This window comes from Lepidochelys kempii, chromosome 17, assembly GCF_965140265.1.
Source record: "Lepidochelys kempii isolate rLepKem1 chromosome 17, rLepKem1.hap2, whole genome shotgun sequence".
In the NCBI taxonomy this organism is placed as follows: Eukaryota; Metazoa; Chordata; order Testudines; family Cheloniidae; genus Lepidochelys; species Lepidochelys kempii.
In genome coordinates, this window is record NC_133272.1 from 22,935,697 (window position 1) to 23,408,052 (window position 472,356).

Sequence of the window (472,356 nt, forward strand, 5' to 3'; positions counted from 1 at the left end):
CTAGTAGACTAGCAACAACTTTGCCAAGTTCATGTACTGGACAGTGTACTTGTAAGCATCTGCTTTAATACATGGCCTGACTCTGAATCACAGTCTCTGGCTCAGGCCTCAGATCTTCTACCAGGCCCAGTGCTCCAGGATCTCGCTCTCGCTCGCTATTACAAGATATTTCTACTTTTCCCACACATATTGAAAGAATATTGAATGAGACAATGAAAAATGAGCAGCAAACAGCGGAAAGGCTAACAGAGGGAGTTTGACTGAGATCTGTCTGAGAGGAGGTACACTAAGTGCAGCATTGGGGGGCGGTGTTGGTGAGTATCTGAGTTTCTGTGGGGACAGTTTGTCAGTTTGACCGTGTGCTTGATTGAAAAGTGTGAATTGGGAGTGCTTTGTTCCAGGTGGGCCTTAAGTGGGCCTGACTATTATAAAAAGGCAGCCAGCTGCAAATCAGCTGAGCGGCGAACAGAGGGAGTTTGACTGGGAGTTTGCCTGGGGAGAGCCCACTGAGGCTTTCATCTTGCAGGCTTCTCTGAGTAGTTACTGCAACAACTGAGGAAGCTCGTAGAAGGAAGGTAATATGGATGGTGCGCGATCAGCTGTTGTGACCTGCACAGGATGTGCCATTTTTCTCTTTCTTCCACAGGACAAAAGTGACGTTGTCTGTACAAAGTGCAAGCTTGTCTCCATATTGGAAGAGAAGGTTCAAGGTCTGGAGCAACAGGTGTCGACCCTGTGTTGCATAAGAGAAACTGAAGAGTTCCTGGACAGACGTCAGGATATGCTTCTACAGGCACAACATTCTGAAGATTCAGAGCAGGCTGCGCCTGGGGACAGAAGGTCGGTGAAGAAATTTGGCAGAATGTGACCCCCAGAAGAAGAAAGGGGAGCGTCCATGTACCAGCAACACAGATACAGGTGAGCAACCGTTTTCACATACTCTTCACAGGTACTAATGCGGAGAGTGGACTAGATGATACATCTGAGGGAAGGGAACAGAAGGAGACCCTGCTGATTGGAAGGCATGAGATGCACTGTCCTAGGGTTGGGGGTTCCATGACCACCGCTCCCAAGAGAAGGAGGCGGGTGGTGGTGGTCGGGGACTCTATCCTCAGGGGGACTGAGTCATCTATCTGCTGCCCCAACTTGGAAAACCGAGAAGTCTGCTGCTTGCCAGGAGCTAGGATTCAGGATGTGACGGAGTGTTTGCCGAGACTCATCAAGCCTTCGGATCACCACCCCTTCCTGCTTCTCCACGTGGGCACCAATGATACTGCCAAGAATGACCTTGAGCGGATCACTGCGGACTACGTGGCTCTGGGAAGAAGGATAAAGGAGTTTGAGGTGCAAGTGGTGTTCTCATCCATCCTCCCCATGGAAGGAAAAGGCCTGGGTAGAGACCATCGAATCGTGGAAGTCAACGAATGGCTACGCAGGTGGTGTCGGAGAGAAGGCTTTGGATTCTTTGACCATGGGATGATGTTCCAAGAAGGAGGAGTGCTAGGCAGAGACGGGCTCCACCTAATGAAGAGAGGGAAGAGCATCTTCGCAAGCAGGCTGGCTAACCTAGTAAGGAGGGCTTTAAACTAGGTTCACCAGGGGAAGGAGACCAAAGTCCTGAGGTAAGTGGGGAAGTGGGATACCGGGAGGAAGCACGAGCAGGAGCCCATGAGAGGGGAGGGCTCCTGCCTCGTAATGAGAAAGAGGGACGATCAGCAAGTTATCTCAAGTGCCTATACACAAATGCAAGAAGCCTGGGAAACAAGCAGGGAGAACTGGAAGTCCTGGCACAGTCAAGGAATTATGATGTGATTGGAATAACAGAGACTTGGTGGGGTAACTCACATGACTGGAGTACTGTCATGGATGGATATAAACTGTTCAGGAAGGACAGGCAGGGCTGAAAAGGTGAGGGAGTTGCACCCTATGTAAGGGAGCAGTATGACTGCTCAGAGCTCCGGTATGAAACTGCAGAAAAACCTGAGAGTCTCTGAATTAAGTATAGAAGTGTGAGCAACAAGGGTGATGTCGTGGTGGGAGTCTGCTATAGACCACTTACCCAGGGGGATGAGGTGGACGAGGCTTTCTTCCGGCAACTCACAGAAGTTACTAGATTGCAGGCCCTGGTTCTCATGGGAGACTTCAATCACCCTGATATCTGCTGGGAGAAAAATACAGCGGTGCACAGACAATCCAGGAACTTTTTGGAAAGTGTAGGGGACAATTTCCTGGTGCAAGTGCTGCAGGAACCAACTAAGGGCAGAGATCTTCTTGACCTGCTGCTCACTAACCGGGAAGAATTAGTAGGGGAAGCAGAAGTGGAGGGGAACATGGGAGGCAATGGGAGGAAGTGACCATGAGATGGTTGAGTTCAGGATCCTGACACAAGAAAGAAAGGAGAGCAGCAGAATACGGACCCTGGACTTCAGAAAAAGAGACTTTGAGTCCCTCAGGGAACTGATGGCAGGATCCCCTGGGAGAATAACATGATGGGGAAAGGAGTCCAGGAGAGTTGGCTGTATTTTAAAGAATCCTTATTGAGGTTACAGGGACAAACCATCCGGATGTGTAGAAAGAATAGTAAATATGGCAGGCGACCAGCTTGGCTTAACAGTGAAATCCTTGCTGATCTTAAACACAAAAAAGAAGCTTATGAGGAGTGGAAGATTGGACAAATGACCAAGGAAGAGTAAAAAAATATTGCTCAAGCATGCAGGAGTGAAATCAGGAAGGCCCAATCACACTTGGAGTTCCAGCTAGCAAGGGATGTTAAGAGTAACAAGAAAGGTTTCTTCAGGTATGTTAGCAACAAGAAGAAGGTCAAGGAAAGTGAGGGCCCCTTACTGAAAGGGGATGCAACCTTGTGACAGATGATGTGAAAAAAGCTGAACTTCTCGATGCTTTTTTTGCCTCTGTCTTCACGAACAAGGTCAGCTCCCAGACTACTGCACTGAGCAGCACAGTATGGGGAGGAGGTGACCAGTATGGGGAGGAAAAGGACCTAGGGGTTACAGTGGACGAGAAGCTGGATATGAGTCAACAGTGTGCCCTTGTTGCCAAGAAGGCTAACGGCATTTTGGGCTGTATAAGTAGGGGCGTTGCCAGCAGATCGAGGGACGTAATCATTCCCCTCTAGTCGGCACTGGTGATGCCTCATCTGGAGTACTGTGTCCAGTTTTGGGCCCCACTCTACAAGAAGGATGTGGAAAAATTGGAAAGAGTCCAGCGAAGGTCAACAAAAATGATTAGGTGGCTGGAGCACATGACGTATGACAAGAGGCTGAGGTACCTGGGATTGTTTAGTCTGCAGAAGAGAAGAATGAGGGGGGATTTGATAGTTGCTTTCAACTACCTGAAAGGGGATTCCAAAGAGGGTGGCGCTAGACTGTTCTCAATGGTAGCAGATGACAGAACAAGGAGCAATGGTGTCAAGTTGCAGTGGGGGAGGTTTAGGTTCGATATTAGGAAACACTATTTCACTAGGAGGGTGGTGAAGCACTGGAATGGGTTACCTAGGAGGGTGGTGGAATCTCCTTCCTTAGAGGTTTTTAAGGCCTTGACAAAGCCCTGGCTGGGATGATTTAGTTGGGGATTGATCCTGCTTTGAGGAGGGGGTTGGACTAGATGACCTCCTGAGGTCCCTTCCAACCCTGATATTCTATGATTCTATGAAAAATGCAAACCTAAGTCCACAATCACCTGGAATAGTGAAGATCACAAAATTAACTGATAATGAAACTCTTTCACCCATTCAGTTCCCTAGAAGTTAAGGAACTGCAATGTAAAATATAGCCCTCTTCCCCTGTTCTATGGATGCATCACAAAGTAAACAATCTGTTTCCTGGAAAGAATGAAGTAGTGTGTATTTCTCAACTTCATCTAGGGAAGAAGCAGTAAATATTGGCTCAGCCTATCCCCAAAGCCCAGATGAAACTCTGTGAGTGCCCTCCCTGAGATCAGTGCAGCTGCTATAAAAGACCAAGTCACTGAGCTACCCTCACCAGCTGAGAAGAGATGGCAGGTGAGCTGCTGTTACTCTTTATTCTCTTTTTTATGACTCTGACATTTGTAATAAAATAGGCAGTGTGTTTCGGAGGGAGGGCATGAAAAGCCATGTGTGGTAAGGAAGAGTCAGAAATGGGCAGGAGTGGGGCTGTAGGAGCTCTGGCCCTCCTTCATTCCCTTTGAGTGAGGGAAATAGGAAATGGGAAGAAAAGGAGTTCCTTCTCCCACCCCTTCCCCTGCTCCAACCCCATCCCTTTTAGGAGGAAACATTGGGATACTTTACAGTAAAGGACTGTGGGGAATAGAAAACACAGTTGTTCAGAGGAAAGTGCAAGAATCTTTCCATTATAGAAATGAGGGCTAACCTGCCTCTCCCAACCCCCAGCATTATGGATCCTCATCATTTCTCTTACTTAGAGATTGACTTAAACCTTGAAACAGGAGGTTCAATAACTTTTCTAAAATATATGTTAGCACTAACTGCTCTAACAGTGGATGTTCTTTTATCCACACAAATCTTCAGTCCTTTTTTCAATCTCACTAAATTATTGCCCTCAGTGACATTCTGTAGCTGCGAGTTCCCCAGTCTAATTACACACTATGTGAAAAAGCATTTCTTTTTATGACAGTTTGGAATTTTCCACTGAAATTTCCTCGAATGGCCCCTTTTTTCTTGTAGTGTGAGAAAGGCAGAATAGAAGCTCCTGATCTCCCTTCTCTAGGCAGCTCTTTATTATATATGGAACTAGTTGTGCCAACAACATTTAAGTTTGCTCCAAAAGTCCCATTTTAAGACCCAGTTTTAGTGACTTACAACCTTGCCAAACTTTAACTTTTTGGCTGAAATTTTCCTTGATGAGTGTTTGTCAGTTTCAGAAAAATGGTTTAGCCATTTCTCAGAATGAGATTAGGGAAAAATAAGTTTAGCCCCATTAAAAAAATGTCTTACAATAGTTTAATTGAGAAGTTCTAACACCTCCATGCTTTCACGCTATGTTCTCTGAAAAAACGGGTCTTACGTATCACAAAATTGGGCACCTAAAATTAGTGGATTCTTTTGATTTAACTTCTCTGTGCTTGACTTCTCCATCTGTAAAACGGGGATAATAACACGCCCTCAGATCCCAGGTGGTTGTGAAAGTAGATCAGTTAATTGTGAAGTGCTGAGAAACTATAGCAACAAGCAGCATACAACATCTCACGAGGAAATTAATAACTGTGTTTTCAGAGCAGGTTTTGAATAGGGTGCAGTAAATAAGGCCTGGGGCCACACACTGGACAGCGAGAGTAAGACAAAATATTGAGTAAATGTTCTTTCAGTGAACACGGTCTGTCGTGTGCAAGGAATAAGGCAGGGGTCCTGTAGACAAAAATAAACTTTATCTCAATGCATATGCAGAAGAGGACCCAAGGTTGTATGGGCAAACTTTACTCTGGTATTTCCTAACTTTTGAACAGTTGACTTCACTGAACAGTGATCTTTTAATGTAGCTTGTGTCTGGAATTGTAAATATTTTTATCATCTTCCCTATTATTTATTTCATCCTTCTCTCCCCCCTTCCAGCCAGGCTTGTCCCTCCTATAAACTTTACCGTCTCTTAAACACCTTCTTGTATGTCCTCCCCCAATTTACCTCCACTCATGCCCACTTGTCCTCCACCCAGCTCAGCATCCTTAGCCAACTCTCCTTGACCCTCTCCAACCCAGTGCCTTCTGCTGAAAATCCCCTCCAAGCTCAACCCCCCGATTGAGAACTTCTCCTACTTAGCCTCCCCAAGTCCAGAACCCTCCCTCCTGTCCTGACCTGACTCCAGGCTGATGAGGCCCCTTCCCACCTGACCCCCAGACACACACTCCCCATAACCACCTCAGGCTCAGAACCCCTCCCCTGCTCAGAACTCCTCCCACCTGGCCCCCAGCTCTAAAAACTCCCTTCCTACCAAACGTCCCATTCCCAGAGCACTAAACTCTTGCCCCTCCATTTGACCTCCAAGCTCCCAAGTCAGAAATCCTCCTCCCAGCACAGAAGCTCTGGCTTGACAACCTCAAGCAGTCAAAAATCATGAGACAGGCTCCAAAAATGAGAGTTTTTGCTCAAAAATTGTAGGTTTTATTTGTTTTCTGGTTTCTGAGCATTTATAGAGCACTCTCGATTTTCAGGCTTTTCTGTCATAGAAGGGACCACCCAATTGAGTCTGACCTCCTGTACCCCATGGGCCAGTAATCGCCACCCAGTTACCCCTGTATTGAGCCCAGGAAATTGGCTTGGACTAAAGTATTGCAGCCCTCAGGAGGCTAAACTATTGTGAGCCACAGGCAGAGGACAGGAGGGACAAGGTGCACCAGTGCTTGAGGTTCCTGCAGTGGCAGGGAACTGGTTTGGTGAAATGTGCCCAGATGAGCTTAGCAAGCCCCCATCCTGCAGAAGAAGGGGAAAAAAACAAAACCAAAAGTTATTGCCAAGCTCATCTGGGGGAAAATCCTTCACCCCACCAATCTTAGTCTCACCTGCAAACTTTATCAGCAGCAAATCCATGTTTCCTTCCAGAACATTGATACAAATATTCAGTAAACGGAGCTGTGGAAGTTGATCTCTTTCAGTGTGTGGATGACATCTGGGGGCCCTTTACCTCCTGGAATTATCGCTAGTAACCGAGGTGTATTTGTGTTTCTCTCCAGGGATCCTCTTCTTCGGATTCTTGGTGACCCTGAGCCTGTGCCAGGCATCTGGATCTTCCATAAATGGTACTGTCCCCTTTCTTCTGCTGCTGGTGTTCTGCATTAGGGGTATAATGCTTTGTAGTGGGATCCAAAGGGAAACTCATTGTGGGCCCCCACCCAGTCTATAGGGGGTTTGCAGTGTTCCCTCTCCCACCCAAAACAAAACCTATGTCCGGGAAGTATGCATTCACCATGAATATCCAAGGACTTCACAGGACCTGATTGTTATCCCCTTTCTAGATATGGGGAAACTGAGGCACAGAGAGGGTAGATGCCTGCCTCCAGGACAGAAAGAGTCACATACAGGAGAGCCAAGAACAGAACCCAGGTCTTCTAATGCAAAGTCTGCTAGTTTCCGAGTCCAGGACCGTGCTGACTCACTAGTGTCCTTTTTAGTAAAACAAAATGGATTGCAATCTAATTACCTGTAAGGTATCTACCATGCTGATTTTACAGAAGTGATTCCTTTACTTCTATTAAAAGTCTTCTTGTAAGAAAACAGAATGCTTTTTCATTGTTCTAAGATCCAAGGGTTTGGGTCTGTGGTCACCTATGCAAATTGGTGAGGATTTTTACCAAACCTTCCCCAGGAAGTGGGGTGCAAGGGTTGGGAGGATTCTGGGGGGAAAGATGTGTCCAAACCACGTTTCCCAGTAAACCCAGATAAAGTTTGGTGGTGGCAGTGGAAATCCAGGGGCAAAGGATAAAATTAATTTGTACCTTGGGGAAGTTTTAACCTAAGCTGGTAAAAGTAAGCTTAGGAGGTTTTCATGCAGGTCCCCACATTTGTACCCTAGAGTTCAGAGTGGGGAAGGAACCTTGACAGCAGTATAATCAAAAGAGGCCCCACTTCCTAAATGGGTTGCTTTTGCACCCACACCCCTCCCACAGGTTTTTCTTTTGGCATTCGTTTGGGAAAGTTTTGGCAAAAACAGGGCAGCTCCTTTTTGACAATAAATAAAATCTCTGATTCCAGACTTATTCTCTTGCAAAAATTCAGTTCTCAACTCATGGAGGCACTAGACCTCTTCAAGGAAATGGCTGGAAAACAGTTGGCAACACTGGTTCTGTCATAGAAAGAGCTGAACTGTTTTGCTTCAACTTGCCAGAAATATTCTGCCTGAGGCAGAAAGGACTCCTGGAAAGTTCCAGCCCCTGAAAGATTAAAGATTGGCCAAGTGATAACAACGGAAAACAGGGTGTTATAATGGGAAGTCCTGGGCAACTTCAATAATAAGGGTCACCACCAATGTCCCCTATAATTAGACCTCAGCTGTAAAGATTTATGTGCGTAAGTGTTTATGCACTGAAAAAAATCATGGACTCCTGCTAGGATTAAAAGCTCTAAAGAACTGGTTATGACTAAAAATCACTCAGTAGACTTGTGGGGCATGTACAGACTCTGCATACAGTTTTGATTCAACTTACTTCAGCATCCAAAATATAATATAATATAATAAGCCACCAAGTAATAATGAGCACAACATAATTGTGCTTAATAGCGAAGGGAAATAAGGATAAAGGAAATAAGGATAAAAAACAAAGGGAAGAGAAATAAGGAAGGGAAATAAGGATAAAAAACTTTCACAGTGATACTAAACACAGAAAAGGGGATTTCAATACAATAAGGAAGCACTTCGGAAAAGCGCTAACGCCAAGAGCAAAGAAAGCAACACCCTTAGATTTGGCTACCTAAGAAAACAGTAGTTGCCTTATGCAATCTGCTGAGCAAAAAGGGAACCAGGAAGAGAAAAGTAAATGGCAAAGTTCAAGTCTTCAAGAGGTTATCTGAGCCAGAGAGAAAGTCTTTGGGATTTGGAAATGCAGCGCCAGCCAACATACACTACAGCAGTCAATATGTAAGAGGGAAATGAGGAGGGCTAGGATGGATTTTGTAAAGTAAATAGATGAAGGTATAAACAGAACAAGAAATTCTCTAGAAGAAGCAGGAAGTCCACTAAAGAATCAGTTTTCCGAGTAACAGCCGTGTTAGTCTGTATTCGCAAAAAGAAAAGGAGGACTTGTGGCACCTTAGAGACTAACCAATTTATCTGAGCATAAGCTTTCGCATCCGATGAAGTGAGCTGTAGTTCACGAAAGCTTATGCTCAAATAAATTGGTTAGTCTCTAAGGTGCCACAAGTCCTCCTTTTTTTTTTAAAGAATCAGTGGGTCCACGGTTTTACCAGGGGGTTAAATAGTGCAGTTAAAATTGAGAAGGACATTGCTGAAAAACGAAATTATTTCTTTAATCAGCCTTGTATATTCATAGATTCCAAGGCCAGAAGGGACCAGTGTGATCATCTAGTCTGACCTCTTGTGTTACAGAGGCCACAAAATTTCCCCAAAATAATTCCTAGAGTATATTTTTAGAAAAACATCAGCTCTTGCTTCAGAATTGTCAGTGATGGAGAATTCAGTGACCCTTGCTAAATTGTTCCAGCGGTTAATTACTGGTTTCAGAGTTTAGAATTACTCTAACTGTAAAGAATTTATGCCTTATATCCAGTCTGAATTTGTCTAGCTTCAGCTTCCAGGAATTGGATCATGTTACACCTTTCTCTGCTAGATTGAAGAGCCTGTTATTTATTATTTGTTCCCCATGTAGATAATTTCAGATGTAATCAAGTCACCTCTTAACCTTCTATTTGTTAAATTAAATAGATTGAACTTCTTGAGCCTCTCCTTATAACAAAGATTTTTCTCATCCCTTTGTCATTCTCATGACTCTTCTTTGAACTCTTCAATTTATCAACATTCTTCTTGAATTGTGGACCCCAGGACTGGGCACAATATTGCAGCAGCAATCGGACATAGTTGACAAATTTATATGCAGATGACACAAAGTTATTCAGGTTAGTCAAGCCCTGGAAGATTGAGATACTTCAGACAAATCTATCCAAGCTAAGTGAATGGGCAACAGAATGGCAGATGAAATTCAGTGTTAAACAATAAATAATACTCATACACTGTACAAGGCTCTAAATTAATGGTATCACTTCAGACAATGACCTGGGCTTCATTATAAACAGCTGAATAAAACCCTTTGCCCAGTATACAGCTGTGGTCAGAAAAGCAGATAGGATGTTGTGATACATAAAGAATGGGATGAAGAAGGATAAGGAAAACATGGCTGTTATATAACTCAGTTCCCTCATCTGGAATACTGTGTTTAGTGTTGTCCACCCCATCTCAAAAAAGAACAATGTGTAATTACAGGGCATTCGGAGAAGGGTAATGAGAATGATTAGGGAACGGCAACGCTCTCTTATGGAGAGAGACTCAAAAGACCGGGATTGTTTATGTTAGAGAGAGGACATGAAAAAATTACACAAAACAACATTCTAGATGAGTTTCATAGGGAGCTGTGAGGTGTTGGCTCCAGGCAGTCAGGCCTGGTGGTGGGAGTGGAGGTTAAAGCCAGGTGGTCAGAGTCTGTAGAGAAGCCAAACTGTACCGTAGCTGGAGTAAGGGCTGGAGCAAAGTCAGAGAAGGGCATGGGCAAGGCTGGAGCAGGAACCAGCACTGGATTAGAAGCAGGGTGGGAATCTAGAGTCTCTTTGTTCAAGGCAGCAGGAGGGTCACTGCACTACAAGTTGCACAAGCTAACTTGCAGCTCTGATGGGGTTGGGGAAATACCTGAGTGTGGGGGTCGTCTGTCCCTGGCTCTGCTTAGGGATAGGCTGAGGGATAGGCTGCTGCCCCATGCCTAAGGGCTGAGTCACTGCAGCCTCCGTTGGAAGGGTTTGGCTGTTGGGTCTACACTCCTTCTGAGCAATCCTAGCCTAAGCACAGACCAAAACTGATCTAGAAACACCATATATCCTGAATCTGCAGAGGGTCTGAGTTCTGTAACTGTTCTTAGTTTCTAAGCACTATCGCACTGATTGTGTCAGCTGGAAATGAATGCAGACCAGGCTCCTCCACTTGGGTGTGCCTGGGGAGAGAAACGGATGCATGGAGCAATGGAAATTTTAGTGCTTAAGATTTGTATGCAACATTTGCAGGAGGCCACTCAGAATTTTTTTTTTTGCACAGCCATCCTAGCGCAGAAAGTTTTCCCTACATAAAATCTCTTGACTATAAACTTGTCCCTTGACAAATCCCTGTTTCTGAGTAAACTCATCATATAGAAAGTCTAGAGACTTAAAATATGGAAAGTTTACTGATTAAACACACCCATATCTAAAGAAAGTGATAAGGAACAGCCAGCATGGATTCACCAAGGGAAGGTCATGCCTGACTAATCTAATCGCCTTTTATGATGAGATTACTGGTTCTGTGGATGAAGGGAAAGCAGTGGATGTATTGTTTCTTGACTTTAGCAAAGCTTTTGACACTGTCTCCCACAGTATTCTTGTCAGCAAGTTAAGGAAGTATGGGCTGGATGAATGCACTATAAGGTGGGTAGAAAGCTGGCTAGATTGTCGGGCTCAACGGGTAGTGATCAATGGCTCCATGTCTAGTTGGCAGCCGGTATCAAGTGGAGTGCCCCAAGGGTCGGTCCTGGGGCTGGTTTTGTTCAATATCTTCATAAATGATCTGGAGGATGGTGTGGATTGCACTCTCAGCAAATTTGTGGATGATACTAAACTGGGAGGAGTGGTAGATATGCTGGAGGGGAGGGATAGGATACAGAAGGACCTAGACAAATTGGAGGATTGGGCCAAAAGAAATCTGATGAGGCTCAATAAGGATAAGTGCAGGGTCCTGCACTTAGGATGGAAGAATCCAATGCACCGCTACAGACTAGGGACCGAATGGCTAGGCAGCAGTTCTGCGGAAAAGGACCTAGGGGTGACAGTGGACGAGAAGCTGGATATGAGTCAGCAGTGTGGCCTTGTTGCCAAGAAGGCCAATGGCATTTTGGGATGTATAAGTAGGGGCATAGCGAGCAGATCGAGGGACGTGATCGTTCCCCTCTATTCGACATTGGTGAGGCCTCATCTGGAGTACTGTGTCCAGTTTTGGGCCCCACACTACAAGAAGGATGTGGATAAATTGGAGAGAGTCCAGCGAAGGGCAACAAAAATGATTAGGGGTCTAGAACACAAGACTTATGAGGAGAGGCTGAGGGAGCTGGGATTGTTTAGCCTGCAGAAGAGAAGAATGAGGGGGGATTTGATAGCTGCTTTCAACTCCCTGAAAGGGGGTTCCAAAGAGGATGGCTCTAGACTGTTCTCAATGGTAGCAGATGACAGAACGAGGAGTAATGGTCTCAAGTTGCAGTGGGGGAGGTTTAGATTGGATATTAGGAAAAACTTTTTCACTATGAGGGTGGTGAAACACTGGAATGCGTTACCTAGGGAGGTGGTAGAATCTCCTTCCTTAGAGGTTTTTAAGGTCAGGCTTGACAAAGCCCTGGCTGGGATGATTTAATTGGGAATTGGTCCTGCTTCGAGCAGGGGTTGGACTAGATGAGCTTCAGGGGTCCCTTCCAACCCTGATATTCTATGATTCTATGATTCTATATCCTTGCCAAAAATATGCACATTTGAAGTTTTAAATTCCATGATTTTAATGCCAGCCACTGAAGGATAAAAGGACTGAGAAGTTACACCTGCATTGATGAAAGATGTAGGCTTGCAGCTGGACCCACCCAGCTTTATCTGCAGTGATCGGGGTAAGAAAATCGAATCACAGTTATTACACAAGGTTTGCTGACAACTCTTGGTAACCAGTGTGAGGACCAGTGCTGCCCACCCTATGACTAATAAGGGAGCGGAGAGAGTGTAAGCAAGTATTCCAATAGAATGGCAGGTTCCCAACCCAAGGGGCTGGAACAGGCATCTGGGAGCCAGATGGATGACTTACTTTTTAGGTTGAATTCTGAACCTGAAATGGGGGTGAATAGCTTCCCCTTAAAAGCTCAGAAACCAGAAGGCCAATAACCTTCTTCCCCTCTCCCAGCATAAAAACCTTCAACTTCTCATGTGTTTTAAGCCAACATCTTGTGTTTTTTACATGACTTATGATTTTTGAACCCTTCGGGTTGCCAATACTGATAGGGCCTCAGCTTGTAGCAGTGATTGAGTCTGAGGAGAACTGGGCTGAGGAGAACTTGGATGGCTGTGGCCTCAGATCACTGGCCATAGGTTTTGTTGTGGGAGCAGAGAAAATTGAGAAAGCAGATGCAGACACGATCAGCTTCAGCTGATCCATGAATATTTGATAACATGGTTTTGGTAATTAAATATTCATGGTAAATAGGCCCAATGGACTGTGATGGGTTTTTAGATGGGGTAAGATCCAAGTTACCCGGGAAAGAATTTTCTGTAGTATCTGGCTGATGAATCTTGCCCATATGCTCAGGGTTTAGCTGATCGCCATATTTGGGGTCGGGAAGGAATTTTCCTCCAGGGCAGATTGGAAGGCCCTGGAGGTTTTTCGCCTTCCTCTGTAGCATGGGGCACGGGTCACTTGCTGGAGGATTCTCTGCTCCTTGAGGTCTTCAAACTACAATTTGAGGACTTCAATAGCACAGATATAGGTGTGAGGTCTTTTTTAGGAGTGGTGGGTGAAATTCTGTGGCCTGCGTTGTGCAGGAGGTCGGACTAGATGATCATAATGGTCCCTTCTGACCTAAATATCTATGAATCTATGAAGAATGGCTGGCTATCCAAAAGTTTCTACCTATTAAGTTCCTTCCTGGAATACATCCTGGTCCTTTTGAGGAACTGGAGAACCAAGAGCTCTATGATTCATAGAGTATAAGGCCAAAAGGGACCTTTAGATCATTTAGTGTGACCTCACCTATATGAACAGGCCATTCAATTTCACCCAGGTACCCCTCAGTTTAACTTTGCTTCATGTCTCCCTTTCTTTATGTCTAAAGGTTAACCCAGCAAATTCACTGCATGAAGGAGAAGAAATGTGCTCCTTTCACTTTGGGTCTGTGCAGTGAGCTGGTGGGAAGGAGTTGTCCTCATGTCCTGCTCTTTCCTCTTTTTGGACTAGATATCTTGGAGACACTGCCAGATCCATTCTTTCTGAGCAGCACTGATGAAGCCAAGGATCTGGTGGATGCTGCATACAAGTACGAACGGGACAGGTCAGTTCACCTTATGTTATCCATACTAGGGGTACAATTTTACAAAAAACACGGGAACATGATACCATTATTTGGGAAGTTTCTTTTGTACAAATATGTATTTATTACGGCAACATCATAGTTCAGGGTTCTGAAATTTTCCTAGCATGTATCACACCACATGCACTAATCTCTTCCGTCCACAATGGCATGGAACACCTCCTCTCCTGTTCATGATCACACAGTACTGCTATGGTGCAAAGTGATATTAGGACAGTACACATATTTTAGCTTTTTAACATAGCTCAGCCCGTGGAATTAAGGAGAGCCAGCACCACATGACCAGTCAGCTCTGCGAGAATGACCAGCAGCCAGGGATCATCTTTGCTCACCACTGTCACTACAGTGATTCTGTAGGGAAGGGTTTACCTGTTTATAGTCTCAATATCAACTCTGTTGAACCATTCTGGAAAATACCAGCCCCTCCCTCTATGGGAAATATGGCATGCTTGGGCTGTAGCAGGGGAGAATTTTGGAGAAAAGCTTGCGGTTATTAGACAAGCACTTCTCAGCGATCGTATTGGACTGTCCAGACTTCGGTGTACTTCTCTTTTGGCAACTCTACCTTTTTTTGGTGAAGACCTATTTTAAAATGTTTTCAGGTTAAGACCTTCCTTAAATTAAACCAAGAAACAATAAAGATACAAGCTTCTGGAGTTTTTTCTGTGAAGACATCCTGAATGACTATGAATAGTCATTGGGCTGGGGAAAAAGAACCATGACTCTGTAAAAGCCTAGAGAGCACTCATCTGGGATATCCAAGACCAAGTGCAGACAAAACGGGGTATTGAACTGGCCACAGTGTAGCTGAGTGTCATAGCCACAGGGCTAATGGTTAAAAGGGAGGCTTCCTCCTTCTGCTCTCCTACGCAGCCATTTTGTGAGGCTTATTCTGCGTTGCTTTTGTTAAAATGCCTTAAATCAAGATGAAAAATTTCAAGTCAGGTCAAAATAAAACAATTTGTTTCAACATTTCAGAAACATATTATTTTTATCAACATTATTTGATAAACTCTACAAAAATTCACAAATAGATTTTCATTGGCTGAAACTGCATTTTTGGTGACTAAATTAACATTTTTTCCCATTGATTATACATTGACTGTGCTATTTATCACACGATGGTATGAACTCTAATGCCTAATAATGACCATTTGAATATCAATCTGGTTATTCCAATATTATTAATTTTTGCAGAAATATCCAGCTGATATATTTATCTGCTCTGGCTGGACATTCCATTCATTTGCAAGGATGGAATAAGGTGGATAGTGCTGCACATTTACACAGGTGTTGGCTTAGTGATGTCCAAACAGAAAGATAATGTGCAGAATAGAGTTCCTCCTGGATCTTCCTTGCTCTTGGTCACACAGACTGCATTACTTGCTACTGTTGCTTTAGTCCGCCTCTGGCTGGCAATGAGACTCTTCATTCCTTCCCACTGTGATACTTGCTACTACCATCACCAGATTAGACTATTGTAGCTTCCTCTACCTGGACTTGAAGGTGAAAGGGTCATAGAAACTCCAACTTCTACAACACTTAGTTACCTGCCTTTTGTACTATTTCATGTATGTCCAGTCCCAGCCAGCAGCAGGATGTTAACCCAGGGCATTTTGAAACAAAAAAAGTTAGACTTCTTAAAAAGTCAATTAGACTTTGACAGCCCCAGATGATCTCTATGAAATGTGTCTCCTTATTTCCGCCTGCTAGGCTGTGCTCTTGTCTTTCAGTCATGGATCTCGCCATGGCTTTCCAGGCTGTTATCACCTCTGGAACGGAGCACTGAAATACACTCCACATACAACTATTGCCAAAGACCGCTCTAAAACTCCAGCAGATACAGAATTCAGCTGCCCATTTACTCAGTGGTGTTTCCCTAGGGGCACACACGACATCTGTGCTTCTGAGTCTGCACTAACTCCCCATTCATTTCCAGGAGAAATTCAGCAAGTACACTTTGACTTGATAAGCTCTAGTGATATGTGATAAAAGACCTGTGGCACCAAGACTCAGAGCCTGGGTCAGCTGACTTGGGATCATGGGGCACAGGCAGTGGGGCCAAAAATAGCAGTGTAAATGTTGGGGCTCAGGCTGGAGCCCAGCCTCTGAGACCCTCCCCTCTCACAGGATCTCAGAGCCCCAGCCTAATCATCTACACTATTTTTAACCCCACAGACCGAGCCCTGTGAGACTGAGTCAGCTGACCCCGGCCAGCTTCGGCCATGCCACGGGTCTTCGATTGCAGTGTAGATGTACTTTATGGTTCCTCATTACCTGAAAAGCAGTCTTTCTACTTCTTGTCCTGGATCCACAGGAGGAGGTTAAAATAACAAAAGGCAAGGGTAAAAAGAGAGAAGAGATGAGCAATCAGCTAGCACAAATTTGAGATGTTGAGAACGAAATTGATCAAGGAAACAAAGGACATAAAGAGAAGAAATTCTTGAATTGCCTACACACTAATGTCAGGGCCCTAGGTAACAAACAAGAGGAACTGGAATTGCTTGTTTATGAGCATAAATGAGAACTAGTTGATATTGCTGAAACCTGGTGGGATGACTGCATGATTAGAATATTCAAATCAATGATTATAACCTTTATAGGAAGAATTGAGTGGGCAAAAGGGGTGGGGGGGGTGGCACTCTGTCAAAAATGGCATTGCCTGTTTCTGAATCGCTGATAACTCGGAAGAAAATTATCTTGAATGCTTATGGATCAATGTCCTAACAGATACATAACAAGAAGGAGTAGCACTTAGTGTCTGCTACAGATCACCAACCACTCAAGGGAACAGGATGACTGGTTTCTTACACACCCATCTAAAATGTGTAGGAAAAAAGTTGTGTGATCTATTTGAGTGATATATACTGGAGGCCTCATGCTTCCAGTACTAAAACATCCTTGGAATTGCTAAACATGATTGGTGACAATTTCCTAACTCAAAAAGTGTTACAGCCAACATGAGGAAATTCTTTATAAGACCTTGTCCTAACAAATAAAGGGGAATAGCTCACACAACTGAAAATTAATGGTAGTTTAGGTACAAGTAATCATGACTAGATCACAGTTATAATGTGCAAGCAGAATAAAGTCCAGACCAGTAACACATATATGTGGTGTTTTAAAAGGGCCACTTTCACAAAACTGAAAACAATTATGAGCCACATCAGCTGGGAGGAAGAATTTATTTAGAAAATTGTGAATGATAATTGAGAATAATTTAAGAACACATTAACAGGTGCCCTGAAAGCCAAAATTTCACAATTAAGGAAGAAGGCTGTCCTGGGTGAAAAAGCAACCTGGTTTAGAGGAGAATTTAAGGCAGCTATAAAAAATTTAAAATATATAACAGAAGAAAAGGGAAGTTGATAATAATGAATAAATCAGAAGTTTGGAATTGTAGGAAATTGATAAGGAAAACCAAGGGACACAAGGAGAAATCTATGGCCAAGGAGAGTTAAGGAAAATAAGGAGGAGTGTCTAAAATATATTGGGAACTATTATGATTACTAGATTGAAAAGATAGAACGAGCAATAATAGTTGCAGAAATGGCAGAAGTGTTCAATAAATATTTCTATTCTGTATGCGGGGGGGAAACAGATGATATAGTCTCATCATATGGTGATAACACTCCACGAGTATCTCTGGAGAATGCTAAAATAGAAGTTACTAAAGTTAGACATTTTTAAATCAACAGGTCTAGATAACTTGCACCCAAGAGTTCTAAAAGAACTGGCTGAGGAGCTCACTAGACCATTATTGTTCATTTTCAATAAATCTTGGGGAAGTTCCAGAAGAGAGGAAAAAAGCTTAATGTTGTGCCAATTTCTTAAAAGGGCAGTTGGGATGACCTGGATTATTATAGGCCTGTCAGCCTGACATCAATCCTGGCAAGATAATGGAGTGGCTCATACGGGACTCAATTGATTAAAGAAATAAAGGAAGATAATGTAATTAATGCAAATCAAAATGGGTTGATGGAAAACAGATCCTGCCAAACCAACTTGATATCTTTGTGTGATAAGATTACAAGCTTTATAGATAAAGGTAATTGCGATGACATAATAGACTTCTAAGGTGTTTGACATAGTACCACATGACATTTTGATTAAAAAACTAGAATATAAAATATTCTAAAACAGCTGCAGAAGTCACAGAGGATGAGGAAAGTCACAGAATTCATGACTTCCGTGACCTCCATAACAGACACGTAGCCCTGCTTATGGTGATTGACTCAAAGAGCTCAATCTATTTAGCGTAACAAAGACAAGGTTATGGGCTGACTTGATCACAGTCTATAAGTACCTACATGGGGAACAAATATTTAATAATGGACTCTTCAATCAAGGAGAGAAAGGTATAACATGATCCAAAGTCTGGAAGTTGAAGCTAGATTAAAAAATCTCATTGGAAAAAGGGGAACATTTTAAATGGTCCAAGTAATTAACCATTGGAATGATTTGTTAAGAGTTGTGTTGGATATTCTTCTAAAAGATCTGTTGTAGGAATTTTTGGGGGGCAGTTCTCTGTCCTGTGTTATACAGGAGGTCATCTTAAATAATCACAATAGTCCCTTCTGGCCTTGGAATACATGGGAATCTATCAATCTTGGTGAGCAGTTTGAATGGTTCATTATTCTACTGTTAAAAGGTGTGAGCTTTATTTCCAGTTTGAATTTTGCTTACTTCAGCTTCCAGCCATTGGTTCTTTTTCTGTCCTTGTTTATGTGTATGTCTGATATTTCTCTTCTTTACTATAGTTTCAACCAATTTGCCCGGTACTTGTTAGGCTCGCTGGCCTGCAAGTGCCAGGATTTCCTCTGGACCCCTTTTTAAAAATTGGTGTTACATTAGCTACTCTCAAGTTTCCTGGGGAAGGGGCTGATTTCAGTGATAGGTTCCACACTACAGTTAGTAGCTTTGCAAGTTGTTACTTGCGTTCTGTCAGAACTCTTGGGTGAACACCATCTTACTGTTTAGTTTCAATTTGTTCTAAAACCTCTTCTATTGACACATCAGTTTGGGACAGTACTTCAGTTGCCCCAAAAGAACAGCTGTTATGTGGGTATCAACCTCACATCCTCTGCAGTGAAGACTGATGCAAAGAGTCCATTTAGCTTCTTTGCAATGGCCTTGTCTTCCTTGAATTCTTCTTTAACACCCTTATCATCTAGTGGCCGCATTGCTTGTTTGGCAGGCTTCCTGCTTCCAATGTACTGTAAAAAATGTTTACTGTTAGTTTTTGTGTCTTCAGCGAGTTGTTTCTCAAATTCTTTCTTGGCCTGCCTTTTTATAGTTTTACATTTTACTTGCCAAGGTTTGTGCTCCTTCCTATTTTCCTCAGTAGGACTTGACATACAAATTTTAAAGGATGCCTTTTTGCCTCTAACGGCCTCCATCACTTTGCTGTTTTTTAGCCATGATGGCACACTTTTGGGTCTCCTACTGGCTCTCATGATTTGGGGCAAACTTTTAGTCTGAGCCTCTGTTTTGGTGTTTTTAAATAGTCTCCAGGCTGCTGCTGTTCATGCTGTGGAGAGTTGCTGTGCCGCAGCGTTGCTAATGCTGTGGGTCTTGGAGGTCTGGGGTTAGCTGCACCAGTAGAGAGAGCAGCATGTTGATCCATCAGACCTCAATGTTACTCATAAGGAAAGACCACAGACTCAGTTTGGTGGTGAAGGCACCTATAGTAAACACCAGGTAAGTTAGCAAGGTTCCATCCTGACTCATCACTTTCTGTATCATGTTCTTCAGTGTCCTGTAAAAGCATTCAACGAGGCTGGCAGTCTGTGGATGGGAGACTTAGGTTTGCAGGGCCTATATGTGGAGCATCACACATAGGTCCTTCATCAATTTTGACACAAAGCGGGTTCCTTGATCCTTGAATCTACCCTAGAGAAAATCTGAATTAACTCCTTCACTATCGTTTTGAACATTGTGTTTTGTAGGGGTACAGCTTCCAAGTATTGGGTGGCATAGTCCAGAGCAATGAGCACACATTGATGGCCCTGGGCCGACTTCTCCAGTGCGCCTATCAGGTCCATGGCTATCCTCTTGAATGGGACGTCAATAATTGGTAGAGGTTCTAAAGGGGCCCTTAAGTGAGCTTATTCCAGGAAGGAGGCCAAAAGACCCTCCATAGGAATTGACATAAGAGCTTATTCACCCCTAGAAGTTCTCCAAATAAATGACTATGAGCTAGGTGTAATACTGCCCGTTGGTGTCTTTGAGGTACCAGAAGCTGCTCCACTTCTTTATCTGGTATTCTGACTAGTCTACATAATTGATCTCTTTTTATAACAAAGTATGGCCCTAGGCCTTTGGTTTTCCCCTCTACCAAGACCCCATCCACCTCAATATCCTCTTTCTCATATTGTGATACAGCGGATCATTGAATCATAGAATCATAGAATATCAAGGTTGGAAGGGACCTCAGGAGGTCATCTAGTCCAACCCCCTGCTCAAAGCAGGACTGATCCCAAATTAAATCATCCCAGCCAGGGCTTTGTCAAGCCTGACCTTAAAAACTTCTAAGGAAGGAGATTCCACCACCTCCCTAGGTAACACATTCCAGTGTTTCACCACCCTCCTAGTGAAAAAGTTTTTCTTAATATCCAACCTAAATCTCCCGCACTTCAACTTGAGACCATTACTCCTCGTTCTGTCATCTGCTACCACTGAGAACAGTCTAGAGCCATCCTCTTTGGAACCCCCTTTCAGGTAGTTGAAAGCAGCTATCAAATCCCCCCTCATTCTTCTCTTCCGTAGACTAAACATCCCCAGTTCCCTCAGCCTCTCCTCATAACTCATGTGTTCCAGTCCCCTAATCATTTTTGTTGCCCTCTGCTGGACTCTTTCCAATTTTTCCACGTCCTTCTTGTAGTGTGGGGCCCAAAACTGGACACAGTACTCCAGATGAGGCCTCACCAGTGTCGAATAGAGGGGAATGATCACGTCCCTCGATCTGATGGCAATGCCCCTACATATATATCCCAAAATGCCATTGGTCTTCTTGGCAACAGAACTGCTTTTCTTTTCTGCAGAACTGCTGCTGAGCCATTCGATCCCTAGTCTGTACTGGTGCATTGGATTCTTCCATCCTAAGTGCAAGACTCTACACTTGTCCTTGTTGAACCTCATCAGATTTCTTTTGGCCCAATCCTCCAATTTATCTAGGTCCCTCTGTAACCTCTCCCTACCCTCCAGCGTATCTACCACTCCTCCCAGTTTAGTGTCATCTGCAAACTTGCTGAGGGTGCAATCCACACCATCCTCCAGATCATTAATGAAGATATTGAACAAAACTGGCCCCAGGACCGACCCTTGGGGCACTCCACTTGATACCGGCTGCCAACTAGACATGGAGCCATTGATCACTACCCGTTGAGCCCAACAATCTAGCCAACTTTCTATCCACCTTATAGTCCGTTCATCCAGCCCATACTTCTTTAATTTGCTGGCAAGAATACTGTAGGAGACAGTGTCAAAAGCTTTGCTAAAGTCAAGGAATAACATGACCACTGCTTTTCCTTCATCCACAGAACCAGTTATCTCATCATCAATGGGGGAGACTAATTGATGATGAGATTATGAGAAGGCAATTAAATTAGTCAGGCATGACTTGCCCTTGGTGAATCCATGCTGACTGTTCCTGATCACTTTCCTCTCCTCTAAGTGCTTCAGAATTGATTCCTTGAGGACCTGCTCCATGATTTTTCCAGGGATTGAGGTGAGGCTGACTGGCCTGTAGTTCCCAGGATCCTCCTTCTTCCCTTTTTTAAAGATGGGCACTACATTAGCCTTTTTCCAGTCGTCCGGGACTTCCCCGGATCTCCATGAGTTTTCAAAGATAATGGCCAATGGCTCTGCAATCACATCCGCCAACTCCTTTAGCACTTTCGGATGCAATGCATCCAGCCCCATGGACTTGTACACGTCCAGCTTTTCTAAATAGTCCCAAACCACTTCTTTCTCCACAGAGGGCTGGTCACCTCCTCCCCATGCTGTGCTGCCCAGTGCAGTAGTCTGGGAGCTGACCTTGTTTGTAAAGACAGAGGCAAAAAGAGCATTGAGTACATTAGCTTTTTCCACATCCGCTGTCACTAGGTTGCCTCCCCCATTCCATAAGGGGCCCACACTTTCCTTGACTTTCTTCTTGTTGCTAACATACCTGAAGAAACCCTTCTTGTTACTCTTAACATCTCTTGCTAGTTGCAACTCCAGGTGTGATTTGGCCTTCCTGATTTCACTCCTGCATGCCCGAGCAATATTTTTATATCCATCCCTGGTCATTTGTCCAATCTTCCACTTCTTGTAAGCTTCTTTTTTCTATTTAAGATCAGCAAGGATTTCACTGTTAAGCCAAGCTGGTTGCCTGCCATATTTACTATTCTTTCTACACAATGGGATGGTTTGTCCCTGTAACCTCAATAAGGATTCCTTAAAATACAGCCAGCTCTCCTGGACTCCTTTCTCTCTCATGTTATTCTCCCAGGGGATCTTTCCCATCAGTTCTCTGAGGGAGTCAAAGTCTGCTTTTCTGAAGTCCCGGGTCCATATTCTGCTGCTTTCCTTTCTTCCTTGTGTCAGGATCCTGAACTTGACCATCTCATGGTCACTGCCTCCCAGGTTCCCATCCACTTTAGCTTCCCCTACTAATTCTTCCCTGTTTGTGAGCAGCAGGTCAAGAAGAGCTCTGCCGCTAGTTGGTTCCTCCAGCACTTGCACCAGGAAATTGTCCCCTACATTTTCCAAAAGCTTCCTGGATTGTCTGTGCACCGCTGTATTGCTCTCCCAGTAGATATCAGGGTGGTTGAAGTCTCCCATGAGAACCAGGGTGTGTGATCTAGTAACTTCTGCGAATTGCTGGAAGAAAGCCTCGTCCATCTCATCCCCCTGGTCCAGTGGTCTATAGCAGATTCCCATCACAACATCACCCTTGTTGCTCACACTTCTAAACTTAATCCAGAGACTCTCAGGTTTTTCTGCAGTTTCATACTTGAGCTCTGAGCAGTCATACTGCTCCCTTACATACAGTGCAACTCCCCCACCTTTTTTGCCCTTCCTGTCCTTCCTGAACAGCTTATATCCATCCATGACAGTACTCCAGTCATGTGAGTTACCCCACCAAGTCTCTGTTATTCCAATCACATCATAATTCCTTGACTGTGCCAGGACTTCCAGTTCTCCCTGCTTGTTTCCCAGGCTTCTTGCATTTGTGTATAGGCATTTGAGATAACCCCCTGATCGCCCCTTTTTCTCAGTATGAGGCAGGAGCCCTCCCCTCTCATGCGCTCCTGCTCATGCTTCCTCCCGGTATCCCACTTCCCCACTTACCTCAGGACTTTGGTCTCCTTCCCCTGGTGAACCTAGTTTAAAGCCCTCCTCACTAGATTAGCCAGCCTGCTTGCGAAGATGCTCTTCCCTCTCTTCGTTAGGTGGTGCCCATCTCTGCCTAGCACTCCTCCTTCTTGGAACACCATCCCATGATCAAAGAATCCAAAGCCTTCTCTCCGACACCACCTGCGTAGCCATTAGTTGACTTCCACGATTCAACGGTCTCTACCCAGGCCTTTACCTTCCTCGGGGAGGATGGACGAGAACACCACTTGCGCCTCAAACTCCTTTATCCATCTTCCCAGAGTCAAGTAGTCTGCAGTGATCCGCTCAAGGTCATTCTTGGCAGTATCATTGGTGCCTATGTGGAGAAGCAGGAAGGGGTAGCGATCCGAGGCCTTGATGAGTCTCGGCGGTCTCTCCAACACATCGCGAATCTTAGCTCCTGGCAAGCAGCAGACTTCTCGGTTTTCCCGGTCGGGGCAGCAGATAGATGACTCAGTCCCCCTGAGGATAGAGTCCCCGACCACCACCACCCGCCTCCTTCTCTTGGGAGTGGTGGTCATGGAACCCCCAACCCAAGGACAGTGCATCTCATGCCTTCCAATCGGCGGAGTCTCCTTCTGCTCCCTTCCCTCAGATGTATCATCTGGTCCACTCTCCGCATTAGAACCTGTGGAGAGAACATGAAAACGGTCCTGCCCAAAATTCTTATACAAGGGACTGATATGTCCAAATGCAAGGGGACCTACTTTTGTCTCACCCCCAGAATTGGTCTCAATGGAACTGGGTCCAGCTTGGTTTCTCAACTATCTGAGTCGCTTTCCTGCCTGTTGAACGAGATTGTTTACCTATGAGCGCAGTCTTTTGATTCTGGGCAAAGATTCTGGTTCCCAATCCTTTGTCCCCCCTTCTTTCTCCCCTAGTATTTTGGGGCTTTCCAGTTGCAGAGAATAAGTCCTGGGCTAATTCAGAGAAAACTAGAGGAGGGCTATCTGCTGGGGCCTCAGCATCAGTCCTGGAGTCACTACTTTCCTCTGACTCCTCCACTGGGAATAATTTTCCAAACCCTGGGAAGTCTCGTCCTATGAGCAGCAGATATGGGAGCTTAAGGACCACACCAGCTGTTAGTCTTGTGGTGTTTCCCTGAACCTCAATTTGTAAAGGGATGGTCGGGTAGTAATTGACATCCCCATATATGCAGGTTATTCCCGTGCTTTTGGCCTGAGACAGCTGGTTCCACCCCACTAGTTTCCTTGAGACCAGCATGACAGCATTGCTAGAGTCTACTAATGCAGTGGTCTCTGTGCCACTCATCCTAACTGGCCTCATGTAGCTATGTGGGATCATCTCAATGCCCATGAGGGTTATTAAGTTACATCTTCATGATCACCTAGACTGCCCTGCAAGAGCTCCTCAGTGTTAGGACATAGAGCTACTATATGTCCTAGTTCCCCACAAGCATAATAACATCTATACATAGCTTGGGGTATCCTCCTATTCTTTGATTATTGGGCCTTAACCCTCAAGCTTCTCTCCCCAGTTCCTCAAGTCCCTTTGTGGCCTCAGGCTGCTCTTTGGTGTCCTTCCTCCCAACATAATCCTACGTGAACTCTTGGAGGTCCGGGCCTTTGGGGCTGGGCCTGGTCTCTTGGTCCAATACATCTGTTCCCAGGTAGTCCGAGAAAGTTCTCTGGCCACCAACTACCTCTCTGAGTGAGACTAAATCATCATAAGAGGATGGGTCATTTTGGCCAACCCACCCTCGTAGGTCCAGCGGTAGTCCTCTCATGAACCTGTTCAACACTAAGAGTTCTAAAATCTTCTCTGTGCTGTGGGTCTCGGGATGCAGCCACTTCTGCATTAGATAGATCAGGTCAAACAATTGTGACCTTGGTGCTTTGCTCTCCCGGTACCTCCACTCGTGGAACCTCTGAGCCCTTATAGCTGTCGTCACCTTGGATCTTGCCAGGATCTCAACTTTCAACTGTGGGTAGTCTGTAGTAGCTTCTGCTGCCATGTCATAGTAGGCCTTCTGGGCCTCCTCACACAGTAAAGAGGTGAGGATACTGGCCCACTGGTCTCAGGGCCAGGCCTCACATAGGGCCAATCTTTCAAATGTGAGAAGGTATGCCACCACTTCATCCACCATCGTCATCTTTTGGAGGTAAATGCTGGCCCTTAGGGATCGCATCCTGTCAGGGCCACATGTCGGAGGGATCAGGGCCTTCAGTTGGTTCACGACCTCTTGCAGGGAGGCTCAGTTCTGGTTTGCCTGGCTCATCAGCCGTTGATTCGTCTCCTGATATAGCCGTACCGACTTCTCTTGGGCGGCCACCTGGACCCTGGCATCCTCTTGTTGTGCCAACACTGCCTTCACCAGGGCCCTCACTATGTTGTCCAATTTGGGGGTGATTTTTCTTGCCTCTGGGATAGCCGCTGTGCCAAGATCCTGCTCCTGATGTCACTTGTGGCAAGGCACTTCATGCATCTTGGCAGGCTCAGTGCTTCCCACTCTGGCGTGGTGGGCCTGGGGTAAGTCAGCCCCGCTCTGGACAGGATTTACTCTCCCACATGGGGGTTTATTCCCCAGTATTTTCTGGGCAGGGTGCCTCTGCAAACAAAGGGAAAAAAACAATTCCAAGACAAAACAAAGGAGAATATCTCTCCCTACCCGCACTCTGAGGGTGGTGGCTTTATTATTAGGGGTGCCAGTGGGGTGGGATGCCAGTCCTTCCCGTAAACAGGCAGTCTGTTACGTAACTTCCCCTGTAGGGAGGCAAACAGCTCTCCACCCTGGAGCAGCTTTTCTTTTGCTGCCACTAGCCCTGCAGTAGCTAGTGTCCCCTCCCATCTCTCACTGGTGGAGGGGGTTTTAAAGGACTCAGGCATGCCTTAGCTGGACTCAGGTGTCCCTAACTAACCTGAGGTAACCCCTTTTCCTCTTACAGGGGAAAAGGCCTTTATCATTCTAGGACTAATATACTTGCCTTCCACCACTCTTACAGCTGTCCAGCCTGAGTCTGTCAGAACACCATCAAGTTGTGTATTACACACCACACGCTTTTCATTATTATCCTGTACCCTGTACCTGCTAGTTCGAACAAAACATCCTCTTCCATTACCTGTCATTCTCCCTTGCATGGGGAAGGGTCTCTGTGCGTCCCGGTACCATCTCCTAGGAACGTGTTTATGCTAGGGTGACCAGATATCAAGTACGAAAAATCAGGACAGAGTGTGGGGGGTAATAGGAGCCTATGTAAGAAAAAATCCCCAAATATTGGGACTGTCCCTATAAAATCGGGACATCTGGTCACCCTAGTTTATGCAGTAACTTTAGATCTTGTGGGGGAGGGATAGCTCAGTGGTTTGAGCATTGGCCTGCTAAACCCAGGGCTGTGAGTTCAATCCTTGAGGGGGCCATTTAGGAATCTGGGGCAAAAATTGGGGATTGGTCCTGCTTTGAGCAGGGGGTTGAACTAGATGACCTCCTGAGATCATAAATGATCTGGAGGATGGTGTGGATTGCACCCTCAGCAAGTTTGCAGATGACACTAAACTGGGAGGAGTGGTAGATACGCTGGAGGGTAGAGATAGGATACAGAGGGACCTAGACAAATTGGAGGATTGGGCCAAAAGAAATCTAATGAGGTTCAACAAGGACAAGTGCAGAGTCCTGCACTTAGGACGGAAGAATCCCAGGCACCGCTACAGACTAGGGATTGAATGGCTCGGCAGCAGTTCAGCAGAAAAGGACCTAGGGGTTACAGTGGACGAGAAGCTGGATATGAGTCAACAGTGTGCCTTTGTTGCCAAGAAGGCCAATGGCATTTTGGGATGTATAAGTAGGGGCATTGCCAGCAGATCGAGGGACGTGATCATTCCCCTCTATTCGACATTGGTGAGGCCTCATCTGGAGTACTGAGTCCAGTTTTGGGTCCCACACTAGAAGAAGGATGTGGAAAAATGGGAAAGAGTCCAGCGGTGGGCAACAAAAATGATTAGGGGACTGGAACACATGAGTTATGAGGAGAGGCTGAGGGAACTGGGGATGTTTAGTCTACGGAAGAGAAGAATGAGGGGGAATTTGATAGCTGCTTTCAACTACCTGAAAGGGGGTTCCAAAGAGGATGGCTCTAGACTGTTCTCAGTGGTAGCAGATGACAGAACAAGGAGTAATGGTCTCAAGTTGCAGTAGGGGAGGTTTAGGTTGGATATTAGGAAAAACTTTTTCACCAGGAGGGTGGTGAAACACTGGAATGCGTTACCTAGGGAGGTGGTGGAATCTCCTTCCTTAGAAGTTTTTAAGGTCAGGCTTGAGAAAGCCCTGGCTGGGATGATTTAATTTGGGATCAGTCCTGCTTTGAGCAGGGGGTTGGACTAGATGACCTCCTGAGGTCCCTTCCAACCCTGATATTCTATGGTTCTATGAGGTCCGCTCCAACCCTGATAGTCTATGATTCTATGATCTTTGGGTGTTTCAGTGGCCTCTCCAGGCAGGAATGTGCTTATCTGGTTGGCTAATACCTAGTGTGTTGCTATTCTGAGAAGGCCAGGTCTACTTTAGTTCACAGCCTTTGGCTCATACTGTTAGTGAGGCCTAGGGCTCCAGCAAGGCCTAAAGCTGCTTGCAGGCATTTTACCCTTGTGACTGCTTTTTAATTTCTATCTAACTAGCATCCTCATTCTTATGTAGTTCCCCTTTATAAACTTAAATTTTTGTGTGGTGGATCTTTTTTTGGTCCATTTTCCCCCTACAATGATGTTAAGTTTAACTATATTATGGCCACTATCACCATGCAGTTGAGCTATAACTACCAATCAGACCATATCCTGTTCTCCACTTAGGACTAAATCAAGAATAGCCTCTCCTCTTGTGGGTTCTAGGACTACATGCTCCAAGAAGCAGTCACTGCTGGTGTTTAGAAGTTTTATTTCTGCATATGCCTTGAGGTTTGACAGGTACCCAGTCAATAGGAGGATAGCTGAAATCACCCATTATTATTGTGTTTTTTGGTTTTGTAGCCTTTCTAACCTCCCTTAGCATTTCACCATCACTGTCACCATCTTGGTCAGGTGGTTGGCAGTGTAAGCAAGGAATTTCTATCCATGCAGACTCTGTTGTGCAGTATGATTCATTTAAGATTTTCACCTGATTTGACTCTGCTTTATTTAACATGTATTGCCACTCCCTCACCAAGGCGAACCTACTCCGTCATTCCTGTACATTTTGTTCCCTGCTATTACCATGTACCATTGATTATCCTCACTCCACCAAGTTTCTACGATGCCTGTTATACTAATATCCTCATTTAATGACACTCTAGTTCACCCATCTTAGTATTGAGACATCTCGCATTTGGCTATAAGCCCTTGTGCATTTTGTCACTCTTCAGTTGCTTGCCTTCATGTGTTATGTTTAAATGGGATTATTTTACATTTGACTGTTCCTCACTGGCTCACACCTGTGCTTTACCGACTTCTTTCCTATCCTCCATAGTAGGATATAGAGTTCCCGCTTTAATAAATGTATCCCTAAGGGATGTCTCCATCTGAACCATGTACTGCTCCACACCTGTCGGCTTTGCCCCAGACCTTAATTTTAAAAAAATCCTCTATAACCTTTTGAATGTTATGTGCCAGGTGTCTGGTTCCATTTTGGTTATTGTTAAGCCCATCCCTCCTGTATAGGCTCCTCCTTTCCCCAAAGGTTCCCCAGTGCCTAATAAACCTAATCCCTCTTCCCTACACCATCTGCTCAGCCAGAGATTGAGACCTTGCAGTTCTCCGTTTCAATGGCCCTGCACATGGAACTAGAAACATTTCAGAGAATGCTACCATGGAGGTGCTGTGCTTTAATCTCTTCCCTAGCCACCTAAATTTGGCCTCCAGGATCTCTGTCCCACCTTTCCCTATTTCATTGGTACCTACACATACCACGACCACTAGCTCCTCCCCAGCACTACCTATAAGGCTATCTAGAGGTCTCATGAGATCAATTTCCCAGGGGCTGGTGGGAGCGACCTGGCCCCCCTCTACTATGGGTCTCAGCCCAGCGACCCTATTGATAGCATATATATATATATGACCCTATCGATAGCATCCGTCCACCGTGCTAAACTGTGTTTGCTGCTATAGTTCCCCGGGCCACTTCCCCGCAGCCCCAATTCATCCTTCCCCCAATTCATCTCTGTCCCAGCTTTCCCTATCTCATTGGTACCTACACATACCATGACCACTGGCTCCTCCCCAGCACTACCTATAAGGCTATCTAGAGGTCTCATGAGATCCACTGCCTTCACTACACTAGCAGGCAATTCACAAACCCAACCACTTCATATAAATTAGCATGATTCTGTATAAGAAGAAGCATAAAACAAAGTTGAATTGTTTACAGAAATTAGCAAATGTTTGCCAAGCAGGGGTTACAGACTGGAATGGTGTGTCCCTTGTAGCGATGACCTGGGAACCCTGAGGCTGCTGGTCAGAGTGCAGGAAAGGTCAGCGTGGAGCTGGCTGCTGCAGCTCTGCTCCTCAGTTGTTTTGGGCCTGGACTTAATTCCCACATACCAGTGCAGGTCTCATTTTAGAGGGCTGGGCTGTGGACAGCAGTGACTGGTGCACCACTTCGGGGGTCCTTTTTTTCCAGAGCAAAGGAGGCATTCCGGAAAAAGGACATGAGCCCCTCAGATTTCCTGAGACATTTAAAGGAGCCAGTGGGAGGAACCAGGTCTGCAATCCGGGCTGCTGATTACATGGAAACCACCCTGAGCCTCCTGAAGAAGAAGCTGCTTCGCGTGGTGAAAGGAGAATTTAATATCACAGGTACTGTGCACATAAGACTGTAAATGGCTAATTAGCAGGAAACCTGTCAATGGCAGGAGAGTCCAGTAGTGGTTCTACTCCAGGCCAATATACCCAGGATCAAAACTACTGATGAGCCAGGTGTGGCATGAAACCCCTTAATGACAAAATATGGTCAATGGTGACACAATCACAAATCCTGGTAAAGGAACCCACCTTTTAGCTCATCTAGTCACCTTCCCGTCAGAGCTGTTCCCAGCTGGACATGTGCTACTTCATTGTCCAGTCTAGTAGTGTCCCAGATGTTCCAGTTCCCACCATTTCTATTGTCTGCCTAGCTCCTCCTGGCCAGAAGTTAGTCCCTACTGCCCACTGGCTGGATTTGTTGCTCTTCTCTAAAGTTCCCTCAGTCTCACTCCAGTTTTGTGATGATAATTTGCTAGTGCAGTACAGTACACAAATCTGCAGGGAGTTCTACTGAGAGACAAACAGCCTGGTATGGTCCCTTGCTTCTCGATTCTCAATATCCTGGTTATTGCTTTCTTCTTTTCAAGTTTGAAATACCTTCCATATTAATATTATTGTCTGTCCCTACCACCGTGCTTTCTCTTCTGCTCCATCATTCTTTAAATCCTCCCATTGCTACGTCCCTACCTGGTCCCCTCAAATGATCATAGAATATCAGGGTTGGAAGGGACCTCAGGAGGTCATCTAGTCCAACCCCCTGCTCAAAGCAGAACCAATCCCCAAGTTTTGCCCCAGATCCCTAAATGGCCCCCTCAAGGACTGAACTCACAACCCTGGGTTTATCAGGCCAATGTTCAAACCACTGCGCTATCCCTCCCCCCGATGATGTCACCATAGCCATTGAAAATACCATACATTTTAAACCCCCCAAAAGGAACTTTATCTCATCAGTATTTGAATCAGGCAGGTATACTAAATGTAGGGATTTTGTCATTAGCACTTTTGAATCAGTCCTGATACCTGTCCTCCACTTCAGATGCTCCAAAACTGCTGAGAGATGAAGGTTGCAAACAATATGATTCCTAGAACATGAAGTACTGAGTGAGTTCCTGAATGTGAAGCAGGCCTTTATTCTGCAGGAAAACTGGTGTACTCTGTTGGTATAAACTAGAAAGTGTTTTAAAATGAGATGCTATTTGTTTGTAGAGCTTTCCTGCTGAGGGAGCCATGAAATGGAACTATTGGAGACTGCTCCAGAAATTATGACAGAAATGACATCACTCTGATTGGCTTCTCTTGCAGATGTACTAAGTAGGAAGCAGAAGGAAATTATTTCCAAGGCAACTGGTTGCGACTATCAGATTCGTTCCATTAGGTGCCCGAGGAGTAGCATTTACCGGACCATTACTGGAGAATGCAACAACAGGTAAAGCATTGATTTTTTTCATGTGTAATAGAGGGTCTTCAGTGTATATAGTGTCCAGGTTAGACACATGAATGTTATCGGTATAACACCATTCCAGCAAGCAGAAACAATTGTATTAGTAGTTATTTGTATTGTGTTAACACGGAGGGATCCAAGAGAGGTGCTGTACAAACACATAACAAAGAGATTTTAATCTGGAGGAGTGTAGCAGGCTTCGCTCAGGGGCCTATTGGTCAAACTGTGGACAGTCTCTCCAAGACTTGAGGCTGGTCTTCCAGGCAGCCCTGGGGCCCAGCAGCCAAGCCACCATTCATCTCCCCCTCCCCGGCCCTGGAATCCTCCAATATCTCTCAGGAGGCCAGGGGAAGAGGGAAGGATAGGGGGATCTGGGCCCTTCCTCTCCACCGAATCCCAGTGCAGGGCCCAACGGAGAGAGGCGAGGGATGGTTCTGACTGCCATTCTGGATCAGCCTTCCCTGTATCACTTCCTACCTTCTTGTTTCCCTTCAGTTTGGGGCATGGCCCAGCCTTCTGCTTCCACAGTGTTGGTAATTCTGGGCTTCAGCTGTGGGTGGGCAGGGATGCTTCCTAGCTCACCCTTGGAATCCAGTTGTCCCCTCTTAGTCAGGGGAAAGGGGATCCCAGCCAGTCCCTGTCCTTCCCCTGTAGATTGCTCTGCCTCAGTGGCTGCAGCTTGTCTGACTTCTTGTAGTCAGTGTCTCCTGCACACACCCCTCTGGAGGGAGGGATAGCTCAATGGTTTGAGCATTGGCCTGCTAAACCCAGGGTTGTAAGTTCAATCCTCAAGGGGGTCATTTAGGGATCTGGGCAAAAATTGGTCCTGCTTTGAGCAGGGGGTTGTACTAGATGATCTGCTGAGGTCCCTTCCAACACTGATATTCTATGATTCTCTGCCAGAACTCCCTTTTAAGCAGGTCTTCCATAGCAAGCATGCCCGGTAGCTGCTGAGGAGCAGGGCTTTCTTGATCCAGTACTGTTCCACCATTCCTTTTACCATGGTGTGAGGTCTGTAAACCCCATCACAAGGAGGTTTGGAATTTCTTTAAGTCAAAGGTGCAAAAATTATCTGGATTTTGCATTCCAAGCAAAGGGCAAAGCTTGTAGGGAAGAGCTCCACACGTAACTCGATGAATAACCACCTCAAAGTGATACTAAAACTAAGATGACAGCATACAAGAAATCATAGAAATGTAGACCTGGAAGGGAGCTCAAAAGGTCATCGAGTACATCCCGTCTGTGCTGGGGCAGGGCCAAATAAACCTTGACCATCCCTGACAGGGGTTTGTCCAACTTGTTCTTAAACCCCCCCACTCATGGTGTGACAGGGGCCCCAGGGTGCAACCGGGACTGTGGGACCACTGAGCCCTCTGTCCCACCAACCTGGGGTATCCCTTTCACACTGTGATGCTGATGTCAAGCAAGAAACCTCTGACAGGTACCGCACTTACACAGACATCCACGGGCAGGGACACATCCAGCTGTATTACATGAACCATCTGTAGGGAGGCTCCAGCCAATTTCTCTCAGTTCCCCAGTCTTACACCCCAGAACTGTTCCATCTTGCAATAGTCAAAAGCCTGACCAGTGTAAGTTCATTATCCAGTTTGGCCCTCCCTCAGTGTGGAATGGATACACACTAGCCTTTGTAAAGTGAGCTGCTCTGACTCTGTGGGTGCTCCAGGGCTGGAGCACACATGGGGGAAAAATGGTGGGTGCTGAGCACCCACCAGCAGTGACCCTATCAGCTCCCCTGCCAGCGTCTCCCACCTGCTGGCAGCCCCGTGGATCAGCACCTCTCCCTCCCTCCCCACTCCTCCTGTCCACCGCAATCAGCTGTTTCACAGCATGCAGGAAGCTGGGAAGGTGTAGGAGGAGTGAGGACACGGTGCGCTTGGGGGAGGGGTGGAACTGGGTGGGAAGAGGCAGGGTGTGGGTGGAGCAGGGGTGGGGCCTTGGGGGAAGAGGTGGAATGGGAGCGGGGCCTGGGGCAGAGGCGGGGCTTGGGCACCCCCTGGCCCTTTGGAAAGTCGGCACCTGTGGCTGAGATTTCCCAAGCACTTCAACCAAAACACATTGCTTTAGGTAAAATATAAACACATTTATTAAGTACAAAAATAGATTTTAAGTGATTATAAGTAGCAGGCATAGAGATCAGAGTTGGTTATTTAAGAAAGAAAAATAAATTTGCAGTCTAATTTCTAAAAACTAAGCAGGATTTGAATCAGTGTCTCACCCTGACAGATGATACAAGCAGGTTACAGATCCTCCATACACAAACTGGCAATATATTTTATTGGATCCACATGCTTACAACACTGCAAACAAAGGCAGATCATGTCAGACTAATCTGAAATCTCTCGTTGATAAAATGGATGATTTCTTACATAAGGGAAATGCAGTAGATCTAATTTATCTGGACTTCAGTAAAATATTAGACACAGTACCACATGGGAAACTATTAACATAGATTTCAGAGTAGCAGCTGTGTTAGTCTGTATTTACAAAAAGAAAAGGAGGACTTGTGGCACTTAAAGACTAACAAATTTATTTGAGCATAAGCTTTCATGAGCTACAGCTCATTTCATCGGATGCATTCAGTGGAAAATACAGTGGGGAGATTTATATACATAGAAAACATGAAACAATGGGTGTTACCATACACACTGTAACGAGAGTGATCACTTAAGGTGAGCTATTACCAGCAGGAGAGTGGGGGGGACGACCTTTTGTAGTGATAATCAAGGTGGGCCATTTCCAGCAGTTGACAAGAACGTCTGAGGAACAGTGGGGGATGGGAGGGAATAAAAAAGGGGAAAGAGTTTTACTTTGTGTAATGACCCATCCACTCCAAGTCTCTATTCAAGCCTAAGTTAATTTATCCAGATTGCAAATTAATTCCAATTCAGCAGTCTCTCATTGGAGTCTGTTTTTGACATAGAGAAGATGGGGATTGGTACAGGAATTGAGAGGTGGGCAAGGAACTGGCTGAAAGGGAGATGACAGTGGGTTGTGCTGAAAGGGAAACTATCAGTCTGGAGGGAGGTTGCCAGTGGAGTTCCTCAAGGATCAGCCTTGGGAACGAGCTTATTCAATATTTTCATGAATGACCTTGACACAAAAAAGTAGAAGTGCCTGAATGACATTTGCGGATGACACAAAGTTTGGTGGCATCTTCTATATAGAGGAGGATCGGAATATTACACAGGAAGCACTGGATGATCTGGAGGACTGAAGTAATAGCAGTGGGATGAAATGTAATGCAATGGTACAAAGGGCAAGGTCATGCACTCAGGGACTAACAACAAGAATTTCTGCTGTAAGTTGTGGGTTGGTCAGTTGGAAATGACAGAGGAGGAGAAAGACCTGGATGTTTTACTCAGTCACAAGAAATCTGAGCCACCAATGTGATGCAGTTGTAGAGAAAGAGAAAGGGGATCCTAGGCTGCATTAGATACTTCTTCCAGGGGTATGACTACACTGCAAGAACTACAGCGACGCAACTGCAGCGCTGCAGCAGTTCCACCTTAGCACTATAGTGTAGACACTTACTACAGCCAGGAGGGTGTTTTCCCATCAGTGTAATAAATACTCCATTCAAGAGGCAGGAGCTAAGTGGATGGAATTTTCCAAAGCACCTAAACTAGGTACGCCCTTGACTCCTATTGAAAGTTAGGTGTCTAAACACCTTTGGAAGTCTAACCCTTAAGTTCTGAAATACCTTTGTCACTTTTGAAAATGGAATTTAAGGCCTGATTTTCAAACGTCTTGAAGCATCTAAAGGTGCAGATAGGTGCCTAGTGGGATTTCCCAAACCATCTTGGTGCCTAATGCCCATTGAGAAAAATCCCACTAGGTGCCTATCTGCCTCTTTAGGCACCCAACTACCATTAGGAATCTGGCCCCTAGTGACGGATGTAGCCATCAGGACTAGCACCCGGCTCTAACTACTCTCTGTCATAGACAAATATTATCTCACACAGGAGTTTTTTCTCATTAAAATGTTTGGAGCATTCTGCAGTTTTGTGTATTGTAAAAATACACCAATCTATGGTCCTTTCAGGTACATGATTAATGGTGACATGTTCATTTTAGGTGTATTACATGATTTCAGTGGGAGTTAGGGTTCAGATTTTCAAAGGATTTAGATGCCTAATGATACAGAGAGGTGCCCAGTGGGATTTTCAAAGGCATCTAGGCACCTAAGTCCTGTTGGGTGCTATACACCCCAGGCTCCTGGAGCTGTGGGGGAGGTGAGCAGGGGCTCTTTGCCTCACCTGCAGCAAGGCTGGAAGGCTCTTTTCAATTTCACAGGCAGCCAGGAAGCCAAAAAATTGCCTTTCAGCTCTCCCAAAAGAGAAAGTTTCTTTAAATCCCTTCCCTTGAAAAAATTCATGTTTTTGATATTTTGTCTTGGCTTGGGATGAAAACGTTTCTAAAAACACACATTTTTCCATGGGAATGGATTCCCATTTTTGGGTCAGCTCTCGTTGTGAGCATATTGAGGGTTGTGAGGCACTCATACTGTTGTGAGGGAGGACTAATCTAATTGCCTTCTATGACGAGATAACTGGTTCTGTGGTTGAAGGGAAAGCAGTGGACGTGTTGTTCCTTGACTTTAGCAAAGCTTTTGACACTGTCTCCCACAGTATTCTTGCCAGCAAGTTAAAGAAGTATGGGCTGGATGAATGGACTATCAGGTGGATAAAAAGTTGGCTAGATTGCTGGGCTCAACAGATAGTGATCAATGGCTCCATGTCTAGTTGGCAGTCGGTATCAAGTGGAGTGCCCCAAGGGTTGGTCCTGGGGCCAGTTTTGTTCAATATCTTCATAAATGATCTGGAGGATGGTGTGGATTTCACCCTCAGCAAGTTTGCAGATGACACTTGTCAAGGTTCCTCCCCCACTCTGAACTCTAGGGTACAGATTCGGGGACCTGCATGAAAATCTCCTAAGCTTACTTTTACCAGCTTAGGTTAAAACTTCCACAAGATACAAATTAATTTTACCCTTTGCCCTTGGAATTTCCACTGCCACCACCAAACTTTAACTGGGTTTACTGGGAAATGTAGTTTGGACACGTCTTTCCCCCCAAAATCCACTCAACCCTTGCACCCCATTTCCTGGGGAAGGTTTGGTAAAAATCCTCACCAATTTGCATAGGTGACCACAGACCCAAACCCTTGGATCTGAGAACAATGAAAAAGCATACAGTTTTCTTACAAGAAGACTTTTAATAGAAGTAAAGAAATCCCCTCTGTAAAATCAGGATGGTAGATACCTTACAGGGTAATTAGATTCAAAACATAGAGAATCCCTCTAGGCAAAACCTTAAGTTACAAAAAAGACAAACAGACAGGAATAGTCATTCTATTCAGCACAGTTCTTTTCTCAGCCATTTAAAGAAATCATAATCTAACACATACCTAGCTAGATTACTTACTAAAAGTTCTAAGACTCCATTCCTGTTCTGTCCCCGGCAAAAACAGCATACAGACAGACACAGACCCTTTGATTTTTTCTCTCCTCCCAGCTTTTGAAAGTATCTTGTCTCCTCATTGGTCATTTTGGTCAGGTGCCAGTGAGGTTACCTTTAGCTTCTTAACCCTTTACAGGTGAGAGGAATTTTCCTCTGGCCAGGAGAGATTTTAAAGGGGTTTACCCTTCCCTTTATATTTATGACAACACTAAACTGGGAGGAGAGGTAGATATGCTGGAGGGTAGGGATAGGATACAGAGGGACCTAGACAAATTGGAGGATTGGGCCAAAAGAAATCTGATGAGGTTCAGCAAGGACAAGTGCAGAATCCTGCACTTAGGATGGAAGAATCCAATGCACCGCTACAGACTAGGGACCAAATGGCTAGGCAGCAGTTCTTCAGAAAAGGACCTAGGGGTTACAGTGGCCGAGAAGCTGGATATGAGTCAACAGTGTGCCGTTGTTGCCAAGAAGGCCAATGGCATTTTGGGATGTATACGTAGGGGCATTGCCAACAGATGGAGGGACATGATCGTTCCCCTCTATTCGACATTAGTGAGGCCTCATCTGGAGTACTGTGTCCAGTTTTGGGCCCCACACTACAAGAAGGATGTGGAAAAATCGGAAAGAGTCCAGTGGAGGGCATCAAAAATGATTACGGGACTGGAACACATGAGTTATGAGGAGAGGCTGAGGGAACTGGGGATGTTTAGTCTACGGAAGAGAAGAATGAGGGGGGATTTGATAGCTGCTTTCAACTACCTGAAAGGGGGTTTCAAAGAGGATGGCTCTAGACTGTTCTCAGTGGTAGCAGATGACAGAACAAGGAGTAATGGTCTCAAGTTGCAGTGGGGGAGATTTAGGTTGGATATTAGGAAAAACTTTTTCACTAGGAGGGTGGTGAAACACTGGAATGCGTTACCTAGGGAGGTGGTGGAATCTCCTTCCTTAGAAGTTTTTAAGGTCAGGCTTGACAAAGCCCTGGCTGGGATGATTTAATTTGGGATCAGTCCTGCTTTGAGCAGGGGGTTGGACTAGATGACCTCCTGAGGTCCCTTCCAACCCTGATATTCTATGATTCTATATAAGTAGCTTAGGTTTAAATTCTGAATTACAAATGTGAGTATAACAACAACATGAGGATTCGTCCTTTTACCTCAGTATTAACCACAGCCTGCGCTAAGAGACTTTGAGCCTTTGCCTCGGAGGGTTGTCTGTCCACAATTTAGCTGTTGCCTCTGAACCCGAAAACGATTCCTTTCTATCGTTCGAGCAATTCAACTTAGGTTCCCGGGAGAAAAAGAAATTCTGCTTCTCTGCAGGGCGTGTCCTTTCTGAAATAGTTTACTTGTTTGTTTTCTTCCCAATGTTCCAGGAAGCATTCTTATTTTGGAGCTTCCAATCACGGATATGCCCGATGGCTCCCAGCGGAGTATGAGGATGGAGTGTCTCTTCCCAGAGGGTTAACTGAAGGAAAACTTTACAATGGATTTCCACTCCCACTGGTACGAGCCTCTGAGGTCGTTTGATTCCTTGTGTAATCAATGACTCCCATATTTCAGACCTGTCCATGGCTGGGGGAAGTGCTCCCTGGGCAGAGGCCCAGGCCAGGCTACTGCCCCATTTAAGTCTATTCTGAGGGCACAAGTGAGGTTTAAGCAGTACGTATGTCTTGTGCTGGGCTGTGTTGCTTCGAGCACTCCACACACCTCATACCTTGGCAGGTGCTGCATGTGCAGGGAATTCATGCCCACCGAATAGCATTCCTGTTACCCTCCTGTGGAGAAGAAAGCGCTCATTGGATCAACGTTTTCCGGGGGTTGCTCAACCCCAGCTTTTCCCCAGGCCCCATCCCAAGTCCACCCCTTCCCCCAAGGCCCCATCCTGTCTCTTCCCGCCCCTTCCGCCCCTCCCCTGAGCTCCCCACCCTCACTCTGCTCCCTCCCCCCAGCACCTCCTGCATGCCGTTGAAGAGCTGGCTGTGGGGGATGGGAGGTGCTGGGGGGTGGAGGAGGAGCCGCCATGAATGAGTGCTGAGCACCCACTGTTTTTTTCTGGAGGGTGCTCCAGCCCTGGAGCATCCACAGAGTCGGCACGTGGGCTTGCACTCTGCATGGGGTGAATTTCACCCCAAATGGATATGCCAGTTCTGTGCCCCGGGCATTGGTGTCTGTAAGGTGGGGTTACTCCTGCATCTCCACCTTCCTAAGGTGCTTTGAGACCCATTGAGGCCTGAGAACGGTGTCAATGCATTGCATCACTAGCAAGCATTCTCATTCTCTCATTCAAACAGTTTATGAATTTGCTTTCATACTCAGAGATCCTGGGTTCAAACCCTTCAGACTCCCTGACATTCTACTTCTGTCAAGCAAATAACCCACTGGCAACATGTGTGTCATGCCCAGTCCAGAAGTCCGTCCACATAGAGGACCTGAGGAAGGACTCTGTGTAGCTTGAAAGCTTGTCTCACTCACCAACTGACGGTCTAATAAAAGACATTCCCTCAGCCACCTTGTCTCTCATAGCCTGGGACTGACACGGCTACAACAACACTGCATACACACAGAGGACAATAGCCTACTACCGCTCTAAGCTAAAGGAGCAACTCCTTCAGCTGAAGAATAAGAGATCTATGTTCAAACCCTGCTGCTAACCCAAGCTCCTGGGTTACTACAGCTGCACATGATGGAATTGTGTTTCTTCAGGGTCTTTAAATTCTAGGAAACTCTATACCAGAAAATATTGTTAAAAGAAGGTTACAAAGTTGAGCCCTCAAAAGTGAGGGAATGCCAGAATCACAGTCGCCAGCTTCTTTCACGCCCCAGTGGTGCTCAACCCACCACTCTGCTCCACCCGAGGCCCTGACCCCACCCCACCTCTTTCTGCCCCCACTCCACTTCTGTCCCACCTCTTCCTGCCTGGTTCCAGCCCATCCCCTGAGTGTGCCCTGTCCCCACTCCCCCCACCCCAGGGTCTCCTGTAAGCCATGAAATAGCTGATCTGGAGTGCGGGAGGTGCTGGGAGGGAGGAGAAAGAGTTGATCCAGGCTTCTGGTGGATGGGAGGCGCTGAGGGGAAGTGGGGGGAGCTGATTGGAGCACCCATGGAGTCGGTGCCTATGGCCAGAATGAACCCAGCACTCCCACTCCTTCTGGGTCATCCAGCTTGCACTCTCTCCCACTGCTCTGACCCTCAGCTCTGTGGAGAAGTCGAGGGGAGAGCATCCACAGTACCACAATGGCAGAAGCGCTTCCCTTCCTCACAGAGGGGAGAGATCTGTTCACAAAGGGTGTCTTTCATGTGCAGATGGGGGGTGATGATCTCAGTCTGGCGTCAACACACGTGACTGAATACACACAGGGAGCAGATTGGTTGAGTAAGGAAGTTTCATTTTAAGAGTCACTGTTCAGAGTAAAACCAGACTGTAACGCTTTCCTCCTCTTCCTCCTCACCATCATGGTGTACTGTGGTTGTGCCTAGGACCCCAGTCATCAGTCAGAACCCCATTGTGCTAGGCACTGTGCAAACAGAACAAACATCTTCCAATCTAAATATAAGACGAGGCAAAAGGTGGACACAGACAGACAGATGGGGAGCACAATGCAACATCACAGGGCAGCATGATGGATAGGGTCTCGGCTCACCAGCTGCCTAAACACTACCTAGTTTTTTGTAGGCATGATGGCAAAGGAGAGTTTGAAGAGGGGTTTTGACGGAGGACAGTGAAGTGGCTTTGCAGGTGTTTTACAGGGAGCTTCTCCCAGTTGCTGAATGGCAGCAAGGGAGAAAGCACAAAGCTGCTTCTTTAAAGATTCCAGTGGGCGATGAAGGCTGCGTCATTGGCAGTTCATTGAACTTCATCACTGATGTTCAGAAATTGACTTTCAGCATTACAAAGTGTTGTGTCTGATACTTTCCTGAGGTCTGTAGCAGGCTACCCCTAAAGTTACAGCACTTCCCCTATGGAGCTAAACACGTTCACTGTGTCTCAATCATAAATGGTTTTGTTTTGATTCTATGCAGGTTCGAAAAGTGTCAAATGAAATAATTCACACAGCCAATGAGAATGTCACACAAGACCAGGAGTACTCTGTCTTCTTCGTGCAGTGGGGTCAGTGGGTTGACCACGATTTGGACTTAGCCCCTGTCACTACTACAAAAATCAACAATAAAGAAGTTCATTGTGAGACCAGTTGCACCTTTGAGCTACCTTGCTTCCCAATTAAGGTACAACTACAACCTTGACTCCCTTCCTTCTTTGCAGGGCTCTAAGCATGAGACTAGTTTAGAAAGTTAGACCCAGAAAGACTTTATGGTGAAAGAATAGAGAGAGCAAAGACATGAATTCTTGAAAGAGCCTAAAGCACCTAGAACATTGTATATATTACAGGGGAGCTAGAAGTAACCCCTATATTTAGGTTGCCTAACACCTTGCTGTCTGCAGGGATTGGTTTCCAAACCCAGCAGTATCACCCTAGTGGTGAGAGTCTGCAGCCATGACAGGCCAGTGGTGAGAGTTTGCAGGGTGTGAGGTAGGGGAACCTGGGCCCTCCCTGCTCATTCAGGGGCCCTGTGACTGGCAGGTCAGATACACAGCCTGGGGCAGACACCCCCCAAGCCTGCTCCCTGGGTCACTTCTTACCCAAGCCTCTGCCCCTCCAAAGTCACAGCAGAGTCTGCTTATGGACTCACCGAATATGACTAACACGGCTGCTACTCTGAAACCTGTCACCGAATAGGGTTTCTCCCTGGCAATGATCCGAAGGCTCTTCTCCATCAATTGCAGCCCACTGCTCCCAGTCTCCTCAGGCAGCTCAGGGGATGGGTCTGGTCCAAGTGGTGGGAGCTCCTGTAGCCTCTCTGTAGGAGCTAACTACGTAGAACTGCTCCCTTGCTTTATCTACCCTGACAGAACTGGGCTGCTCCCTTTTGAGCTCTGCTTCCATTGTGAGCAGGCCCTGGCCTGGGCGTTCTGGGCTACTCATTAACCCTTGGTTCCTCAGAGTGGGGCTTGTACACCCCTGTGGTGTTTAGATGTTTCTTAAAAAGAAAAGAAGGACTTGTGGCACCTTAGAGACTAACCAATTTATTTGAGCATAAGCTTTCGTGAGCTACAGCTCACTTCATCGGATGCTGTAGCTCACGAAAGCTCATGCTCAAATAAATTGGCTCGTCTCTAAGGTGCCACAAGTACTCCTTTTCTTTTTGCGAATACAGACTAACACGGCTGTTACTCTGATACATGTTTCTTGTAATTATTAGAATTGGGAGCACTGGCTGTTGGGAGTCTGAAAGGACAAGAAACAGGAAGGAGGGGGAGGAGTTGAGAGGCTGGGAGAAAGCTACAGAGGGTGCAGCAGCAGCTTGGTAAAGAGGTTTCCACTTTGAAAATAAAGTCCTGTTGAAGCTTGTTAGTACCTTGCCTGGTTGATACAACACACCCCGTCACAATTCCATCATAAAATACTCTTGCAAGCTTTTCTGGGATGATCTACTAGCTCCACTGTTTGCAGCTGGCTTTTGAAATTTGGCACAGCGAAAGCCCTGGAGCCAGAGAAGTGCCCGTGCATTGCCCTGTGTAATTCTGTTCACGTTTTCCTGAGATACAACAAATAGTTGAAAAAATGGCCATTTCCCCTCTCTCACTTTCATTCTTCAGAAACATGTTGGTAGCCTGCTGAAAAACTAACTGAACAGCACATTCAAAGGCGGGGCCCACACTGCTGCCAAAGAAACAGTAGCCACCGTACTGCGAATGTCTATCAGCTGAAAAAGGGTATTGTGGGGAGAGATAGACTGGGATGCTGCACCCACCACCTTCCCCAAGCCAAAGAAGACAGGGAATTACTTGCACAAAAACTACATTAAAGGAACACTATTTAGACTGCAAAGTCAAGCAATCCAAAGTTTAAAAATACCAGAATTCAGGTTGTCCATTCAGTCTTTACTCTGTCCCGTGGCACATAGTGATCATGCTACAGTCTTTTATTATGTGATAAAATACTATTTTTTCTAGGATTCGTTTAGTGCACAGAATGGACACACAAAAGGCAGAGTTAAGAGCAGCCATAAAATTTGTAATTTCCTAACTTTTGAGTGCTTGACTTTGTGATCTAAATAATATTCTTTAACCATAGTTGGGATTTTTGTTTAATTGGGTTGTTTGAGAGTAGGGTTGTATGTAATATTTTTATAAATCAGGAAAAGAACTCGGGCATCACTGTGGACATTTCAATGTCCCTGCTCCATATGCAGCTGTGGTCAAAAAAGGAAACATGATGTTACGATGCATAAAGATCACTATATTTTGAAAAAAAGATATTGCAGAATTAGAAGGCGTTCAGAGAAAGGTGACAAGGCTGATCAGGGCCTGGAAAAACTCTCCTGTGACAGGTTTCAGAGTAGCAGCCGTGTTAGTCTGTATTCACAAAAATAAAAGGAGGACTTGTGGCACCTTAGAGGCTAACCAATTTATTTGAGCATAAGCTTTCGTGAGCTACAGCTCACTTCATCGGATGCATGACGTGACAAGAGATTGAAAAAATTGGGATTGTTCAGCTTCGAGAGGGACCATATGAAAGAATAAATGATCTGAAGAAGGAAGATTGGGAGCTCCTGTTCTCCCTGCCTCATAACACAAGAACTAGGAGACAGCCATTGAAACTGGAAGGGGGCAAATTCAAAACTGATCAAAGGAAATACTTTCACGCACAACACATAATTAGACTTTGGAACTGACTGATACGAGATGATGAATTTGGCAAGATTCAAAGAGAGACTGGACATTTCTGTGGATAACAAGAGCAGCCAGAGTTAGAATAGCTAATACTAATACAATTTTTGTCAGGGTTATAAAAATTCTACTTCAGGTTTTAAACTGATCTCTAACTATTAGGGATTAGGACAGGAGTTCTCAAACTTCATTGCACCGCGACCCCTTTCTGACAACAAAAATTACTACAGGACCCCAGAAGGAGGGACGGAAGCCTGAGCCCACCCAAGCCCCGCTGTCCTGGGCAGGGGGCCTGTCATAACCATAGGGGGAGCCTAAATTCCTCCTTACCTGTAAGGGCTTAAGAAGCTCAAGTAACCTGGTTGGCACCTGACCAAAGGAACCAATGGGGACAAAAGATACTTTCAAATCTGGTGGGAGGGGAAAGGTTTTGTTTTGGCTTCTTTGTTTCTGTGGCCATTGGCTCTTGGGACTAAGAGGGACCGGACATCAATCCATGTTCTCCAAATCTTTCTAAACAAGTCTCTCATATTTCAAACTTGTAAGTAACAGCCAGGCAAGGCGTATTAGTTTATCTTTGTTTTCTCAACTTGTGAATTTTCCCTTTGCTAGAGGGAGGTTTATCCCTGTTTTGTTGTAACTTTGAAACTAAGGCTAGAGGGGGTTCCTCTGTGCTCTTTGAATTTTCCGCTACTCTGTAGGTTAACTACCAGCCTAAGTTTACAGAATTGATTCTTTTACCTTTTTCTCTTTAAATAAAATCCTTCTTTTTAAGAACCTGACTGATTTTTCCATTGTTCTAAGATCCAAGGGTTTGGATCTGTAGTCCCTTTGTAACCAATTGGTGAGGATATATGCACAAGCCTTTCCCAGGAAAGGGGGTGTAGGCTTGGGGGACTATTTTGGGGGAATAGGACTCCAAGTGGTCCTTTCCCTGATTGTTTGTTAAATCACTTGGTGGTGGCAGCGATCGCAAGGCAAGAAAGGAATCTGTGCCTTGGGGAAGTTTTAACCTAAGCTGGTAAGAATAAGCTTAGGGGGTCTTTCATGCGGGTCCCCACATCTGTACCCCAGAGTTCAGAGTGGGGAAGGAACCCTGACAAGGCCAAAGCCAAAATCCAAGGAATCATCCCTGGGCAGGGGGTCTGTAACCTGAGCCCAACTGCCCGGATCTGAAGCCAAAGCCTGAGCCTTGGGTGGTGGGGCTCAAGCTTTGGCTTTGGCCCTGCGCTCCAGCCAGTCTAACGCCAGCCTGGGTGACCCCATTAAAACGGGTCATGACCCACAGTTTGAGAACCACTGGATTAGGATTAGACCTTCATGGGGGCAGATTATTTCATGACTGCCTGCTGTGGGGTTTTATGTCACCTTCCTCTTAATTGTCTGCTACTGGACACTGTCAGATAGGACATTGGACTAGATGTACCATGAGTCTCGTCCAATCTGTGAATTGCCCTGTTGCTATTTTAATAGATAATAAGAATAGATAATGCATTTGGAACATTCCTAGATTCATACATTCTGAGGCCAGGCGGTACTGTGATCATCTAGTCTGGCCTCCTGTATAACACAGGCCACAGATCTTCCGTAGAATAATTCTGTTTGAACTCAGGAATATCTTTTTAAAAAATCCAATCTTTATCAACACCTCGACACTTTAAATTGGGAGTAATTCTCTTTTGTTTTCTACAGTTTCCCCCTGATGATCCACGAATTAAGGATCCAAATACTTGTATGCCATTTGTCCGTACAGCTCCAGTGTGCAATGCCAGAACATTTATGCACGAGCAGATCAATGCAATCACCTCATTCTTGGATGCCAGCATGGTGTATGGCAGTGAAGTACCTCTAGCTAAGAGTCTTAGGAATCAGACAAACCAGCTTGGTTTGATGGCGCTGAACCAGAACTTTACGGATGCAGGGTTGGGATTACTGCCCTTTGAGAACAATTCCCAAAGCCCCTGTTTATTCACAAACAAGATCATGAATATTCCCTGTTTTAAAGCAGGTAAGTCATGTGCCTGGAGCACAATTAATTTTCTGAAGTGAGCTGCAGAGAGACTTAGCAGTCCCTGAGACAAACATAATGAGACATCAGAAACTATTGTGTAAAAGTATTGTGTAAGAAAAAATGGGGGGAACCATGAAAATGATAAAACTGAAAATGGAAACGGAAATGTTTTGGTTTCCAAAAACCAAAATGACACTTTAAGCCAAACCATTTTTTCATTTTAAAATGTCATTACAAAACTAAATGAAAAATTCTAGTCAAAAGGAAATTTCCCACAGAAAACCCACCATTTTTTGGTCAAAAAATGTCAAATGGTCACTTTTCCGATGGAATTTACCATGAAAAAAAATTGGTTTTCCAATAAGCTTTGTTGTTGGTTTTTTTTAAAAAAAAGACAAACAAAACAAATTCTATCACATGCAACCAACTGTATCACCCCTTCTCTCACATCATCAACAGCAGGGTTTGTTCCAGGGTTTGTACTTCAGCATAGAGCAGTACCAGTGACATGGAAGAGTGACCGCACTATGTGGAAGCAATAGTAAGCCATTTTCCTCTAAAACAGTGGACTGGATATGCAGGAACCTTTCACATTTTTCTCTTTAAATTCTTCTTCCCAGCTGATTTGGCTCATGAATATTTTCAGATTTGTGAAATTGGTGTTTTTAAAGCATATTACTGGTTTGGCATTTATTCTGTTTGTACATTACAAATGTGATCAACTCCTTATCGCTTGTACCTAAGCTACCCCTAATTTTCAGTTTGGTGACTGGTTCCTTTTTATCTCTCATCTACTTTGCCAGACCACTGACTTTCTATACTAAGGGCAGGTTTATACAGAGATTTAGTGCGCACTAATCTGGGGTGTAAATCTAAAGTGCCGTACCATGCCGCACACTAACCAGCGGCGTGGACCCTGCATTTAAATACTCTGTGACCCACACAGCCAGTTAGCGTGCAGCAGACTAGAGCACTGTAGGCTGACATCCCCACTTCCTGCACGCTAACTCTCCACGTAAACAAAAAGAACAGGAGGACTTGTGGCATCTTAGAGACTTACAAATTTGAGCCTAAGCTTTCGTGAGCTACAGCTTCACTTCCTCGGATGCATGCAGTGGCCACAGTTCCACAAGTCCTCCTTTTCCTTTTGCAGATACAGACTAACATGGCTGCTCCTCTGAAATCTCCATAGCAACAAACTCTAAGCCTCCTTGCTCAGCTCTACTCTCTCAGAGACTTCAAACAGTGTTGCTGACACCAACCAACAGACCTGTCTCAGCTGCTTACTGAAGGGCCCATTGCCTCACTACACAACCCACACACACGCAACTGTAAGAACCTGCAGGACTAGAATCCGTGAGGTTCTGGGCTGCTGACTCTTCCACATCCCCATTAGAAGCTCACCCCGGGCTTCTGATGGGACATCCTGTGAAGCAGCCATGGCAGGAAGCACGGCCCAAAATGCCACAGTCCACTCATGGGCTCATGTCTATAGATAAACCAGGAAGCCATCACAGGGGGTGTCTGAATCATAGAATCATAGAAGATTAGGGTTGGAAGAGACCTCAGGAGGTCATCTAGTTCAACCCCCTGCTCAAAGCAGGACTAACCCCAACTAAACCATCCCAGCCAGGGTTTTGTCAAGCTGGGCCTTAAATCTCTTAAGGATGGAGATCCCACCACCTCCCTAAGTAACCCATTCAAATGCTTCACCACCCTCCTAGTGAATTAGTTTTTCCTAATATCCAACCTAAACCTCCCACACTGTAACTTGAGACCATTGCTCCTTGTTCTGTCATCTGCCACCACTGAGAACAGCCGAGCTCCATCCTCTTTGGAACCCCCCTTCAGGTAGTTGAAGGCTACCATCAAATCCCTCCTCATTCTTCTCTTCTGGAGACTACATAATCCCAGTTCCCTCAGCCTCTCCTCATAAATTATGTGCCCAAGACCCTGTCGTGGAAAAATTAACCACGCATTGTGTTTGGATCAGAACAAACCTGACGTTCCTTTATTCAAGCATGTGCATACAGGGAGAGTCAGCCGGAGCTGCTCTGGCATAAACAGAAAATACAGGAGCTTATATTGCTGAAAACCACAATTTATCAAACCCACTTCCTTTAACAGCATTTTCCTTATTTGGCATATACTGCAAGCTTTAACAGTAGCTTTGCCTTACTTGGAGTTTAGCAAAAACAAGCTTTTCCTGTAATTGACAGGTGTTTCCTTTGCGGTTAATGGTTACATTTCTTAAGCTGTGCTGTTTGCAATTGCCTTACAATGGAATTTTCCTCACTCTCTTCTTATGCTTCATATACACAGTTAGCTTGACCAAGTTTTAGGCCTTCTTGGGAAGTTTAGGCCTACTTGGGTCCACTGATTTTTTCCTCCACAACCCCTAATCATTTTTTTTGCCCTGCACTGGACTTGCTCCAATTTGTCCACAACGTTTCTCTAGTGGGGGATGCAAAACTGGACGCAATACTCCGGACGTGGCCTCACCAGTGCCGAATAGAGGGGAATAATCACTTCCCTTGATTTGTTGGCAATACCCCTACTAATGCAGCCCAACATGCCGTTTGCTTTCTTAGCAACAAGGGCACACTGCTGACTCATATCCAGCTTCTCGTTCACTGTAATCCCTAGGTCCTTTTCTGCAGAACTGCAGCTTAGCTAGTCTGTCCCCAGCCTGTAGCGGTGCATGGGATTCTTCCATCCTAAGTGCAGGACTCTGCACTTGTCCTTGTTGAATCTCATCAGATTTCTTTTGGCCCAATCCTCCAATTTGTCTAGGTCACTCTGGACCCTATTCCTACCCCCCAGCTTACTGTTATATGCGAACTTGCTGAGAGTGCAATCCATTCCATTATCCAGATCATTAATGAAGATGTTGAACAAAACCGGGCCCAGGATCGACCCCTGGGGCACTCCACTTGACACCAGCTGCCAACCAGACATCGAACCGTTGATCACCACCCACTGAGCCTGACGATCTAGCCATCTTTCTATCCACCCTATAGTCCATTGATCCAATCCATACTTTTTTAACTTGCTGACAAGAGTACGGTGTGAGACATTACCAAAAGATTTGCTAAAGTTAAGGTATATCATCCACCACTTTTCCCATCTCCACAGAGCCAGTTTTCTCATCATAGAAGGCAATCAGGTTGGTCAGGCATGACTTGCCCTTGGTGAATCCATGTTGACTGATCCTGATTACCTTCCTCTCCTCCAAGTGTTTCAAAATGGATTCCTTGAGGGCCTGCTCCATGATTTTTCTAGGGACTGAGGTGAGACAGACCAGTCTATAGTTCCCTGGATTCTCTGTCTTCCCTTTTTAAAAGATGGGCACTATATTCACCTTTTTCCAGTCGTCTGGGACCTCCCCCGATCAGCATGAGTTTTCAAAGATAATGGCCAGTGGCTCTGCAATCACATCAGCCAACTCCTTCAGCACCCTTGTGAAGGGTTAATGTCTAGCTATTCCACCTGGAAGCAGGCGGGGCACACCCTGACTGTTTCCTAGGAGCAATGCACACATTGCTCTATCCAAGGACAAGGGCTAAATATCAACCCTGAGAACTTGATTGTTTGGACAGCAACTGTGGGAGGTTTCTTTAGCCTGGGCTCAAGGCCTGAGAACCAGGATTGTAGTAGATAGAGGATGGTAACTAAGCATATGAATCAACGTGATACATTCCTTTGTGTAGCAGTGTGTAATGCTTAGGGGGAGAAATATAATAAAAGGAGAAGGTGGAAGGCAGGGGGGGCAAAACAGCCCATCTCCGCTGACCAGCCTGTTTGCTTGCATAAAGCTGTGTTCTGTCTCATCACTGAACCGCAACACCCTTGGAAGCATTGCATCCGGCCTCATGGACTTGTGCATGTCCCGCTTTCCTAAATAGTTCTTAACCTGTTCTTTCACCTCTGAAGGCTGCTCACCTCCTCCCCATACTATGCTGCCTAGTGCAGCAGTCTGGGAGCTACCTTTGTCTGTGAAGACCGAGGCAAAAAAAGCATTGAGTACTTCAGCTTTTCCACATCATCTGTCACTAGGTTGTCTCCCCCATTTAGTAAGGGTCCCACACTTTCCCTGACCTTCTTGTTGCTAACATAGAAACCCTTCTTGTTACCCTCACATCTCTTTCTAGCTGCAACTTCAATTGTGCTTTGGCCTTCCTGATTACACCCCTGCATGCTCGAGCAATATTTTTATACTCCATCCTAGTCCTCTGTCCAAGTTTCAACTTCTTCTAAGCTTCCTTTTTGTGTTTAAGCTCACCAGAGGTTTCTCTGTTAAGCCAACCTGGTCACCTGCCATATTTGCTATTCTTTCTGCACATCGGGATGGTTTGTTCCTGTGCCCTCAATAAGGCTTCTTTAAAATACAGCCAGCTCTCCTGGACTCCTTTCCCACTCATATTAGCCTCCCCAGGGATCCTGCCCATCAGTTCCCTGAGGGAGTCAAAGTCCGCTTATCTGAAGTCTAGGGTCCATATTCTGCTGCTCTCCTTTCTTCCTTTTGTCAGTATCCTGAACTCGACTATCTCATGGTCACTACTGCGCAGGTTCCCACTCACTTCTACTTCCCCTACCAGATCTTCCCTGTTTGTGAGCAGTAGATCAAGAGGAGCACAGTTCCTCCAGCACTTGCACCAGAAAGTTGTCCCCAACACTCTCCAAAAACTTCCCGGACTGTCTGTGTACTGCTGTATTGCTCTCCCGCAGATATCAGGGTGATTGAAGTCCCCCATGAGAACCAGGGACTGTGATCTGGAAACTTCTGTTAGTTGTCTGAAGAAAGCCTCGTCTACCTCATCCTCCAGGTCTGGTGGTCTATAGCAGATGCCCACCATGACATCACCCTTGTTTCTCTCGCCTCTAAACTTAACCCAAAGTCTCTCAACAGGCTTTTCTCCAGTTTCATACTGGAGCTCTGAGCAATCATACCACTCTCTTACATACAGTGCAACTCCCCCATCTTTTCTCCCCTACCTGTCCTTCCTGAATAGTTTATACCCACCCATGACAGTGCTGCAGTCATGTGAGTTACCCCATCAAGTCTCTGTTATTCCAATCACATCATAGTTCCTTGACTGTGCCAGGACTTCCAATTCTTCCTGCTTAGTTTCCCAGGCTTCTTGAGTTCGTGTACAGGCACCTAAGATAACTAGCTGATTGCCCTGCTTTCTCAAAGTGAATCAGGAGGCCTCCCCTGTTGTACCCTCCCCCTTGTGTTTCCTCCCACTATCCCACTTACCTCAGGGCTTAGGTCTCCATCCCCCGGCAAACATAGTTTAAAGCCCTCCTTACTAAGTTAGCAAGCCGACCTGCAAAGATGCTTTTCCCTCTCTTTGTTAGGTGGACCCCATCTCTTCCTAGCAATCCTTCTTCCTGGAACAACATCCCATGGTTGAAGAATCCAAAGCCCTCTCTCCGACACCACCTGCATAACCACTCATTTACCTCCACAATTCGATGGTCCCTACCTGGGCCTTTTCCTTCAACAGGGAAGATGGATGAGAATGTGACTTGCGCCTCAAACTCCTTTATCCTTCTCCGCAGAGCCACATAGTCTGCAGTGACCTGCTCAAGATCATTCTTGGCAGTATCATTGGTGCCCACATGGAGACGTAGGAAGGGGTAGTGGTCTGAGGGTTTGATCAGTCTCGGCAGACACTCTGTCACATCCTGAATTCTAGCTCCAGGCAAGCAGCAGACTTCTCAAGTTTCCCGGTCTGGATGGCAGATGGATGATTCCGTCCCCCTTAGGGAGTCCCCGACCACCACCAGCCGTCTCATTCTCTTGGGAGTGGTGGTCATGGAACTCCCATCCCTAGTGCATCCCATGCCTTCTGGTCAATGGGGTCTCCTTCTGATTCCTTCCTTCGGATAACTCTTCCAAACCAGTAGTCTGCCATAGCACCTGTGCAGAGAGCCTGAAAACAGTTTCTTATCTCTAAAAGAAAAGGAGTACTTGTGGCACCTTAGAGACTAACAAATTTATTTGAGCATAAGCTTTCGTGAGCTACAGCTCACTTCATCGGATGCATACTGTGGAAAGTGTAGAAGATCTTTTTATATACACAAAGCATGAAAAAATACCTCCCCCCACCCCACTCTCCTGCTGGTAATAGCTTATCTAAAGTGATCACTCTCCTTACAATGAGTATGATAATCCAGGTGGGGCATTTCCAGCACAAATCCAGGGTTTAACAAGAACGTCTGGGGGCGGGAGGGGGAGGAAAAAACAAGGGGAAATAGGTTACCTTGCATAATGACTTAGCCACTCCCAGTCTCTATTCAAGCCTAAGTTAATTGTATCCAATTTGCAAATGAATTCCAATTCAGCAGTCTCTCTCTGGAATCTGGATTTGAAGTTTTTTTGTTGTAATATCGCAACTTTCATGTCTGTGATTGCGTGACCAGAGAGATTGAAGTGTTCTCCGACTGGTTTATGAATGTTATAATTCTTGACATCTGATTTGTGTCCATTTATTCTTTTACGTAGAGACTGTCCAGTTTGACCAATGTACATGGCAGAGGGGCATTGCTGGCACATGATGGCATATATCACATTGGTGGATGTGCAGGTGAACGAGCCTCTGATAGTGTGGCTGATGTTATTAGGCCCTGTGATGGTGTCCCCTGAATAGATATGTGGGCACAGTTGGCAACGGTCTTTGTTGCAAGGATAGGTTCCTGGGTTAGTGGTTCTGTTGTGCGGTGTGTGGTTGCTGGTGAGTATTTGCTTCAGGTTGGGGGGCTGTCTGTAGGCAAGGACTGGCCTGTCTCCCAAGATTTGTGAGAGTGTTGGGTCATCCTTCAGGATAGGTTGTAGATCCTTAATAATGCGTTGGAGGGGTTTTAGTTGGGGGCTGAAGGTGATGGCTAGTGGCGTTCTGTTATTTTCTTTGTTAGGTCTATCCTGTAGTAGGTGACTTCTGGGAACTCTTCTGGCTCTATCAATCTGTTTCTTCACTTCTGCAGGTGGGTATTGTAGTTGTAAGAATGCTTGATAGAGATCTTGTAGGTGTTTGTCTCTGTCTGAGGGGTTGGAGCAAATGCGGTTGTATCGCAGAGCTTGGCTGTAGACAACGGATCGTGTGGTGTGGTCAAGGTGAAAGCTGGAGGCATGTAGGTAGGAATAGCGGTCAGTAGGTTTCCGGTATAGGGTGGTGTTTATGTGACCATTGTTTATTAGCACTGTAGTGTCCAGGAAATGGATCTCTTGTGTGGACTGGACCAGGCTGAGGTTGATGGTGGGATGGAAATTGTTGAAATCATGGTGGAATTCCTCAAGGGCTTCTTTTCCATGGGTCCAGATGATGAAGATGTCATCAATATAGCGCAAGTAGAGTAGGGGCGTTAGGGGATGAGAGCTGAGGAAGCGTTGTTCTAAGTCCGCCATAAAAATGTTGGCATACTGTGGGGCCATGCGGGTACCCATAGCAGTGCTGCTGATTTGAAGGTCTACATTGTCCCCAAATGTACAATAGTTATGGGTAAGGACAAAGTCACAAAGTTCAGCCACCAACTTAGCCGTGACATTATCGGGGATAGTGTTCTTGACGGCTTGTAGTCCATCTTTGTGTGGAATGTTGGTGTAGAGGGCTTCTACATCCATAGTGGCCAGGATGGTGTTATCAGGAAGATCACCAATGGATTGTAGTTTCCTCAGGAAGCCAGTGGTGTCTCGAAGGTAGCTGGGAGTGCTGGTAGCGTAGGGCCTGAGGAGGGAGTCTACATAGCCAGACAATTCTGCTGCCAGGGTGCCAATGCCTGAGATGATGGGGCAGCCAGGATTTCCAGGTTTATGGATCTTGGGTAGTAGATAGAATATCCCAGGTCGGGGTTCCAGGGGTGTGTCTGTGCGTGATTACAGACATGAAAGTTGCAATATTACAACAAAAAAACTTCAAATCCAGACTCCAGAGAGACTGCTGAATTGGAATTCATTTGCAAATTGGATACAATTAACTTAGGCTTGAATAGAGACTGGGAGTGGCTAAGTCATTATGCAAGGTAACCTATTTCCCCTTGTTTTTTCCTCCCCCTCCCGCCCCCAGACGTTCCTGTTAAACCCTGGATTTGTGCTGGAAATGCCCCACCTGGATTATCATACTCATTGTAAGGAGAGTGATCACTTTAGATAAGCTATTACCAGCAGGAGAGTGGGGTTTTTCATGCTTTGTGTGTATAAAAAGATCTACACTTTCCACTGCATGCATCCGATGAAGCTCACAAAAGCTTATGCTCAAATAAATTTGTTAGTCTCTAAGGTGCCACAAGTACTCCTTTTCTTTTTGCAAATACAGACTAACAGGGTTTTACTCTGAAACCTTTCTTATCTCTATCTGCATTGGGGGTACATGGGTTCTCCTCTTTCTTCTTCTGTAGGTCATATGCTGCCAATTTTCTTCCCCGTTCTGCACTGCCCTCTCTGATTCTTCTGCATGCTGTGTCTGCAGTATCAAACGCTGACTTCTATCCAGAAAGTCTTCATTTTCTCTGATACAATGCAGGGTTGATACTTGGGTCCCTAGTCCTTTAACCTTCTCTTCCAATATGGAGACCAGCTTGCACTTTGTACAGATGAAATTGCTTCTATCCTCTGGGAGAAAGAGTAACATGGCACATCCTGTGCAGGTCACAACAGCTGATCTCTCACTATCCATATTGTCTTCCTTCTAAGAGTCTCTTCAGATGTTGTAATTACCGCTCACATAAGCCTGAAAGGCAAAAACTCTGTGGGAGCTCCCCCTAGGCAAACTCCCAGGCAAAACTCCTGCAGACTGTCTGCTTGTGTCTGTGCCAACTTTGCTTTGCTTTGAACCCCAGACCCCTGCTTCTGACCTCGATTAATCTCCGACTCCACGGCTTGTCTCCTGTCTGTAGCTGGTGCCTGACCCTGGTATCCTAAGCTGGCTTGACCCTGATTCTGTTACTTGTCTTCTGTTTGCAACTTGGTAACTGAGTGGTCCACATAGGTTACCCGCAGCACAGCTGTAACAGTGAACAACCCATCAGTCAAACAACAGGTTGACCAAATGCACCTCTCACCTAGCCCCATGACTGCATACCTCCAATCACCTACTGCGCAGCTCTTTCCTTGGAAATCCCCTATTTGGCTGCCAGTGTTCATGGCTCTGAACCTTTGATCAGCAATGAACTCTCTATGAATGGTCTCTCAGTACTAAAACATCCTCTGAATTTCTAAATATTGTAGATGACAATTTCCTAGCTCAAAAAGTGTTACATCCAACGTGGGGGAATTCTACATTCGAGTTTGTCTTTGATCAGTGACTACCTCTGAGAAGCTAGGTGTAAGTGACTTGCCTAGACTCACATGGGAACTCTGGCAGAGGCAGGAATGAAATCCAATTCTCTCAGCTAGCATTTAACTGCTTAAATCATGAGATCATCCTTTAACTTTCTAAAACCCTCTGGCTCATACACTACATATCTTCTCACTTCTGTAACAAAGGAGGCAGGGGTCCTACAGATAATAGACTCCTCCATTATGCAACTGTGACCCATTCCTTGATTACAATACTCTTCACTGAATGAGACAGGGGACTGCCGGAATTATACGAGAACATGTAATTAAAAACTATTATCATGTGCACACACACAATGCGGGTGGGGGAGAAGGGCTGAATTAAGGTTGCATGGTGTTTTTTGTTTTGTTTTTCAGAAAAGCAAAGTAAAAAAAATAGAAAGTCCAACAGGTGGAATCATCTTGCTCCCACCCCACATGGGTTATATGCAAGATCTGAAGATTTCGATCCACAACAAAGCTCTCTACCATTTAAGCTAATTGAGTAACCGGTAGCACTAGTAGATTGGTATCCTTTATGGGGACCAGCCATTGCAGGAGAAGAGCCATTTTGTTAATAGAATTCATAGCTGTTTGCTGACAGCAGAGGAGGGCTGAGATGCAGGAATCCTGGGTTCAATTACAGGTTCTGGAGAGCAGTGTGATCTAGTGGTTATAGACCCTTCTGCCCCGGCCCCCCTCTGCTCCTATTCCCTCACCTCCCAGATCCTGTCCCTCTCCCACTCTGCTTCTGTTCCAACCTCCAGCTCTCATTCCTGTTCCCCTCAGCTCCTATCACCCCAGCATACCCCTGCCCCCTCCCCCCGCTCTTCCACCTTTGCATGAGAGTGATATTGCCCCTCCCCTGTGCGTTCTAGGTCCTAGAGCGGTGGTATTGAGAGTACAAGGGAAACAGTCTCTTTGCTCCCAGGTCTGGCACACAGCAGCACAGAACCCCCCCGGCAGCCGAGAGAATTAATTGCAGGGAAAATCCTGCTTGGCACCAGCTGCCCTGGGCAGGAGCATGCTACGTCGCTCTGTGGGAATGTGCATGTGCAGTTCATTCACCATGTGAAGGGATGGACCATGCTCAGTGCAGACACAATCTTTGAAGATTTTTTTCTGCCTGCCCCTAACAAATCTCCTCCGAGCCTGTGCAACCTGAGATTTTTCAGAGGTTTGCAGCTTGGCCAAATTTGTGTGGTTTTTATGGGAATGGCAAAATTACACCCCTTACACTAGGGCCGGCCCTCTACCAAATTTCCAGTCCCTGCTCCACAGCATGGAGGTGCTGGAGATCCTCAACAAAACAGTGGTAAGAACATTTTAACATGGTCAAAAGAACATTAATTCCATAGTCCCATTCTCAGAAACAGCTCAACTAATTTTGCTGAAAATTTCAGGAAAACAATCAGCCTGGGGAAGACACCTGGCATGGGAAATTTCAGCCTGAATGGTTAAAGTTTGGCAAAATTATAAGGAACTGAAAACAGGGTATTACCATGGAAATCTTGGGCAATCCTAACTTTAGACAGCACTACCAGCCGTGGCCACAGTGACTTGCTAGCAGCCCACCTTACAATGCAGGAGTCTAATATGGCAAATTAAAAACAGTTCCTCAGATGAATAAAATATAAAATTATACTGTATTTTTATATTTTAGGTGATGCACGAGCAACTGAAAATCTGGGACTTACAGCTATCCACACACTCTTTGTGCGGGAGCACAATCGCTTGGCTACCGAGTTGAAGAAATTAAATCCACAGTGGGATGGAGAGAAGCTCTACCAGGAGGCTCGAAAAATCATAGGTGCCATGACCCAGGTACTAGCTGCAATATCGGTTTTGCTGCCATTCACTTGTTGATTAAACATTTCTTGCTCAAATTTAGACATGATGTTTTCCCCTCCAGAATTGCCTGTGCAGGTTCCTACACACCAAGCTCGCTCGGTCCTGTAGCCACTGGGGCTATGTGGGCAGCAGCCTGCAGATCTAAATGTTTTAGGCGCCCTATGTGCTGCAAGTCCCCTCTGCCTTATCAGTCACTCACAGCTCAGTTTCAGAGTGGCAGCCGTGTTAGTCTGTCTCAGCAAAAACAATGAGGAGTCCTTTAGTCTCTAAGGTGCCACAAGTACTCCTCGGTTTTTTTAGCTCCGTTTTAGTGGCTTCCTGTTAGGGTTGTACAAATGGAAATAATTACTGTGTCAGACATGCGGTATCTTTGGGGACCAATGCAATCAATCTAGGAATAGTTTCACTATGATTGTGTTCTACTCCATGGAGGTGGTTATCACAGCTCCTCCAGGAATTAAAAACAGTGGGGGATGATTAATGTGAGTTGCTAAGACAACCCCTTGAGGCAGTTTGCATTTCTTGGTTCAAACTGGGTTTTCTAGAGGCATTCGCCCAGTCACCCAATTTTGTGAGATCCCTTTGTAACTCTTCACATTCTGCTTTGGAGTTGACTATCGTGAGTAATTTTGTATTGCCTACAAACTTTGCCACCTGTTTACCCCTTTTTCCAGATCGTTTATGAATATGTTGAACACCATGGTCCCAGACCTCTGGGAGACACCACTATTGACCTCTCTCCATTCTGAAAACTGATCATTTATTCCTATCCTTTGTTTCCTATCTTTTTACCAATTATTGATCCATGAGAGGACCTTTCCTCTTATCCCATGACTGCTTACTTTGCCTAAGAGCCTTTGGTGCAGGACCTTGTCAAAGGTTTTCTGAAACTCCAAGTACACTATATCCACTGGATCCCGCTTCTCCACATGCTTGTTGACCCCCTCAAAGAATTCTATTAAATTGGTGAGGCATGATTGCCCTTTACAAAAGCAGTGTTGACTTTTCTGCAACAAATCGTATTAATCTCTGTATCTGATAATTCTGCTCCTTACTATAGTTCAACCAGTTCGGCTAATGCTGAAGTTAGGCGTATTGGCCTGTAATTGGCAGGATCATCTTTGGAGCCGTTTAAGAAAATTGTCATCACATTAGCTATCCTCCAGTCATCTGGTACAGAAGGTGATTTAACTGATAGTTTACATGCCACAGTTAGTAGTTCTGCAATTTCACATTTGAGTTCCTTCAGAACTTTTGGGTGAATACCATTTGGTCCTAGTGACTTATTACTGTTTAATTTATCAATTTGTTCCAAACCCACCTCTATTAACACTTCAAAGAGGCACAATTCCTTAGATTTGTCACCTAAAAAGAATGGCTCAGGTGTGTGGGAATCTCCCTCACATCCTCTGCAGTGAAGATCGATGCAAAAATTCATTTACGCAATGGTCTAGTCTTCTGTGAGTGCTCCTTTAGCACCTTGATCATTCAGTGGCCCCACTGATTGTTTGGCAGGCTTCCTGCTTTTAACAAACTTTAAAAAAATTCTGTTAGTTTTTGAATCTTTTGCTAGTTGTCTGCTAATTCTCTTTTGGCCTGGCTGTTTATACTTTTACACTTGATTTGCCAAAATTTATGCTCCTTTTTACATTATTTTCCTCAGTAGGATTTGACTTCCAATTTTTAAAGGATACTTTTTTTGTCTGCCTCTTTTACTGTGTTGTTTAGCCATGGTGGCATTTTTTGGTCCTCTTATTATTATTTTTTCTTAATTTGAGCCTCTATTATGGTGTTTTTAAAAAGTTTCCATGAAGCTTCCAGGCATTTCACTCTTGTGATTGTTCCTTTTAACTTCCGTTTAACTAGCTTACTTGTTTTTGTGTTGTTCCCCAGTCTGAATTAAATGCTGCTGTGGTAGACTTCTTTTGTATTTTCTCCCCTGCAAGGATATTAAAATTAATTACATTATAGTCACTATTACCAAGTGATTCAGCTGTATTCACCTCTTGAACCAGATCCTGTGCTCCACTTAGGACTAAATCAAGAATTGCCTCTCCTCTGGTGGGTCCCAGGACTAGCTGCTCCAAGAAGCAGTCACTGATGGTATCTAAAAACTTTATCACTGCATCCTGTTCTGGGATGACATGTACCCAGTCAATATGGGGATAGTTGAAATCCCCCATTATGGAGTTTTCTATTTTTATAATGACAGGTTTCAGAGTAGCAGCCGTGTTAGTCTGTATCAGCAAAAAGAACAGGAGGACTTGTGGCACCTTAGAGACTAACAAATTTATTTGAGCATAAGCTTTCGTGAGCTACAGCCCACTTCATCGGATGCACAGAATGGAACATATAGTAAGAAACATATACTATATGTTCCAATCTATACATCTGATGAAGTGGACTGTAGCCCATGAAATCTTATGCTCAAATAAATTGGTTAGTCTCTAAGGTGCCACAAGTCCTCCCGTTCTATTTTTATAGCCTCTCTAATCTCCCTGAGCATTTCACAGCCACCATCACCATTCTGGTCAGGTGTCAGTAATAAATTTCTACTCTTATTCTTCAAACATGGAATTTCTGTCCATAGAGACTCTATGGTGCAGTTTGATTAATTTAAGATTTTTACCATATTTGACTCTATGCTTTCTTTCATATGAATTGTCACTCTCCCACCAGCATGACTTACTCTGTCATTCCTATATATATTTATCCCCAGTTATTACCTTATCCTGTTGATTATCATCATTCCACAAGTTTCTGTAATGCCTGTTATATCAATATCCTCATTTAACACCAGGCACTCAAGTTCATCCATCTTAGTATTTAGACTTCTAGGATTTGAAAACCAACCGTTTTAAAATTTCTTAATATTTTGGATGAATAATTGAAGAGACTCTTTCATTTCACTGTTTCTCTTCAGCTCCTGCCTGTACTTTAGCAATTTCTATCCTCTCCTCTCTACTAGGATATAGAGAATCCCTGTTAATAGATCCTCCCCACAGGGATGGCTCTCTCTGAACTGTGTGCACCTCAGCACCTGTTGGCTTTCCCCCAACCCTCAGTTTAAAAACTCTTTTATGAACTTTTTAATTTTATTTTTAATCCTGTTCTGATTTGGTTTAGGTGGAATCCATGCTTCCTGTATAGGCTCCTCCATTCTCAAAAGTTTCCCCAGTTCCTAATAAACCTAAATCCCTCCTTTATATGCCATTGTCTAAGCCACACATTGAGAGCCTTCAGTTCTGCCTGTCTAGCTGGCCCAATCATGGAGCTGGAAGCATTTTAGAGAATGCTACCATGGAGGTCCTGGACTTTAATCTCTTATGAAGGCATCCTCTTGGGGAGCTTTACAGGATAAGGAGATCCAGCTGGGGAGGAAAGTTCATATCTCAGCCATGCTGTCAGTGAGTGAAGTTCAGCCCTGTGCAGAGGCCAACACAAGGCACAGTCACTGTCCAAGCCCCTCAGGTAGCTGGGCCTTTCTAGTCACCCTTCTGAATATCAGCGCACTGGCTTTTCTCTGGTCCTCTGGACCATCAACATCAGTGGCTCAGAGAGCTCCCCGGCCAATTCTTTTAATTCTCTTGGGGGAAAGTTTTCCAGTCCTGCAGATTTAAAACTTTTAACTTCAGCAGTTGCTGTTTAGCATGCTCCCTACTTATTATTGGAATAGAAAGCATTTAATGATCACTGCAAGTTATGAATACATCCTCCTGCTCCTTTCAAAACACAGAACAGAAATATTTATTGAAGACTTCTGCCTCTTCTGCATCATTACGCACAATTTTGCCATCCATACCTAGTAACAGAACAAAGCCATTGCTTGAATTGCTTTTGTGTCTCATATATTTAAAATTTCCTTCTTGTTGTCTTTTACCTTCCTGGCTGTTTCATTGATGTCTTGCATTTTGACACAGAATTTTTGACCAATCCTATTGATAACGTTAGAAAGTGATCGTTTTTTCCTTTAGAAAGAGTGTATATGAGCTTCTAACTCAGTCTGTACTCCCTTCCAGGTAGTAACATACAGAGACTACTTGCCACTTCTGCTTGGAGATGAGAGTGAGAAGGAAATACCATGCTACGGGGGCTATGATGAGTCTGTGGATCCCACCGTGGCAAATGTATTCTCCTTGGCTTTTCGGTTTGGTCATGGTTCTGTACAGCCTTTTGTGACCCGTTTAGATGATCATTTCCAACCTTTGGGTCCACATTTCCGGGTCCCTCTTCACCTCACATTCAGTGCTTCCTGGAGGATTGTAATGGAAGGTAAGCATGCTTTGCCAGGCCCTGCCTGCAGTCCTGCTTTGTCAGCAAGGCAGAGATTCAACAATGTACTGAAGCAGATGAGTTCACTGGGACTTAAGCACATGCTTCAAGTTAACCACATGCTTAAGTACATTCCTGAATCAGAACCTAAAGCTCGTTACAACTGATCATTTGTTTCTGTGCATCAGGACATGTTTTCAGTTAATAAATCATTTCCTTAATTCCAGCAAATAAACAGTTTTCATCAAAGGTAACTATCTGGCCATAGGGATATTTATTACAGACCTTTTATAGACTTGGGTCTGCAAAACCTTCTTCTTCGATAAGAGGTTTTCCAGAATGACATTTACAATCGCCCTCCCCACACCTTCCACAGCTAGAGCTTCTCATATCCAGGGGGAAGGGAGATGAGCCAAAGACTCTGTGAAGTCCAGCAGGACCTCACGATGCTAATCTAATTAACCTGGAAGGTACTAAGTCAGTATGGTGATGGGCATGAGTGGCGGGTATCGGAGGCCAAAGGAGGCTGAGCCTCCGTAAACAGCCTGGCATGGCAATGCTCATCTTCACCCTGAGGCCCCCTCCTGAGGGCATGGGGCTGGGGCCTGTTGGCCCATGGCCCAGGACTTGGAACAGCTGGGGCCAGTGCTTGGGCTGCTAGGTGTTGTGGCTGCCCACTCGATGCTCTAGGACTGGAGGTGCAGAGGCCATGCCACCCACACAGCGCTCTGGGGCACTGGGGGCCGCGCAGCCTGCGTGACACTCTGGGACGCTGGGGGCCACAACGGGGGCCACCTGGCTAAGGCTCAGGGCACTAGGGTCCACGCCAGGGGCCGCCCACCCAGTGCTCCCGGACTGGGGGCACTCAGGCGGCCCAGGGCTGGGGGGCTGCCGGTGGGGGTTCAAGGCTCCAGCGGGGAGGGTGTGGGGAAGGGCAGGGACGGGGGTTAGCCTCCCCAAGTGGGTGGTTCACGCATCACGCCTGGTGATGGGTAATGGTAGAAAACTCTAAAATGGATAAACAATGGACAGCAGGCGAGCCATGAGCTTCAATCTAAACATGGCACCACAAATAGCCAGTGCAAGTTTGAGCTGCATATGTAGATGGAACAGCTCATGGAGCAAGAAGGTGACAGTCTCTGTTCGACTGTGACTGCACTTGGAATGCTGCATTCAGCTCTGGGCACCAGAATTAAAACAAATTGAAGGCATTAAAAAAGAGCAACAAAATTACTCTAGTATGCAGCGTTGTTACAGCCATTTCGGTCCCAGGATATTAGCAAGACAAGGTGGGTGAGGTAATATCTTTTATTGGACCAACTTCTGTTGGGGAGAGAGACCAGGTTTTGTGCTACACTACCTGAGGAAGAGCTCTGTGTAGCTCGAAAGCTGGTCTCTCTCACCAACAGATGTTCGTCCAATAAAAGATATTACCTCACCCAGCCTGTCACTCTAAGAAAGATTTTTAAAGCTGCCAGTAACTTTCACTGTGTTGACTAAATGTAACCTTGCAAAACCACTTAAACTATGAAATTATATGCAAAAACTGGCAGTGGGCATCTGCAAAAGAACTTGCTGATAATTGTATCCTTAAAGACCTGGAACGTGAGCAGAGGCTAAGTTGTGTCTTACTCCTGCTGCAGGGCTAGTTTAATCTTCTGCTTTGAATGTTCTACCTCTCATCAGTGTAGATATAATTCCCAGTTACAATACAATGATGATACTAAACTGGGAGGAGTGGTAGATACGCTGGAGGGCAGGGATAGGATACAGAGGGACCAAGACAAATTGGAGGATTGGGCCAAAAGAAATCTGATGAGGGTCAACAAGGACAAGTGCAGAGTCCTGCACTTAGGATGGAAGAATCCAATGCACAGCTACAGACTAGGGACCGAATGGCTAGGCAGCAGTTCTGCGGAAAAGGACCTAGGGGTGACAGTGGACGAGAAGCTGGATATGAGTCAGCAGTGTGCCCTTGTTGCCAAGAAGGCCAATGGCATTTTGGGATGTATAAGTAGGGGCATAACGAGCAGATCGAGGGACGTGATCGTCCCCCTCTATTCGACATTGGTGAGGCCTCATCTGGAGTACTGTGTCCAGTTTTGGGCCCCACACTACAAGAAGGATGTGGATAAATTGGAAAGAGTCCAGCGAAGGGCAACAAAAATGATTAGGGGTCTGGAACACATGACTTATGAGGAGAGGCTGAGGGAACTGGGATTGTTTAGTCTGCGGAAGAGAAGAATGAGGGGGGATTTGATAGCTGCTTTCAACTACCTGAGAGGTGGTTCCAGAGAGGATGGTTCTAGACTATTCTCAGTGGTAGAAGAGGACAGGACAAGGAGTAATGGTCTCAAGTTGCAGTGGGGGAGGTTTAGGTTGGATATTAGGAAAAACTTTTTCACTAGGAGAGTGGTGAAACACTGGAATGCGTTGCCTAGGGAGGTGGTGGAATCTCCTTCCTTAGAAGTTTTTAAGGTCAGGCTTGACAAAGCCCTGGCTGGGATGATTTAATTGGGGATGGGTCCTGCTTTTGAGCAGGGGATTGGACTAGATGACCTCCTGAGGTCCCTTCCAACCCTGATATTCTATGATTCTATGATTCTATGCAACATAACTTTTAATAGCTGTTCTATTAATTCTAATAAGCCACCATTTTTAAATGATGCTTTTGCTGATAGTCCGCTTAGTTTATAAAATTTATACAATGTACAGTTTTCATATTAAATATGCCTTTAATCAAGGCCTCAAAATCACTTTCCAAACAAGAAGTAAGTCTCATGACCTTCAGAGGTGGGAATTATCTCCATTTTACAGCTCCAGAGACTGAGATGCAGAGGTCTAGGACCAGATTTTCAAAGGTCTTTAGATATCTAAAGATGCAGCTAGCAGCTAGTAGAATTTCCCAAAGCACCTACATGCCTAATATCTATTGAGAAGATCCCATTGGGCTTCTATCTGTGTCTTTAGATGGCACCTAGCTACCTTTACGATGTAGCAGGCAGGATTAACATCTGGCTGGGACTATGGTCAAGGCCCTTCATTTTCAGTTTTTATTGTGTTTAAAATTATCTAGGGATTTATCAGTGTTTTTATTACAAAAACTAAAAAAGAGGTGAAAATCAGTGCAAAAAATTAATTTCCCAGTTTTCTGAGTAAATACCAGGGTTAATGTTGGATGAGAGGACAGAAAAAAAAAAGCAACAAGCAGAGAAAAGTAAGAGGATTGAAAGTAAAAGCAATTTAAAAGTTACTTCATGAACTGTACATTAACATATGTACTTGCCTATGTGTATCTTCCACTACATTGTGTTACTTTAACAGACAGCCTTGCATTTACACTTAGACTGATTTACTAACATAGACATATGTACCTAATGTAATGTATTGGATTTTCTTAACATAATCAGAGTTTTCCGGTCCATGAGTTGTGACAATCAGTAAAAACCAGATAATAGCTTTTGAAAAATCCAGGAATTTTTCAGTAAAAATCAGTACAAACGGAAAACAAATGGCCTTATCTAGATTACGAACAAATATCTCAAACAGGAGAATTTTTCCCCCCAAGATTTTGAGTTTATCAATAGCATTCTGCTATATTTTAAAAATACACAATTCTATAGCTCCTTTCACTCATGTTTAGTGGTGAACTTTCTTTTTATATGCATTTCATGCTAATTGGATATATATACAATGGGACAGAGTGCAGCCACTTTAGAACTGACTGCCCTACCTCTCAACTGACTGTGACTCATTCAGCAGAATCTTAAACCAAATTAGCCAAAGTATGACATGGGTGAACTCACTACTTGTGAATAAGTAAATAGTCATTGGAGCAAGGGCTTGACCATGGCTCTTTCACATGGTAGATACAGGCCCTAGCCACCAGGCTATCGAGTCAAAATCTCTCGCTCTCTGTCTCTGGCCCAATGAATTGCTTAATACCAAACGGAACAGCTTCGACAGGAGTGACTGGGACACCCCCACCCTCAGATTAACCAATAGCCTGCCAGCTAGGGCTCTTACCTGGGATGTAGGAGAGCTGAGTTCAAGGCTTTGTGCCAAATCAAAGAGGGGGATTTGGAAACAGCTCTTCCCTTGCTAACTGGGGAGCATGAACTTCAGCCAGTCTAATTCCCACTCTCCTTATTGCTGACTGTCTTCTGCACAGGACCCAAATGGGACCAAGCCTGGTAGGGGAACACCTAGCTTGTAAATCCTGCTGGGATTTAGGTGTGCGCTAGGGTGCTGAGCAGCTCAGTGGCATCAGGATTTGGAGGCTTTATGCATGCCCACTGGTGGACATGTAGGCAGCTATGGAATTTAGGTGTCTACAGAGTTAGGCAGCAGTGGAGCAGGGGTTTTAAGGATCTTATGGCGTGGAAATTAGGGGCCTAAATCCCTTAGTGGGTCTAGCCTGAGGCACCGCTATGAACTCAGCATTATAAGAACTGTATAGCTTTTCAGAAATCAAACAACAACTAATGACCAACAGCCCTGTGCTCAAAATATCCTGAATATCAAAATCGCATTACTAGCAGTCCACATCACCCACGAGCAAATGGAGAGGCGGAGAGAGCTTTAGACAGACAGCCAAGAAAATCCATTCCTTGCCCTTCTGAGTTACACATCAACACCAGTCATGGTTACTGGACATAGTCCAGCCCAAATCCTGATGGGAAGACAGCTCAGAACTACTATTCCAGCTTTGGAAAAGAACCAAAGTGGCCAAATATGAAGAGAATAGACAAATCAGATAAAACAACTAAAAGAACTTTTGAACACTTTTAGGATAGACATCACTCAGAGAGCTGCTAGGTCTAGAACCTGAGGAACATGTTCATATCAAATTGGGAACTCTATAATACAGCTTAGCACTGCATTACATCACTGACAGAAGGATTGTTCAGTGTGTTTCAGGAGGTGTAATTAAGAGTAATGTCGTAAAGCTGAGAAAAGGAAAATTTAAGCTGAATATCAGGAAAATGTTCCTGAGAGTAAGGAATTCAACACTGGCCAACTCTTCCAAGGGAGCAAGGGGATTACAACAAAACCATTGGGGAGGACATTTTAAAACTATACAGAACAAAAGGAACTGTAAAACAAAGCCCTTCTCTATGAGGAGGGCCTGGCAAGGATAAAGTAGAGCTTGGTGAAATTTTTCATTTGAAACATTTTTTTTCAATGAATGGGGGTCTTTTTTGTCAAAATGGAACTTTTCACAGCAACTCCCCACTTTCAACAACATTTTGAATTCTTGTTGAAAACTTGAATACCAAAACATTTCATTTTTCACTTTTTGCCCCTGTTGGCCTCAAAATTTTGATTTTCATGTTTTTGATGAAAACCTAAAAACTTTTGAAGACAAATTTCAATGAAATTTTTCCAGGAACAAAACACACATTGCCCAGCCAGCTCTACCTGCGTGGCCTTTTCCAGCTCCTGTTTTATTGCTGTGAGGTAGAAACACAAAGATCCACTTTTCCTGAAGGAGAAGCCTTCCCAGTTCTTCCTATGCAGTTTGTTTACTAAAACTGCTTGGCTTCCTTTGAGCAGCTCATGTTGTTGTCAGCCAACAGGCCTCTGCATCTGCAGACATTCTTAAAAACTACTCTGGTTCCTTAGGGGGAACATGGTGCTAGGAAGAACCTTCCCAACCATCAGAGCAGGAAGGATCTCAGGTGACCCCTGAAGAGCAAAGTGAGCATTGGGGCTAACCTTCTGTTGCACAAAATGTAGCCTACAAGGTGGAATGTATTACAGACTGTTCTGTTTCTTTCTGGACTTGACCTTCATTGCAGGTGGCATTGACCCGCTTCTCCGTGGTCTGCTGGTTGACCATGCAAAACTAATGAAACAGAATCAAATGGTGGTTGAGGAGCTCCAGGAGCGGCTTTTTGAACAGGTAGAAATAATTGGACTGGATCTGGCAGCCTTAAACCTGCAACGGGGAAGAGATCATGGTCTTCCAGGTAAGTAAGCATAAGACTGCATCCCATAGGTAGTAATAATGTTCTTTCTGCATTGTTTGCAGTTGCTTCCACAATGTGCTAGACTTTTCCAGACAACCCAGGAAGGACAGAGGAGAAGGCGAAGTAGAGGAGAAGGGGGGTAATACAACATTGAAAAAGAAAGATAACGAGGGAGGGGCAGAACTGTGCAGAGACTTGGAGAAGGTGGACAGAGGCTTAAATCTAATGTCAGAACTGATGAGAGGCAGAGGAGGGATGTGATCATGGATGGAGAAGGAAGGTGGCTCTATTGCTGGATTCTGGATGGGCCAGAGGGAAAGGGAGTCTCCAGGTGGCCAGAGGGAGGCTGGTGCAGCAGTCAGGACCTGGACAAGAGATCTGGTGTGGAATGGAAAGAAAAGAAGGAATCTTGGAGATGCTGAGGAGGAAGCAGCAGGGTTTGGAAATGACCTGGATGGGCAGCAAGGGAGAGGGTAGAGTCAGAAATAGCCCCTGCGATGCAGGCGCGAGTGACGGGGCTGGGGGCTATCGATGGTGATGCAGAAGAGGGAAGGTTTGGGAGGAAAGGGAAGGTGTTTGGGTTTGGCTGTATCCCGGGTAAGATGATGCAGGACACCCGAAGAGAGATGTCAGAGAGCCAGGCTGAGAGGTGGGATTGGAAAGCAGGAGACAGGCGAGGCATGGAGAGAGCTGTGTGAGCCATCAGTGTGCAGATGAGAGCTGAGTCCTGTGAGGCTGTCCAGGGAGCGAAGGGAGATGAAGCAAGGGCAGAGCCCTGGGAACACCCCGAGAGGGACAGGGGGCAGCCCCACCAAGAGGACTCATGGTAAAAGGGGTAGGAGAGGTCAGAGTCTCAGCACCCAACATGGAGAAGATGTCCAGGAGCGTTTCTGCTGTAACTGCCTCAAACTCTGACAGAGATTTGTGGGTCATGGTGGACAATCAGCTGAAGGTGAGATCCCTGTGCAATGCCATGGCCAAAAGAGACAATGAGATCCTAGGAGAAATAAGCAGGGGAATCTTGAGTAGCAACAGAGAGGTTATTTTACCTCTGAATCTGGCACTGGTGCGACTGCTGCTGGAATACTGTGTGCCGTGCTGGTGCCCGCAATCCAAGAAGAACCTGGAGAAAGTTCAGAAAAGAGCCATAAGAATGATTGAAGGGTTGGAAAACATGCCTTATAGTGAGAGAGGCAAGGAGCTCAATCTGTTTAGCTTGACGCTGAAAGGTTAATGGTTGACTTGATCAGTCTGTAAGTACCACATGGGGAACAGAAATTTGATAATTGGCTCTTTAAATGGGCAGACAGATGTACAACAAGACCCAGTGTCTGGAAGCTGAAGCTAGACAAATTTGGATTTGAAATAAGGCATACATTTTTAAGTGATGGTAATCAACCACTGGAGCAATTTGACCAAGGGTTGTGGTGGATTCTCCATCATTGGCAACTTTTAAATCCAGGTTGGATGGATTTTTTAAACGATACACTCGTTCAAAAGAAATTCCTTGTGGGGAAGTTTCTGGCCTGTGATCTACAAGAGGTCAGACTAGATGATCAGGGGTCCCTTCTGAGCTTGGAGTCCATGAAAACAGTGGTGACTAGATTTTTCCCAGCAGGAATAGTATCTGGACTTCATTTTTTGGTAGAAATTGCTCAAACTTTCAAAACCAGAACAATGTCCTTTGGCAGATTCTGAACCTTGGATTATTATTATTTGTTTTACCATAGAACCTAGGAGCCCAAGTACTGGAGCAGGATCTCACTGTGCTAGGCCCTGTACAAACACAGAACAAAAAGACAGAAGAAGAATCTAAGTATAAAATGAGACAATAGATGGCTATAGACATACCTCCAGGGAAGCACAAGGAAACAGCGAGACAATATTGATCAGCCCGCCAGGCAGTGGGTCTCAAAACAGCAGCAGCCTAACTGTTGGCAAGCTTTTGTAGGCATCACACACAGGAGAGTTTGAAGGAGGATAATGAGGTTGCTTTGAGAATGTTGACAGGGAGCTCCTCCCATGTGCAAGGGACAGCATGAGAGAAAGCTCAAAGGTGCTTGCTTGAAAATTTAACAAGTGGGCAATGGGGGCTGCCATTGGCCAGTCAGGTAGGAACTGACACCTAGATGGTGCATGAGAGATGATAGGCAGGGTGAGGCCTTGTTGATAGGCGTAAATGGCCTTGAAAGTGAATACAAGCAGCTTGTGTTCGATGCATTAGAGAAGAGGGAGACAGTGGAGGGATCTAAAGAGAGGAATGACGTGGTTAAAGCAATTGGCTAGGAAAATTATCCTTGCAGAAGTATTCTGGATCGTTATGAGCGGAGCAAGATTGCATTTGTCAAGGCCAGAGAAGAGACTGCTGCAGTAGTTGAGATGCAAGATGAGTAGGACACTGAACTTTCTAAGTCAGCTTTAACTCCCACTCCCATTTGTGAAGACAGTACTTTGTTAATTCAGTGTCTGATCCTAGATGACACACCAACATCAGCTGAAATGCGTTTTAAAATCCTGGACAAGGCAAATGTTACTAGTGGGCAAAGGCAAAGCGGGCTGCCCATGGGGAACGGACTACAGATGGGGTGATGCTGGCACAGATGGCAGTACTGACTGCTCTGCTCTGGTTCTGCAGGGTATAACGCCTGGAGGCAATTCTGTGGGCTTTCACAGCCTCGCAACTTAGCTGAACTCTCTGAAGTGCTGAGAAATCATAAGCTAGCCAAGAAGTTCATGGACCTGTACGGGACACCAGACAATATTGACATCTGGATTGGGGCTATGGCAGAGCCGTTTGTTCCCAATGGCAGAGTGGGACCTCTCCTGGCTTGCATCATTGGATCTCAGTTCAGGAAATTGCGAGATGGGGACAGGTAGGCTGACTGGAAAGTGAATCTCCACTTCCATTTTATTTACAAAAGAACAAACGGCAGTCGGTGTCCTGTGCTGTTCCATTCCCTCGCCAATGAGCTTGCTTGGTGTTCCAAGCTCCACAGCTCAATACCGGAGTTTCATTCACAGTTATTAAAGGGGTGCCCTTGTGGGAAGGGCAGTTGATTAACCCCTACGTGGCCAGGCAGCTCCAATCACTGGTGCATGGATGGTCTTTAGAAGGCTTTGAAGAAAGGTGAAACACCCCCTTAAATCTCCTTTAAAGGTGATAATTTCTGGGATCGTGATCCTATGTTTATGAATCCAGCCTGCTTCAAACCAACATGAAAAATGCAAACACTATGTCAATTTTGATTTCTGTTTTGTGTATTGCCACTTTAAAAACATTTCTTACAAATGCAGGTTTAATTTGACGGTTATTGTTGCAGCAGAGTTTTCCTTTTAACAACAATGTCAGCACCATTCTCCCATAATTGATGACATTCAGAAACACTACATTAAAAGAAAGTTGTGTAGTTTGCAAAGTTGAGCACTCAGAAGCACTCAGAAATAAGGCTGCCTGCAATCTTAATTTGGCACCCTTGTGCGTATGCATTTTGACCGTCTTTTTAATTACATGATTGCATGTTGTCAGGGTTCTGGGAAAACCCCGACAACATGCAATCCAGTAGCAGGAGCCGCGCTAACAGCATGGCAAGGATTCCCCCTTCCTCATGGAGCGTGGGGAGTGCTTAGGCAGCAGCAACCCTGAGATCTGCTCCACCATACACCAGCCTCACAGAGCAAGGAGGAGAGGCATCTCCTAGAGTGCAGCACTCCAGCCCTCCGGACTGTGCCCTTCACTAGCCGTAGCACTGCCTGCAGGTGCTCACTAGCCCGGTCAGGTCATGACCCCAGCTCCAACGGGAGCAAAGAGCCCGCTGGGCCTGTCAGTAAAATCAGCTAATGCCTCCCTGAAACAGGGCGAGTTCCTGGAATACACTAGTCTGTCTTCTGCGCAGTGCTTGGGTGGCGTGCACAATGAGTGGGAAAAGATACAAATGTGGTCAAGCAGAGTAACTGCCCACCAGCCCGAAAAGGGTTAAAGAGAGCCTTTGGGCCCAGCTAGCCCTGCCCTGTTATACCTGCAGCCAATGCCAGGCTTGGAGGGGAGAGAAAAGGAGGGAGCCTGGCTCAGTTTGGTGAAAAGGCAAGAGCTAGCTGCCTCCCTACCCGAGGGAAGGAGCACTGCCCTGCCAGCCGAGGCAGTCACCAGGAACCCAGCACCGTCTTCCTGACCAAAGGAAATAGATAAAGAGGCCTATGTGCACCCGGCCTGAGAGGAACCCGGGTGACCAAAGCACAGAGACCTTGTGGGGGTTCTGGCCCTGGCAAATTTATAGCTGCTCCACCTGGAGGAAACTGGGACTGCAGAGGTGGCCATGGTAGCCAGCTCACTATTCTAGCCAATTTATTCCAGGGTTCTCAACCATTGCAGACCCTCTTACCCAGGTGCTCCACTCCACAGCATGCCCCTGTCCACCCTGTCATAAAGTCTGAAGCACCTCGACCACACAAGCAGGGAGTCAAGTCCTCCAACCACTAGGTTGACTGGCCCCCCAAGCCCACTGTTACAACCAAGAACTGGGCAGCTACCTCATTCGGACAGCACCGTGCGCTGAGTGAGCCAGGGGCTGTTTGTGGACTAAACAGTATGTGAACATTCAATTAAGGTGTCTAACACAGCCCATACGCACAAGAGGGCAGAGTTAAGATTGCGCAGGCAACCTTAATTCAGGGATTCCCTAACCTTTGCATAGATCCATAGATGTTAAGGCCAGAAGAGACCATGGTGATCATCATCTGAGCTCCTGCACAGCACAGGCCGGAGAACAGCTGTGATTCCTGCAGAAGCTTTTTAGCCCGTGACTTTGCAATCTAAAGTTCTTTTCATTTTCAATAGAACTTATCTGTATAGAATCTTCACAGTCTTTCTCTGGAAATCCTGGAGACCGTTTGGCTATAGGAGATTTATTCACACTAGAAATACACTTTTTTTAAACTACCCGGTGAAATTGTGGCCCCTCTGCAGCTGGTGGGAGCTTTGCTGCTGACTCCAGTGAGTCCCAGACTTCACACCCCATCCCTTGTACTTCCTTTTCACAGGCAGGCTCCTTTTCCTATCTGTGGAGACAAAACAGAATCGTGACCCCCCAGAACTCAATCAATTCCCAAGAAGGATAAACCCAGGCGGTAACACTGCTGTTTTTCTGCTTCTCTGTAGGTTCTGGTGGGAGAATCCCGGGGTTTTCACTCCACAGCAGCGCCGTGCCCTGAGCAGCAGTTCATTGCCAGGGGTTCTCTGTGATAACACTCGCATTAGAGAGGTGCCCAGGGACGTCTTCAAGGTCAACCGCTATCCTGAGGACTTTGTGAACTGCAGAGTGATCGACCGTCTTGACTTGTCACCTTGGAGACAACGCAGTAACTAGGGAGTGGAAGGTACAGAATGGACCCCGTGCCCAGAGAAACACACGCAACCGGGCCCATGCGGAGACTTCCCCTCCCCAGCACTCCCTGGCCTTTCCTCCCCAGATCAACCCCAATCTCCAAACAAACTCACTCTTCCAGCCACCCTTCCTCAAACAGATCCTTCCTCCCAATCCCCCACCTTGATCTTCCTATCTGCCCCAGAGGCTCCTGCTTGTCTTCACTATAACATGAGGGAATGTTAGCACTGCTTGGCGGAGTTGTGTTAACCAACGCACTGGCGAATACACCCACTGCAAAGTCGCTTTTAACACCACGTTAGTTAACACAACTAGTTCAGGGCCATGTTCTGTCATGCCCTGATTTTCTAGTGAACACAAGTCCATTGACTCTCTTTTCCCTAAGGCTCTGTCACTGCCTGGCCCCGGTACCAAAGACCCGGCCTTCACCCACCCTGCTCACAGACTGTAGGCTGGATCCAGCTGCACTGAAGACAGTGGGAGGCTTTCCATTTACTCCAGTGGGAGTTGGACTGGGAGCCCTAGATCCCTGGCTGTGGATCATATTCTGACAGCTGATCATATTCTGACTGTACTCATAGTTATCTTCTTAAGAGAGATTCATCCACTCTAGAAATGGGAAGGATCTGTTAGGCCCCATGCAGGCCCTGTCCCTGCGGCCAGTGCAGGATTGTTCCCTGTAGTATTTCTCTAGTGTCATAGCCAGACTCCCAAGAGGTGGGTTTTCCACGCTTTCTCTTGGTACACTCTTCCACAGCCTCCTAGACCTCACCGCTGGGATGATATTTCTGAAATCGTGTCTAGTGTTCTACTCAGGCACTTACACAGTGTTCATCCCCATAGTATCGACCAAGCTCCCACGAGTTACAGATGAAAATGTGCTCCCCCTTTCTGGCCTCAGGGGGATTGAAATGATTTTAACGTCATTTGGAAGGTTTCTCAGGTCCAGGATGGACTTTCTGGAGAGAACCAGCCCTACCCCACAACAGCTTGCTCAGGAGCAAGGACTTGGGTCTTCCACATCCCAAGTACGTGCTCTAACCACTAGGCTATAGAGTCACTCTCTTTCAATGACTCCTGTTGGAGCTGTTCCATTTTATATTGAAAAAATTACATGTTTATTGCTCCAGAGAGGCTGATTCTATTGCCTGGTGGTCAGAGTATGCACTTGGGATGTGCAAGATTCAAGTGCCTACTGCAAATCGGGAATGTGAACCTGGGGTGTTTTCATCCCACGTGAGAATGCCTTAACAATCAGGCTATTGGATATCCTGGGGTGGGCTGGTGCTTGTACTCATATTTGGGTGTGGGGGATTTTGAAAGGTCTCAATTTTGTTTTGAATTGGAACCAAACAAATTAGAGACCTCATTTTTCCCCAAACTGGAAGTGCTGTTTCTTGCCAGCCCTAGTGTTCCAGCGGAACTCAGGTGTCGGAGGACCCCTGGCTGCAGCAGGGTGACCGATCTCTCAGGGAGCCAGGACCAGTGCCATGCAGGGTCTTGAAAAATCCGGACAGCACCCCGTGGAACTGGGCTCTGAATTGAATGGGGAGCCAGTGCAGAGAACGACATGCTGGGGTGATGTGTTCCCAGTGTCCTGTGTTGCAGAGCGACCACGTTGGTGTGTTTTGAACAAGCTGTTTTTCCTCAGGGCTTGGTCTTCCCTCGTAGATACAAGGAATTGCAATACCCAGCTTAAGTATTGCAGTGCGCAGATCACTGTGGCCAGGTCTGCCTTTTCTAACACCGGGCACAATCGGGCCAGCCACAGACTGCAGGGAGGTTTTTTCTTGGTTGCTGTTGCTACATAAATCTAAGAGGACCCCAGGCTGTGGACCAGAGTGGCAGTCTGAGGGCAGATGGCTGGGATTGTGATAGAGGAGGAGTGCTTTTCCTTTCCCACATGTGTCACATCAGTCTCATCCTGGTTCAGCTTCAGCCAGCTGCTCTTCATGCAGGTGCTGAGCTCGGAAGGCAGTGAGAAACTGTCACGGGGCAAGTGCACCCTGTCCCCCTCTGGGGTGGGGGAAAGGGCATTATAGCCCTACGGCTAAGTCCTCCTGAGCACCCTTAGCCTCAGGGTGGTATGCCCTAATGGCCAGGGTCAACAGGGTTGCCCTCTCTCGCAGGGCCATGCAGCCTAACAGTCAGAGGGGGATGGGCCACCGCTAAAGGGAGGTGGTGGGCAGGGTAGGGGGACCCAAACCCTCCTTACTCCGCCAGGTCCCAGCCCAGGGCCCTGTCAGCAGCTAGTGTACTCACCACTGGCTCAGCAGAGATCCGACCAAAACACACTAAGTTAGTGCCCAGTCCTACAACTGGATCAATGTCTAGTTCCCCTGGGGTGCTTCCTACTGTATCTTCCAGTGGCGCGGTCTCTGGATTTCCTGGGTCTCCAGGGTCTCTGACCTGTAAAGCTCCCAGCAGTTCCGACATCTCCTGGGTGTCCATGGGTAACCTTGTAATACCTTTGTCCAGTAGATTAAAGGGCCCCCTACTATCAGATTGAAAAGAAGCTGGATGATGCAATCGTGTCTTACAGTGCCAGTGATATACCTTTTATTCCAGCAATAACTAGGCAGATGTGAAACTACACCTGCTAAAGAGAAATTTCTTTAAATCCGCAAGACCAGAGAATTTGCATCCAAGAGTTCCAAAAGAATTGCCCAAGAAGCATTCTGAGCCATTGATCTTAATTTTTAACAAATATTAGAAAGAATGGGAAAGTCCCAGAGGACTGGGGAAAAAGCTAATATTCTGCCAATATTCTAAAAAGGCTAAAGGGGATAACCTGGGTAATTACAGGTGCTGAATGTTCAACACCAAAAACTGCTTCACTCAGAGGCAGAATACACAATATTTCAGGGGAAATTTCATGTCCAGGACAATCCCAGCCACCCAGGAGCCTTCTCTGCTTTATTGACACCTTTCCCATTTCACCCCACAGAACAAGCATCCAGTGACTCCTTATGATGGAAGTTGAGATTTCCTTGGAGGGCTGGATTCAGGATGCTGCTGGCAAGGATTCTTCACTCCTTTCAGTCTAACCCCCCACTGACTTTGCTGGCTGGAATGCATGGCCTAGCTGCTGCCATTTTGCCTGTGTTTGTGTCGATTTTCTTCCATTTGCAAAAACTTCCAGGCCTGTAATTAGCTTGCAAGTGGCTATTGCTAAAAGAACTAGGATTAGCTAATAACACTAGCTAAAGAAGTCTAGATTGAATTGAAGCCCATGAGTGCAGATTTACAAGTTAGTGATTGTAGGCTGCCTACTGGCACCTATTTTTGTGATTCTTCAATTTCTTTATAATACAGATGATTGATTCTCTTTCTGGTTTCTCTGAATGGTGAATGGGCAAGTTGTACACATTTAAGATATTATCTCAATAAAGCCTGATTTATGCAAAGGTGTATTTGGGTACCATCACCTCCCATTTCTGATTATTGTCAGTACATTGGAACAAATACACTGTTAACCAAATAGCACTATCTAGCAGACAATATACGTCTCTAGCACCCCCTCAGGGAAAGGGCCACTACTCCTGTCTCAGAGTCCAGGGCACTGCCCCCCAGCTGTTTTGTTCAAGGCGTCAGCCCCCTTTTGTGCCAACCAAAAGTCAGTATGCTTCTGCAGCCCACAAAAAGCATAGTTTGAGACCTTCGGGAAGCCAAAGAAAGAGAAAAGACCTGGCACTTCTCCTTTCTGAGAGAGCTTAGGGGGACAAGGCTCTCAAACCTTTTCCCTGTTCTGCAATCCCTGTTTCCAGGGGCCAAAGGACTCTGAGTTGCAGTCCTGCTCCTTCAGAGTGCCATCCTGCACTGATCAGGGATCTTCCCTTTTAGGGACCCACCTATCTCCGGGCTTGACATGCCTCACAGGTACAGCAGACTGAGGCTGATTGTGCCCAAAGGAGTTCTTTAACTCTTTTCTGTCTGGGGTGGGGATCAACCTCACTGCAATCACACTAAAAACTATGCTAATTATGGATGGAGAGGATCAGCACCTCTGGATAAGATTGCCTGACACTTTCCATTAGAAACTTTTGTTTTCAGTTGCCAAACTTTAAGGTCTGAAATTTTCCACACTTACCACAGGTTAATTTTCTGGAAAGTTTGAGCAAAATTGCTCAGCTGTTTTTGAGAAGGTAAGTGAACACCAGGTGGTTGGTTTTGTTTTAAAAAAAAACACTTTCCAAACCATTTTGTAAAGGCCCTGTACTCTGTTAGGGGAGTGGAAGTGGAAGTTTGAATTTACAAAGTCCTAGAGCCAGAGCGATACCTCTCCCCATGAAAATCATTCAGGCTAGAAAACCACCATTCGCACCTGCTCCATATTGGTGACTAACTGATAGATCTCAAACATAATTGGTAACAGAGAATTATCAATGACTGAGTTATTAGTGGGGTTCTGCAAGGATCAGCTCCTGGCTAAAGGCACCCTATATTTTTGCAAATGAATTGGCATCTGTCATAAATATAAAGGGAAGGGTAACCACCTTTCTGTATACAGGGCTATAAAATCCCTCCTGGCCAAAGGCAAAATCCTTTCACATGTAAAGGGTTAAGAATCACAGAATCATAGAATGGTTGGAAGGGACCTCAGGAGGTCATCTAGTCCAACCCCCTGCTCAAAGCAGGACCAATCCCCAATTAAATCATCCCAGCCAGGGCTTTGTCAAGCCTGACCTTAAAAACTTCTAAGGAAGGAGATTCCACCACCTCCCTAGGAAATGCATTCCAGTGTTTCACCACCCTCCAAGTGAAGAAGTTATTCCTAATATCCAACCTAAACCTCCCCCACTGCAACTTGAGACCATTACTCCTTGTCCTGTCATCTGGTACCACTGAGAACAGTCTAGACCCATCCTCTTTGGAACCCCCTTTCAGGTAGTTGAAAGCAGCTATCAGATCCCCTCTTATTCTTCTCTTCTGCAGACTAAACAATCCCAGTTCCCTCAGCCTCTCCTCATAAGTCATGTGTTCCAGTCCCCTAATCATTTTTGTTGCCCTTCGCTGGACTCTCTCCAGTTTTTCCACATCCTTCTTGTAGTGTGGGGCCCAAAACTGGACACAGTACTCCAGATGAGGACTCACCAATGTCGAATAGAGGGGAACGATCACGTCCCTTGATCTGCTCACTATGCCCCTACTTATACATCCCAAAATGCCATTGGCCTTCTTGGCAACAAGGGCACACTGCTGACTCATATCCAGCTTCTCGTCCACTGTCACCCCTAGGTCCTTTTCCGCAGAACTGCTGCCTAGCCATTCGATCCCTAGTCTGTAGCTGTGCATTGGGTTCTTCCGTCCTAAGTGCAGGACCCTGCCCTTATCCTTATTGAACCGCATCAGATTTCTTTTGGCCCAATCCTCCAATTTGTCTAGGTCCCTCTGTATCCTATCCCTGCCCTCCAGCGTATCTACCACTCCTCCCAGTTTAGTATCATCCACAAATTTGCTGAGAGTGCAATCCACACCATCCTCCAGATCATTTATGAAGATATTGAACAAAACCGGCCCCAGGACCGACCCCTGGGGCACTCCACTTGACACCGGCTGCCAACTAGACATGGAACCATTGATCACTACCCGTTGAGCCCGACAATCTAGCCAACTTTCTACCCACCTTATAGTGCATTCATCCACTCGTACTTCTTTAACTTGCTGACAAGAATACTGTGGGAGACCGTGTCAAAAGCTTTGCTAAAGTCAAGAAACAATACATCCACTGCTTTCCCTTCGTCCACAGAACCAGTAATCTCATCATAGAAGGCGGTTAGATTAGTCAGGCATGACCTTCCCTTGGTGAATCCATGCTGACTGTTCCTGATCACTTTCCTCTCATGTAAGTGCTTCAGGATTGATTCCTTGAGGACCTGCTCCATGATTCTTCCGGGGACTGAGGTGAGGCTGACTGGCCTGTAGTTCCCAGGATCCTCCTTCTTCCCTTTTTTAAAGATTGGCACTACATTAGCCTTTTTCCAGTCATCTGGGACTTCCCCGGTTCTCCACGAGTTTTCAAAGATAATGGCCAATGGCTCTGCAATCACAGCCGCCAATTCCTTTAGCACTCTTGGATGCAACTCGTCCGACCCCATGGATTTGTGCACGTCCACCTTTTCTATATAGTCCCTAACCACCTCTTTCTCCACAGAGGGCTGGCCATCTACTCCCCATGCTGTGATGCCCAGCACAGCAGCCTGGGCGCTGACCTTGTTAGTGAAGACAGAGGCAAAAAAAGCATTGAGTACATTAGCTTTTTCCACATCCTCTGTCACTAGGTTGCCTCCCTCATTCATTAAGGGGCCCACACTTTCCTTGGCTTTCTTCTTGTTGCCAACAAACCTGAAGAAACCCTTCTTGTTACTCTTAACATCTCTTGCTAGCTGCAGCTCTAGGTGCGATTTGGCCCTCCTAATTTAATTCCTACATGCCCGAGCAATATTTTTATACTCTTCCCTGGTCATATGTCCAACCTTCCACTTCTTGTAAGCTTCTTTTTTATGTTTAAGATCCGCTAGGATTTCACCGTTAAGCCAAGCTGGTCGCCTGCCATATTTACTATTCTTTTGACACATCGGGATGGTTTGTCCCTGTAACCTCAACAGGGATTCCTTGCAATACAGCCAGCTCTCCTGGACTCTTTTCCCCTTCATGTTAGTCCCCTAGGGGATCCTGGCCATCCGTTCCCTGAGGGAGTCGAAGTCTGCTTTCCTGAAGTCCAGGGTCGGTATCCTGCTGCTTACCTTTTTTCCCTGTGTCAGGATCCTGAACTCAACCAACTCATGGTCACTGCCTCCCAGATTCCCATCCACTTTTGCTTCCCCTACTAATTCTTCCCGGTTTGTGAGCAGCAGGTCAAGAAAAGCTCCCCCCCTGGTTGGCTCCTCTAGCACTTGCACCAGGAAATTGTCCCCTACGCTTTCCAAAAACTTCCTGGATTGTCTATGCACCGCTGTATTGCTCTCCCAGCAGATATCAGGAAGATTAAAGTCACCCATGAGAACCAGGGCGTGCGATCTAGTAGCTTCTGTGAGAAGCTAAGATAACCTCGCTGGCATCTGACTTATGGCTTTTTGGTGGGCAACCTCCTGGGCTTTTTCTGCCTTTTTTGCTGCCTCCTTATTGAGTATTTTTAATTTGACCAGTTTTTGGAGTGTTGTTGTTTGGTGTATTGCTTCCAGTTTGGTTGTTTTCAGTTTCTGTTGGGCATTGCTTTTTCTCATTTTAGCCTTTTTGTTTTTAACCTAGCTATACCCAAGAGTTAGAAAGAAACAAAAACCTGGCTTGTAAAATTTGCTGTGCTGTAACCTGATACCTTTGTCTCTGATAGCTGTTCTCGGCCGACAGAAAAATCCTTTTGTTATGGAGCTGCTCTGTCCCCAGGCAAAGAGACAGAATTTGCAGCGGTAATCACCTTTTACAAAACCTTTTAAATTCCGCTGTGTTTTTGGTTCAAAATGATCTCACTTCTCCCACCATGTCAAGGTTCCTTCCCTACTCTGAACATTGGGGTACAGATGTGGGGACCTGCATGAAAGACCCCTTAAGCTTATTCTTACCAGCTTAGGTTAAAACTTCCCCAAGGCACAGATTTTTTTCTTGCCTTGGGAACCAGCTTAGTTAAAAACCTGATACATTGCCACCACCAAGCGATTTAAACCAAGAACAGGGAAAGAGCCCACTTGGAGACATTTTCCCCCAAAATATTCCCCCAAGCCCTACACCCCCTTTTTTGGGGGAAGGCTTGATAATAATGTCCTCACCAATTGGTACAGATGAACACAGACCCAAACCCTTGGATTTTAAGAACAATCAAAAATTAATTAGGTTTTTAAAAGAAGAATTTTAATTAAAGAAAAGGTAAGAGAATCACCTTTGTAAAATTAGGATGGTAAATACTTTACAGGGTAATTAGATTTAAAACAGAGAGAATTTTTTTAGGCAAAACCTTAAGTTACAAAAAGACACAAAAACAGGAATACACATTTCCTTCAGCACAGCGAATTTACAAGCCCAAAAAAACAAAGAAAAATCCTAACACATGTTAGGGGACTTATTCCTTCACTCACTTACTTCCCTGGTCCTTCTCGCATGAACAGAGAGCAACAATACCCAAAGTCCAAAGGTGCAAACAATTCGATGTTTATTGGGGTGAACTTCCAGCAAGCATGATTCCAGTTTCCTTCCTTAGTATCCTCCTTCCCAGCTCTGACACCACAGAGCCTTACGCCTGTGTCCCTGTTCCCATTCCTACCCTTAGCCAAACATGATTCTAACTTCCTTACTCCCATTCCCTGTTCCCATTTCCCCCTTTAGGAAAACATGATTCCAATTTTCTTACCCCCATTCCCTGTTCCCATCTCCCTTACCCACATGCCCATGCCCATGCCCATGCCCATCCACACCCACACCCACACCCAGTCACTTCCTCATTGACTACAGATTATATAGTAAAACTTGAGTTCTGCTTAGCTATACCTTAACCAATCATTTTCCTGAAATTTAACTAACCAATCCTAACATATTGTAACATGATTATGTAACCAATTATATCCCACCACCTTAATTAGTTTACACCCAGCAAAATTAATTATACAGCAGACAGGAACAATCACAGAACCAGACAGAGATTATACAGACAAACTACAATGACAAGACAACACAGAAGTGAGGATTTCACATCCCAGCTATTGATAAGTGAGTTCTTGCCAGACAGGATGCTATCAAACTAAGTTTCCTTTTACATTTTCTAGGCACTTCCCTTTCTCTGGAGGTGATAGGAATACAATCCTGTCCTGATAGTGCCTAACAGCCGAATAGCACCTTATTTCAATGTGACTAGTTTGGAATGTGAGGATGTGACCGTTCGCTTCCCAGCTTATGGCTGCCTCTGCTGCTTAGCCAAAGGCCTTAGCCTAAGAACAGGGCCACAAACTGTCACAGTAAGAGAAGGCCCTTACACCAGCAGATAGTGATTTTGATTCTTCTTTTATACCTCTATAATTAGCCAAGTGATAAGAATACACCTAAATTCTTAGAGTATAGGCCTTTACAGACAGGCCTGAATATCTACATCCTAACAACACATTTTTTAGCTAGATTACTTATTACCTTTACAGGATTTTTTATTTGTTTTTGGCAAATGTATTACACAGACAGACAGACAAAAGCCTTTTCCCCGCCTCCGGATTTGAAAGAATTGTGTCCCCTCATTGGCCATTTTGGTCAGGTGCCAGCAAGGTTATCTTTAGCTTCTTAACCCTTTACAGGTAAAAGGATTTTGCCTTTGGCCAAAAGAAATTTTATAGCACTATATACAAAAAGGTGGTTACCCTTCCCTTTATATTTATAACAGCATCTATTAAACAGTAAAGGCATACATCTATGCCAAGCTGTGACAGGGCTGGGAGAGACCCTGTCCAGTGCGAGGCAAGTGCGTCCCGTCTCTCTTAGGGTGTAGATGTTGGGGTGTACATAACCTATGTTCTATGCCTCCTTATACTTGCCCTTCTTTAGCAGGGCAATGAGGCCTAATGGCCAAATTCAATGTACTCGCCCCTAATAGCTGGGCAGTGTAGTCCATTAGCCAGAGTCAGTAGATTTGCACCAGTTGTCAGGGCAATGAGGCCTAGCGGCTACAGTCAGTAAATTTGCCCCGGTGAGACAGGGCAGTGTGTCCCAGTGTAGGGTGACCAGGTTTCTGGTTTTCGACCAGAACACCCGGTTGAAAAGGGACCCTGGCGGTTCCAGTCAGCACTGCCAACTGGGCCATTAAAAGTCTGGTCGGCAGTGCTGCGGAGCCAAAGCAGGCTAGTTGCTACCTATCCTGGAATACCGTGCTGCACCTCGGAAGCAGCCAGCAGGTCTGGTTCCTAGGCAGGGGGGTCACAGGGGCCGTGTACTGCCCCTGCCCTGAGTAACAGTTCCACACTCCCTTTGGCCTGGAACCAGCCAATGGGAGCTGCGGGGGCAGTGCTTGCGGGTGAGAGCAGCACGTGTCGCGAAGCCCCCAGGCCCCCCCAACTCCCCGCCTAGGAGCTGGATCTGCTGGCTGCTTCTGGGGCACAGTACAGAGCCAGGACAGGCAGGCAGCCTGCCTTAGCCCCGCTGACCGGGAGCCACCCAAGGCAAGCCCGCGCCCCAACCTTGAGCCCCATGCAGCTGATGAAGTGGGTTTTAGCCCACAAAAGCTTATGCCCAAATAAATATGTTAATCTCTAAGGTGCTGCAAGGACTCCTCATTGTTTTTGCTGATACAGACTAACATGGCTACCACTCTGAAACCTGTCTAGTAGGAGTAGGGAAGTGGTATTTAGAGCTGAGTGAATAGTGAATTTTTCAGACTATGGCGGGGTGGGGAGGGACCGAAAAACTTGAAAAAAAATGCAGTTCAATTTGAATTAAACCCTTTTTTTTTTTTTACATTTTTATTGTATACAAAACTCTAAAAATTATTTTGAATTGACCAAAATGTTTGACTCAAAATGAATTTTTTAAGAGTTTTTTGTTTTGAATGTTGTGATTTTGGGTGTTTTTCACTCCTTTTTGTGATTTTTATTAATTAGCCAAATTTGAAAATGAAATGCTGTTTCAAAATGAAATGTTTTCAATTGTTTGAAAAAAAAATTGAACGAGATTTGAAGTTTCAAAGAGTTTTAGAACCTCCCCCGCACTCAATTCATTTTTTGTCAAAATTTCTATTCCCCGAAAAATTTCTCCCAATTCTAATGGTTTTACCTCTGTATGAGACTTTGATGACACCAATGTTGGCATACTGTGTACACTTCTTTTGTCCACAGTGGAAGGTTATTAAAAAACAAGAGGGTTCAGAAAAGAGCTACCAGAAAGATCCAAGGCCTGCTTGATATCACACCAGGTGACAATAGATGACAGCTTTCACAGCAGATGACTACAGTGGTATCATTTTAAAACCTGTGGTCTATGAAGTTTATTCTTCTCCTGGCCCTTAATTTTCTGAATGTGCCACTCAGCCCAGATGCAGTTACTGCATCTTATCATAGCCCTGGTCTCCACTACAAGTTAGATTGATTTAACCCTGCACCCGTCCACACGACAAAGCCAGTTTTGTTGACTTAATGGGCTCTTAAAATCGATTTCTGCACTCCTCCCTGACGAGGAGATTAGCACTGAAATCGACATCGCCAGGTCGAATTTGGGTTAGTGTGGATGCAATTCGACGGTATTGACCTCTGGGAGCTATCCCACAGTGCTCCATTGTGTCCACTCTGGACAGCGCTCTCAATCAGGATGCACTGGCCAGGTAGACAGGAAAAGCCCCACAAACTTTTGAATTTCATTTCCTGTTTGGCCAGCATTGATAAGCTGATCAGCACAGGTGACCTTGCAGATCTCATCAGCAGAGGTGACCATGGAATCCCAGAATCGCAAAAGAGCTCCAGCATGGACCGAATGGGAGGTCATGGATCTGATTGCTGTATGGGGAGTTGAATCTATGCTATCAGAACTCCGTTCCAAAAGACGAAATGCCAAAATATTTGAAAAAATCTCCAAGGGCATGAAGGACAGAGGCTATCACAGGGACCCACAGCAGTGCTGCGCGAAACTTAAGGAGCTCAGGCAAACCTACCAAAAAACTAAAGAGGCAAACGGCCGCTCGGGGTCAGAGCCCTAGACATGCCGCTTCTATGATGAGCCGCATTCAATTCTAGGGGTGCCCCTACAACTACCCACACCTGTACATGGACTCCCTGCAAGGGAGTCTCACGCAACAGGGATGAGGATTTTGGGGACAAGGAAGATGATGAGGAGGGGAAGGCTGAAGATAGCGCACACCAGACGAGCAGAGAAACCCTTCTCCCTGACAGCCATGAACTGTTTATCACCCTGGAGACAGTACCCTCCCAACCCAGGCTCGCGGACCTTGAAGGCAGAGAAGGCACCTCTGGTGAGTGTACCTTTGTAAATATAATACACGGTTTAAAAGCAAGCGTGTTTAATGATTAATTTGCGCTGAAGACTTGGGATGCATTCGCGGCCAGTACAGCTACTGGAAAAATCTGTAAACATGTCTTGGAATGGGGTGGAAATCCTCCAGGGACATCTCAGTGAAGCTGTCCTGGAGGTACTCCCAAAGCCTTTGCAAAAGATTTCTGGGGAGGGCAGCCTTATTGTGTCCTCCATGGTAGGACACTTTACCACGCCAGGCCAGTAGCACGTAGTCTGGAAACCTTGCATAAGAAAGCATGGCAGTGTGTGGTCCCGGTGTTTGCTGGCATTCAAGCAACATCTGTTCTTTATCTCTCTGTGTTATCCTCAGGACAGTGATATCATTCCTTATCACCTGGTTAAAATAGGGGAATTTTATTAAGGGGACATTCAGAGGTGGCCGTTCCTGATGGGCTGTTTGCCTGTGGCTGAAAAGAAATCATCCCCGCTGTTAGCCATGCGGTGAGGGGAGGGGTGAAGCGATCATCCCAGAGAATTGGGTGTGGGGAGGGGGGGTTAGTTGGGTTTGTGCTGCAGTTTAACCTGAAAACATCAACCCCTCCTTTTAAACGGCCAATGTGTCTTTTTCAATTTTAATCTCCCTTTTTTTCCTCCCGCAGCTGCAAATGTTTCAACGCTGCGACTAGCATTTCCGTCCCAGAGGCTAGCGCAGATAAGAAGGTGAAAAAAATGCACTCACGATGAAATGTTCTCTGAGCTCATGCAGTCCACCCAAACTGAAAGAGCCCAGCAGAATGTGTGGAGGCAGACAATGGCAGAGTCCAGGACAGCACAAAATGAATGTGAGGACAGGAGGCGGGAGCAACAGGAGAGGTGGCAGGATCAAGAGGAAAGGTGATGGCAGCATGATGAGAGGAGGCAGGATACAATGCTGAGGCTACTGGAGGATCAAACTGATATGCTCCAGCATATGGTTGAGGTGCAGGAAAGGCACAGACCGCTGCTGCAGCCCCTGTGAAATCAACTGCCCTCCTCCCCAAGTTCCATAGCCTCCTCACCCAGACGCCCAAGAACACTGGGGGGCGGGGGGGGGGTTTCCGCCTATTGCCCCACCACAGTTAGGGAATCCCATTGCAGCAAAGCCATCCACTGTGACCTGCACATTTCCCAGAGTCACTACGTTTGATAGCAGCAGCTCAGCGATTGCGTTGGCTACTTGGATCACTGTAGTCCCCTGTCATAAAAATAACGGGAAGGGCAACCACCTTTCTGTATACAGTGCTATAAAATCCCTCCTGGTCAGATGCAAAACCCTTTCATCTGGAAAGGGTTAAAAAGCTAAGATAACCTCGCTGGCACCTGACCCAAAATAACCAATAAGGGGACAAAAAACTTTCAAATCTGGAGGGGGGGAAACAAAGGGTTTGTCTGTCTGTGTGATGCTTTTGCAAGAAACAGATTAGGAATGCAGCCTCACAACTCCTGTTAAGTTAGTAATTAATCTAGCTAGAAATGCATTAAATTTCCTTTTGTTTAATGGCTGGTAAAATAAGTGGTGCTGGATGGAATGTATATTCCTGTTTTTGTGTCTTTTTGTAACTTAAGGTTCTGCCTAGAGAGATTGTCTATGTTTTAAATCTGATTACCCTGTAAGGTATTTACCATCCTGATTTTACAGAGGTGATTCTTTTACCATTTCTTTAATTAAAATTCTTCTTTTAAAAACCTGATTAATTTTTCATTGTTCTTAAGATCCAAGGGTTTGGGTCTGTGTTCACCTGTACAAATTGGTAAGAATTCTTATCAAGCCTTCCCCAGGAAAGGGGTGTAGGACTTTAGGGGATATATTGGGGAAAAACATCTCCAAGTGGGCTCTTTCCCTGTTCTTTGTTTAAAGCGCTTGGTGGTGGCAACATACAGTTCAAGAACAAAAAATTGTTGTACCTTGGGGAAGTTTTTAACCTAAGCTGGTAAAAATAAGCTTAGTGGGGTCTTTCATGCATGTCCCCACATCTGTATCCTAAAGTTCAGATTGGGGAAGGAACCTTGACACCCCCACAGTAGATTTGCCCACTGCATACTGACCAGTAGCTGTCTTGCATTGCAAGCTTCCAGAGGGCTGTCGCCACTCTCTTGTAAACTGTGAGGGCTGCTCTCCTCTTGGTATGCTGTCATTTCAGGGCAGGGGAAAGCAAGTCACAAAGTTCCATGAAAGTGCCCTTATGCATGCGAAAGTTTTGCAGCCACTGGGAATCATCCCAGACCTGCAACACTATGCGGTCCCACCAGTCTGTGCTTGTTTCCCGGGCCCAGAATAAGCATTCCATGGCATGAGCCTGCCCCATTGCCACCAGGATGGCCAAATTGCCGGGGCCCGTGCTTTGAGAGAAGTCTGTGTCCATGTACTCATCACTCTCGCCACCACACTGCCGTCACCTCCTCGCCTGCTTTTGCAGCTTCTGGTTTTGCATGTACTGCATGATAATGCGCAAGGTGTTTACAATGCTCATAACTGCCGCGGTGATCTGAGCAGGCTCCATGCTTGCCATGGCATGGCACCTGCAGGAGACCAGAGTTGCAGGGGAAAAGGTGATTGGATGACCAATTTTGCAGACCTACTGCACTGTCTGCTGCCAGGACACAACAGCTGAGCGAGCTGCACGCTTGCCATGGTATGGGGAGATAAAAGTAGCTGAGCAGAGTTGCAGTGGAAGCAGCGAATGATGACAGTCATACAGAGCACCTGCGAGGTGGATTCATAGCACCAGGAGAGCAGAATGGCAGCGGAAGAGGTCGTTTGATGAGAATGGTTTGCAGCCCCACTGCACTGTCTGTTGAAAGCAGTATGGCGCCCGCACGGAAAAAGCGTGCGAAATGATTGTCTGCCATTGCTTTCATGGAGGGAGGGGCGACTGACAACATGTACCCAAAGGCACCCGCGACAATGTTTGTGCCCCATCAGGCATTAGGAACTCAACCGAGAATTCCAGTGGGCGGCGGAGGCTGCGGGAACTGTGGGATAGTTACGCACAGTGCAATGCTCCGAAAGTCGATGCGAGCCTCGGTACTGTGGACACACTCCGCCGCTTTAATGCGTTTAGTGGGGACACACACACAATCATAGAATCATAGAAGATCAGGGTTGGAAGGGACCTCAGGAGGTCATTTAGTCCAACCCCCTGCTCAAAGCAGGACCAACCCCAACTAAATCATCCCAGCCAGGGCTTTGTCAAGCCAGACCTTAAAAACCTCTAAGGAAGGAGATTCCATCACCTCCCTAGGTAACCCATTCCAGTGTTTCACCACCCTTCTAGTGAAATAGTGTTTCCTAATATCCAACCCAGACTTCCCCCACTGCAACTTGAGACCATTGCTCCTTGTTCTGTCATCTGCTACCACTGAGAACATCCTCTTTGGAACCATCCTCTTTGGAACCCCCTTTCAGGTAATTGAAGGCTGCTATCAAATCCCACCTCACTCTTCTCTTCTGTAGGCTAAATAACCCCAGTTCCCTCAGCCTCGCCTCGTAAGTCATGTGCCCCAGCCCCCTAATCATTTCCCCTAACCCTGCCACTATCCCTAACCCTGCCAATGCTTTGATTATCTCGCCCTTTGACAGTGCCCATTAGGTGCTTCCGGGGGGGGAGGGGGAGGGGGGGCGGGATCTGTCTGACTGCAGCACCAAATGGGAATGTTTAGATTAACTGAAACTGTTTTGACTGGGCAAAGATAAATGAACTTGCCTGAGTCCAGCATAGTGTCCCAGGAGCCACAGGGCAAATGTCCAGTGCCTGGACAGAAGCTGCCCCTGCTATTTCAGCCCTCAACCCCACGCCCCCAGCTGTGTCAAAGCACCTCAGTGCTCACCTACAATTTAACATGCTGACTCATTTCAAAGAACAGATTCGAAGTAAGCAAATGAACCAGAGTGAGTAAGGTATGACTGGCTGAGTTACCTCTTTTGTCACAATGCTAATTTGCCTGAAGCAACAATGGGCCCTATGTGGCAATCAGGCTTTTCCATTGTTCCGGTTTTCCAATCATCACTGAAATCCCATTGATGGCTAGAATGCATCCTGACATTTTAGTATTGTTTGGACATAGTCTTCAGAAGTTAGCACGTTACAAACAGACTGTCAAGTAAAGAAATACTGTCAAGTTGAGTGTTAGGCCTTACTTGCTTGGCCAAGAGCTAAATACAGCCTGGTCGCTGACTCTGATACTTCTTGGTAAGATTAGTCTTTAAGGTGCCACCGTTCTCCTTGTTGTTTTTGTGGATACAGACTAACACAGCTACCCCCTGATACTTGGTAAGGTGGGCTCACTTGAACAATAAGCCTTTTAGGCACACTTGTTCAATGGAGATCTGTATTTTGGGAAAGTGACTCTGAAAGGCATTTAGGTGTCCTGGTGGAAAATCAGCAGGACATGAGCTCCTAGTGTTAAGAGCACTAATGTGAGCCTTTGATGTGTAAGCAGGGGTATATCAAGTAGGGAAGATATCAAGATGGTATTATCTCTATACAATCCGTTAGCAAAACCATTGCTGGATACTGTGTCCAGTTCTGGGGGCCACACTTCAAAAAAGATGTTGAAAACTATAAATTGTTCTGAAAAGTGCTACATGAAAAATTCAATGTCTAGAAAAACCTACCTTATAGTGAGAGACAGGTTAAGAGATTACTTGATTACAACCTGTAAGTACCTATATGGGGAGAAGATTTCGGATACTAGAGGGCTCTTTACCAGAAAAATGCAAAAAAACCCAATGTCTGGAAGCTGAAGCTAGATACATTCAAAACAGAAATAAGGCACAAAATTTTAATAATGAGAGTAATTCATCCTTGGAACAAATTATCTACAGGTGTGGTGGATTCTTCATCACTCTCAGCCTTTTAATCAAGATTAGATGTGTCTTTCTAAAAAATACTTTAATCCAGGAACTATGGACTTGACACAGTTTTCACTAGGTGAGGTTATCTAGCATATCATATCTAGCAATCACAGTGGTTCCTTCTGGCCTTAAAAGTCAATGAATGTTTCTGAAGAGAATGGATAAGTTGAAAGGAGGTGGTGAAGATAACTGAGGAAATCCTACATCTCTTCTTAACTGTATCAACTTACAGAGCAACTCTGCCTTTATCCTCTCAGTTCAGCCCAGCTCATTTGATTCTTAGTAGACAAATAAGAATAGTTCCCACACTGGAGAAAAAAATGTATCCTACATGGCCAGTGTTTAACCTGTTCAATGTGCTGATGGGAAAGCTAAAGAGAGATACAATGGCATTTAGCAGAACTTTCACTGGAGGCACAGTATCTCTGCAGCATATGATCCAACTATGGAAATCTGAGTGATACACATGTGCCTGTGTTCCCTAGGATTAACAAAACTAGCAATAGCAGCAGGCAGAATATTCCTTGCAGTTGACACCAGGATACATTTCAATCTAGTCTTTTAGTTAATTAAAATTCGGAAGAAAGCAATATGATATGCTTACTTGCAGTTATGTGACATAAACATTACATGTGTCTTGGTGCTGTATGGAGTTCCAGGAAGGGTGTGAACCTGGTACCTAAAGGAGCTTGGGCTGGAAATCAAGGTGTATGGAAGCCTGTATGTTATTGTCTTCACATAATTCACCCACCTTGCCCTGGGGACCCTGCCCAAGACTCACCCCTCCTGCTGGGGAGGGCCCTGTATGTAACTCATCCAATACATTCAGTATGGGCGGTACACAGCATCCATTCTCCAGTTCTTGGGGCCAAGCCAACACTCCCACCAGGCATTATGCTGGCAGGGCTGCAGCTCCCCCTCCCGGTCATGCGTCTCAGCCTCCCACCCCCACAGTGTGCAACTGACGAACGCAAATGTGACAAAAAGCCAAAATGTGAAACGCCTGTGTTTTGTTTTGTGTCACCCTATAACTGACATCATAATAATAATTAACCATAAATAAGGCTAAGTTTTAGTCACGGATATTTGTAGTAAATGTCATGGACAGGTGAGAGGCAGTAAACAAAAATTCACAGCCCATGACCTGTCCATGACTTTTACTAAAAATATCCCTGACTAAAACTGGGGGGGACTTGGGGGCGCAGCCCAGGGGGTGCTGCAGGTGCTGGGGAGGGGGACACAGGTGCTCTGGGGGTGAGTCACGGCCTGGGGGGGCACCACGGGTGCTGGGGAGGGAGCCATGGCCCAGGGAAGCACTGCGGGTGCTGGGGGGGGGCTCAGGGTGCTGGGGGAGTTGTGGTCGGGGAGGGCGCAGGTGCTGAGGGGTGGAGCTTGAGAGGGCTGGGGCAGGCTTCCTACCCAGCTCCTGGGAAGTGGCAACCCCAGCTCCCTAGCTCCATGTGCTGCCTCCACTCCATCCCAAGCCCTGGTTCTGCAGCTCCCATTGGCTGGGAACCCCGGCCAACGGGAGCTGCAGGGGCTGTGCCTGGCTGCTGGCCAAGGCAGTATGGGGAGCTCTGGGAGCTGAGGGAGAGGAGCCCCCCACGTAAGCAGTGACCCCAAACCAAAGCCCCAAGACCCCCCACACCCAAACTTCTGCTGCTGGGGGGTGAGAGGCCCCCGAGACTGCCCCAGCGACAGACCTGGGGCTGCCCGAGCAGCTCAGATGGCTCCTGGGTCAGGCACAAGGGGCTGCTGCACAAGTCACAGAGGTCACGGAAAGTCACGGAATCTGTGACTTCCGAGACCTCCATGACAAACATGGAGCCTTAACCATAAAGCAGGTTTAAGGATCTTTCTCACTGGGTGAATTCAACAAAGCACTTGTTTACAAACAAAACTAAAAAACTAGAAATTCCACCACATACAACCACGAGAACTCCTAAAATGAATCACCAGCAGGAATCCTGGTTTCTCCAGATCCCTAGCCCAAATGTCTATCACTTGAGCCAAAGAAGTAAGGGCCACTTTGTAAAGTGATTGTTATGGTGCAAGGTGTTAATGGCTGCTGTCAGGGTTCCCTCCCCACTCTGAACTCTAGGGTACAGACATGGGGACCCGCATGAAAGACCCCCCCCAAGCTTATTTCTACCAGCTTAGTTAAAAACTCCCCAGACACAAATTCTCCCTTGTATCTTAGGTTTAAGTAAAGCTGCCACCACCAAGTGATTTAACAAAGAACCAGGGGAAAGGACCACTTGGAGTTCCTCTTCCCCCAGCAATCCCCCCAAGCCCTTAAGCCCCCCTGAGAATAATATCCTAACCAATTGCTTACAAAATTATCAAAGACCCAAACCCCTGGGTCTTGGAACAATGGAAAAATCAGTCAGGTTCTTAAAAGAAGGATTTTATTTAAAAAAAAAAAGGTAAAAATCCTGTCTTTAAAATCAGGATGGAAAATACTATACAGGGTATTCAGAGTCAAAACACAGAGGATTCCCATCTGGGCAAAACCTTAAAGTTACAGAAAACAGGTTTCAGAGTAGCAGCCATGTTAGTCTGTATCCGCAAAAAGAAAAGGAGGATTTGTGGCACCTTAGAGACTAACCAATTTATTTGAGCATAAGCTTCCGTGAGCTACAGCTTACTTCGTCGGATGCATTCATGTGCAAAACCTCCGAGGAAGTGAGCTGTAGCTCACAAAAGCTTATGCTCAAATAAATGTTTTTGTCTCTAAGGTGTCACAAGTCCTCCTTTTCTTTTTGAGAAAACAGGAATAAACCTCCATCTTAGCACAGGGAAAATTCAAGTTGCAGAAAACAGGAATAAATCTCCCTCCTAGCACAGGGAAATTTCACAAGTAAAACAAAAGATAAACTAATCCTCCTAGCCTGGCTTACGTATCCTGGTTGCAATATTGGAGACTTGGATTGGAATGGGTTGGAGAAGATGGATTTCTGTCTGGCCCCTCTCAGTCGCAAGAGAGAACCCCCCACACAAAACAAAGAGCACAAACAAAACCCTCCTCCCCTCCCAAGATCTGAAAGTACCTTCTTTCCCCATTGGTCCTGTAGGTCAGGTGCCAACCAGGCTATTTGACCCCTTCTTCTTAACCCCTTACAGGAAAGGAGGAATTCTAGGCTACCCTTAGCTGTATGGTTATGACAGCTGCACTAAAGCATGTCTTTTATCTACAAGCAATCACAGACCTCCTCTCAGCTGATGGGAATGCTAGCCACCCTTCAGCAGTTAAGCTCTTTTATGGAATATAATAGCTGGAGACAATGGAAGCCACTGTCCAAAGCACTAGACCATATTCAAGGCTAATCAGAAGCCAACTATGTGGGCCAAGGGGTTTCCCCAGTGATTGATTTCAAACACAGAGACTGGAGCATTGATCGATTGCAGCTATGTGTATCTCTGTGTGTCAGAAGCAGAATCATAGAATCATAGAATATCAGGGTTGGAAAGGACCCCAGAAGGTCATCTAGTCCAACCCCCTGCTCGAAGAGAGGGTGGGAGACCGTGTCAAAAGCTTTGCTAAAGTCAAGAAACAATACATCCACTGCTTTCCCTTCATCCACAGAACCAGTAATCTCATCATAAAAGGCGATAGATTAGTCAGGCATGACCTTCCCTTGGTGAATCCATGCTGGCTGTTCCTGATCACTTTCCTCTCATGCAAGTGCTTCAGGATTGATTCTTTGAGGACCTGCTCCATGATTTTTCCAGGGACTGAGGTGAGGCTGACTGGAAAAGCAGACAGAAGGCAAAAAGAAAGCCAAAAGACAGTGAGAGAAGCCATGGAGATCATGGCCCAGAGAGAACACAGAGACATCGCTCCTTGGGACATAAGACTGGCTGGAAACGCTGGGTTGGATTTCTGACCAAGGAAACTGCCTACAAATGTTGGTTCTTACTGTGTTCAGAGGAACAAGACTGTACATTCTTTGTAAATAAACAGGATTGCACCAAACAAATACCTGACATAAGAACTGCCATACTGGGTTAGACCAATGGTTCATCTAGCCCAGTATCCTGTCTACTGACCGTGGCCAATGCCAGATGTTTCAGAAGCGATGAACAGAACAGGCAATCATGGAGTGAGCCACCGCCTGTTGTCCAGTCCCAGCTTCTGGCAGTCAGAGGTTTAGGGACTCCCAGAGCACGGGGTTGCATCCCTGACCATCTTAGATAATAGCCATTGATGGACCTGTCCTCCAGGAACTTCTCAAGTTCTTTTTTGAAGCCAGTTATACTTTTGTCCTCCACAATATCCCCCAGCAAAGAATTCCATACATTGTGTGTGGTTTTAAGAAGTCCTTCCTTCTGTTTGTTTTAAACCTGCTGCCCAATTTCATTGGGTGATCCCTAGTTCTTGTGTTAGGTGAAAGGGTAAATAGCTAATTGGAACAATCCTACAAGGCCCTGGTATTGGAAAGCCACTCTCGACAGATTTTTAAAGACTGTTAAATGCCAAAAGGTTTGTTTAGGCATCTTGAAAATCCCACAAGGTGACTAAAAGAATATTTAGGGACTTAAATACCCTTTAAAAGCTATCCCTTTTGCGTTGGGCAGCCAGAAGTGGGAGATGGGAAGTGATTCTACTTTGCTAATGGGCTACACAGCTAGTAGCTAGCGAGCTGTACAATATTGGGAATCTAGCTCCCTGAATTTAGTCCTGGCTTTGGAAAGGGAATGTGTTCTTGTGGATAGAGCAGTGGTTACCAGTACACAGGTTTGGGATGTCCTGCATGATATTGTAGTCCAGTGGGCTAGTTTGCCTTTATTATATTCACTGTTTTGCATTATATTCTGCTTTGCATTATATTTAGCAGTAATGCAAGAAACCTACAGGCCTGTATCATATATGAAATGCTTCAGCAAGTTAGCATAAGGCTTGAGGCCTATGAACTTTGAACAGATAAACTTTGCACAAAAAATGGCCCAACGGAAAACCTCAAGCATTTGGGGAGCTGAAAATAGAGTTTAAAGGGAAGTTCTGACCACAGGTACGTGAGTCCACCACAGAAGTGTCCTGGCAATGAACAGATGTACATAATAGGTACATAAGACACATCTAAGCTAGCCTGCTTGCTTGCTTGTATATCTTTTCTTATATGTTTTTTATTTTCTTATGGATTTGATTATTTGTTTTATTATGGGTTTATAGGTTTATATTAAAGTATATTTTGACTGTAACACAAGGGATGTACTGGGCACATCCTGTATGTTGAGTTAATGCAGAGTTTGCACACATATATTTGGGACCTTTCACCTAGTGATAGGGTGATGGGAGGGGGGAGGGATAGCTCAGTGGTTTGAGCATTGGCCTGCTAAACCCAGGGTTGTGAGTTCAATTCTTGAGGGGGCCATTTAGGGATCTGGGGCAAAAATTGGGGGATTGGTCCTGCTTTGAGCAGGGGGTTGGACTAGATGACCTCCAGAGGTCCCTTCCAACCCTGATAATCTATGATTCTATGATGAGCTAAAACATAAGGTCCATATATGGCTGCAACCTTTAACATAGAGGATGCATTGAAGTAGGTTGGCATTGGGGCTTCCTAAGTAAATACCCTTTTAAACTTAACAGGTACCTCACATCTTGGAACTTAGAAAGAACTGAAATAACCAGTTTGGACAGAAATAACAAATGTGATACCTAACCACAAAAGGGCCATGGTAACAAATTGACATATATGATAATACGCTGAGATCATTGATATACTAATCGATGGGAAAAGACACTCCAGTGTTAGTAAAGTGAGGAAATACAAATAAGGAAAAGAGGGGGAAATCCCCTACTGAATACACATCGAACACAACAGTGTCAGCATAACATATTATAAAAGTGGCATCCCAGCCTAGGGGCAGTAGGGGAGAGAGATGTAGTCCTTGGGAGGTGCCAGAATGATGGGCACTGGTGATGGTGGGGAACGTGATGAGCAAGATGATGGCTAATATTTCCGGTTGTTCTACAGGAGATGTGTGAATATATGCATGTGCAGATGTACGTTCTGTAGTATCTCTATCTGCCTTACTGAGTTGGGGTGTTTGTGACTATTAATAATCTGTAGTTGTAAATATAAAAGAGTTCCTATAGTGTAGATGTTGCAACGGTGCACATTGGGTTTCCCAACTATATGATCATTTAAATAATACTGAGCCTGATCTTGTCAACCCTCAAAGTAATAACTGGGGAGTCTTAAGTAGTCAATACATAATCTAAAGATTGGGCAACAATAGGAAGTGCAGCTAAGCCTTGAGTCTGTCATACTAAAGACCTGATTTTGGTTACTAGTGCTGTCAAGAAAGATCCTGTGTAACTTCATTTGAAAAATAATGGAAGGAAACCACTTGCTTCCCTCTTAGGGCAGGGATGCTGAACAGTAGATGTTGTGAAGCACCTACGAACACAAGTTTCCCTCAGTGAGGGAGAGGCATATGTAGAACCTACATCCTCCTGGCTTCTAACCCACTAGGTCTTCCCTGAAGCCAAAGGGAACACTGTGGTGGAGTCTCATGTCTTCAGAACATTGACTTACTTTGGAGGTAAAACAGCCAAATGCAGAGAATCTCATGCAGTCTGGAAACATTGAGAAGACTGCTCCCATGAGGCTCTGTGCCAGTGGAGAAGGGAGGCAAGGAGCAGGGTCCTCAGAAGGCAGCTCTGAGTTGCTCCCTCCGTCCCCAAAACAAACAGTATTATTATTATAACAGAGTTGCCATCTCTCCAATATTTTTCACAGAGGCAGGATTTCAGAGGGGGCTGGAGCTTGTCTGGTGACGCTGAAGCTGGAAGAGTCTCTCTCCTCCACTACCTGCTTTGACGGTTGGAGGGGACAGCAAAGAGCCCAGCAGTCTGGCATGGCTCTGCTCCCTCCTCCCCTTCTGTGAGATTGCACCAAACAATTGCTGCTCCTCTCCCTCTCCACTGGAGCACCTGGCCTGGGAAGGGGAAAAGGGGAGGTGAAGACTCCCTGGAGCCACTTCCACCCAGCCTGGGAAGGGGGAGAGGGGACCCCACTGCAGACCCCTAGGCCAGGAAGATGGACGTGAAGAACCATAGGAGGAGCAGAGGTGAGGGTTGGGGACAGAAAGGCTGGGGGTAGGCACTGATGAGTGGACCTACCTGACTAACTGGGGAAGTGTACGTTCACCCAAAGGCGATTGCATCATTTTAGTCTTTGTAATCTCATCAAAGACTAAAATCAGGTTTATTTGGCAAGAGCCATTTTCCGTAAAACCATACTGGCAGACACTAATTATATCGTCTTATTCTTTAACTCTTTAACATTTGAATCCCATATCAACTTTCCATTATTTTGCCCAGGACTGAGGTCAGACTGACTGATTTATAGTTACCCAGGTCATACCACTTGCACTTTTTGACTATTGACACAGCATTAGTACACTTCCAGTCTTTTGGAATTTTGCTGGTATTTAAAAATGTATTACAAATTAACATTGGTGGGCCACTGATCTACTCCAGATAACTCTTTTAGGACTCCTTGGTGCAAGTTATTTAGGCCTGCTGGCAGGGCTGAAACACAGTGCATCAACCTCATGTGACACAAATACATCAGCCTGCGTCTTTTCAAATACAGAACAGAAATATTTATTGAACACTTTCTGTATCATCATTAATTATTTTACTATTTCAACCTAGTAATATGCCATTACCATACCATTTTTAAAATTTTTTTAGATCCTAATATTCTTTTAAAACTCCTTCTTATGCATAGCCCTACCAGCCTTAGATTTTTTCCTGATGTCTTTAGCCTCCCTTATCAATATTCTACACTTCATAACTACTAATCTATACTGATTTCTATCTATTTCCTTTTATTTCAATGTCATATATTGTTTTTTTTATTTCTTTATTTTATTTATTGCTGCGTCCACCACATGACTGAACCATGATGGACTTTTAATCAAAATTGTCCTCTTTCTTGATGGTGGAAGTATGGCTTTTTGAATATCTAGTACATTTTTAAAGAACACCCAATTTTTATTCACATTTTTCTTTCTAAATATTTTTTCCAATCAATTTCCCACAGAATTTTCCTCAGCTTTGAGAGATTAGCCCTCTTGAAGCAACAAGTTTATCTATCTCTGTTGGGACTTTCTTCTGTTTGTCCATAATGATGTACTCATGTTATGATCACTGATCCTGAGGCAACCACCAACCTTCAGTCCAGTGATAAACTCACCTTTAGCTGTCATAATGAGTTCCAAACCAGAGTTATCTCATGGGTCCAATTTGTGTTAGCTTTTGTATTAGATAATTATTATCTATAATTTTTGGAAATTGGAATTATGTTTTATTACTGGCTGCAAGAGATCTTCAGCATATGTCTCCTAAATTAAACGGCCCCATAACAACACCACTTCTGTCAACACATAACAGGTAGATATGTTCTATGGTCCAATTTAGTGACCTGTAACAGACCCCGCCACCAGTACCCTGTCCTGGGCTTTGTTAGGTAGCACATTGATCCATCTGCATTTGAGATCCTCTGTGGTTCTGAGTTATCAATAACTCTAAAACAGGTAACAGGGTCTTTAATGTAGACTGCCACCTCCCCTCCACCTCTTTTATCCAATCTAGCCTTCCTAAGCAGGTTATAGCCTTGTCCCACAAGCGTTCAGTAATGCCAGTTATATCCATTTTTTATCCATGAATGAGCATTTCTAATTCCTCTTATTTGGTACCCAGACTCCTAGCATTAATGGCATTTTGGGATGTATAAGTAGGGGCATAGCGAGCAGATCGAGGGACGTGATCGTTCCCCTCTATTCGACATTGGTGAGGCCTCATCTGGAGTACTGTGTCCAGTTTTGGGTCCCACACGACAAGAAGGATGTGGATAAATTGGAGAGAGTCCAGCAAAGGGCAACAAAAATGATTAGGGGTCTAGAACACATGAGTTATGAGGAGAGGCTGAGGGAGCTGGGATTGTTTAGCCTGCAGAAGAGAAGAATGAGGGGGGATTTGATAACTGCTTTCAACTACCTGAAAGGGGGTTCCAAAGAGGATGGCTCTAGACTGTTCTCAATGGTAGCAGATGACAGAACGAGGAGTAATGGTCTCAAGTTGCAGTGGGGGAGGTTTAGATTGGATATTAGGAAAAACTTTTTCACTAAGAGGGTGGTGAAACACTGGAATGCGTTACCTAGGGAGGTGGTAGAATCTCCTTCCTCAGAGGTTTTTAAGGTCAGGCTTGACAAAGCCCTGGCTGGGATGATTTAACTGGGAATTGGTCCTGCTTCGAGCAGGGGGTTGGACTAGATGACCTTGTGGGGTCCCTTCCAACCCTGATATTCTATGATTCTATGATTCTATGATTCTAATGTATAAGCAACTTAAAAATTTCTTCTCTTCATTTTATTTGTCACATCAGTTCAATTTGTGCATGATGTTTGAGTTTTGTACCACATTTGCCTCCTTAGCATTCTTCTTTTGCGTTGATGGTTAAATGCCCTCCTCGCTGTTTCAGCTAGTCTTCAGCCTAGAAGACTAGCCCCCTACTTGTGAAATTCAGGCTATCCTGTTTGTACAGCCCCTTGGCCAACTGGAATGTGGCCCAATGATCCACAAATCCAAAACCTATTTTTTGCCTTCTCTTGCTCATTAGGTTGGTAGGATCGCTAAGGAGATCACTTGGACTGTCCTCTTTTTCTACTCCCTTCCAAGATGACTGAGATTTTCTATCATTTGTGTGGTTCCATGTGATGCTTTGTCTTTGGTTCCAGTGGGTATCATTGTCAGTGGAGACTTGCCAGACAACTTCATAATAATCCTGTCTAATCCTACAATGACATCTCATACTTTCACTCCTGGGAGACAGCACACCAGCCTATTCTCCTCATGTCCCTTGCTGAATTTTCTATCCACTCCTCTTAATATGGACTTGCTGATGATGATTGTTTGTATTCTCAGGATGATTGAAGAACCTCTCTTGGTAGCTGCTTACTTCATATCATATCAGGTGTGTCCCCTGCAGTTTTCTGTTCCATTCCTTCAGAGACTGGTTCTTCCATGGTTGGCTTGCTGAGTGTCTGAAAACTTTTTGATACTACTAGTCAGGTTGAATGACTACAAGTTTTCTTTCCCCTCTTGGTCACAAATCTCCTGTTCACTTCTTTGCTTTCTACTCTCTTCAATTCCCTTACCACTGATCTTTTCCCTTGTGGTGTTTGTCACAAAGATTTCTGAATCGGCTGATTCAAGAAGCTTTTGTTTTCTCAAATGCTGCATAATGTTGCAACTTATGCTTCCAGACTATACATCTTCTCCTCTAGTAAGGCCACCAGCTTGCATTTCATTCATCAGAATTCTATTTTATCATCTGACAGAAAGGAAAGCAGCACATCTAAGGCAGGTCACAGCAACGGTTCCCTCATCATCCATATCTGCTACCTGTTGGAGAGTCATACCTCAAATAGAGCTCACACTCCTTCTCTGCAGTCACACTAGAACTCATCTGGTTGTCTGCCTCTGTTAGCCTGCAACCATCATACTGCCTCACTGCTCAGCTCGCTCAAATAGCCACCCGGAGCCTGGTTCTGGACAATGCCCCTAGGCCTCCCGCCACACACCCTTGTTGTTAGTGCTGCAGAGTGGTGTTGAGGCTGCAGCGTCGCTAAGGCTGCTAAGTGCTGTTGTTGCGGGCACTGCAATGTCAGCTGCGTGAGCAGGGAATGCAGGTCACCGATTCAGCGGAACTCGGTGTTACTCATAAAGAAAGGCCACGGGTTCAATTCGGTGGCGAAGGCGCTTGGCCGGGTTTATTATTTGCAAAACATGGTCCTAGTGCCCTGGCTCTGTGGTTACAGGTACACTAACACGTGTATGCTCACGACAATGGTACCACCTCAAACAGGACACCACAATCCTGTCCCCTAGACAGGCACCAAGATGCCCCTCCTATGGCTTCTCCTTTTATACGTTGATACAGACACGTTACGTATTACACTCCGAACCACCCTTCTCCGTGGACCTACTGACTTTACCAGAACATCCTTATCCATTGTCCTGTCATCGCCTCCTTATTTTTATGACGGGTCAGTGTGTTCCTGTGCCGTCTCTTAGGGATGTGTTTACACAGTTATTTGAGAGATTTGTGTGTTTTTGTACCATCATCTCTGGTCAGGAATGTAGTTATCTGGTTAGCTGACACCTAGTGTGTTACTATTCTGCCAAGGCCGCAGCCTTTGGTTTACACTGCTAGTGATATCTTGAGCTCCTGCAAGGCCTACAGTCCCCCCACCCAGCCACTGTGGGGGCCACAGCCCAGCCACACAACCCTCATGCAGAAACACAACAAGCACTGAATCCTTCTTCCTGCAAGCACAGTGTTGGGGACACTGGGGCATGGCCGCTAGGTAACTCGAGGGGATGGAAGACCACGAGTGTCGATGAAGCCCCCTCGCACTAGGCCCAAGTGTCCTTGGCCCCCCCGCCTGGAGGCACACACAGCAGTTATGCTGAGAATCTGCAACAATATGTTGCAGAGTCAGACTGCCTGAAACTAAGCAAGGCCACACAGGGCAGATATGGAAGAACAATGCTGAATAAAGCAGTTTTATGTACAGTTTAATAAATGATACAGAGAACCAGGGAACTAGCTGGGAACTGGATTGGCTGGCTATATGGATACTTGGGGCAGCTTGCTATTGGATAAGTATGCTGGGAAAAAGGATGTAAAAAAGCCTGTGTAACTTCCTGCTCTGTGTACAGGATTTGAGATTCAAATCTCCCTGTACCTATTTGAAGCTTCAAATAAACTTTTCTGCTTCTCCACCCCGTTGTGATTATTGGGTGTAGCATACCGGGTAACGAACCAACTTCAGCTGTTGTTTAGCCTCTTGGCACTGGGTGCCGGCAACAACAGGATTCACAGCTCAGAAGCTCCCCGTCTGCTGCTCTTGTTACCTGCTAAAGTGTTTGGAGAGGAAGGGAAGGAGGCTGGTGACATAGGCCACAATTTTTCACAAAGAAAATGTCTCAGCTCAGGGAGTTCCATGTCTCACCTCCATTAAAACAGTCTAACGCTTGCAGGGACATGTCACTTGGGGTGACCCAACATGTAGTTTGTGACATACAGCCAGTCACACCCCATTTTCTTATTCAAGCTCCACAAACAGAATGGAAGTGGGCTGGGGCATGACATCTCACAACACACTGCTCAAGAGCAAAGCATCAGGTTAGGGAGCGGCCTATCCCGACTTCTTCAGAACTGTCGCACAGTTGCAGGGATGTGTCGCTTGGGCTGACCCACAATGCCATTTTTTTGCATACAATCTGTAAAAACCCAGCTACTTATTCAAGCCATTTACACAATGAAAGTGGGTGGAGGTGTGATGTCTCGTGGCATATTGCACAGAAGCAAAGTTTGGGGTAGGTGTGTGGCGTGTCCCTGCTCCCTCAGCACTGTCAAACAGCCACAGAAACGTGTCATGTGGGGCCAGCAGAGACAAAGATAGTCAAAACCCAGCTCTTATTCAAGCATCATTTCCACAATGGAAGTGGGGTGGAGGGGTGACATATGCCAGCAAGTTGCTTAAGAAGGAAGCTTCAGGTCAGCAAGTAGCATGTTCCAGCTACTTCAGCACAGTCGAAAGGTCAGACATGTCACTTGGGGTGACCTGATCATAGAATAGAATCATAGAATATCAGGGTTGGAAGGGCCCTCAGGAAGTCATCTAGTCCAACCCCCTGCTCAAAGAAGGACCAATCCCCAATTTTTACCCCAGACCCCTAAATGGCCAGGACCCCTAGACCCCTAAATCCTCAAGGATTGAACTCATAACCCTGGGTTTAGCAGGCCAAGGCTCAAACCACTGAGCTATCCCTCCCCGATGCTTATTTTGTCATGTACAGCCAGTCAAAACCCAGTTCCTTCTTCAAAATCTCTGTACAAAATGGAAGTGGGGGGTGTGACATCACACAGGATATTTCTCAAGACCACAATGTCAGGTCAGGGAGTGGCATGTCCCAGCTGGGACTTGTTATGTGGTGTGACCAAAGATGCATTTTCTGTAAACCCAGTTCCACTCAAGCACCATTGACCATATGGATGTGGTGCGGGGGGAGATGGGGCAGCTTTGGGGTGGGGAGTGGCTTGTGCCCCAAAGCTGATGGTCATGGGGCTGGGTCAGACATTTTGTCAGGCACAGCCAGTCAAAACCCAACTCCTTCTTTGATTATTTAATTAATAATTAAATAATTGCTCATTTACATTTTTATCACATTCAGTCACATTAATTTGATGAAATTTCTAAAAAAAATAATCTTACATGGATATATTTTAAATAATTTTGCCCTCTGAGTAAGGCACTGGCAGTAAGGAAGCAATTTCAGCCTCATGGGCACCGGTCCCTGCAATCCCCCGTACTTACTTTGAGGGCTCAGCGGGGATGTCTTGTCCGCTCTGTGGGAGGGCTGGGGGTTTCATTATCAGCTGTTTCTCTGAGAGGCAGTTGTTGATTTGTACCATGCCCGCTGCCGTTCTCCTCCTCAGTTTTCTGTCACGGTATCCCATGTCCCAGGAAGCTAAGCCATGCCTCTGCTGCACAGGGACTCGGCAGGGCAATTGCTTTTCAGCATTCTCTACTTTGGCTCGTGCCTCTGGATTTGAGCACGTACCTGCCGAGTCCCTGCACAATACCTGTCCTCACCCACCTCCCTTCACGACTTACTGCACTCATCGCGATGCACAAGGGAAAGGAAAGTCAGCCTCGGTTCCAAAAAGCATTTTATTGGGCGATGCGTTACACAGAGAGTGGTTATACAGCAGGCATAGCAACTCAAGGCCCATTACAGGAGCGAAGGAGAAGTTGGTTTGCCCCTCACTTGAGGAATGGTGGGATATGTGTGGAATGAGACTATTTGAACTAGATCTGCTCTAGAACAAACAGGAATTAATTCAGGGAAGTTCTGTGGCCTGTGTTATACAGAAAGTTAGAGTAGATGATCACTATAGGCCCCTCTAGCCTTATAATTAATTAAGTGAAAGAAAGCTTATTTACAGACAAAGGCTCAAGAAAGAGTCACTGCCATCTGTATTGTGCCCAGCTTCCCACATAAATCGGCATGGGTGTAATAAACACACTTCCTGCCTCCCTGCGGATGCAATCCTGATTCTGCTGCTTAGACCCAGACTCAAACAATTTTGAGGACAGAAGAGTTCTAACAGAGAATGATTTTCTTCTCCAGCTTTGCTTATTCTAGTCCTAACATGACACAGGGGCATGTACATTAACTGAGAGAGGACTTCATGTTCTGAGCAGACCTGAAAATCAGAGGAGTCCCTTGTTGTGTAATGCTGAAGATCACACTGTGGCTTTGTGACTGTCACTAGCAATTACTATTCACATCCCAAACTCTCAGCCTTCACTCAGCAGAAGATTCTTTGTACTGATGCCTGAGTTAATTAAATTAATTGAGGATTAAATTAAAATGCTAGAGGAACCACACAAATGAACACACTGGCTTTCCAAATTTATACAGCCTATGAGACTGGATAGCTAGGCACCAAATCACCCAAACATAGGGCTACTTTGCACAATTCTAGCCACTTCAGCTGGGCAAAGCAATTCTAATGCTAGTGGACCCCGTTCCAGAGAGCTAAACAATTATCACTGCATCAATTGCTGGTGGATTCCCCCTGCCTAAGGGAATCCTAAGGTGGCACAGAGCTTGTGTAATTTCTCCTGCACCTCAGCTGCCAGATGGGGATGGAGCCAGGGGAAAAGGAAGCATAGTTAAGGCATCCCTGCACCCATTTGGTTTTCATCTTCCAGCTGCTCTACTTAGCGCCAGGACTGGTCCCATCACCCAGGTTTAGGATGCAAAGACTCATGCCAAGTGCTTCTTCCCCAGCCCAGAGAACTGAGGCTGTTGCGCCAATTTCCTTTCATATGTGGTGCTAACACTAATAGCACGTCCTTATTCTTTTGTGACTACCATGGAATAGCTTGGGGGGAGATAGCGCACTGGTTTGAGCATTGGCCTGCTAAACCCAGGGCTGTGAGTTCTATCCTCAAGGGGGCCATTTAGGAATCTGGGCCGGAAATTGGTCTGGCTTTGAGCGGGGGATTGGACGAGATGACCTCCTGAGGTCCCTTCCAACCCTGAGATTCTATGACTTTTCCAAAGTCTGCAAAAAGATGAGGAATTAATGAGTTAATGTCTCATTTCTTCAATAGAGACGCTTTGCTGACTCATCATTCCAGGAAAATCAGAAAGAGAAGCTTTTTTATGCTAGAAACCAAAGAACAATAATTAAGTGGCATCACATGGCTGACAATCATTACTGTCTCATTCAAATGCACCCCTGGAAAATCTGCAAACTTTGTTTCTCTTAAAGGAAAAATTCTAGGATTTGTTATACTAACTCAGAGAGCACAACAGAGTTTTAGTAAATAAGAGGTACGTTGAGAGTTCATTGCAGAGAAATTCTAGTGCATCCGTTGGACCTACTTTGTCCTACCACACCATCTCCCAACAGAGACCCATATGATTATGGAAAATCAGTCAGAAAGAAATGGCTCTTAAGAAAAAGCTGATTTAGGCCAAATTTGTGTGAATTTCGTAAGAAGGCAGCTTCCTGGCTGATTGTCAAATATTCTGTTGTCGTTTTGAAAACTCATTCTAGTGCCGTTCTCTGCTCTGTAATGTCATGTTTAGAACATTTCATATATTGCACTGGAATGTCTTTTAACAATGCTCACTTTAATTTGGTTGCATCTCACTGAAGAGGCCTCATGCAAAACAAAATCAAGCCAAACGCTAGCACTTATGCCGTGTATTCCAGGCAGTAAAATCATTGGACTGAATGTGGTAAAGAATCCTTGTGGGCAGCATCCTGAATCCAGCCCTCCAGGGGAACTTCAGCTTCCATCACTAGTAGTCACCGGATGCTTCTTCTGTGGGGTGAAATGGGCAAGGTGTTAATAAAGCAGTGAAGGCCCCTGGGAGGCTGGGATTTTGTTTTATCTCTATGGGTTAAGCAGGAACAGGAGGACAAAGGGGAGAGAGGCAATATATCCACCAATCGATGCCCTCAGGCTCTGTGGGAGATGTTCACCTTGCCCAGCTGGAGTCCTTCTCTAATTACCCTAGTCCAGTACAGCAAAGTAGGATTCCCATCTGACTAGGCACAGGAGCCAACAGATGGCCAAAGAACATTTTAGAAGTACGACTTTTAAGTCTAAGACATCTACCAATGAGAACTCATGACACTTTGTGTACAGTGTCCCTCACGCCCCTGGCATTTTTACCACTTGAACCAGAGCGTGCAAATCTACTGGACAGGAAGGGTGGCAGTTGGTTGTATATCACAATGGGTCCTCTTGAACAGGTGACCTCATTTAGTCTAAAATTGTAATAATTAGATAAACAGTCATTAATAAGTTAATTTCTAATTTTTTCAAATGTAGCTTGGGCAAGAAATTTCAATGTTTTATCTGTTGGATATTAGTTGGTTACTTAGCTGCTGAAGAAGGGGAGCTACGTATCTCAGTTGCAGGGCAGGCTCCAGGCACCAGCTAAGGAAGCACGTGCCTGGGGCGGCCCCTGTGGAGTGGCGGCATTTTGGCCAATATTGGGGCGGCTCTTTGGCAGCTCTGTTTGCCTTATTTTTTTGGCTTGGGGAGGCAAAAAAGCTTGAGCCGGCCCTGCTCAGTTGAGAACCTGAAGGATCAGAAAGGGCTGAGGAGCAGCTGAGTTCTGCAAAAGGAAAAGGCAGGGAAGCACCTACCAGCCCTGCTCTAGCCTGCTGCGGGAAGCCCGGGGCTGCAAGCCTGAGCTTGCACTGCAGTAGAGAGATCTCCTCGTGCCAGACCTCACCTCTCATGTTTCCTCAGATACCATCAGTTGACACTCCCAGGATGCAGCCACCAGGTATTCCCTGGTTACCAGGATGGCTGTTGTGTGAGAAGGGGATCTGCTAGCCTCTGCAGGGGAGTGACCCACTGCAGCTGACCTCTTCCAGCTCCCTGAACCAGGACTCCTCTTGGCAAGCCATAGTGAAACATTCTCCTTCTGCAGCACGGAACTGCTCCTCACGTCCATCCCACAGCCCCCTGTGCTCCCTGCATTGCCCACTGGCAGAGGTGGTGCTAGCCCACTGGGGGCCCTAAGCAGGAATAACTCTCAACTCAGCCTTATCTTGGGAGCCACTCCTGATCCCTCAGCAATTATTTGCTAAGCACTGACAATGTGCTCAGAACAAGACAACAAGGACAGATGGCTGGAGGGATTGCTGCTCTGACCCACTATGGTAATTTCGATGTGACAGGAAGACCCTGTCCTGAAGAGGTAACAAGCTAAACATTTATATAAAGTCATCCCTGGCAGCCCAGGTTAGCTTTACCTTTGACCAGCCATGCTGAGGGACTGCATGCCCATGAGCTTACTCATAACGGGCCCAATTTTCAAGCCTGTGTGCCTAAATGGAGGCGTCTAAATCTGCATTAGGCATCTATATACCAGTTTCTGGACCTAAGAACCAGCTTTACAAAGCTATTTAGGCACCTCAATATGTAGATAGGCACCCAGTGGGATTTTCAAAAGCACTTCAGGGAATTACATGCCGAACTCGCACTGATTTTCAAGGGAGCTAAAGTATCTTAATCAGTTTAGGTGCTTTTGAAAATCTCACTAGGCCCCTATTTGCATCTTTAAACAACTAAAACCTTTGAAAATATGCCCCGTAAGTATATATCTAGGCCCATAAATGCAGATGCAAACATGCACCTTTGCGTATCCTACTTTGAAAATTGAGTTCCCCATGTTACGCTGAGTGCAAGCCAGCCAGTTCTCTCCATACCTACCTTCCCCAGCATGCGTTGATCTCCAAGCTGAGAGGTCCAGCTTCTGTATCCGATTGCAGTTCACAAAGTCTCTGGGGTAAGTATTGGCATAGAAAATACGCCTGGGAACCTCAGTAATGTGGGTGTTATCACAGATTATACGTGGCAAGCTGATCCGTCTCAGGGCGCTTCGCTGCTGGGGAGTGAAAATCCCGATATTCTCCCACCAGAATCTGCCCAAAACAGGAAAAGAGCAGCAACAGATTTTATCCTGTGGGTTTTGATAGACTCGGGACAGCTGGCATGTCATTTCCAATGAAACATGAACACAAGCAACATTTTTCTCTTTAAAAAGAACAGGAGGACTTGTGGCACCTTAGAATAAGAGAATAATAGAATATCAGGGTTGGAAGGGACCTCAGGAGGTCATCTAGTCCAACCCCCTGCTCAAAGCAGGACCGATCCCCAACTAAATCATCCCAGCCAGGGCTTTGTCAAGCCTGACCTCACTAGTGTCGAATAGAGGGGAACGATCATGTCCCTCCATCTGCTGGCAATGCCCCTACTTATATATCCCAAAATGCCATTGGCCTTCTTGGCAACAAGGGCACACTGTTGACTCATATCCAGCTTCTCGTCCACTGTAACCCCTAGGTCCTTTTCTGAAGAACTGCTGCCTAACCATTCGGTCCCTAGTCTGTAGCGGTGCATGGGGTTCTTCCGTCCTAAGTGCAGGACTCTGCACTTGTCCTTGCTGACCCTCATCAGATTTCTTTTGGCCCAATCCTCCAATTTGTCTAGGTCCCTCTGTATCCTATCCCTACCCTCCAGCGTATCTACCTCTCCTCCCAGTTTAGTGTCATCTGCAAACTTGCTGAGGGCAATCCACACCATCCTCCAGATCATTTATGAAGATATTGAACAAAACCGGCCCCAGGACGGACCCTTGGGGCACTCCACTTGATACCAGCTGCCAACTGACATGGAGCCATTGATCACTACCCGTTGAGCCCGACAATCTAGCCAGCTTTCTATCCACCTCATAGTCCATTCATCCAGCCCATACTTCTTTAATTTGCTGGCAAGAATACTGTGGGAGACAATGCCAAAAGCTTTGCTAAAGTCATGGAATAACACGTCCACTGCTTTTCCTTCTTCCACGGAACCAGTTATCTCATCATAGAAGGCAATTAGATTAGTCAGGCATGACTTGCCCTTGGTGAATCCATGCTGACTGTTCCTGATCACTTTCCTCTCCTCTAAGTGCTTCAGAATTGATTCCTTGAGGACCTGCTCCATGATTTTTCCAGGGACTGAGGTGAGGCTGACTGGCCTGTAGTTCCCAGGATCCTCCTTCTTCCCTTTTTTAAAGATGGGCACTACATTAGCCTTTTTCCAGTCGTCTGGGACTTCCCCCGATCGCCATGAGTTTTCAAAGATAATGGCCAATGGCTCTGCAATCACATCCGCCAACTCCTTTAGCACTCTCGGATGCAATGCATCCGGCCCCATGGACTTGTGCACGTCCAACTTTTCTAAATAGTCCCAAACCACTTCTTAGAGACTAATAAATTTATTTGAGCATAAGCTTTCGTGAGCTACAGCTCACTTCATCAGTTTTCTACTGCATGCATCCGATGAAGTGAGCTGAAGCTCACGCAAGCTCATGCTCAAATAAATTTGTTAGTCTCTAAGGTGCCACAAGTCCTCCTTTTGTTTTTGCAGATACAGACGAACATGGCTGCTACTCTGAAATCTTTCTCTTTGTGAGCTTTGTAATGAATGGGGCTTTGTGATGAGGCTGAGCGGACTCGCTCTGAAGTGGAATGTGAGGGACCACTACATTTTTGTTATGGTCTCCCACAGTATTTTTGCCAGCAAGTTAAAAAAGTATGTATTGGATTAATGGACTATAAAATGGATAGAAAGCTGGCTAGATTGTTGGGCTCAACGGGTAGTGATCAATGGCTCCATGTCTAGTTGGCAGCCGGTATCAAGCAGAGTGCCCCAGGGGTTGGTCCTGGGGCCAGTTTTGTTCAATATCTTCATTAATGGTCCGGATGATGCGATTAATTGCACCCTCAGCAAGTTCGCAGATGACACTAAGCTCGGGGGAGAGGTAGATATGCTGGAGGGTAGGGTAGGTCCAGAGTGACCTAGACAAATTGGAAGATTGGGCCAAAAGAAATCTGATGAGGTTCAACAAGGACAAGGGCAGAGTCCTGCACTTAGGAAGGAAGAATCCCATTCACCGCCACAGGCTGGGGACTGACTGGCTAAGCAGCAGTTCCGCAGAAAAGGACCTAGGGGTTACAGTGTACAAGAAGCTGGATGTGAGTCAACAGTGTGCCCTTGTTGCCAACAAGGCCAACAGCATATTGGGCTTTATTACTAGGAGCACTGCCAGCAGATCGAGGGAAGTGATTATTCCCCTCTACTCGGGGCACTGGTGGGCCACACCTGGAGTATTGTGTCCAGTTTTGGTCCCCCCACTACAGAAGGGATGTGGACAAATTGGAAAGAGTCCAGCGGAGGGCAATGAAAATGATTACGAAGTCATGACTTATGAGGAGAGGCTGAGGGAACTAGGGTTATTTAATCTGCAGAAGAGAAGAATGAGGAGGGATTTGATAGCAGCCTTCAACTACCTGAAGGGGGGTTCCAAAGAGGATGGAGCTCGGCTGTTCTCAGTGGTAGCAGATGACAGAACAAGGAGCAATGGTCTAAAGTTGCCGCAGGGTGGGGTCTAGGTTGGATATTAGGAAACACTATTTCACTAGGTGGGTGGTGAAGCACTGGAATGGGTTACCTAGGGAGGCGGTGGAATCTCCTTCCTTAGAGGTTTTTAAGGCCCAGATAGACAAAGCCCTGGCTGGGATGACCTAGCTAGTGCTGGCCCAGCTTAGAGCAGGGGGTTGGACTAGATGACCCCCTGAATTCTCTTCCAACCCTGGGATTCTCTGATTCTATGCTCCCCTGGGTGGGCGAAGCCAAGCCCGCCCCACCCCTTTCACTGGAAGTACCAGGAGCTCCTCTGTTACTGAGCCACAGGAGAGACCGGATGTCTCTTCAGGGGAGCAGACGTCCCTGCAAGAGCCTGGTCCAGCCCAAGTGGACCGACACTTTGCCATCATGGGAGGCAGACGAGGACCCCGAGGAGCTGCCGGAGCTACCCGTGGCCAAGTACCCCGAGCAGAGAGGGGACCTTTGGGACCAGGGCTGGCTCCAATGTTTTTGCCGCCCCAAGCCGCAAAAAAACCCCAAAAACATGTGGCTGAACACGGAAGCGGAGTGATGGTGTGGCCGCCGAATTGCCGCCGGTGACTGTAGAAGAGTCACATCCCGCCGCCGCCGAGGGCGGATTGCCGCCCCAGAGCCCGACGTCCTGCCGCCCCTTTACATTGGCCGCCCAAGGCACCTGCTTGGTTCACTGGTGCCTGGAGCCGGCCCTGTTTGGGACCCTACATCCAGACTGTGGTGGGGGGGCCCCAGGGAGACCAGACTCTAGTCCGGTCCTGCTGCCAGAGTGTGAGTCAGCATGTTGCGGCTGGAATCCCCGCTGACCCAGTGGCAGATCACCTTGTCACTTTCAGGGGCCTGGGCTGGGATGCAGTGGAGTTGGGTGGGCCTGCGTCCCCCTGATACCCCACCCCTGGATGGCAGCCTCCCCACCATAGGCAAAGAGGCCTGTGTTGGTGTTCACACCCCCCTTCTCCCCCCCCCCCCCCCCCGCCTGAGCCTCTTGTCTGCTTTGGTGCTCAGCTCCCGCTCTGCCCCGCCTGAGCCCCCAGACTGCTTTGGCACTCACCCCTGCAAGAGCCCTAATTGTGACTCCGCTCCGCCCAGAGGGAGCCAGAGCCCCTCTACAGACGGTTTGTAGCTGTCTGCCCAGCCAGGTGGCTCCAGGCTAAAGACTGTTTGTGTTTCTGCCCCCCCCCCCCCAAAAAAAAGGGGCTGGAGCTCTTCCCTATAAGACTATTACTGTAGTCTGCCTGTAGTGAGGTCTGCCTGAAGTCTGCCTGTAGTGAGGTCTGCCTGAAGTCTGCCTGTAGTGAGGCAGAGTAGCCTCCCTCTCCCACTTCAGAGTGAGGGACCACTACAGGCTTAAATTCCAGTGGCTTACTATGAATGGGGATCCCCTTTTCTGTATTCAGAATACCTACAGTGGAGCACCCACAGGGACACTACTCGAAGAAGAATAAGTAGATATCAACTGGGATTCCTATCTTCGTATGATCTCTTACCTGTCCCCATCTCGCAATTTTCTGAACTGAGATCCAATGAGGCAAGCCATGGTGGGCCCAACTCTGCCATTGGGAACAAATGGCTCCGCGAGTGCCCCAATCCAGATGTCGATATTGTCTGGTGTCCCATACAGGTCCATGAACTTCTTGGCTAGCTTATCATTTCTCAGCTTTTCAGAGAGATCAGTAAAGTTGCGAAGCTGTGAAAGCCCACAGAATTGCCTCCAGGCGTTATACCCTGCAGAACCAGAGCAGAGCAGTCAATACCACCATCTCCCTCCCATCTGTGCTAGCAAGTTGTTCCTCTTCCTTGGGTGACGCAGTCACATATTTGTTTCTAGTGTATTTGAAGTCTTTTCTAAAGCTCTCCCCTTATTGTCTCTGATTTTCTGTTCTTTGTGTCAACTCTTTGTGTCAACTTTAGTTCCAATTAGTACCTTACCTGGCACGATCGGTATAGTTCAGGCAGGATGTCTATTCTTTAGATCATGCTGTTTTAGACATAACCCTTTCCTACCCGGCAGCTTTTACTCTTTGTTTGTTTTGGTGTCAGAGGCACATGAATAATTGTGTCTCTCTATGGAGTCTTAAGTTACTTTCAGGCTCCATTTACAGTTTAAGATTCTAACATATTCTTCCACCTGCTATTAACCAAAATGATCTTTGGATGTATAAAGAGGGGAATGTTGAGTAGAACTAGTGAGATTCTGTCATCTCTGAATACATCACTGTTGGAACATCCCATTCTGGTCTCCACACTTTAAAAATAATATTGAAAACCTGGGCAGGGTTCAGAGAAGAGCTAAGGAATCATTTGAAATCTGGAAAGTACAACTTACACTAAGAGATTTAATGAGCTCAATGTATTTCACTTATCAAAACAAAGATTAAGAGACTCTTTAATCCTGTCAATAATTGCCTATCTAGAGAAGGCACCAGGTATTAGGGAGCTCTTTGCTCTAGCAGATAAAGGCAGAATAAGATCCCATGGCTGGAAGCTGAAGTTAGACAAATTCAAATGAGAAATAAATTGCAGCTTTTTAATAGTGAGTGTAATGAAGCATTGGAACAGATTAGCAAGGGAGGGAGTAAATTATCCTCATTTAGAGGGTTTTAATCAATTTGGGTATCTTTGTAAATGTTCTGTTCTAGTTCAGACACCTGGTAGTAGACCCAGTTGTGTTGCCTTAAAAAGCAGGGAAGAATTATTCCCTCCACTGCAGGAATGACAGGCTGATGTTATATGGTCTGTGTTATGCCGGTCAGATTAGATCCTAGAGGTTACTTCTGGCCTTGAAAACTGTGAATTTATCACCATTCCTCATAGTTTTGAAGTCTGCCTTATTAAGTTTCCCACCACAATGCTATCCTAGTTACAATATCAGCCTAATTGGGCAGTGATCACTGTTAGCCCAGGAAGCTTCTATGCTCCATTTTAATTTTATTAACTCCTGTCTATTACTCAAGACTAAGGGCTTGTCTACACTGAAAACGCTGCAGCTGCCCCACTGCAGTGCTTCAATGAAGACGCTATCTACACCTCCTGTCAACATGGGTACTCCACTTCCCCAAGAGGCGGAACTAGGTCTGTACCAGGGGTCAGGTTGGTTTAACTGTGTCACTCAGGGGTGTGGATTATTCACTCCCCTGAGCGATGTAGTGATACTGACCTAATTTCCTGGTGTAGACCACATCTGAATTGAGAATTGCTTCTTCTGTAGGCACCTCAACAGGCTGATATAAAAAGGTATCATTCTGGTACCAAACTGATATTCCAAACCATTCCCAGATTCATAGAGTGTAAGGCCAGAAGGAACTATTAGATCATCTAGTCTGAGCTCCTGAGTAACACAGGCCAGAAATTTTAGCTTCTCCTGTGCTGAGCCCAACTAAATGTGTCTGAGTAAAGCATCTCTTCTAGAAACGTTTCAGAGTAGCAGCCGTGTTAGTCTGTAGCCGCAAAAAGAAAAGGAGGACTTGTGGCACCTTAGAGACTAACAAATTTATTTGAGCATAAGCTTTCATGAGCAGCTCACTTCATCGGATTTGTTAGTCTCTAAGGTGCCACAAGTCCTCCTTTTCTCTTCTAGAAAGGCTCCAGTCTTGCTCTGAAGACTTAAGGAGGTGAGAATCGACCACTTTCCTTGGCAGCTTGTTCCAATGGCTAATCACCCTCTATTAAAAATCTGTGCCATGTTTCCCATTTGAATTTGTCTGGCCTCAGCTTCTAGCCATTGGCTCTTGTTCTGCCTGTCTCCTCTGCATTAAAGAGCCCTTTAGCACCCAGGCTTTTCTCCCCATGATGGTACTGAAACAGTATAGTCCAGTCACCTCTATATCATCTTTCTGATCAGCTAGTCAGGTGGAGTTTTTTAAGTCTCTCACTGTAAGTTTCTCCAGCCCTCAAATCTTTTTAGTGGCACTTCTCTGTACCATCTTCAGTTTGTCATCATTTTTTTTCATTGGAGACACCAGAAATAGACGCAACATTCCAAGACTGGTCCCACCAATGCCGTACACAGAGGTAAAATCACCTCCTTACTCCTACTCACCATGGTCTAGTGAATCGTAGGGGAGTTAAAGGCATCCACTATCATTTTTCTACCTGCTACTTTTCTTTACGACTCCTCCACTTCTGCAATCTTAGCTGTGAGGTGTTACGGTTGGCTCCTGAGGACACTGACCTGCTCACAGCAGGGGCACATCTGCCACACAATAAGTAGTGATAGCAGATGACAGAACAAGGATCAATGGTCGCAAGTTGCAGTGGGGGAGGTCTAGGTTGGATATTAGGAAAAAATTTTTCACTAGGAGGATGGTGAAGCACTGGAATGGGTTCCCTAGGGAGGTGGTGGAATCTCCCTCCTTAGAGGTTTTTAAGGTCAGGCTTGACAAAGCCCTGGCTGGGATGATTCAGTTGAGGATTGGTCCTGCTTTGAGCAGGGGGTTGGACTAGATGGCCTCTTGGGGTCCCTTCCAACCCTGATCTTCTATGATTCTATGAGCCACAGACAGGACATGTGAGAAGATGCGATTTGTTGAATCAAAGAGGCAGCGTGGTTCAGGAGCTGGGCAGAGTTAGAATGCAGAAATTCCTGAATTCTAGTCCGGGCTTGGCAATGATTCTTGCAGACAAGTCATTAGCTTCCATGCCAGTTTTGCCATTTATCAACTGAAGATAATATGTTTGTTGTGACACAAAGAGAAGAGTTCATCAGTGACTGTTTGCAATGTTCTGTGCAATGTGATGTGAACGTAAAGGATTATGCCGCTAAGCATCTAACTCCAGTCAGCTCTTAGCTCCACACTGGCTGCTAAGTCAGTGGCTAACTTTCATAGAATCATAGAATATCAGGGTTGGAAGGGACCTCAGGAGGTCATCTAGTCCAACCCCCTGCTCAAAGCAGGACCAATCCCCAATTAAATCATCCCAGCCAGGGCTTTGTCAAGCCTGACCTTAAAAACTTCTAAGGAAGGAGATTCCACCACCTCCCTAGGTAACGCATTCCAGTGTTTCACCACCCACCTAGTGAAAAAGTTTTTCCTAATATCCAACCTAAATCTCCCCCACTGAAACTTGAGACCATTACTCCTTGTTCTGTCATCTGCTACCACTGAGAACAGTCTAGAGCCATCCTCTTTGGAACCCCCTTTCAGGTAGTTGAAAGCAGCTATCAAATCCCCCCTCATTCTTCTCTTCCGTAGACTAAACATCCCCAGTTCCCTCAGCCTCTCCTCATAAGTCATGTGTTCCAGTCCCCTAATCACTTTTGTTGCCCTCCGCTGGACTCTTTCCAATTTTTCCACATCCTTCTTCTAGTGTGGGGCCCAAAACTGGACACAGTACTCCAGATGAGGCCTCACCAGTGTCGAATAGAGGGGAACGATCATGTCCCTCCATCTGCTGGCAATGCCCCTACTTATACATCCCAAAATGCCATTGGCCTTCTTGGCAACAAGGGCACACTGTTGACTCATATCCAGCTTCTCGTCCACTGTAACCCCTAGGTCCTTTTCTGAAGAACTGCTGCCGAGCCATTCGGTCCCTAGTCTGTAACGGTGCATGGGATTCTTCCGTCCTAAGTGCAGGACTCTGCACTTGTCCTTGTTGAACCTCATCAGATTTCTTTTGGCCCAATCCTCCAATTTGTCTAGGTCCCTCTGTAGCCTATCCCTACCCTCCAGCGTATCTACCTCTCCTCCCAGTTTAGTGTCATCTGCAAACTTGCTGAGGGTGCAATCCACGCCATCCTCCAGATCATTTATGAAGATATTGAACAAAACCAGCCCCAGGACCGACCCTTGGGGCACTCCACTTGACACCGGCTTCCAACTAGACATGGAGCCATTGATCACTACCCATTGAGCCCGACAATCTAGCCATCTTTCTATCCACCTTATAGTGCATTCATCCAGCCCATACTTCTTTAACTTGCTGGCAAGAATACTGTGGGAGACCGTGTCAAAAGCTTTGCTAAAGTCAAGGAACAACACGTCCACTGCTTTCCCTTCATCCACTTTCCTACCTATTGGTTTACTGTGGCACAGTAAAGCAGACAGGACCCAGAAGAGATTCCGGCAAGATCCAAGCCAACACTGTGCTGTCAATATTTATTCTCCATGTCAGACTTTTTGTCGCAGGGTATGTGGATGGCTTAAGGTTGACTACATTTCTCTGTATTCCATTATGGGACTGTCTGGTTTTCCCCCTACGTTTCTAGAATATACTGCAATTTACATTCATTCCTGTGGGGTTTGGCATTTTGGTTTTTCCATTTCCTCTGGAGTTTTGTTTCTGAGATGGAGCCAGCTGGGATCCTCACCTGGGAGACCTTTATCTCTGCCCCGCTGCATGTTAAGTGCCGCTAAATCCAGTCCAGTCCTCATGACCTGTTCAAACAGCCGATCCCGGACTTCATCCACAACCATTTGCCTCTGTGTCATCAGTTTGGCCTGATTAGCCATCAAGCCACGAAGAATAGGGTCAATGCCACCTGCAGGAATTAAACAGGTACTAGTAAATGGCCTTCCACATCCAACAACATTAGGGATGGACACCGCATTTGAAACAGAGGCCCTACCTGGGCTTTTGTTCATACATCTACTGGTATAGTAGATGACTTGGGAACCTAAGCTTTGAATTTCCTGATATCTGGAAAAGTGCTCCTTCAGAAAAGGAGGGTGGTCCAGCAGTTAACATGCTGACCTGGGACTCAGGAGACTTAGGTTGAATTCCCTGCACCATCACAAACTTCCTAGGAGGCCTTGGGCAAGATACTCAGGCCCCAATCCAAAAAAGGTGCATGGCCATTGTAAAGATTCACTTCTCGGTGCCTGGAAAATCAGGGGACCCACAAAGCCTGAGGTAGGCATCAGTGCATAGGGGGGTGGGGGAGAGAGGCACCCGAGGAAAGGCTCCACCAAAGCTCGGTGGGGAGCCATCCCAACTAGCCAACGGGGGAGGCAGATCAGAGGGCAGTGTTCTAAGCCCCACCCCCTCGCAGAGTTCAGCACCCAAATCCAGGCTGCAGGAAGACGCCTATCTCTGCTAGCAATCCACAGCCAGGAACCCCTCTGCTGGAGTCAGGAGGTTTAGATGGCTGCCTAGCTTCCCACAACACTGAGGAAGCTGCCTCCTGTATAACCTTCAGTGCACTGGTTTGGGCACTCACCCAGGACATGGGAGACCAAGTTCAATTCCGTCCTCTGCCTGATATGTAGAAGGGATTTGACCAAGGCTCTTCCCCTGCTCATATGAACACCCTAATGACTGAACTATGGGATATTCTGGTAGCAGTGCTGTCAGTCTCTCTTGTGAAAGCTGTTCTACTGTAACTAAATATTAATTGGGCCAGAGAAAGCATGAGAATCTCCCTATAGTCCAGTGTTTAAGGCACTCACCTAAGAGGTGGGAAAGCCCTCTTCAAACTTTTTCGCCTCATCAGGAAGAGGATGGAATTAAACTGGGGCCTCCCCCTTCCTGGGTGAGTACCCTAGCCACTGGATTAAAGGCTATAAGGGAGGCCAGCTCTTCCTCTTCCTCCCTCCTTGCCTGACTGTTCTGTGTAGCATTAGGCATGTTCTGAGCACACCCATTGGACTGGGTCCTGCAGGAAGATAGGTGGAGGAACATGGTCAGGGTAGAACCATAGACCCCAAAGGAGCATTTGCAGCAAATGCATTTAGGCACCTAAAGGGTTAAATGGCAGCTGAGTGGGGGTTTTGTGACTTACAGTGGTGCCTAAACAGGGATTTTGTGAATCTCTCCTGTATTCTCTCTGGGCCTCAGTTCCCCATCTGCAACTGGGGACAGTAAGAATATCAGAACGGCTATCCTGGCTCAGAGCAGTGGTCCATCTAGCCCAGTGTCCTGTCTCTGACAGTGGCTGATGCCAGATGTCTGCCCTATCTCACAGGGGTGTTGTGAGGATAAATACCTTAAAGATTTCGTGAGCTACAGCTCACTTCATTGGTGAGCTGTAGCTCACGAAAGCTTATGCTCAAATAAATTGGTTAGTCTCTAAGGTGCCACAAGTCCTCCTTTTCTTTTTGCAGATACAGACTAACACGGCCGCTACTCTGAAACCTTAAAGATTGTGAGAGACCCAGACCATATGGTGATGGGGACCATGTAAATACCTCACATAACTCCAAACTTCCTGCATTCAGGTCTTTTTTCCTCCCCTCTCAGGAAAATGTTTATCTTCAGTGATTTTATTAACAACTATAAACATTTAACCAACCACGTGTGAGCTACCCCAAGAGGACGGTTTCTACTTTGACCACTCAGAGGAACTGTGCTGGGATGGCAAGATGCTTTGGCCACTGGTGACTGGCAGGATTCACTGGCTGATTTTGAGACAACGACCCCTATGTTGATGTATCCTGTTGTGAAGTCTGGCCATAGTGGCAGACGGGAAGTGTCTGACCAGAATGGGTGTGGGGCAGCGGAGAGTAGGACTGCAGGAAGGGTTTTACCTTGTGTCACAATTTTCCACGTAGCAAAGAATTCTTTGCTGAGGAGAGTTGGGGGGCCTACAGGCTGGTAGCGATCATCCAAGCGGAACACAAAGGGCTGAATCGAAGCGTGAGCAAAGCGGAAAGCGATGGTGAAGATGCTGGATATTCGGGGATCCACAGAGTCATTGTACCCCTTGTAGAAAGGAATAGCTTTCCTGAAGTTATTTCCCAGCACGCGGGGCAAGTAGTCTCTGAAGGTTATAATCTGGGGAAAACAAGGAGAGGATGATCCACTCATGGCACCAACCATCAGCTCCCTGGGAGTGCAGAGAGGGCTATGCTCATCTCCCAAGAGTTATTCTATGTAACTGTTTCAAAACCACCTGTCTGGGAACACGCAATAAAAGGGCAAGTGCTTGTACAAAATGGGAGCAGAGAAAGTGCACAGGACAGGGGCTACCCAACAATCTGTCTGTTGACTTGGCCAGACACTCTTTTCACCCAAACACACTTTAGTCCCAGGTACCAGATTGTAACTTACTTCCTAACTTTGTGGCACAGACTCATGGTCCTTTCTACAGCTGGCCATTTTATCACATGGTCAGTGATGCATCCTTCGGCAGGCCAGATTTGGGTGTCAGCACAAAAGTCCTCTGCATATGGCTGCGGCTTCCCCAGCCATGCAATTGTTTCAGAATCTCAGCTTTCGTTACAAATAACAAAGTTTCCACCCTTCATGTTTGCTCAGAAAAGAATTAAAACACGCCCCAGCAGGCTACTGTGAGCACATCAGACCTGTCCTCTACTTCCTACGCTTGCTTACCATAGAATTTCACATTAAGTTCAAGGTCTCAGTCCCAGGGTATCTAAAAGACTAGCTAAAGCTCCCGGATGAAACCTGTGATCGACAACTCTGCTCCTCTGGCACAATGGAACTCTCAACAATCAGAGTAAAGATCATCGGTGTAAGAGACAAGACTTTTTCCGGGTTTAGTCTGACACAGTGCAATGAACTCCCCCAAGAATCAAGGACCATCCCATATCTCCTTGCTTTCCACTCCAGGTGCAAGGCACATTTCTTTGACCTTGCCAGTCAAAGGGGGCTGGTGGTTCCTAAAAGATGTAATCCTAGATGCTCAATATCAAGCTATTCCAGTGCAGAGAAAAGAAAAGAAAAGCCACAAGAGGCCAATGTGGCTTCATGAGGATCTTCATAGCTATCTACAAACCAAAAGGGATCCATAAAAGAAATGGAAGGAGGGGCATGGCACCAAGGAAGGATACATGGGATAGCGTGAGTGTGTAGGGACAGAATCAGGAGAGCCAAGGCAAAGAATAAGTTACAGCTGGCAAGGAATGTTAGAGACAAGAAGGGGATCTGCAAATATGTCAGACAAAAAAGGGAAGATCAGGGATGCTGAGGGTCCACTGTTCAATGGAGAAGGTGAACTGGTAATGGAAGATGATAGGAAAGAAGAGCTGCTCAATGTCTACTTTGCTTCAGTTTTCACGCACCAAATAACACGTGACTGGACGACTAGCGAAGTTACCATAGACAATAAAGGGGAAGGGATGCAGATCGGGATAAGTAAAGAACACATCAGAGATCTTCTGACTAATCTGAATGAATTCAAGTCAGTGGGGCCTGATGTTATTTATCCCAGGGTGCTGAAGAAATTAGCTGAAGAAATCTCAAAGCCACTGGCAATAATATTTGCAAACTCATGGATGACAGGAGAGGTCCCGGAAGACTGGAGAAGGGCAAATCTGGGGCTCATCTTTAAAAAGAGGAAAAAGGAGGAGCCAGGAAACTACAGACCAGTCAGCCTGACCTCCATCCCTGGGAAGCTACTAGAGCAATGTACAAAACAGTTAATTTGCGAATACCTGGAGGCTGAAGGGTGATCACAAGCAGCCAACATGGATTTATCAAGAACAAATCATGTCAAACCACCTTGATTTCCTTCTTTGACAAGGTAATTCGTTTAGTGGATGGGGGAAATGCGGTGAACATAAATACCCTGACTTTAGCAAGTCTTTTGACACAGTCCCACAAGACATTCTAATAAGTAAGTGGGAGAAATGCAGGCTCAGTGGAACTACCATTAAGTGAATACATAATATGTTAAACAACCACAAACAAAGAGTAACTATTAATGGAATGATGTCAGATTGGAAGGAGGTCTTGGGTGGAGTTCCACTGGAATCTGTTCTGGGCCCAGTGTTGTTTAACATTGTTATTAATGACCTGGATGTAGGTATAGAGAGCACACTGATCAAGTTTGCAGATGACACAAAGCTGGGGGTGGTTGCCAACACTTTGGAGGGTAGAGCTAAAATTCAGAGGGATCTTGATAAACTGGAGAACTGGGCTAGACAACAAAATGAATTTCAACAAAGACAAATGTGAGGTGCTACACTTAGGGAAGAAAAACCAAATGCACAAATACAGAATGGGGGAAAACTGGCTTGGCAGCAGCTCTGCTGAGAAGGCTGTGGGGGTTGTGGTGGATCACAGCTTCAACATGAGTCAGCAATGTGATGCTGTTGCAAAAAAAGCAAATGCAATTTTAGGCTGTATTAACCTAAAGCTGGTTAGGCCTCAGCTGGAGTACAGTGTCCAGTTTGGGTCACCAATGTGTAGAAAGGATGAAGAGAAACTGGAAAGGATCCAGAGGTGAGGGACAAAGATGATCAAAGGAATGGAACACAAGCCATATAAGCAAAGGCTGAAGGAACCGGATATGTTTAGTTTGGAAAAGAGGAGATTAAAGGAGGAGATAATATGATCTTCAAATACTTAAAAGACTGCCATAAAAAAGATGGAGAAAAGTTGTTCTCTCTTGCCATAGAGGACAGTACAAGAGGAAATCGGTAAAAACTACAGCATAGCAGATTTAGATTAAATCTCAGGAAAAACTTCCGAACTGTAAGAGCAGTAGGGCAATGGAACAGAGGCCTCTGGAGGTCATGGAAACTCCCACACTGGAGGTTTTCCAAAGGAGGCAGGATAGCAGGCTGTCTTGTATGGTTAAGACAGTGGTTTTCAAACTTTAGCAACCCGAGGACACCCTTGATTTAAAATTTTTCGGGGACACCCAAGGCCCTCCACTTAGCCCTGGCCCTGCCCCCTTCCCTGAGGCCATGCCCCACCCCTTCTCCAAGGCCCCATCCCTGCTCACTCCATCCCCCCTCCCTCTGTTGCTCGCTTTCCCCCATGCTCACTCACTTTCACCAGGCTGGAGCAGAGGGTTGGGGTGCAGGAGAGGGAGTAGGGTGCAGGCACTGGGAGGGAGTTTGGGTGCAGAAGGGGGTGTGGGGTGCAGGCTCTGGAAGGGAGTTTGGGTGTGGGAGCGGGCTCTGGGCTGGGGCAATGGGTTGGGATGCAGGAGGGGGTGACGGGTGCAGGCTCCAGCTGGGCAGTGCTTACCTCGGGCAGCTCCCGAAAGTGACTGGCACATCCCTCTGACAGCAGCTCCTAGGCTGCGTGGCCAGGGGGTCTCTGCACGCTGCCCCTGCCCACAGACACCACCCCTGCAGCTCCCATTGGCTGCAGTTCATGGCCAATGGGAACTGCGGACTCAGCACTTGGGGCGGGGGCAACGTGTGGACATCCCCCCCCCAAGGGTTGCAGGGACATGTCGGCCACTTCCGGGAGCGGCACGGAGTCAGAGCAGGTAGGAAGCCCGCCTTAGCCCCACTTAGCCCCACAGACTTTTGGCATGCAGGAAGCGCTGGGAGGGAGGGGCAGGAGTTGATGGAGGGATGGGGAGATCAGCAGAGCCCCTCAGGTACCCTCAGGGGTCTGCAGACCCCAGTTTGAGAAATCTGGTTTTGACACAAGAAATCCTTGGCAGTGGGTTAAAGTAGATGACCCTTGCAGTCCCTTCTAACCAGTGATGAGCTGCCAGAAGCTGAAGAACTGGTTCCCTCGGTCACTCTGGGTCTTCGGCAGTGCTGCCGAAGGGCCAGAGCGCTGCTGGGGGAGTAAAAATTCTCAGGGAAGCTTCCCCAGCCAAGAGCTCAGGCACTGGCCTCCCTCTTGGGGGGGCTCTGCCCCTCCCTTCTGACCTTTCGGCTCCACAAGTCAGATGAGGGCTGAAAGTGGCAGTGTCTCCCAAACACCATCCACTTGTGGCTCCAAAGGGAGATGCTGTTTCCAGCAGCCTGTGCAGATCTGTGAAATCCCGTCCATCCTTTCTTGCATACTATAACCAATTTCCAGAAGAGTTAATAGTGCTGACATTTAAATTATCACCATTATTGAGCATAACCCCAAATATACATACAATACGATGGGGGCTAATTTAGCTACAACTAATCAGGAGAAAGATCTTGGAGTCATCATGGATAGTTCTCCGAAGACATCCATGCAGTGTGCAGCGGCAGTCAAAAAAAGCAAACGGGATGTTAGGAATAATTAAAAAAGGGATAGAGAATAAGACGGAGAATATCTTATTGCCCTTATATAAGTCCATGGTACACCCACATCTTGAATACTGCATACAGATGTGGTCCCCTCATCTCAAAAAAGATATATTGGCATTAGAAAAGGTTCAGAGAAGAGCAACTAAAATGATTAGGGGTTTGGAATGGGTCCCATATGAGGAGAGATTAAAGAGGCTAGGCTTTTTCAGCTTGGAAAAGAGGAGACTAAGGGGGGATATGATAGAGGTATATAAAACCATGAGTGGTGTGGAGAAAGTGAATAAGGAAAAGTTATTTACTTGTTCCCATAATATAAGAACTAGGGGCCACCAAATGAAATTAATGGGTAGCAAGTTTAAAACAAATAAAAGGAAGTTCTTCTTCACTCAGTGCACAGCCAACCTCTGGAACTCCTTGCCTGAGGAGGTTGTGAAGGCTAGGACTATAACAGGGTTTAAAAGAGAACTGGATAAATTCATGGAGGTTAAGACCATTAATGGCTATTAGCCAGGATGGGTAAGGAATGCTGTGCCTAGCCTCTGTTTGTCAGAGGGTGGAGATGGATGGCAGGAGCGAGATTACTTGATCATTACCTGTTAGGTTCACTCCTTCTGGGGCACCTGGCATTGGCCACTGTCAGTAGACAGGATACTGGGCTGGATGGACCTTTGGTCTGACCCAGTATAGCCATTCTTATGTTCTTATCTGCACTCAAGACCCCAAAGCAATGAATGGGGCTGTAATAAATATAAAGGGAAGGGTAATCACCTTTAAAATCCCTTCTGGCCAGAGGAAAAATCCTTTCACCTGTAAAGGGTTAAGAAGCTAAAGGTAACCTCGCTGGCACCTGACCAAAATGACCAATGAGGAGACAAGATACTTTCAAAAGCTGGGAGGAGGGAGAAAAACAAAGGGTCTGTGTCTGTTCGTGTGATGCTTTTCCCAGGGACAGAACAGGAATGGAGTCTTAGAACTTAGTAAGTAATCTAGCTAGGTATGTGTTAGATTATGATTTCTTTAAATGGCTGAGAAAATAGTTGGGCTGAATAGAATGAATATTCCTGTCTGTGTGTCTTTTTTGTAACTTAAGGTTTTGCCTAGAGGGATTCTCTATGTTTTGAATCTAATTACCCTGTAAAGTATTTACCATCCTGATCTTACAGAGGTGATCCTTTTCTTTTTACTGTTTCTTCTATTAAAATGTTTCTTTTCAAGAACTGAATGCTTTTTTTCATTGTTCTAAGATCCAAGGGCTTGGGTCTGTGGTCACCTATGCAAATTGGTGAGGATTTTTACCAAACCTTCCCCAAGAAGTAGGGTGCAAGGGTTGGGAGGATTTTGGGGGGGAAAGACATTTCCAAACAACATTTTCTCAGGAACCCAGAGAAATGTTTGGTGGTGGCAGTGGAAAACCAAGGGCAAGGGGTAAAATAGTTTGTATCTTGGGGAAGTCTTAACCTAAGCTGGTAAAAGTAAGCTTAGGAGGTTTTCATGCAGGTCCCCACATCTGTACCCTGGAGTTCAGAGTGGGGAAGGAACCTTGACAGGGGCAGCCCATGCATCTCAGAGCTATTGTTTCAAGCCCTCTGACGATTCAGGCAGGCATCACACTTATTTCACATTTTCAAGGTTTTCTCTACAACTATAAAGGCTGGAGTTAGGGCTGAGCAAAAGTCAGAATTTCCATCCTGTGGGAAATTGCAATATTTCAACATTTATATCCGACCCTAGTCAGAATGAAAAGTTGAAATTTCAACAATGTTTGCAGAACAAAATAGTCCAAAATATTTTGTTTAGGAAATGCCAAAATCATAGATTTGTTGGGCTGGAAGGGACCTTGAAAGGTCATCTAGTCCATTCCCCTGTGCTAGGCCAGAACCACGTAAACCTGGACCATCCCTGACAGGTGTTTGTCCAACCTGTTCTTAAAACTGCCAGGGATGAGGATTCCACAATCTCCCTTAGTAACCTGTTCCAGTACTTCACTATCCTCTGAGTTAGAAAGTTTTTCCTAATATCTAAAGTAAATTTCCCTTGCTGCAGATTAAGCCCATTACTTCTTATCCTACCTTCAGTGGATGTAGAGAACAACTGACCACTGTCCTCTATAACAGCCCTTCACATATTTGAAGACTGTTATCAGTTCTCCACCTCCCTCAGTCTTTTTTTCTTACGACTAAACATGCCCAGTTTATGTCCTCATAGGTCAGGTTTTCTAAACCTTTGATCATTTTTGTAATTCTCCTCTGGACTCTTTCCAATTTATTCCAATCTTTCCTAGTGGAACCCAGAACTGGACACAGTACTCCAGCTGAGGCCTCACAAGTGCTGAGTAGAGCAAAACAATTACCTCCACTGTCTCACATATGACACTCTTATTCATATGCCCCAGAATAATATTAGCCTTTTTCGCAGCTGCATCACATTGTTGACTCACATTCAATTTGTGATCCATGGTAATCCCAAAATCCTGTTCAGTTGTACTACTATCGAGCATGTTATTTCCCATTTTGTAGTTGTGCATGTGATGTCTCCTTCCTAGGCAAAGTACTTTGCACTTGTCTTTTCTGAATTCCATCTTGTTGAATTCAGACCAATTCTCCAATTTGTCACGGTTGTTCTGAATTCTAATCCTCTCCTCCAAAGTGTCCTCCCAGCTTGTTGTCATTTCCAAATTTTAAAAGCATACTCTCCACTCTATTATCGAAATCATTAATGAAAATAGCAAATAGTACCAGGCCCAGGACAGACCCCCGTGAGGCACCGCTACATAACATCCTCCCAGTTTGACAACAGACCATTGGTAACCACTCCTTGAGTGTTGTCTTTCAACCAGTTAAGCACCCATTTTATATTAATTTAATCTAGGCCATGTTTCTCTAGTTTGCTTACAGGAATGTCATGTGGGACTGTGTCAAAAGACTTAGTAAACTCAAATGCTGAAACGGCAATTTCCATCAGAAAATCATCCCAGCCGAAAACTCCAAACCAGCTATCGCTAAAGACCCTTTTCTAATATTAAAGGGAGAATCTGAACAAGTGGAGCATAAGAAAAATACTGGTTTCCCCAACATGGTATTCCCTAGCCTAATACAGCCCAGCAGATAGTGGAATTGGCTGGATGTGCTGTTGATGCAGAGTGAAGAGGAGGGGGATATGCTGTGTGCTGCTAAGGGCTGTAGGAGTTTTTCTTCCACATCACAACAGGGGACCACCAGAAAAATTGTGACTCCTTGTGTGCATCCCCAGTGCGAACCTTCACTGAGCAGCCCCTTCCTCAGGGCACAGTCTAACAGTCAGAGCAATGTTAATTCAATGCCCATCCAGCATTTTAAAATTTAAACCCACAGCATTTACACAATGTTGCTCCCTCCTACTTTCTTTGTCCCCATATTCCTCAGAGCGGTCTAGGCAGGAAGTCTGACAAGACAGACAAGACTCCCCACTCCCCACAGTGAAAAGTGATTTCCCCCACCTGCGTAACTCGGCAGTGGCCATTGTGTGCTCTTGCTTTCAGACAGGGAGTCTCTGAGGGGCTGGCATCAGGCATCTGATTGCTTAGCCAGAGAGGAACATTTTCCAGAAGTTCTCAGCAGCTGATGAGAGGGTGTTAAAGAGGAACACCCTTCTCAGCATCCCTCAGCTACTGCCATATCTTACATCCATGTGACATCTGCTATCCCAAATACTTCAAACCAGATATACAGTATCTTTCCACCCACCACGGAAATGCAGACACCACTTGCATAGAACATATAGCTACTTTATATCTATTATATCCAGAGGAATTTAGGGATGTCAAATTGGAATTTGGCAAAGCCCAACACCTACTCCCCTCTGAACAGTGCTGAGGACTATCTATTGACCTGATGAGGTCATAGCTTGGTTTCAGACAGCATCTCCAGTACCACAGTTCCCCAGCAACACACTGGGCATTGGTTCAGAACTGACTCAGAAGGAAAAGCACCACCTCCCTGACCCCTTTTGCCTCTTCCTGTAGGAACACAGATTTCCCTTGATGGTCCCATTTTCAAGTACTGATGAAACCTGACCATGCTTCGCCTATAAGCTCACAGCCCAAGGCAGCATGGCTGCAGGAAACCAGTCATTACAACTGGTACCTGGATCATGGCACCTATGATCTTCCGGGCCTCCTGGTAGAGCTTCTCTCCATCCCACTGTGGATTTAATCTCCTCAGCTCTCTGGCCAAGCGATTGTGCTCCCGGAGAAAAAGTGTGTGCAAAGATGTCAGCTCTGGCATTTCATTGGCTCGAGTGTCACCTGTGGAAATCAAAACCACTAATTCAGTCTCCCAGCCTTGTTCCCCTTGTAATCACATCTCCTTCCCCTCAACCCCCTACTGCTCCTCCCACTGAGTAGGTCCATGCTCCCTCCCAAGAACTCCATAAGTAACCCTTTCACCCCAGACTCTCATTCACCACCCAGCTACTCTTACCCTCCCCGTTATTTTATGCAGAATTCACATTTTCTGACTTCCACAAAGCGAAGAGGCTAATTCCTAACATGTCATAAATGTCTCGGCCTAATTTACTCAACACAGTAATGCAATCTGTGCTCTTCAGAGCTAATGCAATGCATTGGCCTAGCATGGGGAGGTGCCCTAGTGCTGCTCACAGCCTACTGCTAACTCACACCGACAGGACTCTCCACTCTGCTAACCTCTGTTCCTACTTGAGATTTCTCTCTTTATACAACCCAGGATCACATTAGCCCTTTTGGCCATGGCACAGCACTGGGAGCTCAAGTTCAGCTGATTATCCACCACGACCCCAAAGTCCTTTTCAGAGTCACTGCTTCCCAGGATAGAGCCCCTCATTGTGTATGTATGGCCTACATTTGTTCCTTGATGTATAACTTTATATTCAGCCATAATAAAATACATACTAAAATGCAGTCTGGATTGCTCTATATCAATGACCTCTCCTCTTCATTATATACCACTGCCCCAATTTTTGTGTCATCTACAAACTTTATCAGTGATGATTTTATGTTTTCTTCCAGATCATTGATAAAAATGTTAAATGTTATTTTAAAATGTTAAATAATGTAGGGCCAAGAACTGGTGCCTGCGGAATCGCACTAGAAACTGACCCACTCAATGATGATTCCTCATTTACAATTACATTTGAGACCTGTCAGATAGCCAGGTTTTAATCCATTTAATGGCACATTTTGTTATCAGTCTAGTTTTTTAATCAAAATGTCACCAGGCACCAATCAAATGCCTTACAGAAGTAGAAATATATTACATTGCCTCTGTTATCTTTATCAAGCAAACTGGTAGACTCATAAAAAAAAGAGCTCAAATCAATTTGATAGGACCTATTTTCCATAAGCCCTTGATGATTGGCATTAATTATATTAGTGTCCTTTAAATCTTTATTAATTGTGTCTCATAGGAACTGCGGCAATATTTTGCCTGTGCTTGATGCCAGGATGACATGGAAGAGAGCTAATAGGATACTGGTTTGTGCCTAAACATCATGGTAGTCAGACTATGTGTGATACACCAGAGTGTATTTTGCTCTCACTGGTCTGGTTAGATCCCATCAGGATTGGCCACCTTGTTTGCAGAAAGATATATCATCTGCAGGGATGGCAGTGGAACGTAAGGCCTGAGATATGAACGGTAGAGAAACGAGGGCAGGGACATGGTGAGAGGAGTGAAGTATTTCAGCCAATTTGGGGTAACTGAGATGGAAGCTTTATGATCCCGTAAGGTTTTCAAACTCCCCTGATGCCAGATCCCAATCCCACAGGCAATTGGGGGTCACAGCAAGAAACCATGAAGGGGGCATTAGAAAAGAGTGGGTTCTCCGGAACATGATCTGACACCTTGCACTTCCCTGCAGGTGTGGCTGACACATAGGCTTTCAGAGCTCCAGAAGGACCCCAGGATGGGAGGCTTGTGGGACCCATGTGCTACAAATAGGTGCCCCTAAACAGGCTCTTTGCCCCTCCTTTCTTTCTTTCTTTCTTTCTTTCTTTCTTTCTTTCTTTCTTTCTTTCTTTCTTTCTTTCTTTCTTTCTTTCTTTCTTTCGAAGTCTGAAGATGAGCTGGGACAATCAGGATCTGACAACCCCAGAAAAGAAGGTTTAAACCCCACCCCCCAAAATAAGCAGTTAAACCAACTGATTGCATCCAATGTTATTTTACTGTAAGAGTATATTGGGTAAAGTCTTTTATGAAAGGTTGCAATGCATTGAACTTACTAGTAATTACGAGCTATGAATGCAGCTTATGGTTATGAATGGACGTACTGTATCTATAGAACATTGTAATTGTAACTGTGGTGCAACTTTCAGCATCGCCTCACAATAGGGTGAGGAGCCATCAGGCACAAAGGAGCCACCCCCACAACCAGACCAGACCAAGCCATTCTCCAGTTCAGGAAAAAACCACGTGGAACCATCAAAGGAAATGGGAACAGCATGAAACAGAAAAGAAAATCCCAGTCTTTGGAACCCAAGAAAAGAGGGAGTTTTCCCCTAGTAACTGAAGAAAAATCCTACAAACTCTTTTAAAATGGAAGGAGTTTGTACTAAAGTTCATCCAGAACTTGGGAGATGGTCTCAAGGTGGAAGGCTGCCCATGAGTGCTGGATCCCTCCTATAGCTAGGGGCTATGCTGGGAAACTGTTTGAAGGCGAGAAGTAACTCTGATTAGAAAAGGGATTTTATCCAGTATGAAAGTGTAAAGCCTTAGGTTGTCTTTATGTGTCTTTTCTGTCTGTTCGCTTTCCACTTACCAGTTCATCTCTCAATCTGGCGCTTTTCTTTGAAATAAACTTTTTATTGATTTCTCTCCCAAGCTGGTCTCTAGTGTGCAACCTGGGGAGGGGGGGGGGTGTTGTGCCCAAGGGACCCAATAACTGGGACAGCTGCTCTCCCACCTTTGGACTGGAAGGACTATTGGTGTCACCATTCAAAGAGTAACTGGACTGGTAAGAGCCAGGGTGAGCTGGCTACCGGTGTCAGGGAACCGAACCAGAGCTGCACAGCACAAAGGCCACCAAAGCTACAGGGCAGGCAGTGACAGAACCCCTCTGTGGTCTGGGTGAACCCAAAACTTCACACTAGCTCAATATTATACCTGCAGTGACACAAGCGTGTGCCAACAATGGAAACAGCTTCCTTGTAGAATGAAGAGAACAAGCCAGAGTAATCCAGACTGCTGCTTTCCCATCCTACAGATGTGGAGAGCACGCGCCAGGGGCTGAATGCAACACCACTAAATAGCCACCGAGTCAGAGAAAAGAGTCCCCTGACCCATCCTCCCTCGCTCACGGGGGCCGTTCTTTAAGGGGATCCTGCTGCACTGGCTGTGTCTCTTGTTTATGGCCTTTTCTGCCACCGTTCTCCAAATCGTGGTGCAGGTCGGAGAACGCGGGGCAGTGACAGAGGTGAGCTCTTTATTAGCAGTGAACCAGGCTGACGCAGACAAGTCTGCACTAGCTCCAGCAGCAGTGACATTTTCAATATGCCCACTGAGGTGTCTTCAAGCCTAACGGCTTGGGGTTGAGCCTGCTGCACTAGCTTGGCTGTGCTCTGGTGCTCGGCCTTTAGTACTACTGGAATGTATCACTTCAAGCCCTCACTCCCTCAGTATTGTAGAGCGTCCGCTGGCCTGTTTGAGCTCGTGTGAGCACAGCTCTGCAGTCCTCATTCCAGTGCTGGGTTGGGGTTATTGTTCAGGAGGTACCGTATCAAAGAAAGAGAGAGAGAAAGAGAGAGATTGCTTCTTCTCACCTTTAGAGAGAGAGTTTCTTCTCATCTCTAGACCCTTGTCTATTACAACCTGACCTGATCTTTAGAGAGTTCTGCTCTGCCCCTTTTTCCACTGATGTAATTGTTTGGATTTTTTAAAAAAATCAAGATACAAAATAGAAACCATAGACTCATTCACTCTGGGTCTCACTATCAGAGAATGGCAGGTGCTGCAGATACCCGACTTACCTGCAAAAAAACATCGGATTTGAGCTGTTTTGTTGGTGAGAACACAGATGTCCTTCTCCATATTTCTGAATGGCAGTAATTCCAATCCCTCATCAGTAAATTGCTGGTTAACAGCCATCAAGCCCAGCTGGTTGGTATTATTCCTTAGACTGTTAGCCAAAGGTACTTCACTGCCGTACACCATGCTGCCATCAAGGAAGGATGTGAGTGCATTGATCTGGTTTCGAATGGCTCTGCCCATGGTGCATGCAGGGGCTGAGCGGGTGAATGGAATGCAGTCACTTTGGTTTTTAATTCGTGGATCGTTGGGTGGAATCTACAGCAAGAGATGAACGGGATTAATTACCACTGAGTGCAGAAGCCATTCTCCGTCCCGGAGCAGCATTTCCTGCCCTGCCCCATACTGAAACAGCCTCAGTTTCTTGTTAGATTTAAGCTATGGCTACACATAGAGTGCTTTGTTAATCCAGTCTCAAGGTGACAAAGGCCTGGGTCACTGCAACAAGCAGAGAAATGCTCACAATCTTATGGGCAGGTGCAGAAAGGAAAACATCTTGCTCGTCACTGCTCTTGTGTGACCATCCAACAGCCAAACAGGGAGCATAATGAAGGCCTCCATCAAGGATCATTCCCACTCTTCATCAAGAGCCTGGGTCTGGGGGTGCTGAGGGCACTCACTGCCCATAGGAGGGCCTCGTTCACTGCAATCTGGGATGCAGGGGTAATGAAATGGGGGTTTCCTTATTCTATGACTGTACTTAGCCTGCCCTGATTGAAGGATCTCCATAACTTGAACCTGCCTCACTAAATATGGGGGAATGATGCCAAATCCAAGTAAAAGAGAGAGGGGGCAGGGACAGTGTTCCTACCTGGTGGTGAGGACTCTGTTTAAGGATCTTAGATGCCACTGGATCCTCACTTTCCGGTATGTAAAGAGAGAGCTGAGGAGAGAGTCTGTGTCTCATCCCAGTGATCACTAGAGCTGAAATTGTTGACCGGCTGGCCTGTGGGGCTGCGCTGAGAGCCAGTGTGGGGCAGGGTTGTGGGGAAAGACAATGCAGAGGAGGCAGCAGCAGTGAAGTTCCCCATTACCTGGTGAAATCACGAAGAGCTGGGCTGCCTGGTGGAAGCTGCGAAGGCGGCAGTGCGGCTGCAGGCTGTGGGGCGGAGGGGTGCAGTGTAAAAGGGGCCCCTGCCAGCAGGCTGAGGGCTGAGATTACTCCTAGCTGGGCTAGGTGGGGCTCGTGGGGTGAGAGATGCAACAGCAGCAGAGCGGCGACAGAGGTGCAGGGGTGAAAGATGGCAGCAGCAGCAAAGCAAGACATGCACTCCAAGGGCTGTCGATGAACCCTCCTGCTGCACCCCTGGATTCTGGCCCTTTGCTGCCCTCAGCCAACAGCCCTGCATGGGGTGCAGCAGAGTGGAAGAGGGAGTGGCATGCTGTCACGGGACACTTGTTCATGGGACTTTCACCCCACAAAGTGGGAAACTGAGGCAAAGGACAATGCCCAAGACACTGCGGAGCACGTGTTTTATTTATTGTTTGCAGACTATCAAATCATTGTTCCTATTTTCCCCTAATTAATGCTGGTTTTCCTCTCATCTTAATAGAAGATTTATTTGTGCTGTACACAGATTCAGTGCCTGTGACTGGGGAAGTATTGCCTCTTAGGGGTGCCCAGGGGAGATACATAGTTTTTCAGGGTTTCTGACTGGGGGCTTAAGATGGTTTTGTTTTGTAATTCTAAGAGGAACCCCAGGAAATTATACCCGGCCCTTATTGCTGTTAACAACACCTGGCAGAAGGGTTACATCAAGATCTCTCCCTCCCCCGACACACTTCCCCTGGTCAGCGGAGGCTTCTGAGTTGAAGAGTGATCAGTATAACAGAGAGAGGTGTCTGAGTGTTCTCCCTTAGGGCACTGTGTGAGGAGGTGTTTTACTTCTCTTTCCATTATGGTGTCGCAGGGACACATGATTTGATTGGGAGTAATTGACAGGTCTTTTTAAGAACATCAGAGCAGCCATACTGGGTCAGACCAATGGTCCATCTAGCCCAGTATCCTGTCTTCCGGCAGTAGCCAGTGCCAGGTGCCCCAGAGGGAATGAACAGAACAGGGCAACTATTGAGTGATCATCCTCTGTTATCCAGTCCCAGATTCTGGTAGCCAAAGCTTCAGGAACACCCAGAGCATGGGGTTGCATCCCTGGCCATCTTGGCTAATTGCCATTCATGGACTTGTGCTCCATGAACTTCTCTAATTCTTTGTTGAACCAATTTATGCCTTCACAACATCTGGCAACAAGTTCCACAGGTTGACTGTGCGTTGTATGAAGAAATAATTCTTTTGGTTGTTTTAAACTTGCTGGCTATTAATTTCATTGGGTGACCCCTGATTCTTGTTTTATGTGAAGGAATAAATAACACTTCCTTATTCACTGTCTCCACACCTTTCATGATTTTACAGAGTTCTATCATATCTCCCATTAGTCGTCTCTTTTCCAAGCTGAAAAGTACCAGTCTTATTAATCTCTCCTCAATGGAAGCTGTTCCATACTCCTCATAGTTTTTGTTGCCCTTCTCTGTACCTTTTCCAATTCTAATATATCTTTTTTGAGATGGGGTGACCAGAATTGCACACAGTAATCAAGATGTGTGTATGCCATGGCATTATGATATTTAGTGTCTTATCTATTCCTTTCCTAATGGTCCCTAACATTCTGTTTGCTTTTTTGACTACCGCTGCACATTGAATGGATGTTTTCAGAGAACTATCCACAATAACTCCAAGATCTCTTTTTTGACTGGTAACAGACCATTTAGATCTAATCACTTTGTATGGAATTATGTTTTCCAAGGTGCATTACTTTGCATTTATCTACATTTTGCATTTCATCTGCCATTTTGTTGCCCAATCACCCAATTTAGTGAGTCTCTTTGTAACTCCTCACAGTCTGCTTTGGACTTAATGATCTTGAGTAATCTTGTATCGTCTTCAACTTCCCACCTAGAATCATAGAATCATAGAATACCAGGGTTGGAAGGGACCTCAGGAGGTCATTTAGTCCAAACCCCTGCTCAAAGCTGGACCAATCCCCAACTAAATCATCCCAGCCAGGGCTTTGTCAAGCCTGACCTTAAAAATATCTTAGGAAGGAGATTCCCCCCCCCCCCCCCCAGGTAACGCATTCCAGTGTTTCACCACCCTCCTAGTAAAAAAGTTTTTCCTAATATCCAAACTAAACCTCTCCCACTGCAACTTGAGACCATTACTCCTCGTTCTGTCATCAGCTACCACTGAGAACAGTCTAGAGCCATCCTCTTTGGAATCCCCTTTCAGGTAGTTGAAAGCAGCTATAAATCCCCCCTCATTCTTCTCTTCTGCAGACTAAACAATCCCAGTTCCCTCATAAGCCTCTCCTCATGTGTTCCAGTCCCCTAATCATTTTTCAGAGTAACAGCCGTGTTGGTCTGTATTCGCAAAAAGAAAAGGAGTACTTGTGGCACCTTAGAGACTAACCAATTTATTTGAGCCTAAGCTTTTGTGAGCTACAGCTCACTTAATCGGATGCATCCGATGAAGTAAGCTGTAGCTCACAAAAGCTTATGCTCAAATAAATTGGTTAGTCTCTAAGGTGCCACAAGTACTCCTTTTCTTTTTGCTAATCATTTTTGTTGCCCTCCGCTGGACTCTTTCCAATTTTTCCACATCCTTCTTGTAGTGTGGGGCCCAAAACTGGACACAGTACTCTAGATGAGGCCTCACCAATGTCGAATAGAGGGGAACAATCACCTCTCTCGATCTGCTGGCAATGCCCCTACGTATACATCCCAAAATGCCATTGGCCTTCTTGGCAACAAGGGCACACTGTTGACTCATATCCAGCTTCTCGTCCACTGTAACCCCTAGGTCCTTTTCTGCAGAACTGCTGCCAAGCCATTCAGTCCCTAGTCTGTAGCAGTGCATGGGATTCTTCCATCCTAAGTGCAGTACTCTGCACTTGTCCTTGTTGAACCTCATCAGATTTCTTTTGGCCCAATCCTCTCATTTGTCTAGGGCCCTCTGTATCCTATCCCTACCCTCCAGCATATCTACCTCTCCTCCCAGTTTAGTGTCATCTGCAAACTTGCTGAGGGTGCAGTCCACACCATCCTCCAGATCATTTATGAAGATATTGAACAAAACCGGCCCCAGGACCGACCCTTGGGGCACTCCACTTGATACCGGCTGCCAACTAGACATGGAGCCATTGATCCCTACCCGTTGAGCCCGACAATCTAGCCAGCTTTCTATCCACCTTAGAGTCCATTCATCCAGCCCATACTTCTTTAACTTGCTGGCAAGATTACTGTGGGAGACCGTGTCAAAAAGTTTGCTAAAGCCAAGGAACACCACATCCGCTGCTTTCCCCTCATCCACAGAGCCAGTTATCTCGTCATAGAAGGCAATTAGATTAGTCAGGCATGACTTGCCCTTGGTGAATCCATGCTGACTGTTCCAGATCACTTTCCTCTCCTCTAAGTGCTTCAGAATTGATTCCTTGAGGACCTGTTCCATGATTTTTCCAGGGACTGAGGTGAGGCTGACTGGCCTGTAGTTCCCAGGATCCTCCTTCTTCCCTTTTTTAAAGATGGGCACTACATTAGCCTTTTTCCACCTCTCTGTTTATCCCTTTTTCCAGATAATTTATGAATGTGTTGAACAGCACTGGTCCCAGTACAGACCCCTGGGGGACACCACTATTTCTTTCTCTCCATTCTGAAAACTGACCATTTATTCCTACGCTTTGTTTCCCGTCTTTTAACCAAAAAGAAAAGGAGTACGTGTGGCACCTTAGAGACATTGGTTAGTCTCTAAGGTGCCACAAGTACTCCTTTTCTTTTTGCGAATACAGACTAACATGGCTGCTACTCTGAAACCTGTCTTTTAACCAGTTACTGATCCATAAGAGGACCTTCCCTCTTATTCCTAGTCTGCTTATTTTGCTTAAGAGCCTTTGGTGATGGACCTTGTCAAAGGCTTTCTGAAAGTCCAAGTACACTATATCCACTGGATTACCCTTTTCCACATGTTTGTTGTCCCCCATCAAAGAATTCTAGTAGATTGGTGAGGCATGATTTCCCTTTACAAAAGCTGGGTTGACTCTTCCCCAACAAACTGTGTTCATCTATGTGTCTGATCATTCTGTTCTTTACTATAGTTTCAACCAACTTGCCTGATACTGAAGTTAGGCTTACTGGCCTGTAATTGCCATTGTAATTGCCTCTGGAGCCTTTTTAAAAAATTGGTGTCATATTACTATCCTCCAGTCATCTGGTACTGAGGCTGATTCAATAGATTACATACCACAGTTAATAGTTCTGCAATTTCACATTTGAGTTCCTTCAGAACTCTTGGGTGAATGCCATCTGTTCCTGGTGACTTATTACTATGTAATATTTTTTGATTTGTTCCAAAAACTCCTCTACTGACTCCTCAACCTGGAACAATTCCTCAGATTTGTCACCCAAAATGAATGGCTCAGGTATGGGAATCTCCCTGACATCCTCTGCGAAGAAGACTAATGCAAAGAATTCATTTAGCTTCTCCGCAGTGACCTTATCTTCCTTGAATGCTCCTTTAGAACCTCAATCGTTCAGTGGCCCCTCTGATTGTTTAGCAGCTTCCTGCTTCTGATGGACTTTAAAATATTGCTATTAGTTTGTGAGTCTTTTGCTAATTGCTCTTCAAATTCTTTTTTGCCCTGCCTAATTATACTTGGACACTTGACTTGCCAGAGTTTATGCTCCTTTCTGTTTTCCTCAGTAGGATTTGACTTTCAATTTTTAAAGGATGCCTTTTGCCTCTAACCGCTTCTTTTACTTTGTTGTTTAGCCACGGTGGCACTTTGTTGGTCCTCTTACTGTGTTTTTTAATTTGGGGTATACGTTTAATTTGAGCCTCTATTAGGGTGTTTATTTATCAGGTTATTTTTAAAGATTTTCAAGGGTTCCCAGAGTATCAGACCAGCACTCGTTATTGTAGTTGGTAAAACATCCAAACAAACAAATAAATAAATAAATATAATGTATGAGTTAGCACAAGCCTACAAGGGGATTATGACATTCCAGACCAAAAATTAAGACAAAATTAATATTGTAAAGTGAATCACTCAAAAGTTGGGAAATTCCAAATTTAAGGGAGACTATGCCCATTTGAATTTATATGACACAGTCTCTGCCTATGTGATCATAAACTATTATTAGCCTAATGCCAGGTCGTACATCTAGGAACAAAGAGTATAGGGCATAATTACAAGGTGAGACTGAGCTCTGGAAATAAAATGACAGTGGAAAAGAGTTAGGGCTCCTGGTGGAGACCAGCTGTCCATGAGCTCCCAGTGCAATGTTCTGTCTGAGAGGGCTAATGCGACATATCTGAGCAGGACAATATCAATTAGAGAGGTGTTACCACTGTGTACAGCATTATTGAGACCATTACTGAATACTGTGTGCAGTTTTGGTGTTCATACATTAAAAAAGGAAATTGTCAGATTGGAGAGGATTCAGAGAAGAATTATTTGACCTCTGGGAGCTGCCTCGCAAGAAGAGTTTAAAGGAGAGAAGAGAAGGTTAAGAGGTGACTTGATTACAGTTTATAAGAACTCATATGAGGAGAAGATGTCTGAGAGCAGGGGCACTTTAATCTAGCAGACAAAGCACAATGAGATCTAGTGACTGGAAGCAGAAGTTCTCTGGCCTGTGTTATACAGGAGGGCAGGCTAGATGATTATAATGTTCCCTTCTGGCCTTAAAATCTAAGAAACAACACTCCCACTCTCCTCTTAGTCATACCAACATGCCCTTTGGGAGGGAGACTCACTTGCAGGTATCTGCCCATGGAAAAGGGCAGGGAGAAACTCTGACAAACCCAGTCCCTAGGAGAAATTGATCAAGGGTAATGATCTGGATGATGGGATGGATTGCACCCTCAGCAAGTTCGTGGATGACACGAAGCTGGGGGGAGAGGTAGATACAATGGAAGGTCGGGATAGGGTCCAGGGTGACCTAGACAAATTGGAGGATTGGGCCAAATGAAATCTGATGAGGTTCAACAAGGACAAGTGCAGAGTCCTGCACTTAAGACGGAAGAATCCCATGCACCGCGCTACAGACTAGGGACCGAATGGCTCGGCAGCAGTTCTGCAGAAAAGGACCTAGGGGTGACAGTGGACGAGAAGCTGGATATGAGTCAACAGTGTGCCCTTGCTACAAGAAGGCTAACGGCATATTGGGCTGCATTAGTAGGAGCATTGCCAGCAGATCGAGGGACGTGATTATTCCCTTCTATTCGGCACTGGTGAGGCCACATCTGGAGTACTGCATCCAGTTTTGGGCCCCCCCCACTACAGAAAGGATGTGGACAAATTGGAGAGAGTCCAGTGGAGGGCAATGAAAATGATCAGGGGGCTGGGGCACATGACGTATGAGGAGAGGCTGAGGGAACTGGGATTGTTTAGTCTGCAGAAGAGAAGAATGAGGCGGGATTTGATAGTTGCTTTCAACTACCTGAAGGGGGGTTCCAAAGAGGATGGAGCTTGGCTGTTCTCAGTGGTGGCCGATGACAGAACAAGGAGCAATGGTCTCAAGTTGCAGTGGGGGACGTCTAGGTTGGATATTAGGAAAAACTATTTCACTAGGAGGGTGGTGAAACACTGGAATGGGTTACCTAGGGAGATGGTGGGATCTCCATTCTTAGAGGTTTTTAAGGCCTGGCTTGACAAAACCCTGACTGGGATGATTTAGCTGGGGTTGGTACTGCTTTGAGCAGGGGGTTGGACTAAGTGACCTCCTGAGGTCTTTTCCAACCTTAATCATCTATGATTCTATTATTCTAAGGCGAGGTGCCCCCTCACTCGTCTGTTCCCTCCAGGAGAAATCCTGGCAGTACCTTGATGGGGAAGCAAGGTGGTTTTTTGGCACAGCTGGTCTGACAGTCCGTTCTGCTGCTGAAAGTGACTGTTGCTGGAGTCGCAGGGCCAAAGTCCATGTCATGGTCAATAAACTGGCCCCACTGCATGAAGATGAGTGCTCTGTTCTGATCCGATACGAGCTGCTCAGTGGGAAAGCATACAATCTTGTTTGAAACTTCTCGCACCTGGAGGGATTAAAGCAGAGAGTGTGTGTGTATAATAAGATGGGCTAGGAACATGTGTTCTGTAGACAAGATTGGGGAGTGGGAGGTCAATTTCCCATGCCATCAACAGGTGTCTAAGTGAGATGGAAGCTGCTCCAATTTCCTTTTTAAAAACACAAAAGTTTAAACGGTGAATTCTTTGTTTAATTTTCCTGCCGGCACCGTTCTGGACTCCCTTACTAGAGGGCTCTAACTCTTCATTTGCCATCTCTGTTCAAGTCTGTTCAGCTCTGAACACACACTACAATACTCCACACATAATGCTCCTTCATTCATGGAGCTCAAAGAGCCTCACCAGTGCTTAATTTGTAATGAAAGAGGTGCTGGGGCTCAAGCAATTGTTTTAATTTCATAACTGACATGGCAAGCCCAGAGGTGCCAGGGCTGTGAACTGCCAGGCCCAGAGGTGCTGGGGCTGTGAACTGCCAAGCCCAGAGGTGCCGGGGCTGTGAACTGCCAGGCCCAGAGGTGCTGGGGCTGTGAACTGCCAAGCCCAGAGGTGCCGGGGCTCAGCCCTGGCAAGCCCTTGCACAATTATGCACTGAGCCTCACAAAGATGGTCAAACTTTATCAACCCTTCACAGACTGGGAACTGAAGAAAACAAAGATTGAAGTCACTGTTTTGAAATGGGGGTGTCAGAAATGAGTACCTATTGAAAACCTTTGAGAGTCAGGTGCCTCAATTTCGGCACAGACATTTGAAAACACTGACCTTCACCCCTTTGGTTTCCGTTACCATTTCTGTGAAAGAGAGGCAATGTTAGTTCCTTCCCATGTGGACGAGAGAGTCAGGCCTGCCTACCTACCTACATAAGTCTGTGTAAAGGAGGAAAGTATGAAGGCCAGGCAGCGGAAGAACTACCCTCTTAGTCTTTTAATGGAATTTCTTAGGTTTTGTTTTAAAAGGAATTCCATAATCTGGACCTATCTGGCCAGCTCCCAGGCCTCTGCTGGCCTGCCCTGTGCTGCAAAGCACACATTGAATGAGACAAGACTTCACTGAAGCCCTTGCCTTATTTAATGTGCACTTTAGAAGATGCACATGTTCACTACATATTAAATTAGCTGAGTGCCTTGTCTAGTCCAGGATTTAAGGTGTGATGTTAGCACCTGTTAGATAATATGTTCCAATTAATACATTTTAAAAGCCTAATGTAGACATGGCTCACACAGCCTTTACCACGGGGATGGGGAGGGAAGCCAATGTAACACGTTTTCAGTGATAAACTACCTTATCTACACTAGACTTTTAGAACGTTAGAACATGTAATTTTCAATCCCTAAGAACCTTTCTTTTAGTAACTTTATCTAGGACGTATACGAAATCTTACAAATCATTACCAAGCAAGTACCAAAAATACTCTATTTACAAATACAAAAGTGGACCTGCTTTTGCCAAGAGAGACATTATCCATTGGGCAAGGATAGTGTTCCTCCTTTTATACACCATGAATGCATAAAATAATGGATTTTTTTTTGATAATAGTTTATAGTAAATATCTGGGTTAGATACAAACAATATTGCATCTCTGTTTGCTGCCTTCACACATCTCAGACTGGAGAACCTAGGCTCCATTGGCTTTCACTGCTGCTTTTGTTCTGGGAGAGGGAACAATGATTCATTTAAGGCAATGGAGGCCAGTGCCAATGTTCATATGGGACAAAGTTCTGAATAAAAAATGCCACTCTGTCCTGTAAAACCCTTTTCCTCATCTGGAGATAACAAGAGAAGCACGTCCCCTTTAGCTCTGGCACTATGAATTACTCCAAATACTATACAAATATTACTTGACCTTTGTAAAGTCGTTAATTAATCCAGTTTGATCTGAATGTATATAAATCCCCTTCAGTTCTTCAAATAAAGAACAGTTTGGTGTGAATCTGGGCCTATCAGATCTGCATGAGGGAAGGGCTTCCCTTTTTCCCATGTTAGGGAGACCTAAAATAGCAGCTTCTTTCATAGATTTTGGAAGTTCCTCCCCTAACACAGCAGCATTAAAGGATCAACTGATATCTCCTTAATAGCTTTATAAAATTCTGCTGGAAATTTACAAGGCCTTGGAGTTTTCCACTTTTTAAATTTCCTCTGTTATTTCTTCTCCTAAAATTTCTCTGTCAGTCTCCTGTGTCTTTGGCAGCTACTTCCCACTGCCCGTTACTTCCAGATATTTTTGATAAAAAAATAAAACTTGAAGTATCTGAAGTATAGAGGTTATTCTAATAACAGCAAAAGCAGCACATACTTCGTAGCAGTGTGTAACTATCTTTTGCTGAGCATTTTTAACTGGGGGGATAGTGTATTGCTCTTTAATCCTTTGAGCTTTTAAGCATCGAGTTATCACATTTACTTCCTTTTTCATAGAAAAGCCTCTTTATACAAGTAAGGGCTTGTTTAGGGACATCTCCCATAAACTTATTCACTTCCCTCCCTATTATTAGTTAGCTGGTGATATGTTGTTCTGAGCCTGCACTTTTATGAATCTGTCACAGATTTTTGGAACATAGGAAGTGCCAGACTAGGTCAGACCAATGGTCCATCTATCCTGTCTTCTGACAGTGACCAAAGCCAGATGCTACAGAGGGAATGAACAGAACAGGGCAATTATCCAGTGATCCATCCATTGTTGTCCACCCCAGTTTCTGGCAGTCAGAGGTTTAGGGACACCCAGGGCATGGGGTTGCATCCCTGACCATCTTGGCTAATAGCCATTGATGGGCCTGTCCTGCAGGAACTGATCTAATTCTATTCTGAACCCAGTTATACTTTTGGCCTCTATCACATCCCCGGCAACGAATTCCACAGGGAATTCCACAGGGAATTCCACTATGCATTGTGTGAAGAAGTGCTTCCTTTGTTTGTTTTAAACCTGCTGCTTATTAATTCAGTTGGTGATCCCTGGTTCTTCTGTTATGTGAAGGGGAAAATAACACTTCCCTGTTCACTGTCTCTGCACCAGCCATGATTGTATAGACCTCTGTCATCTCCCCGCTCAGTCGTCTCTTTCCTAATCTGCACAGTCCCAGTCTTGTCAGTCTCTCCTCACACAGAAGCGGTTCCATACCCCTCATCATTTCTGTTGCCCATGTCTCTACCTTTTCCAAATCTAATACATCTTTTTTGAGGTGGGGATTACCAGAACTGCAGGCGGTACTCAAGGTGTATCATGAATTTATATAGTAGCATTATGATATTCTCTATTTTATTATTTATCCATTTCCTAATGGTTCCTAACATAGTGTTAGCTTTTTCGACTGCTACTGCACATTGAGTGGATGTTTTCAGGGAACTATCCACAATGACTCCAAGATCTCTTTCTTGAGTGGTAACAGCTCACTTAGATCCCGTCATTTTAGCTAACGTAAGCAATAGTTTACATACCCCTGTTAGTAGTCCTGCAATTTCATATTTGAGTTATTTCAGAACTCTTGGGCAAAAACCATCTGGTCCTGGTGACTTATTACTATTCAATTTATCAATTTCTTCCCAAACCTCCTCTAATGACGCTTCCATCTGGGACAGTTCCTCGGGTTTGTCACCTAAAATAATGTTACAGGGGTGGGAATCTCCCTCACCGTCTCTGCAGTGAACACTGATGCAAAGAATCCTTTAGCACCTCCATCATTCAGTGGCCTCACTGACTCTTTGCCAGGCTTCCCTCTTCTGATGTACCTTTCTATTTTCCTCAGAAGGATCTGACTTCCGATTTTTAAAAGATGTCTTTTTGACTGTAATCTCCTCTTTTACTTTGTTATTTAGCCATGGTGGCATTGTTTTGGTCCTATTATTGTTTATTTTTTGTATTTGGGGTATACATATAGTTTGAGCCTCTGCTGTGGTGTTTCAAAAAGTTTTCATGCAGATTGGAGGCATTTCACTTTAGTGACTGTTCCTTTAAATTTCTGTTTAACTGGCCTCCTCATTTTTGGGTAGTTCCTCTTTTGAAGTTAAATGCTTCTGTGATGGGTTTCTTTGGTATTTTCCCCCTACAAAGAAGTTAAATTTTATTATATTATAGATGCTATTACTAGGACCCTACCAAATTCACGGTCCGTTTTGGTCAATTTCACTGTCATAGGATTTTAAAAATTGTAAAATTCATGATTTCAGCTATTTAAATCTGAAATTTCACAGTGTTGTAATTGTAGGGTTCCGAGCCCAAAACCGGGGGGGGGGTCCACAGGATTACTGTGGGGGGGTTGTGGTACTGCTCCCCTGACTTCTGTGCAGCTGCTGGCGGCGGCGCTGCCTTCAGAGCTGGGCGGCTGGAGAGCAGCGGCGGCTGCTGGCCGGGAGCCCAGCTCTGAAGGCCGAGCCGCCGCCAGCAGCAGCAGCGCAGACGTAAGGAGGGCCTGGTCTGGGATCACCACCCTTCCTTCTGCGCTGCTGCTGGCGGGGCGCTGCCTTCAGAACTTGATGCCTGGCCAACAGCCACCGCTCCTGGCCGCTCAGCTCTGAAGGCAGCGCAGAAGGGTTGCAATACTGCGACCCCCCCCCCAAAAAAATAACCTTGTGACCCCCTGCAATGCCCTTTTGGGTCAGGACCCCCAATGCTGGTCTCCCCCATGAAATCTGTATAATATAGAGCAGTGGTTCTCAAACTTTAGCAACCCGAGGACCCCCATTTTGATTTAAAATAGTTGGGGACCCCCAAGCCTTCCCACTCAGCCCCAGGACTCTCCCTCACTCCACCCCTTCCCCCAAGATCCTGCCTCTTCCTGCCGCCCGCTCACTCCATCCCCCCTCCCTCCATCACTTACTTTCACCAGGCTGGGGCAGGGAGTTGGGGTGCAGGCTCTGGAAGGGAGTTTGGGTGCAGGAGGGGGATGAGGGGTGCAGGCTCTGGGAGAGAGTTTGGGTGTGGGAGGGGCCTCAGGGCTGGGGCAGGCGGTTGGGGTACAGGAGGGGCGAAGGGTTCAGGCTCTGGGAGGGAGTTTGGGTACAGGAGGGGCGAAGGGTTCAGGCTCTGGGAGAGAGTTTGGGTGTGGGAGGGGGCTCAGGGCTGGGGCAGGCAGTTGGGGTACAGGAGGGGGAAGGGTTCAGGCTCTGGGAGGGAGTTTGGGTGCAGGAGGGGGCTGAGGGGTGCAGGCTCTGGGAGAAGGGGCTCAGAGTTGGGGTAGGGGGTTGGTGCAGGAGAGGGTGAGGGGTGTGGGCTCTGGCCAGGTGGCGCTTACCTCAGGCAGCTCCTGAAAGTGACTGGCACAGCCCTCTGACAGCAGTTCCTAGGCCCACAGGCACTGCCCCCACAGCTCCCATTGGTTGCAGTTCCCGGCCAATGGGAGCTGCGGAGTCGGCACTCAGGACAGGAGCAACATGCAGTGACCCCCTGCTTCCCCCGCTAGGGGCCGCAGGGACATGCCAACCACTTCCGGGAGTGGCACGGAGCCAGGGCAGGCAGGGAGCCTGTCTTAGCCCCGCTGCGTGGCGGACTTTTAGCACCACTCAGGGAGGGGGAGGAGTTGAGGGAGGGAGGGGGAAGAGTTGATTAGCAGGGCTTACGGAGCCCATGGAGTACCTTCGGGGACCCCAGTTTGAGAAACTCTGGTATAGGGTAAAAGTACACAAAAGACCAGATTTCATGGGAGGAAACCAGCTTTCATGGTCCATGATTAATTTTGATGGCCGCGAATTTGGTAGGGCCCTAGCTATTACCAAATGGTTCAGATATATTCACCACTTGGGTCAGCTCCTGTGCACCACTTAGGACTCTCCCTTGTGGGTTTCAGAACTAGCTGCTCCAAAAAGAAGTCATTAATGGTGTGCAGAAAATTTAATGTCTACATCCCGGCGTGAGGTGACATGTCAATATGGGGTAGTTGAAATCCCCCATTATTATTGGGTTTTCTGTTTTTGTAGCCTCAATAATCACCACGAGCATTTCACAGTCATCATCACTATACTGGTCAGGTGGTTGGTAGTATATCCCTACTGCTATACTCTTATTATTCAAGCATGGAATTTCTATCCATAGAGATTCTATGGTGCTGTTTGACTCATTTCAGATTTTTACTACATTTCACTCTATGCTTTTTTCATGTATAGTGCCACTCCTCTTCCAGTGCAACCTACTCTGCGATGCCTATTATACCAATATCCTCATTTAATACCGGGCACTCTGTACCTCAAAGTAGCATCCTGGAACCCCCATATTCACCACTGTGATAGGATTATGATATGTTTTGTACAAACTATACCTTGTGAGGTATCATTTTAAAAGTCTTGATCTGCTGAACATTAATATCCTGTTGGAATGTATGTGCGATCATTGTATGGGAAGTTATTACGTATTGCTACCTGTGTTACTGGAATATGTTGTGAGGTTGGGAACACACACCGCCACCCTTTCAGCTGCAACAAAGAAGGGCCCAGACAGCATTAATGGCCCATCAGAAAAGAGTCCCCTATCCCAGAGATTCCTTAGAAAAGACATCTATGCAATGAGGACTGCTTGACCAATGGGGACTGCCTAACCCCCCCCCCATCACATCAGGGATCTTTCTAGCAGCTGGAAGAAGGTATAAAAGAGGGAGAGTGACATCATCACTTGGACTCTCCTTCACCCCGCCCCCAATTCAACACCTGGAATATCATCTGGAGGACAAAGACTTTGAACTAGGGAGATTGGTCCCAGATTGGAAGGATTTCAGTCTGTGTATTGAGGAACTGTAAACGTTAGGGTGTAAATCTGTTAATCTGTAAATCTGTTAGGGTGAGAAACCGTTTGATTCAAATCTTGTTTAGTCTGTTTAAGCTAGAATTTAGACTGCGTTTCTCTTTTTATTTCACTTAAAATTGATCTTTCTGCAGTTACTAAATCGGTTTTATATTTTATCTAAACCAGTGTGGTTTTGGTGGAAGTCCTTGGGAAATTTCCGCTCAGGTGAACAAGGGCTGTTGCATGCCCACTACACTTTTGTAGGACTGGCGAACTAATTAATGAGCTTACACCAGTCAGGCTTCTGACCAGTGCAAAATGGAAATAGTTCTGGGGTGTAGGGCTGGAGCTGGGGGGAATTGGCTGGAGCCTTTCTACTGATGGTTCATGAGTAGGGCCCTATCAAAGTCACAGCCCATTTTGGTCAATTTCATGTTCATAGGATTTTTAAAATAGCAAATTTCATGATTTCAGCTATTTAAATCGGAAATTTCAGTGTTGTAACTGTCGGGGTCCTGACCCAAAAGAAGTTGGAGGGGTCATAAGGTTATTGGTGGGGGGGTTGTGGTACTGCTACCCTTACTTCTGCACTGCTGCCGAGGGCGGCGGCGCTGCCTTCAGAGCTGGGCGGCCGGAGAGCGGCGGCTGCTGGCCGGGAGCCCAGCGCTGAAGGCCGAGCCGCCGCCAGCAGCAGCAGTGCAGAAGTACGGACGGGATGGGATGGGATGGCTTTACCACCTTACTTTTGCCTTGCTGCTGGCAGGGCGCCGCCTTCAGAGTTGGGCCCTCGCTCTCCAGCCACCCAGCTCTGAAGGCAGTGCAGAAGTAAGGGGGGCAATACCATGACCCACCACCCTAAAATAACTTTGTGACCCCCCTGAAACTCCCTTTCGGGTCAGGACCTGCAATGTAAGAAATGCTGGTCTCCCCCGTGAAATCTGTATAGTATAGGGTAAAAGCACACAAAAGACCAGATTTCACAGAGGGAGACCAGATTTCATGGTCCATGGTGCATTTTTCATGACCGCAAATTTGGTAGGAGCCTATTCATGAGTGGCTGGGAACTTGTTCAAGTAACTCAGGTGGGTGTGTCCCTGCCTGTGGATGGCTGTGTAAGTGCAGTACCTGTCCGAGGCTTGTAGCTTGACATTAGCGTCACTGTGTGAGAGACAGCCAGGCTGGTGGGTTTGAGAGCTCAGCGGTTCACAGTCCAGGCTGCACCCTGGGGACCTCGTCACACCCCCACTGTAGTGTTTAGAGTTCTTCCATTGCAGTAGAAGCACTTGTAAAATTTGTCAATATTTAGTTGTCTGCATTCATGTGGTATAACTGAATGAGATTCTATTTCACTTGAATGTTTTATCAACTTTATCAACTTCTATCTTCTCCTCTTTACTAGGATATCCCCATTAATAAATCCTTCCCTAAGGGATGTCTCTATTTGCACCGTGTGCTCCTCCGCACCTGTCAGCTTTCCCCCCAGCCCTTAGTTTAAAAAATCCCATATGAAGTTTTTAATTTTATATGCCAACAATCTGGTTCCATTTTGGTGTAGGTGGAGCCCCTCCTTCCTGTGTAGGCTCCTCCTTTCCCAAAATGTTCCCCAGTTCCAAATAAACCTAAATCTCTCCTCCCAACACCATTGTCTCATCTGCACATTGAGACCCTGCAGTTCTGCCTGTCTAACTGGCCCACGCACGGAACTGGAAGCATTTAAAAGAATGCCACCATGGAGGTCCTGAACTTTAATCTCTTACCTACCCCAGAACCTCTCTCCTCTCTTTCCCTACGTCACTGGTACCCACATGTACCATGACCATCGCTTCCTACCCAGCACTGCACATAAGTCCGTCTAGATGTCTCAAGAGGTCTGCAACCGTAGCACTCAGGAGGCAATTCACCATGCGGTTCTCTCGGTCATCACAAACCCAACTATCTATATTTCTAATAACTGAATCCCCATAACTATTATCTTTCTCTTCCTAATAACTGTTGTCCCCTCCCCCAGAAGGGTATCCTCAGTGCCAGAGGACACCACAACATCATCTGGAAGGAGGATCCCAACTAAAGGATTGTTTCCCTCTATCCCAGCTGATGTTCTCCACCCCCGAGACTTTCATCCTCCTCAACAGCACAGAGGCTGTCAGACTGGGGGTGGGACCCACTGTACTGTGCCCAGGAAAGTCTCATCTACGCACCTTTGTCTCCCTTCACTCCTCCCATTCAGCCATCCTGGTCTCAACAGCCCATGCTCTGTCTCCGAGGGTGAGGAGCTGCTTGCACCAAATGCACAAGGTGGATTTTGGAAAGTGGAATGAGCATTTCAGCTGAAATCCCCAGCTACCCCGAATTCCTGCCTTTCTGAGCGCTGCTGTCGTTACATCCCAGTGGAGCAGCTAAAGGCTCCCCACCCACCCTGAGGAGCACACGTGGACATACAGACACATACGCTTCCTTGCTGGGTATTTTAAAATATTTTTCTTCGGGGTTTTGTCCTTTAGAACTTTGCGCTCTGCTTTTTGGCAGGGTTAAGAGTCTCAAACTCAGGAGTTCAAAAATTATGAGTCAGGGCCTCAAAACTCATGAGACTGGCTGTGAAATCACAAGAATTTTTAAAATAGTGACTTTGGGGCCTTTTTCTTTTGCCTTCTGGGGGTTGGGCCATTAGGGTTCAGGGTTCTTAGCTCTTCCTGCCAGCATACACGCTAGAAACTCTTTTTAAAAAAATGAAAGCAGAGATTTTCATGACTTCAAGAGCTGGGGATTTAGAGAAACCACCCAGTATGATGACTCTCCTGATAAAATCGTGTGAGTCAGCAATACTGGGTTAAGTGGGTCTAGGGGGAAAAGATGGAGGCAGATTATTCTGCTTTCCACTCAGGCTTCAGACAGCCATTTTAGGGTACAGCAACACTTTGAGCTAAGGGTGATTCCCAGCTCTGATTGAGCCAACGTGCTAAAAACATAGTAGGCCATCACAGCGTGAGTAGCTAGCTGCACTGAGTACCTACCCTACCTACTGGGCAGCTAGCTTCTGCCTGCGCCTCTGCCTGCTACATCTCTTTTTAGCATACTAGCTCGATCAGATCTAGCCCTAGTACTTTGCCACGCACTGAGAATTACTCCTCCAGGCGGAAGTGCAGACCTAATGGCCTGCTGTTTCTTTCATTTTTCACTTTGGTCATTATGTGCTCAGCTTAGAGATGGCAAAAGGGTTACTGATTGTGGAGGACGTGTGCCATGGGGCCCCTGAGCTATCCTACCTCTGGCAAAACTCTGAGCTCCCTTCCTACTATTTTAATTCAAAGAATTGAATTGACAGTCCTTACCAATGGGAGAGAAAATCCAGAATAACAGATTCCTTCTGTCCAGCCACGAGGGATTGAAACACCATCTTCATACTCTTGAGGCAGCCATCGGCTATAGGCTCTGTTTGAAGCCCCTAAGGTAGGGCTTCTCCTGGGAGATGGAATGAAAGAATCTGTATTTACAATACAGCAAATTATGCCATCAACATCATCATAGAGCCTAGGAGCCTCAGTCACAGGCCAGAACATTGTGCTAGGCACTGTACAGACAGAACAAAAAGACAGTTCCTGCTCCAAGAAGATGACAGTCTAAGAATCAGACAAGAGACACCAAGTGGACACGAACAGGCCAGTGGAGGAGCACAAGGAAACAATCTGGGTCAGCATGACAAGCAGGGGCCTCAGCACACCAGCTGCCTAACCACTGCTGACTTTTTAGTAGGCGTCACTGCACAGGGGTGTGTTACGGAGGAACTGGAAGGAGGAAATGAGGTGGCATTGCTAATGCTTTTGGGAGCTCCTGCCATGGGTAAGGGGCAGTGTGGGGCAAAGCACAAAGCTTGTATGAGAAAGTCATGAGAGGCAGTGAAGGAGGGCATAGATGACAGATGAAGGCAGGAGTCGATAGTATGTAAAACACTGAGCAAAACCATTGCAAATGTTTCAGTGACACCCTGACACACAGCATCCTGGGGACAGACGAGACTATGAGCTGAAATCTGACCTCTGTTTTGGCATGGGTGTGACTTTCACTCTAGGGGTTTTCTAGAAACCAGCCTGATTGTGAGGCTTGAGCCAGCCAGGAACACATGAGGAGGAAATGCTGGCTATTGAGCCAGAGCTGGGCACAGAGCCAGCAGTGTAAAGGACTCTTCAGTGAGCTGCATTAACAAGAGTGTGTAGACACCAAATGCATGATCAGGCTCACCACTCCTGGTGGGGATTTTCCCCTGTGTACCCTGTGAGATTTCACCGGAACAGGCCTGGCTAGTGAGTTAGGAACATAAAAGCATAAGAACGGCCATACTGGGTCAAAGCAAAGGTCCATCTAGTCAAGTATCATGTCTTCTGACAGTGGCTAATGCCAGGAACTTCAGAGGGAATGAACAGAACAGGCAATCATTGAGTGATCCATCTGCTCTCGCCCATTCCCAGCTTCTGGCAAACATAGGTGAGGGACACCATCCCTGCCCATCCTGGCTAATAGCCATTGATGGACCTGTCCTCCATGAACTTATCTAGTTCTTTTTTGAACCCTGTTATAGTCTTGGCCTTCACAACGTCCTCTGGAAAGGAGTTCCACATGTTGACTGTGCGTTGTGTGAAAAAATACTCCCTTTTGTTTGTTTTAAACCTGTTGCCTATTAATTTCATTTGGTGACCCCTAGTTCTTGTGTTATGAGAGGGAGTAAATAACACTTCCTTATTTACTTTCTCCACACTAATCATAATTTTATAGACCTCTATCATATCCCCCTTTAGTCGTCTCTTTTCCAAGCTGAAAAGTCCCAGTTTTATTAATCTCTCCTCATATGGAAGGTGTTCCATGCCCCTAATCATTTTTGTTGCCCTTTTCTGAACCTTTTCCAGTTCCAATATATCTTTTTTGAGATGGGGCAACTACATCTGCAAGCAATATTCAAGATGTGGGCGTACCATGGATTTATATAGAGGCAATATGATATTTTCTGTCTTATTATCTATCCCTTTCTTAATGATTCCCAAGATTCAGTTTGCCTTTTTGCCACTGCACATTGAGTGGCTGTTTTCAGAGAACTATCAACAATGACTCCAAGATCTCTTTCTTGAGTGGTAACAGCTAATTTAGACCCCATCATTGTATCTGTATAGTTGGGATTAGATAGGAACGTATAGATAGGAAGTTACTCTAGTGTAGGGAGGACCTGCCATGCTCTCCTTGACAGCTAGCATCACCTGTTGTTGCATTCACCAGTGATTGTTCGGTAAGGGTTTGCTTCGTCACATGGTATATTCATATTTTGTTGGGCACATCCAGTAGCCTTGGAAATCAATTCCAGCTGAGCTGGGGTCAGCATGTCTGCAAGAGAATGCAAAGGCGGTTCAGCAACTTGGTGTGCTGGGACTGGTGCCCCAGAAATGGGGCGAGGCAAAGAATTCTTGGAGGCCACTTCTGCACTCTGTCAAATCACTTCCCCAGCTCACTGCTGCCCTCACCAGGATGCAGCCTGCTCTGGTCGCAGAGTTGCTGTCTGGACTCACAGTAGAACAGAGTGTGAAGCAGCTGGGCATGTTCACACAGACATCACCGGCTGACTTTGAAGCCTCACCTCTGCAGAGCGGGGAGGGAGATGCCAGAGTGAAGGGAAAGAAGGCGGTACCAGGGAAGAGTCCCCTTCCCATTCCATCCCACAGTTGGACAGTGGTTATACTTGACCCAAATTCTAGAAGAAAGTGTTGGGGGAGGGCGGGAAAGTTGACTTTCCCCTTCACACAAAGGAGCCTCTTGAACTACAACGCCTCCCCCTGCTTCTAGTCTCCCCAGGGGTTTGTGTCACCGAGGAAGCTATCTGAGTGACGAATGGGGAGATGCTAGCTCTGACGTGCATGACCTGACAGACAGACAGAAAGCTGCCATGTTTCATAGCTGGCCACTGCCTGGCAACAGACCCTTGCATGTACCTTGCAGCCACTCATCTTCTAGCTTTACAGGTGTATCTAATTAAGGGCCCAGTATTGCAGGACTGAAGTCAGTGGGAGGACAACTGAGCCCCAAGACACTGGGCAGAGAAAGGGCTCAAGGAGAGGAAGCCAGACTGACTTGCACCCCTGTACCTGTGACATTAAACTTCCTCTTCACAGTCCACTGCAACTTCTCCTTCAGCAGGCTCAGGGTGGTTTCCATGTAATCAGCAGCTCGGATCATGGCCCTGGTTCCTCCCACTGGCTGCTTGATATGTCCCAGGATATCTGCAGGGGTGAAGGCTTCGTTCCTCAGTTTCTCCTTTAAACTGAAAGAAAAAAAGTCCCACTGTAGCTCTGGAGCAGAAACAATCCTACAAGTTGCAAGGGACCCCTTCTGCCTTTGGTCCATCGCAGCTCATTCCACAGTTACAGTAGTTACTATCCTGGCACGTGTGTGCGGTGTGGGGCTAGCAAACATATGTGTGCAGGCCAGAGCTGACCGGCAGGATGTATTGTGGCCTATATGATACAGTTGGGTTCTCCAGAATCTCAGCTTTCATTTAGAAAACCAGTTAAGTGTCTATCAGTCATGGCTGCAGTGCAGACATAACCTTCCCAAAGTGACTTAAGAGTAGCCAAGGCAGTGATGCCTGCCTAAGTCTGCCCAGAGCCTGACACCATGGCTCCGAGAGGTGATCTCCCCTGTTCCTCTCACTGAGATGTCCACTTTAAATACCAGCGATGACATGTCCATGTCAACAATAACTGTTTAACTGCTGACCATTTAGTGGTTGGATGGGGAGCATGGGGAGGGAGTGAAGCCCACAGGGAAGAAATTGGATCTGGCTGCAGGGAAGGCAATGCAGAGAAAGTACAGAAGAATCACAGACAGGATAGGGAGAGAAATGGGAAGGTGGGTGGGGAAGGAAAAGAAGCAAAGGGCAGGACAGATTCTCTCAGTGTGTGATGGATATGACTATAAGGCACTGAACAAATACTACAGATAACAAAACAAACTCATCGTCGGGCCAGAGAGAGTCACAAGTGTAAGGCCAGATGGGACCAGCAGATCATCTAGCCTTCCCCCTGGGCATCACAGCCCCTCTGCTCACCATTTTCTGTCAGTTTAGATGTGTATAGAGGGCATCTACCAGACCAATCCCACAAGGCAAGATAGGCAGGGGAATCCCTCATTTGTGAATCCCATCGAGTGTTAGGTGTTGAGCTGCATGGCAGTGTGGGGAGGTGCTCAGCTGCCAAAATGTTGGTACCTTGTGGACTTTACTGGCAGAAATATGGGTGCCTATCTATGGACTTTAGGCACCTACATGGTTACACAGAAGCTGACAGAGGGGTTGTGAATGCCAGTGGCACCTAACGTTAGACTGAGGAACTTAAAGTGGCAGTTAGGTGCCTATGTCCGCCTTGTGAATCCCACCCTTGCAGTCTGGTGTCTCTTTGCTCGTACCACGCAGGCTGCTCTCATCCAAAATGGCCACCACTTCTGGTTCCCACTGAGAGTGACTCCAAGTTGCCTCCAGGGAAGACAGTAGTTCCCCATGCTATAAAGGAGTGGAGAGGAGCAGGTGAAAGGAGGTGGCGTCCATCTTTGCTATGGGACTCAGAAGAGTAAGAGATGGCAGCCATTTTGAGAGGGCAGTTGTTCATAGAATTCTCTGAAGTAGAACATTTTTCTTCAGCCACTGCTGAAGGAAAAACTTTCAGTTAGGAAGAATAATGGCAAAAAATTACCATGAATCCTAAACAAAAATTTTTGAAAAGTAGCCTATGGATACAAATTCAGTAAGGTTAATGATATGGAAAGTTTGAAGAGTCTTCATTATTTCATTAATGAGATTAGATTGGAACAAAAAAACTGTAATTATTTATTTTTGTATTAATTGTAATGCTGTTTAATTAATAGATTTTCTTGTATATGCTCAGAAAATTCATTTTATTCTCAAAGACTAAGTGCTGTCAGTTTGGGGAGGATATGGGGAGGATACGCAGGATGGTTCATACAAAACAAAATGCTGAATTCCTGTGTTAACTGCAATCTCCACACAACTGTGGAGTCCCAAACCGTATCTCCATAATGAGAACTTCCTGGGCACGTGTACAGCCCCGCCCCTTACTCCACTGACTCATTTCACTCATTGGAATTGCAGCATGCAAATCACCTGTCAAGGGATTGTGATGGTTGGTTGAGTCATCTCTGATGCCACAAAAATGATCTATGCTGTTTGAACTGTCCTTGCCTGTATTTATGGAGGTGCCGGTTGCAGCTCGATAGTTTAGGCTGAGTTCTGTTTTGCACTTAAAATAGGGGTTCAATCTCTTGGTTATCTGTGAAGACAAATTTACACCTCCCTAAATTTACACCAATCACTCTTTGAGTTCAGAATGAATTTTCTGAGAATTTACAAGTAAACCTGAGAATTAGCTTATGAGTTAAAATTAATTAAAAATTGGATCCTTTAAGAAATTTACCATCTAAGTCAGTCTTTTCTTTATCCCAAAATAATGGAATAACACACACTTATCAAATTTCCACAGTTACGATATTTGGCATCTTGTTCATAGTCTATATCTGAAGAAATATGATTGTAATTAATTAAAGTATTAGTGATTGTTGCATAAATTGTTATGGTTGTACTGGGTCCAGATAAGATCAGGGCAACATCTCAAGTAACTCTAAGTCCTACCAATGTGACATCAGAGGTAGCTTAACTAATCCTCATCCTTCTTCTACAGCTCATTCGTGTGCAACAATTCTATTGGTGGTAATAAGACAGGTATGAAGGAGATGGGATATGTCAAAAGTTCTCATTGGTAGATTACACAGCACAACTGCCACTCCTTTTAAAGGTCCCGTAGCCCCATGCTGGCTTGGTCATTGGTGCTTGAAAGTTTCCCGTTGGCTCCCCTGCACACAGAGAGGCCGCACTGCCAGAGGAAGTGAGGCAGGAGCACAGGCTAGAATTATTGGGACTCAGCAACTTGTCTCTCCCAGCCTCCCTTCCTGTCGCACCAGTCTCGCTAACACCGATCAATAAAGCCACTGCAAATGAAGGGACAGATTTACCACTGTGCTTTGGCTGCTTTGTACTGCTCTTGTGAAGGGAAAAATAAAACCCCCTTAACGGTTCCTTAAAAAGTCCATGTCCTCCAATCTGGAACCACAAACATGAAATGTCTTAATCACAATCCAGAATCTGGAGTTGTGTGGTTATTGCCTGGCCTCACTACTCGCCACTCCCCAAACCTTACCACGTTTGGATTTCTTTTAAGCATAACTTTAACTCTGAATTTCCCAGGTTTGGAATGTTAGATATAGACTCACAACAGCCCTGAAATGTTCTTTCCCCTAAAATGTGGTTACATATTCTCTATCTTAACTATATTTAAACTACAACGGTTAGTAAAAGACGGTTACCTACCTCTTGTAACTGTTGTTCTTCGAGAAGTGTTGTTCACGTCCGTTACAATTAGGTGTGTGCACACCACATGCACGGACGTTGGAAACTTTTTCCCTTAGCAGCTCCCATCAGGACGGCAGGGAAGCCCCCTAGAGTGGCGCCCTCATGGCAGAGTATATATTACCCTGCCAGCCCGACCCCCCTTCAGTTTCTTCTTGCTGTTCACTCCGACAGAGGGGAAAGGGGGTGGGTATTGTAATGGACATGAACAACACATCTCGAAGAACAACAGTTACTAGAGGTAGGTAACCGTCTTTTCTTCTTCGAGTGATTGTTCAAGTCCATTCCAATTAGATGACTTCCAAGCTTACTATTGGAGGAGGGTAGGAGCCATGGAACGATTGATTGAAGAACAGCTCTGCCGACTGCTGCATCATCTCTGGCCTGTTGGTTAACAGCATAGTGGACTGTAAACGTGTTCACTGAAGACCAGGTGGCTGCTTTACAGATCTCCTGGATAGGGACCTGAGCCAGAAAGGCTGTCGAAGATGCCTGTGCTCTGGTTAAATGGGCCGAAATTGCTGGGGCTGGGACCTTGGCCAACTCATAGCATGTGCGAATGCAGTCTGTGATCCAGAACGATATGCACTGTGCAGAGACAGGAAGACCTTTCATTTTGTCAGCTATGGTGATGAACAATTGGGTCGACTTGTGGAAAGGTTTCATACACCCTATGTAGAAAGCCAGGGTTCTCCAGACATCCAGCGTGTGTAGGCTACGGTGTCTCGGGCTCATGTGGGGTTTTGGAAAGAACACTAGTAAGCAAATGTCCTGACCCACGTGGAATTGGGAGATCACCTTGGGGAGAAATTTAGGATGTGGTCTAAGCTGCACCTTGTCCTTATGAAACACCGTGTGCGGTGGTTTAGAGGTGAGGGCTCTCAGCTTGGACATCCTTCTTGCTGATGTAATGGCCACCAGGAACGCACCTTCCAAGAAAGATAGAGGAGGGAACAAGTGGCCAGGGGCTCAGATGGTGGGCTCATGAGTTTGGAGAGGACCAGGTTCAGGTTCCAGGTTGGGACTGGTGGTCGAGAATACAGGAACACCCTCTCCAGACCTTTGAGGAATCGCCATACAATGGGATTAGAAAATACCGAGTGCCCAGACTCCCCTGGATGGAAAGCTTAAATGGCCACCAGGTTTTCTCTGATGGAGGAAGGGGATAGACCCTGATGCTTAAGGTGTAGGAGGTATTTTAAAATAACTGTGATGGTACCCTGGAGTAGTTGAAGGCGCTTGGGTTCACACCTTATCCATTTCACCAGGTAGGTAGCCCCAGCAGAAGGTTTCCTACTGCCGAGGAGAATTTGTCTCACCAACTGAGAGCACTGGCTCTCCATGGGATTTAGCCACGGAGTTTCCAAGCCATGAGATGCAGAGACTGCAGGTTTGGGTGAAGGAGGCACCCGTGGTCGGGGCAATCAGGGCATCTACAGATAGCTCTAGTAGGGTTGTATACCAATGCTGTCAGGGCCAAGAGGGGCTGATAATGATCACCATCACCCTATGTCTGCGAATTTTGAGGCGGACCCGATGGACAAGTGGGATAGGAGGGAAGGCATACTTCAGACCCTTGTCCCATGGTATTAAGAGCACATCAGCAATCGAGCCTGGACTGTGGTTTTGGAATGAGCAGAACTGAGGGCACTGTCTGTTGCTCTTGGTGGCGAAGAGGTCTACTTGGGGATCACCCCACTCCTGGCAGAGTGACTGTATGTTGTCCAATCTGATTGACCACTCGTGCATGTGGTATGACCTGCTGTGGCGATCAGCAAGCTCGTTCCACACTCCTGGAAGGTAGGATGCTTTGAGCTGAATGGATGAGGCTATACAGAAGTCCCAGAGAAGAAGAGCTTCATGGCAGAGAGGTGAGGAGCGGGCTCTGCCTTGTTTGTTTATATAGAACATGGTGGTCGTGTTGTCTGTCAGGACTGTCATGCTGTGACCTTGCAATGTGGCGTGAAAGGTCTGGCAGGTGAGATGAACTGCCCTGAGCTCCTTCAGGTTGATATGGAGAAGTATCTTGTCCCTCAACCACAAGCCTTGTGTCCTCAAGTCCCATAAGTGTATGCCCCAGCCCAGATGTGATGCCTCTGTTACTAACATCAGAGAAGGTTGGGGCTTGGCGAAGGGGACCCCTGAACAGACCACTGATTGGTCCAGCCACCAGCACAGGGATTTTAGAACCTGTTCCAGGATCATCACCACGAGGTCCAGGGGGTCTCTGTACAGACGATAAGACAGTGCGAACCACGCTTGCAAGGGTCTGAGTCTCAGTCGGGCATGGCTGATCACGTACTGGCAAGCTGCCATATGCCCTATTAGCTGTACGCAACACCTGACTGTGGTAGTGGGATACCGAAGCATTGATTTTACAATCTGCTCTATGGCTTGGAATCTGGGCTCTGGACGGTTCACTTTTGCCTGTACTGAGTCCAGGACTGTCCCTATAAACTCTAACCTTTGGGTGGGTATGAGAGAAGATTTGGGCACATGAGGAGGATCCCCAGTCTGTGAAATGTGTCCATGACTACCATCACATGGGACTGGACCTCATCCTTGGAAGACCTGTGAGAAGCCAGGTATAGGTACACTCGAACCTGCTTTTTCCACAGGAAGGCTGCCACCACCGCCTTGCATTTCATGAACACTCGGGGGGCTGTGGACAGGCCGAATGGGAGAACCGTGAACTGGTAGTGATGTTGGTTTATGGCAAACCAGAGGAAGCGTCAGAGCGCCGAATGAATAGCAATATGGAAGTATGCGTCTTTCATGTCGAGGGCAGCGTACCAATCCCCGGATCCAGTGATGGAATGATAGTGCTCAGGGAGACCATGCGGAACCGGAGCTTGACCATAAATTTGTTGAGTCCGCGAAGGTCTAAAATGTGTCGAAGACCCTCCTTTGCCTTGGGGATTAGGAAGTAACAGGAGTAAAACCCTTTTCCCCTTAGCTCCTGCGGAACCTCCTCCACTGCACCTATCTCGAGGAGCAAACGAACCTCCTGAAGAAGGAGTTGCTCGTGAGAGGGGTCCCTGAAGAAGGATGGGGAAGGTGGGTGGGAGGTAGGGGAGGAGGAGAACTGGAGAGAGTATCCAACCTGTACCATGTATAGGTCCGATGTTATATGGGACCACGCATGGTAGAAGTGGGATACACAGTTTAAAAACTCTGGGGATGGATCCAGGAGCTGGGTTGGTACACTGTCCTCGGGCATGCCTTCAAAACCCTTGCTTGTTTCCCAGTTGGGGCTTATTCTGGCCCTAGTTAGGCACATTGTTCTGTCCGTGCCTGTTATTTCTGCCCTGCCAGCAATACGGCTCCTGTCTGGGGTGGGGTTGATACTGCCTCTGCAGAGGCCTGAAGGGCTTTCTCTGGGTTGCCAGAGTATGGATCCCTAGTGACTTCAGGGTGGCCCGAGAATCCTTAAGGCGATGCAGCCTGGAGTCTGTTTGCTCCGAGAAAAGGCCTGAACCCTCAAAAGGAGGGTATTCTGGAACTCAGGAGGGAGGCCCGATGCTTGGAGCCATGCTGAGCATCACCTAACTATCCCTGAGGCAGTGGTTCTGGCCGCAGAGTCCGCTGAATCGAGGGAGGCTTGTAATGAAGTTTTAGCCACCGCCTTCCCTTCCTCAATTAAAGCCGCAAACTCAGAGTGTGAGTTCTGGGGCAGGCGATCCTTAAACTTGGACATGGCCATCCAAGAGTTGAAATTATGACTATTAAGGACTGTCTGCTGATTGGCTATACGTAACTGGAGGCTTCCGGAAGAGTAGGCCTTCCTATCGAAGAGGTCCAAACATTGGGCTTCCTTGGCCTTTGGGGCCAAGGCTTTTTGGCCCTGTCATTCCTTTTCGTTGACTGCTGAAATGACTAGGGAACAGGGAGCCGGATGGCAGAACTGGAACTCATAGCCATTGGAGGGAGCAAAGTATTTCCATTCTACGCCCCTCGAGGCCGGGGTCTGCCATATTGTTTTAAGAAAAGGAGTACTTGTGGTACCTTAGAGACTAACAAATTTATTTGGGCATAAGCTTTCATGAGCTACAGCTCACTTCATTGAATGCATCCGATGAAGTGAGCTGTAGCTCACGAAAGCTCATGCTCAAATAAATTTCTTAGTCTCTAAGGTGCCACAAGTCCTCCTTTTCTTTTTGAGAATATAGACTAACATGGCTGCTACTCTGAAACCATATTGTTTTGTAATTCATTTGTATGGTCTTTATGAGAGGGAGCGCAACTCTGGAGGGGCCCTCGGGCATCAGGCTATCCACCATCGGATCCTCCTGCTCAACCATTTCTTCTGCCTGGAAGCCCATATTGAGGGTGATCCCACAGAGTAGCTCCTGGTGAGCCATGTGGTCAATCAGTGGTGGTCCTGAGACTGATGTGCTTGCCACTGCCTCATCTGGGGAAGAGGAGGAAGTGAGGTGCTGTAGGTTGCCCTTATCTAGACCCTCCTGTGTGTCCTCATATGCCTGGGTCACTTCAGGGCCCTGCAGGGCTTTGACACCTCTCGAGGTGTCGCAGAACTTGGCACCGCCTCAGGTACTAGGCCTGGAGGCGCGGTTGCTCTTGTGGGTCTGGGGGTGGCCTAGAGAGAGTGGCCTCCCTTGTCCTTGATGGGTGCCTGCGTGGCGACCTGGAATGGTGTCACATAGATTGTCCGGACCCAGAGGCTCTGGAGGAGATGCCCTGTTGCTGGTGGTAGGCCCATGGGGTCCAGAAAGGCCACTGACCCGGAGGAGGCCATTGTGGCTGCCAAGCTGGTTGGGATTCTCTGCTGGCTATTGCTCGATGTCTGCTATAGCTAGAGGGCCAGAGTCGACCTCAGAGCTGGAGGATACTGATGGAGAGGACCAGGGTGGTGCCGAACGTTGAGCGGTCGCAGGGTGCCGGGGAGCTGGGGAGGGGTGCCTGGCTGACCAGGACCATGAACGGTACTGGGAGTCTCGGGACCGAGATCAGTGTCTTGCACTCGGCGCCGGTGAGGTCCGGTGCCGGGCGACCAATGGTGTTGGGGACTGGCGTGCAGTCGCCGCGGGTGCCGCTGGCTGGTTCGACTCTGGTGCCATAACTTCACTCTGGGTTGTGGGCACCAAGGAATAGTAAGACGCCGAGCTCGAATGGGAGTGGTGCTGAGATGGTGACCTCAAGCGGCGCACCATTGCCGGCTTCCCTCTGGACCACCCCCTTTTAGGTGGTGCCAGAGGCTTCTTCCTGCACGGGAGGGGGTTTGGCACCGACAACTCAATGAGGTCTTTTTCTGTCTCAAAAGTGTCGGGTGTGGAGGGGTGTTCAAGGACCTCCTCCAGGCCTTCGTCGACACTGAATCAGCTGGGTACCAGAATCAACAGGGCCTGTGGTGCCGGAGTCGATGGTGCTGGTTCTTGGTTCAGGCTCGAAATGTGTCTTTGCGTGTCAGGAGCATCTTTGAGCGGTTTAGTAGCTCTTTGGGAGAGCGCCCTCTTTCCCCTTGCTTGTGCTGCTTAGTTGGTGCCGGAGAGGTTGACCAATGCAGAAGTTGGTCGTCCCATCTCAGTGCTGGTGATTTACGGTGCCTGGGTGGTGCCGGGTCGCGCACGGATGCCAGGGCACTTTGCACCGAGGAAGCTGGGGCCAGTGCCGCTCGGTCAGAGGCCGGTGGTTGTAATGCAGCCTCCATGAGCAACTGCTTAAGGTGAAAGTCTCTTTCTTTCTTGGTGTGCAGCTTAAAGGCCTTGCAGATTTTGCAGCGATCTGCCTGATGAGACGCTCCCAGACGCCGGAGACAGGAATCGTGGGGGTCGCTGTTAGGCATAGACTTGCAGTACATGGCATAAGCTTTGAAAACCTGGGCTTGCAGCATGCCCCACAGCCCCAGACTGGTGCTGGAACTAGCTTCCAGACACCTGAAACAATGGAGTTCTAACGAACTGGCAACTATCTAAGAACAAGACTGAAAGGCTAAGGGATCTCTCGCAAGCGAGAGAGAGAGAAAATATTCCAACACCGCCACGGACAATAAGAAGGAACAGAAGGGGGGGTCGGACTGGCAGGGCAATATATCCCCTGCCATGAGGGCACCACTCTAGGGAGTTCCCCTGCCGTCCTGATGGGAGCGGCTAAGGGGGAAAGTTTCCAACGTCCATGCACGCAGCGCGCGCACACCTAATTAGAATGGACATGAACAATCACTCAAAGAAGAACTTTCATTATGACCTGATTTGTTCAGCTGTGCTGAGTCCCCAGGTTTTTCAATGTGTGTTAATTATGTGGAAAGTTTGCAGGGTTGAATAAGGTGTCTGGAAGCTAGATGGGGCCCAGGAATACCTGTGACTCAAAAAAAAGTGATTTGTTAACATTTAGCTGAAAACCCTCAGAAGATTCAGCCTTTGCTCCCAGATTGCAGCTAGCAAGAGATGTTAAGAGTAACAAGAAGGGTTTCTTCAGGTATGTTGGCAACAAGAAGAAAGCCAAGGAAAGTGTGGGCCCCTTACTGAATGAGGGAGGCAACCTAGTGACAGAGGATGTGGAAAAAGCTAATGTACTCAATGCTTTTTTTGCCTCTGTCTTCACTAACAAGGTCAGCTCCCAGACTGCTGCGCTGGGCATCACAAAATGGGGAAGAGATGGCCAGCCCTCTGTGGAGATAGAGGTGGTTAGGGACTATTTAGAAAAGCTGGACGTGTACAAGTCCATGGGGCCGGACGAGTTGCATCCGAGAGTGCTGAAGGAATTGGCGGCTGTGATTGCAGAGCCATTGGCCATTATCTTTGAAAACTGGTGGCGAACGGGGGAAGTCCCGGATGACTGGAAAAAGGCTAATGTAGAGCCAATCTTTAAAAAAGGGAAGAAGGAGGATCCTGGGAACTACAGGCCAGTCAGCCTCACCTCAGTCCCTGGAAAAATCATGGAGCAGGTCCTCAAAGAATCAATCCTGAAGCACTTGCATGAGAGGAAAGTGATCAGGAACAGCCAGCATGGATTCACCAAGGGAAGGTCATGCCTGACTAATCTAATCGCCTTTTATGATGAGATTACTGGTTCTGTGGATGAAGGGAAAGCAGTGGATGTATTGTATCTTGACTTTAGCAAAGCTTTTGACACGGTCTCCCACAGTATTCTTGTCAGCAAGTTAAGGAAGTATGGGCTGGATGAATGCACTACAAGGTGGGTAGAAAGCTGGCTAGATTGTCGGGCTCAACGGGTAGTGATCAATGGCTCCACGTCTAGTTGGCAGCCGGTATCAAGTGGAGTGCCCCAAGGGTCAGTCCTGGGGCCGGTTTTGTTCAATATCTTCATAAATGATCTGGAGGATGGTGTGGATTGCACTCTCAGCAAATTTGTGGATGATACTAAACTGGGAGGAGTGGTAGATACGCTGGAGGGGAGGGATAGGATACAGAAGGACCTAGACAAATTGGAGGATTGGGCCAAAAGAAATCTGATGAGGTTCAATAAGGATAAGTGCAGGGTCCTGCACTTAGGACGGAAAAATCCAATGCACCGCTACAGACTAGGGGCCAAATGGCTAGGCAGCAGTTCTGCGGAAAAGGACCTAGGGGTGACAGTGGATGAGAAGCTGGATATGAGTCAACAGTGTGCTCTTGTTGCCAAGAAGGCCAATGGCATTTTGGGATGTATAAGTAGGGGCATAGCGAGCAGATCGAGGGACGTGATCGTTCCCCTCTATTCGACATTGGTGAGGCCTCATCTGGAGTACTGTGTCCAGTTTTGGGCCCCACACTAGAAGAAGGATGTGGATAAATTGGAGAGAGTCCAGCGAAGGGCAACAAAAATGATTAGGGGTCTAGAACACATGACTTATGAGGAGAGGCTGAGGGAGCTGGGATTGTTTAGTCTACAGAAGAGAAGAATGAGGGGGGATTTGATAGCTGCTTTCAACTACCTGAAAGGGGGTTCCAAAGAGGATGGCTCTAGACTGTTCTCAATGGTAGCAGATGACAGAACGAGGAGTAATGGTCTCAAGTTGCAGTGGGGGAGGTTTAGATTGGATATTAGGAAAAACTTTTTCACTAGGAGGGTGGTGAAACACTGGAATGCGTTACCTAGGGAGGTGGTAGAATCTCCTTCCTTAGAGGTTTTTAAGGTCAGGCTTGACAAAGCCCTGGCTGGGATGATTTAACTGGGAATTGGTCCTGCTTCGAGCAGGGGGTTGGACTAGATGACCTTCTGGGGTCCCTTCCAACCCTGATATTCTATGATTCTATGATTAAGTGTTGTAAATTGAGGAAGATGCACTGTATTCTTAGATGAAAAACTGAACCCAACCTTAACTATGGAATAGCTGCTCTCAATTCCATAACAATTATGTCAGAGCACAGGTAACCATGAGGCTCACAGGCAGGTCGTGCATATACGAGAGGCCCATGGGGACAGACTGTCTCTGTCCCTCCATCTCTTTTACTGTCATTTTCTACTAAGGACAGTTAAATACCACCTTATTGACACCCCTTTTGTAGCCCTGCTCGAGAATGTCACCAATCACAGATTAGGGCTCAGGCATTGTCCTACTTGCAACCTGGAGTAGAAGAGTGCCTTGGACTAGGGTCAGATATTGGACTGCAGCATATTACATATGGAGAATTACTGTGGGCCAGATTTTGACACCTGTGCTCAGGATGAGTTGCACCTTACTCTGCAAATAGTGACACTGAAATCAATGGAGCTACCTACTCATGGAGCAGGGAGCTATTCACCATGCAGAAGGGTATGACAGGCTGACCCTCTGTAAACAGGGAACTCACCGGTTCCGGGTGTACTTATATGCTGCATCCACCAGCTGCTTGGCTTCATCAACACTGCTCAGAAGGGACGGAGCCGACAGCATCCCTGAGATATCTAGTCCAAAGAGAAGAAGGAGCATGACATGAGGATACCTCCTTCCCACAAGTTCACTCCACAAATCAGGATTTGCTGTATATATTGGAGCAAGTCTCTGCCCATCGCAAGTGGAATCTTCCCTGAGGCTCACCATCTGGCCCCTGTCCCGCTCTCCTCAGATCGTAGACTCACTCTTACAGCTATTCAATAGCCACAGCGCTTGGGCATTCAAAGGTTAGGTTTCCTTTTTACTATTAGCTCTCCCATATAGTACATGTTGCATCAAATTCTACCCAAAATTACTGACATGTGCTTTGAAACTTGACTCCAGTTTCATGTAGCTTTTGTCTGAGAATTGCCCTGTTCTCTTTGCACTATTATTTCTCCACATGGTACCCACTGGGGCAGGTTCTGCCTAGTTGCTTCTATGTGCCCAAGCTGAACTGAAGAGCTCTGTGTAGCTTGAAAGCTTGTCTCTTTTACCAATAGACACTGCTCCAGTAAAAGACATTATCTCATCCACCTTGTCTCTCTAGCTGAAACAGACATTTATAGAGCAGAACAGGTTTGGATTTCTTTTAAGTTTAGTCTTTACTCTGAATTTCTTGGGTTCATAACAATTGTTTATGGGATAGTTACAACATCCCTGTTATGTTTGTTATCCTAAACTACTGATATGTACTCTGAAACTTGATTTCACTTTAATGTAGCTTTTGTCTGAGAATCGTCTTGATTTTAAAAAAATAATAATTTGCTTTTCATTTTTATGGCCAGATCTACTGGTTCAGGCTAACGTTTTTCTGCCCCTTGGAAGCAGCACAAAGCAGCAAGTACTGGCCATGGAAGTTGGGTTTACAGCTGCTTTGCATCTCCACAGTATAGCAAAGCAGTTGGAATACACTTTTTCCTCCCTCTTTCCTGTCCACATTCCCCTGAAGACACATTCTGGTTTCCACCTCCCTCCTGCTATCCCCTGTGTACCACTACACATGCTCCCCTCCTCCCCGCTCCCCCGAATAGGTCTGGTGCAATGGGTAGTTTCTGAAATGAAAGGTACAGAGCTAATTGTCTTTCCCATTACTCTTCATCACTGAAAGTCTGGAAGAACAATGAGAGAAGACAGACCTTTTGCAAAAGGGAAATTCATAGTGAGTTTCTCTGAAAAAAATTATTATTCTTCAGCCTCTGCCAAAAAAGAAACTTTCAGTTATGAAGAAAAATGAAGAATTCACAATTTATGCTAAAAATTATTTGTGGCATTACGCCCCATATTCTTCATGGTATTATTATTATGATATGAGTATGGCATAATTATGATATATTTGGTACAAGATAAAGCATGTGAGATATCATTGAAGAGGTTATGATTTACTGAATATGATTATCCTATTTGTATGTATGTATCATTCTGGTATCTGAAGTTAGATATATTGAAATGTGCTTACACCTGGGGAACACCCACTAGATAGAATGCAATCAGTCTAGATGGCTGGCTGGGAAGGGCCATTAGGGAAAACAATAGGTCTGAGAAGATGCTAATCTCCGACGGGGGAGCCTTTCTGAGGACGCTACAAACAGCATCTGATTCATGGCTGCTGTGGCCTTACAGAGACATGTGGCCAAGTCACTTGGTACTGGACTCCATCATAGAATACCAGTGTTTTTTCATTGAAAGGCATGGGTTGGCGACAAAGTTGGCGACAAAGGGTTTCCGCCATTTGCAAAAACTATTTAAGGCAGGGGAGTGACATCATTGGGGTGCTTCTTGGACTCCCCGCCCAAGAGAGACTGCTGGAAACATCTGAGGAACAAGGACTGGAACTGGGGAGAAGGGCTGGACCCAAGCTAGAGGGGTTTCTAGCCTGTGAAAGGAATAACGGGTTTTAAGTTGCAAGAAAGTGCAGCTTGCTCTCAAGACTCTGCAAACTGCCTAAATCAACACTTAGGGTGAGAATTTGCTACCGATATCCAATTTCTTTAGTATATTAAGCTTAGATTGCATTTTTGTTTAGTTGCAAGGTAATCTGCTTTGATCTGTTTGCTATCTCTTATAATCACTTAAAATCTATCTTATGTAATTAATAAACTTGTTTTTGTTTTGTCTAAAACCAGCGTGTGGACATTATAACTTGGGGCAGAAAACTTTTGCATCTCTCTCCATGTTGAGGGAGAGGGCGAACTTCATGAGCTTACAGTTCTCTGTGCAGTTCTCTGTGCAGCACAAGACTGTATAATTTTGGGTTTACCCTCCAGAGGTGTGGTGTGCCTGAGAAGCTGGTAAGTACCCTAGTTGTATAGCCTTCCCATGCAGGGGCTGATCAGAAAGCCTGTTTGCATGTTACAACAGGTGTGTGTCCCTACCTGTGTGTATGCTGATCGAAAGAGCAAGCTTGGAGAGCTTAGCAACTTGTCACAGCAGCACAGTGTGAGAGGGAACCCAGGCTGGTGGGTCTGGGAGGCTCAGTGGTACCCAGTTCCAGGTGGCACCCCAGGGGGAACCCGTGACATTATTGTACACAGTTATTTAGCTAGATCTATTCAAAATTCACCTCTCTGCCAATTATTGTATGGACAGACAATGTCCGAGCTGAGATCATTTAAGAAAAAAAATGGTCTGATACGGAGTGCTAAATTTCTTAAAGAACCCATTTAAAATTCATTTTAACTTATAAACAAATTAGCAGATTTATATGTAAAGTCTCAGAAAATTCCTTCCAGATTCAAAGAGTAAGTGCTATAAATTTGGGAGACCAGGCTGCATTTTTCATGCCTCGATGGTCCCTCTAAGGACAGTGGGCCCAGCTTTCTTGTGTCTGCAGCTGGACCTGATTAGGAATGTGGGGTGGCATCTGGGGCCAAGGAAGACAGAAGGAAATTTGGGTAAGAGAGGATAGCAAAAGCCTGGGGGTTGGAGAAGGAGGGAGACCAGGAGAGACTTGCCTGCTGCCCTCCCCAAGCCAAGAAAGCCAAAGGGCTGAAGAAGGCTGAGGGCCAGGGGAGCAGCAAGGGACTTGTCCAAGTCTGAAGAAGGCTGAGGGCCAGGGGAGCCCAATGACTTGTCCAAGTCTGAGAACAGACAGTATGAGAGGGTGCTGGACCATCTCCTGGAGGAGAAAGGATGCCAGATAGGAACGCAGGGAGTTCCTGATGGACAGAGCAGGGAAGGATTTCAGATAGAAGGAGCTAGGGGGCTCCTGGATAAAAAGCAGACTAGAACTTAAGAAGAGCCCTGGGGCTGGTGGAAGGTCTCGGAGCTGTACAGATGCTGTGTTGATGGGCTGTATTCAAGGACTTGGAGAACGGTTTGAATTGTTGACATTAATAAACCAGCCCAAGCAGAGGTATTATTGCCCACAAGAAAGCCACTAGTGAAGTTCTTGAGCACCATGAGGAGGAAAAGCTGACAGGGCCCCTGCAAATATCATGCCTCTCACAAGGGAGCAATTAGGGATAAAGAGAATCTGTCTGAAGCCTTGTGGCTCTGTGGTTAAGATTGAGTTGAGTTCTGCACTTAAACCAAGTGTCCGAATCCCTGCTTTAAGAGCAAAACTCAGATTAATCTGAACTGTGCAGCCACAACTGGTGCCTCCATAATTAAATGCAGAGAAATCTGTAGCTAAGGTTGAGTTTTGAGGGAGATTCAGTCTCTGTTGGGCATGCAGCATGCAGCACATCCTCCCTAACATTATAGCATTTGCTCTCTGAGTACTGAACGAATATAAATAAAACCAATAACATCTCTGTTCGACATGGCTGAACAGGAACAGGACACTAGCTGTCAGAAACTCGCCATCCTGTAGAATGACCAGTGCAGGAGAGGGAAAGGGCACTTGGGTCTAAGCGATTCTGAAAAGGCAAATTATCAACTGCTGGTTTGTTTTCCGGAGCAAGCTGTTTATTTCTTTTGTGGTTCAGCTTTTCTCTAGGGAAGATTTCTGTGCAGGTGACATGTTTAATTCCTGATGCCATTGTAATTTTGCACTTTTTCCTTCTCAAAAATATAAGCCACTTTTTTAAAAAAAATCTTTTTCAAACTTATTATAGAGAGCAGGAGGGGCAGGAGAAAGGGGCAATACCTTTCAAGGAAGGTTCAGATCCCTGGCACAGGCTCAGCGTTACCAGGAATCCGAAGAGGGTGATTGCTGGCTTCATCCCTGGAAAGATACACAAATACACCTGGGTTAGTGGCAATGAAGGGTGTCCAGGATTCACAGATTTCACCCACCCATCAAAACAGCTCAATGCCCAGAGCTCTGACTGCCCCTCTCCTCGGTAAGGTTCAACTCCAGGCCAAAATCTCCTGCCTTTGGGTACAGATGGAGTCAGCTCCCAAGAAGTGAGGGGTTATTTTCAATCCAGAAGAGAGCCGCTGCCACGGTACACGGCAGCCGAATCCTTGGCTCATTCATACCACTGCAAGTCAGGCATAACTCCACCGAAGTCAATGGCTTTACCTTGGTACAAAACCACTGGGCAAGGAGCTGGAAGCCCCGTAGGTGAGTACCTGCACCTCAGCCCCTCTGCTCAGGTGGCACATCCTCTTGCTATTATCTGGTGACAACAGCAGAAAAGCTCATTGCATCACACCCTTTTGATGTGTGAAGTCACTTCCACTGTGTTCAATGGTGTGTCCCATAGGAGCACCTCCTGCGTGCATCGCTCCCTGAGGAGCTGTGAGGGCAGTGGTCCCCTCCTGCGTGCATCCCTCCCTGAGGAGCTGTGAGGGCAGTGGTCCCCTCCTGCGTGCATCGCTCCCTGAGGAGCTGTGAGGGCAGTGGTCCCCTCCTGCGTGCATCCCTCCCTGAGGAGCTGTGAGGGCAGTGGTCCCCTCCTGCGTGCATCGCTCCCTGAGGAGCTGTGAGGACAGTAGTTCCCTTCTGTGGAGCAGGAGGGACTTGTAAAAGGCTCAGTTCTGAAAATGTAGAAACTAGAATAAGAACTGGCCAAGAGAGGTGTAGCAGGAGAAAGACTGAGCCACCCTCCTCCCTGCTCCAAAGGTAACTTTGGTGGGGCGCGGACAGGGCAGTGGACCCAGTTGGGCACAAGGTAGGGGGTCGCTGGGGAAGGCTCTGGGGGCAGAGTCTCTCTGCACAGCCAGAGGTAGGGATATTGCACATGCCCCTCCCTCTGCTGAGATGTCCACGGGGGCACGGGCACTCCAGGGAGACACTGGTGCTGTGAGTCAGGCTGGAGCTGGATGCCCAAGCCCAGAGGCACATTCTCCCTGCTCCTGTGGTCCCAGCCTCCCAGGAGCCAGCGGGATTGGCTGCCCTGGCCCAGGGAGGTGGGGCTGGAAGTTCCTCCCAGGGGCAACACATTGTGCCCCCCCAGTATCAGCAGGCAGGAGTCATCTATGCCTGAGACCTTTAAAAGAGCTCAAGTGTCAGGATTAGTGTGGGGAGCACAAGTAACATCTAAATCCAGGAACTATGCCAGGAATGCCGCTGGTATGGGGATGCCCTCTACAGCTTGGACTGTCAGGAGCAGATGAATGGTGCTAAATGAGCAGCAGTACAGCAAGGCCTACAGGCCTCAGCTGGGATCAGCCCCATCGTGCCAGGCTCTCTCTCTCTATAGCGAGAGACAGGCCTTGGTCCACAGACTTTACAACCAACCAGACAAGAGGGCACAGAGAGATCAGGCGTTGCAGCCAAGGTCCCCAGGAGTCTAGAGCAGTTCCAGCAAATGAACCCTGAGTCTTAGTCGGTACAAAACCGCCCTTCTTCTCCACCTAGCCTTCTCTTCAGCAGGGAGCTGAGTCTCATGGAGTCATACAATCTAAGGGGCCATTGTGATCATCTCATCTAAAGCACAGGCCATTGGACTTCCAAGAACCAATTCCTGTTTGAACTAGGGCTGATCTTTTAGAAAAAACCCCCAATCTTGATTAAAAATAGTCAGTGATGGAGAATCCGCCACAACTCCTGGTAAACTGTTCCAACGGCTGTTAAAAATATTCCTTATTTCCAGTCTGAATTTGTCCAGCTTCACTTTCCAGCCATTGGATCATGTTACACCTGTCTCTGCTAGACTGAAGAGCACTCTTTTATCAAATTTTTCTTCCCCATGTAGTTACCTACAGTCAGTGATCAAGTCACCCCTTAACCTTCTCTTTGTTAAACTAAATAGATTGAACTCCTTGAGTCTATCACCATAGGGCAGGGGCGGGCAAACAGCCAGGTGTGGCCCAGCCCCCGCCTCCTATCTGACCCCCCCGCTTCTCGCCCCCCTGATGGCTCCCCCGGGACTTCTGCCCCATCCACCACCCCCTGCTCCCTGTCCCCTGACTACCCCCTGCCGCCCCATCCAATCCCCCCCATTCCTGACTGCCCCCCCAGGACCCCTGCCCCATCCAATCCCCCTGTTCCCTGCCCTCTGACCACCCCGACCCCATCCACACCCCGACCCCTGACCACACCCCCGAACGCCCCTGCCCTCTACCCAGCCCCCGCTACCCCCTTACCACACTGCCTGGAGCACCGGTGGCTGGCGGCGTTACAGCCATGCCGCCCAGAGCACCGTCTCAGGCCGCGGCTCTGCAACTGCGCTGCCTGGCCACCCAGAGCATTGTGCCAGCAGTGCAGAGCGCTGAGGCTGTGGGGGAGGGGGAACAGCAGGGGAGGGGCCGGGGACTAGCCTCCCGGGCCAGGAGCTCAGGGGCCGGGCAGGAAGGTCCCGCGGGCCATATATGGCTCGCGGGTCATAGTTTGCCCACCTGTGCTACAGGGCATAATTTACAAGACTTTAATTATTCTTGTGGCTCTTTGAACTTTCTCCAGTTTCTCAACATCCTTCTTGAATTGTGGACACCATTCTGAACACAGGAGTCCAGCAGCAGTCGCACCAGTGCCCGATACAGGAGTAGAATAACTTCTCTAGTCTATCCAAGATTCCCTGTTTATACAGCAAAGGATTGCACTAGCCCAAAGGTCCCCGAACTGTGGGGTGAGCCCCCTAGGGGGGCATGGAGGAACCTTCGCAGGGGGCGGGGGGCCAGCCCAGCCCCCACAAGGAGTGGGGAGAGAGCGCTATCCAACCCTGCCCTGCCACCAGCTCTGCTCTGGCCCCACCCCCAGCCATGGCCCCAGCTCCCAGACCTGCGACTGACCCGTCCCCAGCTTCGTGACTCCACACCTGGCCAGGGGCCCAGCCGCCAGCCCCCAACGTGGCCCGGCTGCAGCTCTGTTCCTGGCCTCACCACTGCCTCCAGGCTCGGTCCCTGGCCGCAGCTCTGGCCACAGCCCCAGACCCACCCCCGGCAGCAGTAGGGTTGCCAGGTGTCCGGTTTTCTACCAGAATGCCTGGTCAAAAAGGGACCCTGGTGGCTCCAGTCAGTGCTGCTGACTGGGCTGTTAAAAGTCCAGTCGGCAGTGCAGCAGGGCTAAGGCAGGCTCCCTACCTCCCGTAGCTCTGCGTGGCTCCCAGAAGCAGCGGCATGCCCCCCCCCCCCTGGCTCCTACACAGAAAGGCAGCCTGGGGGCGCCGGTTCAGCAGCTCCCATTGGCCGGGAACTGCAGCCAATAGGAGCTGCGGAGGCAGCGCCTGAAGACAGAGCAGTGTGCAGAGCCTCCTGGCCATGTCTCCACATAGGAGCCGGAGTGGGGTGTGACGTTAGTGACATGAACTGGGACCCTATAGATCATTTTTGCAAGTAAAGGCCTGTAGTGGCCCAAATCTTACATAAAGGGGGTCATACAAGGTGTCTAAGACAAGGTCATGGTTTGCTGGTTATGATTATGCTGTATATGTGTATATCTGTATATGTGTATCATTTTGTAGTTAAAATTATGAATATTGGCTCTGTACTGTCTGTATTTCAAACCTGTGCTATGCTTCTGGGGAACACTCCAGACAAGTTGGTGTCAGCTCTGCCTAGCCTGCTTGGTGGCCCATTAAGGACCATCAGACACAGGCACCAACTTTTGTCAGCGCCCGTGGATGCTCACGCCCCCCTGCCCCTCCCCGCCCCTATTGGATCCCTCCCCAAATCCCCACCCTGGCCATGCCTCCTCCCCCGAGCGCACCACGTTCCCCCTCCTCCCCGCTCCCTCCCTGGCTTGCCACACAAAACAGCTGTTTTGCAGTGCAAGAGCTGGGAGGGAGTGGGGGAGAAGCAGGACCCAGAAGCGCGCTCGGGGGAGGAGGTGGAGCAGAGTCGGGGGTGAGCTAGGGTGGGGCGGGGAGCTGTCGGTGGGTTCACAGCACCCACCAATTTTTCTCCATGGGTGCTCCAGCCCCGGAGCACCCATGGTGTCAGTGCTCATGCCATCAGCGACACAACTGACCCATTGAGAGAAGGCAGACATGCCTTGGGACTCAGCCAGGTGTGCAGGGACCTGCCTAAGGACAGAACTCTGAGGGTTTTCCAGGCCATGTGCTGGGCAGCTCGTCCTTGGGACAAAGAAAGAGACCACATGGTAGGAGACTATAAAAAGCTGCTGCAGCTCATCCATCTTGTCTTCAATCCTGCTTCTTACCTCTGGAGGGACTTCGCTGCACTGAAGCTTTGAACCAAGGACTGAAAGACCCATCCCAGCTGTGGATGTTCTCCAGAGACTTGATTTGAACCTGCAGTTTACTCTATCACTGCTGCAAGCCTGAACCAAGAACTTGGCCGTTACTGTATGTCATTGATTCCATTGAACCAATTCTAGCTCTCATCTCTATTTCTTTCCTTTTATGAATAAACCTTTCGATTTTAGATTCAAAAGGATTTGCAACAGCGTGATTTGTGGGTAAGATCTGATTTGTATATTGACCTGGATCTGGGGCTTGGTCCTTTGGGATTGAGAGAACCTTTTTTCTTTTACTGGGACATTGGTTTTCATAACCGTTTGTCCCCATAACGAATGGCACTGGTGGGGATACTGGGAAACTGGAGTGTCTGAGGGAATTGCTTGTGTGACTTGTGGTTAGCCAGTGGGTAAAACCAAAGTCTTCTCTGTCTGTCTGGTTGGGTTTGCCTTGGTGTGCATAGAAATCCCAGCCTTGGGCTGTAACTGCCCTGCTTTCAGCAATTCATCCTGAATTGGCACTCTCAGTTGGGTCCCGCCAGAACCAGCATCATTACAGGGGGACATGCTGCTGCTTCCAGGAGCTGCTTGAGGTAAGAGCCAACTGGAGCCTGTACCCCTGAGCCTCTCCCCACAACCCAACCCCTGATCCCTGCTCCCGCCTTCCAAACCCTTTAGTCCCAGCCCGAAGCACCCTCCTGCACCCTAAATCCCTCATCCCCAGCCACAGCCCATGCCCCCAGCCAGAGCCCTCACCCCCCCTGAACCCCAATGCCTTGCTCCAGCCGGTGAAAATGAGCGAGTGGGGAGAGGGAGCAACGGGGGGGGGGGCTCAGAGAAGGGGCGGGGCCTCCGAGGAGGGGCAGGACAGGGGGCAGGGCAAGGGTGTTCAGTTTTGCGTGAGTAGAAAGTTGGAAACTCTAGGCAGCAGACCCAGACTCCTCCCCCTCACCCCTGACTGTGGGCCCCCCCACCCCAAGACATGGCCCCACTCCTGGCCCTGACTCCGGGGGGTGGGGCATGGACAAGGGGAAGGAGAGACACCACCATCAAAAGTTTGGGGAACCACACTACATTAGCCCTTTTGACCATGTTGCACTGGGAGCTCATGCTCAGCTGATTATCCTCCGTTGTCTCCATGTTGACTCATCTGACCAACATTTGTGAGTGATGTCGTCCTCCAGGGACCCCAACTCAGAGAATACAATGAGGGCCCAAACTACAACTCCCATAAGGCAATGCACTAGCAAAATGAAATTTAGTGGGTTTTTTTAACTGATCTGAAACAAAATGTTTCAGGTCAAGTTAATAAAATGACATATCATAGAATCATAGAATCATAGAATATCAGGGTTGGAAGGGACCCCAGAAGGTCATCTAGTCCAACCCCCTGCTCAAAGCACGACCAATTCCCAGTTAAATCATCCCAGCCAGGGCTTTGTCAAGCCTGACCTTAAAAACCTCTAAGGAAGGAGATTCTACCACCTCCCTAGGTAACGCATTCCAGTGTTTCACCACCCTCCTAGTGAAAAAGTTTTTCCTAATATCCAATCTAAACCTCCCCCACTGCAACTTGATATTCTGATATTCTGATTTGTGTTAAACTGACCCACAATGAAATATTACAATTTGATTTTCCCAATAGAAAATTAGAATTTTTTGGCAAAATTGAAAATTTCGCAAGGAAAATTTCAATTTTTGTAGAATCTGTATTTTCTGTCAGAAAAGCATTCTGATGCATAATTCCCAGCCAGTGCTATTAACGGCATTAAGCACTTTAGAGTGTGCAAAACTGCTGAGATGGGGAGAGCAGGATTTTAACAGTGGGACTAATTCACAAGTTTTGCTACAGCAATATAACATAGAAGCTGGAATTCACAGAACCCACAGGAGTTCCCAGAGCTGCTGTTCTGGGTACCACTCGCTGGGGACTAGTGTTCTTACCCCAGCTCAAAGTTACAGGAGCCAGTTCTAGTCAGGAGCACGCAGTGGTGTTCACCCCACCTCAGAGGAGCTGCTGGCTACCAGCTAGTGCCAGACGACCCTGATTCTGGAGATCAAAGGTCACTAAGCACCACTTTGCCTCCCAGATGGCTGGGGGCCAGAGAGATCCCCAGTGGTTGCTCTAATTTATGCTATGCTGCAACTGCTCCCTATGGAGCCATCCAGCAGCAGAGACTATCTGGAGCAGTGTGCTCTGGCCATACCTCCACCTTCCCTCAGATCACCCCCCAGCAGGCCCCTGGGCCTGGGGCTGAGCCAAGAGAGGTGCAGGGCCATGCTGCCCTCCTTGCACCAAGCTATACCCTGGCTTTGCATTTCCTGTAGGCCTGCAGAGCCAGTGTACAGGGCTCTCCGCGGCGGCCCAGTCAGGTCAGTGATGGTTCCAGACACAAGCAATGTTCGCAGCTATGGATGAACACTGTGTGTGGCACGGGGTTACCAACTTTCATGATATTTGTTGCTTTTCCTAGCCCCCAGCTCCCGAGTCATGTGATTATCTGAGACTCTCAGCTATCATATGAGGTAGAAAAAGTGTAAATTTCTACACTAATTCTTGTAGAGAAAAGCTTGAAAACATGACCAGAGTGCAGGATAAAGCTCCAGAATCAGAAGCCAAAGGCATATTATTATTTTAAGCCAATCTCATGATTTCTGAAGCCTGACACATGAATCCTGAATCTTCTGGGTTGGCAGCATTGGTGATAACTGGAGAGGGTCTGGAATTTTTTGATTAAACATTTTTTTTTCACTCAGAAATGTTGATTTGTTGAAACTGAAACTGTTTGCAAAACAGTTTCAAGTCTGACAAAACACCTGGCTTAAAAAAATAAAAAATAAAAAAATTTAAAAAAGAGATTAAAAAAAGTCTTGAAATTGTCAGAATGGAAAGTTTCAGATTTTTGAGTCAAAATGACATTTCATTTTAAAATTTAAATAAACTTACACTAAAAGAGGTCTTTTTAATAAAGGAAAGAGTCCAAATCAAGACAAAATGTTTCAGAATTATAAAAATAAAATGTTTCTGTTGACCCAAACCCAATTTTTTTTCTTATTTTTTGGTTTTGGAAAATTTTCAAGCTTTTGATTTTTGTCACAGATCAGGCCAGGAAAAAATTTCAAAATGTTGAAAATGCTCCTTTTCCACCCAGCCCGCATCACGGTGTTTAATTCTCCCGCAGTGGCTACTCCAGACTGGTGACAGGTTTCAGAGTAGCAGCCGTGTTAGTCTGTATTCGCAAAAAGAAAAGGAGGACTTGTGGCACCTTAGAGACTAACCGATTTATTAGAGCATAAGCTTTCGTGAGCTACAGCTCACTTCCTCAGATGCATATCGTGGAAACTGCAGCAGGCTTTATATATACACAGAGAATATGAAACAATACCTATTCCCACCCCACTGTCCTGCTGGTAATAGCTTATCTAAAGTGATTTCCAGCACAAATCCAGGTTTTCTCACCCTCCACCCCCCCACACAAATTCACTCTCCTGCTGGTGATAGCCCATCCAAAGTGACAACTCTTTACACAATGTGCATGACAATCAAGCTGGGCTATTTCCTGCATAAATCCAGGTTCTCACATCCCCCCCACCCCCATACACACACAAACTCACTCTCCTGCTGGTAATAGCTCATCCAAACTGACCACTCTTCAAGTTAAAATCCAAGTTAAACCAGAACATCTGGGGGGGGGGGGGTAGGAAAAAACAAGAGGAAACAGGCTACCTTGCATAATGACTTAGCCACTCCAAGTCTCTATTTAAGCCTAAATTAATAGTATCCAATTTGCAAATGAATTCCAATTCAGCAGTTTCTCGCTGGAGTCTGGATTTGAAGTTTTTTTGTTTTAAGATAGCGACCTTCATGTCTGTGATCGCGTGACCAGAGAGATTGAAGTGTTCTCCGACTGGTTTATGAATGTTATAATTCTTGACATCTGATTTGTGTCCATTTATTCTTTTACGTAGAGACTGTCCAGTTTGACCAATGTACATGGCAGAGGGGCATTGCTGGCACATGATGGCATATATCACATTGGTGGATGTGCAGGTGAACGAGCCTCTGATAGTCACCAGACTGGTGAGACTATTCCAACACACCTAGAGGACAGGCCCTGGGTTGGGGGGACAGGGCTGGGCAGCCTCACAAGCACAACAGTGGATGAAAGGAAAACATAATCAAACAACTCAGATCTCTGGCTGCTTTCCTTTGCCCCGACCCCCACAATGAAGATCACCCCCCAGCAGATCCCTGGTACAGTGCCTGGCTCAGCTGAACACTCTGCAGCCCTAGGCAGGCAAGCGTTACTACCAGACAGAGCCTGCTGGCCACACAGCAGAGACAGTGCCCAACGCTGGCACAGGTCACATGCCGCGGCGGCTGCCACACCGTGCAAAGCACTAGCAGGGACTTAACCGAGCTTTCCACAAGCAGCTCCCTGCACACCCTCCTAACAACCATGCCATTTTAGCAGCGGTTCTGCTCAAGCACATACAAGCATTAAACCTGCAGCATCTCACCTGCCATCTTCTGTTCCTCTGCGCATTGCAGCCTGGACCCCTGCACTTTTATCTCAAGGCAGGGGCAGCTCCTGCTGGGCGGGACCTGCCAGGCTGCGGGAAATGCCCAGTTGGCATGAATTGGGCAGGGCCAAGAAAAAGCTCCGCCCACTTCTTGCCACCTCCCAACTCGTGATCCTGAAAGGACCAAGGCTTAGGGGCCATGTCACTGGTGCGCCCTGGCTGCTGTGTGCAACCAGAGAAGGCAAAACAACCAGAGCATACCAGTGAGTCTGAAGGTGCAGCTCCGCCCCTCACCCCTATGCCTGGCTGGAGGGAGCCTAGCGCTAAAGCAGTGATTCTGTCGGTTTTCTCAGGGAGAGCCTGGACTGAATGTTAGGGAGGTTTTAGTGGCAGAGTGGAGGGGCTGGGACGACCCCAGGGGCTGTCTGGCATTTGCTTCCCCATTAGTTCTGTTAATCCCTCACTACTGTTCCTGACTCTGTGCTGAAGCTGCCTTGCCCCGGTCCCTGGGGAGTCTGTGCCACTAGTTCTAAGTGCCTTTCCTCCTGTGCTGGACCTAGCCCTGTCCTTCCTCAGCTCCATGCTTTCGGTTCTTGTCTTCCTGCTAATACAGTGTATTATTCCTGCACTAGCCTAAAACATTCTTCGTCTTCTCACAGGCGGTGTTAGACCAGGTGCCTTAGCAAAATCCACAGTAAAATCAACTCATGGCAAGATAGAGCCTGAATTTCCCTGTATATGTTACCACAGCTGGCTTACACAACCGTGGCCGTTCTTATGCAAACCTGCAGAGCTGGCAGATGCTTCAAGCTGTTATCTGTGCATTTGCTCTGCGGTCTCATACTACTTGCCCTTTGTAAGATGATCGATCTGTAGAAGATGCCACTGAAAAGTGTTCTGGCAGGCCTATGCTGATATATGTGTTACGCAATGAAGAACTCCTGCTTTCATATGGCATTTGAAAAGCAATGGCCTGGAGCTGTAACTGCATCTTGAGATTCGAAAGCCAATTTAATGCTGCAGGAGTGGCCAGGTGGATTCCCCCTTGTGCCAAGCGTGAATGTGGCAGTCGAAGAACTTATTAAACCCCACTAAAAACCAGTGCCTGGTCTCACGATAACTGGATCTTCTGGGGGAGAGTTTGTCTCTTGAAAGCTCCTGTCCATGCTCATTGTGGACTTCTCCCAGGAGCTGCCCACAGAACAACACTCTGCAGGAGCATGCATCTGAGATTCCCTTTGTGTTTTGGGGCACCTGTCTGCCAAACATCACCTTGAGCCCCAGAGCCCTCGCTGTTGCCATTTCCACCAAAACGGAATCATTACTGACCTAGGCTGAGGTGACACCAGGAAACGTGGCAACACTCCCAGAGCAGAGACTTCTTGCCTAGCCCCGAGGGGATTCCCTGGTCTCACGAGCTGAAGGGATGCTCATGGGAACGTCAGGCTTTAAACATTCTAGACACCCCAATGATACAGACAGACCCTCAGTGCAGCTGGAAAAAAACAGAATGGTGTTTCTATTTGGGGTCTATGTGTGTCCCTTAGTGAAGGTGGTTACCCATGCTGAGATATCCCCAGCCTGGGAGGAGGAGGAGAGCGCTGCTGGACTGGCCTGCGCCTCTTCACCATCATGGTTTGGCTGCCAGACCATTTAGATGAGCAATACTTTGAATATGGCACTAAACTACAGATCATGTCCAGCCTGGCAAGGGTCCTGCAACTGCTCTTTACTAACAAACACTGCACAACAACCATCTGTAACCCACTGGCCAGTGTGTGCTGGTCCATAGACAGATAACGCTCGGCTCTGACAGATTTCTCCTAAGCATAATTATTTATTATTGCTTCTTAAGCACCCATCGTATGCAAGGGACATTTTAGACATGCTCCCCGCCTCAAGGAGCTTACAGTCTACACAAGCTCCAGGCAGACACAGAGCCACCAAGTTTTGTGCAGTACCATGCCAGACATTTGATGCAATTTTTTCAATCTAATTTGTATATTTCCAAATAATTTGCATAAAACAATAAACTTCACTTTAAAACAACACGGGTTAGTGCTGGTGAAACAGTCCTGATGAATCAAGTCTACTCTTTACTTACAGGACAGCAGCAGAATATGGTTCCCACACGCACTGACATGTCAGCCTGCTTCATCTTAATTCTTCTAGGAGGTCCCACAGGTTTTTTGGCCTCTCAGCCGAGGCTGCTAGACATGGTCCAGTGGGCAATGAGTTTGTGTGTTTTACACAGCAAGGAATTAGCCCCGAGCCCAAGTTGGCCGGCACGGGCCAACCATGGGTTTTTCTTTGTTGTATAGACATACCCCCAGTGGCCTATTAGCCCAGCCCATGCACTGCCTTGGGGGCCTCAGGTCAGTAACCCAAACATAAGAACATAAGAACAGCCATACTGGGTATCAAACTGTCTGGCGTGGCTCACAACTGTGAGTGCTAACTCAGGGCAGGACAGACACCCCAAGTTGGTGGCATGTTTTATAATTAGATTTCACCAAAACCAGTAATAAATGTGAATTCCTGGATCACTACAACAGTCTTATGATGGAGTCACACACTGTCCCTTTAGACTCCCTAGTCTATCTTGCCACCCAAACAAACTGGATTTAGTGAAAAATGATAACTTACACCAAAAATTACACCACATTCAGGTTGCTTCCAGTCCCATAAGACCAATCATCTACCCCAGGTCACTCTAGATCCTACACCAAAGATAATGCCTGGAGCCAATCTTGTAATAAACTATCTAAAGGTTTATTACCTAGGGAAAAGGAATATGGGAGTTATTTACTGGTTCAAGCAAGCAAATGTATACACACCAATAAGATACCATCTAAACCCTAAGAGTGAGAGAGTTGTAGTGTATTCCAAGTGTCTTTCAGGGCAGACCCAGGAGGCTGGGGATGTCTGGCTTCAATTTAGAGTCTCTGGCCCTTCAGAGTTCAAACAGCCAAAAAGATGCAGTTTCTCTTCTTGTCGGGGATTTTTATCCCTTCCTCCAGAGTTCAAGATGGTGGGATGAGTTCATGTGCACATCTCCTCTTCATGGGTGGAGGGGGAGCAATGTCCTCTGATGTTCCACCATGGTTAGTTTGGTGTCTAGGGGCCTTCTTTTGCTGGGCAGGATATAACGCCTCCTGTGGCAAACTAGTATTTCACACTTGGTTATGTTTCTCTCCTGACTGTGGGGGTTTACAGTTACAAAGCAAACACTTAAATATTACCTAATAACATGGGATATAGACATTACAAGTGAGATTAATGCAGTCAGCAACACATGCAAGCGTTCCATAAGTCTAAACACTAAATACATTCTTATAAGATTAATACCTATTTTGAGCAAAACTAACATCCAGGTGACCTGGTCTGGTCTCCAGCTATGAGGTTGTCAGTTCTTAGCTACTGCCTGCAGCCTGGGTAAGGGCTGGTATTTGGCCTGCCAGTGTCACACTGGGTCAGACCAGTGGTCCATCTACCCCAGTATCCTGTCCTCAGAGAGCGGCTGGTGCCAGACATTTCAGAGGGAAGGACCAGAAGAGGGCAGTTATCGAGTGATCCATCCTCTGTCAGCCATTCCCAGCATCTGGCAGTGTGGAGTCTCTGGAAGTGGCATGGGTAAAACAAATGGGAGTGGTGTATTAATTTAGATGGAATATATGTGCCAAAAATGTCAAAAGTGTTAACTGTCCAACATTAAACATAATTTGGTGTTTGCTATACAGAGAACTCGGCCTGCTCCATCCCACTGCAAACACACATTTAATTAAAGAGACAGAAAAGAAGAAAAAACAGTTAAAGTATGTGCAATGTAAAATATTAAGCAAGATTTTCATTTTCACACCATCCCTTTATCTGGCGGGAGTTTTTAGAAGCTCCCCCCCTTCCCCTGCAACTCTTAGATGGTATTAAAACTGGCAGTAACTGTTCTTTGCAGGATAGAGAAGAGTCAGTTGAAACATATGGAGCTGTTGTTGCTGCTGCTGTTGTTAAATCATAGAATATCAGGGTTGGAAGGGACTTCAGGAGGTCATCTAGTCCAACCCCCTGCTCAAAGCAGGATCAACCTCAACTAAATCATCCCAGCCAGGGCTTTGTCAAGCCTGACCTTAAAAATCTCTAAGGATGGAGATTCCACCACCTCCCTAGGTAACGCATTCCAGTGCTTCACCACCATCCTAGTGAAATATTGTTTCCTAATATCCAACCTAGACCTCCCACACTGCAACTTGAGACCATTGCTCCTTGTTCTGTCATCTGCCACCACTGAGAACAGCCGAGCTCCATCCCCTTTGGACCCCCCTTCAGGTAGTTGAAAGCAGCTATCAAATCTCCCCTCATTCTTCTCTTCTGCAGACTAAACAAGGCCAGTTCCCTCAGCCTCTCCTCATAAGTCATGTGCTCCAGCCCCCTAATCATTGCCCTCTGTTGGACTCTCTCCAATTTGTCCACATCTCTTCTGTAGTGGGGGGACCAAAACTGGACACAATACTCCAGGTGTGGCCCCACCAGTACCGAATAGAGGGGAATAATCACTTCCCTCGATCTGCTGGCAATGCTCCTACTAATGCAGCCCAATATGCCGTTGGCCTTCTTGGCAACAAGGGCACACTGCTGACTCATATCCAGCTTCTCATCCACTGTAATCCCCAGGTCCTTTTCTGCAAAACGGCTGCTTAGCCAGTCGATCCCCAGCCTGTAGCAGTGCATCCTAAGTGCAGAACTTTGCACTTGTCCTTGTTGAACCTCATCAAATTTCTTTTGGCCCAATCCTCCAATTTGTTTAGGTCACTCTGGACCCTATCCCTACCCTCCAGCATATCTACCTCTCCCCAAAGCTCAGTGTCGTCTGCGAACTTGCTGAGGGTGCAATTAATCATCATCCAGATCATTGATAAAGATGTTGAACAAAACCCGCCCCAGGACCGACCCTTGGGGCACTCCGCTTGATACTGGCTGTCAACTAGACATCGAGCTACTGATCACTACCCATTCAGCCCAACAACCTAGCCACCTTTCTATCCACCTTATAGTCCATTCATCCAATCCATATTTCTTTAACTTGCTGGCAAGAATACTGTGGGAGACAGTATCAAAAGCTTTGCTAAAATCAAGGTATGTCATGTCCACCGCTTTCCCCATATCCACAGAGCTAGTTATCTCATCATAGAAGGCAATCAGGTTGGTCAGGCATGACTTGCCCTTGGTGAATCCATGCTGACTGTTCCTGATCACCTTCCTCTCCTACAAGTGCTTCAAAATGGATTCCTTGAGGACCTGCTCCATGATTTTGCCGAGGACATGATTTTGTCTTTACTTCCCCAGGTTCTCTTTTTTCCCTTTTTAAAATATGGGGACCATATTTGCCTTTTTCCAATCGTCTGGGACCTCCTCCGATTACAACGAATTTTCAAAGATAATGGCCAATGGCCCTGCAATCACATCAGCCAACTCCCTCAGCACCCTTGGATGCATTAGATCTGGACCCATGGACTTGTGCATGTCCAGCTTTTCTAAATAGTCCTTAACCTGTTCTTTCACCACTGAGGGCTGCTCACCTACTCCCCATACGGTTTTGCCCAGTGCTGTAGTCTGGGAGCTGTCCTTGTCTGTGAAGACCGAGGCAAAAAAAGCATTGAGTACTTCAGCTTTTTCCATATCCTCTGTCACTAGGTTGCCTCCCACATTCAGTAAGGGGCCCACACTTTCCTTGACTTTCTTCTTGTTGCTAACATACCTGAAGAAACCCTTCTTGTATCTCTTAACATCTCTTGCTAGCTGCAACTCCAAGTGCGATTTGGCCTTCCTGATTTCACTCCTGCATGCCCGAGCTATATTTTTATACTCTTCCCTGGTCATTTGTCCAATCTTCCACTTTTTGTAAGGTTCTTTTTTGTGTTTAAGATCAGCAAGGATTTCACTGTTAAGCCAAGCTGGTCGCCTGCCATATTTGCTATTCTTTCTGCACTTCGGGATGGTTTGTTTCTGCACCCTCAATAAGGCATCTTTAAAATAAAGCCAGCTCTCCTGGACTCCTTTCCCCCTCATGTTATTCTCCCAGGGGATCCTGCCCATCAGTTCTCTGAGGGAGTCCAAGTCTGCTTTTCTAAGGTCCAGGGTCCGTATTTTGCTTTTCTCCTTTCTTCCTTTTTTCAGGCTCCTGAACTCAACCATCTCATGGTCACTGTTGCCTAGGTCGCCACCCACTTCTACTTCCCCCACCAATTTTCCCTGTTTGTAAACAGCAGGTCAAGAGGAGTCCGATCCCATTTCCTAGAAGACAGAACAAGAAACATGCACAAGAGGGGCGAGAAAAGAACAGCAGAAAGAAAATGCATCTTCTGTCTCTAGCACTGACTCACTTGCACCCTCACTGCTGGAGAAATAGAGGCACAGCATAAGGTCTTGTCAGCCACTCCAAGACCTGGCAAACTTGTACGACCATCAGGCTCTTTAGGACATTGCTTTTAGCTGCTTCTTTATGGCCAAAGTCTGACAGCACTCTTGCAGTGCTGTTACAGTCCTGGCTGGCTAAGCCAGACTCTTATTAGACAGAAGGGAAAAAAAGAGGGGTATGAAAGAGAAGAAATAAGTTAGGGAAGGAAAAGGACATGAGGCGGGTGGGGAGGGAAGGTAACAAAGTCTCTCTCACATTCCATGTGGTGGCTGGGATTTAGCCAGATCCAGTGGAGGTGATGATGTCAGTTGGATCCCTATCTCTGGCCCAGTCTGGTCATGACATCTCTCAGGACGAAGACCACAAAAGCCCAGCAATGTCATCTCCCCAGGAGGTGGTGAGGTGGCAAACAGGATAGTAAAGCTCACGGCAGCGGTTGTTAGCAGACTGCTTCTTTTCTGCTACTTTTTGCCCCAAAGGCTGTTCTTTTTAAGAACCCCAAAAGGGAGAGATGGGGGGAACAGACCATTCTTCTAGTCACCAATTTAGATATAATTTCCAGCACACCAATTTTGGGTCACTGATTTCAAATCCCTTATTCCAAAAACCTTATGCTGTTCTCATTTATCAGGCATAATCTTAAAACAGACCTTGAATTATATCAGGAAGCCTTTTTGTTTGTACTAATTCAGTCAATTTGCCTCCCTTTTGCACCTTTTTACATCAGCATTTGTTGTTATAGGTTATTGTGACATTTCATGAATTTTCACTCACTTGTTGCACTTGACCTCACTGTTAGGTAAATGTATAAGCCCAATGATTGCAACAGCGACTGCCACCCACTACGCCAGCCCAAAGATCCCTTTAGCAAAGTGACGTGCATGGTACGAGGAGCTCTAGACTCTTCTTCACTTGCGTGCTGTTAATAATTCTATGCTTTGCACAACAAGAGTTGAACAAATCATTAATGTTTCAGTACAGTGATTGGACAGAAAATCCCCCCAAAACTCAGGGCGTTTTGAACCTAAACGGGTTTCGTTTTTCTTAGTTTTTCTTGACAAAATGAAAAAGATGAAAAAAAGGTCATTCTGGCTGAACAACGACATTTCAAACTGAAAGGTTTCCGCAAATTCATCAAAGAGGCTTGGCCGGAAAAAAATCCTTAAAACAACATGTCAGAAATGTCATCGCAATTTGAGGCAATTTGTTTTGAAACGTCATTGTTCAACCCGAATTAAATGTTTTCATTTTGCCAAGAAAAACAGAAACAATTCCATTTCAGTCAACTTTGGGGGGATTTTCTGTTCGACCACTGAACTGAAACATCAATTCTTTGTTCAGGGCTAGTTCTGCAAGGCACAGAATTATTAACAGCACCTAAGTGAAAAGAAAGAGTCTAGAGCTCTTCGCACCATGCACATCACTATGTTAAAGGGGTCTTTTGAGACACCTTGGGTACGTCTACACTGCAAAAAAACCCTCTGTGGCAGCAAGTCTCAGAGCCTGGGTCTACAGACTTAGGCTAGGGTTAGGGTTAGGCTCACACAACAGCACTAAAAATAGCAATGTGGCTGTTCCCATTCAAGCTGGAGCATGGGCTCTGAGCCCCCCAGCACCTCTCTCTGGGTTTCAGAGCCTAAGCTCCGGCCCGAGTGGGAACGTGTCCACTATGGTGTGAGTTCCATGAGTCTGTAGACTTGGTCTTTGAGACTCACTGCAAGGGTGGGGTTTTGGGGTTGTTGGGGTTTTTTTGCGGTGTAGACCTATTCCCTGATGTTCCAGTGTAACAAAGCAGAATGGTCAGCTCCAGTAAGTGTCCTTGCTAGGGAAAGGTTAAAAACAATTGCGACACTGTTCCGTTTTTTTCAAAAGACCTTAAACAACCTGCTTGAGAAACCACAGTCAGTATATTCAGTTATAACTGCTAACCGACTTCCTCCGAGGGGGCAGGCAACTATTGAGAATGCGTGCACTGTGGGGAGGGAGAGTTTCTGGAGGATTGCCAAAACTGGAACTGTGTCTTTCCCAGCCACTGATACTCATACTAGAGGTTTAGCTTTAGAAAAAAATCCAGCCTCACTTGCAAGTTCCCTTGTGCTTCACAGAGCGTAAATCCACCCATTCCTGAGACCATTGTTGTTCCATTGATCACTTCGTACTCAGATTAACTTGAAGAGCTTTGAGAATTGGTTCTTCTCAGCATTCTGGAATAAACAGGGGGTTGTTACAGGAGTGGGTGGATGAGATTCTGTGGCCTGTGTTGTGCAGGAGGTCAGACTAGACGATCATAATGGTCCCTTCTGACCTTAAAGTCTATGATTCTATGAAACCAGCTTTATTTTTGAAAACTGTTTACCACATGAACTGTGCCACTCATGATCATTTACTTAAAGGAGGCAGAATGTTTGCATTATAATGTTCAGAACTTCCCTAAACATTTCCCTTTGGGGGGGGTGACACTTTTGAGGCCCAGTCTCTGCCTGTAGGTGAATATTTCTGGTAAGCTGTAGAAAAATCCCTGTAGCCACTTCTGACATATAGGAGAGTAAAAGAAATGCATTTCCCTACCCCTGTACAACAGGAACTGCCAACTGTGTGTGTGTGTGTAAAGGGGTAACAACAAAATAGCAAAAGTTCAAACTTATGGCCCAATCCTGCCCCCATTGAAGTAAATGGCAAAAACTCATGCTGACATCAATGGGTCAGGATGAAGCTTTTGGAGACAAAATGGACTTGTGTTCAGTTGAAAGAACCAGGCTGGATTTTGGCCCCCACTGTTCTCGTGATGTGTGAGGACCATGGAGTGCCTGCAATGTCCCCAGGGCAGGAGGGGCCAAAAGCCCTATGCTGCCCTCCTGCACAGCCCTCAGAGTAGGGGATCTCTGGGGGAAGGAGTGGGAGGTGCTCCTCAGTCCAGCCTATTCTGGGCAGCAGAGTGGCCCACAGGGTGCTGTACAGCCCAGTAGGCCGCAGAGCAACCCTGAAGGCCGTGTTAGAATAACGTTCTCATGTTTGAAAATGCACAGTGGGGCATTTGTAGAAGAAACACCGTGAAGCTGTTACAATGCTGCCCAGGCATTAACTGGACGGTTCTTGGTGACCACAATTTACTAGTTCAGCTCCTGGAGTAGGAAGGAGGTGACTGTAAAATCAAGAGACTTCGGAGCTGTTTAGCAGGTGGCGGTGAAGCCAGTTAGTGCAGCGAGTAGCCTGGCTTCGGTCTTAGGACCTTGAAGCACTTTTGTATTCACCACCCACTCCTTAGTCTGACAAACTGTACCAGTGGGAGCTGTGCCTAGAGCCAGTCTGCCCCAGGAGATCTGTCCAGTTAGCTGGGACTGGAGAGCTGCCACGGACTGCAAGGGCTGTATTGACACAGGGTTGGATGTCTCCACCCCAAAGCATTCACGGGTTAAACCCTTGCTTTACTACCATAAGAGTAGGCAGGTAAGTGTGGTCCAGGGTTGTTGTTTGAGGCGACAGTGGCTCCCAGTGACCGAGCCAATCATAAAAAGAAAAGACAATTAAAGACTTTGAAATGTGCAGATGAAAGTGAAAGTCTCATTGTAACAATTCCCCTTATTGCCCTTCCCTTCGCCTGTATAAAGCCTTTGAAATGGTAAGTGCTGGGCGACGTCTCTGTATGTGTGTGGGGAGGGCCCCAGCCCGCTGCCCCAACACAGCTAAGATGGGGGTGGCAACAGTAACATCACAGATGAGTCCCCATCAGGGAGGTGTCACAGGAGCAGGAATGGGGCAGAGGTGACAACATTCCCTACATCTTCCTGGCCTGTGTGTGGAGCAAATGTCTTCCTGAGCTCATACTACACACCTGTGAGTGCAGCCACGTCCTCCTCCCACTCCCAGCCCTCCTTCCAGCTCCCACTCCGTTCACTGCCCCTCCTCCTTCCTCACCCCTGTCATGACAGTGGTGTGACGGGTTCCCTTCAGGGTGCCACCTGGAACTGGGGTACCACTGAGCCCTCTGACCCACCAGCTTGGGCCCCTTCTCACACTGTGCTGCTGTGACAAGTTGCTAAGCTCTCCAGCTTGCTCTTTCAATCAGCATACACACAGGTAGGGACACACCCAGCTGTTGTAACATGCAAACAGGCTTTGTGACCAGCCCTGCATGTCTTTATTGAATGTCCAGGGAGATTGAAGTGCTCTCCTACTGGGTTTTGAATGTTACAGTTCTTGACGTCTGATTTGTGTCCATTTATTCTTTTACGTAGAGACTGTCCCGTTTGACCAATGTACATGGCAGAGGGGCATTGCTGGCACATGATGGCATAGATCACATTGGTAGATGTGGAAGTGAACGAGCCCCTGATGGTGTGGCTGGTGTGGGTAGGTCCTATGATGGTGTCCCTTGAATAGATATGTGGACAGAGTTGGCAACGGGCTTTGTTGCAAGGATAGGTTCCTGGGTTAGTGGTTCTCTTGTGTGGTGTGTGGTTGCTGGTGAGTATTTGCTTCAGGTTAGGGAGCTGTCTGTAAGCAAGGACTGGCCTGTCTCCCAAAGCAACCTTCCTTGAACTGTGTGCGGAGTTTGCCCCTGACCTGCAGCACAAAATGAGAGCTGCCCGAACGGTGGGAAAGTGAGGGGCAATCGCTGTGTAGAAGCTGGCAACTCCAGACTGATACCAGTCAGTTCAAATCAGTTTGGAGTTGGGAAGTTCACTGTGGGGGTTGCAGTGATGCAAGTGTGCAGGGTCATTAATTGCCTCCTGCTACAAATGACTGTGACTCTGGCAATGTGTGGAAAATAGTGGCTGGCTTTGTGGCTATGTGATTCCCTGACTGCAGTGGGGTGATAGCTAGCACATATATTCCAATTTTGTCCCCAGACCATCTTGCAACAGAGTACATCAAGAGAAAGGTTTACTTCTCTATGGTAGTTGATGGCTCACCAGGGTCATTTCACTGACGTCAACGCAGGGTGGTCATGGAAGATGCATACATCTTCAGGAACACTGGCCTGTATAGAAAGCTATGCAGGGACTTTCTTTCCAGACCAAAATCTTCCAGTGGGGGATATGGAAATGTCCACAGTGATCCTGGGAGACCCAGCCTACCCCTTACCTTCCCCTTCCCCCCTCTCCGCCATGAAGCCATACAGTGGAAACCTGGACAGCAGCAAGGAGTGCTTGAACAACAGGCTCATCAGGTGCAGAATGACCGTAGAATGTGCCTGGGGAGGGGGTGGTGCAAGATGAGACAGGGTCTGGGAGGTTTCAGAAGAGGACCAGGACAAATGCCTGGAGACATATTCTGAACACTGGCACCATTTTCCACAGGTGGGGGCGATTGAAGCTGAAAGTACACTGCAGAGGGTCACCGAAGATGCAAGGATGCATCTCCTGCATGTGTGTGGCTTCAGAGCAGGTCCCTATGCTGCTCGCCTGTGTGCTGATTTGGTTCCTGCAGACACAATTGCTGATTGGCATGGCAAAGTTTCCTACAATGGGGGAAGAAACAAAGCAGCTCTGCCGAGGAACCTTTGGCAGAGGATTGCAGAGTATCTGCAGGAAAGTTTCCTGGACATCTCTATGGAGGATTCCTGCGAGATCTTGGTGTGCATTAACAAACTTTTCCACAGGGCCTCCACTGTGTAGCTACATGGGAGAATATGAAGCAGATGCAAATAGTACCTAGTGTCATTAATTTTGATCCCTTCTCCCATGTGCACCATGTAACAAAATAAAGGACACCTCTATCTCATGTAACCAGGCATTATAAAAGAAAAATGAGTACTTACCGGAGCTCCCCTCTCCTGCTTCAGGCATGCCAGACCTGGATTGCTGGGACTGGCTGGACCCCTTCAGAGTCAAAAAGAGGTCCTGGCTCGCCACACCACCAGATGAACCTGTCACCTGTCCCACATCCTCCTCCAAATCAACCTCCTTGTCCATCACTTTATCCTCAGAGCTGACTCCACTGGCTGATGCCTCCAGTTCCCCCGAAATATCCACAGGGCTCTTGACAGTGGAGGTGGGATTGCCACAGAGGATGGTGTGCAGCTCCTTGTAGAAGGGGCATGTTTTCGGCACCATATCAGAGTAACGGTTGGCCTCCCTTGCCTTCTGGTATGCCTGTCTCAGCTCCCTTATCTTAGCATGGCATTGCTGCATGTCCCTTTCTTGCCCCTTCTCATCCATGCCATGAGCAATCTGGTTATAGGTGTCAAAGTTCCTACAGCTGGATTGAAGCTATCACTCCCCAGCCTCCTCTCCCCACAAATGCAACAGGTCCAGCAACTCATGTACTCCACGTGGGAGCCCATTCGCTGCGGAAAGCTGGCATGGTCAGCTGGGAAGATGCAATGTGCGTTGTCCATGCCTAGCAAACAGGAAGTGGAATTTCAAGGGCTTTAAAGGGAGAGAGGTGCATGCCACTGTACCAGGCTGCAAGGCAGCGGAGTAGAAACTGCTGACCAGAGCAGTCATGATGGGCACTGTGGGATACCTCTTGGAGGCCACTTAGGGCAACATAAACAAACGTAGAGTCTACACTGACACTGCATCACTAACTTCTGTGCAAAAGGCTCTGTGCCACGCAATGAGATGGTTTTATTATGGTGGCGTAGCAGGTGAGTTAAATCAGCAGGAGGAACTTTGCAGTGTGTACATCTGCACTGTTTTGTCAACAAAAACTGTGTAGACAAGGCCTTAGAGGGACCTGTAAGAGTGATCTAGTCTAACCCCCTGACAGGGTGGAGAATTTGTGTCATCAATGATTTAGAAGTAAATTGGAATAACAGAGACTTGGTGGGATAACTCACATGACTGGAGTACTGTCATGGATGGTTATAAACTGTTCAGGAAGGACAGGCAGGGCAGAAAAGGTGGGGGAGTAGCACTGTATGTAAAGGAGCAGTATGACTGCTCAGAGCTCTGGTACGAAACTGCAGAAAAACCTGAGAGTCTCTGGATTAAGTTTAGAAGCGTGAGCAACAAGAGTGATGTAGTGGTGGGAGTCTGCTATAGACCACCGGACCAGGGGGATGAGGTGGACGAGGCTTTCTTCCGGCAACTCGCAGAAGCTACTAAATCGCACGCCCTGGTTCTCATGGGTGACTTTAATTTTCCTGATATCTGCTGGGAGAGCAATACAGCGGTGCACAGACAATCCAGGAAGTTTTTGAAAAACGTAGGGGACAATTTCCTGGTGCAAGTGCTGGAGTAGCCAACTAGGGGGGGAGCTTTTCTTGACCTGCTGCTCACAAACCGGGAAGAATTAGTAGGGGAAGCAAAAGTGGATGGGAACCTGGGAGGCAGTGACCATGAGTTGGTTGAGTTCAGGATCCTGACACAGGGAAGAAAGGTAAGCAGCAGGATACGGATCCTGGACTTCAGGAAAGCAGACTTCGACTCCCTCAGGGAACTGATGGGTAGGATCCCCTGGGGGACTAACATGAAGGGGAAAGGAGTCCAGGAGAGCTGGCTGTATTTCAAGGAATCCCTGTTGAGGTTACAGGGACAAACCATCCCAATGTGTCGAAAGAATAGTAAATATGGCAGGCGACCAGCTTGGCTTAACGGTGAAATCTTAGCGGATCTTAAACATAAAAAAGAAGCTTACAAGAAGTGGAAGGTTGGACATATGACCAGGGAAGAGTATAAAATATTGCTCGGGCATGTAGGAATGAAATCAGGAAGGCCAAATCGCACCTGGAGCTGCAGCTATTAAGAGATGTCAAGAGTAACAAGAAGGGTTTCTTCGGGTATGTTGGCAACAAGAAGAAAGCCAAGGAAAGTGCGGGCCCCTTAATGAATGAGGGAGGCAACCTAGTGACAGAGGATGTGGAAAAAGCTAATGTACTCAATGCTCTTTTTGCCTCTGTCTTCACGAACAAGGTCAGCTCCCAGACTGCTGTGCTGGTCAGCACAGCATGGGGAGGAGGTGACCAGCCCTCTGTGGAGAAAGAGGTGGTTAGGGACTATTTAGAAAAGCTGGACGTGCACAAGTCCATGGGGCCGGATGAGTTGCATCCGAGAGTGCTAAAGGAGTTGGTGGATGTGATTGCAGAGCCTTTGGCCATTATCTTTGAAAACTCGTGGCGAACGGGGGAAGTCCCGGATGACTGGAAAAAGGCTAATGTAGTGCCCATCTTTAAAAAAGGGAAGAAGGAGGATCCTGGGAACTACAGGCCAGTCAGCCTCACCTCAGTCCCCAGAAAAATCATGGAGCAGGTTCTCAAAGAATGAATCCTGAAGCACTTACATGAGAGGAAAGTGATCAGGAACAGTCAGCATGGATTCACCAAGGGAAGGTCATGCCTAACTAATCTAATCGCCTTCTATGATGAGATTACTGGTTCTGTGGATGAAGGGAAAGCAGTGGATGTATTGTTTCTTGACTTTAGCAAAGCTTTTGACACGGTCTCCCATAGTATTCTTGTCAGCAAGTTAAAGAAGTATGGGCTGGATGAATGCACTATAAGGTGGGTAGAAAGTTGGCTAGATTGTCGGGCTCAACGGGTAGTGATCAATGGCTCCGTGTCTAGTTGGCAGCCGGTGTCAAGTCGAGTGCCCCAGGGGTCGGTCCTGGGGCCGGTTTTGTTCAATATCTTCATAAATGATCTGGAGGATGGTGTGGATTGCACTCTCAGCAAATTTGCGGATGATATTAAACTGGGAGGTGGGGTAGATACGCTGGAGGGCAGGGATAGGATACAGAGGGACCTAGACAAATTGGAGGATTGGGCCAAAAGAAATCTGATGAGGTTCAATAAGGATAAGGGCAGGGTCCTGCACTTAGGACGGAAGAACCCAATGCACAGCTACAGACTAGGGACCGAATGGCTGGGCAGCAGTTCTGCGGAAAAGGACCTAGGGGTGACAGTGGACAAGAAGCTGGATATGAGTCAGCAGTGTGCTCTTGTTGCCAAGAAAGCCAATGGCATTTTGGGATGTATAAGTAGGGGCATTGCCAGCAGATCAAGGGACGTGATCATCCCCCTCTATTCAGCATTGGTGAGGCCTCATCTGGAGTACTGTGTCCAGTTTTGGGCCCCACACTTCAAGAAGGATGTGGATAAATTGGAGAGAGTCCAGCGAAGGGCAACAAAAATGATTAGGGGTCTGGAACACATGACTTATGAGGAGAGGCTGAGGGAACTGGGATTGTTTAGTCTGTAGAAGAGAAGAATGAGGGGAGATTTGATAGCTGCTTTCAACTACCTGAGAGGTGGTTCCAGAGAGGATGGTTCTAGTCTATTCTCAGTGGTAGAAGAGGACAAGACAAGGAGCAATGGTCTCAAGTTGCAGTGGGAGAGGTTTAGGTTGGATATTAGGAAAAACTTTTTCACTAGGGGGTGGTGAAACACTGGAATGCGTTACCTAGGGAGGTGGTAGAATCTCCTTCCTTAGAAGTTTTTAAGGTCAGGCTTGACAAAGCCCTGGATGGGATGATTTAATTGGGGATTGGTCCTGCTTTGAGCAGGGGGTTGGACTAGATGACCTCCTGAGGTCCCTTCCAATCCTGATATTCTATGATTCTATGAAATGTAAAATCACTGCTGATAAAATTTGCGAATGACACAAAGATTGTAAAAGTGACAAATAACAATGAAGACAGGGCAGTCATACAGAGGGACCTGGAATACTTGGTAATCTGGACCCATTCCAACAATGTGCTTTTTAATATGGAAAAATGCAAGGCCATGCATCTAGGAACAAGGAGTGCAGGCCAGACCTACACAATGGTCTGGGGTCCCTAAACCTCTAAATGCCAGAAATTGGGAGTGGACGACAAGGGGTGATCACTCAAAATTGCCCTGTTCTGTTCATTCCCTCTGAACCATGTGGCACTGGCCACTATCAGAGACAGGATACTGAGCTAGATGGACCATTAGTCTGACCGAGTAGGGCCAGTCTTGTGAGTGTATCCTGGAAAGCAGTGACTCCAAAAAGGTTTTAGGGGTTATAGTGGAGAACTCAACATGAACACCCAATGCAATTCTGTGGCAGAAAGGGCTAATGTGATCCTTGGATACATAAAGAGGGGAATAGTGAGTAGGAGCAGAGAGGTGATTTTACCTTTGTATACAGCATCACAGAGACTGACACTGGAATACCGTGCCTAGTTCTGGTGTCCACTTTTTTAAAAGGTTGTCGAAAAATTGGAGAGGGTACAGTAAAGAACTACAGATATGATGTGAGAGCTGGAGAAAATGCCTTACAGTGAGAAACATAAAGAACTTCATTTGTATAGCAAAAAGACTTGATTACAGTTCCTTCACAGGGAGAAAATCCCTGGCGTGAAAGGGCTCTTTAATCCAGTGGAGAAAGGCAGAACAAGAACCAATGGCTGAAACAAGACAAATTCAAATTAGAAATTAGGCCCAAATTTTAACAGTGAGGGTGATTAATCATTGGAACAAATTGCCAAGGGAAGTGGTGGATTCTTCATCTCTGAGTGTCTTCAAATCTCGACTGGCCACCTTTCTGGAAGACATTTTAGTCAAACAAAGCTATTGTGCTCAATTTTGAGGTTAAAAGGGAGAAAGTATGCTATACAGGATGTCAACGTAGATGATCTAATGGTACCTACTAGCCTTAACCTCTATGGATAAGATGGCACATGAGGGAGTGAGGTGCTGGAGGGGGAGAGGCTCCCTTGTGGTGGGAAGGCACCGGACTGGGCTGTCGGGGGAGTGAGGCGTCAGGGGGCTTGTTTCTGGATTGGTGATGGCACTGTGTGTCTCTCCAACCCTCCCATACCAGCAGAGATGGGGACACCTCCTAAGTTCCCTCTAAGCTGTGTGGCTAGGCAGCTGCCCAGCAGGCTAACAAGTGCCACGCACTTCAGGTGCCCCTCCCCCAACTGCCACGTTGCTCCTGCCTCTGCCCTGGATCCCTGGCCAGCTGCTCCCGGGAGCCTCCTGCTTGCTGTTCTGATCCAGGGGGGAAGGGGCACGCTGATGTCAGGATGTCCCCCTCACCCAGCTCCTGTACCCCATCTCCACAAAGTGTGGGGGGGAGGGGGAACACGACAGAGCTCAGGATGGAGGGAGCTTGCTGGCAGCTGTTGATGTGTCTGAACAAGCAAGGAACAGGCTTCAGACTACTGAGTGCCAATCTACTTAGAAGGGCAGCATACTTAAAGGTGTGTCTCTCTGTCACACACTGTGATAAAGTGGGGTTTTATTCATCTTACGTTGTATGTGAGCCTGTGTGAGTCATACTGTTTTGCATGAATGCTGTATGTGCCTAAGTTTCCCTGTTTCAGAGTAGCAGCCGTGTTAGTCTGTATTCGCAAAAAGAAAAGGAGGACTTGAGGCACCTTAGAGACTAACCAATTTATTTGAGCATGAGCTTTCGTTAGCTGTAGTTCACGAAAGCTCATGCTCAAATAAATTGGTTAGTCTCTAAGGTGCCACAAGTACTCCTTTTCTTTTTGCGAAGTTTCCCTGTGTATTACACCAATGCCTAGCTGGTGGGAATAAGGGTGTGTGACTTTTGCTGAGACACTCTGGGGCAGGTGAGGCTGCTCCAGCTGCCTGCACATATGCTATGATGGTGTCTTTCGTAATCTGAGACCCAGGAGGGGGATGCGACCAGCCCGCAAACTGAGACAAAGGCCAGGAGGAGAAGCAACAGGGGTGTCTGAGATTGGGTCACTGGAAGCTGGGCAGTCTGCTGTGGGGGACTGGAAGTGCGGAGTGTCCAGGGCATCTGGCCCAGGGTTCCCCCAAGATAGACTTGGCTGAAAGTCACAGATTTCTGTGCTAACAAGTTCTGTTTTATGCTGTGTTCCTGTCAACTAATAAACCTTCCATTTTATGCTTGCTGAGAGTCACTGCTGACTGCAGAGTTGGGGTGCAGGCCCCTCTGGCTTCCCGAGGAGCCCTGCCTGTGCGGACTCGCTGTGGGAAGCACACGGTGTGGAAGGAGATGCTGAATGCTCTGAGGTCAAACCCAGGAAGGTCAAAGCTGTGTAAGCTTCTTGCCCTGGTGACAGTCTTCTCAGAGAGAAGAGGCTTCCCCAGAGTCCTGACTGGCCTCATATGGAGTAGTTCTAGAGCATCACCCCGGTAACTCCAAGACAACTGGTGGTAACGGTGGGATAAACTGCACCCTGTGGACAAAGCATCCTGCAGTAAGTGACTGGGGAGCAGTAGAACGAAGGGGGATTAGCGAGAGACAGGTGTGCTGAAAGCTTAGAGAGGTGCGGTTCCAGGAGGCAGAGGAGCCTACGGCTTAACCCTGAGAGTGGACCCCTGAGAAGGGCTGTCACACTGAAGGGATTCCTCCCAGGGACCATGAGGAGCTGAGAGAACATAGGCCTGTGAGTCCCTGACAACTTGTGAACAGCGTGGAGATGGTTATAAGTCCTTAAAAAGGACATTGTAGAGCTGTGCAGAGGGATACGGCTGCTCATTGGAAAGTTCACCAAAGCACAGCTAATTGCTCAGTTGGAGGAGAATGATTGCTCTAAGGAGCTGGTTCCTGACCCAGGTGGGGCAGCGAGAGAGGCTGGGAGCAGCCAGACAGCTCAAGGGACCCCACCAGTACCTGACCCAGATGGGGCCGTGAGAGAGGCTGGGAGCAGCCGGGCGTTCCCGAGATCCGTATCCCTGACCAGCCGGAGGTCTCCACCAGGTGCCCCATGGATGGATCTGAGACGGATGGAATTGGAGCTCCAATCGAAAGAGTCAGAGGACCAGGAGAGACAGGGAAGGCATGAGGGAGAATAGCAGGAGAGACAGAGGCTGCAGGAGGTGGTGATGGCTGAGCTGAGAGGCAGAAGGACCCATCCAGGAGTGAGTATGGATGGACCCAGGGGTGCCAATTCCCCAGGGAACCTCGACACTAAATTGCTGCCCCAGGTTAAGGAGGGGGGAGATATAGATGCCTGTCTCATGGCCTTTGGAAAGGCTGGCTATTGGAACCAGGCTGGCCCTGTGGAAAGGATCTGGTGTCTAGCTCCCTTCCTGGGTCCCAAGGCCAGAGCTGTTTAGCCAGATGGGTGGTGTGGCAGACTGGATCTCACTCCTAACCCCAGCAAAATGTCTGTCAGGCCCCTTGGACACCCAGTGGGAGCAGAAGGCGATGGTCAATAGGGAGACATTCCTAGGGTGGCGAGATCCTGGGACGGAGAGAACTGTTGTCAGGCCCTGGGTGGTGGAGCCTCAGCAGATGCTGAGGGGCTGTGTGACTTGGGTGAGGGTCCCAGGGATGAAGCCCTTTGCCCTGCCTATGCCCAGATCCCTGTGCAGACCCAGTAGGGGTCGTTGGGGTTCTCCAGGATATTGGCTGTGAAGTCCTGTTGCGGGGTGACTGTGTCTCTATGGGACAGGATCCAGGACCCGCTCCTGTAACGGCCGAGGATTTGAATTTGAATCCAGGGAACCAATCAGCTGAGACTGAAGCAGTCAGTGTAAATGCAAATGACCTGGCTGGCAGGGATGAGGAACCATAGAATCATAGAATATCAGGATTGGAAGGGACCTCAGGAGGTCATCTAGTCCAACCCCCTGCTCAAAGCAGGACCGATCCGCAATTAAATCATCCCAGCCAGGGCTTTGTCAAGCCTGACTTCTAAGGAAGGAGATTCCACCACCTCCCTAGGTAACGCATTCCAGTGTTTCACCACCCTCCTAGTGAAAAAGTTTTTCCTAATACCCAACCTAAATCTCCCCCACTGCAACTTGAGACCATTACTCCTTGTTCTGTCATCTGCTACCACTGAGAACAGTCGAGAGCCATCCTCTTTGGAACCCCCTTTCAGGTAGTTGAAGCAGCTATCAAATCCCCCCTCATTCTTCTCTTCCGTAGACTAAACATCCCCAGTTCCCTCAGTCTCTCCTCATAAGTCATGTGTTCCAGTCCCCTAATCATTTTTGTTGCCCTCCGCTGGACATTTTCCATTTTTCCATATCCTTCTTGTAGTGTGGGGCCCAAAACTGGACACAGTACTCCAGATGAGACCTCACCAGTGTCGAATAGAGGGGAACAATCACGTCTCTCGATCTGCTGGGGATCTGCCACTACTTATACATCCCAAAATGCCATTGGCCTTCTTGGCAACAAGGGCACATTGTTGACTCATACCCAGCTTCTCGTCCACTGTAACCCCTAGGTCCTTTTCTGAAGAACTGCTGCCGAGCCATTCGGTCCCTAGTCTGTAGCAGTGCATGGGATTCTTCCGTCCTAAGTGCAGGACTCTGCACTTGTCCTTGTTGAACCTCATCAGATTTCTTTTGGCCCAATCCTCCAATTTGTCTAGGGCCCTCTGTATCCTATCCCTACCCTCCAGCGTATCTACCTCTCCTCTCAGTTTAGTGTCATCTGCAAACTTGCTGAGGGTGCAATCCACACCATCCTCCAGATCATTTATGAAGATATTGAACAAAACGGGCCCCAGGACCGACCCTTGGAACACTCCGCTAGATACCGGCTGCCAACTAGACACGGAGCCATTGATCACTACCCATTGAGCCCGACAATCTAGCCAGCTTTCTATCCACCTTATAGTCATTCATCCAGCCCATACTTCTTTAACTTGCTGGCAAGAATACTGTGGGAGACCGTGTCAAAAGCTTTGCTAAAGTCAAGGAACAACACATCCACTGCTTTCCCTTCATCCACAGAGCCAGTTATCTCGTCATAGAAGGCAATTAGATTAGTCAGACATGACTTGCCCTTGGTGAATCCATGCTGACTGTTCCAGATCACTTTCCTCTCCTCTAAGTGCTTCCAAATTGATTCCTTGAGGACCTGCTCCATGATTTTTCCAGGGACTGAGGTGAGGCTGACTGGCCTGTAGTTCCCAGGATCCTCCTTCTTCCCTTTTTTAAAGATGGGCACTACATGAGCCTTTTTCCAGTCATCCGGGACTTCCCCCGATCGCCATGAGTTTTCAAAGATAATGGCCAATGGCTCTGCAATCACATCCACCAACTCCTTTAGCACTCTCGGATGCAACGCATCCGGCCCCATGGACTTGTGCATGTCCAGCTTTTCTAAATAGTCCCGAACCACTTCTTTCTCCACAGAGGGCTGGTCACCTCCTCCCCATGCTGTGCTGCCCAGTGCAGCAGTCTGGGAGCTGACCTTCCCGTGAAGACAGAGGCAAAAAAAGCATTGAGTACATTAGCTTTTTCCACATCCTCTGTCACTAGGTTGCCTCCCTCATTCAGTAAGGGGCCCACACTTTCCTTGACTTTCTTCTTGTTGCTAACATACCTGAAGAAACCCTTCTTGTTACTCTTAACATCTCTTGCTAGCTGCAACTCCAGGTGTGATTTGGCCTTCCTGATTTCACTCCTGCATCCCTGAGCAATATTTTTATACTCTTCCCTGGTCATTTGTCCAATCTTCCACTTCTTGTAAGCTTCTTTTTTGTATTTAAGATCAGCAAGGATTTCACTGTTAAGCCAAGCTGGTCACCTGCCATATTTACTATTCTTTCTACACATCGGGATGGTTTGTACCTGTAACCTCAATAAGGATTCTTTAAAATACAGCCAGCTCTCCTGGACTCCTTTCCCCCTCATGTTATTCTCCCAGGGGATCCTGCCCATCAGTTCCCTGAGGGAGTCAAAGTCTGCTTTTCTGAAGTCCCGGGTCTGTATTCTGCTGCTTTCCTTTCTTCCTTGTGTCAGGATCCTGAACTCAACCATCTCATGGTCACTGCCTCCCAGTTTCCCATCCACTTTTGCTTCCCCTACTAATTCTTCCCGGTTTGTGAGCAGGAGGTCAAGAAGAGCTCTGCCCCTAGTTGGTTCCTCCAGCACTTGCACCAGGAAATTGTCCCCTACACTTTCCAAAAACTTCCTGGATTGTCTATGCACCGCTGTATTGCTCTCCCAGCAGATATCAGGGTGATTGAAGTCTCCCATAAGAACGAGGGCATGCGATCTAGTAACTTCTGTGAGTTGCCGGAAGAAAGCCTCGTCCACCTCATCCCCCTGGTCCAGTGGTCTATAGCAGACTCCCATCACGACATCACCCTTGTTGCTCACACTTCTAAACTTAATCCAGAGACTCTCAGGTTTTTCTGCAGTTTCATACTAGAGCTCTGAGCAGTCATATTGCTTTCTTACATACAATGCAACTCCCCCACCTTTTCTGCCCTGCCTGTCCTTCCTGAAGTTTATATCCATCCATGACAGTACTCCAGTCATGTGAGTTATCCCACCAAGTCTCTGTTATTCCAATCACATCATAATTCCTTGACTGTGCCAGGACTTCCAGTTCTCCCTGCTTGTTTCCCAGGCTTCTTGCATTTGTGTATAGGCATTTGAGATAACTTGCTGATCGTCCCTCCTTCTCAGTATGAGCCAGGAGCCCTCCCCTCTCGCGCTCTCCTGCTCATGCTTCCTTCCAGTATCCCACTTCCCCACTTACCTCAGGGCTTTGGTCTCCTTCCCCCGGTGAACCTAGTTTAAAGCCCTCCTCACTAGATTAGCCAGCCTGCTTGTGAAGATGCTCTTCCCTCTCTTCATTAGGTGGAGCCCATCTCTGCCTAGCACTCCTCCTTCTTGGAACACCATCCCACGGTCAAAGAATCCAAAGCCTTCTCTCCGACACCACCTGCGTAGCCATTTGTTGACTTCCATGATTTGACGGTCTCTACCCAGGCCTTTTCCTTCCACGGGGAGGATGGACGAGAACACCACTTGCGCCTCAAATTCCTTTATCCTTCTTCCCAGAGCCACGTAGTCTGCAGTGATCCACTCAAGGTCATTCTTGGCAGTATCCTTGGTGCCCAAGGGTGGAGAAGCAGGAAGGGGTAGCGATCCGAGGGCTTGATGAGTCTCGACAGTCTCTCTGTCACATCATGAATCCTAGCTCCTGGCAAGCAGCAGACTTCTCGGTTTTCCCGGTCAGGGCGGCAGATAGATGACTCAGTCCCCCTGAGGAGAGAGTCCCCGACCACCACCACCCACCTCCTTCTCTTGGGAGCGGTGGGTGGAACATATTATTATTGTTGTTGTTATTATTACTTGCTATTTCTTTCAAAGTGTGTGGTTTTAGTTTTTTGATTGGTCTATGCATTTCATAATTTTTATTTCTCTTGTACGCTTACATTTAATACTTTGAGTACTGAGTTCTAAAATGCCTAACCTGTCCTGGCTGGAGTAATTATCCTTATGGTAAAAAGAAAAGGAGTACTTGTGGCACCTTAGAGACTAACCAATTTATTTGAGCATAAGCTTTCGTGAGCTACAGCTCACTTCATCGGATGCATACTGTGGAAACTGCAGAAGACACAGTATGCATCCGATGAAGTGAGCTGTAGCTCACGAAAGCTTATGCTCAAAAAAATTGGTTAGTCTCTAAGGTGCCACAAGTCCTCCTTTTCTTTTTGCGAATACAGACTAACACGGCTGTTACTCTGAAACCTATCCTTATGGTAACTTTTTAAAAATATATATTGTATCTAGGTTTTTTGTTTCTACTGGTGGTGCAGATCCACACATTACATCAATATGGTGCACATAAAAAAACTCATTGTGCACATGGATGAAAAAAATTAGAGGGATCACTGGACACCTCCTGCATCCATTTACAAGTCGCTGGATCCAGTGCAGGCTCAAGGCATCTAGCTCATTCCTGAGTGAGCCAGTAGAAATGCACCCCAATGGCACTGGCTCTGAGTGAGGATGTCCAAGGTGTGTTTTCAGATTCCATCGGCTATTTGCCCATGCCCCTCATAGCCAAAAAGGGTCCAGGTCCTCATGCTTCTTCCACAGACCTTTTAAGAGAAAGAACCACTGTTCCTTTCTGTCCGTTCCACTTAGGGTGACCAGATGTCTCGATTTTATAGGGACAGTCCAGATTTTTTGATCTTTTTCTTATATAGGCTCCTATTACCCCCCACCCCGTCCCGATTTTTCACACTTGCTATCTGGTCACCCTAGTTCCACTACAAATCTTGCTCAGGTCCCTCATTCATCATCCTGACCACTGGAAGTTCCCTAACATCCACACTGCCCCGCTCCAGTTCCATCCCAAGTGCTGATGCTGACATCACCGTTCTTGCCTCTTGCCCTGACCCTGTCTCCCCCTTTTCAGAATTCGCCTCCCTTCCTCCCCAGCACTGAGTTTAAGCTTTGCACATAACACCCCCACCCCTGCAAAATTGCCGCATATTGGGCCCTTGTTTCTTGTCACTTCACACCCCACCCTCCAATCCATGATGCCAACCTCAGGTCCCCCAGTCACCTGTGTTCACACAAACATCTTCATGCTTTCTTCACACTGACCCTATGCGTGGAACGCCTGTCCCACAGCTGAACCACAAGATTCCATCCCCTCCTCATTCATGTCTCTCGAGACCCATTTCTGCTGTGACACCGACATGAACTCAGACAGCTCAGACAGCCATTAGCAAAGAAAACTAAAGAACAAACTCCGCCCCCCTTCATGCCATGCCCCGTCCATGCTGCATGCTGCATGTAGCAACTTCCCAGATTGTCATTCCCCCACCCCACCTACTGCAGCATCGTGTCCAACTCAGCATGTCCTTTACCCAAGGCAGGATCAGTTGGCCTGATTTTAGGGCTGGCAAGTGCATCTCTGGACAACCTTTCTCTGAGCACCCCATTGTCTCTTGTTTTGGAAGGGGTTGGGTGGAAAAAATAAGCAGTAGTGAATTTACCCTTTTTTGTAGAGAAAGTGTATTTTTGTGAAAATAGATTTTATTACAATAAATTTTCATTTTAAATACAAACATACTGTATCACCAACACCCCTGGCCTGGCCTGCGTGTCATTCAAATACCAAACATAGCTGCCTTGCTCAAAACAAATACCCACCTGAAACATGCAAAGGAATAAACGCTGCCATAAAAGGATGGAACCATGTATTATAAAACTCTCCTTGGCTTTAGAAAGGGATTCATTCTCAATGCAAGGAGCACGGTGTCTCTTATGAAAATAGCTGCAAACTCTCTGGCGGGGTTTTGCTCCCAGTTCCGCTCTCCAGACACACACAGTCAGGATCACACAAACGTTGAAACAATCCAGTCAAAACAGTTAAAGAAGCAGACAAGTCAAATAAGGCAGAATCCCCAGCTGACTGCAATTGCCATGCACCAACTGCAAACGCCAGGAATGTTTGTCCGGCAGACTCCTGCTAAAGCCTGCCAGCAGCCATGAGGAGATGCAAAGCTATTTAATGTATCCCCTACTGCAAAATGCTTTGTGGCATTGACTCCAGGGCTGCTGGAACCAGGGGGATTAGGGGGACTCACAAGGGAACATTGTAGTGGTGCCACCCAGTGTAAACTTTGTGCATGCCGGATGGGGGGCGGAGGGCAGGAGGCAAGGGGGGCAGAGGTGACAATGGGACCCAGAGGCTGGAATGGGCCTGGAAGCCGGCAGGTGGCCTCAGGACCCTCCATCCCAGCCTGGAGATGGCTGACCCTCCCCTTCCCTGCCAAGTCTCAGTACCACCCCTCACACCCCCTCCTATCACTCCCCCCCCTCCCCCCATTTTCCGGAAACTTTTGCCCTCCCCCGAATCTACTCCTTCCTTCTTGGTGAACTCTCGCAGTGCAGCACGACTGAGATGGAAGGATGCTCCTAGGCACAGCTGCATATTTACAGGTTTACAGTACAAATGTCGAACTCATGAGCCCAGAGGCAGCAAAAGGGACCGACAGGGAGTTCTCTCCAGTGCAAACACTCATTTCAGGGAGTGGAGGAGGAGTCGCCAACAGCCTAATCTGAATGGAACAGAGAAATGCTAGGGCACGCTAGCCACCGGAGTCTCAGTCTTACAACAAAGGAGTGCTTCCTAAGGGATCGGGCCTTAGTGGGAAGAGCCGGTTAGTGAAATTACAGCCAGAATATCTTCTTTGAAATTAAAATATGTACAAGGAGTTGGTGCTGTTGAGAGCTGGCTGGATCTGGGCACACTACTGCGAAGTACCTGCACCCCAGCTCCCAGGCCTCTTTGGGAGGTACCTGCCCCCTAGCTCCTAGGCCCCTTTCTGAGGTACCTGCATCCGAGCTCCTTGGCCCCCTCCCAAGGTACCTGCCCCCTAGCTCCTAGGCCCCTTTCTGAGGTACCTGCATCCAAGCTCCTTGGCCCCCTCCCGAGGTACCTGCCCCCTAGCTCCTAGGCCCTAGCTGCAGGATCACTACCTCTGGCCAGGCAATCGCTACACTGACCGTGCAGTCCCACGGCGGCCTGGCTCTGTGTGAAGATGAGGTGAAGGAAGCCTAGGGTTGGAGCCATTGCAAGTCTTTAATCATCAAAGTTCACTTTTCCTTATTACAATACTCTGCGACGGTCAGTTTGCTGCAGAGGGCTTGTCCTTGTCTGGGCTCCGCAGACAGGCCTATGGAGATCAGCAACATCCTTTTCTAGTTCTTCTTACTGGGTCCTAGTTTCTTTAAGAGCTTTTTCCCCTTGCAGAAGAAGCTTCTCTTCTTTTTACTCTGAGTGGACAGGTCACTTGATTCAAGAGTCTCCAGTGATTCTTGGTCTGGACTTGGGTCACAAATGAGAGTGCAGGAAGGTGGCACTTCAGGAATGTTAGGCAAGGGGTCCTTCTGTTCACCAGGCCCATCTGAATTCAGCTAAACAGGAAAAGAGTAAACAAAAGAGAGAGTTTAGACCCCCAGCAGTGACACCATCTCCACAGAAAGGCTGTACAGTAAGAGAAAACCCTGACAGCCCATGTCTATAGCTGGTCATCTCTTCCGGAAAAGGCCACTTCCCCAGCAAATTCAGCCAGGCCATTTCTAGCGGCTTTAAAATGCTCCCCAGCTCCCACCAAGACCATGCAAGAGATCAGACTTTGCACAGCCCTTGGTAAATTTTGGGCTACACAATGAGAGTATGCCACAGGCTCTGAAGTATTGGAGACAATGCAGGCCATCTGCCTTTGGGTGACAGGCGCATAGCTTTGTGGGTGGAGGTGGTGGGAAGCAGGTCTTCAAGGCTGTGCCCTAAAGATGCCAGAGTAGGACTGGGCTGGCTGCTTGAGGGGGTCAGCCTGTGAGCTACCCACTAAATATTCGGGCCACAGGGTTTGCCACGAGGCCTCTCCTCAGACTGGGGAGCCCAGGGCCTGATGGGGAGGGGTGTATGTGGGGTCTGTGTAGGGGCAAATTGCTTGGCCGAGCATATGCTACAGCTAGAACACTCCCATAACAGCAGCTGCTGGCCAGACCTGAGCTCTGAGCCTTTTCAGGGTCCTTCAGCACGAAGCACAGCTCAACCACGGCAGATAGTAACTATGGGAAGCTGCGTATGACTCAATGGGCAGGGAGGAGTTAATCATGGACCTGGACATAAAGGGGATCCTTGGAGCAAGTGACCATAAAGCAATTGAATTTCCAGCAGTAAGGAAGGTGCAAGCAGCAAGCAATCACAAAGAGGTGCCCAACTTCATCAAGGCAAATGGGGTTTGGTAGCACACAGCACAATGGGGCTCAACCTTCTGGGCATTACTGACATGTACAGAGTCATAGCAACCATTTGGGGCAATCCCGGCTCCTGGACCTTGTCCCCCAAGAAAGAGTAAGGCCTTCACAGGCTGGGATTCCCTTCCTTCAAGCAGGAAACTCCAGTCCTTCATGCAAAGTGAAATTATGGAGGTAACATTTCAAAAGCACCTCCATGTCTTGGCAGCCAGTTTCACTGTAAGTCATGGACTCCAAAACCCGTACGGGGCTTTTGACAATGAGACATGGGCTCCTAAGTCACTCTGGTCTAGGGTCACAAAAGTCCAAAATCCCAGATTTAGGCTCCAGTGTGATTTGCAAAACTCCCATTGACCCTGCATGTGCCTAAACTCACTTGGCGCCTCTGTTTCTGAAGTAAAACGTTCCCTCGGTGCCTAGGTTTCTGCCTCTCGGCATACACACTGCTGCCTGCCACTTGGTATTCAGCTGCCTAAATTACATGCGGGACCCAATATGTGCTTAGAGGCTACCTAGCAGATCAACCCCTCAGGGGAGTTCACACAAACCAATGGGATGGGGCAAGGGGAGGCCCCCACAGCTATTAGCCTAGTGGTTCAGCTACTCATCTGGGATGCAGAAGACCTCCAGTTCATGTCCCCACCCTCCACCTGATGAGGAAGGATTTGAATCAGAATCTGCCACCTCTCACACGAGTGCTGTAACCGCTGGGCTATGGGATACTCTGATAGGGGGAGGAGTGGCCTCCCTCACTCTCTGCTGTTGAAACGGTTTCACTCTGGCTCAATAATTAAAGAGCAACTGGAGCAGTGGAGCTGGACCCTGGGCCTCCCACATCCTGAGGGAGCACACTAACCACAAGGCTACAGAATCAGTCTCATGCTTGTGCCAGGTCCCTCTTGCCCAAAGGACTCTAATGATTTAATTCACAGTGGAACAGCTTCAACAGAAGTGGCTGTGAGACCCCCACATGAGAATATCCCATAGTTTAGAGTTAGATCACTCCCCGCAGTGGTAACAGAGCCCAGTTTAAACCCTTCTCCTTCTCAGGGGCTCTCCTAAATCCCAGGGGAGTAGCTGAACCTCTGGACTAAACATTATGACAGGTCATCCTTTCCCTCCCCGCACCAAGCTTCCTGCACAAATCACCTTAGGTGCTTAACTCCAAAGCAGGGTCCCAGCTGAGAATCACTAGCAGAGACAGGTGCCTATCTCCAGGAGAGGGAAGGGCACCACACACACCCTGCTCACAGCATCTCCCACTGGCTAGCATAGGCAGTTCCCTGCCTAGCATGCTGGCTTCTATGAAGCGCAGTCTGAGTATGCCCACACAGCAACACAAGCCCCACGACAATGGGACTTGAGTTAGCAGGCCTGGGTTTGAGACCCCAGAGCTCAAGTGGCTACAGCGCTAGGTCTTTAACCAGGATGTGAACTCAGGGCTCTGGCATCCACACTGCAACATGCAGATCTGAGTCCATCCAACGGTATCCCAGACTTCCTAGCACCCTCCCAAAATGTGGCCGCTCTAGACCTTTGTTGATGGTGCACTGTGGGAAAACTTGACTGTCTACCCTGCACGTTACAGGAAGTTTGAACAACCCGCCAACGCATTGTCCAACTGTCATTTTAGTCTGTGCAGTCCCAGCAACATGAAGAACTTTTCTCACTTGCACTTTCACTCCTGTTTCAGGAAACATGCGCAGCTTCTGTGAGACACTGGTGGACATTTCAGTGGTGTTTTCTGACCCATTGAAGGCACCTGACAGAGTTAATGATGGAGGAGGACGAGAAGGACACAGACATGGAAGTCTCAAACTGGCTGATGCTGCTTATAACACTCAGCACACCCACTGATGTCCCTTTTATAGACTGGCACTTCTGGGGCAGGGCCACAAAGACAGACTGGTGGGACCACATTGTCTTGCAGACCTGGGATGACCAGCAGTGGGTCCAGAACTTCTGCATGAAGGAATCTACTTTCTAGAGATCTGTAAGCAGCTTGCCCCAGCTCTCCAGTGTGAAGACACATACATGAGGGCGGACATGGTGGCCCAGAAGCAGGTTGCTATAACCATCTGGAAGCTGGTTACCCCAGACTGCTACAGGTCCATTGCACACCAGTTTGGAGTTGGAAAGCCGACTGTGGGTAAATTGGTGGCGGAGATATATGAGGCAATCAGACGTGTGGTTTGCCCCAAGGTGGCGGGCATTACAGATATTCCTGAAGTAGTTGCTTGAGAAAAGTAGTTTTTGAGAAAATGGGGTTTCCAAACTGTGCTGGGGCTGTTGATGGGACTCGTGTGTTCATAGTTTGCCCTCTTCAAGGAACACATAAACAGCAAAGGGTTCTACTCCATTGTTATACAGGCCTTGGTGGACCACAGAGGGCAATTTAGGAGTGTCACCATGGGTTGCAGTGGGAAAGGTCATGACGCCAGGGTTTTTCACTGATCGGGAGTCTGCATTCATGGACAGGCTGGGACACTATTCCCACAAAATGGCATTGTCATGAATGGAGTTACTGTCCCCACCGGTATTCTGGGGAACCCCGTGTACCCACTTTTGCCTTGGCTTTTGAAACCATACTCTGATCTCAGAGCTCTGGCAAAAGACAGTTTAATTACACTGTCAGCAGGTGTGGAATGGTTGCTGGTTGTGCGTTTGGCAGACTGAAATCCCATTGGAGATGTCTACAGACCCATTTGGATGCCAGTGTCATCAATGCTGGGTGCATTGCAGAGGCTTGCTGTGCCCTTCACAACCTTTGTGAAGCCAGAGGGGGGCCATTTCCCCTGAATGGGCCTAGGACAGCGAGGAGCTGCTAAATTGGGACGCTCAGCCACAAAATGCAGCTCCCTCAGCTGGAGCTGGAAGTACTGGGCACCAGAAGGCAGGGATGCTTTGTGCTCCCACATTGTGGGCTTGCCTGGCCCAACGGAAGAGGGGAATGGCACCTGTATGAATGTTCTGGGGTGGCGGGGGGAGATTCATTGCTTGTGGAGGGTTTCAGAGCTGCAGGGGGTTGATTGCCAAGCAATGTACTTATGAATGACCTGACTGAATATCAAATGGGGGTAGGGCGTTTTTCAAAGTTCGGGTCGCGACTCAGTACTGGGTCACGGCATGCCAGGCACTGGGTCACTCTGGTCAGCACAGCTGACCGAGATGTTAAAAGTCCCGTCGGCAGTGCTGCCCAGCTATGGCAGGCTAGTGCCTACCTGTTTCAACACCATGCTGCACCCTAGGCAAGGGGGGCCAGGGGGTTCTGCGCACTGCCACCGCCCATGGAAAACTGGCCAATGGGAGCTGGGGGGGCGGGGGGCAGTGCCTGCAGGTGAGAGCCACACGGAGCCACTTGCGTGCCTCTGCCTAGGAGACGGACCTGCTGCTGGCCACTTCAGGCGCAGTGGAGCCCGCGGTGCCAGGACAGGTGGGAAGCCTGCCTCTGCACCCCGACTGTGCCATTGACCGGGAACTGCCGGAGGTAAGTCCATGCCCTAACCCCGCACCCCAATCCCCTGCCCCAGCTCTGAGCCCCCCCCAACCCGGAACCCCTTCCTGCACACCAAACCCCTCATCCCCGGCCCCACCCCAGAGCCTGCACCCCCAGCCCAGAGCCCTCACCCTCTCCTGCACCCCAACCCCCTGCCACATCCCAGAGCCCCCTCCCATACCCTGAACCCCTCATTCCCAGCCCCACTCCACAGCCCTCACCCCCACACCCCAATCCTCTGCCCCATCCCTGAGCCCCTCCCACACCCCAAACTCCTCATCCCCAGCTCCGTTGGGTCACGGGCATCAACAATTTTCTTCAACTGGGTCCCTAGAAAAAACGTTTGAAAACCCCTGATGTAAGGTGACTGATGTAGCTAACTGTATTGATAAAGAATGTTTGGCAATTGTCCCTGATCATGTGTTACCTTTATTGTGTGAAATACACACAGTATGATGTGACGCAGTGATAGCAATAAACTTTCTTAATAAAAAGCTTTACTTATAAACATGGCTCAGCTGCCATTAGCAAACCAAAACGCCAGCCACAACAAAACCTTTAAAAAAGAGAACAAAGTGCATGAACAAATGCGAACAGTGAAACCATGTCCAAGACAGAACCCCACCCCCCCGCCACTGCATATTCCTGGGCTCTCCATACCCCCTTCCCTTCCTTCCACATGTGCTGCACACTTGGCATCGGCGGAGGAGGGAGTGAGGCATCCACAGGGGAGGGGAGCAATATGGAGGGCTGCATGTGCCACAGTTGCCCTGGCCCGCCGCTCACTGGGCCCAACTGCATGGGCCACCCAGCAATGGCGTTGTCCAAGCTGTTTCTGGACTGCTGCATGGGGAACCGCCGCGGGGACTCAGGCCTTGGTGTGGGGGATGCAGCAGGAGCCTGTTAGCGATAGCAGCCACTCAAAAAGTTCTTTCTGCTGAGCTCCGTCCTCCTCCCTTAGTCGCTGTCCCTGGTCCAGGAACTGCAAAGAAAGTGCCTGCTCCCACGCTGCAAACCTGTCCTCAAAGGCAGCCTGAGCCTTTCCCCTGCCTCTCGCCGCAAGTCCCTCTGCCCTTGGTTCTGGACCTGCTTGTGGGCCCTGTCCAGAACTTCAGCCGCCAGTTCATCACGGAAACACTCCCTCTTGGGACAGTCTGGGGAGGTTCGTTGGTCCAGGCTTCTGCTGCACTGTGGGCGAGCTGTGGAGGTGCTGCAGCCAGTAGGGGGCGAGGGGCCTGGCACAGGACCACACACCGAGGGCTTTCTTCTCAAACAGCAGGAGCACAGGAAGAATCCTTGTGGAATTGCAAGGACATAAAATGTTACTTTTCCAAACTGAACTTCCCTATATTGTGAGAGGGATGCTACAGACCACAGAAGCTCCCTGGACACAGCCTGGTTAATTGCAGCGAAAGATGCCCAGAGACAGTGGTAAGTTAAAAATGACTGCTGCTTTTTTTCCCCTTAAAATTGCAGAACAACTTGGGTTAGCAGGGGAGATGGGTGGCCATACACTGCACAAGGGTTTCCTATCATTTCTGGCATTCCACATTTTGGAGGACGGAACAGTTCTTGTGGTGCCTGATTGGCAAAGAAAGGTGTTACTCCAAGCTGCCAATGGGAATCCTGCAGTGTATGCCACTGAACAGCACATCTACAAGTGAAGTGGGCTCGTCAGCTACTGAGATGGCCTGGGAAAATACGACCTTCTCTGTGACTATCTGCTTCATGAGGGAATCAACAGGATGCTGCATTAGCTTCCACACAGTTTAGCCTGTTATGGCTCCATGCAAACACACAGAACTCCATGGCCTTGGAGAAAATTTCAAACCCCAGGACAGCATGGACTCCCTTAAACTGAAATGGACTAGATTTGTAAATGGAACATGTTTCCACACTCCTCCCTTTGGCTGTTTTCAGGTGGCTCGTCACACCACTGAGTGGTTACAGAGCGGTGTGATTACAGGGATAGCAAGGGAAGGTTATTATTTTCAAGGAACAGGAAAGCACTAGTAAAACTGTGCACCTTTTCAGTAGAAATTCACTTTTCAAGGTATTTTTTACTGTCTGCACTTTGTGGTCACCATTTTGAATTCCACATGGCGGGGCAGAGTGGGGGGTGCTGGGAGACACCAAGGTGCTGACATACAATCTGCCATTAGCAGATACACGCTGATAGCCAGGGCTAGTAATAACTTCTGCATTAGTTCACAGAATAGAAATCCCTCCTGTTCCTATATTAATAGACATTAACATGGAGCCCGAAACTTACCAGGCTCCAGGACGGCTTCTGTCTCTTCTGTTTCAGCTGCAGGTGCCACGGTGGTTCCTCCTGTGGCATCAAAAAGCTCCTCTGAGTACAGCCCAGGTTGTATTGCAGCTGTTTTTGCTCCAAAGCCTCCTCCGGGACCAGGGCCAGCTTTGTCCCTGGCTTCCATCAGCCCCTGGCTGGCTCTGTGCTTGGCACAGTGCCCAGCACCCAGTTAAATACCTCATAAAACGATGTCGGCAAGTTGCCCAAGGTGCCGTTCTCGTCCCTGTTTTCCCTGTCCTCAGTCCTGAGCTGCTTAGTCCGCTCCCTGCCATGGTCACTGGCCCAGTAGCTTTCCAGCATTGCCAGCTTCTTTCTATTTGCTGCTAGGCGTGGTCATTCCTGGTGCATCTCCTAAATCCACCGCTTTGCTGGCCTCACAGCAGAGATTTCCCAAATCTAGCGGTGCTCCCACAAGCATGAAGCAGCACGCTTTGCAAAGGATTGCGTCTGGTCAGTGTCCATTTCAAACACAAGAGGCTTTCTGAAGGTGTATTTGGAGCTTGGCGGTTGGGATAAAATGGAAGGGTTAAACTCTGACTGCCTGAGCTGCTGTAATACAAGGGGGAGTTGCTTCCATTTCCCTGGAATCAACTGGTAATTCTTGGGAGAGAGAGAACAAAGGAAGTTGGCCTATGGGATTATGGAATACATTTGGCAGACTCCCAGAACCCGAATCGGGGGGTGGTGGGGACGGACGGATGCCGGTGGGCTGCATCTACACTGCAGAATGATGGGGCTTGACCCTGGGTCCCAGCTTGACTCAAGCTTGACCCCTCCACCCTCTCAGGGTTCTAGGATCCTTGGTCTGAACTTGAGTCCAAGACATTTGTGTATAGATAGAAGGGGGGCTTGGGCTCAACTCAATTTTTGGTCCTGCTTTGAGCAGGGGGTTGGAGTAGATGATCTCCTGAGGTCCCTTCCAACCCTGATATTCTATGATTCTATGATTCTGAGTCTAAGCCCAGGGTTATGCTGCAGTGTAGATATACTCTAAGGCAGTGGTTCTCAACCTTTCCAAACTACTGTACCCCTTTTAGGAGTCTGATTTGTCTTGTGTACCCCAAGCTTCACCTCACTTAAAACCTACTTGTTTACAAAATCATGAAGCTTTCTAGCTCAGCCATGACCTTAGCCATCCTGGGCTGCTAATGTATTGTGGACCCTATCACAACAAAACAGCCTTTGCCCTTTCTATGGCTCCTGAATGGGTATTGAACATTGACACTGACTTGCCAGGTCTGAGAATCATCCTTCCAGCTTCCAATTGTACTCACTACAGCATAATCACCTAAAGAGCAGCCTTGCAGGCAGGGGCAGAGAAGTGGGCAATTACCAGCACGCTGTTCTCAAACAGCATCACTAGAAGCTTTGGTCAGGAAACCATCGCTATTCAGGACAGCACCCAAGTCTGAGTTTAGGTTCCATAGGAGTCAGTGGGAGTTAAGCACAGGCATAAGTGGTTTCATGAATCGAGGGCTAGAAGTGTCTAGCTAACAGAATGCTCCGTTGAGAAGAGCATGAGCCAGTGACATAGACAGCATGATGTTCTGCCTAGGGAGGGGTATTAGCAAAGAACACAGAGGCTGTCTCTGGAGACAAGCATCATATAATGCTGTTGGCTAGTGTCACTTGGGGACTTGGGCATGGGAACGCTTTGCTACTAGGAGTATGTTACAAAAAGAGGTTGCAGGTGCTGCATAAAGCAGAAATGGAGGCTCATATGGCTGGCAGTCTTGAGCCTGTTTCCTGTGTTGAAATAACAGACATAGCATCCCTGCATTACCCCACTGCTGAGCCACTCAGTGCCATTCAGGAGCAGTTAACAGGAAAGGCAGTTGTCTATGGTCTCTTTTTCTTTAGAGTTAAATTCCCCTCTAGTTATTCCAGACACTTCATTCATTTCCAAGAAGAACAAATTATAGGTATAAGATGAGCTGAAACACCACTTCTAGGGAGCCAGATCTCCTGAACACCTTGGGGGCGGGGTGTGTTACATGGAAAGAAGCCATTATTTAGCAGAGGGGTGACAAAAGTGGAATCAGTATTCCCGAGAAAGAGCCAAATGAACCTTTTAGAGAAATATGGCTTGGTACTGATGCAAAATGCATGTCGGTTCCCAACTCCTATGAGTTAACAGCAAGCACAGTGACTACAATGTTGCTTTCCAGCATCCCAGGTCACCAGGGGCTTGTTGCTGTTCATGGATTTAATAGACTTTAAGGCCACAAGGGACCATTATGTTAATGGAGCGTGAGCTGCTGCACAGCGCTGGCCAGAGAACATCTCCCTGTCAAACCCGACACACTTGGTTGCACCTACAGCATATTTTTTTAGAAAAACATCCAGTCTTCACGTAGAGACTCCAAATGATGGACAATCCACCACATCCGTGAGTAACTGGTCCTAATGGTTCACGCTCTCGGTGTAAAACACTGGCATCTTATTCCCAACCGGAATGTATCTAACCTCAGCTTCCGACCGTTAGATCTTGTTCTGCCCTTGTCCATTAAATTATAAATTAAAGACCCTCTACTGTTGGAAGTCTTCTCCCCACATAGGGCCGATAGACAATTGGTTATAACAACAGTACGAATATATCAATTCACATAGCAAATCTCCATCAGTTAGAAGGACATGACTAACTGTCTTTGTGGTCACAAGTCCTTCTGATTGCCATCTCTGGTGAATGACACACACTCACAGGCACACATGTACACACACCCCCCCCTCTAAGTTACATAAAGGCAGTGGACTCAACTGGTAAGTAACAAATGGAAATTCAAGTTCTGGATATTTCTCCAAGAAAAGAAATGAAGAAAAATTACTCTGGAAACATCTTGGTAAATAGTGTTAGTGTTGCAAAATCGAACAATCATGTTAGTCTTTTCTCTTCTCTGTTACTCATGAGTTTTTTCTGAAATGATAAATCAAATGTTAAAAAGGAAAAACACAATAAATCTGCTCCCCCTGCACCCTTCAAGCGGTGGAGTGCAGGAAGTCATACCCCACAGCCGCCTGGATACAATCCTTTCTGTGAGTGCTATCAAACAGAACAATTATCCGCCGGGGTTAATTTTAGGGACTAGCACCACCCCCATGACTTATTTAGTCAATTTGCTAGTCTTTGGATTGTTTACGGGAGCCCCAGGGCACACAGTGAGGAGGAACGGGAGAAAACTGAGCAAAGGAAAATGCAGGCTGAATATGGGAAACTATTAGCTTGCAGGCTGAGGCAGGAGCCCCATCACATGGGACAGCTACACCCAGTCTGGATAAAGCACCATAAACTACTGTGCAGAGAATAATCTTGCTCTAGCTGGGGCCAGTCCCTTGTTATCTCTTATTTCTAAGAAATCATACCACAGTCCCCAAAACCACCCGATAATTGTTCCAAACAACTGCACTTCACAGCATGGCTTCTCTTTTGTGATGAGCCTCATGCAGCCAGCCACTTCACAGCAGGGGAAGGAGAGAAGTCTGGCTGCATGGCAAGCTAGGGTACTGGGTCAGGCAGGTGATTAAGGCAACCTTCTCCCATACACTTACATGGTTGCTCTCTCTCTCTATGTATCATTCTTATCTATCACTGGACTCTTCTTTTCCTCATTCTCTGAAAAATATAACCGCCAGGGGTACATAATATGGGCAGAAATAAATAGATGAAATAAATTAGAATGGAATACTTTCTAAAGGTGCTTTACAAACCTCAGTCTTTGACAGAATTGGCATATTACTGATGCAAAGCATACCCGTTAGAGCAGTCCCTTGATAGCAACAACTATCATTGACATTACCATGGGATTTTCACTGTCACATCCTGTTTTCACATGCTCAGGACTTCTCAGGGAGTTTCCCTTTGGGGTTGAGTTTTCAGTGCTTAGCCTGAGTCCAGAAATGACATTTGTGTGAAAGTTTAAGCAAAATCCCTTAATCTCTTTCAGTTATTGGAGAGTTAAAAATATCCCCCATGTTTCCAGAATTGTACAAATCGTTTAGTCACCAGTGATTCACATAACTCATCTTCCTTCCTCTGCTTTGTATGGAAATCATCCTCACTGAGGTGCTGGGCCCCTTCTTAGTGTGGGGGGGAAAGCTTAATCCAGAAAATTATAAGCAATTGGAAAATCACTTATGAGTGAGCTCCTGCTAAGATCTGAGTAGGGCCTAATGAAGCTCACAGCTTTGTTGTGACATCACGTTGTTCGGTGACCCTGCCCTAGCAGGCAGAATGGCTCAGAGGCTGCAGCTAGGCAATCTGGCAGGAAGAATTTCATCCCCAATCTTCCAAAAGATTCCAGTGATGCTCTCTCACTCCTGCCACCTCTCTGCTGCTTTTTCAGCTCTGCTGCCCTGCTGACCCAGCTTTGCGAGAAAAGGTCTCCAGCCGAACACAGGCAGCAGCAAATGTGAGAACTCCTCTCTCCTTAGCAACCAATCCCTTTCCCTGGCCAGGCCTAGCCTCAGCAAATAGGCCACGCTCGCTAACACTTTTTAACCAACATGAGAGTAGGCCTGTAAAAATATGCTAGCTGGTTATGGTGAATCCTCAGTTCCCCCAGATGTACTTGGGTTGATGTCGATGAAACTATATTGATTCACAACGGGTGAGGACTGAGCCCACAGAATACATGCAATGTAGGCAGCTCAATGCTACTAGGAGAACCTTCACTTCTACCTTTCCTGCCTTTTGGTGCTTGCTATTTAATTTTAATGAAGCAATACCATGGGGGTGGGGGGGAAGGGGCTTGGCGAGGCTGTAGTATGTAATAGGAGTAAGAATGCAGCTCAGAGGTCCTGGAATGAGGCTTTACCGGTATGTTTCTTCTGGTAATTTAGGGGAGTGTGTAAAGACAGTCACTGCCAGGAGCTTCCCAGCAGTGCCCTTTCAATCCGATGCCATGTTGCTTTGCTATAGACACAACAGTCAGGCTATACAAATTCTGAGTTTCGTGAGAGGTGGGCACGCTGCAGAGACAATGCTAAGGGAACACTAGGGTAGTGAGACAAACCCTGTCGCTAACACTTCACAGCCAAAGGACACAACCGGGGTCATTACTATTAATCCATCAGGGCCTCCAGTCAGACTCGTGCCAAATGTCCTCTTTCCATTGGTGAGCTTTCTAATTAGCTCCTCCTTCAGTGGAGTCTCTACCATGCAAGTCAAGGTGAGGTCACAGCTACCCATCTGTGACATCACTGAATGTGGCAGGCAGCCATAAGCAGCTTCAGGATTCAAGTTCTCAACCACCAAGAGTCAAACTTTTGTTATGCAGGCCTTTGTATTCATACATGTTTCTCTCTAGTTCCTTTAATTGGAAGATCCTGGGGCAATTCAAATGCATTCATTAATTAGCCTCATAAGACACAAACGATGGGAGGGAGGTGGTCATTCTGTCATACCTATCTAGGCACTTACGCCATGATCAGAATTTATAACCACACACAGAGGACCTGACACTTAGGGAGGTGAAGTGACTAGTACCAGGTCACAAGGAATCAGAAACAGAGCCAAGTATAGAATTCAGTGTCCTATTCCTGGTTCCCCTCTGTAATCACTCACTCAAGCTATACAATGTGTGACAAAGATTCAAACGAGAAACACCCGGAGAACATAAACTCTTCAGGATAGGGACCATGTCTTTGTATATTTATACAAAGTTCTTAGCACATGGTGTCCTGACCTCAAAAAGGGTCACACTCAATGTTCATGTTAATAAACACAGCAGGGAACTGGGAAGGACGTTGGGGTAACTTTCTCAAAAATGTATGGAGCTTTATATAAAAGTGAGCTGACATCAGCCCTTGAGGGGAACAAAGGTAAATACTGGTACATTTGGGAGGAAAGTATGTCAGGGAGGAACTGGAAGGGGTAGACATGGGAGGCACGTCCGTGTACAGCAGGCAGCCTATTACCAGTTAAATCCTGCTGGAATGTAATAAGTTCAATCACTAACAACTGATTCCCCACATACACAGCCTCCACCTACCCCAGCCTTGGAACCACATGCCAAACCACAGACATCCAGAGCCATTAAAAACAGTTAGACCTTAATTGGAATTAGTATGCCTTGATGCACGTGGAAATCTGTTCAAGGGAGCTATGCAGAGCCCTCTACCCTAATCAGTGTCCATTCACACATTGGGGAATCCAGAGATTAAGGGCTCATCTAGACAGGGAAGTTGTACTGTGAATTTAAACCCATATCGCAAAAAGAAAAGGAGTACTTGTGGCACCTTAGAGACTAACCAATTTATTTGAGCATGAGCTTTCGTGAGCTACAGCTCACTTCATCAGATGTTTACCGTGGAAACTGCAGCAGACTTTATATACACACAGAAATCATGAAACAATACCTCCTCCCACCCCACTGTCCTGCTGGTAATAGCTTATCTAAAGTGATCAACAGGTGGGCCATTTCCATACCCATATCGTGAACTAGCGGAGCCCCCTTGTGGGCACCCTTATTCCAGTATCAGAGTGGGTATTTTCAGTTTACCTTTTGTCACTTTGGAAGTGCTTTAAACTAAACTGAAAAGGCTGCTCTTATTCTGGAATAAGAGTGTCCAAAGGGGAGTGGGACTAGTGTAACTACAGCTCTCTAACTATACCTGTATAATTGAACTGTTACAACTAGTAAAAGTTTCCCAAGCAGACACGCCCTTCAAATCAGGGTCAAAGGAATCTGAACATCCATGACCGGCAGCTCAGGTGGCCCAGCTTTGGCCTGGCTTTAGAAGATGGGGCAGGTAGCCTAACTGTATTTGACTGGTCTGCAAAGCAGGCACAGCACCTTCCCTGTATGGGGAGGAAATCAAGGCATTGTAGCAGACAGACGTTACAGAACATGAAGTCATCGGAAATGAGGGAGATGGTGCAGTAGCTGGGGAGGGAGGCTTGTGGAGACTCTAGTGTGTTTGAAGGCAAAGACAAATGAGCAGGGGGTGGCTGAGTGTGGGGGAGAGGGATGGAGGAGGTCAGGAGCTGGGAGGGCTGGTGCAGGAATAACAGGTTGCAGGAAAGCCAGGAAGGATTTAGTTAGCGTGACACCAATAGTTCCAGCTTCTTTTAAGAGGCAGAAAATCCCAAAAACTGGGGCAGTCAGGGATATGTGCCTGTTCACAGACCGAGGCTTGGTGCCAGACTAGGCCTGTGGCTAATGGACAGCTCTGACATCTCTGTGACTCAGTGAGTGGGGAGCTATGGAGGTAATTTCCCGAAGGTAACTGATGGCGCCAAGAGATCCATTTGAGAATTAGGGCCCAACTGGGCATTGAGTTCCCCTGGCAATCACTGTGGTTAGGGGCACTGCAGGGTGGGTAAGGCAGCACAGAATGGAGTCTGCTTTGGGGAGAGCAGGCTGGTTGTGCCAGGAAGCAGGGGAGGGAGTGGGTAACTCAGGATTTTCTGGCTGTGAGTTTCCTGGGTTTGAGAGGCGCTCTCATGGCCTTACATCCTTTTCACAGAGGTGTGTGTGGGGATGTCCCCAGTGGGTTTTCGGGTGTGTCACACTCACCACTGTGCAGCAGTGAAGGAGCAAGTCCTCAAAGCATTGTCTTGCCTAGAGGTTTCTCCCATCCTTTAACAAGTGGCCCTAATATTTCCCTGCAAACACTTGAGCTGCTCCTGTGTGATAAAACCCACTAGGCAAAGTGCAGTGATCTGAGTGGCTGCAGAAGATGGGGTGAACTGCACTCATGCCCTCCACTCCAGACCTCTGGTCAGCTTTGGAGTTTTGTCTCTCTCCCATTTCTCAACTATTGGAAGTCCTTTTATATGGCTATGGTAACAACAGTTTCTGTCCCAAGAGTCCTCTGCACTAATCAGCTACCATGTCACCTTACCTGACTCTCGGCACTCACTGCACATGTGTCTTTGTCTTCCAAATGAAGCCCCTCAGTCATTCCTCCATCCAGAGAGACAGCTTCCAGAAAGTTAGACGGGACAAGGCCTCTCTGTCTGTTTAACTCCCCCTGCAAGGTCAGAGAAGCGGTTCTTAGTACGCCACTAAGAAAGACTGACTTGAGAAATGAAGCAGACAACCCCATTGCACAGGGCTGGGCAGACTGCAGCCTGTGGCTAAACCCAGCTAAGGTCATCAGGAAATGTGGCCTGCCTTGCTCCCACAGGCAGTGCGGCTTAGAGGACAGAACCTGGGTTCTGTTCCTGGCTCTGGCCTGCTGGGTGACCTTATGCAAGTCATGTCCCCTCCCTGTGCCTCAGTTTCCCCATTTCTACATCAGGGATAATGGTCCTGCTCTCCATTGTAAAGCACTTCGAGAGCTAAACTCTGGGGCTGGGACTGTCTCTTTGTACTGTGTTTGTAGAGTGCTAGCACAATGGGGTCCTGGGCAACAAGCGGGGCTCCTGGAAATACAAAGGGTGAGGATGACCAAAAGCACTATGTAGGGGCTAGGGATTCCGGTCATTAGTATTGTGCTGGGGGCAGTGTGGGCAGATCTGCCAACACCCATTCCGCTCTCACTACAAGAACAGGTCAGTGTGAGGAGCAGAGTAAAGGGACAAACAGTTGAGCCTGATGGATAGATAGACACTGATCACCACACAACTACGGAGCACACTGACCTGACTTCAGCGAAACAAAGGGAAATGATTTGCCTGTTCTGGTGACTTTCTTAATCCTTTTGATTCTATTTGGCATTGTGGCTTTAACTAAAGCTTCTCTGAATTGTTACAGGTGCAAAGATACTTTATCCAACAGGATCCCAGGAATATAGAGCCATAGTAAATGGAGTGCAGAACTAAACGTGAAAACAGAATCTTGTAGGCAAGACAGGGATCTTGGCTCAACACCTTGTAACATAAATATCCAATTCCTTGCAAACACCCTGGAAGATTCCTGGGCACCTGTAATAGCCCTGGGAGAGAATTAAATTAAATGTGTCTTTTATGAAGGGACTTTCTTTTCTCACCAGCCAGAGAGTTTGCATTTAGTAGAAAATGTCTGAGACAAACTGTTGCTACAGTGAAACTTTGACAACATCAGGAGTGTCTGGTAATTCCCAAGTTCCTGTGTAAATGATACCATAGGCAAGTACACTGTTGTCACTCAGGTTTCAGAGTAGCAGCCGTGTTAGTCTGTATTCGCAAAAAGAAAAGGAGGACTTGTGGCACCTTAGAGACGAACAAACTTACTCCGTATGCTTAACTGAAATGAATGGGTTTGGTTTTGTACCAAGAACGGACTGGTAACACCCAGAGCTGCCTGCACCACCCGAATAGCTGAGCTGCTCCATGTCTGGTGGGGTGCTGGTTTGAGCAGTACATCGTGGGCAGTCACAGAGCAATCCCCCCCACACGGCCTGCTCAGCTTTCTTGACTGCAGGAGCCATCTCTCCCACAGAGAGGGAGCTTAGCTTCTAGGGCACATTCAGTTCTCAGGCTCCGAGTTCAGACCACCCCTTTATGCCATTAGTGCAAAGGAGTTGCTTTGGGATGTCCCCTACCTGGGAACCAGACTGAAAGAACCAATTCATTTCACATAAGCCACTACAGAGCCTGTGGACATCACCAGCTTTCAGTCACTGCCAACCTAACTGGATCTGAACCAGGCCCCTGGGTCCCTCCTAAGCCCTCCAGGCTCCCAGCAAACGTATCACTTGTGACTAAACTAGGTCATGGCACGTATAAAGAAAACAAGGAACGGACAGAGAAATAGAAATGGCCGTAACGAAATGGCAATTCTTTAATGACAACTCAGCCTGCCGCAGACGCCACGTAGCTCGCTGAGCACTGGTCATGTGCACAATGTGCAGCGTACACAGATTCCAGCTTGGCAACAGCTGTATTAGGGTTATGCCAAGAAAGGGACGAGGAGAATGAAAGGAGGGGAGGGGCCCCCCTCTTCCGGGGGCTGGACAGAGAGAGAGAATGGCCTAAAGGTAAAATGCAGAAAAAATACCCCAGCTGGAATGTGTCGAATTGGGATTGTCTATGTAAGAAACCAAAGGCTGGAATTCATTGTGTTTAGGACAGTCCCTAATGACAACCCTCCATTTTGTTTCCCAGTCTCTCCTATTTTGACAGTTGATTGGGAGTAGACCTTCAAGCTGCATGTCTCTCAGACCCTCTAGACCCAGTACTTACGTAATAGAATCCATCATCATCCATGGACCCAAACACTGTGATAACATCTCCAGCAGTAAATGTCAGCTCAGCCTAAAAGGAAGCACAGTAAGGATGTTGTTAGGAGAGCCCAGCTCTGGAAATGAAATGGTTAGACACAAACAATGCTCTTGTGACCTGCCTTTCACAAGCTTCTGCATCCCCTTTCCTATTTTCATTTCCATTTTAGAAATTATCTGGGAGGTAAAATATTCCGAGGCCTTGGGATCTGTGTCCTGACTCCCAAGGCCATTGTGACAGGCTTGTGAGAGTCAGACTCCCAGTGAGGGAAGCAGGCTCTGTCTGGATGTGAAGATAAAAGGAAACACCAGAAACAGGTCACCCTTCTGCCCAGAGATGTCTGAGCGCAAGGAACTGTCATGAACGGAGCATTTGGCAGGGCCAAATTCTGTCTTGGATACATATGCAAAGCTCCCACTGACTTCAACAAAATGGCCCCTAACTCCTGTTGGCAAAGACCCAAATAGGAATGACTACGCCAGTATCTACAGACAACATGAACATCGGCTCATATATAAACAATGATGCAGCCTCTGTGTGTTTGGGCCCAATGCCTGGGAATGCTCGAGCAAAAGTGTTGGCTACCAATAACTATGTTTTACAGGGCCTGATTCCACACTGCAGCTGCAGTCAAAATTGAACTAAATAGACCGAACTTGGGTCTCACACTCCAATCAGAGTAGGGGAAGTCTGCACAGTCAAGCACCAAGCCTCATTTTGTGGATAAAGGGAAGACTTCTGTCTCCAAGGCTATTATTCCCAGACTTTCACAAGCACTCAGAAAGAGGATGATGCAAGGTCAGGCCAAAGGGATACAGCATAAGAAGGCAAACCAGAGGGAGAGAGAGAAAGAGAAGTAAGCCTCAAGCAGGAAGTGACTGGTGCTGGTTACCTCCACATCCACATTTGGAGAGCTCTCCCTAGGGTTGTAGTCAAAAGCAGCCACCATGGTCCTAGGTGTGATCAGGTCAGCCCTGAGGTCCTGCCAGCTGGACCCTGAGGGACAGAAACAAAACAGACATCCGTGAGACTGAAAATCCAGGATGAAACCCCAAATCAGAACAGTTTCTCTGCTATCTCTGGGGCAGATGCAAGCATTAGGTCTCAATGGGTATCTTAAATGGGGGAAGGACATTTGTAGGGTCCAGCTGGGTGACTGGAAAGGCAACTCAGCTGAACCTGGTGAGAAGGTGCCTCCTTTTCTCTCACCTCCCCAACTTCCTCATATATCCGGGATTCCCTCACCAGCTCTCTCTGTCTGTCTCCTGACCTGTCTGTATCTCTCTGCCCCACTGTCCGGCTGGTGCTTCCAGGAATCATCCAGGCCACTTGCAGCCAGACTGGGGAGTTGGGGAACCGCAAAGCCATTTGGCTGGTGCGCGGCTACTGCTCTACTAATGGCAGAGCACTGGGGAAGGCAGGAGTCAATGTGATGTGGTTGCATGGTAAGGGGATGTGGAGGTGGTGAAGGTCCTGCAGAGCCTGCTGGGGAATACATTGGTCCCCCAGCCACCTCCTTCTATGATCAAAGGATTGCTGCCTTCCTTAGCTTATACAGCAAATGTGGGGCCCAGTTAGCATTTGCCAGACATGCTGCCACGTAGAGCCACTCAGGCTGCAATGTGTAAAAAGGGACGAGAGCTAACTGTGACCAATCCTGCACCTCATCTCCAAAGGGACCTTCCAAACAGGGACCAACTGCCCCAGTTATCATGACAGTGCACAGCTAATGGCTGAGGCAGTCCTGTGAAAGGACCTCCCGGTTGGATCTGACACCTTTCTCACCCTTCTGGGATGACATGTTCCAGGGCTAGTCTCTACTCAGAGGCATTTCTTTTTGCTGAAAGTTTGAGCCAAAGCTGTTCAGCCCCTTCTGGGAAGAGAGACAGTAGCAAGGCCCAGCCCAAACTTAGAGACCCCAGGAACAGCGTTCCTGGTTTGAGGCAGAGAGTTGAAATGCATCCCCCTTGGCAGGCTGGAAAAGGACCTTCCAGAGTCCCACTGAAATCCCATTTGGATTGGGCCACGTCAGCAGAGTTTGAAAATCACAGCTGCGGCTGTGCCTGCCATTTGTAACAACAAGACGCCACCCTGCATCATGCCCGGCTCTAGTCTAGCTCTAGCGCAGGGCACACAGCACCAGCTGCGAATTGCTCACTGACGTGCAATGGAGCAGTAACGGAGAGGCGCAGTCAGGGGCCAGAGAGGACGCAGCTTGCTCCAGAGTGTGCCTCCCTGGCAGAGCTGCAAGCTCTGCATAAGCCTGTCAGTGTGTGAAATCCAGGAGGTGCAAACTGTCCAGTCTCTAGCTGTTGGCTGCTGTACTGTCCCCAGATCCTCATGGGTCTAAGTGTTTAACACTGGCCGGGGCTGTGGAAAGGGAGAGAGGCAGTGGGTGTGGGGAGAGCAGTGTCCTAGGGAGGGGCAGCAGCTCATTCAGGAAAGTGCACATGGAATGCAAGAGGGCTCTGGGTGCATTTCCTAGCCCCTTAGCAAGTGCTCAACCTCCCTCCATCACACTCTCTTGGCAGAGGGATTTTAAAATGAACTTCAGATTTTTTGCAAAGCACCTACGATGACTTGTACCTAAACACTAAGACAAAAGCTAAATGAAATATTGCTAATGGCCAGATAAGGGGAAGAGATAGCTCAGTGGTTTGATCATTGGCCTGCTAAACCCAGGGCTGTCAGTTCAATCCCTGAGGGGGCCATTTAGGGATCTGGGACAAAAATTGGGGATTGGTCCTGCTTTGAGCAGGGAGTTGGACTAGATGACTTCCTGAGGTCCCTTCCAACCCTCATATTCTGTGATTCTAAGATGGCCTCAAAAAAGCATACAACGCCAGAGAGAACTCAAATGACTCCTGTCTAGCAGAAATAACAATCAAACAGCTAAAATCCTACACAGAATATTTCATCTTGTGGTATATATCACCCAGCTCAGGCTTTGCAGACCATGGGTGAAGTCAATGGTTGTGTTGCCATAGACTTCCAGTGGGACCAGGAATTCACTCCACAAGAGATGGAAGCCCTTTACCAAGAATACCAAAATAAGACTTCACCTCTGGGGCCAGACAACAAGAGCATTCCCACTAAGGATTATTGTTGCAATCAAGTAGAGAGGGTGATTTGGTTCAGGGGTTAGTCTGGTCCTAAGCCCCCTAGGGCTCTGTGGATAAATGAATACCTTGCATTACATCTGGAAGTGCATTGGAAGCTAGTGCAGACCTTGATGGCTGGTGTTACATTCTCACATTTGCTTGTCCTGCTAAACAAACAGATGACCACATTCTGCATTAGCAGAAGCTTCCAAGTGGTCATCTAGAGCAAATCAAAGTAAAGTATATTTCAGCACTCCAGCCTGGAGTAGAAGGAGAGAGCCTGAAGCATGGGCCTGGTCCAAGGCCTGAGGCCTGAACCAAAGTCAGCCAAAGTTATGCTCTGAGCTACAGTCAGGCCCTGTCGAACGCAGATGCTCCCCTGCAAGCCAGTCACTGGCACACAAACTCGGCACCAGGACTGCTAGTATGGATAAAACACGCTGAACATGTAAACGCACTCCCGCAGGCCAGCTCTAGAACACTCTAACTCAGCACACGACACAAGTGATGAATACTGATGTTTTGTCTAAAACATTAGAGTAAAAGTAAAAGACAGGTGGTGAATAGGGATGTTTTGTCTGAAACATCAGGAGGAAAGTACAAGGGGAGGTAACAAACATGTCATGAAACACATAAGGTGATATGTAAGTTGTTTATCCAAGTCTACAAATGTTGGGATACCTCGCTTTAACCCTTCGTCTGGCCTAGGGGGCAGTGGAAAGTCCCACCACTGACTGAGCTGGTCCATTGTCACGGGCATACAGGTGTTAAGTGTACCTGTAACCATTGAGCCGGAGCATTAGCACCGTGCTTCATCTGCAATAAACCTGACCGAGTGCCTTTGCTACGAGACGGGTCTGTGGTTATTGGGCAGTTCATTTGGAGCCTGCTGTACGGGCTAACTGGCCAGTGCTGGTACACCAGACAGAGAGAACACACATACAGAGCCAACAACTGACAATACTGGTGACCCTGACCACTGATCTGGTCAATAAGTGAGCTGTCCTCTGTAGGAATTGTGATCTAACAGCGCAGGAAACTATGAGTTAGGGAACAATGGCACTGAGAGAGGCATATATGACAGTGGGTTCACAAAAGGAGAGACTGCAGCCTATGGCCTAGCTGAACATGGCAAAGGGCACTGCAAGCACTTATTTTTACCTAAGTGCTTAGGACCAGCAATGGCTCCAATATGATCTCAATAGCTTGGCCCATAAAGGTCAATGATAAGCATACCTCCATCAGAAGAGGTAGCAGCCCCACCCTTCCTCCAGATGTTCCCCCATTCAGCAGCATTTCCCCTGCCTCATCTAAACTGAGCTCAGCACATCCAACTTTCATCAAAAACCTTAGCTTGGCCACTAACTGGGAAAGCAAGGAGCCTGCTGCTTCCAGTATGAAGAAAAGTAAATGGAAATCAGGGCAGGAGGGGTAAGGAGTTCAAGCAATCTGATTCTATTCCACCCTCTGCAGCAGACTTCCTGTGTGACCTTGGGCTTCTTCTCTGTGGGCACCTTGTAAAACCAGGGTCACATGGCCCAACCTCACAGGGTGTAGTGCTACCCGACATCACACTTGGTACCCATCCATCTCAAAGCACCTTGTAAAACCAGGGTCACACGGCCTGACCTCACAGGGTGTAGAGCCACCTGTCATAAATATAAAGGGAAGGGTAACCACCTTTCTGTATACAGTGCTATAAAATCCCTCCTGGTCAGAGGCAAAGTCCTTTTACCTGTAAAGGGTTAAGAAGCTCAAGTAACCTGGCTGGCAACTGGCCCAAATGACCAATGAGGGGACAAGATACTTTCAAATCTGGAGTGGGGGAAAAGGCTTTTGTCTGTCTGTGTGATACCTTTGCCGGGAACAGATTAAGGATGCAAGCCCTCCAACTCCTGTAAAGTTAGTAAGTAATCTAGCTAGAAAATGTATTAGGTTTTCTTTGTTTTGGCTTGTGAAATTGACTGTGCTGGAGGAAATGTGTATTCCTGTTTTTGTGTCTTTTTGTAACTTCAGGTTTTGCCTAGAGGGATTCTCTATGTTTTGAATCTGACTGCCTGTAAGATTACCTTCCATTCTGATCTTACAGAGTTGTTCTTTTATCTTTTTTTGTTCTTCTAATAAAGTTCTGTTTTTTAAGAATCTGATTGGGTTTTTTGGGTCTTAAAAATCCAAGCTGGTTTGTGCTCATCTTGTTTATTCTCAAGCATCCCCAGGAAAGGGGGTGTAAGGGCTTGGGGGGATATTTTGGGGAAATAGGAACTCCAAGTGGTCCTTTCCCTATTCTTTGTCTAAATCACTTTGTGGTGGCAGCATACTGTTCAAAGACAAGGCAAAATTTGTGCCTTGGGAAAGTTTTTAACCAAAGCTGGTAAAAATAAGCTGAGGGGGGGTTTTCATGCAGGTCCCCACATCTGTACCCCAGAGTTCAGAGTGGAGAGGGAACCCTGACACCACACGACATCACACGTGGTGCCCATCTGTCTCAAAGCACCTTGTAAAACCAGGGTCACACCGCCCGACCTCACAGGGTGTAGAGCCACCCAACATCACATGTGGTGTCCATCCATCTCAAAGCACCTTGTAAAACTAGGGTCACACCGCCCGACCTCACAGGGTGTAGAGCCACCAGCCATCACACGTGGTGCCCATCCGTCTCAAAACATTTTCAAGGATGGGTAAGTATCATCGTCACCATTGTGCCTCTGGTTCCCCATCTGTACAGAGGGAGGATGAGACTTACTAAGGCCTCCCAGCAGGTCTGTGGAAAGTTCAGGAATGGAACCTCATTCTGCTGACTCCTGGTCCCATGCTCAATCCCCTAGATCACTGCTTGTTTGAAGCAGACCAGAATCTTACCCTCTAAATGGAAACCACTAACAGGCCTCAATAATAGACTCTATCTCCTCATGCTAATTTTCACTAGCTGTTAGTACCAAGGATCCATCTCCATCCTGTGCTGCCCCAGCACAGCCAAAACCGCCTCCAGGAAAGCGAGATCAAATGCTGCAGGTCCACCCACTCCTGCCCCAGCATGAGTCTCTGGAACCAGAGAGATGGTCATAGACCTAAGAAATCAGCCCAAGGAGTCATTGGAACTTCCCCCACAGCAAGAAGCCCTTCACTTCTTCTAGCTGTGGCACTGTAAGCCTATGGGGCAGGAACTTTTTGCACAGGGTCTATCACAAGGGGGTCCTGATCTCTGACTGGGGCACCTTGGCACTATGGTAATACAAATAAATCATCATCAGATGAGTCAGATATCCTACTACTACTCAGGACAGCTCCACCAGCCACCCAAAACAAGCCCACAGTCCCCCAACTACTTCCAGATTCCCACTGTGTGTCCAAAGGTCCAACAGCCACCATCCAAATAGGAGTGAGATCCTACACACACTGCAACCCCTCTGGTGTCACAACACGCTTTCCAAATGGCACAGGCTAACCATCTCTCCTGCTGTAGGAGTGATTTCTCAAACCTTACCCCTTTGTCCTCATTCCTGTCACCATGCGCACCTCCATGACAAATAGCCCAAGCCTGACTCTTCTGTAGTGAACCGTTCTGAGAGCAGCCTGCCATTCTCCAAGCTCATCTCACCCACCATCCATGTCCCCAATATCAACCGCATGGCACACACTACCCACTGCATAAACAGCCTGTTCCTTCTTGCCATAGCTTAGCTAGGATCTGGGTAAGACTGAACACTCCGAAACCACAAACTGGTAGCAGGACTCTTCTTACTAGGGTCACGCTGACAAGGTTCCACATAGGGAAGGGAGAGACACTTGCTCACAAGGGCTCTTATGAGGAAGTGATGTGGCTGCTCCCTGAGATGTGTTGCTGAAAAGCATCTATCTACTTTTATGGGCCCTTTCCCTGTAGTATCCGAGCATGGAAGGAGTAATTCTCACCTGGATGAGGCTTGTAGTTTTCCTGTTTTTCCAGCTCCGCTATGGAAGAAAAGGTTTAATGAGTCTGTATTCAGCTTTCAACACTGACAAAAACAGACACCTGACAAACAACAAGACGTTCCTCATAAAGAGTGCAGATTAAGCCAAGGCCCAACAGACACACACCACAAGCAGATCGTACATCCTATTCATGCAGCTCAAAGTCTAGGACAGTAACAGTGACACTGGAACATCATTGGAGGCAGAGGACAAGCTCCAGAAACATAAAGGGCTAATTGTCCTTGAGAACATTTAACACCCAGGCCAGGGTCCCAGCATGGAGTGATTACAAATGGTGCCAAACGGGAAGGAAAGGGTGCTCTGTCCACATGCTGCCAGTCTGACCATTTGGAGATCCTGAAAGCAGATAGTCAAAACTCAACTCAGTTTGCAACGCAAATGCCAAAATCAAATGCAAGCAGCAGGCGTGACAGACCTTTCTTGGCACGTCTGGGTTTCGGAGGAGGGACGGTGAGGCGGTGTGGAGGTCGAGCAAATGTACCATTTCCTTAATAAAATCCAAGAAAAAAAGCAAAAATAGACAAGAGAACAGTAAGACAGCGAATGAAAATGAAAAGCTTCTTGGAGAGTGAGCAAGCAGCACAGCAGCATGAAGAAACTTCCACTGGGAAGCAGAGTGTGATTTATATACTAAAGCGAGACCACACAGGGACTCTCATACTGTACAACCCACACACAGAGACAAGTTTTTATATATGCCCATCAAGAATGCAACGGAGCATGTCCTGCCTGTCCAACCCTCCCTGCCTGTGACTGCACATTACCTTTCAGGAATATTAGAGTAACAGTAAAACCAAACCCTAACATATTACAACCCAAAAGAAGCAAATTTAAGGTTGCACTTCTCAAACAAGCCACCCAACCCACATTAACCCTGCCCTTGTAGGAACACAGTTCCCCTCTTCCCCACTCTGCCGGAAGGTGAATGAATGAATGGGAGACTGGGAGAGAGCAGGGGATTTCAGGGGCTGGCAGGGGAGGAGATCGGGGTCCTTCCTTCCCTCCCTCTCTTGATGACCTCCTGAGCTCTGCAGGGGTGAAGATCCCCAGTGAGCCTGGGGAGGAGGCAGTTCACCTTCCAGGCCCTCATGTGAGGCTCTCAAGGGCAAATTCTCTTTTCTGCTGACAAGGTTTCCTAGTGATGGGGTGATGCTCTGAGCTTGATCTCTGCAGAGAAGAGGGACAGAGATGTTTTTGGTAAGTGCAAGCATCAGGCTCCTGCAGTCCCTATGCTCTGAATCAATGATCCACAGTGATTCAAATTTAAGAACTAGTAACTTCTGAAAATACATGTCAGCCTTTGTCATTGGACACTGGATCTCAGCCTGGGGAGATGGGGAAATACACTTCCTCTCTCTTCTTGTCTCCACTATCAGCTACAAATTGGCAAAAGCACTGGACAGACTTTTAGAGTCTGGTGAACTGCTCTGTCACTCGGGTGTAAAATTGGGAGCCCCTTGTGCACATCACTCCACATTTGGTAGGAAAGTTCTATCCCAGCTTCCAGCGTTGCCGTCCACCCATGGCACTCGTGAGGGTGGCCACAAGAACCACCTTGGCAGGTGCAGTTGGTGTGTAGCTGCAGTGCAGTGCAGTGCAGTGCATGACAGCCATGCTGAGCTTCCTGAATGTCAGGAAAGAAACACATTGTCCACATGCAGAAACCGAGTAGGTGTGGGAGGGAGGTACAGTACCTATGCTTTCCACCGATGTGGCAGCAGGAATGTAACCTTGCTTTAACATCTCCTTCCTCACTTCCTCACTCTCCACCTGAACTTCAGACACCATGTTACAAGGGATGTACCCTGCCCTTCCTGCACATTCACCTCTGTAAAACCCATCAGCGTCTTTGTCGCCACACACCTAGAAGAGGAGAAACAGCATCTGCATCAGTTCACATTAGAGCGCATGAGCCACGTAATGAAAGCAGGGATGCTCTGCAGGCAAAGCAGTTTAAGGAAGGTAATGACGGCCTGTTCAACTGAATTCTGCATCCAAATCTCCCAGCCATCTGTGCTCAGGACGTGGCAGGTTAGCAGCAACATGGAAGAGAAGACCTCATGTAGCACTGTTCTTACCTTCAGAATCTGCCCCTCCTTAAATGGGAGCTCTTCTTCAGCTGCATCAGGGTTAGGAGACATAGAAATGGGGTCATAGTCAAAAAGGGCCACAAATATCCTTAGTGAGTTGTCTTTAACGACAGCCTCTGAAGCTGTGCCTGCAAGCAAGGGAAAAGATGTTAGCACCACGTTCCAGGGAGGTCACATCACCAAATCTACATGTTTTCAGGATAGAAGTTACTGGCTTCTCTTTCAACATTTCAAAACAGATCGGTCTCTCTCCATCCCTCTGTCGGTCTCTCTCTCCCGGTACTATGCTCCCTTTCAGATGGAAAATAGTCTCAAGAAATGCTGACAAGCTCACCTGAACTGGAGATGGAAGATTTCAAGATTCGGCTTCTTCTCAAGGTCTTGTTCACTTTTTGGGTTGGAGTCTGCCAAGCTGGTGAGCCAAGTAACTCCTGTAACCTCAGATCTTCATTACCAGAAACCTGCAACAGAAACCACTGGAGAGTTACTAATGACCGTGCTTTGAACTCTGAATTAGCATGGACCCAGCTCCACCCCTCACCAGCGACATTAAGCACACCAAAAAAAGCAATGCATTCAAATGCAATATTCCTCTTTTGGGACACTCCAGAGATGAGAATTATGTGGTACTCTGGAAAACTGAAGCAAGTCAACATGGACAGGTGCTTTTCTTGGAGACCAGTAACAACTCCATTGTGGTTGTGAGGAGGGGTGGGAGGACACATCAAGGAAAAGACGAAAAGATCAGGGATCATCATTAATTTACTAGGAATTTTCACTAAGGTCCCAAGATCTTTGAACTTGGACAGCATCTTGTCCTAGGGAGGAGGACCCAGTTGAGAAAAGGAATACTGCATCCAGGATTCTTAGCAGCAGAGCAATGATTCTTCTCTGACTTTCCACAGTACAAGCATAAGCAGAGAATACAAGAAAAGCCTCAGAGCAGCACAGAGCTACAAGCTCTACAAACTCTCCCAGTCATACCCCTGGAGAGTCCGTTTCTGTACAACACTAGACAAAGCAGCACACAGGCAGGCTGGGGGCAAGGGCAGGGGAGGAAACTATTGTCACTACAAGCTGCTTCAAAACCAGAAGAGGAAAAGACACCCAGACCCTTGTGTGCAATGCAGCACTGTGTATCCCCTTCCAAGGGCGCTCCGGCATCCTCCTCCAGCCAGCTGGACTACCCTCTCGTTCCCAGCCTTGCTCCTCTGAGCTGCCTTCACTCCTTAGTGCCTCCTTCTCTGGGCAAGGTAACTGTGGGTAGTGGCTTGGAGACCCAGCCCACACCATTCCTTTCTCTTCCCCAAACTCCTGCTTCTTCAGCGGGGTTTTCCCATCAGACTGGGCAGACTCAGACTGACTGGAGCAATCACTCCACCCTTCACAGCCAGTCTGGGACCCCTCCACGCTGCCATCTGACCATTCCCTACTCCCGGGGCTGGAAGGGAAGGTCAGATCCTGATCTTCCTCTGAGTCATACTCAATATTGATCTCGAGGTTCCTCGTGTTGAAGCAGTGGGTTGTCAATGCAGCAGGCTCTGCTAGGTCTGAAGGCATTAACTTTCTGTGGGATTTTCTAAAGGTGCCTGGTCTTGCATGACCACAGGTTTCTGACCCACCCTTGCCACTAGCACTGCTTATGACATTCAGCTTCTCCTTGAGGCTGTGGGCTCTGTACAGGCTACCTCCTGTCAGGCTGCAGGTGTTCAGCAGGCGACTACAATGCTCTTTGACATCGCTCCGTTTCTTCCTGCTAACCTCAGGCAGATCATGGGCCCTTTCTTGAGAATTACCCCCTTTCTTTCTGCCCCACTGGGGGCTTGTGCCTGCAGTGGGCTTTATTCTACTCTCCTGGTAACCCCAATTACAGCTACCCCTCTTCTGAGTCCAGCTCAGCTCCAGATAGACAGGATTCTCCTTGTCAGAGTCTTCTCTGGTCTTCTGAAGGATAAGAGCCTCTTGGGGAGCCTGCACGGGAAGATTTTGGAAGGTGTCATTACCATCTGTGTTTGGAAATGCCTGAGGGGCACTTATGGGAAGGGGCGTCCCCTTCCTTTCTGTATGGTATGGACGTCTCTCCAGAAAGCAGTCTGGGGATTCTCTCTTCTCCACATGAACACACTTTTCTTCCTCCTCCTCTTCCTCTGTTACTTCGGGAATGCTAAATAACTTCTTGCTGCAGTTCTGCTGATGTGGGAGCTCCAGAAGCCTCTCCAGAATTTCCTCATCGCTATCGGTGTCACAAGGGTCCAGCTGCAGCCCAGCCCCCAAAACGAGGCATAAAGGGGATAAGCAGAGAGAGAAAGAGGAAATAAACATTAACAAAGAAAGAAAGCTACAGACGCCCCCGCACAGTGTTTGAAACAGGGCAATCCAATGTCAGGACTAGGACAGCACAATATGACAGAGAGTGATTGCAGTCTGCAGAGATGCAAGGGTAGGAAGCAACGGAGGAGATGGTTCTTCGGGCTAAAGAAAACAATTAGATGACCTACTGATGCAATGAGACAGCAAGAAAGGCCACTGGGTGGGACGGCCCTCCCCTGCCAAATCTGCACAGATGTGTAGTTGTGGCCGAGTGGTTAAGGTGATGGACTAGAAATCCATTGGGGTAAGGGGATGCAGGCAGCGGTTTGAGCATTGGCCTGCTAAACCCAAGGTTGTGAGTTTAATCCTTGAGGGGGCCATTTAGGGATCTGGGGCAAAAATTGGGGCTTGATCTTGCTTTGAGCAGGGGGTTGGACTAGATGACTTCCTGAGGTCCCTTCCAACTCTGATATTCTGTGATTCTGTGTCTGTGTTTGCAGCACCTTCAAGTGCACCCTTTGGATGCCACAGAGGCACTCAGAGCTACAGGAGGAAACTGGCTGGGCTGGGGTCAGGCACGCTTTCTCCAGGGCCGTCCTGTGTACACAGGGATCAGCAATTCACTCCATCCATAGGGACAGATCAGACTCTCCCTGTATGCTGGCCCCTGCTGGAGGGCACAAGGCCCTGTCTCCTCCACACCACCTTTTCTGCATCCTTCTCCCTGCAGAGGAGCAGAAGTAAGGTATCCCTGTGCTACCAGAGCAAAGGAGTGAAGGGGCTGCTACTGTGAGAAGCCCTTTGCCTCTGCAACTCACAATGGTCCCAGAGCAGCTGATTTGTAAATGCAGCCTGCCTGCAAACCCAGGTGAACACAAAACACTCCCTTAGCCAGACAAGGCAATTACTTTCCTTACATTAAACTGAAATGGATACACTTGATCCTACAGAGCTGTGTTCCATTCAGACATGCATTCAAAGACATTCACATTAAAGTGGTTATGCAAATGGTTGGTGAAACGTTGCACTGCTTGTAATAAAGCTGGTTTTTAACCACTGAAGCTAAGGGTGGGTTACGTCTTGCCTTTTACTATTTTATTGTAAGCAGAGTCAGGTTGAGCTCTACCCTGACATCTGGTGGCGAGTTGTGGAAAAGGACTTCAAGGGCTGATCTCATTAGTATGAGCATACCCACCCTGCCTAGCATGATGGGGCTGCTTGCCAAAATGGTCACTTGGGCTGCTGTGGTATGCCCAGTCCCTTTGTTATTGGGGCAGGAGTAAAAAAGTGTTGTTATCCTGGTTATGTGAATCAAGGACAGTAGAACTATACCTGGCATTTTATGACGGAGGGACCTGCCCTCAACTAAATAGCACTCGCTAGGCAAGGGACATGGGTTCTAGAACCTAGTGAGTTGAGAGAAGGAGGTTATAGATATGTGTACTTGAGGTGGGTGCCTTCTGAGGGCCTAGAACATCAATTTCACTCTATCCTCTTTCCACTGTGTAATATCAGAGCTAATTTTGATCCTATTAGGAGTCTGGTTACAGGCTGCTGAACTGAATTCACTTTGGGCTAATATTGCACTAGTACTAAGGCTCCCTGCTATGAGCTGAAATCACTGAGTGCTGTTAAGCAGGAGGGGCCCTGAAGATATATTGGTGAGTGGCTAGTGGGATGTCTACTGGAGATGAGTGGCTTGCAAGACAGCTGGCTGAGCTCATGGTGAAGGCTGCAGCAGACCCCTGCAGAAAGGCAGGGAAGTTGGCCGTTGACAGGAGCAGTGGAGCATGTAAGGTGCCCCCATACCTCCCCCCTTTACGTACCAGGCTGGGAGGTAAACTCTGCAGATGAACTTTTGAACTCTGGGGCTGTGCTGGACTTTTGGGACTTTGGGTGACTTTTGGGTTGCTGGATTCAAGAACCAAAGGGAAGGGACACAGCCCAATCTGCTTGGGGGTGGGTCTTCTGGTTCATGGTTTGTGTTTATGAACCCTAGTTGTGGTGTTTCCCCAACATAATGATGCATTGTTTCCCTCCTTTATTAAAAGGGTTTTTTCTGCTACACCCAGACTCTGTGCTTGCGAGAGGGGAAGTATTGCCTCTCAGAGGCGCCCAGAGGGGTGGTATGTAATTGTCCCAGGTCACTAAGTGGGGGTTTGAGCCAATTTTGTATTGTGTTATTGAAACAGAACCCCTAGATACTGAACCCGGCCCTTGTTGCTGCCAACTTTGATGGGCAGAAGGCTTACCTTAGTAACAAAATAAAATGGTCACACTGGTACTAAGGGTTCATTTGCAAATAGTTTATAAAGGGCTACTCAATTATTAACATATTCTATAAGCATGATATAGATATGAGCAGTCTGTGGTATAGATAGTAATACATACCACAATAAAAGGTGTTTTAGATGGTTATAAGGAACCTATTGACCAGTTGGACGTCATAACAACTGATCAACCATTTATTAAAACATCTGGTAATCATGTGTTAGTCCTCTGTAACCTGTTTATAAATTTACTCATAAAGCATGACCACTAAGACTTGGTTTACTTACATATAAAATCAATCCTTAATTTAAAAATACACAGGTAACATGGGCTTTTAATAAAATAAAATGGGTTCTAAAAAGCCCCATTAAGACTGTATCTAAAGCAAATGTAAGTAGCTATTAGCTTCTATACTAGAGTGAAATCAACTAAAGGAAACTTTGGTCTAAATATCAGGGGAGAAAATCACAGCATATCAGGGTTGGAAGGGACCTCAGAAGGTCATCTAGTCCAATCCCCTGCTGAAAGCAGGACCAATCCCCAACTTTTGCCCCAGATCCCTAAATGGCCCCATCAAGGATTGAACTGACAACCCTGGGTTTAGCAGGCCAATGCTCAAACCACTGAGCCATCCCTCCCCTAATCCTGACTGCAAGATCTATAAGACTATGGTAAAATCTCTTAAGGGATGTGTTGGAAGCTCAACAACAAAATCCTTCAGAAATGCTTTAAAATAAATCCCAGGTAATATCAGAGAAATAGACTTGATGCTTAACATACAAACAGCACGGCTACTGCCTCCTTCACAGAGCCTAAAATACTCATTGCTGTGAAGAGGAAAATCCTCACATATACAAAGGTTCACCTTCCAACAGGAAATGCACCGTCACCCAACCCCAGAAGCTGGTTTTCTTTACATGGCTCCCAGTGGGCTGGTTCCATCATGGCTCAGGAGAAGTGGTTCCCTGTAGGACGTAGGGCTTGACCCTAGCTGGCAGTAATGGCTGTGTGTTAGGGGGAGTCCAGCAGCCACAAGCCACAGGTGGCTGATTAGCTAATAAGAGAGGAAGGGCCTGTGCTTCCTGCAGCATGCTCAATGCTACCCATGGCTGTGCAGCAGCCTAGGCTGTCTGTTGGCCATCTGCAAAAGGGCCTTGCTTTTTCCGCCACAGCATGTGGTTGCTGCCTCACTGCCCCTTGGCTGAGTCTCAGCTTCTCTCTGTTGATAGAGTAGCTCAAGCCTCCAGCCAGAGTAGAAACTCTCCCCCTCTGGCGTAAATAAAAATCCCCAAATAAACAAACCTAAAGTACCCAGTCCCTCCCCTTGGTGCAATACCTTCCCCATCCCATCTGCAAGGGTTCTCAGCAGGACCTTCACTCCTCAGCTCTTGGCATGTCCATACACTACCTCCAGGCAGCACCACAGATTCATAGAGCTGAAAGCCAGAAAGGACCACTGGATCATCTATGCTAACTTCCTGTACATCACAGGCCATTAACGTTCACCCAGTTACCTCTGTATTTTGCCCAGTAACTTGTGTTTGACTAAATCTTCCAGAAAGGCATCCTGCCTAGATCTGAAGACATTAAGAACCCACCTCTTCTCTTGAGAGTTTGTGCCAATGATTAATCACCCTCACGGCTAGAAATCTGTGCCTTATTTCTAATCTGAATTCGTCTGGTTTCAGCTTCCAGACATTGGTTTTTGTTCTGCCTTTCTCCACTGGATTAAAGAGCCCTTTCAAACCTGGGATTTTGTCTCCATGAAGGAATGGATACACTGTGACCCAGTCACCTCTCAGTCTTCTTTTGGATAAACTGAACAGATGGAGTTCTTTGCGTCTCTCGCTGTAAGGCATTTTTGCCAGCCCTCAAATAATTTTTGTGGTTCTTTTCCACACCTCCCCAATTTCTCAACATTCTTTCTAAAAGGTGGACACCAGGACTGGTAGACACTATTCCAGTACTGGTCTCAGCAGTGCCATATACAGAGGTAAAATACTCCCCTGTTCTTGCGCCCTATTTCCCTGTTTATACATCTGTGGGTCCCATCAGCCCCTTTTCCCACAGAATCGCACTGGGAGCTCATGATAAGTTACTTCTCCACTATGACCACTAAATCCTTTTCAGAGTCACTGCTTTCCAGGATACAATCCCCCATCTGTAGAGTGTCCTGCATTCCTTCTTCCTACAAGTATGGCCTTGCATTTGGCTGTATTAAAATGCATTTTGTTTGAAAGGACCCAGTTTCCCAAGCAATCCTGATCACTCTGTATGACTGTCCTGTCCTAATCGTTATTAATCACTGCACCAATCTTTGTATCATCTGCAAATTTTATCAGCAGTGACTTATATTTACTTCCAGATCATTGAGGAAAATGCTGAACAGCATCAGGTCTAGTATTCGCAAAAAGAAAAGGAGTACTTGTGGCACCTTAGAGACGAACAAATTTATTTGAGCATAAGCTTTCGTGAGCTACAGCTCACTTCATCGGATGGATCCAACTAGAAATACGTCCATTTGATAATGATTCCCCATTGAAACCTACTTTTTGAGATTTGTCACTTAGCCAGTTCTTAGTCCCTTTAACATGTGTTCTGTTGACACTGTATAATGCTAAATTTTTAATCAGAATAGTGCTGAATTTTAATCAGAACTAAGTCGAACACCTTACAAAAGTCTAAGTATATTAAATCTATACCGTTACCTTTATCAACCAAACTTGTATTCTCATCAAAGATTAAAATCAGGTTTGTTTGCATGATAATAATTTTATTCCTATCCTGAATCCTTTTTTTATTGAGTTCTGTATTAGCTTTGCCATTGTTTTGCCCGAGATTTATGGCAGGTTAACGAGCCTATAGTTCCCACATTCTGCTTTGACTATTTGCACTCTGCCAGTCTTCTGGAATTTCCCCAGTATTCCAAGATTTATTTAAAATTAACATTAGCAGGTAAAAGATCTCCTCAGCCAACTCTTTTAGGACTCTTGAGTGCAAGTTCTCTGGGCTTGCTGATTTAAAAATGTTTATACAGAGTAGATGTTGTTTAACATTTTCATTAGTTACTAAGGGACTGGAAAGTACTTCATCACCATCATGTGATACAATCACATCATCCTGCTTCTTTTCCAAACCAGAACAAAAAATGTATTTAACTTCAGCTTTTTCTACATTATTATTATTAACTATTTGCCATTTCCATCTCATAGTGGACCTATATCATTGCTAGGATTTCTTTTGTTACCAATATATTTTAAAAACACCTTTTTATTGTCAGCCCTGTCAACAATGGATATTTCCCTGATGTCTTTAGATTCCCTTATCAATTTTCTACTCTTCATAACTTCTAATTTATATTGATTGCTATCTCTTGCCCCTTTATTTCTATTTGTTATATGTTTCTCTTTTTTTATTTCTAATTGCTGACTTCACTTTTCCACTGAACCAGGATGTGCTTTTAGCCAAAGTTGTCATCTTTCATGATTATGGAATCATGGCTTTTTGGCCATCAAATAAACTCTTCATTCATATTTTTCTGTCTAAATTTTTCCTCTAAATCAATTTCACTCATAATTTCCCTCAGCTTTGGGAAAATAACTCTTCTGAAGCACCAGGTGTGTGGCTGGGACTGTCCTCTGTTTAAATATTTAATGTAATTAGTTCATGATCAGTGGTTCCTAGGAAACCACCAACTTTCAGTCCAGTGATTAATTTATCTTTATCTGACATAATGCACTCCAAAACAGAATTTGTAAATCTAGAGGCCAAATGATTTTTTATCTCAATCAGTTGGGGGCAAAGTAGAAATCAGTTAAGTGGCAAATAATCAGAAGTAAATCAAAGTTACTTGTTTTAGCAGGAAGAAGTTACTCACCTTGTGCAATAACAATGGTTCTTTGAGATATGTGTCCCTATGGGTGCTCCACTGTAAGTGTGTCTGTGCCCCGCACTGCTGATCGGAGAATTTCAATAGCAGCGTGTCCCGCCCGCACAGCTCCCCATATGCCACAAGGTTAGTCAGTGTGTGCGGGCATTCAGTTCCTTCTCTACCACAGAGTCAACCACTGAAACTCCGAAGTAGAGGGGAGGAGGATGGGTTGTGGAGCACCCACAGGGACACACATCTCAAAGAACCATTGTTACTGCACAAGGTGAGTAACTTCTTCTTCTTTGAGTAGTGTCCCTATGGGTGCTCCACTGTAGGTGATTCCTGAGCAGTACCCACCAATGGAGGCTGGGACTTCAGAGTCAAGTCTGATCTGGACGACAATACTGTCGCACCAAATTTGGCATCTGAAGCCGAATCCCCCAGGATGGCATGGTGCTCTGCAAAGGTATGCGCAGATGTCCAGGTAACTGTTCTGCAGATTTCTGATATATGGATACCCTTGGAGAAGGCAATGGGTGAGGAGAGCAACCTCATGGAATGCGTGCATACTGAAGGTGGGGGTGCTAAATTACACAATTGGTAACAGAGTTTAATACACTCAGAGACCCACTTTGAGAGCTTCTGAGCTGAGATTGCTGTACCTTTTGACCTATCTGCAATGGAGAGGAAGAGTCTTGGAGATTTTCTAAAAGTCATTGTCCTGTCCAAATAGAAGGCCAAGGCTCTTCTCACGTCAAGTGTATGTATGATGGTGTCCATGTTATCCTTATGAGGTTTGGGATGAAATTCATAGATTCATAGATATTAAGGTCAGAAGGGACCATTATGATAATCTAGTCTGACCTTCTGCACAATGCAGGCCACAGAATCTCACCCACCCACTCCTGCGATAAACCTCTTACCTATGTCTGAGTTATTGAAGTCCTCAAATCATGGTTTAAAGACTTCAAGGAGCCCGTGCCCCATGCTACAGAGGAAGGCGAAAAACCTCCAGGGCCTCTTCCAATCTGCCCTGGAGGAAAATTCCTTCCCGACCCCAAATATGGCGATCAGCTGAATCCTGTTAGCATATGGGCAAGATTCACTAGCCACATACCCAGGAAAGAATTCTCTGTAGTAACTCAGATCCCACCCCATCTAACATCCCATCACAGGCCATTGGGCCTATTTACCATGAATAATTAAAGATCAATTAATTGACAAAATGATTATCCCATCATACCATCTCCTCCATAAACTTATCAAGTTTAATCTTAAAGCCAGATAGGTCTTTTGCCCCCACTGCTTCCCTTGGAAGGCTATTCCAAAACTTCACTCCTCTGATGGTTAGAAACCTTTGTCTAATTTCAGTCTAAACTTCCTGATGACCAGTTTATATCTATTTGTTCTTATGTTCACATTGGTACTGAGTTTAAACAATTCCTCTCCCTCTCCGGTATTTATCCCTCTGATATATTTATAGAGAGCAATCATATCTCCCCTCAGCCTTCTTTTGGTTAGGCTAAACAAGCCAAGCTTCTTGAGTCTCCTTTCATAAGACAGGTTTTGCATTCCTCGGATCATCCTAGTAGCCCTTCTCTGTACCTGTTCCAGTTTGAATTCATCCTTCTTAAACATGGGAGACCAGAACTGCACACAGTATTCCAGGTAAGGTCTCACCAGTGCCTTGTATAAGGGTACTAAAACCTCCTTATCTCTACTGGAAATACCTCGCCTAATGCATCCCAAGACCGCATTAGCTTTTTTCACGGACATATCACATTGGTGACTCATAGTCATCCTGTGATCAACCAATACTCCAAGGTCCTTCTCCTCCTCCATTACTTCTAATTGATGCATCCCCAGCTTATAACATAAACACCACCCTATACCGGAAACCTACTGACCGCTATTCCCACCTACATGCCTCCAGCTTTCACCCAGACCACACCACACGATCCATTGTCTACAGCCAAGCTCTACAATACAATCGCATTGGCTCCAACCCCTCAGACAGAGACAAATGCCTACAAGATCTCTATCAAGCATTCTTACAACTACAATACCCACCTGCTGAAGTGAAGAAACAGATTGACAGAGCCAGAAGAGTACCCAGAAGTCACCTACTACAGGACAGGCCCAACAAAGAAAATAACAGAATACCACTAGCCGTCACCTTCAACCCCCAACTAAAACCTCTCCAACGCATCATCAAGGATCTACAACCTATCCTGAAGGACGACCCATCACTCTCACAAATCTTGGGAGACAGGCCAGTCCTTGCCTACAGACAGCTCCCCAACCTGAAGCAAATACTCACCAGCAACCACACAACAGAACCACTAACCCAGGAACCTATCCTTGCAACAAAACCCATTGCCAACTGTGCCCACATATCTATTCAGGGGACACCATCATAGGGCCTAATCACATCAGCCACACTATAAGAGGTTTGTTCACCTACACAGCTACCAATGGGATATATGCCATCATGTGCCAGCAATGCCCCTCTGCCATGTGCATTGGTCAAACGGGACAGTCTCTACGTAAAAGAATAAATGGACACAAATCAGATGTCAAGAATAATAACATTCATAAACCAGTCGGAGAACACTTCAATCTCTCTGGTCACTCGATTTCTGACCTAAAAGTGGCTATTCTTCAACAAAAAGACTTCAGAAACAGACTCCAACGAGAGACTGCTGAATTGGAATTAATTTGCAAATTGGATACAGTTAACTTAGGCTTGAATAGAGACTGGGAGTGGTTGAGTCATTACGCAAAGTAAAACTATTTCCTCTTGTTTATCCCCCCCCCACCCCCGTTCCTCAGACGTTCTTGTTAACTGCTGGAAATGGCCCACCTTGATTATCACTACAAAGGGTTTTCTCCCCCGTCCCATATACTCTCCTGCTGGTAATAGCTCATCTTAAGTGACAGGTTTCAGAGTAACAGCGGTGTTAGTCTGTATTCGCAAAAAGAAAAGGAGTACTTGTGGCACCTTAGAGACTAACCAATTTATTTGAGCATAAGCTTTCGTGAGCTACAGCTCACTTCATCGGATGCATACTGTCCACAGTATGCATCCGATGAAGTGAGCTGGTTAGTCTCTAAGGTGCCACAAGTACTCCTTTTCTTTTTGCGAATACAGACTAACATGGCTGCTACTCTGAAACCAGCTTATAACTAAACTTCTTGTTATTAATCCCTAAATGCATGACCTTACACTTCTCACTATTAAATTTCATTGGGGATTGGTCCTGCTTTGAGCAGGGGGTTGGACTAGATGACCTCCTGAGGTCCCTTCCAACCCTGATATTCTATGATTCTATGATTCTATGATTCATCCTATTACTATTACTCCAGTTTACAAGGTCATCCAGATCTTCCTGTATGATAACCCGGTCTCTCTCTAAATTGGCAATACCTCCCAGCTTTGTATCATCCGCAAACTTTATTAGCACACTCCCACTTTTTGTGCTGAGGTCAGTAATAAAAAGATTAAATAAGATTGGTTCCAAAACCGATCCCTGAGGAACTCCACTGGTAACCTCCCTCCAGCCTGACAGTTCACCTTTCAGTATGACCTGCTGTAGTCTCCCTTTTAACCAATTCCTTATCCACCTTTCAATTTTCATATTGATCCCCATCTTTTCCAATTTAACTAATAATTCCCCATGTGGCACAGTATCAAATGCCTTACGAAATCTAGGTAAATTAGATCCACTGCATTTCCTTTGTCTAAAAAATCTGTTACTTTCTCAAAGAAGGAGATCAGGTTGGTTTGGCACAATCTACCTTTTGTAAAACCATATTGTATTTTGTCCCATTTACCATTGACCTCAATGTCCTTAACTACTTTCTCCTTCAAAATTTTTTCCAAGACCTTGCATACTACAGATGTCAAACTAACAGGCCTGTAGTTACCTGGATCAGGTTTTTTCGCTTTCTTAAAAATAGGAACTATGTTAGCAATTCTCCAGTCATACGGTACAACCCCTGAGTTTACAGATTCATTAAAAATTCTTGCTAATGGGCTTGCAATTTCATGTGCCAGTTCCTTTAATATTCTTGAATGAAGATTATCTGGGCCCCCCCGATTTAGTCCCATTAAGCTGTTTGAGTTTCGCTTCTACCTTAAATATGGTAATATCTACCTCCATATCCTCATTCCCATTTGTCATGCTACCATTATCCCTAAGATCCTCATTAGCCTTATTAAAGACTGAGGCAAAGTATTTGTTTAGATCTTGGGCCATGCCTAGATTATCGTTAACCTCCACTCCAGCCTCAGTGTTTAGCGGTCTCACTTCTTCTTTCTTTTTTTTTTCTTCTTATTTATATGGCTATAGAACCTTTTACTATTGGTTTTAACTCCCTTTGCAAGGTCCAACTCTACTTGACTTTTAGCCTGTCTCACTTTATCCCTACTTGTTCTGTCCTCAATAAGGCAGCTTTCCTTGCTGATCCCTCCCATCTTCCACTCCCTGTATGCTTTCTGCTTTTTCTTAATCACTTCTCTGAGATGCTTGCTGATCAAGCTTGGGCTACAACTCCTGCCGATGAAGTTTTTTCCCTTTCTTGGGATGCAGGCTTCCAATAGCTTCTGCAGCTTTGACTTAAAGTAATCCCAGGCCTCCTCTGCCTTTAGATCCATAAGTTCTTCAGTCCAATCCACTTCCCTAACTAATTTCCTTAATTTTTGGAAGTCAGCCCTTTTGAAATCAAAAACCCTAGTTGCAGATTTATTTTTGTTTGTCCTTCCTTTCAGTTTGAACTGAATTAGCTCATGATCACTTGAACCAAGGTTGTCCCCTACAACCATTTCATCTATGAGGTCCTCACTGCTCACCAAAACCAAATCTAAAATGCATCCCCTCTAGTCGGTTCAGCAACTACTTGATGAAGGACTCCATCAGCTATCGCATCTGGGAAAATCTGAGCCCTATTATTATTACTAGCACTCGTCCTCCAGTCTATTAGTATTTACTTCATTAAAAACATTGAAGAGGGCTCTATCCATATCCAAATTAGATCCCGGCGGTCTATAGCACACCCCAAGCACTATCCCGGGGGGAGGGGGCTCTAATAGTTTTCTTCCCCAATATGATTTTTGCCCAGACGGACTCTGTTTTATCCATTCCATCGCTTCTTATTTCTTTACATTCTACCTCATCACTGATAGACAATGCTACTCCACCACCTTTACCTTTATTTCGGTCTTTCTTAAACAGCACATGCCCTTCAATACCCATACTCCAGCCATGACGACTATTCCACCCTGTTTCTGTTCTCCCTAGAATATCTGGTTTCACTTCCTGCACCAGTAACTCTAGTTCCTCCATTTTGTTACCCAGGCTCCTCGCACTGGTGTACAAACATCTTAATTTTTGCTGTTTGGCCTCGCTCACATTCTGTACCCGATTAGGCACGGTCATTCTACAGCCAGTATGACCTATTAGACTGGTATCTACACTGCCCTTCCTCCTTATGTCCATTCTCCTACCTACAGCTGTATCCTTTCTTACTTTGTTTTCTTCCCTCTCAATGCATCTCCCAACCATCTCCCCCAAATTCCTACTTTAAAGCTCTCTTAATCAGTTGTGCCAGCCTCCATCCTAGAATTCTATTTCCTTCCCTACTCAGATGAAGTCCATCCTGAGACAACTGTCCTCTGTCCATGAACGCCTCCCAGTGGCCATACATCCCAACGCCCACCTTATACCACCACTGCCTAAGCCATCTATTGATAGTCATAATCTTGTCACACCTTTGTTGCCCTTCTCTAGGAACAGGCAGAATCCCACTAAAGATCGCTTGAGCCTCGATTTCCTTAAGCGTCTTCCCCAGCCTAGCATAGTCTCCCTTGATACGTTCCAGCGAGAATCTACCAGTATCATTTGTTCCCACATGAAGGATAATTAGGGGATTCTTTCCCGCTCCCTTTAGGATCCTTTTCAACCTCAGGTTTACATCCCGTATTGTTGGAGACCCCAGGGTATGGCCACTAGTTAAGTCGAGGGGATGGAAGGCCATAAGGGTCGAGGAAGTGTTTATTGGGTAACGCACACCGGGCAACGAACCCCTGCTGTTGTTTTGTCTCTGGGCACTGGGCGCCAGCAACAGCTTTTGGAACCCAACGTGGGGCGTGAGGCTGCAATTTAGCCTTGCCCGGATCCCTTCCGGTGGTCGAGGATTGCAGCGACAACCAACGCCCAGCGCGCACCGGTGAGTTCATCGGGGGCCTCGGAGGAGACGCAGTTTGATTGACCCCAGAGGGCACGACGGTGCCACGCACTCACACAGTGGAGAAGTGCCGAGGGTGACGGTGGGAGAAACCGGTCCTTCAGATAAGGTAGGAACTTTGTGAAATCCAGATTGTGCTCTCTGTTTGAACTTAGGGACACCCTGTAGGTATGGGACACGGAAGATAGGGTACAGTGCACGCCCCTAGAGTGTATTTTAGTAAACTGAAAGGTATTTGGATCAGATCCAATGACTAAGGGTAAACTGAAGCGATTTTGTACGGTTGACTGGCCTCAGTACCAATTAGAGGACCAGGAACAGTGGCCTCCCGGAGGATCACTAAATCATAATATAATCCTCCAGTTACTCCTGTTCTGTCAGCGAACGGGGCAGTGAAATAAGCATTCGTATGCTTACTTGTTTATGACCTTGTGGTCTCGTACTGATATTTTACAACGCTGTAATTTAACCCCGATTGTCCCGGTAGCAATTAATGTCAGTCCCCGGACCCCCACCCCAAATGTAATGGCAGATCCGGTGTCTCCTTTGGCCCTTACACCCACACAGAGTGAGGCTCCTTCGGCCCCTACACCCACATAGAGCAAGGCTCAGAGTAAGATTCCTAGTGAAGCTCATAGTGAGGTTCGAGCTCCATTTGCTGGACTATACCCGTTACTTACCGAGACTAAAATCGCCCGTAATGCAATAGAAAGAACAAGCTCTTACCATGCAGGTCTATACTCATGCACCTTTTAATCCTATGAACCTGGCCGCTTGCAAACCACAGGCTGGAAAATTTTCTATCAACCCAAGCAAGTTTGTATCGGTTTTTGAGGGATGTCTTAGCAGCTATAAGCCAGACTAAAATAATTGTAATGTCCTTCTGCAAACATTATTAACTAAGGTTAAACAAGAACAGGTCATAGCTAAAACAAGAAAGAAAGCAAAAAGGCGATATAACCAGAACCGTAACAATGTCCCAATCCCAGATAATCAGGTTCCCATAAAGGATCCTAGGTGGGACCCAAATGACAATCAGGCTATAACCCACCTCACCTCCTATAAGAAGCTGCTATTGTATGAACTCCGTCACGCAGCTGTCAGACAGAATAATTGGACTAAACCATATGAGGTAGTGCAGGATCCAAAGAAAAGCCCTGAAGCCTTTTTACAACAACATTCAGGACACGATCCGACAGTATACCAATGCAAATCCTAATGATCCTCAGGCTGAGGCAATTATTAAAGAAGTATTTACAAGCAGGGCAGCCCCCGACATTAAGAAAAAGCTACAGAAAAAAAAGGATTTGATGGGTATGACAATGGCACAGATTTTAGAAGCAGCAGATCAAGTGTATAGTTTAAGAGAAGTGAAGAAAGAAAAGAAGCAAGTAAAATTGATGGTAGCGGCGGTGCAGGCAAGCACAAAAAAAAGTAAACAAAAAAAAGGGGGGCCGTGGACACGGATGTCCAGGCCCGCTAAAAAAACAACTGGGGCGCAATCAGTGTGTCCTGTGTCGGCAAGAGGGACACTGAAAAAATAACTGCCCAAACAAAAAGAAAAGGAGGGGGGTACCTCTATAATGGCAATAAAAAAACAGAAATAGGGGTGTCAGGGAAGATGGATCATCCTACCCCCGGTACCCCAAGTAAAAAGGCAGGTGAAAAATGAAAAAATAGATTTTTTTTAGTGAATTCTGGAGTGGCACAAACTGCTGTAAATTAACCCCTTTAGCAGACTCCCTCACTGTAATGGGCGCCACAGGCAAAGATACCAAGCAAAGCTCTTAGAAAACCCCGAGGTCACGCTGCAGCCTTGTCCATCCCTTAACCCTGCCACCCTCTTACCAAAAACTGAGAAACAGAAACGTAACAGTTTGAAGATCATAGATGCCCAATATTCTAGCCGCCCGGACTTAAAGGATGTGCCCCTCCCAAATGCAAATTATAAGTGGTACACTGATGGTAGCAGCATGGTAATAGATGGGCAAAGAAGGGCGGGTTATGCTATTGTGACCCTCAATGACACCGTGAAAGCTAAAAGTTTGCCCGCTGGAACCTCTGCCCAGTTGGCTGAGCTAGTGGCCCTGACCCGTACACTCAAACTGTCCAAAGAAAAACAGGTCAATATTTTCACTAATTCCAAATATGCTTTTGGTGTGCTGCATGCCCATGTTGGTCTATGAAAACAAAGAAAAATGCTGACAGCCCAAGGTTCCCCAGTCAAGTACGGGCCCCAAATTCTCTGGCTTCTAAAGGCAGTGCAACTCCCCTTGGAAGTGGCAGTGGTACACTGTAAGGCCCATCAGAGGGAGGATCAACATGTAACCAGGGGTAATGCCAGGGCAGATAAAAAGGCAATGTATGCTGCCACCCTGATGTCCCCTCAGACTGAGAACACCTGTATGCATGCCCTTATCCCATCAGTGGGGGAGCTCCCAACCCCTCAGTATTCTGGGAAGGAAAAACAGCTAGCTGACAAACTTGGTCTCCAGGAAAAGGAGGGATGGCTTCATTCCCTGGAAGGGAAAGACCAAAGGGCCTAATTCTGCCAGTATTACAGAAACTACATGAAACCACTCATGCTGGCAGAAAGGCACTTATCCAACTAATGGGAAAGTACTTTATAACCTCCAGACTCAGACTCCTGGCTGCCCAGGTACAGGCGGAATGCCTAGTCTGTCAAAAGAATAACCCCTGACCAAAACACCCAGTGCCACCAGCGGCCCTGGAACCCACTCCAGGCCCCGGACGGGTGTGGCAAATAAACTTGACTAAGTTTCCCCGGACCCAAGAGTTCAAGTATCTCCTTGTCATAGTGGATAGATTCAGCGGCTGGTCGGAAGGCTTTCCATGTCGCAACTGCACTGCCAGGACAGTGGCCCTCAAGTTTGTTAAGAAGATCATTCCTCGCTTTGGACTTCCCCAGTGAATGGAATCTGACATTGGAACACACTTCACGTCAAAAATCATTCAAAGCATCTCACATGCCTTACAGATTCTCTGGAAACTCCATACACCCTGGAAACCGCAAGCCAGTGGGGTAGTGGAGCAGACCAATCAAACCCTTAAGCAACATCTTTCAAAAGTATGCCAGGAGGCCTCCCTACGGTGGCCTGATGCCCTGCCCCTAGTTCTGCTCCGCATCCGTGCTCTCCCAAAGGGTAGATTAGGGCTCAGTCCCTTTGAAATTATGTTTAAAAGGGCATGGAATGGTACACCGGTTGTGTCAGGGGAAAAGTGGAAATTGGGAAATGGGTTTCTGTCTCAGTATATGTGTTCCCTGTCTGCTGTTCTTTTGTCTCTTCTCAGGTATACTAAGGATTCCCAGCCTCTACCCTTGGACTCGCCCATCCATTCCCTGCAGCCTGGTGACTCAGTGCTCGTACGTACCTGGAAAGACGAGCCCCTCCAGGAAAAGTGGAAGGGACCCTATACTGTCCTGCTTGTCTCCCACACGGCAGCAAAGGTCGAGGGACACAAGAATTGGATTCATCCTACCCAGCTAAAGGCGGTGTCAACCCCCCCGCCCCCGGCTGAAAGGGCATTCAGCCCCCTCCACTGAGGATCTTGAACTAAAATTACTATTTAAATGGCAGCCCACCGGGAAGGCAGAAAAATAGATGACAGGGTATATTTTATTCCCCCTCTTGGCCGTGTGCCTAACCGGTACTGCTGTTTCAGGCACTGTACCCGTAAATACCTGGCTGGCACTGGCCCAGAGTGCAGTGAATGCAATGTCGTTCTCAGAGAACCTTATTCACAGAGACTTAGCCCTGGTCTACATTAGGACTTTAGGTCAAATTTAGCAGTGTTAAATCGATGTAAACCTGCACCCGTCCACACGACGAAGCCCTTTTTTTTGACTTAAAGGGCTCTTAAAATTGATTTCCTTACTCCACCCCTGACAAGTGGATTAGCGCTTAAATCGGCCTTGCTGGGTCGAATTTGGGGTACTGTGGACACAATTCAACAGTATTGGCCTCCCTCAGGAGCTATCCCAGAGTGCTCCATTGTGACTGCTCTGGACAGCACTCTCAACTCAGATGCACGATTGTTTGCCGTTGCTCTGACGCAGGGAGGGGCGACTGACAACATGGCTTACAGGGTTGGTTTACAGGGAGTTAAAATCAACAAAGGGGGTGGCTTTACATCAAGGAGTACTTCAGGCAGGACTTCACGGTGGGTTCCAATAAGAAATGGTGCACCTAAGTTATTGTTCTTATTGGAACAAGGAGGTTAGTCTGGCCTCTGATTGATACATGGCTAGATTTACCTCGCTGCACCTTCTCTGTGAGTGACTGCAGTGTGACCTAGAGGAATGAGTCCCCTAGACGAGGGGGGGGGGGTTTGCAAATGAGTACAAAACAAATCTGGTCTATTCCTTGTTTTGATACACTCCATCTATCTTTTACATCTTTGGCTGGCAGCAGACGGTGCAGAAGGACTGCATGCCATCCACATCTCATGGCTGCTCGGCAGAAGATGGTACAATAGGACTGCTAGCCATCCTCATCTCTTGCCTGCCCGGCAGAAGATGATGCAATAGGACTGCTAGCAATCCGTATCGCCTGCCTGCTCACCATAAGATGGTTCAATAGGACTGACTGCAGGACTAAAGAGAATGACCTGATCAAGTCACTCCAAATTTAGTCCCTACGCCCATGTCTGCCCAGGCGCTCCTGATCGACCTCACACAGGCGACCAGGAGCACCTCGGACATGACGATGACGGCTACCAGTCCTATTGCACTGTCTGCTGCCACAAGGCAATGGGTTGCTGCTACTGTGTAGCAATGCAGTACCGCGTCTGCCAGCACCCAGGAGACAAACGGTGACAGTGAGCTGAACGGGCTCCATGCTTGCCGTGGTATGGCGTCTGCACAGGTAACTCAGGAAAAAAGGCGCGAAATGATTGTCTGCCCTTGCTTTCACAGAGGGAGGGAGGGAGGGAACGGGGGCCTGACGATATGTACCCAGAACCACCCGCGACAATGTTTCAGCCCCATCAGGCATTGGGATCTCAACCCAGAATTCCAGTGGGCAGCGGAGACTGCGGGAACTGTGGGATAGCTACCCACAGTGCAATGCTCCGGAAGTCGACGCGAGGCTCGGTAGTGTGGAAGCGCTCCGCCGAGTTAATGCACTTAATGCACTTAGAGCATTTTCTGTGGGGACGCACACACTCGACTATATAAAACCGATTTCTAAAAAACCGCCTTCTATAAATTCGACCTAATTTCGTAGTGTAGACAGACCCTAAGGCAGCAGCTCTGGCCTTTTCCTTAGTTGGTATTCCTGGGCTTGTGGTGCATAATTATCACTCAGTAAAGCCCCTTGCCTGCATGGTGGCAAAGGCCATTAATTTAACCTCAACCGTCCTGGCCCAACTCTCACGTGAGTTAGGGGAAGTACGTCAGGGGATGCTACAGAACAGGCTGGCTGTGAATTATTTGCTTCTACGCCACAGTCACCTATGCCAGGAGTTTGCAGGCATGTGTTGCTTTAATATAACAGATGCAGGGCCATCCGTAAAAGCCAATTTACAACGCCTACAGCAGCTGGCAAAGGGCATTTATCAGCAAACTGGGGAGGATTGGCTAGGCTCTTTATTCGCTGGTTGGGGCCTTTCCCCGTGGCTAAGTGGGTTGTTTAGCCTATTATTTAAGCTTTTTTTTCCTGTATTAATTATGTTATGTTTGCTGTGTTGTATGTGGTCCTGTGTAAAGATGCTTGTTTTGCGTAGCTTTAAAAATTTTAATTGTATGCATAGCCCGCTATTAAGCAAATAAAAATGAGAAGACTCAAGAAACAAAAATGAGTATTCTCAAAGGAGGGAATTGTTGGAGACCCCAGGGTATGGCCACTAGTTAAGTCGAGGGGATGGAAGGCCATAAGGGTCGAGGAAGTCTCCCTGCTGTAGGCCTAAGGGCTTCTTTTCAACCCCCCTTAATAGAACTCAGGCCTGGCTGGTTTGAGTAAGCTCTTTTGCTCTTAAAAAAATGTTGCAGTTGTAAATAATGCCTTATAGTGTAAGGTTTGCTGACGCCAAGTTAAAGATAACAGGAATCATAGAATCATAGAATATCAGGGTTGGAAGGGACCTCAGGAGGTCATCTAGTCCAACCCCCTGCTCAAAAGCAGGACCCATCCCCAATTAAATCATCCCAGCCAGGGCTTTGTCAAGCCTGACCTTAAAAACTTCTAAGGAAGGAGATTCCACCACCTCCCTAGGCAACGCATTCCAGTGTTTCACCACCCTCCTAGTGAAAAAGTTTTTCCTAATATCCAACCTAAACCTCCCCACTGCAACTTGAGAACATTACTCCTTGTCCTGTCCTCTTCCACCACTGAGAATAGTCTAGAACCATCCTCTCTGGAACCACCTCTCAGGTAGTTGAAAGCAGCTATCAAATCCCCCCTCATTCTTCTCTTCCGCAGGCTAAACAATCCCAGTTCCCTCAGCCTCTCCTCATAACTCATGTGTTCCAGACCCCTAATCATTTTTGTTGCCCTTCGCTGGACTCTTTCCAATTTATCCACATCCTTCTTGTAGTGTGGGGCCCAAAACTGGACACAGTACTCCAGATGCGGCCTCACCAATGTCCAATAGAGGGGGACGATCACATCCCTCGATCTGCTCGCTATGCCCCTACTTATACATCCCAAAATGCCATTGGCCTTCTTGGCAACAAGGGCACGCTGCTGACTCATATCCAGCTTCTCGTCCACTGTCACCCCTAGGTCCTTTTCCGCAGAACTGCTGCCTAGCCATTCGGTCCCTAGTCTGTAGCTGTGCAGTGGGTTCTTCCGTCCTAAGTGCAGGACCCTGCACTTATCCTTATTCAACCTCATCAGATTTCTTTTGGCCCAATCCTCCAATTTGTCTAGGTCCCTCTGTATCCTATCCCTGCCCTCCAGCATATCTACCACTCCTCCCAGTTTAGTATCATCCGCAAGTTTGCTGAGAGTGCAATCCACACCATCCTCCAGATCATTTATGAAGATATTGAACAAAACCGACCCCTGGGGCACTCCACTTGACACCGGCTGCTAACTAGACATGGAGCCATTGATCACTACCCGTTGAGCCCGACAATCTAGCCAACTTTCTGCCCACCTTATAGTGCATTCATCCAGCCCATATTTCCTTAACTTGCTGACAAGGATACTGTGGGAGACCATGTCAAAAGCTTTGCTAAAGTCAAGATACAATACATCCACTGCTTTCCCTTCATCCACAGAACCAGTAATCTCATCATAGAAGGCGATTAGATTAGTCAGGCATGACCTTCCCTTGGTGAATCCATGCTGACTGTTCCTGATCACTTTCCTCTCATGTAAGTGCTTCAGGATTGATTCTTTGAGGACCTGCTCCATGATTTTTCCAGGGACTGAAGTGAGGCTGACTGGCCTGTAGTTCCCAGGATCCTCCTTCTTCCCTTTTTTAAAGATTGGCACTACATTAGCCTTTTTCCAGTCATCCGGGACTTCCCCCGTTCGCCACGAGTTTTCAAAGATAATGGCCAATGGCTCTGCAATCACAACCACCAGGAGAGACAGCTTCAAGGCCAGACAGGATGTGCTGGTTGTTTAAGTTGCTAGAAATGCTTGTTAAAGGTTGCAAAAAATAAACATTGTTGTAACCCATATAAGGAAGGCAGAATATTTGTGCAAAGCTTTGATTGGCTGATGTGTAGTGTAGTAGCATTAAGGAATATAAAAGTGTGTGTAATAACCTGCTCTGGTGTGCAGGATTTGAGATTTCTCTCCCTGTACCTTTCTTTGGAATTCCAAATAAACTTTTCTGCTTCTCCACCCCGTTGTGTTTATTGGGTAACGCACACCGGGCAACAAAACCCTGCTGTTGTTTTTTTCTCTGGGCACTGGGTGCCAGCAACAGTATCTTAGCACCTGGAAGACAGCACAGCCTTCTATTCTCTGGATCAGCTCTAGTTACAGGCCTGTCTATTCTTCTCAGTAAAGAGTCCCCGATCACGTAGACCTGCCTTTTCCTGGTGACTGTGCTATTCTCCAGTCTATGCCCTGATCCCTCTGGCTGCAAGTTCTTTCTATTCCTGTTCTCCCTTGTAACTCTCTTCAACCCATCCTGTATCCTCCTGGGACTCTCATTTGGTGTAGTCTCCATTGACTCTTTCCCTTTTCCTGTAGGACTAGCTGCTCTTCTCTTCTTCCTCACCCTTCCACCTTCAGTGACCACCTGCTGAACCCCTTCTTCATTTTTCAGCTCTACAAACCTATTCTTGAGCTCTATTTCTCCTTCTCTAGCCCATCTTTTCCTCTGCCTGGTTCTCTTAGTCACATGCTTCCACTGTCCACTTTCTTCACCCAGCAATCTCCCCTCATAATTCTTCAGTCCTGCTTCTATCTGCAAGTCTGAGCTTTTCCCTTCAGCTGCCTCATGTCTTTGCTCCATAATCCGCTCGACCCCCCTTCTAAACTCAACCAGACTTTCCACCTGCATCTCCAATCCTCAGATCTTTTCCTCCATCAGCTCTATTAGACGGCATTTCATGCAGACAAAACTTTTGCCAGGTAGCCCCTCCAAGATCATATACAAACCGCAGCTTCCACAGCCAGTCATCTCCATTGTGTCTTCCACCACTGCCTCTGTATCTGTCATAGCCTTCTCACCTAAACCCTTCTCCTCCAACAGAACTCCCACTGAAACACCTTTGTTTGCTGGTTCCTGTGCTGCTGCAGCTGGAAATGCTGGAAGCTGAATAAGTTGATTCATATGAAATGCAGAAGTCACTTTAGGAGTGAACTCCGGATGTGGTCTGAGTGTGACCTTGTCAGGGAAGAACACAGTAAAAAGGAGATTTGCCATCAAAACTGCTATCTTCCCTATCCTTCTGGCAGAAGTGATGGCAATGAGGAATGCCATCTTCATGGAAAGGTTAGTTAGTGAACAAGTGGCCATGGGTTCAAACTGCAGTCAGGTTATCCTTTTTTAACACTCGACTGAGGTCCCATTGGGGAGCAGGGGGCCCGGGTTGAGGGAAGAGGTTTGCTATGCCCTTAAGAAACCTCTTTGTAGTTCGGTGGGAGAAGACTGAGTCGCCTTGTACCTGTTGGTGGAAGGTTGCAACTGGTGCTAGATGAACCTTCAACAAGCTAATAGAGAGACACGATTCCTTAAAGGTCAACAGGTAGCCTAGGGCCACCAGTACAGTGGTTGCAGTAGGGGTGAGCCCCTGGGGCTGGCACCAGATCTGGAACCTCTTCCATTTCTGAAGGTAGGTATGATGAGTAGTGCCCTTTTTACTGTAATAGTGCGCCTGTACCTCCTCAGAGCACGATGTTTCTATGTGCTGGAACCATGAAGGAGCCAGGCTTTGAGTCACAGGATCCGCAGACTGGGATGGAGAGTTGTCATAAATATAAAGGGAAGGGTAAACCCCTTCAAAATCCCTCCAGGAAAAAATCCTCTCACCTGTAAAGGGTTAAGAAGCTAAAGGTAACCTCGCTGGCACCTGACCAAAATGACCAATGAGGAGACAAGATACTTTCAAAAGCTGGGAGGAGGGAGAAAAACAAAGGGTCTGGGTCTGTCTGTATGCTGCTTTTGCCGGGGACAGAACAGGAATGGAGTCTTAGAACTTAGTAAGTAATCTAGCTAGCTATGTGTTAGATTATGATTTCTTTAAATGGCTGAGAAAAGAACTGTGCTGAATAGAATGACTATTCCTGTCTGTGTGTCTTTTTTGTAACTTAAGGTTTTGCCTAGAGGGATTCTCTATGTTTTGAATCTAATTACCCTGTAAGGTATTTACCATCCTGATTTTACAGAGATGATTTTTTTTACTTCTATTAAAAGTCTTCTTGTAAGGAAACTGAATGTTTTTTAAATTGTTCTAAGATCCAAGGGTTTGGATCTGTGGTCACCTATGCAAATTGGAGAGGATTTTTACCAAATCTTCCCCAGGAAGTGGGGTGCAAGGGTTGGGAGGATTTTGGGGGGAAAGACATATCCAAACTACGTTTTTTCAGGAACCCAGATAAAGTTTGGTGGTGGTAGTGGAAGTCCAAGGGCAAAGGGTAAAATTAGTTCGTACCTTTGGGAAGTTTTAACCTAAGCTGGTAAAAGTAAGCTTAGGAGGTTTTCATGCAGGTCCCCACATCTGTACCCTAGAGTTCAGAGTGGGGAAGGAACCTTGACAAGAGTGCATTCCTCATTCTGTGACAGCAGGTAAGGAGTGATCGGGAGAGTCATCGGTGGACATAATGCCAGCTGCAACAGATAAGGATACCACGTCTGCCTGGGCCAGGTGGGGGCAATCAGAATCATGTTTGCTTTTTTCCTCTCTATTTTCAACAGGTCTTTCAGTAATAGAGGGAATGGGGGAAAGGCGTAAAGAAGGCCCTTCTCCCAAGGAATGAGAAGAGCATCTCCCATGGAGTGTCGTCCGATCCCTGCCCTGGAGTAGTACTGTGGACATTTCTTGTTCTGGTGAGTGGAAACAAGTCTATTACTGGCATCCCCTATTGTCGGAATATGTCATATAGAATCGCCAACTCTATCTCCTATTCATGGTCATGCAGGAATTTGCTTCTGAGACTGTCAGCCATCATGTTGTGTATTCCCGGTAGGTAGGCAACTAACAGGCCGTTGTGGGAGATGGACCTGCCTCATACTGAGAAAGAGGGACGATCAGCGAGTTATCAAGTGCCTATACACAAATGCACGAAGCCTGGGAAACAAGCAGGGAGAACTGGAAGTCCTGGCACAGTCAAGGAATTATGATGTGATTGGAATAACAGAGACTTGGTGGGATAACTCACATGACTGGAGTACTGTCATGGATGGATATAAACTGTTCAGGAAGGACAGGCAGGGCAGAAAAGGTGGGGGAGTTGCATTGTATGTAAGGGAGCAGTATGACTACTCAGAGCTCACGTACGAAACTGCAGAAAAAGAGAGACTGGGAGTGGCTAAGTCATTATGCAAGGTAGCCTATTTCCCCTTGTTTTTTTCTACCCCCCCCCCCCCGCGACGTTCTGGTTAAACTTGGATTTCTGCTGGAAATGGCCCACTTTGATTATCATGCACATTGTAGGGAGAAAAGGAGGAGTGGTCACTTTGGATGAGCTATTACCAGCAGGAGAGTGAGTTTGTGTGTGTATGGGGGTGGGGAGGTGAGAAAACCTGCATTTGTGCTGGAAATGGCCCACCTTGATTATCATACACATTTTAAAGAGAGTGGTCACATTGGATGGGCTATTACCAGCAGGAGAGTGAGTTTGGGGGGGGGGGGCGGAGGGTGAGAAAACCTGGATTTGTGCTGGAAATGGCCCAACTTGATGAACACTTTAGATAAGCTATTACCAGCAGGAGAGTGGGGTGGGAGGAGGTATTGTTTCATGGTCTCTCTGTATATAATGTCTTCTGCAGTTTCCACAGTATGCATCCGATGAAGTGAGCTGTAGCTCACGAAAGCTCATGCTCAAATAAATTGGTTAGTCTCTAAGGTGCCACAAGTACTCCTTTTCTTTTTGAGAAAAATCTGAGTGTCTCTGGATTAAGATTAGAAGTGTGAGCAACAAGGGTGATGTCGTGGTGGGACTCTGCTATACACCACCAGACCAGGGGGATGAGGTGGACGAGGCTTTCTTCCGGCAACTCACAGAAGTTACTAGGTCGCAGGCCCTGGTTCTCATTGAAGTCTCCTATAACCCTGATATCTCCTGGGAGAGCAATACAGCGGTGCACAGACAATCCAGGAAGTTTTTGGGAAGTCTAGGGGACAGTTTCCTGGTGCAAGTGCTGGAGGAACCAACTAGGGGCAGAGCTCTTCTTGACCTGCTGCTCACAAACCGGGAAGAATTAGTAGGGGAAGCAAAAGTGGATAGGAACCTGGGAGGCAGTGACTATGAGATGGTCGAGTTCACGATCCTGACACAGGGAAGAAAGGAGAGCAGCAGAATACGGACCCTGGACTTCAGAAAAGCAGACTTTGACTCCCTCAGGGAACTGATGGGCAGGATCCCCTGGGAGAATAACATGAGGGGGAAAGGAATCTAGGAGAGCTGGATGTATTTGAAAGAATAATAAATATGGCAGATGACGAGCTTGGCTTCACAGTGAAATCCTTGCTGATCTTAAACACAAAAAAGAAGCTTACAAGAAGTGGAAGATTGGACAAATGACCAGGGAAGAGTATAAAAATATTGCTCAGGGGTGCAGGAGTGAAATCAGGAAGGCCAAAGCACAATTGGAGTTGCAGCTAGCAAGGATGTTAAGAGTAACAAAAAGGGTTTCTTCAGGTTTGTTAGCAACAAGAAGAAAGCCAAGGAAAGTGTGGGCCCCTTACTGAATGATGGAGGCAACCTAGTGACAGAGGATGTGGAAAAAGCTAATGTACTCAATGCTTTTTTTGCCTCTGTCTTCACAAACAAGGTCAGCTCCCAGACTACTGCACTGGGCAGCACAGCATGGGGAGGAGATGACCAGCCCTCTGTGGAGAAAGAAGTGGTTCGGGACTATTTAGAAAAGCTGGACGAGCACAAGTCCATGGGGCCGGATGCGCTGCATCCGAGAGTGCTAAAAGACAGGGTGGATGTGATTGCAGTGCCATTGGCCATTATCTTTGAAAACTCATGGCGATTGGGGAAAGTCCCAGACGACTGGAAAAAGGCTCATGTAGTGCCCATCTTTAAAAAAGGGAAGAAGGAGGATCCTGGGAACTACAGGCCAGTCAGCCTCACCTCAGTCCCTGGAAAAATCATGGAGCAGGTCCTCAAAGAATCAATCCTGAAGCACTTAGAGGAGAGGAAAGTGATCAGGAACAGTCAGCATGGATTCACCAAGGGCAAGTCATGCCTGACGAATCTAATTGCCTTCTATGACGAGATAAATGGCTCTGTGGATGAAGGGAAAGCAGTGGACTTGTTGTTCCTTGACTTTAGCAAAGCTTTTGACACTGTCTCCCACAGTATTCTTGCCAGCAAGTTAAAGAAGTATGGGCTGGATGAATGGAATATAAGGTGGATAGAAAGTTGGCTAGATTGTCGGGCTCAACGGGTAGTGATCAATGGCTCCATCTCTAGTTGGCAGCCGGTATCTAGCAGAGTGCCCCAAGGGTCGGTCCTCAGGCCAGTTTTGTTCAATATCTTCATAAATGATCTGGAGGATGGTGTGGATTGCACCCTCAGCAAGTTTGCAGGTGACACTAAACTGGGAGGAGAGGTAGATATGCTGGAGGGTAGGGATAGGATACAGAGGGACCTAGACAAATGAGAGGATTGGGCCAAAAGAAATCTGATGAGGTTCAACAAGGACAAGTCCAGAGTCCTGCACTTAGGACGGAAGAATCCAATGCACCGCTACAGACTAGGGACCAAATGGCTCGGCAGCAGTTCTTCAGAAAAGGACCTAGGACAGTCCACCTCGTCCGTTACAGTGGACGAGAAGCTGGATATGAGTCAACAGTGTGCCCTTGTTGCCAAGAAGGCCAATGGCATTTTGGGATGTATAAGTAGGGGCATTGCCAGCAGATCGAGGGACGTAATCGTTTCCCTCTATTCGACATTGGTGAGGCCTCATCTGGAGTACTGTGTCCAGTTTTGGGCCCCACACTACAAGAAGGATGTGGAAAAATTGGAAAGAGTCCAGCAGAGAGCAACAAAAATTATTAGGGGACTGGAACACATGACTTATGAGGAGAGGCTGAAGGAACTGGGATTGTTTAGTCTGCGGAAAAGAAGAATGAGGGGGGATTTGATAGCTGCTTTCAACTACCTGAAAGGGGGTTCCAAAGAGGATGGCTCTAGACTGTTCTCAGTGGTAGCAGATGACAGAACAAGGAGTAATGGTCTCAAGTTGCAGTGGGGGAGGTTTAGGTTGGATATTAGGAAAAACTTTTTCACTAGGAGGGTGGTGAAACACTGGAATGCATTACCTAGGGAGGTGGTGGAATCTCCTTCCTTAGATATTTTTAAGGTCAGGCTTGACAAAGCTCTGGCTGGGATGATTGAGTTGGGGATCGGTCCTGCTTTGAGCAGGGGGTTGGACTAGATGCCCTGCTAAGGTCCCTTCCAACCCTGATATTCTATGATTCTAGGATTCTATGACCAGTTCCATAGTTTTAGTACTTCTACACACAAGGAATGAGACTTGGCACCTTCCTGTTGGTTTACGTAGAACATGCAGGCCATATTGTCGGTCATGACCTCCATGTGCGTGTTCTTGATCAGCGGGAGGAAGTGAGCGCATGTGTTTCTTACCAATCTGAGCTCGAGCAGGTGGATATGGAGGTATGTCTCTACTAGAAACCATTTGCCCTGTATTGTGCAACCATTCAGATGCACGGCCCATCCTATGGAGGATGCATCAGTTGTCAGGAGTAGAGACGGGGAAGACTGAGCAGATGGGAATCCCATACAGATGTCCATGGATTGTTTGACCCTGGTGGGCATCGATATACATTTGTTTATGTTGTCTCTGTTCGGCTAGTAAACCAAATTGAACCATGCTTGGAGACATTTCATGCGTAGGCATGAGCAATAATCGATGTGCCCATGGCCATATGCCCCAGAAGTTGGAGGCAATGTCTGGCTGAAATTTGGGGGTGGATTGCACTGTCTCCATCAACCAGGAGAGACTGAGAAATCTGTGATGTGGGAGGAACACCATCACCTGAATGGAGTCGAGGTTGGCGCCTATGAATTCTAGCCTCTGTACTAGTGTTAAGGTCGATTTTTGTTCATTGATCTGTAGACCCAGATTCAGAAACAGGCCCAGTGTGAGCTGAGTGACTCATTGGGCTTCCATGCAGGACTGTGCCCTGAGAAGGCAATCATCCAGGTAAGGATAAATCATGACGCTTTGAGAGCATAAAAGAGGGCCACCACTACCGAAAGGGCCTTGGAAAACACCCTGGGAGCTGATGAAAGGCCGAAAGGTAGTACTCTTTACTGGTAGTGGTCCTGGCCCAACGTGAATCTGAGATAACACCTGTGACTCGGTATGATGGAAATGTGGAAATATGCATCTTGAAGGTCAAGGGCCGAGGACAAATCTTCCTCTAATGCTGGAATTATTGTTGATAGGATGAGCATCTTGAATTTCTCACTCTGAGGTTCAGTATGGGTCTCAAACCTTCCTTTCTCTTTGGTATCAGGAAGTTGAGAGAGTAGAAACCTCTGCCTCTGTGACGTATAGACACAGGTTCTATAGCTTCTACGCTGAGGATATGGTTTATCTCTTGACGTAGTAAACTCTCGTGAGAAGATCCCTGAAGAGGGACAGGGAAAGGTGTTTGGGAGGGAGGAGGAGGAGAAATGGATGGCATATCTCCTCTGGATGATTTCCAGCACCCACTTGTCGGTGGTTATTTGTTCCCTGGTGCTGTAGAACAGGGTAGGGCGGCCTCTGAAAGGAGGAGTGAGGTTTCCCAGAGTGAAGTGGCAAGGAGAATAATCTACAGGCACTTCAACCAACCCATCAAAACTGCCTCTTCGAGGTAGAGGGCTGAGATGAAGTGGCTTGGGGTCCCAATTGCTTTCGCTTGAGGAACCTTTATTTCTTTCTCTGTGGCTCGTAAGATTTTTGTGACAAGTACTGAGACACATAGTGCGATGATCGTGGCTTAAATAGTGGCTGAGGGCTATATTTTCTCATGTAGGCTGGCATAAATATCCCTAGTACTCAAAGAGTCACCTGAGAATCCTTCTATGTGTGAAGAGATGCACCGGTCTTTTTGGCAAATAACTTCATTCCCTCAAAGGGAAGGTCCTCCATCGTGGTTTTGACATCTTTAGGAAAGCCATAAAAATGCAGCCATGAATCCCTTCTCATAACAATGGCCATGGAAATCGAACGTGTCAGCCACGTCTAATGCATATTGGAAGGCCTAGTCAGGTGCACAGAATAGCTGCACCAGCTGGCCATTTTTAATTATGGCCTTGAATTGGTCCTTATGGGAGTCTGGGAGCTGCTCAATAAAGGTATCTAGTTTCACATAATTCTGGTAGTCATATTTGGCTAGCAAGGCCTGGTAATTTGCTACCCAGAACTGAAGGGTGGCTGATGAATAGGAATTCCTGCCAAACAGGTCCAAATGTTCCGGTCTCGGTCACACGGGATGGATTTAAACTGGCACTGGCGAGCCCTAGAATTAACCACATCTGCAATGATGGAATTGGGAGGTGGGTGTGAGAATAGAAATTCCGTGCCCTTCACCGGCACATAATACTTTTTGTCCGCTCGCTTGCATGTCAGGAAGATGGACACAGGGGTCTGCCATATTACTTTAGCGGAATCCAGGAGCACCTCATTAACCAAGAGGGCCACTCTGGCAGAGATGGAAGAGTGTAAATGTCCATCAGTTTGTGGTGAGGCTCAGTCACTTCATTCAACTGTATTTGCAGGGATTCTGCCACCCTCTTAGCTAGGTCCTGGAATGATTTAAAATCATCTGCCATGGATGGCGGAGGGGGCATCTCCTTGCCAGAGAATGTTGTGTAGGCCAAGACTATAACAGGGTTCAAAAAAGAAGTAGATATGTTCATGGAGGATAGGTCCATCAATGACTATTAGCCAGGATGGGCAGGGATGGTGTCCTTAGGCTCCGTTTGCCGGAAGCTGGGAATATGTGACAGGGAATGGATCACTTGATGATGACCTGTTCTGTTCATTCCCTCTGGGGCACCTGGTATTGGCCACTGTCAGAAGACAGGATACTGGACTAGATGGACCTTTGGTCTTACCCAGTATGGCTGTTCTTATGTTCTTATCACCACCTCGTCAGGTGAAGATGACAAGAAACAAGCTTGAAGTGTGTCTTCCTCCTCTGTCTCAGCTCCAACTTCCTCCCCCGGTTGCTCAGGAGGTTTTGAACCCTTTGAAGCCGCAGCTGAAGGAGGGTGCTTCCTTGCCTGTTGGTATGCCTAACTAGAAGCCTGGGAGGCTTGTTGCCTCTGGCCTGCCAGGGGTCACAGTATGGTCACTCAGGGTAGGGGGCTGGTGGCTGGTACCATGGCTGCCCAAACCATGGAGGTTGAGGGATGGGCGGGTGATATGCCTGGTGCTCATGGTGCAATTAGGTCCCATATGGCGGGTTATCCAACTCCGATGAGGAGAAAGGTGGAGTGTGGCATGGAGATGTCATCAAGTCCAATGCTCCAGGAGAACATGGCACCAGAGTCCGGTACGTCAGACACCAAGAGATCTGTTGCCCACTGGAAATCCGCGATGTGGATGTCGTTGTTACAGGTGGTTATCGGTGCCAAGAGCTTTGTACCAATGGAGTCGGAGATACGGACCTAGTTGTACAGTCTGTCAGTGCCACGTGCACTGGGGTTCGTACCAGTGCTGATGACTGCGCCGACATAGCCTTCTCCGGGGTGGATCTTTCATGACTTTCATGCCCCATGCAATACCGGTATTTCTTTGCCTATGCCCATCAGGTCCTTGGCAGACTGACTTACTCTGTTGACTCGGTACTGCACGTGCCCTGAGTACCAACTTCAGGCATCTTCAACACCATCAGTACGGATGACACCGATGGAGCTGGAGACCATTTCTGGCTCAATCGGGACTCTCTATGGGGATTCCCAGACCTTTTCTTAACAGTCTTGAGTGAGTGGTTCGCCTCCTTGGGATCATCTGCCTTTGACATAGAAGGTTGTGGTAATAGCTCTCGCCAGCACCCTGGCAGTTGAAGGCCAACTCCATGAGCCGGAGTTTGATCCTTAACTCTCGGTCCTTCTTGGACCTGGGTTTTAACTGCTGGCACCAACTACACTTTTGTGGATTGTGCTTTTCTCAGGCAGTGAATGCAGTAGGAGTGTCCATCTATCACTGGGACGGATTCTTTCCAGCTAAGACACTTTTTGAAGCCTGGATAGTCAGGCACACCCTTGTCCCAGGGAGCGAACCCTTTCTTCTTCTTTTTTTTTTTTTTTTGGCACAGCCAACAAAAAACAAACAAAGGAAAAAGCTTCAAAGGAAGCTAAAATTTTGCAAAACTAAAGGGAGTTAACAATCCGTGAATGGACAGCTCTTAGCTCCATCTCTAACCAGGGGCGGCTGAGAAGGAACTGAGGAGGGAATGCCCAAGCACGCTGGCTGGCCTCGAGCTGCGCAGCGGGACAGACTGCTATTGAAATTCTCCAGTCAGCAGCACAGGGGCGCAGACACACCTAGAGTGGAGCACCCATGGGGACACTACTCGAAGAACCACCACTGCTGAGGCTAGTCTCTAGGGTGCCACAAGGATCCTCGCTGTTTTTGATGACACAGACTAACACGGCTACCACTGTGAAACCTGTCACCATAAACCATTGTAAACTAGTACTGTTACCTACTGTATCTTACCTACTACCTTAATTAAACTCCTTTTATAGGTAACAATTTACAATTATGAAACAACAGAATTTTGAATTAGAAAATACAATGCACTAGAACATAAACCCCACTGTTATACGTTTCCTTTTCAGTTTCTCAGTTTTTAGCCTCTTTAAACCCAGACTTTGGAGGGAAAGTTCTCCAGGATGTTTAGTTATATCTTGAGTCTGCAATCTTTGTTTATGGTTTTGAGTTCCAGCGTAAAGAAAGACATATTCCTTGATGTGATGTGGTGGCTTCTTGATGGAACAGTTATTCCTCCACTACTCTCTGGCTTACAGTCCCTTTGCTCTCTGACAATTTCTCTATTCCTGCATGTTTTAAGATGCTGTCTGGATGTTTTGTTTTACAGTCCTTACTATTTTCTTATTTTCACTACAGCTGACTTTCCCCTTATTCTTAACTCTATTTCTCTTTTATTACAGCTTCTTTCACATTTCCTTCCTCTTTATTTTTCTAACTGTTTTTAATAATATTTTTCTAATAATTGCTTATGTTACTTAGAGACTCTCTATTTATTTTTCCTCTTCTTAACCGTACTATTCTTCCTTTAACTTTTCCTCTTTCCCTCTTCGACCACTGTCTTTCCTCTTGCTAGGTAAAGTTCCTTTTGTGGCTGTCCCTACAATTCCTATCATCTTTCTTTCTTTCTTTCGTGTCCTGAACTGGACATTCTCCCTTTCAGCTCTGTTCCTGGTGCCCCTGCGATGACACAGCTCAGCCACTGGGGTCCCTATCCACTTCCTTTCTAATGCCAGTTGCTGCCTTGCTCACTACTGGCCTCTCTCCCAATGCTGGGCAGTCTCCCTCCAGGCTCCACCACCTGTTTCCACCTGCTCACAGCAGCACTCCAGATGGGAAGCTTCTGCCTGATCTCCCCTGCTGTCCTACCCCCCAAAGCCATCCCATGCTGAAGTGCCCCTCTCCCCCGCAAAGCTGCTGTTTCAGGCTCCCTTTAAAAAAAAACATTCTAAACAACATGAGGCTGTTTCTGAGCAGCCAGGCTTGCAACTTGCGAGGCCCCCCTTACTCTTTTGACCCAACAACTTCCAGATGGGGCGTTACAGGTTTACTACGTTTTAATTTTTAACATTAACAGTATCCATCCCTTTCCCTTTCTACTGGGGGCTCTGAGAAGTGCAACACAGATGGCTCCTGTGATGCCACCATCCAAAGTGTCCAAAGACTGTGCTAAAATCCTTCACCAAAAAGAAGACAGCTGGGAAAGGGTGTTCCATAAACTCATCATTTTTAAGGCCAAAAAGGACCACTGTGATCATCTAGTCTGACAGCCTGCAAGTCATAGTACTTACCTGCATTAATGCCTGATGGAAGTCCAATGGTTGTGCTAGGACTAGAGCAAATCTTTAGAAAAACAGTCCTGATTTAAACATTGTCAGTGATGGAGAATCCACCATGACGCTTAGTAAGTTATTCCAATAGTTATTTACCATCACTAGTAAAAATGTGCACCTTGTTCCAGTATAAATGTGCGTAGCTTCCACTTCTAGCCACTGGATCATGGTACGCTTTTGTCTGCTAGATTGAAGAATCCTTTATTATCAAATTTCTGTTCCCCATGTAGGTATTTATAGACTGTGATCAAATCACCCCTTAACCTGCTCTTTGATAAGCTAAATAGATAGAACTCCTTGAGTCTACCACTACAATTTTTTAACATCTTTATTCAAGTGTGGACACCAGAACTGAACACAGTATTCCACATTAGTGCCAAATACAGAGGTAAAATAACCTACCTACTCCTAATTGATATTCCCGTTTATACATCCAAGGACTGTATTAGCCCTTCTGACCACAGCGTTGCACTGGGAGTTAATGTTCAGCTGATTGTGCACTATGACCCCCAAGTCTTTTCCGTGTCCCTGGTTCCCAGGGTAGAGTTCCCACATCCTGTAAGCATTCTTTGTTCTCAGATGTGTGCTTTACAATTGGCCATATTGATAAACATTATTGTGTGCATGACCTGTTTACCAAACAATCCAGATCACTCTCCATCTGTGGCCTGTCGTCTTCATTATTTACCACTGCCCCATCTTTGTGCCATCTGCAAACTTTATCAGTGATGATTTTATGTTTTCTTCCAGGTCACTGATACAAATGTTAAACAGCATAGGGCCAGGAACCAATCCCTGTGTGACCCCACTAGAAACACACCCATTGGTGCCAGAATGGAGGGTGTGGGGGGCAGGGCCCTTCCACTTTTTGAAAGTGTTGGGGGGGGGCCTGGCCCAGCCATTTTTCACCAGGGCGGACCCCTTCCCCTCCTCTTCCCCCCAAGGCCCTGCCTCACCCCTCAGCCAGGCCAGAGTGGAGCCCAGCCGGAGAACCCAGGGAGCTGTGGGGAACCGCGTGGACCCTCCACCTGCCTGGCATATGGGGGGGTGGGGCGCTGAGAGCAACCCCTGGATGGTGTCCCCGACTGGCCGAGGGCAGGTAGAGGGTTTGTGACTCCACACTGGCTCCCCACAGCTGCCCACACGGCTCTCCCCGACCCAGCTCTGGCCAGGGTGGGAGCCTCAGAGCCTCATCCCAGCCACTGTAAGAGCTTTGTGGGCAGCTGTGCGAAACCATGGCATGGACCCTCCACCTGCCCTGGGCCTGGAGCCCAGTGAGCAGAGATAAGGGCCAGGGGCTGCTCGGGTCCCCTGCACCATGGGCAGGTGGGGGGTCCACCGCAGCTCCCCACAGCTGCCCACCTGGCTTTTATCATTTGGGCTGTACCAAATTCACGGCCACGAAAAACGCATCACGGACATTGAAATCTGGTCTCTCCCTGTGAAAGATGGTCTTTTGTGTACTTTTACCTTATACTACACAGATTTCACAGGGGACACTAGCGTTTCCCAAATTGGGGGTCCTTACCTAAAGCAGAGTTGCAGGAAGTCACAAGGTTATTTTAGGGGGGTCGCAGTATTGTCACCCTTACGTCTGCACGCCCTTCAGAGCTGGGGGGCTGGAGACTGGTCGCTGTTGGCCGGGCGCCCGGCTCTGAAGGCAGCGCCCGCCAGCAGCAGCACAGAAGTAAGGCTGGCAGTACCACACCAGGCCACCCTCACTTCGGTGCTGTTTCTGAGCTGGGCTCCCCGCCAGCAGCCGCGGCTCTCCAGCCGCCCAGTTCTCAAGGCAGCACCACCATCTGCAGCAGCACAGATGTAAGGGCAGCAGTATCGCAACCCCCTACAATACCCTTGCGGCCCCCCACACCTGCTTTCTGGGTCAGGACCCCTACAATTACAGCACCAGGAAATTTCAGATTTAAATATCTGATATCCTGAAATATATGATTTTAAAAATCCTATGAACGTGAAATTGACCAAAATGGACTGTGAATTTGGTAGGACCCTACTTATCATGGCTGGGCTGCAACTCTGAGCCTCCGTCCCCCCTCTGGCCAGAGCTGAATTGTGGAGAGCTGTGCGGGCAGCTTTGAGGAGCCTGGGGCCCTTCACCTGCCCTGGGCAGTGTCGGGGGGGGCGAGCAGGGGGCTACTTTCAGCCCCACCCTGCCCCAAGTGCAGTGAGGGGTTTGGGGTGGGCTCCCTGGCCCTGATCTGGCTTCCAGCTTGGCCGGGGGCGGGGCCTCAGGAGCAGGGGCTCCTGACCCCCTTACTTTGGGGAGGGCTCTGGCACTCTTGAACACACCTGCTTGATGATGATTCCCCATTTACAATTACATTTTGAGATCTGTCAGTTAGCCAGTTTTTAAATCATTGAGTAAGTTCCATGTTGATTTGTATCATTCTAGTTTCTTAATGAAACCACCAAGCAGAGCTTTTTAAAAACAGCAACACTTTGAGGCCCAGTTTATACGTTACAGAGGTTCTGGGCAGAATACGAATAAAGTGCTTTGCTTCACAATTTACCTTGAAGTGGTAAAAACCCATGTTCAGCAGTAGGAGCCTTGTTCCCCCTGCATGGAGCTGCCAGGCTGCTGTGGTAAGCCAAACCCCAGTAGTGCCTTCCTAGGCAAGCCCACTATCTCCAACTACTGCACCAGTCCTAGAGTCAGCTAGCCACACTTCTTCCCAACTGGCCTTCCAGCTGCCCTGAACCTTCCCACCTAGCGACCTACGTCCCTCCTGAGCAGGAGGAAAGCAGCAGCAGCAGATGGAACATCAGCAGATTCATCACAGTGCCCTCTGCTAACTGTTTCTCCTCAGCAGCTTCATCACGGCAGCAGTGCAAGCTGCCAGTCACACATCCCCAGATCGGCTAATTGTAGCTACCTTTTGGAACTGTAAAAGGAATTCAAATGGCCTCAGGCACTGACCAAAGAGCATTTTCTGCAAGTCTTTCCAGCTTGCTTGAAGAGCACTTTGCATGCACAACCATATTCTAACCCTTTGTGTTTATTCATCGCAGCAATCATTTATGTGGTCAAATGCCATTTTTCAGTCATACACAATCTTAACTCTCTTCCCAGCTGAGGGTGAATAACTACAATGGAGTCTTTCATTTCAACATCACATGCTACTTCTCATATCGTGTGCGTGAACTTAGCTGACATTTCCTCACTTTTCAGAGCCTACCCATATAACCTCAGGCCACAAGCCTGCACTCATCTATCCGTGCGCTTAGCTTTATGCCCAGGAGAAGTCCAACTGCAATCATGTGCAGATAGTTACTCATGTGCATGAGCATTTGCAGGATTGGAGCTTTAATGCCACCTTCGTATCAGTTTTGTATGGGCTCTATAAATATGTGAACATTGCAGATTATTTGTATTTTTACACAAATCTGAGTACTAATTTATTGAACAGTCACTGTTATTTATATATTAGGGGTCAAATCCCAGCCCCAGTGACGTCTATGGAAGTTTTGCAATTGATTCCAATGGGGACAGGATCTCAGCCTATTGTGTTACCTTTGCAGTACATTTTGTATTGTTCCAGCTGAATAAAACATGTTTGAACTACTTACCCATTTGACTCCAGAGTTTATTTCTCACACCCATCCCTTCCCTTCTACAACAAACGGGTATCCCGGCTAGTGGGAGAGGACATGAGCCTGTAAGATGGAGAGCTCTGAGAGTAGGAGATTAGGAAACAGCTGCTGAGAGCATCTGGGCTCAGTGAGGTGGCCCCTCTTACTCGCTAATGTAATGGAATGAGTCCACTCAAACGCACTAGTAAGGTGACATTGCCGGAAGTTACCTTTCCCCCGTTCTCTCCGCTGCAGTAAGCCCTTGGGTCCCACTGCTTCTCTCCCTGCAGGTCTGAGCATAGGTCCTCCTCCTCCTCCTCCTCCTCCAAAATATCTGACAGGTCAGAGCTGCGGCTGTGCTCCGCAAGCAGATTCAGCTGCCATTTTCCTGCTTCTGCTATTTTCTCTTCCTGCTATTGAAAAGAAAAACCTCTGATGTAGAACTCAGACCTCTGAGACTGGCTCACCATTTCAGCAACGTACAAAGCTGCACTTCCCCTTCTGCCTAAGGATAGCTATCATAAGCATGGCAGGAGACAAGAGAACAGAATGGAGATAGAGAGCAACTTATGTGGGCAAAAAGAAAAATCATGCAGAGCATCGTATCTGCGGGGGAAGAACTAGGCTCCTATACATTGCACAGGACTCTGCATGATGCACTTGCAGCTCTGGGGTTCAAAAACAATGGCCCCTTAGGCAGAAATTCTCCTGGAGTAACACAAACCTCTCTTTTGACTTTGGGCGCCATCAGAGAAGAGTCTCCTCGGGAAATTTCTTTCGTCAGTTTCTTTCCAGGGGACACTCTTAGGAATTCCTGCACAGAGCTTCCATTCCTGTCTGAGTCTCTGCAACTGTCCACACCCACCTCGGCCTGGTGGGTGGAGAGCTGAGGCTCTGGACTCAAGCACTGCTCATTTGCCTTCCTCTCTCTGTCAATGGTTGATGCTTTCAACTGCTCCTCCACAAAGCATGCGTGGCAGGTCTCCATGAGCATCTTCACATCATTGCTTTCTAGCCCAGGTTCTTTGCTTACAGAGAGCTCCTCCTGAAAAAGAAACTGTTTTGGTCAGGAAGATGAAGCTTCATAGTATTTTGGCTGCATGATTATTTCTCAGTACAAGGCCCTGGATCACACATTCCCTAACTCAGCATCTTTGCGGAACAAGGGTTAGGGAGAAATGCCTTTGCAGTCACCAGGGGTTGTGGAGGGCGAGACACAGAGAACCCTGAGCTTACACTTTTCAGTGAGTTTTGCTGCTACTAAAAGTCAGGTCCCCTGCCTATAGCCAGTCATAGTGCGGTTGGGGATTAGGGAGGCTTCCCCTACACAGCCCTGCCAAGACACTCTAGTCATACCCAGCTCTGGCAGTTCAATGCACCCTCATCTTCACCTGCAGCAAAACCTGCTGCTTTAGTCCTGGACTCCCCTGGAGCTCTGCCTGTGTCCCTCAACCCACATCTCTTTCCCCTCTATTCCAATCCTTTGCACCCTTCAGTGCAAACTACAGACCGTGACTAACAGTGGTGGAGTTGTGGGTATGAAACATCCATTCATGATTAAGATGAAAGCAATCTCCCTGGATTAAACCCCTTCAGCCCATGTGGCATGTAAGTGCACGAGCACAGTTTAATGTGGCCCCTTTCTGCTTTGCATTGGAAACACTCCCGGCTGCAGGTGGCTCTGCAGCAAGTTCCTTCTAGCTTTTTGTTACTGGGGTTGGCATTACACTGGAGGTGACCTCACCCATTGCTAGTGACTGACTGTTTCTGTTTTCAAGATGTAGGGTGACAGCAAAGGCAGAAAGTAGACTGAGCTTATGGAAGAGAAGAAACTGGGATCAGTACATAGGCCAACATTTCAGTGGGCACCACTGGGGCATCCTGCTAACTACACCTCTCAGCCTGCACTAATGCCGCAGTCTATCCCAAAGGAGAAGCCTAAAGAGCTGTCCTAAGTGTCAAAGAGACAAAGATTCTCCTCCACAGTTGTGACTGGCACAACACAGGTTAACAGGCCTCCTGTGCCTGCAGCCTGAATTCCTCACAGACCACCAGCCACCCTCCCTCACAGAGTGCTCTGCACCCCTGAATGGCAGATTCACACCTTGATCAGACCTTTCCTCCCAGGGCCTGTCTACAGTAGTCAGATATGGGACTGCGGCATGTGGACAAACCTGAGCTAGCTTTGATCTAGTTAGCTCGAGTATCAACGGCAATGACACCATGGTAGCATGGGCAGCAGCGATCTGTACAAGCCTGCTCAGGACCCGAGGCATGTGGACTCAAGCAGCCAGCTGCTGCTCTGCAGCTTCACTCCCATTGTTGTTCCATCTAGCTAGACCAAAGCTAGCCTGGGTATGTGCTGCAGTCACACCTGTGTGCACAGTCTGTGTACACAGACCCCCGCAGGCCAGTGACTTCAGACTGCTTAGTGCTATGGGAACCCATTACTCTGGCTCCCCACTCCTGATCAGCTACCGCCCCTGCAGCTATTTTCCTGGCTGCCTGTACAGACTGCCTCTGTACCCTTTCCTGCCCACCCTGCCCAGCACAGCCCACAGCGACCAATACCACCATGTGCACAGCCTGCACTGATAAGAGATGGACGGACGGTGAATGCCATACAAACACCATCATCATCACCGGTAATGATAATGATGATGGTGCCTTTTCCGTCACCCACATTTATCATCTCTTGCCTCCCTGGTGCAGCTCTCTGATCTGATGGTGCACATGCAGCTGAGCAATGAGGTTCATTTGTCCTCTCCTGTCCTGTGCACACACCAAAGCAGGCAATACTCTCCTTTTATTCTGCACCAGTGTGAGGCCCACACACTCTCAAACAGTGTGTCACCTGACAAAGAGAAAAATGGCACTCTGTCATTTCCCTGTAAATTCTCTCCACTCCCCCCAATGAGGTCTGTTTCCCTTCCCTTTCCAGTGTCTTAGAATTCATGACACTTTTCAGACCAGGATTCCCAGACACTCACCATCCCCTGTGCCTGGATGTCTTCACCCGGGCCCTTCAATGCTGCTGCCCTCGAAGGCTTGGGTTCTTCGCCCACTCCTGCAGGCTGCGGAAGGGAAGTCAGACACTGCTCATGTCTTGCAGTGTCTGAAACAGGGGATGATGTGCCCAACACTTGCACCGAGGAAACCCGGAGAGAGGAGAGGCACAGGTGTGGGGACATCTTCCCTGGCAGACAATTCACTGAGCTATCACAGCTGGGAGTGGTGTGGACAGCAAAGTTGGCATCTGAACTGTCAATGAAACACTTCTGTAGAGGGAAGAGCGGAGCTGTGTAGTGTGTAACTGGCATTCGCTTGGGAGGAGAGCCCTTGGGTTCCCCACAGATCAGTCTGGAAGTAAGACTGGTAGAAACAACAGTCTGTGGTAGTGAGGAATGTCTAGAAGCTTTCAGCAAGGTTGAGGGGATTTGGGCTGGCACTGAATCAGCTGATTCTCCATACAGAGACATAGTTCTCACAGAGACTTCCCGGCACACCTGGAACATTTGCAGCTGGGACAGCTCCACTAAGACACTGCCAGCAGTTGGAGATGCAACTTCCATCACCTGCAATAGAGAAACAGGAAGAGTCCCTTACCTGTGCACAGGTAACAGGTTCCAGTAGTATGTGGTGACATACCTGAGCTAGCTTTGATCTAGTTAGCTTCAGTATCAACAGCAATGACACCATGGTAGCATGGGCAGCAGCGTGGGCTGTACAAGCCTGCTCAGGACCCTAGGCATGTGGACTCAAGCAGCCAGCTTCCAACCTTACTGTCTTTCTATCATTTTTCAAAGCTCCTGGCTGTTGAGTGGTAGCAAGAAACTGCAGCTGTCCAGCCCTTCTGCGGAGGGAGATGAGGCAAGTCACAGCAGACAGAGAAAAGAGAATAAGTCACCCCAGCAAGAACTCAACTCTCCAGCTGTGTCTGCAACCCCACAAAGGACTCCTTGGGCTGCCCCAGGACAAAGGACAAGAAGGAGTAGGTGGTTGTGGAAAGCCCTTGCTGGCAAAACCAGAACTGAAAATACACTCGTTAAATGCAGCAATGAGAGTCAATGAACCCTCTCCAATTTTAGCACATCCTTTTGCCCAGATTTAGTTACCTTCAACTGCATGAGAAATGTGGACAAGCTAGAACTATAATCTTCCCTTTTTCCAGCCCCTCCCACATCTGAATCCTTGGAACCAAATGCTGACTCTTCCTGTTTCCTAATCATAGAATCATAGAATACCAGGGTTGGAAGGGACCTCAGGAGGTCATTTAGTCCAACCCCCTGCTCAAAGAAGGACCAAACCCCAACTAAATCATCCCAGCCAGGGCTTTGTCAAGCCTGACCTTAAAAACTTCTAAGGAAGGAGATTCCACCACCTCCCTAGGTAACACATTCCAGTGTTTCACCACCCTCCTAGTGAAAAAGTTTTTCCTAATATCCAACCTAAACCTCCACCCATTGCAACTTGAGACCATTACTTCTTGTTCTGTCATCTGCTACCACTGAGAACAGTCTAGAGCCATCCTCTTTGGAACCCCCTTTCAGGTAGTTGAAAGCAGCTATCAAATCCCCCCTCATTCTTCTCTTCCATAGACTAAACATCCCCAGTTCCCTCAGCCTCTCCTCATAAGTCATGTGTTCCAGTCCCCTAATCATTTTTGTTGCCCTCCGCTGGACGCTTTCCAATTTTTCCACATCCTTCTTGTAGTGTGGGGCCCAAAACTGGACTCAGTACTCCAGATGAGGCCTCACGAATGTCGAATAGAGGGGAACGATCACGTCCCTCGATCTGCTCGCTATGCCCCTACTTATACATCCCAAAATGCCATTGGCCTTCTTGGCAACAACGGCACACATATCCAGCTTCTCGTCCACTGTAACCCCTAGGTCCTTTTCTGAAGAACTGCTGCCGAGCCATTCGGTCCCTAGTCTGTAGCGGTGCATGGGGTTCTTCTGTCCTAAGTGCAGGACTCTGCACTTGTCCTTGTTGAACCTCATCAGATTTCTTTTGGCCCAATTCTCCAATTTGTCTAGGGCCCTCTGTATCCTATCCCTACCCTCCAGCGTATCTACCACTCCTCCCAGTTTAGTGTCACCTGCAAACTTGCTGAGGATGCAATCCACACCATCCTCCAGATCATTTATGAAGATATTGAACAAAACCGGCCCCAGGACCGACCCTTGGGGCACTCCACTTGATACCGGCTGCCAACTAGACATAGAGCCATTGATCACTACCTGTTGAGCCCGACAATCTAGCCAACTTTCTATCCACCTTATAGTCCATTCATCCAGCCCATATTTCTTTAACTTGCTGGCAAGAATACTGTGGGAGACCATGTCAAAAGCTTTGCTAAAGTCAAGAAACAACAAGTCCACTGCTTTCCCTTCATCCACAGAGCCAGTTATCTCATCATAGAAGGCAATTAGATTCGTCAGGCATGACTTGCCCTTGGTGAATCCATGCTGACTGTTCCTGATCACTTTCCTCTCCTCTAAGTGCTTCAGAATTGATTCCTTGAGGACCTGCTCCATGATTTTTCCAGGGACTGAGGTGAGGCTGACTGGCCTATAGTTCCCAGGATCCTCCTTCTTCCCTTTTTTACTGGCATCATTCGCAGCCAAGCCAACTGGCTGCTGCTTCCCTCTCTCCCAAGCCCTGACAGTCTTCCAGGCTCCTTGGCTTTGGACTGAGGAAAGGAAGAGACTTGCCATTGCAAACAACGTTCTCTCTTTCCTGTCCGAACTGTTTTGTGCTGTGCACTTTTCCTGCTTGCTGTGTTTCACCCTACAGGGGTACAGCTACACTGCAAAGACCCACCGCAATGAGACTCGGAGCCTGGGCCAACTGATGTGTGGAGCTCATGCTATGGAGCAGAAAATAACAGTGTAGTCATTCGGGCTCCTGCTGGGCTGTGAAACCCAGTGAGTGGGGAGGGTTTTCGATCCTGGCCTCCAGCCCTATCCCAAATGTCTACACTGGTAGTTTTAGCCCTCTAGAGCGAGCCCTGCAAGCCCCACTCAGCTAACCAGGGCTCTGAGACTCGCTGCTGCAGGTTTTCTTGCAATGTAAATGTACTCGAGGCAGCTGCGTTTCCATGAACCCATGGGTACAGTAGGTTGCAGGTCAGTTTCAGCTTGCAATGCTCTAAGCGATTCTCTGCAAGCATCTGTACTGGAGTGTGGAGCGTTCATACCCCACTCTCCTTTCCTGCTTCTAAGGTAGAGGGTGAGTTCCTTCACCAAGGGCTTGAAATATGCATATGATACCTACTAGCACAAAAACTTTCAAAAGCACCTAAGTAACCTGCATGCTTGAGGGCCAGATTTCGAAAAGGACTTAGGCAATCAGAAAAGATTTAGACAAGTGCCTACTGGGATTTTTAAAACAGCCTATGCAGGTTTGGCGCCTAACCTGCAATCAATGGGAATTAGGAACCTAACCTGCTTAGATGCTTTGGGAAATTTGCCTACGTGCCAATCTGCATCTTTAGATGCCTAAATAGCTTTGAAAATCTGGCCCTAAATAATTTTTGGAAATGACTCTTAGGCTCCTAAATCCCTTAAGTTCAATTTTCAAAAGTGGCTTGGGCCTTCTTGGGCTTGGGGGTGGAAAGAGGGAGGGGGTGGATGGGGGCAGGAGCCAGGCCCTTTAGGGAGGCACCAGCTCCCCTACCCAGGGTAGGGTATTCAATTGCTCCCCACAGGAATGTGCTACTTACGGTGTGCTGCTTAGTGCTGCCAGCCCTTCTGCTCCGTGAGTCGCACATGACTACGGGGAGCGATTTATTACCTGACGCCTGACGGCTCTCGCAGCCCCCCCGCCCCCCCAGAGCTCTGGCGGCCTGGTGAGCTGAGGCTGCAGGCAAGGGGCCCGGGGCTAGCCTCCCAGCCGGGAGCTCAGGGGCCGGGCAGGACAGTCCCACGGGCTGAATGGGGCCCGTGGGCCGTAGTTTGCCCACCTCTGTGCTCGGGGCTGTGCAAACTGATACCAAAAAGATGGTTCCTGCTGCAAAGAGTTTGCAGTCTAGTTCTAATACAAGAGACAGACCCCCAAGGGAGCACACGGAAACTTCTGGCAACCTGACAGGCAGTGATTTCACAACAGCAGCTGCCCTACCTGCTGTCAAGTTTTCTTTAAGCATCACGGCAAAGGAGAGTTTTAAGGGGGGATCTGAAGGACGACAGTGAGGTGGCTTTGTGGACGGTCACAGGAAGCTCCACCCATAGGTGAAGGGTAGGCTGAGACAAAACATGAAGATTCCTATTTGATAATGTAATGAGTGGGTGATAGAGACTGGCATTGTTGGCAGAATGGAGGTGCAAGCTGACATCTTAGTAATGTCTGAGTGACAATAGATAGCATGGAGATAAGACAGATGGGATGATGCACTACAAGGTGGACAGAAAGCTGGCTAGGTTGTCGGGCTCAACAGGTAGTGATCAACGACTCGATGTCTAGTTGGCAGCCAGTATCAAGCAGAGTGCCCCAGGGGTCGGTCCTAGGGCCGGTTTTGTTCAACATCTTTTATTAATGATCTGGATGATGGGATTAATTGCACCCTCAGCAAGTTCACAGATGACACTAAGATGGGGGGAGAGGTAGATATGCTGGAGGATAGGGATAGGATAGAGAGTGACCTAGACAAATTGGACGATTGGGCCAAAAGAAGTCTGATGAGGTTCAACAAGGACAAGGGCAGAGTTCTGCACTTAGGAAGGAAGAATCCCATGCACTGCTACAGGCTGGGGACCGACTGGCTAAGCAGCAGTTCTGCAGAAAAGGACCTGGGGATTACAGTGGATGGGAAGCTGGATATGAGTCAACAGTGTGCCCTTGTTCCCAAGAAGGCCAATGGCATTTTGGGCTGCATTAGTAGGAGCACTGCCAGCAGATCGAGGGACGTGATCGTTCCCCTCTATTCGACATTGGTGAGGCGACATCTGGAGTATTGCGTCCAGTTTTGCCCCCCCCCACCTTACAGAAAGGATGTGGACAAATTGGAGAGAGTCCAGTGGAGGGCAACAAAAATGATTAGGGGGCTGGGGCACATGACTTCCGCGGAGAGGCTGAGGGAATTGGGATTGTTTAGTCTTCAGAAGAGAAGAGTGAGGTGGGATTTGATAGCAGCCTTCAACTACCTGAAGGGGGGTTCCAAAGAGGATGGAGCTCGGCTGCTCTCAGTGGTAGCTGATGACAGAAAAAGGAGCAATGGTCTCAAGTTGCAATGGGGGGGGGTCTAGGTTGGATATTAGGAAACACAATTTCACTAGGAGGGTGGTGAAGCACTGGAATGGGTTACCTAGGGAGGTGGTGGAATCTCCACCCTTAGACATTTTTAAGGCCTGGCTTGACAAAGCCCTGGCCGGGATGATTTAGTTGGGGTTGGTCCTGCTTTGAGACCTCCTGAGGTCTCTTCCAACCCTAATCTTCTATGATTCTAAGCTGTGAACTGCCTTGAAAGTGAAGCTGAGTAGGTTGTGTTTGACGTGATGGAAAACGAAGGGGAATAGTGGAAGGATGCACAGAAAGGGGTGATGTGCTCAAAATGATGAACTAGTTACATTTTTTGGGCAGTGGAATTTTGAATGGATATGTGGAGCAAAGTCGCATTTGTCAAGGGCAGAGAAGAGGAGGGTGCATCCATCAAGACATGGGATGAGGAGACTCAGAATGAGGCCTTTAACTGCATGGATGGAGAGGAAAGACCAGACCTTCCAGATGTTAAACTGAAGAATTGGCAAGATTTAGACAAAGCATCAATGTAAGGCCCTAGAGTGAGGGCCGAGTCAAAGATGGCACCCAAGTTATGAGCCTGAGTGACAGGGAAGATGATGGTGGTATTCATGGCGATGAATAAAGGAGGGAAGGGGGAAGTTTTGGGGAGAAAGATGAAGAACTTGGCCTTAGCCTTAATCTGGCTTCTGAACATTCACCAGGAGATGCCAGAGGCAGGCCCAGATTTTGGCCTGGACTCAAGGAGTCAGGTCTGAGGCGGAAGGTTCCTCCTGGCTGCTATTTGGAAGTGGCAGGATCTTCAACTCTCCATTCTCTACCAGGCTGCTACAATGAGTTGTGGGCATCTCCATTGCTCTGTTAATCCCTCCTCTATAGACAACAGTGCTGGTGTCTGCCTCCACTTCCCAAAGAGCAGCCAAGTGACAATTATCTCAGCTCTGTCAGCTTCACTGCTGCTGACAGAGCTCTGAATAGCAGCAATAAAGCTGAGAAGATTCTGGTCAGTGTTCTGTCTGCTGCAGCTGAGCAGAGCTTTGAGCAGCACTGGATGCACTAGAGTGGTCTCCTGCAGTCTCAGGCAGAAGTCACTACTTCGCCAGCACTCAGGTCATTCTTCAGCAGGATTTCTTCTCAACAATGAAGACTACAAACTGAATTCATTAAACAAAAGCTGAGATCCTGCAGGAGTTGATGGACCTCTCTCTGGAACATGTGCTGCCCATCATGGGCAAGCAGGCCAGTGGATTCTGCAAGGCCTGCCTAAAATTTTTCTGGGTCCACCAGGCCTTCCAGCTCATTTATCACTGCTGTTTGCATTCTCTCTAATTATTGTGGTCTTTTTAAAAGGAAATGCCACATGATTCTAGCAGACCACTCTTTGGTATGAGATACCAACTCCAGGCTGCTGTGTGGAGTGTAGTGCTCAAGGAATATGATACAGAAATTGTAAATATGAAGGGTAAAGAAACTGCAGTGGCAGATGGATTGTCCAGGCTATGGGGTTCCAAATCAATATAAACAGAATAGTCAGTGGCTAGCCCTACTGTGCCAATGTAAGGGGTGAGATGTGATCCAGGACCCTTTTGGGGCAAACTAGCAGAGGGCATTGGAGGGTAGAGAGATTTACAGGGATCTGCTGGGTTGTATATATGCATAATAATTCACTAAATCGTGGTATGTGAGGTGAGAACCAAGAGTTAGTAGTCTACTGGACATCACAACCACGGCACAATGTATGTACAGATAATATTTAAGGAGTTATGTGTCCAGACTGAGAGCAGAAAGCAGGATGCCACCCATGATCCTCTGAGCAGCATGGCCACTGCCTCTGCCTGTGTTACAAAGCTCTTTATTCTCCCATCACAAACCAGGCATTCTACTCTGGAACCAGAGAGATGCTCAATTTGGGAAGGTAAAACTGAATGAGGGAGGCAACCTAGTGACAGAGGATGCGGATAAAGCTAATGTACTCAATGCTTTTTTTGCCTCTGTCTTCACAAACAAGGTCAGCTCCCAGACTGCTGCGCTGGGCAGCACAGCATGGGGAGGAGGTGACCCGCCCCCTGTGGAGAAAGAAGTGGTTCGGGACTATTTAGAAAAGCTGGACGTGCACGAGTCCATGGGGCCGGACGCTTTGCATCCGAGAGTGCTAAAGGAGTTGGTGGATGTGATTGCGGAGCCATTGGCCATTATCTTTGAAAACTCATGGCAAACGGGGAAGTCCCGGAAGACTGGAAAAAGGCTCATGTAGTGCCCATCTTTAAAAAAGGGAAGAAGGAGGATCCGGGGAACTACAGGCCAGTCAGCCTCACCTCAGTCCCTGGAAAAATCATGGAGCAGGTCCTCAAGGAATCAATTCGGAAGCACTTGGAGGAGAGGAAAGTGATCAGGAACAGTCAGCATGGATTGACCAAGGGAAAGTCATGCCTGACGAATCTAATCGCCTTCTATGACAAGATAACTGGCTCTGTGGATGAAGGGAAAACAGTGGACGTGGTGTTCCTTGACTTTAGCAAAGCTTTTGACACGGTCTCCCACAGTATTCTTGTCAGCAAGTTAAAGAAGTGTGGGCTGGATGAATGCATTATAAGGTGGGTACAAAGTTGGTTAGATTGTTGGGCTCAACGGGTAGTGATCAATGGCTCCATGTCTAGTTGGCAGCCAGCATCAAGTGGAGTGCCCCAAGGGTCGGTCCTGGGGCCGGTTTTGTTCAATATCTTCATAAATGATCTGGAGGATGGTGTGGATTGCATCCTCAGCAAGTTTGCAGGTGACACTAAACTGGGAGGAGTGGTAGATACGCTGGAGGGTAGGAATAGGATACAGAGGGACCTAGACAAATTGGAGGATTGGGCCAAAAGAAATCTGATGAGGTTCAACAAGGACAAGTGCAGAGTCCTGCACTTAGGACAGAAGAATCCCATGCACTGCTACAGACTAGGGACCGAATGGCTCGGCAGCAGTTCTTCAGAAAAGGACCTAGGGGTGACAGTGGATGAGAAGCTGGATACGAGTCAACAGTGTGCCCTTGTTGCCAAGAAGACTAACAGCATTTTGGGCTGTAGAAGTAGGGGCATTGCCAGCAGATCGAGGGATGTGATCGTTCCCCTCTATTCGACATTCGTGAGGCCTCATCTGGAGTACTGAGTCCAGTTTTGGGCCCCACACTACAAAAAGGATGTGGAAAAATTGGAAAGAGTCCAGCGGAGGGCAACAAAAATGATTAGGGGACTGGAACACATGAGTTATGAGGAGAGGCTGAGGGAACTGGGATTGTTCAGTCTGCAGAAGAGAAGAATGAGGGGGGAATTGATAGACTCTTTCAACTACCTGAAAGGGGGTTCCAAAGAGGATGGATCTAGGCTGTTCTGTGGTAGCAGATGGCAGAACAAGAAGTAATGGTCTCAAGTTGCAATGGGTGGAGGTTTAGGTTGGATATTAGGAAACACAATTTCACCAGGAGGGTGGTGAAGCACTGGAATGCGTTACCTACGGAGGTAGTGGAATCTCCTTCCTTTGAGGTTTTTAAGGTTAGGCTTGGCAAAGCCCTGGCTGGGATGATTTAGTTGGGGACCTCCTGAGGACCCTTCCAACCCTGATATTCTATGATTCTATGATTTAAGTGAGTTAATCTCCTGCAGTAGAGACTTCCAGAGGGAAGTAAATGGAGTTCTCTGAATGCATTGCGTCTGCAGATCCACCTGACCCCCTTCCTCCTTTTTAATTTGGATAAAGCCAATGTACTCAATGCTTTTTTTGCCTCTGTCTTCACGAACAAGGTCAGCTCCCACACTACATCATTATCCAAGAGTGATGTAGTGGTGGGAGTCTGCTATAGACCATCGGACCAGGGGGATGAGGTAGATGAGGCTTTCTTCCGGCAGCTCACGGAAGCTACTAGATCGCATGCCCTGATTCTCATGGGTGACTTTAATTTTCCTGATATCTGCTGGGAGAGCAATACAGCAGTGCATAGACAATCCAGGAAGTTTTTGGAAAGCGTAGGGGACAATTTCCTGGCGCAAGTGCTAGAGGAGCCAACTGGGGGGGGCGCTTTTCTTGACCTGCCGCTCACAAACCGGGTAGAATTAGTGGGGGAAGCAAAAGTTGATGGGAATCTGGGAGGCAGTGACCATGAGTTGGTTGAGTTCAGGATCCTGACGCAGGGAAGAAAGGTAAGCAACAGGATACGGACCCTGGACTTCAGGAAAGCAGACTTCGACTCCCTCAGGGAACGGATGGCCAGGATCCCCTGGGGGACTAACATGAAGGGGAAAGGAGTCCAGGAGAGCTGGCTGTATTTCAAGGAATCCCTGTTGAGGTTACAGGGACAAACCATCCCGATGAGTCGAAAGAATAGTAAATATGGCAGGCGACCAGCTTGGCTTAATGGTGAAATCCTAGCGGATCTTAATCGTAAAAAAGAAGCTTACAAGAAGTGGAAGGTTGGACATATGACCAGGGAAGAGTATAAAAATATTGCTCGGGCATGTAGGAATGATATCAGGAGGGCCAAATCGCACCTGGAGCTGCAGCTAGCAAGAGATGTCAAGAGTAACAAGAAGGGTTTCTTCAGGTATGTTGGCAACAAGAAGAAAGCCAAGGAATGTGTGGGCCCCTTACTGAATGAGGGAGGCAACCTAGTGACAGAGGATGTGGAAAAAGCTAATGTACTCAATGCTTTTTTTGCCTCTGTCTTCACTAACAAGGTCAGCTCCCAGACTGCTGCGCTGGGCGTCACAAAATGGGGAAGAGATGGCCAGCCCTCTGTGGAGATAGAGGTGGTTAGGGACTATTTAGAAAAGCTGGACGTGCACAAGTCCATGGGGCCGGACGAGTTGCATCCGAGAGTGCTGAAGGAATTGGCGGCTGTGATTGCAGAGCCATTGGCCATTATCTTTGAAAACTCGTGGCGAACGGGGGAAGTCACGGATGACTGGAAAAAGGCTCATGTAGTGCCAATCTTTAAAAAAGGGAAGAAGGAGGATCCTGGGAACTACAGGCCAGTCAGCCTCACCTCAGTCCCTGGAAAAATCATGGAGCAGGTCCTCAAAGAATCAATCCTGAAGCACTTGCATGAGAGGAAAGTGATCAGGAACAGCCAGCATGGATTGACCAAGGGAAGGTCATGCCTGACTAACCTAATCGCCTTTTATGATGAGATTACTGGTTCTGTGGATGAAGGGAAAGCAGTGGATGTATTGTTTCTTGACTTTAGCAAAGCTTTTGATGCGGTCTCCCACAGTATTCTTGTCAGCAAGTTAAGGAAATATGGGCTGGATGAATGCACTATAAGGTGGGCAGAAAGTTGGCTAGATTGTCGGGCTCAACGGGTAGTGATCAATGGCTCCATGTCTAGTTAGCAGCCGGTGTCAAGTGGAGTGCCCCAGGGGTCGGTCCTGGGGCCGGTTTTGTTCAATATCTTCATAAATGATCTGGAGGATGGTGTGGATTGCACTCTCAGCAAATTTGCGGATGATACTAAACTGGGAGGAGTGGTAGATACGCTGGAGGGGAGGGATTGGATACAGAAGGACCTAGACAAATTGGAGGATTGGGCCAAAAGAAATCTGATGAGGTTCAATAAGGATAAGTGCAGGGTCCTGCACTTAGGACGGAAGAATCCAATGCACAGCTACAGACTAGCGGCCGAATGGCTAGGCAGCAGTTCTGCGGAAAAGGACCTAGGGGTGACAGTGGACGAGAAGCTGGATATGAGTCAGCAGTGTGCCCTTGTTGCCAAGAAGGCCAATGGCATTTTGGGATGTATAAGTAGGGGCATAGCGAGCAGATCGAGGGACGTGATCGTTCCCCTCTATTCGACATTGGTGAGACCTCATCTGGAGTACTGTGTCCAGTTTTGGGCCCCACACTACAAGAAGGATGTGGATAAATTGGAGAGAGTCCAGCAAAGGGCAACAAAAATGATTAGGGGTCTAGAACACATGAGTTATGAGGAGAGGCTGAGGGAGCTGGGATTGTTTAGTCTGCAGAAGAGAAGAATGAGGGGGGATTTGATAGCTGCTTTCAACTACCTGAAAGGGGGTTCCAAAGAGGATGGCTCTAGACTGTTCTCAATGGTAGCAGATGACAGAACGAGGAGTAATGGTCTCAAGTTGCAGTGGGGGAGGTTTAGATTGGATATTAGGAAAAACTTTTTCACTAAGAGGGTGGTGAAACACTGGAATGCATTACCTAGGGAGGTGGTAGAATCTCCTTCCTCAGAGGTTTTTAAGGTCAGGCTTGACAAAGCCCTGGCTGGGATGATTTAACTGGGAATTGGTCCTGCTTCGAGCAGGGGGTTGGACTAGATGACTTTCTGGGGTCCCTTCCAACCCTGATATTCTATGATTCTATGATCCTTAAACGGTGCTTTGAGACAGAGAGAGGCGGAGGACAGGTACCAAGGCAGGATTGTGGATGCACATAAGTTAGGCAGGCACAAGCTCCCCTAACAGATTTACTATGAAGTTGCCTAGCAAGACATAGGATGTAACTCCCACAAAGTGCATTGATTTCTATGACAACTGGAACACCCAAACACCAGGAAACCTGATCTCCATTCAGCGCTCTGTTAGTGCTGCAGGCAGAGGGGCATTGTGAGATCAGAGGTAACTCAGCCAGTCATTACTCTCTCGCTCCAGTTTATTTGCATATTTCAATCTCATTGGTTGAAAAGAGTCAGCCAATGAAAGTGCAGGTCAGGACTGAAGTGTATTGTCAGCATTGGGGGCGCAGGGGTTCAGGAATGGAATAACAGAACCGGAGCACAGTTGCCAACTTCCATGCGGTAAATAAGCACCCCGATTTTCATAATAAGCCAAAAATCAAGCTAAACCCATTGCAAATTTCTGCATTTTTTCTGTGGGTTTGGCATGTTGATCCAGAGCTAGATTGGCTGAGTATGAGTGAGGCTGGAGATTTGCATAGTGCCTCCCTCCACGCTATGCCCATTTACCTTCGCCCAGTCAAAACTGTTTTAGTTCATCTAAACAGTTCCTGCTCTGGCAGCACCAAATGGGCAATGACAAGGGGAGAGATGGCCAAGGCTGGCAGCAAGGTTTAAAGTTCGGGTTACTGGAGGGAGGGAATGACGACTGGCTGAGTTACCTCTGACTTTCCAAAGTTACTGCTCTGGCTCCTCTGCCTACAGACCCACATGGTCCCTGTCAGGAGGAAGGTGTTGATATGAAAGTGATAAACCAACACAGAGAAGAAGAGGACTTAACAGACAAATGTAGGGTTAGTGGCAGTATCCTGTCAAACTGCTACAGGTTCTGGGATAGAGCTGCTGGTCCTGCCCCTCCCTCCCCCAGCAGCTCAGCCTGTCTAGGGAACAGAGTGGGTGACACTCTAATTATGCAACCTTACGTGGAAGACGAGCTCCCACCCACAATGGAATTAACCCATTTGACAAACAAGGAAAGGGAGGCACAGAGTGGGACGTGACTTGCCGCAAGGTGCACAGAAAGCCAGTGGCAGAGAACTCCATTTCCCAGCACTGCACACACTCCCTCAGTCCATGCTGTCTGGAGTAGCTACTCGATTCTCCGCACAATTCTAAGCTGGGAGAGCTAACAGTGCCTGAATCATGCAAGTTCTTATTTCTGTTGGTCCTAATATTCAAAAATAGCTCGGCTGACATTATTCCATTTCTCCAGAACAGATCCTATTCACCCAGTACACCACGTGTTGAGCGTCAACCCAAAGTTATCAATCTGTTCAGAGACAACCCATGCCTGCCGATAGAGGTGGGGCAGAGTGAGGGCAGCCAGCTTCAGCAGTGTTACTGAGCATGCTCAATCTGTGTGAGCATGCTCAGTACAAGCCAAGTGTGATGGGGCAGGTGCCCCTTACTGGCAGAAAAGGGGTTAAAAGCAGACCTAGGCTGCGCTGGAGCAGCCAATCAGAGAAGGGCTGAAAGGAGCAGCCAACCAGGGCCAAGCAGGCCCATGTAAAAAGGGAGCTGCAGGGCAGAGGAAGGCAGTTGTCTGCTGGGAGCCCAGGGAGGAAGGGCTGTGTCTCTGGAGGGCTGAGAGAAATGCCAGCACCCTGGACAGAGCAGTGCTGCAAGCAGGGACCGCGGAAGCTAGAGAGAGCTCCTGGCTGGCTGCTAGGGCCTGCAGACTGAGGCCCTGAGGTAAGGGCAGACGAGGGTGCTGAAGCCACTTCACATTGGACTGCAGTTGCCTCTGAGGGAAGTGGCTGGATAGCGATTGCAGGCCCCCCGGAAGCAGGGAAGGACAATGTGTGGCACGGCAGGAGGGCAGTGTCGCTGAAGAGGACACCATGGTCCTTGGAGAGATGTGGGTCCTAGAGCAGGAGTGACAGTAGTGAGGCACCACCCGAAGAGGGCGCCCACCATGCAGGGCTAATTCCCAAGACAACCAGCAGGAGGTGCCAGAGTGGCGAGCGCACCCCGTCACACCAAGCAGAAAATCAGGAGGGGAACGTGACCCTCCATGTCTCCCTCACACATCGCCTCTGAATCTGGTGCCATGGATGTGTCTAAAAACGCCAAATGTGTAACCAGGAACTTTCAGCTAACTAGCTATTCCCTGCATGCACCATACTGAATGACGTCCTTGCAGAATAAGTCTTTTTGCATCTGATGTTTCAGCCCTAATCTCTTTGGAGCAGAGACCTTGTCTTCCTTTGTGTTTGCACATCACTAACATGACAGGGACTCCCTCACTTGTGATGGGGGTAACTGAGCACCATAGCAACAGCAAATTAATTGGCATTATCCATGGGACTTCACTGAACCATATGGAGCCTCTACAATAACATACCCACTCCCCACATCCCTTTGCACCCCAGTATCCAGCCTATGACTGCATGTATATTACCTTCTGTCCATCGGCATATACAGCATAGCCGGTAACTCGGACCCCATTCGATGATCCTTCTGCATCAATGGTGACAGGTAGCCAACTGATAACCAGAATGCCTGCTGAGGGGCCAGGCTCTGCTTGGACATCAAGTGGTGCATCAGGAGTTCCTAGGAGAGATCAATGAGATTTTCCCTTTTATTTGTCAGGACAGTGGCATAATTGCCAAACTAAATCCAAGTAAGTAGTGGAAGGAAGGAAGTGAAGCTCTCTCACCCAAAAGTTACAGGAGTAGAAATCACTGGAGCAGTTCATCTCCGGACTTGGGAGAAAGAGACCAAATCGGAGCAGGGAAAATGCAATGCATTTTGCTTTGTGAATTTCCCCATGTGGAAATCAGGCTTTTGCAAATGTAGCTGAGGGTGAAGTGAAGTGATTCCTGCAGCATGGTGCATGAATTTAATGATGATAATACATGTCACCTCTCCCCCAGGAAGGCACACTTCAATGAAGGTGGACATTTGCTATTTTCACTCAGCAACTTGCAGCAAGAAGAGTTTAACTTGTAAAACTAAAACAGGAAAATGTTAAAACCAAATGACAAACCAGCTTAAGTCTGTCTACACTTGGAGCTGGGGCTCTGACATACACAGGCTAGCTCTCATCAAGCTAGAATGCCAAAAATAGAGAGTAGCTGCATCAGCATGAGCTGTGGGAAGGGCTAGCCACCCTGTGTATGTAGTTAGTGTCTCTGATGGGCAGCCACTCGGGGTGACTAGCCCTCCCACTGCTCCCGCTACATTCTGGTTTTAGCATAGTAACTCAAGGAGAGCTAGTGCAGTTATGTCTTCTGGAACTGGGAATCCCAGCCCCAGCTCCAAGTGTTACTCTTTGGAAATCAGAGAAACCACCTAGTAAACTGCATTGTTTGTCCCCCTCTGTCCCCAGTACCTGCTAAGGGAGTAGTGAAGTGTATCGCTGCTGACTTCTTCTCACGCCTCTCCTGGGGCAACTCCCAGAGCACCCCGGGGGGCCGGGCCTCCACCTTGGCAACATACTGAGTGCTCGGGCGCAGGCTGCGGAAAGTGTACCAGTAGACACCTGGCTTTGTGGTATCACACTCTTCCTCATCGAGGTACACTGCATGAACGTAGTTGCTGTTGCACGGTAGCCAGGTCACTTCTGCTGAGGTCGCTGTCATGCTTCTGATTTTCAGCAGCATTGGTGCTATGCAGAAATCTTGCCCTACACAGAAAGTGCACCGCAGCTTATCGGAGCTTCCTTGGTCTGTCACACTTTGCACAGAGATGCGATAGGTTTTCAGCTCCAAGTCCAGCTTCTCGATCACAGCTTTAGTTTGAGAGCCACTCTTCACATTCTGGCATAACTCTGCATCCACATAGACGTTATAGCTCTGTATGTCTGCGCAGCCAGCTGGCAAAAGTGGTGGCTCCCAGCCTACAACTATGCTTCTGGTGAGCTGTTTGATCAGAGTCAGCTTTCTCGGGTAAGGCACTGCTGTGTGACTGACAGGCTCCTCCTGGTCTTCTGGTCTACCAGGCAATGGACTGATACTGGCCTCATCAGCAGAGTGATCACTTCTCTCTCCACTGCTAGTGCTTGCACCAACAAAAATCCTCTCGTGGTACGAGCTCTGGGTGAGATCATTTACCTCTGGAGGCAGAAAGGTCATGAGGTCATCATCTGAAACTTGTTCAACAAAATTGGAGGGGACCAGCCCTCTCCTGCCATCCATTAGCTCCCCTAGATGAGAAACAGGAAACCCGTTATCACCACACCTGCCCTTCAGACTCCAAACCTAGCAGTGGTAGAGAGAAAAGAGAGCAGCATCCTTGGCCAATCACTATCCCAACATGATCAGAAGAGAGAAGCCCTGTCAGGCCAGAGCGAGCACAGCACTCTGCCAGGAAAGGACTGCTCCCTCCATTTCCTCGCACTTTGTCCCATCTGGTTCTTCATGTTCCACAGGATGGGGTCTCCACCACTTCCCTTGGAGAGTATTTCATAGCCTAGGAACTAGGAAGTATTTCTAGATATTTAGACTAAGCTTCCTTTCCTTTTATTTCATCTAGTCACACTCCTTTTACTACCTTAAACCTTCTTCTCTAGCCTTTCCAACCCAATATCTATACCAGTTGGGGCATGGAGTGGAATCTTTGTTTTGGAGGATTTGTACAATTACCCAAAGCAAGAGTTCATGGCCTGGGGCAGTGCAGAAGGAGAAAAACGGTTACTAACCTTCCAATGTAGGTGTGCGCACGCCATGTGCACTGTCCCCCAGTGGTATCCATCAGATCGGCTATGGTGCCCCATGGAGTGACGCCTACATGGCGCAGTATATAGATACCTGCTGCCCTACTGCCCCCTCAGTTCTTTCTTGACTGCAACTCTGACAGAGGGGTAGGAAGGTGGGTTTTGGAATGGACATGAGCAACACATCTCGAAGAACAACAGTTACAGAAAAGTTAGTAACCGTCTTTTCTTCTTCGAGTGTTTGCTCATGTCCATTCCAATGCAGGGGATTCCTAAGGTGGTCAGGTGGTGGGATCAGAGTTTCACTGACAAGCAGACTAGCACCGCTTGGCCAAAACCTGCATCATCTCTAGCCTGCTGAGTGATGGCGTAGTTAGAGGTAAACTTGTGGATCGGCAACCAGGTCGCATTCTCTAGATATCCTGGATTGGGTCCTGTGCTGCGTACGCCACCGCTGATGCTTGCAACCTTATAGAATGAGCCATCAAGCAAGGATGTAGGACTTCACCAGGTCACAACAAGTGCAGATGCAAGATGTAATCCAAGAAGAAATTCTCTGGGCAGAAACTGGACTGCCTCTCATTCTGCCTGCGATGGCTACGAAGAGTTGGGTGGTCTTTCTAAATGGCTTAGTCCTCTCTATGTAGAATGCCAGCACACATCTCATATCCAGTGAGTAGAGCCTCTGTTTCTCCCTGCTAGAGTGCGGCTTAGGCTAGAAGACCGGGATAAAAATGTCCTGGCTACTATGAAATTGAGAGACCACATTAGGGAGGAAAGATGGGTGTGGCCGGAGCCATATCGTGTTCTTGAAAAAGCCCATATACAGTGGTTCAGAGGTGAGGACTCTTCTGGCTGAGGTGATGGCCATGAGAAAAGCCACCTTCAAATAAAGATAGAGCAAAAAGCACATTGCCAGTGGCTCGAATGGGGGGTCCTGTCAGCCTTGTCAATACCAAATTAAGGTCCCAAAGGGGCAGAGGCTGGAGTACTTGTTAGTAGAGTTGTTTCAAACCCTTCGAGAAATGGTTGCAATTAGGTTTGAAAACACTGACTGGCCGTTCACTCCACGGTGAAATGCAGAGATCACAGCTAAATGAACCCTTATGGATGACTTTGTCAATCCCTCCTGCTTTAAATAAAGCAGCTAGTCCAGAATGAGGGGCAGTGAGGATTCTGTAGGTGAAACGCCTTTCTGCGCTGACCAGATCGAGAACCTCTTCCATTTAGTCAGATAGGCGGTTCTCGTCTGCTACCCAAGAGCACCTCCTGTACCGGAGGTGAACAAGACTGTTCCTCCTGGTTCAGCCATGGAGGTTCCATGCTGCCAGGGGAGGCACTCAAGGTTCAGGTAGAGTAGGTGGCTGTGGCCCCAAGAGATCAAGTCTAGGTTGATTGGTGTGTCCACCGAGAGTTCCAGCAGGGTTAATCACGTTTTGTCCCTTCTGACCCTGAGCAGAACTTTATGTATAAGAGGAGTGGGAGGGAACACGTAAAAGAGCCTCCCCTTCCAGGGAAGGAGAAAGGCATCTGTGAGCGAGCTCGGACTGTGCCCCAGGAAGGAGCAGAACTAAGGGCACTTCCTGTTGTGCCTCGTCATGACTAGGTCCACTGGGGAAACCCGCACTTGTGGGACAATAGCGTTTAAGACGTCTGGGTGAATGGATCACTCGTGATGGTTGGAAAAGGATCTGCTGAGGTGGTCTGCCAGCCTGTTCTGCGACCCTGGTATGTAGGAGGCTTCCAGGTGAATGGAGTGGGCTATACAAAAGTCCCATAGGCTCAACACTTCCTGGCAAAGGGTGGAGGAGCTGGCTCTCCCTTGCTTGTTTGTGTAAAACATTGTTGTGTTGTCTATGCGGACTGAGATGCACTTGCCTTCTAAGTGGGGTTGGAGCGCCTGGCAGGCTAAGCAAACCACCCTTAGCTCTATCACACTGATAGGTAAGATTCGCTGCCGCAGCTCATCTCTGATGAGTCTGTGACTAGGGACATTGAAGCAGTGGGCCACGAAAAGGGGACGCCTGGGTTCTGATCCAGCAACCACCAAAGGGCCGAAATCACCAGTGACAGAAGTGTGATCACCTTGTCCAGAGGTATCGATCCAGTATGGACACCGATGCCCACCATAATGGGAGGGGCCACAGACAGTCACGCGTGTTGCACCACACAGGTACAAGACGCCATGTGCCCCAGAAGCTTTGAGCAGTTTCCCGCTGTGGTGATGGGGAAATCTCTCAAACCGTTTATGAGAGATTCAATGGCTCTGAATCAGCTTTCTGGGAGGAAGGCTCTGTCCTGGATCGAGTCCAGAACTGCCCCTATGAACTCTATTCTCTGAACTGGCAAAAAAGTTGACTTTTGCATATTTATCAACAGCTCCAGATTCTGGAAGGTTGACTGTATCTGCTCTACATGCGCCTTCACCTGATCTCTCAATCGACCTTAGATCAGCCAGTCATCCAGGTATGGGTATACTTTCACCCCTCTCCTCCTGAGAAAGGATGCCACAACTCCCATGCACTTCATGAACATCTGTTGGGCTGCCGACAGACCAAAGGATTGAACGGTGAACTGATAATGTTTCTGGTTTACCACGAATCAGAGGTACATCTTGTGACCTGGGAAGATGGCCATGTGAAAATACAGGTCCTTTAAGTCAAGGGTAGTGTACCAATCCCCTGGATCCAGGGAGGGGACAACAGAGGCCAGGGAGATCTTGTGGAACTTCAGCTTTTTCATGAATTTGTTGAGGTTTCACAGATCCAGGATGGGTCTGAGGTCACCATTGGCCTTCAGGATTAGGGTGAGTAAAACCCCTTGCCTCTTAACTCCAGAGGAACCTCCTCCACAGCTCCCGCCCTTAGGAGTGGCTACACCTCCTGGGCAAAAAGTCTCTCATGAGAAGGGTCCCTCAAGAGGGACGGGGAGGGAAACAACTGAACTGCAGGGTATATCCCACTTCCACCATGAGCAATACTCAACGGTCCAAGGTAATGCGGGTCCACGCTTGGCAGAAGAGGGACAACTGGTCAACAAACAGGGGAGATAAGATCCAGGCACTATCCTGGTATGCTGTCTGCAGGCACCCCCGAGAAGATCTGCTTCGGTTCCGTTGAGTGTCTTCTGGGAGCAGATGTGAGGGCCGATGAGAAGTGAGGTGTAGGCCTCCTCCTTCTTATTCCTCCTGTGTCTATACTCTTGCCTCTGCTGAGGATGCTGTGGAGGATAGAGATGGCCCATAGGTTGGGGTTTATAGTGTTTCTGAGCTGGGGCGTGGAGACCCAAGGATTTTAAAATAGCCCTTCAGTACTTTAGCCTATGGAGCTTAGCATCAGTCTGCTCCAAAAAAAGGGAGTTCCCTTCAAAGGGTAGGTACTGAATAGTCTGTTGGACTTCATAGGATAGTCCTGAGGACTGAAGCCAGGACCTCCACCTCATGACCACTGCTGAGGCATGAATCAGGTTGCCAAGTCCGCCATGTCCAAGGCAGCTTGGAGAGATGCTTTGATCACCACATTACCCTCCTCTACAAGGGCCAAGAATTTAGTCCGGGACTCCAAAGGTAAGAGTTCCTTAAATTTTGTTATGGCTGACCAGAAAACAAAATCATAATGGCCCAAGGGCTTGACGGTTGGCTATTCTCAGCTGGAGGCTCCGCGTTGAGTATACCTTTCTGCCCCGTAAGTCCAGCTTCTTGGCCTCTTTCGCATTAGGCGATGGCCCTTATTGCCCCCGTTTCTCCGTTTCATTAGCTGCCATGACAACCAGCAAGCCTGGTGGAGGGTGAGTATAAAGATCCTCATATCCCTTGGGGGGCACAAAATATTTCCTTTCCATCCACTTAGCTGTGGGCTGGAGGGAAGCAGGAGTCTGCCACAGAGTCTTTACGGGCAGCAAGATGACATCATTTAAAGGCAGGGCCACCCTTTAAAGGGCACTAATATGTCCATCAGGGCCATGGGCTGACTCAGAGATTTCCTCAGCCTGTATTCCCAAGTTCTGTGTGTTGCAATGTAGAAGCTCTTAATGAGCCCTATAGTCATCTTGCGTGGGCACCATGGTCATCCCCACCACTGCCTGGTCTGGGGAGGAGGACAATGAAGCTTGTACCAGAACTGGGCCTTCTACCACCTCTGTTGCCCTGTGTCCCGGTGCCAACCTCAGCAGGATGGATTAAACCCCTTTCAGATGGGGAAGGCAGAGGCGCTCTCACCTCCAGTGGTGCCAAGAGCATCTGGAGTGGAAATCTTGAAACGGATGGATCACCCAAGGGTACACTGGCCACTGCACTGGCATTTACCATTGTGTCGATGACCATGCTATCAGTACGTGCCTTTGTGCCATAGCTGCTGGGTGTCTATGGTCAGCCTGGTACCTGCTCCTCTGGGAGGTGTACGATTCTGCCTCCAATTCACAGCCCAAGGACCCACTCCTGGGTGATCACAGTGGAGCAGTGCTGAGATGGGGACCAGTGTTGCGATAAGGAGTGTTGCTGTGACAAGGAGCAGCGCAGGGAGGGAGAGCTCAATGAATGGTGGTGCCGCACCATCATTGCTGGCTTGCCCTCTAGTGGCACCTGCTTCAACGTCAAGGCATCCCGCAGTGCTGGAGCTGTCATCAACAGTCCACAACCTGATGGGGATGGCGGTACTGGGAGAGCAAGGAGGCTCCTGGCCACCTCAATAGCCTCCAGCATCAATGGTAGAGCCAGGGCTGTATCACCTTGGTGGTTCTCTCTAGGCAGGGAGTCCACCGGTACCAGACTCAATGGTCCCCTTCCCATACCTCAGAGTGACCCGGGCACAGGCTCCACTCTTTCTGTGGCCTTATGTCTTGGGGTCAGAGCACCCCTGGTCTGACTTTATCTATCTCTTCTTCAGCACTGGTGATGGGGAGCGGTACCGGGAGGCCAGAGTTGGCACTGACTTCTTGCACGTTGGAGAAACAATGCGAGACTGGGGACAGAGTCTTTCATTGGCGCCAGGGATGTGGAATCACTCTGTACCTCTCTCAGGGAGACCAGGGCACTTCCAACAGATACCAAGGTGCCTGGTGCCGATTCTGCCTGTGGCTCCGAGGAGGAATGAAGTGTTACCTCCATGAGTAGGAATCTAAGTCTATTGTCCCTCTCCTTTTTTGTCCTCAGCTTGAAGTTCTTATAGATCTGGCATCAATCTTGCATGTGGCCCTCTCCCAGGTACTTCAGACAAGTATCCTGCAGATCATTCACCAGCATCGGTTTGTGCCACCCTGCACACTATTTGAAACCCTGGGACCGAGGCATACCCCAGGAGCCCAAGTTGGCCTAGCCCCGCAGGATGGGGAGCACTTCTAACTACACTAGGCTACTTGACTATGTGCTAACTTATTCTAATTCTAACTATTTACAGAACAGAAGCCTACTGAAGAGTAGCACTGCTAACAATGTTCCAGTGATCCCCCAAATACGATAAGAAGGAACTGAGGGGCGGCGGGGTGGCATATTCCTATATACCACACCATGAAGGTGCCAATCCAGGGGGCACAAGAGCTGACCCTATGGATGCCACTGAGGGAAAAACTTTCCAGCGATGGTGAATGCGGCGCACCCCCACCTACACTGGAATGGACATGAGCTAGCACTCAACGAAGAACTAACTGAATCAGTTATTCCTTTAACACTGAAAAATTCTTTCAAATTGGCTTGCATTATGTGATAGACCCAGGCCAGTTGGGTACAGCAGAGGAGCCTTATTGGGATCCAGGAAGTGGGCGGCTAAAGGAACCCCCCCTCCCCCCCGCAGCCTAAGGGGTGGGTCCACAGGACCTGGGAAACCAAATAATTACGGGGGACAACTAATGAACAACAGGGACAGGAGTGCGGTCAAAGGTCAAACGAAGGGAACCGGACAGGGAAACCGAGCAGAGAACCCCGGACAGCGCCCACTGCTCCTCAAAGGCGTCAAAGGAGTCAGTGGACGCCACCCAGAGGAACTCTGCTCGGAGGCGTGAACGGACAGAGGATTGGAAATAGGCCCCACAGTCACAGGAGACTCCATTGGCCAACCTCCTCACCCTGGTTTTATAGATGGTCACTTTAGCCAGGGCCAGGAGGAGGTTGACCAGGAGGTCCCGCGACTTAGTGGGACCACGGACAGGGAGTGCATAGATAAGGAGGTGAGGGGAAAAGTGCAACCAAAACCTTAACAAAATATTCGTGAGGAGCCGGAATAGGGGCTGCAGCCTGGCGCACACCAGCTAGACGTGCACCAGGGTTTCCCTCACATCGCAAAAAGGGCAGGTGTCCGGGATTGGGGTGAACCGTGCCAAGTACACACCCTTGCTCACGGCCCCGTGAAGGAGCCGCCAACTGATATCCCCAGCGGGCCTCGGGACTAAGGTGGAATATAGGCTGGCCCACCAGGGCTCCTCACCTTCTAGAGGTGGCAAGAGGTCCCACCACTTTGTGTCAGGGCAGGACGTGAGGGTGAGGACGTGAAGGATGTGGAGCACGAGCGTGTAGAGATGTTTCCTTGGTGAGGTCTGGAACCGGACTGGCTGCAGCTCGCGTAGCCAGCTCACAGTGAAGGGGCGGGGGGGTCGGTCAGGTCCACGGGGCAGAGGCCCGATGAAAAGGTCCGGAGGGCCTGGAGTGGAGGGTGGGCAGGGCGCGCCCTCTCGTAGGACCCAGTCGAGGTAAACCCGAGCAGTGGGCGGCAAAGCGACCCTCACCTCCGGAAGTACGTGCAGGGGAGTACGAGGTCTGGAGAGCCCCATGCGCTGAGCGAGCGTCAGGGGATCCAGCCAGTCTCCCTGGTCGTAGTCCAGGAGGTCTCCGACTCTGGTGACTTCTGCCACGACCAACCTCTGGCACACGGAGGGGGACTCCGCCACCTGTACACAGAGCTGGGGGTTGTGTAGCAGGGGCTCCGCGAGGAGATCTTCCCCCACGGAGGCTGCCATGGACCTGGTCACTGTGAACAGTTTCCAGGTCCGGAGGAGGTCCTGGTAGAAGACTGGCAGCCCGGAGAGGTCTCGCGGAAGACCCCTTGGATGAAGAAAAAGGAGCTGCCGGTCATATCGGAGCCCTCGGAAGCGGTGCAGGAAGGCGTGCGCCAGTACGCTCCACGCCAGACTACCTGCACCATAAAGGAGCCTCTGCAGGGCCTGGAGAAAGAAGACATGGACTTGAGTGCGGAGACACTTCAGACCCTGCCCTCCCTCCTCCAGGGGTAGATGGAGAACGCCTGCAAAGACCCAGTACAGTCCTGACCAGAAGAACTCCAGAATCAGCGTCCGGAGGTTGGCCAGGAAATCCGGGGCCGGGACCAGGGTGTTGAGCCGGTACCAGAGCATGGACAGGATTAGTTGATTGAGCACCAGTGCCCGCCCTCAAAAGGACAGACACCAGAGTAGTCCTGTCCATCTCCGGAGCCGCTCTACCACCCTGCCCTCAACCCTGCCAGTTCTCCGGCGGAGATGGATGCGTGGCAGAAAGGTGAACGCCGAGATAGAGCAGCGGACCAGTGCTCCACCGGATGGCTTGAAGCGCGGGTGGGAGGGAACTCGCCTGCCACCAGTCCCCTACCACCAAGGCAGAGCTCTTGACCCAGTTGACCCGGGCGGAGGAGGCTGCCGAGTAGACGCCCTGGCAAGCCTCCACCCGCGCCAAGTCACCCGGGTCCTGGACCACGAGGAGCACATCGTCGGCGTATGCCGACAGGACCAGCCGCAGCTCCGGCTCCCGTAGCGCCAACCCCGTCAACCTCCTGCAGAGGAGATAGAGGAAGGGCTCGATTGCCAGAGCGTACAGCTGGCCCAAGAGGGGGCACCCCTGCCGTACTCCTCGCCCGAAGCTGACTGCTTCGGTCAGGGTCCAGTTGAGCCTGACCAGACACTCTGCGGAGGCGTACAGCACCTGGAGAAAACCCACAAACTGGAGTCCAAAGCCAAACGCTCACAGAGTGCTCAGGAGATACCCGTGATCCACCCTGTCGAACGCCTTCTCCTGATCCAGGGACAGGAGGGCGAATGACAAACCGTCCCTACACCCGAGTTCCAAGAGGTCCCGGACCAGATATAGGTTGTCGAAGATGGTGCGGCCCAGGACGGTGGATCATGTCCGCCAGCACGGACACTAGCCACAGCGAGATGGCTTTCGCTACGACCTTGTAGTCCGTGCTGAGGAGTGAGACGGGACGCCAATTTCGTAAATCACAGAGGTCCACCTTCTTTGGCAATAAGGCGAGCATGGCTCGCCTGCACGAAAGAGGGAGGACCCCGCTCTGCAAACTAGGTGACTAGGTCTGGGCCAAGGACATCCCAGAACACGCGGTAGAACTGCACGGTCAGCCCGTCCATGCCCGGAGATTTATTGGTGGGCATGTGGCGAAGGGCTTCCGAGAACTCGGCCAGAGTGAGAGGCAGCTCTAGCCGGTCTCGGTCGCCCGTGCTGACTGTCGGGAGTTCGTCCCAGAGCACCCTGCAAGCTTAGGCGGCTGGATCCGTATGGATCTCCTGCAGGAAAACCACGGAGTACCCCCCCCCCGAAGGAAGGAGAGCACCTGGCACCTGCGGAGACCCATCCTACAGCCCCGAGTGTTAACGTTGTGATGGTGAGAGGTGCCATGAGGAGGGCTGGGGTGGGATCCTTGCCGGCAGGGACACTCGCGGTTCCCAACAGGCCCCGCAACAATCCGTGACCTACCCCGTAGGTAAGTAGGGAGTCACAGAAGAGGTGGACCAGCTGGTAGGCTGCGGCAGCCTGCTTCCTGGTCCTTTTACTCTCCCCCATGAGGGCCCTCATGGCCCAGAGGATTAGATGGAAATCCCCCCATCGCTGCAGGGCGAGCTGCACCTTATTACGGGAGCCCCAGACGTCCTCAAGAACTCCTGCAGCTCCTCTCGCAGCGTATGCGGGGCTGAGGTCACTACCCCCAGCTGTCCTCTGGAGGGACTGCTGACCCAGCCCCGTGGCCCACCGAAACGGGCAGGCAAGGGGCGGACCCCTGACATGGCACCCAATGGGCTGGCGCCACGCTGCCCTCCTCAAACCCTGGCTCAAGTGGGGGCGGCGGAGGGAAGGTAGCAGCCCCTAGTGAGTCGGGACTGGGGAATACAGAAGCCGCTCCCTGGCGGCTATCCTCTAGGAGCGAGGAGATGACGGCCCCAGAGGCGGCAACGATATCACGGGAGACTGAGGGGGCAGGGACGAGGTTGACATCAGGAGCAGGGCAGGGATCTAGAGTAGGGGCAAGGTAGGGGTCGGGTGCAGAGTCAGGGAGAGGGGCAAAAGCAGGATCCTGAGTCCCAGGAGCCAGGCCATTGGGAAATGGCCCCTCTCGATCCAGCTCAGGGAGCTGGGGGCGGGGTAGGGGGCCCTCTATGACGCTGGGCTCTGGCACCATGGCCAGCGTAGAAGCCACAGCATCTTCAGTTGGATCCCCGTCTGGGAAGGAGGTCGGTCGCCCCACGCCCACGAGGGGAAGCCCGTGGGGCTCAGGTCCCAGCCGCACGGCACCAGCGGCCGCCTCGGTGGGCTCAGCAGCCAACAGCAGGGTGCCACCCGCAGCCAGGTAGATGGAGGAGCCCAGGGAACCCTCAGGGGTGGGAGCAGAAACAGCGGTTAGGGGAAGGGAGCATGGAGAAGGCGGGGCCGGGGTGAAGTCGCTCAGATCGGGGCCCACTAGCAAAGGGTCGTCCTCCCCCCTGGGGTGACTGGGGTCAGACCCAGGGCCTCGATCTCCTCGTAAATGGAGGGGAGCTCTCCTTCCGCCACCCCGGAGGTCTCCCCGATAGTGCCCGAAGCGACGCTCGCCCCGGGGCTCACGGGGGTTCTGGATGGTAACGGGGCAGATGGGGCTCCATCGGGGGCCTTGGAGGGAGGGGACTCCAATGGAGGGACGGTACTGCCCTCCCGTGCTGCCACGTTTTCCCCAGCCGGCACCAGGGGATGGCACGCCCCCACGGGCAAGGCAGAGGGCTCGGCATCGGCGCCCCCCTTTCTGGTCTTCTGGGGGGCTTCCGCATCGGTGGAAAGAAGTGGAGCTCGAGCCCTCCGCTTGCCCCGCTTCCCCTGGACTAGAGCCCAGCCCTTCATGGTATCATCGGGGGGCTGGCTAACAGGGGTCGGGTCGGGGGACAAGGACGATGGCTCAGGGACCGTGGGAGGCAGCGGTGGGGCGGAATGAGAGAGGGAAGATTCCCCCTGGGGCGGGCCCTCTCCCATGCTCGGCGGTATCCCTGCCGCACCCTCCTCTAGGGACCCTGCCAGATTGCAGGCAGCAAAGGTGGGGCTCTCCCGCTTGTCTGGGTGTGCTGTGGGGAGCACCCCTGGGGCCCGAGTGGGAGCAGTGATGGACTGAGTAGCAGGAGGGGCGGCTCCCGGATGCCTCTCCGTGCTGGACCAAGGGGCAGTCCCCCTGGACGTGCCCCATCGCCCGGCAGAGGTAGCACCAGCCCCCCCCACTCCCCCCCAAGGGGCTGTAGTTGGAGCAGTAGCAACAGAACCCAAGAGTGGGTGGGGGAGTCCAGCAGCTAGCCAGCAACCAGGTAGCAGAGAAGGGGGGTGGGTGGGGGGTGTTCGGCCCAGCCAGGGGAGATGGGGCAGTGGCAGCAAGGGCCCAAGGCCCAGGAGCAGCAGTCTCCCTCCTCCCTCCAGGCCAGTTGGGTACAGCAGAGGAGCAGAAGGCCGATATGCTGGCCACTGGATTAGCAGTTTTTTGTTCCCTGACTGACCAGAGCAGGGGCTGCTCCAGGCTAATGAGAACACCTGACTCCAATTAACCTGCAAAGAGTCAGGTGAGGCCATTAAGCTAATGTGACCACCTGACTCTAATTAAGGCCCCTCTGATACTATAAAAGGGCTCACTCCAGTTTGGCAGAGAGGAATCAGGGGAGAGGAAGTGTGGTAGAAGAGCTTGTTAATGAAGACACTAGTCATTGGTAAGGGAGCCCTAAGATAAGGGTGAAGAAGGGAGAAGCAGGAGAGCTGTGGGGAAGTGGCCCAGGGAAATGTAGCAACTCTGGCAGGAAAAGGTTGGCTGCCAACAGCTGCTACCATTAGGGTCCCTGGGCCAGAACTCGGAGTAGAGGGTGGGCCCAGGTTCCCCCTAACTCACCACTACAGAAACACCTCCTGGGAGGGGAAAACAGGCCCCTGTCAGGACACGAGACTAAACTGTTTTGGTATTGAGGCTGTAGGAGCAACAGAGACTGTGGGAGTTCTCTCACCAACCTCCTTGCTGGCTTATGATGAAAAGAGCTCAGTAGACTGTATCCCTGGCCCTAGAGAGAGGAGGGCTACATGGAGGGTTGCAGTGAGCCTCGGGAAGCTAGTGAAGCTAGCATAAACTGCCTGGAAGCACGGGACCCACAGGGACAAGGTCAGAGCTCTGCCACAATGAATATACAGAGGATATAAACCTGTCTAAAAGACCACTGACAAAGGGCAAATGTAAACACCAACATATTGACATGGAGGGGTCTAGGGGGAGCCACAATCATCAGCATTAGCATCACTCTTTGGTGTGATTTAGAAGAGGGAGCTCTCAGAACCCTGATGAAAAACACACAAGTAAGGATAAAAAAAACTTTAAAATGGAAATCAATTTTGTTTCGAGTCAACTGAAAATGTTTTGGTCGACCTGAAACTAATCAAAAACATGAAAAATAATAATTTCTAGTCAACTCAAAACATTTCTGGGATTCAAAACAATTTTTTTGAGTTTTCAATTCAATAAAAACAAAATTTAAATGTTGTTTTGGTTCAAATCCAACCGGCTTTTTCTGGATGCTTTGATTCAGCCCCTGAACTGTAGTTCTGTAGTACTGAATTAGTAATTGCTCAGCTCAATTCCTGAGTTCGTAGAGAATGCCAAACACCACAGGCGGTGTGGCTATGTCGTGCAACACCAGAGCTGTAACAAGTGTATTGGGAGCCCAGGATAAGTGCAAGGCAATGTCTTAAACCCTTGGCACCAGTGGGTGCATCATGGCATTACCAGCTGTCAACTCTTTGAGAGAAAAGTGTGATGCCTATTGTTAAGGAGTCAGAAAGAGTTCAGGTAAAACACTATGGGTGAAGTCCAGGCTCTAATGAAGCTAATGGCAAAACTCCAACTAACTTCAATGGGGCCAGGATTTCACCCTCGGGTCTTAATTCAACCCTGGCATAAATAAATGCCTTCCCCATGAAGTCATGAGAGCTGCACTCACTTATGCTGCTGCCCACTTTGACCTTATGATCTTTTGTTTCCTTATAGCTGTAAAAATCATTAAGTGCCTCTCTGTTTTTTCATGATGCCAGTCACATCTCGTTCCATCAAACCCACCTTCAAAGAAGCCATCCTCGTCCATGTCCCCATAGATGTAAATATACTCTCCAGCAGTCAGTGGGAGCTCTGACTCCGGGTTCTCATTAGGACCATCAAAAGGATTATAGCTGAAACACATGCAACAATAAAATGTACTTTGTACAGCAGCTTCCACTGGTCACACTACATCAGCTCACTGGTCAACTGAGGCTGGTATCCTGCCTCTGGGAGTAGCCAGTGCTTCCGAGGAAGGCCAAAGCATAGCTGCTTCCTGGATCCTTGGACCCAAACTTTTTGAGTCCATGGGCTCCCTACTAGCCCAGGGCTCAGATCTCGTGGTACACATTGGATCTATTCATGGTGAGCAAGTAATTGTCCCAGGCCATTTGCAGCTAAGAGGATGTTATGTCTTTAAAACTGTAGTTGCATATCCTGAACAGTAAATGGGTACATATGTTTCCCCATAACTACCTTGGGTATCAGAATTAACGTTTCACAATCATTATCAGAGCTGACCAGAAAATGGGGGTTTATTCCGTGGAAAATTTTGGATTTTTGCTGAAAAAAAATTGAAACCGAAACTTCAGCCAAAACCAGAAAGTTTTTGGTCAAAAACTGTACGTTTTAGTTTTGCAGCTGCAAACTTTTCAGCTTTGATGGTTCTTTGATGAAAATGTGACATTTTCCCCAGAAAGAAGGCACTTTCACAAAAAAATATGCATAACTAAAACCCCAATTTTCATAAACAAAACAGTTGAAAAGGAAAATTTTCAGCCAGCCCTGCTGGTTATACAACTTGTGAGTTTGCTACGTTTTGACATATGCAACTATTATTTTTGTTTGTATAGATCCTTAGCACTATGGGTATTCCCGAACTCTATCAGAGGCATGCACCATCTACTCCAGTATCTCGTCTCCAACAGTGGATAGTGCTAGATGCTCATAAAAAGGAGCAAGAAACCCCAAAGTGGACAATTATGGGATAGCCTGCTCCACAGATCAACCCTGTAGCCAAAAATCCCCTCAATTCTTCCTTCCCTTTACACCAAGGCCCTTGTGTGTAGTTCAGTACCTGTAACGAGTTAGGAAGACCTGGAGTTTTGCAGGGCCTTGGTTCTCTGACTCTGGAATCAAAGAGATGCTATCAACATCCAGTTCTTCCATTTCACTTGCAGTGTCCACCTAAGAAACACAAAAATAAGGAGAGAGAGGCTACAGCTTTGACTAAAGGAACAGTGGCAGAAAGATCACAACAGCAGTGAAGCAACAGAAATCTTATTTCTGAGCTGGTGTATACAGTCTGATTACACCAGCAGTATACTGCACAGAGAAGCAGAGAATGGTTAAACTATCTGCAGGAACTGCTCTGGGAAGCTAGAATTGGTAACAGATGCACATTCTTGGCTCCAGGACATAAAAATACATCTAGTAGTCAGAGGACTAAATCTACAGTCCAAGGTCGATATGAAAGAAGTGGTGAGAGGGCACCTCTAGAGAGGTCAAGGCACAAGTCCCTGGTAAGAAGCCTGAAACCTCTGCCATCCCCAGCAACTGGGAAAGTGCCATCCCTGGACCCTGCTCCATCTTTTGTAGCCACCTCTGTATATTAAGGGTGAAATCCTGGCCCTATTTAAGTGTATAGGAGTTTTGCCACTGTCTTCACCTATTGAGCATCTTATGTCTGCCCACATCTAAAGGCCCCTCCCCCCAGCCTAAGGGGAGGAGCTACCAAAACCAGAGCCCAGATGAGTTCAGGGGACAAATAATGAAAAACGGATGGGAGTGAGACCAAATGGTCAAAATCAGGGAGCCAGAGAGGCCCAGACAGAGCCCACTGCTGCTTGAAGGCATCCACGGAGCCCATGGACGCAGCACAGTGGAACTCTGCCCAGATGAGGATTGAAGGGAGAAGCAGAAATAGACCCCACAGTCACAGAGCACCTCCCCATCCAGCGTTCTCCTCCTGGTACAGTGGACAGCCACCTTGGCCAGTGCCAGGAGGAGTTTGACGAGGAGGTCTCAAAACTTCGTGGAAACACAGATGGGGTGTGCGTAGATCGGGAGGTGCAAGGAAAAGGGCAGCCAGAACCTGAGGAGAAGGTTCTGGAGGTGCCGGAAAAGGGGCTGCAACCTGGCACACTCGAGGTACATGTATACCAGGGTCTCCCTCATGCCGCAAAAAGGGCAGGTGTCAGCGACGGGGTGAACCGCACTAAGTACATGCCTATGCTCACAGCTCCATGAAGAACCTGTCAACTAATATCCCTGGCCTTGGAACCAAGGTGGAATACAGACTGGCCCACTGTTTTCAATTGAGCCAACATTTCATTCTCAGTCTATTCTACTTGTGTAGCCCCCTGCCTGCTGGAAGGGTGAAGGAGCTTTCTCTTTTCTTCTCTCCTCTTGAGAATCTCCTGGATGTTGCAAGTGGGGCAGGTCCCGCCTGTTCTACCCCCCTGGCCTCCTGGAAGCACTGAGGAGTGGTGGGGAGAAATCTCTAGCACTCTACCCCTCCCCAATCTCCGTTTCTTCTGTCATTGTCTGTACCACACCCATCATCACAGTGTCTAGGTCTTCCTGTGCCTACACCTGGATCTGCTCAGAGATTTCCCAGACAGCAGGAGCATGAAGCTGACATGAATCTTGATAGTTTCATGGCTGCCCACAGTATTTGAATAGCAGCAGTGAAACTCACCAGCATTGTGTTAATTTCACTCTACAGCTACAGGGCAAATCTGCAAAGGCACTGCAGCTGTCTAACTGCAGACTCAGTACGACAGCTGTGTAGTGGTTGCATTCACTACATATTTAGAAGTAAAATGAATGTAACCATGTTGCCTAAAATACTTTTACTAAAAGCTTGAATTCTGCAGAAATTGGTGCCATAAGCGGCTGTGCTCTGCAGTGGAAATTCACCACTCACCACCAAGCAGGAGACTTTTCAAGCCCTTTTTAGGTCCTTGCTTACTGCATGATACTCTTGTGTACTGTCGCCACCTCTGAGCCTCACTTTCTCCATATGAGCTCTCTATTCCTAATGTTTTTCTCCCAAATGCTTCATAAATATAGTGCTGAAATAATAGGGCTGAGGGTCTGCACTAAAGTGCTTTAGTAACAACAATATGTAGCAGTTGAGGCCTGTACAAACCTATTTCCAACATGAATGGTTAATAAATTTATATCTCAATAGGCAAATTCAATAATTACTTAATGTATACAAAAAGAAAAAGAGTACTTGTGGCACCTTATAGACTAACCAATTTATTTGAGCATAAGCTTTCGTGAGCTACAGCTCACTTCATCGGATGCATACTGTGGAAAATACAGAAGATGTTTTTATACACACAAACCATGAAAAAATGGGTGTTTATCACTACAAAAGGTTTTCTCTCCCCCCACCCCACTCTCCTGCTGGTAATAGCTTATCTAAAGTGATCACTCTCCTTACAGTGTGTATGATAATCAAGGTGGGCCATTTCCAGCACAAATCCAGGGTTTAACAAGAACGTCTGAGGAACACTGGGGGGGCGGGGGGAGGAATAAACAAGGGGAAATTGGTTACTTTTTATAATGAAGTTATAATGAAGTTATAAAGTTTATAAAGTTTATAATGAAGTTACATTACTCTGAAACCTGTCATTATAAAAAGTAACCTATTTCCTCTTGTTTATCCCCCCCCCCCCCCCCCACTGTTCCTCAGACGTTCTTGTTAAACCCTGGATTTGTGCTGGAAATGGCCCACCTTGATTATCATACACACTGTAAGGAGAGTGATCAATTTAGGTAAGCTATTACCAGCAGGAGAGTGGGGTGGGGGGAGAAAACCTGGATCTGTGCTGGAAATGGCCCATCTTGATTATCATACACATTGTAAGGAGAGTGATCACTTTAGATAAGCTATTACCAACAGGACAGTGGGTTTGGGGGGAGAGAAAACCTTTTCTAGTGATAAACACCCATTTTTTCATGGTCTGTGTGTATAAAAACATCTTCTGTATTTTCTACAGTATGCATCCGATGAAGTGAGCTGTAGCTCACAAAAGCTTATGCTCAAATAAATTGGTTAGTCTCTAAGGTGCCACAAGTACTCCTTTTCTTTTTGTGAATACAGACTAACACGGCTGTTACTCTGAAACCTGTCATTAATGTATACAACTGCACAATACAGTTTCCCAGATTAGAAGAAACTCTAATTAATACTAATTAAATAACAAATCAATATATTGTTTTAAGTGATTACCACAGTCTCTTAAGTGAACATTCTGAGGGTTTTTCAATCCTTTCTATGAAGCACTTTGTCTCTGTGACAGAAATGTCCAGCCGTCAGATCTACCAATTCAGGCACCAATCTCTGCAAACACTATGCCCGTGCTGAATTTTACATATAAATTTAAACTCCCTTGAACGCGGGTGTTAGGTGTTTGCAGACTGGGGCCTAAGCTGTGCTTTAAGAAAAAAAGGTAGAATCCTAAAGCCCCTACTACTGGGAGCCTCTTCCACTTTCATTTGAAATCAGCTTCCCTCTCCCCAGAAAACACTTCCTCTACCCCCATTCTCTATTCATATACTCTGAGAATTTCCTACTTGACTCCCTCTGGTCTGTGCGGCTGGTAGCAGATGTCAAATACAAAGAGCAGCGTTTCTTCTTCTCTGCTCCTACAGATAGTAAAGAGTAAATCGATCACTGGGAGCAATGATTTATCCCTGTAATAGGGATACACGCCTAACTCCCAGCTGATCAAGCAAAAGTTAACAGCCCACAGATGGGAAGGATGGGCTCTGCTCTGGAGAGCTTGTCTGAGATGCTCACAGTAGAGGGAGAGCCCTGCAGATGGGCTTGCTATGTAGCAGGTATAAAAAGGATAACCTGTGTCCTTTCTCTTATGCATAGGGTGAGCCACAGTGGTGGGCTAGGTTTAGAGGCCGGGCCTTCCTGTGTCTGGCATTGGCTGACGAGAAATCCAGCCTTGTGTTTTTACTCTGAGCCCTGAATGCCCCATACCCCCACCTCCCCACAGGACTTGACATGAGGACAGATATTTGGCATGCCTATGAACTCTTTGGGCTGCAGCTGGAGGAAATCCTGGCAGTGGTGTGAGCCTTAAAGGGGCAGGACATTTTTCTTTGTTCTATTTGCCTACTAGCCTTTATTGGGGATATCCGGCACTTTACCTGGCTCCTGCCTGCTATATGGCCACCTGAGACTTTGATGAGCCCCAGAGAAAAGGTGACAATCTGGCACCTGGCCATGGTCCCACTACCTCTGCTTTCAGAAGGCTTTGAGAATCACCTGAGCAAAGGAGAAATCTCTAAAAGTTTAAGTAAAAACAGTTCAGCTCTTCTCAAATACAAGGAAAACAAAACATGTGAACACAAGTGAAAAGGCTGCACTGCTCCCATTACAAATTATTGCAGACTGGTGTTGAACAGCCAAAGCTTGAAAGTTGCAAGTAGGCAGGGAAACAGCCTTCACTAAGGAGCAATGCACAGTCTACCATGAACTGCGATCTCTGTCAATCTGGGATTTCTTGTAAGCCAGAAGAGCTTTTAAGCCCTGCAGACTGAAGGTCCTTCTCATCTTTCTTTTGAAAGCCATCTTTCTGAGATTACACAGTCACTATTTTTCAGATAACACATGTTGTGAAACTCTTTTCTACAGCCTTAGGTACACATGTGCGTATGTCAGACAGAATGCACCCAAACCACTTGGAGTGCTGCCAGCTCTTGCAATTTTATCACAAGTCTCGCAATATTTCATGTTTTTCTTGAAGCTTCAGCTCCTGGAGTCAGGTGATTTAATGAGAATCTCAGCTTTCACTGAAAAAAGTAAGATCCTAGCCCTTGTGATTTCAGAGAAGATCTTGAAAATGTGAAATGAGTGCAGCCTAAAGGCTAAAAATACTGGAGACAAAAAAAAACAACAAAATTCTCATGATTTTTATGCCAATCTCATGTTTTTTAAGGCTTAATTCATTATTTTTCAATGCTTGGGGTTGGCTACATTTCCTTTGCATGAAAAATACACAGACAAAATTTCCTTCAGTGACATACTCAAGATTCATAGCTTATAACACCAGAAAGGACCACTATGATCATCTAAACTGACCTCCAGTATAGCTCACCATAGAACTGCCCCAAAGGAATTTCTAGAGCAGATCTTTGAGAAAAACATCCCATCTTGATTTAAAAGGTATCAGTGATGGAGAATCCACCCTGAGCCTTGGTAAATTGTTCCAGTGGTTAATTACTCACAGGTAAAAATTTATACCTTATTAATACTAATCAACATGGGCTTATGGAAAACAGATTCTGTCAAATTAACTTGGTATCTTTTTTTGATGAGATTACAAGTTTGCTGATAGACTTAGACTTCTGTAAGGCATTTGACTTGGCACCAGATGACATTCTGCTTAAAAATCTAGAAAGATATAAAATTATATGCAGTGCAGTTCTAGGTGTTCCGGTCCCAGGAGTTGGTCCAATAAAAGATATAACCTCACCCACCTTCTCTCAGTAATAAAATTAACATGGCACACATAAAATGAATTAAAAGTTGGCTAACTGGTAGGCCTCAAAATGTAACTGTACATAGGAAATCATGTTCAACTGGTATGTTTTCAGTGGGGTCCAGCAGGGATGGGAACTTGGTCTTATGCTTTTTGACATTTTTATTAATGACCTAAAAGAAAACATAAAATCACTGATAAAGTTTGCAGATGAACAAAACTTGGGGGAGTGATAAATAATGAAGAGGACAGGTCACAGATACAGAATAATCTGTATTGCTTGGTAAAATGGATTCAAGCAAACAATATGAGTTTTAATATGTTTAGAAATCATGCCTCATAGTGATAGACTCAAGGAGCTCAATCAACTTAGCTTGACAAAGAGAAGTTAAGGAGTGACTTGATCACAGTCTATAAATACCTACACATGGGGAACAAATATTTAACAATGGGCTCTTCAATCTAGCAGAGAAAGGGATAACAAGATCCAAAGGCTGGAAGCTGAAGTTCAGAGTGGAAATAAGGTGCAAATGTTTAACAGTGAGAGTAATTAACCATTGGAACAACTTACCAAGAGTCACAGTGGATTTTCCATCACTGGACATTTTTTAATCAAGATGGGATGTTTTTCTAAAAGATCTGCTCTAGTTCAACCAGAAATTCAGAGATTCATAGGGTATGTCTACACTATGAAATTAGGTCGAATTTATAGAAGTCGGTTTTTTAGAAATCAGTTTTATATATTGGAGTGTGTGTGTCCCCACAGAAAATGCTCTAAGTGCATTAAGTGCATTAACTCGGCGGAGTGCTTCCACAATACCGAGGCAAGCGTCGACTTCTGGAGTGTTGCACTGTGGGTAGCTATTCCACAGTTCTCGCAGTCTCCGGAATGAGATTCAAAAGTTCGCGGTTCTTTTCCTGTCTACCTGGCCAGTGCATCTGAGTTGAGAGTGTTGTCCAGAGCGGTCACAATAGAGCACTCTGGGATAGCTCCCGGAGGCCAATACCGTCTAATTGTGTCCATAGTACCCCAAATTCGACGCGGTAAGGCCGATTTAAGTGCTAATCCACTTGTCAGGGGTGGAGTAAGGAAATCGATTTTAAGAGCCTTTTAAGTCGAAAAAAAGGGCTTCATCGTGTGGACGGGTGCAGGTTTACATCGATTTAACGCTGCTAAATTCGACCTAAAGTCCTAGTGTAGACCAGGGCATAGATTCCAAGGCCAGAAGGGACCTTTGTGATCAACTAGTCTGACCTCCTGTACAACACAGGACAGAGACCTGCCCTGCAGATCTGCTACAAAAACACCTATTCTTAATTTAAACATTGTCAGTGATTGTTTCCCATGTAGGTATTTTTTAGACTGTGATCAAGTCACCCCTTAACCTTCTCTTCGTTGAGTTAGATCAACTGAGCTCCTGCAATCTATCACTTTATAAGGCAGGTTTTCCAATCCTTTAACCAGTCTCGTTTCTCATCTCTGAACCCTCTCCAATTTATCAACACTCTTATTGAAATGTGGGCTCCAGAATTAACACAGGATTCCAGAATTGATTGCACCAGTGCCAGATACAGAGGTAAAATAATCTCTTGACTCCTACTCGAGAATCCCATGTTTATGTATCTAAGGATGGTATTAGCCTTATTGGCCAAAGTGTCACACTCGGAGCTCATGTTCAGTTCGTTATCCACCATGACCCCTAAACCTTTTTCAGAGTCACTGCTTCCCAGGATAGAGTACCTGAGTTCCAGTGCCAGATTCCCACTGGACCAGATCAAGGATGACTATGCCAGACTGAGGAAGATGCTCAAAGTGGAGGCTTAGGTGATCTTCAGTGGAATTGTTCTGCTCCCTAGAAGGATTGGTCAGCAAAGAAAGCTACATCTTGAAAGTCAAAAAGTGTAGGGATAAACTAAGAATTCCCAAAAGTCAAAATGAGTTTGACCTTGCAAAAGAAATAAAAACTAACAGTTAAAGGGTCTTTGCACATATAAATAAAAAAAGAACAAGGGGTCCACTATGCAGCAAGGGTGGGGTACAGATTAAGGATTATCTAGGTATGACCAAAACTAACTGAATACTTTGCCTCAGTCTTCAATAAGGATGATTTTATAGAACATGGGGGCAAAGGCAGGATGGCTAACGGGAATGAGTGTACAGAGTGATCTGGCTCACTTGGTAAACTGGGCACAAGCAAACAATATGTATTTCTATACAGCCAAATGCAAAGTCATACATCTGGGAACAAAGAATGAAAGCTATATCTACAGACTGGGAACTCTATCCTGGGAAGCAGTGACTCTGATAATGATTTAGGGATCGTGGTGGAAGTTGAACAGTTGAACAGGAGCTCTCAGTGCGATGCTGCAATGCTGTAATAGTTGGGCCTAAAAATTCCCCCTGTGAGCTCAACTGTAAAAAGTGAGTGAAAGTTCGTAAGATATCACAACACCCTTTAACAATAAATGTTGATGGGAAAAAGTGCAGAAGCGAGACAGATAGACTGAATTATTCCGAACAAAAAGGCCTCCTGATACTGATAAGGACTGTGTTACGATCATAAACAACATGAGACCAAAAATGAAAGAACTAAAACTGATGGATCAGAAACTAAGTCTAATTGGTGGACAAAATAATGAGGGGATGGGCTATCCTGCCAAACACTCCCTTTTTGGGTCCTTAAAGAAAAACTTTGGGGAAAGAAATTGGCTATTGGAGCAAGCTTCACCACAATGACTGCCACCCTCAGCATCTCCTGGGATACCAGACCTTCTTCATCCTAATCCTGAGAGATGTCCTGACCAAACCGGGCAGGTGAGGGACCCAGATGACATCACCACCTCAACCAGAATCCCGAACACTACCTTCGGTGTGAGACTCTGGGTACATCTACATGGGGATAAAAGCCCCCGGCACAGTCACAGCTGCCCCAGGTCAGATGACTGGGCTTGGGCTGCAGGGCAAAAAATTGCTGTGTAGATGTTCAAGCTCGTGAGTCCCAGAGCTTGGGATCGAGCCCGAACCCAAACGACTACACAGTGATTTTTCAGTCCTGGAGACCAAACCCCACGAGCCAAAGTCAGCTGACCTGGGCCAGCTGCAGGCTTTTACTCCTGAGGGAATTCTGCACCAAAAAATTAAAATTCTGTGTGCAATATTTTAAAATCCTGCAAAATTCTGTATATTTTGTTTATAAATGTAGAGGCTCTAGCATGGCAGTGGGGAGCACAAGCCACTGGCTGCACAGAGGTGGGAGATCTCTTCAGGAGGGCCAAGGTGAAAGTGGTTGTGGCTCAGCGGGGGGGGGAGGTCTGGATGTGGGGAGAAGGGGCTCAGCAGGGGAAGTCTGGGTGTGGGGGGTTCAGCAAGGGGGTCTGGGTGCTGGGGAGAAGGGCTTGGTGGGGTAGAGGTCTGGGTGCAGCTGGTTGGGGCTCAATCAGGTGGGGGGGTCCAGATGCAGGGGGGAGGTGCTCAGTGGGGGTCTGGATGCAGGGGGGTGGGACTCGGCAGGGGGGTGGGACTCAATGGGGGGGCTGGGTGCAGGGGGGGCTCCAGATGCAGAGGGTGAGGCTCGGTGGAGTGGCAACTTGGGGGGTTGCTGTGGGGGTTCTGGGTGCAGGGGAGTGAGGCTTGGCAGGTATGGGTATGGGAGGGCCAGATGGACAGCGGTTGGGTAGATGGGGAAGCAGCTCCTTGTACAGTGACCTCTCCCCCTGCAGCTGAGGAGTGATGGGGGCAGGGTGTGAGACGGAAAGGAAAGCAGAGCTTCCTGCAGCCAGGGAGGTTTCTGGGGGTGGGTCTGACCTGCCCACTCCTTGCAGGGGAAGAGCAAATCCCATCACACTCCCCCATCCCCACCGCCTCCCTGCAGCCAGGCTGGGACTAGCAGCTGAGTCTGGCACATGATAGGAGCTACCTGCCGGGGCATCCTCAGCCCCCCGCCCACAATGATTTCCTCTCTGCCTCCGGGCGCCTGAAATAACGTGCCCCGCACTGCTGGGGAGGGGTACATGACCATTCTTGTGGCTTCCCTTTGCTTCCCCATCATTTTCTGGGGGGAAGCAAAGAAATCTACAGGGGACATGAATTCTGCGTGCACACATTGGTGCAGAATTGCCCCGGGAATAAGGTTTTTTTATCCCAGTGTACACCTAACCTCTGTCACACACCTTTCCCTACTTGTGTATCCTTTTCCTTCCCTACCTTATTTCTGCTCTTACTTAGCCTCATACAAGAAGATGAGGACAACTTTGGACAACTTTGTAAACTGGAGTAATAGAAATGGGACAAAATTTAATAGTGCGAAGTCCTGCATTTAGGGATTAATAACAAGAATTTTTGCTATAATCTGGGGATATATCAGGTGGAAGTGACAAAGGTGGAGAAAAACCTGAGTGTATTGGTTGATCACAGGATGACTAAGCCGCCAGTGTGATCTGGCAGTACCATTATACACAGCACTGCTGAGACCACACCTGGAATACTGTGTGCAGTGTGACAGGGTTGGGCCAGATGACTATAGGAGAGTAATTTTTTTTATAGTAGAGTGATTTTATTTGTGTAACACTTACAAAGAATCACCAAAAAGGATAAAGCAAAACTATGCAACAAAACAAAAGCAAACACAAGGTATAACACAGCAGCCTTCAGGAGGGAGAAGTGTTCAGGCTAGCCTGGGCTCAGAGCGGGGGGCTTCCTCGACACTCGTGGTCTTCCACCCCCTCGAGTTACCTAGTGCCACGCCCAGTGTCACCGATTATCCCTCTCCTGAGAGTGCCCGACAAGATGGGCACAGCTGCAGGGTGACGGTTTAGGAGTGGGGGGGACGTACACCCACGTGTGATAGGACCCCTCCTAGGTGACAGTGATGATGGTATCCACAGTGGCAACGGCTGGGGCTGGGGTCTCTCGCTCTTCCCCTCAATCAAAGGGTCAGACAGACGGAACTGGACGGGGTCACCGAGCAGAGAACCTCGGACAGCGCCCACCTTTCCTCGAAGGCGTCAAGGGAGTCGGTGGACGCCGCCCAGAGGAACTCCACCCGGGTACGTGAATGTACTGAGGATCGGAAAACGGCCCTACAATCGCAGCACGCTTCATTAGCCAACCTCCCCTCTCTGGTTTTATAAATGGCTGTTTTAGTTAGGGCTAGGAGGAGGTTAACCAGGAGATCTCGCGATTTTGTGGGGCCACGGATGGGGAGTGTGTAGATAAAAAGGGGAGGGGAAAAGTGTAGCCAAAAGTGTAATAAAATATTCGTGAGGAGCCGGAAAAAAGGCTGCAGCCTGGCACACTCTAAATATACGTGTGCCAGGGTTTCCCTCACGTTGCAAAAAGGGCAAGTATCCGGGTTGGGGGTGAACCGCGTAAAAAACACGCCCGTGCTCACAGCTCCGTGAAGGAGCCGCCAACTAATGTCCCCAACGGGCCTCGGGACCCAGGTGGAATACAGGCTGGCCCACCGGGGTTGCTCACCCTTCAAAGGTGGCATGAGGTCCTGCCACTTTGTATCGGGGCGGGACACCAGGGTGTGGGTGTGAAAGGTGTGAAGCATGAGTGTGTATAGATATTTCCGTGGTGCGATTTGGAAGCTGACCGGCTGCAGTTCATGCAGCCAGCTTGCAGTGAAAGGGTGAGGGGTTTGTTGGGATCTACGGGGTAGGGGCCCGATGGAAAGGTCCAGCGGGCCTGTGGTAGACCGTGGGCAGGGCGCGCCCTCGCGCAGGGCTCGGTTGAGATAAGCCCGATCAGCAGGCATCAAGGCGGCCTTCACCTCCTGAAGTACGCGCCGGGGGGTACGAGCTCCGGAGAGCCCCATGCACTGAGCGAGCGTCAGGGGATCCAGCCAGTCTCCCCGGTCATAGTCCAGGAGGTCTCCAACTCTCGTGACTTCTGCCAGGACCAACCTCTGGCGCACCGAGCGGGACTCTGCCGCCTGCACACGGAGCTGGGGGTTGTGTAGCAGGGGCTCCTTGAGGAGATCTGCTCCCACAGTGACCGCCACGGACCTGGTCGTTGAAAACAGTTTCCAGGTCCGGAGGAGGTCCTGGTAGAAGACTGGCAGCCTGGAGAGGTCTCGCAGAAAACCTCTCGGACAAAGATAAAAGAGCTGCCAGTCGTATCGGAGCCCTTGGAAGTGGCACAGGAAGGCGTGCGTCAGTATGCTCCACGTCAAACTACCTGCACCATAGAGGAGCCTCTGTAGGGCCTGGAGGCGGAAGACATGGACCTGAGTGTACAGACACTTCAGGCCCTGCCCTCCGTCCTTCAGGAGGAGATGAAGAACTCCAACAGGGGCCCAGTGCAGTCCTGACCAAAAGAACCCCAGAATCGATGTCCGGAGGTTGGTCAGGAAACCTGGGGCCGGGACCAGGGTGTTGAGCCGGTACCAGAGCGTGGACAGGACTAGTTGGTTAAGCACCAGTGCTCTCCCTCGGAGGGATAGACATCGGAATAGCCTCGTCCATTTCCGGAGCCGCTCTATCACCCCGCCTTCTAAATATTGCCAGTTCTCCGGCGGGGAAGGGTGCGTGGCGGAAAGGTAAACGCCAAGGTAGAGCAGTGGACCCGCACTCCACCGGATGGCCTGAAGTGCGGGTGGGAGGGAGCTCAGCTGCCGCCAGTCCCCTACCACCAAGGCAGAGTTCTTGACCCAGTTGACTTGGGCGGAGGAGGCTGCCGAATAGATGGCCTGGCAAGCCTCCACCCGCGCCAAGTCGCCCGGGTCCTGGACCACGAGGAGTACGTCATCGGCGTACGCCGACAGGACCTGCCGCAGCTCCGGCTCCCGCAGCACCAACCCTGTCATCCTCCTGTGGAGGAGACAGTGGAAGGGCTTGATTGCCAGAGCATACAGCTGGCCCGAGAGGGGGCACCCCTGCCGTACTCCTCACCCGAAGCCGACTGGTTCAGTCCGGGTCCAGTTAAGCCTAACCAGACACTCTGCAGAGGCGTACAGCACCCGGAGAAAAATCACAAACTGAGGTCCGAATCCAAACGCCTGCAGAGTGCCCAGGAGGTACCCAGGGTCCACTCTATCGAACGCCTTCTCCTGATCAAGAGACAGGAGGGCGAACGACAGACCGTCTCTACGCCCGAGTTCCAAAAGGTTTCGGACTAGAAATAGGTTGTCAAAAATGCTGCGGCCTGGGACAGTGTAGGTCTGGTCGGGGTGGATCACGTCCGCCATCACGGACCCTAGCCACAGCGAGATTGCTTTCGCTACGATTTTGTAGTCCGTGCTAAGGAGCGAGACAGGACGCCAGTTTCGTAAATCACGGAGGTCCCCCCTTCTTCGGCAATAAGGCGAGCACCGCTCGCCTGCACGAAAGAGGGAGGACCCCGCCCTACAAAGACTCAGCCCAGAGAGTGGCTAGGTCTGGGCCAAGGATGTCCCAGAATGCGCAGTAGAACTCCACAGTCAGCTCGTCCATGCCCGGAGATTTATTGGTGGGCATGCGCAGGAGGGTTTCCAAGAACTCGGCCAGGGTGAGAGGCAGCTCTAGTCGGTCTTGGTCGCCCACGCTGACCGTGGGGAGTTCCTCCCAGAGCACCCTGCAAGCGCCAGGATCAGTCAGATCCGGGGAGAAAAGGCAAGTGTAGAAGCCACGGGCCCTCCTACACATCTCCACCGGATCCGTGAGGGGGGTGCCATCTTCTGCTAGAAGGCAGGTGACGTGTTTCTTGGCCCCCCTCATTTTCTCCAGGGCGTAGAAGAAACGAGAGCCACGATCCATCTCCTGAAGGAGGCGGATGCGGGATCGAACAAAGGCACCTCGGGCCCGATGGTCCTCGAGGGCTCGGAGCTCCTCCCGCTTCTCCCGGCATGCTCCGCAGAGGAACGAGTCCTCGGGGCTGGCGGCCAGACGCCTCTCCATCTCTAAGACCTCCCATTCCAACTGCTCTATCGCTGCATTTCTCCGTCGGCTGGTGCCCCGAGTGTAGTCACGGCAGAGGAGCTTGGCGTGCAACGTCCCTAGATCCCACCATCGCCGCACCGAGGGAAAGGCACGCTGCTGCTCTCGCCAGGCCAGCCAAAACTCCCGGAAGGACGTCACGAAGCCCTCATCCTCCAACAGGCTGTTGTTAAAATGCCAATAGGCCAACCCCGGCCTCTCTGCACGGAGGGAGGCTGTTATGGTGGCTAGATGATGGTCGGAAAATGAGGCCGGCCGAATGTTGGAGGAGTGGGCTTGTGAAAGATGGAAATGGGATAAATAAATACGGTCCGAGAGTGGTGTGACCGATGGGCCTCCACCCAGACAAAGGTGAACGTGGAAGTGTCATCTGGGTGGTAGTCACGCCAGACGTCCACTAGGGAGTGATGTTCTACTATTCCTCGGAGAATGTTCCCGGAAGCCGGGCTCAGCTTGGCCCCTGAGTGGTCCTGTTCCTCGAGGGTGGTGTTAAAGTCCCCTCCCAGGACTAGGCACTCATGAGAATCTAGGGTGCCGAGGAAGTCGGACACCCGCTGATAGAATTGCGGCCGCTTCGGGCTCATTGTCGGGGCATAGATGTTAACAAGGTTGACCACGAGCCCCTCCATACGGACTCGGAGATGCAGCAGGTGGCCTGGCACGGCCTCAGTGACCCCTAGCACCTCAGGCCGTAGGTTGGGGGAGAACAGGGTCACCACTCCAGCTTGTCGAATAGTGAAGTGGCTAAAGTTGACCCCATCCCCCCACTCCAGCTGCCAGCTGTCCTCGGCGGTCGGATCCGTATGGGTCTCCTGAAGGAAAAAACCACAGATTACCCCCCTTCCAGAAGGTAAGAGAGCACCTGGGACCTGCGGAGAGCCATCCTACAGCCCCTGGTGTTCAAAGTTGCGATAATGAGAGGCGTCATGCGGAGGGCTGGGGGTTCCTTGTTGGCGGGGGTGTACGCAGCCCCTGGCGGGTCGCACAGCAATCCGTGACCCATCCCATAAGTGAGTAAATCATCACGGAAGCTGCGGGCCCCGTGCCTTCCTTTCCCTCTACCCTCCTTTATAAGGGCCCTTGTGGCCTGGAGGAGTTGATCAAAATCCCCCCATTACTGGAGAGCCAGCTGTACCCTGTTGTGGGAGCCACAGATGTCTTCTAAAAACTCCCGCAACGCTTTTTGCAGCTCATGGGGGGGTGGGGTTGCGATTTCCCGGTTATTCCCTGGTGGGGCTCTTGGTGCAGCCTCGTGGTCCGCTGAGGCGGGCAGGCAGGGTGCAGACCACCGATGGGGCGTCTGACAGGCTAAAGTTATTAAGTCCGTCTCAAGCCTTGGGGTAGAAGGGGATGGCGGAGGGAAAATTGCAGCTCCTAATGGGTCGCGGCAGGAAAATGCAAAGGCTGCTCCTTGGGGGGGATCTGCAAAAAAAGGGAAAGAAACAACCCCGGGGCGGCAATAGCATTGCAGGAGGAGGTGGATTGGGCAGGTTTATGGATCTTGGGGAGTAGACAAGCCATTTACAACGCACACTTTGCTTCTCTACAAAAGAAAAAGGACACTAAACTTTCTAAACTACTACATGCTACAAGGGGCCACAGCAAAGGTTCCCTCAACCCACCCAGCAATATTGTTAACCTATCCAACTATACTCTCAACCCAGCAGAAGCAGCTGTCTTATCTCGGGGCCTCTCCTTCTGCCCCTCCACCCCCACGAACATGATACAGTTCTGTGGTGACCTAGAATCCTATTTTCGACGTCTCCGACTCAAGGAATATTTCCAAAATACCTCTGAACAACATACTAATCCACAGAGGCCTCCCTACCAACATTACAAAAAGAAGGATTCTAGGTGGACTCCTCCTGAAGGTCGAAACAGCAGACTGGACTTCTACATAGAGTGCTTCCGCCGACGTGCACGGGCTGAAATTGTGGAAAAGCAGCATCACTTGCCCCATAACCTCAGCCGTGCAGTACACAATGCCATCCACAGCCTCAGAAACAACTCTGACATCATAATCAAAAAGGCTGACAAAGGAGGTGCTGTTGTCATCATGAATAGGTCGGAATATGTCAGAATATGAACAAGAGGCTGCTCGGCAGCTCTCCAACACCACTTTCTACAAGCCATTACCCTATGATCCCACTGAGAGTTACCAAAGAAACTACAGCATTTGCTCAAGAAACTTCCTGAAAAAGCACAAGATCAAATCCGCACAGACACACCCCTGGAACCCCGACCTGGGGTATTCTATCTACTACCCAAGATCCATAAACCTGGAAATCCTGGACGCCCCATCATCTCAGGCATTGGCACCCTGACAGCAGGATTGTCTGGCTATGTAGACTCCCTCCTCAGGCCCTACGCTACCAGCACTCCCAGCTACCTTCGAGACACCACTGACTTCCTGAGGAAACTACAATCCATCGGTGATCTTCCTGATAACACCATCTTGGCCACTATGGATGTAGAAGCCCTCTACACCAACATTCCACACAAAGATGGACTACAAGCCGTCAAGAACACTATCCCCGATAATGTCACGGCTAACCTGGTGGCTGAACTTTATGACTTTGTCCTTACCCATAACTATTTCACATTTGGGGACAATGTATACCTTCAGATCAGCGGCACTGCTATGGGTACGCGCATGGCCCCACAGCATGCCAACATTTTTATGGCTGACTTAGAACAACACTTCCTCAGCTCTCATCCCCTAACGCCCCTACTCTACTTGTGCTATATTGGTGACATCTTCATCATCTGGACCCATGGAAAAGAAGCCCTTGAGGAATTCCACCATGATTTCAACAATTTCCATCCCACCATTAACCTCAGCCTGGTCCAGTCCACACAAGAGATCCACTTCCTGGACACTACAGTGCTAATAAACAATGGTCACACAAACACCACCCTATACCGGAAACCTACTGACCGCTATTCCTACCTACATGCCTCCAGCTTTCACCCTGACCACACCACACGATCCATCGTCTACAGCCAAGCTCTGCGATACAACCGCATTTGCTCCAACCCCTCAGACACAGACAAACACCTACAAGACCTCTATCAAGCATTCTTACAACTACAATACCCACCTGCTGAAGTGAAGAAACAGATTGATAGAGCCAGAAGAGTTCCCAGAAGTCACCTACTACAGGACAGGCCTAACAAAGAAAATAACAGAACGCCACTAGCCGTCACCTTCAGCCCCCAACTAAAACCCCTCCAACGCATTATTAAGGATCTACAACCTATCCTGAAGGATGACCCAACACTCCCACAAATCTTGGGAGACAGGCCAGTCCTTGCCTACAGACAGCCCCCCAACCTGAAGCAAATACTCACTAACAACCACATACCACACAACAGAACCACTAACCCAGGAACCTATCCTTGCAACAAAGCCCGTTGCCAACTGTGCCCACATATCTATTCAGGGGACACCATCAAAAGGCCTAATAACATCAGCCACACTATCAGAGGCTCGTTCACCTGCACATCCACCAATGTGATATATGCCATCATGTGCCAGCAATGCCCCTCTGCCATGTACATTGGTCAAACTGGACAATCTCTACGTAAAAGAATAAATGGACACAAATCAGATGTCAAGAATTATAACATTCATAAACCAGTCGGAGAACACTTCAATCTCTCTGGTCACGCAATCACAGACATGAAGGTCGCTATCTTACAACAAAAAAACTTCAAATCCAGACTCCAGCGAGAAACTGCTGAATTGGAATTCATTTGCAAATTGGATACTATTAATTTAGGCTTAAATAGAGACTGGGAGTGGCTAAGTCATTATGCAAGGTAGCCTATTTCTCCTTGTTTTTTTCTCCCCCCCCCCCCCCGACGTTCTGGTTAAACTTGGATTTGTGCTGGAAATGGCCCACCTTGATTATCATGCACATTGTAAGGAGAGTGGTCAGTTTGGATGAGCTATTACCAGCAGGAGAGTGAGTTTGTGTGTGTATGGGGGTGAGGGGGTGAGAAAACCTGGATTTGTGCTGGAAATGGCCCACCTTGATTATCATACACATTTTAAAGAGAGCGGTCACTTTTGATTGGCTATCACCAGCAGGAGAGTGAGTTTGTGCAGGGGCGGGGGGGGCGCGAGGGTGAGAAAACCTGGATTTGTGCTGGAAATGGCCCAACTTGATGATCACTTTAGATAAGCTATTACCAGCAGGAGAGTGGGGTGGGAGGAGGTATTGTTTCATGGTCTCTGTGTATATAATGTCTTCTGTAGTTTCCACAGTATGCATCCGATGAAGTGAGCTGTAGCTCACAAAAGCTTATGCTCAAATAAATTGGTTAGTCTCTAAGGTGCCACAAGTACTCCTTTTCTTTTTGCGAATACAGACTAACACGGCTGTTACTCTGAAACCTGAGGTTGTTAGAGGGGCCTCACCCCTCCCCGCCATTGTGAGCAGGGAGAGACGGGGAGACACCAGAAGGAGGGGGGGTAGGGGGAAGCAGATTAACCACTTCTCCCTGTTGGGCTGCAGGCGGGGGGGAGGGGCAAATGGGTCGGACTGGACAAGGGGAGGAAACAGGAGTTGGGATCCGGTAGTAGGGGCAAACTGTGGGGTGGGCAGTGCAGGGGGGGAGGGGATGTGGACCCACGCGCGTTTGTCCAAAGAGTCTTGTTTGGTCGGCTGTCGTTTCCAGTCCGGATGGCGGAATTCAGAGCAAGCAGCTGAATCCAGAGGCAGATGGCAAGTTGCCAGCAGGGACGGACGGCGGGGGGGCCATGACGGCTGTAGTAGTGTTGGGGGGGGCACCGATGGATCGGGGAGCAGCTCCGTACCACACCCTTGTGCCCCTACAAATGCAGTTAAGACACAGTCAAACTCCCCCCACACGAGAGTACAGTTCAAAAGTTACTCAGTCTTACGGCCCCCTCCACGATGATTTGTAGCTTCCCTGGGCGATTCCTCTGTTGGCTATCTTCTCTCCCGGGCTTTGCGGAGCATTCCAAAAATGCCAAGTAGATAAGGAGAAAAAAATAACTTGTCGGTTAATTACAGGTCCACAAACAAACAGCAAACGGCTGTGTCTGCAGGCTTCCACTCCCCTCCTCCGGGGAGCAGGTCGGCAGTCCGCCCCCCCCCCCCCCCCCGGGAGTTTCAGCTGGAGTAGTAGCAGCGTCCGAGCGCAGGCGTGGGGGGCCGGGCAGCAAGCTGGCAGCCGAGCAGCACTCGAACGGCAGCAAAGAAAAACAGTAAAAAAAAAAAAAAACAACGAAGAAAAAGCGTCTGGCCCGGTCGGGGGGGGAACTGAAGCAGGGTCAAAAAGTAAAAAAAGCCCAGGCCAGTGGGGCTTTAGCAGAGAATAGAAAGCATATAGCTGAGCAGCAAGCGAAGGAGGTCCCTTTTCCCTGGGTAAGGGAGCAGGGAAGGTTCCAGAACAATCAGGAACCTTATGGAGACAATTAAGACAGGCTGACTAGAACACCTGCAGCCAATCAAGAACCTGCTAGAATCAATTAAGGCAGGCAATTTGCAACTCAAAACTAATGTCACCAACAAATACATCATCCTCCCAAGCTCAATCATAGTGGGTCGACTTGGCACAATGTTGCTTGCCTCATGCATTAACTACATCCACTACAATGGAGTTGGGTTGTGGATGTTGAAGCAGGAAGTCTGCCTCTTTGGGAGGGATACAGTATTTTTTTGTCAGCTCTCTTGCTGGTTGGTGTGATAGAGGCTGGTGTCTGCCAGATGACTTCGGCAGGATCTAGAATCACCTCATTAATTGGGCGGGCAATACTGGATGAGAAAGAGGTGGGCAGAATATCCACCAACTTGTGATGTGCATCTGCATCTCCTGTAGGGCAATCTGCAGCTCATCTACCACCTGCCCTGGTGCCAAGAGCGATTCCGGGTGCTGGGATGTGCTCAGTACGGGGGCCCCAGTATCAAGTAATGGGGATTGCGGTTCTTCCTCAACCATCAGGTCTCCAGGATACCGGAGTTCATGCAGTACCCTGGGCTCACTCAAGACCGTGGAGGAGTGTCCATGGTACTTTGTCAGTACCAGTGGTTGAGAAGGTGCAGAGCACTCCCTAGATGGGAGTCTTGTTGCAGCCAATACTGAAAGTTTTCTCGGAGCTGCTCTTTTGGAGACGGTATGGTACTGTCTTTCCCTGGGTATTGGGGCCCAGTACTGAGTAATGGGGATTGCAGTTCTTCCCCAACCGTCAGGTCTCCAGAGTACCAGAGCTCATGTGGTACCCTGGGCTCACTCGGGACCACAGAGGAGCGTCCATGGTACTTTTTCGGTACCAATGGTTGAGAAGGTGCAGAGCTCTCCCTAGGTGGGAGTTTTGACACACCTGGTACCGAAAGTTGCTCTTTTAGAGGCAATACGGTAATTGTCTTTCTCATTAGGGGGCAGTACCATTTGCCTCAGAGCCCGAGACCCTGGTTTCTCCAGGCGATGGGTGCGGCAGAGCTCATAGCAGAGGCCCCCTTCTGGGTACCATGCTTCAGAGCTGCCAGTGCCATCGGTACCGAGGTGGCTGCACTGGGGAACCCCTCTGGCTGGCCAGCGACTCAGAGCCCTTTTTTCGAGCCTTTACAGGGGGAGTCTGCTGGGTTTTTCCACAACTCTACCCCCTTTGAAGTTAAAGACTCCAGGGATGATCCGGGTGCAGCACCGGAGTCCCCTGGAAACTAAAGTGTCTTCTTCATAAGGAGGAGTTTTAACTTCAGTTCTCAGTTCCTGCGAGCCTGCAGTTTTAGCTGTGGTAAGGGAAGCACTTCTATGGGACTCTCCCAGGCACCAGATCAGTGAGTGTCTGGATGTTACAGGAATCGACTCCTTGTAGGAGAGGCACCTCTTGGAGCCGGGAGAGCCGGGAATACCCCTGGGCGGGCGTGGGGGGCTATCATCCTCTAGCAGTGATTTATGCAGATGCAAGGTCTTCTTTCCTCCTCCTCTTCTTTTCCTCTCTTTTTTTAACTGAAAAAACGTAATCTTCTAAACGCCCAAGGGAGTAGGGGGCAATCCCCCCAGACAGGGCAGGAAATGTAAACTAAACTTCTTTTTTTCCCTTTAATCCCGACAGAGCAAAAAGGAAAAGCTAAGTATTAAGGAGAAAAAACAGAAAAAAAAACAACTACTTATGCTAATGATGCAAATAAAGAAGGGCTGACTGCTTGCTCCTTTGGAGGCCAAAGGCGGTTGAGAAGGAACAGGGCGGGGGGCAGGGGCGGTCACCCAGCAGTGCTATATAGCCTTGAGGCAGACCACAAGGGAGGGACAGCACATGTGCAGGCTCAATGAACACTGCTACCAAAAATCTCCAATTAGAGGTGCAGGGGCACAGATACACCTACAGCGGAGCACCCATAGGGACACTACTAACTCGACGAAGAACTGGGTGTTCACTTGTAACTGCTGCCAATACACAGTTTACAGCCCTCGGAGAGAAAGCAATGCCCTGGCTCTAGCTGTTAGATGGACCGGTTTGCTGGAGATAACAAAGTGTAAGGCAGGGAGCTGTGCAGTCTTAAAACCCTGGTCAGCAGGGAGACAGACACGGTCTCCTTCCAAGGGAGGTGATGGCTGGGGGGCCAGAAACTTTAAGTGAGTGCCCTCCAGGGACCAGGAAGGGGGAAGTCAGGTGCCATCACCCTGAAACTGAGATACAGTTCATGCTCAGGGGATCTGGGTTCCAATCCCAGCTATGACTTTGGGTACATCAGCTGATCTGTCTGTGACTCGGTCACCCTGTCAGTACAATGATATTTGTTCACCTTGTAGGAATGTTATGAAGCTTAAAGAGGGCTTGTGAAGTTCAAAGTACTAAGAGAGATAGTCAGCAGGAAGGGTAGGCTTAGAAATCAGGATCTCTTGGCTCTTAGCCCTGAACCTACTCTGCTAGGCTAAGAGAGTACACTGGAGAGTGGACATAGAATCAGAAGAAGAAAGGAGCACTCTCTTACCAGACATAGATTTTCATGAGCTTCCCTAGTGATCTAACGGGAACATTAAATAAGGGCGGGGACAGGACTGAGCCCCACAAGAATCCATACACGAGACCTACTGGGCAGAGGGAGCAGCTGCCATCACATCCCTGAGAGGGAGGAGAAAGCAAAGTCAATATAACCTGTCTGCATCTGCCGTCACCAGCTCAGTAGTCCTTCATGATCTCCTGCACCAACAGCTACTAATAAGTCTAACAGTATCAGCAGCAATGTTTGCACCAGCATGCGCCCTCTTGGCTCTATGCCAAGGACAGCAGGGCACAGGCACATGCCTTCATGTTGCTAAACCACTACTACAGGCTGCAGTACGCAGCTATTGTGTGGCAATCCAGGGCTGTGAAATCACAACAAAGACTATCCAGGACTAAACACAAATTGAAAACATTCAGGAAACTTGCTATAAATTTCCCAGGGCTTTTCTTCGGTTGTCTGCATTCCTCTCAGACCACAATGATCTATACAAATGGCCATCACAGAGTGTTGACAAGTGAAGAGGGAGCAAATCCCTTCAGCAGTTTTCTGCAAGTTTTCTATTATTTTTCCACAGGATTCTCTAGTTCCCAGACACAGGTTTAAGAGGTAGCTGTAAGCGGAGGAAAGCAGTGCTAGTAAATGCATTGATCCCAAGGTGTGCTTATCCCCACTTGGGTAATGACAAGGGACACCAGAAACAACACTGACCTCTGGAGTGGGGCAGGACTTGGGACTGTTCTGCATGGATTCTGATTTTGAAGAGCTTGACTGGGACTCCAGTCTCTTGACTTGCTTCTGAGATGTGGCAGCAGCATCTGAGACTGGAATTTTGGTGACACTAGACATAGGATTGGGGATCTGAGGTAACGATTCCAGCTCTTCACTCCCTTCATCATGAATCTTCTTAGTGCACTGAAGAGCAGGACATGCAGGGGCAACATCTGGATCTGAAACCAAACATTCCATTTGTTATTCCAAACCAGCAGAGCAGAAGAAGAGCTACTGTGAGCACCATGGTGCTTGCAGTGTAGACACACTCTATAGCTGGGATCTACCCAGGGGCTTAGCTTTGAGCTGTGGAAACACGCTCAGCCCTGATTCTCCTTGCACTCACACCAAGAGCAGCTACACTGAAGTTACCGGATTGAACTGATATAAGGGAGGGAGGATCAGGCACTTGACATTAAATACTCAGCCCTGCATGCTGCTGTGGGCCAAATCCTCTCCTTCACCGAGGTCCACTCTGCACGGGAGGTAGGGGAGCTATTAGGGAGCTCGTTAGGGCTTGCTGAAACTGTGGGCTTGTCTGCACCAGCCCCAGTTTGACTTAACTTACACCACAGGGATGTTAACGGGTCACTTCACCTTGAATGGTTCCTTAGAACATGTGCTGACTACTTATGCTAAACAATCTGTTCGATCTCGTGACACTTTCTCAGACTGAGGAAGAGCTCTGTGTAGCTTGAAAGCTTCTCATCAGCATAAGGTGGTCCAAAAAAAGGTATTACCTCACCCACCTTGTCTCTCTAGGGTGGTGGTTCTCAACCTATGGCCATAGGCCACTTGCAGCCCAATCAGCACACAGCTCCAGCTCATGTGACATCCTCAGGGCCATACAGGTAGTAAAACCGGTTACTCACCTTCTCGCAACTGTTGTTCTTTGAGATGTGTTGCTCGTGTCCATTCCAATTAGGTGTGTGTGTGCCCATGTGCACAGTCGTCGGAAGGTTTTTCCCCTAGCAGCATCTGTCGGGTCGGCTCTGGAGACCCCTGGAGTGGCGCCTTCATGGCGGTGTACATAGGTCCCTGCCGACCAGCCACCTGTTCAGTTCCTTCTTGCTGGCTACTCCGACAGATGGGAAGACGGGTGGGTCTTAGAATGGACATGAGCAACACATCTCGAAGAACAACAATTATGAGAAGGTGAGTAACCATTTTTTCTTCTTTGAGTGCTTGCTCATGTCGATTCCAATTAGGTGACTCCCAAGCCCTAATTAGGAGGTGGGGTCGGAGCTCGAAGGAATCGCTGAATGAAACACTGCTCTGCCGAATGTAGCATCGTCCCTGACATGCTGGGTAATGGCATAAAGAGAGGTGAAAGTGTGAACTGAGGACCATGTTGCTGCCCTGCAGATCTCCTGGATCAGGACCTGGGCCAGGAATGCTGTCAAGGAGGCCTGCGCCCTTGTGGAATGAGCCATTAGTGCAGCGGCCGGAACTTTTGTTAGATCATAGCTTGCCCGGATACAGGACATGATCCATAATGAAATTCTCTGTGACAACACCAGAAGGCCGTCCATTCTATCCACAACCACCACGAACAACTGGTTCAACTTACGGAACGGCTTTGTGCATTTGATGTAAAAAGCCAGAGCTCTCCGAAAATCCAACGAGTGTAGTCTTTCCACTCCTGCTTAGGTCCTGCACTTAGGACAGAAGAATCCAATGCACCGCTACAGACTAGGGACCGAATGGCTAGGCAGCAGTTCTGCAGAAAAGGACCTAGGGGTGACAGTGGACGAGAAGCTGGATATGAGTCAGCAGTGTGCCCTTGTTGCCAAGAAGGCCAATGGCATTTTGGGGTGTATAAGTAGGGGCATAGCGAGCAGATCGAGGGACGTGATCGTCCCCCTCTATTCGACATTGGTGAGGCCTCATCTGGAGTACTGTGTCCAGTTTTGGGCCCCACACTACAAGAAGGATGTGGAGAAATTGGAGAGAGTCCAGTGAAGAGCAACAAAAATGATTAGGGGTCTGGAACACATGACTTATGAGGAGAGGCTGAGGGAGCTGGGATTGTTTAGTCTGCAGAAGAGAAGAATGAGGGGGGATTTGATAGCTGCTTTCAACTACCTGAGAGGTGGTTCCAGAGAGGATGGTTCTAGACTATTCTCAGTGGTAGAAGATGACAGGACAAGAAGTAATGGTCTCAAGTTGCAGTGGGGGAGTTTAGGTTGGATATTAGGAAAAACTTTTTACTAGGAGGGTGGTGAAACACTGGAATGTGTTACCTAGGGAGGTGGTAGAATCTCCTTCCTTAGAAGTTTTTAAGGTCAGGCTTGACAAAGCCCTGGCTGGGATGATTTAATTGGGGATTGGTCCTGCTTTGAGCAGGGGGTTGGACTAGATGACCTCCTGAGGTCCCTTCCAACCCTGATTATTCTATGATTCTATGATTCTTTGTTTCCAGCCATCCGCATGAGGTTTAGGGTAAAAGACTGGCAGAAAAATGTCCTAATTGGCATGGAATTGGGAGACAACCTTTGGAAGAAAGGCTGGATGAAGCCTAAGTTGTACCTTGTCCTTATAAAAAATGGTATAAGGAGGATCGGAGGTTAGGGCTTTAAGATTGGAGACTCTCCTTGCTGACGTAATGGTGACTAGGAAAGCCACCTTCCACGATAGGTCGAGCAATGAACAAGTTGCTGGGAATTCAAACAGGGGTCCCATTAGCCTGGAAAAGACCAGGTTAAGGTCCCACGCTGGGATTTGTTGCTTAATCTGCAGGTATAGCCTGCCCAGACCTTTCAGGAAGCAACTGACCATCGGGTTGGCCAAGACTGAACAGCCGGCTGCTCCCAGGTGGAAAGCTGAAATTGCTGCCAGGTGAACCTGGAGAGATGAAACCAAGAGGCCCTGCTGTTTTAAGTCTAATAGGTAGTCTAAGATGAGTGGTAGGGTTGTGCTCTCCCAATGCAGGCACCTATGAGAACACCAGATTGCAACCCTTTTCCACTTGGCCAGGTAGGTAGCCCTGGTGGAGGGTTTCCTGCTGCCCAGCAGAAGCTCCCTAACGGGCTCCAAGCACATCAGCTCAATCAGGTTGAGCCATGAAGCTTCCAAGCGGTGAGGTAAAGAGACTCGATATCGTGATGATGAAGATGACTGTGGCCTTGGGTGATCAGGTGCAGAAGCAGAGGCAATGAGAATGGAGCATCCACTGACAGCTCCAGAAGCATGGTATACCAGTGCTGGCAAGGCCAGGCTGGCACTACCAGTATGACTGTACTCTTCTCCCTGCGCATGACTGGAGTACTGTCGTGGATGGGTATAAACTGTTCAGGAAGGACAGGGAGGCCAGAAAAGGAAAGGGAGTTGCATTGTATGTAAGGGAGCAGTATGACTGCTCAGAGCTCAAGTACGAAACTGCAGAAAAAATCTGAGAGTCTCTAGATTAAGTTTAGAAGCGTGAGCAACAAGGGTGATGTCATAGTGGGAGTCTGCTAGAGACCACCGGACCAGTGGGATGAGGTGGATGAGGCTTTCTTCCGGCAACTCGCAGAAGCTACTAGATCGTACACCCTAGTTCTCATGGGCGACTTCAATCATCCTCTTATCTGCTGGGAGAGCAATACAGTGGTGCACAGACAATCCAGGAAGTTTTTGGAAACTGTAGGGGACAATTTCCTGGTGCAAGTGCTGGAGGAACCAACTAGGGGCGGAGCTCTTCTTGACCTGCTGCTCACAAACCAGGAAGAATTAGTAGAGGAAGCAAAAGTGGATGGAAACCTGGGAGGCAGTGACCATGAGCTGGTCGAGTTCAGGATCCTGACACAAGGAAGAAAGGAAAGCAGCAGAATACAGACCCAGGACATCAGAAAAGCAGACTTTGACTCCCTCCGGGAACTGATGGGCAGGATCCCCTGGGAGAATAACATGAGGGTGAAAGGAATCCAGGAGAGCTGGCTGTATTTTAAAGAATCCTTATTGTGGTTACAGGGACAAATCATCCCGATGTGTCGAAAGAACAGTAAATATGGCAGGTGACCAGCTTGGCTTAACAGTGAAATCCTTGCTGATCTTAAGCACAAAAAGGAGGCTTACAAGAAGTGGAAGATTGGACAAATGACCAGGGATGAATATATAAATATTGCTCGGGCATGTAGGAATGAAATCAGGAAGGCCACATCACACTTGGAGTTGCAGCTAGCAAGGGATGTTAAGAGTAACAAGAAGGGTTTCCTGAGGTATGTTGGCAACAAGAAGAAAGCCAAGGAAACTCATGGCGATCGGGGGAAGTCCCGGAAGACTGGAAAAAGGCTAATGTAGTGCCCATCTTTAAAAAAGGGAAGAAGGAGGATCCTGGGAGCTACAGGCCGGTCAGCCTCACCTCAGTCCCTGGAAAAATCATGGAGCAGGTCCTCAAGGAATCAATTCGGAAGCACTTAGAGGAGAGGAAAGTGATCAGGAACAGTCAGCATGGAATCACCAAGGGAAAGTCATACCTGACTAATCTAATTACCTTCTATGATGAGATAACTGGTTCTATGGATGAAGGGAAAGCAGTGGACGTGTTATTCCTTGACTTTAGCAAAGTTTTTGACACGGTCTCCCACAGTATTCTTGCCAGCAAGTTAAAGAAGTATGGGCTGGATGGATGCACTACAAGTTGGGTAGAAAGTTGGCTAGATTGTCAGGCTCAACGGGTAGTGATCAATGGCTCCATCTCTAGTTGGCAGCCGGTATCTAGCAGAGTGCCCCAAGGGTCGGTCCTCAGGCCGGTTTTGTTCAATATCTTCATTAACAATCTGGAGGATGGTGTGTATTGCACCCTCAGCTAGTTTGCAGATGACACTAAGCTGGGAGGAGTGGTAGATACGCTGGAGAGTAGGGATAGGATACAGGGGGACCTAGACAAATTGAAGGATTGGGCCAAAAGAAATCTGATGAGGTTCAACAAGGACAAGTGCAGAGTCCTGCACTTAGGACGGAAAAATCCAATGCACCGCTACAGACTAGGGACCGAATGGCTAGGCAGCAGTTCTGCAGAGAAGGACCTAGGGGTGACAGTGGACAAGAAGCTGGATATGAGTCAACAGTGTGCCCTTGTTGCCAAGAAGGCCAATGGCATTTTGGGGTGTATAAGTAGGGGCGTTGCCACCAGATCGAGGGGCGTGATCGTTCCGCTCTATTTGACACTGGTGAGGCCTCATCTGGAGTACTGTGTCCAGTTTTGGGCCCCACACTACAAGGAGGATGTGGAGAAATTGGAGAGAGTCCAGCGAAGGGCAATAAAAATGATTAGGGGTCTGGAACACGACTTATGAGGAGAGGCTGAGGGAACTGGGATTGTTTAGTCTACGGAAGAGAAGAATGAGGGGGGATTTGATAGCTGCTTTTAACTACCTGAAAGGTGGATCCAAAGAGATGGATCTAGACTATTCTCAGTGATAGCAGATGACAGGACAAGGAGTAATGGTCTCAAGTTGCAGTGGGGGAGATTTAGGTTGGATATTAGGAAAAACGTTTTCACTAGGAGAGTGGTGAAACACTGGAATGTGTTACCTAGGGAGGTAGTGGAATCCCCTTCCTTAGAAGTTTTTAAGGTCAGGCTTGACAAAGCCCTGGCTGGGATGATTTGGTTTGGATTGGTCCTGCTCTGGGCAGGGGGTTGGACTAGATGACCTCCAGAGTTCCCTTCCAACTCTGATATTCTATGATCTTGAGCAGAACCTTATGGACGAGTGGAAACGATGGTAACACATACAACAGATGGTCCATCCAGGGGAGGAGGAACATGTCCATGAGGGACTGTGATTCCGGAAGAACAGAAGTGGGGACATTTTCTGTTGCTCTTCATGGCGAACAGGTCAATTTGGGGAACCCCCACCTTTGGAAAACATTGTACACCATGTCCGGGCAGCTGGACCACTTCTGACTGTGGAAGGATCTGCTGAGATAGTCCGCCAACTTGTTCTGGGAACCTGGGAGGTAGAATGCTTCCAAGTGAATGGAGTGGGCTATGCAGAAGTCCCACAGCTTGAGGGCTTCCCAACTTAGGGGAGAGGAATGACCTCCACCCTGCTTGTTTGTATAAAACATTGCAGTTGTGTTGTCCATCATCACCTCCGCGCATTTCCCCTGCAAGTGGGCCTGGAAGGTCTGGCATGCCAGGCGGACTGCTCTCAGCTCCTTAACGTTGATGTGGAGTGAGAGCTCTTCTTGTGACCAGAGACCTTGGGTCTGAAGGTCTCCCAGGTGAGCACCCCATCCCAACGTTGCCACATCTGTCACCAGGGACAGGGAGGGCTGGGGCTTTGCGAAGGGGACTCCCACACATACCGTCTGTGGGTTGAGCCACCAGTGGAAAGACTCGAGAACTGGCGCCGGGAGGGTGACCACCTTGTCTAGACTGTTGCTCCCTGGCCGATAAGCTGACACCAGCCAGGCCTGGAGAGGTCTGAGTCTCAGTCTCATGTGTTGTACCACATACATATGTGCTGCCATGTGGCTGAGGAGCTTTAAGCAGTTCCTTGCTTGGGTGGTGGGATACCCACTTGAAGTTTTGTATGATGTCTGTCATTGTCCGAAACTGAGATTCCGGCAGGGATGCCCTGGCCTGACCCAAGTCCACCACTGCTCCGAAAATTCTATTATCTGCGGAGAGGATAGAGTTGATTTGCGCTTGTTGAGAAGGACACCCAGCCTGTCAAAGGAGGATCTTACCAGGTTGATCTGGCGCTCCACTTGCTCCTTGGAGTGGCCCCCAGAGCAGCCAGTCATCAAGGAACTTCAGGAGGAAGGCTGGACGCTTGGAGCCATGAACTCCTCCTCATAGCTATGCTCGAGGACAAGGTTTGCGTGGCCAAGTCTGCAGGTCCAGTGAGGCCTGTAAAGAGGTCTGTGCCACTGCCTTTCCCTCATCCACTATGGCAGCAAACTCTGCCTTGGATTCAGATGGGACCAACTCCTTGAATTTCAGCTCCATGAGTTGAAATTAGATCTACTCAGGACTGCCTGTTGGTTAGCAACCCTGAGCTGAAGCCCTCCGGTCGAGTAAACCTTCCATCTGAAGAGGCCCAGATTTTCTGAGTCTTTAGACTTTGGGGTGGCCCTTACTGTGTCTGCCTCTCTCTCTCATTCACCGAGGCCACAACAAGCGAGCAGGGCTGCGGGTAAGTAAATAAGTACTCGTACCCCTTAGAGGGGATAAAATACTTCTTCTCCACCCCCTTTGCTGTAGGGGGAATGGAGGCAGGGGTTTGCCACAGGGTTTTTGTAGTGACCTGAATAGTCTTCATGAGGGACAAAGCCACCCTAGACAGCCATTCCGGGGTCAGAATGTCGACCATTGGGTCCTCTGATTCGACTACCTCCTCAGCCTAAAGCCCAATATTGTGAGCCACCTTATGCAGCAGGTCCTGGTGTGCTCTGTCAATGGGGGGCAGCCTGAAGGAGGAAGGCCCCGCCACCCGCTTCGTCCAGTGAGGATGACGACAAGGCCAAAGGAGGCACCAGGCTCTCCTTGCCCTCTGGCTCTCCGGACTCGTCCTGCTCGGTGCCATGCTCCTCGGCGCCAACCGCAGGCTCAGGGCTGGTGGTGGGCCCGGGATCTGGACGCAGCTCCGTACTGTGCCCTGACGCTGTTTCAGAGCCCCGAAGGGTGGGATGGTCCGTGGCTGGCGGAAGCGACCAGGCTTCCAACACCACAGAGTGAGAACCCTTGGAGTGCGTGCCCTGGGCTTGGTGGTAGGCTCACAAGGTCCAGAATGGTCATTGCACGGGCCCTTGTCACTGCACTTGCCATGGCACCATCCTCACGTTCTGCCTATGTCTGCAGTGGTCTGATCAAGTAATAGGACGCCACCTCTGAGTCCAATGTTCAGGATCTCGAGCACGAAGATCACGACGGTGGCGATCGGGATGGTGCCGGAGAGCGGTTGCAGGGATGGTACCAGAGAGCAGTGCCGCGATGAAGGTGCTGAAGACCGGTGCTGCGGAGACAGGTGCTACAGGGACGGTGGTGGTGACCAGTGCCGCAGGGAGCAGTGCCACGTAGATGGTGAGCGGTGCCTTATAATTGCTGGCTTGCCTCTGGATGGTGCCCCGTGTTGCAGTGCCAGATGTCTATCCCAGCTCACGCAGGACTGCGGAGCCGTCACGGCAAATCATGTCCCTCACCACCTCATCCACCTGACACTCTCGATCAGGAGAGTCAGAATCATAGAATATCAGGGTTGGAAGGGACCTCAGGAGGTCATCTAGTCCAACCCCCTGCTCAAAGCAGGACCAATCCCCAATTTTTGCCCCAGATCTGTAAATGGCCCCCTCAAGGATTGAACTCACAACCCTGGGTTTAGCAGGTCAACGCTCAAACCACTGAGCTATCCCTCCCCCCAACAGCACCAGACTCGACAGACCCCGGGACCAAAGTCTACGGTGCCAGCTCATGTCATGTCAGCCACAGGTGCTCCTGCGCAGGACGCCCCTCGGTGGTGCTGTCCGATCCGGCCACTCTTGGTGCGGGCGAGCACCCTCTGTCCACCTTCTTGTGCCGCTTATGTGGCACCAGAGAGTGCAAGATTCTGCGAGCTTTGATGCCAGGGAATGTCGGTGCTGAGGATATCTATGGCCAGAGTCCTTCCTTGACACTGTTTCTTGCACAGAGGCCAGAGCGCTCCACACAGAGGTGCTTGGTGCCAGATCCTGTCAGCACGGAGCCAGCTGGGAACGAAGAGCTGCTTCCATCTGGATCTGCTTCAGCCTGAAGTCCCATTCTTTGTTAGTCCTCGGCCAGAAACCTTTACAAATCTTGCACTGTTCTGTTTGGTGCGCCTCCCCTAGACACTCAAGACAAGAGTTGTGGGGGTCGCCCATTGGCACGGGCTTGAGGCAGGTTCCGCAGGTTTAAACCCTTGGGATCAAGGCATGCCCCGAATCCCAAAGAGGAGACAAATTAGGGTGGGGGAAGGACCTCCACTCCTAGCTAGCAAACCAACTAAACTAACTCACTCTAAGGAATAACTATTTACAGAGAAATAAATACAAACACTAGGGGAAGCACTTGCTAAGGCAAGCGACCGCAGTTCCAATGACTATCTCTGGCGGTAAGAAGGAACTGAAGAAGCAGCGGGTCAGTAGGCACCTATATTCACCGCCATGAAGGCGCCACTCCAGGGGGTTCCACGGCCAAAATGACGGGTGCTGCTGGGGGAAAACCTTCCGACAACTGTGCACACGGCACACACACACCTAGCTGGAATCGACATGAGCAAGCACTCCAAGAAGACTATATATCGTGTGGATGCGACCCACACAACACATGGAGAGTGGCATATGCGGCCCACAACGGTAAACAGGGGGAGAATCACTGCTCTAGGAACTCTATCTGGCCTACATAAATCGATGTACAGCAAGGGTGGGCGAACTATGGCCCGCAGACCACATACGGCCTGCCAACCGTTTTAATCCGGCCCTCGAGCTCCAGCCGGAGAGCGGGGTCTGGAGCTTGCCCTGCTCCCAGGCTCCAGCCAGGGAGCAGGGCTGGGGGCCACTCCACGCATGCGTGCCACAGCATGTCCCCCTCCGGCTCCACATGCTGCCCCCGCCCCAAGTGCTGCCCCCACAGCTCCCATTGGCCAGGAACTGCGGCCAATGGGAGCTACAGGGGCGACGCCTGCAGATGGGGCAGCGCACAGAGCTGCATGGCCGTGCCTCCGTGTAGTAGCCGGGGGGGACATGCCGCTGCTTCTGGGAGCTGCTTGAGGTAAGCGCCACCCGGAGCCTACACCCATGACTCCCTCCTGTGCCCCAAGCCCCTGCCCCAGCCTTGATCTCCCTCCCACCCTCCAAACCCCTCGATCCCAGCCTGGAGCCCCCTCCTGCACCCCAAACCCCTCATCCCCAGCCCCACCCCAGAGCCCACACCCCCAGCCAGAGCCCTCAAACACCTCTGCACCCTAACTCCCCGCCTCAGTGCAGAGCCCCCTCCCGCACTCCGAACCCCTCATCCCCAGCCCCACCCCAGAGCCCACACCCCCAGCCAGAGCCCTCAAACACCTCTGCACCCTAACTCCCCGCCTCAGTGCAGAGCCCCCTCCTGCACTCCGAACCCCTCATCCCCAGCTCCACCCCAGAGCCCACACCTCCAGCCGGAGCCCTCACTGCCCCCTATCGCACCCCAACCCTCTGCCCCAACCCAGAGCCCCCTCCTGCACCCTGAACTCCTCATCCCCAGCCCCACCCCAGAGCCCACACCCCCAGCCAGAGCTCTCACACATCTCTGCACCCTAACCCCCTGCCTCACCGCAGAGCCCCCTCCTGCACTCCGAACCCCTCATCCCCAGCCCCACCCCAGAGCCCACACCCCCAGCCAGAGCCCTCAAACACCTCTACACCCTAACTCCCCGCCTCAGTACAGAGCCCCCTCCTGCACTCCGAACCCCTCATCCCCAGCTCCACCCCAGAGCCCACACCTCCAGCCGGAGCCCTCACTGCCCCCTATCGCACCCCAACCCTCTGCCCCAACCCAGAGCCCCCTCCTGCACCCTGAACTCCTCATCCCCAGCCCCACCCCAGAGCCCCCACCCCCAGGCGGAGCCCTCACCCCCCCATCCCACCCCAATCCCAATTTCATAAGCATTCATGGCCCGCCCTACAATTTCCATACCCAGATGTGGCCCTTGGACCAAAAGTTTGCCCACCCCTGACGTACAGCATAGAAGATGCTGCACAAACATATCTAATAAGTCTGGTTGACAAATAGCAAAATGTTTGGGAAAATTTTCACAACGAAATCAATCCCTTAAAATTCTGAATTTCGAACAGCTTTAAGGGGTGATTTTTGTGGAAATGTCTGCAAAACTATTTTGTTTTTTGTTGAAATATCAAAATTTGGAAAATGCTGATCAGATTTAGTATTAGTATTTAGTAGATTTGTAGAAACACTTATGAGAAAAGGTATGTGACCATGTTATTAACTGTATAACAACACATCTGCCACAGGGGCAGAGCTAAGGTTTTTTGGTAACTTCCTAGTTGGCATTTCTTGACTTCTGAGGTCTTTGCCATCCAACTTCACCCTGACTCTGTGATGGTGCTGGGGAGTCCCATGTTTATTGTTTCTCAGCGACTCCAGAAAACTGCTTCCAGGGTCTTCAAGTAAAAAGAGTCAGTTTTTAGCTGCCGGTCCCACAAACTCACCCTGGGCTCTGGGAGCCAAGCTAGTTTCCTTTGAACCAGTAATGCAAGCAAAATGATCAGTGACAAGAGGACAGTGTTATTGTCTTCTGTTGATTTGCATGGAACTCAGCAACGTTAGGATGAATTTGCCCCTAGGCACAGGGATAAACACAAGGACCTATGCTAAGTAAAGCTGGGCAAATTTTTGGCAAATTGCATTATTCTGCAAATAAATTGTTTCAGTCAACCCTAAACTGCCTGTAACTTTGTGCAGAGTTTGCTAAACCGTTTCCACCCCCTCGAAAAATTGAAATGTTTCAGTAATGCTGAAACATTCCAAGCTAAGACCTGCCAGGGGGCACCATCACCTCCTCCCTCTCTCTCAGTGAAATGGTGAAACTGAAACAAAAGCTTTCAAATCAGAGCAAACAAAACATTTTGTTAGACCTGACTCAAAATGTTCTCGGACTTTTCGATTCACGACATACTTTGAAAAAGTTCATTTTTTGTTTCACCCAAAATAAAGTTTGTCTTCAGTTTTTTCAGATTGCCAGCAACCAAAAAAGATTTTTTGCCCAGCTCTAATTTATGAGGTCTTAAGTGGGATTTAAGTGGTGCACAAGTATTGTGAAGATCCTCTGTACAAGGGGAATTTCATCTCTCACAGAGAGTCCACAAGATGCACAGCTAAGGAAATTGCTTTGCTGATTGCCTAAAGTGCACAAATCCATAGATTTTCAAGGCCAGAAAGGACCATTATGATAATCTAATTTGACCTCCCGCATGACTCCAGCTAGAAAGTGTCACCCAGCGAGTCCACAACTGCTGGCAGAACTAGAGAGTATCCTTGAGAAAGACACCCAAGCTCGATTTAAAGCTCCAAGGGATGGATAATCCACCTCATCCCTTGGTAAATTGTTTCAATGTATGAGGACGGCATTTGATCAGGGCTTGCACCTGCAAGCCTTACAAAGGGCCCAGATGCTCTCCCTCAATCCTCTTGCATGTTACCTTGCATTTAAACACAAATCTTCTGGAGGCATCAGCAGTGGCTCCAGAGCTAAGGCTGTCCTGAAATTTGCATTTATAGAGTGACACCATCCCACTGTTAGCTATTGTACTCTCTTCCTCCCCAACTAACATCGTTTACTGCTGGGCATAGACCTAATTATTTGGGAAATTATTCCAAGCAAATGTTTAGTAGTTTGGGGCTAGGAATTAAAGACTCTTTTCGTAAGTGTAAAGTGTCAGTGGAATATTTCCCTCTAACAACTGAAGTGTTAAGTACGTGTAGTTCTAAATCAGTCTCAGACATATGCTAGTGGGGTTTAAAAAGAAAGTAAAGAGATGAGAGAATTATTCCCATTATTGCTCCTAACTGGTTCTATTTACACTCGGGGAAGCCAACAGACAACGTATTAACTATCAAAGCACGCATCAGCTTCTCGCAGCAGTTACCCTTCTCCCATTGATGGCACTGGGATTGAGGGATGGAACAGCAGGGCATGAGCGGGAGCTCAGAAGTCACCAGTGTTGAGGTCAGAGGGCCACTCTTTCCGGTCTGTAGCTGGAATCGTTTGAGTTCCTGAGACAGGAGACTGAACTGTTCGATGTGGCTGCGGCACTGATCCTCCAGATCTCTCACTTGGGCCTGGCGGAGAAGCAAAGCAAAGTGAGGTACAAACACAGGCCCGAACTGGGACAAGGCTCTGAACAGCAGCGGTATTTGCTGTGTCGTTCCATGTAATGGAGCTGGGATTTTCAGAGAGGATGAAAGGAGGGAGGTGCCCACATCCCAGAGATGATCAGTAGGGGTTGGCAACCCCCGGGCCATAGGCCCTTTGAAAATCCCAGTGCCAATAGACAGGTTTAGGATTGGTTTCACTCTAAACCCAAGCTGAGCCATCACTGGTAAGCTGCTTTGTGCCTGCAATTTCCCCATTTCATTCCCATACAGGAGAAAAGGCAGGAGGGGCTGGAAGCGAGTCAAACAAGGCCCTTTGAGATAGAGGAGATGGGAAGGCTTTTCACATCTAAGTCATATCTCCAAAAGGGACTCCACCAGACTTAACTGATCTAGGGAGCCTCCCTGGGACATGAGGCCTCCAGCAGCTTCCCCACCAAACCACTGGGGGCAGAAGCCCTAACATTCCCCTCCTGGGCCAAGTTCATCCACGAGTGAGAGAGACTCCAGGGAGCAATAGAGCATCAAGGCCCCTGGACTATCCAAGAACCTGCACACGTACCACTGATGTCACACAACCCACCTCCAGGAATTGTTTTCCACAGGGGACTGTGGATTGCAGCAGACGTAGGAAAGCGGAGGAGATGATTCTCCAGAGGGAGATGTGGGGGCTACGAGGATCACTTGAGAATCACTTGCACACCCCTGGCTTCCGGCCCCAGAGTGCCTCTCCTTCCTGTGTGCATGGCCCACGCAGCTGGGCTCTTGTCCCAATAGGGGTTTAAAAATACACATAACCCATCTCCAACATAGCCTACTGCAGCTCCCACATCCAGCTCCCTCAATGCCCCCAGCCCACACAGTTTCCAGGGACCACCTGTCCTTTAACCCCGCTTTTAACCTCACTCCTAGCAAACAAACAAAACTTACTAAAGCCTGTTGGGAATGTCCTGTCTAAATACTTTTTCAAAAGAAAATGTAGTTTCTGCAGGAAAATCTCCAATTTCCCCCAAATTTTTAATTTTTCAGGTCAGTTCAACACTAATCTGGGTCTGCACGAGAGGCGGTGGTGCCTCATTGGAGGAGCTGTAGTTTGGGTGCCTTACATCTGTTCTTCTCTATGGGCTGGGCTCCCCTGTGGGACTACGTCTCGGATGATTAAGGCTGCGAGTTTGTCACGGAGGTCACGGATTCCGTGACTTTCCGTGACTTCTGCAGCGGCCAGTGCACCTGGCTCACCGCACCAGCAGCTGCTGGGGCAGTCTCGGGCCCCCACAAACCCCAACCCCAGCAGCAGAGTTTGGGTGTGGGAGGGGGCAGGGGACTGGGGCATGGGAGGGGGTGAGGAGAGCTCTTGGCAGCGCTCACCAGGGGGGCTCCCTGGAAGCAACGACATCCCCCTCACTCAGCTGCTAGGCAGAGGCATGGCCAGGCAGCTCTGCGCGCTGCCCCTGCCTGCAGGCACCACCCCACTCAGCTCCCATTGACCCAGTTGCCAGCCAATGGGAGCTGTGAAGCCAGTGCTCTGGGTGGATGCAGTGTGCAGAGGTAAGCGCTGCCCAGAACCCGCCTCACCCCATCCCGTGCCCCAATCCCTGCCCCCTCCCACACCCGAATTCTGCTGCTGCTGGTGGGGAGGAGGCACAGAGCCAGGTAGGGAGCCTGCCAGCCCCGCCAACTCCTCCCTCCCCAGCAACAGCAGGGGTCCTGGGCCTAGCACCACGGCTCACCCCCCCGCCAGCACCAGCAGGGATCCCGGGTCGTGCACCACCCCTTTCCCTCCAGCACCCGGGCCGCCCTCCACCAGCACCCGCGGGGCCCCCGGGCAAACCTCCCCACCACCCCAAGTTTTAGTCACAGGCATTTTTAGTAAAAAACATGGACAGGTCACGGGCCATGAATTTTTGTTTACCGCCAGTGACCTGTCCGTGACTTTTACTAAAGATACCTGTGACTAAAACATAGCCTTACGCATGATGCACTGCAGTATCTTCTCTGAACATTTCGTTTACATCAGAAATGTCAAAATGAAAAATTTTGAGTCAACGTTTTTCAAAGTTTTCCATTCCATGAAAATTTTTGATATGTTGAACTTTCGTCCGACTTTGGAATGAAAAACTACTGGAATTTTCTGTAGAAAAGAAATTCTGATTTTTGACCAACTCTGAAAATGACATATTTGAATCTCTTGTCCTTTTTCAGATGAGCACAAGACCTTTCCATTCAGTTTTTTAACAACTAACAAAATTATCCAAAGCACAGGACTTGGTGGTGATGGGGGACTTCGACAACCCAGACATCTGCTGGGAAAATAACACAGCAGGGCACAGATTATCCAACCAGTTCTTGGAATGTATTGGAGACAATTTTTTATTTTAGAAGATGGAGAAAGCTACTAGATTTGATTTTGACGAATAAGGAGGAACTGACTGAGAATTTGAAAGTGGAAGGCAACTGTGGTAAAAGTGATCATGAAATGGTAGAGTTCATGATTTTAAGGAATGGTAGGAGGGAGAACAGCACAATAAAGGCAATGGATTTCAAGAAGGCAGACTTTAGCAAACTCAGGGAGTTGGTAAGTGAAATCCCATGGGAAGCAAGTCTAAGGAGAAAAACAATTGAAGACAGCTGGCAGTTTTCAAAGAGACATTATTAAGGCCACAAGAGCAAACTATGCCACTGTGTAGGAAAGATAGGAAGTATGGCAAGAGACCACCCTGGCTTAACCAGGAGATCTTGAATGATCTAAAACTCAAAAAAGAGTTCTACAAAAAGTGGAAACTTGGTCAAATTACAAAGGATGACTATAAACAAATAAAACAAGTATGTAGGGACAAAATTAGAAAGGCCAGGGCACAAAACGAGATCAAACTAGCTAGAGACATAAAGTGCAACAAGAAAACATACTACAAATACATTAGAAGCAAGAGGAAGACCAAGGGCAGGGTAGGCTCGTTACTCAATGTGGGGGGGAAATAACAACAGGAAATGGCAGAGGTCCTTAATGACTTCTTTATTTCGGTTTTCACCAAGAAGGTTGGTGGTGATTGGATGTTTAACATAGTGAATGACAATGAAAATGAGGTAGGATCAGAGTCTAAAATAGGGAAAGAACAAGTCAAAAATTACTTAAGACAAATTAGATGTCATCAAAACACCAGGGCCTGATGAAATGCGTCCTAGAATACTCAAGGAGCTGACTGAGGCGATAGCTGAGCCATTAGTGATTATCTTTGAAAAGTCATGGAAGACGGGAGACATTCCAGAAGACTGGAAGAGGGCAAATCTAGTGCCCATCTATAAAAAGGAAAATAAGGACAACTTGGGGAATTACAGACCAGTCAGCTTTACTTCTGTACCCAGAAAGATAATGGAGCAAATAATTAAGAAATCAATTGCAAACACCTAGAAGATAATAAGGTGATAAGTAACAGTCAGCATGCATTTGTCAAGAACAAATCGTGTCAAACCAACCTGATAGCTTTCTTTGACAGGGTAACAAGCCTTCTGGATGGGGGAAAGCAATAGATGTGGTATATCTTGACTTTAGTAAGGCTTTTGATACTGTCTCACATGACCTTCTCATAAACAAACTAGGGAAATACAACCTAGATGGAGCTACTATAAGGTGGGTGCATAACTGGTTGGAAAACCGTTCCCAGAGAGTAGTTACCATTGGTTCACAGTCATGCTGGAAGGGCATAATGAGTGGGGTCCCACAGGATTGGTTCTGGGTCCGGTTCTGTTCAATATCTTCATCAAGATATTTAGATAACAGCATAGAGAATACATGTATAAAGTTTGCGGATGATACCAAGCTGGGAGGGGTTGTAACTGCTTTGGAGGATAGGATTAAAATTCAAAATGATCTGGACAAACGGGAGAAACGGTCTGAAGTAAATAGGATGAAATTCAATAAGGACAAATGCAAAGTACTCCACTTAGGAAGGAACAATCAGTTGCACACATACAAAATGGGAAACGACTGCCTAGGAAGGAGTACTGCAGAAAGGGATCTGGGGGTCATAGTGGATCACAAGCTAAATATGAGTCAACAGTGTAACACTGTTGCAAAAAAGCAAACATTATTCTGGGAATGTTGTAAGCAAGACATGAGAATAATTCTTCCGCTCTACTCTGCACTGATTAGGCCTCAACTGGAGTACTGTCTCCAGTTCTGGGCGCCACATTTCAGGAAAGATGTGGACAAATTGGAGAAAGTCCACAGAAGAGCAACAAAAATTATTAAAGGTCTAGAAAACATGACCTATGAGGGAAGATTGAAAAAACTGGGTTTGTTTAGTCTGGAGAAGAGAAGACTGATGGGGGACATGATAACAATTTTCAAGTACATAAAAGGTTGTTACAAGGAGGACGGAGAAAAATTGTTCTTCTTAACCTCTGGGGATAGGACAAGAAGCAATGGGCTTAAATTGCAGCAAGGGCGGTTTAGATTGGACATTAGGAAAAAATTCCTGTCAGAGTGGTTAAGCACTAGAATAAATTGCCTAGGGAGGTTGTGGAATCTCCATCATTGTGGATTTTTAAGAGCCGGGTGGACAAACACCTGTCAGGGATGGTCTAGATAATACTTAGTCCTGCCTTGAGTGTAGGGTACTGGGCTAGATGACCTCTCGAGGTCCCTTCCCACCCATGATTCTATGAACTCCTGACAATGACTGCATTTTACTTCAGAGGAATAAACCGTTTGCAGCGCTTGAGTCCATTCCGTTACTTGCCTGACATCACTGGATCAACAGTTTTCATACTTAATACAGTAAGCATAAGAGACCACTCCATGGCTATTCAACAGTGTTAAGACTAACAAATGAGAGCTAGTCAGCTTTACACTGAGCGAGGTGATCTGATGCCCTGCCCACCTTACCGAGGTTTTTAGATTCTAACAAACCAAAGATTGCTAACTATTCATACCTCTGCCTTTTCCCTGCTCTACCATATACAATGACTGCTGATTCCACCCATTAGCTAACCCCTTATCTGTAAACATAAGTTATCCCACCAATTCCCCTTCTCCTCTAAGGTGTGATCTATACTTAAATCTTAGGTCAACATAGTTACAGCACTCAGGCAGCGAGAGCCGTGCCTGGAATCAGATTGGAGGAGCAGGGAGCTGAGAGGGGGCAGCCGGGATCTCAACAGGGAGCCAAGACGCCGGTGGGCAGCAGGGCTCCCAGCAGGGAGACCGGGTGGCAGCCCAACCCAAGAGCCTGGGTGGCAGCACCAGCTTGGAGTGGAGACCAGACAGCAGTTCATCTGGGGAGCAGGAAGGCTTGTCAATTTCACAGATTCAGTGGAGTCATGAAATTGACAAGACAGTCAACAGCAGATTTAAGGAATGTCCCTAACTACACCGACATAAGCCCTACGCCTCTTGTGGAGGTAGAGTTATTATGTTGGTGTAGTAGGGCACTTACTTCAGCAGGAGCAAGGCTGTAGTGTAGACACTGACATAGTTAGATTGACATAAGCTGCCTTATGTCAACATAACTCTGCCATGGACCAAGCCAGAGAAGCTGAAAAAATGGAAAACCTGGAAAAGCCCACAAAAACTGAAAAAACAACCAACCCATTGTGTTGGATTTTTTTCTGAGAAAGAAAAGGTTTTAACAGGTAAGTGCTCTGCTCTGTAAAGCAGCAGCAGTAGCAGCCTTTTCATTATTTTAGCTCTACTTTTTAGAGATAACACCATACTAACACAACAGGAATCCATGTCTAACATACACCCCACACAATAGTCAGAGTTAAGCAGCAGCAGGAGGAAAATGCCCTGCTCAATTATCTCAGTACCTGCATGCAATCCAAGGTATTCTGTCAGCAAGGAAAAGAGCAAACAGAGATTTAAAACCACATATCAGCATTTTCATTAACCAAAAATCAAGACACTGCAAAGCATAACAAAATCCTCAGTTTAGGGAACATTCTTCTCCCAGTTAGTACACAATAAGTGTTGAGATCCTCTGAGACGTCCCTCCCCCCAGCTGCTAAAATAAATTCCACAGATGGAAAGCATGAATCAGAGTGCTGCTACCTCAGAAACACTCACACTCGCCAAGGGCCTCCCTCAAGAAGTGCCTTTTAATCATGAATCTCAAACCCTTTTCTCCCAACCACACTTGTGGCTGACAATTCCCTGAACTAGCTGATCTCCTGCATCAGAGCTCCACACAATGCTGGAAAGACAGAGGGGTTGAGTGAGCAAGTTACAATGTCCTCATTCTTGGAGCTGAACGAGCCCTGGCACAACTTAGAGCAGCTCCCAGACTGCTCTAAGAGTATGTCTGTACTGCAGCGGAGAGATAGAACTCCCAAGTGGGGCAGACATACACACACTAGTTCTGCTTGAACTAGCATGCTACAAATTGCAGAGCGGCCGCAGTGGCAGTGGCTGGGCTGGCCTCCGAGCACAACCCCAACTGAGGTAAGTCCCAAGTAGCAGCTTTACAGGTCTCAATAATGGGCATGTTCTTAAGGAAAGCTGCAGAAATGGTAATGAACCTTGTAGAATGAGTGCGTATATTCAAAAGTGGTTGAATATTGTGAGATTCATAACAAAAGTCAATGCAGACAGATATCCACTTGGAAAGCTTCTGGTTAGAGGCTGCAGACACTTCTGCTCTATCTGCTAGCAAGACGAACAGCCTGTGGGTCTTTCTGAAGGACTCTGTCCTATCCAGACAGAAGGCACGGGCTCTCCTGATGTCAAGGGTGTACAGCAGTGCCTCCTGGTTACCTAGATGTGGTTTGGGGTGGAAGACAGGCAGGTGAATGGGCTGATTGATATGGAATGCAGAAGAAACCTTGGATAAGAATTTGGGGTGGGGCCTCAGTGTGACCTCATCCTTAAAAAATATGGTGAAAGGGGAGCTGACATGACAGCTATCAGGAATGCCATTTTCATCGACAAATGGAGCAGTGAGCTGGTAGCCATCTGTTCAAATCGTGGTCTTGTGAGGCATTTAAGGACCAGATTGAGGTCCCATACTGGAGTAGGATGTTGGACTAGTGCATAGAAGTTTCCAATCCTTTCAGGAATCTCACTGTGGCTGGCAAAGACCGAATAATCCTCTCTTGGGGGGTGGAAAGCTATGATTGCTGCCAGGTGGACACTTATGCAGCTCATCGATAGTCCCGAGATTTTTAGAGTTAGAAGGTAGTCCAGTATATCCAGAAGCAATGAGGTCATCAGTGAAGCATGCCTGAGGTCACAACATCTGGCCAACCTGGTCCATTTCTCAGAGTACATGCAGTGAGCAGTTTGTTTCCTGCTATATGTTAGTATTCTTTTTACGTCACCTGAGCAGGTTGCTTCTAGTCCAGTTAGCCATCGACCAACCATGCACAGAGACGTTGCACTGCGAGATTGGGGGGAAGGATCTGCCTGCCTTCCTGGGACAGAAGATGAGGAGCAATGTGGAGAATGATCAGAGAGCAAAACGGCCAGCTGTATCAGATAAGGAAACCACGTTTGCCTGGGCCAGGTCGGAACTATTAGGAGGACTCTGGCTTTGTCTTTCTTTATTTTGAGCATAGTTTTGGCTATTAGGGGAGTCGGTGGGAATGCACACAGGAGAGTTGATGACCACTGAAGGTGCAAAGTATCCCGCAGGGCCTGGAGAGTCAGTCTGTACCACAAGCAGAAGTGGGTACATTTCTTGTTTCACTCTGTGGCAAAGGAGTCTACCGGAGGGGTGTCCCTGTTGACAGATTTCAGAGTAGCAGCCGTGTTAGTCTGTATTTGCAAAAAGAAAAGGAGGACTTGTAGAACCTTAGAGACTAACAAATTTATTTGAGCATAAGCTTTCATGAGCTACAGCTCACTTCATCGGATGCATGGGGAAATAGTTTTACTTTGTGTAATGACCCATCCACCCCCAGTCTCTATTCAAGCCTAAGTTAATTGTATCCAGTTTGCAAATTAATTCCAATTCAGCAGTCTCTCGTTGGACTCTGTTTTCGAAGTTTTTGTGTTGAAGTAGTGCCACTTTTAGGTCTGTAATTGAGTGACCAGAGAGACTGAAGTGTTCTCCAACTGGTTTTTGAATGTTATAATTCTTGACGTCTGATTTGTGTCCATTTATTCTTTTATGTAGAGACTGTCCAGTTTGGCCAATGTACATGGCAGAGGGGCATTGCTGGCACAGATCACATTGCTGGATGTGCAGGTGAACGAGCCTCTGATGGTGTGGCTGATGTGATTAGGCACTATGATGGTGTCCCCAGAATAGATATGTGGACACAGTTGGCAACAGGCTTTGTTGCAAGGATAGGTTCCTGGGTTAGTGGTTCTTTTGTGTGGTGTGTGGTTGTTGGCGAGTATTTGCTTCAGGTTGGGGGGCTGTCTGTAAGCAAGGACTGGCCTGTCTCCCAAGATCTGTGAGAGTGATGGGTCGTCCTTCAGGATAGGTTGTAGACCCTTGATGATGCGTTGGAGAGGTTTTAGTTGGGGGCTGAAGGTGACGGCTAGTGGCGTTCTGTTATTTTCTTTGTTGGGCCTGTCCTGTAGTAGGTGACTTCTGGGTTCTCTTCTGGCTCTGTTAATCTGTTTCTTCACTTCAGCAGGTGGGTATTGTAGTTGTAAGAATGCTTGATAGAGATCTTGTAGGCGTTTGTCTCTGTCTGAGGGGTTGGAGCAAATGCGGTTGTATCACAGAGCTTGGCTGTAGACAATGGATCGTGTGGTGTGGTCTGGATGAAAGCTGGAGGCATGTAGATAGAAATAGCCGTCAGTAGGTTTCCGGTATAGGGCGGTGTCTATGTGAACATCGCTTATTAGCACCATAGTGTCCCAGAAGTTGATCTCTTGTGTGGACTGGACCAGGCTGAGGTTGATGGTGGGATGGAAATTGTTGAAATCATGGTGGAATTCCTCAAGGGCTTCTTTTCCATGGGTCCAGATGATGAAGATGTCATCAATGTAGCGCAAGTAGAGTAGGGGCATTAGGGGACTAGAGCTGAGGAAGCGTTGTTCTAAGTCAGCCATAAAAGTGTTGGCATACTGTGGGGCCATGCGGGTACCCATAGCAGTGCCGCTGATTTGAAGGTCTACATTGTCCCCAAATGTGAAATAGTTATGGGTGGGGACACAGTCACAAAGTTCAGCCACCAGGTTTGCCGTGACATTATCGGGGATACTTGTTCCTGACGGCTTGTAGTCCATCTTTGTGTGGAATGTTGGTGTAGAGGGTTCTACATCCATATTGGCCAGGGATGGTGTTTTCAGGAAGATCACCGATGGATTGTAGTTTCCTCAGGAAGTCAGTGGTGTCTCGAAGGTAGCTGGGAGTGCTGGTAGCGTAGGGCCTGAGGAGGGAGTCTACATAGCCAGACAATCCTGCTGTCAGGGTGCCTATGCCTGAGATGATGGGGTGTCCAGGATTTCCAGGTTTATGGAACTTGGGTAGCAGATAGAATACCCCAAGTCAGGGTTCCAGGGGTGTGTCTGTGCGGATTTGTCCTTGTGCTTTTTCAGGGAGTTTCTTGAGCAAATGCTGTAGTTTCTTTTGGTAACCCTCAGTGGGATCAGAGGGTAATGGCTTGCAGAAAGTGGTGTTGGAGAGCTGCCCAGCAGCTGCCCAGCAGCCTCTTGTTCATATTCTGACCTATTCATTATGAGAACACATGGTGTAATTTACTGGGGTCTGTTTCTCACTCGTGGTCTTCCAAGATGTGCCTGCTGAATGCACCTGCGGTCACATTCTGAACCCTTGGGAGACAGGCTGCTGTGATTGCAATCTGATCTGTATAAGTAGGGGCATAGCGAGCAGATCGAGGGACGTGATGGTTCCCCTCTATTCGACATTGGTGAGGCCTCATCTGGAGTACTGTGTCCAGTTTTGGGCCCCACACTTCAAGAAGGATGTGGATAAATTGGAGAGAGTCCAGCGAAGGGCAACAAAAATGATTAGGGGACTGGAACACATGAGTTATGAGGAGAGGCTGAGGGAGCTGGGATTGTTTAGCCTGCAGAAGAGAAGAATGAGGGGGGATTTGATAGCTGCTTTCAACTACCTGAAAGGGGGTTCCAAAGAGGATGGCTCTAGACTGTTCTCAATGGTAGCAGATGACAGAACGAGGAGTAATGGTCTCAAGTTGCAGTGGGGGAGGTTTAGATTGGATATTAGGAAAAACTTTTTCACTAAGAGGGTGGTGAAACACTGGAATGCGTTACCTAGGGAGGTGGTAGAATCTCCTTCCTTAGAGGTTTTTAAGGTCAGGCTTGACAAAGCCCTGGCTGGGATGATTTAACTGGGAATTGGTCCTGCTTTGAGCAGGGGGTTGGACTAGATGACCTTCTGGGGTCCCTTCCAACCCTGATATTCTATGATTCTATGATTGCATATGCACCAATACCAAAGCTTGACAGACTTGGCGCAGAAGGAGGGGAATCTTGCCCCTCCTTTGCGACTGCTGAATAGCATGCATGATGTATTGTCCATCATGATCTTTATGTGTTTGCTGTGGGCAGTGGTAGGAAATGAAGACAGGCATATCTGACCAATCTGAGTTTCAGGAGGTTGATTTGCAGCATCAGCTCTTATGACATCCACTTGCCCTAGGTCACGTGAGTGTCTAGATGCATTCCCCATCATAACAGAGAGGTGTCCATCATTATGACGACTGTTGGGGAAGAATGTGCAAACGGAACTCCTGTACACACATTGTGATGGTCTTTCCACCAGCTGAGGGATTGTTTTACATAGGTAGGTATGGAAAGAAGCATATTTAAACAGAGTCTGTTTGGTGAATAAAACAGTTCTGAGCCACCCTTGAAGGCAGCGCATTATGTTCTGTGACGAAAGTGGTGGCTGCCATGTGCCCCAGTAATTGAAGATAGCTCCTGACTGTGGTTTGGGGGCTGAGCTGAACTGTGTTGGCTATGTTGGAAATGTGTGGAGGAAGGCAGGCTCTCGCTGTTACCAAACAGAGATGTGCCCCTATGAACTCAAAGCTTTGCACAGGGGTCAAACTGGATTTTGGATGTTCAACTGCAGTCCCAACTCAAAGAAGAGATCTGTGGCCTTGGAGGCCTTGGAAGACGTCAGTTCGAGGGAGTGGCCTTTCAGTAGCCAATCGTCCAGGTAAGAAAATACTAAGATACCTTTCCTGCAGAGCTTCGCTGGTACTACTGACATGACTTTCGAGAAGAACCTCAGGGCAGATGACAGGCCAAAGGGGAGCACTCAGTATTGAAGGTGATACTGGCCGATAGTGAAACACTGGAATCATTTGTGGGATGGGTGGAGAGCAATATGGAAATATGCATCTTGAAGGTCAAGGACTGAGAACCAATCCCCTTGCTCTAATGACAGAATTACCACTGTAAGTGTCACCATTTTGAATTTTTGTGTCTTCACACAGGTGTTCAGTAGTCTCAAATCTAGGATGGGTCTCCAACTTCCACTCTTTCTTGGTATCAGGAAGTACCTATAATAAAACCCCTTCCTTCTGTGCTGCATGGGGACTGGTTCTATAGCTCCCAAGTGTAAGAGAGTGTCTCCTTCTTGAAGAAGCAAGCTCTTGTGAGAGGGACAGGGAAGGGGGGTTTATTGATGGAAGTGTAGTAAAGTGGATAGTGTATCCTGTGAAGATGATCACTAAAACCCACTTGTCCGTAGTGATCAACTCCCAAGTCCACCTGAAGTGCTGAAGGTGGTCACTGAAGGGAGGAAGGCTGGTGAATCGGTGCAGCTGAAGAGGATGAGGATGGTAATTCAAGCCCTCTACCAACCCATCAGAATTGCTGCTTGGAGGTGGATAGTTGCAAGGCAGGAGGTTGAGAAGTGGATTGTTTCCTCCTCTGGAATCTCTGCCTCTTCTGGTGCAGTTCATACGACCTCTGGGAGGTAATGAATTGGGCAAGGTGGGATCACTGGGTCTTCTGGGACTTGTTGAGCTTTCTCTTGTAGGTGAGTGTGGAAATACCAAGAGACCATACGGTAGCTCTAGAGTCCCTTAATATTTGCAGAGACTTGTCTGTGCTATCTGCGAACAACTTAGACCCATCAAAAGAGAGGTCCTCTGCTGTATTCTGGACCTCTTTTGGGAATCCAAGGAGTTGGAGCCAGGAAACCCCTCACATAACTATCACTGTAGCAATCAAACAGGAAGCAGTATCAGCGGCATCAAGGGAGGTTTGTAGAGCTGTTCTGACAAGTAGTTGGCCCTCCACAGTAATTGCCTGGAACTGCTCTTTGGGCTCTTTCAGTAGGTGATCCACAAAATAGTTCATCTTGGTACAATTCAAGGATCGTACTTTGCTATTAACACCTGAAAACTGGTGTTTCTAAATTAGAAGGAGGCCGAGGAATAAGATTAAGGGGCACATGACTTATGAGGAGAGGCTGAGGGAACTGGTCTTATTTAATCTAAAGAAGAGAAGAGCGAGGGGGGATTTGATAGAAGCCTTCAACTACCTGAAAGGGAGTTCCAAAGAGGATGGAGCTCGGCTGTTCTCAGTGGTGGCAGATGACAGAAGGAGAAATAGTCTCAAGTTGCAGTGTGGGAGGTTTAAGTTGGATATTAGGAAAAACTTTTTCACTAGGAGGGTGTTGAAGCCCGGGAATGGGTTACCTAGGGAGGTGGTGGAATTTCCATCCTTAAAAACCTCTAAGGCCTGGCTTGACAAAGCCCTGGCTGGGATGATTTAGTTGGTGTTGGTCCTAGTTTGAGCAGGGGGTTGGACTAGATGACTTCCATTTGAAGCCAGGAGAACTGGGCATAACCTCCCCATAAAGAATACTACTAACTAACTATGGATATAAACTGGCCATCAGGAAATTTAGACTTGAAATTAGACGAAGGTTTCTAACCATCAGAGGAGTGAAGTTCTGGAATAGTCTTCCAAGGGAAGCAGTGGGGGCAAAAGACCTATCTGGCTTCAAGATTAAACTTGATAAGCTTATGGAGGAGATGGTATAACATGATTTTGGCAATTAATTGATCTTTAAAGATTCATGGTAAATAGGCCCAACGGCCTATGATGGGATGTTAGATGGGGTGGGATCTGAGTTACTACGGAGAATTCTTTCCTGGGTATCTGGCTGGTGAATCTTGCCCACATGATCAGGGTTCAGCTGATCGCCATATTTGAGGTCAGGAAGGAATTTTCCTCCAGGGCAGATTGGAAGAGGCCCTGGGGGTTTTTCGCCTTCCTCTGTAGCTTGGGGCACAAGTCACTTGCTGGAGGATTCTCTGCACCTTGAAGTCTTTAAACCACGATTTGAGGACTTCAATAGCTCAGACAGAGGTGAGAGGTTTATTGCAGGAGTGGGTGGGTGAGATTCTGTGGCCTGCATTGTGCAGGAGGTCAGACTAGATGATCATAATGGTCCCTCCTCACCTTAATATCTGTGAGTCTATGAACTAGTACCTATCTAAATGCAACACGAGAGAAAATAAAAGAAATAAAATTCTCAAAAAGATAAAAAGATGATAATCTACACTACTACTACTATTTACTAACTATTGAAACTCACATTAAGACTCTGACTAACTATTAAAAAGAAAAGAGGATAAAGTTGAGGAAATCTCTCTGAGGCAACTGCCAGAGCTCCGTCTCAGGCCAAGGCGGTCGAGAAGGAACTGAAAGCATTTCTCCTGCATAGTGTGACATAACAACAGCACGGGACATGAGACTGCCTAACACACATGCACGGGCCAAACGGACAATGTTATGAGAAATCTCCAATTGCAGGCACAGGGGGCGCTAGCTCACCGAGAGTGGAGCACCCGTCAGGACACTACTCAAAGAAGAATTAATTACTAGCTCAAGATCTTGGCCTGATGGGACAGACACTGAACTGAACTTTCATTAGCAGCCAGAGAAAGAATAAAGATAGGCAATAACCTCCACAGTGGAGTCATCTTCTAAATATAATTTTACTACTGAGCGCAAGCTTCCAGCAGGGAAGTGAGGACAAACCTCTGTTCAGAATTAAGGCTATGCTGAAAAGTAATACACACATTATAATTTGGGAATACACAGTTAAGGCACCCAAACAGCATTATAAGATGGATGGATTCACCAAGGGTAAGTCATGCCTGACTAATCTAATTGCCTTCCATGACAAGATAACTGGTTCTGTGGATGAAGGGAAAGTAGTGGATGTGTTGTTCCTTGACTTTAGCAAAGCTTTTGACACTGTCTCCCACAGTATTCTTGCCAGCAAGTTAAAGAAGTATGGGCTGGATGAATGGACTATAAGATGGATAGAAAGCTGGCTAGATTGTCGGGCTCAACGGGTAGGGATCAATGGCTCCATGTCTAGTTGGCAGCCGGTGTCAAGTGGAGTGCCCCAGGGGTCAGTCCTAGGGCCGATTTTGTTCAATATTTTCATAAATGATCTGGAGGATGGTGTGGATTGCACCCTCAGCAAGTTTGCAGATGACACTAAACTAGGAGGAGAGGTAGATATGCTGGAGAGTAGGGATAGGATACAGAGAGACCTAGACAAATTGGAGGATTGGGCCAAAAGAAATCTGATGAGGTTCAACAAGGACAAGGGTAGAGTCCTGCACTTAGGACAGAAGAATCCCACGCACCGCTACAGACTAGGGACCGAACGGCTAGGCAGCAGTTCTGCAGAAAAGGACCTAGGGGTTTCAGTGAACGAGAAGCTGGATATGAGTCAACAGTGTGCCCTTGTTGCCAAGAAGGCCAATGGCGTTTTGGGATGTATAAGTAGGGGCATTGCCAGCAGATCGAAGGACGTGATTGTTCCCCTCTATTCGACACTGGTGAGGCCGCATCTGGAGTATTGTGTCCAGTTTTGGGCCCCACACTACAAGAAGGATGTGGAAAAATTGGAAAGAGTCCAGCGGAGGGCAACAAAAATGATTAGGGGACTGGAACACATGAGTTATGAGGAGAGACTGAGGGAACTGGGGATGTTTAGTCTACGGAAGAGAAGAATGAGGGGGGATGTGATAGCTGCTTTCAACTACCTGAAAGGGGGTTCCAAAGAGGATGGCTCTAGACTGTTCTCAGTGGTAGCAGATGACAGAACAAGGAGTAATGGTCTCAAGTTGCAGTGGGGGAGATTTAGGTTGGGTATTAGGAAAAACTTTTTCACTAGGAGGGTGTTGAAACACTGGAATGCATTACCTAGGGAGGTGGTGGAATCTCCTTCCTTAGAAGTTTTTAAGGTCAGGCTTGACAAAGCCCTGGCTGGGATGATTTAATTGGGGATCGGTCCTGCTTTGAGCAGGGGTTGGACTAGATGACCTCCTGAGGTCCCTTCCAACCCTGATATTCTATGATTCTAACATAATTATAGTTATTGTCTGGTGTCACTGCAGTGACACTATCTTTAACTATAACTATCTTTATAGCATTTTAATGGTTGTGGCCCTGGATTAGATTAAAATGGTTTTTTAAAACAGAATTTTTTTCTCTCTCTTTTTCCTTCCTATTGTCACTGGATTGCAGTGCAGCTCCTTGTCTGCCAGGTGGAGACATGGGGGACTTCAATCACCCTGATATCTGCTGGGAGAGCAATACAGCAGTGCAGAGATAATCCAAGAAGTTTTTGGAGAGTGTTGGGAACAACTTCCTGCTGCAGGTGCTGGAGGAACCAACTAGGGGCTGTGCTCCTCTTGACCAGCTGCTCACAAACAGGGAAGAATTCGTGGGGGAAGTAGAAATGGGTGGCAACCTGGGCAGCAGTGACCATGAGATGATCGAGTTCAGGATCCTCACACAAGGAAGAAAGGAGAACAGCAGAATACGGACCCTAGACTTCAGAAAAGCAGACTTTGACTCCCTCGGGGAACTGATGGGCAGGATCCCCTGGGAAGCTAAAATGAGGGGGAAAGGAGTCCAGGAGAGATGACTGTATTTTCAAGAAGCCTTACTGAGGGCGCAGGAACAAACCATCCTGATGTGCAGAAAGAATAGCAAATAGGGCAGGCAACCAGCTTGGTTTAACAGAGAAATCTCAGGTGAGCTTAAACAAAAAAAGGAAGTTTACAAGAAGTTGAAACTGGGACAGCTGACTTGGGAGGAGTATAAAAATATTGCTCGGGCATGCAGGAGTGAAATCAGGAAGGCCAAAGCACAATTGGAGTTGCAGCTAGCAAGGATGTTAAGAGTAACAAGAAGGGTTTCTACAGGTATGTTAGCAACTAGAAGAAGGTCAGGGAAAGTGTGGGATCCTTACTGAATGGGGGAGGCAACCTAGTGACAGAGGATGTGGAAAAAGCTAATGTACTCAATGCTTTTTCTGCCTTGGTCTTCACAGACAAAGTCAGCTCCCAGACTGCTGCACGGGGCAGCACAGTTTGGGGAGGAGGTGAGCAGCCCTCAGTGGTGAAAGAAGTGGTTCGGAACTATTTAGAAAAGCTGGACATGCACAAGTCCGTGGGGCCAGATGCACTGCATCCTAGGGTGCTGAGGGAGTTGGCTGATGTGATTGCAGAGCCATTGGTCATTATCTTTGAAAACTCATGGCAATCGGGGGAGGTACCAGATGACTGGAAAAAGGCAAATATAGTGCCCATCTTTAAAAGGAAGTAGGAGAAACCAGGGAATATAGACTGGTCAGCCTCACCTCAGTCCCCGGAAAAATCATGGAGCAGATCCTCAAGGAATCCTTTTTGAAGCACATAGAGAAGGGGAAGGTGATTAGGAACAGTCAACATGGATTCACCAAGGACAAGTCATGCCTGACCAACCTGATTGCCTTCTATGATGAGATAACTGGTTCTGTGGATATGGGGAAAGTGGTGGGCATGATATACCTTGATTTTAGCAAAGCTTTTGATATGGTCTCCCACAGTATTCTTGCCAGCAAGTTAAAGAAGTATGGATTAGATGAATGGACTATAAGGTGGACAGAAAGCTGGCTAAATAGTCGGGTCAATGGGTAATGATCAACGGTTTGATGTCTAGTTGGGGGCAGCCGGTATCAAACGGAGTGCCCCCAGGGTTTGGTCCTGGGGCCGGTTTTGTTCAACATCTTCATTAATGATCTGGATGGCGGGATAGATTGCACCCTCAGCAAGTTCACGGATGACACTAACATGCGGGGAGGGGCAGATATGCTGGAGGGTAGGAATCGGGTTCAGAGTGACCTAAACAAATTGGGCCAAAGGAAATCTGATGAGGTTCAACAAGGACAAGTGCAGAGTCCTCCACTTAGGACGGAAGAATCCCATGCACTGCTACAGCCTGAGGACGGACTGGCTATGTGGCAGTTCTGCAGAAAAGGACCTGGGGATTACAGTGGATGAGAAGCTGGATATGAGTCAGCAGTGTGCCCTTGTTGACAAGAAGGTTAACCACATATTGGGCTGCATTAGTAGGAGCATTGCCAGTAGATTAAGGGATGTGGTTATTCCCATCTATTCAGCGCCGGTGAGGCCACATCTGGGGTACCGCATCCAGTTTTGGGCCCCCCACTACAGAAAGGATGTGGACAAATTGGAGAGAGTCCAGCGGAGGGCAACGAAAATTATTAGGGGGCTGGGACACATGACTTATGAGGAGAGGCTGAGGGAACACGGCTTCTTTTCTAGGGAGAAGAAGAGTGAGGGGGGATTTGATAGAAGCCTTCAACTACCTGAAGGGGGGTTCCAAAGAGGATGAAGCTCAGCTGTTCTCAGTGATGCCAGATGACAGAACAAGGAGCAATGGTCTCAAGTTGCAGTGGGGGAGGTCTAGGTTGGAAATTAGGAAACACTATTTCACTAGGAGGGTGGTGAAGCACTGGAATGGGTTCCCTTGGGAGGTGGTGGAATCTCCATCCTTAGAGGTTTTTAAGGCCTAGCTTGACAAAGCCCTGGCTGGGATGATTTAATTGGTGTTGATCCTGCTTTGAGCAAGGGGTTGGACTGGGTGGCCTCCTAGGGTCTCTTCCAACTCTAGTCTTCTACGATTCTATGACAGAGGATCACCAACTGCTGGAGCCTCTTCTGACAGGCATAACCAACATCTTAGGCAAAGAATGAATCTCCCCTTTTTCCTTCAAACATGCAATAGTCTACCCAAACTGAAGAAAGGCACCTTGGAGGTAATGGACCTAGCTAACTATTGCAAATATTAAACCTTTCTTCCCTGAACAAGCTTGTTAAGGAGCTAGCTAAATGCCAGCTTGAAACTCCTCTAGCAGAAGCCATATCCTAGGCATGCCACAATCCACAGCACGTGATCAGGAAACAGGCAGTGGCACTGGTGGTCAGTCTCTTGTGTCAGTGGAAGACTGATGTCCATTCTCAAATCTCTGGACTCTGCAGCATTCAACACAGTCAGCCACAAGATATTGCTGTCCCGTCTAAGCAAGATGGCAGTGGCTAATGAAAGAACTGGAACAGTCTGACCACTTTCTGGAGGAACACACCCAAAGGGTCACTGTGTGAACCTGCACCTGCACCTTCACCCTCAGGCCTCTTACTTTTGGAGCTCCACAATGATCTATTTAACGTCAAAAGGCAGCAGCCTGCTGAACTGGTGAGACATCACAAGGTCAAATGACAACAAGGTGTAGCTGAGACACAGCTCTAGCTATTTACTCTTTACAACAGACAGCAGTGCCATTGGCATCAAGCTAACCTGGATGCCCTGGAACAGAGATGAGAAAAGGTTAGTTAAAGCTACTGGTTGGCAGAGGAGACCTTGCACAATCTCCACCAGTCAAAGGCACATACCCATACCTGCTCAGCTGACTTCACAGGTTCTTATAGACTCCTCACTGACACCAAGCTCTCACAGAGCCGAGGTCACAAGAAATGCATTCTGCCATTTCTGACTGTGTTCCATCACTGGAGAGGAAGAGCTGCCCTCGACAGCACATACCTTCATTACCCGCCAACCATACTGTAAGAAAGCAGCTTACTTGGGCTTGGAAGGTTCAGCACTGAGAAAATTACAATTGATGGAGAATGCAGCAGCTCACTCCCTAGGCATCAAACCTGGCCCCCACTCACGGCACTGGATTCCCCTAAAGCATGATATCAAGCTGAAACTGTTGGTCCTTTGTCATCATGCCTCCAAATAGTTTGGGCCCAGGTTATCTAAGAGATCACCTCATGCTTGGGATCAAAACTATGGTCATCGCTTCTCTCCACTGGCATAATGGAGTTGGCTACCACAACGCTAAAGCTTGTTTGTACAGGGGGCAGAGCAATGGGAAGGACTGGCACTTTGGAGGACTGTGGCGTTCATTCCTGCTGGATCAAAGAACTACCCTCACCACTTTCCGTTCCAAGAGCTAAACCGCATCTTTGCCATGTCTCCTGTAATAACAGCATAGACCACATAACATAAAAACCAACCAACCAAAAACCCATATGCAGAAAGTCATGAAGAAGGCTGCAGACATGACAGTTATGTTGCTTAATGCATCACTGGAAGATATACAGGCACCACAGTGATGGTCATTGTCTGAAAACCTGAACTGAGTAAACAGTCTTAGGCAGATTTTCGAAGACACTCAGTATGCCAGGTTTCAAGCTCTTGAAAATTCTGGCCCTAATGGCTACTCGCCTGAGTGACAGATAAGTGTGCGCCGCACTGTAGTGAGACAGGTCTACCACTTGCAGTGTTTGCTAGGGAACATTCTGACCCAGGAACATCAGCCCACAGAGAAACAAAGCTCTTGGAGACCAAATTTGCAAACACCTGGCTTTTTTTTTTTTTTTTGCAAATTTGCAAACTCCTGGCTGATTTTGCCTTTCCATCTTACCTCTAGTAGCTGCACTGCTCCTTCATGATCCCTTTTTGCCTCTGCCTGGGCCTGAAGTCAAACAGGAAACAAGGAGTTACTGACCAAACACCCCTCAGAAAGCTCACTTCTGCTGTCAGCATCTCAATAGGCAGCAAGATAGATTTAAAAGAACAGAACAGGACCAGAGACATCCCTGCTCTGTGGACAAAGAGCCTTTGCAGATTAGAATTATCATGCATGAGAACAGCCCCTTGTAGTGCCCAGGTATCAGAGTTCACTTCCCTGGATTAGTTTATCTGGTAAACTCACACATACCTCCTCCCTGCAGTCCCACCAAGGAGACAATGCAGGAGTTCCATCTCTTTCCATGGTGGGATTCAGAGAGTTAAAGTGTCCATTTTCTCACTGTCTTGCACTCACTGCATACCTGCTGCAACCATCTGACTTCCTCTTGTTTCGCCTGCAGTGCTAGCTGGGCTTCCTCGTGTTCAGCCTCCAGCTGCTGCCTTCGCTCAGCCACATCTCTCATATGCTGGAGAAGAAGTCACACACAATTTAGGGGAGGCATTGTTGAAGCATTGCCTCTCGGAGCTCTACTGAGGGCCTCATCCTCCATGCTTTCCTGATGGCAATTAACAGACCAAGTGTTTTTCACAGACTAATTAAAAAACGGGGAGGTTACTTTCAGGGGTGGGGTTCCAGCACATATTGGGCAGATCCTTGGCCTCCCAAAGCTCTCCAAGCCACTCCAGCAATATAAACGGGGTTCATAGTGGCTTCAGACAGCTTTACACCACCAGCTTCCCCCTCAGACGCAGAGTGCATGGAGAGGAGTGGTATGCCAGGTATGCCAACAGGGCAGGGCCAACACACACAGCACTCTGGCCAGTCCTCAGCCGGCAAAGCAGTCCCTGTGGAACCACAGCAGCCAGCATAATTTAGAGTCACTCTCAACAGACAAGGCACTTGTCAAAAACCAGATATCTGAAATGAGAATCTTCTTGTAGAAGCCAGAGGAGCCCAGTTTGAGAAACTCCCTAAGTAGGGAAAGCCACTAACAGCGAAACTATACATAGGTGACCCAAACAACTGCAGGAAATCATACTGCAGGAAATCAATCACATACTGCAGGAAATCAACCACATCCCTCCAACCTGGCTGGCTTCCACTGTATCACAGCCCAGGTGGGCTCCCAGCCTGACAGACTACTGTCTGTGGTGATCAAGGAGCACCAGGGAATCATGGTGCAACATAAATCTCCAACTGCAACAGGAAATTATAGCAATCGCTTCACTCCCATATTACCCACAGCCAAGGAGACACATTCCTAGGTCTCTCTTCTTGCTGCTTATGGCAGACCTTAGACATTGCTCTAACAAGCCCTTTCGAAATAGCATTGGATTAACTAAATCACTAGCTTAGATAGATCAAACACTGTAAGAAAGAGAGGGGGAACTTCATGTCCTTTCCTGATCAAACCAATCAAAACAGTGTTTAGTGTTTCAACAGCCTTTTCAGAAGCTCTGAATTCGACTAACCTTCAGCACCTGCTCTAGATTCTCCAGCTTGGTTTGGAGTCCTTGGCTCTTCTGAAGAGCAGAATCTCGTTCCTTAGTAACTACAACAACCTGTAACTTCAGGTCAGCATTTTCAGATTCAACCTGTGGAAAGAGGATAGTGTATTACTACAAACAGCCTCAGGCACACTTTGTATAAATAATGGCGGTCCATCATTTTTCACAGTTTGAACCACATCTTAGACTTAAGTATCAGGGGGTAGCCACGTTAGGCTGTATCCACAAAAGCAACAAGGAGTCTGGTGGCACCTTAAAGACTAACAGATTTATTTGGGCATAAGTTTTCATGGGTAAAAAACCACTTCAAGTGGTTTTTCATGAAAGCTTATGCCCAAATAAATCTGTTACTCTTTAAGGTGCCACCAGACTCCTTGTTATCTTAGACTTAGACACACCTTCCATTGGCAGGGACATGAACCTATGTCTTTTACTCTCCCATTGGCAAACACGGGACCCCCACATCTCCTCCCATCCCATTGGCAGTCAAGTAAACCCATCTTTCCTCACATTTGTGATCAAACATAACATTAGAAAAATATTCATATATTTGTATCTTTCTTAATTATGACTAATGGTTATTCACACAGCCTGCATTTGCTACTGAAGTAATCTCCCATCCCAAATGTGAGGTTTTCTGAACATGATTTATGCTGGAGAGACTGCGGAGAGCCAGGCCATAAAACCTGGACACAGCAAGAATAAACACAGAGATTTGTGCTTCGGGTTGAACAGAACTGTAACCTGATGTATTGTGTTCTCCCCTACATTCACCATATAAGTGCTGCTGATTAGGCTTTACATCTAAGCAGAATGAACTATAACTTGGGTATTATGAGCAACTAATATCACCAGTGTAAGGCTAATGCTCCCTTTCTGACAGGTGGCTTGTGAAGATCTAGGAAGTCCTAATCATAGGGAAAATGACCAGTCTTCAGAGTGAAACCCAGTGTAAAATTTGGCTTTTTGCCTCACTTATGTTGAGAGAAGGAGCTGAGTTAAGAAACCACATCTTTGAGGGATCCTGCCCCCTATACAAAACCTTTATCAATTCCCACCCATTTATGCACATTTAAAATCTTCCCTTTACTTGTTAGTGTGTGCCTTATGGTTACCTTAATGCCTGCACCCAATATGATGAATTATTTTCTTACTTTTTTCCTTGCTGCTCTGTGCATCTGTGTGATTTTGATTTTCCTGTTTGTTATGACCACTGTGCAGTTATTTACTGGGGGTAATGCCAGAGAGCGTACTCACGTCCTAAAAAGCCAGGCCGCAAACTTGGCACCATAATTACCCCACCTGCACCCTTAGGGGGATTCACACCAGGAGTGCAGCTGGTGTTGCTGCCTCCTGTCCTGCTTCAGGGTTTCCATCAGGCAAAGGCAGCTGTAAATTGCACTGGGTCTCTCCCCTGCTCCCCAGGGTACACCCTGCCCTCAGCCAGCACTGCCCCCCACTTATGCCCCAGCTATGGAGAGAAGTTTATGGCCGCATGTCATAAAGATAAAGGGAAGGGTAACCACCTTTCTGTATACAGTGCTATAAAATCCCTCCTGGCCAGAGGCAACATCCTGTTACCTGTAAAGGGTTAAGAAGCTAAGGTAACCTCGCTGGCACCTGACCCGAAATGACCAATGAGGGGACAAGATACTTTCAGATCTGGAGGGGGGGAAAGGGTTTTGTCTGTCTGTGCGATGTTTTTGCCAGGAACAGATCAGGAAAGCAAGCCTTACAACTCCTGTAAAGTTAGTAAGTAATCTAGCTAGAAAATGCGTTAGATTTTCTTTTGTTTAATGGCTTGTAAAATAAGCTGTGCTGGAGGAAATGTGTATTCCTGTTTTTGTGTCTTTTTGTAACTTAAGGCTTTGCCTAGAGGGATTCTCTGTGTTTTGAATCTGATTACCCTGTAAGGTATTTACCATCCTGATTTTACAGAGGTGATTCTTTTACCTTTTCTTTAATTAAAATTCTTCTTTTAAGAACATGATTGATTTTTCATTGTTCTTAAGATCCAAGGGTTTGGGTCTGTGTTCACCTGTACCAATTGGTGAGGATCATTATCAAGCCTTCCCCAGGAAAGGGGGTGTAGGGCTTCGGGGGGCATATTTTGGGGGAAGACGTCTCCAAGCGGGCTCTTTCCCTGTTCTTTGTTTAAAACGTTGGTCGTGGCAGCATACTGTTCAAGGACAAGGCAAAGTTTGTACCTTGGGGAAGTTTTTAACCTCAGCTGCTAAGAATAAGCTTAGGGGGTCTTTCAGGCAGGTCCCCACATCTATACCCTAGAGTTCAGAGTGGGGAAGAAACCTTGACACCACGATCCTCCATTGTAATCACCCCATGGTGGACCCAACGAGCCCCATACAAGGCCCCTCATCAAGCACTACAACAGAAGAAATCACCGTGGAGAATCATAGAAAGGTAGGACTGGAAGGGACTTCAAGAGATCATCAAGTCCAGGCCACTGCGCTGTGGCAGGACTGAGTAAACCTAGACCATCGCTGACAGATGTTTGTCCAGCCTGCTCTTAAAAACTTCCAGTGATGGGGATTCCACAACATCCCTTGGAAGCCTGTTCCAAAGCTTAACTACCCTTACAGTTGGAAAGTTTTTCCTAATATTGAACCTAAATCTCCCTTGCTGTAGATTAAGCCCATGACTTCTCATCCTATCTTCAGTAGATATGGAGGACAATTGATCACTGTCCTCTTTATAACAGCCCTTCACATATTTGAAGACTGATCAGGTCCCCACCTCAGTCTGCTTTTCTCAAGACTAACCAGGCCCAGGTTTTTGGTTTTTTTTAACCTTTCCTCATAGGTCAGGGTTTCTAAACCTTTTAAAATTTGTGTTGCTCTGCTCTGGGCTCTCTCCAGTTTGTTCCCATTTTTCCTAAAGTGTGGTGCCCAGAATTACCATGGGCAGCGCGTGCAACCCCTGTTCAGGGAGGCTAGCCGCCTTCCCTGCCTCTTCTGCCCAAGGCCTCACCCTACCTCTTCCACCCAAGCCCTCCCTTCCTCGCCCCGGTCCAAACCCTGCTGGTGCCCGGAGCAGCCCTGAGCCCTGGCCAGCCCGACAACGCCCAGAGCAGCCCGGAGGAGGCTTGGGCTGAGCCCTGGGCCCAGGCCGCCCAGCAGAGCTCTGAGCCCTGCCACGGCCTGGCCCAAGACCATGGCGGGGAGCATTAGCAGAAGTTTGGGGAGCCTGAGCCTCCTCCAGCCTCCATTACCCGCTGCCCATGGCTGAGGCCTCACAGTGCTAAGTAAAATGGGGAAATTACCTCCTGTGTCCTACCTATGACGCTCATGTTAATATGCCCCAGAATAATATTAGCCTTTTTCATAGCTGCATCACATTGTTGACTCATAATTAATTTGTGATCCACTATAACCCCTAGATCCTTTTCTGCAGTATTATCACCTAATCAGTTATTCCCCTTTTTGTAGTTGTGCATTTGATTTTTTCCTTAGTAAGTGTAGCACTTTGCACTTGTTTATTGAATTTCATCTTGTTGAATTCAGACCAATTCTCCAATTTCTCAAGGTCGTTTTGAATTCTTATCCTGTCCTTCAAAGTGCTAGCAACTCCTCCCAGCCTGGTGTCCCCTGCAAATTTTATAAGCACACTCTTCACTCCATTATCCAAGTAATTAATGAAAATATTACATAGTACCAGACCCAGGACTGACACCTACAGGACCCCACTAGATACAGTCTCCCAGTTTCACAGCCAGTCATTAATAACTACACTTTGAATCTGGGCTACTGCTTTGTCTTAGTCCTGTGATAAGCTCTGCTTGGTAGAGGAGTTTTGCAATGTTGACATAAACATAAAATAGAAGCTAATGCTCCATTGACGGAACAAGAGTATCCCTGGTTACCTGTCGTGCCCATTCCGCCTTTCCATTTAGTTGAGTGTTCTCCTGAGCCAGCTGTGCATTTTCACCCTGCACCACCTGCAGCTGGATTTCCTGTCCAGAGAGAATGATCTTGTTACTATACCAAAGTTCTCTGATTAACTGCTTTGCCCAGGCAAGAGGGAACTAGGAGGCTGAGCTGCACCTGGCTGATTGCAGGAGAAGATTATAGTACTGTCTGTAAAGGCCTATACTCTAAGAATTTAGGTGTATTCTTATCACTTGGCTAGTGATAGAGGTATAAAAGAAAGAATCAAAACCACTGTCTGCCAGTGTAAGGGCCTTCTCCTACTGTGACAGTTTGTGGCCCTGTTCTTAGGCTAAGGCCTTTGGCTAAGCAGCAGAGGCAGCCATAAGCTGGGAAGCGACCGGTCACATCCTCACATTCCAAACTAGTCACATTGAAATAAGGTGCTATTGGGCTGTTAGGCACTATCAGGACAGGATTGTATTCCTATCACCTCCAGAGAAAGGGAAGTGCCTAGAAAATGTAAAAGGAAACTTAGTTTGATAGCATCCTGTCTGGCAAGAACTCACTTATCAATAGCTGGGATGTGAAATCCTCACTTCTGTATAGTTTTGTCATTATAGTTCCCACTTTGCTGTTGTTTGTCTGTATAATCTCTGTCTGGTTCTGTGATTGTTCCTGTCTGCTGTATAATTAATTTTGCTGGGTGTAAACTAATTGAGGTGGTGGGATATAATTGGTTACATAATCATGTTACAATATGTTAGGATTGGTTAGTTAAATTTCAGGAAAATGATTGGTTAAGGTATAGATAAGCAGAACTCAAGTTTTACTATATAATCTGTAGTCAATGAGGAAGGGTGTGGGTGTGGGTGGGCATGTGGGTGTGTGAGATGGGAACAGGGAATGGGGTAAGAAAATTGGAATCATGTTTTGCTAAAGGGGGAGATGGGAACAGGGAATGGGAGTAAGAAAATTGGAATCATGTTTTGCTAAAGGGGGAAATGGGAACAGGGAATGGGAGTAAGGAAGTTGGAATCATGTTTGGCTAAGGGTAGGAATGGGAACAGGGACACAGGTGTAAGGCTCTGTGGTGTCAGAGCTGGGAAGGAGGATACTAAGGAAGGAAACTGGAATCATGCTTGCTGGAAGTTCACCCCAATAAACATCGAATTGTTTGCACCTTTGGACTTCGGGTATTGTTGCTCTCTGTTCATGCGAGAAGGACCAGGGAAGTAAGTGGGTGAAGGAATAAGCCCCCTAACAATGCCCACTCTTGCAGACCTAGGAGATGCAGCTCACATAAACGTGAGTGGTGATATGGGGAGACGAAGATTTTCCCCAGGCTGGGTGATCACCACAGAATGATGAGTGGTTGCTATAGTAATGGAAGAACTTTACTGAATTTCATTCCCTCCCACACACAAACACACACACATTGTGGTAGATGTCAAAAACTCCAGAGAAGGAAAACAGGCTGTTACTGACCATCAAACATCTCCTGGACACCCACTTGGCACAAATTCCCTCTGCAGAGAGACTCACAATCCAATTCCTCTGCGGTCACCAAATAATCTAGGGTCAGCCAGTCCTATCATAACCATTGGGGGTCAGGTTCTGACACTCTTACACACAGTGAATGAACAGCATCGTATCCCACAAGCTGCCCTGCTGACTTCAGTGACTTGGTGCTACCCAACATGAGTCAGGCGACCAGAATCTGGCCCTAAATCAATTTGTGGTCAAGACATGATCAAAACAGACCCCATGAGGGTAACAGTGGCTCCTGCATCCCTGTTCCTACAGGGCACTTTTCTTCACATTCCCAAAGATCACACCATTAGCAGTGCAATAGCCAAGGCTCTGCTGGGAGATGTATAAGGGGGCTGTTGGCCCCTTACTGAAACGTAGTGGTTTTTTGGTTGGCCCCCTGTCAATACCAGGAGAAAGGGGAAGGGCTGAAGAGGAGTCAGGATCCAGGGACTGACAGGTCCCCAGGGTCAATGGTCAGAGGCCAGCACTCCAAGTCAGCCAGATTGTCAGGGTGGGCAAGTCGATGATGGAGCCAAGAGCTCAGGGCCCTTGCAGCAGCCCAGAGCAGAGCCAGGGAGAGTGCAGCAGCCCAGAGTAGGGGGTTAATTTTATGTTTTCTTCCAGGTCATTGATAAAAATGTTAAACAGCACAAGACCAAGAACCAATACCTGCGGGACCCCATTAAAAATACACTCATTCAGTGACGATTCCCCATTTACAATTACATTTTGAGACCTATCAGTTAACCAGCTTTTAATTAATTTAATGTGTCCCACGTTAATTTTATAGAGACAATGTGGGTGAGGGACTATCTTTGAATGGGATAACTTCTGTTGGTGAGAGAGACAAGCTTTCAGGCTACACAGAGCCCTTCGTCAGGTCTGGGAAATGTCCTGTGAGTGTCACAACTAAATACAAGGTAGAACAGATTGTTTAGCAAACCAGGACCCACCAAGTCAAAGCAGCACCAGACCCTGCCAGAACAACAAATACAAAACCTGCTCACATAGCTCCACTGCTACAATAATCAACATACCCCACAACACACCTTTTAGTCCATGGGTCCTACACACACAGAAAAATGATACAAGAAAAACCACCCTGTCACCTGTGGGTGAACACTTCACCATCACTCTATATCTGACCTCTCAGTCCTCACCCTCAAAGGAAAAATGAACAACATCTTCAAAAGAAGATCTTGGGAGCTTAAATTCAAAACTTTACTAGACACTAAAAATCACAGACTCAAAGATATTGAATTTTATGGCATATTGCAACAACCTGTAACCCACTAACCCCTTGTTTTGTCCTGTGACTGGAGAGAGGTGAACGGGCCACTTCACCATGAATGGTCTCATAGAATAGGTGTTAACGACTTGCGCTAAACCATCTGTTCCACCTTTCCTTTAGCTGTGATGCTCCAAGTACCGTCCCCAGACCTGAGGAAGAGCTCTGTGTAGCTCGAAAGCTTGTCTCTTTCACCAATAGAAGTTGGTCCAATAAAATATATTCCCTCACCCACCTTGTCTCTAATATCCTGGGACAAACACGGCTACAACAACACTACAAACAGAATGTTAATTTTATATTTTTCTAATTTTTGTAATCAAAATGCCGTGTGGTACCAAGTCAAATGCCTTACAGATGTCTATGGCCAGGTCTGCAGGACAGACATATATTGGTATAACTACTTCACTTAGTGAAAAATCCACACAACTGAGCAATGTAGTTATGCTGACCTAACCCGCCACGTAGGCAGCACTATGTCGGCAGCACATCAACATGGCTACCGCCTGTCGCAGAGGTGGATTAACTACACCCACGTGAGCAGCTTTCCTGTCGGCATAGAAACATCCTCACTAAAGCAGAGCAGCTTTACTGGTGCAGTTGTGTCTCTGTAGTGCTGTACGTGAAAACAAGCCCTAAGTATATAACATCAACACTATTATCTTTATCAACCAAAATAGTAATCTCATCAAAAAAAATACCAAATCCATGTAATAAACACTTCAGTGCTAAAGATATTTGTGACCATAGAACCATATCCTCTGCATATCATATGACAGACACAGGGGCATTCATGATTTTAGGGGGGAAATACTGATCCCCTTTTAATGCTAAAACCACATCATAAAAGATAAAAAGAAAAGGGGCTACTAGACACCCCCATCAAACCTCCTTTCTAACTGGGATAGAATCAGTTAGTCCCCCATCCAGGTTTATCCACTGTTTGTCTGTGAAGAGCTCTTAAAAGAAGTAGTAATCAGGGATCTGTTCCAGCAATCTCCAATTTGCCTCACTGATGGTCCCTAACAATCAGTTCAAAGTCTGATTTTAGATCAACAAAAGGTGCATACAATTTTCTCCCCATAGGAGGCACATATTTGTAAATCAAATAAGAATGTGTTTGGTACTGTCACCGGGAAGCCCTTTCAATAAATTACTCCAAAGCTAACAGAAGTATCTTTCATCAGAGACTGTGGTTGCATAAATGGAGGATTGATAGACAATATACTGAACAAGTTAGCTCTTTTCCCCTACCTGGGTATCTGGTTCTCACAAAATGGTTTGCGTCATACGAATATTCAGGTAACAAAAGAGAAGATCTCAGATTCAATGCAAGTGGTGTTACATTTTACGTGCACTCATGGGGGAAACTTAATTGCACCAGCCCTTCGAGTGTTTGAGGCTAAGGTATGCACTCAAATTTTGTATGGAGCAGAAATGTGGGGATAGTCTGATCCCAGAGACAGGAAGTGATTCAAAACAAATTTATTAGAAAGATCCTTGGTCTCCCAAATAATACTCCAGCCACTCTTCTAATCAGAAATTAGATTTAAGTTTAAAAATGTGAAATCCCTAATCAGGTGGAGAATAGAGAATATTAATAAGCAATTGGATATGGCATGGTCAGCCACTGATATAAGGAAAAGGCAAGTGGCACAGGGATCATATACAGATTAATGGCATATCTCCTTTTTAATCCTTATAAATATTGTAATATTTTATAACCTTGGATTTAGCTTTAAGTTTTATTGTAATAACTTTTGCTTTTTGCATACTGTCCCCAGGCTAATTTGCTGTTAAAACACTATAACATATAAAAAGTGATACCAAGTTAGTTTGACAAGATCTATTTTACATAAAATCACGTTGATTGGCATAAGTTTGAGTACCCTCCTTTAATTCTTTATTAATCAACTCCCATAACAGCCACTCCATTATCTTGCCTGGGATCGATGTCAGATTGACAGTCCTATAATTACCCAGATCATCACATTTACCCTTTTTAAATACTGGCACATTTAGCTTTCTTCCAGTCTTCTGGAACTTCCCCAGTGTTCCAAGACTTATTGAAAATCAACATTAATAGTCCAGCAAGGCCCAGAGCCAGCTCTTTTAAAACTCTTGGACGCAAGTTATCTGGACCTGCTGATTTAAAAATGGCTAACTTTAGTAGCTGCTATTTAACATCCTCTTGAGATACAAATGGAATGAAAAAGGTGTCATTATATGATATGATAATATCATCACTATTCCCAAATACAGAACAGAAATATTTAATGAACACTTTTGTCTTCTCTGCATTATTACTGATAATTCTACGATTTCCACCTTATAATGGACCAATACTAGTGTCAGGATTATTTTTGTTCCTAATATACTTGAAAAAACTCCTTATTGTCCTTATCTCTGCTGGCCATCGATTTTTCCTTGTGTCTCTTTTTTCCCTCATCAATTTTCTACAACTCCTTGCTACGGATTTATATTCATTTCTGTCAACTTCCCCTTTCTTCCATTTGTTTTTTATATACATTATATGTATATTATAGCTGCCTTCACTTCCTCTCTGAAGCAGGTCATATTTTTAACCAATACGGCCTTCTTCCTTGACCGTGGCTTTTTAGGCTTCTCTTGAAGTATTCTTAAACAATTCCAATCATCGTTCAAATTTTTCTAATTACATTTTTCCTCCCAACTGATTTTTAAGACTGGTCGGGACCTTTAATATCTTCTAACCTGACACACATAGACACACACACCCACACCCCCGCATAACACAGGGGGAATTTCACCCAACAATCCTTCAAGTGGAGGGAATTATTTTTCCCTACTACATACATTAAGATTAATTTAATGCAGAAGAATCTACACATTTGGTCTGCAACCAGCTGAAACACTAAATGAACTAAACTTTAGGCTATAAAGGTTGGAACCCATTTGTGATTTTGTTGAAATGAGAAATAAGAGACGGAAAAGAAATTACTTTAGCTAAACAAGGAAAAAAATCCCAAATAAGAATGAAGCAATCTAACCATTCATCTAACATCAAACTCACAGCTGTAGAGAGAGACAATGCTTACCAATTCTTTGCATCTTTTGTGCTTCTTCCTCACTTCATGTTCAAGGTTTTCACATGTTTTACGCTTTTTCCTGAGCTCAAATTCCTACACAAGAAAAGCAAAGGAAGCCATGAAGAAACACTGGACCAAACAGAGACCAGCATCCCAGAGATGTCTCATGGTGCACGTGAAATTCAAAACAGCTTACCTGATCTAACACCACACAAGCTTTTTCTCTTCCACATGAAAATCTCTTTGTGAAAATTATTTGAAAAAAAGTTAACGACAGCTCTTAAGAAGACAACAAGAAATGCCCAAACAAAACTCAATAAGCTAACCAGCTATTTTTATGGGCCCCTTTCCTCCTCCCACCTTTTCAGTTCTGGACATAGCTCTCTGCTTTCCCACTTGAATCATGCTGATGACAAGCAGTACATGGCATGACATCTAGCACAAGTGGGGAGCTTTGTAAACTCTGTCATGCAAAATACAGGGCTAAGGGCTAGCGCTATGCAGAAGGATCAGCCTGAGCTGCAAAAAAGGTATTAACTCAGCTATGGTTCAAATCCAGACTGTAACTAACAGCCAGCACAAATTTGCTCAATATGTGTTGACATCTCTAGCTACTTGCTACCTTTTTTGGCTCCTCTGGATACCTATGAACATTATCAGGCTGTTAAACTTGGAATACCCTATGAACAAGCCTGGTTTGTTGGGGTAGCTCATAAGGGACATATGAGTTACATGGTATTTCTCCTATGTCCCTGATAGGATGTACCTATTCCATTTTAGAAAAAGTGTAAGCCCAGAAAAGCAAAACAGATGTTCACCTTTTTTCACTTTCAATTAGTTTTGAGGTGGTTGATTGCTTCATCTGATATATATCATTCAGCCAGCAGTGATCAAAACACCTTGGAATGTGTACATCCAGGGCATCGGTGAATGAGGGAAGTCATGAGTGCCTATGCCCTTGTGTGACACTCTGTGCTCTAAAGCAGTACCCTGGCACCCCCATATTTACCATGCTGATATAATTATGATCTGTTTTGTACAAAGTATGCCTTATGAGGTATCATGGAGACGGGATGGATCACTTGATGATTACATGCTCTGTTCATTCCCTCTGGGGCACCTAGCATTGGCCACTGTCAGTAGACAGGATACTGGGCTAGATGGACCTTTGATCTGACCCAGTATGGCCATTCTTATGTTATCTTATGTTATTTGAAAGGGCTTGATTTGTTGAACATTAATATCTTGTTGGATTGTATGTGCTATCATTGTATGTGGAGTTATGAAGTTTTGCTATGTGTGTGTTACTGAAAGATGTTGCGAGGTTGGGAACACCCACAACCAGCCTTTCAGGTGCAACAATGGAGGAGCCAGATGCACTGATGGCCCATTAAAGGGAATACACATTCCACAAGGACTGTCCCAGGAATCTATACAATGGAGACTTCTCAGAGATAGTACATAGACAATGGAGGCTGCTTGACCCACCTCACAAACATAGATGTTTCCAGCAAGAAGGAGGAAACTATGAAAGAGAAGTGACATCATCACTCCCCCCCTGACCCCCCAGCTCAACACCTGAAAGCACACTGGAGGACAAAGACTGGAAGCGGTCCCAGGCTGGAAAGGAGAATCCCAGCCTATATATTAAGGAACTCTACCATCTATCAGGATGAGACACTGCTTGATTCAAATCCTGTTTAGTTTATAGAACTGAGACTGTAAATTTGTTTTATTTCTTAAAAAGAAAAGGAGTACTTGTGGCACCTTAGAGACTAACCAATTTAATTGAGCATAAGCTTTCATGAGCTACAGATGTGATGAAGTAAGCTGTAGCTCACGAAAGCTTATGCTCAATTAAATTGGTTAGTCTCTAAGGTGCCACAAGTACTCCTTTTCTTTTTGCGAATACAGACTAACACAGCTGTTACTCTGAAACCTTTTATTTCTTAGGTAACCAACTTTGATCTGTACACGTATTACTTATTACTGTACACTTAAAATCTATCTGTCTGTAGTTAATAAATCTGTTTTATATTTTACCTAAAACAGGGCTTTTGGCTGAAGTGCTTGGGAAATCTGCTCAGGGTGCAAGGGCTGGTGCACATCCACTTTCCTTTGTAGAAGTGGCAGACTGGGTAATAAACTTACACTGTGGATGTCTGTTTAAGTGCAGAACCTGCCAGAGGCGTATACCTTGTCACAGCATCACAGTGTGAGAAGGAGCCCAGACTGATAGGACAGAGTGCTCAGCTTACCCCAGTTCCAGGTTGCAGCCCAGGAACCCGTCACACTTTGACCACCTGTTCTGCAGCTGGTTCTTGGCACAGGCCAGTTCCCCAGCACCTCACTCTGAGACCAGCAAGCACCTGGAAGACTTTACCCCAAATCCCACATATGAAATCAGAGATGTAAAAACTGAAACAGTTGTAGCATTTCATCCCAAGAAAGCCTTGCTTTCACTCTGAGGGAGAAAGGCCCACAGGTGGAGTCCCCTTTTGAGCCTGTGGAAAGGGACTGCAACTCACCAATTGCTGTATTTGCTGACTGCTCTCTGGATCTGCTACCACACTTTTTGGAGGAAAGTTTTCATACTCCTCAGAGGCATGTCCCAAAGGTAGCACTCCTGGCTCCACCTGAAAGGGAAGAAAGTGATCCCAGAGGGATATGAGAGAGAATCAGGGTAACAGCACAACCTGATTGTCAAGGGAAGGACAGCTTTGCTTCCAGCACAGTCTAACCTACAGACATAGATGCTAACAGCCCAGGAGAACATTTTCTTTCTCTCTGAAATCAGCCAGCAGAATGAGTCATGCTAGAGATGTCAATAAAGGAAAATAAGTGTTTCTATTATACCACATTGCACACCTTCCTGGAGCTTTGTGAGATTTTTCATGGATGAGAGAATTCCTAGAAAAACCCAGGTGCTGCAGGCTGTGGTGCTGGTGATCCACTAGAAGAAGCCTTTCCTTCTGAATCAGCTGACCCCAATGTCCCAGTAAGGTGTTAGTGGATGCTGTGATGGCTGAGGCCTTCTAATGACAGCTATGGGTCTTGGCATTTCTCACCAGAAAATAAGTATGTCCTCAGCAGATTCCAATGTGGGGCAGGAAAGGTGTCTGGTATTTTGCTGTCCTCAGCAAAGTTCAATATACACATTCTCCTTCCATCCATCCATTCTGTCCCAGCCAAGGTTTGACCTTTTTTCATTGAGTTACCGTCACGGAAAAATCTCATATAATTTAATATGGATAAAACTAATACAGTGCTATGGAAATTACTCTAAATAGCTACAGAATTTAATACAAGAATGTGCTCTCCTTTCCACTTAATTTTTAAGCCTCCTGTCACATAGCTGCATCTATGGGATAAGCTGTGCTTTCTCTTCTCCTGACTAGCTAAAGCACGGGAAGCCTTGGGGAATTCCCTGTATTTCAGTTGATTTGCTTTCTGTGTTTTGTGACCGTTTGGTGACTAATAAACAAGCCCTGAGGAAAGGGCCTTAAAGAAGTCAGGCTAGGAGCTTTATGTCTATTCCTTTAATTGTGGAACCACCATCAGCTCACTCTACCAGGTATAATAGATAATTATGGAAACACCGCATAGCCACTCCATAGTTAGGGCTACGTTTTAAAATGGGGCATTATGATCAGCTCTGAGCAGACATCCTGTGTAACCCAGGCAAGAGACCTTGTGATTCCTGCATCAAACCTGTAATTTCTGTCTGAGCTACAGCATATAGTTTAGAACAGTGGTCACCAACCAATCGATCATGATGGACTAGTCGATCCTGGAGACTCTCCCAGTTGATTGCAATCTCTGGCCGCTAAAAATCCGGTGGCGCAGCAGCGCTGCCGGGAACGGGGAACTGTGGCCAATGGGAGCTGCGGGGGGCAGTGCTTGCAGACAGAAGCAGCGCACGGAGACCCCTGCCCACCATCCCACACACACACAGGCTGCGGGGGCGTGCTCGCCGTTTCTGGGAGCAGCGTGGGGCCAGGGCAGCAGGGAGCCACTTTAGCCCCGCTGAGCCACCAACCAAGAGCCGCCCGAGGTAACTGCCCCCCAGCGGGAGCCCACACACCAACCCCAGCCCCCTCCTGGAGCCAGTACCCCATACCCCCTCCTGCACTCCAACACTCTGGCCCAGCCTGGAGCCCCCTCCTATACCCAAACTCCCTCTCAGAGCTTGCACCCCCTCAGCCCCTCCTGCACCCAACTCCCTTTCCCAGGCTCAGCCTGAAGCCCCCTCCCACACTCCGAACCCCTCAGCCCCAGCCCAGAGTCCGTATCCCCTCCCGAACCCCAACCCCCTGCCCCAGCCCGATGAAAGTGGGTGAGGGAGAGCGAGCAACGGAGGAAAGAGCGGATGAGTGGGTCAGGGCCTCAGAGAAGGGGCGGGGCCTCGGGGAAGGGGTAGGGTAGATCCTGGATTGCACTTAAATTCAAAAAGTAATCATATGCATAAAAAGGTTGGAGACCACTGCTTTAGAAAGACATTAATTTTGATTTAAAGGCTCTAAAACACAGCAACTTCACCACATCCCTTGGTAATCTGTTCCAATGGTTAATTCTCCTCACTGTTAAAAATATGCACCTTAATTCTAGTTTGAATTTGTCTACTTCAACTTCCAAGCACTGGATCTCATTCTGCCTTTGTCTTCCAGACTAAAGAGCAATCTGCTATTAGAAATCTTCTCCCCATGTAAGTACTTATACGCACGAGCGGCAGGTTTGTATAATTTTTGGTGGTGCCCAAATGGATCCGTCCCATCCATAGGACAGACCAGGGCAACCGCCCCGGGCCCTGTGCTTTGGGGGGCCCTGCGCTTCAGGGGGATGCGGGGTCCAGGGTGGCCTGGGGGTTAGCGGGGTGCCTGGTGCTGACAGCAGCAAGCAACCCTGTTCCGCCCCGCGTCTTCCCACTCCACCCCCACTCCACCTCTTCCCTGAAGCCCCCGCCCCTGAGCAATGCCGGGAGCCAGTGAGGTAGAGCAGAGCAATGCCGGGAGCCAGCGAGGTGGAGCGAGCTGGGGCTGGGGCTGGGGCCAGGTCAGGCCCCCCGCTAACTCCCCAGGCCACCCTGGACCCCGTGACCCCCTAAAGCACAAGGCAGGGGTAGGCACCACCATGTTGTGCGACAAACACTTGACAGAATTACCGGACTTGCTGACGGACATTGGGGGTGGGGGGGTATTATGTCATTCAATCATTCAACCCATAAAATAGCACACATTTTGCCACACACAAAAAAACCCCCAGTAATCTAGCTAATAATAACAACAATAATAATAATAAATTCAACTCATATAATTAATGAAAAATATGTGTATACTGCAGGGGTCAGCAACCTTTCAGAAGTGGTGTGCCGAGTCTTCATTTATTCACTCTAATTGAAGGTTTCGCATGCCAGTCATACATTTTAACGTTTTTAGAAGGTCTCTTTCTATAAGTCTATATTATATAACTAAACTATTGTTGTATGTAAAGTAAATAAGGTTTTTAAAATGTTTAAGAAGCTTCATTTGAAATTAAATTAAAATGCAGAGCCCCCCAGACCAGTGGCCAGGACTCAGGCAGTGTGAGTGCGACTGAACATCAGCTCGCTTGCTGCCTTTGGCACACGTGCCATAGGTTGCCTACCCCTGGTCTACTGTATATGAGATTATATGAGAAATGAAAATGAGCTTGCTTTGGGATTTTACAAGGTACTTATATCATTTAAACACTTTTGGTACCTTGAGTAAGGATAACACTTCTTGCAAATCACATAAAGAGGGTTCCCTTCCCTCACCCCATTGCAAAGGCACAGGGGTTATTGCTGGCTGCCCTAGGGCTGCAGAAAACCCTATGGACAAAACATATGGAAAGAAGAGGATCAATTTATACAGAGGGCTGAGGGGGACTCCCATAGTGCTTTAATTAACACTTAATAAATACATAAAATTAAATACATTTCAGAGATAAGAACCTGTAATGCCAGACTTTACTTCATAAGAAGCTCCAGAGAAAGAAGCCCCAGAGGGAGTAATGGTAGGGGCAATCCTAGGGAGACCAAAGGGGCTGGTAGAGAGAGCAGACAGAGAGCAAGGGAAGAGGCAGAGTCCCTGCAGGGTTGACCCAGGCTTCTGCCTCTCTCCTGTGGGTGGGAACACTTGTCACTATCACTATAGGAGGGAACAATAGAATGGACTGCCCAGAAGAATGAATGACTTGAGGACAACTTCTTGAAGGGACCCTTACCCTTGCAGAGATTTTCTAGCTCCGATATTTACATTTCTACACAGGGTGGTTTGGCCCACAGAAATAAAAATCTACACATCTTCCATGTGGTTTTGGACCAATGGAAAAAACCAGGTACAATTCAAGTGACTTTTAAAATTGCCTATGAAACCGAGTTAACAAAATAAATGAGCTTATGAACAACCAGAAAATATACTTCTCAAGTGAAAAAACTATACATGGACTTCTTTGCAAAGAAATTGTAAGGTTTCTTACAAGAAAAACCACAAACTGTCTGGAAAGGAAGAGTCGATTGAATTACTTGCCTCAGTGAAATTAAATACCCAGAGAATTGCTGGGCCTGTGGTCATGATGACTGGGGCTTGCTCACCTGTGACTTCCCCTCTCCGTGCTGTGGAGGCACGACCAGGCAGGTCTGCATCTGCAAGCAGGCCCCCTGCCTCAGGTGCAGCTCCCATTGGCCGCACTGACCAATAGACTGGGAGCCTTCCGGCCAAGGGGCTGGGGGGGAGGGGGAAGGCAAAGGGGGAGGTTTTAGGGAGCAGGGGGGAGGGGAGCGGTCTCTGGGGGCACAAAGTGGGGGACTCTCTGGAAAGGGGTGACAGGGGCACAGGGGCCATTGGGGGTCTTTCGAGGGGGGGGCAGAGAGTGGTGTGGGTCTCTGTGGGGCGGGGGGGAGTGATGGACAGAGCCAGCTGCAGCCCGAGTCTGCTCTGCAGGGGGGCGTTGCTATAGCCCCGTCAGGAAGCACTCTCTGTACTGTGTATTTTATGCCAGCCCCGGGAGTGCCCATCACTGCTCCTTTCCCCGGCCCACGGCTCCATCTGTCTGTCCTCACAACCTCCCGGCTGCGTCTGTGTGTCTGTCTCACAGTGGCAGGCTCCTGCTGCTCCCTCGCTGCCTGCGGCTCCCTCCCGCTCCCTGCTGTGGAGCTGAGGCCAGGCAGCGCTGGGGCCCACCCCTGCAGCTCCCATTGGCCGGGGCTGGGAGCTGGGTCAGCGCTGGGGCCTCCCCGCAGCACACAGCGACTCCAGGGACGGGGGGGGCGCTGCCCCAGAGGTGAGAGTGCCCCATGTTGCTGCCCAATGGCACGGGGTCCCCCAAAGCACGGGGCCTAGGGCCTAAACATCGGTGGAGCTGGGCCCACCTTCATGAATACGGATGGACCACGGGCACCACGGGCCCATATAACTCGCCACCTCTGCTTATACGCTGTCATCCAGTCCCCTCTTAAAGTTCCGGCGGAAAGACGAACTGCATTGAATTTCTTTATCGCGTGACAAGTTTTGTAAACGTTGAATCAATCTTGCATGTAAAAGTGCTACAGCTACCCTAATATACTGACTCTGGCAAGGGTACAAGATGCTTCAGATGGAATGAACAGAACGGGCCAATTCTGAGTGATCGATCCCCAGCCATATACCCCCAGCTTCTGGCAGACGGGGGATTTAGGGACACTTGGAGCATGAGGTTGCATCTCTGACCATTCTGTCTAATAGCCACTGATGGACCTATCCTCCATTAACTTACCTATTTATTTTTTGAACCCAGTTATATTTTCGGCCTTCACAACATCCTTTCACAGTCATGTAACATTTCCTAGTATTTCTGACTCCAAGCAGTAGCTGGGGGAGAGTGTTTGGCACATTGCAGATTCTGCAACTGACCCTCCCCTCTACCGCTTGGAGTCTCCAGCTTACACTGACATCTCAGTTTGTTAATTTTCTGCTAGCTGTCTGCAGGCTTCCCTCAACTCCGGTTTGTGTCTGGCTGGATTTCTTGAGCAACTTAGCTGAATTTCTGTTGGAGACTGTTTGCTGTCTGATGCAATGGAAGGAAAACCCAAAATAAAATAAAAGCACTAAACAAATGGAACTGGAGCATCATTTAAGGGAGAAATTGGGCCAGATGTAATGTACTCAGACAAAAGAGCTTCTAAGGAAGTTACGCGAGCCCCTTTCCCTGTTAGTTTCACACAGGTGCTATACATGCCTGCACCACCCAAGAGCACATTAGCTGAATGGCAGCTAATGGCAACGGCATTCACCAATGGCTGAAAGAGGGCTGAAAAAGAACATCTGCTTCCACACAGGTCACAACCTAATCCCAGGAGAATGCTGACAAACTGAAGAGGGTTCAGACAAGAGCCACCAGAATGATTGAAGGATTAGAAAGCCTGCTTTATATTGATAGGCTCAAGGAGCTCAATTGATTTAGCTTAGCAAACAGAACGCTAAGGGGCAGCGTAATCACAGTCTGTAACGGGGGTGGCCAACCTGTTGTGCCGGAAGCTCTGCAGAAGTTAATTCGCGGCTCCTTGCCTAGGCACCGACTCCGGGGCTGGAGCTACAGGCGCCAACTTTCCAATGTGCCGGGGGGGCTAGCTGCTCAACCCCTGGCTCTGCCACAGGCCCTGCCCCCACTCCACCCCTTGTCACCCCCTCCCCTGAACCTGCCGTGCCCTCGCTCCTCCCCCTCCCCCTCTCCCCCAGAGCCTCCTGCATGCCATGGAACAGCTGATCGGGAGGTGTGGGGAAGGAGAGGGAGATGCTGACTGGCGGGGTGGGCGGGAGGCGCTGGGAGCAGGGGATGGGGAGCAGTTGCGGGGCTGCTGACTTTGACTGTGGCTCTTTAGTAATGTACATTGGCACAGGCACCAACTTTCCTTGGCGCTGGTGGGTGCTCGTGCCCCCCCTGGCCCCACCCCAACTCTGCCCCCTCCCTGCCCCTATTGGACCCTCCCCAAATGCCTGCCCTGGCCCCGCCTCTTCCCCAAGCATGCCGCGTTCCTCCTCCTCCCTCCTAGCACTTGCCACGCGAAACAGCGATTTCATGGCACAAGTGCTAGGAGGGAGGGGAGAGAAGCAGGACACGGCGTTGCACTCATGGGAGGAGGCAGAGGTGAGCTGGGGCGGGGGGGCGGGGAGCTGCCGGTGGGTGCAGAACACCCACCAATTTTTCCCCATGGGTGCTCCAGCCCCAGAGTAGCCACGAAGTCGCTGACTATGTACATTGGTAAACTCTGGCTCCTTCTCAGACTCAGGTTGGCCACCCATGGTCTATAAATACCTACTTGGGGAACAGATATTTGATACTGGGCTCTCCAGTCTAGCAGAGACAGGTCTAACATAGAATCATGGAAGATTAGGGTTGGAAGAGACCTCAGGAGCTCATCTAGTCCAACCCCCTGCTCAAAGCAGGACCAATACCAACTAAATCATCCCAGCCAGGGCTTTGTCAAGCCTGACCTTAAAAACCTCTAAGGAAGGAGACTCCACCACCTCCCTAGGTAACCCATTCCAGTGCTTCACCATCCTCCTAGTGAAAAAGTTTTTTCTAATATCCAACTCCAACCTCCCACACTGCAACTTGAGACCATTGCTCCTTGTTCTGTCAGCTGCTACCACTGAGAACAGCCAAGCTCCATCCTCTTTGGAACCCGCCTTCAGGTAGTTGAAGGCTGCTATCAAATCCCCCCTCACTCTTCTCTTCTGCAGACTAAATAACCCCAGTTCCCTCAGCCTCTCCTCATAAGTCATGTGCTGCAGCCCCCTAATCATTTTTGTTGCCCTCCACTGGACTCTCTCCAGTCTGTCCACATCCTTTCTTTAGTGGAGGGCCCAAAACTGGACACAATACTCCAGATATGGCTTCATCAGTGCCGAATAGAGGGGAATAATTATTTCCCTTGATCTGCTGCCAATACCCCTACTAATGCAGCCCAATATGCCGTTGGCCTTCCTGGCAACAAGGGCACACTGTTGACTCATATCCAGCTCCTCGTCCACTGTAACCCCCAGGTCCTTTTCTGCAGAACTGCCGCTTAGCCAGTCGGTCCCCAGTGTGTAGCGGTGCCTGGGATTCTTCTGTCCTAAGTGCAGGACTCTGCACTTGTCCTTGTTGAACCTCATCAGATTTCTTTTGGTCCAATCCTCCAATTTGTTTAGGTCACTCTGGACCCTATCCCTACCCTCCAGCGCATCTACCTCTCCCCCAGCTTAGTGTCATCACAAACTTGCTGAGGGTGTGTCATAAATATAAAGGGAAGGGTAAACCCCTTTAAAATCCCTCCTGGCCAGAGGAAAAATCCTCTCACCTGTAAAGGGTTAAGAAGCTAAAAGTAACCTCGCTGGCACCTGACCAAAATGACCAATGAGGAGACAAGATACTTTCAAAAGCTGGGAGGAGGGAGAGAAACAAAGGGTCTGTGTCTGTCTGTATGCTGCTTTTGCCGGGGATAGAACAGGAATGGAGTCTTAGAACTTTTAGTAAGTAATCTAGCTAGGTATGTGTTAGATTATGATTTCTTTAAATGGCTGAGAAAAGAACTGTGCTGAATAGAATGACTATTCCTGTCTGTGTGTCTTTTTTGTAACTTAAGGTTTTGCCTAGAGGGATTCTCTATGTTTTGAATCTAATTACCCTGTAAGGTATCTACCATCCTGATTTTACAGAGGGGATTCCTTTACTTCTATTAAAAATCATCTTGTAAGAAAACTGAATGCTTTTTCATTGTTCTCAGATCCAAGGGCTTGGGTCCGTGGTCACCTATGCAAATGGGTGAGGATTTTTACCAAACCTTCCCCAGGAAGTGGGGAGCAAGGGTTGGGAGGATTTTGGGGGGAAAGACATGTCCAAACTACGTTTCTCAGTAAACCCAGTTAGAGTTTGGTGGTGGCAGTGGAGATCCAGGGTCAAAGGATAAAAGTATTTTGTACCTTGGGGAAATTTTAACCTAAGCTGGTGAAAGTAAGCTTAGGAGGTTTTCATGCAGGTCCCCACATCTGTACCCTAGAGTTCAGAGTGGGGGAGGAACCTTGACAGGGTGAAATCCATGCCATCCTCCAGATCATTAATGAAGATGTTGAACAAAACCGGCCCAAGGACAGACCCCTGGGGCACTCCACTTGATACCGGCTGCCAATTAGAGATAGAGCCGTTGATCACTACCTGTTGAGCCCACTGATCTAGCCAACTTTCTATCCACCTTACAGTCCCAACCATATTTCTTTAACTTGCTGGCAAGAATACTGTGGGAGACAGTATCAAAAGCTTTGCTAAAATCAAGGTATGTCATGTCCACCGCTTTCCCCATATCCACAGAGCTAGTTATCTCATCATAGAAGGCAATCAGGTTGGTCAGGCATGACTTGCCCTTGGTGAATCCATGTTGACTGTTCCTGATCACCTTCCTCTCCTCCAAGTGCTTCAAAGTGGATTCCTTGAGGACCTGCTCCATGATTTTTCTGCGGACTGAGGTGAGGCTGACGGGTCTGTAGTTCCCTGGATTGTTCTTTTTCCCTTTTTAAAAGATGGGCACTCCATTTGCCTTTTTCCAATCATCTGGCACCTCCCCTGATCATCACAAATTTTCAAAGATAACGGCCAATGGCTCTGCAATCACATCAGCCAACTCCCTCAGCACCTTCAGATACATTGCATCCAACCCGATGGACTTGTGCGTGTCCAGATTTTCTAAATAGCCCTTAACCTATTCTTTCACCACTGAGGGAGGCTCACCTCCTCCCCATACTGTGCTGCCCAGTGCAGCAGTCTGGGAGCTGACCTTGTCAGTGAAGACTGAGGCAAAAAAAGCATTGTGAGTACTTCAGCTTCTTCCATGTCATCTACATGGTCCAATGGCTGGAAGTTTGGCAAATTCAGACTGGAAATCTGGCATACACGTTTAACAGTGAGAGAAATCAACATTGGAACAACTTAACAAGGGTCTTGGTGGATTCTCAATCACTGGCCGTTTTTAAATCAAGATGGGATTTTTTTTCTAAAAAGTAAACCCTAGAGAATTCTGTCTGGGCAGGTCTCCGGCCTGTGTCACAGAGGCGGCCAGACTAGATGCTCACCGTGGTCCCAGCTGGCCTCGGAAGGGATACATCTATGAATCCCTCCATCCTAGCCTGGGGCCTTTATTCTCATCAGACAGAAACCGAGCTGGGGAACTAATACTTCGCAGGGCAGCAGCCTGCGGGAAGGCAGCAGGCTCCGGCAGGATGGCCTTTGGCGGGTCCTGATTTTATCCCTCCTGTGCAGACACCCCAACGGCGCAGTGATGCTGTTCAAATCTGCCCGGCGAGCAGGGCGCGGGTGGGGGCAAGGCGCTGCCGGGAGAGGAGGGGGAGCAGCCCCAGGGCAGCAGCCGGCGGCGGAGGCTGTTTCGGGAGGGGGCCGAGCGGCGCTGCGGGGCGGCGAGCGCCTGGTGCCCGGGAACTCGCGGGGGCCGCTCGGGCCAGGCCCCGGCAGCGGAGCTGAGCGCACAGAGCCCGCAGGAAGCGGGCGCGGGCCGGGCCAAGAACCACCTGCTCCAGCCCCGAGGGCCCGGGCACCGCTCCCCCAGCCCGCCCCTGTGGCCCCGGAGAGGGCTCCGCGCCTACCTGGGTCCGGAGCCGCCGGGAGCGGGTCGGGAGCCGCGTCCTGCCCGGCGGCGGAGCGCTGCGGGCCGGCGCAGCGGACTGAGCGGGCCGTACCACTGGCCCGGCGGGGGGCGCTGGCCGCGGGCGCGGCGCGGCCCCGTTGCCAGCGGCGGGAGCAGAGCGCCCCTGCCCCGGCCGCCTCGGCTCGGCCGCGGGGGCTGCGCGGCTGCCGGGGCCCAGCTCAGGCCGCGGTGCCCAGCCGCCCAGGAGCAGCGCACAGCCCAGGGCAGCGACTGGCTCCGGCTCCCCGAGCCCCGGGCGCACAGTCTGGAAGTGACCCCCCAGCTGTGCCTGGGAAGCAGAGGCCTGGTGCCGGAGGGGCGAGTGGGGCCCGTTCCACACCCCGAGCCTTCTCCGGGGTCTGCGGGCCTGGGTGGGAATGGCAGGGGGACAGGCTCTGCCAAGGGATTTGTAGCCCTTCCTGCTTCTGCCCGAGTCTCCAGCAGCCACGCTGGCTGAGCCCAAAGGTCCAAGGACAGTGTCCCACCAACACACAAACCAGAGGGAACTTCTCAACGGCTGGCAGGCCCCACCCATCGCAGCCCCTTCCCCTGGCCCTGCCCCCGTTCCACTGCAGAAATGCTGTCCATGGATTCAGCACTTTCACCCTTCCCAACAAAGCCCCCTTCCATGGCCCACCCGCTTTGCAGTGCCACTCGCCTTATGCTTTGTAACCTACTCTCTTCTCTTGAACTCATTCAGCTGTCACACAACCCAGACTCCCACTTCAGCTGCCCTGCTACATTTCCTGGAGAGAATAAAGCCTGGGGTGGTTGGTTTGTGTCTGGGAAATTCCGCATCTGGGGTTCAGGTTGGGAGGAGTTGGGTAGGGCGGAGTGGAAAGGGAGTTTGGTGTCTGCTGATGATCGGTTTTTAGTTAGGACTGTGTTAGTTACTAACTAAACATGAAAATTTATATCTAAAGGCCTCATTTGTAATGTCACTATTCCAAATTTGTTTTACTTCTCATATACATAGCACTGTGGAACACGCGAAAACAATTCCTCAAAACACTCAGCCTGCTACCAATAATCCTACAGGTAATAAAAGGAGTGTATTGCTATCTGCAGCACCAAAGTAAAAGGGCCAAACTACACCACCATGTTTCATGTTATGCTTCAATATAAGATGGTGTCATATGTACACATACATGGGCAGTGGGTATAATAGGCCAGAGGAGGCTGCCTGCCCCGGCACTGCCATGGCTGCGACCACCAGACCTCCAGTTGCAGGCTTTGGTGGTGACGTTTTTGTTTTATTATGCCCCATGCAGGTTCCAGGGTGGCTGAGGAGGCACATAAAAGGCTCTTCAGCCGCCCCAGAACCTGCATGGGCCATATCAAAAGCATCTTCTAAGTAACAGAAACTTTTCCTCTGGGTGGGTTGGGTCCAAGGAGTGGAGGCATGGTGCAGCTTCAGCCATCCTGGGGCTCCTGGGGTGGGGCTTGGGGCTTCGGCCAGCCAAGTGGGGGCACACTCTGGGCTGCAGCCAGCCCAGGGCATCTCCAGCCAAGGCAGGGAGTGCTCAGGGCTCCTGTGGCCAGGGGTGTGTGCTCTGGGCGTGGGCGGGAGGGCTTGTGGCTCCGGTCACGTGGGGAACAGGGGGTCTCAGGGCTCTGGCCATGGGGAGGGTGCAGGTGGAAGGGACGGAGCGAGGGGCTAGCCTCCCCAAATGCGGGCTCCACCTGCCGTCCACGTACACATATATACCCATATACACTACAAAAGTATACATCATATCCATATTATTCATATATATTAATTATCTGGTAGTGCCTCCAAGGTTCAATCATAAAACTACATTCCTCAATCAAAGTCCCAGGCCTAACATTGTCAGGCCCACCATAAGAGACGACAAATGATTGGAAAATAAAATCCGTCCATCAGTCATATAAGGAAATCTGGAAACTCAGGGAGAGATGGGGCATGAATGTGTGGATGGTAAAGTAAGGTGGCCACATAAAAGTGTTTAGCCCATTGGGTGATCTTCAGTCCACACATGATGCTTTTCGGGAATGATGGGTAAACATCCTCCCCATAAAAAAAAAACCAAAAAGTGGGGGAATGTAGTAGGAAGAGAGCCTGAGACATAAGCCCTTGTATCAAAGGCCTGGTATGAGGCAGGACCTGCTCACAGAATCTGGCAAGAACAGGGCTGATATTGCAGAAATACACATTCCTAAGAAGTGCTAGTCACAGAGTGCTCATGCAAACACATCCCGATATCAAGGGGTATCAGAACATCCCAATATTAAGGATGGTCTGCTACTTGCCAGGAGCTAGGATTCACGATGTGACGGAGAGACTGCTGAGACTCATCAAGCCCTCGGATCGCTACCCCTTCCTGCTTCTCCACGTGGGCACCAATGATACTGCCAAGAATGACCTTGAGCGGATCACTGCAGACTACGTGGCCCTGGGAAGAAGGATAAAGGAGTTTGAGGCGCAAGTGGTGTTATCGTCCATCCTCCCTGTTGAAGGAAAAGGTCTGGGTAGAGACCGTCGAATCATGGAAGTCAATGAATGGCTACGCAGGTGGTGTCAGAGAGAAGGCTTTGGATTCTTTGACCATGGGATGGTGTTCCAAGAAGGAGGAGTGCTAGGCAGAGATGGGCTCCACCTAATGAAGAGAGGGAAGAGCATCTTCACAAGCAGGCTGGCTAACCTAGTGAAGAGGGCTTTCAACTAGGTTCACCGGGGGAAGGAGACCAAAGCCCTGAGGTAAGTCGGGACGTGGGATACCGGGAGGAAGCACGAGCAGGAGAGCACAAGAGGGGAGGGCTCCTGCCTCATACTAAGAAAGCAGGACAAACAGCAAGTTATCTCAAGTGCCTATACACAAATGCAAGAAGCCTGGGAAACAAGCAGGGAGAACTGAAAGTCCTGGCACAGTCAAGGAATTATGATGTGACTGGAATAAGAGAGACTTGGTGGGATAACTCACATGACTGGAGTATTGTCATGGATGGATATAAACTGTTCAGGAAGGACAGGCAGGGCAGAAAGGGTGGGGGGTTGCATTGTATGTAAGGGAGCAGTATGACTGCTCAGAGCTCCAGTATGAAACTGCAGAAAAACCTGAGAGTCTCTGGATTAAGTTTAGAAGTGTGAGCAACAAGGGTGATGTCGTGGTGGGAGTCTGCTATACACCACCGGACCAGGGGGATGAGGTGGACAAGGCTTTCTTCCGGCAACTCACAGAAGTTACTAGATCGCAGGCCCTGGTTCTCATGGGAGACTTCAATCACCCTGATATCTGCTGGGAGAGCAATACAGCGGTGCACAGACAATCCAGGAAGTTTTTGGAAAGGGTAGGGGACAATTTCCTGGTGCAAGTGCTGGAGGAACCAACTAGAGGCAGAGCTCTTCTTGACCTGCTGCTCACAAACCGGGAAGAATTAGTAGGGGAAGCAAAAGTGGATGGGAAACTGGGAGGCAGTGACCATGAGCTGGTCGAGTTTAGGATCCTGACACAGGGAAGAAAGGAGAGCAGCAGAATACAGACCCGGGACATCAGAAAAGCACATTTTGGCTCCCTCAAGGAACTGATGGGCAGGATCCCCTGGGAGAATAACATGAGGGGGAAAGGAGTCCAGGAGAGCTGGCTGTATTTTAAAGAATCCTTATTGAGGTTACAGGTACAAACCATACCGAAGTGTAGAAAGAATAGTAAACATCACAGGCGACCAGCTTGGCTTAACAGTGAAATCCTTGCTGATTTTAAACACAAAAAAGAAGCTTACAAGAAGTGGAAGATTGGACAAATGACCAGGGAAGAGTATAAAAATATTGCTCGGGCATGCAGGAGTGAAATCAGGAAGGCCACATCACACTTGGAGTTGCAGCTAGCAAGAGATGTTAAGAGTAACAAGAAGGGTTTCTTCAGGTATGTTAACAACAAGAAGGAAGTTAAGGAAAGTGTGGGCCCCTTACTGAATGAGGGAGGCAACCTGGTGACAGAGAATGTGGAAAAAGCTAATGTACTCAATGCTTTTTTTGCCTCTGTCTTCACGGGAAGGTCAGCTCCCAGATTACTGCACTGGGCAGCACAGCATGGGGAGGAGTTGACCAGCCCTCTGTGGAGAAAGAAGTGGTTCGGGACTATTTAGAAAAGCTGGACGAGCACAAGTCCATGGGGCCGGATGCACTACATCCGAGAGTGCTAAAGGAGTTGGCGGATGTGATTGCAGAGCCATTGGCCATTATCTTTGAAAACTCATGGCGATCGGGGGAGGTCCCGGACGACTGAAAAAAGGATAATGTAGTGCCCATCTTTAAAAAAGGGAAGGAGGAGGATCTTGGGAACTACAGGCCAGTCAGCTTCACCTCAGTCCCTGGAAAAATCATGGAGCAGGTCCTCAAGGAATCAATTCGGAATCACTTAGAGGAGAGGAAAGTGATCAGGAACAGTCAGCATGGATTCACCAAGGGAAAGTCATGCCTGACTAATCTAATTGCCTTCTATGACGAGATAACTGGTTCTGTGGCTGAAGTGAAAGCAGTGGACGCTTTTGACACGGTCTCCCACAGTATTCTTGCCAGAAAGTTAAAGAAGTATGGGCTGGATGAATGGACTTTCAGATGGATAGAAAGCTGGCTAGATTGTTGGGCTCAATGGGTAGTGATCAATGGCTCCATGTCTAGTTGGCAGCCGGTATCAAGTGGAGTGCCCCAAGGGTCGGTCCTGGGGCCGGTTTTGTTCAATATCTTCATAAATGATCTGGAGGATGGCGTGGATTGCACCCTCAGCAAGTTTGCAGATGACACTAAACTGGGAGGAGAGGTAGATACACTGGAGGGTAGGGATAGGATACAGAGGGCCCTAGACAAATTAGAGGATTGGGCCAAAAGAAATCTGATGAGGTTCAACAAGGACAAGTGCAGAGTCCTGCACTTCGGATGGAAGAATCCCATGCACCACTACAGACTAGGGACTGAATGGCTAGGCAACAGTTCTGCAGAAAAGGACCTAGGGGTTTCAGTGGACGAGAAGCTGGATATGAGTCAACAGTGTGCCCTTGTTGCCAAGAAGGCCAATGGCATTTTGGGATGTATAAGTAGGGGCATTGCCAGCAGATCGAAGGACGTGATCATTCCCATCTATTCGACACTGGTGAGGCCTCATCTGGAGTACTTTGTCCAGTTTTGGGCCCCACACTACAAGAAGGATGTGGAAAAATTGGAAAACGTCCAGCAGAGGACAACAGAAATGATTAAGGGACTGGAACACATGACTTATGAGGAGAGGCTGAGGGAACTGGGATTGTTTAGTCTAAGGAAGAGAAGAATGAGGAGGGATTTGATAGCTGCTTTCAACTACCTGAAAGGTGGTTCCAAAGAGGATGGATCTAGACTGTTCTCAGTGGTAGGAGATGACAGAACGAGGAGTAATGGTCTCAAGTTGCAGTGGGGGAGGTTTAGGTTGGATATTAGGAAAAACTTTTTTACTAGGATGGTGGTGAAGCACTGGAATGCGTTACCTTGGGAGGTGGTGGAATCTCCTTCCTTAGAAGTTTTTAAGGTCAGGCTTGACAAAGCCCTGGCTGGGATGATTTAATTGGGGATTGGTCCTGCTTTGAGCAGGGGGTTGGACTAGATGACCTCCTGAGGTCCCTGCCAACCCTGATATTCTATTATTCTATGATTTTATGGTACAAAAACATTCCCCAAGGATAACAGGAACATATTGACCCCTCCTAAAGATAAGGTCACGATGACAGTACGTAATAGAAATGTTTTAATCAAACCAACATGTACACAGTGATGGGTAATAACTAGTGACATCTGGGGGCAGTAACTATGTCAAAGGGCCAGTACTAACTTGTTTTATCAGGGTATAAAGATGTATCTCAGAAGGAGTATCTTTGTCCAGCCAAGGAGGGAATGGAAAGTCCTGCCATTCACTGAGCTGCGTCCATTGTCATGAGCATACATGTCTTCGTATCCTCGTAGAGTCTGCCAGGGGCTATTACCGTGCTTCGCCAACAATAAACCTGGCCAGGCGCCTTCACTGAAAACTGAGTCTGTGGATTTATTGGGCAGTTTAATTGAGGTTTGCTGTCTCTGCTGCCTGTGAGGAGCTGGGAGAGAATACTCAATAAACACACGCAGCCAACATCTGACCACAGTGGTGAGCTGTGGTAGGAGAGGTAGAGCGGTGGTGTAGCTGGCAATGTCCTCTGATTTTAGTGGCTGTGGTGATAGGAAACCCAGTTCAGCAACTTTAACTCCAAGTTACCTAGTTTCTTTGTGTGGGTATTTCCATGGCTTTTTAGAATGTATTTGGGGGAAGGCAGCAGTGCTGGGAAGAGGGAGGTAGAACAGGTGTTTGACCTCGGAAATGCACGAGGAGAAATGGAAGCAGCAGGGAAGACATGCAGGGCTGGAGAGGAAATGAGCTCCCCTCGGGGGCACCACAGGAACCTGTCCAGAAAGGGAAGCTGCCCCCTTAGCAGAGCTGCAAACTCCATTTTCTAGGCAAATTTGGATGCAACTCTCCCCCTGTTCCACCATCTCCTAGCCCCTCATTCCAAATGCGGGCATGAAGGAAGCAAGGTAGAGAATATTACGGAGAGTGGTAAGATGCAAATGTGAAACAGACGGACATATTAGCCGCATAGTGAATGAGTCTGGGGACAGCCCCAGGGAGCATTACCTATGAGATAACCATCCAGGCATATTAAAGGAACCTGACAGACACATGTGGGCTGTGATGGATAAAGATAGGTGTGTCTGGCTGAGATGGGTGTGCTTAGCATAGAGAGTAGGAGAAATCTAAGGCAGTAACTTCATGGTGCCAAGTCAAGACGGCAGCTCCCAGTTTCACTCTCACTGAGTATCAGACTAAGGCACCACTTTCTTCAATATAAATTCTTGACCAAATTACAGATGGTCTGATCAACACCTAAAACTCAGCTTGATCTACCTACATTGCTCAGAGCTGTGAAAAATGTCATGCCCTGTGTGATGTAGTTTGGTCGACCTAGCCTCCACTAAAGAGGCAGTTAGGTCGGCAGAAGAATTCTTTCATTGACCGCCTCTCAGAGAGGGGATTTATGAAATGCCTTCCATCCCTGTAGTAAGTGTCTACACCAGAGCACTACAGCAGTGTATCATCTGCAGTGCAGACACAGCACAAATGGAGCGATAAGGTGAGCTGAAGCCACTGCAGTGCATCTTGAGGAGAAGATGACCTCTTGTGATAGGCATTTGGGGAGAAAACGGTACCTGTTCTGGGACAAAGGCAATTCCCATAGCCTGCCTTCTGGGTCCTGGCTGCATTCGGTAAGGGAATGGGGAAATGGAGTACACAGAGTGGCAAGAATAGGGATATAACATTCTCTAGGCTGAGCAGCTGCCCAGGGGCACTGGTGAGGCAGGGAGGCAGCTTGGGAGAACAGACACAGCTGGAGGAGCTGGGCCGTTCCACTGGCTTTTCTTTGTTGAGCTAAATTGTTGGGACATTGCACCCCATTTAATAGTCATTTAAACAGATATCCATCACTATCACAGATGGTCCCAGCACATGACAGCAACTGACAAAAAGCCTTTATTTGAGAAGCAGCCTGTCTCTGAAACATTAAGAGGGTACATATGTGTGTACGTACATTTGTGTGATGCTTGAAATTTTGGGGGACTGTGTGAGTCTATGGGGAGGCAAAAATATATTTAGATTCTCAGTCTTAATGTTTGCTCTGCAAAAGTTAGTCAATATTTTACTAACTATTATAAAACATTCAGTAGTCTTCTGCAGAGTGGCCAAAAGAGGCAGGGGAGAGACACTGCATGTCAAAAGTGGCATTACCCATTTCCCAGTCATTGACAATTTGAAAACAAATGATCTTGAATGCTTATGGATCAAAGTCCTAACAAATAAAGAACAAGATGGAACAGTAGTTGATGCCTGCTACAGACCACCAAATCATACTAGGGAATAGGACAAAAATCTCCTTAAGCACCTATCTATAATGTGTAGGGGAGAAAACAGTGTTATCATGGGGGACTTCAGTCTCCGTGACATGTGCTGGAGGTCTCATGCTGACTAAAATTGACCAATGACTAAACATTATAGATGACAATTTACTCAAAAAGTGCTGGATCCAAAAAGGGGGAATTCTATATTAGACCTCATCTTGACAGATAAAAAGGAATTGATTGCAGAATTAAAAATTAGTGGATGCTTAGGTGCAAGCCATCATAACTTGATTACATTTGTTATGTGCAAACAGAATAAAGTCCAGTCTAGTAATATATATATATACTTGGTCCTTTAAAGGGCCAATTTCACAAAGCTGAAAACAATTTTGACCCAGTCAGTTGGAGAAAAGAATTTAAACAGAAAATGCAAATGATAATTGGAAATTGTTTAAGAACATTTTATTAGATGTCCAAAAAGCCACAATCCTACAACTAAGAAAGAAGGCTGCACTGGTTTAAAAAAAAGAACCTGGTTTAGAGGGGAAGTAAAGGCCACTATAAAAAATAAAATAAAACACAATATATAACAAATGAAAGGAAGAGAAAGTTGCAAGTTGCAGATATATTAGCCCCAGGTTAAGTAGGTCCCATTTCCCTGGCTAAGGTAACAGGAAAGGTTCCAGAACAATCAGGAACTTTCTGGAAACAATTAAGGCAGACAGGCTGATTAGAACACCCGCAGCCAATCAAGAAGCGGCTAGAATCAATTAAGGCAGGCTAATCAGGGTACCTGGGTTTTAAAAAGGAGAAAGGGTAAGCGGGGGGCAGGAGTGGGGGGAGGGGGACACCCTGACATTAGTCCCCCTCTTCCCCACTCCTCTGCACAGCAAGCAGGAGGCTCCCAGGAGCAGCTCCCAGGCAGAGGGCAGGAGCAGCACAGGGCAGTGGGGGAGGGACAGCTGAACTGCTGGCAATTGCTAGCCTGCTGGGCAGCTGCTGCACAGGGAACTTAGGGCAGCGGGGAGCGGATAGGGGGGCTGCCGGTCCACCCTGGTTCCAAGCCCCCCACAGCTCGCTGCAAAGGGCTGCTCTTCCTGAAAGCAGTGGACAAAGCAGGCGGCTGCCATACAACGTTATAAGGGAGCATTGCACAACTTTAAATGAGCATGTTCCCTAATTGATCAGCAACATAACCAGGAAACAAAACAACTTTAAGTGAGGAGTTCCTGTATATTAGGAACAAAAGGAATCCCAAATATGGTATTGGTCCATTACTAGATGGAAATGGTAGAATTTTCAATAATAATTCAGAAAAGGCAGAAGTATTCTGTAAATATTTCTGTTCTGGATTAGGGAAAAAGCCAGGTGATATATTCACATCATATGATGATGAAATACTTTCCATTCCAACAGTGACTAAGGAGGATGTAAAACAGCAGCTATTAAAGTTGGCCATTTTTAAATCAGCAGGTCCAGATAAATTGCATCCAAGAGTTTTATAAGAGCTGGCCAATGAGCTTATTGGATGGTTAAGGTTGATATTCAATAAATCTTGTGCAAGTTCCAAAGGAGTGGAAGAAAGCTAATATTGTGCCAATACTTAAACAGGATAACCTGGGCAATTATAGGCCTGTCAGTCACACATTAATCCTGATCAACATAATGGAACAGCTGATACAGGACTCAATAAAGAAGTAAAGGAAGGTAATATAAGTAATGCCAATCAACATGGTTTTATGGAAAATAGGTCTTGTCCAACTAACCTGTCTATTGTATACCAGGTTTTTGTGTGTGCGCACGCATACATAGAGCTGCCCTATTTCATCCAGCTTCAATACAGTTTTCAGAGGCTTCCAGAATGTGGGACATATTTTTTGCCCAACTTCACAAATGGAAAAATGTTGCACAAAGTGCTACCTTTTAATGGAAGTTTTGCAAAATCAAAGCACAAAAAGAACTGGCCTAGGCCTATCTCTACCTACTCCATTGTCACCTTGCAAGGTTTAAGGATGCCATAGAACAGTGGCTCTCAACCTTTCCAGACTACTATACCTCTTTTAGGAGTCTGATTTGTCTTGCGTACCCCCAAGTTTCACCTCACTTAAAAACTACTTGCTTACAAAATCAGACATAAAAATACAAAAGTGGCATAGCACGCTATTACTGAAAAATAGCTGACTTTCTCATTTTACCATATAATTATAAAATAAATCAGTTGCGATATAAATATTTTACTTACATTTCACTGTGCTTTTTCTGTAGCCTGTTGTAAAACTAGGCAAATATCTAGATGGGTTGATGTACCCCCTGGAAGACCTCGCATACCCCCAGGAGTACATATACCCCTGGTTGAGAACCACTGCCATAGGATTCACTCTGGGATATGCTTATTAGGCTTTCTATAGCAACCAGACTTACCATTCTCTCTCTTCACTATATGACACCTGACACCTTACCATACACTCACAGATGTCTTTCAGTATCTAAAAGGTCATTTTAAAAAACTATAATATCTATTTATAGCAGAGAGGATAATAACTGTAATAATCTTAGCAATTACACAACAGTAAAAGTTCTGTAAGAACATTCATTAATTGACTGATTAATTAGCAAAAACTTCAGATCATTGACCCAGATATCTCACCTTCCTATGTGCTTCCATTGCTAGTGTTGGCTCTCCTAATTGCACCCCCTTTGATAGAGATGAAAAATTGATGCTGGTATCTAGAGTTGGCACAGATGGTCCCAAGCAATTGGCAGCAATTGACAAAGAGCTTTTTGAACCAGCTTTAGAGGAATGGAGAGACTCCTTGAAATTCTTCAGTGCAATCTGTCTCTGTAACCGTAACACTTCCTTCTGAGATTCCCGCAACAGGTGACCAAAGTCTATGAGGTTCAGGCAATGAGGGCCCTCCTAAGGAAATGCAAACACAACATGATGTAGCCCCTGTGGTTGAAAGGATGGGAAATAGAGGTTGCTGGGTTTTTTTCATGAATTGCCAAAGTGCTGTTCAATAGACAACAGACCGGCACAAACACACCTGCTCTGTTTGCAAACCACTAGAACCAACATGGTGGAAGGAGGAAGAAAATGACTGCGGCCTAGATTCACAAAGGGACTTAGATGTCATGATGTTCACTGTCATACCTAGATTTGGGGCGCTTAGAAAATCACAAGAACACACTGATTCACAGAGCCTGTGTAAGGTGCCCAGGCTCCCTATGCAGTGCCTGGGGAGAGACAGGAGCATAAGGATATGATCCACAAAAGCCAGCACCTGGGCAGGGAGCTGCCTAAACTAGCCAATGGGAAATGATGACTAAGTCCCACTCCCTTGTGAACACAGATGCCTGAGTCCAGGCTGCATGGAAGTGCCTATCTCTGCTACTGAATCACAGCCATGAATCCTCTCCTGATGTTGGGTGGCTCAGGGGCCTAACGCACTTCTTGTTAGAATCACTTAGGCAGGTGCCCAACTCTACCCAAAACAGCCAGAGGAGAAGGTGCAACCATGCACCTTATAACTATTAACTCAGCACTCCTCTGAGATGTGGGAGGCTAATGTACAATTCCCCCCTCTGCCTGAGGGGGATACAGGACTCAAACAGGGGGTCTTTTACCTCTCAGCATAGTGCTTTAACCACTGAGCTTTGGGATATTCTGACATGGGGCTCTCTAAATTTCTTCTGTTGAAGCTGTTCCATTGTGGATAAATAATTAGAGTCATTGGAGCAGGAGGGCTGGGCACTAGGTCTCCCACCTGCTGGAGAGGGAGGAAGTTTGCCCTAACCACCAGCCAACAGAGTCATTCTCTCTCTCACTTTCTCTCTGGCCCAATGACTCCCTCTCTCTATCTCTCCTGTTGGCACTTTTCCACTTGGGATAAATACCTAAAGAGTCACTAGGCTAAAGAGAGATTGTAGTCTGTAGTCTGGCAGTTAGAGTACCCAGCTGGGAGGTGGGAGACCCACAGTCTAGTTCCTCGACTCCAAGGACTCTTTAATTATTTATCCATAGTGAAACAGCTTCAATGGAAGAGACTAAGGGAGCCCCACATCAGACTAGCCCACAGCCCAGTGGTTAGCGCACACTCCTAAGTGGTAGGAGACCCCTGTTCAAATCCTTTATCTGCCTTGGGCGGAATTGAACTTGGGTCTCCCACCTCTAACCACTGAGCTAGAAATTATAAGATGGGCAATGCCACCTCCTCCAGACAGATTTTGAATGGAACCTGATGCAGGTTTGCCTCTGAGAAAACCCACCAGATCGGGACACAGGCAGATGAACTATCTACCCCCCCGTTTGTAGATCGCTCTGGGACGTAGACAGGAGACAGCTAGAGCGACGCAGCAGTGTGCACATCCAGAGGCTGAAACATGGGCACCAAGGGAACTTTTACCCCGAAAATATAGGTGCTGAGTGAGTTTAGGCGCCTGCAGGGTTCAGCAGAGTTTTGTGGATCACAGTGAAGCCTAAAAGTGGGACAGAGGCACCTATGTACTTTTGTGAATCTCTTAGATTTGCCTGTGTCAATATGTGGCAAAAGCTCCCCCTAGGTAGAACACTACCACATGAAGCCATGCAATTACCTCGCTGTTGATGTGACCTTAAGGGAGTTCCTGTATCCTGCGCTTACGGGAGCTCCTGCATGTACGATAACACGCAGCAGGGAGCGAGTCAGGATCACATTAATTATCCTCATTTTCCCTGCAAAGCGAGGGTCTGGTTTGAATTCTGGCTGTCTGACTTACTCAGTGTGAATGTTAGAAACTAAGAAGATAAGAACAGCCATACTGGATGAGGCCAATGGTCCATCTAGCTCAGTATCCTGTTTTCCGACAGTGGCCAGTGCCAGGTGCTACAGAGGGAATGAACAGTACAGGGCAATTATCCAGTGATCCATCCCAGCATCCACTCCCAGCTTCTGGCAGTCAGAGGCTAGGGACACCCAGAGCTTGGGGTTTCCTCCCTGACCATCTTGGCTAATAGCCATTGATGGACCTATCCTCCAGGAATTTATCTAGTTGATTTTTGAACCCAGTTATACTTTTGGCCTTCACAACATCCTCTGGCTATGAGGGATGACTGCAGGTTGTGTGAAGAAGTACTTCCTTTTGTTTGTTTCAAACCTGCTGTCTATTAATTTCATTGGGTGACCCCTAGTTCTTGCGCGATGAGAAGGACTAAATAACCCTTCCTTATGCACTGTCTCCCCACCAGTCACGATTCTACAGACCTCTACCATGTCCCCTCTTAGCCATCTCTTTTCCAAACGAAAAAGTCCCCATCTTTTTAATCTCTCATCAGAGGCTATTCCATACCTCCAATCATTTTTGTTGCCCTTCTCTCTTCTTTTTCCAATTCTAATATATCTTTTTTGAGATGGGATGACCAGAACTAAACACAGTATTCAAGGCATGGGCATATCATGGATTTATATAGTGGCATTACGATATTTACTGTCTTACTATCTATCTCTTTCCTAATGGTTCCTAACATTCTGTTGGCTTTTTTTGACTGCGGCTGTACATTGAGGGGATGTTTTCATAGAACTATTCACAGTGACACCAAGATCTCTTTCTTGGGTGGTAACAGCTCATTTAGACCCCATCATTTTGTAAATATAGTTGGGATGATGTTTTCCAATGTGCATTACTTTGCATTTATCAACATTGAATTTCACCTGCCATTTTGTTGCCCACTCACCCAGTTTTGTGAGATCCTTTTGTAGCTCTTCGCAGTCTGCTTTGGACTTAACTGTCTTGAGCAATTTTGTATCATTTACAATTTTTGCCACCTCACTGTTTACCCCTTTTTGTTAGGAAGCAGCTCTGGCTCTCTACATATGTGGATTTTAAATGCTGGGGTAGGAAAGGATCTGGAAGGAAACTTTTTAAAATTCTGACCCAAGAGGGCTGGTTTGTTCGTTCATGTTTAGTGAAAGTTAGAAGCTGGAACTCAGAAAGTGAATTTGGGCTGCAGCTCTGGCACTGGCTGGTCATCCCGGCCCTACACCCCAGAGGCAAAACTTGCAGCTATCACAGCTAAACCAGGGGACACTTGGGAGACTTTCTCTCACAAATATTCATGTGAGATTTTTCACCAGTTTGTTTCACCTAATACTGCATCCATCAAAGTTTGGGTTTTTACATGAAATTTCAGGAAACCCAGAATTGTTTTGACAGGCAAAAAGACCACAAAAGGCCAGTTCTGGAAAAGGCTGCACTCATGGATTTTGGAAGAGTTGCTGCAGGAGGCAATGCCCATTCCTCCAAAAAGCTCATAACCCACTGGATTAAGCAAAAGGATGGGAGTCAGGAAATCTTGACTCTGTGCCCACATCTGCCCCTGCAGGGCCCTAGTAATACCCTGCACCTTATAAACATAACTGAATTATAGAGCAGGTAAATATAATTGTCCCCATGTGTGATGGAATGTAAATCCTGTCAGGCACCAGAACGGTTACAGGAGCCTGGGCCTGCTTCTAACCTGGGGAGGGTCTGGTCAGATGAGAAGATGGTTTAAGAAAAAGCAGAAAGAGGGTGATGGAGACGAGACTGAGCCAGAGGAGGGAAATGGTGTGTCTCTGGAAAGCAGCCTGTGAGAAGGCTGAGAAGACCAGGTGGGCTACTCCCAGGTGAGCTGGAAGCCTGCCTGGAGGTAGGAACCCTGATGAGCTGCACCCTGCCTGACCCCCAGAGGGAGGGGAAGAGTGTGCCACTCCCTGCACAATGGAGCTGTCGGAGGTTCAGGACCCTGGGACAAGGTGTAGGGACAGACTATACTAGTCAAGGTGCCCACACTGTGCCTCATGCTTCAGAGCCTGAGCTCCAGCCCAAGCCACAATGTCTACACAACTATCTGTAGTGCACTAGCGTGAGGCCCACTAACACAGGCGGACCTGGCCTGTGAGGCCTGCTCCCAGAAGCAGTCTAGACATACCCTTTGAAGTGGTCAGCCAGGTCACTCCTGTGGCTGGAGTAGACCAGAAGACAGTGGGGGATCCAGAGGCAGAGGTGCAGCTTCATTGCATCTCGCCACAAGGCAGGGCAGTGGAGCAGGACTTTGCTACACCAGGCAACAGAGCGGGAAAGTGAGGCATGACGCTATAGGGACTGGCTTGAAGCCAGGATTAGAAGCCACATCCTCCTGACTTCTAGACCCATGTCGAGTCCACTAAGGCAGTGATTTTTAGCTGGCAGGATGAGCAAAGGGTGAGCTGCAGCTTTGTGCGAAAGCTCTCTCTCCCCCGCTCCCAAACTCTCTAGGGGACAGTTGCTAAGGCCAGGGGGAGTGTGGGATCAGGAAAGAGAAGCTCATTCCTTCTGCCTGGTCCAGCTAGGCTGTTGCTACTGCCATTACACCCCACCCCTTCTGCAGCCTTCTTGCTGCTCTCTGCCTACACCACATGCAGCGCCAGGAAAGCACCACTGGGAGATGCCATGACACAAATGGCCTGGCCTGCATGGCGCCCCAATGCTCAGGTATTTCCAGAACATCAACAATTCTCCAGTGCTGCAGGCAATGCAGGTGGAGAAACAATGAGCTGAAGGAGCAGGTCCACCCACAGCACTGCCCACCAGGCCCTGCCCAGAGGTCCGTCCACCTAACTCACCTAATGCATCCGATGAAGTGAGCTGTAGCTCACGAAAGCTTATGCTCAAATCAATTGGTTAGTCTCTAAGGTGCCACAAGTCCTCCTTTTCTTTTTGCTAACTCACATAGAATCATAGAAGTGTAGCTGATTTTCATTTTGTTGTCTAGCCCAGTTCTCCAGTTTATCAAGATCCCTCTGAATTTTAGCTCTTTCCTCCAAAGTGTCATCTGCAAACTTGATCAGGATGCTCTCTATTCCTACATCTAGGTCATTAATAAAGATGTTAAACAACACCGGGCCCAGAACAGAGCCCCGTGAAACCCCACTTGAGACTTCCCTCCAATCCAACAGCATTCCATTAATAGTGACTCTTTGTTGCGGTTGCTTAACCAATTACGTATCCACTTAATGGTAGTTCTGCTGAGCTCGCATTTCTTCAGCTTATTTATCAGAATGTCCTTTGGGACTATGTCAAAGCCTTGCTAAAGTCAGGGTATTTATGTCCACCTCATTCCCCCTATACACCAAACCAGTTACCCTGTCAAAGAAGGAAATCCAGCTGCTTTGACATGATTTGTTCTTGGTAAATCCAGGCTGCCTGCTAGTGATCACCCTTCAGCCTCCAGGTTTTCGCAAATTAAATGTTTTATACATTGCTCTAGTAGCTTCCCAGGGATCAAGGTCAGGCTGACTGGTCTGTAGTTCCTCAGCTCCTCCTTTCCCACATTTTTAAAGATGGGCAGCACATTAGCCCTTCTCCAGGCTTCTGAGACCTCTCCTGTCATCCATGAGCTTGCAAATATTATTGCCTGTGGCTCCAAGATTCCTTCGATACCCTTGGGTGAAGAGCGTCTGGCTCTGCTGGTTAATTCATTCAAATTGGTCAGAAGATCTCTGACATGTTCTTTACTTATCCTGATCTGTGTCCCTTCCCCTTTATAGTCTATGGTAACTTCACTAGTCATCCAGGCATGTTATTTTTTGTGAGAAAACTGAAGCATTAATAGTAGGCATTGAGCACCACTGCCTTCCTATCATCTTCCGTTACCAGCTCACCTTCTCCACTGAGCCGTGGACCCACACCTATGAGCACCTTACATTCGTCTTTGTTGAATTTCATGTTGTTGTCTATAGCCCAGTTCTCCCATGTTAGCCTTGATCAAGCTACCATGATAAAAACAGAAGGATAGCCATGACAATACATGCAGCAGGAGGGGCTAGCCACCCCAGGTACATACATTTGGTCTCAGATGGATCATACTGGGGGCAGCTATCCACTTCCACAGCTTGTGCCACTGTGGCTACACTTCTGCTTTTAGAATTGCTAGTTCCATCAGAGCTAGCATGGGTTTGTCTCCTCCAGCTGGAAATTACACTTTCCAGTTCCAGCACAGACACACCTTTAGAGCTTAGCAATATGTGTGAGTAGTCCAAATTATTCCTTCCAATGTACATTATCTTGCACTTATCTACGTAGACTTTAATCTGCCAAAGTGTTGTCTGTTCACCTCACTTTGTTGGGTTCTTCTGCAGCTCCTCCTCACCCTATGACCCCTGTGTTTATGTTGCCTGATGCTTCCCATTATGAAGATTCTTCTGCCAGTTTTTTTAAAAATCTAGTGTCTCTGTGGTTTACAGAAGGAACTTGACATTTGCCAAGGGGGTAGTCCTGAGCTAAGGGAGTTGCCTATGGCTGGCACCATGGAAATTCATTCAGATTTGGGCACGTTATTCACAGATATTTTTTTTTAGGCCAGAAAGGACTATTACATCATCTAGTCTGACCTCCTGTGTAACACAAGCCAGAGGATGTTACCCAGTGATTCCTGCATCAAGTCCATCATTTCTGGTCTACTGCAGATCTGTGAGAGACAGCTAATTTTGATCTAAAGACCTCAAATGACCAAAAACCCACCGTTTTCCTTAGAAAGTGGTTGCAATGGCTAACTCACCTCACTGTTAAACATTTGCAATGTATTTCCAGTCTGAATTTATCTAGCTTCAACTTCCAGCTCTTGTAGATCTTGTTCTGCCTTTTTCTGCCTGACTAAATTCCATGCAGATAAGTGCAAGGTAACATGCACTGGAAGGAATAATTTGAATTACTCACCCCCTTCGCTGGGTTCTAAATCACTGCTAGTCACTCAGGAAGGAAAGGGAGAGTATCATTCTGGCCAGCTCAACCTTAATTCTGGCCTTTTCTAACTTCTGAGTGCTTGACTTTGGGATTACGGTCCTTTGATACAGTTTTTAAAAAATAATGAATATATGATAGAACTCTGGATTTAGGAATGGCCCTATCAGGGCTTAATCCTGAGAGGAGCTCAGCTCGCCAGCCCTGCTCCAACAAAGCCCTGCAGCATGCTTTCAGCAGTGGGCAGCACAACTGAAGACTGATGAAGTCACTCAGAAGAAGTGCAGCCCAAAGACTAGAGCAGTAGCCTGGGACTTGAGTTAGTTCCCTGCTCTGCCCCAGACAAGACACCTAGGGCTAGATTCACAAAGGTACTGAGGTTCCTCCACACCAGAATTACATGTCTCTATCTGGGTTTAGGCCTCTAAATCCCAATTTTAGGCTCCACTGTGACTCTCAAAACTCCCACAGAAACCTTGTAGGCACCGAAATTCACATAACACCTACATTTTCAGGGTAAAAGTTCCCTCAGCACCTACACTTCTGCCTCTGGACACATCGCTGCTGCCTCCCTCTAGGTGTCCAGACACCCGTCTCTCCCCAGTACCCAACCATGAACCAGGGAAGTTCCTCTGCCTCACTTGTATGCAGGACACAATCCAGTAGGTATGCTCAGAGGCGCCCTTTTGGATAGGGTCCCATTCAAACAGGGAGGAAATGGCAGCGCCCACTAGCCTGGGATGTGGGAGACCCAGGTTCAATTCCCCTCTCTGCCAGACAAGAAGAAAGGATTTGAACAGGTGCATGGTGGCTCCTCTGGCTGTTTCGTGTGGAGTTGGGCACCTGCCTAAGTCATTTGCACAAGGAACACCTTAGGTGCCTGAGTGGTTCTGGCCTGTGAACCACTAGCAGAGATAGGTGCCTCCTTGCAACCTGGATTTAAACATCTACTGTATCTCTGTGGGGGAGCAGGGCTTAGTCACCATCTCCCATTGGCTAGATTAGGCAGCTCCCCACCTAGAATGCTGGCTTTTGTGGATCATATTCTTCCACACCTGTTGTTCCCTGTCCATGGTACAAGGAACCTGGGGGCTTTGTCGATGGCAGTGTGTTCCAGTGATTTGCTAGGCACCTAAAAGTGCAGCGTTGTGATGATGAGCAGCATGATGTCTAAGTCCCTTTGTGAATCTTGCTCCTAGTCTCTTGGTATCTCAATTATCTTTCTGTCAAATGAGGAAAATAGCCCTGCCCTGCCTCACAGGGGGGTTGTGATGATAAATCCATTACTGACTGAGGTGTGAGTAGGGGCCTAGAGCAGTAGCTGGGTTACTGTCAAACTTCAGAGACCACTAGTAAATCTGACAACGCTGGAATATTATTGTGTGTAAAAAATGAAGTATTTGCAGTAATTAACTTGTTCTACTGCTAAAACGGATCCATGAATATTTGGCTTGGGAAAGGAATTCACTCTGGGGCAAGCTGTCCAGATTATTGAAACACTTTCACTGGCAGCAGCATTTGTAAAAGCACAAATTTTAAGTGTTATCAAACAGTCATGCAGAATATTCATGGAACCCAAATGTAGACTCTGCAGCTGTGAGTAGGCATGATGGAGACTCACTCTAGAGCAACCGCACTCAGTCAGAGAACACAACTGTGAGCTGCGTCCCCCAACAAAACAGCTTGACTTTTGAAAGGAAAATATTTACCACAAGCTGTTCTTTAATTGCAGAATTAGAGGGGGTTCAGAGAAGAGCAACAAGAATGATCAAGGGCCTGGAAAACTCATGTGAAGGGAGACTGAAAAGACTGGGGCTGTTTACCTTAGACAGGAGACAAATAAGAGGGGTTGTGATAAAATAGTAAATGGTCTAGAAGTTCTCCCTGTCTCATAACACAAGAACAAGGAAATATCAATTAAATTACAAGGTGAGAAATTCAAAACCAGCAAAAGGAAATACTTCTTCTCTGGGCATGTAATTAGACCATGTAACTCACTGCCACCAGATGTTGTTGAAGCCAACAATTTAGTGAGATTCAAAAAGAGACTAGACATATATATGGATACAACATCCCAGATCCTACTAATGCTAACAAACATTTTGGAAGGGAAATAAACCCTCCTGCTTCAAGGCTTAAGCCAATCTCTAAGTATCAGAGACTTTATGGGGTGCAGGTAATCAAACATCTACCCACTGCAGGGCTCTTGCACCTTCCTCTGACACGTCTGGTGCTGGCCACTGTCAGAGACAGGGCTAGCTGGACCGGGGGTCTGAGCCAGGCTTGTAATTCCCACGTTCCTCTCCAACAAGCTACACACCAAGAATTATACTGAAGACATTTGAAAACTGAAAACTGTCCATGCCAATGAGTAAAACCCCAGAAAGACACTCACCTTCCCAGCTGTGAACTTCGCCTGTAGCTCCCAACACTCCTGCTGCAAAGCTTCAATCTGTTTATCTTTCGCTAGCAGGGCACTGGCCTGTTCTGTCAAGTCCTTGGCACGCTGGTGGGCACATGCTTTTTTACACAGCTCTAGGCTGGAGCCCTTCACAGCCACTGGAGCATTTACCTGCACCAGGGAGAGAACAGCAAGGAAGAAACCACACATGTGGTGGTACTGTTAATAATTGCACAGTTAGGCAGCAGGCCCAGAGCAAAGAACCGGAGCTGGGGGGATCACTAACTTTTTAGGTTCACTGGCAGCTTCGAAAAATTGAAAGAAAAAATATCAGTTGGAACTTCTGATAAATTTTGGTGAATCAAAAAAGTTGGCAAAAAATGTGCTTTGGAGCAAAGAAATGTTCTGTTCCGACTCCAGGCACTTTGAAAAGCAAAGCAAAGGGAATGAAGGGGGCTTGTTTCACAAAGCAGGTGGTGCTCTTACAAGCTTTAGCCCACGGCTCTCACCTGGGATGAGATGAAAGACCCAGGCTCAAGGCCCCTCTGCCTCTTGTTTTAGATGGATTTGAATTGGTTTTCCCACATTGCATCCCACTGAGCTACAGGTAGTCTGGGCTCAGGTTGTGCTCAAGGAGCACCTGGTTCTACTGTGTGCTCATGCAGTCAGTCAAAATGACTCTCAGCAGGTGGCTAGACCACTCAGAGGGGAGTCCCTGCTCCACAGCAGGCAGAGAAGGGAAGTGAACCTGCATCTTCTACATCCCACAAGTGCCCTGACCACTGAGCTAAAGGCTCCTCTTCCTCTGTCAGCTTGTGAGTGGAGGGAGGGGAGACGAATCTGGAGGGACTGAGCTGGAGATGACTGCTGGGCTCCCAGAGACACCAGAGGGGCTGCTGGGCAGAGGGAGATTTCGACCCATCAGCTCTAGATGGAGGTTAATTAGCATTTCTTGTTAAGAGGCCAAAGCCATGGCCCACAGGAGTGAGCAGCAGAGAGAGAAGAATGTGCAATGCCCTGTGCATGAGACACATTCTACCCTAGGAAATGCAGCAGGAGTTAATAGCAAGTGTGGCTGGGGTGGTACTGAGCATAGGTCAGCTGTAAGTACACACAGGATCAGGCGATGACCAGCACCATGCAGCAGCCTGGCTGAACTGTGCGTGCATGGCTGAACCAGTGCTGGGTCCTGTCTGGCTCTAACTACACATGCATCCCCCACCCAGCTGCACCCACCACCAGAGCCCATTGCCAGCAATGGTGACATTTCCTAGGGTAGCCTTAATCACTGAGTGCTGGCAAAGCAGCCATCAGTCATGGCCAGGCTCCTTTGCTCTTCTCCGGACGCTCAACAGCCTTTACACAAGGGGCAGCCTCGACAAAATCGAAGTTCTCTGCACCACTGCAAAACGAAGCCAGTTCCCAAAGGTCAGGATTTAATAGAAACCTGCTCACGGGTGACTCCCACCTCCACTGTGAATTTCCTCCTCCGTCAGTGCAAAGGGGATAGATAACTCAGTACAAACTCTTGTTTTCTAATTCCTTTCATATATCAAATCATCCAGCAGCAGGATCTCTGTGCTCAGGGGACCTTGCATCACTAGGCAGGCCCAGTGTGCTGCAGCATATCCGGACACTGAAGCCACCTCTAGCAACCAAATGCTAACTCCTCAGCACCTCTCCCTTTAAATATACGCCTGCCACAGCAACAGTGCACAGATGCCTCCCACACACTCCCTTATTACACAAGGCTGGTGTGTTGTAACTAGACCAGCTAGAAATCAAGTTGCCCATTATACATTTTGTTTCTCTGAGGTTAGCAGCTCAGAGTGTTCATGTTCCAACACTCTGAAATCAGGTGTGTGTGTTTCTGGTGCTCATTGAAACCCATGGAGCCTTCCCTGTTCTGGAGAGATACAGAAGATTTTTGATGCAGTTTGAGGAGGAAAAGGGGGAGTTTTACTGGTCCATGTTATTTCTGCATCTCAGATGCCCCACTTTATCCACAAGAGACAGGCAACAGTGCCCACGAGATGCTGTTGATTTCTTTGCCCAGTCCCACAAAGGTGCTTTGTGCTGCTCAGAGAACTTGCACAGAAAGCTCCCACGGGGGGAGCTTACAATGGACGTTTCAGAAAGGGCACAACCCCACAGCAGAGAGTTCTCCAGCAGCACAATCTCACAGCGACCCCAGTCACTCCACTGTACCTGCACCAATAAGGGGTTTTTAACTATCTAAAAAGCAATGATCCTAGTCTCACTTCTCATGGGGACTGCAGAAGGAGAGCTGGCACGCACCAATTCCAGGATCCAGACAGTGCCTGTCCTGCCTTCTCCTGTGGACATAGCTGCCACCTCTTTCAGAGCTGGATTAACTATGCCGACAGGAGAGCTCTCTGATAACAGTTTTCAAGTACGTAAAAGGTTGTTACAAGGAGGAGGGAGAAAAATTGTTTTTCTTAACTGCCGAGGACAGGACAAGAAGCAATGGGCTTAAATTGCAGCAAGGGCAGTTTAAATTGAACATTAGGAAAAACTTCCTAACTGTCAGGGTGGTTAAGCACTGGAATAAATTGCCTAGGGAGGTTGTGGAATCTCCATCATTGGAGGTTTTTAAGAGCAGGTTAGACACACACCTATCGGGGATGGGCCAGATAATACCTAGTCCTGCCATGAGTGCAGGGGACTGGACTAGACGACCTCTCAGGGTCCCTTCCAGTTCTATGTTTCTCCCCCCAAACCATGCCAAGGCTTCCTGGATACTCAGGAGACTGACACCAGGGGAAATAACCATCTGCCAGATGACCTTTGCAAATGGCTGAAGATGCCCTGACTGAGCAGGCGAGTCTCTCTGTCAAGGCTGTTCTCCTCCTGCCTTTCAGTATGAGCGCAAGCTGCTTTGGTACAGCTGCGGCTGTGCAGACGACCCTATGCCAACAGGAGAGCGCTCTGCTGCCGGTGTAGTTAGAATCAAAGAATCTCAGGGCTGGAAGGGCCCTCAGGAGGCCATCTAGTCCCACCCCCTGCTCAAAGCAGGAGCTATCCCCAATTTTTGCCCCAGATCCCTAAATGGCCCCCTTAAGGATTGAGCTCACAACCCTGGGTTTAGCAGGCCAAGGCTCAAACCCCTGAGCTATCCCTCCCACATTAATAAGCAGTTAACCCACCTCCACAAGAGGCGGTCGCTGTGTCGACAAGAGAAGTTCTCCCGCTGACATAGCACTGTCTACACGGGCCTAGGGTAGTGTAGCTGTGTTGCTCAGGGAGATGCCCTGAGAGACGTCGCTATACTGCTATAAGCCTGCAGTGTAGACCTGGCCTCAGGATATGTCTGCACTTAAAATACTACAGCTGCACCACTGCCGCACTTCCCTGAGGACACCACCCATGCGCGCAGGAGGGGTTCTCCCCTCAGAGGCAGTAGCTAGGTCAGCCGGAGAATGCCGGTGCTGTCTACGGCAGGCATTAGGTCCATTCCGCTGTGGCTCTCCAGAGACGGATTTCTCCCATAGCTGCACCAACGTAAGTGCCCAGTGTAGCCCAGGCCTCAGGCTATGAGAAGCTATGACCTGGCTGGGGAATCTCACGAGTATTGCTTTGGAGCAGGGTTAGCACTGAGCTTGCGTACGTGACACCCATTTCCCAGGGGAGACACAGGGGCCCTGAGAGGGACCTGCCTCGAGCCACACAGCACATCAGTGCAACCATCTAAATTCAGACGCGGTGTTCCTTGTCCCAGGCGCTGTCCCAGCAGACTCGGCTGCCTTTGACCTTTGCTGCTGGCAGCTGAGCAGCAGGGGCTTCTGCCTGCACCTCTGCCTCTGAAAGGCCCTGGCCAGGAGAAGGGGAAGGGGACGCAGTTCTGAGTGGTGGAGAAGCTTGGACACGTAGTCATACCCCTTGTGTCCTGCCTGGCGAGTGAGCAGAGCTGCAGCACAGACTCTCAGCAAAGGACTTCGAGGCACTAAGCTCAGCACAGTGTATACCGAGAAAGGCTTTTACCCCTACCCTGCCGGCCGCAGGCATCACCCGCTGGCAGAGGGCTAAAACACTGTGAGCAACTGGTCCCACTCGGCCAGGCCGTGGAGGAAGCGCACAGCTTGCCTTTGAATGCTCAGCAGAGACACTGCTACCCCCACTTGTGTGGGCATGTTCCAGGAAGTAAATTCAACCTGGAGCAGACACCTAATGCCCACACACCAAACCAATGGCTACCCCACCCACTGGTCAGGACTCTCATCACGTCCTCTCCCATCACCTTGTGTCAGGGTTCCTCCCCACTCTGAACTCTGGAGTACAGATGTGGGGACCCGCATGAAAGACTCCCTAAAATTATTCTTACCATCTTAAGTTAAAATTTCCCCAAGGCACAGATTCCTTTCTTGCCTTGCGATCGCTGCCACCACCAAGTGATTTAACAAACAATCAGGGAAAGGACCACTTGGAGTCCCATTCCCCCAAAATAGTCCCCCAAGCCTACACCCCCTTTCCTGGGGAAAGCTTGGGCATATATCCTCACCAATTGGTTACAAAGGGACTACAGATCCAAACCCTTGGATCTTAGAACAATGGAAAAATCAGTCAGGTTCTTAAAAAGAAGGATTTTATTTAAAGAGAAAAAGGTAAAAGAATCACCTGTGTAAACTTGGGCTGGTAGTTAACCTACAGAGTAGCGGAAAATTCAAAGAGCACAGAGGAACCCTTAGCCTTAGTTTCAAAGTTACAACAAAACAAAACCTCCCTCTAGCAAAGGGAAAATTCACAAGTTGAGAAAACAAAGATAAACTAATACGCCTTGCCTGGCTGTTACTTACAAGTCTGAAATATGAGAGACTTGTTCAGAAAGATTTGGAGAACATGGATTGATGCCCGGTCCCTCTTAGTCCCAAGAGCAAACAGCCACAGAAAACAAAGAAGCCAACACAAAACGTCCCTCCCCCCGCCCAGATTTGAAAGTATCTTTTGTCCCCATTGGTTCCTTTGGTCAGGTGCCAACCAGGTTACTTGAGCTTCTTAACCCCTTACAGGTCAGGAGGAATTTAGGCTCCCCCTATGGTTACGACACCTTGTGTGGCTCATCTCTTCCCATTCCAGTTCCTACAGCCCCTCACTCTCTCCAGCTCCCGGGTCCTCAGCACACTGCAGACATGCCGCCTGGCCAGGGCCAGACTCTGGCTCCTGGTGCCTGGTCCTTCTCCTCCATTCAGGATCCAGCCTCTCTCTCCTCCCACCCCCGGCAGGCTCCAGGCCCTACCCCCCTGCACTGGCATCACAGCTGCCTACCTCAGGCCTGTTGGTCAGAGACTCTAACTGCCTGGCCTCTTCTGGAGCTCCCCTTGCTAGAGCAGGCCAGGGTGAACCTCTCTGGAGTCAGACAAAAGATCTTCCCAGCAAAAAGCCCTGGGCTGGAGAACACCCTGAGGTGGAGGCTGAATGTGCAGTAGCCTGACCATGGTCACAGCCTGATGCAAACCACACAGGCAGCCTCAGAAACTAAGAGAAGGGGTAAAGAGCAGGAAGGGAGGAAGGCATTGCCAGAGCAGGGCATGCTTGCAGCCCAGGTAACCCAATGGCCTGTCTCTAACAGGGGCCAGCCACAGCTGCTTCAGCAGAGGTGCAAGAAGCCCTCCAGTGGGTAGTTCTGGACTAACTTGCCCATGGGGAAGTGTAATGGCATGGAGGTCACCCCAGCGTGTCCCTCGTGATCAGGTACAACATGATCGGTGAGACCCTTCCTCAGTTTCCCTCACCCAGGGCATAAACAAGTCCAAGCAGGCTTTCCAGTACTAAAGAGCATCCTCTTCAGGGGGCCTTGTTCATTTAACAGGAAAGAGCAACACAAAAGCTTCAATTAGCTGCTCCCCCAGAAGCTTTCCACCCCTGTTTTTCCCCTTTAGCCCCAAAGCTGGCTTCTTGGCCTGGCAGCTTGGTGGGCACTCAGCTAGATCCCCATCTTCCCCTCAACTACACCAGTCCCTAGTGGCTCCCCCGGAGGTCCAACACCCAGTTCATTCCTCTGGAGCACTTTCTCTCCAGGCCTGTTCCTCTCTCCGGGATCCTCTGCTCTCGAGGGAAACACCACTGGGAGTAGCTTCCTGCCCAGCCCCCTGCGGAGTCTCTCCCTCCGCACCTTCCTCGTTTCTGGGCTTCCTGACTGAGTCCCCACAAACCTGTGTTAGGCCCAGGTGCCCCTTACCAGGTGCAGGTGCCGGAGAAACCAACTCGGGTCAGAGCTCTTCTCAACCTGCTGCTCACAAAATGGGGAGAATTAGTAGGGGAAGCAAAAGTGGATGGGAACCTGGGAGGCAGTGACCATCAGATGGTCGAGTTCAGGATCTTGACACAGGGAAGAAAGGAGAGCAGCAGAATACGGATCCTGGACTTCAAATAAGCAGACTTTGACTCCCTCAGGGAACTGATGGGCAGGATCCCCTGGGAGAATAACATGAGGGGGAAAGGAGTCCAGGAGAGCTGGCTGTATTTTAAAGAATCCTTATTGAGGTTACAGGGACAAACCACCCCAATGTGTAGAAAGAATAGTAAATATGGCAGGCGACCAGCTTGGCTTAACAGTGAAATCCTTGCTGATCTTAAACACAAAAAAGGAAGATTACAAAAAGTGGAAGATTGGACAAATGACCAGAGAGGAGTATAAAAATATTGCTCGGGCATGCAGGAGTGAAATTAGGAAGGCCAAATCACACTTGGAGTTGCAGCTAGCAAGAGATGTTAAGAGTAACAAGAAGGGTTTCTACAGATATGTTAGCAACAAGAAGAAAGTCAAGGAAAGCATGGGCCCTTTTACTGAATGGGGGAGGCAACCTAGTGACAGAGGATGTGGTAAAAGCTAATGTACTCAATGCTATTTTTGCCTCTGTCTTCACAAACAAGTTCAGCTCCCAGACTACTGCACTGGGCAGCACAGCATGGGGAGGAGGTGACCAGCCCTCTGTGGAGAAAGAAGTGGGTCGGGACTATTTAGAAAAGCTGGACGAGCACAAATTCATGGGGCCGGATGTGCTGCATCTGAGAGTGCTAAAGGAGTTGGCGGATGTGATTGCAGAGCCATTGGCCATTATCTTTGAAAACTGATGGCGATCGGGGGAGGTCCCGGATGACTGGGAAAAGGCTAATGTGGTGCCCATATTTAAAAATGAGAAGAAGGAGGATCCGGGGAACTACAGGCCAGTCAGCCTCACCTCAGTCCCTGGAAAAATCATGGAGCAGGTCCTCAAGGAATTAATTTTGAAGCACGTCGAGGAGAGGAAAATGCTCAGAAACAGTCAGCATGGATTCACCAAGGGCAAGTCATGCCTGACTAACCTAATTGCCCTCTATGATGGGATAACTGGCTCTGTGGATGAGGGGAAAGCAGTGGACGTCAATTCCTTGACTTTAGCAAAGCTTTTGACACGGTCTCCCACAGTCTTCTTGCCAGAAAGTTAAAGAAGTATGGGCTGGATGAATGGACTATAAGGTGGATAGAGCGAGATCATCAGGCTCAACGGGTAGTGATCAATGGCTCCATGTCTAGTTGGCAGTCGGTATCAAGCAGAGTGCCGCAAGGGACGATCCTGGGGTCGGTTTTGTTCAATATCTTCATTAATGATCTGGAGGATGGTGTGGATTGCACCCTCAGCAAGTTTGCAGATGACACTAAACTGGGAGGAGTGGTAGATATGCTGGAAGGTAGGGATAGGATACAGAGGGACCTAGCCAAATTAGAGGATTGGGCCAAAAGTAATCTGTTGAGGTTCAACAAGGACAAGTGCAGAGTCCTGTACTTGGGATGAAGAATCCCATTCACTGCTACAGTCCTGCTGCTAGGGACCGAGTGGCTAGGCAGCAGTTCTGCAGAAAAGGACCTAGGGGTTACAGTGGACAGGAAGCTGGATATGAGTCAACAGTGTGCCCTTGTTGCCAAGAAAGCTAATGGCATTTTGGGCTATATAAGTAAGAGCATTGCCAGCAGATCGAGGAATGTGATCATTCCCCTCTATTCAGCATTCGTGAGGCCTCATCTGGAGTACTATGTCCAGTTTTGGGCCCCACACTACAAGAACGATATGGAAAAATTTGAAAGAGTCCAACAAAAATGATTAGGGGACTGGAGCACATGACTTATGAGGAGAGGCTGAGGGAACTGGGATTATTTAGTCTGCAAAAGAGAAGAATGAGGAAAGATTTGATAGCTGCTTTCAGCTACCTGAAAGGGGGTTCCAAAGAGGATGGATCTAGACTGTTCTCAGTGGTGGCAGATGACAGAACAAGGAGAAATGGTCTAAAGTTGCAGTGGGGGAGGTTTATGCATTTAGGGATTAATAACAAGAATTTTAGTTATAAGGTGGGGACGCATCAATTAGAAGTAACAGAGGAGGAGAAGGACCTTGGAGTACTGGTTGATCATAGGATGACTATGAGCCGCCAATGTGATATGGCTGTCAAAAAAGCTAATGCGGTCTTGGGATGCATCAGGCGAGGTATTTCCAGTAGAGATAAGGAGGTGTTAGTACAAGGCACTGGTGAGACCTCAACTGGAATACTGTGTGCAGTTCTGGTCTCCCATGTTTAAGAAGGATGAATTCAAACTGGAACAGGTACAGAGAAGGGCTACTAGGATGATCCGAGGAATGGAAAACATGTCTTATGAAAGGAGACTCAAGGAGCTTGGCTTGTTTAGCCTAACTAAAAGAAGGCTGAGGGGAGATATGATTGCTCTCTATAAATATATCAGAGGGATAAATACCGGAGAGGGAGAGGAATTATTCAAGCTCAGTACCAATGTGGACACAAGAACAAATGGATATAAACTGGTCATTGGGAAGTTTAGACTTGAAATTAGATGAAGGTTTCTAACCATCAGAGGAGTGAAGTTCTGGAATAGCCTTCCAAGGGAAGCAGTGGGGGCAAAAGACCTATCTGACTTTAAGATTAGACTCGATAAGTTTATGGAGGAGATAGTATGATGGGATAACATGATTTTGGCAATTAATCGATCTTTAAATATTCATGGTAAATAGGCCCAACAGCCTGTGATGGGATGTTAGATGGGGTGGGATCTGAGTTACTACAGAAAATTCTTTCCTGGGTATCTGGCTGGTGAATCTTGCCCATATGCTCAGGTTTAGCTGATCGCCATATTTGGGGTCGGGAAGGAATTTTCCTCCAGGGCAGATTGGAAGAGGCCCTGGAGGTTTTTCGCCTTCCTCTGTAGCATGGGGCATGGGTCACTTGCTGGAGGATTCTCTGCTCCTTGAAGTCTTTAAACCATGATTTGAGAATTTCAATAGCTCAGACAGAGGTGAGAGGTTTTTCGCAGGAGTGGGTGGGTGAGATTCTGTGGCCTGCATTGTGCAGGAGGTCAGACTAGATGATCGTAATGGTCCCTTCTGACCTTAATATCTATGAATCTATGAAAAGCACTGGAATGGGTTACCTAGGGAGGTGGTGGAATCTCCTTTCTTAGAGGTTTTTAAGGACCAGCTTGACAAAGCCCTGGCTGGGATGATTTAGTTGGGGATCGGTCCTGCTTTGAGCAGGGGATTGGACTAGATGACCTCCTGAGGTCCATTGCAACCCTGATAGTCTATGATTCTAACGAACTGCTGCCCAGCTACCTAGGCAATTAACTAGCCACCAGCAGGGGAGCTAGAACTAGGGGTCCTGGGGTTGCGGCAGCACCCCTGGCTTGAAGTGGTTCCATTGCATACAGGGTTTGCAGCTTGGTTCAGTGGCTCCCAGCACCCCTGCTATACACATTGTTCCAGTGCCTCTGTCCACAGGTGGAGCTGGGTTGGCTCGTTCTCCTTAACAGAACTTGTCACAGGAAGACTAGGTGCCTGATACTCTCTGGGACCTGCCCCCGGGACAGCGAGTTTCTTCCTACCCCTGTCAGAGAGGCTGGCTGGTGCCCTGAAGCAGAAGGGCTGGTCTCGCTCTGATCTTTCTCCTCTCCTCCCACATCACTGGGGATCTCCTATTACCCACAGAAATGTCCTGTTCATCTTTTTAATCCTCCTAAGGAAGGAGGGAACAAATCCGAGTTACGGCAGCAGTTGAACCTTCAGAAGGTGAGTGCCCATTTCAAATGATCTCTTCCTAACACTGTGTCTGGCACTTACGTAGCCCAGTGATTGGTGCCCCAAAGTAACTGAACAGGCAGGCGGTTGTGCCAGTGCATGTGGGAATGAAGGGCAACGCCCACACACCATGGAAACCTCGCCCACCTGCATCCACCATGACCTCACTTCCCCTCTCATTTCCCATGCTGATACCTACTCCCTCTCCAGCAGCACGTGTCCATCTCCCCCGGCACGCTGCGGAGAACCCACTGAAACCAGCCAGCCAGTGGTTACAATTACCACCAGGTCCCACACCCCACTATGCCATGGCCACACTGCAGGTATCACCAATGTGGTAGGGAAGCCACTCGGAGGGACACTCTGGTAGATGCTGGCATATTAATGGGGATGGGTGTAGAGCTGAGCTACCCAATACAGCAGAGTTACCCAATACAGCAGGGCAGTTTGAGGGGAGAATGTCAGCCTGAATGGTGAATTTGCTCTCTTTCGCGGGCTACAGCGAGAGACAGGCTTTTGTCATTCCTGGAATTGTGTCTGTGGCACCCCAAGGCTCTCCCGGGGGGTTCCAAGGAAGCCTGCCTGGGACACATGCTGTATCTTCCTGTTAGCCAAAGGTACAGGATGGCAGTATTGAAAAATAACCTGCCAACTCTGGTCCAGTTTGCATTCTCCTCCAATTACCCAATCATTGCTAGGAATAACTAGGGACACTGAAGGCCTGGGGGGAGGGGATGGACAGGCAGTGCCATGCCACATGCTGCTGCTGCAAACGGTTAAACACTTACTACTTTGAGGTTTGCTTCCTGCAGTTTTCTTGCTCTTTCCTCCAGGCGCTTTGCGATCAGGGCCAGCTCTGCATTCTTTCTCTTCAAGTGCTTCACCTTCTCCTCAGTCTCGGGAAAGCAGCTCTTCCGCTAAGTAATGAGTGGAATGGTTAACAGCCCTTTTGCTCACCCTCTGTTCACAGCCCTACAGCCCCCCAAGCCTCCATCTCCAATCTCACCCTGTCCAGACAAGGCCCCCATTATAACTACACAATCAGAGAACTAGAGCCGGCAAAGGGCCTTGGCAGTAGAAGATCCTCTGGGGCTAATGCAGGATTCTTCAATTTCTACATTTTCTAGCATTTTGTCTGCTCAAGTTTTACAGATCCCAGGTACTGAGGCTTCTACCCCATTTCCCTGAGGCTCTTCCACAGCTTCCTATGCCTCACTGTCAGTTTATTTTTCCTGATATTCATTCTAAATATTGCCCCTTTCTTAATTTCATCCCATTGACTTCCAGTTAAGCCCCTGGATGCCACCCTACACAGTTCTCCTTCTGCTGTGCTTACATCCTTTGGCCATTTGCAGGCTCTTACGCTGTTCCCCGAAGCATCCCTTAGCCAAGCCAGGATTTAGCACTTTCAGCTCCTCTCAAATAGAAATCCCTCCATTCTCCTTAACCATTTGTTTTTTCTCCTCTGAGATCCCTGCAGTTTATCTGCAGCTTTCCAACCATATGGTGCCCAGGACCGACTGCAAGCTTCCAACACCACACCCCTGATTTGCGCCATATAGCTTCTTCAAAAGCTGCCCCCAAATCACACTTGGCTCTTTTGCTGCCACAGCACATGGATCTCTCATGTGCATCTACCTCTCCCCGCAGTCTCTCTAGAGATCACTGCTTTCCCAACACTCCATCCCAATCAGTCTCTGTGTTTCAAATGATTTGTCTCTACGTGTGTTAATTCCATTTTTCCAAATTGTATCTCATTTTATTTTCTTCCCATGTTTTTATTCTCTCTAAATCCTTTTTTATTATTTATCTGTCCTCACTGATAAACTGCAACTGCTCCAAATGTAATGTCATCTGGCAACATCATTCACAGGCTGTTTACTCCTCTTTTGGAAAGCGTTAAGTAAGATGAGCCCTAAAACCAACTCCTGCCATGCCCCAGCTGGATGCTCCCCAGCATATCTGCTATTTTCATGACCCTTTCTTTACCCTTTCGATCAGTGACGAGATCAGAGTTAATGTCGAGAGTAAGATCTCGGGAGACCTGGTTTGATAAATGCTTTACTAAAGCGCACGTGCATGGCATTACGGGGGAGCAGTAGTGACACCATCGGTGGGTTTGGCCAGCTTCTTTATTTGGTGGGGTGCTAAAGCTATCCCAAATCTGTGTATTTTTAAAGATATGATTAATTTTAAATCCTTAATGCAGATATCAAAGGGGTTGATTTTTAAGGGCTTTTTGAAGGAAAAGAAACAACCTGGGCTTAGGTGTCATTGTCCCAAACCCACCATTTTGGATTGTTTGCGCTTTCTTCAGATCTTTGTCAAAATACAATAAAGCAGCATAAGGGATTAAATTAATGTGCGCAAATGTTTAGTACGTGTTGTTTGGACCAATGTAAACCTTTCAGCTCCACTCCTCTGAAGGTTTGTAGAGGGTTTTTTTTTTTGACTGTTGATGGTGGACACATTAACAATGCTCCAGGCGTAAGAGTTACAAGGACACCCTTGTCTACACTACAATGTTTTGCCGGCAAAAGTTACGCCACTTTAATTAAAGCGCTGTTGCATGTCCACACTAGCTCCTTGTGTCAGCAGGGTGCATCCACACTAGAAGCTCTTGCATCCACACAGAGAGCAGTGCTCTGTGGGTAGCGATCCCACTGTGCAACTGGCCGCAGGGTGCTTTGGGAAGGGTTTGCAATGCCTCATGGGACAGGTACAGCCTCACATGATGCAGGTTTCTCAGTCCCATGGTTCGAGGGGCATCCTAGTAGAGTGCCAGCCGCTTTTTCAACTGAAGTGTGCGGGGGGAGGGGAGGAGAGTGGTGTGTCTGGGGCGGGGGAGGCAGCCAGGCTGACCGACCTCTCCTGAGGCAGGGGGAGAGGGACACACACACCCACACGTCAGCCCCCAGCTCTGCTCGGCACAGCCGTCTCTCCCGAAGCAGCCCACTCTGCTGCCTGCCTGTGGTTCTGTGATTCCCGCCGAGCTCTCCCACAGCCTCCTCAGCTGCGGGGAGCAGCATCCTGAGCAGCTCTGTGAGCTCTCCATGCTGAGGGGTGTCAAACCAACGCAGCAGTCCCTGTCCCCACCATGCTTCCCGCAGCAGCAGTCTGCCTTCCCCTGCGTTCCAATGATTTGCTCTTTGTTCCCCCAAGGAGCAGCAGGCTCAGCTGTCAGATACTTCCCCGATCTTTGAAAGGGGAAGGACACATGCCTGCAGGGCAGTAGAGATCAAAACAGTGAGCAGAGCGGTCACGGCAGGCATTGTGGGATACTGGTGGAAGCCAGTTATGTCAACAAGTCAAATAGCAGCATCTACAAACTTTGCTGCAAAAAGCTTTATGCCTCTCGTTGAGGTGGTTTTATTTTGTTGGCAAAACAGCCCTCCACTTATAAAGGTTTATGGGTCTACTATTGCGGCAGGCTTAGCGGCTCTGCTCTTCAGCTTGAGCATTCGCGCTGCTGAGCTTAGAACCTGAGGTCTTGGGTTCAGTCCTTGCAGGTGATCCCAAAGTCTTGTTATAAATGGTGCCCAGAGAGGGATTTGAACTGCTGTGGTTCTTGGAAGCTTTGGGATGAGCTTCCCTAGCCAGGAGCAATGGAGAACTAACACAGTGTGGCTCTTTGTCATGCTCAGTAGTTAAACCACTTACATAACTTTCCTGTGGAACTTCTCCTGCCAGTGAGCTAGAGAGTGATGAGCATGTGAAGACGGGTTACAATGAAGTTGTAGCACTCCTGTGGCATTAATGCAGGCCCAGGGTGCTGGGTTTGATGTGGCCGTAGGCTTGCTTTTGGATCTGATCGGGCGGGAGCCTGGCTCAGGGAGCCGCTGCCTTGCTGTTACTCTTAAGCTGTGTCAGCAAACAAATCAACATTGACTCTTCCCAACAGCTGCTTCCTCCCCGCCCCAGTGCTGTCAGCCTGGGATTGGGTCTCTGATTGTCAGTGGGCCTGACAGGCTCCTGGGGAGGTTCACAAGAGCCATGCCTCCCTTGGCCCTGCACAGCGTCCTCCCGCTCATGCTCCTTCGCGCTCCCAAGCCAGCACAGACTCCACCCAAGGCCCCGCTCCCGTGCTCACCAGCAGGCAGTTTTCCTCCTTCAGGCTGGCACAGCAATGCTGTGACTCCTCCAGCGCCCTCAGGAGCTTCGTATTCTGCTGCACCAGGTAGCTGTGATCAGCACAACACTATGGAGGAAGGGAAGGGAGAGACAAGCTAGGACATCGCTGCCACTTTGCAATGAGCTCAACTGCACACCTGCCCACCCCGACTGTCCTGCACTAGCCAGCCGCACACCGTAGGAATTCCTCCTAAAGGCTGAAGAATAGCATGATGGGTGTGGGCAGGAAGGATGGGGGGAACTGGGAGGCTGTAGGGCAGTGGTCCCTAAACTTTTTACCTCACGCCCTCCCTTACTCCTGTCCGTGCCCCTCCCCCGCCAGAGCTGAGGCCGGGAGTTAGGGGGCCAGGCGAGGCTGGGACCACAGCGGGGGGGTGGGAGTGGGGCAAGGAGTGGAGCTGAGGCCAAGGCCAGCAGCCAGGGCCCTCGGCAAAGGGCCAGCACCTGGGGCCAGGGCCAAGAGCAGCACTGGGTGACGCACACTCCCTCCCTGCCCCCAAACGTTCCTCCCATGTCCCACAGTTTGGGGACCTCTGCTGTAGGGGGAGGTGGGATGGGATGGGATGAGAGGCTGCAGGGGGAGGGGAGGCTGCAGGTGGAGCTAGGATAGGAGGCTGCAGGGGAGAGCTGGGACGGGGGACGGGAGGCTGCAGGGTAGAGCTGGGAGGGGGATGGGAGGCTGCAGGGGGAGCTGGGAGGGGGATGGGAGGCTGCAGGGGAGAGCTGGGAGGGGGATGGGAGCTGCAGGGGGAGCTGGGAGGGGGATGGAAGGCTGCAGGGGGAAGCTGGGACAGGATGGGAGGCTGCAGGGGGAGCTGGGAGGGGGACAGGAGGCTGCAGGGGGGAGTTGGGAGGCGGATGGGAGGCTGCAAGGGGAGCTGGGAGGGGGACGGGAGGCTGCAGGGGGAAGCTGGGAGGGGGATGGGAGGCTGCAGGGGGGAGTTGGGAGGCGGATGGGAGGCTGCAAGGGGAGCTGGGAGGGGGATGGGAGGCTGCAGGGGGAAGCTGGGAGGGGGATGGGAGGCTGCAGGGGGAGCTGGGAGGGGGACGGGAGGCTGCAGGGGGGAGTTGGGAGGGGGATGGGAGGCTGCAGGGGAGAGCTGGGAGGGGGATGGGAGGCTGCAGGGGAGAGCTGGGACGGGGGATGGGAGCTGCAGGGGGAGCTGGGAGGCGGATGGGAGGCTGCAAGGGGAGCTGGGAGGGGGACGGGAGGCTGCAGGGGGAAGCTGGGAGGGGGACGGGAGGCTGCAGGGGGGAGTTGGGAGGTGGATGGGAGGCTGCAGGGGGAGCTGGGAGGGGGATGGGAGGCTGCAGGGGGAAGCTGGGACAGGATGGGAGGCTGCAGGGGGAGCTGGGAGGGGGACGGGAGGCTGCAGGGGGAGCTGGGAGGGGGACGGGAGGCTGCAGGGGGGAGTTGGGAGGCGGATGGGAGGCTGCAAGGGGAGCTAGGACAGGATGGGAGGCTGCAGGGGGAGCTGGGTGGGGGATGGGAGACTGCAGGGGGAGCTGGGACAGGATGGGAGGCTGCAAGGGGAGCTGGGAGGGGGACGGGAGGCTGCAGGGGGGAGTTGGGAGGCGGATGGGAGGCTGCAGGGGGAAGCTGGGAGGGGGATGGGAGGCTGCAGGGGGAGCTGGGAGGGGGACGGGAGGCTGCAGGGGGGAGTTGGGAGGCGGATGGGAGGCTGCAAGGGGAGCTGGGAGGGGGATGGGAGGCTGCAGGGGGAAGCTGGGAGGGGGATGGGAGGCTGCAGGGGGAGCTGGGAGGGGGACGGGAGGCTGCAGGGGGGAGTTGGGAGGGGGATGGGAGGCTGCAGGGGGGAGTTGGGAGGGGGATGGGAGGCTGCAGGGGAGAGCTGGGAGGGGGATGGGAGGCTGCAGGGGAGAGCTGGGACGGGGGATGGGAGCTGCAGGGGGAGCTGGGAGGGGGATGGGAGGCTGCAGGGGGAGCTGGGAGGGGGACGGGAGGCTGCAGGGGGGAGTTGGGAGGGGGATGGGAGGCTGCAGGGGAGAGCTGGGACGGGGGATGGGAGCTGCAGGGGGAGCTGGGAGGGGGATGGGAGGCTGCAGGGGGAAGCTGGGAGGGGGATGGGAGGCTGCAGGGGGAGCTGGGAGGGGGACGGGAGGCTGCAGGGGGGAGTTGGGAGGCGGATGGGAGGCTGCAGGGGGAAGCTGGGAGGGGGATGGGAGGCTGCAGGGGGAGCTGGGAGGGGGACGGGAGGCTGCAGGGGGGAGTTGGGAGGCGGATGGGAGGCTGCAGGGGGAAGCTGGGAGGGGGATGGGAGGCTGCAGGGGGAGCTGGGAGGCGGATGGGAAGCTGCAAGGGGAGCTGGGAGGGGGATGGGAGGCTGCAGGGGGAAGCTGGGAGGGGGATGGGAGGCTGCAGGGGGAGCTGGGAGGGGGACGGGAGGCTGCAGGGGGGAGTTGGGAGGGGGATGGGAGGCTGCAGGGGGAGCTGGGAGGGGGATGGGAGGCTGCAGGGGGAAGCTGGGACAGGATGGGAGGCTGCAGGGGGAGTTGGGAGGTGGATGGGAGGCTGCAGGGGGAAGCTGGGAGGGGGATGGGAGGCTGCAGGGGGAGCTGGGAGGGGGACGGGAGGCTGCAGGGGGGAGTTGGGAGGCGGATGGGAGGCTGCAGGGGGAAGCTGGGACAGGATGGGAGGCTGCAGGGGGAGCTGGGAGGGGGATGGGAGGCTGCAGGGGGGAGTTGGGAGGCGGATGGGAGGCTGCAGGGGGAGCTGGGAGGGGGACGGGAGGCTGCAGGGGGGAGTTGGGAGGGGGATGGGAGGCTGCAGGGGGGAGTTGGGAGGCGGATGGGAGGCTGCAAGGGGAGCTAGGACAGGATGGGAGGCTGCAGGGGGAGCTGGGAGGGGGACGGGAGGCTGCAGGGGGGAGTTGGGAGGCGGATGGGAGGCTGCAGGGGGAGCTGGGAGGGGGATGGGAGGCTGCAAGGGGAGCTAGGACAGGATGGGAGGCTGCAGGGGGAGCTGGGAGGCGGATGGGAGGCTGCAGGGGAGAGCTGGGAGGGGGATGGGAGGCTGCAAGGGGAGCTAGGACAGGATGGGAGGCTGCAGGGGGAGCTGGGTGGGGGACGGGAGGCTGCAGGGGGAGCTGGGATGAAGACAAGGAGGGAGTTTGCAGGGATGGGGAATGTGCTTGCAAGAGGCAGGTTTAAGGAGCAGCTGGGATTCAGTAAGTCACAGGCTCCAGGTCCTTCTGGAGACCAAGCTCAGCAGCAGAAATAGCTCCCGGCCCTTGACAGCTTCTGGCCTAGTATTACCTCCCGCACCAGCCGCACTTTGCCTCTCGGCAGGAAATGCACCGGCCTGGAAGTCTCGTCCCCCTGCTAACAGATCTGTCCCCACAGCTCGGGTTTCGGGCGGGAGGTCGGGCAGCTGTCTAGCAAGCAGCACCCTGTCATTATTGTGAAGCTCCTCTGGAACTCTGCACACACTTGCCTTTCATTACGAACACAACCACTACTAGTGGGGAAGGATACAGATGTCATAGATGTTTAAGGGACTGTTGTGATCTTTTAGTCTGTCCTCCTGGATAACACAGCGCCAAGAACCGCACCCGCAATCTCTCCATCAAACCCAGCCCTTGTGTTTGAGCTCTAGCTTATCTTTTAGAAAGACACCTGTCCTGATTTAAAGACTTCACGTGCTGGAGAACCCCTAGGTGAACTCAGACCTGCAGAGAAGCAGACCTCAGGAGGATTCACATATGACTTGAGACAGGCGCATCGGAACGGGGGGGGGGGTCTAGCCCATCCACTTTTTGCCACAGAACCCCACCCCCTGTTCCTCCTCTTCCCCCCTGGAGCCTAGCTAGGGAGCCCAGGCCATTGAGGTCCATGCCAACTCCCCACAGCTGCCCACACAGCTCTTCTTACTCCGACCCGTGTCCGGTTCAGGGGAGGGGCCTCGGAGCCACAGCCAACCATGGTAAGAGCCACACCGGCAGCTGTGGGGAGCCTGAGTCCCTCCACCTGGCCTGGGTGGGGAACCCGGGGACAGGGACACGGGCAGGGGGCTGCTTTCAGGTCCCCCTCCCCGGGTGTGGGGGAGAGCTCCCCAGCCCCACTCTGGCTTCTGGCATGGCTGGTGGCAGGCCTCGGGGGGGGGGGCTCTGGGAAGGCTCTGCCGCCCCTGACTTGAGAACAGAGGAACAGCTCAGCCAGGCTGAGCGGAGCGCACTTCGGGCAGCAGCCTTACCGCCCACTGACTTCCTAGCAGCCCAGCAGAGTCCTCAGCTCCACAGCAAGGTCCTTTTCCCTTCCACCGTGTAACCCAGCCAACGCCCACACAGCCTGACCCCCACCCCCTTAGCGCCGCCCCCCAGGAGCAGCGATCTGCCAGGCAGACGGAGGGAAGGGTATACATTCCGTGTGACCCACAGATGGGCGTGGGGCTCTGGTGGGGGCTGCTGGACATGGACTCTAGTGGGAGATCAGTGACTCCGGGGGGAGCAGAGTCCTGGCATGGGGAGCATGGGGGATAAGAACATGGGGGAGTAATGATCCAGGGGGGTGGGAGGGCATGTCCTCCTGACCCCAACAGCAGCTCGGTGCCCAGTTGGGCTAAGCAGAGGTTTCCATGAAAACAGTATGGGCAGATCCTCAGTGGGTGTCAACTGGCACTGTTCCTTTGACTTCAGTGGAGCGGCTTGACCCCAGCTGCCAATGTGACCTTTAAACGTCTCACTCCCTCAGGAATCCGCCTGGGGCTATTGAGGGGGGGCGGGATTCAGGCTTAATGGATGGGAAGCAGAGCAGAGATGCTGTTGTTGGGGGCAGGCAGAGGGGGGGATTGATAAGAATGGGGGAGGCTGTGTCTCGGGCCCAGCAAGGCTGCGGTGTTCTAAATCCTTTGTTTATTGAACAGCTCCGTGTGTTTGGGGCCTGTGATTCCCTTCAGACTCTCCCCTGCCTGGCAGTCTCTGAGATGCCACTGAAGATGGTGTTAACTCTTGTGGCTGGGGAAAAGTGACAGTTGGTTTAGGTTGCTGTGGGTGATGTCTGATCCCTTCAAACCAAAACAAGACTAAACGCACACGAAATGGGGAGCGGGGAGAAAATGCTAGGCAGAAAATGCATCTTCTGTCTTTCTGTTACTCTTCTGCTTGCTGCCTCACTGCTGGGAAACGACAGTCCCAGCTCACGGGCTCATTGAGAGAGCGGGCAAAGGCTTTACTTCAGCTCGGCTTCCTGGCCCCAGCCCCTGGTCATGTTGCAAAAGGTGCATGTGTCTGTGACATGCAGCGGGGGTGAGCCCCTTGCTCGGTCTGTAGCTGGAGGATTCTTGAAGAAGAGAAGGAATATGTAGGAATTATTTTCAAAATGTAACTTGAATTTTGTCATGTCAAAAACGACAGCAGATCTGTTTATAGATATGGATACAGATAACCCTGTGGTTCTGACTTCCTGCTACTAAGCAGCCAGCCACAGGCATGCCACAGACAGCAGTGTCCTGAAAATGACGTATGAGCATGCAAGCTGTCACCATGTCAGCGTCAAGCTTCTGACTGGCTACTCACCACAACAAGCCACAGGCCCCGTGAAAATCTGCCCCAAAGCGTTTACCAGCAGCACCTAGGAACTCAGAGGCAGTTCTGTTTGTTGCTTGGAAAACTGTGTTGCTGTTGTTACAAATCTAGCACCCTGCCAGTCCATGTCTGGGCTTTGTAGGTAATAAGCAGGGGAGTCACAATCGAATGTTCCTCAGTTACCGGAGAATCAGTTAAAAAATGTACCAGTATGGCCAGAGTTCCAAGTGTTCAAAAATCATGAGACAGCCCCAAAAGCCAAAAGGCAGCTTCAAATCATGAGTTTTTAAATCTAATACATTTGTGTCTTTATTTGCCTTCCAGAGAGAAGTGGGGGCGGGGCTTCCATCCTTTGCCAGCAGCTGTGGACCAACCAGCTCTGCTCTCTATGGCCACGCTGCCTATATTATCAATTAATGTGGAGGGTTGCCAAGGTGGTCAGTTGCTCAGAACTAGCTGTCTCCCCACATTGCTCTGGCTAGGAAAGGGAAACAATGCCTCACGGTGCCTGTAGAAGGAGTCAGGGCTTAGAAGAAATCGTGCCTTCTTCCAGATGATCTAGAGAGGTGTTCATGGAATGAAATGTTGCAAACCCTCCCCCCCACAAACACACACCTACACACACCAGCTCTCGCCTCTCCTTGGTCTCCTGGCATGCACACACCCCTTGGTTGTTACCAGCCATATCCTCAAGCGACGCTTCACTGGGAGCAGATCCCTTGATCCAGACCTTTTTGACCAAGGTGGGAGTTTAGGTTCCAGAAACCCTTTACCCTTTAGTTCCTCTCCTTAGAGGTTGCCATCAGAGATAGACAATGACAGTGAAAATCCCACACAAAACAGTAGATCTCTTAGTAAAATAAGATTTTTTAAAAATAGAGAAAAGAGAGTGAAAACCAAAGCTGTGATTGATTTAACATGTCCCACTGAAAGGGAAAGGCAAAGTTTCCGCATGTCTAGAGAGCAAGACTAGCTCTCGTCCCTCCCTTCTAGTCTCTGCATCCTGTTGCCATGTCCAGGGAGAGAGAAATGATTCATCCCTCTCCACCTGCTTATCAAAGCCTCTGTCTTTGGGTTCATTACTGTGCCCTACTTGGGTCACCTTTCCCCACAACCTGCATAAAACCATTCAAGGGAAGGCACTCCCATGCCTCCCACACCAGGAGCAATAGGTATTGGGTCACTCCAAGTCTTGGCCCAATCATCAGAACAGTTGTTTCCTGATGGCTTCCCCATCTGGCTGCACAGAGATGTTGGTTTGTAACTCCAGCTGGATTTTTTCCTAAACACGAAACCCATCTCACTTAGTTATAAAATAGAAATGATGAATGAGGCCCTGGCCCATGAAGCAAGGATCAAGTGCTCTTGATCCTGCACTGCAGGTCTTGGGCAGGACAGCATGCTCTGCTGCTACCCAACTAATGGCCAAATATGGCAAAACGTCTTCATTTCTTCATTTCCCCCCTTTTAAAATAGGTAGGAAATTCCACTGAAAAAGGCCTCAACATTAAAAGACCACTGAGTGCAAAGGGAAGTACTCAGAGCCTGGCAATGGTGACATTAAGGTACCTTCACAGTCTTAACCGTTCCTCTGAAGCCAGCCTGGCCTACTGTCTGATGTGGATGGGACAGTCCAGTACTTTCAGCCTATAGCCTGGGTCTCCTAGTCTCTAAGTAACTAGGACTAAGCATGTGTTCTTGTTTCTTCCCACAGTGCCATGACCACTAGGAGCTGCTGCTGTGGAAACCAGTGTTTCTCCCTGATGTTCTTCACTGTTCTCTTGGCCTCTTCCCCTCTGTCTCCAGAATGACTCTCTGTAGATCCAGAAGCTGACACCACCCTACCTGCCCTCCCCCTTTGGACCTGGGAGCAATTTCAAATGCCTCAGAGAAGCAGGTGAGGGGAGAGAGGAAGAGAAGATTCCAGGCAGCAAGTTCCTGGAAGAGGGAAACCTCAGGAAGGAGATCTGACACACAAGGAAGCCAGAGAGACACTTCAAGTCCCACCACTTGCCTTAATCATCGCTTTCTACCTGGTGCTCAGGATTCAAGTGCAAAGAGTGTCACGGACAGCAGCTGTTACCGGGTTGGAGACAATGCTTAATTCACGCCAGCATTGAGTCCCGGCACCTCTAGGCTTGGCAGTTCCTAGCCCTGGCACCTCTGGGCCTGGCAGTTCATGGCCCTGGCACCTCTGGGCTTGGCAGTTCCTAGCCCTGGCACCTCTGGGCCTGGCAGTGCTTGGCCCTGGCACCTCTGGGCCTGGCAGTTCATGGCCCTGGCACCTCTGGGCTTGCTGCATCCGTTATGAACGTAAAAAAAAAATGGTTTGAGCCCAAGCACCTAATAGCTTGATCCCCGGCACCTCTTTCATTACAAATTAAGCACTAGCTGGAGGCAGACGGCCCGATGCAGGTTGGACAGCTCCCTCACTTTTCGTTGATCAAGATTTCTCTGGGGCTAGGCCTCTGTATTTTGTTGGTGTTGGTCTGGCTCACTTGGCAATGCTACCAGTAACCAGCAGCTCCTCAAAGCAGGAATACAGATTCTGGATTCTGGATCAAGGCTGGGCACCTCCCATGATCGGAGGCTTGCTGAGACTCTCACCCAGCTGATCAGCCAAAGGAAGAGCCTTGTACCACCAGGGACGCTTAGAAATCTCTTGTGTCAGGTGTAAAGAGGGATCCTTGTGAAAGGTCAATAGACACAAGCGTATCCCTGGTCACAGTTGCAGCCTTGCGTTTCTGGTACCTACCATCAGTTGGGTGACCCCTTGTGGAACCTGGTGGGTGTAACACTGCCCTGCATTTCGACAGTAGAAACAGGTGAGCTGGCGAGAAATGGGACAGGCAGGAAGTAAGCTGCCAGCTCTGTTTCTTTACTTCTTTACTTCCGCAGGTGGGTATTGTAGTTGTAAGAAAGCTTGACAGAGATCTTGTAGGTGTTTGTCTCTGTCTGAGGGGTTGGAGCAAATGCGGTTGTATCGCAGAGCTTGGCTGTAGACGATGGATCGTGTGGTGTGGTCAGGGTGAAAGCTGGAGGCATGCAGGTAGGAATAGCAGTCAGTAGGTTTCCGGTATAGGGTGGTGTTTATGTGACCATTGTTTATTAGCACTGTAGTGTCCAGGAAGTGGATCTCTTGTGTGGACTGGACCAGGCTGAGGTTGGTGGTGGGATGGAAATTGTGAAAATCATGGTGGAATTCCTCAAGGGCTTCTTTTCCATGGGTCCAGATGATGAAGATGTCATCAATATAGCGCAAGTAGAGTAGGGGCTTTAGGGGACGAGAGCTGAGGAAGCGTTGTTCTAAATCAGCCATAAAAATGTTGGCATACTGTGGGGCCATGCGGGTACCCATAGCAGTGCCGCTGATCTGAAGGTATACATTGTCCCCAATGTGAAATAGTTATGGGTAAGGACAAAGTCACAAAGTTCAGCCGCCAGGTTAGCCGTGACATTATCGGGGATAGTGTTCCTGACGGCTTGTAGTCCATCTTTGTGTGGAATGTTGGTGTAGAGGGCTTCTACATCCATAGTGGCCAGGATGGTGTTATCAGGAAGATCACCGATGGATTGAAGTTTCCTCAGGAAGTCAGTGGTGTCTCAAAGGTAGCTGGGAGTGCTGGTAGCGTAGGGCCTGAGGAGGGAGTCTACATAGCCAGACAATCCTGCTGTCAGGGTGCCAATGCCTGAGATGATGGGGCGTCCAGGATTTCCAGGTTTATGGATCTTGGGTAGTAGATAGAATATCCCAGGTCGGGGTTCCAGGGGTGTGTCTGTGCGGATTTGATCTTGTGCTTTTTCAGGAAGTTTCTTGAGCAAATGCTGTAGTTGCTTTTGGTAACTCTCAGTGGGATCAGAGGGTAATGGCTTGTAGAAAGTGGTGTTGGAGAGCTGCCGAGCAGCCTCTTGTTCATATTCCGACCTATTCATGATGACAACAGCACCTCCTTTGTCAGCCTTTTTGATTATGATGTCAGAGTTGTTTCTGAGGCTGTGGATGGCATTGTGTTCCGCACGGCTGAGGTTATGGGGCAAGTGATGCTGCTTTTCCACAATTTCAGCCCGTGCACGTCGGCGGAAGCACTCTATGTAGAAGTCCAGTCTGCTGTTTCGACCTTCAGGAGGAGTCCACCTAGAATCCCTCTTTCTGTAGTGTTGGTAGGGAGACCTCTGTGGATTAGTATGTTGTTCAGAGGTATTCTGAGTAATTATTACAGTGATGCACAACTGGTTTTGTCAGTAAATTCAGAAACTGACAGTATATACCTGGGGGTTGGTAAATGCCAGTTAAATGGCTTCATTACCACTTGAATGGCTCTCTAACAGTTTCAGTGTTGTGCTAATAGGTCTAGCAGGTTGGAGGCTTTTTCACTTTTAAGTACTACATCCCCTGTCCTTGCTTACAGACAACCCACCAACCTGAAGCAAATACTCACCAGCACCCACACACCACACAACAAAAACACTAACTCAGGAACCTATCCTTGCAACAAAGCCCGTTGCCAACTCTGTCCACATATCTATTCAAGGGACACCATCATAGGGTCTAATCACATCAGCCACACTATCAGAGGCTTGTTCACCTGCACATCTACCAATGTGATATATGCCATCATGTGCCAGCAATGCCCCTCTGCCATGTACATTGGCCAAACCGGACAGTCTCTACGTAAAAGAATAAATGGAAACAAATCAGACGTCAAGAATTATAACATTCAAAAACCAGTCAGAGAACACTTCAATCTCTTTGGTCACTCGATTACAGCCCTAAAAGTCGCAATATTACAACAAAAAAACTTCAAAAACCAACTCCAGTGAGAGACTGCTGAATTGGAATTAATTTGCAAACTGGACACCATTAAATTAGGCTTGAATAAAGACTGGGAGTGGATGCGTCATTACACAAAGTAAAACTAATTCCCCATGCTTATTTTACCCCCCTACTGTTACTCTCACCTTCTTGTCAACTGTTGGAAATGGGCCATCCTGATTATCACCACAAAATGTTTTTTTCTCCTGCTGATAATAGCCCACCTTAACTGATCACTCTCCTTATAGTGTGTATGGCAACACCCATTGTTTATGTTCTCTGTGTGTATACATCTTCCTACTGTATTTTCCACTGCATGCATCCGATGAAGTGGGTTTCAGCTCACGAAAGCTTATGCTCAAATAAATTTGTTAGTCTTCAAGGTGCCACAAGTACTCCTCGTTCTTTTTGCGGATACAGACTAACACAGCTGCTACTCTGAAACCTCTGGAGGAAGACTCACCAGGCTGCGACAGCCAGCTGTGGTGGGAGCCTGCAGGAAGGGTCAGAACAGGAATAGGAAGAGGTGACAGGGTGGACACTAAGACCCAGGGGTGCCCCAAATTTTCAAGTGCCCTACGCAGCTGCTAAGGACGGCCCTGGTGGGAGGTTCTAGACGAGCATTCACCACCACTTTGCAGCGCGCTGGGTGGGGCTCTTTCCAGCCATAGAACTGCAGGGCTGAGAGAGCCCAGACATATTCGGGATGGGTCTGCCCCGGCCTCTTCTCCAGAGGATGTGTGTGCCCTGCCAAGATAGGAAGGACTGTATAGATTTCAGGCTACACTTATTAAATATTCATTACTAGGATGAAATGGCTTTTATTTTATTACACACTCCATTGTTTACCACAAACAATAATGCAGCCTCGTTCCGGGCCATGTTAATATTCCTAGGTGTTTATGGCATGAAATGCAATCCAGACTAAGCTTTTCAAAGGAACCGAAGAGAATTAGGCAGCCAGAACCTCCTTGAGGCGCCTATGAAGATCCCTACCTCGTAAAGGAATTAAGATGGGATTTTCAATCTGCCTATGAGAGTTAGGAGCATACATCTCAAGTTCACCCTTAATGTCAGAGTTTGACAGCGAAGTAAACGGTCAGCAGGGGCAGGGGAAAGAAGCAGTGCAGTGATGCAGCTCAATGTGTTCTAGGCCAGGGAAATTCCAGGGTGATCACCAACAGTGCAGGAACACAACCTCTCAGCCTTTGCTTCTAAAACCATAGCAAACCTGTGTAAAATACTAACCATTATACAAAAGTTACACACTGCAAACTCTCTACAGCCCTCTAAGCAAATTAAAACATCACAATCATTCTGCAGAAGAGCTGGCCCAGCCATGCAGGGAACAAAAACGAAAACTTCCTGTAGCAATTCAGTGTATCCCGAAAAGGAGCACAGGCCTTTTCCGCTTGTCACAAAAGCAAGGGTGCAGGTACTCCGCCAACTCTGCAGCAAACACGACCAAAAATAAAATATCTGATTTAGGCATTAAAAAAATCTCAGTTAAAGAAACATTTGCAAAATGTTGCCCAGCAAAAGCTAAAAGGATCAGTAAAAATATAAGAAGCCTATTAGAGCAAGAAATGGGTCATAAAATATAGTTTAACTATAGCCAAAAACCAAAAAGCCCACAAAATTTCCAAAGTAATTTTAAAATCCCAACAAAACAATTTTAAAAAACCATTTGTGGAGTGTTAGCTCAAAATCTGCAAAGGATCTGAGTACCCCATCTTAGTCCCTGCTCCTGCCATGTGAAACAGCTGGGCAGAGCCCTGCAACCATATTGAGTCCCAGTAACCTCAGCCATGCTCCAGGTTGGCACAGGTTTCTGTCCACATGCTTCACATTGTAGGAGCAGGTCCTTCCAGCTGGTATTCCTGTGTCTGTCCCTTATACGCTGATACGAACAAACCTAGCCAACAAACAGAAAGGTGACAGTGAAATAAAGGATCATCGTAACGGTGTTTAAAACCCCACAAAGTTCAATCAGATTTCAAACAATAGAGTAAACAGAACGAAAAAGCTAAACAATATGCGAATGAATCTGGCATGTTGTGAAACTTTCAAGAACACTGCATGGTGCCTTCAAACACCAATTGTTAGAACTGGTTAAAAATGGGAGGATTTTTCTGCAGAAAATTTTGATTGTCAGAAACTGAACAATTTGATTCAGAACTCCCAGCATCGTGGGTACTGGGAGCTATAGTTGGGGGTGGCTAATGCTGCCATTCTCTTATCATAAGGTTGCTGATGCAACCCAGATTCAGATCCCTTGTACATATGGAGTCCTAGCGTAGTGCACCGGTCACAAGCACCTTCTAGCTAACTGACCAGGTCACACTCACCACAGAAGAGAGGAAGGTCCAGTTCTGTTCAGCCGAATCAACAGGGGGAATTTCAGTAAAACCTACACTGACATTTAGCCAAGACAATGGGGTTTACATTCCTACTTCTGCAAAAAGCAACACGAGCTCTTCTTATTCACATTTGGTCACAGGAAACATCACCTCCAGCAGCCTCCTTAGCACATGCTGCTTTGCTGGCACAGTAAAGATGCAAAGGCCCCCTGGGGAGCTGACAGAGGCAGACTGCTTTGCCCTCTTCTACAGATCAATGGGCCCTTTCCCAAGAGGGACAGCAAGGCAACCTGATAGCCCCTTCCACACTGGCCTCGCCATTCTCAGGATCAGCTAGGCTGGTTCAGAGTCCAGGTAAAGGACTGAGGAGTTAATGTGCCCCCATAACTGAGAGGGAGAGACAAAAAGGGAGGATTAAATGTGTGAACAAGGAGATAGGGACATCTCACCCAGAACCATGACCAATTCCTATTCACTGTCATTGGAGCAATTCCTCTCCACCCAGACACTTGAACAGCAAATCCACAAGAAAAAGTCCTAGCAGTCAGCAAAAAGACAATGACACAGAAACACCTCAAGGTTGCTGTCAAAGTCAGATCAGAACTGCACACCGTATTCTCTAAAGTGTCATGTGCTTCTTCATCTCTCATAAACTGACCCAAATAGAACAATTTCCAGAGGTGACCTGAGAATCCTGAGCAGTTTTCTTTCTCCACAGGGCAAGCCTGCTGTCATCCGGTGCTGAGACAGAGAGTACTTTGAACACTCTTTCCAATTGCTGATTACCAGCCGAACACACACAAGTGTAACAAGTTTTCCCTAACCCCCAAACACAAGCAGGCCTCTCTACTTGGGTGAGCTCCTCATGGGACTTTACACAGTATATTATGCTGCTTCTGACAGGAAGCGAGATGCCTGGACTGTTTACAATCTAGCTCGAACACCAGATCTTACTCAACAAGAAACTACTGACAGTGACCATTACAATCTGATAACTTCCTACTTAGCTATTCAATTGGTTTTGTTTCTGTGTCTGTTTTAATAAGAACCACTAGAAAATTCCATTGCAAAGCCAAACACTCAAAAGTTAGGAAATGCCAGTATTAACATTGCCTGTGCAATCTTAATTCCACTCCTTTGTGTGTATCCATTAGGAGAAAGTTTGATCACAGACAGTTTTTTCCCAACAGTTCCTCTGTCTCATTCAGTGCAGAGTTGGAAGGTGTGTAATGAAAGGCTGAAGTCTGCTTTGGTCAAGGCTGGTCTTATGCTTTAGGCAATGGAAAAATGCCACAGATCTCCCATGTGATGCTGGGCAAGTCACTTAGCTAGGAGAAAAGCAAACCCAGTTGAGACTGTTTCATTTAGAGAAGGGAAGATTAAAACGTGATGAGAGGAGTAAAGCATTTAAATGACCTCAGGATTATTACAGTAAACACTATAGTTAAGCTTGCCAAACAATTTCCCTTACAATAGCCACTTTTCACATTTTTTATACCTCTTGGAAACTCTTTCTGCACTGAAATTTTACATGCTTGGTTTCTGTCACAAGGTGTTTTTTGTTTTGGTTTGGTTTGCTTTGGGGTTTTTTTGTAAAATTTGAGCAAAATCTATCCAGTTTTTGAGTTATCAGTAAGCGAAAAGAATAGTTTTCCCATTTTAAAACATTGTTCCAATAGGTTTTTCCAGGACCAAAGGGCAGAAACAGCTGGGCCTTTAAATCTGAGATTAATCCTAGACATATTAGTGAATATCTAGTATGTGTTTTACTGCACTTCCAAGCACTCATTGTACAGTGATCAGTAATGAATGTCTGAAAATCCAGCTGGGTGTCTGGGCAGCAACGTATGCCACTAAGGCACCAATCCTGCAAAGAATTATGCAGAGTTTTGTGAGTAGTTCCACGGGCTGGGGTGGCACAGGCTAGCCGCCCGGGTACAATCCCACCTGACCCCACAAGCTGCCACCATGGCCACTCTGCTATTTTTAGCGCCCTAGCTTGAGCAGAGCTAGCATGGGTCTGTCTACCACACCGGAAATCACCCTCCCAGGGGCAGCGTGTGAAGTTAAATATGTATATAAGTCTTTGTGGGATCAGAATCTTAGGTTTAAGCTATCGTGTGAACTCTGGATATGATGCACGTGTGTCCTGCTAAACCAATTTAACAGGGAAATTACTAGTGCACTGAAGCCAAGACCTGCCACGTGAAGATTCCTACATTAATGCTAAATTTGGCATGTTGCACATATAAGGTGAAATCCCAGCTCCAAAGAGTCAATGGGAATTTTGTGGTTGACTTCAATGGATTTCACCCACTGAATATTTTCTATTCCTGGTTTACCCTGATAAATGTGCGGTTGAGTGTAGAGATACATTTTTACTGATTTTATTTTTATTGCATTCAAGATAAATATTAAGAGGAAGCATTACAAGAAAATCAGAGTACTGAATGGCATATCAGGTAACAAGGGGAAAGGGCTGCTAAAATGCTCAGTCAATAGGAGCACGTCTTACAAATTAAAAACACTTAGGAATTAAAAATTCTAGATAATTCTTAAATGACATCCTCACTTTTTCTTCCGATTGCATTTGTATGTAATATAAATGGAACGTATGATCATACACTGGCCCTTTCTTGTGTCAAAATGTAAAGACAAAGAGAGAGACAACAGAAGCTAAAAACATAAAGTAGTAGTCTTGTATGTTGGCTCTGCTTTATCCAGAGATTGGCCATAATTATCGTTGAATCAGCTAAATATCTGGCTTATTAGATCCTTTTTTTAAATTTCTTTCTGTTTTATTTTTGAAAAATTAATCCAGAATAAATATAGATAATAAACTTTTCTTCACCTCCATCTAATCTTCATTATAAACCTATTTGCTGGTAGGTTTCAGAGTAGCAGCCCTGTTAGTCTGTATTCGCAAAAAGAAAAGGAGTCCTTATGGCACCTTAGAGACTAACCAATTTATCTGAGCATGAGCTTTCGTGAGCTACAGCTCATTTATCTTGGGCAATGGATTGATTGACTTGAGGTGTCCCCTGAGCCATGGTATCAAATCCCTGGCCTTCGGGCTCTGTCCAGCTCACTTGATGCATTTATATGGCCTGCTTCGTATACTCAGAATCTCAGGTTTCATTTTAAAACAGCAGGTAACTCTCTAGTCTTCCTAGCTACAAAGAATGTCTTCCCAGAGCAAACCAAGCGTAACCAGCACAGTGACACTCCCTTAGGGTATGTTTACACTTAAAACGCTACAGTGGCCTAGCTACACTGCTGTAGCGCTTCAGTGTAGACACCCACTGCAGTGACGGCAGGGGCTCCCCTGTTGCTGTAGTTAATCCACCTCCCCGAGAGGTGGTATCTAGGTTGAAGGAAGAATTTTTCCAACCTAGCACTGCCTACATAGGGGGTTAGGTTGACACAGCTGTGTAGTTTTCACATCCCAGAGAGATGGAGCTAGGCCGATGTCAGTTTCCAGTGTAGACCAGCCCTGAGTCTGCGAACAGCCTGCAACGGTGACTCTGAGAGAGCTGATCTCCCAACCCCCTTTAATCTCACTGGAGTGTGAACTCTAGGCTCTGATGACATTTGAATGTAACTATTAACCATTGAATTGTTAGCGGACGTAATGGGGAAGGAGGTGGGAGTGAGACTGAGGCCAGGTCTACGCTACTGCTTTGAGCAGGGGGTTGGACTAGATGACCTCCTGAGGGCCCTTCCAGCCGTAATTTTCTATGAGTCTCTCTCAGGGCTGCACAATGTAGTTATACAGACCTAACCCATGTGTAGACAGCGCTGTGTTGGTGGGAGAGCTTCTCCCGTCGACGGAGCTGCCACCTGTCATGAAGGTGGATTGTCTATGCCAAGAGGGGAATCTCTCCAGCCCGCCTAGGAGCATCTTCACATAAGCACTACAGTTATGCAGCTGCACCAGTGCGGCACTTTAAGTGTAGACCCGCCCTCGTAGCACGGAGGCATTGGGTGTTACTGCAAGGAAGGGAATGGAGTGGGAAGACTCGAGGAGAGTGCTGGCAATAAGAGGCTTCAAAGGGGTGTTAAAGTAATCTCTGCCACTGATTACCTGAAAGGGAACATTAAGAATTTTATGATCTCAGGTTCAGGGTACACAACTTGGGCAAGGCACATGGGAGTGTCTCTCAAGGGAGAATAGGCATTTATCTGGGTTAGGCCACCAGACAAATATTACATCTAATCAGTTCTTCCTCAGTTGTGGGGATATTTTTTAGTGCCCACATGTAGGAAGTGTCTAGCATTTAGGTACATATGGAAATCTGTAGAAGGTAGATTAGATTAGTTTTGAGCTGTTCAAAATTCAGTGGTGTTGTATCTTGGACATAGGTGACATTGACAGTCCTTTAGTAGGTCATCTTTTAAAATGATCAGCCTCTTGTTCTGGAGGAGAGTCTGGCCCAAAGGAAGCACATGTATCTAGGACAACACTGAGAATTTGGCACTAGACCAGTGGTTCCCAAACTGGGGTTCGCGAACTCCTGGGAGTTCGCAGAACATTACAGGGGGTTCGCCAGAAAAATTTCACTAATGGCGGCCAGAGGACCCTGGGCTTTGGAGGCAGCACGTGGGACCCAGTTGCAGGGCAGACCGCCCGAGCCCCAGGGAGAGCGGGGCAGGGCAGTTGGGGCTGGCAGCCCGAGCCCCGGCGACCTGCGGGACCTGCAGCCTGACCTCAGTGGGGCTCAGTTGACCGGGGCGATCAACGGGGTCCAGCAGCAGGAGCCCCATGGGTTGCGGAGTGTGGAGGAAATTTAAACTTAAATCCCTGGAAATATTCATGTTTAGGAGGGGGTTTACAAGATTTCACCATTTAGTGAAAGGGGTTCGCGGGCTGTTAAATTTGGGAACCATGGCACTAGACCAATGTACGTGGTAACCTTTCTCCATATTGGCAGAGTGGGTCCTATTGGAGGATGTTGTCAGATCTCCTGAGGAATCTGCTCCATAAATCAGGTTGGCAGGAAGAGCAGTCGGCTGCCATGTCAGAGTGCTGTTATGTGCGGCTGTTATTCTGAGTTTTAGTACAATGTAATCAGTGCCGAACACAGAACTACAGATGCCCTGCGGTAGTATCCGCACTTGGGGAGGGTAACATACCTGTCGCTGGAGCCTCAGCAAGCTAATTCTTAGTCTCAGGTGTTCCTCTTTATTCTGTTGACTCAGTCAAACATCCATGGGTGTGAGTTCCTAAAGCACTCAGCTTGGGCCCAACTCTGAGTGCTAGTGAAAATCCTCCCAGAGGTTGGTACGTTATTCCACGTCAGGTCTTGAAGTGAGGGTTAGTAACTAGGGAGCAGATCTGGCATTGTTAGTTCAGTTAAAACAGGGGTATTGGTCCCACAGGACCTGAGGGGAACCTCCACTTTGCAATTAACTCAAGAGTCTTGCTGGCTGGGTGCACAGGAGAATCGCCTCTGACTGGACCTGGTCATATTTGCTCAAGAGCTACCTCCAGCGCTGAAGGCCTGTGAGAGCCACATCTGGAATGGAAGTATGTATTTCACCAATCTCAAACAGGATGTTATCTGTCAAGGGAACAATGTTATGCTCTTTATCATGGACTGTGTTGCCCTAAATCTCTGGAGAATCTCTGATGGCTATTGCAAGTAGTTAAAGAGAAACAGGGGATGAAGTATGTCCTTCCCTTGCACGGCTCCTTAGAAATAAAGGCTCTGACTCAAAGTTCAAAAAAAGGGTTTCATGTGGAGAACTGCAAAAGGGTTGTAAACTGGTGTCCAAAATTACGTCTCCGGTACTATAAAAAGATAGTCCCAAAGAACCTCATAAAATGTCTCATCAGTGTGGGTGGATAATGACAGAGCTACAGAGAGAGGTTTGCTGATATTTTATTGCCTAGATTAATGATATTGCTCCCAGTATGTACAATCTTCTGGCCTTTTATGTTTTGTCAGGAGTGTGGGTATACTGGTTTTCTAACATGAATTGGGCAATTTTCCCTCTTTAAGGAAGTTATAGAACTTTTGAAGTACTTGAGACACTAAAAACTCCTGAACAAATGTATACAACTCACTGCTAAAGCCATCTGGTGCTGGAGACTTGCCATTTGGAAAGTCTTTTACAGCATTTTCAAATTCATCTGTTGATATGTCTACTTCAAATTGTACCTTTTTATGTTTCGATATTCAGTAATTGCAGGATTTTAGGAGACCTTAAGTGTGAATAGAATTTTCGGTAGAATTTTTAAACATCCAGTGATGTGGGCTGTCCAGACTGAGAGACCTTGGGTCTGATTTCACAGCTTTGCTGAGTACCTGCCGCTCCCATTGACCTCAGCTGAAGTTGTGAGTGCTCAGCACATCAGATAATCAGGTGTGAGGTGTTTCAGGCTGGCATCCAGAAAATAAGCAATGCACACTAGTGGCCAGGCCCACCCCCACCAAGCACAGAAGCCATGCCAGTCACAACTGGTACCCAAACTGTAAGGGTTTCAGAACAGAATCAACTTCTGCACTCCCCCAGCAACAAAACACCCCGGGGTGCATTACTGGGCCAGGCACTCTGATGGTGGACACCCTGCTCTGCAGGAGCACTTGTTTGGTTTGCAGAAGGCACTGGTTACTGCTGGTGACAGCAACCCTGTTAGAGGGCAAACAACTTCTATTCCCAGAACAAATGCAGCATATACACAACCGCATTATAAGCTTCACCTCACCACGCCCACCCACAGGCCCCAGCCGCGACCTGGAAAAACCAGCCCTCAGACAAGAGGGTAGCATCCTGTCTCTGCCCATTCACCCTCCACTAGCATGATTCTATGACACGAACGCCTGCCTGCTAGGAACTGGATTGAGAGACCACACTTCCCATAGGCCAATCAAGTATCAGTATCTGTTATCGCTTGATACTGAATTACGCTCCTGTGACCAAGGATGTTAAGTTGAGACGGCCATCGGGGCGCAATCCAGGGCTCACTTGATAAGCTTTAACCATCTTGTGTTTGACACCAGGATGAAATGTTTAACTCTTTCCCAGTGGGAGACACGCTAACTGCTGGAGCTCTGACTCACTGCACAGCAGCAGCGCTCACCTCCACTGACAACCAGGGACAGAAGAGGCAACTCCCAGAACGAGAGGTGTGCATGAGAGGAGGAGAGCACTGGGCATCAAAGGGGTCACCCAGCCAAGTGTCTGCAGGATACCTAGGGGGGTACCCAGGCAAGCAGAAACGTACAAGGCTGGGAGGGTTCAGGATTGTATTTATGCAATAACTGCTATCACTGAACCTCCTCAGCAGCTAAGAGCACGAGCCACTACGGCTTAAGCTAATGGAACGAGTCCCCTGCTAGGAGCCAGAGCAGAGTCAGAGCCTCTATAAAGCAAGCACAGAGATGGACATGTGACACACTGAACAGTGGATTACCCACAGCAACATCAGTACTAGTCAGCTCCTCCCCACACACAGCCCTGCACCCTCACTGCCCCTCTCTCCTTCCAGCCCAGGCTCCAGGACCCTGCGAGGTGGGAGGGTCACAGAGCCTGGGCTCCAGCCCGAGCCCAGAAGTCTACACAGTCATGAAACAGCCCCGCAGCCCAAGCTCCACGAGCCCAAGTCGCCTAGCACAGGCCAGCCACAGGGTTTTCTTTGCTGTGTAGACACACCCCGTCTTACTGCAGGTAAACTCACCATGGTCAGTGATCTTACCTCACAGTAAACTAAAGCTCCTGCTCTTCTCCATGTGTCACCTCAAGATAGTCCAAGGTAAAAAACGCATCTCTTTTAGTTGTGAAGACAAGGTCTCCAATATCTTATCAGGGAGTCAGGAAATTTGCATTTGCCAGATCAGGGGCTAATGAGGAACAACAGCACACCAGAGGTGCTGAACTCCAGTGAGCACAGCAGCTAGGCTTCCAGCAGCAGCTTCCAAATGCCCTTTCTCCCCCTTCTGAGAATACATCTGCAGCATGAACTGGGATTGTGATTCCCAGCCCATGTTATCACACTCACACTATCTCTCCTTGAGCTAATGGACTAAAACCAGTAGCATAGCTGGGATAGCATGCACAGCGGAGAGCAGTAGCATGGGCGAGCCTTGACGAGTACAAGCCCGCCTCCACCCCACGGGTACCGTGCTGCACTCGTTACACTCTAATTTTGAGTGTGACTCCCTAACAAAGTGAACTTTTCAAGTGTTTGCATTAAACAGGGCGTTCAAAAAAACCAAACGAGTTCAAAGTATCTAAACTAAAGCCACGTCCCTTCGCACTTAATTAGTTTTCACTTTTAGTTTCTCTAATGTGCCAAACCTGCCACTTCGCCATAGAGTTTTCCAGGAATACAGGGTAGACATGTCCTAAATATCTATTGTAAAAAACCCAACCCCTTTTCAGGCCTCTCTGTCTATCACTGTAATAATGGGCCCAGACTCTATTTTTCCCCTTTTCAGAAAGCCTGGCTGGGCCATTCCTGTGTCCCACACGCTGTCCTTGGTGGGGTTCTCACAGTAATTCCTGGATTCCCCAAGAGGACATGGAGGGAGTGTGACATGTCCTGGGGAGGAGGGAACTTACAAACCGTGGAACGCTGTTGCCCTATCCCTAGGGAGATGCTGGGTGGAGTTAAGCACTGGACTGGCTGAATGATCCCTGGGGTTCTCTGCAAACTGTGGTGCCTGTGTCTGGGACCAGCAGGCCCACACCGTATCACCTCAGCAGATAAAGGATCTCATGGAAGAAGCTTCCAGTTAATCCCGTCATACTCTTCAGTCGCAAAGCCAGGAGCTCCCTCCATAGTGAGGAGAGGCTGCCGAGACAAAAAGATCTACCTTCCCCTTTGCACTGCACAGTGACTGCATCTGCTGAGAACCAGCACACGCCCACAGTCAGCAGCCCCAGGCAGCTCTCATCCAAGCTCCACAAAACATCCTCCAGCACTGGCCAAAGTACAGCCAGTTGGAGATCCCTGCAAAAGGGCAACTAGCTGGACAGGTGCCTTCACTCTCAGTCCTCCAAGCAGCACAGTCATTCCTTGGGACTGACCTCAAGCCCACAGCAAAGCTTTGCCGAGCCATAGATGTGAGGGTTCAGTCACGGAGAGACAGTTACTGCCTGGGCCTCTCTCCACACCAAGTCAGCGCTGGTGTCTCATCTCACAAGCACCCCGGCCGAAACACCAGCGTGAATCTCTTCCTCTCACTGGAACGCATGCGGCAGTTCCCCACCTGAAAGCAAAGGGCCTTACCTTGGAGGAGCCATCTGCCGGGTCGTGTCTGAGCCCCTCCATTGCACACTGAGGCCTAACGCTCTCCAGGGCTTGCGCTGGTGCCTCCCATCGGCCTGGGGCCCACAGGGAGCTTGCCTGGGATTGCACCAGGACTGACCGTCCCTCTAGACCAGGCTGTGACACCCCAGGACTCAGTTCAAGAACCACCCCGTTGCCAATATCCCCCAAAGGGGCTCCACCTTCTTGCACATCTGCCACCAAGGGCGAGTCCTGACATACAAGACCTTCAGGGACTACGCTGCTGTGCCATGCTGGGCAGCCCTGACATGGTGACAGCTGTATTAAGTCAGCATGTGGCTTCTTTTCTTCCTGCTTCTCCATGTCTTTCTGTGGGGCAATGTGCTTCTCTCAAACACTGATCTCACCCTGTCTATGGCTAGGAATTTTTTGCAGCCACAAAGCTCTAGAGGACAAGATAAAAACCCTGAAGGCATCACAGCCTGAGCACCGGAGAGGATCCCAGGAACATCTTGGGCTGCATTTCTTCACTGCTGGGATAAAAGGAAATGGAAGAGTCTCTCTGCTAGGAAAGGGTTACCTTGCATCATCCTCATTGTAACCTGTCAAAGATTTTGCAGACTGAAAATCCACGGTGTGAGCTCCCCCTCCTTCCCATCATACAAAGACTGCTAAATGAACGGCAGAATATCAAGGTCTGTGTTCTCAGCTGCAGCTCCTCAATGCACCGGCTCTGTCATCACTCAGCAGGGTCTCCGGTTCTCATTCCCAGAGCAAACAGCATCCAAGCAGGGCTGCTTATTTATTCAGGGTCTGATGCTCATCTGCAGCTCTGTGCTACGGAGGCCTTGTCCGATCTAGTGCTTGCCTCATACTCACACACACTGAAGCGATGACGTAAGTGGAGGGGCTGGTAAAGTTGTCAGCCCTTAATAGCTCCAAGGAATCCTTCCGTGCTGCTTGCTAGATTTTTCCAGTGCACGCTCCATTGCCAGCTGTGGAATCACTAAAATCACCAGCACAAATAGTGCAAAGTCATCAATATTAAGATGGGACTTGCACCTAGTAGGACTGTGTAGCTCCTGTGAGCCCTCCAATAGGAAGAGACTTCTGGTTTCCATGGAAATCATGCTGGAATGGTATGTTTGCTGCCTATTGATTAGAGGTTAGGGTACTGCAATACAGAGCTGTCAGACAACATGCATTTCTAATCCACAGCTACCTCTGCTGAACCAAAATTGACAGCATGCACCCCAAATCCCTACTGGACTCAGAACCAAAGAACCCCTGTCATCTCAGTCTTTAATCACTTTCTAACTCTTTGGCTGAAGCAGCTCTGCATTGTGACAGCTACGTGTATGTTCCTGGGGGACAGGTGTGGGTTACCGCAACTGCAGTCCAACAATATAGAGACCTCAGCAGAACCAGCAGTCACAGTTCCACAACCCAGTCTGGTAGTCTGCATGAATGCGTCCAGGACACAGAGTCCTTAAAGAGATCACCCAGCAGGGAATGCACTGCATGAGAGCAGGAGTTACTCTGTTGTCAGTAAAATGCATTCCCAGATCAGCTCCCTCATGAACGGTCAGTTCCTACTGGAGGAAACAGCACAGCCCTGCCTTCAGCTGCCCCTTCTGATAAAACTGATGAAACTGATGGCTCTAATCCTCTTGTCAGAGGGAAGATTCAGATGCTTCTCATCTTCCCCTCTGGCAAGCTAAAACTCCTGCCCACCCCATGTACTAATTATGGCAACCACAGAGCAGCACTAAGCAATCCACCCTAAACCATTGTCTTCTAGGCTAGCTACACAATTCACAAACAAAGACACGGGGTCTGCCTGAAATCCCCCTACATTAGGAAATTCAGAGGATGAAACCTGGAAAGCAGGGGTTCTGAAGAGAGAGCTGAGGGGATGCTGGACTGCAAATTAGACAGGAGCTTACAGTATAAGAAGGATGTGGAAAAATTGGAAAGAGTCCAGTGGAGGGCAACAAAAATGATTAGGGGACTGGAACACATGAGTTATGAGGAGAGGCTGAGGAAACTGGGGATGTTTAGTCTACAGAAGAGAAGAGTGAGGGGGGATTTGATAGCTGCTTTCAGCTACCTATAAGGGGGTTCCAAAGAGGATGGAGCTCGGCTGTTCTCAGTGGTGGCAGATGACAGAACGAGGAGTAATGGTCTCAAGTCGCAGTGGGGGAGGTTTAGGTTGGATATTAGGAAAAACTTTTTCACTAGGAGGGTGGTGAAACACTGGAATGCGTTACCTAGGGAGGTGGTAGAATCTCCTTCCTTAGAAGTTTTTAAGGTCAGGCTTGACAAACCCCTGGCTGGGATGATTTAACTGGGGATTGGTCCTGCTGTGAGCAGGGGGTTGGACTAGATGACCTCCTGAGGTCCCTTCCAACCCTGATATTCTATGATTCTATGATAACACAGAAGTAAAATAGGCCACTGCAATTTTTGAGCACTTATTCAGAGACATTACATAGCAGAGCAGACAGCTCTTGTATCTATCTTGTCCACCTATGCATTTCAGATACAATTCAATTCAATGAAACTTTATGGGCAGGACAAAGCTATACAAATATTACCAAAGTGTAAGAAAAATGCCAGTCCCCTCGGGTCTCTGTCAGTCCCACGTCCGACTCCCCCAGGATGGCGTCACATGCTGCATTTAGCACTGACTCCCAGAGTCCAGTTGTGATGAGAAACCATTCCTGACTCTGTAGTTTAGTTCCGTCTCTGCCGTCTCTCTCCATCTCCCAAGGTCACGAATCATCTTTCCACCTCATTCCTTAACAAGGTGTCTTCTATGGCTCCTGATAGTTTGAGGAGATCTCTCCCTTGCCCTCTCTTGTACTTGGGACACTGGCGTGCAGGAGTCTGTCCTCTCCGCCTCTCCTGTGGCATGCTGGCAACACAATCTCTCCCCTTCTCATTTGGACTGGGCTTTGTGTCCCCACTTTCCACCTGTTCTGCATTTGGGGAGAGTCAGCCTTAACTTTGCACATCACTGTGGTAGGTTTCTACTAGGTGGATTGTTCTGTGCAGAGACCTGGAGCCCTCCAGTTCACTGATATTTTTGATTTGTTCTTCCCAATAGCTTTTTTGGCATTTTACATGCTGGTCTAGCATCTTGGGCACCCTTCAGTTTTGATTGTTTGCTTCTCTGCTTGGGCATGTTTGAAAATACAACTAGGCACCTCTCTGCATCTTCAGGTGCCTAAAGACCTTTGAACAACACGGCCCAAAGTCCCTGAAGGCCACATACCAGGAGCTGCTCCGAATGAGTCTATCAGCAAAGCTTCTATCAGCAAAGCTTCCAATGGCAGAGGAGTGAAACAGCCAATTGAATCCCATGGTATGGCCCCACAGAGACACTACTTGCTATTATTATCATTATTATGGTAAGCGGGTTTCACAGGTTTCACCATACCCCTAGGGGCAGCTAATCATCAGGGGCCCTTACTCATGTGCAGTGGGTTTCAGCGGCCTGGGTTCTTAGCTGCCAGCTGGCGATGCCTCCACCTGACTGTTTAAGGGAGTCAGGATCCCACCTTACCTCCCTATGTCATTTCAACGCTCCCTGACCCAGTACGTACCCCTGAGACTAGCCTGCTACCGCGTCATACACGCTTCTGACACCTCTGTAATGGATGAACCAGCAAGAACTGTACACGTTATTTACAGGGGGAAATATAGAGGAAGCATAGAAAGGGACGGGGAAGATGCATTTGGCGTGAGTAACACTCCAACTAGCACAACCCAGCGTGGATTTCCCTGGATTCACGAACCCCGTTTACTCCACACCAGTGGGCTCAGAGATGTGGAGGAACCCAGGTACCCTGATGAGGCATTGCAGGCCCGAAGGTGCTTGGGTGTGACGAGGTGAAGAGGGTGCCAATTCGCCCAGGGGGACGACCTCTCTGCGGCAGCAACAGGCGATTCAGTGGGAAAAATCCCCATGGAGTAGGGGGCCTCTTCAGTGTTTCTAAGATGAGTTGAGTATTAGGGGGGTAGCCGTGTTAGTCTGTATCCACAAAAACAACAAGGAGTCCAGTGGCATTTAAAGACTAACAGATTTATTTGAGCATAAGCTTTCGTGGGTAAAAACCCCACTTCTGCAGATGCATCTGAAGAAGTTGAGCACGAAAGCTTATGCTCAAATAAATCTGTTAGTCTTTAAAGTGCCACCGGACTCCTTGTTATCTTTAAGATGTGTTGCTTTCTCCCAGAATAGTTTGGCAAACCCCCTTTCAGGGTGAGATAGGCAACACCCCAGGCAGGAGGAGACAGTCAGGAGATTGCCCGCATTCCCCTCAGACAGGGAGAGACAGCCGGGGGGGGTCGCCCGCACTCCCCTCGGGCAGGGGGAGACAGTCGGGGGGTTGCCCGCACTCCTCTCGGGGAGGGGGAGACAGTCGGGGGGTCGCCCGCACTCCCCTCGGGCAGGGGAGACAGTCGGGGGGTCGCCCGCACTCCCCTCGGGCAGGGGGAGACAGTCGGGGGGTCGCCCGCACTCCCCTCGGGGAGGGGGAGACAGTCGGGGGGTCGCCCGCACTCCCCTCAGGCAGGGGGAGACAGTCGGGGGGTCGCCCGCACTCCTCTCGGGCAGGGGGAGACAGTCGGGGGGTCGCCCGCACTCCCCTCGGGCAGGGGAGACAGTCGGGGGGGTCGCCCGCACTCGTTTAGGCATAGCTGTTCTCCTCTCATCCCCCCTCTGAATGGCTTAGTCAGCCTTCCATCTCCCAGGGTTTGCCCAGTCACGAGGCTCTACAATCTTGGCAACGTGAGTACACTGCAGTCTTCCCCATCTCTCATCTACCCGGCAATAAGTGTGGTTCCCCCTTTCATCAGACCCATTAACTTGGGTTACATTATTATTGCATGCCTGGGCATCTCAGCAATGGAACATGACCCCATTGTGCTAGGCACTGTACAGAACAAGGAGACTGTTCTTACCTCTAAAGAGTTCACAGTATAAGAGACAAAGATGAGTTCAGACAGGTGGGAGAATGCAAGGAAACAAAAAACCCATATTGGTCAGCACAATGAGTAGTGGTCTCAGCACACCAGCAGCCTAACTGTTGTCAGGTTTTTATTATTTTTATTCCAGTGATGCCCAGAGATCCTGAGCAGGATAAGGCCCCTTGTGCCAGGCCCTGCACAGACGTGTTGTAAGGCACAGGCCCTGCCCGGACACCTTTAAGACAAGACATAAAAAGTGGCTTTAACAAACAACAGCAAGAGAGGGGAGGGGAGGGGAAGTGAAAGGCTGATAAGATCATGCGGTTGCAGAGGCCAGTGCACAGCTTGCAGAGACAGTGTGTGTCTAGAAGCCCCTGCTCTTGCATGTTTCATTTTTCAGTTATATTGACTTGTGCTGTTATTTTCCTCTTTGCCTGTTTCCTTTTGATTCGTTTCGACTTTTATTTGCTCAGTAGAATCTGACCCCAGCTGCCATTGTTATTGCCTGTTCTTCGGGCAGCTGCCACCCAAGGCACATGCTCCCAGAGAGGGCCCTCTCCTTGGGACTGTTGCCCCATGGTCTGGGGAGGGTGAGGGTGGAGACACTGGGTGGGCGGATCCTTGCAGAATTCCTGGTCCAATCAGACAGCAGATTCTAAAAGTTCAAATTCCAAAACCAGGGGGCGCTGATGTGAGGGTCAGGGGTGGGGGGGTGGCTGGGTTTTCCTGCCCACTTCCTTCCAGCAGCTCCCTGCTCCTAAGGACTAGCTCCACTCCTGGGAATTGGGGACACTCCTCTCCCAGCCTGTACACCTGCTGGAGTCTGGAGCTGGGGGAGCCCCTGGTAGGGTCTCCCCACTTTGCCCTGCGGCAGCAGCTCCTACACTCACCGATGGGATGTATCCTGTGACTGCTGTTGGATTCTCTGAGCAAACTGGAAAAACAAGGGTTGCTTTGACCTGCAAGTCAGGAATTGGGGGTTTATCAGGCCACATAGCAAGCAAGTGAAGGAGGCCTATTGGCAGGAATGTTAGAGGGGCTCCATCATGCACAGACTCATCCTCCAAGACTGAGTTCACTACCCTGTGGGGAGACCCCCTCCCCATTTCAGTGTCAGAGACAAAGTCTGCGCAATGATGGATGACTGTGCAACAAATTGCCACACACCCTGTGCTTTGTGTAAAACACCTCAACGCAGCACATGGTGCGCTGGGGAAATTCAAGCCAGGGCGAGACGAAAACACAGATGAGCTCTGACTGTGGACACGCTGACCCAGGAAGTGTGAGGGGCTGGGCCGCCTGTAACATGGACTGAGGAGCCAGCTGTGATATCATGAACCAAAGAGATGCACTTTGTCGTCGTCAGGTGGTCTCCTGGATGTGGGAGAAGCCATCTTGGCCCCAAACATACACTCCAGCATGCTGCTTGTGAGTCTGGTGCAGGGCACAGCCTCCCTGTCCCTTCCTCACTTCCACCCAGGTCCCTCACAGCATTTGGCACCACAAATCACAATAAATCACATAAAATCCCACATCCTCCTCCCTGTATTCCTCCATCCATTCGCGTGCTCCTAACTATGGGCAACAGCACCACAAAGTGAGCTCAGGGGGTTGAGTCTATCACCTGCTGTCTCAGGTCACCCCACCTCTCATCAGTTCCCTCGCTGCCAGCAGTTCCCAATCCTCTGAGCTCTGTGCCTGCAGCATCCCTCCATTGTGGCCTCAGCATCGGAGGGGACTGGAGGTATAACGACCAGATCAAGGAGACATGCCTGCACTAGCTCTGAGCTAACTAGCGTGCTAAAAATAGCAGTGTGGCTGCAGCTAGCTGCACCAGATATGATCCTGGCTAGCCACTCCTGCACACTTCTAGTTTTAGACTGCCAGTTTGATCAGAGCTAGCACAGGCCGGTCTCCTGGAGCTGGGAATTACACCTCCAGCTCCAACGTAGATGTAACATGTAGGCAAGGTCTATGGGTAATGCTGCTGCCTCAGCTACTGGGCAACATGTAAGGCCGTGAGTGTGTCAGGGAAGCCTGCCACACAGGGCCCATCTGCTTCTCACACAGGCAGGTGCCAGCCACTGCTGCCAAATGGTCCAAACCACCCTGTATAAACCGAGTGTCTTGATGAGAGGCTGCACCATTCCACTCTGCAGAGGCTGCTTGCTGCACTCCAGGCGCTCGTCATATTGCTGTTGCACGGCTAGGCTGGTGCTGCATGGTCTTTTGCCCTTGTGGAGATGAAAGTTTGCTGCCCCATCCCTCAAGCACTGTGTATGTAACCTCCCAAAATGCCCTATCCACCTTTTCGCTTCCCCAGCTGCAGTTAGTGTTCCTGGACATGGGACTGCCAGTTGAGGGCCCTGCTGGGCATGGCAGTTTCTCCTCCACCGCAGGCTGCACCTTTCTCTCCCCTCCGCCCATCCATGCTTGTGTGGAGTGACAGCCACCGTGTTAACCAACACAGTAGGGACTGAGCTGAAAGCGGGAGTTGCTACAGCTTGAGCTAAAGACTCCATAGAAGGGGCTGTAGCAAACTCATGTCCTCAGTGAACCCTGCCAGTGCTCTTCCCCTGCAAGATCCAGAAGTCAGGTCTTTTCTTTCCCTGTTCACAACTCTGATGCAGCTGCCCCTGCATCAACAACATTGAGCACCCTATTGTAGGCTAGCCTTCAGGAACCTGGCAGGGCCTTTGACACGGGGGGGGCCTCACAAGAAAAATTTTGGTTGCCTCAGAGTGTGGCCACCAACTCTTGCTGGTGGCTGCGCTGACAGTTTTCCTAAAATACTTAATCAACTTTAGGAAAAACAAATAAATATGCACATCTGCATGTTCAAATCATTGTAATTTATTTATGTAGATTTTTATTGCAGACTCAATAATAAAAATAATGTACAGTTGTTTCTGTTCTTTACCGGACCCTATACAGAAGAGAAACAATGTGCTTTGCACTTTCTTGTGTTTTTTGTTGTTGTCGTTGTTTCTTTTGCTTTTTTGGTTGTTTTTTTAAAAAGACTTGCTAGCTAGAAAGTCTGTTTCTGTGAAAAGTGATATTTGTGTGTTTGTTAACACTGCTTTGCCCCCCCCCCATCACCGCTCAGGAAGTTATGGCCACAAGAAAAGCTCCTGGTGGCCACATGTGGCCACAGTGGCTGCATTTGAGCATTGGAACAGCAAACCGTTAGGTGCCCCACTGCCTAGTTGAACCCGCAGCCTCCAGTTTAGGTGCCCAGGTGCCTACACAACACACGGGGAGAGTTAGGCACCTACGAATGGGAGTCACAAAAGCCAGTGGGCTGAGCAAGGAGCTGTCGAAACTAGCCAATGGGAAACACTGAGAAGGGTGGGCATAAGCCCTGCCCCTCAAAGGGACTTTGGCACCTAAGGCTGGGCTGGAGGAAGAGGGCTCCTTTCCCGCCAGATTCACAGCCACAAGCACACTCCTGGAGCTTAGTCCTAAGCCAGCTCAGCCCTTTCTCAAGAAAACTCCAGGTTGTTGAGGCATTGGCACCCCGAAAACTCGGTAGGTTAAGCCAGTGATGAGCTGCCAGAAGCTGAAGAACTGGTTCCTTCAGTCGCTCCGGGTCTTCGGTGGCACTGAAGGACCTGCCACCGAAGTGCTGCCGAAGGGCCAGAGTGCCGCAGGGTGAGTAAAAATTCTCAGGGGAGCTTCCCCAGCCGAGAGCTCAGGCGGGACGGACAGGATGGTCCCGCGGGCCGGAGTTTGCCCACCCCTTTAACAACCGGTTCTAAACCGGCTTCAAAATTTAACAACCGGTTCACGTGAACCGGTGCGAACCGGCTCCAGCTCACCACTGGTGTTAAGCCCTTCGCTGGGATGTAGGAAACCTAGGGTCAAATTTCCGCTCTGCCTGAGGTTTGAACCCAGATCTCCCATGGGCTGCCCTAACTACTGGGCTATGGGGCAGGATTTGGGGGGAATCCCTCCTGTGGAGGCGGTTCAACTTTGTATAAAATACTTATGAGTCATTGGAGCAGGGAGTGGAACTTGAATCTCCCAGGTGAGTCCCCTAACTACTGGGCTACAGTCACTCTTGCTGCCTGGCGCAATGAATTTTGTACATGCCCAGCAGAAATTTTGGGATGCCTACAGGATTAGGCAACAGCTGAACTGGGGCTTTTATGATCTAAATTTGGACTTAGGTGGCTAAAGTAACAGTCGAGAGTCTAAATCCCTTTGTGGCTCTAGCCTCATGTGTCTAACACAGAGCAATCAAGACTGTATTCAAAATAGTGACAGTGGCAGAAGACAGGTTTCAGAGTAGCAGCCGTGTTAGTCTGTATTCGCAAAAAGAAAAGGAGGACTTGTGGCACCTTAGAGACTAACCAATTTATTTGAGCATGAGCTTTCGTGAGCTACAGCCCACTTCATCGGATGCATACCGTGGAAACTGCAGCAGAAGAGTCATTCTCACAGGGCTGTCATCAGCAGAGTAGCAACAGTGGGAGGGTTCTCAGAATAAAGCCCAGAGAGGACAAGGCCTAGACAGTTCTTGGGGCACATCCCTGGGGTTTGAAGAATAACACACCCACAGAATGCCCCACTCCCCCACACTCTGCTCTGGCTTCTTGGTAGAAAAGCAGCTCTGAGCCGACCATGACTGCAGCTTCCATTCAGTATAGACCAGGACCGGGGAGATTTCATAACTATGATTTTTAAAATACGTCAAAATACAAGTGGGAAATATTGCTTTGTGTATCCCAGTCAGAAGAACATCACTGAGGTGACACTAAGACGAAAAGTGGATTTCAGTTGCTTAAGATTAAAACTTCTCAAGGAAACATTGTCACTGTCAAAAAGTTGAAATATGGGAAAATAATTTCTCAAAGAAATGTTAAAATGGTTTCTGTTTTGCTGAGTTCATATGGAACAAGTTTCCAAACCTTTTCATGTTGTTTTTGAAAATTTTGAACCTTAAGATTTTGAACTTTTGAAATTTCATTTTTTTCCCTTTTCTCTCCCTTGTTTCCTTTTTTCCACTGAGGGCAATAAAATTAATTCTATCTAGGGCTTCTCTCTTCTTTACACTTTTTCCTTTGAACTTCTCCAACTTTGGAAATCACTGGTGTCAGAGATACTATTTCAGTTTTACTTTTGTCCCCTCAAACTTTCTCAAAGTTGGAGAAGTGTTGACAGATTACAGAATAGCAAAAAGTCAAAGTGAGGGGGGAAAGTCCTAAACATTATTAATTCTGTTTCATAAAGGAAATAAATGGGGAAGGGGGGATACAGTTTCAACAAAATCAATTCCTCCACCCCCTGCAAAAAAAAATCTGCAAGGTTTTAGTTTAGAAAAAAAGGCATTTTTAGTTAAAAAAATAGTTTTGAATGAATTTTTTTATCAGATCTAGTAAAAAACCAAGAAATTCAGAGTTAAAGTTACACTTGCAACAAACCAAAACTTCTGAAAGCCAGGGAATGTCTACCTCTGCGTAATGGAGTCTATGATATTTCCCGCTCGTTCAGGGGTACCAGGATGTGTGCAAGGTGCTCAGAGAGGCAGGGACAGCAGCATGAGCTTTCCCATCTTACAGTAAGGGGCCATACAAGTAGAGAGAGAGAGAGAACACACCCATTAAGAGGCTCTTTAGGGGCCAGCCACCCCTCTCCTCTCCACAAGCCTTGGGAGGCTCATTTGTCCCCACTGAGACAAGACAAGACCCTCAGCCACACCCTGAGGTTGATCTCAGGACAGTGAGGAAAAAGGCTGGTGACTCCATGTAGGGCTGTTGGGATCTGTTGAATTTAATAAGGTTCTTGGGAGTGGAGCATAGTTTTGAGGGCCCCTCTCAAAACTAGGAAGGATCATAGGTAGCAGGAGTGGGAGATAGCCAGGGCTCCCAAGGAGCTCGAGGTCTGCATGGGGGTGGAATGCTTGGAGCCTGCTGTCCCGCTCCACCCACAGAGATCAGTGAACCACTTGGTATCTCTCTCTTTCAACTTTTTTGCAAAATAGCCTGTGGAGAACACTCATTGGAGGATGTCCTCACGGAGCAGCCCACTGCCCAATTTACTTCAAATTTGGTTAAAAATAATATTCTGCTCCAGACTTAACCTAGTAGTGCTGAGCCCAGAATCCTTTCACTGGCGACACAGAGAAAGGGGCTAAAATCAGGCTTCTAGTAGAAACTCAACTGCAACTTTAATGCTAGAGTGACTGCCCTCACTCTATAATGGGCAAGTAAACACTGGGCTCTTTATTGTGCAAGCTGGGGTGGTAGGTTCCCACGCCTTTGTGTCTGAACTGACGCTGGTGAGTATCGTACCTTGGCTTTGTGTTTTATACAAATACAGCAGAAAAAGTCTACAAAAAATAATAAAACGTTTTATTGATTAACGCCCTCCTACTCCAGCACTGTACATCATAATGAAACAAATCAAAACAATTCAAAAGACACATCAAACAAGACCTTAGGCTTACAGGGACCCAATCACTTACACAATACACTGGAGTCTGCAGCGTACCCCCTGGCCAGTTATACTAATGCTGCAGACTGCTGTAGCTCAGAGCCGAGGAAACACATCGCTCTGCTTTCTGCGCTTGGCAGTGCATTGTCTGGTGCCGGTGTCCCGCCATGGCAGCCAGGCATTTGCCTCAGCCATTTATGTCGCTCTGTCACGCTGTAATAGGGGCAAGAAAAACACTTTTCAACGCAGGAGGATGTGCTCTGGGCTCTCTGGAGCACCTACGCTCACATCTTTAAAGTCTGCCTAGACCTAACCCATCAGCAACACTTCACTCCTGGAGCCAGGTGTCTACACGGTGCAGCTCGCCGCCCCCCCCCCCCCCATAGGGAACTGAATCCCCTTCCTGCAGCACTTCCAGTGCGCTCCCGCCTCTCCCAGGGGCAGTAGTTGTAGCTGTAGCTGATCAAATTCTCCATATTTAAGGAGTGGAAGCAAAAGAGCCTTTGCTTCCATGGAGCATCTCAGTGTGGAGAGATTCAGGAGCTAAGCACGGACTCTGGGGCACTATTAAGACAGGCTCCAGGCAGCGGCAGCACCCAGTACACACACAGTTCAGCCCAGCTGTGAGCCCAAGTGCTCACAGGGCTTCCCAATCCGTGACGGCCGTGGTTGCAGCAATCCGTTCCAGCGGTGGGTGCAGGCAGTCGGTGTCCTGGTGACCGGAGTGCTCTCTTCTCCGTAGCCCACAGTACACTCATCCATAAAGTAGGAAACACTACACCCTGCAGTGCTGTTTAGTAGTGCTTTCTACTTTATGGGTGACTGCACTGTCTCTCAATCGCCGTGCAGCTCCTCTTCACCCGATCACAGGCTCTCTCCCTCCAGCAGGTCCTTAGAAAGGCCCTGAGTGGCAGCCAGGACCCATCTCCCACTCGGACAGGAAAACAGACCCTGCGGCCAGCACAGGGACAGATTTACAGCTGCTTCCAGTCGGCAGCTAGGTTTTATAATGGAGCAACAGGTCTATGAGGCTGCTGTCCCCAGGACTAACTATCCTCCCATGTTTTAGAGTAGCAGCCGTTTTAGTCTGTATCCGTAAAAAAGAACAGGAGTACTTGTGGCACCTTAGAGACTAACCAATTTATTTGTGCATAAGCTCACTTCATCGGATTCCTCCCATAAGAATCAAGATATTCTTAGCCATAGGAGACTGCCCTACCCCCCTTCCTAGCCCCTCCCGCTCCCAGTCCCAGCCAAAGGAGACTCTGCCCTGCACCCTCATGTGCTGTGACTGAAATAGGCTGTTTTCGGAACCTTTTCCCACTGATGCTAACTCCAGTTCAGCTCAGCTTGTCATGGGAACATGGGTTGGCACCCCAGGTAAACTTGCCACCAGCCTTTTAACCACACAGTCGTCAGAGCAGCTGCCCGCTACATGGAGGGGAGGAATGAGGGGCTTTCCTAGAGGCCTGGAGCCTGCCCTGGACTCAGCTCCCACTATTGCTCCAACCAGGGGTCTTCCTGCGCGTGAGGAAATGTCCCCAGAAAAGCTAGTGTGGCTGAGGCTCTGGTGATTCATTGATGGCCTTTTCCCCAGGCAGCCCTTTGCTCTAGCTGCGTCAATAGGAAGTTCCCCTTATTAGCAAACTGATTGTTGTGGAGATAGGCCCGAGTGCACCAAACCCAGAGCCTGAAGCCAGCAAAGCAGACGGAGGATCCTCTTGGACCAGGAGTTTTGGAAGCAAGCAGTGGGGAGACAGAGCCAGCCAGCCTCCCTCCTCCTCCCCCACTCCGGGTTCCTAAAAGTGGGACAGAACTAACTTCACTACAGACTCTGCCTTGTCAATTCGGGGGAAATATCCTGCCTCCAATGAGCTTGTTACCAGGTCCCTGCTCCTGGGAGAATGCCCTCGCTAAGCCTCACTCATGGACTCACCTGCATTAAGAGCCCCAGGCAGGGACATGGGCAAGGGGCCCCCACTAGCTAGCCCCAGCTGCCAGCTCCGCTCTGGTTCTAGAACCCCTGTCTCCAACAGTGACGGACAGAATTATGCACTTCTGCTTTTGACACTTCCGCTGCCTGCTCCCTGGGCCCATCCTCCCCTTTCCAGAGTCAAACCAGACCAAAGAAGGCACATAGGATAACTGCAGCCAAGAGCCCCCCGAGTCCCAGCACCCAACGGGCACATGACCACAAGGGCAGGCATCTACCCAGGCAGCCCCCAGCTCCTGGCACACACATGGCCATCCAGGCAGCCCCCAGTGGCACACATCTACCCAGGCAGCTTCTGGTGGGCACATGGCAACCCAGGCAGGCCCCAGCTCCTGGCAGCACCTAGACAGGCCCCATTCTACCTGCTCACAGCATTAGCTTAAATAAAGCCTTTTGGAGCTTCGGCAGGGAGCCTGCCAGCCTCTGCCTCTGGGAGGGTCTTTCTTACCTGGTCAGGTGCTGTCCAACTGCCTCACATCTGGGTCTCAGAAACTGGGCACTGAAGTGGCCTCTTTCAGAGGGAACAATTGACAGTTAAAGGGTAAGTGAGCAGATGCAACCCAGACACTGAACTTGATTGGTGCTCCCCAGCCCCATTCTCTGGTGTGCTCATTCCCCCTGGAAACGCACATCCACAGACACTCACGCACACACAGACAGTCATGCAGTTTACACACCCCTGACAAGGCCTATTTTCTGGACTCTGAGCAGCACCCAGAAAGGCAGAAGCTGCAGCATCACTGCCCAGTGAGTTTCTCGTGGACAGGGCCATTAGGAGAGCTCTAAATACATTACCAAATTCCGCCCTGTGCGTGATGAGCTGCACGGGGTAAAAACCACCATAAACTCCTGTCAATTGTCCACCCGCTGCCCCTGCTGCGGCTGCTCAGGGTGCAGCACCTTGCACTCACGGTGTCTCAGGAGGAATGGACGCCCCCACCAAAGAGTGAGCCTGCTTTTAACCCCATCCTGCCCACGTGGGTTCAACCACAGGAAGAGCCGTAGCTGCTAGAAAGATAAAGTGTGTAGCTGTCCCACCCAGTGACACTCCAGCAGTCTGACCGCAGGCTGTTCTCAAGCGACGACTACGTGGAACTGCTGCTGCTGCAGAAAGACGCACAGGAAGCAAGAAACACTGTTGCAGTCACAGCCATTTAAGCACTTCGGAACTTTGCCGTTCAGAGCGACAAACTTGTTTTTTTCCAAACATCTGCTTTCCACAGGCCCTAAGTGTCTGACTCCCCCTTCCTTCTGGGTTTGTATCCCCAGCTAGTCATTCTCCTTCCTTGACCTACGAAGTCCCAACAGAATCACCAGCTGGATGACTTGCCAGAGCAGCATGGCACGCAGGGGTGAGCAGAGCAGATCCTACGGTGTGGCATCCAGTGAGCAAGACAGCAGCACAGCAAGCTAGAGAGAAGGGCTTTTTCCACTGGGGCCTCCTGTTCTCCTCATTCCCAGCAGGGAGCTGGAGTTAACTTTAGATCAGTTTGCACTGGAAGCACTAGTTCAAGCACATGCTGCAAGTCATGTGCACCTGGCCCAGAGCTGAGGGAGCTTGCAATGCCAGCGAGAGGGCCGGAGCACGAACCTTCCAGAACAAAGACAAGCAGCCTCAAAGGGGATGTTGCATCATCGCTGGTGGTCAAAATCTCTTGGGGTACATGGAAGATGGGGCAGGTAGATTGCAAAGGCATGTCACTCCCTGAGGTCCCAGTCTATCACTCTCACACTGGCTCCGTTCTTTACTCCATTGATTTCAATGGGGTACTTCTGGAGTAAAGGATGACTCAGTATGAGTATGGGTGACAGCACTGGACCCCTACTGAATGTGTCCAAAGGTACTCAGGCTACCCGAGGCAGAAGTGGACTGGAGATAAAAGGTTTAGAAACCTGACCTATGAAGAAAGGTTAAAAAAACCTGGGCACGTTTATGCTTGAGAAAAGCAGACTGAGGGGGGGACCTGAGAACAGGTTTCCAATATGTGAAGGGCTGTTATAAAGAGCAAAGGGATCAATTGTTCTCCGTGTCCACTGAAGATAGGACAAGAAGTAGTGGGCTTAATCTTCAGCAAGGGAAATTTAGGCTAGATATACAGAACAACTTTCCAGTTATAAAGGTAGTTAAGTTCTGGGACAGGCTTCTAAGGAAGGTTGTGGAATCCCTGTCACTGGAGGTTTTTAAGGCCAAACACCTGCCTGGGATGGTCTAGATATACTTGGTCCTGCCGCTTAAGGTCTCTTCCAACCCTACATTTCTGTGATTCTATGACTCATGAACCTGAAAGAGTATTCCAGCACCCAAAGGGGTTCAGGAGGCCATGCTGGCTCCTGAATTTCTGAGCCACATGGCAGGAGTGATGTTTGGAAAAGGGGAGGAGTTTGTCGCTCTCAGTTACATGAATTACGGTAATATTAATTTAGGCAGGGAGCTGAAAGCACCCCAGTAGACTTCTAGCAGCAGAATGCAAGGCCTAAATGCATTTCCTAGTGATCAAGACTGAGCTTTCACCAACACAGCAAGGAGGAAATAGAAAAACCCAGATAGTCTAAAAGGATGAAATCCAGGATCCAGTAATGGCCAACAATGACCTGGGGCCAACAGCAGACAAAGCAAATTAGATATGGGTTTGCAAAGGGACTGGGAAGTTCAGGGGAAATGGGATACAGAGCCTTCTGCTTCACAATTTGAATCCATGCAAGGCTAGAAGTGATTGAGAGCTGTCACCATCTGACAGACATATAGGGAGAGGCCCACGTGACATTAGTTTAATAATCTCAATTAAGCTCTTAGTGGACATTCCACATCACAAAATTGGTGCCATTTAGCAACCTTCTTGACACCTGCAGCAAAAAGGCCAAGGACTGAATGGGAGTGGAGACTCATCTACCCTTCCTTCTTGTCACGGGCGACGACTCACTGCTGTGGTGCCTCCTGCTGGTTGTCCAGGGAATTAGCTCTTTTCAGCCAGGAGCGCCCTCTGCCGGTCAGTGTCTCGGCTGCCGCTGGCCCCGTACCCCTCCGGGACCCCGATGCCCTTCTAGATTAGGGTTCTGCCCCCTGGCAATGCCCCCTCAGTCTGGGTCTCCCCTCCCAGGGGAACCCCCAATCCCTCCCTTGCCTCAGTGGCTACTGTCAGTCATCATCTAGCCCCCGCTCCCTGGGGCAGACTGCAGTCTGTACCGCTCATCATCGGCAAGGGGGGCTCGGACCAGCTGCCTCTGTCTAGGTCTGGGCTGCTCCTCTGCAGCCTTAGTACCCTTTCATGGGCCTTTACCTCGGCCTGGGGCTCTGCTAGGCTGGAGCTCCCCAGCTTCCTCTGTCCTTCCCCAGCACTGCTCTGCCCTAGGTACCTTCTTCAGCTTCCCAGACAGCCAGGTCCTCCTCTCTCCATGTAGCTAGGTAGAGTGTCTGTCTAACTGATAGATCCCAAGAAGTAACTGAAAGGGGTAATAGAGGTAACTTGATGTAATATATATAAGTTTAATTCTGTAAGGCATGTGATTGGTTCCACACATTTTGCTTAATAAACTAGCATGATACAGAATCAATGTGACATACATTAAATGGATTAAAAACTGGCTAATGTATAGGTCTCAAAATTGAATTGTAAATAGGGAAGTGTAATCAAGCGGGTGTGTTTCCAGTGGGGTTCCACATGGATCAGTTCTTGGCTCTATGCAATTTAACATTTTTATCAATGACCTGGAAGGAAACATAAAATCATCACTGATAAAGTTTGCAGATGGCACAAAGACTGGATGAGTAGTAAATAATGATGAGGAGAGGTCATTGATATGTAGCAATCTGGATCGCTTGGTAAACTGGGCACATGAAAACAATATGCATTTTAATACAGCCAACATCTAGTAACAAAAAATGCGGGCTATGCTTACAGAATGGGGGGGGCTCTGAAAAAGATCTGGGAGTCATGGTGGATAATCAGCTGAACATGACTTCTCAGTGTGATGCCATGGCAAAAAGGGCTAATGGGATCTTCAGATGTATAAACGGGAATCTCCAGTAAGAATAAGAAGGTTATTTTACTTCTGCATTTGCCACTGGTGCGATCACTACTGGAATCCTGTGTCCAGTTCTGGTGCCCACAACTCAAGAAGGATGTTGATAAATTAGAGAGGGTTCAGAGAAGACCCGCAAGAGTGATTAAAGGGTTAGAAAACCTGGCTACGGTGATATACTCAAGAAACTCTATTACCTTAAAAAAAGAAGACTAAGGAGTGTCTTAATCATAGTCTATAAGTACCTATGAGGGGGACAAATATTGATAATGGGCTCTTCAATCTAACCGACAAAGGTACAACAAGATCCAATGGCTGGAAGCTGAAGCCAGACAAATTCAGACAGGAAATAAGATGCAAAATTTTAACAGTGAGTAATTAACCTTTAGAAAAATTTACTAAGGATTGTAGCAGATTTGGGATAGCTCAGTGGTTTGAGCATTAGCCTGCTAAACCCATGGTTGTGAGTTCAATCTGTGAACGGGCCATTTAGGGATCTGGGGTGAAAATTGGGGATTGGTCCTGCTTTGAGCAAGGGGTTGGACTAGATGACCTCCTGAGGTCCCTTCCAACCCTGAGATTCTATGATTCTCCATCACCGACAATTTTTAAATCAAGATTGGATGTTTTTTCTAAAGATCTGCTTTAATTCAAACAGGAATTAATTCAAGGAAGTTTTATGGACTATGCTATGCAAGGGGTCAGACTAGGTGATCACTGGACCCTTCTGGCTTTATAATCTGTTAATTGTGAATGAGGACTCATCATCCAAAGGGGCATTTCTAGTGAGGTTCCACCGGGAACTGTGCTTGACCCAATGCTATCCAATATTTGTATTGAGAGCTGGAAAAAAATGTAGAATCATTACTGGTAAAATTTGCAGATGGCACAAAAATTGGTGAAGTAGAAAACAAAGAGAAGAACAGGTGAGGTTTTCAGAGTGATCAGAATTGCTTGGTAAGCTTGGCTCATTTGAACAACATGCATTTTAACCCAGCCAAAAGTAAATTTCTACATCTAGGAACCAAAGATGTAGGTCACACTTTAATGATGGAGACTGTCTCCTAGAAAGCAGTGACACTGGAAAGGGCTTAGGGGTCACAGGGGGAACCAATTGAACCTGAGCTCCCAGTGCAATGCAGCGTCTAGGCAGGATACATGATTCCTGGATGTGAAGCAGAGAAGTATTGCGTAGGAGCAGTGAGGTGGTATTATCTCTGTATAGGGCACTGACGAGAGCATTACTGGATACTACATCCATTCTGGTGTCCACGCTTCCAAAAAGGATGTTGAAAAATTGGAAAGGGTTCAGAGAAGAGCTACAAGAATTATTTGAAAACTGGAAAACTGGCCTTACAGTGAAAGACTCTCTGGCCGCCCAGCTCTGAAGGCAGCAACTCAGAAGTAGGGGTGGCATGGTCTGGTGTCGCCACCCTTCCTTCTGCACTGCAGCTGGCGGGGCCCTGCCTACAGAGGTGGGTGCCTGGCCAACAGCCGCAGAAGTAAGGGTGTCAGTACCACGACCCCCCTTAAATAACTTTGTGACCCCCTTCAGATCCCTTTTGAATCAGGACCCCCAATTTGAGAAATGTTGGTCTCCACCGTGAAATCTGTATAGTATAGGGTAAAAGCACACAAAAGACCAGATTTCATGGGGGAAGACCAAATTTCACGGTCTGTGACATGTTTTTCATGGCCGTGAATTTGGTAGGGCCCTACCCATGGCTGTACTGGATAGCAGGAGGAAAAAATGTGACTGATGGATGTCACTCACATCGGCAGCTCTGCCTCCGAGTTCAAGTAAGGAGCAGATCAGCACTGGTGGCTTTTCAGAGTATAACTACAATCTGACTTGGAAACCTGAAAGCGTTTTGCTCTGTGTAACTCAGAGACAATGTCATTCAGAGAGAATGAGTGCTAGCTATGTGTTCTCAACAGCATGTGAGCCCAGTAGCTAAAGAGTTAATTATCTAGCTTTGTTGCACATGGCATGACACATGTTGGCACAAACTGTGCACCTGTGTTAAATTAACCACTGTGACGACAGCTCTCTTAAGAAGACGCATTTTGGGGCACTTTGAAAAGCCAGCTCTTAAACAGAAAGCTCTTCTCAGCCTAACTATAGAAGTCGCTCTCACTAGCCTGGCTGGCCAGCTGATTCAGTCTTACTCCTTGGAGAATTTTTGTGAAAGTGAAGCATCTGCTAAGACAATCCAACTGAGAGTTTCATAATTATTCAACACACAGCCAAGTCCCGGTGCTGTGGATAAACTGTGGAATCCCGCCCTCTGCGCTTTTGCTGGTCACAAATCCAAATGAAATGTTCCAACATTTAGTTTTGAACAAACTCATTTGCAATGTGATGTAGCAGTGTAGAAAAGCCAGGGTGACTGTTTATCACGTCCCAGGGCAGGAGGGGAAAAGAGCCACTCTGGCAGTGCTGCCGTGACTGCTGTTGCGTTTATTAGTTAGGTTGAATTAAATCCGGGAGTATGTGAACTGGAACGAACTATAACATCATGACTAGTGTGGAGAACGTGAATAGGGAAGTGTTATTTACCTCTTCACATAACATAAGAACTAGGGGTCACCCAATGAAATTAACAGGCAGAAGGTTTAAAACAAAGTATTTTGTCACACAATGCCCAGCCTGTGGAACTCACTGCCAGGGGATGTTGTGAAGGCCAAAAGTATAACTGAGTTCAAAAAAGAATTAGACAAGTTCCTAGGTGCATCAATGGCTATTAGTCAGGATGGGCAGGGATGCAACCCCTGCTCTGGGTGTCACTAAGCCTCTGACTGCCAGAAGCTGGGACTGACCAACGGGCGATGGCTCACTAGATAATTGCGCTGTTCTGTTCATTCCTGCTTAAGCACCTGGCACTGGCCACTGTCAGAAGACAGGACACTGGGGTAGATGGACCATTGGACTGACCCAGTATGGCCGTTCTTATGCTGGGAGTCCAGGTATAGCAACACTAACCCGCAGTGGGCTGGAGGGAGCCATTGTGGGGAAAGAGTTAAACGGAGTGACACAACTAACTGAGCGATGGAGAAACCCACCTTTTGCTGTTGCTGCCACCCTCCCTCTCCTGCCCTTCACTTTACCTTGATCCCTCCCAGCAATTTTCTCATAAAATTGCCCTGAATCCAAGCATCAGTCTCTTGGACCCGGATACAGTGATTGCTGCCATGCAGCACTCAGCTTGGTGCCCTGCCTAATGCCCCCAGGGGGCCTGAGTCAGCTGGAGGGAGCTGGGAATCTGGAGCAGGGGAGGGGGCCACTCTGCCACAGCATCCACAAGAAGATCCAGAACAGCTCTCCTGGGGCTCAAAGAAGAAGGAGTGTGGCTGCAGCAGTCTAGGATGAGGGAAGAAGCCAGGGGAGTCTGGCGTGGAGGTGGCAGGACGTGAAGCAGACAGCCAAGGAGATGTGATGTGTTAAACTCCAGGAGGGTGGCTCTGAGCTGACTGATATGGAAGCTGGGGAGCTGATGAATGCTGGAGCCTGGGGCCGGAGAGTGTAGATGAGGCTCCAACCAGAGACAGTCAAGCACACTGGTGACATGGAAGTGATAGTGCAAAGGTGATGGCTGGCAGAGCTACTGCACAAGGAGAAGGGGGTTCCGAGTCAGCTAGCACACGGGGAGCTGGAGATGTCCTCGTTGATGCTCCTCTTGCCCTGGATACACGTTCTCCTGAGGTGTTCCCCTGAAGGTGATGATGGCTAGAGAGGGTGGTGTCAAAGGCACCAGAAGCTCTGGACAGCTGCTGTCAGATGAAAGCAGAAAGGAAGGTTACAGGGGTGATGGCCAGGAGGGAGAAGGTAGATTGAAAAACAGCAGCAGCAGAACTGAACCTGGTGGTGTAGCCAGGGGTTGATAGGCAGGCAAAGCCACATGCCAGGATAGCCTGGAGATGGGCAGGCTCTGCACTAAGGAATCCCAGGCTGCCCATGACCGGGGGAGGGAGAGTGCATTGGATGGGTGTGTAAATGGAACCAAGGACTGCAGGCAGCTCTGCAAAGAGGGGCAGAAGCCCTCAAGGGCTCCCTGTAGCTCAGCTGAGCTGACCCTAGCTCCCAGCCAAGTGCCCTGGAACTCTAGTAGGGCAGCTCCCCACTTCATGGTTCCTGTACCAAACCGGGCAGTCAGTAGCAGATGCACGTACGTCCAAACGTGGCACCAGTCACTGCAGTTGAATGATGCCAGCAGGATGGGGAGGCGTTACAGCCCGCTGAGTTGTCACTGTCCCGCCATGCTGCAGGCATTGCCAGGCAGGAAGCTGGAGAGCGGAGTAGCCCAGGAGGACACACTGGGCCTTGTCACACTTGCAAAGATGTGGGGGAGGTGACCTCTTTTATTGGACCAACTTCTGTTGGGGATAGGGACAAGCTTTGGAGCTCCACTCAGCTCTTCTTCAGACCTGAAAGCTTGTCTCTGCCCCCAACAGAAGTGGGTCCAATAAAAGACGTTCCCTCCCCCACCTCGTCTCTCTCCTATCCTGGGACCCACTCGGCTAGAACAACGCTGCAAACAGGGAGTCTATTTGGATTTTCAGAAGGAAGAGAATGGGGGGAGGGTCGCACCTCCTCTTTCCCACGCCCTAGTGGGCAGGGTTAGAGGTGATTTGAAATTTTGGGGGGTCTTTATCTCCTAGTTCCCTACTCCAGCAGCCCTTGACAGTGAGTCTGCCTCACTGCTCCCTTCCCAGTGTTGGCCACTGCACCCAAAAGCAGCAGCTCAGGCTGTTCTCAGTGGTAGCGGATGACAGAACAAGGAGCAATGGTCTCAAGTTGCAGTGGGGGAGGTCTAGGTTGGATATCAGGAAACACTATTTCACTAGGAGGGTGGTGAAGCACTGGAATGCGTTACCTAGGGAGGTGGTGGAATCTCCTTCCTTAGAGGTTTTTAAGGTCAGGCTTGACAAAGCGCTGGCTGGCATGATTTAGTGGGGGTTGGTCCTGCTTTGAGCGGGGGGTTGGACTGGATGACCTCCTGAGGTCTCTTCCAACCATCATCTTCTATGATTCTCTGATTTTATGACAGCTAGTTGCTCAAGCATTGAAACAGTTAACAGTGTTGCCATTTACATTTAGATTCATATATTTAAAACCAGAAAGGACCATTCTGATCATCTAGTCTGACTTCCGGCATAGCACAGGCCAGAGAATGTAACCCAGTGATTACATCAAGCCCATACATTCTGCATATCTTTTAGAAAAAGACACTCAATCCTGAAGTAAAGACTCCCCTTTATGGGGACTCTACCACAGCCCTCAGTGATCTGCTCAAAGGGATAGTTAGTCTCACTGTTAAAAAAAACTGAGCTTCATTTCGAATTGTCATTTGTCTTTTTGCCTTCGTGTACTCAACTGAAAAGCCCTCTACTATCAGAAATCTTTTCCCCGTGGCGATACTTATACACCATGACCAAGTTACCACTTAACCTTGTCTTCAGTCAAATAGACAAAGCTTCTTAAGTGTTGCACTGTGAGGCAGGTTTTCCAGACCCCAGATCATTCTTTCGCTTGTCTGAACCCTTTCCAGTCATCCAATGTCCTTTTTGAAGTATGGACACCAGAACTGGACACAGTATCCAGCTGTGATATGGGGGAGGGATAGCTCAGTGGTTTAAGCATTGGTCTGCTAAACCCAGGGTTGAGAGTACAATCCTTGAGGGGGCCATTTAGGGATCTGGGGCAAAAATTGGGGATTGGTCCTGCTTTGAGCAGAGGGTTGGACTAGATGACCTCCTGAGGTCCCTTCCAGCCCTGATAGTCTATGATCTCACTAATGCTGTGTACAGCCATGTCACGCTGGAAGCAGGTGTTCAGTCGCTTTCCATCTTCACCCCAAATCCTTTTCAGTCACCGCTTTCATGGGTTCAGTTCCTGTGCTGTGAGCGTGAGCTGGGTTCTTTGTACCTTTATCCTTGTTAGAGTCCAAAATTAACAGCCCATTTTGATGAGTGGAACAGCTCCCCACTTTCAGCGCTATTGCTTTAGGCTTGCTGCAGATTCAGGCAGACAGGCACTACATCAGGTCACCACAGTCCCATTCAGAGGTTGTCTTCATATGGATATGGACTAGAGACTTAATTTTTAAAATGAAATAATATTCTGCATCGTGACTGTATAGCAGCCGCTGAACTACAGAGAATGCAGAGCATGGCTCTTCGCAGATGTGGCTGGGCCACGGGCCAGTCACTCTCTTCCTATGGGGTTCAGAGGGGATGTGAGTGGTAGGGCTCAAGAAGGGCAGTGAGCAGCACAAAGCTGTTAGTGTCAATGCAGGGGCCAAACTATTAGTCAGCATGGGGGAAGGGCTCTTGTCAGTCTGTGCAGACAGGTTGCAGAGAAAGCTCTGATATTTCTTATCTCTCCCTACAGCAACTTCCCTCCTTGCTTGTGGTCACAGTTCACTCCTGCGCTCGCAGGGGAAGTAGAGATCCTGGCCCAGCTGCCTTGTAGCCCAATTTTACTCTGCTCTGTCTTAAAGAAACACTGCTCCATTTCAGCATCAGTACCTCGTGGTAGGCTGTTGATTGCTGATAGTTCTCTTTTATTCAGAGAATTTACTCTGCCAGCCAACTGCCCAGCTGTTTACCCATAAGAACATAAAAACATAAGAGCGGCCAGACTGGGTCAGACCAAAGGTCCATCTAGCCCAGTATCCTGTTTGCCAACAGTGGCCAGCACCAGATACCCCAGAGGGAATGAACAGAACAGGTAATCATCAAGTGATCCATCCCCTGTCGCTCATTCCCAGCTTTTGGCAAACAGAGGCTAGGGACACTATTCCTGCCCATCCTGGCTAATAGCCATTGACGGGCCTAGCCTCCAGCTCAGCACCTGTTGACAGCGTCCACCAATGATCCACATCAAGCATAGTTCCAAAGCATATACCTAACCTAACCCCCGCCTGAGATCCAGCCTGCATGCACCAGTCGCAGCCTTGTCTTTGCTCTGATCACTTGTTCTGAGCTAATCACCCCATTGCACAAAGCACACAGCAAAAGCAGAAGGGACCAGAGACCAGTGCCGGAAATGGGGAAAGACCTGGAGAGGGGCTATACAATGTTGGTAGAGAGGAGACAAATACAGGGGACATGACAGGGTTGTAAAATAGTCAGTGGCATAAAGAAAGGGAATCAGTTCTTATTTAGTCATTTATTTACTCTCTCAGAATACTAGAACATTGGGGTACCTAGTTAAGGGAAATATTTTATGCAATGCATGACTGACCTGTGAAACTCACTGCCACAAAATGTCACTGAGTCATTGATCTTAAAAAGTATCCCAAAAGAATTATATGTGAATATGAATAATAAGAATATCATCTGTGTTACACAAGGTAGGACAAAATATTATAAGGGGTATCAACATTCATGCATCATGACATAAACCAGCTGCTAACTCCGTAAACTAACTTCTTTTCACTTTCCTCTAAAGTATCTGGAAGTGGCCAATGTTTAAGACAAGAAGTGGGTATGATGGACCATTGGTCTGACCCCTATATTCCTGGCAACCAACTGCTGCTTATACAAACATCTCAGAGCACACTTTTTAAAATCAGGGATTTGCAAAATTCCAGGGAAAATCCAATCACCAGCTCTCTGATTGGGTTCAGAGCACATTTAGCAGTCTAGCTGACATCTCACCAGAAGGATGAGAGCAGCAGCCAGGGCCACTCCAGAGAGAGGAATTTTGAGGCAGTTTCTGAAGCATGTATAGATGCCAAACTCTGAGTAGTGAGCAACTGGAAACAAGAGCTGAGTGGTAGATCTATGCATTTTGAAGCCCTTGTGTCTCTTTCTCTGGAGGCTTTGTATGATATCTGGGTGAGTTATTGAAGGGTAGGAGAGGGCAGGTCTCAGGCAGGAGAAAGACCTTTCCCCAAACAAACCTGGGAGCAGCAAATGGAAAGAAGCTGCCATCGTGTGCTCGACAGTCCCTGTGTATATAAAAGTGTCTAGCCCTGGTGTTTGTGAAAATAACTTTCAACATCTCCTAGATGTACCCCAATGCAACAGTGTCTGCCTGAGTCTGAAGGAGACGTGCATTCATCTAAGTTACTTGCTAAATCTGACCCTAATGACTGCATTCCCATTGTTCACTATTTCACTGCTAATCAGAGTAAGCAAGAAGGGAGAGAGACTTCATACCTCAAAGGTCTGTTCAACCTCCTGTGAATTATGTCTCATGTTAGCATTATGAATGGGTGGAGCTTGGGTTGTGGAATTGATTTTTTTCCAATTTGCCCCCTGAATAAATAGCGAGTAACTGGGATACAGAATAGCTGCCAGAGGATCCAACGGAGTCTGACACAAGCGATGCTACTGGGGAAAAGCAGAGAGCTGGCTCAGACAGTTTTCTCAGAGGGCCTGCTGGTGCCAAGGGAGAGCTAAAAACAGAAGGCTGACAGCCACCTGCTGAGAGGAGGGGTTTGGACAAGCACAGCAGTGAGTTGCCTTCTGCAGTGGAAAGTGACTGCTGCTAACCTCCACTTCAGCATGTGGGTTAAGGACTGGCAGGTTGGAGAGAGGTGAGAAAGGGATAGAACAGCATCTGCGATCACGCCCAGCCTGGCATGGGATGCTAGTTGAGTGCGTGTGCACGTGTGTCTGTGTGTTCATATCACACCTGCTGCAACAGAAAGCTACAGCCTACCTGCTCAGGAGCAGTCAGTAAGGCCTGATCCAAAGGCTCCCTGAAGTCCAGGGAAAGACTCCCCTCGGCTCCGATGGGGGTTTTGATCAGAACTGATGCTGAGTGCCCAATTACAGACACCTTGCAGAGGGGTCAAGCACCATTCAGAGCTGGGAGCACCCAGCACCTCTGAGAACCCAGCCCAGATTGTGTCATGGTGGGTCCCCAAAAATGGAGGCATCCAAACTTAGTGGCCACGTGTTATGCAGGGGCTAAAACTGTCAGCAGGATCCCACAGCCTGGCCTGCTTCACGCTATGCTGCAGTACTCAGCCATCTAGGCCCCTCCGGCATTTCCTTTACATTGCAGTAGTGGTGCCAGACTTTGGGGACAATCCATGCAGAGGATTTTGTTCTTTTTCAATTCACAGTTTGGTGCCCGGCACAGCAGCTTATTGGGCCGTTCGTTCCATTCAGCTGTCAGCTCCACATCCAAGTGTGATTAATAAACATGGCCCTCTGAATAAGTGCCTCCGATGGAAACATCTCGTGGCTGAAACCCCGCTCTGCTGCTCTTGCTCCGCTAATCACTAACTGACTTTCTCAGAGCCACTTGTGACCCTCCCCTGAGCCAGCAGCTGCCGAGCTTAGAATTAGTCCGTTAAAAAGTGAGTCAACTAGAAACTGACAAGTGAAACACACTGGGCTTTGAAGGCAAATAAGAGCGTGAAACAAAACCTCAAAAAGCGAAGTGACAAACCCCAGCGGCAGGCCCAGCCAAGGGAGGAAAGGGTTAATACGGGAGCGCTGGCATGCCCATATATAGACAAAACTGACACACGCCTCACCAATGGTGCAGCTGCCAGGCTGTGTTCTGAGCTAGCGAGTCAGACCGTGCCCGGGGGGGGGGGGGGGGGGGGGGGGAGGGAATATCTTCCCCGGGACCCGCTTCTGCAGGTGAGAGAAGCTTTGGCCCCAGCCGGAGCCCTGCCTCAGGCCTGGGGCAGGTGCCCCCATGTTACAGAGCATGCCAGGGGGACAGATGGGTTAGCACAGTAGCTAACATATTTCAAGGGACCCTTCCAGGAGAAGTGACCTGAGACCCCTCCAGCCATAGGGAGGAAAGGCCTGGGGGCGGGGGAAGCAGTTGGGGGGGGGGGGGGTTAGTGGGTTACAGATTGTCGGAATAAGCCATAAATCCAGTGCCGTCGTTTTCCATTTCACCTGCTGTGAACAGACTGAGCCAGGCACCTGGAGAGAGACAGGGCAGTGGTGGCTGGAGGGGGCAGCACCCCATCCTTCCTCTCCCAAGGGTATTTCAAAACAGGCCTTTCCACTGTTAGCGGGGACTGGCTCCTACACGTCTGCACATTGAGGGCCACTCCTGACTGCTTCCACAGCACCCTCACCTGTACCCACCACTCCCTAGGCACAACGAGGTTTCCTAGGACTGCGCTGTTTCTCCCTTGGGCTGAGCTGCCCCCCACCCCTCGTTCCCATGGCACCTCACTTCTGCCCTGGAGCGAGCATCTCTTCCTGGGGTGATTGGGGCTGCTCCAGGCAAGTTCATATTTTGGAACAGAGTTCCCATGTTGTCCTAGCCTGGGGCCCAGCACCGCAGCACCAATCTAAGGAGGGAAGAGGAGAGCACATCCTACAACTGAGCCCTGGCTGGAGGAAGAGAGGGGCTCTGACCCCTGCTGCTAAGGAGGAGCCACAGGAAGGATCCCAGCTTTTCCACTGATCTCAGGGAAGAATCAAGAGACAGTGCCCCCAGCAGTGGCTGTTGGAAGACTGTAGGGTGTTGTGGAAACCAGGAGCACAGCTGGGGAACTACTGAAAGACTTGCCAGAAACAGACAGGAGAGAGGAGCTTCGTCACTGCCCTAAATGCCAGAGGTGTCATGGGAACATGATGATAATGATGATGAATATAAACAAATAACACAAGTATGTAGGGACAAAATTAGAAAGGCCAGGGCACAAAACGAGATCAAACTAGCTAGAGACATAAAGAGCAACAAGAAAACATACTACAAATACATTAGAAGCAAGAGGAAGACCAAGGGCAGGGTAGGCCCGTTACTCAATGAGGGGGGGAAATAACAACAGGAAATGGCAGAGGTCCTTAATGACTTCTTTGTTTCAGTTTTCACCAAGAAGGTTGGTGGTGATTGGATGTTTAACATAGTGAATGTCCGTGAAAATGAGGTAGGATCCGAGGCTAAAATAGGGAAAGAACAAGTTAAAAATTTCTTAGACAAATTAGATGTCTTCAAGTCACCAGGGCCTGATGAAATGCATCCTAAAATTCTCAAGGAGCTGACTGAGAAGATAGCTGAGCCATTAGCAATTATCTTTGAAAAGTCATGGAAGATGGGAGAGAGTCCAGAAGACTGGAAAATGGCAAATCTAGTGCCAATCTATAAAAAGGAAAATAAGGACAACCTGGGGAATTACAGACCAGTCATCTTAACTTCTGCACCTGGAAAGATAATGGAGCAAATAATTAAGCAATCAGTTTGCAAATACCTAGAAGATAATAAGGTGATAAGTAACAGTCAGCAAGGATTTGTCAAGAACAAATCATGTCACTCCAACCTGATAGCTTTCTTTGACAGGTTGTGGATGTGGGGAAGCGGTAGACGCGGCATATCTTGACTTTAGTAAAGCTTTTGTTACTGTCTTGCATGCCCTTCTCATACACAAACCTGGGAAATGCAACCTAGATGGAGCTACTATAAGGTGGGTGAAAAATTGGTTGGAAAACCATACCCAGAGAGTAGTATTGGTGGTTCACAGTCATGCTGGAAGGGCATATCGAGTGGGGTCCCACAGGGATCAGTTCTGGGTCCAGTTCTGTTCAATATCTTCATCAATGATTTAGATAATGACATAAAGAGTACACTTAGAAAGTCTGCGTACGATACCAAGCTGGGAGGGGTTGCCAGTGCTTTGGAGGACAGGATTTAAATTCAAAATAATCTGGACAAACTGGAGAAATGGTCTGAAGTAAATAGGATGATATTCAATAAGGACTAATGCAAAGATCTCCACTTAGAAGGAACAATCAGTTGCACACATACAAAATGGGAAATGACTGCCTAGGAAGGATTATTGCGGAAAGGGATCTGGGGGTCATAGTGGATCACAAGCTAAATATGAGTCAACAGTGTAACACTGTTGCAAAAAAATCAAACATCATTCTGGGATGTATTAGCAGGAGTGTTGTGAGAAGTAATTCTTCCGCTCTACTTCACGCTGATTAGGCCTCAGCTGGAGTATTGTGTCCAGTTCTGGGCACCACATTTCAGGAAAGATGTGGACAAATTGGAAAAAGTCCAGAGAAGAGCAACAAAAATGATTAAAGGTCTAGAAAACATGACCTGTGAGGGAAGATTGGGAAACTTGGGTTTGTTTAGTCTGGAGAAGAGAAGACTGAGGGGGACATAACTTTTATGTACTTGAAAACTGTTACAAGGAGGAGAGAGAAAAATTATTCTTGTTAACCTCTGCGGACAGGACAAGAAACAATGGGCTTAAATTGCAGCAAGGGAGGTTTAGGTTGCACATAAGGAAAAATTTCCTGTCAGGGTGGTTAAGCACTGGAATAAATTGCTTAGGGAGGTTGTGGAATCTCCATCATTGGAGATTTTTAAGAGCAGATTAGACAAACACTAGTGAGGAATAGTCTAGATAATACTTAGTCCAGCCATGAGTGCAGGGGACTGGACTAGATGACCTCTCAGGGTCCCTTCCAGTTCTATGATTCTACGATGAGAGTTATTACCTTAAGAGAGAGGTTTTCAGCCTGGGGCACGGCCAACACCTGGGGCACCGCAGAGTATGTCTAAGATTGCCAAAGGGGTCCACACCTCCATTTGAAATTTTTAGGAGTCCACAAATGAAAAAAAGGTTGAAAACCACTGCTCTAGTGCAGGGGTTCTCAAACTGTGGGTCAGGACCCCAAAGTGGGTCAGGACTCCATTTTAATGGGGTCACCAGGGCTGGGTGTTAGACTTGCTGGAGCCCCACCATCTGGGGCTAAAACCCTTTGGCTTTGGCTTTCCTGCTTGGGCCAGGGGGCTTGGGTGGGCTCAGGCTTCTATTTAACCCTCCTAGGGTCGTGCAATAATTTTTGTGGTCAGAAGGGGGTCGCAGTGCAATGAAGTTTGACAACCCCTGCTCTAGTATATTTGTTTCAAGGAAATGCACCCCCTAGGGGCCCCTCAGAGAACTGCACCAGTTCATGATCCACTGTGCATACTGCCCCTTGGCATGCCAGCAGCTGTTGGACCCAGGTCTCCACTACTGTGAAGTTTTCACAGTAGAATGTGGGCAGAGCCACTCTAGGATTGGTAGGGACTTCTGAAAAAGAAGAGAGCAGGACCCCTTCTCTCCCCCTCTGCACAACTTAACCACCAAGGCACTGAGTCACCTTAGGCTTCATTTATGGACCATGCTAAGCATAAGCAGCTCACATTGGCTGTGAAGAGTTGTGAGTGCCTAGCATCTAGGAAAATCAGGCCCTTTTAAGGTGTCCCAGCTTCAGCACTCAGAAGCAAAGACATCAAGAATCAATGGCCTATTCTGGAAGTTTTGACCCAGAAGTATGCCAGGACTTGCCAGGCGGAGTGTTGGGCTGCCAACACAGCAGAGGCATTTCAGCCTTGTGTATGGTTCTACCTCTGAAAGGAGCGAGTCCCTTCACCCTGGTTCTCCTCCAGCCTCTCACATCAGTATTTCATTCACAGGGTCCCCCTCCTCCACCATCCCACCTTTTTAGCAGGGGACTCACCATACACTCACCCTGCAACCGATAGCTGGGTGATCTTACTTGAAAGCATGGGTTCAGCCATCATCACTGATAACTCATGGAGAGAGCTACTCCCAGGTTCTGGGGCCTGTGAGGTGCAGGAGGTCAGACTAGATGATCATGATGATCCCTCCTGGCCTTGGAGTCTAAATTGTTCAGTTTATTCACCACAAAATGCAGTTTTGGTCAACCTGAAACTATTTGCAAATTTGAGCTGCTCATGTCAGCCAAGGAAGAGTGTTTCAGAGCCAGCAGAGTGGACTTGTTTATCTGTCCCCTTTATCACTCTTAGCTCAGTGGTTAGGCTACTTGCCTAGAATGTGGGAGACCCAGGTTTGACTCTCCAGGTTGGGAAAGGACTTGGGGACAGATCTCCCCCGCCCAGGTGAACAGTCCAACCCCCAGGCTGTCGGCTGTTCCACTTTGTATAAGTACGTAACCATTCGTTGGGCCAGAGAAACTGAGGAGGATGGTGGAGCTTGGTGATTAAGGCACATGCCTGGGAGATGTGGAGTCAAATCCCCCCTCTGATTCAGGCAGAGAGAAGACTGGAATCCACAGCTCCTCCTCCCCCATGAGTGCCTTAACCAGGCTACACAGTCCTTCTCGCACTCTTTGGCCCAACAGAGAGTTAAATGTTTATACCAACCAGCAGAGTTTCAACAGAAGAGTGCGAGCCACCCACCCTAGAATAGCCTGCTGGTTAAGGTACTCACGGGGGGGGGGGGGGGGGAGCGGGAGCTGAGTTCAAGTCCCTGGGCCTCCCACAGCCAGGCATGTGCCTAACCCATGGGCAAATACAGACCCAGGTGGTTTGCTGCCTGAAATGGCCTTTCCCGGGGTGTCAGCAAATTCCAAACATTTTCAGAACCAAACCGAACATTTCCCCCGATGTTTCAGTTTGCTTACTAAACTAAAAAGTCATTGATGTGTCCAGTTCCACTCACAGAGCCACCTCTTTACTCAGGATCTGCCCCCTTCCATCCAAATTGAACTCTCTCCTTCTTCCCACATCATCACCTCATACACGGCTAGCCAGCAAACGGAACGTTATGTCCAAGTGGAGCTCCGAACGTCCCCCACATGCACCCGTCTGTTATATTGGTGAGTCCCTCCTGCCTCCCTGCCACTCAGGACCATCACCTGGGCATCGCCTTTGGCTCAGCACATGCAGGATCTGTCAAACCTTGCAGCTTCTTCCTACACTTTCCAAAAGCCCGACCTGTCTTGTCTGCTCACCCTCCCCCAAAATCCTTGTCCAGGCATTTGTCATCTCACATCTTGACTACTGCAACTGTCTCCTCTCGGCCTCACCAAGGGCAAAATCCCTTCCCCACCACACCCACACAAACACTGCTGCTAAGATCAGCTTCTTTGCCTCTCACCCTGGTCCCTCTTCCCCACCACATTAAACATGCTACTTTCAGGCCACTTGGAACCTAGCCTACCCAGCCTGTCACCTCTGACACATTACCAAGCCCCCTCCCCTCTGCCAGCAATGCCAGGCTTCATGGCCCATTCGGCCAATTTCCCAGCAAGTACCTTTGTGCTTTCTCCCATGCCTGCCCTTTCTGCCTGGGCAAAGCTTCCCATTACTATCTAACACTTCTGCACTGTCCTCCTTAAACTCACCTTGCCCCAATGCCTACACAGCACCCATCCTTGGCTAGGCCGTGGCAGGCTGGGACAGCTGTTTGTAAAGCTAATCACTGCCACCATGCCCCTGGCTGTTTTACCCACCTGTTGTCATCTACAAGACTGTAAATTCCTGCTGCTTTGGTATGTACCAAAGTGTGTCCAGCATCCAGCACAACAGGGCCCGGATTCCTGGCTGGGGCACGAGGTGCTAGCAAATGCTAATAAGCCTGTGTATTACCACTCAGCACCTGGCCACTCAGCCGGGACAAGGAGGAACTTCTTACCCCTCAACAACACACAGGTGACATGCAAGCTGGGCGGTGAGAGGAGAAGCAAACAAGGAAGGATGAGAGCAAAGCAGGAGAAAAGAGCGTGTGAGGACTGGTTACACCAACACAGCTAATGCTGTTGGATCTTCACAGCCAGGAAAGCATTTGCAAGGGCTACATCTAGGAGGAAAATGTCAGAGTGTTGACAGCACAAGGCCGTGCTCAGCCCTGCCCTCCTGTTCAGTTCACTGAGTGCAGTCACTTCCACACCCAGATCCTCCCCTCTTAAACCCCAGCCAGAGGGGGCTGCGATAGCTCAGAGGACTCTCAATGGCCTGCAGGCCAACCCAAGCTATTAAGCTGTCCTTACAGGCACTCTGTGCGTGCAGCTACAGCCCTGTTGCTGCACGGAGCTGGAACTTGTGAGGAGCAAAAGTATGTGGGCAGCCAAATAAGGCAGAGGCTGCGTGTGAAAGTGGGCAAAATGCAGCCCCTTGCTCTGTAGCAAGTGCAGGTGGTGGCTGCTTGGCTGGGTGTTCCCCAGAGCTGCAGGCAGCTGCTTTCGGAAGAGACATTCTGCACTTTGTAGTTTTGGAAACTCACTTTTCATGACCTGAGGCAGAGCTGGGTATCAGTTCTTGAAAACTGTGCAGCAAAATCAACTCACTCACACTTCCTGCCTCAGCCCATCCTAGCTGCAGCCAGCCCCCAGCCCAGTCCCTGGATCAGCACTCTCACGCCACACAGGCTCAGGCTACCCAGAGAGCAGCCAGGCTGCTTAGGGCCAGTTCAGACAAGGCTGACACACCCATACCCCCAGGCTCGGCTGAAATAATCCAGCAGCACTCCATGCAAGAGCAGAGTAGGAGCTTCTGTCATCTGACTGCAAGCTCTGGAGTCCCACCCCAAACAACTGGGATCCCTCTTTCCTGTCTCCTGGCCAGAATACATTACAGGTTCTTCCAGCTGCCTGTGTAATGGGAAACCTCCATCCACTGTCACCCTAATCCCCTCTGTAGACCAGCTCTGGGTATGTCTCTAACCCCCAGGCAGGAGACAATTCCCCTGCCCTTAGCTGTACAGGCAGAGCAGGTTTGGGGAAGGCCTGCTGAGAAGAGAGATCATTAATCTTGGCCTTTGCAGTTGTGTGGCCATTTGACTAGCTGTGCAGGGCCCCCCGCTTCCCTAGAACTAGTCCAGAGGCTAACAAGTGAGTAGGTGGCCAGTACTGCCCCATCTGCCCCAGCATGGGCTAGGGTGCTGAGCTGCAGGCAGTGGGGAGAGCATGCTGGTAGATGCCACAGTCCATCAGTACCACCTAATGCCCAGCATAGCAGTAGAGGGCACGCTACTGCTGGAAGCCCCATAATCTGCACCAGACAGAAAAAGCAAGGTGCAAGCCACTCAGATCCCCTGATACTCAAGACATTTGCCTGAGCCTCTTAGCCAAATGCCAACACTGGCTGTCAAACTTCACTTTCCTCCATTCCCCTTGTAGTCTCGCCTCAGTACAGATTGCTTCTTCATGTCCTGACATGCTGCACTGCTGTGCTGTTAAACGGCTGCCAGGTATCAGCCCAGAGGTGGCTGCATTACACTGGTGGGAGGAGGAGAGATTCCTGTGCTGGGTTTGCAAAGTGTTTTGGTCTCCTGAAAGGCACTACGGGAGTGGACATTACTAAAGCATAGCAGCAGCAGAACGTATAGGTGGGAGACAAAGTTCCCCACTCCCACAACCCACTGCTGGGCTACAGCCCACACAACCAACAATGCACAAAAGGCTCTCCCTTGCCTCTCCTCCACTTGCCAGCAAGACCCTTCCCTTGCCCATTCCACCCTGAGCACACCAGACTGCCCCTATGCCCAGCACTTGCCAGCCTACTCCATACACAGATCCACCAGGGCCCCAGCCAGTTTCACTCTGCTCCATGTTCCTAGCAGCAGGGCAGGACAGACAGAACTGGGGAGGCAAAACCCCTAGCCGGGCCCTACTCCCAGGCAGTCAACAATCTTCCCTCTCATGAGACAACAGCCCGGGCCAGCCACCCCTGGCTCCTTGGAAGGAGTGAGTCTCCCTGTCGGTAAGCAGCACCCTAAGGGCTTGGCTGTCGAGCACCCGGTGAGGGCTGGGTGCAGGAGCCTCCAGCACAGAGCCAGAAAGCTGGGAAAGAGCGAAGCGTAATTGGCAAGTAAGAGGGAAGCTGAGACCATGCAGTCTGCCTGCCCCCCCATGCAAGAGCTCAGCAAGGCCCACAAGGCTGTGGCGCCCCCATGTGGCGGCCAAAAAGGGTCAGCAGTTAGGCCCTCAGCCAGCAGGGCTAGGACCAGGGAAACATGTGAACAGCCCCCTAACCCCAAGCACAGAGCCCACCTCCCCACCTGAAAGCCAGCTCCACAGAATCTCCTCCCCCCACTCTGGTAATTCAAGCCCTCTACAAACTACCTGCGTCTACACTATGAACCTTGAATATGCTCCCAGCACAAGCTTCCCCACGAGAGGATACAAATGCTGGTAAGCCCCAAATCCCACCCCGGACACAACTGACCCTGGCTAGCCTGAACCCTCCCCCACAAACCCTCTCAGGTCAGACTAAACCACACTTGGGTGTGGCAGGTTACCTAATTTATGCTGCACAGCTGCCCAGAAACCACGGAATCATAGAATATCAGGGTTGGAAGGGACCTCAGGAGGTCTTCTAGTCCAACCCCCTGCTCAAAGCAGGACCAATCCCCAACTAAATCATCCCAGCCAGGGCTTTGTCAAGCCTGACCATCACTAGCTCTCCCCGAGCTCCAAGGTTTAACCAGGACCGGTTGTCCCAGGATCACAGCCCTTTTCATAAAGCAGCTCGGCCCAGCAGTCACTGATGCAAAGTATTCTCCACGGATGCTTTTCACATCACAGAAATTCAGTTTAATTTTACTATTCGTTGAGAAGGAACTGCCAGGCTGGATCAGACCCAAGGTCCAGCATACTGACTCCAATAATGGCCAGAACCAAATGCTCCAGAGAACAATGCAAGAACCCCACAGTTGATTGTTTTAGGATAATCATCAGGTCCAGGGAAGGTTTTTCCTAATCACCATCAGTTAGTCAAGCATCTCCCAGTGTGTGGCATGCCAGACTAGCCTTGGGCCAGATTCAAAAATTAAAATGAAGAGGCTTTTAACTCCACAGATTAGGGCTGAATGGTGCTCAACAGGTTTCACTTTCCTGTGGGGGGTGGCTTACGAGACACCCAGTTAGAAGCTGACTTAATCCCCAAAGCACGAGGGTCATATCACAATTCAGAACCCAACTTTCATCCAAGTTTTGTGGTGGGATGTGAAATCACCGGCAAAGACCCAGAAACCGTTGGCATTGGGCATGTCAGAAAGGAGCCTTTTTAATCTCATGGGCAGGAATATACACAGAACAATGTGACAATCTCAGAAAGCACAAGGATTGATATTCATGGAGTTACAGTAGAGATTTAGAACTGAAATGTGAATGCAGCCTTCATTAGGCACAGGTTGAGTTGAGATTGGAACCTTGGTTCTCCAAAAGCATATAGGCCTCGGCCTCACATCCAGGTTCTTTCTAAGCTGCAACCAGCCAGTAGTGGGCCACATACTCCCACACAGGTAGGTGTATGTACACATGCACACACTGCCCTACCCTGCAGCCAAAGAAAAAACATCTCCCATCCTGCCACCCTTGTTTTTTTATAAGGCTCTACCCATCCACAGACACTGTTAATAACTTTGCCTTGTGATAACCTCTCTTCAAATGAAGTCAGCATGTTCGTTTTCAAGGAGTTTTAACTCACAGGAAGTCTGGAGGGAGAGTAAGAAACCATCACCGAACTGCGAGACAAACAACAAGAGGCAAAATCTCTAATCAGGGAAGTGTGAAGAATCTCTCTGAGCAATGAGCTAAATGCCTTAATGACTCAGCACTAGGAGTACCCCTGAAGTCACAAGGCCACATACCCCTAAATCATGTTGGAAAAAGCTCACCCTCAGACATACATTTTTCTTCACACTTGCAAAAATATTCTTCTCGGTTTAAATGCAGAAACTTTCATGCGAAGCCAGTTTTCCAGGCTCAATTGATAGGATGCAAAAATAGGGCATTATAATGGACACTGATTGCAAGGTTAGTTCCAGAGAGGAAGGAAAATATGATTCACATAGCTAATTTTTATGAGCTGCCGAAGTGCTTTGTCAGCTCTAATGTTTATAAGTCAGAGACCCTCCTATCCTATATGGTCAGCAGCTCTTGCTGGACTAGCATGGAATGAAGAAGAGTCTTATGCAAAT

At 48.0% G+C, this 472,356-nt stretch overlaps 3 protein-coding genes across 17 annotated transcripts; 1 reads left to right on the top strand and 2 right to left on the bottom strand.

Moving 5' to 3' along the window:
* Positions 1-872: 872 nt before the first annotated feature.
* LOC140899499 (myeloperoxidase-like) lies at positions 873-75,788 on the top strand. Its single transcript, XM_073315118.1, has 15 exons — positions 873-918; positions 3,884-4,021; positions 6,685-6,750; positions 13,683-13,776; positions 29,801-29,976; positions 31,225-31,348; positions 38,221-38,350; positions 40,868-41,071; positions 45,270-45,585; positions 56,571-56,731; positions 60,778-61,030; positions 66,832-67,002; positions 69,638-69,875; positions 72,158-72,375; positions 75,331-75,788. The coding sequence occupies exons 2-14, from the start codon at positions 4,015-4,017 to the stop codon at positions 72,363-72,365; spliced, it is 2,148 nt and encodes a 715-aa protein (XP_073171219.1). The 5' UTR covers positions 873-918; positions 3,884-4,014; the 3' UTR covers positions 72,366-72,375; positions 75,331-75,788.
* A 28,966-nt stretch (positions 75,789-104,754) lies between these two features.
* MPO (myeloperoxidase) lies at positions 104,755-176,842 on the bottom strand. The gene is made up of 14 exons (XM_073315135.1): positions 176,783-176,842; positions 167,825-167,902; positions 163,673-163,766; positions 151,591-151,766; positions 150,712-150,835; positions 148,798-148,927; positions 138,570-138,776; positions 130,639-130,954; positions 126,782-126,942; positions 118,251-118,497; positions 116,096-116,266; positions 111,273-111,510; positions 107,050-107,261; positions 104,755-105,141 (listed from the first exon to the last, which is right to left on the bottom strand). Exons 1-14 carry the CDS (start codon positions 176,787-176,789, stop codon positions 105,119-105,121), a joined length of 2,184 nt encoding a protein of 727 aa, XP_073171236.1. The 5' UTR covers positions 176,790-176,842; the 3' UTR covers positions 104,755-105,118.
* Positions 176,843-202,649: 25,807 nt separating this feature from the next.
* TSPOAP1 (TSPO associated protein 1) lies at positions 202,650-436,267 on the bottom strand. Of its 15 annotated transcripts, none has more exons than XR_012155490.1 (32): positions 435,262-436,266; positions 413,270-413,377; positions 409,968-410,096; positions 399,095-399,271; positions 389,612-389,881; positions 368,908-369,015; positions 366,389-366,472; positions 360,487-360,576; positions 356,571-356,693; positions 355,460-355,564; positions 355,051-355,101; positions 341,159-341,179; positions 335,125-335,317; positions 322,474-322,712; positions 300,433-300,542; positions 299,379-299,488; positions 285,742-286,554; positions 284,809-284,960; positions 270,706-271,290; positions 268,440-268,760; positions 267,946-268,128; positions 230,819-231,961; positions 230,040-230,166; positions 229,694-229,833; positions 229,310-229,478; positions 228,031-228,102; positions 227,556-227,594; positions 221,435-221,538; positions 220,504-220,575; positions 218,241-218,369; positions 213,157-213,312; positions 203,654-203,739 (listed from the first exon to the last, which is right to left on the bottom strand). XR_012155490.1 is itself a non-coding variant. In XM_073316134.1 (32 exons), the coding sequence occupies exons 1-31, from the start codon at positions 435,622-435,624 to the stop codon at positions 213,271-213,273; spliced, it is 6,372 nt and encodes a 2,123-aa protein (XP_073172235.1). In that variant the 5' UTR covers positions 435,625-436,266; the 3' UTR covers positions 203,657-203,739; positions 213,224-213,270. The 15 variants fall into 15 exon arrangements, 12 of the variants coding, with proteins under 12 accessions (XP_073172230.1, XP_073172229.1, XP_073172233.1 ...); XM_073316134.1 differs by having other exon boundaries at positions 203,657-203,739; positions 213,224-213,312; XM_073316129.1 differs by lacking the exon at positions 213,157-213,312 and having other exon boundaries at positions 202,650-203,739; positions 267,946-268,125.
* Positions 436,268-472,356: the final 36,089 nt, after the last annotated feature.

Coding starts and splice junctions, on each gene's coding strand:
- LOC140899499 (XM_073315118.1), top strand. Junction 38,351..40,867: donor ATGGATTTCCACTCCCACTG/GTACGAGCCTCT, acceptor GATTCTATGCAG/GTTCGAAAAGTGTCAAATGA. Junction 61,031..66,831: donor CTGGAGGATTGTAATGGAAG/GTAAGCATGCTT, acceptor CCTTCATTGCAG/GTGGCATTGACCCGCTTCTC.
- MPO (XM_073315135.1), bottom strand. Junction 150,836..151,590: donor GAGGAAGTTTAATGTCACAG/GTACAGGGGTGC, acceptor ATTCTCTTGCAG/ACATGCTGACCCCAGCTCAG. Junction 138,777..148,797: donor CTGGATTTTCTCTCCCATTG/GTAAGGACTGTC, acceptor TAATCCCTCCAG/GTGCGAGAAGTTTCAAACAA.
- TSPOAP1 (XM_073316128.1), bottom strand. CDS start 435,624: ATGGAGAAGCAGGAAGAAAAGAAGCCACATGCTGACTTAATACAGCTG. Junction 231,962..267,945: donor GCGGAGAGAACGGGGGAAAG/GTAACTTCCGGC, acceptor GCTGGGCTGCAG/CTGGACCCTTGTGACACCGA. Junction 203,740..218,240: donor CAGTGAGTGCCGAGAGTCAG/GTAAGGTGACAT, acceptor TTTCCTGTTTAG/CTGAATTCAGATGGGCCTGG.